The sequence below is a fragment of the Mauremys mutica genome, chromosome 11 (genome assembly GCF_020497125.1).
Source record: "Mauremys mutica isolate MM-2020 ecotype Southern chromosome 11, ASM2049712v1, whole genome shotgun sequence".
Lineage (NCBI taxonomy): Eukaryota > Metazoa > Chordata > Testudines > Geoemydidae > Mauremys > Mauremys mutica.
The window spans coordinates 32,915,946-33,492,661 of NC_059082.1; the positions used below are offsets into that span (position 1 = coordinate 32,915,946).

The window sequence follows — 576,716 nt, forward strand, 5'->3', positions numbered from 1 at the left end:
AGTGCCCAAAAGGAAATCTTCTACTTTGAACAGGTAGAGAATACACCCATCACTGCTACTCAGATAAAGAAGGCAACCTGCGTTGACCCAGTATTATCCCAAGTTATGGACCTGGTGATGCATGGAAAATCTCGACAAACCTCTCCGGTCTCACCCGACCTTGTTCCCTACATGTCCAGGAGGACGGAGTTATCGGTCCAATCTGGTTGTTTGTTGTGGGGGAGGCGTGTCATTATTCCACCACCCCTGAGATCACAGATGTTAGAACAGCTACATTCCGGTCACTGTGGAATAGTGCGCATGAAGGAAATTGCACGAAGCTATTTTTGGTGGCCTAGATTGGATGGTGCTATTGAAGAGAAGGCAAAAGCTTGTATGTCATGTCAGGGTGTAAGAAATGCACCCCAGTGGGCACCCCTACACCCATGGGACTGGCCTGAAAACCCGTGGCAATGTATTCACGTTGACTTTGCTGGCCCCCTTGAAGGAAGCATGTTCTTGGTGGCAGTAGATGCCCATTCTAAATGGCCAGAAGTCTCTATAATGCAGTCCACTACTGCAGAGAGTACTATCCAAAAACTACGAGGACTCTTTAGTCGTTTTGGTCTGCCAGAACAACTTGTGAGCGACAACGGACCGCAGTTCGTCTCTCAGGAGTTTCAAAATTTTATGAAGGCAAATGGGATACACCACATCACGTCAGCACCATATCATCCGTCCACCAACGGATTAGCTGAAAGATTTGTGCAGACAATGAAAAACGCTTTGAAATCAGCAAAGGGACAACACTCCATTCAAAAGCGTCTGGATACCTTCTTACTTTCCTATAGAAACACACCTCATGCTACGACCCAGGCTTCCCCAGCCTTTCTAATGATGGGACGACAGCTGCGCACTTGCTTTGATCTGCTGAAACCTTCTGAACCCAGACAAACTGTGCAACATCAGCAGCAATATCAAGTCATCAGACGGGCACCCAGAGCAAAAGACCGAACCTTTAGCCCAGGACAGCCAGTTTTGGCTCGGAATTATACTTCCAGAGCTAAATGGGTCCCGGCCACAGTCATCACTCAAACAGGACCTGTTTCCTATACAGTCCGGACTGCAGAGAATCTTACCTGGCGGCGACATGTAGATCAGCTGTTGCCAGGTCATGCCAGTCTTCAGGACCCATCTGCAGTTGAGGGGTCTGACTTCACCCCTCCTGGTGAGACACCGAATCATGAGTCACCTGTTCCTGACTGTTCTCCTCCACTACTGCCGGCAGCTGAGATACCCCTTTGCCCAGCACGAGCTGATACCACCTCCTCACCTATTCGTGCTGCGGACCCTGAGCCCCTAGTACTTTCGGGTGCAACAACACCAGAAGTTCGCCGTAATCCACCTAGAGACAGAAGGCCTCCTTATCGGCTGGATCTTTAGTTAGGGCGAACCCATGGTTATGGGGCAAAATAATCCCCAGGGTTTAGCCGGGAATGGAGGCAGTCTACCCTCCTTCTCTAGTTTAGTGTGTGTTTTATTTAGGGGATGTTCTTATTAGGGGGGGAGGAATATGTTGTGTATTTGGTTGTCATGGGTTTTGTTACTATGGCAACTGAGTTAGACTATTAAGGGATAGCTCAGCCGGTTTCAACCGGCTGAGTGAGCTCTCTGTATCTGTAAATAAAATGGAGGTTTTGGTTAGCTGTCTGCTCTCTGGCCTCAAGTGATTGCTTCCTACACCGGCTGCCCCTAGGACATAACACAAACTGCCCAAGATGAATGGACACGTTTGAAAATTAAGGCTCAACTCTGTGGCAGGGACAGAAGCAAAATCCAGTTGTTGTGGTTTAAGAGGGATTATCTTGTAAGAAGGGAAGCAAATGCTGTGTGAGTCTGTGGGATGAAAAGCTTCATGAAAGTGATGCCTTGTGAGTACTCCTGTCAGCCCCCATGTAAAAAGAGATCCAGGGAATAGAGCTGTAATGAGTTTTATCGGCCAGATCACCTCCTTGCTGGTCCCCAGATGTGATTTCTGTAATATTCTACAGCTCTGAATTTTTTTAAATTTCAATTATGTTGCTTATTTGGAAAGTGAGAAATATTGATGCAATCAAGGTTCACTGAAAAGGATCAGGGACAAGTTAAAGGAGTATGTGGCCTCAGGCCTAGAGAACATTTGCAGCTCTGAAATGCAAACAGTGTCTGATATTTGACTGGCCACTACTCCACTAAATACTGAGAAGCCTGAGACCCTTTCTGTGAGGGAGTCCCTTGCTCCTGAAGAACAGCCAAAGGTTCAGAGACGTTTTCTATCAAAACATCAGCAAAAGTCTGCTGCAATTGCCTCCTTCCCTCCTCTCTGAATTGGCAACGACCAAAACCCACAGCTGTTCCAGAGCGAACAAGAAATAAAGAACATGCAGCAGGTGGTACCTCTAATTCCAGCCCCACAATTTGCTATCCAGTTACAGAAGGGTGGAGAATGTGATTGTGAATCAGTCAGGGGAGTGGGAATGTGAAAGCAGCAGAGCTGGCTCAAGAAATTAGCCACCTTAGAGAGGTGGATTATTTTTATTCTTACTTGTGATTTTAGGACAAACAGTTCTTTCCCTCTCTATTCTCCCCTTCTCCTGAGCGATTTCATCATCTCCAAAATCTGGCTGTGAGCTGGCTAGCTGCCACGCACGACATTCAAATAGCTGTGTCAGATAGGGTGAGTTATATTGTGCCCTTACTCATCTAACTGATGAACGTGCTGCATTCATGGCAAGGTGGCTTTTTTGGGGACTGAGCCTCCTCTCTTTCACTCAGTTGTTTTACACTACCAGTGTAAGACCATTCACTTAATGGAGTCTCTCCTGATTTATACTAGTCTATATGAGGGGAAAATCAGTTTACTGGAGTACTTAGTGTACTAACTAACATTGCCATTCACTGAGCTCAACACCTTTATGAGAACCACCACAAAGCAGCATCACCAATGCTGACTCAGTTGTAGCTTTCTCTGTCTCTGGTCAAAGCAAGACCCAGTCAGTTGCATCCAAACTGTAGAGTCCCTATCTACAGTACGATGCAGCTCACTGGGTCTTGCTTTGACCAGAGACAGAGAAAGCTACAACTTAGTCACCATTGGTGATGCTGCTTTGTGGTGGTTCTCATAATGGTGTTGAGCTCCGTGAACAGCAGTGTTAGTTAGTCATACTGACTCAGCATCATAGGGTCTTGTCAGGACATTGGACGGCCATGATTATACTGTTGCTATCTCAGACTCCATTCAGAAACTGTGTGGGTGAACGTCACGGCACCTCATACCACACCTGCTGTCTTTGGGTAGGATGGAAGTACTCCAGGGGAGTGGGGTAGAAGTCCACAGCACAGTTAAGAAGCCTTTGTTTACTCAGTTCTTCTTTTAATCTCTCCACCCTTTCATCATCTTCCCCCTCGCCCTGCCTTTCTTCCAATTTTTAAAGGGGGCACAGAGCTGACAGGCTATTGCTCTCAGCACAGGCTGTCATTTTGGGATAATAAATGTGGGTCCATCCCTGAAACTGAACACACAATAATTGCCACAACTTTTGTGTTAATCACCAATAGCCAAGTGTGAATTTAATATCCACTCATCTCTAGTTCAGAGGGAATATCACTGTGGTACAACCTTATTTGTAGACACTTCACTTGCTGGCTTTGACTTGAGGGGACCACCAATGCTTAACAGACCTAGCTAGGTTACATTATTTGCATATGCAAATAATATGCAAATTTACAGTGTTTTAAAAATACTGTGCATGTGTGAGTGGTAGGCACATCACTCCTAAGAATGAAAGAAAATGGAATCATAGACTCACTAGAATATAATCTACAGAATGAAATGAAGTAAAGGACAAGAAAAACTCAATTAAATTTGTCGTGAGGCAATGATGTGTGCTAAATTGTTTAGTAGCATTTTATGAAATGAAAGAGTCTAACTCTACCAGATTAAATTTTCTTTGCTCAACATTTAATATTGTTTCAGTTGCCTTGGAATAGGAACTTCAAGAACTCTGATACATGTTGTGGTAGATTTTTTTTTTTTACTTGACAAGTTAAAATGCTGTGTCTGAGTTGCCCCGCCCCATGCTAAGGGTCAGCATTTCCGTTCTCTTCCTGCCCTCATTTTTCTGTGTCCCATATCTTTGCCATTTCTAAACTGTATCCACTTTATACCTAGCACTTCTGTGTCTGTGCATGCCCATGGGTGGGCAAGTAGAGAGGTCATGACAGCACTGTTTCCATTGTGCTTCTTTTAAAAGTGTGATCTAAATGAGCTGGATCAAATTCTGCTCTAAGTAGTACATATGGAACTACCCTGACTCTAGTGGGGTTGCATGGCTGTAACTGAGGGCACAGTTTCTGAGGCCCAGACAAACTAAAGTCTGAGTGGAATATTTGTTATTATGGTGAATTGTTTAAGTAACTTGCTTGGATTTATGCTAATTACCTTGTTTAAAACTGCTTACTAATCGTGTTTTTTATTTCTGCTGAGTCATCAGACCATCTTACCCAAATGTATTGATGAGTAAACTGAATGCAAAGAAGTGAAGCTTCTTAGGCCAAGTTTACATAGGTATTTAGGTGCCTAAAGATGCAGATGGGTGCCTAGAAAGATCCACAGATGCATCTAAGCAACTTGGGCACCTAACTCCCCTGACTTAAGTGTGGTAGTAAATCTACTAAGTGCCCATATGCATCTTTAAGCACCTAAATACCTTTATAAACCTGGCCCCTTACTCCTATACCACCTGATCTGGCTCCCACTAAAATCAATAACAAAATATCCATTGAATTGATTGATACGTCAGGTTCACTGAGTCACTTGCACAGTTCCCCCAGAACCTTGACTCCCTGTCCCTTCCTCCAAGCCCTAGGCCAAAAAAATGTACCTGTAATATTCTCTGTGCAATTATTAATACTGTAATTAACATTTTCTTTTTCAGTTACAAAAAGTTACTTTCAGTTATTTGGATATTTAAACAATAACAGGTGCATTCTTTTTTGGAAGATATAAGTATATATTTCCACACTTATTTTATCTAACTCTAGATATAGCTATGTATTTAATAACATGAATAGTAGCAGCACAGTTGACAACCTAGGAGAGAATCTTTTTTTCAAAAAAGGCTTGCTTAGTTAAGTGTCATTAAAAGTTAAAAATCAAGCCATGTTGGAAGGCTGTACATACTATGCCTTACTGTGCACACATTTTCTATCATACCATCAATTTTATTTGCTGATGAATAGTTTGATAAAAAGAGAGTCCATATTTCAAGGTTTGAGCACAAAGGGCAGCTTTTCCTGATTTTTTTTTCTTTTTTTGTGTGTGGTTGGTTTCTAAATATTGAGGTGTATTTGCAGTACTTTTAAAATAAAATATATATGGTCACCAAACTAGAATTTTACGTAAATCAAACAGTATACAAAACACAGGGTTTTTTAATTTTGTCCCTTTAATGTAAATTGCACCCTATAATGCTTTACAGAGTTAAATAATGCCATCACAGAATTAAATAATAAAGATTAGCAAAGCAATTGAGAAGTTACACAGTGCCACCAAAGGAGAAAAGCTACATATTGGTCAGACATTTGAGAACAGATGGAAAACTGATGAGCTGGAAGAATGCAGGAAGGCTGTTGCAGATGTCAGCAGCTGCAGAGGAGAAGGCACTCACATCAGCTGTGGGGGAGACTGTGTGAAGGGACCTAGAAAAGACCAACTCAGGATGGGTGGAGGAAGGGAAGTATAAAGAAAAGCTATGAATAATCCCATTAATGAAGTATTGCTTTTATTTTTCCACAGTATAGTCCAGAAAGTGTTGCTACAATGCATCCAATTGTTGCTGAATCTGATGAATACGTTTTTCTTGTGGCACGCATCCAGCCAAATCTTACTGCTGGGCTTTAAGTGATAGAATGCTCTTCCCTTGGCCATAGAAGCGTGATCTTTCTTTTCGACCACCGAATTAGCAATAGATCTGAATTTCTGCATAGGAATCCAGACTGCAGATTCTTCCAAATGTCTAAGTCGCAATAGACCATCACATATCAATTTTATTTGCACAGTTTTAGATGCAATCGCCTCTGAGACAAATATTGATGGATACGTCTGGAATATTGCTATGGGGGGGAAATGAAGCCTTTTTCACTATTGCATTTTAATTCATGACACTGAAATCCCTTAATATGATAGCATTTTTTCTGGCTACTGGTAACTAAGCTATGCAATTAAATTTACAATGAATTGATCTACATGTTTCATTGGTAAAACATCTATTTTACAAACAGTAAAAAGTTAACTGTATTCCTCCCCAAGGTTCATTTTCTATCAGCATCTTCAGCTCCTTGTCCTATTTGACACATACTCTGCATAGCTTCCTTCAAACACTCAGCCTAAGCACTGTACACATCAGCAAATCTTTTCTTACATCAAGATCTACCCTCGAAGATCAATTCCAAAGTTGGCAATTTAGGTTAGGCATAATCAGGATTGAAGTCCTTATGAATGGCTCTTGCATCATAATGAAAAGAATTAGACTTAGGCAGGCTTAGGTTTTGAAGTTGTTTCTTGCCCAAGGTCCCAGTTCAGCAAAGCACTTAAGACTAGATTTGTAAAGGTATTTAAGTGCCTAAAGAGGCAAATAGTGGCACCCAATATTATCATACAAATTACACATTGATCTTGGTCTTGTTGGTTTTTTCCTAAATATGAATTCAAATTATATGGATTTACCCAGCCTGCCTAATTATACTTGCGCCATTAAAACTGCTGAATGTTTTTGTATCTATCTGGAAGAAGCCAGTAAAGGCCATTCTTCCCCTTTAGCCTGAGGATTCACTTATGGCTTTGTCACAGCTCTTAGATGATCCACCCAGGGTCCAGGAGCTTTATCTAACACATGCTTTCCAGCTGCAGCAGCAGCTCTTGCCTTCACAAGCTGAAGCTGAGTGAAAGCTGTGAGAACATGTGAATTTTTTCTTAATATATGCAACTTTATTTTGTCATGTATGGATGTGGACTATTGTTGGTGGGGAGCAGCTGGGCATTTTCACGTAGGAATTTAGGGTTCCTTGCGGAGGCTGCTAGTTTATTGCATGTGTTTTACTGAGGTTTTGAATCCTGTATAGCCTTACTGGAGTTGTGATTTCATTATTATTTACTCTTCCTCAGGAGTATCAGTGTTGGGGGGAGAGCACTTCCTATTGGCCTCCATTATAGATTTAGGATCTTCAGAAGTAGTTGCTTTGATGTCATACAGTATGGATGGATACAGTTATGCTATATGGTATGGTTTGATACAACACACACACTATAGATTTAACAACACATGCTTGACTTGTAAGGAAGAGGGATGACTATGATTTTGCATTTAAGCTCTTTTTTTCTGGGGTTAATGGGGCTATTATTGACTAGAGAGGATTTGCTAAGTAAGGCCAGTAGAGTTCCATATTAACTCTGATATTTGATTTACCAACCAGTCACAGAAACAGGAGGAACAAGGCGATTTGACAATTTCCCTTTTTCGTCTACAATTCAGCAAGGTAGTTAAGGATATGTTTATTTTTAAGCACATGAATAGACCCTCAGAACTCAATATTTACAACATGAAATCATTTCATATGTCATGTTTACAGCTGTCGTCCTTTCTTCATATGCACTGCACTTCTGCAATGCTGATTTTTTGTTCGCTCAGTTGAACTCTGTCTGAAGCTGACATTCCAAACAGTTGTGAAATGACCTCTTAAGTATCACAAACATGATAACTTTTCCCTTATTAGTTAAGATACACTGCTAATCTGTGGCTACAAAAGACAGAGCATGCTGCATTGTCACGGTGCCATTGTGCCTAGGCACTGCTGCCTGTATGGGGCATGACTCCATACCACTGAAAGCAATTTTGTTGTTGGCTTCCTTGGGAGCAGGATTGGGCACATGGTCCTGAGCAACCCCTGGAATATCACCACTTCAAAGTGACAGACAGTACCTATTCTGTGGGGCTACATCTGACATACTACACTTCTTGGGAGCAAGCAAGAATCATTCCATCTGCCTGCTGTTTTAATGGTGGGTGGTTGGCCTCACCATGGCCACCTTAAAGGCCATCTGGCCTTTCTTTCAATGTTATGAAGTTGGGCTGACCATCTACCATCTTATGAAGACTTATTTTCCAATCATCAGATAGAAGTAGATGAAGCCTGACCTTTGTGATTGAAGAACAAGACTGACTGTCTTTTTAAAGTACCTGGCCATTGTTTGTCCAAAGAGAAGAAAATGCCTGTCAGTAATAAATGAAAAGAGTGAAGACAATTACAAAGGGGAAAATAAGGAAGGAGAGTTCTGAAATGAGCTGCAGATACCTGAAGAGAATCAGGATTCCTCTGAATCTCAGTAGAGAGAAATCATGTGCTATTATCTGGACTAATATTAATGGGGAAATTGGATGCCAGGATGCAGTTTTGTTGCACACCATTATAATAATGCAAAATGAAATGATAAACATAAATCTTTTAGATTTGATCAATAGGATAATTTGTTGTTTCACCCAAAAGTTCAATTTTAGCTCTCAGCTGGGTGATGATCCATGTCAATAATTGTTTTTCCCTTCTGGATCTCGAAAGCATAACTCATAATTTCAGTGGCAGAGCTGACGGTTTCACAAAGCTGCTCACTCTTAAATCTCCTCTGACCTCACTATGCTGTACGCATCCAAACACACAGCTTTTCCATGAACACTTGAAAATGAATAAAAGGCCGGGGGCTGGGGGGGGGCAGAAAAGGGCGGACAAGGAAGAAAAGTAGTATTTGTTGTGGGGTGTGGTGGTAATGAGATACACCCTTAGCTCACTGGCTGGAATGTCTCAGGTCAGCAGTGACTAAAAGCTGTTCAGTGGTATCTCCTGGTGGACTCCCTGTATTTCCTCAACGATTGACAGCAACATCACAAAGATCAGAGAGCTGGATGATGCCCTCATGGAGTTTCCTGTAATGTACCTGGGTATTACTATACAGGCAAGTGCTATGGTCCACAGATTCAACAGACACCAAGCAGTGACTGCAAAAGAAAACTGAAGCATTCTGTTAGTCCCTAACTAGTACCTCCTCAGCAACTTACTGATAGGATAATGCGGGAAAGATTATCCTACCGCTGCTCATGTGAAGGGATGCTGTCTCTATGATTGTTAGTGTGAAGAGAGTGTCAGACTAGAGCTATGGAGGAACACTGTCTCTAGGGCTGTCAGATCATGGAAATAATTGCCAGGCGCCACAGGTTTCAAACCCAGGCCTGTGGGGTTACTGAGGGAACACCTCATCAGCTATGCCACCACACCCCAAAGTCAGATGAGGGAACTGCACTGATAGCTGCAAACAGGGACCGTACTCATTGATGCAGTGGGAGCAGCTGTCTGCTAGCAGCACTGCTGATTGGGCCCCTCTTAGCATAAAGTTTCCTGTTCCTGCCACACACCCCAGTTCTGAGCAAACTCTCAGGGCCCATAACATGAGCAGTCTGACCTAGTGGTTGAAGCCCAGATTAGCATCAGAGTCAAGAGCCATCCCAATGGTCAGAGGCAGAAGCCACGCCAAGGGCTAAACCAGAGTCACAAGCCACACCAAGGGTTAAAACGGAGGCCAAGACAGAAGCCATGCCAAGGTTTGAACCGGAGCTGGAAGTCACACCAAGGCTCAAAGCCAGAGTCAGGAACTGGAGTTAGGGCAAGGAAGCAGCGGCCAGGAACAAGGAACAGAGTGGTAACAGGAAAAAGGAGCAGAAACCAGGCAGAGAGCCCTCAGGGGTCTGGTAAGCAGCAGGTCTAGTGACTGACCCCGGTTCCCGCTCCTTGTTCGTGTTACCATGCCCTGGCCCTGGTCCCTGCTTCCTCTCCCTACCTCCAGTTACTGACTCCAACTTGACCCTGGGCGTGATTTCTGACTCTGGCTGTGACCCTTGGCATGGCTCCTGACCCCAACATTACTCCAGACTCCGACCGCCCACATTACAGGCCCTGACAAGGTACATGTAAAACAAGAAATGGTAAAGACTGATTTGGATACCACAGGACACATAATGGTGCCTAAGGGTCTGATCCTGACCTCCCCTCACAGGCATAGCTCCCACTGAAATCCATGTCCCAGTGAGGCTCAGGATCTTGCTCCATGGGTCAGATTCACTCCATTGTAAAGGCTCTGCACTGCACTCCACTTTAGTCCCACAGTTGGAGCTTAAGTGGTGCTTGAGTGAAGTCTAATACTTTGTGCTTATCCCCATGTGAATAAACATCAAATGAATGATTCATATGCATAAGGAACAGATTTCTGGAAGGATATGAACCCGCGCTTTCTCCATACTAAGGTAGCAGGGTTACCCCTGGTGCTATGCTTGTATTCCCCCTTCTGCAAGAAGCATTAAGTTCCATTATGAGGAGGAGTATATAATAAATGGAGACCTACCAGCTGTGCTAAAATGTAAATCTGAGGTAAAACTTCTAATTTTACTCTTGGGGTGAAGACTGGGATTGAAGAAGAAAGTGTTTCCTTTGCTGAAATGCACTGCAATTGTGGAAAAACTAGGAATCACAGGTCTCTTCTCAACAACGGAAACAAATCAGGTCCAGGTTTATGAAGTGCCTGTTCAGCTCTGGCAGAGGAGGGGTAGCTTGGCAGAAACAGTAAAGCTGATTAAGGAACAAAGAAAGTGCCAAATCCACAAAGTCCTGATTACAATTAATAGGTGTAGTAGACCCTGCTGATATGAGAGCTTTGAAAATGTAGGCGAGGGGCCCCTGCAAAAGGGAGCCTAGTCTTAGCTCACCAGTTCCCAGATACATCAGGCTTGGTTCCCTGTGGAACACTGATTCCTTCACTTTGTGCTGCTGGCATAAAGGGAGCAGAAGCAGCCCCTCCAGGGAATAGCCCTACATAAAGGGGTCCCCTAGATGACAGAGTGGCTCTGTGCTGTTTCCCATTTGCCCTCCCCCTGGACTTGGGGCCATATTGGAAGAAGGGAGATGGAGCAAGGCCAGAGTACAGTGTGTTCCATCTATTTGTCCCATGGGCCCTCAGGAACCACAGGCAACCAGAGCCAAAGTTAGAGGAGCCCTAAGATCTAACTTACACGATGGTTCTGGCTGCCCTGAAAATATGAGCAGCACAATAATATATCGATATTGCAAAAAAACCCTGCAGCAGCAAGTCTCAGAGCCCGGGTGTGATGTTACCTGATTATGATATAACCATACAGATCATTGTTGAAACCACTGTTATATATTTGCAGCAAATATTGTACGAAGGTTGTCGAGTGAGGTGTCTATGAAAAGTATCAAGGAATTGACACCTCTGCATCAATTATTGGGAGTGAACTACATCCACTCTGACTGAATCGGCCTTGTTGAGGATGGACTACAAGCTGTCAAGTCCACAGCACACCTGGTGGCTGAGCTTTGTGACTTTGTCCTCACCGACAACCATTTCAGATTTGGGGACAACTTATACCTTCAAGTCAGCGGCACTGCTATGGGTACCCGCATGGCCCCACAGTATACCAACATTTTTATGACTAGAATGCTTCCTCGGCTCTAGTCTCCTAGCGCCCCTCCTCTACTTGTGCTACATTGATGACATCTTCATCATATGGACCTACGGGAAGGAGGCTCTTGTTGAAATCCAGGTGAAATTCTTCAATTTCCACCCCACTATCTATCTGAGCCTGGACCAGTCCACACAAGAGATATGCTTCCTGGACACTACAGTGCAAAGAAGTGATGGTCACATAAATATCACCCTATACCGGAAATCTACTGACCGCAATACTTACCTACATGCCTCCAGCTTCCATCCAGGATGCACCACACGATCCATTGTCTACAGACAAGCCCTAAGATACAACCGAATTTGCTCCAATCCCTCAGACAGAGACAAACACCTACAAGATCTTTATCAAACATTCTTAAAACTACAATACCCACCTGGGGAAGTGAGGAAACAGACTGACAGAGTGAGACAGGTACCCAGAAGTCACCTACTACAGGACAGGCCCAACAAGGAAAATAACAGACCAACACTCACCATCACATACAGTCCCCAGCCCAAAACCTCTCCAGCACATCATCAATGATCTACAAGCTATCGTGGAATACAATTCCTGACTCTCAAAGACCTTGGGAGGCAGGCCAGTCCTCGCTTACAGACAGCCCCCCAACCTGAAGCAAATGCTCACCAGCAACTACACACTACACCATAGAAACACTAACCCACGAACTAATCCCTGTAACAAACCTTGTTGCCTACTCTGTCCCCATATCTACTCTAGTGACACCATCATAGGACCCAACCACACCAGCCACACAATCAGAGGCTTATTCACCTGCACATCTACTAATGTTATATATGCCATCATGTGCCAGCAATGCCCCTCTACCATGTGCATTGGCCAAACTGGACAGTCTCTATGTAAAAGGATAAATGGACACAAATCAGACATCAGGAATGGTAACATACAAAAGCCAGTAGGAGAACACTTCAATCTCCCTGGACATCTATAACAGATTTAAAAGTAGCCATACTTGTGTAAGCAGAGTCAGGATGAGCTCTACCCTGACATCTGGTGGTAGATTATGGGGAGTGCAGAGTGGCAGGTTCCAGTATTCGCATTAGCATTTCAGTTATTTGCATGGGCACTCCCACCCCACTTAGCATACCGCAAAGCAGTATGGGATGGTTGTTTTCACAGCTGTGGGAGCCCCAATTTCGTTGTTATTGGGGCAGGAGGAATGAAATGTTGTCACCCCGATTGGGTAAATGGGGAACTACAAAATTGTCTTGTGATGGGGGGTTTCCTTGTCAGCTGGATAGCACTTGCTAGATGGGGCACATGAGTTCCAAAACCCATTGAAAGGAGAGAGGCTGGGGACAGAGATCTGTACTGGGTGGTGCAGGCTTCTTGTGTGAGCCAGAAGCACCAGTTCCACCTGTGCCTCTCTCCACTGTGGAATGTTAGAGTTAATTTTTGATTCCCTTAAGAATCTAGATACAGGTTACTGAGCTGAACTCACTGGGGCTCCCCTACTATGAGCTGGACTCACTAAGAGCTGAAATCACTGAAGAGCTGGACTTGCTGAGCTGAGAGCACTGAGTACTGTGCTTATGAGTGGGGGAGCCTGAAGCTATACCGTGGAGCAGAGCAGCTGGCAGAGCGGAGTGGAGCAGTTTGTGCAGCCACTGGGTGAGTGGAGCCAAGCAGCTCGTGAGGATGGCTGGAGTGGCTCACAGGACAGCTGGTGGACCAGAGCAGCTGGCAGAGCGGAGCAGCCCACAGAACAAGCGGAGCTGAGCTGTTTGCGGGGACGACTAGTGGAAGCAGAACCCCATGACGAGGCAGGGCAGTTGGCCCCGAACCCACGTAAGGTGCCCCTTTCTACCCATTCCTTGATTCCCTCTGCAGAGAGACTCTTGAACTCTGGGGCTGCACTGATCCGGGACCAAGACTTTTGGATGGTGGGACTTTTGGGACTGTGGGTGATTTGGGGGTTGCTGGACTCAAGGGCCCTGAGAGAAGGACACGGCACAATTTGCTGGGGTGGGTCTTTGCTCACGGTTTGACCCATGAACTCTAGCTGAGGTATTTTCCCAATTTAATGCTTGTTGTTTATCATGTATTAAACCTTTTCTGCTACACAAGACTCTGTGCTTGCGAGAGGGGAAGTATTGCCTCCTCGAGGCGCCCAGGGGTGTGTGTAAGATTTTCCCAGGTCACTGGGTGGGGGCTCGAGCTGGTTTTGCATTATGTTGTGGGGAAGGGACTCCTATGTATTGAACCCGGCCCTTGCTGCTATTGTTTCGGCCCAGCAGAAGGGTTACATTTTTGGGGGCTCGTCCGGGATCCCTGGGTCAGTACCCCTCGCAAGCACATGTTGAGTGTTCCACTGTATTGGGAAATAATTGCGTTTATATTTTGAGGAAATTACTGTTGGTATAATGGCTAATATGTCGGGTCTGATGGGCCCCAGTCCTGCAGCCTGTAGCTCAAGGGCGACAGCTGCAGCCTATGATTGGGCAAAAGCACTGGGGCATATATTGGAAAAGATTGTGCTGGCCTATGCTACGTCAAACTCTTGTCGTAAGTTAAGGCTATTTGATGGAAAAGAGGAGTTTGAGCCCTGGTTGGAGCATACCACTGAAAAGCTGCGGGAGTGGGCCGTACCCGATGTAGAAAAGAGAAGATGTCTAATAGAGAGCCTTAGTGGCCCAGCACTAGATGTAATTCGCACCCTGAAGCTAATTGACCCTGGGGTTAGTGTGCAGGACTGCCTAAAGGCCCTTGATAATACCTTTGGGAGCGTAGAGAGCCCTGAAGACAGTTACTGTAAATTCCTTGATTCCCGACAGCAAAGGGGTGAGAAAATTTCAGCCTATATACAGAGGCTGGAAAGACTGCTTCAGAGAGCTGTTATGAGGGGAGCAGTGACTGCTGAGCAGATGGATCAGACCAGACTGGCTCAAGTTGTAAGAGGGACTCAGTATCAGAACCCGATCCTACTTCATCTCCGACTAAGAGAACGGCAGGATCATCCCCTGAGTTACTCCCAGCTGATAAAGGAGGTCAGGGAAGAGGAAGAAAGGCAGACTGCCAGCGAGTGTTGGGAAGCCCAAACATTGGAACCAGGCAGCACCACGCCACTGCAAATGGCCAGTGTACTGATGGTGAGCACCACAGAGGAACTTGCCCAACAAATGCAGGCCCTGACGAAACGGATAGCTGAGCTGCAGAGCATCATTGACCGAGCTAAGGTTGCCAGGAATAAGGAGCCTCAGACGGTGACAATGGAGAAGTCAGTATCTAGAGCCACTGTCCCACCCCGGCGAAGGGGGAAAGGGCAATTCTTTTGCTACCGGTGTGGTCAGGATGGGCACAGTGCTGCTAACTGCCATAAGGAAGAGAACCCCTCCTTAGTGTATGAAAAGCTGAGGAGCAGTTGGGAGAGACCCAGTAGCTGCCAGAAGGTCTGGGGACGGAGACCACCTAGACCTACAGGATTTGAAGATTCCCCCCAAAGAGACCGTCCAGCTGGGATCCCTGCAGGACTGATAGGGCCGCGAGCAGAGGTCATGGTGAGGATTGAAGGGGTGGAGTGTAAAGCCGTGCTTGACACTGGATCTCAAGTGAGTATTATATTTCAGTCATTCTACCAACAGATGCTTAGGCACCTGCCTATACAGCCACTGACTGGCATTGGTCTGTGTGGCCTCAGCATGGATGAATACCCCTACCAAGGGTATGTCATAGTGCACCTTGAATTCCCAGAGGAGGTTGCTGGGGTAAGGGAAGAGGTAGACACAGCTGCCTTAATATGCCCTGACCCTAAAGGGACCTCTGATGTGTCTGTGCTGATAGGGACCAACTCCAGTCTCTTCAAGGTGCTCGCGGATTACTGCAGACAACGGGCTGGGGACCAGTACCTGAGTACCCTGATGATCCATACGCTTTGTGCTGAAGCCTATAGGAAGATTGAGAGCGCTAAAAAGGAGACATCTGAGCTACCAATTGGGGCACTGAAGTACATGGGCACAACCCCCTTAGTAGTGCCCGCAAGGACAGAGCAAGAGGTGCTTGTCATGAGTACCAGGCTGAAAGGCAGTAAAGGGGCACTAGCAATGATAGAGCAGCCAGTTGAAGGAGAGCTCCCGGAAGGAGTGCTGGTCCCCAGTGGAGTCATAACCCTACCTGCTGACGCCCAGGAAAAGGTGACTATACTGATTGCTAATGAAACAAGTCAAGATGTTGTTGTGAAGCAAGGACAAAAGATAGCAGACCTCTTCGAGCCTGAATCAATTGTAAAACCCCAGTGTGAGACTCAAGTTCCGACAATAGACCCAGCAAAGTTTGACTTTGGAGATTCACCGTTGTCCGAGGAGTGGAAAGATCGCCTGAGGAGGAAACTTTGTGAAAGACCCAAGGTGTTCTCATTGCATGAGTGGGATGTGGGATGCACAAAAGGAGTAGAGCACAACATCAGACTACATGACTCCCGACCTTTCAGAGAGAGATCTAGGAGGCTTGCTCTCTCCGAGATGGAAGATGTGCGACAACATCTTCAAGAGCTGGTTGCAAACGGCATCATTACAGAGTCCCGCAGTTCATACGCCTCACCCATTGTGGTGGTCCGTAAAAAGAATGGGAAAATCAGGATGTGTATCGACTACCGCACCCTGAACCGCCGTACTGTGGTTGATCAGTACACAATGCCTCGAGTCCAAGATGCCTTAGACTGTTTGCTGGGAAGCCAGTGGTTCTCTGTGTTGGATCTGCGGAGTGGATACTACCAGATCCCTCTGGGTGAAGAAGATAAGGAGAAGACAGCCTTCATTTGCCCATTAGGATTTTATCAGTTCGAACGCATGCCCCAAGGGATTTCTGGAGCACCTGCCACATTTCAACGTCTTATGGAGAAAGTTGTGGGAGACATGAATTTACTGCAAGTGTTAGTTTATTTAGATGACTTGATTGTGTTTGGAAGAACTTTGGAAGAGCATGAAGAAAGACTTCTTAAAGTGCTCGATAGGATGGAGGCATATGGTTTGAAGCTTTTAATTGACAAGTGCCAGTTCTGCCAAACCTCAGTAAAATATGTCGGTCACATCGTGTCCCAAGAGGGTGTGAGTACTGATCCCGATAAAATAGAAGCACTCACTACCTGGCCACGTCCCACTAACTACAGGGAACTCAAGACCTTTCTTGGATTTAGTGGCTACTACCGCAGATTTGTGAAGAACTATACCACAATTGTAAAACCTCTGAATGATCTTACCAGGGGATACCAGTGCAACAAGTACACATCTAAGACCCGGCATAAGAGGAGGCCTCCAAAGCCTCCTGTGCAGAGACATTATGGCCCCTTCGAACCATTTGGGCCACGGTGGGATGAGAGATGTGAGAGGGCTTTTCGGGAAATCATTACTTGCCTAACTCATGCCCCTGTCCTAGTCTTTGCTGATCCAAGCAAACCATTTATCCTGCATACTGATGCCAGTTTGGAGGGTCTGGGAGCAGTACTGTACCAGGAGGTGGAAGGCAAGCGTAAGCCTGTAGCCTTTGCCAGCCGAGGACTGTCTGATAGTGAAACCCGCTATCCCACCCATAAGCTGGAGTTCTTGGCCTTGAAATGGGCCATCACTGAGAAATTTCGAGACTACTTGTATGGTGCCCAGTTCCAGGTGTGGACAGACAACAACCCACTGACTTATGTGTTAACAAGTGCTAAACTGGATGCTACAGGGCAAAGATGGGTGGCCGCTTTGGCTAGCTATGACTTCAGCATTCAATACCGATCAGGGAGAAGCAATGTAGATGCAGATGCATTGTCCAGGCGTCCACAAGCACCAGGAGTTGCTGTGATACCCACGGATGGAGTGAGAGCTATTTGCAGTGTGAGTCGCCGAGAGCCAGAGGCCCATGAGAGCCTTCATGGATGCGTTGCTGAAGCTTTGGGCCTGCCCCCTGAATGCGTGCCTTCTGCTTCAGTGAACTATATTGCTTTGGACCAATCTCCTTTGCCCGTGCTCAATGCGGCTGACTGGCAGGAAGCCCAGCTGCAAGATATTGCCATTCGTGATACGCTACTTGCCAAAAGGGAGGGGCGAGGCCCAGCTGCGGTTGTTCCACCTACCCCAGAGGGCAAACTACTGTTGAGAGAATGGACCAAGCTAAAACTGATTCAGGGAGTGCTACACCGCGTGATCACAGATCCCCTACAAAGACAACGGAACCAACTAGTGCTGCCGAAAGAGTACAGAGGCCTGGCCATGAGGGCCCTGCATGATGACTTTGGACATTTAGGGATGGAGAGGACCCTGGAACTTATCCGCAGTAGGTTCTATTGGCCCCGGATGGCTGAAGATGTTCGCAGGAAATGTGAGACCTGCGCTCGATGTGTCCAAAGGAAAACTCTGCCCACCAGGGCAGCATATCTGAAGAACATCACCAGCAACAAACCTCTGGAGCTGGTTTGCATTGACTTCTTGTCTTTAGAAGTGGACAAGAGGAATATTGGGAACATTCTAGTAGTGACCGACCATTATAAGCGATATGCGCAGGCATATCCCACACGTGATCAGAGGGCCACCACTGTCGCTCGAGTACTGTGGGAAAAATATTTCTCGGTTTATGGATTCCCAGCCCGGATACACTCGGATCAGGGACGAGACTTTGAGAGTCACCTTCTAAAGGAGGTGCTGAGGATAGCCGGAATTAAAAAGTCGAGGACAACGCCGTATCACCCGCAGGGTGACCCTCAGCCAGAGAGGTTCAACCGGACCCTATTAGATATGTTAGGGACTTTGCGGCCAGAGCAGAAGGCAACCTGGAGCCAACATGTTGCATTTCTGGTGCACGCCTACAATGCCACCAAGAACGACGCTACGGGAGTCACCCCATATTTCTTGATGTTTGGGCGAGAACCAAGATTACCCATAGACCTGTGCTTTGGTGTATCCGAGGATGGAGATAGCTATGAAACTCATCAGCAGTATGTATCCCGACTATGAGAAAAGCTGCGGGATGCTTATCACTTAGCTGCATCTGCAGCTCGGAAGAATGCAGACCGCAACAAACATCGATATGATGCTAGGGTACGTCTGCAAGAGCTCCAGCCAGGGGACAGAGTCCTGCTGCGAAATATGGGTATTGCTGGCAAACACAAGATAGCTGACAGATGGAAGGCAATACCTTACTTGGTAATGGAAAAGCTAGGAGATCTGCCGGTCTACAAGATCAAACCTGAAGAGGGCCCAGGGCACACAAAGACGGTGCATAGAAACCTTTTGCTCCCGGTGGGGGAATTGGTGGGCAGCCCTTATGAGATGGGCCACAACAGGGCAACTGGGCAGAACGAAGGTGCTGTACCAAAGCCACCTTCCAACGTGGACAGCCGGCCTCCTGCAGCTAACTTACCCCTACTCAGCACATCTGAGAGTGAGTCTGAGGAGGAAGACACAACCATGGTGTATCCTAGGATGAAGACAAGATTGCAGTCTCAATCAGCTGAATCCAAAGAGAGCACCTCCTCTTCTGCCCTAAACCCTATGGCAGAAGTATTTAGGCCCATTCCTGACACCCCTGAGCCACTGGTGGAACCCCCATGTGATGACTTACACAGATTATTGGACAGTGGCGACATACAGATGGAAGATGCCCCAATCACCTTCGACCCTCCACTGCTAGAAATGCAGGGGCCTATGCCAGTATCCGAGGGGAACTCACAGGAAACTTCCCCATCTGTCACTCCAGAGGATGTCCCCCCTACAACAGCAACAGAGATTCTCAATAGGCGAGACAGGGTAATAAGACCAGTGAAACGGTTAACTTATGATGCACCTGGGGTGACTAGTGAGGAGCCAATACATTTAGCACACAGGCTTGTGGAAGCTAAAGTGGGCTATCTGAGGCCGTTTGATGGGGGCCAGTAAGTTGGTACAGTAGGGAATGTGATTTGTCGGGACGACAAATTCTCGGCTGGGGGGAGGATGTAAGCAGAGTCAGGATGAGCTCTACCCTGACATCTGGTGGTAGATTATGGGGAGTGCAGAGTGGCAGGTTCCAGTATTCGCATTAGCATTTCAGTTATTTGCATGGGCACTCCCACCCCACTTAGCATACCGCAAAGCAGTATGGGATGGTTGTTTTCACAGCTGTGGGAGCCCCAATTTCGTTGTTATTGGGGCAGGAGGAATGAAATGTTGTCACCCCGATTGGGTAAATGGGGAACTACAAAATTGTAGTTCCCCATTTACCCAATCGGGGTGACAACATTTCATTCCTCCTCTTGTGATGGGGGGTTTCCTTGTCAGCTGGATAGCACTTGCTAGATGGGGCACATGAGTTCCAAAACCCATTGAAAGGAGAGAGGCTGGGGACAGAGATCTGTACTGGGTGGTGCAGGCTTCTTGTGTGAGCCAGAAGCACCAGTTCCACCTGTGCCTCTCTCCACTGTGGAATGTTAGAGTTAATTTTTGATTCCCTTAAGAATCTAGATACAGGTTACTGAGCTGAACTCACTGGGGCTCCCCTACTATGAGCTGGACTCACTAAGAGCTGAAATCACTGAAGAGCTGGACTTGCTGAGCTGAGAGCACTGAGTACTGTGCTTATGAGTGGGGGAGCCTGAAGCTATACCGTGGAGCAGAGCAGCTGGCAGAGCGGAGTGGAGCAGTTTGTGCAGCCACTGGGTGAGTGGAGCCAAGCAGCTCGTGAGGACGGCTGGAGTGGCTCACAGGACAGCTGGTGGACCAGAGCAGCTGGCAGAGCGGAGCAGCCCACAGAACAAGCGGAGCTGAGCTGTTTGCGGGGATGACTAGTGGAAGCAGAACCCCATGACGAGGCAGGGCAGTTGGCCCCGAACCCACGTAAGGTGCCCCTTTCTACCCAGGCTGGGGAGGGGGACCTCTGCAGAGAGACTCTTGAACTCTGGGGCTGCACTGATCCGGGACCAAGACTTTTGGATGGTGGGACTTTTGGGACTGTGGGTGATTTGGGGGTTGCTGGACTCAAGGGCCCTGAGAGAAGGACACGGCACAATTTGCTGGGGTGGGTCTTTGCTCACGGTTTGACCCATGAACTCTAGCTGAGGTATTTTCCCAATTTAATGCTTGTTGTTTATCATGTATTAAACCTTTTCTGCTACACAAGACTCTGTGCTTGCGAGAGGGGAAGTATTGCCTCCTCGAGGCGCCCAGGGGTGTGTGTAAGATTTTCCCAGGTCACTGGGTGGGGGCTCGAGCTGGTTTTGCATTATGTTGTGGGGAAGGGACCCCTATGTATTGAACCCGGCCCTTGCTGCTATTGTTTCGGCCCGGCAGAAGGGTTACACTTGAACAAAAAAAATATCAGAAACAGATTTCAAAGAAAAACTGCAGAACTAAACTTCATTTGCAAATTTAACACCATTAATTTGTGCTTGAATAGGGACTGGAAGTGGCTGGCTCATTACAAAAGCAACTTTCCCTCTCCTGGAATTGACACCTCCTCATCAGTTATTGGGAGTGGACTACATCCACCTTGCTTGAATTGGCCCTGTCAACACTGGTTCTCCACACGTGAGGTCAGTGGCATAGCCAGGTTCTAAGTGCAGGGGGAGCAAACATAAAGAAGGCGCCTCCCTTGGCTCCTCCTCTGGCCATGCCCCCCCTTGGCTCCTCCTCCGGCTGCTCCCCCCCCCCCGCTGTCTCCTCCAGCCACGCTGCGGCCATGCTGCACCCCCCCTCAGAGGGCTCGGTCCAGGGGGAGAGGGGCCAGGTGTGGCCCAGCCCGGCCCGGCCAAGGAAGTTTTTAGGGTGCAGTTGCGGGGGGGAGAAGAGGCGAGAAAGTTTCACGCGCCCCCGGACGGGACTCACCAGCTGCCAAGCGACCTCGGAGGAAGCCATGACACCGTGCTGGGCGGCCACTGTGGAAGGGGAAGGGGAGAGGTGCGCGGGAAGCTCCAGGCGGGCTGGAGTCTCGGACATGATGTGAGCGGGGAGCGGATGGTCGGTCCCTGACCCCCCCCCCCCCGACACCCTGCTCATTGGCTCATTGGGTCTGCGCTTACCTGGCTGCCCAGCTGCCTCTGATGAGCGACCTCCTCCTCCCCCACAGCGCGGAACGGGGAACGGACACCAAGTAGCCGGTACATCCCCCTGCGGGCGGTGCTGCTCAGGGGGCACTTTGCACCCCACCGCCCAGAGAGCTGGAGCAGCAGCAGCACCTGTGCCTGGGCAGCGGCAGCGCCTCCTCCCATCCCTCACTTTCTTCTCCCACGCTCCAAGCCGGGCGCCCTGCTGCAGCCCCTCCACGCCGCGAAGCTGCCGGCGCCCTGCCTAGTGCCGGAATGTCTTGAGCTGCCGCCACAGCAGCTTCCCCCCTCCCACCGCCGAGCCGAGCCGCGCAGGGACCCAGAGCTCCAGCAGCTCCCAGACACCCCGCTCATTGGCTTGCCCACCGCTGACCTCACTGGAACTGCTCACACCCACCGCCGGCCTCACCTGATTCTTTATTATAGGGGTGCCTGCTGGCACCATGGTAACCCCTAACTAAGGCACCGCTTTTGAAAAATGTGCTGAGGGGAAGCGGCTCCTTCCCCTGCACCCCCCCAGCTATGCTACTGTGTGAGGTAACTCCCTTCTCTTCATGTGTCAATATAATAATGCCTGCATCTTTAATTTTCACTCCATGCATCTGAAGAAGTGGGTTTTTTACCCACAAAAGCTTATGCCCAAATAAATCTGTTAGTCTTTAAGGTGCTACCGGACTCGTTGTTTTTGTCTATGAAAAGATTATGATTTGCTGGTTATGATTATGCTAGCTGTATGCATGTATCATTTTTGTATGTAAAGTAAAAAGTATTGGCTCTATACTTGGATTTCAAATGTTTGCTCCTGGGGTATTGCCCACAAGGTAACACCTAGCACATCTTGGAGGGACTATTCAAATTAAGTGGCTCATCAAGAAATACTTGGTTGACAATGGACCATGGGAGACACCCATCTACACTGAGTGGACTGTCATGTAAAAGTGCTGTCTGCAATGACTGAGGGAAATTGGGCAGGAACATGTGACTTGCCCATGTGACTTCAAACTCCATCTTGTTGTAATTTTCCTCAGTAAGCACAGTGGGATGCCTTCCACATGACAAAAGCTATAAAACGTCCTGGAAACACTTCAATTTTGTCTTCAATTCTGCTTCTTAGTGTGACATTGCACTCCATATGATTTTATGAAAATATGCTAATGAGTGTGAATATAATGTAACTGGAATATGCTTCATGCAAAAGGTCTCTTGTAAGGTATCATTACAAAACTTATAATCTACTGAGTGTGATCATCCTAGTTGTATAAATGTACCACTCTTGTATCTGAAACTAGAAATATGAAATATAACTCTGAGGTCCTATTGTAATTATGCAAAGTGTGGGCCATTAATGGTGATTTGGAATCTTGATGGCTCCCATCAACTAGGACACTTGGTTGTAAATGGCTCTGTTTACTTGCAAGCCTTCCTGTGAGTCAGGCTAGGAAGAATGAAGGCTTGGGGTCTCACAGGACATGTGACCATGTCACCTGGTACTGGAATCCATCTTAAACCTGGTGCTTTTTCATTTAGAAGGAGAGGTGGGGACCCAGAGAGACAAAAGTGTTGCATTGCATGCGGGCCGGATAAAGCACCACAACCAATATGATTGCAAGCTGAATCTTTTATTGTGTACAATGCATCATATTATATAGGCTTCTCCATATTAGCAAACGTCAGACACACCAACATTACATTGCTGCTGATTGGTTCTTTGTCCGATACACACACTTTTCACATGTATGGCCCTTTGCTTACTGGTTTCCCATTTCCCATGCAATTCATCTGATTTATGGTCTTGTTTATCACCTTGAAACCGATCCCAGCCAGGCCACCTGGCGTTGGCCTCCCCCGGGCTAGCTCCCAACTTTCTCATAACAACTTTATCTAACCCCTCTATTCTCGATGTGCTGCTGCTGTAACTTTCCACCAAGGCAGCATAGGGATGATATAACCCCACACAAAAGATTCCTGCATTGTGCCAAAGGTACATAAGGGGGTGGAACGGAACAAAGGAGGCTGCAGTCATAAGAAATCTCCTAGCTATCACCTGAGTTGGAACAAGGACTGTACCAGGGGAAAGGATTGGGTCCAGACTAGAAAGGCATCAAGTGTGTTAAAGAAGCTTATTGGAACATCTCTGAGGGTGAGATTTACCTGCATTTAGTTTCCTACTGTATTAGGTTTAGACTTGCGTGTTTTTGTTTTATTTTGCATGGTAATTTACTTTGTTCTGTCTGATATTACTTGGAACCACTTAAATCCTACTTTTTATATTTAATAAAATCACTTTTTGCTTATTAATTAACCCAGAGTATGTATTAATACCTGGGGGAACAAACAGCTGTACATATCTCTCTATCAGTGTTATAGAGGGCAAACAATTTATGAATTTACCCTGTATAAGCTTTATACAGAGTAAAACAGATTTATTTGGGGTTTGGACCCCATTGGGAACTGGGTATCTGGGTGCTGGAGACAGGAGCACTTTCTAAGCCATTTTCTGTTAAGTCTGCAGCTTTTGTAGGACATGATTCAGACCTGGGTCTTGTTTGCAGCAGGCTAGCGTGTCTGGCTCAACAAGACAGGGTACTGAAGTCCCAAGCTGGCAGGGAAAACGGGCTCAGAGGTAGTCTCAGCACATCAGGTGGTAGTCCGAAGGAGGTCTCTGTGACCCAACCCTTCACACTTACCTCTGGAGTACTTTGCTACAAACTGAAGCTCTGAACAATTGACTGAATGACCCAACCAAGCTGTGGATATACTCCAGAGACTTGACTTAAGCCAGCAGTTTATTCCATCACTGCTACAAGCCTGAACCAAGAACTTTGCCATTACTGTATGTGATTGATTCCTTTAACTAATTTTAACTCTCATGTTTCTTTCTTTCTTTCTTTTTCTTTCTTTCTTTTTATGAATAAATCTTTAGATTTTAGATATAAAGGATTGGCACCAGTGTGATTTTTGGGTAAGATCTAAATTATATATTGACCTGGGTATGTGGCTGATCCTTCAGGATCAGAAGAACCTATTATTTGATTAGACTGGTTGTAAAGAACCACTCATCTCTGAATCCAGTGTTTTTGGTGGTGATATAAGAACTGGAATGCCTGAGGAAACTGCCTTTATGTTTTCTTGTTAGCCAGTGTGGTAAAACAGGAGTTTACTTTTTTCGCTGGTTTGGTATATCTTATAAAAGAATAACCACCAGTTTTGGGGTTGTGTTTGCCCTATTTCTCAGCAGTTTGTCCTGAATTTGGCATCCTCAGTTGTGACCCACTAAGGCACAGTTACACCAGGTCAAGTGAATTTGGCCCAACAGGGCTCGCACTATGGGGCTAAACATAGCAATGTAGACGTGCAGGATTCGGCTGGACGGAGCCTGGGGTCTGATACCTAGCAAGTGGGGTGGCTCTCAGAACATGAGACCGAGCCCAAAAGGCTATGCTGCTATTTTTAGCCCTGTAGCATGAGCCCGAACAAGCCCAAGTCAGTTGCCCTGGGCTCTAAGACTTGCTGCAGCACCTGCGGGTCTTTTTTTGCGGCACAGACATATCCAGAGCCAAGGGCACATACTGTCTTTTTCTCTACTAATCCAGACTTCAGGCATCCTACCCTAATTACAGATCTGTTACTTAAAAAAAACCCTATTAACATATTTCCTTATCTGTGATGATTTCACAAGAGAACACAGCAGATCAGTGAGATTACAGAAAACACAGCTTAAATCTGAAGATGCAGCATAAGGAAAAGAGCCATGAGAAGGTTTTAAAAATCCTTTTTTACAAAATTATTCAAATTTGATTTATATGTCTATAAAAATCATGTGCTGTAAATCACATCTTAAGATTGTGAATTTTTCATTTTGCTGTGGGTAGATTTAGTTAGTTATTCCCATTGGTGATAAACGGATGAATACAAATCTGATATTCAGCAAAAAATATTAGGCTTGAGAATGTGGCTGGGGATATACAAGCAAGAAAGAGGAGTTGCTCAGCTGGGGGCTGGAAGAGAGGCAGAGTCAGCAGACAGGGCTGCACCACCACAAATATGCACAATGAACAACTCAGACGATTTGAACGTCTTCTAAAAAGTTACGTACGGTACCTATATTGGCCTGGGCCATTCTGGTTTCCATGCCCAGCATGTGTTCAGAGGAGCACCTAAACTGCTCCCTTGGCAATGTTAGAGAAGGAATCATGTTGCACAATTACCCTTCTCTTACACAGTTTTTGAGAAATCATCCATAAATATGCTGTGGCTGTTTTATTTTCCCTCCTGTACTATTCTTATGAAAATTGGCTATAATAGACCTGTTTTCATAATAGTGTGTTCTTCATCAATTGGAGGAGGGTGGGACTAGCTGACTTCAGACATCGGTGCAGGAATTAGACTAGATGGATCACTGATCTATCCTAGTATAATGACTCCTTTGTTCCTTTAAGTAACTGATAGTCTTCTTCTATGCAATTGCTTTGTTTATGGAGTGAAACTGAGCATCCACAGCTTGCATCTCTCAGATAGTTCCTAAGTGTATTCAGAGTCCTGGCACCACTAATGGGGACTAACTTTCTTAACTTCTAGCCCACTTGTTTTACCAATACTGGATAAATGCTGTTTGTCAACAAGAGAAGAATCAGTAGAAGATGATCCTGATGAGAGAGTTCTCTGGTAAAAACAACAACAAAATACCTATTTTTTTTCTGGAGCACTGTGCAGTGATTAAAGATACCCCTCCATGCAAAGAACTTAATACCTTTTATAGAGTGCCTTTTATCTTCAAAGTGATTTATTAACTGATTTCTAAATATTATTATGTATTTGTTGCAGTAGCTTACAATCTAAGGGTATGTCTACACTACCCGCCGGATTGGCAGGCAGCGATCGATCAAGGGGGGACTGATTTATTGCATCTAGTCTAAACATGATAAATCAACCGCTCTCCCGTTGACTCCTGTACTCCACCACCGCGAGAGGCATAGGCAGAGTTGACGGGGGAGTAGCAGCAGTCGACTCACCGTGGTGAAGACACCACAGTAAGTCGATCTAAGTACGTTGATTCCAGCTACATTATTCACGTAGCTGAAGTTGCATAACTTAGATCAATCCTCCCCCTTCCCCACCAAGTGTAGACCAGGGCTAATTCTCACAACACTCCTCTGAGGTAATAAAATATTATTGTAGAGCTGGAGAAACAGATGCAAATCAGTTAAGGTCACAGTCATGAGGAGCTATGGGTGCTCAGCATTTGTGGAGGCAGTGGGTATCTGTTTGGAGGCTCCCAGAAATGGAGGCTCTCAAGCCCACCCATCCCCCTAACATTGAGAACCTGAGCCGCAATGTCCACACTGCTATTTTTAGCATGCTAGCTTGAGCCCCACTCCTGTGAGACTCTCTGCCTGGGCTGGGAGGCTTGCTCCCAGCTGCGGTGTAGATATACCTTGTATCTCCCTGCGTGTGGAAACAAAATGCCAATTGCGCTTCCTCAATCTGTGGCTTCTCCTCCCTCTGAGGGGGCAGGCTTTTTTTTATGAGCTCTAGGATTCCAAATTGGGGCTGTCTTTTTTTTTTTTTTTTTGGTCATTCAAAGGAGACATTAAAGACACTGAGCTGCACGTTGGCTCAAGGTCTGTTCTGGCAAACTCTGGCTGGATGTTGGGAACTCAGTATGGGATTGCTTCCTCCTGAAGAGTGTACAGAAAATGAACGTACCCAAAAGAAAAATGGTGACAGCCAAACTCCTAAGATGTATTTATTGATTGATTTATGTAAAATGGAACATGGTAGCCGATTTGAAATCCTAGAGCTTGGGGTGGGGGGGAGAAAGGAGGGAGGAAAGGCCTGCCCCGTCAAAGGGAGGAGAGGCCACAGAGTCAGGAAGCAACTGATCAAGTAGAACAACAAATGATAACGAATAAAGGAGGAGTGCAGGTCATCATTTGAGAATGAAGGGAACGGATGGAGACACAGAGCAGAGAACCCTGGACTGCAATCATTGCTCTGCGATGAGTTGGTGGGTGCTGCCCAGAGGAACTCGGTCTAAGTATGTGAAACAAGCAGCAGGGCCGGCTCCAGACCCCAGCACGGCAAGCACGCGCGTGGGGCGGCCCTTTCCCGGGGGGGCGGCAGGCTGGACCGGTGGACCTGCCGCAGTCATGCCTGCGGGAGGTCCACCAGAGCCCCGGGACGACCGGACCTGCCGCAGGCATGACTGCGGAGGGGGCGCTCGTCCCGCGGCTCCAGTGGACCTCCCGCAGGCATGACTGCGGACGGTTCGCTGGTCCCGCGGCTCGGCTGGACCTCCCGCAGGCACGCCTGCGGCAGCTCAACCGCAGCCGCCGGACCAGCGAACCACCCGCAGCTGCGGGAGGTCCAGCTGAGCCGCGCGACTAGCAGACCCTCACCAGTCAAGCCCGCGGGAGGTCCGCTGCTCCCGGGGCTCCCGGGCGCCTCCCGCGCCTGACTGTTTGGGGCGGCCAAAAAGGTAGAGCCGCCCCTGACAAGCAGGGACCTAAAGTAGGCCCCACAGTTGCAGAGAACCCCCCATTGAGCTTTCTGCTCCTGGACTAATCTATAGTCATCTTGCCCAGTGCCTCAAGGAGATTGAAAGGATGATGCCATGGCTTTGCTGGGTAGTGGACAAGGAGTGCATAAAGGAAAAGATGTAGGGAAAAGTGCAGCCAGAACCCAAGCAGGAGGATGAGCTAGAAGAGGGGTTGCAGCCTAGTGCTCTGGAGGGAGACGTGTGCTAGGGTCTCCCTCTTGCCACAGAAGGAGCTGGCATGAGGGACATCCGTGAACCACACCAGCCATATGCCCATGCTCTCAGCTCCATGCAGGAGCCACCCACTAATAACCCCAGCAGGCCAAGGGATCAGAGTTTTGAAGGTGGCAGCCTGAGAGCCCAGAAGACTCAAGCCTCCTGTTGTGTAGCACAGGCAGGAGCTATATGTGCCTCCCCCGTACCAACCTGCCACTCACACTTACCCTGCAGGGACTGATCAGTGATTATTTGGCCCTCTCATTTACAGCCCTGATTATTGACATGCACAGACCCAATCACTAGGATGCTGAACTGAAACCACCAGCTAATTTCACAGAGGCCAGAGACCAGCCATGAGATGGCAGTTATGGCGAGGAGGGAATCTCTGTGAGGATCCCTTCTGGGAGTTCCTTCCCAATCTTTCCACTGAGAGGAGGGGTTCACCCTCCATGGAAGAAGGCATGGGGATGACCCCATATCTGGTATATCCCAGTGGATCCCTGGAGACCAGGACCATACCAGCTCTGAGCCTCAGCATGGTACAGCATGAAACCCTAGCCCCCTTCCACAAGGGAAATCTGGGAGCAGAGAGTCCTCTCCATGCACAGATCTTGGGTTGCAGGGGGTGATAATCTTTCGTAACTGCCAGCCTGGATAGGATTCAAGGTATGACCTAGAGGTGAAAGGCTTCATATCCCATTACTAACTCCCTGAGCCATCCGGATCCCCAGAGGCATAACATTGTCCTTCAAAGAAGTTCTAAGCACATATAGGAGGCTTAATCTGATCTCAGATATTTGCAGTTAATGAACATACTCTTAAAATGGCTTGTACTACTGATTTTAAAGCTACTCTACATTCTCAGTGTACAGCACCATCATACTGAGGGTGAAATTTACCTCTGTGCAGAGGGCTAGCATGTGTAACTTAGGGTTTAAGTGGGACTGAAGTGTTGCACATGCTTTGTACTGCATAAAAGGAGGGTTGTTTTCTCCTCTGAGTGAAAAAATGTGCAAATAAATATTGATTTTGAAACAAATTATATAGTTTATGCACAAACAGCTTACAGCTTGGACTCAGCCCTGTTAATATCATAAGCAGATGTTGGTGCTTTATTAAACTTACAAATAAGATGAGAATCACAATAATGAGCATTACTAGTGCAGCCAATTTTTCTTTGGCAGACCTCCAGCAGGAAATATTCTTGTGTCAACTTCAATTCTTTCCTTTGGTATTGCACAGACTCAGACAATGTATTTGTTTGATTCATTTACATATGCCCAAATCTGTATTTCACTGTTTCAGAGCATAAAATAATTGTTCTGTTATAAATCAGAACAAACAATCTGTATATCTGAACAGTAAAACGGATGTAGCCAAGTACTGAAGGAGACTGTAACACAGAAAGGAAACAGAGTTATGTATAAAATAGAGCTTGTTATTTGAATGATTTGTATGAAGACAAGGTGCTAACAATGCCTCATATTTTAAAAGTGAAGATTTTTCCATAACACTGAATTGCTGTAATTTAAAAAAAAAAGCAAATGTTTTACTTTATAACAGCAACAAAGCTAATGTGTGGTAACATGGTGGGAACTTGGGGGGAACGTAGCCAGGAAAACACCAATTTTATTTCCTAAAAACCAAGGCATTGTTCCAATACTCTATCAGCGTCCTTAAAAGGAGTGGCAACTGAAAAACACTGCTGCTATATAATGATGGATTTCATCATTCAGGTGTTTGGCTTGATATTGTTTCCTGGAAAAAAATTTCCAAATTGCTTAAGTGACTTCGGAGCCTACATCCCATTTTCAAAAGTGCAATATTTTATGTGTATTTAATGCAATAGCTTTTTTGTATATACTGTCTTTTTGTACATACTGGCAAGATATTAGATTAAAAGACTATATAACTTACTGTTCATGTTGTGAGTCACCATTTAGTTACATACAAGTGATGTCGAAAGCATCCCTCATGTGTATTCTGTGAGTCCTGTCACATGTTTCAAAAGCCTGGACATGTTTTATGGCTCAGCTCCAAACACTAATTTTAAGATAAGTTTGGAAGCCACAAGTGGACACACCAACCCATATTGTAGAAGCAGCAAAGAATCCTTTGGCACCTTATAGACTAACAGACGTTTTGCAGCATGAGCTTTCGTGGGTGAATACCCACTTCTTCAGATGCAAGTGGTGGAAATTTCCTGGGGCAGGTATATATAAGCAAGCAAGAAGCAAGCTAGAGATAACGAGGTTAGATCAATCAGGGTGGATGAGGCCCTGTTCTAGCAGTTGAGGTGTGAAAACCAAGGGAGGAGAAACTGGTTCTGTAATTGGCAAGCCATTCACAGTCTTTGTTTAGTCCTGAGCTGATGGTGTCAAATTTGCAGATGAACTGGAGCTCAGCAGTTTCTCTTTGAAGTTTCTCACTGGCCATCACATACAGTCCCCAGCTCAAACCCCTACAACGCATCATCAGGGATCTACAACCCGTCCTGGACAATGATCCCACACTTTCACAGGTCTTGGGTGGCAGACCAGTTCTCGCCCACAGACAACCTGCCAACCTGAAGCATATTCTCACCAGCAACTGCACACCGCACCATAGTAACTCTAGCTCAGGAACCAATCCATGCAACAAACCTCGATGCCAACTCTGCCCACATATCTACACCAGCAACACCATCACAGGACCAAACCAGATCAGCCACAACATCACCGGTTCATTCACCTGCACTTCCACCAATGTAATATATGCCATCATATGCCAGCAATGCCCCTCTGCTATGTACATCGGCCAAACTGGACAGTCTCTAAGGAAAAGGATAAATGGACACAAATCAGACATTAGGAATGGCAATATACAAAAACCTGTAGGAGAACACTTCAACCTCCCTGGCCACACAATAGCAGATCTTAAGGTGGCCATCCTACAGCAAAAAAACTTTAGGACCAGACTTCAAAGAGAAACTGCTGAGCTCCAGTTCATCTGCAAATTTGACACCATCAGCTCAGGACTAAACAAAGACTGTGAATGGCTTGCCAATTACAGAACCAGTTTCTCCTCCCTTGGTTTTCACACCTCAACTGCTAGAACAGGGCCTCATCCACCCTGATTGATCTAACCTCGTTATCTCTAGCTTGCTTCTTGCTTGCTTATATATACCTGCCCCAGGAAATTTCCACCACTTGCATCTGAAGAAGTGGGTATTCACCCACGAAAGCTCATGCTGCAAAACGTCTGTTAGTCTATAAGGTGCCACAGGATTCTTTGCTGCTTCTACAGAACCAGACTAACACGGCTACCCCTCTGATACTCAACCCATATTGGATATTGTGATGGTCTGAACCCAAGGTTTTAACTCAGACATTTTCATTAACTTTGTTTTTCATAATCAAAGGCTTAAGCAAAATAAGTTGCCTTCAGAGTGGCAGGGTAATGCCATGGGAAACTCTGCTTTTTAGATATTAAAATGTTTTGGATGTTGCTAATACTGTGTATGAGGGGAGCTGGAATAAGCAATTGTGAAATCAACCTATGGCCCTAACTACTATTATTACTATTAAGTGTAGTGCCTCTAAAAGTGATCTTTGGATCTTAGTCTCCTGGCCTTACACATTACTGAATCTGGGTCCCAAATCTGACCCACAATCCTATTCTTCCACCCTTTGAAATCACCATTTCCCTTAAAATGAGACATTGGTTCACACACGCCTGATTTTCTGCCCTCCAGAAATACTTGTGTTTCTTCATTTGTGTTTTTTTACTTAGCATATTAATTCTGTAAAGTCATTCAGTAGTTAATTTAAAATTGGTTGAGTGACTTTCTGCAGATGCAGCAACTATCATAGAAGGGAAAATATAATTTCTCTACAAGGCTATATTTAGACTGTAATGTAACTATGGAGCTAAGAGAAGTTGATAAGATCAGCTTCTCCTGCATAGACACAAATCATTCAATACTCTGGAACTCTGTTTTTTGTCACTCGTGACTACAGACTTCAGAGTTGGGGAAGGAGAAGTGGTGAGGTCATAGGATGATTACCACAGTTACAAGCTTGATTTTAAACAGTAAAATGCTGATAAATAATAGGGAGGGAGGGAAGGGAAGGGAAGGGAAGGGAAGGTGACCCCGTAGGCAATTTCATTTTACTATTAAAGGACTTAGATCCTTAAAAAAATGTTTTTCTAATGAATGAATCTCTTCCAGAAACTCCCATGCAAAGCTAAGTAGGAAGAGTCAATGGTGCCACAACCCTTTTTGGAAGAACTTCTGTTGTCTCCCGCAAGATGTAATCACATTAAGTGTGACTGAAAATAATTTTACAACAAGAATTGGAGGCTTCCATTATTACCAGAATGAACCATCTGAGTCACAATGAAGAAACTGATGTAACAGAGTAACACAAACAGGTCAGATTTTCATTGTGTATTGTTCTTTGTAGTGCTGGGGTGTGGAAGAGACAAAGTAAGGCAACTGTAGTAAGTCGTAAGAGACAAAGTAAGGAGACTGAGCAGAAACACAGCAGCGGTGCTTCGATAAGACTACACAAAAAGGAAACAGTAGTAAGACTTAGGCCCAAATTTGACCTTCCATTATACAAACGTGATCCTTGCATTCAGAAAGAGAAAAGTATGGCTTTTAATGTCTGAGAGACAGTTTGTGACTGAAATGGGTGTGAGTAATGAGGAAGCGTGCCCAAAGATCTTTCCCCTTACACACTTAATGCCAGGACTACTCACAATTAGTAGGAGCATTGCCAGCAGATCGAGGGAAGTGATTATTCCCCCCTATTCGGCACTGGTGAGGCCACACCTAGAGTATTGTGTCCAGTTTTGATCCCCCTACTACAGAAGGGATGTGGACAAATTGGAGAGAGTCTAGCGGAGGGCAACAAAAATGATTAGGGGGCAGGGGCACATGACTTATGAGGAGAGGCTGAGGGAACTGGGGTTATTTAGTCTGCAGAAGAGAAGAGTGAGAGGGGATTTGATAGCAGCCTTCAACTACCTGAAGGGAGCTTCCAAAGAGGATGGAGCTAGGCTGTTCTCAGTGGTGGCAGATGACAGAACAAGAAGCAATGGTCTCAAGTTGCAGGTCTAGGTTGGATATTAGGAAACACTATTTCACTAGGAGGGTGGTGAAGCACTGGAATGGGATACCTAGGGAGGTGGTGGAATCTCCATCCTTAGAGGTTTTTAAGGCCCAGCTTGACAAAGCCCTGGCTGGGATGATTTAGTTGGTGTTGGTCCTGCTTTGAGCAGGGGATTGGACTAGATGACCTCCTGAGGTCTCTTACAACCCTAATAGTCTATGATTCTACAGTTGGAGCCCCAGTGCTCAACCAAGTGTTGGGACATCACCCAGAAGGGCAGAGAGGGGTCGGAGTGATATGGCTGATAAAGCCTAACAGCTCTGTATCCACAGGCTACTTTCAGAGATTGGACTGTCAGGAACAGCAGGCTGTACTAAACTATATTAATGTTCCAAGGTACTTAGGAGCCCTAATTAAATACAAAATTAAGAACTAGAATAGCATTTTTGCAATTATTCTGTGTGGTGACTTTTTAATGAAATGTTACTTCACCACCTGTTCTTTTGTTAGATAATCGCTAATTCAGAATCTAACACCACCTCTGGTTGTTTTAAGCTATTTAGCAAACCATTTGCTTAACTATACTTTCCAAAGACAGGGTACATATGCCAGAGGAAGATGGTCTAGTGGTCAGAGCACAAGACGATGAGCTAGATACTCTGGGCTTATTCCTAGCTTTGTGACTGTCACGGATTTGCTGTGTACTCTGTGCAAGTCACATAACCTCTCTAGTTTTGACCCACTAGGACTCCTGCGTTTGACTTTTCCAAACCTTCTTACATAGATATAAAAATAATCTGTCACATTTTAGCCAAAACATGTTCCTCTACTAGCTTTTAATCAGTCCATTTACCTTGCTGGAGTCTTGTTTCCTGAGCTTTGTAAGTGTTCTCCTTCCCGTCCAAAGCCTTTGCAGGACCTTAGTAACAGGCATTGCATTCCTGTTGTAATGTATAAGATGGTGGAAGATTATTATTTTCTCAGTTGTCAGTTTTCTAAAGATGCCCAATCCTAATGGAATATCTATATGCACATATTTTTACGATCTCATTTGCACACCTAGATTTGATTTATGCTGCATTTAAATGGACCCATTCTGAGCCATTGATTTTTTTCTTGTTTTAAAGTGCGTTTTGCACTGACAGATTAGAAAACTGTTTATAGCATGTACCTGACCTGACATCCAACACTGTAAGCAAAAATGCCAGGAAGGTTTAGCTAGAAATGCTGTCACCTGAAGGTGTGCACCCATTATCATGTTTAGGTATCAAAGTTCTGACATTTTCAATATAAAGATTAACCCAGAGCCATGAACAAGTGGGACAGCATTTATGGACAGTTCATGTAGAAGTTTCATTATTCTGTGAGCATCTCCTGACATCTGCCTCTCAAGCTTAAAAAAGGGGGTCCCCATCTCTACTAACATACCTGGCCGAGCAACTGAAAACTGCTCTCCCATTCCTGATGGTCATATGTCAGTGCCACTTTGTTTCATGGAAATGTATGATTGTTGTACTTCTTGATATGCCAAAGTGCATTTATTTTTGAGCCTCTGAAGGTCTGGTAATGAGGAAGATGCGGAGAGATGAGGTAAAACTCCTGGGATGGAGGAAAAGTAAAGTCAGATGCCTGAAATAGAATGTCTCAAATTTTAAGCTTTGTCTGGATGGAAACAAAGCCTAGAAATGTTATCTTCTTCCAAGCAGTCATAATTTTCCCCCTCGTTCATTACGAACCATAAACATGTCAGCTCAGCAGTCACAGCTAGTAATTGCGGCTAGAGTCTGATTTGATTGTGAGAGATTATTATGTCATGCAGGTCGTCAGACAAATCTCAAACTCAGCAGTTACTACTACTAGCTAAACCAGTTTAATGATGCTCCAAGAGACAAGTGACAGACTAAATAGGAAAGAGGTGAAGGGCCAAAGTTGTCTTCACAACGAAATAGAAGGGAATGTTGGATAATTTCAGAACTATGATGTAAGCACTTTTCAGTTCATCTCAATTATTCTGAGCTTCATTCATCAGAAATATTTCCATCTGCAAATGTTAATAAAGTGAACTAATGTAAACTCATCACTAGAAAAAATGCTCCAGCTGTTGTAGAGGACCAGCAGAGTACTCACAAAGCTAGTCTCTAAGATGGAAAAGATTTCTGATTATCCTTGTCTCTGTGGGATCAGGAGATTTATCTGAGTACAGATTGGAATCAGAATTGGGAAAAAGTAGAGTATGACTTGCTGATTCCTGCAGGCTGTGAAGCTTATGTGAAACCCAAAAGTGTCTCACTTTTACACACTGACATCATCTAGGAAATATCATCTCAGTTTGGAAGAAACCTTAGGATTTTGTCACCTCATTATTTATGTATCCTTGCTGAGTTGTGTATAAAACTTGAACTGTAAGCTCTTTGAGGCAGGCACCCTGTCTTTTATTTACCTGTAAAGCACCTAGCATGCATAAGTAAACATGATGAAAAATAAATAATTCCTATTTTCTGAAAGCTCAGACTCACCATTATGCTATCAACATCTAATATTTTGGACTTAAATTATAAGCTCTGCTGTTTGGGGATGCGGTGGTCTTGCAACATGGCCTGCTCAGCGTGTCTGGGCTTTCATAAGCAGAGTGTAAACTGACGGCAGGCCTGCTCTGGAAAGGACTTCTGTGTCAGGCACCTTATCCTGCCACCGAATCCTCAGAAGTCTGTGGAGGCAAGTCATGTGGAAGTGGTTCAATTGCCTAGCGTGCCTCCTGTATACAGTCCAGGTCTCACTGGCATACATCAAGGTAGTTAGCACTACTGCTCGGTAGACTTTAAGCTTTGTAGCAAGGCATATTCCACGGCGGTCCCACACGTTGGTCAGCAGTCCGCCAAATGCAGAGCTTGCCTTGGCGATTCTGCAGTTGACCTCGATGTCAATTGTCACTGCGCGGGAGAGGGTGCTGCCAAGGTATGTAAATTGGTCCACTGCTTGCAGCTTTTGCCCCTTCACTGTGATGGTGGGCTCTTGGTGTTGGGCTTTCGGAGCTGGCTGGTGCATCACTTCGGTTTTCTTTATGTTGATAAGAAGGCCGAAGTACTGGGAGCTATGAAGGGGTGTGCTCAATGCCTCAGAACTCCATACTTTTATTTAGGTATGTATATTCTTAAACTTATAAAAAAGCAAATACACCGCCAAACAAAGTATTCTAATGCAATAAAGCAAATTAAGCACACTTTCTAGTGTGATTTGCAAGATGCTTTTTCACCCTAGTGCAAGTGGTCTAAGTAGCTCAGAATGACTGTTACGGTCGTTAATACTGAGATGCCTTAATTATGCAGCTTAGGTGTACAAAGTAACTGCTGTTGGGTATAGTAACTACGAGACCATCTTCAACAGGCTCACCAGGGAATGAATTGCTGTAGAAATCCTGAAAGGGTTTCAGGACTTGCTAGTTCTACAGTCCAATTGCCTGTTGGCCCAGTGGTTTAATGCTCACTTGACTGCTCAAAATTACTGCTGACTGGGAGAATGGCTGAATGATGATGCAACTGAGAAACGCTTTCTCCTGTTTACAATGCTGATGAACAGTTGATCATTTAGGCTTCTACAATTTTTGTACTGGCAAAATGATTTTGATTATGGCTATGATTTTTTTTACTAAAAGTTATAGTGATATAAACTGTACAATGAATGCAGTTATATCACTGTAAGGTGTTCGAACCAGTATAGCTTATTCTCCTCCCTGTATGGTATAACTATACTGATATAAAGTACCTTTATATTGGTACAACTCTGCCTGCACTAACGGGGCTATACCAGTAGAGTTAATACAGAACAAACCCTTGTTCCAACAGCAGTTTCCAGCTAGTACTACGTTTAAAAGCTTAACATGACCAAATATAAGTGGCTGTTTTGCCTTGAACGAGTTGATATTTTTATTCACGTTGAAATAATCCATTGTGCAGAATTTTGTTTGGCCCAGAAGCTCCTGTCTAAGATGGTGATGAATAAACAGGAGGTGTGACCTACCTACGGTGTAGGTGCAGAGGTGCCTAAGTTGGCATTTTATAGATGTTTGATGAATAAAATGTAAATTGCACCAATGTAGGGTGCAGGTCAACAAGGCTCTGTATGGGAGAGGATCTGCCCTTGTGGGTCTCTTTGCAAAATTCAAGTTTAGGTTAACTTGCTCTTTAGCCCACTGGGTTGGTTTTAGAATAAAATATAGTTACCTAAGTGATGAAAAATAAATAATTCCTATTTTCTGAAAGCTCAGACTCACCATTATGCTATCAACATCTAATATTTTGGACTTAAATTATCAGCTCTGCTGCACAGGCCTTGGAGGTGGGTGGAGAAAGTTGATTTTGTTACCTTTTCACAGTTCTATTTTGGCACTAGTCAACCTTCTTGGGCCTGGCAAAATTTAAAGCATCCCCTGGGCGCCTCTAAATTACAATTGGCTGCTTATGGTCCCAAAAGGCCTTTCCGATAGTTGAGAATAGGTGAAATGCAGTCACTCTGTGACCATGCCCTTACTTATCCCTGGCTATCCCCCAAGGTGTGTCCTGTACTGGGAGCTGTGAAGATTAATTTAATCCAGCTCTGTAGAAACATTGCCTCAATTTTTGAGAATTCCTGCAATCTCCATCTTGGGTCTCCTACATGCCTATTGCTGTAGTATCTAAGTATGTAACACAATCTCAGCCCTTTAATCCCACTTCCTAAGAGTTTGCAGTGTTAGAAAAGTAATGTAACAGATTAAAAGACTGGTACTCACTACTTGGGTTTACATACAGTATTGTGGTATAGGTATGAGCAAAGATGAGGGCAAGCGTCTAACCAATGTGGAGAACACTGCATTTTCTCTAACAGTAAATGAATTACTCCACAAATCGATTACCTAAAGAATACTTTATTCTCCCCTGCTTTCCACATCCCTGAAACGAAGCCATGTCCTGGCCTACTTCCCTCCTGAAAACTATCCCAGGGCCAGTAGCAGCTGTGACTGAAGAGGGGGACATCTTCAATGGGGGCAGAGCTCCTTGCGGTAGTGCCGGCTGCCCTGCCAGAGGAAGGACAGAGGGCAGCCTGTTATTGGGGGGAGAGAGGTCCATACTGCAGCTGGGAACAGAGATTCCCCCCTTCCCACCACCCAGCTGGATCAATGGATTTTTTTCAGCAGGGTCCCCTTTCCTCCCCTCTCAGCTGGGAGTGTGAACGCTGGGTGGAGTGGGATGGGGGGGTGTCTCTGCAGCAGCTGCCCCCATATCCTCTCTCGCAGGTAAGAGAGGGCAATAGGGTGACCTTGCTGCCTAAATCCAGTGAACCAGGGGCATGACTCTGTGGAGGGGAAGCTGCTGCTGCGCTAGCGAGGTGCCAGGGTGGGGTGCGGGTGGGGGGTGCCTGCTCCAGCTGGGGGGCGGGGGGGAGAGGAGGAGGCGGCTGCATGGTCCGGAGGAGGAAGGCAGACCAGTCCCAGAGTGATGACGCGTTTCCTGCTCTCCCTGGGTAGGGGGCTCCGAGCTTGGAGTGAGCAGCTGCTGCAAGAGGCTGAGGAGGAGCAGAGCGCAGGAGCAGGCGGCACTGGCAGGCAAGGAAGGGGGGAAGGAAGCGAACTGCAGGGGTTAGGCGCTTTGCAATGCAACAGTAACGCCTGTCCCGGTAGGAGCCTCTGAGGAGCCCTTTCCCTTTCCTGCTATTGCACGTTGCATGGAATTTCTCGTGTTTCTTTTTTTACCAAGGGAATAATCCCTGTGTGCACGGGCTGAGTGGTGGGAATGCAGAAAGCCAGTGCGAAGCCTGGCCGTGCAAAGGGAGCGCTAGATCTGCAGGGGAATGAACCTCCACCTGTCTTTTGCATGTAGCTATTGCATTGCACTCAGCCTCGCAAGGAGACGGGTGAATTTTCTTGATCCTGGTAGAGGAATCTTGTCTGGAAGCTCAAGGCTGGCTCGGCTCAGCTTTCGCCCCTGATCCCTTTTCCGGTGATTGGGCTTTTGCAAAAGGCAGACCAGATGCATGGAGTGACCCTTCCAGATCCGGCTGCTGGAACTGGAGCGTTAACGCTTGTTGATAGCTAGCTTCATTCCAGCACAGTCTAATCCACGCCGAAACGCTGCCCTGGTCTCTGGAGGCTGGCAGCAGAATGGAGGAGACCCAGGGAGCTGTAATAAAAGCAGTTTTAAACGTGGAGTAAGGCTCTTCCCCTGCCCCGTTTACATCCCCTCACCACACCCCCTACACCGGGGCAGGCTGCAGCACGCGACAGCGGAGCGGACCAGCACCAGAGGAGACCGGGGAACAGATGCAAGAGGGGCTGCTTTGCTTTATTCCCCTCCTGCATCAGCCGGAGTGAGCTCGGTGTGGAGCAATCCGCTGTGGCTTGTAATTTAACTCGGGGGCCCCAGGTCTGGTTTGGGGCGGCGAGGGGGCTGGGAGCCGGCGGAACAGGCTGAGGGGAGGCATCGGGGAGGGAGCCATATTTTTGTGACTCTGAGATTTTATTAGACCAGCCCACGTTGCATGCATTGAGCGGCAGTAAAGCGGGTGGTGGTGGGCAGCTCGGGGGTGGAGGGCACACCACCGTCATTCCTCGCCTCCCGTACGGGTGTCCAGAAGAGCCAACTTCGGATGGGGGGCTGGGAGGCGGGCGGTGGCTGATGCAGGATCTGGCTGGCTTGGCTGATGTGCAGAGAGGGTGAGCGATTGCACTGAAGATAAGAGCTTCCCATGCGCGTTACAAGGCAGCGAGCGCCGACCTCTCAAGGACGATCATGTCTCTCTCTCTCCTTTTATTGCTGAGAGGGGCGCGGGGCCGGGTTCGGCAGCGGGGCTAGTTTGCAGGTCGTGGAAGGGACGCAGGCTCGCCCAGCAGGCGAGGGATGGACCCTGCGCTCGGGTGGGGAGGGCTGCGGGCTCTCCCAACTCTCTGCCTCTGGCAGGAAGGCTGGGCAGATTCAAGGGAAGGGGGCGTGGGAGGCTGGCGGAGCCTGGGGGATGGGCTGGCAGCGTGTGAAAAGACGAGCGGCTTTTTCCAGCTGGCCCCCAGAAACGCTGCTGGTAGTTCCGGGCACTGTTCTGCCCCAGGGGGCGAGCATCTGTCTGCACAAGGTGTGAAGAACTTGGTCTCCCATCGTGGGTCGAGTGCATCGATTGTACTTGTGTTGCTGCTGAGGTGGGATTATTTACACCTTCCGTGGGGCTAGGGTTTCCCGTACCTGCCTTTCCTTTGAAATGATCCTAAAAGGTGCATCTCTTTGCTACTGCATATTCATGCCTTTATGTTGTGATTGCAAGATGCCCCCTAGTACAACGTAGGGTAGTTTCATAGCAGCAAATTGACCTCTACAAGCAGTTGGCGTAACAGGATATTTGCAATTTTACAATAAACACTGGTGATTGTTTTTTTAACATTATCTTAGGTTATTTACATCCTTTGCAGGGTTTTTTTTTTTTTTTGCTCATTGTTAACTCTAGAAGGGTCACATTCACTTGTTTATTGTCTCTTTCACTTAGTCTTTCACACTAAACCAATTCTGCAGTGTGTGGCTTTAAATAACAAGATAACGTTCACTGATTTAAAAAAAATCCCCAAAATTAAACAATTGCTGACTTCCTTTCCAAGTCTTGTAAAAATGTACTTTGTCAAACTTACTCTGGGAGCCAAGTTTCATCCATGTTCCTTTCATGCCAGAGACCGTGCTCTAAGTTTGAAAGTATGCTTCTAACAAACATCAGTTCATGCTGTGTAAGAGGTTCTGCATGAGCAGGGAAAGAAAACCAAAGTGTGCATGGTGGGACTCTTCCAAACACTTTCTCATACTGGGAAAAAAACCCTCAGATTGTTTGCAGGTATGATGTGAAACACCACATCTCCTGCATGCTAATTTATTCTCATTTGTAGGGCCGTGTACTGCATGCCAATATTGATGAAAGCTGCCAGTATTAGTCATAATATCATATACAAATCTAGCACATGGAAAATTTCCATATGTTGATTCTGTTTGAGATAACAAATAACTGCTGTGTAGTTAGCATAAATGAGTCTAACTTTTAACTCCATCAAATGAAAGTTAAGTATAGACAAGTTGGTTTGTTTAAAAAACAAATTAGACCAACTATGTGAAAATAGCTGGATAAATATTATTACTCCTGTGATCTACATCCTATATGAACTCAGTGCTGTGATATTTTTGACTTTTTACTCACTAGTTGCTGCAAAGTTACAGGATTATGTTGGGTTCTCTTGTTGCCTGTGCATCATCATCAGAACTGTGGAATTTAAGTCAGATTATAAAATCCAGATTGAATGCTGTTTGACTTCTACTCCCTGGGCTGAGTTTGCAGGGTTGGCAGAGACAAACTAGCGCAGTTTACAAGTTTTGTATCTCAAACTTTACAGCAAATATGGAACCTCAGAATAGCACTTCTAGTGACTTTACAGTATTAACTGTAAAAAGAATGAGGAGTACTTGTGGCACCTTAGAGACTAACAAATTTATTTGGGCATAAGCTTTTGTTAGTCTCTAAGGTGCCACAAGGACTCCTCGTTCTTTTTGTTGATACAGACTAACAGGACTACCACTCTGAAACCTGTCAGTATTAACTGTAGTGCTTAAGTTTGTGTATTGCTGAATAGCTGACCTGCATACTGTTAAAATAACATCATCTGTTACATGATATGTAACGGAATGTGGTTAAACTCTAATTTGAATCTATTTGAAATGTTGCCAGAACAGCGTAGTAGTGACTAAAGATTCTTTGCAGTGGTGGTTATGCTAGCGGGGATCATAAGATAATAGAGGTGGGGGTGGAAATAAATGTACCTTCTGGAGTGATCACTGTAAACTGCCAAGGATTAAGTAGTTAAACTCTGAGCTCATTTGTTATGCAGTTTGATTTCTTTTATCAGTTGCCAGCTAATCAACCTGGTGAATTGTATTTAAATTGGAAAAATCACCTGCAGTTAAAGTACAGCTGTGATAGCACAAAGCTGCATTTTATTCTATACAAGTCTCAAGGTTTTTATGGCTTGAAAGATCTCTAGCTGTTGAACTCACGTGATGTAGCTTGAACAGGATAAGCTTTATGGTGACTTAAAAACCTCTGCTTGTTAAAGCTTTTTCCTCCCCTGGTAGGTACCAAATCTGGAAAGGTCCTGACCCATTGAAGCAAGGGTGTTCGTGGCTTTCAGAACTGGATTTATATAATGTATGTTTGGTTTTTTACTGTACAAATGTGAGGGCTGGGCATGGGCAGGTTCCAAAGCTGCAAGTGGTGAATTAGTCATTAGAGCTAGACAGCAGTGCAGGCATCCAACTCCATTCATTTCCATGGCATTCTGCTACTGGTGCATTATTCCAACCTGTATTGTCAGCATTATATGACTTAATGCGGTATCTAAAGTAATGCCTACATATTAGTGATAGGCTGGTCTCAGAAATTTCAATTAAACATCCAGTATTTTTGGCATCTTGAGTTTGTAAAACTGGCCTAGGTATCTGGCTAGAAAAGGCTTTGGCTTTCAGATGCTGCTGCTCCACGAAGTCCTAACTAGGAAAGGTAGAGACAAGAAAGTGTGTTTAAAACACTATACCCTACTTTAGAACATCAAAGGCTTGCTTCAGGTTCACTGTCAGAGGTTTGGTTTGCATATTTACTAGTGAGTCCTTCTTTACTATTTGCAGACAATTGTATGCTGATAAAGTAGAAAATAGCAAACAGAATGGAGGAGTGGTTATGAAGGACGTGGGAGTTGTCTGTAATACTTCATGCATATTACATGTTCAGACTGTTTGGTTTTTGTTGTGGTGTTTGCTGTAGTATTACAAAGGGTTAAATCGAGTAGGTGTTACCTGCACATAGCAGGAAAGGGAACAATAGCATCAGATAGCCCCATTCACCCATAATTAAAGGACCATGCAGGTGTCACTGGGCATTTGAAGATTCACCTCTGACTGTGCTGATTTCAACAGTTTGGCTTGTAAACATGGGAGTGGGAATCCATTTGAGGAAAGGAACCAAGAATTTAGGAGTGTATAAAAAGTCCCTGGAGATGAGGGGGAAGAGAGGCAGACACTATGAGGGAGTCCCCAGAAGTTGGAGTGTCTGGGATGAACTAAGCCTATGTAAACCTTTACGTAAGATTGATATGCATAGATTTTTTTATTGTATTTAAATCCCCTTTCTCTCATGCTTTGTTCCCACTGTTGATATTAAATAAAACGATATATTTATTTGTGAAAAGGGCATCTGGTCACTGAATAAATCACTAATCACAGCTCCTGAAGGGAAGACTTGCAGGTAGCTGAACCCAGTCAGATCTGCTGGGTCAGCATGGTTGATACAGATGTTAAAGTGACCCTGGGCCCAGACTAAATGTAGGGAATTGTGAGACTCCACCCCAGGACAGGTGAAGGAAACAAGCCTATCATCTGAGGGGGTGCATTCAGAGACCAGAAGAGTGCAGCTAGCTCTGAAACTATGACTGGTAACCCACAATACTTGGTGCTGAAGTGTGAATATTGAATTTTTAGTTTTCAGAGTATTCAGTAAAGCTGTGCCAGCACTGGGAATCTTGCTTCATGGTGGTGTCAGGAAACCATTTCCCCGGGCTTGGTGTGTACATGCTTGTCTTAGAATTGAACTTGAATTAATCTGGGAAGCTGGTAAATTCTCATTGTTTTCCTGCCAAACCCATAAATTGGGATTCCATCTCCAGAGAGCCACCCCCTCAGTTCTCAAAGTTTTACCAAAGCATCCTGATAAAACCAAAAAATTGAGTGCCTGAATTTTTCTTTGCGATGGTTAATGTATAATATAGTCATCTTAAAATACCTTTGCAATACTGTGGTGCTAATTTCTCAGTTAAGTCTGTCCTTTTACTTGGCAACAGCCCTGTTTCTGCCAAGCCGAGGTCAGGTTGGTACTTGAAATTAAACAGCCTACACACTCTTTTGTATTCAAAGTCATTATCTTTCTGTATGTGTGCACTGGGAAAAAAGTGTCAGAACTTGGGACACAAAGACAGAATCTTGTGCTTTAATATCTGACAGCTTTTGTATGGTGGAGACTTGCTCTTTCTTTTAAAAAGATGACTTCTCACCTTTGGGAAGAGGGGGAAGAAAAATGTTCAAGGTACTAAATCATCTTGAATAACAATTAAATAAATGATGACTGGTACTATCTGGGTCACTTCACTTCTTGGCCAATGAAAGGATAAATTATATTTTGGTCAGTTGTGGAGTAGGCACTAGTTCCAACTATATATCATTAGCATTTAGAGATTTGTTAACAGGACTGGAGTAATGGGATTAGCACCTTACATGGTAGAACTGTCTCCCACTGCAAAAAGGCCTCATTGATACTTCTACTTGAAAATTGTCTACATCGCACCTTTCAAAAATAAATAAATGAATATATAAAAATCCTGTTTTTCCATCTCCCTTGGCTCCTAGTTTGGTCTGGCTATATTTATTGTGCATATCTTACATAAAGATTGTTAGAAAAGCCTGCTGTTTCTCAAAACACTGGGTCTTTCTGGACTCAAAGGCATTTCGCTATTCTGGAATTTAACTGTTTCACATAACATTTGAGTGTTGTGTGAGCATAAAATAAATTTGAAAACTCTGACAGTTTGACACTAAGGCCTTTTTAGCATCAATCTGTATGGATGAGAACTTTAACTAGTCTTAAGGTTATTGATGGCAGGACCGGCTACTTGAAATTCTGTTCTAACTGACCCAATAAATAGTTGTTTTAGTTATAGGAATAGTTGGCTTAGCATGGTAGCAGTGGAGGTGAGAAATGAGTCCCCGTCAGAGATGATCCTGGGGTGAGGAAAAGGGGAAAAAATAATGTGATAGTCTAATTTGTGAAGGAAAGGACAAGACAAATAAGACTTTTTGTAGGAATAATACATGAAATGCTGGAAACCTATTCAACGTGTTGCACTGTTGTGACCCCAGACAGAATCAACCTGCAGCCAGGCAGGTGTTTTTATATGAAACCAAGAAGCAGAAGGAAGAATAGCAATTTAAGTTACTACCCTGAAGTGTGGCACACATGTAATTTTTGCAATAGGACTTCCCAGTCAGCCAGGATTGTTCGTGAGATACATTCCAACCTAAGAAAATAATTGCCTTGATTTTTTTCCTGGGCAGAGAAATGTCTCCAGTTTGTAAAGGAGAATTGAACTGTCAAAGGAAAGGATCAAGAGAAGCAGCCACTAGTGCCGAACAAGAATATGGGGTCAGGCTAATGGAATCTAGGAGGAAGAACAGATCAGTGGAGAATGCTGACATCCTGACCCAGTGTGTGTTGTGGAAAGCCGGCACCAAAGGCAGGAGGAAAATGCCCAGTCTATGCATAAAGGTGTGGGAAATGACCATTTTGTATCCATGCTGAAGCTACCCCAAGAGAGAGAATGCATGCAATGGCAAAGGATGTGGTAACCTCAGAAGACAAGCTAAGAACTCTCAACACACATATAGCTGATTTAACTGCTGTATTTGCAACTTCATATATAAGGCCAAAAAACCCAACTTGATTCCAGCTGGTTTGCACAGCCAGCTGCAAAGTAATCCAGCAAGTTTTAAAACCAGCAATACTGGACTGGAGAAATGGGACCAAGTGTTGGCGAAGTACAATCAATTCACTCAGGCTAGTGGGCCAATGCATGTGGACTAAAACCCATGCAAAGAGGTAACTGTTTGGACTTTGGTGCCCAGTTGGTGAGACAGGGCAATGTTTTTCTTTGTTGGTCAGGACACATTATGGCTTTCATTACCCTACGGTACCAGGAGAGCAAACAAGTTGAAGTGGGCAACACGGGCTGTGTCCAGTATTGCCACAGAGTAGTAAGATGTACTTAAAAACGGATACCTATAGGGCAAGCTCAGGTTAGAGATGATCCCCAGGTACTGCCCAGGAAATGTCCAAATGTTGAGTTTTGTCAGTCCTGGTGGAGCCATTGAAGCAAGTAAAAATAACAGGCGTACTTGTGGCACCTTAGAGACTAACATTCTATGCATCTGATGAAGTGGGCTGTAGCTCATGAAAGCTTATGCTCAAATAAATTTGTTGGTCTCTAAGGTGCCACAAGTACGCCTGTTCTTTTTGTGGATACAGACTAACATGGCTGCTATTCTGAAACCTGAAGCAAGTAACAAGCTTGATGAGTTTCTTACAGCTGTCAGAATGGGTCAGCCATCAAAGTAGCCATCCGTTAATATGAATTGATGCAAAAATGCTGAATGGAACTCTGAAAAGTATCATAGAATCATAGAATCTCAGGGTTGGAAGGGACCTCAGGAGGTCGTCTAGTCCAACCCCCTGCTCAAAGCAGGACCAAACCCAACTAAATCATCCCAGCCAGGGCTTTGTCAAGCCTGACCTTAAAAACCTCTAAGGAAGGAGATTCCACTACCTCCCTAGGTAACCCATTCCAGTTCTTCACCACCCTACTAGTGAAAAAGTTTTTCCTAATATCCAGCCTAAACCTCCCCCTCTGCAACTTGAGACCATTACTCCTTGTTCTGTCATCTTCTACCACTGAGAACAGTCTAGATCCAGCCTCTTTGGAACCCCCTTTCAGGTAGTTGAAAGCAGCTATCAAATCCCCCCTCATTCTTCTCTTCTGCAGACTAAACAATCCCAGTTCCCTCAGCCTCTCCTCATAAGTCATGTGCTCCAGCCCCCTAATCATTTTTGTTGCCCTCCGCTGGACTCTCTCCAATTTATCCACATCCTTCTTGTAGTGTGGGGCCCAAAACTGGACACAGTACTCCAAATGAGGCCTCACCAGTGCTGAGTAGAGGGGGATGATCACATCCCTCGATCTGCTGGAAATGCCCCTACTTATACAACCCAAAATGCCATTAGCCTTCTTGGCAACAAGGGCACACTGTTGACTCGTATTCAGCTTTTCGTCCACTGTAACCCCTAGGTCCTTTTCTGCAGAACTGCTGCCCAGCCATTCGGTCCCTAGTCTGTAGCAGTGCATGGGATTCTTCTGTCCTAAGTGCAGGACTCTGCACTTGTCCTTGTTGAACCTCATCATATTTCTTTTGGCCCAATCCTCTAATTTGTCTAGGTCCCTCTATATCCTAGCCCTACCCTCCAGCGTATCAACCACTCCTCCCAGTTTAGTGTCATCTGCAAACTTGCTAAGGGTGCAGTCCACACCATCCTCCAGATCGTTAATGAAGATATTGAATAAAACCGGCCCCAGCACCGACCCTTGGGGCACTCCACTTGATACCGGCTGCCAACTAGACATGGAACCATTGATCACTACCCGTTGATCCCGACCATCTAGCCAGTTTTCTATCCACCTTACCGTCCATTCATCCAGCCCAGACTTCTTTAACTTGCTGGCAAGAATACTGTGGGAGACTGTATCAAAAGCTTTGCTAAAGTCCAGAAATAGTACATCCACTGCTTTCCCCTCATCCACAGAGCCGGTTATCTCGTCATAGAAGGCAATTAGGTTAGTCAGGCATGACTAACAAGTAGTTGAGGATATGCTACCTGAGGTACCAGCGCACAAGCATTCACTTTTAAAAGTTAATGGGTTCTGGAATAACAAGGTAGGGGAATTTTGTCATCCCTTCTGACAAATGATGTTGGGTACGTGGGCCTGTGGAAATTGACTTACGCTGAAGTGTTTAAAGATAAACTGAATCAGATGCAACAGGCATCAAGATTGTGGCCAGTGAGGATATGATTTCAAAAGAAGGGGGGTGTTTTGTGATCAGGACCATGATTGCAAGCTGCATCTCCTGCACAGGTACTGGGACTGGAAAAGGCTGGATGTAAAAGAGGTGAAGGCATCGTACTAGCAACTGCTGGCACTAACAAGAAATCAAACATACTCATTTTTTGGATAAAATGTACCAACCTGTGTGGAACCTGGAGGGATGAGAACTGGTTGCAGCATCTGGAAGAGGCCCCGGGTAGTCTCTCACCAGGGGGCATGGAGGGCAAAGACTGGCTAGTCAAAGCAGGGTCAAGCCAAGGATTCATTAATTCAGGATTGAGCTAGATCTGGGAACATCACTACACGATGCCTGGTGTGACGCCAATAACAGTGGACACTGACTGGCGCAACCAGTCCTCAGTAGACTATGCATGTTTGATTATGATGACTTGTAGTTGTTTCAGCATAGGTATGTTTACTTCCTTAGTTTATCCTGTCTTCAACTGCAGAAGATAGTAGTGGACCTGCCTATTTAAGTCGGGCTAAAGGAGTACATGCAGGAGTCAGTGACACAAAGGAAGACAGGTCACTTTGTACTGCACTGAATTATATATTAACATAAAAGTCTGTAACTTTAACTTGCTCAAGACTTTCTCTCATGAAATAGTCACATTTGGCTTTACAATTTTTGGGGTAGCAAAGGCAAGCAGGTGACTCCTGAATTTTTATGTTTAAAAAGCGCAAAATGTTTGTAACAAGGAAAAAAGTGACTGTTGCAGCTACTTTTGGACATGGTCGTCTTCCATTTCAATATAAACAACTTTTTTTCACTGGTATATTTTACCATGAAGAATCTACCTGATTTCCCCACACTTTGGAATAAGCAAAAATCATGTATTTTACTGCTTGTTTTTTTGTGATGTTTACACGCTCTTTAGGTTTTCATTTCTAGCCACTTAATAGCTTGTTTCCTACCACTTCTTTCAATTTCAGCTACATTCAGTCAGATAAGTTCACATGTATGTTGGGTTAAACTCAACAAGCACCAAGCCTTGTTGCTACACCAAGATCTTCCCAAACCACATCCTTCCTGTTTTTCCTAGTCCCTGCTGATGGACTATGTGCCACTTCTTCAGCCTGAAGACTCTCGTCACACACTGGCTTGAGTCTGCACCCAATTAATGCAGCACTCCTCCCCACACACTATGCCAATAAATTAATGTTATTCCCACACAGAGCCATCTGGCGCGACAGGAAGGCAGAGGTTCCCCATCTTTCTGTAGTGATCCCTAGAACACCATACAGGAGCAGAGAAGTCACAGCCAGCCTGAAGATAAGCAACAGCTGCTTCCTATACCTCAGTGCTGGATTAGTTTAAAGATTAATTACACTGGCTCTTTAAAACAAGAATAAGGACACTATTTACAGACAGGCTTTGACTAGCCAGTCTTTGCCCTCCATGCCCCCTGGTGAGAGACTACCCGGGGCCTCTTCCAGATGCTGCAACCAGTTCTCATCCCCCCAGGATGTATTTGGCACTAGTGCGACTGCTGCTGAAATGTCTGGTGTCCACAATTCAAGAAGGATAATGGAAAAATGGGAGAGGGTTCACAGAAGAGCCACGAGAATGATTAATGGATTGGAAAACATGCATTACGGTGATAGACTCAAGGATCTCAGTCTATTCATCTTAACAATGAGAAGGCTAAGCAGTGGCTTGATTACAGTTTGTAAGTACCTGCCTAGGGAACAAGTACAGGCGAGTCTTATCTTACGCGAGGGTTCTGTTCCGCAGTTAGCACGTAAAGCGAAAACTGCATATAGTCAAAATTACATTGAGTTGAATGGCAGGCGGAATCGCCCGCACTAGAGGTACAGTATTAAAATCGTTTTTTCTCTTTTTTTGCCGAGTGTGCAGAGGTGACAGTAAGCTGGTATGGTACGGCGTACTGGCAAGAGCCAGTACGCCGTGCTGGACGACATCGGCTTCTGCGGCAGGGATTTTAAGGGCTCGGGGCTCCCCATGCCCTTTAAATCCCAGCCCGCAGCTCCGGCGGCCGGGCTGGGGCCGGCATTTAAAGGGCTCCGTGGCGGAGAGCCTGGAGGAGCACTTTAAATCTTGCCTGCAGCTTTGGCAGCCGGGCTGGGGCCGGCATTTAAAGGGCCTGGAGTGCCACGGTGGCTGGAGCCTCGGGCCCTTTAGTTTGCCCCAGGGGCTACCAGCCAGCTCTGCATCTGGGAGCCCCTTGGGTGATTTAAAGGTCCTGGGACTCCCAGCCACAGCTGGTGCCCCAGGGCCTTTAAATCTTGAGGCCACGCCTCTTCCGGTTGAGGCCACGCCGCCCCAGGACTCCGGCCATACAGCGTAAAGCTGAAATCGCGCATGTTAAATGCGCGTAAGTTGTGACAGACCTGTATTGGATAATGGTCTCTTTGGTCTAGTAGAGGAAGGTATAACGTGATCCAATGGCTGGAAGTTGAAACTAGGTAAATTCAGGTGTGAAACTAGGTGTGAACAAGGTGTAAATGTTTCAGAGTGAGGGTAATTAACCACTGGAGCAATTTACCAAGGCTGGTGGTAGGTTCTCCATAAGTGACAATTTATAAATCAAGATGGGATTTTTTTTCCCTAAACGTTATGCTCTAAGGATTCTCTGTGTGTGATATCTTCCTTCTGTATTTTCCACTACATGCATCTGATGAAGTGGGCTGTAGCCCATGAAAGCTTATGCTCAAATACATTTGTTAGTCTCTAAGGTGCCACAAGTACTCTTGTTCTTTCTGTGGCCTGTGTTATACCGGAATTTAGACTAGATCATCACAATGGTTCCTTCCGGCCTTGGAATCTATGAATGTGGGCTGGCCATATCCCTGTCCCTACACCAAGTTCTCAGCACAGAGAATCACCCATACTTAAAATACAACTTTGTTTATGCTTTTATGAAGATACTTTTAAAAGTTACACGGGAGTCACCTGAGTAACAGAAAATTCAGAACTGCTGCATGCCGGTGCACACAGGTTAATGTGCTTATTTGCTCAAGTCCATTCATTGCCAAAATAGCATTTCCTTCTCGCACTTGGGTATGTTTCACTGTACCCCATAGTATTGGATGAGGGAAGGGGGCACAGGAATTTTGTCTTGCTTTTAGGCCTGGGCCCCCAGATCACTCTGATCTTACACCTAGAGAGAGGCTGCCAATATGGTGAAGTTAGGGATGGCTTTAACTTGATGTCTTTTTGTCTTTGCATCTGTCATGAACTTACTTTGCTCCTCCTCACTGTAGTCCCATCTTCAGAAACAAAATATTGTTTGTAGTTTACGATAATTGAAGGCAGCTTTCAAATACACAATATAAAGTGGATGATGGGTTCTTTCAGCACAAGACATAGCTTACGTGAGCATTTAGGGTAAAGTAGCATGGTTCTGTGGCACTGGACTCAGACTGGTGAAACCTAGCTTCTATTTCTGGCTCTGCCACTGTCAGCAGATTTAAAAAAAAAAATCACTTGACTTGTTCCCCTCCCATCCTTAGTCTGTTTTTGTCTATTCAGACAGCTTGCGGAATTCTTTCTAACCTCAGCAAGAGGAACTCTTTCTGTGTTTGTACAGCCCCTGGCACAATAGGATCCTAATCTTGGTTAGTTCTTGTGTTATCTTGGTGACTGCTGAGTCCTGAAAAGGAAAGTTAAGCTTGTTTCCATTTCTTGTTCCAGGTAAATGAATTGGTGACTAAAAATTAAACTCTTGGGACAGAGAGTGAAATAGAAACAGTAGCTGAGAATTTGATGGGCAAATCTCAGGTCATCTGTATAATGGTACAATAATTTATTTGGAAGTAAACATGAAGGTTGGCTCTCAAGTCTAAAGCACACAGTGGCAGCATGTTGAATGGAGGAGTGCAATACTAAAATACTGGAATTTAAAGGTGAACTAAAAGGCCTGTGTTTGATCCTAGCTGTTGACGTAACACCACTGCAACCTAGACAGATGCTAAGTGAGCTGTGGTCTTGTCAGGTAACTAACGCTTAACTTAAGTGTAAGCTCATATTCAAGTAAAGGTCAAAATCTGTTATCGAGTCTGTACGTATGGCTGATTTCTTAAGACTTGCCTAGAAGTTCTTAACGATTACCTCTTTAGGCAAAATCACCAATACAGAGGATTATAAGTGATTTGTTTCCTATTCCCTCGGTTTGCACCTTGCCTGCCACTCCTGTGCTTCAGGACATGGTATATAGTTACATAACACCTGTACATTCTGACAGCATGCTGATTTTAATGAGCGTGTCTGACAAAGCGTGGCCCTAGGTCTTGGATGTTGAAGCTCTAAAGATAAGCTTTCTTAAAGGATTTAAGATTGTTATCTGTGACTCCTAAGGGAAAGCAACCATTGTCATTCAGTTTGCAGCCAGCACAACGCAGCCCTGGTTTTGATTGAAGCCTCAAGCTGCCATCTTAAAACAGATACAGTTCTTGGACAGGTACATAAAACACATACCTGCTACACAGGTGCTCTTGGGCACTTATTCTGTCTTGCTACCTGCCTGCTGAGGGACCAGCCATCCTTTCTTGTGCTGCTCAGCCTTCTGTAGCTCCCGTTCATGAGCCATGAGTAGTAAAGTAAACCTCCAGCCTGCTAGGGGGAGGGAGGAACATGGAGGACTGCAGACAGCACAGTGTGAAAGTTACTCAGAGCTGTTAGGGAGAGTTTCCCCAAATCAAAGAGGAGGAAGATGTGGATAAAAGGGAAAATGACAAAATCTCAAGCAGTCGTGACACCTTCTCTCCCCCCCCCCCCCAAACTCTAGCAAAGACCTTACAGCTTTGTAAAACTGAAGATCTGCAGTATTGCTGCTTAGATGGACTTTCAGTTTTTAAAACGTACACACTACTCTAAAATTACCTTGAATTCAGAAATTACAAGAAGGGTGGACGAGTGGTTGAGGTACTAACTCAGGCCTTGAAACACCCAGGTTCAAATCCCTGATCAGACACACTTACTCTGTGACCGTGGATACTTCACTTATGTACTTTGTTTCTCCGTTCCCCATCATTAAAATGGGGATAATAGTAGTTCCCTACCTCACAGTGAGGTTGTAAGGATAAATACATCAAAGATTTAGGTGCTCAAATACTCAGTAATGGCCAGAGAAGTAACATAGAAGTTGAATGCGATTGCAAACTCAGATAAAAATAAAACTAATTGGAAAGTAGAATCAAGGCAAGCTTGTCAATTGAGTTGGCCTTCGCTTTTTTGTTTTATAAATAATAATAATAAATAATAATAAAGTGGATTCCAAACTTAAGGCTCTTTTCAGCCACTATCTTGCCACTGTTCAAGAACCTGACAATGTTCAGAAAGCTTAGTGAGATACCACTTAGAGACTTACCTAAAATGTAATTGATTCAGTTGATTTAATATGTGGTAATGCTCAGGTACCAGTGTCCTGTTGCATTAGTGGAGCCCACCTGCTGGTTTTGGCTGTACATCTAGGTTGTTTTTGAAGGCCATTGGGAGTTTACTACTGTTTTTTTGAAATGAAAGCAAGTGTATTGAAAGTCTAGCTTGACCCAACAGAAGAGCGATTTCTAGAGTTGTCATATCTGGTAAGTAGAATTTGTCCTCTAGACTTCATACGGTATTTGTTTGCTTCTAGAGTTAAAGCTTCAAAAAAGCAAAATAAGGGAATTTTGGGGGCACTGGTGTTTAGATAGTTGTGCATTTGTTCTGTGGGAACTAAGGCTATGTCTACACTATAGCTTATGTCAGCATGATTTAAGTTGCTCAGGGGTGGGAATAAATTACCCCCTGCAGTGACATAAGTTACATTGATATAAGCGCTGTTGTGGACAGCACTATGTTTGCAGGAGAGCTCCTGCCGCTCACGGGGGCTGGAGTAGTTAAACCAACGGGAGTGCTCTCTGCTTAGACTGGCTACATTAGAGAGCATACAATTATAGCCATGCCCTAAGTGATTTTTAGAAGGGATATGAATAGCAGGAAGTTGACAGTGGATGTTACTTTACATGACAGAAGAAAATAAGGATATTTGAGATCGCTGTGCAAGTGAGAGTTTTGGGTTTTTTGGAGAGGACAGTAAATTAGTTGGATCTTCCTTGTGAATTAGCAGATGTTAACGTCTTTTGAGCTTGTGATAATTGGTTAGGCTCAAGTACACTTATATGCAACTGCATTTCAAAATTATATGATTCCTATTTCAGACTTACCAAAATAACTTCTAAACAGTAAAAATAGTAGCTTCATTTGGAAAACAGTATGAATTAAATTTCTTTACAAGTACTGGAGAGACAAGGTGAGTGAGACATACAGCTCTTCCGGTGACTTGAGTAAGCTGAAAACCTGTCTTTCACCAACAGAAGTTGGTCCAATAAAAGATATTACCTCACCTACCTTGTCTTTCTAGAATCCTGGGTCCAACATGGCTATAATACTACAAATTATAAATACCGGTCTATGGAGAATGAGATTATTTACTTAGTGTGTTACTATACTGCAGGCAGCTAATGGAATTCTGTATCAGATGGCTTTTGGCGAAAGAGCTGATATTTTGGTCTAGGTTGAAGTGAACATATCAATTGCCACTAGATAGTGAAATAGTTGGTACGCTTGATGATGACGGCCTAGGAGTGAATAGCATGGAGGCTAGTCTTTGCTTTCATTGTTAAATGAAGTTCAGGGTTATGGAGAGCCAACAGGGTGTGTAGGCAAGTTTGTACTGGACACTCTCAGTAAAGGAGGTAATTCTTGAGAGTGATGCTTAAATGGTGCCAGATTAAAGTAGTCTCTCAAGTGTTTAATTAGGTTAATGCTTTAAAAATGTTGACATTCAAAACTGATTTGGATTAAAAAAAACAGGTGAATGTGGGTTACTGACGAACAGTAAATAAATTAAGCAGGTCATTTGGAGCAGAACTTTGAAGGGAAAACAATGTGCATTTCCAGGAGTGTTTTTATGTCTTTTGTTAAATAGCCTTGCAGTGAAATCTGTTTATTGCTCAAGATACCAGCCACAATTGCTGAATTTAAGAGCCTACTTTTACTATCATGAGCAGTGTTTCCTAAACTTGGGACGCTGCTTGTGTAGGGAAAGCCACGGGGATGTACTGGCCACTGCTTCCAGCAGCCCCCATTGGCCTAGAGCAGTGAACCACGGCCAGTGGGAGCCGCGATCAGCCGGACCTGCGGATGCGGCAGGTAAACAAACGGGTCCAGCCCGCCAGGGGCTTTCCCTACGCAAGCGGCGTCCCAAGTTTGGGAAACACTGATCATGACCATACTGACTAGATTAATGAGTAATTGATTCCTATCCAGATTAGTTATGTTAAGGGAGAACATCAGACTGGCCGAAGGTTGTAAATAGGTTATATTTCATGAAAATAACTAGAACTAGCTTTTTGTACTATGTAAAGCCTTAACTACTTATTCAGTGTTTGAACTGGCAGACTGTGACTGTAGCTGCTTGCTTCACTGAATGGTAATTTATGGTGCATAAACCTGATTATCAGATTAATTTAAGTATTACATGTTGGGGAAACTTTAGTGTTAAATTCCTTACCATTGTCAGCTCTCTTCCTGGATGCTATATTAAAATGTACATTGAGGCGATGCTATCTCTCCTTTGCAGAGTGGTGGTAGAAATTAAAAAAATAATTAAACCAATTAAAACAAATGTCTGTTTCAAAGGTCAAGTTTGAACTTTTGAACTGGAAAAACAAGTACCCAATGAGTGTCAGATCCTGTTTCTGCTGTAGTCTTCAAAATGAGGATTCATGGTACATAAAGTGCAGTACTAGAACCTATCATATTGTGCACTAAACAACACTGAGAGTCTGGGTCAGACTGTCAGCTAGTGTTTTTTCCAGGCCTCTGTTCCTGACTTGTTTTGTGGCAACTCTTGTTACAATCAGAGTGAGTCTCAGGTTATAAGTGAGTGAAGTAACAAAAGCGAAGAGTTTCGATGTCAGGGAGAAATGAAAATAACTGCATCACAATGCCCACCAGCTGCTGTAGAGCAGAAGTTTCTCTGCTATGTGGCTTTGAATTGCCTGGATTAGGGGAAATTGCTTCGGCTTACTTTGGTCCCACTTTGTGTTTGTAATTTGAAGTACCCCAGGTGAAAATAACATTACCTTAGTCCTGCCTAAAATAAACTGCAGCCAGGAGCAGGCTTGACCCTTTCTGTAAGTCTGTTTCAGCAGTGTGTAAATGCTGACATTTTGAAGTATCGTCATTGACTTCTCAGTTCACCACCACAGAAGTGAATGGGGCGGTTAGCTATCTTCTGAGCTATTAGTTCCGGTTCTTGGCCTAGTCATGTTGACATAGCTGCTTTAGTGACAATTACTTAATATTTTTTGAATGCTTTCTTCACAAACAGATCAGCTAGAGATTCATTTAAATGAAGGTCGAGACTCTATATAGCTGCTTAGAGATCTGTTAGTGCCTCCCAACTGAAAGATGTCAATGAGAGCCATTTGCATGCTCACAATTGAGGAAAAATATGGCTGGCTTCTTAGGGATCTCAATGTGTTTTGAGAGGGGAGGGATAGCTCAGTGGTTTGAGCACTGGCTGGCTAAACCCAAGGTTGTGAGTTCACTCCTTGAGGGGGCCATTTAGGGATCTGGGGCACAAAAACCAAAACAAAAAAACCCCAAACCCCCAAACTATCAGGGAGAGTACTTGGTCCTGCTAGTGAAGGCAGGGGACTGGACTTGATGACCTTTCTAGGTCCCTTCGAGTTCTATGAGAGGTATATCTCCATGTTTATTATTTTATTTTAATCTAGCTTTAGGCACACCGCTTTCAAAAATTGCATCCTCGTTTTATCTGGTGTATGAAATACGCAGTACCTGGCTTAAAATGCATTACCATAATTACAATGGAAGTGAAGAGACAAACTTTGAAGTGAAGAAGGGGTGTATAGAGGGGATGAGGGAGACTGGTCTTGCCTTACAAGTGGATTTAAAATCATTTTGCCCACAAAAAGCTTAAGTGCTACAACTGGTACCCTTTAAGGCCAATTAACAAGTGAGCATCTAAAAGTGTAGCTTGAAAGGTTTGTCTTCCAAGGTTTTACCATTTTCATGATGTATGCTAGATAGCTCCCAGTTAAATGAACACAAATAATCTCTAATAAGAAGGGGCAAGACCGAGAGACCTTAAAGTAGAAGAGGAATTGATTTTTTAAAAAACAAATACCAAAAAAAAAGTGCCACTTGGTTCTGACTGGTAGCTGAGGGACAGATATGTCGGGTGGGCAGAAGGAACTGACTGCTTATGTTACCATTTTCTGGAAGGTATTCAGAATCTTGCTACACCATTTAATAATTAAATTAACATCAGTACTCAGAGGAACTAAACTTTGCACATTTTTAAGACTACACATAAGTCTAATTTTAAGATTCACTTGACTCCTTGAGAGTTGAGGATAAATAGAAGTGCTCATGAATAAAATGAGTAGTGGAGTGTATGTACGGATGACGTTTACCGTGAGTTAGAGAAAAGAGTTATTGTTTCCATTAAAGCTGCCCAAGTATCTCCCATTACTCATATGCTAAAATCATTCTTTTGCATGAAATTCTCATGTAAGCTGTTAATTTTGTCACTTGCCTTTTTTTTTTTTTTTTTAAACATACGTGGGGCCTGGTAGTTGAATGCTATGTTCTCTTGTCATTTGATACTGCTTTCTCTTCACACAGCATGCAGCCAGGCTATGGAATTCACCACTTCAGGAGGTCAGTCATGCTAAAGCTGGGTATCTTTGAGCAGGATTGAGGTATTTCTGCATGCTATAATAAGGTCTCTAACCATATGCATCAATCTTTGAGAGCCTTGGGAGATAGTTTTTCCTGCCATAGCATATGGTACAATTGGCTGGGTGCAGGATCAGGATTTTATCTTCCTCTGAAGCTATGGACACAGATTGGCACTGTAAAAGGCAGGACAGGAGGCTGAAATAAAAAAGTAACAATTGTCATAACAAATGGATTACCTGAGCCCAAGCATCAAGTTTGGATTTGAGCAACTCACTTCTCAGGCATGTTTGGATCTATGGTTTGAGCTTGAAGCTTTATTCAGCTCATACCCCCCAAAAACTAACATACCGTATAAGTGGAAGTAGGACTTAACATGAAGAAAACAACACATCGAAACTGCTGGCTGATCTGTCTACGTAACTGAGACATACAAGGCGGTTTCTACACATCAACGTAAGTAGCGGAAAAGAATTTGCTCTGAATTTGCAAATGCTTGATCTGAATCAGGAAACCAATATATTTAAATAAAACTTTCCCAAGAGGAATGGCCACATGGAACATGGTTGTGGCAATCCCCAGATACTCTGCCTGCAGAGCATACTGTAATAAATTATAAGGCAAGCGTACTTAACAAATGGCATTCTAATTTGAATATGGATTTTGATTCTTGTACTACGCTAATAAACCCAGCCATTGTAATATGTATATGACTTCAGTGAACTGCCTTAAAAATACTAATTACCCAGAATACTGCTGTAGCACTATTTGATCTTCTAAGATATTATCAGCTGCATACAGGAAAACTTAATAAACAGTGCTTTTGTACAAGACAATTGCATTGACTCCTGGTGTTTTAGTGACAGAACATATTGTGCAATGTGTCCATGTGCTGTAGAAGTGGCTGCCGAAACGTTGGATCAGAGTAATAGGCTGGAGAGAACTTACGATTCAACTTTTGTTTTTATATGTTTTACTGAAACATGAGTATTACGATAAGCGCAGGCTGTGGAGTGAATTGCTAGTGGTGCTAAGTACTCTGATCCTTGATGAATGAGCTGACACAACTGTTCGGCCATGAAATGTTGTGAATCACTACAATTGGGACAGTTAAACAGTAGTCCCAGTTTTGGGACTTCGGGCATATTATCCCAACACAGCTGTGAATTTAGGAAAGATCAAAATTGCCTTAGGTCCCTTTCCCTAGCCCCAGTGAGACAAATTGTGACTTCTACTTTAGTAGATGATATAACTGACCCTGCTTGGTATTGCTGTGTGGTTTCCTATAGTTATTGGCCTAAACAGTAATTACTACCCCACCCCAAAGACTTGGTTTGTAAAAATAAATGTCTTTTTGAAGTACCTGTACTCCAGTTTACTGAGGGCAGAGAGTCTTCAGGGAAGATTTTGCATCTGGCTTGCTTTCCATTGGTACTCCATTTATGATTTTCTGTGTGCCAAACTTAATTACCACATAAAGTAAGATAGAGTCTTCAGGATGTGCTTCTGAGTTTGTTCTAATTGCAACATAAAGCCGGGGGTAATAGCTTTATAATTTGTCTTGCAGTTAAAAACAGTGGAGCCCATCAGTCTATTTAACAGTTTAATGGTAAGTTTGTAGACTAAGTAGATGAACAACTCTTCAGTTAACTACTTCAGTAGATATGTAGGATGATGGCTTTCATGTTTTCCAGAATGCTTGTAAAATGTCTATGGTGCCTTCCTATACGAAGGAAATTCCCACCAGTGAAATAGCAGAGATTGGTAAACAATGAAGTGAAGTGTGCTGGTGTTCAGGGGGTTGCACAGGTGAAAGTACACGCGTAAAATTACACTGAATTTCCTTACTGCAGAAGGGCCTGTGGTTATGGTCAGCAGAAGTGTGTGTAAAATATTGGATTCTGAAAAGTCTTGACTGTAATTTAGAGTTAGCTTCAAGAGAAACCTCCGAAAGCTAGAGTAATAAACTATATAACAATTCAGAAGTTAAAGAACACAAGAGCATAAAAAAATAAGGTGGAGAAAATCGTGTAAGATCTGTGCTGTGACGGGTGCCACCTGGGGTGCCACCTGGACCTGGGGTACCACTGAGACCTTTGACTCACCAGTCTGGGCTCCCTCTCAGACTGTGCTGCTATGACAAGCTGCAGACCCATTCAATGTGGAGAGGAAATGCAACAGCCTTTGTCTCTTGAGCTAAGATTTCCAAGCACTTCATTCAAACTAGGTAAAGCAACAACAAGTTTATTAACTACAAAAAATAGATTTTAAGTGATAGCAAACAGATCAAAGCAGATTACCTAGTAAATAAACAAAAACGCAAACTGAATTTAACATACTAGAAGGATAGGATTTGAATTAACAATCTCTCACCCTGATTGATGATACAAGCAGGCTTGCAGAGTTTCAAGGCACAAGCTGCATTTGCTTTGTAGCTTGGGTTTCTCCGGTTTCCATACATCGGCTAGAAATCCCTTTAGTCTGGGTCCAGCACTTTCCCCAGTTCAGTCTTTGTTCCTCAGGTGTTTCCAGGAATCCTCCTGTGCGGGGAGTGAAGAACAGCCAATGATGGCATTCCCTGCCTTATATAGCTTTAGCATACCCTTTGTTTCAAACTTGGTTCCCAGACCAGTTCGTGGAAAAATACAGACACCCCAAATTGGAGTCCAGAGTCATGTGGTGTGGTCACGTGCCCAAGCAGAGTTATGGGAGCCATTACTTATAGGCTGACCAAAATGTCCACAGGAAGGTTAAGCTATTTCACAGCCCGTTGTCTTTGTTGATGAGCCGTTAGCACTGTCTGGCTTCTTTATTGTTGTAACCTGAAAGGCTGGCTGTGGGGGTTTTCCAGAGTAAGCCCACTTGAAATACAGATCCATAGTCAATATTTATAACTTCAGATACAAAAATGATAAATATATACAAATAGGATCAGTCGTATTCAGCAAATCGTAACTTTTTCCATACCACCTCTCATAATTATGTCATAATCATATAATCATAATACGATGAAGAATATGAGGTGAAGTGTCACGTGCATTCCACATAACATAAACCTGAGGATGTGTGTATGCTACAGGGACTGTACAAGCATAGCTACTGCACTGTAGCCAGGCTGGCATAACCCTGTAGCATAGATGCAGACTATAGTGACGGATAGGTTCCATTGATAGGTTCTCCACTTCCCTGAGTGACAGTAGCTAGTTCTCCAGAAGCATTCTTTGTCATCCTAGCTGTCGGGGCGGGGTTAGGCCAACATAGTTATGGCACTTGCAGGTGTGGATTTTTCATGCCCCTGACTGCCGTAGCTGTGTTGATGAAAGTTATAGGTACAGACCAGGTCTTAGTCTGTTAAGTTTGGTTTTTGTTGCACAACAGCTACTCTCTCTTTATTATTAACTAGTGCACCATGCTAGTGAACAGTTCTGTTCAAGCATTTAACTGGCATTTTATTTCATTGTACATCTAAATGAAGTTGTCGGCTCACCTAGGACTTTTGATAGATTTTTTTTTCTGTTTTAAATAATTGTATATCTCAGTGCAACCTTAGAAGGAATGTGTATCCAGAAATTGATGATCTAGACCTAAATAATACAGTTGCCAAATATCAGACTTACTTAAACATATAGCCAAAAAGGGGTTTAGAATATAAATGCAGTCTGCATGGCTATAGGCAGTGTAGAAAACTTCAAAATGAAACACCGTCCAGAAAACTTGATACTGGGAAAGAGTGTGGTTGTTCAACAGACCTTGGTTACAAAGAGAGAAAAATAGAATCATAGAAATGTAGGACTTGAAGAGACGTTAGGAGGTCATCTAATCCAGCCCCCCTGTGCTGGGGCAGGACCAAGTAAACCTCGGCCATCCCTGACAAGTGTTTGTCCAACCTGGTCTTAAAAGCCTCCAATGATGGGAGTTCCACTGCCTCCCTTGGAGGCATGTTCCAGAGCTTAACTACCCTTTCATGTTTAGAATGTTATTCCGAATATCTCAGCTAAATCTCCCTTTCTCTAGAGGTAGCCAGTTAGTTTTTGTCCTTTCTTCAGTGGACAGGGAGAACAATTGATCGGCATCCTCTTCGTAATAGTTCTTAACATATCTGAAGACCTGTTATCAGGTCCTGCGCCCTCAGTCGTCTTTTCTCAAGACTAAGCATGCCAATTATTTTAATCTTTCCTCATCAGTCACATTTTTTAACCTTTTTATCATTTTTGTTGCTCTCCTCTGGATACTGTCCACTTTATCCACATCTTTCCTAAAGCCTGGTGTCCTGAATTTGACATGGCATGCCAGCTGAGGCCTCACTAGTGCCAAGTGGAGCAGGACAGGTACCCCCTGTGTCTTACATACAACACTTCTGTTTATATATCCAGAATATTAGCCTTTTTTTGCAACTGAATCACATGGTTGACTCGTATTCAATTTGTGATCCTCTACAACCTGAGATACTTTTCAACAGTACTACCACCTAGCTAGTTATTTCCCATTTTGTAGTTGTGCATTTGATTTTCCTTCCTAAGTGTAGTACTTTGCACTTGTCTTTACTGAATTTCATCTTGTTGATTTCAAAGTAATTCTCCATTTTTTTTTCAAAGTCACTTTGAATTCTAATCCTGTTCTCCAAAGTGCTTGCAACCTTCCCAACGTGGTGTCATCTGCATATTTTATATGCATACTCTCCACTCCATTATGCAAGTCACTGATGAAAATATTGAATAGTGGTGGACTCAGTACTGATCCCTGAAGGACCATGCTAGACATGCTTTCTCAGTTTGACAGAGAACCAGTGATAACTACTCTTTGAGTATGATCTTGTAACCAGTTGTGCACCCACCATATAATTCCATTTAGACCACATTTCCCTAGTTTGCTTATGAGACTCATGTAGGACTGTATTCAGAGCCTTGCTAAAATCAAGATCTATCCCATTTACTGCTTCTGTACTATCCACTAGGCCAGTAACCCTGTCAAAGAAGGAAATTAGGTTGGTTTGGCATGATTTGTTCTTGAAAAATCCATGCTGGGTATTCTTTTTAATCCTATTTTCCACCAGGTGCTTCCAAATTGATTGTTTAGTAATTTGTTCCAATATCTTTCCAGATATTGAAGTTGCGCTTAAAATATGCCGATCCTGAAATACCAACGCCTGTGTTAGCATCAGTGCTTAAAGGGGTGTATATCATTATGATCCCATGGTATGACTAGATTCCCCTCCCCCCCAACACAAAACTAATTCCAGTTGTTCTGCAAAAGGTAATCAACCCATCCATATTCAGAGAAAGAGCCACCTAAATCCTTGCCCACCCGTGGAATTCCCAGGTCTGTTTAAGCATTGACCCTTGAAGAAAATTGTTTATTATTTCACTTATGTTAATAGTTTAGACATACAAACATCCTGTCTTACTATATTCAAGTTGCAGAGTAACAAGTGAGGAATGGAATGGAAATTAACATTGCTGTGGAATCTTAAGTTTGTATACATTAACTTAATACATATGGTGAAAACACACCAGCTACCCAGGATACAGAATTATAAATGACTGTCTTAGTTCTCATATATATCACCTTGCAACTTTTTGAAAACTGATGACTCAGCAAGCTAAGGATATTGATAATGAGATATCCTATCTCCTAGAACTGGAAGGGACCTTGAAAGGTCATTGAGTCCAGCCCCCTGCCTTCACTAGCAGGGCCAAGTACTGATTTTTGCCCCAGATCCCTAAGTGGCCCCCTCAAGGATTGAACTCACAACCCTGGGTTTAGCAGGCCAATGCTCAAACCACTGAGCTATTCCTCCCCTCCACAATTAATGTAACTCTTCACAGCCATGTGAACCTAAAACATATATTCTACTTTTAGAAATACTATGTTTCATAACTAATCCTGCAGATATGTTGCACAGCCACAAAGGCACTTTTCTCTAAAGGGCCACTTTTTTCATGTCTTCTCCCCAACTCCGGGTAAAACACCTTTAATTTTCTGTTGAGGGGTGATAGTACCATTTGTGGATGGTGCTGGAAAGAAAACATGAAACTTTCCATATGGAAACTCTGAATAGCAGAATTTTATATTGTGTTTTGTGCCACACATATTGGTAAACATGATGCTAGAGTACATCTCCATTTTATTCTTCAAATGAACAAGGATAATGCATTGTGTCTAAGACACTCTGCTGATTATTATGGACATGAATAATTCATGGCCTATCCAACAGTGCAACAAATTGATTTACAGTCTCTTGAGCGCAGGAGGATCTGCAACCAGCTCCCTAATATGATTAGCTACAGTACTGGCTGCCATTCAACATTTTTTCTAAAAAAGTAGTAGCATAACTGGAATATAGTATGAGAAACATTTCCCAATGCAGATAAGGTAGCAAAATATTTGAACAATGAGTCACCAGTAAGTTTAGTTTCCTTCCAGTATGCATAACCAGTGGTATTGTGGCTTTTTTTCCAAGACAGAAGCTTCTGCTTTAAACATTCGATCATTGGTCAGAAAGACCATTGTTAGGTCAAATACTGCCTGACAGCATGGGAGGTAGTGTGTGTGTGTGGAGTCCTGCTCATCAAGGGTATTTTTGAGCTAGCATGGAAAACAGCTAAGCAAGTTTTTTTCAGCCTACATGCACAGTTGTTTTGCACTGGTTACTCTGCATGCTGGGGAGCACCTGTGTGATGGGAATTCTTGTCCCTTTCATTGTGAGCATTTTAAGGTAGGGGACAGTCTGTTTTGTCTGTACAGTGCTTGTCAAGCTGGCTGGAGTGCCTCATGACTGTGAGTGCTAACCTCAGAGCAAGCTGTTATAGACCAGGGCCCAGACTAGTTGTGAGTTCTATAATTAGATTTCACCCACTATGTATCAATTATGAACTCCTCAAACACTATATCAGTGTTAACATGGAGTCCCAGACAGTCCCTCAGGGCACTCTGGTCTATCTTGCCATCCAGGTAAGTGTGCTTTTGTGATAGATGGTCCCATACACCAAAAATCACAATAATATTCAGGTTACTCACAGTCCCAAAGGACCAGTCACTTACTTCAGGTTATCCTAGATCTCTCACCAAACACGATGCTTGTAGCCAGTCTGTAATAAACTGACAAAATGTCTATTAACTAGGAAGAAGAAATAAGAGTTATTTACGAGGTTACACACAAATGAGTTTTACAGTCTTAGTTTTCAAAAGGTAAAAGATGTTGCTGTAATATGCAAGCTCCCCATGCCCTTTAGGGGTAACCCAAACTAATCAACTTGGGGATCCCTTGCTTATGCTTAGAAATATTGCCCTTTCCCACCACCTAGCTCACCTCTGCTTCGCCTACTCCCCTGAACGCGCCACTGCTCCGCTTCTCCCCCCTCCCTCCCAGGCTTGCAGCGTGTGAAACAGCTGTTTCGTGCAGCAAGGCTAGGAGGGAGGGAGGAGAAGCCGAGTGGCGGGCGCTCAGGGGAGGCGGCAGTGGTGGAGTGGAGGTGAGCTGGAGCGGGGAGTGGTTCCTCTATCCCCCGTTACTTCCTGCGTGCCCCCCCCACCTCACCTCTGCTCCGCCTGCTCCCCTGAATGCTCCGCTTCTCCGCCCTCCCTTGCCTGAGAGGGAGTGGGGAGAAGCGGAGTGGCGGCACACCGGGGGGGGGGGGGGGTTTGAGCGAGGGTGGGAGGTCGTGGGGGCCCCCAGGAAGCAATGGGGAGGGAAATGCTGCATGCCCGGGGGAGGAGGCGGGGCTCGGGATTTGGGAAAGGGGTTCAGAAGGGATAGAGTTGGGGAGGGGCCGAGGGGCATGAAAAAAAAGGAGGGGGCGGCCTAAATTTTTTTTGCTTGGGGCGGCAAAAATCCTAGAGCCGGCCCTGCCTGTGTCCAGTAGTGTCCATTGACTTCTAGTCTTGCATGGATTTTGTTGCTGCTCAATGTGCTGACACAGTTAAATTGTTGCTCATTGGTTAAGTTGGGACAGTTAAACGGTCAGCTTATGCATAGGTTAGGTAACGCTGGTGCAAGACAGTTACTTAGTCTAGAGATGCTAGAGGTGACATGAGACCGTGTTAAAACCATTTCCATTTGGTGTTCAGGGCAGCACGCTGCCACTGGTGCTGGAAGCATCAGTTTTGGCAGTTGAACTGTTCTGTAAATGGAGATAGTTATGTGAGCTATAAAACTGTCATGCAACATAGTTCTAAAATACACTTGTATACAAAACTGAGTCTCTTCCGTAGTGGGGAAGAACAGTAAGTCTTCCCCTCACGTGTTGTGGATGGCCTGCTTCTACATTATACTCAAACACTGCTTGTACTCTAGTTATTTTGGGACTGCTACTTCCAAAGTGGGCTAAACTAAACAAGAACAAGGCACTCCTTATTCTAGAATAAGAGTGTCCATTCATGGAGTGTATCAGCAAGAACCCTGTGTAGACAAGCCCTAAAGAATAAAATTTTCAGTGGTGCCAAAGACACTTATATGTTTTGGAAAATATTAGCCAGTGATAGCTCAGCTTCAGCTGTGGGAGGTTGGATGGCGGCGTGGTTAGTGTAGAAGTTGAGTTTGGCCTCAAGACTTCTTGACTTCACCTTCAAAGCCCTCCACAATTTAGTCCTATCCTACTATCATGAGGTCAACTCTTGCATTGCCAGTGATGCTAGCCTGTACCCCAACTGGTTTGCTTCTCCCCTATGTACATTGGTAGTCACTTTGCACACTGTCCTCTACTTCAGTGGTCTCCAAACTTTTTTGATCACGCACCCCTATCAGTAAAAATTTTTTTGAGCATGCACCCCCTGCCGCACCGCAGGGCCAGCTCTACCATTTTTGCCGCCCCAAGCCCAAACTGCCGAAGCAAAACACCAAACAAACAAACAAAAAATCCTGAACTGCCAAAGAGGCGCTGCTCTGGTGGCAGCACTCCTGCTGCACACCCCGAAGGATCCTCATGTGCATGCGCATCCCACTTTGGAGACCACTGCTCTACTTGTGTCCATCCAGTCAAAACTCATGCAGTCATTGCCTTCATCCTCTGTCTCTGCACAAAACTCCTACTATTACTGCCATAATACCTATAGAAAACTGCTGCATAGGGATTGAGATTACTTCTATTGGTTAACACAGAATCGCATGCACAAAGCTGGTCTGTACTAAATCATCTGTTTATTTTTTTTTATATCCCTTCTCCCTCACTAGTGTGTCATCCACCTGTTTCTCTGCCTTTTTAGACGGTAAGTTCTTTAAGGCAGGGCCTGTCATGCACATTTGGACAGTGTCTAATGCAGTGCAGCCCTAAACGCTTTGAAGTTTCTGAAGGCTGCTACAATATGTATGCTCATAACTTAACAGCATAAGAGTCTTAACGTTTTATCTTTCTGTGCTAATTAATGAACAGACAGTTATCTGAATGATTAGGTGACTTCCTATTAACGTGGCTATTGGTTGAGTTCTGCCTTCTGAGTGGAAACACTATTAATGTGCATTGAAAAGTTAACTGTCCTGCTGTGTTATTTCCTGCTAACTTTTCCAACCAAGAGTCTTTCGGGGAGTTAGGTGGAGAGCTTCACTGCAGGCTCTGCTGTGCGGGTAAACGTTTAGTTAGCGAAACTAGATATGTGGGGAGCGGCGTCTTAATGGAGCAGTCGTGAATAACAGGAGACTGAATTTTCCATAGCCCAGGTTCTTAGACTTTACCCGAAACATATGCTGCGCCTGTTAATCACTCATGCCTCACATAAGCAGCTCTTTGACCAATAGTGATGCACCTTAAAGACTGAAGGGTGAACCAGAGCTTGCAACATGTTGCTTTAAAGAGGAGGAAGCTGCAGCCTTTGGCCACTAATGGAAGCATTGTGCACTACACTTGTTAAGTGTGAACCTGAGTAAGATGGTGTCTCCATTTAGGACCTGAACAGATTTGTCCATAGCCCGTGCAAAGCTTTAAGTTTAGGAAATTCCTCTGTAGACCTTAGCTGATATGAGTGACTTGCTATCATGTTTACTTTGGGAGGGATCTGTTGTTAAGAAGTGTTTCTGCCACCTGTGGTTGCCTTTTGGATAAATACTGAGGTTTGGCCTATATTTGAATGAGTATCTGTAGACCCAGTTTCCATGGTTGCAGTCTGAGATCTATGAATTTACCCCCATCATTCACCAGTTGAACAGCAGAGAGCTGAATCTATGCTGGCGGAAAGCTGGTGGGTATCACTCTAGAAGGGGGCAGATAGGGACAATATTGTTAGAAACACAAACCCTGGGTCTACTGCTGGGGCAATTGAACTGGTGCTGCCACTGAACACGGGGCTTGTGGTAGAAGCCCAATCCACAGTTTGAACCTTTGACCTCTCAGTAGTTTTGACTTCAGGTATCAAATGCCATCTCCCAAGAAATAGATTCTGCCCTTCAGTTATTACATACTCTACCATCCAACTGGTCCTACCTCTCTGTGACAGCTGGCTGTAAACTGCCTGCTCATTTCTTAGACTTTCGCCATCTCCCACAGTACTTTTCTTTCTGTCTCTGCTGTATGTTGACCTAAACCTCTCATCTCATGACTCCTCTTGGTTTCCCCCTCCCCACATTTGTGACTGCTTTCTCCCACCTGGCTCTCTAAACCTCTTCCCCTCCCACTTGGGCTGTCCCTTTGAATCTTGATCCTCAGTTGGCTGTCACCACTGACACCTACTTTGACTCTTAAGGCAGAATCTTTGTCTAAGTTAGCACCATAAATGTAAATAGTGCTTGAGTCACAGTATGTTAACTTAGTCTAAAGAGCCAGTTTCATTTAAATCTTGGATTCCACAGCTGTTGAGAATATGCAGAGCATTAGTTGCAGAACATTATATCAACCATCCTGACATCATCTTGGGAGTCTGAGAATCCAGAGAGATAAAAACCAGGGGAAAGAACAGGTGGATTAAGTTTGTGAAACTAATTTAATTCTTCTTTCACAGGGGTTGACTAGATCATTTACTTGGCCAAGGTCTTAGTATTAATTTACAGCCTTCAAGTTTAGTGTAGCAGCAATCACTAGTCATTCCCTCTAGAGATCAGCTCTTAGGGAGGTGTAGGGGCCTGGGAGCACATCATTGTTGGACTTTCGGGAGTGCAGAGATTGGGAGCCTGAACTTTTAAATAAGCAACTTGAAGTTGTTGCAGGGGCCCATGTCCTGATAACTGAAGGAAAAGATGATCCTCAAACCAGTGGTATCCCAGCCAGAGGGGCTAGCCACACCAACCTCAGTGTTGCCACCAGCCTCAGTTTTAAGTGAATTTAGAAAGTGTTTTTCCCTTTTTATGCCTCACCACCCATACTGAACCAAATGCACTATTCTCCTATGGTTATCGTGGCCACCATACAGACAAGCTTGTCAGTACTTGCTACTCACCCAGGTGCACAGGAGGGGGAGTTGGGCCTTGCAGAGACTGCTGTCCCACTAGGCTGAAACATGTGACACAGGTTATCTGAGCTGGGGAAACCACATGGAACTAAGGAACAAAGGCTGGCGCTTGTCAAGTTAGACAGCATACAGCATCTGTTCCTGCTCCGATGAGCTGGCGTTGCATTTGTCACTTTAGGTTCCCTTCTCTGAGGATTTTTGCCACCATGGGGGTAAACATAAAATGAAACTGCTTTAAAAGGTAGGTGGAGAAGTGGTGGAGTCATGTTACCCTAACCTGGGATGCAAATGCTAATGAACAAGTAGATTGTTGCCTTAGTCATCAGCTTACTCTATACCATTTCTGATCTCTTTGGCTTTCACCCTACTTATGCTAGCTTTTGCCTGGCCCTTGGAAGGAAGGAGTAGTCTCTCATAAACAGAATATGGATGCAGTAGGTCTTGAGTCAAAACTTTGATGTCATAAACTGTGTGGGTGAAAAAAAATGGGTAACCGGCATTGACCTGCCTGTAGTTAAAAACATTATTTGGTTGTATCAAAGAGATTTAAGCCTACTCCTTTCAGAAAGCAGTCGGCATTCCTGATTACTGTCTATAACGGTGTTGTACTTAAGTATTGTACTTAAGTATTGTATAACTCAGTATTGTACTTAAGAGTGCACCCTTGATATCTAATGGATGGAGCTGGTGTCACCTGGAGAAGACACCACCTAGCACTTTGGCACTGAAGTTTACCCTTCAGGAAGACCTGCTTGGCTCTGAGTTTGATACCTGATGATATTTCAGAGTGCTTAAATCTATGCTCCTCCGAGAGGAACAAGTTTTATATTAGTTGTATATGCAATTTTCAAACAGTCAGAGGAAACTAAGCTACACAAACCTGTAAATCTCAAGGTGCATTTGGAGTTATAATGAGGAACAGGTGAATATACAACTTTCAAGTACACCTCTACCCCAATATAATGCTGTCCTTGGGAGCCAAAAAATCTTACCGTGTTATAGGTGAAACAGCGTTATATCGAACTTGCTTTGATCTGCTGGAGTGTGCAGCCCCGCCCCCCTGGAGCGCTGCTTTACCGCATTATATCCGAATTCATGTTATATCGGGCCGTGTTATATCGGGGTAACGGTGTACTTGAGAACTTGCACTAAGATATAAATACATTGAGACCAGCTCATGAACAATTACTGACCACTGGGACTAAGTAAACCCAACTGAGATGTGCCACTGGTACCAAAGTTTGATGGTATTCATGCACTTTGCTAAGGCAGATGTTTGCTGAGGTGCTAGCCATGGTCTGATGGTAGCTCACTTTGAAAAGCACTTTGTAAAACCTCAGTTCATACTGAAAGAGGGTGTAAGCTACTAATACACAATGATCTTCAATCTTTTGCGTTCCAGTTGGCTTGCACAAGTGTGTGTGGGATTGGCTTTCCCTGCTCAAAATTTGTAATGTTAAATTAGTCAACAAAGCCTCTATTTGTTTCGAATGAATGCCAACTAAATAAAGTAGGCTGTAATCATTGGGTGCGTGGCATTTATTAGGAGCAAAGGCTTATGAGAAAAATGGAGTGAGGACAAAGCTCCCTGTCATTCCAGTGCAATGTAACTTTCAAAACCCCTTCCTAGTTAAGTAGTGGGTTAGGCTCTCCCTGCTCTTGCATAAACCCATGTTGCATAACATTAATGGGTGTGCTGCAAATGTGACTGTTGACAAAGAATTTCAAAGTGACTAACAAACTGCATTAGTGAAAATCCTGTGTGTGTTTTGTGGAAGAACTTGCAGAAGCACTTTCAAAGCTTCTTAAGCTTTGGAAAAGCATCTTTTTCCGTTTTTCTAAACGGAAACACTAAATTTAGTTTATAACAAAACCTGATTCCTTAAAATTGCTAATATCAGACCACCTTCTGTAAATTGTAAACCCCTGCTTACGTTAAACCTTCAATGATTGCAGAGTAAAGGCAGTTTCCATCCGTCTTTTCTAACAGCAGCTTTACAAACTACCAAGAAGGAAAATGTTTTCTCTAGTCCTGCTCTTCATAGCTAAGGAATAAGCACAGTTTCCCGGAGCTGTTAACATTACTGTTGTATTAAGATGCAAGCAGGAACGTACAGCTGATTGAGTTCACCTTATTATTAATAAAGCACCCACCTTTGATACCACACACATCTGCTTGCACACAGTATGATTTCTGACAGTGTTGGGTAAACCAAGAGCTTTGTGTTAAAATTTCAGACAGGTACACAAGGGAACAGCTTATTCAGTGGAAAGGGTGAAACCAAGGAAACTGATTTTTGAAAGTTAAGGGGATATTGGAGGGAACCAAGCATTAGAATTTCTATTTTGGAAATGGTGCCATCTCCCATCATTAAACTACCTGTCTGTGCTATCCTTAACCTGAAATGTGCATATAAGATTTGTCTGGGATGTTTTAGCAGTTAATTTTTTTTAAACCATGAATATCCTGCTCGTAAACTCCCTGCTGATGAATCTCCAAAAAAACAAAACAGAAGCTACAGAACTTTGAGGGGGTGAAATGATAGGTGCAATTGCTTGGTGCAGATAGGATGAAATGCAAAACATTCCTCTAGTTTTTGTGATAAACATAAGCTACTATTTTGATGAGTGTATCCTCATGCTGCATTGGTCAATGTTGACCCCTAAACTAATCCTTAGAATAGAATTAGTTGCTGATGCACAGCAACTTCTTTGATCAAGCTGACATTGTGGTTCACAACTACTTGCTTTTCTTTGATCACACTCCATTGTACAGGAAATGGTTGAGGAGTGTGCAGTATGATTACATTATCCTAATGCTACTGCTTATTTCAGTCTTTCAGGTTTCCTCAAATGAGGTTTTATTTGAAAGTTCTTCAAAACTAATATCTGTTTATGCATGTGCATTTTGGAGCACTTAGAAATATCTGCTCTTAAACCAGAAGCATTGCTCCCTGAGCAGAACTTCTCGAAGGGGTCCTCGCAGCATGCTGCTAGAGAGCAACAAATGTGCACAAAACACATTCTCAGAATGCTGCCAAAAACTTCCAGTACATGGGTGCTGCTCTGGTTCAGTGGCCACCACATGTCACATTAAGCCACCCATTTACTGTGACTAAAGACTAAGGCCACCTGCAAAAAGTCTGGTTTGCAGTAGAGCCCCCGTCCTGCTGCAGATGCACAAATGATTCTCTCTGCCTCATCAGCTTGGCTCAAGTCATGTTGTAGATTAACTTCGTATGTTGAGTAACTTCAGAAGTGTTGCTTCCTCAGAGGGTTAGTAGATGCTGGACATTAGCAGAGATCCACCCTGAGTGGGTGGTAACTATTTGGGGAGAGTTAGAGCTGTAGTCTGAGGCCCTGAATTAAAAAAAAAAAATCATAAAATTGTTGATCGAGGCTGTATCTCAACCCCCCCTTGCTCAGACAATGTTAAATGTGGCCTACTAACCCTATCCTGGGTCCCCATGAGTCTCAGCTATTTTTGGCATAATGCGAGTAAGTGATGTAGAGCACTTAAAAACGTTAAAACACTTGGAAAGTAGAAAAACCAACTGTTAAATGGTAAGCAGGTCTCAACTACAGTGGAACGACCTCCTCCCACTACAAGACATGAGTCTAAGCCCTGTCAGAGAGACCCCAGGAAGAGCTCTCTGTGTTTAGAAAGACTGTCTCTCTCACCAAAAGAAGTTGGTCCAATAAAAGATAGTACTTCCCCCACTTTGTCTCTCTAATATCCTGGGATGGACATGGCTCCAAAACACTGCATAAGCCCTATCAGTCAATTTTAGGTAATGGACTTGCTAGTTAGCACACTGTTTCTTTATCATAGTAATCCTCTTGATTAAACTGTCTTCTACCCAGGCAGAAATAATTTAGGGGTTGAACTATTATTGTAAGTAATTTGTGCAGAAGACATGCCTGCACAAGGACTCCAGTTTGTTTGGAGAACTGGAGCTGGTGTAGGTATTGACCGCCACAGTGCCTTTTTTGTTGCCACCCCTAGCGAATGGCAGTTCCCTTGTGCTTTAATGATGTGTGCCCAACATTGTGTGCCTTTTAGGGAGTGCTAACTGCTCTTTGAATCAGATTGCTGCTTGAGCTGAATTTAACACCTGCCAAACAACGCAGGCTTCTGGGGCCAATACTGAGACCCAAGGAAGGCCTTGGCCTTGCTACTCTTTTCATGTGGGGGGGGGGAGGGGGAAGGAGTTGTGGAGAAATCCATGCAGATGGGTTTTGTGAAATTTGTCTACATGCTAAGAGTTCCCCTCTCTGTGACTAATGTGCAGTGTAGATGAAGCTCTGCTCTCTTCCAGAAAATGAACCGGTGGCTCATCTACATTTTAAATGCTACAGTGGCCCTGGTGCAACTGCTCCGTTATAGCGCTTAAGTGTAGACACTCCGTATGCCAACAGGAGAGGTTCTCGTGTTGGTGTTGGTAATCCACCTCCCTGAGAGGCGGTAGCTAGGTTGATAGAAGAATTCTTTTCACACCCCTGAGCAATGTAGTTAATCCGACCTAATGTTCTAGTGTAGACCAGGCCCAGGTCTCGGTTTGGTAACATGGGGCTTGAAGAAGTAATGACACTTTCTGGCGTATGTATGAACATAATTGTGCTATTAACCTGGTTGTGTCAGTAGAAACTCGGCAGTTGACTCAAAAACAGCAGCAGTAACCTTTCTTGTGCATCATCTTACATCTGTCAGGTCCATCAACAAGATGTGCCAGATCTGCCAGAAAGGCTGAAAGAACAAAGGAAGTAATGAGAACTGGTCTAAAAGTTGTGATTAACCCTCCTCTCTTCCTGTTAGTTTTCTCTTCTAGTCTGTTTTCTTTTTCACCCGTATGCAAGGTACTTGTTCTCTGCCTGCTTTGCATCCTCCCTTGGAAGGAAAAAGCTTCCAGATCTTACACCTACAAGCCAGATCAGCCTTCTGTGCTCTGCCACTTCTCCCTTTCTTTGGTTGCTTCCCCCCACTACTTCCAGCAATTATTCCCTATGCCTCCTGAGCTACTTTTATGCTCTGATGACTCTGTAGTCATCAAAGAACAGAAACAAGGGTGTGGGGCAGAACGGGACAGATGGCAAGAGTTGCAGGAGAACAAGAGGCAGAAAGTTAGGGATAATTTAGTTGTCATCTAATACGGACGAGGCCTATAGGAGCCGGAAATGTATAAACCTGTATGTTAACAGTTAATAACAGAATAACTAACAATGTTCTATTGAAGTCTATAGAACTAGCCCCTAAAGGCAGCAAGGAACAATGTATCAGTAGCAACAGTATCTTTAAATTTGGGAACAGTGCCTGAAGCTGAGTGTTCAGTGAAGTTACACTTTGGACAAAGGCTTCCTGCTCTAAAAATACTTTGTTTTCGGACACTTTATTGATGGAGATTATGAGCCCTGAAACATAGCGTGGCTTTGCCGTGCTGAGTAGCTTCCCTGTTCTCTGACCTTAGTTTTGTAGTTTATAACTTGAAGTACTGTCACTGGTAGCTGGCAAAGATGCCAATTGATTGTTTAAATTTACTCTTGGGTGACTAATGTAGTGGCTGTGTTGAGTTGTAAAGCTTATCAGAACTTAGGCCTCTGCTTTAGGCAGAGGTGAAAGCGATGGTTTCAGTACCAGTTAAATAGTCTGGTATCTTTGCATTTAGGCAAGTCAACAGTTGATACACTCAGTATCACTAACTGATATTGCTGCATATTTTTGCAATTGGCAGCATGCATCCCAATTTCAGAATGGCTGATAATTTGTCAATACAATTAAAGTTCCAGACAATTAGCACTTATTACTGAGGCTAGAAATTGTTTGAGGTTTGTTACTGGAAATGGAGTTCATTCGTGGGAATGGTTTTCTACCTAATTTAACCTTCATGTAGCATGTTTTCCTAAGAGCTAGTTAGGTGTTTAATAACTTGATTAGCTGTAATTAGTGTGCAGCATACTTCAATACACCAGGGTATGCAAATAGAGATTAATTTTTGTTCTGTTCAAATTACTTGGAAAAAGGCAGTGTACTAATTAACTTTTCTCAATTTGGTTTATCTAAGCATTGTTTTCTGCATTTCAGCTTCCTGACCCTGGGTATGAGTTCATGGAATGGTTTGCTTTAACATTATCCTTTTTTTATATGACGATGCAGCCTTTTCGGGCATCATCAAAAAACAGATCATTAGATATCAATCATTGTAAGGATCCCTCACTAACTACTTCAGCACACCTGGTCCATCTACAGTAGAGGAGGAAAAAAGCCTGTACTCAGATCCTCTTAAGGTAGCTCAAGTAATGCCAGAACTGTCTGAGTGCCCCTTCTTGGAGTTATTTGTTAATGGCCCTCCATTTATTGACTTACTGCTTGTCAAGGGCTGCCCACTGGTGTGCAAACAAGTCATTTAGGGCTGTAAAATGTGACACATCTTTTATCTGAGATGTTGTGCATCCAGCTAGGATGTGTAAGCATTTTGGGGCAGTTGTACCTTCTGGCTTTTAGAGTTGGCTGTGGATGCCTGCCTAGCCAGCATGTCCTTCCCATGCTGCATCAGGGAGAAAAATAAGCCGGGGTGCAGGGGCTGCAGCAGAAGATGAGGGTCCCTGTACTAGTCTGTCTTGCTGTCTGCCCCAGGTCTACCCCTGCCACTAATTGCATATAAAATATCATGCTGAGCAAAACGAAAATGAGTGATTAGGACATTTGCAGCAGCAGTTCAGCTACACTTCACCGTTTAGAGGTGCCAGCCCTTCCCTCTCCATTCCTGCACCTTAGTACTGAAGGCTCAGATATGGAGGAAAGCACAGCTCTGGTGCCTTACGCTCCTGTCCTCCACTCTGAGAAGGAGAGGAAGAGACTAGGGATATTTAGGGTACGTCTGCACTGCAGCTGTGAGGGAGCCTTCCAACCTGAGTAGATAGACTTGCGCTGGCAGTACTCAAGTTAGCAAGCTAAAAAATAGCTATGTGGGCATTGCAGCACCGGTGGAAGCTTGGGCTAGCAGCCTGAGCCCAGCCCTGGGGGCTGGAGGGGGCTGAGCTCAGGTGCCTAGGCTGAGTCTCTTCTGGGGCAGCAGTGTCTTCACTGCTGCTTTTAATGCATTAACTCATAAGAACGGCCATACTGGGTCCGACCAAAGGTCTGTCTAGCCCATTATCCTGTCTTCCAACAGTGGCCAACACAAGATGTCCAGAGGGAATGAACAGAACAGGTAATCATCAAGTGATCCATTCCCTGTCGTCCATTCTCAGCCTCTGGCAAACAGAGGCTAATAGCCATTGATGGACCTATCCTCCATAAGTTTATCTAGTTCTTTTTTGAACTCTGTTATAGTCTTGGCCTTCACAACATCCTCTGGCAAGGAGGAGTTCCACAGGTTAACTCAAGTCTCCCTAGTGCAAATCTGTCTACCTGGGCTGGGAGGCTCACTCCTAGCTGCAGTGTAGACATGCCTGGGCCTGTGGCTTCAGAGTGGAAACTTCCAGCAACCATCCTGCCCCCAGAGTTCCAAGGAAAAGGTCTTTCACCTCTCATCTCAACCACATCAAACAGACTGTAGGCTGAGATCTGTAAGGGCCATGCCAGGCATGGAGTTAAAAAGAGGTAAGGAAGAGTAGCCTTAAGCCATTTCAGCCCAACAGACGTGCCCAGGACATGTGAAGCATTTAGTACTTTGTTAGGGGAGAAATTGGAGCATCTCACCTACCTGAGTTGCAAGCATGTCATCTTCCCGCTCCCTAAGGACTAGGTTTAGGACCAGAAGGTTCAGCCCTTCAGATGCTGAATTGGCAGGATGGTACTGCAAGTCTCATCCACCTATGAAAACTTGAATCCATCTGCCAGTATTGTGTGCCCTTTGGGGTAGGGCCCATCGTTATGTTTGTACAGGGTCTTGAACAGTGGGATCTTGGTGCACGGCAAAGGCTTCTAGGGGCTGTGTTAACACAAATTATTAATAGCAGTCTGTTCCCTGTCACATCCCCCAGAGGCTTGTTTGACATAACTGTCACAACTCCCAGGGAAAGGCATGATTCTGCTGTGTCAGATTGATCACCAGAGGCCTCCAGATGAATGACAATTCAAAAGGAAAAAAGTAGGTGAAAGATGAATAGCACATTTGGAAAGACAGTACTTGGTTCAAAGGAGTGAATAATTAGTGCTGCCAATTTACTGGCCTAGGATTATGACTTCAGTGGGTGTATATACTAGTAAACACTTTTAGGATTCCATTACCTCACTGAGAGGCTTACAGCCCTGAAAATGAGCCACTGAAATACTAGTAAAACTGTCATTCTATGCCCAGGCTGCTGGCTGAGCTTTAGATTCTGGGTTGGGTGGAACAGGGATGATCTAGTGCTTCACAAGCAGTACATCCATTGTTAACAACTGAAACGTAAAGATCTTGATGGTTTCCATGGTAGCCGGAAGAGATAAATTTGTAACATTGAGGTGAAGTAAGGGGAATAAAAGAAAACCAGGAATAACTGTCCTCATTTGTCATAAGCCTCCCTCTTAAATATTCCAAACCAGAGCCTCCTAGTGTGACCCAGGGCCATGTCCAGCCCAGTATATTCCATGGTCGTCAGCCATTCCAAGTCCATGGGTCTGTGCAGCCTATTACGTGGCACAGCCATTGATGCTCTCGTGAGAATCCAGTTGTCTTCTGTAAAGAGCTCTGGAACCCAGCAGGGACCTCCAGCCTGAGCCCAAATGACTAAACAGCCATTTTTAACCCCTCAGCCCGAGCCCTGTGGTCCCAAGTCAGCTGACTCAGGCCAGCCGCGGGTTTTTTATCCCAGTGTGGACATATCCATTGTGTTTTTCAACTGTCATGAGTCACCAGCCAACCTCCGAGACACATTCAGCAAACCTGTGCAACAGGAATCCTAGGCTATTGCTCCAATGCGTATTGTTCCCAAGTACTTGTCTGCGTTGTGCTCAAGGGCAAGTTGAAATGCTGAGCTGGGTGGGTTACACTGAACAAGGCACCCAAGTGAAACTCTTCAGGGAATGGCTTGCACGAGATTGCTAAATGATAGAACCCTCACTAAGTTATCTCCAGAACTCAGACTGAATTATGATTAATCTGAGTTCATTGAGTTTTAGAGGCAACAATAGCCAGTGGCTGCTATAACTCATGTGTAATGGTTTTATTATCTGACAAAGTGCTTGTTAATTTGAAATGTAGCAGGAGACCAAAATATTCTCTACTCTTATTAATCTTAACAAATTGTGAAATGTGACTAAAGTCCTATTGCTCCTTTTGGACAGGCTCTTTTAAGGATATAACTATTTGTATATAACCATCAGCAATTTGACTCGATGTTTTCAAACAATAACTCATTCATGTTCTGTTCACAGGCAGTTTTTCCTCACCCTAACAATAAAACTTTACTTTTCAAAAGCAGCATGGGGGATTGATTGCCAGTTTTTGTTTAAAACTACTGGCAATTGGTCATCCACACCCCAAAGCATGGTTGAAAATCTCAGTCCAACTGTCCTACAGGGGAAAGCTTAAACTGAGCTTGAGATTTGACCATTTACAAAAGTGCTAATTCTTTGATGCAAAAGATCAATTGTCCACTTCCAAACCTTCCTCTACCCTCAGATGTGCATTATGGATCCAGTGGTAAACCTCCCAGATCTATGTACACTTAAATACTCAATGCCCATAGTGTAATCTTACAGGGGGTACAACTTCTGTTTTAGAGAACAGTGAGGAAAGCAGCCCAAGAAAGCTGGTGATTATATGAATGCTGCTATAGGCACCCATCTAGCATTAGAACAGTAAATAGTACTAACTTATGCATAGGAAGGTTTGTAGATCCTAAACAGTGGATCACTGGTGATTCCCTGCTGCTTGTGAGGTGAATCAGATCTCAGTCATGTACAGCAGTGGGATTCCATCTTCTAACCACTCCACCAGTGGTGAGCAGGGCTTTGGAGTGGAGCCCGGAGCTGGAGCGCGGAGCATCTCTGGAGCAGTGGAGCTGCAGGTTTTTGCCTGGAGCTGGAGCGGAGCCAGCGCACAGCTCCAAAGCCCTGGTGGTGAGGGTAGGTCAATTACATTTGACAGGGTGACTCAAAGTATTGACAAAACAATGTGGTGGTTTTTCTATTAATGCAACTTCTAAGTCAACTATCTCACTTGGGTTGAAATTTAAGTTTAGTTTGGCTAATCAGCTCTTCAGAAGTGCTATAGTGATCTCCTTGTAATGCTAGCTCATGGAAATGACACCCCGTTTCCAAAGGCTCCCAGGCAGAAAACGATGGTCGACCAATAAGCTTCAGCGTTGGTCTGACTAGGTCTTTGCAGCTTTGGAAGTTCTTGCTGGTGAGCTCATCAGGAAGTGGAAGGCGCCTGTCTGTTTTGGATTTGCATGTCTGAGCTGCAAAGGGGGAGGCAGAAGAACCCCTATTTGTCTCTCTACACTAAGTAGATTCTTTTCTAGTAGAAGTGCCAGTAGACTGAGCTTCTCAACGTGCATTATAAAACATGAATTTGTCTGTACTGTAGGTGAGATAAACATGAAGTCATGTGATTTATGCTAGTCCTGGTATATAAAAGAAGCTTATTTTCCAGGCTTGAAATAACCCTGTCCTTCATGACATAGAAGATGACAAGTTTTCGTTGGGTTAATGAGTATCTGGTCTCTCTAAAAGTGCAGCAAAGGGTTGTGTGTAATAAGCTTACTTCGCTGCCCTGCTCAATGCATAGCCCCTCTTTAAATCACACTTGAATTAAAATGTTCACCTGCCTTGATACTCAAATGTTAGCTAGAAAGACCATCTAAATATAGAACAGATGCAGAAATGCATTTGAGCATGAATTAATTATGTGCATGAATGAATGTGTGGGCAGCTGTGACAAAGTGATGACAAAACTCAGAATGTGAGAGTGGGTGTTTTTTCTTTGTTGGCGTGGGGGAGGAACACAAATAGATGTGTGGAACTGGCATACCGGTATATAACTTCATGTCCACACTGACAAAGCATCAGGGCAGGAAAATGTGGTGTGTAGAAGGTGGAAATATTAAACCTCACATTTGTATTTTTCTCTGCTCTTGTCAGTGGGTTAGCCTAGTGATTGAGGTACTTTGTAAAACATCTAACTTCACAGAAAACTAGATGACAGTATGAAAACAATTATATAATGAGTCCATCACTCTGGGCATCTTTTATAAGCCTAAATTCACAGCTCAAGCTCGTGTTCACACTTAGCAATAACATAACAACCCATGAGGTTTTTCTGAGGTCAATTGAGACAATAGCAGTAGAAGGGCAATTTTTCCATCATTGCAGATTATGGCCATGTCCTCAGACTCTGTGCTGTAAACTCAATTGAATAGGCATGATCCCATAAATCAGTTACCCATGGCATTAAACAATATGCCTGGTAGTGGCTACAGTAAGGGTCCTTACTCCCCAAATGTGCTGCTTTATTTAGTGTTTCCAAAAGGAAACTGGCTGAGGCTTCAGTAGTGTTTGCCCCAGGTGTTGTGGGATTGACAGTATCAGGTAAAGGGTCCAAGACTTCTATTATTATAAAAAGCACTGTCATCTGTTTGCCAAGGAAATAGGATAAAAATGGATGGTGCTGAAAGTGGAGGAGCTGGGGTTTCTTAAATTGTAAAGAAAAGGTAAATCTAAGGTTCTGATGGTACTCAGATCAGATGTGCTCCTGCTGCATCAGACTAAGGAAAAATTGACTTTAGTACAGTTAATCCCGGTGTCTGCCTAAAAGTATGTATTATATAGAAATGAATTTTCAGATTGGAATGGAAGGCAGTTCCTTAAGTTGAGTCCCTTCTATATTGGGATTTCCAATTCATACTGGAGATGTCAGTGTTGCTTTATCTGTCTGGCACACAAGCTAAAAGAGGATAATTGTAAATAAAACCAGTCTTAAATCAACCTCTGTCTGACATTGGACAGTGTTAATTGTAACGTTACTTAATGGATGGAGGTTTCTGATGTGCCATAACAGAAGTAATATGTCTTGTGGAAGCCGGTCTGTCTCTTTCCAGTTGTCCAGGAAATACTTTCGGTATTTGTTTGAAGCAAGCTTTTTAAAAGTTTTGAGTAGGATCAGCTGCTGTTGTAGTGGACTATAAGCATTTTAGCAGGAGAGTAGCACGTTCTGTACTGATCAAAGGGTGATGCTGGCTCTTAAGAACAGTCCCATGACAAAAGAAGCCTATTAACTTTCTAATGGCATCTGAATATAATATTCAAGAACAAAGTCTGACTTAGCTTAATATTTTGTAAATTTGCTATGTGTAAGCTGATTTCTGTCACTGATTAGTTTTAGCAAAAGGGTGCCTTATCTAATTGACAGCGTGCAGCGAGGAACATTTCTTCACCCTGGTACCCAGTTTTCCCAGTGCTACTCGAAGGTTCTAGGCATTGGTCAACTTGTAGTGAACTATGACAAACTCAACCTTGGCCAAAGCAGTGTCCCATTTAACTTGGTGGGAGTTGCCCTCACTTAAATTAGAACTGAATTTTACCTTTAGCCATGGACACTTGAATGGATCACAGGGTGTTATTCAAGGACTGTACATTTGAGCTGCCAAAGGGAACCAAAATAATGTTGCAGATAATTATTAGTGTTCTTGGCATTTAACCTGTTACATGTTCTAAAAATGTAGTTTTGCTTTCCCCTACACTCCTAATCTTTTATGTCACTGTCTTGCAGTGAAGCCCTGAGCAGAGGCAATTCAAAGCCACAGCATAGCACAAATCCAGAACAGCTGGCTGTGCATCAAATATGTTTCTGTTTAGACAGGGGTATCTGACTAGTCAGATTCTATGGCAGTGGTCCTTCATGTCAAACTAGTAATGATACTGGTAACTGAATCCTACTGAGAATCCATCTGTGATTATGACAATCTGCACTACTCAGTAGGCTTTGCTCAAAGATTCATTACATGCCTAATTACATGCCCGGGGGGGGAGGGATAGCTCAGTGGTTTGAGTATTGGCCTACTAAACTCAGGGTTGTGAGTTCAATCCTTGTGGGGGCCATTTAGGGGCTGGGGTAAAAGTCTGTCTGGGAATTGGTCCTGCTTTGAGCACAGGCTTGGACTAGATGACCTCCTGAGGTCCCTTCCAACCTTGATATTCTATGATTCTATGATACACTTGTACATTTAGAATTCAGTGAATGGGAGGAGCAGACCCCACACTGGTACAGTTCCAGTGAAGGCTTCAATTATCCATAAGCTATAAATGAACCTAATTTTGAGTAACATTTTAGAACACTTTAAAAATTGTGATTACATATTGGTCTCATCTCAAATATAAACCAGCATTATAACAGGAAACCCTATGGTGTTTTTTTATCATTTAAAAAACTTGGTTTCTGGCCTTAACTAATCTACAGAATTTACTAGGTCCAGCCACTGAGCATGAGATTTAACCTTTAAAAATCTACCAAGGCCAGGGCTATAGTGTATTTTCCTAACAAGGTTCTGACACAGCTTGATCCCATTCACTCAGGCAAGAGTGAATCTTTTTTTAATAAACATCAATATTCTTGGGTAGATGGGGCCCTTGCTGTTTGACTTTTAGCATAAAGTATTGTAGTGTTATGTGGGAGCAGTGTAGTCTATTGAAATGAGTTACTAGTGTTGGAAGACTTAAAACCGTACATACTTCTGGTTAGCACTTGACACTAATAGGATTGATAATAATCTATTAAAAAGTTTTACTGTTCTAACCATTTTTCAGACAAGTGCTGTAAGTAGCCTCACTTCTAGTTTGCATTGGCAACGGATTCTAAAATAAGTTCTTGTTCACCTTGATTTAACAAGTAAGTTTTCTCCTAGGAACAGACTTCTGTACTTTCAAGTGATCATGACTATAATTTTAGAAACAGTTACATCTGCACCAAGTATGACTGCTGAAAACCTGTTTCGTCTACCAGTCCATCCTGACTCAGATGTTGGACTGCAGAACCACACCACTTGAAATTATAGAAACTGTAGATAGAAAAGGCCAATTGGGTTGGCTCTTGCCTTCTACTGGTAGAGCATAACAGTGGATTTAATTACACTTCCTAGTGCATTGATGAGCCTCATCTCAAATGTTCTGACCAACGCTACTTCCATTACTTGAATTAGGAGGCGTAGGTTGCGCAGTATAACTCACCACAAGTTTTCCCTAATAGTTGGCCTGACACTTCCTCTTTTAATGCTTACTGCACCATTCTAACCACTTTCTTCTCATGTATGTGGGGGTGAGGGGGTCTGTTGCTTCTCAGGTATGTGATGTGTTTTGGGATAATGTAGCTTGACATCGCATTGTCCTCCTATGCTGCTAAATTGCTAAATTACGTATCCATTAGCACAGCTGAATAATAATGCCGGGCTCTTACATAGCACTTTTCATCCATAGATTCCAAAACACTTGACAAAGAGGTCAGTATCATCCCCCTTTAACGTAAGGGGAAACTGAGGCAAAGGGAGGGAAGCCACTTTCCCAAGGTCAGCTAGTAAAGTGTTGGTAGAGCCAGGAATAGAGCTCAGTTCTCCTTTTTTTTTTTTTTAGTCACTTATTTCCATACCAACTTTTGGGTGATCGGTTTGTGTTTTGGCAGTAATAGTCTACTTTGGGCTATTATGGGGCTTTTAAGGAACCTGATTTTTTTTTTAATTGTAATAGTGCCCAATTGTGATTGATGCCTGCTGTGAGAAGCACTGCTTACAAATACCAAAGTCACTGGTGGTAATGCTGCATGCTGACTAGATGACTTCTCCAAATTTACTTTCCAACTAGTTTCTGAAAACCTAGGCATTGCTGTGGTCTGTGAACCCTTTGCTGGAAGCTGGGTAACACAAAAAGGTAACAGTTACAAGTTTCCCTGTTCTAGCAGTTGCTTATTGTTGGAAAGAAGTGTATTCAGGATGGCTTCTCTCCTTGTTTGGGCTCTGTGGCATAAAGCTATTTTCTGCATAATCTGGGTGCCTTTTGATTGAATTTGTTACCCAGCAGTTGACTCAACACTTAAGTTCCCTGGCTAAGGTTTTCCAAGTGATGGAGGGCCTCAATGTTTCTAGTGATGGAGGGCCTCAATTTTTCGATGCCCAGCATGAGATGCTTTAAAGAGATCTGACTCATCAACATGGTGATCGCCTGCACTCAGAAAATCAGGACCCCTATGAAGTGTTAAGTATCCAAAGACTGAATGGTCACTCGTCATATTAGGGAAAACTTGGTTTCCTATGTGAAAGGTCTCCATTGTGGAAGGCGTCATGTAGTTTCAAGAGTTTAGTCCTGGAAATCTTCATTGCTGCTCTGCAGTCCAGTTGCTCAGTGAGAGATGCTCGCAATAACTTTTGACAGTGTGAAAGCACTTGGGCTGGCTGAAAAAATAAATAGCAAGTCAACTGCATAAGTGCTAGCAACAACTTATACTAGACATAATTTCAATGTTTGGCTTGTACAGATCCTATTAAATCCTGAAATTATCATACACCATCTGTCAGGGGTGGTGAAACAATTTTATAGTGGGGGTGCTGAGAGCCGCTGAATCAAACTATAAACCCTGTATATAATGGAACCCACTTCAAGCCCAGGGGTGCGGCAGCACCCTCCCCCTCGCCCCCCCCCGCACCTCTTTTTCCAGCACCTTTGCCATCTGTTAGTCACTTGGGTGACCTTTCACCAGTGAAACACCTTTTTTTAGGGCAACACCCTCATTTAGTTCAGTGTTACACTTCTTACTACAAAATGTATTTTCTTTCTCCTGGTTTATGCTGGTTATTTCTGTAATGTCAGCACTTGCCTCAAAGCATTTCGTAGTTATCTTGTTTCTTCCTTGAGTAGTGTCCCTATGGGTGTTCCACTGTAGGTGTGCTTGTGTTTCTGCACTGCTGATTGGAGAACTTCGGTAGCAGTGTCTGTTGGCCCGCACATGCGTTCTCTCCTAGTGCTGTGCCACAAGGCCAGTGAGTGCACATGGGTTAACACAACCCCCCCCCCCCGTTTTTTCTCAACTGCCCCGGCTAGAAACAGAGCTATTAGCAGTCTGTTAATGACTATTATCTCAACCTTACTTTTGTAATGTAGAGCTTAGTTTTTAGTACTAGTTATTTTAGTGTCTCTTATTTTCCTCAAATAAATAAATAAATAGTTTAAAAAACATTTTTTTTTCTTCCACCCTTTCTTGTTGGGGGCCCTTCTTCCCACCAGGGCATACCCGATTCCCTGGGCGTCAAGAAGTGTCTTTTGTGCAGCCCATGATATCCCCATTGCAGACATGCATTCACAGTGAATTGGTTGCCTCAGGGAAGGACACATCCCTCAAAAGTGTGCTCTCTGCCAGCAGCTTAGACCTCAGTCATAACATAAGAACATAAGAAAGGCCGTACCGGGTCAGACCAAAGGTCCATCTAGCCCAGTATCTGTCTACTGACAGTGGCCAATGCCAGGTGCCCCTGAGGGAGTGAACCTAACAGGCAATGATCAAGTGATCTCTCTCCTGCCATCCATCTCCATCCTCTGACGAACAGAGGCTAGGGACACCATTCTTACCCATCCTGGCTAATAGCCATTTATGGACTTAGCCACCATGAATTTATCCAGTCCCCTTTTAAACATTGTTATAGTCCTAGCCTTCACAACCTCCTCAGGTAAGGAGTTCCACAAGTTGACTGTGCGCTGCTTGAAGAAGAACTTCCTTTTATTTGTTTTAAACCTGCTGCCTATTCATTTCATTTGGTGACCCCTAGTTCTTGTATTATGGGAATAAGTAAATAACTTTTCCTTATCCACTTTCTCAACATCACTCATGATTTTATATACCTCTATCATGTCCCCCCCTTAGTCTTCTCTTTTCCAAACTGAAGAGTCCTAGCCTCTTTAATCTTTCCTCATATGGGACCCTCTCTAAACCCCTAATCATTTTAGTTGCTCTTTTCTGAACCTTTTCTAGTGCTAGAATATCTTTTTTGAGGTGAGGAGACCACATCTGTACACAGTATTCGAGATGTGGGCGTACCATGGATTTATATAAGGGCAATAATATATTCTCAGTCTTATTCTCTATCCCCTTTTTAATGATTCCTAACATCCTGTTTGCTTTTTTGACCGCCTCTGCACACTGCGTGGACATCTTCAGAGAACTATCCACGATAACTCCAAGATCTTTTTCCTGACTCGTTGTAGCTAAATTAGCCCCCATCATGTTGTATGTATAGTTGGGGTTATTTTTTCCAATGTGCATTACTTTACATTTATCCACATTAAATTTCATTTGCCATTTTGTTGTCCAATCACTTAGTTTTGTGAGATCTTTTTGAAGTTCTTCACAATCTGCTTTGGTCTTAACTATCTTGAGTAGTTTAGTATCATCTGCAAACTTTGCCACCTCACTGTTTACCCCTTTCTCCAGATCATTTATGAATAAATTGAATAGGATTGGTCCTAGGACTGACCCTTGGGGAACACCACTAGTTACCCCTCTCCATTCTGAGAATTTACCATTAATTCCTACCCTTTGTTCCCTGTCCATTAACCAGTTCTCAATCCATGAAAGGACCTTTCCTTTTATCCCATGACAGCTTAATTTACGTAAGAGCCTTTGGTGAGGGACCTTGTCAAAGGCTTTCTGGAAATCTAAGTACACTATGTCCACCGGATCCCCCTTGTCCACATGTTTGTTGACCCCTTCAAAGAACTCTAATAGATTAGTAAGACACGATTTCCCTTTACAGAAACCATGTTGACTATTGCTCAAGAGTTTATGTTTTTCGATGTGTCTGACAATTTTATTCTTTACTATTGTTTCAACTAATTTGCCCGGTACCGACGTTAGACTTACCGGTCTGTAATTGCCGGGATCACCCCTAGAGCCCTTTTTAAATATTGGCGTTACATTAGCTAACTTCCAGTCATTGGGTACCGAAGCCGATTTAAAGGACAGGTTACAAACCTTAGTTAATAGTTCCGCAACTTCACATTTGAGTTCTTTCAGAACTCTTGGGTGAATGCCATCTGGTCCCGGTGACTTGTTAATGTTGAGTTTATCAATTAATTCCAAAACCTCCTCTAGTGACACTTCAATCTGTGACAGTTCCTCAGATTTGTCACCTACAAAAGCCAGCTCAGGTTTGGGAATCTCCCTAACATCCTCAGCCGTGAAGACTGAAGCAAAGAATCCATTTAGTTTCTCCGCAATGACTTTATCATCTTTAAGCGCTCCTTTTGAATTTTGATCATCAAGGGGCCCCACTGGTTGTTTAGCAGGCTTCCTGCTTCTGATGTACTTAAAAAACATTTTGTTATTACCTTTGGAGTTTTTGGCTAGCCGTTCTTCAAACTCCTCTTTGGCTTTTCTTATTACACTCTTGCACTTAAGTTGGCAGTGTTTGTGCTCCTTTCTATTTGCCTCACTAGGATTTGACTTCCACTTCTTAAAGGAAGTCTTTTTATCTCTCACTGCTTCTTTTACATGGTTGTTAAGCCACGGTGACTCTTTTTTAGTTCTTTTACTGTTTTTCTTAATTTGGGGTATACATTGAAGTTGGGCCTCTATTATGGTGTCTTTAAAAAGGGCCCATGCAACTTGCAGGGATTTCACTTTAGTCACTGTACCTTTTAACTTTTGTCTAACTAACCCCCTCATTTTTGTATAGTTCCCCCTTTTGAAATTAAAGGCCACAGTGTTGGGCAGTTGAGATGTTCTTCCCATCACAGGGATGTTGAATGCTATTGTATTATGGTCACTATTTCCAAGCGGTTCTGCTATAGTTACCTCTTGGACCAGCTCCTGCGCTCCACTCAGGATTAAATCTAGAGTCGCCTCTCCCCTTGTGGGTTCCCGTACCAGCTGCTCCATGAAGCAGTCATTTAAAGTATCGAGAAATTTTATCTCTGCATTTCGTCCTGAAGTGAAATGTTCCCAGTCAATATGGGGATAATTGAAATCCCCCACTATTATTGGGTTCTTAATTTTGATAGCCTCTCTAATTTCCCTTAGCATTTCATCATCACTATTACTGTCCTGGTCAGGTGGTCGATAATAGATCCCTACTGTTATATTTTTACTAGAGCATGAAATTTCTATCCATAGAAACTCTATGGAAACTGTGGATTCGCTTAAGATTTTTACTTCATTTGAATCTACACTTTCTTTAACATATAGTGCCACTCCTCCCCCTGCACGGCCTGTTCTGTCCTTCCGATATATTTTATACCCCGGAATGATTGTGTCCCATTGATTGCTCTCAGTCCACCAGGTTTCTGTGATGCCTACTATATCTATATCCTCCTTTATCACAAGACACTCTAGTTCACCCATCTTATTATTTAGACTTCTGGCATTTGTGTACAAGCACTTTAAAAACTTGTCCCTGTTTATTAGCCTACCTTTTTCTGATGTGCCAGATTCTTTTTTATGTGACTATTTATCATCTGATCCGGCCCTTACATTATACTTCTCATTCCTCTGCTCCTGACTATAACCTGGAGATTCTCTATCATCAGACTCTCCCCTAAGAGAAGTCTGTGTCTGATCATAAGAACATAAGAACATAAGAACATAAGAAAGGCCATACCGGGTCAGACCAAAGGTCCATCTAGCCCAGTATCTGTCTACCGACAGTGGCCAATGCCAGGTGCCCCAGAGAGAGTGAACCTAACAGGCAATGATCAAGTGATCTCTCTCCTGCCATCCATCTCCATCCTCTGACGAACAGAGGCTAGGGACACCATTCCTTACCCATCCTGGCTAATAGCCATTTATGGACTTAGCCACCATGAATTTATCCAGTCCCCTTTTAAACATTGTTATAGTCCTAGCCTTCACAACCTCCTCAGGTAAGGAGTTCCACAAGTTGACTGTGCGCTGCGTGAAGAAGAACTTCCTTTTATTTGTTTTAAACCTGCTGCCTATTAATTTCATTTGGTGACCCCTAGTTCTTATATTATGTGAATAAGTAAATAACTTTTCCTTATCCACTTTCTCAACATCACTCATGATTTTATATACCTCTATCATGTCCCCCCTTAGTCTTCTCTTTTCCAAACTGAAGAGTCCTAGCCTCTTTAATCTTTCCTCATATGGGACCTTCTCTAAACCCCTAATCATTTTAGTTGCTCTTTTCTGAACCTTTTCTAGTGCTAGAATATCTTTTTTGAGGTGAGGAGACCACATCTGTACACAGTATTCGAGATGTGGGCGTACCATGGATTTATATAAGGGCAATAATATATTCTCAGTCTTATTCTCTATCCCCTTTTTAATGATTCCTAACATCCTGTTTGCTTTTTTGACCGCCTCTGCACACTGCGTGGACATCTTCAGAGAACTATCCACGATAACTCCAAGATCTTTTTCCTGACTCGTTGTAGCTAAATTAGCCCCCATCATGTTGTATGTATAGTTGGGGTTATTTTTTCCAATGTGCATTACTTTACATTTATCCACATTAAATTTCATTTGCCATTTTGTTGCCCAATCACTTAGTTTTGTGAGATCTTTTTGAAGTTCTTCACAATCTGCTTTGGTCTTAACTATCTTGAGCAGTTTAGTATCATCTGCAAACTTTGCCACCTCACTGTTTACCCCTTTCTCCAGATCATTTATGAATAAATTGAATAGGATTGGTCCTAGGACTGACCCTTGGGGAACACCACTAGTTACCCCTCTCCATTCTGAGAATTTACCATTAATTCCTACCCTTTGTTCCCTGTCCTTTAACCAGTTCTCAATCCATGAAAGGACCTTTCCTTTTATCCCATGACAGCTTAATTTACGTAAGAGCCTTTGGTGAGGGACCTTGTCAAAGGCTTTCTGGAAATCTAAGTACACTATGTCCACCGGATCCCCCTTGTCCACATGTTTGTTGACCCCTTCAAAGAACTCTAATAGATTAGTAAGACACGATTTCCCTTTACAGAAACCATGTTGACTATTGCTCAAGAGTTTATGTTTTTCTATGTGTCTGACAATTTTATTCTTTACTATTGTTTCAACTAATTTGCCCGGTACCGACGTTAGACTTACCGGTCTGTAATTGCCGGGATCACCCCTAGAGCCCTTTTTAAATATTGGCGTTACATTAGCTAACTTCCAGTCATTGGGTACCGAAGCTGATTTAAAGGACAGGTTACAAACCTTAGTTAATAGTTCCGCAACTTCACATTTGAGTTCTTTCAGAACTCTTGGGTGAATGCCATCTGGTCCCGGTGACTTGTTAATGTTGAGTTTATCAATTAATTCCAAAACCTCCTCTACTGATACTTCAATCTGTGACAGTTCCTCAGATTTGTCACCTACAAACGCCAGCTCAGGTTTGGGAATCTCCCTAACATCCTCAGCCGTGAAGACTGAGGCAAAGAATCCATTTAGTTTCTCCGCAATGACTTTATCATCTTTAAGCGCTCCTTTTGTATTTTCATCATCAAGGGGCCCCACTGGTTGTTTAGCAGGCTTCCTGCTTCTGATGTACTTAAAAAACATTTTGTTATTACCTTTGGAGTTTTTGGCTAGCCGTTCTTCAAACTCCTCTTTGGCTTTTCTTATTACACTCTTGCACTTAAGTTGGCAGCGTTTGTGCTCCTTTCTATTTGCCTCACTAGGATTTGACTTCCACTTTTTAAAGGAAGTCTTTTTATCTTTCACTGCTTCTTTTACATGGTGGTTAAGCCACGGTGGCTCTTTTTTAGTTCTTTTACAGTTTTTCTTAATTTGGGGTATACATTGAAGTTGGGCCTCTATTATGGTGTCTTTAAAAAGGGCCCACGCAACTTGCAGGGATTTCACTTTAGTCAATGTACCTTTTAACTTTTGTCTAACTAACCCCCTCATTTTTGTATAGTTCCCCCTTTTGAAATTAAAGGCCACAGTGGTAGGCAGTTGGGATGTTCTTCCCACCACAGGGATGTTGAATGCTATTGTATTATGGTCACTATTTCCAAGCGGTCCTGCTATAGTTACCTCTTGGACCAGCTCCTGCGCTCCACTCAGGATTAAATCTAGAGTCGCCTCGCCCCTTGTGGGTTCCCGTACCAGCTGCTCCATGAAGCAGTCATTTAAAGTATCGAGAAATTTTATCTCTGCATTTCGTCCTGAAGTGAAATGTTCCCAGTCAATATGGGGATAATTGAAATCCCCCACTATTATTGGGTTCTTAATTTTGATAGCCTCTCTAATTTCCCTTAGCATTTCATCATCACTATTACTGTCCTGGTCAGGTGGTCGATAATAGATCCCTAATGTTATATTTTTACTAGAGCATGAAATTTCTATCCATAGAGACTCTATGGAACCTGTGGATTCGCTTAAGATTTTTACTTCATTTGAATCTACACTTTCTTTAACATATAGTGCCACTCCTCCCCCTGCACGGCCTGTTCTGTCCTTCCGATATATTTTGTACCCCGGAATGATTGTGTCCCATTGATTGCTCTCAGTCCACCAGGTTTCTGTGATGCCTATTATATCAATATCCTCCTTTATCACAAGGCACTCTAGTTCACCCATCTTATTATTTAGACTTCTGGCATTTGTGTACAAGCACTTTAAAAACTTGTCCCTGTTTATTAGCCTGCCTTTTTCTGATGTGCCAGATTCTTTTTTATGTGACTGTTCATCATCTGATCCGGCCCTTACATTATATTTCTCATTCCTCTGCTCCTGACTATAACCTGGAGATTCTCTATCATCAGACTCTCCCCTAAGAGAAGTCTGTGTCCGATCCACACGCTTCTCTGCAGCAGTCGGCTTTCCCCCATCACCTAGTTTAAAAACTGCTCTACAACCTTTTTAATGTTTAGCGCCAGCAGTCTGGTTCCACTTTGGTTTAGGTGGAGCCCATCTCTCCTGTATAGGCTCCTCCCATCCCAGAAGTTTCCCCAGTTCCTAATGAACGTGAACCCCTCCTCTCTACACCATCGTCTCATCCACGCATTGAGACTCTGAAGCTCTGCCTGCCTACCTGGCCCTGCGCGTGGAACTGGGAGCATTTCTGAAAATGCCACCATAGAGGTCCTGGATTTCAGTCTCTTCCCTAGCAGCCTAAATTTGGCTTCCAGGACATCTCTCCTACCCTTCCCTATGTCATTGGTACCTACATGTACCACGACCACCGGCTCCTCCCCAGCACTACACATAAGTCTATCTAGATGCCTCGAGAGATCCGCAACCTTCGCACCACTTCGATCCACACGCTCCTCTGCAGCAGTCGGCTTTCCCCCATCTCCTAGTTTAAAAACTGCTCTACAACCTTTTTAATGTTTAGCGCCAGCAGTCTGGTTCCACTTTGGTTTAGGTGGAGCCCATCTCTCCTGTATAGGCTCCTCCCATTCTTCTTCGAGTGATTGCTCCAATGCATTCCAGTTAGGTGTGCGCGCCGCGCGTGCACGGCTTCTCCGGAACTTTTTCCCTAGCAACCCCGGCGGGCCGGCTGGCGCCCCCTGGAGTGGCGCCGCCATGGCGCTAAATATATACCCCAGCCGGCCCGTCCGCTCCTCAGTTCCTTCTTACCGCCCGTGACGGCAGTTGGAACTGTGGAGTGCTTGATAGCTCTTCACGTCCCTAGCTTCTCTAGTTCATTGTTGTACATAGTTAGCATAGTTAGTCATAGTTGTTCAGTTAGCATAGTTAGTGTTAGTTAGTTAGGCTAAAAAAGGGGGGGTTCCCCCTTTTTTTGCCTTAGCCGGTGCGGGCTCATGCCCAAAGCACCGGGCTTTAAGCCCTGCACGGGGTGCCAGAAACCGATGCCCGTAGGAGACCCGCACGACGCGTGTCTCCGCTGCTTAGGCGAAGGGCACCGAACTGACAAGTGCCAGATCTGTTTAAAATTCAAGCCGCGGACCCGCAAGGATCGAGATAGCCGCTTAAAACAGATCCTCATGGAGGAGTCCCTCCAACCACCGGCACCGCCCGCGCCGCCTCCGCGGCCTCCTCCCGTGCAGGACACACCGCCGGCACCGACTGCGGCACCGCCGGCGAAGAAAGCGGCTGCGAAGACTCGGCACCGCTCCCTCTCGCCCGCCAGGAAGCAAAGACTGGCAAAGGCTTTGGCTCAGGCGCGCGTGCAGGACTCCGCCAAGGCGACTCCGCAGCCTGCAGCCCCTGTGGTGCCTCTGCACAAACAGTGCATTGCACCGGTGACTCCGGCGCCGCAAGGGCCGTCGAGTCCGGCGCCGCCTCGCTCCCCGGTGCCGTCCGTGGTCGAGCTTCGGCGGCCGTCGACGCCGGAGACGTTCGCCTCTGCGCGAGAGCTGATACAGCTCATAGAGGCTCCAGGCCTCCGGCCCCCGGCACCGCCGGCGCGGGCTGTCGTCTCCAGGGGAAAACCGGCAGCAATGGTCCGGCCACCCTCCATGGAATCGAGGCGTGGACGTCGGTCACGGTCCCGGTCTCGCTCCCGCACCGTCGACAGCTTGCCGTCCCGCCGATCGCGCTCCCGGCACCGCACCCCATCGCGGCACCGATCGCAGTCTCCTCGTCGGTCGAAGTCCCGGTACCGCTCCGTTTCGCGGTACCGGTCTCACTCCCGACGTCGCACCAGATCGAGGTCGCCACCGGCTAGGCACCGCCGGTCTCAGTCCCGGCACCGTTCCCGGCACCGAGACTCCCGCGGACGCTCCAGGCGTCGCAGTTCGCACTCTCGGTCGAGCTCCCGACACCGGTCGAGCTCCCGGCACCGGTCGAGCTCCCGGCACCGCGGGGATCATGGTCGGTCTCGGCATCGGAGATCTTACTCTCGGTCGAGCTCCCGGCACCGGACCAGCCCCCGGCACCGGCGGAGCTCCCGGCACCGGTCGAGCTCCCGGCACCGGTCGAGCTCCCGGCACCGTGAAGACCGTCGAGCGAGGTCGCCTTCCCAGAGCCGAGGGGAAGAGCATCCCCCGGCGGTGTGCCCTGGACCCTCTTTGGCACCTCCCTGGCCTTCCCGCCCTGAGTCGGTCGCCTCCGGCGCAGAAGCCTATGGGCTCCCGCCTCCAACGCCGCCGGCCCAGCCTCGCGGGGCCCAGCAGTGGGGTTTTTGGGTCCCATGGGCACAATATGAGTCGGACGCTATGCCGGCTCCGCCGAGGCCTCCAGCGGCCCACCGCAGAGTCCCAGAGGCATCGATATCCCGACCACCGCCATCCCCACCGCCAGCCGTTCCGGTGGTGCCAGAGTGCCCCTCCGAACCCCCAGCCCACCACGCGGTGGACCCCTCTTCGGCTGAGGTCGTTCAGGAGTTATCCTCCTCATCCTCTCCCGATGAGGCAGTGGCCGGCGCGGCATCAAGGGAGCCGCCCCCCGTTGATGCGAAGGCGCACCAAGACTTACTCCGCCGTGTGGCGACGGCTATGGACCTCCCTATAGAGGAAGTAAAAGAGGACGAGGACCCCATCACAAACGTGGTGGGGTCAGACGTGCCACTCCGGGTTGCGTTACCTTTTGTGCGCACGGTCCAACGAAACGCCACCACCATTTGGCAAACGCCTGCTTCCGCGCCTCCCACAGCCAGGGGAGTGGAAAGGAAGTACTCAGTCCCTCCATCGGGCTATGAGTACCTGTACGTGCATCCAACTCCGGACTCCCTGGTGGTACAGTCCGTTAACGATAGGGAGCGTAACGGCCAGCCGGCCGCTGCCCCAAAGGCGAAAGAGGCAAGGCGGATGGACCTTCTCGGCCGAAAGGTCTATTCTGCAGGGGGCCTGCAGATGAGGATCGGTAACCAACAGGTCCTCCTGGCCAGATACGTGTTCGACATACTCACGTCTCTGGCCAAGTTCACTGACCTCCTGCCGTCAACATCCCGCCAGGACTTCACCACAATGTTGGAGGAAGGGAGGCGGTCCTCTCGCTCCTCCATTACAGCCGGCCTCGACGCGGCGGACTCAGGGGCACGGACCTTAGCAACAGGGGTCACGATGCGGCGCATCGCCTGGCTCCAATCTTCCACCCTGCCTCCAGAAGTCCAGTTTACTCTCCAGGATTTGCCCTTTGACACCAAGGGATTGTTTTCGGAGAAGACGGATTCGCGGATCCAGTCGCTCAAGGACGGCCGGGTGGCGATCCGGACACTCGGGATGCATACGCCGGTTACGCAACGTAGACCTTTCCGCCCGCAGCCCTCCCGCTATCAGTCGCGGTACCGACCCTACCCGGCTCGGCGACCGGCCCAAAATCGCCGTCGCCCGTCGGGCAACCGCCGAAACCGGGGCCAGGCCGCTTCCAAAGCCCCACAGGCAGCGAAGCAACCCTTTTGATGGGACGCACGAGGGCTGCACATCACTCTCCCCTACGGATCCTCCTCGTTTATTTCACAACCGCCTCGCCCGTTTTTTCTTGGAGTGGTCCCGAGTAACGTCGGACGGCTGGGTGCTCAGCACGGTCCACTCGGGATACCGTCTTCAGTTTGTTTCTCCACCTCCTTCCCACCCACCTTCCCTGTCCCTCTTCAGGGACCCCTCTCACGAGCAAGTCCTCCTACAAGAGGTCCAGACTCTGTTGAGCGTGGGTGCCATAGAGGAGGTGCCTCCCTCCAGGCGGGGCAGGGGATTTTACTCCAGATATTTCCTCATCCCCAAGGCAAAAGGCGGGCTACGTCCTATCCTGGACCTTCGCGGGCTGAACAGATACCTACTCAAGCCCAAGTTCCGCATGGTCACCTTGGGGACCATCATTCCCTCCCTGGATCCGGGAGACTGGTTTGCGGCCCTCGACATGAAGGATGCCTACTTCCATGTCGCTATTTACCCCCCTCATCGGCGCTACCTTCGGTTTGTGGCCAACGACGCCCACTACCAATTCGCCGTGTTGCCATTCGGCCTTTCGACCGCCCCCAGAGTATTCACCAAATGCATGGCGGTCGTCGCCGCAGCACTGCGACGGAACCAGATACACGTATACCCGTACCTGGACGACTGGCTGATTCGCGGTCTGTCCAGACAGCTCGTGGAGAGTCAGATAATAGAGGTCCTGGCCCTCTTTCGGCGCCTCGGTCTTCTTGTCAACACCGAGAAGTCAACTTTGATTCCGACGCAGCGAGTCGAATTCATTGGGGCGGTCCTCGACTCCACGATGGCCAGAGCCTGTCTCCCTCGCGCTCGACACCAGGCGATGGTCTCCATCATCCGAGACCTCGTCAGTTTCCCGACCACGACGGTGCGGTCATGCCTCCGCCTCCTGGGCCACATGGCATCGTGTACGTACGTCACCGCGTACGCACGACTTCACCTTCGTCCGTTTCAGTCCTGGCTCGCGACGGTGTACCGCCCGCATCGCGACGCCATCGACATGGTGGTCACAGTCAACAGGACGGCTCTCGACTCCCTCCGCTGGTGGCTCGACCCGGAGGTCGTGTGCGCCGGAGTTCCGTTCCACCCTCCCGGCCATCGGCAACGTTGACCACGGACGCCTCTGCGCTCGGATGGGGGGCTCACCTGGGAGACCTCCACACTCAAGGCCTCTGGTCAGCAAGCGAGCTCACACTCCACATCAATGTCCGCGAGCTCCGAGCAATCCGTTTTGCGTGTCACACCTTTCGGACCAACCTGCAAGGCCGCTGTGTGACAGTATTCACGGACAACACAACAGCAATGTTCTACGTGAACAAGCAGGGCGGAGCCCGCTCGTCCCCCCTCTGCAGGGAAGCGATCCTCCTGTGGGAATTCTGTGTGGCCCACTCCATTCACCTGGAAGCGTCCTTTCTTCCGGGAGTGCAGAACACGCTGGCCGACCATCTCAGCAGGTCGTTTCTCTCCCACGAGTGGTCCCTCCGTCCCGACGTTGCTCACACGATCTTCCAGAGGTGGGGGTTTCCCCGGGTCGACCTCTTCGCCTCCAAGGCGAACAGGAAGTGTCTCCAGTTCTGCTCGTTCCGGGGGCACTCGCCGGGCTCTCTGTCGGACGCTTTCCTGTATCCGTGGCAGACTCACCTCCTCTATGCCTTCCCTCCGTTTCCACTCGTGCACAGAGTGCTCCAGAAGCTTCGGAGGGATCGAGCCACCATGATACTCGTGGCTCCAGCCTGGCCGAGGCAGCATTGGTACACCCTGCTGCTCGAGCTCTCCGTTCGGGAGCCCATCACCCTCCCGTTGTGGCCGGACCTCATCACGCAGGACTTCGGCAAACTCCACCATCCGAACCTGCAGTCCCTCCATCTTACAGCCTGGTACCTGCATGGTTGACCCACGCAGAGAGGGGCTGTTCGGCGGCGGTGCAGCAAGTCCTGCTTGAGAGCAGAAAGCCGTCCACTCGTACCACCTACATGGCAAAATGGAAGAGGTTCGCGCTCTAGTGTGACCAGCAAGGGCTCAACCCATTCGTGGTACCTGTCCCTACCATCCTAGATTACCTATGGTACCTTAAGGAACAGGGTCTGGCGGTTTCCTCCTTGCGGGTCCACCTCGCATCGCTGTCCGCCTTTCGTCCGTCGGTGGAGGGTCGAACCATCTTTTCCAATCCGATGGTCTCCCGCTTCCTGAAGGGCCTCGACCGCTTGTACCCGCCAGTACGTCGCCCTGCCCCGACCTGGGACTTGAACCTCGTCCTGGCCAGGCTCATGTGTCCGCCATTCGAGCCTATGGCCACGTGTTCTCTCCTCTACCTCTCCTATAAAACGGCATTCCTGGTTGCCATAACGTCTGCAAGGAGAGTCTCGGAGCTCCGAGCGTTGACGGTGGGCCCCCCCTACACTGTCTTTCACGCTGATAAGGTGCAGCTTCGTCCTCACCCGGCCTTCCTACCAAAGGTGGTCTCGGCCTTCCACCTTAATCAGGACGTCTTTCTCCCGGTTTTCTTTCCGAAGCCCCATGCTTCGTCCCGGGAGCAACAGCTCCACACTCTCGACGTCCGTCGGGCGCTGGCGTTTTACATCGACCGGACAAGGTCCTTTCGGCGTTCCACCCAACTCTTCATCGCAGTCGCTGATCGCATGAAGGGCGAACCGGTCTCTACCCAGCGCATTTCCTCCTGGGTGACTCAATGCATCAGGTCATGCTACGAGCTTGCTCACGTGACACCATGCCGACTCACCGCTCACTCTACAAGGGCACACGCCTCGTCAGCCGCCTTCCTGAACCATGTCCCCATCCAGGACATCTGCAGAGCGGCCACCTGGTCTTCGGTCCACACCTTCGCCTCCCACTACGCGTTGGTGCAGCAGTCTAGAGACGATGCAGCCTTCGGCTCTGCGGTATTGCATTCCGCCACGTCTCACTCCGACCCCACCGCCTAGGTAAGGCTTGGGAATCACCTAACTGGAATGCATTGGAGCAATCACTCGAAGAAGAAAGAACGGTTACTCACCTGTAGTAACTGTTGTTCTTCGAGATGTGTTGCTCCAATCCATTCCAGACCCGCCCTCCTTCCCCACTGTCGGAGTAGCCGGCAAGAAGGAACTGAGGAGCGGACGGGCCGGCTGGGGTATATATTTAGCGCCATGGCGGCGCCACTCCAGGGGGCGCCAGCCGGCCCGCCGGGGTTGCTAGGGAAAAAGTTCCGGAGAAGCCGTGCACGCGCGGCGCGCACACCTAACTGGAATGGATTGGAGCAACACATCTCGAAGAACAACAGTTACTACAGGTGAGTAACCGTTCTTTCCAGAAGTTTCCCCAGTTCCTAATGAACGTGAACCCCTCCTCTCTACACCATCGTCTCATCCACGCATTGAGACTCTGAAGCTCTGCCTGCCTACCTGGTCCTGCGCGTGGAAGTGGGAGCATTTCTGAAAATGCCACCATACAGGTCAAGTATCAGAGGGGTAGCCGTGTTAGTCTGGATCTGTAAAAGCAACAAAGAATCCTGTGGCACCTTATAGACTAACAGACGTTTTGCAGCATGAGCTTTCGTGGGTGAATACCCACTTCTTCAGATGAAGAACCCACTTCTTCAGATGCAAGTTACCATAGAGGTCCTGGATTTCAGTCTCTTCCCTAGCAGCCTAAATTTGGCTTCCAGGACATCTCTCCTACCCTTCCCTATGTCATTGGTACCTACATGTACCACGACCACCGGCTCCTCCCCAGCACTACACATAAGTCTATCTAGATGCCTCGAGAGATCCGCAACCTTCGCACCAGGCAGGCAAGTCACCATACGGTTCTCCCGGTCATCACAGACCCAGCTATCTACATTTCTAATAATTGAATCTCCCATTACTAACACCTGCCTTTTCCTAGAAACTCGAGTTCCCTCCCCCGGAGAGGCAACCTCAGTGCGAGAGGTAACCCCAGCACCATTTGGAAGGAGGGTCCCAACTACGGGAAGGTTTCCCTCTGCTCCCATCGACTGCTCTACTTCCCTGGGCCCTTCTTCCTCCTCAACAGCACAGGAGCTGTCTAAGCGGAGGTGGGACAATTCTACAGTGTCCCGGAAAGCCTCATCAACATACCTCTCTGCCTCTCTCAGCTCCTCCAGTTCCGCCACCCTGGCCTCCAAAGTCCGTACATGGTCTCTGAGGGCCAGGAGCTCCTTGCACTGACTGCACACATACGCCACCCGCCCACAGGGCAGGTAATCATACATGCGACAGTCAGTGCAATAAACTGGATAGCCCCCACTCTGCTGCTGGGCTTCTGCCTGCATTGTCTCCTAGTTAGTGAAAGGGTGGTTTATGGAAAGTAGTTTTAGAATGTAGTTTGGTATATAGGTTTTAGGATTTTAGGGGGGGGCACGGGGAAGGGGTTAGGGCTGGCGAGGGGCTCCCACTCCCTTCCCACTCCCCTTCTAAACTCCCTTGCGAAACTCCCTGTTAGCAGCCCCTGTTCGCAAAGCTCCCTGGTCGCTTGTGCGTGGCTTTATAAAGCCCTGGCCTGAGTGAATGCCTCGCCCACTGATTAAGGCTCAGCCAATTACCAGAGGCTTCGAGCTTTCAAACCTGCCTCCAACTGCCAGCCAGAGCACACGGTCCCTCAAACAACCAAACAAACAAACAGTCTCGCAAGGACAGAAAGCTGAGGCAAAACAATACATTAATGGAAATTGCCCTCAGACCCTCTATGGACCCGTGCCAAGAGTTACCAGGCAGACATCGGTCTTCCCCACAGTCCTAAACATCAAGGGCTATGGGGTGAAGAAATCAGCCGCTGACCTCATAAATCGAAAAAGAGAGGGGAATGCCTCACAGTGAGCCACGAGCTAGCTGTAGACGATTTCTGGCACACTTGATATCCTCAGTACCCTCGGTAATGAGACAGACCAAGCCCGGTACCTACAGCTCAAGAAAGTCTACTATGGCGCCTGAACGTCCAGTGTGGGCAAGATTTCTGTCCTCCCCAGCACTGCCAGTGGCATCAAGCTGGTTGACACCACCGAAATTCCAGCAAGCGAGGGACCTCCATATAACAGGTCAGAGTCTTCTCTTCCTGGTACCAGACCTCTGCACCAAATCTTTGTCTGGCATAAGAGTCTTCCCCACTACCCTGCCATGCTCCCTCACTCTCTAGTATGGACTCGGATAGCAAACCAGAGGAGGGGGTATCTTAGTACTCCTCCCAGGCTCCCTACAGTGCTGAATACCAACAGGGCCCCCAGGCATATTCTCATATGGCCCCACTGCCGTCATTCTGGTACAGTCAACCATGGGTACCCCTACTGGGTTCTATGCCACCTCCACCCCAGTGCTCATACTGGAACTCCATGGCTGCTTACTGGCCCCATACCTCTTGGGCTTCCTACGATAGGGACTGGAAGCGTCTGGACCTCTTTGGGAGGAAGGTATACTCCTTGGCCACGCTTCAGTTTCGAATTGCCAGTTACCAAGTCCTCACGGTGAAATATGACTATGTAAAACTGTTCAAAACTGAACGATTTTATTGAACAGCTGCCCGAGTCTCATCAGGACCAATTTAAGGCCATCATTCAGGAGGGTCAGCTAGTAGTAAAGACAGTGCTACAATCTGCCCTCAATGCAGCTGACATTACAGCCAGCTCCAGCTCCACAGTGGCGGTGATGCGGTGTGCTTCTTGGCTCTGTTGGGCTTCTCAAAGGAGGTACAGTCAACTGTTGAAACTCTTCTCTTTGAGGACACTAAGCTCGATGCTTCTCTTCACACCTTGAAGGATTCTTGAGCCTCTCCCTTCACTGGGCATGCACATGTCAAGCCAGAACAGAATATTTAGTCCGCAGCTCCAGCATGAGCCATGCACCTCCCAATACCCGGCTCAACACTCCTACATGCCACAGAGGAAGAAGACTAAATTTTCAAGATGTAAACCTCCTGTCCTGCAATCTTCTTTGTCCCAGCCATCCAGGTCCAAACACCAATTTTAACATGTTGGTTGAGGTGGCGATAGACCACTCCCCACAACTGCAACAACCAACCACCACTGTCCACCCAATTGGTTACCATCTGGCAGCATTCTGCAGCACCTGAGAATGCATAACTTCGGACCGATGGGTCTTAAAGATAATTCGCAAAGGGTACTCTATCCATTTTACCTCTGTGCCGCCTCCACAACATCCTTCCCTGTCCCTCTTCAGGGACCCTTCTCATGAGACTTTACTATGACAAGAGGTAGATCATCTCCAGTTGGGAGCCATAGAACCAGTACTTCAACATCTACAAGGCCAAGGGCTCTACTCTTGTTATTTCCTAATACCTAAGATGAAGGGAAGTTGGAGACCCATACTAGATCTCAGAGCTCTCAACAAGTTTGTCAAGGCTCAAAAATTCAAGATGGTCACTCTAGCAACGATCATTCCAGTATTGGAACAAGGAGTCTGGTTTTCAGCCCTCAACTTTCAGGATGCCTACTTTCATATCTCAGTCCTACTGACTCTGAGGTGATTTCTCAGATTGACCGCTGCCAGTATAGGGTGCTCTCCTTCAGGCTATCATCAGCCCTGAGAGAATTTTCCAAGGTTCTCTCAGTGGTGGGTTCCCACTTCACTCCCAAGGGGTCATGATTTACCCTTATGTGGATGATTGCTTCCTCAGAGCCTGGTCTTTTCAAGAGGCTCACTGAGTCACCAAAGCTGCAGTGCCCATGTTTACAGAACTGAGCCTACAGATCAATGACCAGAAATCAATCCTCACTCTAGTGCAGCACCTGGAGTTGATAGGCTTGACCTTGAAACTCTATGGACCAAAACCCTTCTACCTCAGCACAGATCTCTCTCTTGGACTATGCTCACAAAGACAGTTCAAAACAAGCCACAAATATCAGCCAGACATTGCCTATAACTCTTGGGGCATATGGTAACGGGCACACTGGTAATACCGCACACCAGCCTTCACATGCGGTGTCTTCAGATATGGTTCAGCTCGGGACAGATATGAAACCACACAAAGAAAGAAATGAAAAATTAACAGTCTAAGAGCCTGTCTACACTAGAAGGTTTTGCCAATTCTATACCAGTCTATTTAAATAATCAAACCTTTCCCTGCCCCAGTGGACAGGGACAGATTAGACAAATCCCTGTCACTACCCACCAGGGTAAAAATCTACCAAGACTGGTGGAGAGACCCAAGCAACATTTGCAAAGGGATCTCCTCGCAAAACCCACTGTCATTGCTTCTCACTACCGATGCATCACGCATAGGCTGCGGTGCACATCTAAATGGACTTATGACACAAGGCAAATGGTCACCCACGGAGATATCCCTTCACATCAACCTCCTTGAGCTAAGGGCAGTCATGAATACTTGCACCCACTTCGCCCTGCTGATCAAAGGGTCACACATGAGAGTCCTAACAGACAACATATCTTGTATGTTTTAAATAAATTGACACGGGGGAGCTCGGTCACCCTCCCTTTGAGTGATCAGATTATGGAATTGTCTCCCACAACATCACACTGTTGGCAGCCTACCTTCCAGGTACACTGAACTTGATAGCAGACCGTTTCAGTCACAAATTCTCACATGACGAGTAGGAACTTGACCCAGCAGTACTTCGCAATCTATTCAGTCTGACCACAGACTTGTTCACCACTTACCTGAACAAGAAATGTTCATGCTATTGTTCCACAGTGGGGATAGGACAACATTCCCTAGATGACGCTCTCCTCCTCCCCTGGGACACGGACTTTTTTCATGCCTTTTTCTTCTTTCCCCACACTATTGAAGGTCCTTCTGAAAATAAAGAGAGATGGAGCCCACGTCCCTCTGATGGCTCCTACTTAGCCAAGACAGACCTGGTACCCTTACCTGTAACAGTTTGCGACGTGCCTGCTGATCTCTCTTCCAGTCACTACGTACCTCCTTTCACAGAACAGAGGATGTACCCTACATCCCAACCTGGTGATTCTCCACCTCAAGGCCTGGCTTCTTCTTGGCTCAGACACCTAGAAAGCTCCTGTTTGATGGAAGTTCAAGAGGTATTATTACACAGTAGAAAGTCTTTGACACAAAATACTTACCTACAAAAATGGTCCACGTTTCAGATTTGGTGTATTTCCCAACAAATCTCCCTGACATCCATGACTCTTCCACACAGCTTAAGCTATGTACTGGTCCTAAAAAGATCAGGCCTGTCTCTAAGCTCTTTGAGTTCATCTAGCCTTCCATCATCCAGTAGAGGGATACTCAGTGCTGTCGCACCCGACTACCAAAAGATTCCTCAAGGGTAGAGTTAACCTATTCCCACAACTTTGGCTTGCTACACCCATTAGGAACTTAAATCTGGTACTGAAAGGACTGAGTAGGTCTCCCTTCGAACCCATGGTCACCGATTTGCTTACGTACCTCTCAATGAAAATGGCCTTCCTGATAGCGATTACTTTGGCCAAAGAATAGGAGAAATAGCGGTTCTGCGGGCACATCCCTTCCTACACGGTATTCTTTTGGGACAAGGTTATACTTAGACCATATTCAAAATTGATTCCTAAGATAGTCTCCCCATTTCACAAGAACCAATTGATTCATTGTTCAACCTTCTCTCCCAAGCTACAGGGAGGCTGTATTACACCCTCTAGATGTCAGGAGAGCTGGAGTTTTCTACCTGGACAGGATGAATGCCTTCAGGAAGACCCCCAGGCTTTTCCTTTCCATTGCAGAAAGATCCAAGGGCTCAGCAATGTCAGCCCAAAGATTTTTCTAAGTGGGTCTTGAACTATATCAGACGTTACCAAGTTCACAATATGACCCCTCCAGATACTATTTGTACACACTCCACAAGGTCGATCTCCTCATCTGTCGCCTTCTTCAAGAAGGCTCCTATCTCAGAGATCTGTAGAGTGGTGACGTGGGCGTCAGTCCACACCTTCGCAGAACATTATGCAAGCACTGGGGATTCCGCCTCCGATGCCATCTTCGCCTGCACAGTGCTGTCATCTGTAACTGATCTGACTCCAAAACCCCAGCCCTTCAGCAGGGGTACTACTCGGGAGTTGCCTACATTGGAGCACCTCTAGGGACACTACTCAAAGAAGAAGTTAGTCACCTTGTGCAGTAACAGTGGTTCTTAGAGATGTGTCCCCCTATGGGTGCTCCACAACCCATCCGCCTCCCCTCTACTTTGGAGTTCTTGCCAATGACTCTGTGGTAGGGAAGGAACCGAGGGGGATTGGCCTGTGCGTGCTGACTGGCCTAGTGGTGCATCATGAGGAGGAACAGCGCGTGTGCAGGCCTAACAGGTTTTTGAAGCAGGATAATGTTTCCTTTTTATGCGTGGCACAGAATTTCAGTGACTTGCCCAAGTTCATGAACTAAGTGGCAGATGGCTTGTACCTTGATCTTAGTGGGGACAACTCTTGGCAGCACAGCAGCAGATGTGACAACTGTTTAGCCCAAATCCATAGGGCAACCAACATCTGGCTGTTGCTCTGCAGCTACTATAGCTCTGATGTGTTACAGCTTGTGACTACTGAGCAACTTAGCTAGAGTAATCTGCTCGTTGGATTTCCAGACAGTTACCTTTGTGAGACCATTTTAAAACAGTGATTTTAGTGTCCTGGAATGGAAAAGAGAACGGGCCATTGTAAGTGTTTTCATAAAATACGTGCTACACAAGTTGGGTCTCTTCTGTTGGCATATCATAGATTCAGTGATAAAATGAATGGCATTGCTTGTAAGGAAAGGCTACTTCTGCTGGCATGAGAAATTGAGGTGGTACGGCAGGAAGGAAGGATATAGAGCACAAACTGAATGTTTGCATTACGCTGAATCCAGTTGCATCCAAGGATCAAGACTGCCTTAATCATGAATGCTGGAAAGGGTACAGAACATCTCTTTGATAACGAGCAAGCTAGCATCTGATATTGTAGGAATTGATGGAAACTTGAGCTCATGCTGATCCTTTTATGGCAAGTCACTGTGTATTGCCTTGGTTTATAATTGCAAACATTTGTTCAGTGTCTTGATACATCATGTTTCAGGATTGATGATTATTTTTTTTTACTTGGTTGTTTGGCTCAAGGTTTTAGTCTCTTTCATGGTCTTAAATGTAAAAGGGTAGTACAAGGGAACAACTTAGTGGGGAGGAAGGAGAAGGATCCGCCCTTAGCTGTGGGGCTCTGTGGCCCTTTCCCTCCTTGAGAATGGTGTCTGCTAGGGCAGAGAACTTGACCTGCTTCCTGCAGAAACCATGATTGGCTGCTCTTTCCCAGGAGAGGGCAATCAAAGAGTTCCCCCAGGCAGGGCTGAAATTTACAAGAGGGCTAGTGCTTCTTGTGTCATCATGAGATGACGCTAGCTCTGGCCAAACTTTCAAGACTCCCAATAAAACTGCAAGTTGACAACACTGTAATTCCCTCCACCTGGTCTGAATGTGATACCTAAACTTATACAGGCTTAAAACTGAAGGTTAAACTATTGACACTGTTCATTGTTCTAAAAGCAATGGAAAACAAATGAACATAACAAACATAAATCACTATCTTAGTTTTGTGAACTGCTCTGATGTTGGATTAGCTTTGCAATACTAGGCCAAGTTATTTTACTGTGTCAGAGGGCAAGCATTCATGATGAGAATGGTTGCACATCTAATCAGACAGCAACGTTACTACACAGATGAGCTACAGTGCTAAAAAATGAACAATAATAGTGGCTGCTATAGTTTCACAACAAATAAATGACTTCACTTCCTAGATACATTTTGTGTGTGTGTGTGTCTGTGTGTGTGTGAAATTTTGTAAAACAAACTCAAAACAGAATATTGTACAAGTGCATTCATTGTAGCTATGGGGAGGAAAAGAAATCAACTAGCAGTGAACAGAAGAAGAAACACTATATATACCTGTGCAGACCTCATCACAAATTGGAATACTAGGCTGGTTTTGTTGCTTCAGTCAGGCATTCCAAATTAGTTTGTTTACTTTTGGGAATCTTGTCTTGAAATCAAGCTGCTGTGTATGTCAATTCTTTGTGTGGTTTTACTACTCTGTACCCTTGCTACGCTGTGCTTCGCAAAGGCTTCCTGTTAATCAGCATAATTCTTTATGGTTTCCTCTCTCCTCCCCCTGCCTGCCCTGCAGCTTAAGCTCATATTTGTCCCAGCACCAAGGCCCTCGTTTAACAGCATGAGGTGTCCCCTCGGTGCTTCCTTCAGTAACTATTCCTTCTACACAGCAGGAGGAAGTAAAATGTGCTAGAGCTGGACTTTAAAGTTTGAGACCATGAAGTTTAATATTATAGGGCTAACAGAAATGTGATGGAATTGTAGTTATGACTGGAATTCAGGTATTGAGGGTATGTGCTGTATAGGAAAGCCAGAAGTAAAGATAAAGGTGGTGGAATAGCATTGTATATTACTGATGAGGCAGAATGTAAAGAAATTTAGAAGCGATGGAATGGATAAAACAGAAACTGGGTCAAAATCACTTTGGGGAAGAAAGCTAACCGGTTCCACTGGAATAGTGCTTGCGTTCTGCTACAGACTCTGGGATCTGGATAGACACCTCGTTCACATTTTTAATGAATAAATACTACTGGGAATTTTGTGATTATGGGAGACTTCAATTTCTCAGATATAGATTGGAGGACAAGTGGTAGGGCCCAGGTATTCCTGGATGTGATAGCTGTCAGATTTCTGCACCAAATAGTCACCAAACAAGAGGTGATGCTATTTCAGTTTGAGTGTTGATAAGTAGCGAGGACTTCTATAGAAGAACTGGTTGTAGAGGGCAACCTTGGTTTGAATGATTATGAGCTAATTAAGTTTAAACTAAATGGAAAGATAAACAAAATTAGGTAGATAAATAAAAGATAAATAAAAATCAACTAGGATCCTTGATTTCAAAAGGTCAAACTTAAAAAAAAATAGGAAATGAGTTATGGAAGTGGACTGGACTGAAGAACAAGGATCTGAACATGGAAGAGGCTTGGAATTAGTTTCTGCAACTTTGACTTAAAATATCTGATGCCTGCATTTCAAGCAAGGAGAAATAATTTGTAGGAATGGGTTGCAGACCAAGCTGGATTAGCAAGCATCTCAAACAAGTTATTAAGAGAAAGCAGAAAGTCTACAAGGAATGGGAGATGCGAGGGATCAGCAAGAAAAGCTACCTCTTGGAGGTCAGAAAGTGCAGGGATAAAGTGAGAACCGCCAAAAGCCAAGCAGAGTTGGATCATGCAAGGAAATTAAAATCAACAGTAAAAGGTTCTGTAGCCACATAAATAAAAGGAAAACAAATAAAGAAGAACTGGGACCTCTAAGCACTGAGAAAGGGATGGAGATTAAAGATAATCTAGGCATGGACGAATACCTAAACAAATGTTTTGCCTTAATTTTTAATAAGAGTAATGAGATACTTAGGAGCAGTAGCTGGTTGGAAAATGAAAATGAGGATATGAAAATAGAAATGACTACATCCAAGGTGCAAGTCAAACCCAAACAGTGTGCTAATAAAATTAGCAGATGACAGAAAATTGGGAGGTATTGCCAATATGGAGGAGGACCGGAATATCATATACGAAAATGTGGATTATCTTGAAAACTGGAGAAATAGAAGTGGGATGAAATTTGATAGTGCAAAGCGCAAGGTCATGCACTTAGGGACTAACAACAATAATTTTTGCTGTAAACTGGGGATTTATCAGTTGGAAGCAACAGAGGAGAAGAAAAACCTGGGTGCTTTGGTCAATCACAGGATGACTATGAGCTGCCAATGAGATGTGGCTATGAATGAGCTTGGCTTGTTTAGCCTAACAAAATGAAGGTTGGGGTGGGAGGCTATGATTGCTCTCTATAAATAAATAAGTGAGATAAACACTGAGGAGGGAGAGGAGTTAAGCGCCAATGTTGACAAGAACAAATGGCTATAAACTGGCCATCAAAAAGTTTGGGCTTGAAATTAGACGAAGGTTTCTGACCATCCGATGATTAAACTTCTGGAACAGCCTTCCAAGGGCAGAAGTGAAGGGGAAAAAAACAAACTGGCTTCAAGGATGAGCATGATAGAGATATTGGAGAGGTTGGTATGAAGAGGTTGCCTACAAGGCATGTGGCCATCCACAACTGCTAGTAGCCAATATCCGCAGCAGCCTGAGATGAGAGACTAGATGGGTAGGGCTCTGAGTTACTACAGAGAATTCTCTCTCAGGTGTCTGGCAGGTGGGTTGGGAAGGAATTTTCCTTAAGGTCAGATTGGCAGACACCCTAAGGGTTTTTTGCCTTCCTCTGCAGCACTGAGCATGGGTAACTTGTAGGTTTAAACTAGAATAAATGGTGGTTTCTGTGTAACGTGAAGTCTTTAAATCATGATTTGAGGACTTCGGTAACTTAGCTAGAGGTTATGGGTATACTACTGGAGTGGGTGAGTGCAGGCCATAGAACCTCAATGTGCAGGACATCTGACTTGATCACAATGGTCCCTTCTGGCCTTAAAGTCTGTGAGTCTGTGAGATAAGGACCTAAACTGTAGACAATGACTTTTCTGATCAGTGAGCAAAAATTCCAATATTCTAGCACGATCATGAATTGGAGGTATGATTTCACTTAGCTGAGATATTTATTCTTTCATTCGCTCCACTATAACCATGTGCTCTCAATTGCTTATACTCAGTTGTAGCTCAGTGACCTCAATTTTCAACTGAGTTAAATAGGAATAAAACATGACACTTAAAAATAAGTTCTTTGTTACGCTCTTGTTCAAATACTGCAATTTTTGAATTTCTCACAGACTTTGAAGTTAATGAGAACAAATGCCTTTTGCATTTTGAAAGAAACTAGCAAGCAAGCAAGTTCTAAATGACTAAAAATGACTGACCATACCCAAAACTTCACTTAGATTACCACATAAGGATTGGTAGAAAATTGTAACATCTTGGTAAATTGAAATAGTGATACCATAATTACTGGTAATTGGTGATCAGTAATAATCTTTCCCTGTTTACTTACCTGCATTGTGCATGTGATTATCCCCAGGAGTAATGAATAAACAGTTGTAGCTTTGCAATACTTGGAGGTTCTTAGATTGAAGTGTTTTGCACTGCAGTAACAGAGTAGTAACTAAATACTACAAAGTAGACCATGTTGGCTTGCTGCCAACTTGACTCTGCCACTCACCCATGTATGGGGCACTTGAGTGTCAAATTTCATGCTGCCTTTCTTTGTTAACTTAGTATTGCTTTCGTTCTGAACAATGGTGTCGTGATGTAAGGTTATTTCTCTTACAGTTACTAAACTGTGTGTCTTTAGATGGAATCCTTACAGTGTTTTTATTTCACCAGTGCTCTGCTGTGGGATAACATCCAGATCTTGTTTGCCTCTGGATTGGATTGCTGGTCTGTTCCGCTCCGTTAAATGCCCAGATCAGTTTGAAGGAATCCGTAAGTACAATAGTATATCTCTTGAAGTGGATGCATAATTATCTTCAAAGGCGAGTGTGTAGGTCTTAAAAGCTAAAGAAGGAGCTAGTTAGATGTGATGACGTGCTTCTAGTGAGTGGGCATGAGAGCAAATGATATCTTATAACACAAGCTACAGGTGACAGACTGAGTTACTTACACTACTTAGTGCTTACACAACAGTGGGTACTTGAGCTTTAAGAATGCTGATAGCATAAATTGTATTAACTCTTTAACTTGCATTTTATATCTTCATTGCTTAAAGAAATAAATTAACAGATTAAAGTAACTCACTAAGGTAACAGAAAACTCTACCACTTAACATGTAAAATCTGGATTTCTCATATTGTAATCTCCTTTTGCTAAATGATCTTGACTTGAAAAAGAACTTGACTTCCTAACCCATTAAAATTTGTAGTAGAAGGGGAATATAGCATGATAATAGATAAGTTAATTTTAGGATTACTAATATGATACAACTGAGTCTGATAATCCAGAGTTCGTTACTGAGTATCTCCATCACTGACTGGAAGGGTTCCTTAATAAATATCTATGTTATGGTATTGGTGCTTTTAAAACAAAAAATGTACAGGCTTTAGAGCTACATACATGTAGTTAGGTGGCTTTGCTGTCAACAAATACAAAACAAAATGTGATCTGAAAATGCCAAATGGTTTGAGAGTCTTTAAGTGCTTTAAATTTCTGACAGCTAATTGACTCTGCAATGTTGCAAATTGTTTGAATGACTGTGTCTTTTCTAGGTTAATGTAGTATGTTTGTCGCTAATTTAATTCCTGGAAACTCCGTGTGTGAACTGTAGTACAGCGCAGACTCACACCTGCAGCGCCTCCCGCTGGTTGTCCTCGGGAATTAGCTCTTCGACACAGGAGTGATCTCTGCAGGCCAGTGATCTGCTTGCCGTTGGCCCCCGTGTCCCTCCCAGGACCCCAGTGCCCTTATCTCAGGGTTCTGCCTCCTGCAGTACCCCACAGTCTTACTGGGTTTCCCCACCCCCTATCCCCACATTGCCTCAGTCGTGGCTACTGCCAGTCTCTGTTTAGCCCCCATGCCCTGGGGCGGACTGCAATCTATCAGCCAATCATCACAGGCAACAAGGGGTTTGGACTGGCTGCCTTTACCCACCCTCCGGCTGCCCCTCTGCAAGCCCAATACCTAGGAGATCTAGAACTAGGCCCTGCAGCCTGGGGAGTTGCTGGCCTAGGGCTTCCCAGCTCCTACGGCCTTTCCCCAGCCCTGCCTCCCTCTAGGTCCCCTGGGTGAGTTCCCCAGCAGCCAGGCCTGTCTCTCTCTCCAGTCAGAGAGAGACTGCTCCCTCTGGCTTCCCTGGCCTTCTTATAAGGTCCAGTTGCTTAGTTTGGGGCATGGCCCCAGCTGCAGCCACTTCCCCCAATCAGCCAGGGTTTTACTCCCTTGCCCAGCCCCAGCCCTCTGCAGGGCTTTTCCAATCCCTTCCGGGCTCGAGCGGGTGTTCACCCTGCTACAGAACCAATTGTAACATTCATTAGTACACCAGCATATTACAACTTTCTAATGTTGTTATGATTTTAAGTAGAATCTATTACTGCATCTGAAAACCACTGCTACACAGATTGTGCAAACATGCCTAGACTGTGGTTGGCTTACTCCCAAGTCTGTGGGTTTTATAAACTGAGTGAGTCATGGCTGTATAGTCACCACAAGCCATGGTTGGGGCAGATAAACTGTTGGTTTTGGTTATACTAAATATGACACTTGCATAATAGCGTCCTGGACTATCTTAGCTCTGCTCATTCCACTACTAACTGTTCATCAGCTATAGCTTCCCCATGCTCTGTCAATAACTCCTCACTATTTCCTCTTCGTGGGTATCTTTAAATTGCTTCCATTACCCGTCTCCAGTCCACTTTCTTTCATGGAGATTGTTGAATTGTAGGACCTCAATTTTAAAGCATGGCAGATGAAATAGTTCTATTGCTGTAAAAGCATGTCTACTCTGCAGTAAGCTGAATGAAAAACAGGATGAATTTTTCTCTTTTGTCCATTGTGTTGGGAAATTGGTGTGGTACCAGGAGCTTGTAAAAAGATCCCATATCACAGTTCTTTTAACTGAATCCCTTTCCAACGAGTCTATCTCCAACTTGGGTGTTTTTTGTTTTGTTTTTTTGCTTTGATAGCAGTTTTATGTAACAGGCTGAACTGCACCTTTGTTATCTGAAATAACTTCAAATACAGGCATTTTCTGAACAATTTCTCAGGGATGCACTTGGGATTCACCCTGCAGTCTGTGTTGTGTTACTGTAGAATAATTGGAAAGAGTAGGCAAGCTACATAGGAATGAATACTCTTGGAGAAATGGCAGCAGGTACAGAAAAATGGTGTGGTGGTAAAACCGATATTTCAAACAAATACTTAAATTAAAAAAAAAAAAAGACTGTAGGACTATCTCCAAAGAACAGTCAATCAAATGGCAGTTGTGGTGTAGGTGATACCGAGGACTTATCTGCTTGGGGTATTCACAGGGAAATTAGTGCAGAATAGCTAGGGTGTGAATTTAAAGGGGAATAGATATTTTGCACAAGCTCTCTGTTTGGACACTCTTACTCTGCAGTTTAAGACAATATTATGTCAAAGACATTATGTCCAAACTGTGGCTCTAGTGATTGGATGCTGAGATACCGGGTTTTATTACTGGCACTTCCACAAGTGCCATGTCACCTTGGGAAAGTTACTCAGTGTTTCTGTGCCACTTTGCTCTACTTGAAAATGGGATTACTTTCCTACTTCATTGGATTTGGATTTTTTTAATTCTTTAATGTGAGCTGCACAGATAATGCATTTAGTGCCAGGAATGTCTGTAAGTGATTTTTTTTGATTGGTTTGTTTGAGACTCTCTGTCTGTAGAGATAAGAATTATCAGGTAGCCATAAAATCAACATTGTTTCACTTATTAACTCTTCTGCAGCACCTATTGCCATGGCTTTCCTGCATCATTTCAGAAGTTGGTGCTTGAAGACTATGGTGATTTGAAGCATGAACACCCAAAAACTCACCTGAGAATTTTTTTTCCATAAGACTATTTTTCTTGAGCTAGGATTAAGTATTCCTTACCTCGCTGGTATTTTATGTTCTCAACTATGGCTATTTATATTGACATTATCTGCGAGTGCCAAGGAAAAAAATTAACAAATTTCAGGTTGCCTTTTTTCCAAGTATTTTCCAGTTTTGTGGTCTGAGGAAGGAGGGTTCCAGTGTCCTTCTGCTAACATCACATGAAAAGCAAGTATTTGGTTAAAAGGCTGATTAAATTTTATAGTAAAATAGATCACATTAATACCCTAAGTCTTGGCTGTGGATTTCACTTGTCGATAGAATCCATAGTTGCCATGCTATCCTCTATTTGTGGCGAGTACAGGAAGACACCTCTTGTAACTGATCTAGGAGTGTTTCATGTGGGATCTGTAGAACTTGCAATTGTATGCCTGGAATCTCCATAGCAACATGAGAGTACAGATTTCATGAATCATTGATTTGACTCAGACTACCCCTGAATTCAGTTGGGAACTGGACATTATATTGTCTACAGTTCTTTGCTTGCTGTATGGATAGGAAGCAACTTACACATCCTGAACCTTAAAATAAGTTTAAACCATAAGCTAAAGCTCTTACTCTTAAAACCCCTGAGACTTAAGGAAACTCTGGAAATTTCTCAGTCTGAAAAGACAACCGAGTGCTTCAGGAAAGTGAAAAATCAGATCAGTTTTGAATTTGCCGGCATGGAAATTAACGTTTTTTCCTCTTCCCAGAGCATACATAGATTAAACTAAAACCAGGTGTCTAAAAGAGTTACTTAAATAGTATCTATTTGGCTTCAAGAATTGTTTAACCTTTCTCTTGAGTTGAGTTTGCTATTAATATAATGAACAAGAATTGAAGAGGGATGAGGGTAGTATAAAATGGTTAGCCTCCAAAAAAACCAAAAACCAAACCAAACCCCATACATATCTATACTGGATTGGTGAAGGAAACTTACCTTGAATACTGCACCCAAATTGGCTACAGACTAACATTTAATGTCCCATTCCAACAGTGCCCTCATGTTACTTGGCTTTTTGGCTTGCAGGGGCACACGCTGGACTAACTTTGAGATTGCATGTAAAGTTTTCATTGTCCTGTTGAAGCTTTTGCTATATCACTAATTCCCCAAGGGTGATTAAGTGACCTTGGTTTCTGTTTAAATGGAGTTCTAGGAAGCTTGCCAGTAGAATGGAGTCTTGCTTCTTGAAAGATGCACAGCAGTCTGGGGTTGTGCATTTGCGTACTGCTAGCAAGTATTGTTCTTTGCTGTAAGTTAAGTATGGCAATTGACTGCATGTTTAAAACTGACTAAAAATACTTAACCATGGGGTTAGTAATAATACTTGGTGTCAAATACCCTAAGAATTAAAATACCCTCTTTTTTTTTTTATTTAAACAAAAGGCTCATTGGGTGTTTATATCCCCAAAACATTTAAGAAGCTTTGCCAGGCCTTCTGATGTAGTCAAGTCCCTGGCCTCCCCTAGCACGCTCAGTAATCCAGTGGGGCTCATGGTGACATCAGGATAGTGCATGCTGGGACAGCCCTTAGGGTAGGTCTACACTTACCTGCCGGGTCGACGCGTAGAGTTCGACTTCTCGGAGTTCGAACTATCGCGTCTAATCTAGACACGATAGTTCGAACTCCGAAGGCGCTCCCGTCGACTCCGGAACTCCACCACCGCGAACGGCGGTGGCGGAGTCGACGGGGGAGCCGTGGACTTCGATCCCGCGGCGTCTGGACGGGTGAGTAGTTCGAACTAAGGTAGTTCGAGTTCAGCTACGCTATTCGCGTAGCTGAACTTGCGTACCTTAGTTCGACACCCCCCCCCCGCCAGTGTAGATCAGGCCTTAGAGTTGGGACTAGTGTACCTGGCCTCGGAATTCAAGCTAAAAAAGTGCTTTTACTGAAATATACTGTAAAAAACTTGTTTATCAAAATAAAAACTTAAGAAGTATTACAGTAATATGCAGTGTTACTAAATTACATACAAACAAGTTTCCATTCCCCCAAACTGTTCACCTCTTTCTACAGTTCCAAGGAAGAGGACCTAAATCTTCTCTCATAGTTGTCCAGTTCAAAATAGCAGCAAAGAGTCCTGTGGCACCTTATAGACTAACATAAGGTGCCACAGGACTCTTTGTTGCTTTTACAGATCCAGACTAACACGGCTACCCCTCTGATACTTGACAGTTCAAAATAGAGTGCTCATTGTTACCTGTCACTACTTCCTTTCTTCTTTTTATTTTTTAAACTGGCTTTTTCTAGCCAGTTGATGATCAGTTTCTTTTCACTTGACCATGTAGGGAACATAGGCCAGAATTGAGTTTGGGCCTGCGTAATTTTATTTGGTCAAATGCTAAATGAAGTGTAGTATTAACCAGGAATGCTAAAATAACTTGGATTTTAAGTGAAAGGACACTGAAGTAGGCCTACAGACCGTGCTGCTTCCCGCAGCTTCCATTGGTTGGAAACGGCAAACTGTGGCCATTGGGAGCTTGGGGGGGCTTGCCTACGGACGGTCAATGTAAACAAAATATCTTGTGGCCCATCAGCAGATTACCCTGATGGACCGTGTGCTGGAGGTTGCTGAGCCCTGGTCAGGTCTTGCCTCAGTGCTGGGCGCATGGACTGGCTGACCTCTTAAGGTCCCTTCCAGCCATACATTTCTCTGGTTTTTTTTAATTTTCTTTTGTTACGCTGCCAACACATAAGCTTCTTGAGCTGCTCAAAGACTACTTGGAGTTGGAAGCGCTACTGGCCATGTTTGGCAATCACTTTTAAATTAGGTTACAGTGGAAGTCAAAGCCCAGTCTGTAGTTGGACTCCCTGTTGTTGTTTGTCTGAAGTACTCTTCATATCTTTGTCAAGACAATAGACCACAAGCAATGAAGAAAAATGTGTATCGAATGAGAGCAGTGCTCTGCCAAAATATCATCCCTCCAGCTACGTTAATGAAAAGCTTGCAAAATTTGTTGGCACTTTAGCTGGTGTTCATTCTCATGGAAAAACTTGGTGACAAGCAATAGTGCAGGTAAGGGTTGTGGAAGCCTTTTGAAATTGGTCAGCCAAGCAATTAAATCCTGACCTGCATCAATGCCTTCTTACCTGGCTCTCTGGTGCCAGATTATTAATCTTAGATATAAATGAAATTAGATAGATAGCTACTAAACTCTGGACTGCAAAGAGGAGCATTACTGAGCACTGATTGTTGTTGCCACTCTAAGCATTTCATCTTATTAGGCAGTTTTACTTTGATGGCAAGCAAGTGCAGTGTCTCTCTCTCTCTCTCTCTCTCCTGCGCTTGAGAGAGCGAGCGAGAACAAGAGAGCGCTAGCTAGCTAGCTTTTATCTTCTACCCTTCGGCTCATGTGTCCTTCCATTGCATTGCCAGGCTGTGTCCACTTGAACAGAAAAGCCAATAACATTTCTGTTGTAGCTATCAACACCATAGAGCAGTAGCGGGCAAACTTTTTGGCCTGAAGGCTGCATCGGGTTTTGGAAACTGTATGGAGTGCCAGTTAGGGGAGAGGGGCATGGACTGCCCCCCCATCCACACACCCCCGGCTACTCGCCCCCTGATGGCTGCCCCTCCTGGGACTCCTGTCCTATCCAACCCACCCTGTTCCTTTATGGGCCCCTGGGATCCCTATTCCATCTACCCAACCCCCCGCTACCTCCATCCAACTCTTCCCCATTCCTGACAGCCCCCCCGGGACCCCTGCCCCATCCAACCACCCCTTTTCCCTGTCCCCTGACTGCCCCCAGAATCCCTGCCCCTGACTGCCCCCCGCCACCCTATCCAACCCCCCCTCATTCCTGACTGCCCACGACTCCTGCCCCCCCGTTTCCTCCCTGACCACCCCCCCGAACTCGCTGCACAGCACCGATCATCGGTCAGGCTGGGCTCTGCAGCTGTGCTGCCCCAGGAACTCGCAGCCCGCTGCCCAGAGCGTTGCGCTGGCGACGGGGCGTGCTGAGGCTGCGGGGGAGGGTCTGGGGGCGAGCCTCCCGTGGCAGAAGCTGAGGGGCCGGGCAGGAGGGTCCCACGGGCCAAATGTGGCCTGCGGGCCATAGTTTGCCCACTTCTGCCTTAGAGGTCTTTCAGGGCTAAGTACTGAAGACCTTGTTCAGATCTTACTTGAACAAAACTTCCGTTGATGTGGATGGAGTCTGCTTGAACAAGGGGAGTGAAGACACATGTCAGGAGTTGGCCTAATGCATTATTCCAACAGATTGATGCTCAATTAAGAGATACTTTGTCATTTGAATGACGTGGGGAGAGGCTGAAGCAGACACAATCTACTTTCTTTCTGAGCTACTTAAGCCATTTTGGTAGTACTCTGTGAACTTGGCTGTTATGTTTTAACCATCTGTATTTTTTCCATCTCAGTACGCTCAACTCATCCATCTCCTGAATTCTGTCAAGTTTCACTTCTTTGGCAGTCTGATTTGACTTCCTGACATTCTACCCATAGATATAAGGATCTCTGAGGAACAATTTCTTAGAAGTTTAGTTTACCTCTTGCTGTTACTGCTCTCTGCTCCCTGTTAACCCAAACTGCTTGTTTTCTTCTATTTCCCGTTCTATAGTCTTGTAAGCTTTCTTTTCTGAGGCTCAATATATGTTTGCTGATTGAGATGTAGGGCCTGATAATGTTCCTTGTAGATGGTATTGGTTGAACATGTTCATGTTCTTACTGTGCATTCTGGTATCCACTTGGGTACACCTGCATCTAGAATTTGCTAATACTGTTAACTTGGTATTAGTTTGTGTACTTAAAGTAGGGAATGCTTCTCCCCCCGCACACCAAAATAAACTTAGTTCAACCCAGAATTTGATTTTCAAAACTCTGGGCCAGAACTCTGCTCAGTGTAGTGGGTTGGCTTCATGCAAGGCAGCTATTTCAGTAGCCATGGACAGTGCTTTCTTAAGTAGTATAGTGGCTTGTTTAAACTGTTGGGTTACTGTCCACAGGCAGCCAGGATGGTGCTACCATGCTCTTGAATGGCTTGAATGCTGGAGACTGTGTGCCTTAAAGAGGTACAGTACAGGCCCGTTTACACATGACCCATTTATGTGCGGTAGCGTCATGCCTCCCAGTGCTACCTATTTAACACGTGAGACTCGTTAACACTCAGTACAGGAACCTGCTATGTAGCGCTACAGATTTGCTCATTAACTCACTGACATAGAAATCGACAGGTAGTGCGGAGTGGAAGCGTGTTGTACGTCTTTATTGCCGACGGGGGGCGGTGGTGGTGGTGGAGGGCAGCAACGGCAGAGTCGCTGATGGGGGAGGCAAAAAGGGCAAGGACATTAAAGCGCTTTAAGGCTGGTCCTTTGCCGCGGCAGCGCTGGGCCGCCGACGGGGGGAGGGGCGCAGCAATGTTAAAGCGCTGCCCTGGCTGCCCGGGGGGGCAAAGGGAGCAGCTACCCCGGGGCCGGCGATTTAGAAGGGCCCAGGGCTCCAAACACTGCTATTGCAGCAGCGGCATCCGGAGCCCCGGGCCCTTTAAATCGCCACAGGAATCCCGGGCAGCGCGGACCAGGCTGCCTGGAAGGGCTGGCTGGGGATGCTGACCCCTAGCCCCGCCCCTTCTGCCCGATGCCGCACCCCTTCCAGGGGCCAGAGCTGCCCCGTACCAGTAAGTGTCCTGAGTTACTTTCACCCCTGTGTAGTAATAATAATGTTTTTATTAGATTACACAATTGAATTTATATTCTTGCAAAGCGCTGTTAACAGATAGGCGTAAAGTATTTGGGATGCTGTGAATACATATGTAATCCTAGATAATTATACATGTGTATATATAGATATCTTAAGATATTTCAGCATGGCCCTCTTAACCCGCAGTCCGTTAACACTCAGTCTTGACGTCTTGACTCCCGACATCCGCGCGTAAACGAGTCTGTACTGTATTGTGAAAAAAGTGCTGCTGGCTTCTCACACATCAAGCTGCTATTTACTAGCTCCACTGTGTGGCCCTCAGGCTAAATGTTTATGGCCGTCTGAAGGGCTGACTATTTGGTAAGGCTTTTAATTAATGGGCAGACTATCACTTATGACATCCCCTGTCCACAAGACAGGTACAACAAACATTTTCTAGAGTTACCAGTAATTATTTTGGTGCCCCACTGAAGGGTGTGCTAGAGGGGCTAATTCTCAGAGTGAGTGCTCAGCATTCTTATACATCAGGCCATGTGAGATTTTTCAGGGTAGGCATCCAGAACCATTACTCAGTTCTGATATTGTTGCTTGTATGCATTGACTTTCTGTCCCTTAATGGTCAAGGGCCTTAAATGAAAACTGAGTTGAGTCACTTGTTGAGATTCTGGCATAACTTAATCTACTTCAGTGGTCCCCAACTGTGGGGCACGCCCCCCAAGGGGGATGCAGAGCAACATTTGGGGGCATGCAGTGGCCCGGACAAGCCCCCATGGGGGGTGGGGAGGGAGCACCACCCAGCCCCAGTCTGCCCCTAGCTCTGCTCCTGTCCTGCTCCCAGACGCAGCCCCGGCCTTGTCTCCTGGCCCCACTCCCAGTCCTGGCCTTGGCCCTTGGCTCCCAGCCCCAGCTGTGGCTCCGCTCCTGGACCCAGCTCCTGACCACAGTCTAGCCCCATTCCTGGCCGTCACTCTGAGAGGGATGCGGGGCATGGACAGGTTCCATTACAGGAAAAAGTTGGAGGACCACTGATCTACCTGGTCCAGTTCCAAAAAGGCTGTGTCCCCACTGATGAGAGAATGGGATCTAGATTCTCAAGTGGGCATAACCTTCTGATAGTAATGAACATTTATGTAACATAGACATACGTATAGACCTTTTGCCATTAAAGGAGACCCTATAAGAAATTGGAGTGCTCTCACACCAGTGTCTAAATTATATAGTGAACATGGATTAATTTAGTCCATGTGACCTTTAACTAAGTACAGGTCTGTCGCATCTTACACACATTTAACATGCGCAATTTCAGCTTTACGTGGTCGGCAAAAACAAAAAACAAAAAAGAGAAAAATCACAATTTTAATACTGTACCTGTAGTGCGGGCGATTCCGCCCGCCATTCAACTCAATGTAATTTTGACTATACGCGGTTTTTCGCTTTATGCGCTAGCCGCGGACCAGAACCCCCACGTAAGATGAGACTTGCCTGTACTTGCATGTTTAATATAACAGCTTTCATTAACACATGTATTGCTTTTTGGACATAAATAGTAGTGCAACCCGAGAAGAGGTCTGTAGTACAGCAGCTAAATTGATCCCTGTAGCACAGCAGACAAGCCAGCATTGAGAATCAAACTTTGCGAAGCGAGTGGAAAGTCATTGAGACAGGATATTAATCTTTCTACAAATATACCAAGAAAGCAGGAAGTTTCTTTTTTGGCAGTGGGTTTGTTTTATTAGCATGATTGGCTGAGTCACTATTAGATTTACTGGTGTCAAACTATAAGTGAATGGTCTCTAGTAGACAAAAGGACTAGCATCAGGCTGAGTGTGAATTAAGTCAACACAGGCAAAATGATGTTACTCCACTTGAGGAAGGGATTAAACTACTTATTCAATAATGTGCCAAAGTGAGTTGAGTTACCTGGTAGATGGTTGAAATATTTTTAAAGTGATGCATACAACAGATTTTCCCATAGTAGAAATGCCTGGGAAGCTGTCTTAGAGTTGCAGTAGTGGAATGTGTTAATTTAATGTTAATGTGGAAATAACATGGTCAATGTGAACTACTGGATAATTGCTGCTTTAAGTGTTAGATGCTAATTAAGCAGTTGAGTTCCTTCTAGCTGCTGTGTGCCCAAGAATGTGGCACAATAAACTAATCAAACTTTTAAGAAAGCTCCCCTTGTTCTGATTGCATTTCATGGGGTTTTAAGGGAGAATGCTGTAAAGAGGATTTTCAGTCCTAGGGTCCACTGAAATCTAAACTTGCTCTTCTATGTGAGTGGTGAGCTGGTGTCACATGCCAGAGTAAAGGTGAAATCCATTCTACTTTCCAATGTCCAGAATTATGTTTTTTAGAAGAGTCTAATATGTGGTGGGTTTGTATCGAATAACTTGTTGCTATATATTATATTGAGATGCAGAGCAGTATAACTACTGTTAGGTGCAGTAAGCAACCTTTTAAATGGCTGGGCTAGCAATTTGTACAGTTTATTGTATTTGTGTGCTCAGTTGCATATATGAATTTGTGTGTTGATCACAAGCCTCCTTGTTCACAATGCAGGCCTGAATATCAGCCCTTATTTTTACACAACTGTAGCAAAGTTGATGTTGACTATATTAATTAGTGGTTCAGCGTGAGGCTGTCTATGGAGGATTACGTTATCTCTTTGAAGAACTGCACAGATGGAGAATACATAACCAGCTTCCTGAAACTCTGCTTATGTAATCTGTCTTCTGGTTCACTCTCCCGTCTGCCTTAGGAAAGGATATATAAAACCATTTTCAGTTGGAGTTAAACGAGGCATGTGGTTATCTGATGGCTGTCAATTACTCACACTGACACAGAGTAATAATAGTTGATCATTATTTTAATGCGTCTTTATGCAATTTGATTAGCAAATCCTCTCCTTCCTTGAAGTTAGTTTATAAGGGAGCTCTTGGCACCTACCAGGGAAATGATCCATGATAGAGGAAAAAGAGAGCCTTCCTGCTGTCTTATAACAACACCGTCTCGCTTCTCCAGGGTTCCATTAGCAAGTTAATGTAGGTGGTAGTCCCAGCGAGGCTCTGGAAACACGACACTTTTTGCCTCATTATCTCCTTCTAGTGTTGAGCCAAAGGTGAGGGTGAGAGTTATGACCGTTACAGTGTGATCTTGTGAACTGTCAATTTCTTGTGCATCCAGTAGATGAAGCTTTTCCAGGAACCACAGTGGGTGGCACCATTTTCCAGGAGTAGGGTGCTAATGTTTGTTCTCAGTCTGGTCCAAATATAAGAATTTCTCATCAGTCTCCTCCTACTTGTACATCTGCTGTGCAACTAACTTTATTTAGCCACACATCAGAAGTTTTTCCTCCCGTTGCTTGGAAGCCACTGTACGTCTCTCTGGTATTAATGCTACCCATTAATAAAGCACAGGAGTGTGTGGGAGAATGGGGGGAGGAGTTGGGAAACCAGCCCCAATATGGCTAGACTGAGCAATATTTGTGTTTGTATGCCAAGTAGTTTACCAAAAAAACCCAAACAAATCCCAGTCTCCTTTTGCGGCACCAAAAGCCTTGTATAAATACAAAGCGGCATCATGCTAACTAAACCTAGGAGGGAAGCCTGGTCTCTAATTCAGCCACGTTATCACATATTAAATAACAAGTGCTTTGTCTTTGCTAGAGTTTTGAGTTTTAGATGAGTTAGTTAAACTGAGCTAGCAACTGGATCACACTTGTTAAATCCTAGTCTAGACAAAGCTGTAGTTAGACTAGTACAGCTTTGTGCATGGATATTCTTCAACTGATTTGAATGTCCACGCTTGAGGGGGCTGTTAAATCAATGCACAGACTGTACAGATAAAGCCAAAGTAAAGACTAGGTGATAAAGTTGCACTGGTAATGCCAGTATATTTTGATCCGACTCTTAAATTGTCCCTGCTGTACTTCCATTGGATCTGCTTACCTGTTAAAATCTGCCTTCCGTGCTGGACTCCGTGGTCTCCCCTTATCACTTTTCTCGATAGGTTTTTGGTTCCTTCCTGTGTAAGTTAGAAGGAGAGAAACTAAAGATGAAGGCATTCTAACCACAACAAAGTTCCCAGTCTAGCACCTGGTACCTGGACTAATTGTTCATTTGGGCTTGATCTGCTTGGTGTCACAGCAACATGCTTCACAGCCACCATGGTAAACTAGGAAATGGAGGTAGTGACTGGGTGTGGTCTAACTTCCAATTTGTGTCTCAGTGAATGCAAAACAACTCTTGGGCTTGCTTCAAGGATGGCTTCTCTGTTGAAAGTGTGTGGTTAGGTGGAAGTGATTTAACTTGTCTGTGGCCAAGCCTGGATCAGATCTTAGCTATCCTGAATCAGACTCTTCTGCTTTTCCCGATAGACAGGTTTCCTGTCTAGCCATTACTCTGCTCCATCCAAGCCGTCTTGTAGGTTAAAGCCAGAAGAGACCATTGTAATGATCTAATCTGACTTCCTGCTTGAATCAAGCCATAGGATTTGTCTTGCAATTTGTGCATTACATAGTTTGAATCTTAAAATATGTAAAACAGTGATACCTGACTTTGATTAAATACAAAAACTTGCTAGAGTATAGAGGATTTATTTAAATCCTTTTATTTGAAGGTCAAGTTAAAAGCTAACAGAATAATGATGCAGCATAGCAATATTAAAAATACTCAACCATCAGTGACATGAAATGTAATAAAGTTTGCTTAAGAATATGACCTCAGATATGTTAAACATAACCTGAAACTCACCAAAAAAAGATCTGACTTGACATTTTTGAGCAATCACATAAAGTGGTTAAACTCTGGCTTCATGCTCTATGGTTGTAAAATTACTGTGTTCACTAGAACTGGAGATGCACCCAGAAAATGGAGAAATGATATATATCCTTTGCAGAGCTAAAAAAGACTTTTTTTCCCACAGAAAACTTTTGACTTTTCACCCCCAAACTTCCCATTGAAAGCAGTAACTTTCATTTAGAAAATGCTGCTGTGGTACCTCATGGGAGTTGTAGTTTGGGTGCATCATGCGCCTAGTGTTCTCTATGGGCCCGGCTTCCTAGCTGGATTATAAATGCCTGTGAGACACTGCAGTAGGCATTTCTGAAACTAAGGGTTATGTCTACACTGCACAATAAACCTGCGTCCATGTGGCCCATGCCTGCAGACCTGATCTTTCCAAGCTCAGGCTCGAGCATCCGTGCTGAGTTGCTCTGCAAGCCTCATACCCCTGCCAGTGCATCCATACTGTGCTCTGCAGACAAAAGTCAGACATTATGGCTTCTGAGGGTGTATTCCAGGGTTCTTAATATCCTCACTAGCTGTAGGTACTCTGGGGATTAGTTCATGTATATTGTGGGCAAAATTGTCTGTCCATCCTGTGGCACTTAACCAGAAATGCCGTTAGTCCACCAACACATCCTTCTGAGCCATTTTGCACATTGCCTGGAATGGAGCCAGCACCGGTGGAAGAACTTCTCTTGCTCATACTTTCACTCCTATTTTGGCTGAGCATCTCTGAGCTGCTGCTGGACATTTCGGCACTCGTATATGCCTTATTGAAGGCAACTCTCATAGGGGTACAGACATGGTAGCTGCAACCCGGCTGAGGCTGCTCATGCCTATTGCAGTGACTGCAGATTCCCCATATGTCGACTGCTGTTTCTGGAGCCAAGCAATGAGCACAGATCAATGGCATTATGTGGACCTGGAATGACCTGCAGTGACTCTGGAACTTTTGTGTGAAAAAACCAGACATATTGTAGTTCTCATGCTTAAATTGCGCCACACTTCTCCTACAATTTCTGGGACTGGGGTAGCTCAGGAATGTTATTTTTTAATGAAATGTTTGGCATTTTTTAGGAACTGGTCATGTACTTCAACCCATAGCTTATGGAATACTGTGATGAAGTTCCATTGTAATAAATTTCATAAATTCCACTTATGTAATTGTGTCTGCAGATTGAACACTTTATTTTAAGCATGCATGTAAAGAATGTAAAAACCTGGTAGGCAGACCAGCTGCCATCAAGATGTAAAGAACAGTACCCAATATCAGTACAAATTAGGAAATCAGGAGAACAAAAGTGCAAAACAGTCAAACTACGTACACTGTTGCCATACCAGTTTCAGTGTTTCCGGAGCAGTCTCTCTCCCCTGTTATGTTTGGCCCTTCTGGTGCATTTAGTATACATGGGCCACAATTGAACCAGGTGTGGAAGAATGTGTGATGCTGCACCTCTTACTCTTCATAGTGGTATAATTATGATATGATTAAGATGACTACGCTGCATCTGGTACAAGATATCAGAGGGGTAGCCGTGTTAGTCTGGTTCTGTAGAAACAGCAAAGAATCCTGTGGCACCTTATAGACTAACAGACATTTTGCAGCATGAGCTTTCGTGGGTGAATACCCACTTCTTCGGATGCAAGTAGTGGAAATTTCCAGGGGCAGGTTTATATAAGCAAGCAAGAAGCAAGCTAGAGATAACGAGGTTAGTTCAATCAGGGAGGATGAGGCCCTGTTCTAGCAGTTGAGTGAAAACCAAGGGAGGAGAAACTGGTTCTGTAGTTGGCAAGCCATTCACAGTCTTTGTTTAATCCTGAGCTGATGGTGTCAAATTTGCAGATGAACTGGAGCTCAGCAGTTTCTCTTTGAAGTCTGGTCCTGAAGTTTTTTTGCTGCAGGATGGCCACCTTAAGATCTGCTATTGTGTGGCCAGGGAGGTTGAAGTGTTCTCCTACAGGTTTGGCCAGTGGAGTCCTGTTGGTTTCTTTCTTGGGTTTGTCTTGCAGGACTCCACTGGCCATCACATACAGTCCCCAGCTAAAACCCCTCCAGCGCATCATCAGGGATCTACAGCCCATCCTGGACAATGGTCCCACACTTTCACAGGCCTTGGGTGGCAGGCCAGTCCTCGCCCACAGACAACCTGCCAACCTGAAGCATATTCTCACCAACAACTGCACACCGCACCATAGTAACTCTAACTCAGGAACCAATCCATGCAACAAACCTCGATGCCAACTCTGCCCACATATCTACACCAGCGACACCATCACAGGACCTAACCAGATCAGCCACACCATCACCGGTTCATTCACCTGCACGTCCACCAATGTAATATATGCCATCATATGCCAGCAATGCCCCTCTGCTATGTACATCGGCCAAACTGGACAGTCTCTAAGGAAAAGGATAAATGGACACAAATCAGATATTAGGAATGGCAATATACAAAAACCTGTAGGAGAACACTTCAACCTCCCTGGCCACACAATAGCAGATCTTAAGGTGGCCATCCTGCAGCAAAAAAACTTCAGGACCAGACTTCAAAGAGAAACTGCTGAGCTCCAGTTCATCTGCAAATTTGACACCATCAGCTCAGGATTAAACAAAGACTGTGAATGGCTTGCCAACTACAGAACCAGTTTCTCCTCCCTTGGTTTTCACTCAACTGCTAGAACAGGGCCTCATCCTCCCTGATTGAACTAACCTCGTTATCTCTAGCTTGCTTCTTGCTTGCTTATATAAACCTGCCCCTGGAAATTTCCACTACTTGCATCCGAAGAAGTGGGTATTCACCCATGAAAGCTCATGCTGCAAAACGTCTGTTAGTCTATAAGGTGCCACAGGATTCTTTGCTGCTTCTACTGGTACAAGATGTGTCTCGTGAGGTGTCTATGGAAAAGTTATGATTTGCTGAATATGGTTATCCTATTTTGTGTGCATGAATCATTTTTGTATCTGAAGTTATGAATATTGACTATCTGTATTTCAATTTTGCTTACTCTGGGCGACACCCACAAGTAGCCTTTCAGATACAACAATGAAGAAGCTAGACAGTGCTGACAGCCCATCGGCAAAGACAATGGAACATGGAAGAGCTTAGCCTTCTAGTGAGCCTTTCAGCCAGCCCATGAGTAATGGCTGCTGTGACCAGACCACATGACACTGAACTCCATTTTGGTACCTGTATTTTTCCACAAACTGAACTGGGAACTTAGCTTGGAACAAAGGGTTCCTGCCATATGGAAAAAGCTATAAAAGGTGGGGTGTGACATCACTTCTTCGCCTCACTCCCCACACAAGATATACCTATCTCATAGAACTGGAAGGGACCCTGAAAGGTCATCAAGTCCAGCCCCCTGCCTTCACTAGCAGGACCAAGTACTGATTTTGCCCCAAATCCCTAAGTGGCCCCCTCAAGGATTGAACTCATAACCCTGAGTTTAGCAGGCCAATGCTCCTGGAAACACTTGAAGAACAAAGACTGAACTGGGAGAAAGTGCCAGTCCCAGGCTAAAGAGATTTCTAGCCTGTGTATGGAAACTTGGTGGATTGCTTGTAACATCAGTCAGGGTGAGAAATTGTTAATTCAAATCCTATCTATCTGGTATGTTAGGCTTAGTTTGCATTTTTTTTGTCTATTTGCTAGGTAATCTGCTTTGATCTGTTTGCTGTCACTTCTAATCACCTAAAATCTATCTTTCTGTAGTTAATAAACTTGTTTTATGTTTTATCTGAACCCTAGTGTGCCTTTAAGTGAAGTGTCTGGGGAAAATCTTAGCTCTGTGAACAAAGGCTGTTGCATATCTTTCCCACATTGAGTGGAAGGTGAACTTTATTAATGAGCTTACATTGTACAAATCCTTGTGCAGTGCAAGACGGTATAATTTTGGGTTTATACTCCAGCATGGGTGTAAGGCGGGGGAGCTGGGAAATTGGCTGTTTGTCCTTGAGTGGCTTAGGTAAAGCAGTCAGGTAATTCAGTGATAACAGGGTCTGGAGATACAGCCAGCCTCACCAACAAAGGAGTGTGGGAGAGGCCTGCCCTGCTGGGGGGTTAGTGCCCACAGTGGTTTCCATCGCTCCCAGACTGCACCCCCAGGGTGGCAGCCTGTCACAGAATGTAGAAAGGGTACATTTGACGGTTCCATTTACTGTTTGTTACTTGAGCCATTGAGCAGTCAAACCCAGGATTGTCCAAAGGCTGCGCAGGCTACGGGACATGCTTATGTGGAGGGGACTCAGTGTGTGGAGTTAGATCCTGAAGCCTGGAGGTGAGGAGAGTGAGCAACCTCTCAAAAAGTTCCTTCTGCTGTGCTCTGTCTTCCTCCCTCAGCCACTGGTCATGGTCCAGGGACTGTGCCGCCAATCTCTTCCTTCCCTCTCTGATTACCAAGCTGTTCATTGGCTTCAGTCAAAATTTCTAGCATTTCATCCCTCACTCTTCCTTTTTGTCTGCTGGTTGAGAGTCCGCTTCCTGAGGCTACTGGTTCCTTGACACTGCCCAGCAGAGATGGAAGGGTCTACCATTTTATTTTATTCATGCAAAAATACCCTGTTGAGAAGCTCCTGCAAGCTGTGCTTCAAGCCATGGTAAGATGCACATACCAAAAGCAACGAAAATCATTTATAAATCCCCCACAATATTTTCTGAGGAGTGGAGGGATTCCTAAGAAAAGAATCCCTTTTACTAGCGATGGTTTTATAATCCTTTCAGGCAGGGAAAGCTCTGGAGGACCTTGTGCTGCTGGAGGTGTCTGAGTGGAAGTGTGCTCATCTCTTCCAGGCCAACAGAGGAGAGACCTCCATCTGTATTAAGGAGATTTTTCCACATCTGGTGACTGGCCATCACGTCTGCGAATGGAGGAGGCTTGTGAGCTACAGAGGCTGCCCTAATAAGTATGCCTTCCCCTGGAATTGAACTAACCTGGAGTTCCTGTTCCATGAGAAGTTTGCATGTGTCACCATCAAGCAATGGATGAAATTTATGGCACAATCAATAAGGTGCTGATTTTTAGGATGGAAACGCATTATGGTCTCCTTTAAAGCATCCTACATTCTTGCACAAACCTCACCGGCAGCCCAAGACTAAATACTTCCTTTGCTACCGTGTGGGCTCATGATATAAATACATCCTCTGCTACCATTTGGACTGATAGTACAGGCAACCCAAGATGCTTCAGCTGTGGGCAGTCTGAGTGGCTCATTTCTAAGCTGTGCTGTACTTGCAGGAAAGAGAATGTAAGGTTCATAAGTCTAATACCCCAATTCATCTTTCTAACAATAAGTTATAACAAAAATTTAATGCTTTTGAGCTGTTTTTTCCCCCATTTCTCAATATCCATTTTGTATCCCATGTGGTGGCAGTGGGAAGAGGGGCTAGGGAAGTGGTGCGGCTTCCGCCCTCAACAGATGTGCACTACGACCTTCTGCTTGGAATAATAATTTAATTGGACATAACCCAGAAATCCTTCCCATTCTTATTAACAGCAAAAAATTATAGGGGCCAAAACGTACAAGGCTCTGGCTGTGGTGCTGCTTCTGCTGCCTCTTCAGCTGTGGGCTGCTCCCCTGCATCATTCCCAAAGAGGTCCTCTGAGTATGGACCCTAGAGTCAGCACCAGGGTTATTTTGAGTGCTAGATCTAGCAGCTGCAAGGTCTTCTCAGATGATGCCTTTGATTGTGGGGTTATAAGTATACCACCCTTGGATACAGCATTGTGGGCTCTGTTTTTGGTGCAGTTCCCAGCACCTGATTGAATTCCTCATAGAATAGACAGGGAGTTCACTGAGGTGTAGTTCTCATTCCTGGTTTTGTGGTAGTGGGTCTTGAGATGGTTGATGAGCTCCTGGCTATTGGTCAATGGTCTGGCAATGCCACCAGCCTATCCTTGGTACTTTTGTACACATGCTCAAAAGATTTCTTGTGCTTTTGCTGAAGTCGTGGGTCTTGTTCTTGTTCTCCTTATATGACAGTTTTACTAGAATCCAGCTGTGTTCCTCTGGCCAGCTAGCCACACTTGCTGTAGGGCTTCTTCTTAGTGCTGGCCATAGCTAACACGTGATAAATTAACTAGTTTACAGGTGAGAAGCTATGTGGAAAGGAATGGTTAAATGCTGAGCAGCTGTATTTGAAGCAGAAGATTGCTTCTGGTTCCTGGGAATATAGTGGGAAGTTTGGGATAGAAGGATTAGGACACACAGGCCTACAGGACTGTGGAATGGCGTTGGCTGATTCTCCAAACATGAGCACAAGCCCGGGTTTCTATGTCCACACTGCAAAATGAATGGGCTTGGACCCATGCTATGGTGGGAATTGGGCTTAGACCCATACCTCTAGGGCAAGGCTGCAGGACCAAGTCTTTAAGAGTTTCTGGCGCACATCAGAAGGTTTTGTGTGTGGATGGCAGAAGGGGTTGGGCTTAAACCTGCATCTGAGCCCAGGTTTACTATACAGTGCAGAATGCTCTAAGTGTTTTGGTTGTTAGTCAAAAGTTACTCAATGAAAAGTAAATGTTGTTGGGGTTTTTTGGGGGGGGGAGTTTCAAATCAAAATGAAACCTGTAGAAAGTTTTGGTGGAAAACTTTTGATCAGCCCCAAGTCTTTGCTCTACGTAGCAGAAGCCTGGATTCCCAGAGTTTTGAGAGTCTGCTAATCATATCCCACAGTCCCCTAGGCCTGTCTGTTCCTTAATAAAGTGAAATCAAGGACCACCGACTAATAATTAATATCAGATATTCTTGGGGAAGTTAGCAGAAATGCCAAGGAACCAAGGTTAGTAAAAGGAAACAGACATACTGTTATCTTAATAGATATCAAATAACGTACTTAAATAGTTAACCAAATAGAATCACTAAATTTTATATCATTTTTATATTATTAAAAGTTTAATTTCATTTGCTTGCTTAAGTCCATACTGACCCTGAGCACTTACTGTAACTACAGAAATTCTGGAATAGCAGACAAACTATGTAGAGACTCAATAAGATTTAACTTGTGTGGGAGGATTTCCATTTGGAACTGGTCATGTAGTCTGTTAAAATGCTTCATTAAGGTTCATTATAAAAGGATTTATCTCTTCCTCCTACGCAGTATTGTGTTTGGCACAAGAAATTCTGAAAACAGTTTGATTCTAGAGTTAGTGTCCACTGAAGTCTGGGTTCCTTCTGTACATGTGGGCCAAATTCAACCTTTGTGTAAGCACATGCAACTCACACTAAAACTGGAGTTAGCTCAGTTTATCTAGTTGAAATGTGTTCCATGTTAATCTGTTCTCAACTAGTCTGTCTTGAGGGCTTTGGAGTCTCTTGATTTCCAAAAGCGTAAGATCAGTTAAATTAGCAATGCTTTAATTTCACCATGGTTGCAGGGAAGAGTTTAACTGTAATAGACCTTTCTGGTAAATTTTTTACTGGTGTCACTTCATCACTCTCTAGAATCCATGCTTTGCCTGAAGTTCATAGATTTCAGTGCCAGAAGGGACCATGGTCGTCATCTGGTCTGACCTCCTGTATAACAGGCTATAGAACTTCTCCAAAATGATTCCTAGAGCATATATTTTTTTAAAAATAGCCATCTTGATTTAAAAATGGCCAGTGATGGAGAATCTACCAGAAAACATGGCAAATTTTTCCATTGGTTAATTACCCTCACTGTTAAAAGTTTATGCTTTATCTCTGGCCTGAATTGGCCTATCTTCAACTTCCAGCCATTGGGTCATGTTATACTTTTGTCTGCTAAGCTGAGGAGCCCATTATCAAATATTTGTTCCTCATGTAGTTTCTTATGGTGGTGGTCAGTGATCCCTCAGTGTTCGAGGATGATTATCTTCCATAAAATGAATAACCATTTAGCACTGGTGGATCTGCAGATGGTTAATGAGACAGATCTGGGACCCACAGATCTTGTCACAGTTGGGGCAGACATTTCCCAGTGGAAGGGGCAGATCTGGATTGTTGAGTCAGGCGGCAGTGCTTTTTTTCCTGTTGTCTCCATTGGATCTCCAAATATTGGGATCCTTGCCACAAGGTATTTTTCCATTTTGATTGGTTGTGGGTTTTGGTTTTCCATGAATTTGGGTTTCCCATGTATAGGTGTCCTTGAAGCACTTTTTTTTTTTTGCCTGCCCAGGGCTCAGTTGGCCATGGCTCAGTTGTGAGAACATGACTTGCTTTGGGAGTCAATTGAATATAGAAGATGTTTGTGTGTAAATTCTTTTAATGTGGAGACAATGTTGCATACCAATGTCCACATGGTGCTTGATAGCATGAGGATCATAATTCAATAGCAAGGAGACCAAAATGATTGGAGATCTTCATCCTGCTGCAGCCTTCACCCACCTGATATGCCATTGAGGACCTGGGGTGGGGGGCAGGGGGGATTGGATTGCTGTTCGTCTGGAACCTCACCTTCGACCTTGCTGCTTGGGTGACCCTGCCAGGAGTGCAAGACTCCTGATGGCATCCCTCTCAGGATCATGGGGGCACTCAAGCCATTCCACCACGTCAAGGTCTCAGTCCACTGGGGCGGAGTTACTTATAGACTGTGATAAAGTCATGCCATAACCTTCTCTTTGTTAAGCTAAGTAGATTGAGCTCCTTAAATCTATTGCTATATGGAGTTTTTTATAATCATTTAATCACTTTTGTGGCTCCTCTCTGAACCCGTACCAACATCCTTTTTGATCTTTTTCTCGCAGAATATGGTGCCCTTTTTAAGGGCTGACCTGTGCCAACAGATCCCTTGTGCACGGGCTGACTATCTAGTAACTGTAGTTCCTGAGGGGTGATGTGACTGCTGGCTGGAAGCAGAACCTGCTAGGGAAAAGGGACCAGGCTACCAAAACAGTGCTCTGTGATTCAGAACAGTGAGAAAGCTGAGTGTGCCTGCAAGTCTCTGTGGAGAGCCAAGGGGCGGCCTGAGATGGGCTGTCTGAAAGGAGGTTGGGAGAAGAAAAGCAGAGGTTTAGAACGGAGTGGAGGCCACTTGTATGGTATAGGCCTATGGGCTGGATTTGAGAGATAAGAGAGAGTCTGTGCTTTATCGTGCTCAATTAGAGGTGTGAAATGCATACACCCAAGGGGCCGGACATAGAGATGTAGTCAGACCAGGATGAAGGGACAGTTGAAGCTGTTGAGAAGCAGCCTGTGCACCAGGTGGGAAAGATTTAGCAGTCTCATTACCTCAAGGACAGTAACTGAAGCAGTGGAAGGGTGTTAACTTGTTTTACTTACAGTGGGAATGTCTGAACTACAAAATATATTTGACCTAATGTCAGCATACAGCTGCCATAGCAGTTACGTTGCTCGCGTGTGTCCACACTTTGCTTCTCGTGTCGGCGATGCCTGACCTGACCAGCAGTGCTTGCACCACTTGAACTGTCACTGTGGGGCATTATGGGATTGCTTCTGAAAGCCAGCAACAGTCATTGTAAGCAACTGAATTGACATGCATTGACACTGCATTGACCTAACTACATTGACATTGACTACATCTCTTGTGGAGGTGGAGTTATTAAGTCGGTGTAGCGGGCGAGTTATGTTGGCGGGAATGAAATTTTAGTGTAGACGCTTACAGAGTTAGGATGACATAAGTTGCTTTGTTCTTTGTAGTATAGACCTGGGCAATGAAAGAGCCTTACATCTCTAGAGTCATTCTTTTCTCTCTCCTGATCCTTTTGCAGGCAAGCCTGTCACAGGCCAGACTTGTCTACATCCAGGAGACGGTTGAAATAGATCCCTGCTGTTGTGAACGCTGAGGCTGACAACTTTGGGAGCTGTAGAGTAGCAGCTGGCTGGCATGGTGTCACCTAACTTCACTGGCAGCTGAATCTGTGGTGAAAGACATTGGCAGCTGGTGGCCCATCAACAACTAAGGCTGTCACTGTTCCTGACACTACTTGAACTGAACTGATGTTGCCAGTGGTGTAAAACACTTCAAAACCATACCCAGCACAGATTCAGCCCTTAATTTTAGGTGTAGTAAATCATTCTACCTTGCCTCACCTGGCTTAAAGCCCTGGTCATAATTGTGGAACAGAAGCAACACTGTAGTGTAGGATGTACAGAGCTGTTCCCTATAACTTTCTGGTTTATTTAATGTGTCTGTGTTATATTGACACAAATGATCACAGGCATCTTCAGTCACTGTATTGTCTGTGTCCCAAATACATCAGCATTGTGTCTATTGCGCTGCATAGCTTCATTAGTTTCTCCTGACCCATTCTTATAAGTTTTCATCACATGTAATTCCTTTCTGGATTGTTTGGTCCATGTGTGCTGCACTAGTGACTGTGGTAGGCACGATAATTGGCTTGGCTGGAGGTGTGAAGCTGAAGCTAGCTGCTTTTAAAGGTGCCTGCTTGATATTATTCATTAATATTTATTCTGCTCTGTGCTAATCATGGATAGAAACTGATTTGTCAAATTAATGGAGATTAAGTCCTTTCATAAAAGCTTTTGTTAATTTCAGCAAACAGTACAATTCAAAAGTAGTCATTGAAAGCAACTGAAATACTCTTGTTCACTCTAATGCTAAACAAGTCAGTGCTGTTTTATTTGTTTCTGCTCCATCTCCCTGCCTTCATTTTGTGTGACTTCTCTGATGCCTCTTATGTTTCCTTTGTTACCCTTTTGTTTTCACCCTTCAAAAATCCCTCCCCTGAGTTTACAGCTTAGTTGAGTTTTTATAGTGGCCCAAACTAACACTAGGCATTTCCCCTCTGTACAGAGCAAGAGCAAAGTAGTATAGACTCAATTCATATTAGTTTTGCTTTGGTGCTGCTATGTAGACAAGAAAAAGTTAGACATCAGCACCCCTGTGTAAAACATAAAGCCCTATCATAACAAAGAAAATTTTGCCATACAGTATTAGCAACAGTCTGTTATTCATAGAACTATAGACTCAGGATCCAGAGGGGAGCAACAAAGATGATTAAAGGGATGGAATGCAAGCCATATGAGCAAAGGCCGAAGGAACTGGGTATGTTTAGTTTGGGGAAAAAAGGAGATTAAGGAGGAACATGATAGCGGTCTTCAAATCCTTGAAAGGCTGCCATAAAAAAGATGGAGAAAAATTATTCTCTCTTGCTACAGAGGGCAGGACGAGAGGCAATGAGTTCAAACTACAGCACAGCAGATTTTGATTAAATCTCAGGAAAAACCTCCTAACGGTAAAAACAGTAGGACAATGAAACAAACTGCCTAGGGAAGTCATGGAATCTCCTTCACTAGAAGTTTTCAAAGAGAGTCTGGATAGCCATCTAGTTTGGGTGGTTTAGATACAACAAATCCACCTTGGCAGGGGGTTAGACTAAATGACCTTTGTGGTCCCTTCTGACCCTATGGTTCTATAATTCTCTGATCGTAGGGATGTATGGCTGGAAGGGATTTCAAGAGGTTATCTAGTCCATTCCCCTGTGCTGAGAGAGGAGCCAATATACCTAGATAATCCTATATCTGTAGGATTTAGTTGGAGCAGGGGATTAAGGTGAGAAAATACATAATAAAAAACCATAGTGGCACTGTGATATATGTGTAATAGCAATTGGACAACAAAATTCCCCTGGTAGATCACTTCAGACCACTTCAGAGATCTAACTTGGTAATCAAAAGGATAAATATTTTTGATATGGTATAATCACTCTGGAAATAATGTTTCTGTTTTTTGAAAATTTGTATTCACATCCAAGACATTGTTGTAGATGTTATGTGGACTTGAGTTATACCTGGAGAGTGTAAAATTTGACATTTTTTCCAAACTTTGTTAGCTTCAGAGGAGGGGCGTAATTATCCTTGCTGCTTGTGTGCCTGTGTAAACATCAGTCATAATTAACTAGCTTAAATTTTTTCAGGTCAGATGTAATTTCTCATTTAACAATATGCTTAAAAAGAGTTTGTTTTAAAGACGTTACCCCCAATTATTACAGAATGATAGTCCAGAATAATGAGTTAGCATCACAGAGTTAAGCTGGATTAAACCCTTTGGATGATGGGGCTGTTTTTTTGTGTGGGTCAAATGGAGGCCTTTCACAAAGCCCCTAACGTCTCTTCAGTTGTTGCTTTGGGTGAGTTGTGAGCACTCTGTGATCCAGTCCTATGCTTTTAAGGTTGAAAAACTAAAGAAGGGGCTATTTTTTCTCCAGCAGACTGTTGGGAGCAATGGTTTGCTCCTGTAGAGTGAAGTGCAGTTAAGTATTTGGTATTAGGGAAACTCAAAACAAAAAGTACATGGCATCAGCATTTGCTAGACCAGAAATAACTGTTTAATTATTTTTATGTGATTGATATCCCAACATAGCGTCCAGTTTGTTTTCTTTGACTAGACTGATACAGTATGCTCCTGAGGGGAGATGGACAATATTTTGCGTGTCTTAGGAATCAAGTGCACAGGAGGGTTCTGACTGATAACATATCCCCCTCTTCAGTGAGTGTCGCAGTTATGGGGCTAGCTGCACGTCTATCTGCTCTCTGTGAGTGGGTCCTCCCTTCCCCTTCTCCCCCACGTTAGGCCTCTCGCCCATACTTGTCTCTGGGTGGAATTCCTCATGCTTCCACTGTTAGACCATACACTCCAACTCATGTGCCAGGACTACGTCTGCTCCTGGTTTTTTTGGCCAGCTTAGGACTTTAGCACCCTGTTTTGCTGAGCCAAATACTTTTTGTCTGCTCCAACAAAGACCCAGGGTTTGACTTACTTGCCCCAAAACTGCAGATTTACCTGAAAGCAGCTAACAGAAGTGTGCTTGTTTTTAGCACTCAGATGCCCAACTCCCAGTGGGGTCTAAGCCCAAATAAATTTGTTTTACCCTGTTTAAAGCTTATGCAGGGTAAACTTATAAATTTTTCACCCTCTATAACACTGACAGAGAGAGATGCACAGTTGTTTGCTCTACCAGGTATTAATACATATTCTGAGTTAATTAATAAGTAAAAAGTGATTTTATTAAATACAGAAAGTAGGATTTAAGTGGTTCCAAGTAGTAACAGACAGAACAAACTAAGTCACCAAGCAAAATAAAATAAAATGCGCAAATCGATGTTTAATTAAACTGAATACAGATAATCTCACCCTCAGAGATGCTTCAGTAATTTTTTTCCTCAGACTGGACACCTTCCAGGCCTGGGCACAATTTTTTCCCCTGGTACAGCTCTTGTTCCAACTCAGGTGGTAGCTAGGGGATTCTTAATGATGGCTTCTCTCCTCCCTTTGTTCTGTTCCACCCCTTTATGTATCTTTTGCATAAGGTGGGAATCCTTTGTCCCTCTCTGGGTTCCCACCCCCTCCTTCTCAATGGAAAGACACCAGGTTAAAGATGGATTCCAGTTCAGGTGACATGATCACATGTAACTGCAAGACTTCATTGCCTACTTGCCAGCACACGGTATACAGGAAGACTTACAGGTAAAACAGAGCCATCTGCAGACAATGGTCCTAGTTAATGGGGGTTATCAAGATTTCAAACCACCATTAATGGCCCACACTTTGCATAATTACAATAGGCCCTCAGAGTTATATTTCATATTTCTAGTTTCAGATACAAGAGCGGTACATTTATACAAATAAGATGATTACACTCAATAGATTATAAGCTTTGTAATGATACCTTACAAGAGACCTTTTCCATGAAGCATATTCCAGTTACATTATATTCACTTATTAATTTTTATAAAACCATATAGACTGCACAATGTCACAACCACTTATTACCGTGCAGGCCTGTCTGTGTTTGGGCATCTGCTTGATCCTCCCTTGGGAACCTCTGACCAGTGATGTTGACCAACAGCTTTCTTAAAACCAAGAGTTTTTAGTTAGCATTTGAAACAAAGCATTAAAGAAAACGGAAAACAGCTTGTCAATATTTAGTCTCCACAACAATCTACTCATATTTAGGGTGAGCAGACATCCCGTTTTTAAAGGGACAGAACCATCTTTAAGCCCTCCCACAGGTATCCCAACTTTTTTCTTAAAAACAGGCAAATTGTCCCTTATTTTCCGTCTGCCTCCCATCAGTACTGGTGGGTCCTGCTGCTGGCCGGATCCCTGCTCGCCAGCCATCCACCCACCAGTGGTAAGTGGTTGGGGAAGGAGGGGTCCAGTGACCAATGATAGGGGTGTGTGTGCAAGGCTGGTGGCAGGGTGAAGCTGCAGTGTGTGGGGCCAGCTGTTTCCCCCTTCTGGTCCATCAGTGCAGTCCCTGCTGCATGCTGGCTCTAAGCCAGCAGGGCCCTGCTCCCTGTCCCATTTCTGGACAGCACTGGCTGTGCGCTGCAAGGTGCAGTGGCTGATGGATGTGGGCAGGCACCAGGCAGCGGCCAGTTACATGTCGCCTCTGCTGCCCACCCATTCGCCCTTTACGTGCTTCCCCTCTCACTGTCCCCTCCCTGCTTTGCTCCTTCACCCCCCTTCGCTTCGCTGCTCCTCTATTTCCCCCCGCCCCCGGGCGGGGCGCATCCTGCTCCCAGTGCTGTGTGGAGAACCAGCCTCTGGTCAGAGTGCCAAGCTCACCAACAGCTTGGCTGGCAGGCTCCTTCCTTCCCCTCACTGCCTCTGGCTGGGTTGGCGTCCCAGGAAAGCCCAAGACCCTCCGGCCCGAGGCGCTGGCTAGGAGGAGCCAAGCCCTGTATGTGCCAAAGCCCTGCACAGCACTGGCACGGGGAAGCCGCTAAGCTCTGGACTGGGGTGGGAAGCAATTTCCAGCCTGTTTCCACCCCCAAACTTGCAAGCTCCACAGTAGCGCCCCTCCTCTTCCCCCCCCCGGGGGGCATAGCACTCTCTTTGCCCTCCCCAGGGAGCGTGGGGCTGCTCCGTCCCCTGGGAATCTTGCTGTGCTGAGCCACCTCTCTGTCCAGGTTCACTGAAGCCCCTGCAGTTAGGTTTCCTGGGTCCTGGTGCACAATGCGTCCTTAAGGCTTAACCCCTTCCTGCCTGCACTGTAGTCCTGCCTGTGCTGTAGCTGGGAGGGGCACAGGAGGTGGCTGGGTTATGTCGGTGGCCAGCAGCAGCCTGGAGGTGTTAGCTGCGTTTCGACACTGTGCGGGCAGGAAGGGACAAGCTGCTTCCAGCCATGGGGGCGGGGGGGGAAACGACAAGAATAGATGAGCTCTGCAAAGACAAGGGCCAGGTCATCTTCCCCGGCCCCCTCCGGCTGGAAGCAACTCCCATCCCTTCCCTCCCGCACAGTGCCGAAAGGCTGCTGCTGGCCACCTTCTGGTGTAAACCCTGGCAGAAATCGGAGGGGGGGCATGTGACTCTGCGTGCCCCCCACCCATGTGTTGCCTCGGGAAGACGTGGCGCCAGGTACTAGGAGAGACGGGCAGGGAGCGGGTTGGATTGGTCGGTCACCGCCCCATGTGAGACAGGTATACGGGAATGTGTGTCACTTCTCCCTGTGTGTGTGGGGGGGTGGGGGTAGGGGTAGGGATGTATGTGTCACCCCTCCCTTTGTGAACCTTAAAAATAAGAAGGTAAATAAAAAGAATCCAACTACACAGTATTTCTTTTTAACGGCGGCTCAGTCAACTTGATGTTAATTTGAACATTTGTACTGCATAGTTCTGATTGCCGTTGAACTCACTTGAATACAAGTAATTTTACCATGTGTCCTGTATTCAGCATAAGGAAATATGGTCATCCTACCCATATTTCATCTCCACTAATCTAACGCTACAGTAAAATATAAGTTAGATATAAAGGCTTTCATGTTAGATTACAAGAAAGCAACTGAGACAGCTCACATTTTCTTGAAAACCAAAGGTGGTCCTGTGATCCATCCTGATCTTAGTTGGCAGCTCACCTGTTCTTTTAGCTCACTTGCGATGGCTATATTGTATATGAGTCTCCCTTGTGGAAGAGACCCTGATCTTGCAGAGGGAATCGATTTTTCTCTCTCTCTCTCTCTCTCTCTCTGAGAGAGAGATTGTTTGTTTGAGGGCCCATGTGTGATGTTTCCTAGTGCTACAGGTAGGTTTCTCCTGGCAGACCCTGCTGGCTGCATGGGTCATCAGAGGATAATACCTTGATGGGTGCTCCATTGCTTGAGTGGCTGGAATGTGGTCTTAATGGACTGAAATTACTGGCTGGCTGGCACTGTCTCCTCATGGGTGAGGGGTTATCTGTCAAGGAAGGGTGGGATATGTCAGTCTAGCACAGTCTTAAGAATTAAGCGCATAAATAGCATTTTGGATTCAGATGAAAATATGCTATGAATAGAGATACACGTTATGTATTGTCACAATGAATATTCTCATTTGTCATTTTCTCTTCTATTCTTCTGTCTTCTTCCCTGAAACAGGCACTCTGTATCACAACCGTGTAGCATGTCTGGTCCTTCTCAGGTGCAAGAGGAGATAAGCAAAGCAGACACCAGTCCAGGATAGTAGCTGTCATAAAGTAATAGTGTAGCTAAGCTGCCTGGAGGCTCAGCACTGCAGACATTCATTGTTTGACTGCTTGTTAAATCAAATGTTGTGTGAGGAGGAAAGCTGGCCTGAGGACTTGAGACAGAATGCAGATCACCAGAAATTGTTGTAGGACGTGGGAGGATGGTGTCCACATGTGATAGGCCTAATGGAGGTTGGTCCTTCAGATGCAGACATGCTTAGGCAATGCACTGTCAATTTCACTGGCTTAGTTGGCTATCACCTGCTTCAGGTGACCGAAGTCTGTGGAGCTTAAAAAAAAAAAAAGATATACTCAGTTTTGTACAATGGACAGGAACAGACCTTGATAAAGGGGACGTGTTTTTCAAGGAGACATGGTTCATATGTTCATCTTGACTTTATCAGTGACCTTCAGCTTAAAGGAGAGGTTTTATGATTAACATCCGAGTTCACATTATTGCTGCTGATCAAGAACTCCCCAGTTAGTGTCCAGTTTTCCTTCCCTTTACACTGAACAGTATCTTACTTGGTGAGTAGTTGCACTGAAATCCGTGGAGCTAATTAAGAAAGCTGATGTTAAACGTCATTCGGGTGGCAGAAACAAACCCTTGAAGATGGAGCATGGGAGCAACTACCTCCTTGTTTTCCTGGCTCAAAGACTTTACATAGTCTGTCATGTTGATGTAGTTTTAGTGCTTTGGGATCCACTAAAGGAGCTGCACAAATGGGAAGTTAGTTATTACTACTGCAGTTTTTTCCTTTCACCTTTTGAGGTGTACTCAGAGGAACAAACTTTGTGCACAGCAGCATAACATTTCAAGGAAAAATGTTAGTAAGTAAGTAATCCATTTATCTCCTTCTACCATTTTGTATAAGTCTTGATTTTTGACCTGTGAAGCACCAGCATATTTATATCTGTACAGCAGTATCACATTGAAGAGAATAAGGTTTATAGAGCTTAATTATTTAAGATTTTACTTTTGAATCATTCAAGTGGGTTAAGGTCCAATGTACTGCAGCTATTTTTAATTAATGCTATCACCGTCTAATGCTATTCTTTTAACTAACTTTGTAGAAGCTATTAGCTTTGAGGATCTAAACCGGCAGTGACTTACAATAATTCTTCAGATATGGGCCACTGAATCTTTTAACAAAGACGTAAATATTTTAACTGCCGAAATGCCATGTTGTGGAATGAAATATAATTGTCTGTTTTGTATTGTATTGTTAGCTCTTTATTTGAATCACAAAATGTTTAGATTTGTTCAGTGTTCTTTTTGTATTAGGCTTTAGCTACACTACAGAGATTACAGCAGTGTGGCTGTACCAATGCATCCTGTGCCGCTATAGCACTGCTACTGCAGAACGCTCTAAGCCAGTGGGGGAGAGAGCTCTTCCATTGACTTAATTACTCCAGCCCCTGCAAGCAGCCGTAGCAGCTCTCCTGACAACATAGCACTGTCCACACTGGCAATATGGGTGTAACTTACTCCGCTCAGGGGGATGGCTTATTTCGTCCCCCCCACACACCTCCCCCGAGCAACATTACTTATATTGAGGTAAGCTGTAGTGTGTACATAGCCTTAGAAGCAGGAGAAATAGACAAAAAGTGTAGTGATGGAAACTTGAATTGCTTTACTTTCACTTTGCACTGGTGGCTCTAATTTGAAATACACTAGCCTACAGTAAGCTGCTTACAGGACAGTGTGTGGGAAAAGCTCACTGGAATTGTAGTTGCTGGCTTCCTGTTATGGATATTAGGTATAAGCAAATGCAGCACCATGGCATTTTTTACAGTATTGGCTTTTGAAAATGAGAGTTCAACTAGAAGGCCAGAACCTATGATGATGGTGATAAAAATAATTGTAGGTAGTTTCTGGATTTTGGTATCTTAAAGTAGTTGCACCTCTGCACTTTCCGCAAGAGGCATCAAAAGAGCAGATTACTTGTGATGTATCACACCGATAAAAAGAAGTGGATATTGGTATGGAGACTGCTTGTGTTCAGCCTGTAGTTCAATCACTTTCCTGTTTTAGAAGTCAAAAGTGCCCTTCCTTGGGGACTAGGTCTATTAAGATAAAATAAACTTCAAAATGCCACAACAAAATCCATTCCTAATTCCATACAACACCAGGTTTCTCTTCCTCCTCCCTACCCTCCCTTCCTGGAGAGCTTTGCAGTCTCTCCCCTTTTTGGTCATGGTCTCTCCCTGGCTGACACAGCTTGTCTGGTCTCATGGTCTTCCCTGCAGGAGCCTTTCCTCACACTCTGCCAAAGCTTTCTGAACTTCCTCCCTTCACTGCAGTCACCTGCCCTTACAGGAAACCACCTGATAAAACTCAGGTATACCTCATTCTGTATGCAGGGTTGGGTAGGCCCAGCCCTGAAGGGGAAAGCCACCCTGTTACATTGTGCTGTGTGTGTCTTGTGGGGCTGCATTAGACTAAGGCAAGAAACTAGTGATGTAGAGTAGAATCTTTGGTGGACTAACCTGGCTTTATAATAAATTGTCTTCACTTTCTAGTCATATGTTACAGCTATGGGACTATCGAGTGAATATGGAAAAGAGTATCTCAAAAGGGAGATCATTTTTTGGCTCTAAAATGCAGGGCTTTGGAGCAGAGCCTGGAGCTGGAGCGAGGAGCAGCTCCGGAGCAGTGGAGCAGCAGGTTTTTGCCTGGAGCTCGAGCGGAGCCGGAGCACAGCTCCAAAGCCCTGCTGAAATGTAGTAAAGCGCCCAGTGTAAGCTTAGCTCCAAGAATCCCTAGAAGTACCACTGTATGTTTGTAGCACCGTGTTTCTAAAGATGCCTCTGAGATGTGAAGCTAACCAGTTTGGTGTTACTGCCAACAGTGTGTTTTATCATGCCTGTTTCTGAATGTACCCTATGTTAGTTCCCCAAGCATTCCTCTGGTTCTTGAAATTTGCTGCATCCAATTTACACAACATCAGTTTCAAGCCCATCCTCAGTTCATTGGTGCTCTGTAATCCCCCTGCATGCTTAACTGCTTTGATGCATTAGCTAAAACAAGTGCAGTTTCATGGTTTGAATTTATGGTGAGAATCAAGACTGCTGCTTAAGTGAGACCTTTGTATTGACAAATTTTAAATGGCCCTTCATTCCTTTTGATCAATTTTTAGTACTAAAAGCAGTGCACTGTTAACTTACTTACTGGAAACCCTGAGTGTCTACACAGTTGTTAAAATAATCTTAAAGTCTTGCTGTAATGCCTGTAGTTCAGTTGACTCTGCTTCACTCATGGTAAGGGTAAAATATAATGGACAATGTACATTTATCAATTGAAATGAGAAGTAAAGGAGCTGATGCATGAGTCTTCAGTTCCTTCTCTTTCTACTACAAAAGACAGAGAACGTTTTAATCCAGTTTGACTTGGAGGTGGTGAATTGTTCCCCATGAGAAAGTTCAGGTGTAGTTTCAGGAATATGAAACCCGGTTTTATAGGCGCAAACGATGAGTTTTCTTCTGTCCACTGTAATAAATCTTGGAATTTGTTATGCAATATTGGTGGGATGAGGAGAGAATTGGCTTAATTTGTTGACTGCTGAGTACAGAGTTGCTATACTTAAAACCATTGTGAATAATCTTCTTTTTATCCTTGCAATATTTTTCCAGCTATGAGAAATCCTCCGTCTGCAATGACAGTGCACCCTGTTTCTTCGAATAAAGTGCTGCTGCAACAAGTTCAAGTGAATCAAGGTTCTCTCCTATAACTGAGTGCTGGGACCTCAGCAACATTTGAAGGAAAAGGCAAAAGGACTTTGGGCCGGGCACACAAATAGGGGAGTAATAAATTGAATTAGTTGGGAACAGCCAAGGAAGTGGTGGGTATAACACTAAAACAAACCTTTAGGGACAGTGTCTGAAGGGACTGGTTGACTCTTTCTAGCAACTCATAGGCATGTCTGTATTTTATAGGATCGTAGGACTGGAAGGGATCTCGAGAGGTCATCTAGTCTAGTACCTTGCACTCCATGTTTGTGTAACCTGCTCTTAAAAATTTCCAATGACAGAGATTCCACAACCTCTCTGGGCAATTTATTCCAGTGCTTAACCACCTTGACAGTTAGGAAGTTTTTCCTAATGCCTAAACTTCCCTTGCTGCAATGCTTCTTGTCCTATCCTCAGAGGTTAAGAACAATTTTTCTCCCTCCTCCTTGTAACAACCTTTTATGTACTGGTTTAACATGAATCCTTTCCATCTGCACGTACACAGAAACCCTGGATTGGCAGTGGTTACCAGTGAAGGGGAAAGCTTTGCTCACGTAACCGCTTACATATATGTTGTGTCCAGTGAAATTCAGGGTGGAATATGGGTGCAGGAACCAAGTAATCTTGGCACTGGGGTTCCTGAAGTGGCCTTACTATATATGTGTTTCTACCATTAGTCACTCAGTAGTGAAATGTGTAACTTGGCATTCTTGATGGAGATTTTTGACCTTGTTAAAACTGCTTGTCTAACTTGGTTCTGTGTCTGCTCTACCTTCATTTTAAATGCACTCAGCAGCAAAGTGTCATCATTCCTTTTCAGATAAATAGGTATGTTTTGTCCTACCATATTTAATACCCTGTGAACATAGTTAAAAACTTGATTTTTGTAGTAAATTGTGGCCAATTTCATTCACCACCTAAAAAGGTGTAAGTCAGCTACTGTAGAATTATCTTTCTGTTCAGTCATTTCTTTCTTAGCTGGCTTCGTTGGCTGTATCTGGTCTACCATTAGTTGGGCCTTAATTTAATTGTTCGAGTGTAGGGTGAAAATGTGAAACACATGCCTGGTACACGACCGTCTATTCTGTCTGTCTTGCAATCTCAGCAGTTGTCTGCTGTAAGCAAGCAACTGTGGCCCAAGGTAACAATTCAGATATGTTCATGCTCTTTTCTGGCAGATAGAATTGAAGCAAAATACCCATGAAAAACTGGTTGCTAAAGATCTCCTGAACTACCGTGTCCATATGCTCTGTGCTGATAAGCTTTCAGGATGTGTCTGTAAATCTCCCATGTGAAACAATTTACTGGCAGCCTGACTACTTGGAATATCCGTATTCTAGAATCCCGACTCTCTCCCGGCCCCAGGTTGTTCTGAGCCATGGAAGGAGATTCAGAGGCTTGAGTAACTGCATACATTAATATGCATCAACTTTGAGGGGAATATAGCTTGCGAAACAGTTTTTGGACCATGTCCTCTTCAGAAGGTCGTCTTTTAACCATGAGTGGTATATGGTATCGGGATACTCTTTAAAGCCTCTCTCTTATAGGAATAAGATCTGCTTTCTAAAATACCCATTGAATGGTTTTATTTACCATGGTCATAGCTCTTCCTGCACCTGTAAATGCCACATCTTAAAAAAATCTTGCAAAATCAGATACCTTCAGTAAAAAGTCTTGGTGGTGGTGCTGCAATCTGATTATAAGAAGCAGATTCTATTTTATTTTAGTTTGTTTAACTAGAATAAAAATGGAATGGAGACAAAAAGCAAATTCTATTAACTGGGGAGGGAAAAAGACCTCAGTGGTGCATAATTTCTGCGGTCTGTATGGAAAAAACAGTAGTCACTAACTGCCACAGCACAGTTCCATCTAATCAAGGCTTCTGTGTTCATCCACTGTACCTTATTTAAATAACTGTATAAGCAAAATTTGATGCCTAACTGAATAACTGCAGCACTAACTGCATTTTATTCTAGTATGTCAGTGTTGCTGACCCTGAAAAATGTATTTCTAAACAATAGAGATACCAGAGGAAGTGGATCGAAGTAGTTACTAAAAATATGCAGTATTTCTATTCACCAGGAAATGGATGACATATTAAATGGGTTTAAAAATACTTCAGCTGAAGGAACAAATCTCATAAACTTTTGATGTATTGCACTTCCTCGTCCAGCTTCCCTGAGAAACAGAACAGTGAGACACTTCAAATTTGCAGTTGAGTTAAAGCATAGAAGCTTTCCTACTTTCTCTTCAATGCAAATTCAAGTTACTTGTGGTATTAAATGTATTCCAACTGAAGTTCTGCACAGCTATACATCACTGACCATGCTTCAAGTGCGATCTTTAGCCTTAACTAACAGTGATGCCGAGGAGGGGAGAGGAAGGATAATACTGAACATTTCTTCCCTTTTGCAAACTCTGCCACCCTAGAGATAGTGGTAAATATCATGCTAACTTGGTGGTTTAGGTCCAGACTAAAAATTACTGTCTAATGTACTCTAACTTAAACTACCATAATCCATTTTGCCTTCATTTGAAGTCATATAGCAACATCTAATGAGTCATTAACCTATGCTTCTGTACAAGGGATTGATGTATTTTTCCAGTTCATCACAGTTACCTTTTGCAGCACTCAAAAGCCAATGTGTCAGGCCAGACAAGGAAATAGTATTATCCCAAAGAAGGGCATACAGATGTTTCCATAGAAATCACCACAGTCAGTTCTGCTGTTCTTATGATAGTGCTTCCTTTGCTTGTATGTTCTATTGCTTTCTTCACCCTTCACCTCCTTTCCTCGTTCTTTCTAGAACATAAGCTCTTTGAAGCAAAGATGGCCTTGCTTATATCTGCATGGTGACATCCAATATCGAGTGGGATGGGGAAAAATAAAGGGCAAGCTGTCATAGTGTATAAAACAGTAACTTTATACTCCCCTACATCCCAGTGTTTGGCATGTGATGTAGCAGGAATTTGATGCAGTCAAATGGGATTTTGTAAACTGAACTCATTTCTGCTGAGTTGTTCTCATCCCATAATCCATGGAACCTTTCCGTAAATCATAATAGGTAGTGGCAAGCCAATTTGCATGCTTGTAAGAAATTATAGCCAGCCCCATTGAAAAAGGGACCACGTGACCTGTATCTCTTCATGTGAATTAGATTTAAATGGTCTATTTAGAAGAATGGACTCTCTTCTAACTGGCTGTTTGCAATATTTCACAACGGTTTTGAATCTCCATTGATGTTTCCTTGGAAACCTCTTGCAAAGACTTAGTTCACTTGGAGGAAGGCAGGAGAGGGAAGGATATGCCTGTTAAGTACGTTCTTGTTAAAAGACTAATGAAATGGATCCTGAGAGGTGCATGAACAGGTTCAGTTTAGTTTTTACAGTAGAGTAGCTCTCCTGAAAAATCACTGTAGTGTTACCCGAGGCCTTTTGTTAGAAGAAGTGAAGCCTTTTAAAAGTATTTTATGGCTCCTTTGAAGTATCCACCCTTACTTTTCCCTGTCTGCACCAGCTCAAGCTTATTTGGCACCTGCTAGCCTGAGGATTAATCTTACTAGCCAGGGCAAATAAAACGGGTGCTATTGGTCATGTCCTGGCAATTTAAAGGAACAAAACAGTTGTGCACTGGTTTTATGTTGAATTACTGTAACTGAAAGCTGACTGAATGGAAATTTCTGCTCTGTGTATTTGACAAATGCCTTTGGTATTGACAATTGCTGAAGACTGATTAGCTGTAGAATTGGTAGAACACCACAAATATTAATACAGTGTTAGGTGAATGCAGGCAAAATTTGTTGAATAAACTATTTGCCGGATACTCTTCCACTAACACTACCTACTATAATCCTTGCTTTTGTTACTTTCTTTTCCTTCCTGTCTTCCTCCTCCTCTTACTACTTCCTCCTCAGACTGCAACTTCTCGATTATACATCACTGCTCTAATCAATCCCATCAAGAGCTTCCAGTCAACCATGCACACCTGCAAAACTTAAAAGTTTTAGCAGACATATAAAAGCCAAAAGTTTTGACCTGCTAGTCTCAGATCTTTTCCACCCTCTCCTCAGCCTTCTGTCTGCTCTAAAGAATGAGTTTTTGGCTTTTCTGATTACTCTAACCTTTTAAAAAAAATAAATCATTTACCCAGTGCCTGGGCTCAGCAACAGAATGAAACCATTCTGTCGCCTCCTAGTTTTGCTGTTATCCTCTGAAACAGTGTATGCTGACGAGTGGTCAGCTTTCACTCTGCTTCAGTTTATGGATGTTCTGAGCAGCAGTAATATTGGAGCTTTCTACATATTTAAAACTTTGACGTCAATTTACAGTGCATCTGGATTCAACAAAAAAAGCTAAAAACTCCTACATATTTCAAAGGAAGTTGAAATTCTAAAGATGTATCTACTCACCTGAAAAAGCTTTGGTTTCGCTCATGAGCCCCTTGTATTTTGTTAAGCTACACTGAAGTCATATTCCGTTTAGTCTTCAGTTTAATCACCCAGATGCGTCTCAGAAATCTGAGATTTGATTTGGGCTGGGCTCTCAAGTCAACTGTGATCTTCCTCCTGTCTTTTTTCGCTGAGAAAAGTTCAGTTGCTTCCCTTAAATATTTGCAATTTTATTTAGGTACAACCTCAGGGAAATTTGCCAAGATAAGTGTGCTTGCCAGAAGTGTGATTTTCCCCAGTCATGCCAGTGCAGGAATGTTTGGTCTGATGTTCTTGGCCTGAATGCTTTTAAATGGTTCTGGTCTGTCTGCAAAGCCAGTTGTCATCCGTATAGCAAATAACACACACTTGCAAGAGGGCTTGCATGTCATTCATATCCCAACTACTTTCATGAATAAGTCCAAAAGGTAGGTCTGAATTAACTCTAACCATTTGGTCATAAGACCATTTTGAACTTCCCATATCTGGGGTCTGGGCTGACCAACAGCTGATTTTTGGGAACATTTCCACTTCCTGCAGTGTTTCAGCTAAGGTTAGTTAATTGTGGATAATGTACAAGTTGTTTTTAGTGGTGGTCTTGTTCTTTGTGGGGTAGTGCACAAGTATTGGCTACCTAATACTGGCACAATAAGAGGTGATGGGAAGATGGGTTAAACTGTAAAAAAAAATCTATTAAATTTCCCTACTTATGCTGACCATGAAAAGATAACTGGGAAATAGGATGAATTGTTGGATTGGATATGCCATGTTTTTGATAAATAAAATTGAGTGAGGTGACGACTTAAGAGTGTAAGTCTGCTGGGAACACATCTCTAGGCAAATAAAATGCCATTTAAATAGATTGGTAAAACTTGCAGTCCAGCTGTGTCCTGGTGTACACTACAAATGCTAGCGTAGTAACACCACCTCCCCGAAGGACATTAGCTGTGCTGACAGAGGCACTCATCTGTCGGCATAGCTGCATTTATGCTGGGGGAGGGGTATGGAGGGGTTGCTACCATAGCATGTCGGCAAGGGTGTTTTTTTTTTTCTTCATACTCTTGATTGACATAGCTATGCCAACAAAACTTCGTAGTGTAGACCAAGCCTAACTGAATACCTAGAATAAACTCTCCAGTGTGCATGTAATGCTCACAACTGTTAGATGACACATTTCTCACTTGCACGCGCACAGCCTAAGGTTCCGCTGCTTTGAGAGCTCTTCAAGTGCACAAGACATCAGTTCACCAGTGCAAACTTGGGCAGTGTTACTTGGCCAGTTAACCATGGCCATCTCCTGTTGGATAAATCCTGTCTAGCCAAGTACTACTACTTAACAAGTGGCCAAATTTCATAGGTAGATCCACCCTCTGTCTTCCTCTGTCAGTATACAACAGGCTTCACACAGCCTTATGACGGTGTAATCAGTCAGTTAATTTTGGTTTTTCAGTTTTTATGGTCTCTGATCCAAGTTAATGTCAATAAACAGATTTGTAGACCCAGTATACAAAACAGATTCATTTGATTTTCTTTATCGACTTTTACATTTGAAAAGTGAGTTGTAAGATCAGTAATATTAAGAAGCTTCTGTGGGCACTAACTGGTGGGACAAGAGTTTGTCTCAGACCTGGTCTACACTAGGCGTTTAAACCGGTTTTAGGAGCGTAAAACCGATTTAACGCCACACCCGTCCACACTAGGAGGCACCTTATATCGATTTTAATGGCTCTTTAAATCGGTTTCTGTACTCCTCCCCGACGAGAGGAGTAGCGCTAATATCGGGATTAACATATCGGAATAGGGTTAGTGTGGCCGCAAATCGACAGTATTGGCCTCCGGGCGGTATCCCACAGTGCACCACTGTGACCGCTCTGGACAGCATTCTGAACTCTGATGCACTGGCCAGGTAGACAGGAAAAGCCCCGCGAACTTTTGAAATTCATTTCCTGCTTCCCCAGCGTGGAGAGCTCATCAGCACAGGTGACCACGCACAGCTCATCTGCACAGGTAACAATGCAGTCTCCTGAGAATCGAAAAAGAGCCCCAGCATGGACTGCACGGGAGGTACCGGATCTGATCGCTATATGGGGAGAGGATTCAGTGCTAACAGAACTGCGTTCCAAAAGATGAAATGAAAAAGTATTTGAAAGAATTTCTAAGGCTATGACAGATAAAGGCCACAGCAGGGACTCACTGCAGTGCAGAGTGAAAGTTAAGGAGCTCAGCCAAGCCTACCAGAAAACCAAAGAAGCAAACGGAAGGTCCGGGGCAGGTCGAAAAACATGCCGCTTCTATGCTGAGCTGCATGCAATTTTAGGGGGCTGTGCCACAAGTACCCCACCCCTGACCGTGGATTCTGAGGTGGGGGTTGTAATCTCTGCCTTGTCTGAGGACTTTGCGGACGGGGAAGATGAAGAAGAGGAGGACGACCTAGCAGAGAGCACACAGCACTCCGTGACCCCCAGCAGCCAGGAGCTTTTTCTCACCCTGACGGAATTACCCTCCTCCCAGCCCTCCCAAGCAACTATCCCAGACAATGACGCCATGGAAGGGACCTCTGGTGAGTGTACCTTTGCAAATAGCAAACATTGTTTTTTAAGCAAGCGTTTTTTAATGATTGATTTGCCCTGAGGACTTGGGATGCATTCGCAGACAGTATAGTTACTTAGAAAAGTTTGTTAACATGTCCGGGGATTGAGAGGAAATCCTCCAGGGACATCTCGATGAAGCGCTCCTGGAGGTACTCCAGAAGCCTTTGCAGAAGGTTTCTGGGCAAGGCAGCCTTGTTCCGCCCACCATGGTAGGACACTTTACCACGCCATGCATGTAGCAAGTAATCAGGTATCATTGCATGGCAAAGCATAGCAGCGTATGGTCCCGGTGATTGCTGGCATTCAAGAAGCATCCGTTCTTTATCTCGCTGTGTTATCCTCAGCAAAGTGATATCGTTCAGGGTAACCTGGTTAAAAATCAGGAATTTAAGTAAGGGGGGTGGCCATTTTCCTACTGGGTTCGTGGACTGCAGCAGCTTAAAAAAAAAACCTTTCCTGCACGTAGCCAAGCGGGGAGGAGGGAGGAGTGAAATGCCGATGATCTTTTTTGTGTTTGGTCAGCGGGGATCTTCCCCAAGCTACCAGCCACGCAGTGGGTGTGGGGGTGGGAAGGGTGTTGATTAGCAGGGAGCTAGCGTGGTATTAGCCATGCGTTGGGGGGAGGGGTAAATCACCACAGAAGCCGAAAGACAGTGGCTTACCATGGCCACATGCAAGCTGAATTCTGATGCCCGGACCTGTGTCTGTAAGATCTGTAACTCCAGAGCTGCAGGCACTCAGTATTAAGATGAAAAATGCGACCTTGTAGAGAAATCACATGTGCTATGTAAGGTGAATAGTGCTGTTCACTGTGAAAGAGTATAACCATTATTCTGTAAAATGTATCTTTTTAAATATTTCTCTCCCTCATGCAGCTGCAAATTTTTCAAGCGTCCCTCCTCCATCCCAAAGGCTAGCACAGATAAGGCGGAGGAAAAAGAAGACGCGAGATGAAATGTTCTCGGATATTATGGAAGTTACACGCAAGGAAAGAGCTCATCTGAATGAGTGGAAGGACGTGGTATCAAATTACAGGAAAGATGTGAGGACAGGAGGGACACCCGAGATGAGAGGTTGCGGCAGGAAGACCGGCAGGAAAATCAGCGGTGGCGGCAGGAAGATCAGCGGTGGCGGGATGCAACTCTGGGGCTGCTGCGTGATCAAACTGACATGCTCCGGCGTCTGGTGGAGCTTCAGGAATGGCAGCAGGATCACAGAGTGCCGCTGCAGCCCCTGTATAACCACCCTCAACATGTTCCACATCTTCCTCACCCAGACGTGTAAGAACGCGTGGGGGGAGGCTCCGTGCACCCGCGCACTCCACCCCTGTGGACAGCCCAACCAGAAGGCTGTAATTACTGTGAAATTTTTTTAATGGCCTTCTCCATCCCTCCTATCCTCCTCCCAAACCACACCCTTACTTCTCTCCCTCTTTTTATAATGAATTAATAAAGAATTCATGATTTTTAAACAAGAGTGACTTTATTTGCATAAGTAAGCTGTACTCGAAGGGGGAGGGTGAGTTGCTAACAGGGACTGAGTCAATCAAGGGGGTTGGGTGTTCATCAACAAACACAGCAGTCACACTGTACCCTGGCCATTGATGAAGCTCGTTTTCAAAGCTTCTCTGATGCGCACCGCTTCCTGGTGTGCTCTTCTAATCTCCCTGGTGTCTGGCTGCGCGTAATCAGCGGCCAGGTGATTTGCCTCAGCCTCCCACCCCGCCATAAAGGTCTCCCCCTTACTCTCACAGAGATTGTGGAGAATACAGCAAGCAGCAATAACATAGGGGACATTGGTTTGGCTGAGGTCTGAGCGAGTCAGTAATGTGCGCCAGCGCGCCTTTAAACGGCCAAATGCACATTCCACCACCATTCTGCACTTGCTCAGCCTGTAATTGAACAGATCCTGACCACTGTCCAGGCTGCCTGTGTATGGCTTCATGAGCCATGGCATCAAGGGGTAGGCTGGGTCCCCCAGGATAACGACTGGCATTTCAAAATCCCCAACTGTTATTTTCTGGTCTGGGAAGTAATTCCCTTGCTGCAGCTGTTTAAACAGAGTAGTGCTTCTGAATACGCGAGCGTCATGAACCCTCCCTGGCCATCCCACGTGGATGTTGGTGAAACGTCCCTTGTGATCCACCAGTGCTTGCAGCACCATTGAAAAGTACCCCTTCCGGTTTACGTACTGGGTGCCCTGGCGCTCCGGTGCCAAGATAGGGATATGGGTTCCATCTATCGCCCCCTCATAGTTAGGGAATCCCAGTGCACCAAAGCCATCCACTATGGCCTGCACGTTTCCCAGAGTCACAACCTTTCGTAGCAGCAGCTTAGTGATTGCTTTGGCTACTTGCATCACAGCAGCCCCCACAGTAGATTTTCCAACTCCAAATTGATTCCCGACTGACCGGTAGCTGTCTGGCGTTGCAAGCTTCCACAGGGCTATCGCCACTCGCTTCTCAACTGTGAGGGCTGCTCTCATCTTGGTATTATGGCGTTTCAGGGCAGGGGCAAGCAAGTCACAAAGTTCCATGAAAGTGCCCTTACGCATGCGAAAGTTTCGCAGCCACTGGGAATCGTCCCACACCTGCAACACAATGCGGTCCCACCAGTCAGTGCTTGTTTCCCGGGCCCAAAATCGGCGTTCAATGGATAGAATCTGCCCCATTACCATCAGGATCTCCAAAGCGCAGGGGCCCGCGGTTTGAGAGAATTCTGTGTCTATGTCCTCATCACTGTCATCACCGCGCTGCCGTATCCGCCTCCTCCTTGCCTCGGTTTGAAGGTCCTGGTTAAACATATACTGCACGAGATTGCGCGAGGTGTTTAAAACATCCACGATTGTGGTATTGAGCTGAGCAAGGTCCATGCTTGCTGTGCTATGGCGTCTGCACAGTTCACCAAGCAAAAAAGGCGCGAAACGGTTGTCTGCTGCTTTCAGGGAGGGAGGGGTGAGGCTGTACCCAGAACCACCCGCGACAATGATTTTTGCCCCATCAGGCACTGGGATCTCAACCCGGAAATGCCAAGGGGCGGGGGAGGCTGCGGGAACTATGGGATAGCTACGGGATAGCTACCCACAGTGCAACGCTCCAGAAATCGACGCTAGCCTCGGACCGTGGACGCACACCACCGATTTAATGTGTTTAGTGTGGCCGCGCGCAATCGATTTTATACAATCTGTTTTGCTAAACCGGTTTATGTAAATTCGGAATAATCCCGTAGTGTAGACGTACCTTGAGACTCTGGGCTTAAACCAGCGAGGCGTTACCAGAAGTATTAAAACAACCCAGCTGAGTCTTAACAGCAGTTTCTCCTTTGGAAGATTGGAAGGTGGCAGACGTTTCAAATATGGTCTGTAATGTAGGGGGAATTGCAGGCCAATCATTCTGGCATCAGGTTTGTGTGAAATCTTAGGAGTTAATTCCCGGGATCAACTGAACAATTCCTGGAAATAACAGCTTTCCTAGGCCATCTGATTTTGGTAAAGGAAGTGATGATTCACTTCAGTGACGCTCTCAAGAGCTTATGCCATCACCAGTGGCATCATACTGGTCTTTCTTTAGCTCAAGTGCTAGCTCAGAGGATGGAAAGTCAATAAGAATATATTATTTGTTGTGGAGTCTTTGATTCCTAAAGTTTCTAGAAGTTTCACAAGTCAAACAAATTACAGTATACAACCACTGCATCACTTACTGTAAAATGTTGCACTCTCTGTTGTGGAATACATTAGCTATACCAGATGGTATAGCCATACTATGGTTTTCTACAGGAAGCGAAGAATAAAACACCTAGTTGCAGGGCTTCATCTTTCCTACTGTATAGTGTCACCATACTGCTGCAGCCAGTCTTTCAAAGTGATTGAGATCCCAGAGTAGATCTGCACATCTTTAAAGGGAAAGACACAGAGCCTTTTCTTCAGCCTCCTGGAGGGTGTCTTGATATGGGAGGAAAAGTAGAGTTGTCAACGTCCTTTCTCAGAATGGGGCTGGCATGGAGGAGGAACCTGCAACCGGGGCTGACTTGAAATACTGGCCATTATAAGGCAGGAGCTGTGAGGAAGTGAGGCTGAAACAGCCACTTGTACAGGGAGCACAAGAGTGCCTGAAAGAGTGGGAGCTGGTGTTGAAGCATTCTTTATGGGCGTGTGTGGCTGGAGAACAGATTCAGCCTAGGTTGTGAGAGACGGGCCAGTAGGGCCTAAAGGTGGTTAGGTGACAAGAAAGAGTTCTAACAGCCTGTGCAGGTGAAGGAATTACTTGAATCCCACGTGCTCCCTTATCTTCCTGAACAGAGAGAGGTGGCATGTAAAAACAAAGTCTGAGGCTTCCTATTTAGGGGAAGGAGAGATTGAGGAGGTCATGACAGGGGCTGTCAAAACTATACGGGGACAGGCTCTGAGTCAGCCCAGAAACCACAGCCACATCAGAAAGCTCAGACAGGTATCAGAGGGCACTTCTTCTCGAGTCCTTCCACTGAAGAAAATGCTTCTGTTTGGTTTATCTAGAACTACATTGAAGAGTTTAAGCAGAATTTTAGTTTCCTTTGTTTTTGTATTTTTTTTTTTTGCTATTAAATAAAGCTATTCCAGACACTGTTCTCTCCTGGGATGGAGAGAGTGCTTTTCAACATACAGATGAATGCTGAACAACATCATCTTTGTTCTTCGGGGGCATGAAGTAAAGCAATTACAATGACAGCGAAGTGTCTGGGCCTGAAAGATTAATGTCCATAGGAAGACATAATGGAAGTAAAAAACACATTCTAATTAGAAAGGTTTGATATGGAAATCATGTGGTTACAGTAACAGATTTGTAAATGCAGCAATTTCTTCTCTGACAAGTTCTTTTAAAATCTCATTTGAGTTGAGAAACTCAGAGGTGGCAAATTCCCCCCCCCCCCCACTCTCCGAAGGAAAAAGGAACTTTTGGAGATAACTACTTTTTGAAGATAAAACTAACTATGCCCAGGAAATTGAGAAGCAATGATAACCATTACATTAATCTATACTTTTGTATATCCCTTTGGAAGTGAAGATCTCAGAGTACAAGAAACCACCACATCCTAGAAGCTTGCACAATGTAAAATCTTCTATACATCTGTCTTATTATTTCTTTTCTATACGTCTGTTCCCAGAGAGAATTTCACCATTACTAATTTTCTAATTTTCACCATTTACTAATTTTCACCATTGGGACAGCAGGTCCAGAAATACACCTTGGCAAGACTAGGAAGATACATTGACACAATTTTCAGTTGAGAAGCAATTCATAATTTAGGCTACTGACAACTTAGTAACCAGTATTTCAATTTAGTAACCTGTTGCTTATTAGAGCTTCTTAGTAATTTAGCATCCAGTAGTTCTACAAAATGAACTTGCTAATTTTTCCTTGTGCATTATGTTGCATACACATAATGTTAATTTTCTCTGTCAAGAATGTTTAAGCTTGACAATAAGTTAAAACATCAGTAAAACCTACCTATCTTCATGTCCCAGCAAACCTTTATTTGTAAAAGTCTTGGCAGCCTTCATAGTGCAAATGGCTGGGATTGTATAAGATGTAGTAACTTCACAGGCTACGCTGCAACTCACTTTCTATTAAAAACTCTGTTTTGGCACCCTGTATCTTCAGACTGCCTCCCGCTCCATGTGTGGTCTGCCAGGAGATAGTTTCTGTTTGTACTGCCGAAGGGCCAATTGCATAAACATTTTGTATATAGCTTGACAAATTAGAATAAATATCAAACTTTTTTTTGAATACTTTGTAAAGCCATTTAATCAGGAGACTAAACCAGTTTGTGTTCATTTATTTTCTCCAAGAAATAGTTTCTTTGAATAACTTTATGGAGATTGAGAATTGGGTGGAGGATATATCAATTATGGAGTTCCTGATTGAATACTTGAACATTTGTGGAGCTTTATAAACAACTTATCAAAACTTGAAGTGATGCATTCCAACAATGCACTCCCAAAATCCAGAGCTGATGAACCCTTTAACTCCACATACTTTCCTTATTCGCCGCTGTGTTCTGTAGCTTTGATACCATTTTTCTGCATTTACAGATGCTTTTTCTGAAATTTAAGCAGAAGCTGTAGCATAAGGTACCAAATTGTACATATCCATACACAGTATTAATGTGTGAATATTAGGTAGGCACATGATGATTAGAGATGTATTTATGTGGAACCTTAACATTGAATTTTCTGGATTTAAACATTTCAAGTACTGTATTCTAATGGGGAAGAGCTAAAGCTGTAAATTATGTACATGTGTTCCCCATCACCTAGATACCCCAACAGAGATCGCAGTCCCATTGTGCCAGACGCTGTACAAAAGCATAGATTTAAGGGCATTGACCATTTTACTATCTTGTCTGTTTATATTGTCAGCTGGGAGGTAAATTAGAAGTGTAGAAAGGTGAAGGAATTTGAACATGGTCACTTGGCAGCTCATTGGCCAAGATTATTTTTCAGCTTTAGATTAATGTAAATACCAAAAGGACACTGTAGACAGGCCGGACTCACCCCTGCGGCGCCTCCTGCTGGTGACTTCTGGGAATTAGCTCAATTCAGCTCTGGAGCACCCTCTGCAGGCCGGTGATCCGCCTGTCCTCCTGGCCTCCGTGTCCCTTCCTGGACCCAGTGCCCTTTTACATGGGGGTGCTGCCCCCTGGCAGTAACCCCTTTCTCTCAGGGTCTCCCCTCCCCAGGGAACGCCCACCCACTATCCCCACCTTGCCTCAGTATATGGCTACTTCCAGTCATTGTCTAGCCCCACGCTCTGGGGCAGACTGCAGTATTAGCCACTCATCACTGGCAAGGAGAGTTTGGACCTACTGCCTTTGCCTACCCCTGGGCTGCGCTCTGCAACCCCCAGTACCTATTAGCCCAATGCTAGGCCACAGCCTGGGGCTTTCCAGGTTAGAGCTCCCCAGCTCCTCTGCCTTTCCCCAGCCCTGCTTCACTTAGGTACCTTCTGTCCAGCTCCCTGCAGCCAGGCCCATATCCCTCTTTAGCTAGAGAGAGAGTGTCTGGCTTCTGGCGTCCCTGGTCTTCTTATAAGGCCCTGGTGCTCAGTTTGGGGCATGGCCCCAGCTGCAGCCACTTCCCCGAATCAGCCCAGCCTAAAGGCTGCTTTCTCCAGCCACAGCCCCTTCCCAGGGCTGTTTTTAACCCCTTCAGGGCAGGAGCAGTGGTCCACCCTGCTACAGGAACAATTAATATATTGCAGTACTTAAACAGAAGAACCAAATTGTTTTGTACCAGTGGATCAAAATTTTAATGCAGCTCTGTGGCTCGATTTTGAAAAGTTAAAATTTTTGATGAACATAGGATGCACTGGGAAAGCCAAAACACTGCATGAAAACCAATCAGTTAAACTTCCTAGCATTCCAAAAATACAAAAAGATAAAAAGGCATATCAGAAGCAGCAAGCAGAGTTGCACAGTTAGTTGCTGGATGAAAAGAGCTGTTAAAAATTGCAGGTTAAGTGTACCTATATAAACTTGGTAGTTATCCGAAACAGATTTAATCATAATGCTTTTGAAACTGAGACTTGTAAATATAAGCTTAGCTTGTTACAAAGGCTCCTGCTTTCCAGACTACCAAAAAATCCTCGACCTTAAAACAATTCAGCTGTGCAGTTGCTGGCCTATGTTACAGCATGTCCTTCCCACCATTTCCCTGGCTCACCCACCCCTTCTTCTGGACAGATAAACCCCATTGAGTATCTTGACATGAGTCAGACTGTTAGTGCTTCAGGATATGAACCATGTATCTCAAGCAGCACCTAACACCGTGGCACCCAGATTCTTACTGAGGTCTGTAGCTGCCACTGTAATATAGAAATAAAAATGAAATATTCCATTGTATATCTATTTTAGAATGTTTCAAAGTTTGTACCTTCATTTATCCAAAATTATATGGCATTTTTTATAATTCTAGGGCAAGAGTCAGAAATACTCTTCCTTTTCAAGTATATGTCAGAAATACATAGTTCAAATTTTCCAATAGTGCCTAAGTGATTTAGGAGGTCAAGCATCATTTTCAGAAGGACATAGACTTTTAGCATCTGGAGTCACTTGACATTCACTGCGACTTAGGATCCTATGTCACTTACACCCTGTTGAAGATTTTATTCTAGTGCTTGGCAAAGTGCAGTGTTGAGAACTGAGCTGAGTGGAAAATACACAAAACTGTAGGTTCTCGTATTCAGCTTCCAAATAATAGAGGGTTTGGCTTGAATGTAAGCAGAGAACTAAAAGGAAACACAAGCTGCTTGCTACGTTTTGGATAGTTTAGCCTCTTGATACTCTTGAGAGATGGAGATAAGAACGAGTAAGTGGTTTTACTAGTAGCATGATCGTTTGTTGAATGAGTCTAACCCTTCATATGACATAACTGACCCCCCACAAGCCACATCTGGCTTTAGATACTCCACTGTGAGCAAGAAGTATACTTTCTGCTAGCATTACACACTCTTCTCCCATTAGTATAGTACACCTCTACCCTGATATAACATGACCCGATATAAGGCGGGTTCGCATACAAAGCGGTAAGGATCTGACACACTGCTCTGAGCAGCATGTTAAGGGTGCTGGGCCAGGCCGGGGCCAAGGGGTTTGATAAGGGGCAGAGGGTCTCGGGGGTGGTCAGGGGCTCCCCCTTCCAGGGTCTGGGGGGCAGGAACTGTGGGAAGGCACTTTTGGGGGCCCCACAGTCCCAGAGTGGCCCGGGGGATTAGCGGGGGGCCGGGAGCAGCCCACTCTGCTTCCCTCACCCCGGCCCCAGCCGTGTCGCTTGGGAGCGGGGGTTTGAGGGGAGGGAGTTTGGGGGGAGGGATCCCCCCCGCACTCACCAGCAGCAGCGGAAACGGAGCAGCTCGGTCCCAGCCAGCTCCACTCCGCCAGCTCCCAGCCGCAGTGCTCCGCTTCCTGCCGCAGGTGAGTATGGGGGGCATCCTTTCCCCAATCTCCCCACACTCACCGGCAGCAGGAAGTAGAGCGCCGCGGCTGGGATCTGGCAGAGTGGAGTGGGCTGGGGCCGCCTCACTCTGCTTCCCGCTGCCGGTGAGTGCCTGTCGGGGAGGGGGGGATGGATAGGGGTTGGAGCAGTCAGGGCACAGGGGGGTGGGGTAGGGAGTTGAGTCCTGGAGTGGAGCTGGCTGGGGCTGGGGCTGGGCTGCTCCACTTCCCACCGCCAGTGAGTGCGGAGAGGTTGGGGAAAGGACGCCCTCCTCACTCACCTACCCAGTGGGAAGCGGAGCGCCGCGGCTGGGAGGTGGCAGAGTGGAGCGGGCTGGGGCCGCATCGCCGCTTCTCACCAGGCAGGTGAGTACGGGGGGGTATCCTTTCCCCAACCTCCCCGCACTCAGTGGCGGCGGGAAGCTGAGTGCCGTGGCTGGGAGGTGGCAGAGTGGACAGGGCTGGGGCCGCGTCACTCCGCTTCCCGCCGCCGGTGAGTGCGGAGGGTGTCCTTTCCCCAACCTCCCCGCACTCACGGGCGGCGGGAAGTGGAGCAGCTCAGCCCCAGCCAGCTCCACTCCGCCAGCTCCCAGCTGTGGTGCTCCACTTCTTGCTGGGCAGGTGAGTGCAGGACCTTTCCCCAGCCTCCCCCCAGCGACATGGCTGTGGCGGGGGCAAGGAAAGCGGAGCGGGCTGGGGTCGCGTCGCTCCGCTTCCCGCCGCAGGTGAGTACGGGGTGGGAGGGGGCATCCTTTCTCCAACCTCCCTGCACTCACCGGCAGCAGGAAGCGGAGCGCCGTGGCTGGGAGGTGGCGGAGTGGAGCGGGCTGGGGTTGAGCTGCTCCACTTCCTGCCGCTGCCGGTGAGTGCCTGTCAGGGGGAGAGGGGTGGATTGGGGTCGGAGCAGTCAGGGGACGGGAGGTTGGGTAGGGGGTGGGGACCTGGGGTTGATTAGGGACGGGGGGTCTCTGGAGGGGGCAGTCAGGGAACAAGGAACGGGGGGAGGGGGGACAAAGCAAGTTTGATATAGGCGGTCTCACCTATAATGCAGTGAGATTTTTTTGTCTCCCGACGACCGCGTTATATCTGGGTAGAGGTGTACTTGCATATCAAGGTGGGATTGTATACTCTATGGGAAACATACTTAGAGCCTGTATTTTTATCTTGTTTTTGTTATTGTTGTTCTTTACATTTTCCTTGCACTTCATGGAAGACTATTTCAGCAGTCTTTAATTCCTTCTAATTGCTGACTGGTCTGAACAGAGGCTTACTTCAGTCACAGTGAAATTGGAGCTGTTGAAAATCTGCAGGCTTTCCCGCGTTGAAAATATCCTTACATTGTTATAGCTGAAAGTAATTGCATAAGGGGTAGAGTTCTACTTTCTTAGGTAAGTTCCAGTTAAAATATTTGCCAAATTGATTTATTAATGAAAAAAAAAGGCTTTCTAATAACACAATTTGAGCTTACTTTGGGGAGAGGGATAGTAACAGTCTTGGGGAAACATGTAATGTATATTCTCACTTGATTGCTGGTACAAGCACTTCTCAGTCATGAAGGATATTTATTGTATCTGGTATGGTGAGTTTCCATTACATCGAACAGCTGTTTAGAATCTGACTAAATTTTTGATACTTCAGCATCTGAAGCAGCTACCCTAATAGTGTTTACTGCTAGGTAATAGGGAATCAAAAATTTGAGTAAGGCTTATGGTCCAGAAGTCAACCTCTTCCCTTACCTCCAAAGTTTGTGACCTTTATAAAGATCCTATGATTGAAGACAAAACTCATGTGGGTTCCATAGGACCTCTCCCATAAAGAGCTTGATGTTCCAGTTCAGGTCCATCTCTACTGAACAACGTTGGCAGTATATCAATATTGTGGGTTGAAGAGGTTAAAACTTCCAAATTAGGCTGACCAGCTCCGAACATGTTGCTTAGATTTCCTTAAACATTAGACTTATCATTTGAAAAGTCTAGCACCTGTGCCAAATGTTTAAAATTCTCTTTTCTACATGTAGAACTGCGCAAAGATTCTTTAATGAAACCAGATGGATTTGAATCAGGTTTGCCAATATGTTAGTGAAGACTATGGCATAAGCTTGGGCATAGTTTTTAGGTGAATCTATGCCAATATGGTTTGGGTGGAAACCAAGCTATTTTTTAACCCAAACAGGGTAAAGTTAATAGTTTGATGATGATTTGTGCTGATCTTATTGGTCAGTATATTTAATACATTAAATACTCAACTGTTAGATCTGAAAATTATTAAACTATATAAATCACTATCCCCAATGGAGGACCCCCTGAATCAAATATTTATATTGAAAGCTTCCACCAAAAGTCAACCTTTCTCTAAGGTGGACAGCTGGCATCGTATAGGATTTGTTTACTCAAAGCACTGCTATACTACCCCCCTAGATACCTATATAATAGCAGCCGAACTTTCGAAGAACATGTTTGGAAGGCTGGCAGACCTCCACTTTGTCATGCCAAAAAGAAAATTGTGTGTTTCCTCCCTAATAGCATAAATGGACTGTGGCTCTGTAAGGGGGCAAACTTAGAAGGCATATTTTATGTTAAATAAAGGCAGTTTGAGAGCGGTTAAACTCACCAGGTAGTTAAAATTGTAAGTAATCATCTTCAATAATGTACTGGGAAGAAAAATATAGAGGGAAAACGGTCTCTGCTTTATCTGTTTTCTTGTTTAGCTATCTGTTGCAAGTGTAGACCTCATTATTTTCTCGCCACCTATTCTGTTCATGCTTCAACCCCACTAATTAAGTCCCTACACCTCAAACAGGTTAATATATTGCAAGTAAGCATCTTACTTTGTTTTAGGCCAGGTTTTCATATGAAGGATTCCAGCTGCAATTGCTGTTGGGCATAAGTGTTCCGACTTCATCTTAGTTGTACAGTGTACATTGTAAAGTGATTGCTCTATGGACAACCTCACTGCTTAATTCTAATCTCATAACATCTCTTTGCAAAGCAGAATAATTGCTTATATGACTGTACAGTAACTCCTCACTTAAAGTCGTCCCAGTTAACATTGTTTCATTGTTATGTTGCTGATCAATTAGGGAAAATGCTCGTTTAAAGTTGTGCAATGTTCCCTTATAACGTTGTTTGGCAGCCTTCTGCTTTGTTCACTGCTTGCAGGAAGAGTAGCCTGTTGCAGCTAGCTGGTGGAGGCTTGTAACCAGGGTGGACTGGCAGCCCCCCTATCAGCTCCCCACTCCCCTAAGTTCCCTGTGAAGCAGCTGCTCAGCAGGCTACCAATTGCCGGCAGTTCAGCTGTCTCTCCCTGCACCTGAACTGCCGTGTGCTGCTCCTGCCCTCTGCCTTGGAGCTGCTCCCGGGAGCCGCCTCCTTGCTGTGCAGGGGAGGGAGGAAGTGGGGGACTAATGTCAGGGTGCCCCCCTCACCCCTGCTCCTGTCCCCCGCTTACCCCTTCTCCATACAGAGCATGGGGGGAGACACAACAGGGCTGAGGACGGAGAGAGCTGGCCGCAACTGCTGTCTCAACTGCCTGATCTTTTTTAAGGCAATGTATTTAGAGTGTGGTATCATCGTACTTAAAGGGGCAATGCGCATGTGTCTCTCTCCCCCCCCCACCCACACACACAGAGTGTTTGTCTGTCTCTGTCTGTCAGGCTGTCGCCCCTCCCTCCATTTGTGCTGCCTTCTAGAGTGTGAGGCTACATTAACAACAATGTGTTAACTCTTGAGGGCCCAGACAAATGCTAGTTCATCATTTAGCAGCAAGGCATTCCCTGGGAAATATCCCACCCTCTTCCACCCTCTAACTTCACCACCTCAACCAAGCTTCACAATCATCATTGCTGTGAACAGTATTGAATTGTTTTTTTAAAACCTTGTGTGTGTGTGTGTGTATATACACACACACCTCTACCCCGATATAACGCGAATTTGGATATAACGTGGTAAAGCAGTCGTCCAGGGGGGCAGGACTGCGCGTTCCGGTGGATCAAAGCAAGTTCAATATAACACGGTTTCACCTATAACGCAGTAAGATTTTTGGCTCCCGAGCACAGCGTTATATCGGGGTAGAGGTGTATATAGTTTTTTGTCTGGTGAAAAAAATTTCCCTGGAACCCTCCCCCCCCATTTACATTAATTCTTATGGGGAAATTGGATTCGCTTAATATCGTTTTGCTTAAAGTCGCTTTACAACTTTACATTACAATGTTAAGTGAGGAATTACTATAATATTAGGAAAATGGGAATATATGTGATAGGCCATACTTGTCACTGGCTTCCTATTTGTGCAGCTGGTATCACTGCATGTTGCATTAATGCAAAATTTAGGCCCATAATATTAAAGTAAATTAGATCTTATAACACTTAGGCAACATTGAGAAACTTTTCTCAAATAGAAACTTGTTTCACGTGCTCAATATAATGTAGGTTCCTGTACAATGGTGAAAATAACTAAATAGGTAGTCAGAGGACATGAGTAAATGACACTCATTGTGGCTGCAGTTAAGTTGTTGTACGTTCTCCGCTGTTACACAGCACTGCTTATTTAACGGGCACCTGCTTCTGAGGGATGTAATCTTCCTATAGTGGAAATTTGAGATTCATTGGAAGACTGAAAATACTCTTAATCTACCTTGTTGAAAGTGTTTATGTTAAGGTTTCAGTGCAAGAGTTTAACTGTATTAATTTCAGTTTGTTACAAAGTAATGAAGGTAGGAAATGAGATCCAAAGTTGAAAACAAATTGTGTTAATTTACTGTAGTATAAATCTGTAATCCATGATATTCAGTGGAGCATATACTACTGTACTGAATAAATAGTGTTATTTCTCCTTAATATTACTGTTTTTTCAAATTAATCAAATCAAAATACCATTTAAAGTCTATTTCTGTAGAGGTCTGTGAATACATTTGATATAGGTGACAAGTAAAAATGAATTCAAGCCAAATTTTCCGAACTTAACCCCTAAGAAGACTTTTTTATATGCTTAATTTTAAGGCACCTAAATTTGAACGTTTGCCTAAGTGAGACCAGCATGGTCAGTAGCTGTCATTAGACTGTCCCAGTATTTACCTTACTTTTTGCCACAAATTAACTTAGTTCAGGAGGTGATCAGCAGTGGCCTATCCAGGGGCACTGATGTTAATTGCTAAGACCAGTCCATTAACTAGTTCTTCTGATGGCACTGAAGAGTACTGTGAAAAACCTAACATTCTGTTCTTGTATTTTTACCAGGGAATACTTTAACATGTCAAAGCATTTGACACAGTAAAAAACAAAACAAGACATTCCCTTCAGTCATTTTTATTGGGGGTTGCTACATGTTTTCCCTTAATACATTATGGAGGCTGGCCTGTTGCAGTTAAATGTGTCTTGGGGATTTTTAGTGTTGCCTTATTCATCCAGGTAGAAATAAGGCTGACTTGAGAAATGAATGTGTTAGCAGTAGGGTCACACCGGAGACCTTATAAAATGGGTCAATAACTGTTGCTGGCTGCAAACTTGGTTCCTGAGTCTTCACAGAGTTTCTGTAGTTTGACATGGCTGCTCTGCATGGGATGTTTAACTCATGCAATATATATATATAAGCCTTGTTAAGTAGTCAATGGGGATCTTATTAGCAGAGGAAATGTATGTGTTAAGCTGTGGAAGAAACAAAATAGTAGCACTGAGTGTTTCTGATGCTTTTGCTTCTCTTAAGTATGTTGCAGAGCAGTCTGAGACTGTTCAAGTGTACGGAGACTCATTTTCAATTAATGTAAGCAAACAAAAAGCAAGGACAATGCATTGCAAAATATGGTGTTCATTTGACTAGTGTACAGTAGTTGACTTTAAATTATGTATACTTCATAGAACTGTGTAAATGCTTCATATTCAAATGAGCTCAGTTGGTCTTGTTAGGGCTTTAGCGTAGCTTCAGTTGACACTGGGATTGCAAGGGTGAAGCCACATCAACTTCTGGGTTTGGTTTGCAGGTTCCCTGACTAAAATCCTGGGGCATTTTATGCCTGAACACTTGCTTCTTTTATATGTGATAGTCTAAAACAGTGGTCCCCAACCTTTTCGTCTGGCAGGCGCCAAATGAAGGACCGTGGCGGCGGTCGAGCATTCGTCGAAATTCGGCGGCGACGCCTCTGGATGACATCGCTTGTCGGCGGCAAGCGGCGTCATCCAGAGGTGTCGCTGCCGAAATGCTGCCGAATTTCGGCAGCATTTCGGCAGATGCTCGACCACCAGCCAGGACACGGGCGCATTTAGATGCAGCGCGTGTGGGCACCGCGTTGGGGACCCCGGTCTAAAATAATTAATCATGATTCAGTGTCAGCAGTGCTTTCTTAACCGTTCGTCCATGTCTGAGTGTAATCCTAAAGCTAAACTGATATTACTGTGGTCTGTTTTTTGTTTCTGGGGCCTCTAATTTAATTTTAAGAAGTATCATTAAAACTCTAATTGTGTTCATATTGATTGTGGAATCTTATCAACTTTGGATAGGTGAAAATGTCTTTAAATATGACCCACAATGTTTCCTGCAGTTTTAAAAGATCACTTGAGTCCCACTCTGTTCTGTTATGTATCCTAGGCTTATTTAAAGTGCATGCACACTCATAGAAATTATAACCTGTGCTGAGTAAGCTGAGGACCAAGGAAGGAAGTTTGTGGCACTACCTTAATCATTTTTACTGCTTGGAATTTGCGGAGGCTGACAAAATACAAAAAAGGAAAAACAGCTCTAGTTTGTATTAACTTGAATTAAAAAACCAAAACTCCCACACAGGAAAACACACCCAGGATGTTACAAACTTTTGTTCAGATGAAAATCCCAATAGTGTTGTTCAGTACTTCTTCCTTTTTATTTTTTTCTGCTGTACAATAAATCAAGTGAACTTATGCAACTAACATTTTGCCTTGGTGTGGTGTAATACCAGTGGGTCTCAAACTTTTTTACTGGTGACTCCTTTCACATTGCAATCCCCCTAATAAATTAAATCCCCTTTTAAAATATATTTAACACCATTATAAACGCTGGAGGTAAGCGGGGTTTGGGGTGGAGGTTGACAGCTCGCGACCCCCCATGTAATGATCTTGTGACCCCCTGAGGGGTCCCAACCCCCAGTTTGAGAACCCCGGTGTAATACCAACTTAATACTTGTTTTGATTTTGACTAACTTTGTTCAGTGGAAAAGGTGAATGTGAACCGTTGGAAGTTATCATGGAAAAGAATGGAATGTGACAAACTGCCAAGAAGTGTTTGAATCAAGTGATGATGGCTAGAGATTTATAGATAACTTTCACACCTTGAGATATCATGTTAGTTTACTAACAACTAAACTGCTCCTTTCTCAACATGCAGCTCATTGAGACACATTTCACAATGGTTGGGAATAAAGCAAATGTGCTATGAAGGGATATTGCCATTCACTTTTATGCCCAGTACAGCTATGTAGCCAGTACAAATCATGTTCATTACACAGTCCAGAGATAGTTACAAGTAACTGGTATCCTGTAACACAGCATGTCCAGATACATTCACTCTAGAGATTACTAGAGATAGAAGTATGTGTACCTGTGTCCATGGCTACTAACATTGCTACATATTGTTTGTAGTTGGGAGGAGATGGTTAGTGGTACGGTGATCGCTTTTCTTTGTTGGAAAACGTAGCTCACTCAGTGGGAGCATGGCATGTAATAAACTGGAACTGAAGAAACTCCTCAAAACTCTGTCTTGCCTTTCAGTGCTGAACCTCAACGTTAGAAGGGCCCTAGGACTCTAAGTCTGTCCTCTAAGTTTGTCTTACTGGCCTGTGAGTTGACCCGTCCAGTAACAGGTGCTCCCCAGAAATCTACAGCCCCAGAAACAGAGTGCTAGTGTGCAGAACAAGTAGGTAAATCTTTTCAGAATCCAGGTGTTAGAATTAAGATGAATCCAATTTGACAATGCAGTGCTTGACAGCAAGCAGTGCAACAGTGTCTGAAACTAGACTACCCCAGTAGCCCTGATTCCTGTGCCACTTAATTGTGAAAGAGAAGCTCTGTTCTGACAGCTGTTCTGCTTTGAGTTTTATAACCACGGAGTTTGTGTGTACCATATTATGCTTGTGCAGCATCAGACCCTTAACAGGGCTTCACCTTTTGATTTAGCCAAAAACTTAAGGGAAAGTATTTCAGTGCTGCTTGTCCCACCATTAATCCTTGTTCTCTTAACTGGTTACCACTGGTGATGATCTTAGCATCTTGGACACTTGGTTAGTCTTCCGTGTTATTATGAAATAAGCCTGCAATAACTGTAAAGCTCTATAGAGTAAGGATATTAATGCATTCAATTTTTCTGCCAACTTGAGTCCAGTAAATGCTCTTTCTAGTTCCTAAACTCAAGCATCTTGGAAGATATATCTCAAATTACCTTTCAAATGACTACATAATCTGAACTGGCTAAACTCAGTATACAAGAATAGTGCATGGATTGACATGAGTTTTGAAGTGTTCAGTGCTTTTTTCAGCCGTTTTTATCCAGCCACAGAAAGGTGGCAATAGCTTAAAGCATTTACTCTTAAGAACATAAAAATTGCTAGTCTTTTGCTTGGAAACATGACAACTAACACTTGAATGCTAAACTCAGTTGCAGAAGTAATTTGCTCTCCTTTTGTACGTTTCAACGCCTTCCTGCCACTAGAATCGTGGAAAGAAACAATCTTGCCATGCAAACTCTCTCAGCACTGTGTAAAGCCGTAAATTCTCACACAATAGTACTGTATCCAAACCTATTCAAACATAGTGGTCTAGTTTGGGTATTAGGAAACACTATTTCATTAGGAGGGTGGTGAAGCACTGGAATGGGTTACCTAGGGAGGTGGAGGAATCTCCTTCCTTAGAGGTTTTTAAGGTCAGGCTTGAAAAAGCCCTGGCTGGGATGATTTAGTTGGGAATTGGTCCTGCTTTGAGCAGGGGGTTGGACTAGATGACCTCCTGAGGTCCCTTCCAACCCTGAGATTCTATGATTCTATGATAGTTCCATGTAGACCTAAGTGAACTGCTAGTCTGAAACCACTTCTGTATTTAATCATTTGTTTTCTAGAAATCTGACAGTAATTCATGAAGACATATTTCATCCTGTGGGTTGCTTATAAATATGTGACTGACATTACTTTGTATATTTGTACTGTTATTGCTCGCTGACTTGCATATTTGTCTGCCCCGGATTGGATATTTACCAATCCTGGAAACAATTTTCAAGATAGCTGATGAACACTTCAGGCAGGAATACTCCTGAAAATACATATTTATAAGTGTGTTTGTGATACTGTCCTCCTGGCGAACAGTCCCACAAACAACTTTCCTAACCTAACTTCATACTCTGCCTTTTGAATTCTGACCAAAAATCCAGGTGTGTTTTAGTATACCAGATGTTGGTCTGGTGAGAGTTTTATTTCTATCTGGAGCTTAGTCAACCATGCTGTTAGTCAAACAGTGTGGTTTGTTTTGATCATGGTAAATTTTGTTCCATGCAGATTAAGGAAAGGTATGGGATATGACAATCACTAATTGTGTGGTATTGCAGTAGTTGTAATTGTCTAAGGTGCCCGAGGGAGCAGCCCAATCAAGTTAAAGAAGTCTTCCTTGACTATAGAAATTTGATTTTCCTTTGGTCAAACCAAGATCAGGTACTGACCTTTAGGGCACACAAAGGTGAATTTGGTCTCTAGCTTTACCTGAGGGAATTGATTGAACTGGGTATGGGAACAAGGGCCAGTTTTATCTGTGGTAGATTGGAATACATTGCTGGGGGCTCAATAAACCTCTAGGTTTATGTAGCTTCCTTATTACAACTAGACACCACTTGGGTAGGATGTTCAGGGCACAGGGGAGAAGCTCATAGCTGTTAATAGTACAGATGCGACCCGGGTTATGGAAGACCCAATTTATGCAAATTCACACTTACAGAAAAAGTTCCATAAGCCAGAAATAGGATTTTTGAGTTGTGGAAATTTTTGCGTAACGTATGGGTATACGTTTCCGACTTACACAAAATCCGAGTTAAGCAAAGCTTTCCGGAACGGAACGATTGCGTAAGTCGGGGGGCGTATGTAATGAGACGATAGAAGCTCCTGTATTTAACTTATTGACTGCACTGGCACAAGATATCTGCATTAAACAGAACCTTGTAGAGAAAGAGGGAGTTCTATGTAGTATTTCATATAAATATCTTTCCCTCAGGTAGCTGTTTGATATTAACCTGCCCCAAGCCAGGAGTTTAAATCAAAGGAAATGGAAAATAGCAAAGATAAGGCTCCTTGAAGTAACAGAGTGAGGGGAGCTATCAGCTGGGGAGTACCCCCTGTCTGGGTCCAGCTAGGTTAGAATGGCTTACTCTTCCCAAGGCTGAGCCTGAGATCAGAGTGGATACTAAACCTCAAAGATGCTAGAAAGAGGAAGGAGGGTTTGAGTGTGTGGCCAGAGGCTACCAAGCGTGTCAGTGAAAGCTGATTGACTGAGACAGGGACAGCAGGACAGGCAGCTTCTCCCTGCCAGAGATAGAGTTCGCTGGGCTGAGGAGAATTTATAAAAGCTGTCAAGGAGAATTTGAGGTGTAAGACAGACCCTTGGACCCATGTACTTTCTATTGATTATCCTCTACTCTACGTGCTTTGTATTTTGGAGGAATGAATAAATAAGGCTTTGTTTAGAAGATGCTTATACTTTTACTGTCACAAGCTTCTGAGGGGAGCCTGTTACAATTGCCAAAATCAAGATGGTCCTGTGTTAGTAACATGGTTGGGAATCTAGGCGGGGTTTGTGTCTGGAACACACAGTTCTATCCAGAGTGAGGTGCAGGAAGCCGGGTCTGTCACCTAACAGATGCACTCAAAAGGGACTAAAGAGGTCTATATTGCCCTTTGTCCGGTGGCCGTTACAATATTCAAAGTATGACTTACAGGCCTGTGACTGCAAGTGCAGGGACCCACCTTTTGGGTCATGTTGGAAATCAGACTTCACTCAGTTTTAGAGATTGTAGAAGTCAAGAGAGCAATAGTCAATGCAGTGCTTAGTGAAAAATCTAAGGTATGTTTAGAGCTGTTAAGATCTTGCTATGCCTCCGTGTGTTTGTTTCCTTTAATACTGCTTTGGAAATGCTCCAAGCTCACGCAAGCAGGCATTGTAAACTTAAAAATTGAACAAATTTACTCTCCAAAGACCTTGCTGCGACTGAGTGTTCTGCATAGAATCCAGGGCTGGTTCACGCATCCCTTAAGCATATTTGGGGAAAGTTACCAGCTAGCTGATTGACTCCATATCATATGTCATCATAAAGGGTTGATAAACCTGATTAATCTTAACACAAGTCTGACTTCTTGCTTGAGAGTATTCAAAGTCTGTGATGCTGTTGAGTTGCAAGGGATTTGACTTGAGAGTGGGAAATCAGTTCATTGCAGCATGAGTGTCCTGCTTAGTGTTTAGGGGTTATGCTTTCAGTAGAGAAGTACTGAAACTATTCAAATAAAAGTTCCTCTGCCCTTCCACTCCCAGGAAAACTATGTTCAATATCTTGTGTTTTTTTTAAACTGCTTCCAGATTGTCCAGCTAGAAATGAAGGATAGTTTCCAAATCAGGAGCAAACAGAGTATAGCTTATGCATATGGCACTCTGATGTGGAAACTGTATTATTTCATTGCAATGTTACCTGGCTTTGTTGTACTACCATGCATTCTATCATGTTAGTGAAAATTAGGCTTTTAAAACCAGAAGTATAAATATATCTGTCCTGTGCTTAAATCTAGAGCCACCACACCTGCATTAAATGAAGAACAATTGATGAAGATTAGACTGAAGTTAACTCCTTGTATTAGAGATGGCAAGTCCAACACAGTTAACGATGGCTAATACTTGGCCCTCTCTGGATTCTTTCTATCTGTAGCAGTTTTCAGAGGGTCCATACTATTCGCATAGTGACAGAGCAGTAGATGGATTTGACACTTGGCACTTCCTAGTGCCTGCCTGGCTTATCAGAAGGGCAGTAAAGCATGACTACATTCTACTTCAGATCACTCCTTTGAATCAGTCAGACTTACTTTGTGTCATCAAAGGAAAGGCATTCATTTTGATGCCAGGATGACATACCGTTCAGGACAAATGTGTTTCAGAGAACTTGCCAAGAGAGACTGTACAGGAATATTTGCAGCAACCACAGCGTTAATAAATTTTTTAAAATAAGGCTGACTGAAATTTTAGTAAATCTTTCTTTTATTTATTTATTTATTTATTTTAATTGACTGAACTCTGCATGAAACATGACTCCGCATTTCTTCTGGACAAAACCAGAGCCAATTTTCAATATGTCTAGGTACTGTACTGTTTGAAGTTAATATGGGAGTCCTGATGGGAGTTAAAGAAAGCCAACCTCTGCTTTATTCAGAAACTTAATTCCAGTACTTGAGTAGTCCAAGAGCAGGAGAATATTTGTGTTCTAGGATTCCCCCATAAAAGTTTCTCTAGGATAAACTATGAAAAAATGGAAAGACAAGACAGACATTTAATATCAGAGCAAATTCAGTACTTAACTAGTGATCGTAAAGGTCAAGATATCTCTTGTACTGACTAGGGAGAACTGATTAAGACTAACGTAGGTATCAAATCACACACGTTCCTTTGAAAATATAGTGGAATGAGCAATTCTAGTATCCTAGTTGATTCTATACTGTGAAATACATACCACTTTCTCCCGTCTTTGGAGTGCAGATGTGGAAATTTCAGACTCAACCTATTGACATATACCCTCTTGGAGAATATTTTACTCTTTTCTTGTGGGATTCATGTCATATTGTTTTAAAAATACATTAATTTATTTCAGTTATTGCATTATTTCCTTCCCTGGGGACTGCATCTTGACATGGTGGGAAGGCTTATGTGTTCCAATGACCCTCAGACTTGTGCCCATGGGAGTTTTAACTCCTGATAGGGTCGCCCAGGCCAAAGGGTAGGTACTAGACGAAAAGCAGTCCGCTGGTCCGCCCCCAGGGATTGGAGCTTGAGTGATAGGCCAACAACTTATTGATTCAAAAAATGTAAGTTACAGAAACACAACAAGGTAGCCATTCTGCCAAAAGGATAGCAGGGCCTTGTTTGGGCCTGAGTGGCGTCTGAAGTCATGAGAAGGATTCAGATTTGGAGAGTTGCATTTTTTGGAGTAAGGGACTGAATAAAAGCTACAAAACTTTGTCTAATTGCTGTTGATATGAAGAAACCAGGCCAATTAAACACACTGTCACATGGTCCAGATGCTGCTGTTGGTTTTTTGATTTGTTTGGCCATATTTTGTGGCTGGGCATCCCGCTCTGAAGCAGAGGTGTAGCCACTCTTGTTCCTGATAGGAGACTAGACAGACAGGCTTGATTTTAGGCTCCTGTCTCATCACAAGATGCACTTTGGAATGGGTGGGGTTGTCCCAGAGCAAAGGCAGAAAATCTGGAGTAACTAAAATGGAAAGTGGCTCTCGGGTGATTGGTGTGTGCTGTGGGAGGGCACCACTGTGCATACATCGAGAGTGAAAAACTAAAATAGGGCTGATGGGAGTGGGGTTCCCTGGTTACTGGAAGCCCAGGGAATTCTTAAGAGGACAGACCACATGGCCTGCATGTCAGACCTTTTAATGTATTTTGGCAAACAGTTGACTTGGGAAGGGTTCGTCTTGCAACGAGGTCCTGATTTAAAATATGTCCAGCATCTTCTGGTTGGAAAAAAACAGAAACCACAAACCTGGAAAGTAAGGTTGCTTTACTGCTCGGAAGGAAGATCCAAACAGACATGCAGAGCGTTCATTCCATCGGTTTGGTCCTCCTTTAACAAGCAAAAAACAGTAGAGATAGTTGTGGAAATTCATAAAGCAGCCACCTAGGTATCCATGTTCCAAGTTCTGTTTATACAAATGAAAGGTTGTTGTCAACTCAAAGGATTATACCACTGAACTCATACTTGGTATTTTCCTTAAAGCGTCAGCTCCTACAGTCATGTGAATATATGAAAATATTATTTTTCATTTTAAAAAAGTTTATAGTCTTCATGGTTGTGGAGAAAAGCTTGAAATTGTGACATGAATATATCTGTAAGACTCCAAGAACCAGAAGGCAAATAAAAAACCCAAAATATGATTTATTTATTTTTTTAGGGGTGGGGAGGGTAATGGCTCATGCTCTTTAAACACTTTGGGATTGGTAATACTACAGGTATCACTGGGTGCATTGACTCTCTGATGCTGCAGCTAGCGATTGGACACTTAGTTCCCAAATGTTGGATTTCTAGGGCATTGGGAGTTCACAAGCATTTGAACTGAGAAGAAACTGAAGAGCGAAGTTGTTGTTTTCTCTTGAGATCTTCTATACCTGTCCAGACCACTTCCCTGGAATGCTTGGTGCAGTGTCCTTGATCAGTCGCTCTTTTGGTTTCAGAGATATTCAAGCTTGCTTTAGCTAGTACTGATCTTGAAATTCCAGATTTCTTTGAGCAGGTGAACTCTTCGTTCCTTACATGTCCTATTGAGACGAAAAGGTTGTCTTCATCTGCTGATAGAGAAAGGAATATAAAGAAGAAAAGAAAATAATTAAGAAAATACCCCTCCCCCCTTCTGTAATGAAAGTGACTGAAAATTTTACATTGCAATATGAATAACTAGTCTGAGATCCGGCTAAATATGCAAATCTTATAATCTTGTTCACAGATGGAACCACACTGTTCATTCCAACAAATGCTTCTTTCAGTAACAGTTTAATGCCCAGGTCATAGTCTAATATTGTTCAGGTTCAAGTGTGCAACAGAACTGGGTACCAGGTTGTCCAAGGTCTTTGGGGGAATCTAAATTGAAATGACAAAAGCAGCTTCCTCATAGCACAAGTAAAGATAGTAGATGGGACATGGGGGAACAGGTGGTAGGCCCATATACAGTCAGTCACTGATGCACAGTGTTGCTGATTCATTCTGTTTTCTGAACTGGATTTTGTTCAATGAAATGAACTTTCTGCTCATGCGTAGCAGACAAGCCCTACAATGCCTTGCAGAGTGGCACTTCAAATAAATAAAAGGTGATTAAGGAAGCACTACGTTTTGGTTTTCAAAGGAACATACTCATGCATCATTTCAACTTGGTTGCAAGAAGATGAATTGCATTTAGCATCTATGGATTGTCCGGTATTTGGGAGAAGATCTTCTTTCTCTCTTCCTCACCATTCATCCCACTGACACCCTTCCCGGATGATATAGTAAGAAAAAAAGCTATTTTGGTCCCTAACAATGAAAATGCCAAAACATTTGAGTCTTTGGGGTGCTTAGTTAGTCAGATATGACAGAGTTCAATTAGAATTTGCCATTTTTGTTTTTTTACAATATTATTTTGTTCAACTTCTGTAACTAGAACATCTTACTGGTTTCAGAGCACAGTGCAACACCTAGTACTGCTCCCCCTCCCCCTCCCGCTAATCACTGTAATTGAAATGTAGTTTCAGGCGTAAATGAGGTTGGACTCATATTTTAATCAGTGTTTTGCCTATTAAGCAAGAGTAGTACAGTAAGTGTTTTGGTGTGATTGCTTGATGTTTCATGCTAAGTGTTGTTATAGCACCTTAGAGGAACATTTATATAAAATATTTAAAGCTTTATCTTAATGGCTTTTGGCAGTGAACCGTTATCCAAATGAAAACCATTTGGAAACTCTTAGGATTTAAGTCTCTCCAAGATAGCAGCATGCTGAGGTTTGTGACAGCTATTTGTGGGATGTGAATAATTCTGGTCTCTGCATAAGTCCATAGAAGTGTCTTTTCTAATCCAGATGTGGGTGCTGAAGTTCTGGAGTGTTCATTCTGGTAAGGAGTTGATGTCGGTGTCAGGAGAGCTGCATCATTACATACCACTGACTCCCAGCAATGCCAGTGTAATGTACATTGGTTTAGCAGATTTGCTCTGAAGGAAGGGAGAAGCAATTAGATGTCTTTGCAGTGCTCCTCCACTTACGCACCAGGGTAAATTAGTAGTTAACTCAGAACTAAACAGTGTGGATTTACACTGGTGTGAGTAAAATCAGAATCTGGCCCAAGTTTCAAAACTGATAGCTTTAGTTTATTCTTTTATACAAGGAGGCATATCTGCTGGTTTGGGAAGCCATTTTTATCCATCTCTGTTATAGAGACAAGTCATTATTTTAATCAGAGTATTGGTTTTAAATGTGTTCCATATGATAAATACCAGTGAATCTTGCTATATGAAGATCCCACATTTTGATCCCCTTAGAAAAAAAGCCTACTCAATTCATTTTATTTATTTCTGTGTTTAATAAGGAAGTTTGCATGACTTTCAGCAGGATCTTACTGAGAGATGTGTGGCTGCTTCCAGTAACCATTCAGATTTTGTTGTTTCCTTTTTGTTTTAAAAAGCACCCAACTAAGGGATAGTTGCACCTTGCACACATTCTCTTTCAGCATTTTCTGACACAGTATTTCTTCATTTGATTTACTTGCTGCCTCATGTTGTTGTGACCTCCTGACAATTACCATCTGCATTTCTGGATAACCACTAAAAATCTCAACTAACGTAAGTTTCTAATAAAATAGTATTTCTTTATATGGATTGTGTTATCAAAGGGTCTCAAATTGCATAACAAACCTTAAATTACATCCCTCCCTTCTATAAAAATGGGAGAACTGAGGTATAGGTGAAATAATTTGCTCAGTTTTTAAATATTTTTCTGAGATTCATTTGTACATCTTCATTTGCTGAGGTGGAATTTCCATCTTGTCTGACACAGATATAAGGCACTGAACCGAACAGGAAATTTCTTATGAGATAGTTAGATTTTACCAGTACCGTTGTCTGTACATGCGCTACTCTTAATTGCTTTCAGTACTGGCTTGCTCCATGGCTATTGCTTCTATGGAATTGCTGTTTAGAAAGGTCAGTAGCTCTTTTCCATGGTTATATGTAGATGCTTATTGCCACCACTTTGCCTTCCGTGCGACCTGTTGCATGCCTGGCCAGACTGGCAGGTACAGTTCTTAATTATGGGTGATGATATTCTTCTTGCCTTGCAAAGATGGTAATACGATGAACAGCCCATTGTACATCAGACCTAAATATATAATAAGCCTCCCCACATTAGTTGATGCGGAAGAATGTAATGGAATCACAGTACACCCTCGCTGTAGTGAACCCCTGGGGATCCAAGCCATTTGTTCATTATAGCCAGGGGTTCATTATAGTGAACAAGCCCTGAAGGGGAGAGGGGAGGTGACTGACACCTCAAGTCCTGCAGTGCGAGCTGACAGCTCCCCCAGCTACTCCGCACCCAGGGCAGACAGCTCTTCTGGCCCTGGGGCATGAGGAGATGGCCCTGGGGCTGGAGGATCTCTAGGGCCTGTCTGCACCAGCAAGGCTCAAGGTGGGATCCAGGGACCAGGTTTTCTATAGCCCAAGGTTCATAATTGTGAAGGGCGTTGTAACAAGGGTGTTGTGTACGCAGTGTTCTGAGAATGTTGTATGATCAAAAGCATCAAATGTAAATAATCAAATGAAATGAGGGGGCGGGGGCGTTGTGGAAAGAGATGAACTGTTTTATAGGCAGCAGAAGGAGCCTGGTGCATTATGTAGCTACCACAAGGGGACATGGTTCCTTTCTTGCAGGGCTAAGGAGCTGAGCTGCTGGGAAAGATCCTAAATGCGATGAAAGTGGAGTTCTGCTCTTGCATTTTGTACACCCTTGGGCTTGGCAGCTGCTTTCTCCAGCATCTCGAGATTGGTGTGCAAGCCACTTGTGACCCTCATGCTGCTCCATGCCCTGAATTCCCCCACTCGTAGTCAGTTACGTAGCCTCCTCTCCTGCAGTGCTCTTCAAGAGGCAGGCTGAGGAGCAAACAGTCATCTCGGTTTGTATGACATCTTGTCGACCGTTAATATAGCTATTTGAGTGGCTGCAGAGCCTTATGTACGTAGCCCTGTTGCTAAGGAAAAGAAACAATTCTGAAGTGCTGATAGTTAATTAAACTTCATATTACTCTGTGTAAGTGGGGAAGTATTATTCCCATTTCATAGCGGGGAAAGCAAGACACAGATTTAGTGACATAAGTAAGACCATAGAGCAAACTGGTGGCACAGCCAGGACTAAAATTTAGGAATCTCTGAATTGCAGTCCATGTTTGGTTAGCTAGACCATCTTGCTTTTCCACAGCATCATATAAATAGGAAAAAGATCCATGAACTCAAGGGAAGTTTTTTGGCAGAAATATATTCCAAAATCCGAAAACATAGTATAAGTGAAAGATAGAATCTGTCCATGTAATCTCAGTAAACCTGCAATCATAATTTCCTTAAATCTATTGCAGTTAGCCACCTTGCTTTTGAGACTCATGATGTGAAATCGCTAGGAAATGGTTTTATAACCACAGATGAGTCATCCACCTCAAGTGTACAATATGTCTTGTGTAGACTCCTGCAAAGGTATTGATTTAGGAATATCAGACAATCTGCAGTGTGCTTAACTTTTTACTTTTTCTCTTTTCATTGAACTAACATCACCAGTACTCAGATGAATAATTTAGTATGATTGGATATTGCAGTGATCAAACTACAGCTAAGCTAAAAATAAGAGTTGGTGTAAAAGCCAGTCAGAAGGTCCTGTTACATGTTGTAGGTGAATCTGGGTTTATGTAGTATATACTCATGTTTTTTCCAATAAAAAAGGTTAGACTTCAAGTAGGGTCACATTGTAGACCTATGAAGGATTCAGGGCAGATAGTGTGCTGAGCAAGGCAAGCTTTAGGCAGTTCAGTTTCCTCTTCTGGCTTCGTTTCAGGAAATGAGGACAATAGGATGAACAAACAATGATTATACATTTTTAGACTCTGGTTAGCTCTAATTATCACTTTGAGAAGAAGTGAAAAGTAAATGCTGTCACAGTGGCAACAAATCTTGTTGAAAAATAAACATACAAAGTTCTTTCCACAGCTGCCTAATATTCAGATGAAAACTAAAATAAAACATTGGTGAAAGCCAAAAAACAAAACAAAACAAACAAAACCCAACCATAAAACGTGTACAGTGTGTACTAATTCTCCGTTTCCTAGAATGTAAATGTTCTGGGTTTCCTAATACAAGTTCAGGTAATTCCTAGTTTCAGCAGCATGCACAAGGTGGTAGCCCCCCACTCGGTGTTGCTTCTTGCTAAAATAAAACCCAAAATTATTTTCTTCAATGCTCTTTACTAATATCTTCATATTTAGCACGTGCAACAAATACCTTCTCACACATGTGAAAGGGCAACGAACTTTCCCATATGTCTGGATAAAGCTTCTTTGAGTAGATACACCTCTCAAAGTGATCTGAAGGCCAACACACTGGCTTTGTCAGAGCAAGTTTAAGTCAGGAACTTCTCACTGAACATTACGCCACCATGGTCTCCCCGGTTACATCAGGATTTTTAGAGTGCCAGAGTTGATTGCCTTTGCTTGAGCATCACAGAAATTGAGGGGTAATGTCCAAGGTGACCAGTTTCCAAACCGCCTGGGTCAAAACCAGCATCTTACACTGAACTAGGAAAATGTTTGGTGGATATGGATATCAGGTGTCATATACTACTAGCAAGAAGCAACAACGAGTGGGGGGCTGCCACCTTGTGCGGTAGCTGAGGTTTCAGTGGTCTCCAAATATAGTACACTCTTCATACAATTAGTTTTCTATGTAGATGTGGAAAAGACCAGGCTTAATTTGGCTAAGTCACCAAATTAAGGTGAAAACACTCTTGATTATTGCTAAGAAGTTGGAGATCCAAGAGGGCCCCAAGACTGTGCCTCTTACCAGCATTTTAAATTCTTTGTTAGTATCAGTGAATGTGAAATACAGTGTTGGGGTAGTGAGATGCAGGTGACCGTAATACTGTAACTGGACACTAATATTTAAAGTTAAGTAACTGACACGTTATAGAAATTTTCAAATTTGTACAAATTGTAATGCTTAATGCTACCTCAGGTAGTTGATCAGTTGAATCTAAAATCGAACGCTTGTGACATTTGGATGCCGTTTGATGCAGTTGTGGGCTAACACCTTTACTCTTGAGTAGCATCAGATAACTTCTACAAATATAATTGTAAAAAGTAGATGGGGATCTCTTGAAAGTAAGGACCTAGCACAATCAAGGCCCTGTACTGACTGGGGCTTTTGGGTGCTATTGTAATATGAATACATGTTTATAATAACACCTATGCAATTTCTGCATTCCAACTAAATTCTTTGTACACAAACCTCCTAAGGGAATGTATTATGTATACAAAATTCTGTGGGTTAAAGATGACTTTGAGCAGAAAGATCCTGAATTTAAGCGAGCAGTCCTTAGGGCACAGGATGGCTGCTTTTATTTGACTCTGTTTAGTTGAATATTCTAGTTGCTTTACCATAGGTCTGATCTACACTTGAAAGTTGCACTGGTCTAATTATGTTGATTAGGAATGGGATTTTTTTTTTAAATGATACAGTTATAATTTATACTGGTACAATCCTTAATGCGGATGCAGTTAGGCCAGCATAAAGCCGCCTTATACTATTATAGTATATTTCCTTTCCCATACAGGAAGAGCTATACTGGTACAGAAAACTTTCTTAACCAACATAAAGTAGTTCAATCCCTGTAAAGTAGATGCAGTTAATTTTACTAGTATGGCAAAAAGGGTACAACTTTCTAGTGCAGACAAGGCCATAAATGTCATTCTCTTTATAAAAAGAAATGTAGACCAAACCAAAACGTAGATGGTCAAAATGTGGAACAGAGTGCAGTAATGTGACTTTGTATATATTTCAGTCACTGTACAGTGCCAAGAACTTGGGATGGATACTAAAGAAAAGGATCAAGAAATATACATATTTTAAAAAATACACTCCGTTCTCATTGAATATCTGAGGGCTTGCTTCTTCTTGTCCCTTCATATTGCTACACTTGGAGAGGTTGCCACAGCAAAGAACACCAAACTGTAATTTTTGCTGGTGTTCAAAGAAAAAGTACTGCTCTTCTCATGGTTCTTCAGAGAAAAGATGTTTAAGTTTAAACTTATAACTCACTTGTGTTTAGGCTCAGTGACTTGTTTTTTGTCCTTTGCAGATGAGAATGAAACCTGTATGCTAAGGTTTTGTTTTTTAAAATTAGAAACAGAGGTTATTCAATTCATATTTTCAATCTTTTTAAAAGGCTTTGTCTTATTTGTTTCAAATCATTATATTAATATTGTATTAATATTAAAAACCAATATTGTTTCAAACCAATATTAATAAGTTGTGTCAAGGTACTGAGCTGCACTTGGGTCATGTCTCTTTGAACACCAGCTTTTAAATGTCAGTCTGCATATGCGATGTGGAGACCTACATTTAATTTCATTCTCTTAAAATTGCATCTGAACAGCTCTATTCTTATTGGCACTGAAAATTCCTGACTCATGGAGAAAAAGGAAACTCATACTTTCCTGAGTTACTTCCTTCCCAGTGTGCTGCAATGAGGCACTTGAAGACTAGAAGTGAATGGATTGTGAATAAGAAAGTAATTTATTTATTTCCTGATGTTACAGATCTGGTGACTGGAAATATTCCCTATGGTCAAGCAACACTTTCAACCAACCTTGTTTTTTTTTAATTAAATGAACTTAAATTTTGAGGTAAGATTTCTCTTTACTTTTACTTGTAAATTTGAATGGCTAACGATTGTTCAACTTCAGTGGGAGCTCTAGTGATCTAAAACTTACTTTAATACTTCTAAAGAATCTCTTCAATTTATCTTCTGCCTGGAGTCTTTAATCACCATAGTACTTTCTTTAGAAAAATGTATGAACTGCTCAAAGTTCTGGATATGTTATAAAAGAGAAATCAAGCTGAAGAGTAAGTGTAGTGCAAGTGCATTGTCGGCTTCAAATAAACATTAAGTGAATAGAAGCCAGAGGAGTCTAATTAGTGAAGACTACACTGGCCATGCAAGTTACTCACTATTTTTAACTGTCTCCAAGAGGAGCAGGGGGTATAAACATCCAGTAAATGGTTTCTTCAAGCAGTGGGATGAAGGACTAGATCTTTACTTGGCATGGGAACAAATACAGTAACTCCTCGCTTAACATTGTAGTTACGTTCCTCAGGTTCCAGGGAATTTTTTTTTGCCAGGCAAAAGACTACACACACACACACACACACACTTTTAAACAAACAATTTAATATTGTACACAGCAATGATGATTGTGAAGCTTGGTTGAGGTGGTGGAGTCAGAGGGTGGCATATTTCCCAGGGAATGCCTTGCTGCCAAATGATGAACTAGCACTCGGCGGAGCCCTCACGGGTTAACACATAGTTGTTAATGTAGCCTCACACTCTACAAGGCAGCATGAATGGAGGGAGAAGACACAGCATGGTAGTCGCTGCAAACATTTCCTGTGGAAACTGAACATGATGATGAATCCATGCTATCTCACTGGAGCACACCACTCCCTCCACTTTCCAAAGTGCCGGTGGTGAGAGAGGGGGTGCATGTGTGGTGTGTGTGTGTGTGTGTGTGTGTGACAGACAGAGACACACCATGTGTGTGTGACAGACAGAGACGCGCATTGCCCCTTTAAGTACGCTGACCCCACTGTAAGTACACTGCCTTTTTAAGTAGATCAGCAAGTTGAGACAGCAGCTGCTGCCAGCAAGCTCCCTCTGTCCTGAACTCTGTCCTGTCCTGTCCCTCCCCGCTCTGTGGAGATGGGGTACAGGAGTGGGGGGAGGGGGACACCCTGACATCAGCACCCCTCTTCCCCCCCACCCCTCTGCACAGCAAGCATGAGGCTCCCGGGAGCAGCTCCAAAGCAGAAGGGCAGGCACAGCACATGGCAGTGGGGGGAGGGACAGCTGAACTGCCCGGGGATACCCTGCTGGGCGGCTGCAGCACAGGGAACTTAGGGTGGCTGCCGGTGCACCCTGGTTCCAAGCCCCCACCAGCTAGTTCCAACAGGCTGCTCTTTCTGCAAGCAGTAGATAAAGCAGGTTGCTGCTAAACAATGTTATAAAGGAGCTTTGCGCAACTTTAAATGAGCATGTTCTCTAATTGATCAGCAATGTAACAACGAAACAACGTTAACCGCGATGATGTAAAGTGAGGAGTTACTGTAAGTCAGAAGATGACTAGGTGGGGTCCATATTAGTAGACTTTGTGTAAAAAAAAAAAAAAAAAGGTGGGGAAAGGAACAGGGAAAATCATGAGCAGACAAATTTCATATGGTGGAAAAGTCTGTTTGAATGCAGAGACTTTTGAGGCCTTAAGAGTAGCAGCCATGTTAGTCTGTATCCACAAAAAGAAGAGGAGTACTTGTGGCACCTTAGAGACTAACAAATATATGGGCCATCTTGATTATCACTACAAAAGTTTTTTTCTCCTGCTGATAATAGCTCATCTTAATTAATTAGCCTCTTAGACTTGGTATGGCAACTTCCAGCTTTTATGTTCTCTGTATGTATATATATCTTCTTACTATATGTTCCATTCTATGCATCTGATGAAGTGGGCTGTAGCCCACGAAAGCTTATGCTCAAATAAATTTGTTAGTCTCTGAGGTGCCACGAGTACTCCTGTTCTTTTTAAGGCCTTGTGTACTTTGTTCTGAGCAGGCCGAAGTGAATCTTTTTGTTTTTTTAATGGCAGCTATGTGTGTAAAATGACATGTTACTATGTGGAAAGGACACAAATGGCTACAGCTGTACTTGTCACTTCAGTTCACTTTGTCATTCTCTGAAGTGGTCAGGCAACTTGGGAGTTGAAACAACTTTAAGATTTTTGCTGGGAGGTGACAGGACTGTGTGGACATCCTGCTTTGAATCCACAGTTTACATGCTAATCATGTGTGCTTTGGATTCTTGTGTATTCAGGAATAAGATGAGAATTTGGATCACTTAAGTGAAGACAAAGCCACCACATGATCTTACTCTGTCCTTCCTTGGCACCTTTTAATTGTTTGCTTCTTCCCACATATATGATACCTACGGTAAATTCTAAATTGTAAGCTTCTCGGGGAAGGACCTTGGGCTGCTTGTTTCATGAAGTTCCTGATAGACATTTGGTATAAAACACTCCTTTTATGAATTAAAAGGAGTGCTATTTTTTGACAGCCTTCTAAAAACAAGTGTTGGTCCTCAATTAAAAATGCGTGCATGGTAGAGGAATGTCTGTGTGGGTATGGAGCCCATGAGTCTAAAGGTCTATCACAAAGTTATCTGGCCAACTGAAGTCTTCAATTGACAAAAATACTTGTATATGCTCATATTGCACACTGCCTAGAATGGTGACAATATACTGATTAGGAAATGTAAATGCTTCCAAACTCTCAAAATTCTCTCTAGTTTAACTGAACAAGTTTCTTCAATATTTCCCAGTCAGGCTAGAAAGTTTCTCAATTCTGGATAGACTGTACAGTTGGGGTGCTTGGGATGCCGCCCCACTCCAGAAAAGGAAGGGGACAAATCCGCACAATCAGTGGAAAGGCTCCAAAGCAGCAGCGGCACTACAATTTACTTTACTAACTCAGCAGCCACAGTAACACAGTCATAGGGCACTTCCAAAAGGTCCCTTAATTGAGCATACGCTGCCATGCTTGGAGCCATTGCTCCTCATAGTCTAGTACAGACTCCGGGGTCGTGAGGTTATTACATGCAGGGTCGCTAGCTGTCAGCTTCCACCCTCAAGCCCCGCTTCACCTCCAGCATTTATAATGGTGTTAAATATATATATTCAAAACGTGTTTTTAATATACAAGGGGGGTCACACTCAGAGGCTTGCTGTGTGAAAGGGGTCACCAATACAAAAGTTTGAGAGCCAGTGGTCTAGTATGTTAACAATCTTTGTTTTTTTTCCTGCCACCCATCACTGTAGTATCTGAGCACCTTTTCTGTAAAATTGATAGTAGTAGCCAAGTCTCTGGTAGATGTCATGAAGTCTCAGGGACTTCTCCCATGGTGGGATAAAAGCAGGTGTTTTTTAAAATTGTAGTAACTTTATTTAATATTGATTTTGTTTTGAGGATTGTTTGGTTAATTGGTGCTTTTGGCAGTGGAAAGGGAGCATAGTCTAGTGAAAGTCTTTGTGAAAAGGCCTGCTGGAAATGGAAGATTTTGCAGTACAGTAACTCCTCACTTAATGTCCTCCTGCTTAACGTTGTTTCAAAGTTACGTTGCTGCTCCGTTAGGGAACATACTCATTTAAAGTTGTGCAATGTTCCTTATAATGTCGTTTGGTTGACTTTACAAGGGAGCATTGCACAAGTTCCTCTTCTCCACCGCCTCCTCTTCCCTTCCTCCCAGTGCTTTCCCTGCCACCAAACAGCTGTTTGGCGGTGCTTAGGACTTTCTGGGAGGGAGGGAGGAAGTGGGGAAGGTGCCTCCCCCCGGAATGCAGGGGCTTTGGGGACTGCAGGGCCCTGGGCTAAAGGGGCCCTGCGAGCATGGGCTGGAGGACTCAGGAAGAGCAGGGGCAGCTGCGCAGCCAGCAACCGGAGAGAAGCTGCGCTTTCCCCTTCAAAGCTAGCTGGAGAGAAGCGGTGCTTTGAAGGGGAAAGTGCCGCTTCTCTCCGGCTGCTGGCTGCGCGGCTGCCCCTGCTCCTCTGGCCCGTGCTCGCAGGGCCACATTCTGAAAGGGGCTTTAGAGCTGCAGGCCAGGGCCCCGAGGCCCCCTTAGCCCAGGGCCCTGCAGCCACTAAAGCCCCTGCATTCCAGGTGGCCCTGCCTGCCGGGGTGGGGTGGGATGGGCTGCTCCCAGAATCACGGCCATGAGGGCAGTGCCGCGCTGCACAGAGCCACCTGCACACCCCCTGCACCAAACAGGAGCTGCCCCAGGTAAGTGCTCTGCACCTCCTGCCTGCCTCAGCCCTGAGCCTCCTTCCGCACCCCCACCCTGATCGCCCTCCCACACCCTAACTCTCTCCCAGACCCTGCACCCCACCCTGAGCACCCTCCCACACCCTAACTCCCTCCTAGACCCTGCACCCCCAGCCCTGAGCTCCAGGGGTAAGACAGGGGCACCTCCCCACGACAGTACAGTACAGTACTGTACAGTATATAATGCCTTTTGTCTACCCCAAAAAATTTCCTTGGAACCTAACCCCCAGCTTTTACATTAAATCTTATGGGAAAATTGGATTCGTTTAACATCATTTCACTTAAAGTTGCATTTTTCAGGAACATAACTATAACATTAAGTGAGGAGTTATTGTATTTCCAGCAGCCTTTCAGTCTCTGCATTCACCTAATCACAGTTGTTTGTATTGCCTTATTTTCAGTGCTACATATTTCTGTCCCTTTCCTTTATTTACAGCACTTGCTCTTTTTCTAATGCACAATGCCAAACAGAACAGATCAGCCTGACAAGAGTTTGCAGAATAAGAATACAAGTTACTTGTTAAATCAAGCAGAATAGGGCTACTAAAGTTGCTATTGCTGCTTATCCACAGCAGAAAAGGTACCTAAAGTGGAATTACAGATGAGGTAGTCAAATGTTTAGTTGAGACTCAGATCTCTCATGAATGTAGGAGCAGCTGTGTCAATATCTGTACACCTCCAGCCGTTGTTTAATTTATTGTTGGTAACTGATATTTCCACTGGCTTCTGAAAAAAGGTAGAAATGTGAGTATGTAACTCAGATGAATGTAAAGCTAACACTAACTGTTCTAGAGCATCCTTATTATCTGTGCTAAGCCTGCTGGAAAATAGCCGTATAACAATTCTTAAATAGTTGAGGACCATTTTGTGGTTCCATTATTCTAAGGATCCTTTAACTTAACGATATCAAATAACGTGGATACAAATCTAATCTGTTTTCATTTTAGAAGTTGATTAAATCATCTCTTAATATAGATGTATTAAGTCTGGCTATACAACTGGCTGAGCTGGATTGGTATCTACTGTAGCAATCAGGCAGAACAGGTGCCGTTGCAGGAGTATTCTTGGCTTAACCATAAGAAAATCCCCAGGCAATATTTGCAGTTTGTTCTTGTTTGTCTGCTTTATAAGTGAATCACTCAAAGTACACACAGATTTCTCTCCTCTCTGACAGTAACAGCTAGTGCTGCTGCCTGTATGTATAAGTGTACTGTAGAGTAAGTGATACTCAGAATAAAATCACTGGAGCATTTTGATTTCCTGTTTTGCTCTTGATTTTTAGGAAAAAATGCATCCAAGAGGACAGGGAAAACGGTTGCATTTTAAGCTTAGGCTCCCCAGCTTGAGCTTGTTTTTCACTGTTCAGGCGTATTCTATGATGCAGAGTAGGGGTTCTCAATCTTTTTCTTTTTGAGGCTCCCCCAGCATGCTATAAAAACTGTAGGGCCCCGTGGGGGCCTAGGTGCTCACCTTCCTATTCCCCCCTCCACCCCCCCCCGGCCAAAAAAAAAAATGGATGTATGCAGTATTGAAGCATCTGGATAAATAATGTTACATTAGATAAATATTGCTCTACAGCCATTGTCATTTGTTCAAGTCATCCATCTTAACTGTCAGAAGAGAGATGGAATAAATCATAGAATCTCAGGGTTAAAAGGGACCTCAGGAGGTCATCTAGTCCAACCCCCTGCTCAAAGCAGGACCAATCCCCAGACAGATTTTTGCATCAGATCCCTAAGTGGCCCCCTCAAGGACTGAACTCACAACCCTGGGTTTAGCAGGCCAATGCTCAAACCACTGAGCTATCTCCCCCCGGTTAATATTTTTTCCTCTCGCCCTCCCGTGGGTGGAAGCAGGAAGTATAGATGCTGTGTTAGGAAGGATGGTAATTTATATCACTTTACTTGAGTGATGCTGCATATGATATGAATAAAATGATGACTTCAGGTAGAAACTTGGTTCACTGACAATTCCCAGCATTAAGTTTAAGAGTGTAACGATTGATCTGGTGTGTGAAATGAAATAAGTTTTTTATCAGCCCTCCAGTTGGAGGGCTGATGATTATTAGTCTGAATAGGGAACTTTTTAAAAATTATTTTTGCTTCCAGATACATGGATGCTGCTAAACTGAAAGAATAAACTTAATCAAAAAATGAGCTTGAATGGTTCTATAGGCGCAATGGGATAACAGTATGTGCTAGAAATAGCAGAGAAATCACCATTATGTCCCATTTGAAGTAATAGATGGAGATTAGAGATTTCTTCCTGAGTTCCATCACTGAAAACTATTCATGCATTGTAGAAAGGTAAATCTCAAGGCCCTTGGGTTGCAAGGAAAGCGGAATCAGAAACTGCGAAGAATTGAGCTGGTTTGGTTGAAAGTAAATAGGAATTCTACAAATGGATCATACAACATAGAGTCATTCTGAGTATTAGTTTCACCAGGGTTAGCGTCGGAAGTGCTGTTATAAATATGGCCAAGCAAACTGCTCCATGCCTTCCCACCACTACCCAGTCACCTTTCTCTGTCATCCCTGGATTGGTAACTACTGTAGCAATCAGACAGAACAGGTGCTGTTGCAGGAGTATTCTTGGCTTAACCATAAGAGACATGCCCATCTCCATTCAAGGGATGAAGACAGGAAGAGCATGGGTCATTATAATAGCGTACGTATACCATCATAGGTCCTTTGGGGTTTCAGAAATAATTTAGCTGTCAGACTGAAAGACTGTCTTTGGCAGTAACAAGCCTGGCTGAACTGAAAAGCTGATTTGTCATCTTGTCCTTCAGGTTGGACTGTCTGACAGTGGAATGACTATCTTTAAAATAAAGTTCCTGAAAACTCTTGAACTTAGCTACCAGTCAAGAGAGTATCACTTTGAGAATCATAACAGAACAGGAAACACACTTAGTACTGATACGAGCAAGGCAATACCTGAAAAAGAAGGGGGATTAGGTTGTTAAATTTAAAATTTTACCATTCTTGGGTTGTAATCAACATACCTAAATGTCTTAAATCTGGAGATGTCCCTTCATTTATCCATTCCACAGCACAAAGCATCGGTTTGATGGACAAACCAGTTCTTTAAAGAGATTAACACATTAAAATATGACCTATTTTTTAAAATGAAGCGTTTAAATGCAATCAAATTTTACTAATTTGGGTCCCCATCTGAGCCATTTCATCTGTCATTCCTAAGGTTTGTTTAATCAATTAATGTCCTCCTTCTAGTGGAAATGATGTTCTGTGTGGTGATAGTTTTGTTACAGAACCAGTACCTGTGCTATCATGCATGAAATTATTATGCATAGTTTCCCTGAATTTACAGCTGCACAGCAGATCCATGGCATAACACATGTCTCTCAAGTCTCATTCGGTATCCTATCCTAGATGTCTGCGTGGGCCTAATTTTTAGGTCCGTGGGGTCAGCGTGATAGCTATGTGCACTTGCACGCCTGGACTGCTCCTGCCAGCTGCTGCCCCCTGCTGTGTGGTGTATGCACTGCGGCATGAGGGGTTGAATTTCTCCGCATATTTGCTATGCAGCATGCACCACACAGCAAGGTGGCGGCATCTGGCAGGAGCGGGACATGCAGCCACACTGACCCCACGGACAGGGAGAAAGGATAACTGACCCAAGCCTGAGACGGTCCAGTTGTTTTCCCCTCCTGGATCCGATACTTGTCATCAGGTCATGAGCATACTTCCCTCTCGGGCCTCCTAGTCTCTACTGACCTAGAGAGTAAGAAATTTGACCTGAGAATAAAACCTCTCGCATGACATCAGTGAGCACTAACTAGAAGGGCCCCCGAGTGGCCTGCTACATTTTTTGTAGACCTCAAATAATCCAGAACTGGTGCAAATAGCAAAGATTCTTTTAAAACAGCGGTTCTCAAACTGTGGGTCTGAGTTTCTTTTAATAGGGTCACTTGGGCTGGTGTGACTCCCTGCCGCCGGGGGCAGAAGCTGAAGCCCGAGCCCCATTGCTCAGGGCTGAAGCCAACACATGAGCAACTTAACTTCACTCAGCCCCCTGTGGAATTGGCAAGCGATTGCCTTGCTTACTGCCCAGTAACACCAGCTTTGATTCTAGACTCTAGAATAGGGGCGGGAAAACTTTGTGGCCTGAGGGCCGTATCGGGTTTCAGAAACTTTATGGAGGGCCGGTTAGGCCAGGCACATGTGGCTCGACCCCCTTCCCCCCCCACCTGCTTCGTGCCCCTGACTGCCCCCCGGGACGACTGCCCCCCGGGACTCCTGTCCCACCCAACCCACCCTTCCTGATGGCCCCTCTGGACCCCTGCCCTATCCACCCCCCAGATCCCTGTCCCCTGACTGCCCCTGGACTCCCCTCCCTAACTGCCCCCTTCTGCCCTTTCCAACTCCCCCTCTCATTCCTGACTCCCTCCCCCGACCCCTGCACCATCCATCCCCCCTGCTCCCTGACGGCCTCCGGAACCTCCGCCCCGATTCAATGCCCCTATTTCCCGCCCTCTGACTGCCCCGACCCCTATCCACACCCCTGGTCCCTGACCACTGCCCGAACTCCCCTGCCCTCTATCCAACCCCCCTCTCCCGTTCCCTGCCCCCTTACCACACTGCCTGGAGCACCAGTGGCTGGCAGTGTAGCTGCACTATGACAGGCAGCCACGCCGCCTGACTGGAGCCAGCCATGCACCGCGCAGCACATAGCACCTGGTCAGGTCGGGCTCTGCAGCTGTGCTACCCCAGGAGGTTGCAGCCCCGCCGCCCAGAGCATTGCGCCGGTGGCACAGTGAGCTGAGGCTGCGGGGGAGGGGGAACAGCAGGGGAAGGGAGGGGCCGGGGAGAATGGTCCCACGGGCCGGATGTAGCCCGCACGCTGTAGTTGGCCCACCTCTGCTCTAGAATAATACAGGACACAGGGGTTGTGTAGTAATTTTTGTTGTCGGAAGTGGGTTGCAGTGCAATGAAGTTTGAGAACCTCTGTTTCAAAAAATACTTCAAAATTTGTCTGAATTGATACAGAAGCCACTAATTTGGAGGCTAAAGCCCTTGTGGTTACATCTGTGTAGTAGTCAGGTTGAGTTGCGTTGGGTTGCAGGGCTCTAGCCTCTCTGTTGTACCCACTGTATTAAGTCCAGAGATACAACCCCCAACCTTGGTTAACATCTCACTACTGATAGTTGCAGCAGCTGCTATGAGTTGGGGGACTTGAAATAAGACCCTGAAAGTGACCATCTCATAACAAGTGAGGAACCAGAATGAATCGAGATTTCTGCCAGCAGCGGACATTATCATTTATAACAGCTTGTTTGTTTGTTCTTTCTGTGCAGCCTGATTTTAATTTTTCATCTCATTTTCTCTTTTTTGAATCAAGTTCATATCCTACATCAGAAAGGTATGATGTGAATTCATTTTGAAACCCTGAGGACATCTACTTGGCATTTTAAAGTAAAATATGAATGAGTAGGATATAGTGGTTAGTAGCTAGACTTAAGAGGGATAAAAAGTTATAAGAAAACATAATTTGACTTTCTTTTGGCCTTGAGCAGTGGCTGTAAGGTAAACCTTTGGGAAATGATGAGAGTTTGTATAAGCAAATAAAGTAAAATGGCATAAGAGACAATGCATTTTTCATACGATGGAATGTTTTTGTAGGAACTTCTAAATGTCATTGCAGATTAGTGTGGACAACAGGGACGCAAAAGCCTTTAAAAAGTGGGTCAAGTGATCTCATATTTATGTATAAGAATTCTAGTGTCAGCTTAGGTTGTGTAATGTCAAATGAATACAGTTCTTCAATATTCATATGCCTAGGGTTGCATTTAGCGCAGTATTTAATAATAAATTATAAATAAAATATACTCTGAAAATCAAAACAGTTCATGACACTCCTTTTATTAATTGCATTAGTAAAAGGCAGAGGGAAATTTTTATTAATATCACCAATTGTAATTAATTTTTGTTCATGAGTAAGGTTAAGATTTTTGTCCCTGTTATTTTTAGTAAAGCTCAGGGACAGGTCGTGGGCAATGAACAAAAATTCACGGAAACCTGTGACCTGTCTGTGACTTTTACTAAAAATAACCAGAGGGAGGGAGACTAACCTCTGGGGGTGGTGAAGCCTGAGCAAGGGGGACTGACAGCCTGATCCCTGCTGCCGGAAGGGCTGACAGCTCCAGCCCCCGCTACCTCCGAGTAGAGACCCAGAAAGTGTTGCAGCTGCTTTGGTGGCAAAGCTGCCTTGGGAACCGCTGTGAGCACAGGTCACTTTGTCTGCCTGATCCGGCACTTGCTGGCCCCCCTCCACTCCTATCCTGGGTTCAGAGGTGGAAGGTCACTATATATATATCTATATATATATCTATATACCCACATACAGAGACCATGAAAAGGTGGGAGTTCCCCTACCAACTCTAAGAGGCTAATTAGTTAAGATGAGCTATTGTCAGTAGGAGAAAAAAAAACTTTTGTAGTGATAATCAAGATAGCCCATTTAAGACAGTTTGACAAGAAAGTGTGAGGATACTTAACATGGGGAAATACAGGAGAAAGTTCATTCTTCTTGCAGTCTAGTGATCAGGACAGAATGGAAGGGTTAAATGCTGAGCAGCTCTACTTGATCTAGGGGGTTTCTTCTATTTCCTGGAAGTTGATTGGCCAGTCTTGGGCTAGAAAGAACAAAGGATGATGTCCCATGGGACCAAGAAATCGTGTTGGCAGATTCTCAGGGCCCAAGTCTGGTGGTGGGGCTGGGGCCCAAGCTCTGTCCACACTGCAAAACAATGGAGTTTGGGTCCAAGGCTCGAACCCTCCACTCCTGAGGGATCCCTGGAGACAGGGCCCAGGCCTACGTTAGACAGAACTTTTCTATAGACATATAGGGGTTTGAGCTTGAGTCTGGGCCTGCCCCTGTGTAGGTTCCTTGGGCCCAGCACACTACAGGGGTCACTCTCAAGGGACTGGAGCATAGACTAGACCCTGTGGATCTATGATACATGGAAATAAGCTTTGCTGAGAAAAAGAAATGCAAGTATGTAATGGACCTAGGCATCATCGGAAGGGTGGGTTAATGTTTGCTGAAGCTTTCCAGGAATGTTGCTGCTGGAATCTCCCTGTGAGCGCATTCAATGAAGTGATAGATTTGACCTCCTGTTAGCAGGCAGGAAGTGTCAACGCACTAGACTAATTATCTAATTGAACTATAGCACAACTAAACAAGTGTGTGTAATTAACACTTCTCTCTTTACCATAATGGTAGCAGTCTCTGTTTAACATCCATTGTGGTTTCTACAGTGCTGTTGAATCCGGTTTTCAATCTGTTTAGTGAAACCCCCCTCCCAAACAGACTTCATGGGGACCACAGCCATCTGACTTGTGATATCTCTGGGTTTTCTCCTGTTCTTTCTAGCTGCGAGTCCTCTTGTCCTTTGTCTCTTGCAATCTTCTGCAAGTCATCCTGTATCCTCCTGAGCTCTGAACTCTGGGTATCTTCATGGGCTCTTCCCCTCTTCTTATAGGATTAGCTGCTCTTCTCTTCTTCCTTGCCCCCCCCCCTTCAATTACAGCCTGCTGTGCCCCTTCATTTTCGGCACACCTGTTCCTGAGCTCTTTCTTCACTAGCTGGTCTTTTCCTCTGCCTGGATTTTGTAGTCACATGCTTCCCTCTGGGCACTTTCCTCACCCAGCTGTCTCCCCTCTGAGTTCTTTAGTCCAGTTTGCATCTGCAAGTCTTGACTTTTCCCTTCATCTTCAAGAGCTCCTCTTGCAAGCCAAAGTGTGTTGGCTTGCTCATGGCCAAATTCTGAATCGAGTGAGCTGGGAAGAGGCAGTGGTTTTTCTTGTGATGCTGCCTTTGCAGAGTGCCTCCCCCACCAGCACTGTTTTGCTCTGCATGCTTCTCTCCAGAGGCGGAATACGTTCTGGGTCAGAATATGACACGAGGGGTCGATTTGGGGACTGCAAACTCATGTTGGTTGTAACCACCCTGCTCTTCTCATAATGCTAAATGGGAGGAAGACATGGGTGAGGTGGAGGAGATTTTGGGGGCAGTCCCAGTATTGAAGAGGTTGAGAACCACAGCTCTAAATATCGCACTTCTGTATCGTATTGATTGAGTCTCCATTTCATGGTTACTGTCACTTGCAAAGATGCTCAGCCTTTGTGAAACAGACTCTGGATTTAGTCATTTTAACTTTTGTGTACCATGTGTCGTTCTTGCATTTGACAATGAAAAGTTGTATGTTATACGCGATGGAAGTTGTTTAGTATAATACCCTTAATTAAGGTCTTATATAAAGTTATTAACCCCAAGTGCTTGTGGTATATTGATTTTTTTTTTGTAGGAGGCCTTTTATTGCTGCTGTGTATTAAGGGGGCGAGCTGTTGACACATCCTGTGAAGCTATTTAAATCTGCACACGGGGAAGTGTTCTCTTCTCTGCATTTGCCACTACAAAGGAAGTACTTGTATCTTGCATGATGTGGTGGGGGGTTGTATTTATTTAAAATTCAGAAGAACTGTAACATACAACACAAATAGTTCATCCTCCATAAACTGCACTGAAAAGTTGACTCAACTGTACACCCAGTGACTGATCTACCCAGTTAACCAGCTGCTGAAGTTTCCTACTTCCCTCGGTACCCTAACCTCGGCCAATTACTGAACACTCCAGCATCCACAAGTGCCCCTTCGCCCCGTGAAGTTCCCCTGTCTGAATTTTTACCCAGTTAATGAGCCCCGAGCCCCACCTTCCTCATCCCATCCACATATCTTCATCCTAGCTAACAATTTCCTACTATCCCCTTTCCAGAAAAGGATTCCTTTAGAGAAGCTAAATATTCCTAGTAATTAGAATACACATTCTGTTTCATGGCTGAGAATGGAGAATCCTGAGAATTAAAATCATTACAATACCTTGCATTTAGTCTCTAAATTCCTGTTTCAGTGTGTATTAAATGGTTAAAGAATATAATCCCCCATGCAGCTGCTAACGTGGTTATGTGAAAGGAGCATACATTGAACTTGATTAAGCTTGCTGCAGCACCATGTGAAAATCTATTGGCATTCTAGGTATTGCATGCAGTGATCAGCAGCTGCATTCATAGTACATCTTAAACAGCTGGCACTGCTTTCAAACAGGAAAACATTTTTTTGGCAACTATTGAAATTTGCATTGTGTTTTTGTGTGGTCTTTTCCCATTAGAGACTAATGAAGACACTTGTGAATGCATATTTTAGTCAGCTGCTGTTTGTTACCTACTGGGAGCCATTGTTGAATACATTGTTGTGTATATTACTATTTTGCCTGCCACAATGGAAGAAGAGCTCTGTGTAGCTTGTAAGCTTGTCTCTTTCACCAACAGAGGTTACTCCAATAAAATATTACTTCCACCACCTTGTATCTCTCTAATATCCTGGAACTAACATGGCTACAACACAATACAAACATTTTAGAGCTCTCTGTGCACCTTGTGGACAAGGGGGGCATGTTGTAGGGCAGGATTATGACTTGAGTTTGAATCATCAAAGATATTTGGGGTAGGCTTATTATTGTGGTCTCCATGAACATGCAAGTACTTTCTTAGGTGTGTTACTTTGTTCCTAAAGTTAATACAGTGACATGGGAACTACTACAGAAGGTGGTGTGTGTGTGTGTGAGAGAGTGAGTGAGTGAGTGAGTGATGGGTTTCACTACTTACCGCTAGGGTTGTTGCCTGCTGGTTGCTCTGGGATTAGACCTTTCAGCCTGACATCCTCTTCTTGCAGTTCCTCAGCCCATTGTCTCACTGTGTGACCCCTCTCTTGCTCCTCTGGCGCTGCAGTGCCTCGTCTTGCTGGCTTAGCCCTCTGGCCAAATCACAATAGTTCTCCTCCTCTGGGGTTCTATCAAAATCCTCCGCAGCAACAGGGCAGGCTTTAAGTCCACCGCCCTGGGTTAGTCACCCCCTCAGTGACTGGGATGAATGGTTCCAGACAGTCTTCAAGGTCACTCCACAATTTGTGCAACTCATTCAGTGGCTGGTAGGGGAACCCAGGTCTGTCATCTACTCCGGGTTCCAGTCCAGGAGCTAGCCAAAGTCAAAGTCTGGCAGCCAAAGTCTGTACTACCCCAAACCTTCCTACCTTTCCCCGGGACTGTTTCCAACCTTACTTATCCCAGGTTAGCATCCTCCACCATATCTAAACCCCTGTCTCCGGGGTCTGCTAGACAAGCCCCTTTCTCTCTCTTATTCCAGAGGGAGTGACTGCAGCTCTCCTCCCAGCACCTTGGTTTTATAGAAGCCCCTCCTGTTTCTCCACTGGTGAGCGTCCATTAATTAGGGCTCTCCTCTCAGTGTAAATATCCCCAGCCTGCAGCCTAACAGGTTAATTGGCCCATCTGACCTATGTTAACTCCATTATGGTGAGTGTGGGGAAGCACACCTGGCACAGTGTGTTATATATTATAGTGGTAATTTGGGTCAAGACTAGAGTGTTCCAGAGCTAGAGCAGAAGGGAGATGGAAGTATGATTGAGATCATTATAAGTTTGGCTAAAGTGGGAGCTGGCTGCATTTGAAGCATTCCAGTAAATCGTACAGGGCAGGAATAAAAGCATCCTGGAGAACTCTCTGTTACGAGTTACAGGATGCTAATAGTAAAGTTCAACCGTTTGCCATTTTACTTAATATTTGTATAAACAAATTGTTTTTATATCCATGGACTTTGGTCCTCCATTTCTTGTGAGTATTGAAAAAACTAATTTAATTTTGGTACTATGCTAGTCACTTTAGGCACAGTGATTCATCTGAAAAATGTGCACACATGTAGCTTAAACTCACCAGTTACCACTGCTGTGGTTTATTGTGCTCCTGTGTTGATAGTATTAAGAAATTACATTAGTGTGAAATGCAAACCCTGAATATAGATTTGCTTTTCATAAGCCATTAAATAAAAACTCTGTCATACTTTTTAATTAGAACAATCACCAGAGAGGGGAGTTGAGCTACTATAGGATATAGTAGTCCTAATCTTCAGTGTGCCTTTGCTTAAATCAGAGATTATGATAAATATAGCTGATTAACACTTCTAAGAAAGTTTGTACTATTTGCAAATTAATTCGGAGCCCAGTCGGGTTTGTCTTGATGCTGAAACTGAATGCAGCACTTCAGAAATTAGACCCACTTATTTTGACATTTCAGGGGTCTAATCAAAATATGCAGTTGGATAATCTTGATTAGTAGAGCCACTGCATACAATGAACTGAGTTTCAAAATCCATAGATAAAAAATAATGCTGGAAAGTGAGCTTATGAGCAGATGGATTTATTTTAATTGGATATGACCCATTCGTATTTTTAAATGATAAAGTGGATGGGCGTGTGCTTAGTAAAAATAAAGCTTTATTCCAAATTCTATTCTTACACTGGTGCAGCCTCAGTGGGGTTGCATTAACATAACTGAGCCAATGTGCTCCCTGTGCTTTTAGTATGCAGTGTCTCACTGGCTTCAGTTCCAAAAATATGTGTGCTGTAAATTTGTAGTGAGAGGTCATAATTCCTATATTACAGCTCTCTCTAGATTCAAATTGTTTGGTGATGGAAAAGCGCACGCTGAGATGCTAGACCAGAATCTTTTGGCATGGGGGAGGGATAGCACAGTGGTTTGAGCATTGGCCTGCTAAACCAAGGGTTGTGAGTTCAGTCCTTGAGGGGGCTACTTAGGGATCTGGCCCAAAACCAGTACCTGGTCCTGCTAGTGAAGGCAGGGGGCTGGACTCTATAACCCTTCAGGGTCCCTTCCAGCTCTATGAGATAGGTATATCTCCATATTGGGCTTCTGTAGGTTCAGATATTACCTTTATTGTCATACATTTCATTTTGTGTTCACTGGACTGAAACACCTACTGCCATTTTTGGGTAAGTCTGTAGTTTTATTGGTTATAAAAAAATTCAGTATCCTCGTGACATAAAGTGAGTCATTTAATCACTTAGTTTAAATTATACATTTATACAATCTTGATACTCCCCCACCAGCATAAGAATTAAGCCTGTTTTTATCAAATTGTGATTAAAAATAGCTCCACTTTGATGCTATTCAGTTGCTTTAGCAGGGAAGATGTGAATTGTTTTAGAAATTGACTTAAATGGTGTAGAAGAGTATAGACTTCATTGGAAGTGTGTAGGTTGGTGCCTCCACTTTGGAAATGCGCCATGAACTGAACTATAGTGGTAATGGCTGAGCTCTTTCAAGCTAGTATAGAGGATTTAGCTACCTACTGTGCATTTAAAAACCAATGGGAGATGTTTGGCTAAATGGCATACATTGCTTAGAAAATTTCAGCTATTAGACTGGAAGTAATGTGTTCTGGAATTTAGTTCCCAAAACTATTTGATTTTTATTATTTTTTACTTGAACTGCATACAACAGTCACCATTAAAATGTTTATAATTTCCCTTTTGGGAGTATTTGGTACAGGGAATCACTCTCATATCTCTGAAATATTAAGAATTTGGAAAGACTTTTGTAAGGCTTTAAGTGACTTTCTTTTAACTGAGGTATGTGTATAACATTTAGCAAAATTTGATGGATTTCTTCCCCAATCCCAAAGCAAATTTACCCAGTGGATGTTGCATGACTGGAGCCTATTGGAGCCACTCTCCAATAATCTGAAACAAGTAGTTTTAGTCCAGTAAGATGCTCTTCTCGAAAAAGATTGAGTCTTTTCTCTCTGAGCACCTACTGGGCAAGATAGCCAAGGTGTGAAGCTGAATCTGGCTCTTATGCACAGCTTGTCCTTGAGATGCATTTTATTTTTCTTAACCAATTGCTTCACTGACTGACAGATTTCATAGGGATGTATACTGGAAAACCCCCAAACCCTTCTTACCCAATTTTCAACATCAACACTGCAGCAAATATTGGTTATACTGGTGTGGCTGGCCGTTGGGTACAGTTGGGGTTAAGCCCTGTCAGTAGTGTCATAGGGTATGTCTACACTACGGGATTATTATTTACATAAACCGGTTTTGTAAAACAGATTGTATAAAGTCGAGTGCACGCGGCCATGCTAAGCACATTAATTCGGCGGTGTGCGTCCGTATATCAAGGCTAGCGTCAATTTCCAGAGCGTTGCACTGTGGGTAGCTATCCCGTAGCTATCCCATAGTTCCCGCAGTCTCCCCCGCCCATTGGAATTCTGGGTTGAGATCCCAATGCAAAAACAGTGTCACGGGTGATTCTGGGTAAATGTCGTCACTCAGTCCTTCCTCCGTGAAAGCAACGGCAGACAATCTTTTCGCACCCTTTTTCCCTGGATTGCCCTGGCAGACGCCATAGCATGGCAACCATGGAGCCTGTTTTGCCTTGTCACTGTCACTGTATGTGTACTGGATGCTGCTGACAGACACGGTACTGCAGTGTTACACAGCAGCATTCATTTGCCTTTGCAAGGTAGCAGAGACGGTTACCATCCCTATTGCACCGTCTGCCATTGTAAATTGGCGATGAGATGACGGTTATCAGTCGTTTGGTACCGTCTGCTGCTGTCATGGGTGCTCCTGGCTGGCCTCGCTGAGGTCGGCCGGGGGCGCATGGACAAAAATGGGAATGACTCCCCGGGTCATTCCCTTCTTTATGTTTTGTGTAAAAATAGAGTCAGTCCTGCCTAGAATATGGGGCAAGTGTACTAGAGAACCAGAGAGCACAGCCGCTCCGTGTCAGAACCCCAGAGATCCCGCAGAAATGATGAGCTACATGCCATTCTAGGGGGTGCCCCTGCAACAACCCCACCCGTTGCTTCCCTCCTCCCCCAACCCTCCTGGGCTACCGTGGCAGTGTCCCCCCATTTGTGTGATGAAGTAATAAAGAATGCAGGAATAAGAAACACTGACTTTTTAGTGAGATAAAATGAGGGGGAGGAAGCCTCCGGCTGCTATGATAGTCCAGGCAGTACAGAATCTTTTCTTTAGACATGAAAGGGGGGGCTGATAGAGCTCAGCCTCCAGTTGCTATGATGAAGACGGTTACCAGCCGTTCTGTACCATCTGCCGGGAATGACCAGGAGTCATTCCCATTTTTACCCAGGCGCCCCCGGCCGACCTCACCGAGGCCAGCCAGGAGCACTCACGGGCTGATGATGACGATGGATAGCAGTCATATTGTACCGTCCACCACCGGGAAGGGGATGCTGGTGTTCCGCACTGCAGCACCCCGTCTACCAGCAGCATGCAGTAGACATGGGGTGACACTGAAAAAAAGGCAAGAAACGTTTTTTTCCCCATTTCTTTCGGGGAGGGGGAAGGGTGTAAATTGACGACATATACCCTGAAATACCTGGGAAAATGTTTTTGACCCTTCAGGCATTGGGAGCTCAGCCAAGAATGCAAATGCTTTTCGGAGACTGTGGGGACTGTGGGATAGCTGGAGTCCTCAGTACCCCCTCCCTCCCTCTGTGAGCGTCCATTTGATTCTTTGGCTTTCCGTTATGCTTGTCACACAGCACTGTGCTGTGGACTCTGTATCATATCCTGGAGATTTTTTCAAATGCTTTGTCATTTTGTCTTCTGTAACGGAGCTCTGATAGAACAGATTCGTCTCCCCATACAGCGATCAGATCCAGTATCTCCCGTACGGTCCATGCTGGAGCTCTTTTTGGATTTAGGACTGCATTGCCACTCGTGCTGATCAGAGCTCCACGCTGGGCAAACAAGAAATAAAATTCAAAAGTTCGCGGGGCTTTTTGTCTACCTGGCCAGTGCATCCGAGTTCAGATTGCTTTCCATAGCGGTCACAATGGTGCACTGTGGGATACCGCCCGGAGGCCAATACCGTCGATTTGCGGCCACACTAACCCTAATATGACATGGCAATACCGATTTCAGCGCTACTCCCCTCGTCGGGGAGGAGTACAGAAATCGGTTTAAAGAGCCCTTTATATCAATATAAAGGGCTTCGTTGTGTGGACGGATGCAGGGTTAAATTGGTTTAACGCTGCTAAATTTGGTTTAAATGCGTAGTGTAGACCAGGCCATAGCTGCATAATGTGGCTGATGTACTGCACCTCCAATACCACCTGTAGCTACAGGGGGACTCCTGGGTGGCCAAGAACTACATAGAGACTTCATTACACTGGGTTGTCACACAGCGGGTTGCATACCAGGTTGCAGCACAGAAGACAGCAGGGAATACAGGCTTCTGTTGGGCTATTGCGACCCTCAGCCCCACTCTTCGCTCTAAGCTTCAGCTCTTGGTTGTGGAGGAAAGAAACAGGAATTCTGTTATGAACTCCCAAGGAATCATTTTACAAATTTGGGGTGTTAAAAATATAATGGGAAGTGTAATCGATCGTGCCGGGGCTCGACCCTCCTGAGGGCAGGAGGGGAGCCACACCGACTCACTCCACGTCTTCTGTGTAACCGGCTGAACAATAGTCAACAGTGTTAGGAAGCTCAGACCCTCTGGTGCAGGGCTGAGCGGCAATGCAGTACACTAAGCTCAGGCCCTTTGGTGCAGGGGCTGAGCAGCAAACTGTACAATAAGCTCAGGCCCCTTGGTGCAGGGGCTGAGCAGCAAACAGTAGATAAGGAGCTCAGGCCCTTTGGTGCAGGGGCTGAGCAGCAAACAGTAGATAAGGAGCTCAGGCCCTTTGGTGCAGGGGATGAGCAGCAAACAGTAGATAAGGAGCTCAGGCCCTTTGGTGCAGGGCTGAGCAGCAACAGTATATAAGGAGCTCAGGCCCTTTGGTGCAGGGGCTGAGCAGCAAACAGTAGATAAGAAGCTCAGGCCCTTTGGTGCAGGGCTGAGCAGCAACAGTATATAAGGAGCTCAGGCCCTTGGGTGCAGGGGCTGAGCGGCAAACAGTATATAAGGAGCTCAGGCCCTTTGGTGCAGGGCTGAGCAGCAACAGTATATAAGGAGCTCAGGCCCTTGGGTGCAGGGGCTGAGCAGCAGACAAACAGTTTAGAGAGCTCAGGCCCTTTGTTGCAGGGGCTGAGCAGCAATCAGCACAATAAGCTCAGGCCCTTTGGAGCAGGGGCTGAGCGAGGGGGGAAAACTGCCACCTGTGAGTGGGGTGGCAGGGGGTACACAGGCCCGCCCACTCCACTGTGTCCCAGCCCGGGGCCCTAGCAGCGGCTATCACCGCTGCTGGTCAGTGGGGTCCTGACCGCAACACACTGACATCGGGACCTCTGCGTCTGTAGCCTGACGGGGGTCGGCTACCCCCGGGCTACTTCCATTTTCCCCCTCAGGGCTTACCTCGTCCGGGGCACCAGCTCCAGGCCAGTCAACCTGCATAGGCCCAGGGCTTGGTGGCAGGTCTGGCAGCTCCTCGGGGAAGTCCGGCCAGGCCTGCTCAGGCGGCTCCTCCGGGTAACAGCAGGGGCGGGGAAGCTCCGACGGCTCCTCTTCGCAGGAGGTGCGGGGGAGTTCCAGCGGCTGCCCCCAGTACCGGTCACAGGGAAGCTCCGGCGGCTCCTCGTCGTAGTGGGCGCGGGGAAGCTCCGGCCAGTCAGGACAGCTGCCTCGGGTCCTGGAGGGTTCCCAGTCAGGAGCTCCCGCCAGCACGTCTGCTCCCGGCGGTGGCTGGGCTCTGACTGAGCTCTGGCGGCCGGCTTTTCTACTTCCTGTCCCGCCCCTTGACTTCCGGGGGGCGGGGACAGGTGGTGGCTCTGCCCACTTGGGAGTCTGCAAGGTGGCTCCCTCTGCTGGGCAGGAGGGGAGCCACACCGACTCACTACAGGAAGTATCTAAAAATCTTTCCTTTCCCCCTGAAGACTCTAGTTTTGCAGTGCAAGTTCTCTGGCTTCTTGATACTTGCAGAAGTCATTCTGTTTGGTTTATTATTCATGGTGGAAAAAGTGCTCTTAAAACCTCATTTTGAATACATTTTACAAGGAACAGAGTGTATCTGGGTTGTTTGTGTACTTTAGCCCTCCCTGACAGGGAGAAGTCTCCTGAGGACTCTGGGGGGGAAATTACTTTTTAGGCTTGGTGAGCTTTTAGCTGTATCTTGGCATGTCAACATAGCATGTAGCAAATAACACTGGCAAGCAACATAAAGCCAGCTGCAGTAACTGTAACTTAAAAATAGGTGAAAATGTAAATACACATATTTAAAATGGTTGGTTAGACACGCAGGATGCATTAACTTGAACTGCCTCACAAGTTGCAAATACTTACATTGTAACATCTGTATGGTTGCCTTGGGTTTGTCTCTGTTCCCCAAATGTTGTCTGACACTTTCGATTAGTCATGCACTACACTGTCCCTTTCTGAATCTTGTGGCAGCTGAATCTCCACCTAATGAGAGAATTTGGTACTTAAGGCTTAATTTCACAATAACAAATTTAGTGCTAGAGATATTGGCCAGAGTTGTTCCTCTTTGGGTCTGTGTGAAGGCTCTGTCAGCTCCCTTCATCAGTCTTGAAACCCAAGAAAGTTATAAAGATGTAACTAGAATGGTTAAGGAATGGGTTTTTAGTTGCATGGGTGCAATGCTGATTTTGGTTTGAGTGCCTTTTTCTTGTTTTGTCATAAGTCAGTAAGCAATCTACCTTCTCCTTAAAGGAGCATCCCCTGCTTTTGAGACCATTGTGACCTTGGTTCCATTAATCAAAAGAGTAGGGTATGGTTATTTCTGGCTTCAACTTCAAAAAATGAAATAATATACTGGATAGTTTCTTGTATCCAGAACTTCAATACCAGCAGCATTATCACTGCCTGCTGTGTAAAAATGATTCAAAGACAAGTTCAGGGTTTTTTTTCTTTTTTTTTTTTTTTAAAGAGACAAAGAAAGGGACATACAGTACTGGTAACACGTTCTGAAGAGTTCTGCTTTAAGTTCAAGGGCCGCATAGTGTATCCCCAGGACGTATCCAAGCCCTTAACTCAGAGTAGGAATTTTTATTATGGGGAAGTGGAGAGACCGGGACTTGGGAGACCTGGATTAAAGTCCTTGCTCCACCACAGGTTTCCTGTATAACTCTGGACAAATCATTTAGTGTGTCTGTGCTTCATTTCGTCATCAAATAGTCTACTTCTGATCGATGGAGGATGGGGGAACAGAACAGATATGGGGCAGAATTGATTGGGGCGGGGATGAAGGAGACATGCATATCTGATGTTGCTTTCATTTCTATAGGAAGTGATAGACTCCACCATCATTTTTTCAGAGTACTGTAAGCACTGCATTTATTCTATACTAGTTTGTGAACTGGACAGGAGATTAGTCAGTTACTGAAAAGTCTGACCCAGTGGGGTCAAAGATGGCCGTGCTTGTCTATCTTGCTATCCTAAAAATTTACAAATATAATTATAGCAGCAGACCATCCATTAGTGAATCATGACAGTCCAATAAATCTACATTTTTTTAGTCTAGGAATGCTGGATTTTTGTTTAGGTCATTCAAAATATAATACGTTTTCAAGACTTCTGTTGCAAGTGCCTCCTTGGGTAAACTATTTCCAGTGCAGTGAGGTGTGGTGCTTTTCTAAATACTCCTTGTCATGACTCATATCTGAGGCCTCGTCAGTATGGTCTGCATAAGCGGAATAACTAAATGGCATCGCGGTGAGTCAGCGTGATCACAGTTTTCCTCTGAAACTGTTTTTCAAGTGGTCAGTGCACACTAGATTCTAACAATGCAGAAACAATATATGTCTGCTACTTTACCAAAATTATGCCCCAGATATTCTCAAAAAATAAGTTGAGGCCTGGGGAGCATTTAAGATGACCATAGTTTCCACCCCATTCAAATAACCGCATTTGGGGTTCATAATAAGAATCCAGTAGTAAAGTCTTTGACTTGCAATAAATTTCCATTAAAAAAGCCTTGCTAAATTGGCCATTAGTTTAATGATGACTAATCTGGTAGTTCTTCTTCGAGTGCTTGCTCATGTCCATTCCATATTAGGTGTGTGTGCTCACCACATGCACCAGTGCCAGAAGTTTTTCCCTTAGCAGTATCCATAGCAGACTGGCTCTGGCGTTCTCTGGAGTGGTGCCCGCATGGCACGGTATAAGGGGCGCTGCCGGCTCCCTCTACTCTCAGTTCCCTCCTGCCACCAGTGACAGTGCTGGAACTTCTGCTGCTTCGGCTGGCTTTCGCTTATTTCAGTGTCTCTCTCAAACGTTTCTTTGTAAAATAGTTTTATATAGTTTAGTATTTACCCTTAGTAGTCGTTCTAGTTAGTTGGCCCCGGATGGGACTCAGCCTAGGGATGGAGCATACCCCGATCCCCAGGCTTTAAACCATGTGATCGTTGTAAGCAGCCCATGCCCATCAGCGACCTGCACATTAGCTGTTTAAGGTGTCTAGGAGGAGGACACATAAGCGACAAGTGTCGCATCTGTAAGACGTTCAAACCCAGAACGAAAAAGGAGAGACACCATCTGTCTCAGGGCACTCCTGATGGAGTTGTCGCTGATCCTGGCACCAGAGCAGAGGTCCGACTCAGCCCCGAGCACCTCAGTGTTGGTACAGAGCACCACACCGGTGCTGTCTACGAGCCAGCACCGATCCCACTCCCCCAGCCCCAGCCAAGAAGCCTGAGAGGTCCAAGAGGGGAAGATCTCCCACTTCCCATAAGGGAAAGGAGAGGGCTGGAGGAGAGCCAAGACCTGTATTGGGCGGCTCAACACCTCCATCAGGGAGTTGGGCCCCAGCTCATGTCGAACGGTCAAGCCCCTCCCATACTATGTCTGCCACACTGGACAGTGACGAGGGTCTCCATCAACTCAAAATCCTGTCGATGCACAAAGCCCTGCAGGCAGCGCAGGAGATCCTGACGCTACTGGTGCCACCCACATGGGCTCTGGCAGTACCCAAGCCCAGGGGTAAACCTGCCTTGGGACTGTTCCGAGTGTCCCAGCCTCAGCAGCACCACTCCCCATTGCGGGAACGCTTGGCTGCACGGAGCCATCATGCCTCGGACTTTGGGAGGCAGGCTCAGAGAAGGCTTCATCGGTCTCTGGACCCTGGGCACAGACAGTGGGATTCGAGGTGTGGCTCACCAGAAACCTGACGCAGACCTGTGGAGGCACGTGCCCCCCCGACATGAGCATTGAGACAGACCCATTGGGTCTCCAACATTTCAGCACCGGTCCTGTGACCGATCGGCAGAACGGTCATAGGTCATCCACCTGACCACACCCATAGCCAAGATGTGAATCCCTTCAGTTGGGGAGATTCTGTTGACGACAAGCCTGCTCTGACTTCCAGTTACAGGTCAAACAGCATGAGGTGTAGATCGCTGGTCTACCGACACAGACCTGCCAAATGCCGAAGGTCCCCGGGGTCCCTCAGGAGGAACTTGTCCTGATTGGACAGGTCGGAGTTGAGGCACAACGGCTGGCACCATGGTGAGGAGGGCCGCCAGGCCAGCTGGTCATAGTCACTCCGCAGTGTCCCTGGTATCAGGACAGGCCCCAGCACCGGTCAATTTCATCGGCACCGCAACCGACCCCATTGTCTCCGGGCCAATGGCCGGCACCGTGGTACTCCTGGAATCCATGGGGGTTCACCCAAGCTGCCTGATCGGTGGCGGGGGACTCAGGCCATCAGCCGCAACATCCCACCCTCCTCTGGAGCTGGAGGCCCCACAGGGGAAGAGCCCTCAGGCCCATGAGGACCTAGGGGAGCAGCCAGCTGGACCGCCAAGTGATGTGGATCCCTCAGTGCTCGCTTTGTCCTCCTCATCGCTGGACGAAGTGATTACGGAGCGATTACGGGTCCCCCTCACCCAGTTCCACAAGATGACGCCAAGGCTCATCAGGAGTTTTTGAAGAGGGTCGCCTCTAACCTGGGGCACCAAGCAGAGAAACTTGAGGAGCCATCTGACTCCCTGTTCGACGTCCTTTGCTCCACGGCACCTGCACCCAAGGGAATATAAAAAATAATTAATGCCCTGTGGCAAACCCCCTCCTCCCTGCCACCCATCTCAAAAAGGGCTGAGCACAAATACTTTGTGCCAGCTAAAGGCCATGAGTATCTCTATACTCACCCGGCCCCAAAGTCCCTCATAGTTGAGGCCATTAAGCAGAGGAAGAGGCAGGGTCAACCCGGGGCTACGCTCAAGAATAAAAACTTGAAGAGACTGGATCTGTTTGGGTGAAAAATGTGTGTGTCTTCCAGCCTTCAGTTGACAGTGGCCAACTACCAAGGCCTCCTTGGCCGCTATCACTACAGTATGTGGCAGTCAATGGCCAAATTCGAGGTCTCGCTGCCCGAAGAGTCCAAGAAGGAATTCCAGCTGCTCCTTGAAGAGGGCACAGCTACAGTGAGAGTGGCCCTCCAAGCAGCCTCGGACGCAGCAGACTCCATAGCTTGCACCATGGCCTCAGCCATCTCCATGCGAAGGGCATCCTGGCTGCTCCTCTCGGGTCTGTTAGCTTAGGCTCAGCAATCAATGCAGGACCTCCCCTTTGATGGCCAGGCCCCTTTTGCAGAAGATACGGACAGTAAACTGCCTGGCCTTAAGGACTCCAGCACTACCCTGAAAACTCTGGGGCTGTACGGTCCAGGTCCAGTCCGTAAGTGGTTCAAACCTCAGCATCAGCATGAAGCTCAAGCTGAAGGAATCCCTGATCTAAGAGCATGCAACAAAGAAACCCCAGTGTACATCAGAGATGCCATGGCTGTCGTACAAATGATGGCTGGAGAAAAATTCTGGACAGGCCGTGAATTGGCTGCTGAGTACCTGAGGGAGGTCCTAAAAGGATCTGACAAAGCTAACTCTGTAATGGCAACCTTTGACAGGTATGACAACAGTAACTCTGTGAAAACTGTAGAAAAATAGTGCCAAACAGGTCTTAGGTTGGACGTAGGAAATATGAGGTGATTGGTAGACACCCTGTGTCTCTGTGGAAAAAGTTTCTAAGCTTGATATCCAACAAGCAGCCACTTTAAAATTCTCTGTGAATATATGATTAAAAAGCCACATGACAGTGTAGGATTACACCCAACGCAAAACCACCTTCTTGCTGGAAGCTTTTCTGATGGTGAAGTACCAAAGGCCACCACCAGTAGAGATGGGATCAGAGGAATAAGTGGTCAGTTTTCAAAATGGTGAGAGGTAAACAGCAGTGTCCCCAGAAGATCTGTACTGGGACCAGTGCAGTTCAACATATTCATAAATGATCTGGGAAAAAGGGTAAACAAAGAGGTGGCAAAATTTGCAGACAATATAAAATTGCTCAAGATAGTTAAGTCCAAAGCAGACCGTGAAGAGTTACAAAGTGATCTCACAAAACTGGGTGACTGGGCAATAAAATGGCAGATGAAATTCAATATGGATAAATGCACGTTGGAAAACACAATCCCAACTATAATACAAAATTATGGGATCTAAATTAGCTGTTGCCACTCAAGAAAGACCTTGGAATCATTGCGGATAGTTCTCTGAAAACATCCACTCAATGTGCAGCAGCAGTTGAAAAAGTTAACAATGTTAGGAACCACCAGGAAAGGAATAGATGATGAAACAAAAAATATAATGCCACTATGTAAATCCACACTACGCCCACATCTTGAATTCTGTGTGCAGTTCTGGTTGCCTCATCTCAAAAAAGTTATATTAGAATTGGGAAAAGTACAGAGAAGAGGTTCAAAAATGAATAAGGGTATGGAACAGCTTCTGTAGGAGGAAAGATTTAAAAAGGCTGGAAAAGATCTATAAAATCATGAATGAAGTGGAGAAAGTGAATAAGGAAGTGTTATTCACCCCTTCTTGAAACAGGGGTCACTCAATGAAATGAATAGGCTCCAGGTTTAGAACAAAGGGAAATATTTCTTCACACAACGCACAGTCACCTGTGGAACTCATTGCCAGAGGATGTTGTGAAGGCCAAAATTATAACGAGATCTAAAAAGAATTAGATAAGTTCATGGAGGGTAGGTCCATCTTTAGCCAAGATGGTCAGGGATGCAACCCCATGCTCTGGGTGTCTGTAGCCTCTGATTGCCAGAAGCTGGGAGTGGACAAAAGGGGATGGATCACTCAACAACAGCTTATTCTGTTCATTCCTTCTGAAGTGTCTGGCATTGGCCATTGTTGAAAGACAGGAGACTGGGCTAGATGGACCTTTGGTCTGACCCAATATGGCCGTTCTTATGTTCTTAATATCATCATGCTTCAAAGCAGCTAGAATACGACCTAATGGGGTCATTCAATGCATTTCAAGTGTTCTTAAAAGTTTTCCTTCCCATTTAAAATGATTATATATGTCCCCAGTGTATTCTGAAGTACTACTTTTTGCTATTATGCCCTCTGCCTCTTCAGCACCATATCAAGGTATCTTAGTCTTCAGATGCAGTGACAGCACAGTTATGTTTATAGTACAGATGTTTAGACAGATTAATTTAAGTATGAATTTCTTGCATATGACTGTCAAATATCAGAAGGGTAGCCATGTTAGTCTTGATCTGTAAAAGCAGCAACGAGTTCATGCATCCGACGAAGTGGGTATTCACCCACGAAAGCTCATGCTCCAATACGTCTGTTAGTCTATAAGGTGCCACAGGACTCTTTAGTGCTTTTGCATATGACTAAGATTTGCCTTTAACATTCTTTGAAAATATTAATCTTAATATGCAATGTTGAGTGATATCACCAACAGGTTTTCTTCATCTCTTTTCTAGAGCATGTGTAATTGCATTACAGTAACTTGTACACACACTATTCATATCCACCAACTCTGATATTGAACCAACTAATGCCTTCTCTGGGTTTCCTATAGGTAAAGTTTTATCAACAGCTGCCTTATTCACAATGGAAGTTCAACTATTAGCCCATATGGATATTAAGTAAAACAAAATCCACTAGATACTGAAATCACAGAATAGAGGCCGTGTTGATCATTATGATCAGCACTGTCATCCAGAATTAGGTAGGCTCGCCAGGCATTCAGAGCCAGCCAGTGTTCCATAGTGCAAGACAACTCATGAGGTCTCAAGCAATACTCTGTTCAGCCAGCACCATGATATGTTGCATTTGGCATATGTATCAGTTTTCATTGATCTGAAAATGAATACATAACCACCCCTAGGGGAATACATAACCACCCCTAGGGTAACACAAAAAGGTCCAAACATTCAGCAACAGCCTATCCCAGCAGTTATTATACAGGTAACTGAAGTAATCCTTTAAGTAGTGGTAGTAGGGAAAATAGAAGTCATTAGTAACGTAGTATTTGAACTAATACCGATTTGATCTAATAAACTACCATTACCCCAATTCAGTTAATCCCTTACAGCCAGTAGAAAGAGTATTCCAGAGTGGAAGCTACAATGTACTTATCTGATGGACTAGTGTCTTTGTGTGCATCTCGACCACTTATCCAGAAATTTCACACACTGCAGATTAAAGCAAAGGGATTCCTGACTTGGGAAATCATTTCATCCAGGTCCATCTGTATTGGAGGACACTTGGTAAAATGTGCCTGATTACTTTATGTAAATTAAACAGCACAGGTTTAGCCATTACAGCTTAAAATACTGATTCTACCATTTATATTAAGAGAGCAATTCTCTGATGACTAAACAGATCTTAATAGGAGAATTAATTCTTTACTAGCTATACCTTATTATGTTTAAATACTTAATGATAGCGCATTAACATTTTTCCTGAATTAAAATAGCCACATAGAGTAATACTGAAGGTGCCTCATTATGGTATAATTAAGTTACAAATCTGGATGCTTGAACTACCTTTTATGGATTTATGCTTCCCATATCTATTGAGCGTAACAATTGAAAGCAAAATCAGTGTCAGGAACAATATTAATGCCCATTAGTGTAACAGGTCATTTTGTCTTAAAATATAGCTTCCATATTTGCTTCAACAATGGGCAGTAACAGAGCTGTCTTTCATCCTTTCAGTCCGAGCTAGGACCTGGCTCTCCAGATATTGATCAAGAAATCCCTGAGGGTCATTGGGCATCTGCAACTCCCAGTGCCCTCGGGATTTAGCTCACTGTACTTACACTCCTCACTTCACAAGAAGCCGCGCTATACAATGCGGACTTCCATACTTTCCAGTGTTAGTACAAAATAGTGCACAGTGCATTAGCAGCAATACTTCCAGCAGAGAAAGCGTAGCACAGCATTTATCCCTGCAACAATGTTATACATAATTATTAGAGCTATAGGGATCAAAGAAGTGATTGACCCACAGTAACATCACCATGATGAATAGCAAAGAAGCACAATATATTTTTGACTTCCCCCTGTGACACTGCAGAGAGATAAAAGAAGTTAAAGGATAGTTAAGGTGTGTGCAGCTGTGACAAAAAAAACCCAGAAGGCCTTGGATTAATTGCAGAGGTAAATATAATAGGGCCATTCAAGAAGCCATTGAACAATAATTCAAGATTAAAGAGAACCATGACTGAGCAGCAGATGATATTAGAAAGTATACGAGAAGCCAGACAATGGTCTTTGTGGTGTTGGGCAACTATATAAGGATTTTAATATTAATAGCATACTAATAATAAGCATTTGATGCTTTAAACTTTATACAAGATATTTTATGGGTCCAGTTTCCAGGTTGACATATAGGTATTGAAGTTAACATTTATAGAGGCTCAAGTCAGTAACTGTATAGGTAAGCGGCCAATACCATCAATTTGGTAAACGTAATGTACCTTTTCTATACACTCATACATCATTTTCAAAGCTTAGTATGTCGACTTTAAGATGAGGTATGTACAGCTGTCAAGTAGTGCCGTTACCACATTTTTTCTTCTCTGTTGCAATGGTTTTCCAATATGTGGCTTACCTTTGTGCAAAGACGTCCAAATCTTTGTTTGCCAAGATGCTGTTTTGACATGCTCTTTAAAAGTCTCCTCACATGGTGGGAGTTTGGCCAGTGAGTTGTCCTTTTTGATGGCTAGATTGAGGCACGAATAATTCAGGGCTCCGGGGACTCCTTTCCTTTCTTGATCTGGTATTACAACATTGCTACCAACTTCCTTGCTACAGAAATTAAGGAACTCATCCCCCAGTTTGTCAAGATCACCGAAGTGGTAAGCTCCCTTTGTTTTAACAATATTAAACATAGATTTTCCCCCCCCAATACCAAATAGGGATGACATAGTGTCACATCCTGCTAAAGTATATACAGCAGGAAGTATGTTGCCGAAAACAAGAGTGAGTGTCTCACAATCTGTATGCACAAGTATGACGTGATGCTCGTCAGTTGTGCTGGTAATGGTGCCTGTTTCAATTTGCACGTTATCTGTGTTTCATTTTTGAAATTAGTCAACAGCAAGGATCAAAATGTCTGTATCAGGTAATGTAATTATGATGATTTCTTTGCCACTATGGGAACCAAAAGCCATATTGGCACACGCTGAAGCATCCTTGTGTCTGCTTCCTTTTGACTACTGTACAAATCTTGGGCTTCACAGAATAGAACTTGAATAGATTATATATGGATAAAATATATAAATCTAATTTTTCCAAAGGAACAGTTTCATAGCAGTTTGATTGCTACATGAAAAGGAGGGTGTTTGTTATTTATTTAACCTATTTAATTTACCTGTCCACTCTTAAGTGAACTAAAATCCAAAATAGATTTCTGAAAGACTATAGCAGTCTGTCTTAAGTGAGTTGCAGAACTTGCACTAGTGATACCTTATCCTTTCAAGCAGACTTCTGTTTCCAATCCCTCCCCGCCCCTCAAACGCTCCGCCTTTGTTCTCAGGTACTGCTTAATGAAATCATTCACATTGTCAGTATCTTCATTAAGTTCCTGTTTAAAAAGGTTTTTCTGCATCTTGAAACTATTGAGTTGAAATAACTTGGCAAGAAGATGTTCAGTGGTCTCTCATGAATCCAGTGACTCTTGATTTCCAGACTCTGCTTTCAGTTGTTTCATTGTAATTGCCCCCGTCATGACAAGTGAAGTCTGCTCAAGTAGGAGTTCTTTAAGAGAACTGTGGTAAGACTCGTTCCTCTGGAATTTGTATGATATTCAGCTGTCCAAGTTATCTTTAAGTCACATTGTACATTTGCAATATAACTATTGCTGAGTTACTAGTAAACTGCATGTCCTACCAACTACTCTAGGTCTTAAGTAATAGTTCCTCCACTAGACTTGCTCATTGTGTCCTTTTGCACAGTTGAGTTTGAGGATATTTTCTCCCTGAATATCATAGCTAATAAAATGGAAGTTGTTTTACAAAGACTAGACCAGGAGTTGGCAACCTTTCAGAAGTGATGTGCCGAGTCTTCATTTATTCACTCTCATTTAAGGTTTCACGTGCCAGTAATACATTTTAATTTTTTTAGAAGGTCTCTCTGCCTATATTATACAACTAAACTATTGTTGTATGTAAAGTAAACAAGGTTTTCAAAATGTTTAAGAAGCTTCATTTAAAATTAAATTAAAATACTGATCTTACGCCGCCGGCCCGCTCAGTCTGCTGCCGACCTGGGGTTCCGTTCACCTAGGCCGGCAGCAGGCTGAGTGGGACTGGCGGCCGGGACCCTGGCTGGCAAGGGGCCAGCAGCCAGAACCTGGGGCCAGCAGCGGGCTGAGGGGGCCGGCAGCCGAGACCCCATTCCGGCAGTGGGCTGAGCGGCTCAGCCCGCTGCCGGTCTAGGGTCCCGGCCCTGCCCACATAGAGTGGGTACCTACCTTCTCCCTGGTTCGAGCCCATTCTCTTCCTCTCTCTCTCTGCACTGAGCACAGGGCTGGGGGTGAAGGAGCAGGCTGGGGGTTGGGGTGTAGGGTCTGGCCATGAGCTAGAAGGAAGGAGGGGGCTCAGGGTTGGGGCAGAAGGTTTGGGTGTGGAGCGCTTACCTGGGCAGCTCCCATTTGGTGCGAGGGGTGCAGGTGGGAATGGTGGGGGGGGGTGCAGGAGCTCCCATTTGGTGCGAGGGGTGGGGGTGGAGATGTGGGGGGGTGCAAGAGTCAGGGCATGGGGGGTGTGGGGGCTGGGCATGTGAGGGGGTGCAGGAGTCAGGGCATGGGGTGTGGGGGGCTGGGTATGTGGGGGGGCTGGAGTCAGGGTGAGGGTCATGGGGGGTGCACTTCTAAATGAAGGTTGACTTGGCATTTCCAATCCAAATTTTGTTTTTCAGAATTTTTTACTGTTTGTTTCAAATTGGTTTGGGCTAAGACTCAGTGTACTTTACCATATAAATACAGGGAATTATTTGTTCAATTTCCTGAAGATTTGAAATCTAATTTTGTTTAGCAAGTCTTGGAATATACATGCACACGCATGAGATTGCTTGGCAAGTGCCACTCGTTGATTTTCCATAAAACTCAAACTTTCATGAAAATAATCCAGCCTTTAAGATGGCTGCAGGGAAACTTCCAGACAGAGAAGTGATATGAACTGGTGCTGTGTTGTCTTTCTAAGACTGCAGGCAAACAGTTGATGTCACTGCTTCTTCATTACTTGAGTGAATTGTACCAGAGTGAAGACTCAAAGGGCCTGGCAGCTCTTGACGCTGCTGTTTAGATCACAGTGGGCAGCACCAGTACAGAAAAGAAATAGCTCAGAAGGCATAAACCTGTCTTCTGTGCTTGTAAGTTAAACTTTCTAAGGATGATTAAGTAGTTTAATGTATAGTTAAATGCAATCTGCAGCTTACAAACTGTTGTATTCTAAATTTCAGAGGACTGGGGCATAGGGTATGTATTATTTATTATTAGTTTTTCTTGTGCCTTGTGAGACAAGAAGCAACCCTGTCTTTTCACCTCTGTCGAATGCCACATTTCTTGCTTCATTGTAGTCTGTTTCTGACAGTGACATCTTTCTCAATGGTTTTCTTTTACATCACTTGTCCCCCTTTTCTCTGCCTTCTGTCAACTGGTATCCAGTCAAAGGCTTGTTCTAGGAATACAGGTGTGTGTTGTTTTTTGGCATCCCTACAACATGTCCAAAACACTTCAGCCTTCTCAAATCATTGTCTCTACAGTCTGTAAGGTGTGTTGGTTCCTTTATCCTCCCAGCAGACACCAAGTATTTTTCTCAAGCATCTCTGTTGAAATGCATTTTTCCCGTTGGGGGTTTCTAGCATTTACCAAGTTTCAGAAACATATAGCAGTGTGGGTATCAAAATGACAATGTATAACTTTTTGTCTTGGTTCTTCTGTGAATCTCCTTATTTTTTCCAGTCATTTGTTAGTCTCAAAAAGGCTCCACTTGCCTTCCCACTTCTTGTTTCTCTCTCCTTACGAAGTTGACCATTGGCAGTAATTGTGCTTCCAAGATGTACAAATTTGTTAACTATGCCTTATTCTTCCCTCTCAATCACATATGCACCATCATTGCTGGCTCCTCTTTCAATTATCATAACTTTCATTTCCTTTTGGCTGATTAAACTTACTTGGGAAGCCTCACATTTGACATTGGTAGTGGTCTTTTTCATAGCAGCATCATGTGCCAGCAGAACAATGTAATTAGCAAAATCAAGACCACAAAGTGTTTCTCTACTCCACGTAATTCATGTATTTTCCTTTGTTTTGCTTTTTTGCATCACATAATCACAATGCAGAAGAGGAGATGCAATGAGACGCATCTCTGTTGCACTCCAGTGATGATATCAAACTAGTCTTTCCACTTTTTGTGCTTACATAACATTTTGAACCTTCATTCAGCATCTTAGTCAGTGAAAACTATCTTTTTAGGAAGCTCATATTTTTGTAAGATTTTCCATAGTGACTTGCCGTCAATGCAGTCAAAAGCTATGGTGAACTCTGTACAATTCAGGACTAATATCTGGTGAGCAAGCCTTTTCTCAACCATCTCTGGGTAAAGATGTGTTTTACACTTTTATTTGTTTGTTTGTTTATTTATTTTTGTTCTAAAGCCTCCTTTCTCAGTACGCAGATTTTCATCTATAATCAGTTTGATTCTGTTCAAAATGTAGATTGTGCTACTGACAGGTTCTTTTGTTCATTTGCTTAAGGGATGTTCTGAGGCACTAGTCTGGGATCAGATCTTTAAGATGTTGCAACAGAATTAAGTTTTCGTCTCCCACGAACAGTAATGAATGTCGTGTGCCCTGTTTTGCTGGTGCCCTGTACTAACAATTAGAGGAATGTCGAACTCTTGACCAATTGGCTCTTGTTACAAAGTTAATCTAGTATAAAAGTATTTTGCTTTTGACCATACTGGCATGTATGCAGATTTCTAGACTGTGGCAGTCTTGTGATGTAGGAAATAACTCCTAGGAGCAGACCCCTGCTAAATCATAAAAGAACTTTACATTAAAACAAGATAGTTTTAGTCGCTACTGTACTTCCACTGGATATGTTTAATCCTGATTTGATAGAGCACTGACTATTATACATGTGCCCAAATTAGAAATTCAGTTACATCAGATTACATATTCACTTCAAAATATTAAATTGATAGGGATGTAAAATGGAAGGCCAGGCTATGTTCCTACCCTAATGATATCAAGAAAAGACGGCATCTAAAATGCTGTTGAAATTCTGATAAAAACAATTGCCCTGCAACATAAAGCATCTGGGTCAAACCCAATACAACAGCTCTCCAGAGCACAGGGGAAACATGATAGGCTGAGTGCAGCCTTGGAGTAATTTAATGGAGTTACCATAAGAGATGGTTTTGGCCCAGTCCTAATTCTGATTTATTTTGTCAGTTAGCACTATTTCAGAAACATGTTTTCTGGGGAGAGAAGCCCTTTAGAATTTGCTTCTCTAGTGAACTTGTCTCAATATGGCTAGTCAGGCTTGTAAGCTGCCATTTTTGGTAAGCATCCATTGGCTGTACCAGTAACTACTATGTGGGGTCTCCATGCAGACAGTTGGGAGGGGGCTGTCTAAGGAAGTATGCATTGTGTGTGTGCTTACGGAAGGCTTAGTGGAAACAAGGAAAGGGCAGTACACATCTGTTCCATATTCTATTAATAACACAGAGTTATTGGAAACAGAATTACATTCTAGCAAGTAATGATTGAACAGAGGAGAAAGATCATTTACTCTCATGCTAAGATGGCTGCAGTACATGTCCATTCCAATGCAAAAAAGTGACCCGAAAGATGATAGGAAAAAAATCTATGATTTACTATATTGGATAGATAAATGGTTTGACTGCAGCACTGTTAAAAGCTAATTTTCTGAAGTAGTTTAGTGGCACTTGAGGCTGCAGTTGACTTGGTTGGTGTTTCCATTAACTCAGTTTTCACATTGGCAAACTAATTGGCAACCCGGCCATCTTAAAAATTGTGTTGTCAGTTGCCCTTTTGCTGTGTTTTAATCAAATTGGAACAGCTAATAGCTAAAATTGCAGAGGTTAGTTAAATAACGCAAGAGTCAGAAACACATTTGAAGATGGAGAATTTAACTCTGATAAAAATCTGTCATGCCAGCCTGCCTGTTTTAAAAGGAGTTTACAAACAGTCTCTGAAGATGCTGTATTGGGCTGATTGCTCCAATATATTGACTGCCAGGGCACCTGAACAACTATGCAGTTATCCACAATTACAATGTGAATTTGAAATAGTAGCTTGATGTACATAGTATCTTCTGTGAATACTGTAGAGAGTGTATGAGGCTTGTAAATATTAAGTACTGCTATATGCTTTTTCTAAAGACACATGGAAAGAAGTGAGGAGAGAATATAGGCTCCCCCGTCTGTACATTCTTTGTACGGGTTCATTTATTGGGAGTGGGAATGACCCAATAGGAACCTAAAAATTGCATTTTGCCCTGGTTATATTATTTGTAGGCACTTGTTCTGTCCCAGTAGAAAGCTTTTCAGCTATGCAGGATTTTTATAAACTTGAATTGTTATAAAAGCGATGGTCATAGGCACTCTATCAGATGACATATTCAACATTTAAGCTATAGTGTGCTGTAATGCATGAATACCAGTTCTGACACACTTCTGTGAGTAGGTACATTGTGTTTCTCTGTACTCTAAACTTGTTTTAGTCAAGGATAGTCATTAAGTTGTGCAGTGCCCAGCAAAACGAAGCTGTGGCCTGTAGATGCCACCACAATACAAATGCTAAATACACCTCTACCCCGATATAACGCAACCCGATATAACACGAATTTGGGTATAACGTGGTAAAGCAGCGCTCCGGGGGGGGAGGGGGAGGGAAGTCTGCACACTCCGGTGGATTAAAGCAACTTTGATAAAACGCGGTTTCACCTATAATACAGTAAGATTTTTTTGGCTCCCGAGGACAGCGTTATATCGAGGTAGAGGAGTAGCGTAATTCATGGCATGTTCCATGTGCCATTACGCACCAGCTGTAATGCTTTAGTGTACTGGGGATGGGGAATCACTTTTGGGGGTTTATCCCAAAGTTAGAGTTCCTCCCAAATGTTTCACCATAATTATTTCCAAATCTCTTTAGCAGGAGGGTTCTAGTTGTTGTGGAAGAAGAAAGGCATTGAAAGCCCTACAAGGTATTACTCGCTTATCACTGCTGCAGCCCAGAGAATTTGGGACAGCTATCGCTGGGAGACATGGTAGAAGAAGTGTAGGAGCATATGAAGTCATTACTCAGCACTGGGACTATGTAGGATTTTAGCTGGTTCTGGAGTTGCTTCACATTCATAAGTGTTTTGGATTGATACCAGGAGGGAAAGCAATTTTAACTGAGACTTCCACAGAAATAGACTGGCTTGCACTGACATTGGATTTCTTCCTTTTACTCTGGGGATGCTTCTCAAGGCGATTTCATGAATGTTTGGTTCTGTATTTATTTGATTTATGATCCTGTGGCTTGCCTTCTGGTTACCTTTATGCTTTTTCCTGGCTTGTTATGTATCACAAAAGTAAATCAATAAAAAAGTGTTTCTTACATTTCAGGGAAATGAAATAATGCTATCTATAATTATATTTGTCTATGACAAAAACTTTTTGCATTTGACATTCGGAATAGTTCACTAAAAAACTCACTTTAAAGAGGTGAAAATAAATTGTTCTGTGTAAAAGTTTTTCTCAAGGAATTTCAGTACAACTTTTTGATGAAGAAAAAGTGTTAAAGAAAAGGTTTATAGTCTTTCCTTGAATATACGTATTATTCTAAACACTGGCCCATCATAACTTAGCAGTAACAGAGTTATGGCTGTTGGTGATGCAGAAAGAAGACTATTGTGGTAATGATTTTAAGAATTGTTTCATAATGTAAACAAATGCTTCCTCTTCTCATCCTTTCTGGGGTGCAAGAATCATATGGGTGGAGCTAATTAGTGTTCTGATTTTGCTGTTGCTTTTTATGGTCCATTGTTGTTGTCTGTTCCTAGTTGGGGAAAAAAATCTGTATATAGAACCAAAAAAAAAAATCTACATTTGCTACTGACTTAGTAGTTCTCTTCTGTTCACCTAACCTCAGATTGAACACACTTTTACCATGGATGAGATGAGATTATGTACAAATTGTACGTTTTTTTTAATTCACTGGGCCTTACCTTAGGTGTTGAAGGGTATTTTGGGAAGAGAACAACATGACTCCTAAGAAATTGAAATGAACCCTTCACTATAATATATGCAGAGCACTGTGAAACTGCAACAATAAAAACAATTCCAGAGTTTACACAGGAGAGAAGTAGAGAGGTTAATTTATTCATGAAGGTGTTGAAACAAATTTTTAAAACGGCAAAAAATAGCTGAGAGTTCTCCTGTGTAATTGGCGTAAATTTCAGTTAAATGGTGTTATGAAGTAAGTCTTTCACAAATGTGAAGATAATAAATGAGGATAGTACTGCATTCTTGTCCAGCTATTGCAATGAAAAGCTAGCCACATAATCTATTACTAATATAAATATATCCATATCTTTGTCATTACTGAGGTTAATAAAAGATGGTGAGAAAAAAACATCTGTAGAGTACTGGTATTTAATTGTGTTAGGTCTTGAAAAGTTCCCTCATTTTTCTTTTGATTGTTTACTAAAATAAGACCATGAAACTTCTTGTATTGTCTCAAGCCTCACTTTTTAGGAACTGTGACAAGATGGTCGATGTAGTATGGTGGGTCCTGCGCTTTTCTTGGTGGGGGGGGCTAAGATGCCACCCCTTGCCCCTGCTCTTGGGGTACCGAGGGCCCCACTAGTGGCCCGGGAAGGTGGTAAAGGGGGGAAGCAGGGGAGGGGTCTGGGTTTGCTCCTCACTCTGAGTCCCAGCCCCTCTCAACCCCTGCGGGTCCTTACCCTCTTCCCCCTTGGGTGGGGTACCTTCAGTCCTTAGACGCTGGGGGGGGGAGTCTCCCTCCCCTGCTGGGGCAGGGTCTCCCTTACTCCTGTTTTCTGATCTTCCAAGTCTCACAGTACACCTCCAAGCTCCAGTCCTCTCTCCTTCCTCTTTCTCCCCTGACTGCCTGAAACAGGGGTTTTATTAGGTTGCTAACAGGGCCTTAATTGACTACAGGTGCTCCAATTAACCTGTAGCAACCCTCCCTAGTCTTCAGGGAACCATGCCTTCATTAGCCTAGGGCTTATATACTCTCCCTCTACCACTCTCCCACTGCTCCCTGACCCTCCTGTATCACTGAACCATAAGCAGATGTTAGTTGTCCTGTCACTTTATGACTTGAGGCTGTTTTTCTTAGTGTTACAAACCTGAAGAGCTGCTATACTAGGCTCAAACCGTGGGCTCTTGACTTGCTGGGATTGAGCAGAGTTTATCCCTGGGCATCTTGGCACACACTCCAGGTGCAGACCCTGTGTCTTACACCCTTCTTGGCATTGGAGATCCCATGGTCCAATTGCCAGGGCCCTGAAACTTGCACAGGCTCTTCCATGTCTCCCCAGAAGCTGTTGTATGCTCTTGAGTCCCACTAAAGCTGTGGACTCTCTAGTTTACTGTTTCCTTTGGTGATCCCATGAGAATGTAAGCAAGTATCACTCAGACATTGCAAGGGATGTCTAAATACACACATTTCTCCTAGAGAAAGTATGAGACTTAAAGATCCCTGCAAAAAAATAAATTAATTAAACTGCACACACACCCTCCTTCCAGTGTTTTCACCATGCTGAAAGCACTTTGGGTTTTGGTGAGTCCTCAAGATCCTCGTTTCTTCCTATTCAAGTTTTTCCTCCTTGTTCTGGTTGGCGAGAAAGAGCTACTAAGAGCAGACCATATCCTTTTATAACTTTCCATTCCCCTCTGTCATGTGACCTTCCTAGTCAGCCTCAAAGCCCTCCTCAGGTGATCCCCCACCCATCGGTCAAGTGATCCATTACTTGGGTACTGCCCATCTGAAGTTCAGCCTGGAAAAACTGGTTTCTTGGAGCTTGGCTACCCTCTTTAGCATATCCATTGTAATGCCAGGGCAAAGTCATTCAGTATTAAGTATTGTTCCCCTTCAGTTGACACTTCTTGGAACTCCAGTACAAGATGGAGGTAAAAAGGCAACAGGGAAGATATGGCAACCAAAATAGTTCTCACAAAACAAAAAGCAGTTGGTAGTTGGATGTAGGCATGTGCAGTAGGGTAACCAGATGTCCGGTTTTTGACCGGAACATCCGGGTGAAAAGGGATCCTGGTGGCTCCGGTCAGCAGTGGCTGGCTCGCAGAGCCATGCAGTGTGACTGGCAGGCTCCCTGCTAGCCTCCACACCGCACAGCTCCCGGGAATCAGCTGGCCTGTCCCCTCTCTGGCTCCTACTCATAGGGGCAGCCAGAGGACACTGCATGCTGCCCCCTGCAGCTCCCACTGGCCGCAGTTCCCGGCCAATGGGAGCTGCGCCTGTGGATGGGGCAGTGCACAGAGCCACCTGGCTGCGCCTCCGCGTAGGAGCTGGAGCGGGGACATGCCGCTGTTTCTGGGGGCTGCTTGAGGTAAGTGCCGCCCAGAACCTGAGCCCGTGCCCCAACCCCCTGCCCCAGCCCTCATCCCCCTCCGAACCCCTTGGTCCCAGCCCGGAGCACCCTCCCAGACCCCTCATCCCCAGCCCCACCCCAGAGTCTGCACCCCCAGCCAGAGCCCTCACACACCCCCAACTCCCAGCCCAGAGCTCCCTCCCGCCCCTGAATGCCTCATTTCTGGCCCCACCCCAGAACCCGCACCCCCAGCCCAGAACCCGTACCTCCTCCCACACCCCAACCTTAGCCCGGGCCCCCTCCCATACTCCGAACCCCTCGGTTCCGCCCCCTAGCCCAGAGCCCTCTCCTGCACCCCAAAGTCCTCATCCCGAGCCTGCACCCCAGCTGGAGCCCTCACCTCTCCCACTCTCGCATCCCAACCCACTGCCACAGCCTGGAACTTCCTCCTGCACTTTGAACACCTCATTTCTGGCCCCACCCCGGAGCCCTCCCGCACCCCAGCCCCTGGAGCCACCCCGGTGAAAATGAGTGAGTGAGTGACGGTGGGGAGAGCGAGCAACAGAGGGAGGGGAGATGGCGTGAGTGGGGGCAGGGCCTTGGAGAAGGGCCTTGGAGAAGGGCCGAGCATGTGCGAGGCCTCAGAGGATGGGGCAGGACAGGGGCTGGGGCAAGGGTATTCGGTTTTGTGCGAGTAGAAAGTTGGCAACCCTAATGTGCAGACATACTAAACCATCACAAGTGGTTTTTAAGAGCCCAAGAAGGGATCTTATAAATACATGGTGCATCTCAGAAGAACTTTGCAGAGGATTTTCTTTGCTGCACTCTTGTATCTCTAACAGATAAAAATACTTGACTTCACTGAGAGCAGGTTCAGGACCTTCAGAAATGAAAAGTGAGAGAAACCTAAATTTCAGAAGTCTATGTTACTGTACACTTAATCTGTTCTCCGTTTCTTCTCATGTCGTCCTGCTATTGTTTTAATTAATTTAGAAAACAGAAAAAAATTAAGAATGCTTCCCGCCCACAAAACCTAATTGCTCCTTATTTTTCTCTTTCCTGACTTGATTCTCACACTTCTAAAAACTAAAATAGATTATCTGTGTAATGTCACTTCACTGGGTAAAATACAGCTATTTCAACACCTTAGAGGGCAAATATAACTCCCAGTGAAGTAATCGGAGTGGGACTGAATAGCACTAGCTGCACCTTGGATTCAATTGATTTGTATATATTTCCTAATACAAAAATAAACTTTCATGTTATCCTGGTCACCTAAAGTGAAAAGCTATAACATTTTGAGACTGTTGAAGCAAATAATATATGGGTGTCTCCAGTGTTTTATGGTTTTATCTATGTTGAAAATCATTTCTATTATTTAATTTTAATATAAAATGGCATTTTAAAAAGAGACCCAAACTAAGGAAATAAAATTACACTAAACCTGGCTGGGAACAGATGTTTGTAGAGTCCCTTACACAGAATCTGAGACAAGTTTCAACTGGACAGACCCGGTGAAAGATACACCTCTACCCAGATATAATGTGACCTGATATAACATGAATTTGGATACACGGTAAAGCAGCACTCGGGGGCGGGGGGGTGCGCACTCTGGCAGATCAAAGCAAGTTCGATATAATGCGGTTTCACCTATAATGCAGTAAGATTTTTTGGCTCCCGAGGACTGCGTTATATCGGGGTAGAGGTGTACTCTCATGTATAGTGGCTAAGCATTTTCAGTAGTAGCACCCCAGCTGTATGATGTAATGACTCAACAGAGGAGGTCAATACTGAATCAGTCCCTGTTCCCGTTGGTGACTAAGAATATGTCTACCGTGTGGCTGGAAGGTGTGAATTCCAGCTCAAGGAGACATCCTGCACTAGCTCTGATTGAACTAGTATGCTAAAATACAAGTGTAGCAGCAGCGGCGTAAGCAGAAGGTGGGGCTGTCCCTCTCCCCCTCTCCAAGTACGATCCTGTCTGAGGCCCCTCTCACCGCTCATGTTGTCATGGCTAAACTTCTCTTTGTGGCACGCTAGGGAATTACACCGTTCTTGAGTGGCAAATTACACCATCCAGTTCCAACATAGATACACCCTAAATACGAGACCCATATCCTTAATGAGACTTTCTCCTGTAGTGGCATCTTCCCAGAAACAATAGCTAACAGGTGAGAAAGTAAGAGTGAAAGAAAAGCAAAAGTTAGGATCTCTTCTCACCAGAAAATTGCTCACTGGGAACCAGGGAAGCTGAAAGATTTTGCTATCTAGAATTCTTAGTGCTGCATTTTATTGATGCACAGTGCTTAGACACCACTGTGATGGATTTAGGTTTCTAATTAAAAGATGGACCTTGTTTTTTTGGTTTTTTTAATGCTGACAGAAATGCTGTTTTAGATGATAATATTCTGCCTTGGGTTAATATTTGGTTAAATTAAAATCTGCTGTTTTTATTTCCCCTTTGCCATGGCAGGAACTCTGCTGGTAACACTTGATTGTTGGGGGACTGCATTTTGATTTACTGGTGGTGGGCTACTGTCCGCAATGAACATGCTTTCAGTGAAGTGGAACGTGGGGAAAGGAAATGGAGAAAAAAGTGGGAGACTGCAGAATAAGTCAGATTTGGTAATAGTTAGGAGCATTCTACAAGGAGGGCAATTATATTTCCATCTGCTTATCAATCTTTGTACAGATCATCTGCTCTGAACTGTAGATCTACCCTGGGTCTCAAAGAATTTACTTTGTATATTTTGTTAATGAGGCATTTCTTCATTACGTAAATGTTTTTGCTTTGCCTTAGTAACTTTATGAAGCTAGGGGATGATAGTTCTTCATACACACACCTTGGTGTTTAAGCTCCGTATTCCAAGTCACTACTGGCTGAATTGCGAGTTACAGACATAAGAACATAAGAATGGCCGCACAAGGTCAGACTGATGGTCCAGCTAGCCCTCTATCCTCTCTTCTGACACTGGCCAATGCCAGATGCTTCAGAGGGAATGAAAAGAACAGGGGCAATTATCAACTGATCCTTCCCCTGTTGTCCAGTGCCAGCATCTGGCAGTCAGAGGCTGTGGGACACCGAGAGCATGGGGTTGCATCTCTGACCATCTTGTCTTAACAGCCATTGATGGACCAATCCTCCATTAATTTTCCTAATTCTTTTTTGAATCCAGTTGTACTTTTGGCCTTCACAACATCGTCTAGTAATGAGTTCCACGGGTTGACTGTGTGTTGTGTGAAAAAGTACTTCCTTGTGTTTGTTTTAAACTTGCTGCCTACTAACGTAGTTCTCGTGTTGTATGAAGGGGTAAACACTTCCTTATTCACTGTCTCCACGCCATTTGTGATTTTATAGACCTCTATCATATCTCTTCTTAGTTCTCTCTATTCCAAGCTGAACAGTCCATCTTTTTAATCTCACATCATAAGGAAGCTGTTCCATACCCCAGTCATTTTTGTTGCCCTTCTGTGTACCTTTTCCAATTCTAATATATCTTTTTTGTGGGCTACAACCCACAATGAACGTGTGTTCAGTGAAGTTGAATGTGGGGAAAGGAAATGGAGAAATAATGAGAGACTGCATAATAGCTCAGCAGGATAAATCAGAATAAACTAGAACTGGGCACAGTATTCAAGGTAGGGGTGTACTATTGCTTTATATAGTGGCATTACAATATTTTCTGATTTATTATTCATTTCTTTCCTAATGGTTGCTAACATTATTAACTTTTTTGACTGGCACTGCTCTACCCATGACGACTCCAAGATCTCTTTCTTGAGTGGTAACAGCTAATTTAGACCCTATCATTTTGTACGTGTAGTTGGGATTATGTTTTCCAATGTGCATTATTTTACATTTATCAGCATTGAATTTCATCTGCCATTTTGTTGCCCAGGCATAACTATGGTTATTTGTAGAATTGTAACCCTCAAAAGGGTCAAATATAGATTGGGGCCCCATTGTGCTAAGTCCTGTACAGACAGAAGCCCTGTCCTGAAGAGCTTGCAGTTGGAAAAGAAATATTTAAACATTGTTGAAGTATGTTTTGTATCTTGCTCAGACCTTCAACACTAACTTTACTATAGTAGCATAAATCTTGCATTCTGATGTTAATTTTGATATGGTTAAAGCAACATTTCTTTCTTGAGCAGGAACTTTCCCCTATGTAACGAAGTGAACAATTCATGACATTGAGTTGGATTTCTATGTGCTCTTATTGAGGAATTTATACAGTATTCTCCATTGCAGAAAGAGGTGTCACCAGAGACTCAGCTTCATGCAAAACTGTTGTGTCTGGATAAAGATTATACAGAAGCTGTAATGAGTTGTCTTCCTCATAGACGGTCTGTTTGAAAATTGTCATATGGCCCAAACATGGAGCGTGAGGTAGTGAAAAGCAACGACTATTAATCTTGAACTAAATCCCTGAGCTGGAACTTCTGTTGCCCTGTTTAATCCAGCTGGTGGTTAACATCTGTGTTACAGACCAAGTATTTCTAGTATTTCCTCTTACACATTGACTGTACTGAGCAATATTTCTGGTGGAATTTAGTGAAGCGGAATGGTGGTTTTACTCTGCCACACCAATATTAAAGCAGGTTAAATAACACTTTGATATTAATTTTCTCTGTCAAGTCCACTGGATCCTAGTGATTAACTTGAAATCAGAACTCAGAATGTTCATTGCTACAGGCTTTCCATTTTAAAGTACAGATGGAAATTTCCTCTTGGACTCATAAAATAAAGGTGCTGCGTATCACAGCATCTGTAAAAGGAATTGTGTAGAGGCTCGTTCCTGCACTAAACTTTGGCAAACAGTTCAAACTTTCTGTTTCTCTTGCATCTCATGATGGTCCCTTCTGACCTTAATGTCTATGAGAATCTTTGTGGAGAAACTGTTCAGAATAGTAAAAACCAAATGGTGTCCCTCATTCCTAATTTCTAGGAATTTGCTTTCAGCCTTGATTTGTAGTCCCTTCTCAATATAAAATGTATAGAATTAGGGCTGTCCAACAATTTTAAAAAATTGTGATTAATCGCACTCTTAATACACCTCTACCCCGATATAACACGGTCCTTGGGAGCCAAAAAATCTTACTGTGTCATAGCTGAAATCATGTTATATCGGGGTAGCGGCGGCAGGGCTCCAGCGGTGATTGAAAGGGCCCAGGGTTCCCCGCAGTGGCCAGAGCTCCGAGCTCTTTAAAGTGCCACCTGAGCCCCGCTGCCGGATATAACGCGGTAAAGCAGCTCCGCACCCCCAGAGCGCTGTTTTACCGCATTATATTCGAATTCGTGTTATATTGGGTCGCGTTATATCGGGGTAGAGGTGTAATAGAATGCCATTTATTTAAATATTTTTGGAAGTTTTCTACATTTTCAAATATATTGATTTCAGTTACAACATAGAACACAGTGTACAGAGCTCACTTTATATTATTTTTATTATAAATATTTGCACTGTAAAAAAGAAAAGATGAAAAGAAAAAAGAAAATTCACCTCATGCAAGTACTATAGTGCAATCTCTTTATTGTGCAAGTGCAACTTACAAATTTAGAATTTTTTTTTACATAACTGCACTCAAATCCAAAACCAAGTAAAACTTTAGAACCCACAAGTCCACTCAGTCCTACTTCTTGTTCAGCCAATTGCTAAGACAAACAAGTTTGTTTACATTTACGGGAGATAATGCTGCCCTCTTCTTATTTACGATGTCACCTGAAAGTGAGAACAGGCATTCACATGGTACTGTTGTAGCTGCAACGTATTTATGCTCCAGATATGCTAAACATTTATATGCCCCTTCATGCTCTGACCACCAATCCGCAGGACATGCTTTCATGCTTAGATCTATTTTTTCAGATTTTATTAGTCTGATCTAGTATTGGGCTGAAGTTTGTACTTTTGTAAATTTCAGAGAAACTTAGAAAGGCAGTTGTTGTGTATTAAAACCAGTACTAACTTTTTGCAACTTCAGTAGCTTATGTTTACCAGAAAGCACTCTTAGTTGAGTATTTTTGACTCTTAATATTGAAGAGTGATGGTTAAACTTCCCCCATCATATTCCCCCCTCCATTACAAACAACTGTTCTCCAAATCACGGACTGCATTTGAAGTTCCTTAAATGTAAGCTGATTCACCAATCCTATTCAGTTTACTGAGAGTGTCCAGTCTGGAAAGGTTATTTTTAAAAAAATCAGGCAGTTCAGTTCTTGTGTTTACATGGATCCTAATTTTAGGCCTAAGCCTTCATTTTCTGAAACTAGATCAAAGGTTGCAGATCTGAGAAGTAAGTGATTTACAGCAATGAGCCTTAAAGTGGGGCCCACTTGTAGTGACATTCATGATGTGGTAACTCCAGAGTGTCAAACTTTCTGAAGATGCACGCTCATTTGAATTTTGTCTTTGTTTAGTATTCCTTACTAGCAAGCCATTGTTTCACTGGGCATCATGCTTTTTCAAATGGATATTACAGTTGCCTTAATGAAAAACGGATGAGTAGATTTGTTTGAATACAGTATAATGTGCTTGTGCAAATTATACTTCCTGTTTTTAACTACAGATGTAGGAGAAACGTTAAGATTATCTTTTCTACTGCATCTTTAAATGTAGAACAAGGGACATGAAGGGCTTTTCTGCACATGAATTCAAGATGGCTGTTAGATGAAACTGTTACATATACTCATACATGTGTTTTTTGAGTGACAACTTCCTTTGTCTAAAGTCATTCCAACAGAGTATCTGCCTGCTCTTCATTAATGAAAAACATAAGATGCCAGGAGAAGATCAGTATCGATTTAACCTTTTTAATAGGCAAGTCAATAATCAATTCAGGTCATAAAATGTCAGACATTAGAAGCCAGATAGTCTCATATTTAGGCAAGATATAAAGGGAAGAAAGAAGCATTTCCTAATGTCATTTTAGGTCACTTAAACTTTTTAATGGGGAGAGACTAGAAGAGAAAGTGAGAGTTCAGAGGGTTCCATTATACAGCACACTGTGCCCAAGTACAGTAGAAATATTAGTGACAGTAATTCATCCTGCCACACCTGTGACTGACAGCTGTGTTTCAAGCAGTGTTGTAGTCACATCAGTCTCAGGATATTAGAGCTGGTGTGTGAGGGAATATCTTTTATTGCACCAACTTCTGTAGGAGAGAGAGAGAGACGCTTCTCAGCTACACAAAGCTCTTCCTCAGGTCTGGGAAAGGTACTCCAGTGTGTCTCAGCTAAATATAAGATTGAACAGATAGTTTAGCATAAGTAGTTACCACATATTTTATGGGACCATTCAAGGTGAAGCGGCCTATTAACACCCCTTTATTCATAGGACAAAAAAGGGGGTTAGTGGGTTACAGATTGTTGTAATAAGCCATAAATTCTGTCTCTTTATTAAGACCATGATTTTTAGTGTCTAGCAAAATTATAAATTTAAGTTGCCAGGCTTGTCTTTTGAAAGTGTTGTGCAGGTATCCTTTCAGGATGAGAATACAGGTGATATGGTGTTTTTATCTTTTATCATTTTCCTATGTGGGTTCATTTGAGAGCATAGTGATTTTCCTGGTTTCCCACCATTGCTATTGGGCATTTAGTGCACTGGATAAGGTAATCACATGTTGTGATAGGCATGTGTAGGTCCCCTGGAATTTAAAAGGTGTGCTGTGGGGGCGGTGTTGATCATTGTGGCAGTGGAGATATGTTTGAAGGCCAGAGAAAGGTTCATGAAAGATTTCTTTCAGGATGGGGTCCCCACTGAGTATGGGTTGTCATTTGATGATACCCTGTATGTGTTTCCAGTGTGGGGTGCTGGGTGACAACTAGAGATGTGCAGTCAGAGTGGCTGTAGATGAGGAAATTGTCTGTCTTGTGTGTCCCCCAAACATCTAAGTTGAAGTAAATTTTACCTGCTTACCTACCTAGTGGCTCTTTAAAGTGGCTTGAAGTTTTCTTCCAGAGGAGTTGACTAATTCAGATAAAAAGCTAGTCTTGTAAGTCCTCCTGGAGTTTGGAAGGGCCCCATTAGCTGGAATTGTGACTATGCATCCTGGAGGATGAGTAAGTTCTCAGTTCCATATGAATCAGACCTATATTGTACTTGAACAAATGTATATGTATGATTGAGGTCTATAAAATGATGACTGGTATGAAGTAAATAAGGAAGTGTTATTTACTTCTTCTCGTAACACAAGAACTAGGGGTCACCAAATTAAATTAATAGGCAGCAGGTTTAAAACAAAAGGAAGTATTTCTTCACACAATGCAGTCGACCTGTGGAACTCTTTGCAAGAGGAGGTTGTGAAGTCCAAGACTATAACAGGGTTAAAAAAAGAACTAGGTAAATTCATGGAGAATAGGTCCATCAAGGGCTATTAGCCAGGATGAGCAGGGATGGTGTCCCTAGCCTCTGTTTGCCAGAAGCTGGGAATGGGCAACAGGGCATGGATCATTTGATGATTACCTGTTCTGTTCATTCCCTCTGGGGCACCTGGCATTGGTCACTGTTGGAAGACAGGATACTGGGCAAGATGGACCTTTGGTATGACCCAGTATGGCCATTCTTTGTTCTTAAGATTGTTCAACCCTTTAAGGTAGTAGGAACCAGGCCAGACAGCCCTGTTGAGAGGTCTGGCTCATCTAAATCCAGGCATACTGGGGGACGTAATTACTTGACAGAACTAGTGATCTGTGGTGTTAGGTGGCAGTCACATGACCAGCCACAGTAGGAAATCCTGTAGCTAACTTAGTCCGTGGCTGAAAGAGTACAGGGTAGAATTCTCCAGAGATCCCGGGCAGCCTTCTGGGAGAGGAGACCTGCAGAGACAGTCTCAGTTTAGAGATTGTCTAGCCCTGAGGGGGAAGGGGGGGACTATACAGATGCTGGAGCCTATTACAAACTGCTACTAATTGAGCCCAGGGAAGAGGGCTATAAGGTTTTGAGTGTTCATTTTTATAAACCAGACGCAATAGGGGAACACTACTGTGAAAACAGCACACGTGGAAGCTGAAACTAGAGTAATTCAGAATACAAATAAGGTGAAAAATTTTAATAGTGAGCATAGTCAACCACTAGAAGAACTAAACAAGGGGTTCTGATGGGATTCTCCATTGCTGGAAATATTAAATCAAGATTGGATGCTTTTCTGGAAGATACTTGCCTTAGTTCAACCACAGCTATTGGACTTGAAGCAGGAATTAATTACAGGAAGACAAATGGCCAGTGTTATAGAAAAAGTCAAACTAGATGATCACAATGGTCTCTTCTAGCCTTAAAATCTGAGTGTGTGAAAATAATTAAGAACTTTACTTTGGATCCATATGTGGCTTTAACAAGAGAACATGTTTATATTTGTTTTGATTTAAGCATGCATTGTTCCTTAAAGTACGGCTTTTAATATGAATGTATACTATTGACGAGTTCAAAACTAATCAAGTAATTCAGTTAACATCATGAAACCACTATTCTGTCAGTACTAAAGTTGGATGCATGCCCAAGGAAGAGGTATTGTCAGCTGGTGCAGGATTTGACATACCTTAGACAATATGTTAGATCTGTAAAATTATGTACATACTTGTCTTAAAGTGACTTTAAAACATGCCAACAAAAATATCTCCTTTGAATATCTCCTAGCTGTGATATGTTAGTGAGAGTTTCTACAGAATTGATATTTCAATGTGTTTAATTTGTATGCACTTCATTTCAATATTCCTTTTAAATGAATTGAAAGATGGAAGTCTGAAAACATTAATTACAAAACGCAGAGGGCTCATTCTATTACTACTTTTCCAGGTATTTTTAGTGGGCTCCTACAAGTGATCTGGCACCATGGTGGCCCTGTCCTTGAAGATCTGCATCCGCCAGTGCAATGTGGTGAAGACGATGCAATTTGAACCATCCACTGCAGTGTATGATGCATGTAGAGTTATTCGTGAGCGAGTGCCTGAGGCTCAAACAGGGCAAGGTTAGTCTGTAAATCTGTATCTTCCCCCGCCCCCCGCAACCGCCTCTCCCAAAGTTTGTTTAAAGGAAAAAAAATGCACTTCCACAATTTGTTCTACTTGAAAGGTGTTCCATTCTCTCTGCACTTAATGTTCTTGGTTGAATAGCAATTGTTTTAAAAATCCCATTCTTTCAAGGTCTGATATGCACTAAAACCACAAGCGTAAATCTGTAACTGGTTACAACTAGAGTGGGTCATGTGTCTCATTTACTTTTTTAATGAAAAATGGGTTTGAACAAACAACTCTTTTTTGTGAAACTTTCAGATTTTCATAAAAGGAACTTTTTTTGGCTGCCAAAAACCAGAAGACTCAGTTTTTAGGTTTTCAATGAAAATTTTAATCATCAAAACTTTCACTTCCCGACCAGCTCTCTCACATGCAGGTTGTGTCCACAAAGCATCTTTCTCTGTTTGCACAGCTACATCTACCACGTTGTCAAGCTATGTTGGTAACAGGGCAGTCTGGGGAAATATGGGCAGCTGCTCCCCAGGACTGCAGCGAGTGGGGACTGCCTGGAGCATGCACAGTCAGTGACTTTAGCAGGAAACAGGACCCAATGCACTCAGAGCTAAGAAGGATACTGGGCCAAACAGACTCCACAAGCTTGGTTAGAGGGCCTTGTGCACTGCAAAGAAAAGTGCTGAAATGGCTACAAAAAGACAACTATGTGCCAGCCTGGGCCTACAACGGGCAAAACAATGTTGGCTCCCATAGTTACTAACCTAGGTTAAATGTGCCACGTGCAGATACAAACTGTGTTGAGTGAAACCATGCTGCTACCTGGTTACAAACTCAGTTGAGAAGTGTGGTATGGACATGGAAAGGACTCTAGCCAGCCATGTTGTAAGAGCTATTTAGAAGTAATGCACAGGTATTGTAGCTGTAACACAAGGATCTACAGGTCTGAGGCCTGTATGACATTTATCTTAGCATAACCAAGCCCTACATAATTTGATATAAAATGGCAGTAATGATGTAGGTGGTTATTAGGTAAGTTATAATTAACCGATAGTTTGACTTTAAATCACAAGGTAAGTATTAAAATAAACAAGAGTGGTACGTGTTGGCAACAGGTGAAGAAAGATGCCTCAGAAGTATACTTTTGTAATTTTAGGGAAAGTTTAAAAGGACGCTGAATTTGACCAAAACGTACATGAATTAACCGCAGGTGTACCATGGCAACAAATTGACGTAAATGCTAATGAATATAATATAAGTGACTAATTGACCTGTTGAAGGTAGGGACCCTAAGTATAGAGGTGTGAAGATACGTATAAGGAAAGAAGGTTGAAACCATCGTTAATATGTATGAGACGTGTTGGCACTAGCATAACCCACTATAAAAGCTAAGACCCAGTCTGAGGACAGTAGGAAACGTTGGAATGTGCTGGCCTGATGACCATATGTTGATCGCTTCACCAGTTCCAAGATTCCTCACTATGGATAATGTGAGTATACAATTGCTGGCCATTTTGTATTGGCACTATCTCCTTCGCTATATCAAAGTGTTTGTGATCTTGTTTGTTTTGCTAATAAAGTTTATAACATTATTAGTCAGAGAATATGTAATGTATAGTTTCTCATTTGCTCCTCAAGGTCCTCATTCTGTTGACAACTTTTCTGCTGTGCCTGATTCAGAAGTAGAACCCTTTCAAGCTACTGCGTAGTACATAAATTCACTCTTATCAGGCAACACAATGTTTTTGCTGAACAATTCAGGTTTATCACAACCCTCTAGCTTTGTGCTGTTTATATTGTCCCTCTAGAATGTAAGCCCTTACAACGAAGAATGTGATCCTGGCCTGTCACTAAAGCCCCTAAGTATGACAGTAATACAAATAATAGAAAATAATGAACCTGTTGATTACATATCCCTCCCCTGCTTTGGAGCTATTATTTCTGTTATAAATTTTGAAGCAGTTGTTGCCCACAAAAGCTTATGCCTGAATAAAGTTGTTAGTCTCTAAGGTGCCACAAGTACTCCTCGTTCTTTTTGCTGATACAGACTAACACAGCTACCACTGTAAAATACTGTTGTTTCTCTAGGTAGTCTAATTATCACAAGAATAGTGGTATGTTTTCGGTACAGAAATATTTTCTCCCTTGTAGAGGAGTGTTTTAGCATGACAGGGCCTTAGTACACCTCTACCCTGATATAACACGACCCGATATAACACGAATTCGGATATAATGCGGTAAAGCAGTGCTCCGGGGGGGCGGGGCTGCGCACACCAGTGGATCAAAGGAAGTTCAATATAACTCAGTTTCACCTATAACGTGGTAAGATTTTTTGGATCCCAAGGACAGTGTTATATCGAAGTAGAGGTGTATATGGATATAAGAAAAGGCATTTTATTAGTCCAGTCTTGCATGGTGCTGAATGTACTCAACTTCTGTTGAAATCAGTAGAAATTTAGGGCTGCATATCTTTTTAAGGTCAGGTGCAAGAGGAAGGGAACTCATCTAACTACAGATTTTCTCTTGTGTAGAAGGTTTTTTAAAACATACGGTTGCATTGCAATAAGTGTGTGAATGACACTGCTAAGTAGAAATATAATTACTGAGCTAATTGGCAAGTTTGACTTTCCTGAGGGTACAATCTGGATTTTAGGACAGCTGTGCCCCATTAATTCTCCAGTGTGATGTATGCTATGCACTCCTTTGCTGTCTGAGCTTCAACTCTGCCCACTCACACCAGCCTCTAGCGTGCAAGTCACCGCTAGACAAATACCAGAGCGCTATGCCCAGCCACTCTTGAATTACATATTGGGCGACACCTGCATATCCCTAGTTCCAGCCTTGCACCCCAGAAATGTACCATCTTGTACTTCTCAGTAACTTACTGAGCAATACAAGTGCATAAAGTCCATCATTTTAACAAAGAAAATGATCATGCCACCAGCCTTTGTTACCTGAGTAGAGTTCCCCAAGCCCTTCTGCCAAAAGCACACTGGATTAGATAAAACATTAAAATAAGTGTATTAACTACAGATAGATTTTAAGTGTTTATAAGTGATGTAGACATAGAACATCAGAATTGGTTACAAAAAGAAATAAAAGATAAAAACTGCAAGCTGTTTCCTAAACTTTACCAAGACTAAATTTGAAACAAACAGCTTTTCTCACCCCTCTCAATGTTGCAGGCAGTTCACAGTTCTTAGTACACAGGCTGGGGTCCCTTCCCAGCCTGGATCTAATTTTTCCCAGTTCCAAATCCTTCAAGCAATCTTGTTTCAGTAGAGAGGCAGGAGGAGAGAGTTGGCCAGGCCCTTTTTATATCCTGACCCTTTTTTTTAAGTGATAAAGTCCTTGCTGTTTCATGGGGTCTGGATGCCCCGTTGCTAGAGCCTTGCAAATCTGTGGATATCCACGGCTTATTTTTGCAAATTGCACATTAGATGAGGATACAAATTTTATATCTAAAGCCCTGCAGGTATCCGCAGATCATTTTTGTGGACTGCAGATTTGATGCAGATACAAATTTTGTATCTGAATAGAGCTCTACCCATTACGTATATGCTCTGCACTCAGTCCTTCATATGAATTGCAAATTCTTGCTTGCACCTTCTGTATACCTACCTGCAGCTTGAGGTGTTTCTGGGGATGATATGCCAGTCCTTTGTTATTTCTAAAGAGCTAGTCTTGGTGTTCCCCAGACTCACAGCATGTTTCAGAAACAAACATATGGCAAATATCATAACTCAATGTACAGTAATGATGCACACATTTTAAACAGGGCAGTAATATTCAGTAGATTGACTTTTCCAATGATACTTCGCAAGACATACTTTTTACGAAATTCTGATAAATCTTGTACAAGTGGTGAGCATTATAGTGTAGACTGTCATGACAGGTTAGTTTGAGATACTACATAATTACACCAAGTGACACAGACTGGTTGGCTTGTCACTGTCACACCAGCACCAGAATGCAATAAACACAATATGCTAATTTTTCTGTAAGAATAATATGTACTGTGCAAAGGTCATTGCTTGTCCATGATTGAACTGAGAGGAATGAACAATTGGAGCTATATTAGATGCACAATTTGTGGAATGATTTGATGTAATTGACTGTATGCTGAACTTATGTTTCCTAATCATCGCTGAGTATATGGGTTTGCTTTCCAGTGATTAGCTCCCTAAATTAATGTACATAAGGAACTTTCTGGTGTGTTTTTACATTCACGGGCTTTGGGAAAGGTTTCTCCATTAAAACTCCATATTTTTAGGCTAAATTCCTCTGAGAAGCTCATTTCTTCATAAATTGTATGTTTGAGACAGTTAGGTTACACAGCATCTATTAAAAACGCAAGCAGATTTTTTCTTTGAAAGCTGGCTCAAAGCAGTTTGTATAAAAATTCACTATCTTTAGGTGTTTAACCATTTTATTCAACAAAAAGATAAACCTCTTTAGACTTTATTGGCAGAAACTATGGTCTTTATTTTGTTGCACTTCTAATGGCTGGTAGTCTGTACGAACCTGACGCTACAATCTTGCTTTTAACATGTCAATAAAGAGATTGTGACGTGTTTAGTCCAAAATGTGTGCCGCGTACTCACAGACACTGTTATGACGGATACAAAAGAGAGGAATAACTTTACATAGTTGAAATTGCCAGGAAAGTAGTATCAATTGAATTAGATGTTTTCCTGGATTCTTAGTTTATTCAGTGAAACACTTTCATCAAGTAAACTCTGCATGTTTTAAAGCTGAACTGTCCGTTAGTAGTATGAAGTGATTGAGTGAAAAGTCTGTTAGCCTTAAATCTGAACTTTTCTGCATTTTTGATTATTGTAAAAGTGTCTTATTCAAGTATAGTTAATTATAACTATATATTACACATGCAGGATGAGGTTTGCTTGATGAACCATCCACTTCAGTGTAGAATAAAGCCTATCTTTAAAATCCTGCCCTCTGCAGTCTAAGGGTACGTCTACACTACAAGACTATTTCGAATCTACTTAACTCGAATTTGTGGAATCGACCTTATGAAGTCGAATTTGTGTATCCACACTAAATACACTAATTCGACTGTCTGAGTCCACAATAACGGGGACAGCGTCGACTTGGAAGCGGTGAACTGTGGGAAGCTATCCCACAGTTCCCGCAGTCCCCGCTGCCCATTGGAATGCTGGGTAGAGCCCCCAATGCCTGCTGGGGGAAAAATGTGTCGAGGGTGGTTTTGGGTAACTGTTGTCATTCAACCGTCACTCCCGCCCTCTCTCCCTGAAAGCGCCGGCGGGAAATCTGTTCGCGCCCTTCTCTGGTCGGTTACAGTGCGGACGCCACAGCACTGCGAGCATGGAGCCCGCTGCGATCATCGCTGCACTTATGGCCGTTATCAACTCCTCGCACCTTATCGTCCACCTCTTCCACAGTCAGCTGCTGAGAAATCGGGCGAGGAGGCTCCGTCAGCGCGGTGAGGACAGGAAGTCACAGAGTGGCGCAGACCTCTCACAAAGCAGGGTACGCCGCGCAGTGGAGATCATGGTGGCAATGGGTCAAGTTCATGGTGTGGAACGGCGATGCTGGGCCCGGGAAGCAAGCACGGACTGGTGGGACCGCATAGTGCTGCAGGTCTGGGATGAATCACAGTGGCTGCGAAACTTCAGGATGCGTAAGGGCACTTTCCTTGAACTGTGTGACTTGCTGTCCCCTGCCCTGAAGCGCCAGGACACCCGGATGCGAGCAGCCCTGACTGTGCAGAAGCGAGTGGCCATAGCCCTCTGGAAACTTGCAACGCCAGACAGCTACCGGTCAGTAGCGAACCACTCTGGCGTGGGCAAATCTACCATAGGGCTTGCTGTGATTCAAGTAGCCCATGCAATCGTTGAGCAACTGCTCTCAAAGGTAGTGACTCTAGGAAACGTCCAGGTCGTCATAGATGGCTTCGGCGCGATGGGATTCCCAAACTGCGGTGGGGCTATAGATGGGACTCACATCCCTATCCTGGGACCAGCCCACCAGGCCAGCGAGTACATTAACCGAAAGGGCTATTTTTCTATGGTGCTGCAAGCACTGGTGGACCATAGGGGACGTTTTACCAACATCTACGTGGGGTGGGCGGGCAAGGTTCATGACGCGCGTGTGTTCAGGAACTCTGGTCTGTTTAAACGCCTCCAGGCAGGTAGTTTCTTCCCGGACCACAAAATAACGGTTGGGGATGTGCAGATGCCTACAGTGATCCTCGGGGACCCAGCCTACCCGCTAATGCCCTGGCTCATGAAGCCCTATACAGGCGCCTTGGACAGTGAGAAGGAACTCTTCAACTACCGGCTGAGCAAGTGCAGAATGGTGGTGGAGTGTGCTTTCGGACGTCTCAAGCTTACTGACTCGCTCGGACCTCAGCGAAAAAAATATCCCCGTTGTTATTGCTGCTTGCTGTGTGCTCCACAATCTCTGTGAGAGCAAGGGGGAGACCTTTATGGCGGGATGGGAGGTTGAGGCAAATCGCCTGGCTGCTGATTACGCTCAGCCAGACAGCCGTGCCGATAGAAGATCCCAGCGGGAAGCGCTGTGCATCCGGGAGGCTTTGAAAGATAGGTTCCTCGGAGAGCAGGGTAACCTATGACTGTCCACTTGATTTACAGAGAAGCTGAACCTGAGCCTGTTTCAGTGACTGTTGACTTCGATCTGCGGTTACATACCCCGTTCTCCAGGTTTCCCCCCTTCCAACACACGTTTTAAAATAAATTTAATGGAACACTGATTATTAACAAAGTTTTCTTTAATTATGAATTCCTGTTCAAGGGTTGAAACATGGACGCAGACTGTGGTGGGTACGGTGTGCACTGATGTACAGACCGCTTCTACACTAGAGGAATGACAGGCTCCTGCTCCTACAGCGGTCTCTGTGGGGAGGACGGTTGCAGGTGGGTGTGCAGGAAGGGGTGGGTTTGCAGGAAGGGGTGAGGGGTGCCGTCTTTGGGACAGAGTTTGGATGCAGGCTCTGGGCTGGGGGTTGGGGCGTAGGAAGGGGTGAGGGGTGTGTGGGAAGGGTGAGTATGTGTCCGTGGATGAGGGCTCTTGCTGGGGCTCAGGGCATCGGAGAGGCTCGTGGCTAGGGTGGAAGGGCATGGTAAGGGCAGCCTGCCTTGCCATTTGTGGATGGCAGGCGCTAGGACCCGGGGCAGCATACACCTCCCAGACTGACCCTGGTGCCTAGTGACTGCAGTCTGTGTGTCCTGCTGTTGATCCTGCCCCCAAGTCTGTACCCTGGTAATGGAGGCTGTCCTATGCAATTAAACCCCCCCCCCCCTTCACACAAAGTCTTCTGACAAGAAAAACGTGACGGAAACAGTGAATAACAACAAACTACTTTTAATACTCAACTACACAGTGGGGGGATGAAACTTGGATTTGGGACTGGGTGATCCAGGAAGGGAAGCACTTCTCAAAATTTATGGCATGAGAGCTCTGTGGTACATGAGCGCTCTGCTGGGGTGCAGTGACAGTTTTCACGGCCCCTAGCGCCCCTCCTTCTTGTGATTTTGGGTGAGGGGGGGACAGGACTTTGTGGCGGGGGATGGCGGTTGCAGATACAGTGCAGGGGGGCTCTCTCCTCCTGCCTGTGGTCCTGCAGAACATCTACAAGGTGCCGGAGCGTGTCCGTTTGCTCCCTCATTAGCCCAAGCAACGTTTGAGTCGCCTGCTGGTCTTCCTGCCGCCACCTGTCCTCCCGTTCGCTGTGTGAGCGCTGGTGCTGACATAGGGTCTCCCTCCACTGTCTCTGCTCGGCCGCCTCGGCTCTGGAGCAGGCCATCAGTTCCGAGAACATGTCGTCCCTAGTCTTTTTCTTTCGCCGCCTAATCTGCGCCAGCCTCTGTAAGGGGGAAGCCAGGGCAGTTCGTGAAAGAGCCGCAGCTGTGTGATGGGAAAAAGGAAGTGATTTCCTTGAAAAGATACATGTTTGCGAACACTGAACACAGTCTACTCAGTTTCTGTGAACAAGACCATACAGGGCACCTAGTCTCACGAGCTCTCAGGACAAGTTCGAGATTTCGGAATACGCTTTCATTGGCTGCGGTCTTGCACAGGAGATCGGACAAGCGGTGCGGTACAGCTGAATCCGTGTAGCAGCCAGGCCTGGAAGCCCTACACTATAGGCTGCTTAACAGTTAATGGATAGCTGTGCCCTCCCGCTGAAGGCAATCTGGAAAGCATAAAGTCTGACCCTGTTCCAGCCCCTCGCTGCTGTGCCCGGGAAAGATCACTGTATGCTTTTCCTCTGCAGCCTCCAACACGTGGCTGTTAAACGAAGGTCATTGCTCTGCAAAGTAAAAGTCAAGCATTCACAATAGTAACAGTACACTAATTGCCCTAATTAGATGCAGCAGTCGCCGAACGAGATTACCCTGAGGCGGGTCACTCGGAGAGAGAGAGAGAGAGAGAGAGAGGATGCTGCGAGAATCCCTGCACAGACCAGGACCGTATGCTGCCATGCTGGTCGAGGCAATGATTCCGCTGTACGTTAGGATGGCCTGGCGCGGAAGAGTGTGCTTCCACGGAGCACCAAATAAGGCACCTCTCCCCAGGAACCTCCTGCGGAGGCTTTTCGAGCACCTCTACGAGAGCTTCGTGGAAGTGTCCCAAGAGGATTTCTGTTCCATCCCTATATGTGTGGACCTTCTTTTTATATAGTTTTATATGGAAAACTTTTTATATAGTTTTTATTCCTGTTTTTTAAAAAATAAATGTTTCCATGTTTATAGCACTTACCGACTGATCCTTCCCCTGATTCTGAGTCCGGGTTAACGGCCGGGGAGGGTTGGTAGGGGATCTCTGTGAGGGTGATGAAGAGATCCTGGCTGTCGGGGAAAGCGGTATTGTAAGCGCTGTCGCCTGCGTCGTCCTCCACAAACCCTTCCTCATCTTCCTCATCGGCGAACATCGCCGAGGAACTGCCCGTCGACACTATGCCATCCTCAGAGTCCACGGTCACTGGTGGGGCAGTGGTGGCAGACCCACCTAGAATGGCATGCAGTGCCTCGTAGAAGCGGCATGTCTGGGGCTGGGCTCCGGAGCGTCCGTTTGCCGCTCTGACTTTTTGGTAGCCTTGTCTCAGGTCCTTGATTTTCACGCGGCACTGCATTGTATCCCGGCTGTATCCTCTGAGTGCCATGGCTTTGGAGACCTTCTCGTAGGTCTTTGCATTCCGTTTGTTGGAGCGCAGCTCCGAAAGCACAGACTCATCGCCCCACACAGCGATCAGATCCAGGACTTCCCGGTCTGTCCATGCTGGGGACCTTTTTCTATTCTGGGATTGCATGGACTCCTCTGCTGGAGAGCTCTGCATCGTTGCAGGTGCTGCTGAGCTCGCCCCGATGTCCAACCAGGACATCAGATTCAAAGTGCCTAGACAGGAAAAGGAATTCAAATTTTCCCGAGTCATTTCCTGTGTGGCTGGTCAGAGAATCCAAGCTTGGACTGCTGTCCAGAGCGTCAACAGAGTGGTGCACTGTGGGATAGCTCCCGGAGCTACTAAGTTCGATTTGCATCCACACCTAGCCTAATTCGAGATAGCCATGTCGAATTTAGCGCTACTCCCCTCGTTGGGGTGGAGTACCGAATTCGAACTAAAGAGCCCTCTAGGTCGAATTAAACGGCTTCCTGGTGTGGACGGTTGAGCGGTTAATTTGAATTAACGCTGCTAAATTCGATTTAAAGTCCTAGTGTAGACCAGGCCTAAGCCACATTTTCTTTAACTGGAGTAACTATACTTCTGCCAAACACTCAGAGTGGAACGTAAATCGACAGAAGCTTGAACTTGAATTCTGGTCTCCATGTTGTTTTTCTTTGTTTGTTTTGCCACAGTAATAGTGCCTTTTCTGTTTTGTTCCTCAGCCTCTGACTATGGACTGTTCTTATCAGATGAAGATCCTCGGAAAGGTATTTGGTTGGAAGCTGGAAGGACACTGGATTATTATATGCTGCGAAGTGGGGTACAGCAAAATTCTGTCATCTTTTTTTCACCAACAGATTTTGAGACAGTCATATAGTACAAAGAACTTAAGTCCTTGAAAAACATTTGGATGCAAGGACAAACCATTTGTTATCCTACAAGTGTCAGAGTTGGCAACCACCATAGAACAGAATACCCAGCTTAAAGAATGAAAAATACTCACTAATTTTCTGAGTAAGACACAAATATTGGTCATTTTGCATCCAAACGTATACATTGGTACGGTACCAGGGGGTGGTTTAGCCTTTTCATTCCAAAGAAGGGATTATCATTTCTTTCTTACATATGAGTGGAAGCAGAAGTGAACTGATATTTTTAATAGGGTTTGAACTCCTGGGTGAGATTCTGTGCTGAGCCTTTGAGTGGTGCAGTACAGAACTAGCACCTTTCTGCCTACCCAATCGTGGGCTGCTCTAGGGGCCATAGAGACCACTGGAGTAACTTGGACAACCCTTGGGGCCTAAGTAACAGCTGGCCAGAACTTCTGCAGTGCTGCAGCCTTGCCCCTGACACACCCTTCCTCACTCTAGCTCCACCTCAGCATGCCCTGTATGCTAGGGCTTGGGAGGTGTCCTCAGCACCATTATGGCTGGTCTCTCGCAGTACCTGTACTGGGGAAATTCTCTGAGACCATCCAGGGCTTTTAGATCCCCTTCATGCCGCTCTGGCACAAAGACTCTGCAGCAGGGTATTGAAGGTCTGAATAATAGGGTTTAGTAGAGTCACTAACACAGTGTTTAAACTAAAGCAAGGTTGACTGTTAATACTAGAACTATCCCCTGAAGCAGGCAACAAGCTTTTAAAGTTTGTCTAAATAGTTCTTAAAAAATAATGTTGTATTTGTCAAATTAAAACTCCAGATTTCAGCTACATCAGTGGTTTACAGGCTTGGAATGGTTCTGAAGCTGTGTAATTCTTTGTGTGGTTTATTCCCTAGGATATTTTGGAGTACAAAAAGAAACAGAGACCTCAGAAAATACGAATGCTTGATGGATCAGTGAAAACTGTTATGGTGGATGATTCTAAAACTGTTGGTGAATTGCTGGTTACCATTTGCAGCAGGATAGGTGAGATTTCTTGGTCTAAATCTAAGAGAATATGATTTTTTTCCCCTATGGTTTTTACTTTGGGTTTCAGGATTCTGTGCATGTTACATACAGCAATGTATCAACATCAGCCTTGTTATGCCTGTTTGAAAATAGGTAGTGTTCAGCATTGGTTACGCTGCATTAAAATACTCAAAATGGCTTTATTCCCATTCCATAAAGCAGTTGCATCAGCCTTCCTGTGTGAATCAGTGGGGATTTACACCTTAAACGTTTTGCTATCAGATAGCACTCACCAGTTAGAGGCGTGTACGTTATTTGACACCTAATGTTTTAAATATTTAAATATTTATTTCTTCCACATACAGTTTCCTTCTGTGAGGTGGTGAAGTAAAACTAGCTTCGTGCCTAACTAATGTTTAAGCAGGGATAGAATTTACTCTTCTATCTTATTGAGTGGCAAAGGCTTCTATTTATATTAATATGATCACTAAAGATATACAGTTCTGGTTTATGCTAGTGTCTTAATGCTGGTTTGAGTTGGGTACTACATTTAAATATGAATTGCACATTGAAAAACTGCTACCATTTAGTAATCACTGAAAAAGTAGGTCATTTCTCCAGGTGATGTAAAGAAATGGCTTGGTGACCAGAAACGCCTTCTTGCATTTTCACCTGCTCATTTCACAAACATGCCTAGCCACGGGGACCCATATTGTTGTCACTTCTAGACTTCACTGTGATATTGTGTTCGGTCTGGAGTTGACCATGGCAGCCACTCAGAGCAGCTGGTGTACAGCATTGCTCCTTAGTCGTCTTAGACTCTTTTTGTCTTGAATAGCAGAACTTACATTGTCAAACTTACATGCTTATCAAATCCTGGAAAACACAAGCAAGACAAAGAAATGAGAGCAACTTAAACATGGACTAAGTGCTCTTCCCAGGCACTCGATACAGTTTCATGTGAAATTTATAGTGAGGATTAACATCTGTAAAGCGCTAAAGTGGCCTAGAATCCCAATGTTTGGGAGGCTTTCTTTCCCAGTGCTCTGCCACATTTTGTCTGTCCACACTTAAGGAAGAAATTGCAGGAGTCCATGACCTGGAATTCTCCATCACATGGTCTCAGTTCTGGAACTTTATTCTGCTCAAAATCCACTAGAGCTTGACCTGGTTACCTTTCTCAGGAGATTTAAAAATGTTAAGAAAGCAACTTTTTTGAGACTGATGAAAGGTAAATACTGAATCAACTCCACATACAGAGTGTATAATTTTTTGAAGGTTAATTTTCTGAGCCTGATAGAGAGATGTTGTGCTTTTGGTGCCAATTTTTATTGGAAAGATTGACTAGGTACCATACTCGATAAATTCATATAATAATAAATTTTAGCATTTGGTCTGGAATGTGCTTAGATTTTAACTTCAAATATACTACACTTTAAACAATATTTAGAATTAAACCCTTTCCTGCTGTCCTAGTATAGGTTACATTTTCATGTTTTGACTGCTGGAGTTGCATGCTTATCCTGTGTTCACACTTGTAGGCATAACCAATTATGAAGAGTACTCCGTAATCCAGGAGAGCGTTGAGGAGAAAAAGGAGGAGGGCACAGGTACACTTAAGAAAGACAGGACGTTGTTACGAGATGAAAGAAAAATGGAGAAGTTGAAGGCGAAGCTTCATACAGATGATGATTGTGAGTACTGTAACCCAAGAGGCTGTTTGATCCTGAGCCCCGCCACCTGGGGCTGAAGCAGAAGCCTGAGCAACTTAGCTTTGAGGAGCCCCCTGCAGCATAGGGCTCTGGGCAATTGCCTTACTTACTACGCCTTAATGCTGGCCCTGGCTTTCATATGCAGAAATATGGGTTTTGAGGCACAGGTGGGCCATGGAGTTTTGGTAGCACATTGGGGGGACCGCAGAAAGAAAAAGGTTGAGAACCTCGGGTTTAGGGTAATTTTTGCAAGGTAAAATATAAATTTGTGATATTATAAGGTGTTTGTGTTTCTGTTCCAGTAAACTGGCTAGATCACAGTCGAACATTCAGAGAACAAGGAGTTGATGAAAATGAAACACTGCTGCTGAGGCGAAAATTCTTTTATTCGGACCAGAATGTAGATTCAAGAGATCCTGTTCAGCTGAACTTGCTTTATGTTCAGGTATAGTACGTATAGCAGAGAAACCTCTTCCATCCTATTGAGGAATTCTGCATGGCATTGTTATAGCCAGTACTGTAATTGCTTTTGTGTTTAGCTACCACATGCTCTTATTTCTTTACCATCCCAGCCCTGTATTTGAATTGGAACTTGGGGAAATTCTGTATCTCTTTCATTAGCTTCGTTTCTGGAGTTGGGAGCAGGTCTTGATGTCTGGTTTGCAGGGCCAAATTTTGTTCTCACTTACCTGTTGCAACCCCACACACAATTGTGTGAACAGGGGAGTTGCAGCATTTGAAGACTATTGGTTTGTCTGTTAACTGAAGGCAGACTGCCTCAGGAAAAATTTTCAGGATTATCCATCATTAATAACGCTGCTTGACTTTTCCAGACTAGTTGAGGTGTTGGCAGCTGGAAAAACGATTTACTGTTAAAACGAGCAAATTGGATCTGTTGGCCATTGTAAAAATGGCATTTGAAGTTATTTTGTGTCTTGGTGTGCATTTTCATGATAGAACCATGCTTCCCATTTTCTATGGCTTTGTTTATAATGACTCAACTGACCATATTGAGATGGGAGATGCAGTTACATATTATTTGGAAAAGAGGCCAGAGCACCTGTCCTCATTATAAAAAGCGAGTTTCAGGTTTTTTTCCCCTTAATTTTCATAATCATTAAAGTTCTCATAATTGCCATATCTTAAAGCTGAACTCTTTTTGGCTTTCACAGGGGCATTGGGACTATCAGAAAAAGGCAAAAAATATCTGAGCCAGATGGGTAAACTTTGCGGAGGGAATAAGTTAGCTAAATTCTTAAAGCATCCCTGCTTTTAAAGTCTACTTGTTTTACTGCTGACTTATAACAATTGTGTCTAAAATAGACAAACTGGTTCTAACAAAACATGTTGTAATGCATCAGTAGCATGAACACAATCACAAAATCACTTCCTAGGAATTAATTATGTGGTATGGAGATTAACTAATAGGTCAGTCCTCCTGAACCTGGTCCATGATTACTGAAAGTTTGCCATCAGATGACTGTTCAGGCTGAGAGAGAAGAGTTCTTCAAGGGTTGGTCCCTGTCTGTATTCCACTTTGGGAATACACATGCTGTCCATGCCCCTGGAGTTGGAGAATTTTGGTCTGTGCATGTGCCTTTGCTCTTCTTGTGCCTCCAACCAAGGAGAGAAGGGGTGAGGCAGGCCAACTGTCTCTCTAGTTCCTTCTTACCACCTCCAGTGTTCAGAGCTCTCCTTCGGGTTCTTCGTTCTTTAAATATTAAACATTGCCTTCGTGCTTTTTATATATAGTTATTTCCACAGTTAGTAGTTTTAATAGTTGTTATAGCTTTTAGTAACGTTTTTATAGTTAGATAGTATCAGAGGGGTAGCCGTGTTAGTCTGGATCTGTAAAAGCAGCAAAGAGTTCTGTGGCACCTTATAGACTAACAAATGTATTGGAGCATGAGCTTTCGTGGGTGAATAACCACTGCGTCGGAAACTCTTTGCCACTTTTATAGTTAGATAGAATCTCTACCTGGTGGACGCCTCCCCCGCCCAGATACTCCATTAGAGTTTTCAAATTACACCAGGAACTCTAGGCTTCAAGATTTGTGTGTCCTGCCTCTGTTTCTTCTTGGTCAGCGACAACCATATGCAGTGCTTGTACTGTTCTGGTAAGGTGCATATTACAGCTAGTTGTAATATCTGCTGCTCTTTCCCTAGCTGTACTTGTGAAGCACAGGAACTTTGGCTTAGAAAACACCTCGTAGAGAAGGCCATGAGGCCGCAGTTGGACCCAGGACAGGGGGCACCTGTTGTACATCAGCCTAAATATACACTGAGTACACCTCCCACCACAAGGTCCTACTCTGCTAGAGTGGAGTCTGTACTCACAGATTCCTTATTGAGGTCTCATTGGGAAGGCAGAGAACACTCACAGAAACATAAGAATAGGTCTCCTCCTAAGTCATCTCTGAAATCGTCAATCCTTAGAGGTTGAGCTGACTCTGTCAACCTCTAAGGACTTGGGACATGCAAAGTCCCAGGGCCAGGACTCTAACACCCATAAAGGAAGGGCTTCTTTGATACCAGACCCCGTTCCAGTGACGCCCATTCCATCAGTACCATCTGGGTCCGTCAGTTCCAGTGCAGTCGGAGCTGCCGCCACCGGTTGTAGCAACACGAAGTCTCCCTCTTCTGACCAGTTCAGTACAAGTGGCTCGGACCCCTCACACTTACACTGTGACTTACACTGCACCAAAGAATGTCTTTGCTCTTTCCCCATCATCAGGACCTTCCCTAATGAGGTAGATGGTGACTGCACCCGTTGATGTTACCTTAGACCAGTGGCTTTCAACCTATGGTCCATGTAGACAGACTATATCTAAAGGGTCCGTGAAACAGTCTTGGTGTTCCAGTACCTTTTGCGACCACTAAATTTACACACATGACTATAAAGGAAAATGCAGGTGGCTGTCATCCATCACTGTTCATACATTTGCAATTAGTATTTTCCATGTTAATTAGGTAGATAACTTTCCTTTCTGTTACAGCAAGGTATATTGCATATAAATCACATGAAATATTTAGGCAAGAGGTTCAGTTTTGAAAACTGGGGCAGGTCTCTTGGCCTCAGTGGGACTGTGCAGATTTACACCAGAGGAGGACCTGGTCCTTTGTTTATTTTATTAGTTATATCCACAATGGAATAACAGATACTTTCTGATAGGAAAGCTTGCTGCTTGATTCTTGGCTTGTCTTCTGGCTGTTCAGGAATTTCAAAGACACTGTGACGGCTTCTGATGCGCTTGACATGTCTCTACTTACCTTTGCAGGCTCGAGATGACATTCTGAATGGCTCCCATCCGGTCTCCTTTGAGAAGGCTTGCGAGTTCGGAGGCTTTCAAGCACAAATCCAGTTTGGACCTCATGTAGAGCACAAACACAAACCTGGATTTTTAGAGTAAACCATTTTTGCTAATTTCTAAATTTGTGTGTCATTCTGTCCATGCAGCAATGCATAAAACAGTGGGTGTGTTCTGTGTTTCTGTTGTCTTACACTGATCTTTGATCAGTCAGTGCCATTTCTTAAATCGTTACTTTAGTGAGCTTTATACTTGATTTAAGATATTCAAGAGACTCTCTTAAAAATGGTGGTGTGCTTTGGAACATACTATGCTTCAACCTTGATTGTCAAGAACTCTTAGTTGTTTTAGGGAACTGTTACAATAATTGTTACATGATGCTCAGTTATGCAGACAAATCACAGAAGCAAATATCCTTCGGTTCCAATTAATTTGAGTAATCAAACTTCATGTGTACCATCTGTATTTAGTCTCATTACTGATTGGTCAATGACTCTTTACTTAAAGAGCTACTGATGTCTCAGAAAACACTATATGTAATAGACTTGATTTATTCCTGGTCCTCATTACTTGTTACTGAGACTGGTTGCGTAACAATTACATAACAGCATCTTGATTTCTTCAGGGTTTGACCATTGTCTTTGTATTCCCCGCCTGATGTGATGTGATATAGTGTGATGCTGTAGAAGTGCTAAGACGGGGGTTCTCAAACTTTTGTACTGGTGATCGCTTTCACATACCAAGCCACTGACTGCAACCCCCCCCCCTTATAAATTAAAAACATACTTAACACTATTATAAAGCTCAGTGGTTTGAGCATTGGCCTGCTAAATCCAGGGTTGTGAGTTTAGTCCTAGAGGGGGCCGTTTAGAGATCTGGGGCAAAAATCTGTGTGGGGATTGGTCTTGCTTTGAGCAGGGGGTTGGACTAGATGACCTCCTGAGGTCCCTTCCAACTGTGATATTCTATAATCTATGATCTATGTAACCTCACGACCCCTTCAGGGGTCCCGACCCCTGTTTGAGAACCCCTGCGCTAAGATAATAGTAAGTGAAGGTTATGACACCTGGATCTAGTGTTCACTGTAGTTGTTCCTTTTTAAAGGCATTCTTTTTTTTTTAAGAAATTAGTTTTCCCATCACAGCAGGGTTTCCCATATTAGAGCGCATTTAACTTCTTTCAAACTGCTGTGCTATGTCAACCGAGTTCAGTTGCTGATAACCTTTTCGGGTTTGGTCTTTCCTGGTTATTTCCAAAGCATCTCTCTGGGTATTGGACACAACCTGCAGAATGTAGATTTTCACTTTGCGGCCTATGGCAGATGTACTGTAACTCATTAAACTACGAAATCCATTGCAGTATAATGACTAGGTTTACTTGGTCCTGCCTCAGCACAGTGGGCTGGACTTGATGACCTCTCAAGGTCCCTTCACCAGCCCTGTGTTTCTAGGATTGCATGATTTTATCTTTGACAAACAATATATAAATAATTGAAATTCATATCTTAGGGGAGAGAGGAGAGTTTTCCTCTAGTGGAATACACATACAGCTCAACTTAAAAAGAGCCTGTTGTCTCTAGGGTTTTTTCTTAAAAATGATTTTATTTTAATTAGCCATAATTCAGTCAGAATAGTGAGGCATTTTATGTGACACTGATACAAACAGTATATATCCATTGTGCAGGCGCATGCCAATTCTTGCATATATATTTCATTAGCCTTTTTGTAACATACGGTTAATGTTCCTTGATCAGCTTTTCCAGGTATTCTTATTTTTTCTGTTGAAATATACTAATATGTTTAATCTAAATCTGAAAGAGTTTAAGTTGCATGTAACTTGCACATTACAACTCAGTTGAAATAGGGTTGAGGAGTGTTCATTGACTAAACAATGTGACCTCAACACATAACAGGCTTCTATAAGAGATTCCATCTGCTTATACAAAAACAAATAAAGCAAATAGAGTTGATTACTTTTCAGCATTTTTCCAAAACAGATTGGTTTAGTTTACCATATCTACAGTATGTTTATAGGGAGAGCTCCTTAATAGTATCCGTTTTTGTCATTGATAAATGACTCTTGGCAAATAAAGATAATTGCCTGCATTTTGTTAACACTTAGATACTGGTTGTTGGAATTTCCTTACAGAACATGCCAAAATAAATTTTCTTTAGTATTAACTGTGAAAGTTCCTGGTTGATCAAATCTTAAATATCTGGATGAAGAAATATTTAAGCTTTGCATGGGACCTATGCGGGCAGACTGTGCTTTTAAATTTGAGAAAATAGCTATTAGAGAGGTCTTAAAGAAGCCCTTTTTTGTTGGTATGTAGATAAGAGGGGAGTATTAAGTAGCTAAACTACCCACCCAGATTTTTGGTCTCTAAGCAAAATCAGTAACCAATCACATAGCTCCTTTAATCCAAGCTATTTTGTAACAAGCAATAGCTTCCCCCTTTGTGATGTTTTCTTTCTTAATGAACATTAGAAAAATGTTCTTGATGCTCACGACAAATATCAAACTTTGGCAGCATGTATTTAATATCTTAAGCAAGTGAAGGAGCAAACTTGTACAGGATTAAATTACTTAAACGCTGCTTGCTATTTCATGTTGGACTGAATGAATAGTTCAACAGACAAGCAATTAAAGAGATTTCAGTGTATTGGGGTGTGATATTTAGGTGGTTTTGTTAGGACAATTAAATGAACTGCCAAGTAAAATTCAATTATAGTGTCACAGCGTAGATGAACACTATGTATTTTCTTCAGAAGTAGGATTAAAATAATTTTAAACAGTGGGTATGTCTACACTGCAGTTTAAGCCTAGGGTTGGTTAGAACTCAAGTCGGCAGACTCTGGGTTTGTTAATTTAGGGCTTGAGCAGCTACACTAATTTGTAACCCCAGGTTAAGAATTGTTGAACCCTGAGTCCCAGCTTGTGGCTCCAGCATCTACACGGCATTATGTGGGCTTGAGTCCTACCACCAATGTGCCAGACTTAGAATCATAGAAGATTAGTGTTGCAAGAGACCTCAGGAAGTCATCTAGTCCAATCCCCTGCTCAAAGCAAGACCAACTAAATCATCCCAGCCAGGGCTTTGTCAAGCTGGCTCTTAAAAACCTCTAAGGATGGAAATTCCACCACCTCCTTAGGTAACCCATTCCAGGGCTTCACCACCCTTCTAGTGAAATAGTGTTTCCTAATATTCAACACAGACCTCCCCCACTGCAACTCAAGACAATTGCTCCTGAGAGCAGGAGACCATCTGCCATCACTGAGAACAGCCTAGCTCCATCTTTGGAACCCCCTTTCAGGTAGTTGAAGGCTGCTATCGAATTCCCCCCTCACTCTTCTCTTCTGCAGACTAAATAAGCCCAGTTCCCTCATCCTCTCCCCGTAAGTCATGTGCCCCAGCCCCCTATTCATTTTCGTTGCCCTCTGCTGGACTCTCTCCAATTTGTCCACATCCTTTCTGTAGTGGGGGGGCCCAAAACTGGACGCAATAATCCAGATGTGGCCTCACCAATGCCGAATAGAGAGAAATAATCACTTCCCTTGGTCTTCTGGCAATGCTCCTATTAATGCAGCCTAAAATGCCATTAGCCTTCTTGGCAACAAGGGCACACTGTTGACTCATATCCAGCTTCTTGTCCACTGTAATCCCCAGGTCCTTTTCTGCAGAACTGCCACTTAGCCAGTCAGTCCCCAGCTTGTAGCAGTGCATGGGATTCTTCCATCCTAAGTGCAGGACTCTGTATTTGTCCTTGTTGAACCTCATCAGATTTCTTTTGGCCCAATTCTCCAATTTGTCTATGTCACTCTGGACCCTATCCCTACCCTCCAGCATACCTACCTCTCCTCCCAGCTTAGAGTCGTCTGTGAACTTGCTGAGGGTGCAGTCCATGCGATCCTCCAGATCATTAATGACTTCCTAAAATAAGTCAGCTCTAGCCTTTGTGGTGCAGTATAGGAAAATTTAATTCTCCACCAAAGTTGACTGTCCAGATGACAAAGAAAGTCAGCCCATGGCATTGTGGGATACATTTGGCAGACTCCCAGAGCATGAGTAGAATGGGGCTGTGGCTACACTGCAAAGCAATATGGCTTTAATGCGGGGTCCCATCTTTACTCAGGTTCAGACCCTCCATCCCCTTGGGGTCTTGGTATTCTGGGTCCGTGCCCTAGTTAGTGCAATGTGTGTGTAGATGGAAGGTGGGGTTAGGCTGGAGCCTGAGTTTGAACCCTGGGCTTATGTTGCAGTGTAGACATAGCTAATATTACAATAATACACTGTAAATACAAAGCCCTACAAGATGATAATCGCAAAGACTAATTTAAATGACTCGTAGCAAATAATAATAGTTGCCTGGCGCTTAATGGGTGACTTGCCGCTTCACTTTCTTGTGTGTAACTGAGGTCCTGGAGTGAGAATGGGAAGAGGAGTGCATAAGAGGAAGGAGATACCTCTGGAGAATCATGTTCAGTGGCTGCCCTTAGATTGACATCTGCCCCAAGTGGGCTGAGATTTTTGTGATCTGGGAGCTTTTTAAAGCTATTTATTGTGCCAAATTCCACCTTGGGGACTGAACACATTTAATTCACTTTATGTTCTGAGACCTTAAGTGCCACAGAAATTAAAACTGGTTATTTGTTACTTTGTTTTCAGGATACTACTGATATTAAGCATCCACTTAACTGCTTTTGTGGATAAAATGTTATTCTTCCAACATTTCTGGAAAGATGGGGAATGTCGCGGTGCAGGACTCACCGCTGTGGCGCCTCCTGCTGGTCGTCTCAGGGAATTAGCATTTCTAGCCTCCGGAGCGGCCTCTGCAGGCTGGAGTCCCGCTGCCGTTGGCCCGTGTCCCTCCCAGGACCCGGTTCCCCTTGTCTTTGGGGTGCTGCCCCCTAGCAATACCCCCACAGTCTCAGGGTCTCCCCACCCAGGGGAACCCCCAACCCTCTATCCCCACCTTGCCTCAGTCGTTGGCTACTGCTAGTTATCAACTAGCCCACACTCACTGGAGCAGACTGCATTGTAAAATCCACTCATCATAAACAAGGGGAGGTTGGACCTGCTGCCTCTGCCTACACGTGGGCTGCCCCCTGCAACCCCAGTACCTAACTGGCCTTCCACTAGGCCACAGCCTGGGGGGTTTCCAGGCTAGAGCTCCCCAGCTCCCTTGGCCTTCCCCCAGCCCTGCTCCACTCCAGGTACCTTCTCTCAGCTCCCTGCAGCCAGGTCCCTCCCTCTCAAAGGTAGAGAGAGTCTGTCTCTGGCTTCTGGCCCCAGTCCTCTTATAAAGATCAACTGGGCCCTCATTAAGCCAGCCTTGGCCAGTCAGCCCTTCTTTTCCTTCCCTGCCACAGCCCTCTCCCCAGGCTATTTTAAGCCTTTTAAGGCAGGAGCAGGTGACCACCCCACTACAGGGAGCAATAGGTACTAGTGCACACATTACTAAACTAGTGCTGCTAGAAAGCAGAGGTAGTGAGTGAACTGCAGATGTATAGTTGGCTCATGCTTTGATATCTGTCCTTAAAGTAAAATAAAATCAGTGTTTAACATCTGTATATGAACTCTTTTGAGCACTATTTCAAACTGTTGAAATATATCAGAAGGTTTAGTGAAGGAAAGAATCCCAGTTATTTACTTTGTCAGCCAGAAAAATATGAATTCTCATCACATAAGGATGTAGCTGAAATGGCTATTTTTAATGCCAGTTCATCTCCTTAACCTCATCTCTGATATTTAGTCAGTCAAGGTCTTCTTTCATCATATGGTATTTTATGCCTGTTTTAGGAGCCAAAAGGGCTTATTGTTGGCAAAGAGATAACGGGAAGCAAAGCCATTGTTTAACTATTGTACTTTTTTTCCAGTCTGAAAGAATTCCTGCCTAAAGAATACATCAAACAAAGAGGAGCTGAAAAGAAAATATTTCAGGTAATTATGAGACTGAAAAACCTAATAGTCTCTTATCTTTTGTAAGAGTAATAAGAGTTTGCTTTCCACAGCTCTGTAATCTGTGCATGTCCTCCGCTTACATAATAAATTCTCACTAACTCAAGTGTAAAGACGCTGACAGCCTCTCTTTTCTTCCATTGGCAGATTTATTATCCGTTGTTGTTGTTGAAGGTTATTCTCTTTTCAGTGCATGTTCAAAGTTCCTTAGACCTTTTTCTCAATTATGTTGAACCATGAAGATAAGCATTGGCACTGAAATAGAAGCACGCTTAGGGAGGTCAGTTTAATTTTATCCATAGAACTTTTTATGCCTTCATAGCTCAAGCGTGAGCTTCAAGCATTGTATACAACAGAGTTCTGTTGGCAAATGCTTGAATTCAGAAAGGTGGCTGGGAAGGATCAAATTGTAAATGACTGAAATGATCAAATACACAACATGCTGATACTGCGGGAAACGTTTTATAGGATCTTGCACACATGTGTCAGTGTTGATTAATATATAAACCTGGCAACACGTAAGTATATGAGCAATTTTATCTAGTTTGGAAAATTCTGAAGTTAGCAGCTGATATATGGTTATTCACATCATGAAAGAAAATGGCAGTGACATACGATCTCAGCATGGAACATAATTTTAATTACGCACTGCTAGAGTTTGTCAAGTGCTATCTTCTTTATCCCTCGCACTCCCAGTCACGGAATTCTTTAACTCATGAATGTGTTATCGGTGGAATTACTACTGCCACTATAGTTGTGGTTGCCCAACCCTTTTCCAGGCTGGATGTCAGCCACAGAGGAGAAGGAGATAACAGAAGGTATGGGCAAGGCACGAAGGCAATATATTAAGTTAAGGGAAGACAGTGGCTGGGAGCAGGGGATGAATTGTGAGACTGGCTGGGATGAGGAGCTGAGAGGGAGAGGGCCAAGAGAAGAGAGGTGGGGGAGATTAGGATTGGTTGAGCAAAGGGACTGGGCCAAGAAGCTCTAGGGGAGTAACAGTGAAGGTAATAGGGTAGTAATCAGTATCAGGTAACTTGGTTTAAATGATAGTTTTAAAAAGAATTCAAAACCTAGGTGAAGGTAATATCATTGGGATGAACCAGTTTGGCTTCTGTATGGAACTCTATACTGGAACTCCTTGAGCATGTCAACAAAATACTGGATAAAGAGGAACCAGCTAACATTATTTTTGACTTTCAAAATGCCTTTGGGAAAGTCTCTTACAAGAGGCTATTAAGGAAACTAAGTAGTCTTGAGGTAGGTGGTAAAGGACTCTTATGAGTAAGAAACTGGCCAAGAGACAAAACAGAGAAATAAATGCTTCATTTTCAACAAGCTGAAGGCTGAAGTGCCGCTAGGTGAATGGATATCACAGTGACTAAAACGTAGTTGTGTTGAATGCAATGCAATGTATTTTGGAACCAATATTGAACTATTAGTATTTGAGTACTTCTAACTAAATTGTAACCACTAGGAAACAGATGCTGTCTTGTTGTGGACAGGTTAAAAATCCCTTTTCAATGTACAGTGGCTGTCAAAAAAAATTTTTTTTAAATGTGCAAAAATAGGATGGATAATGGCATAACTTTAGTGTATAAATCAGGGTATGGCCTCACATGGAAAGTTTTCTTAATCTCCAATGGCAATATCTAAAAAAAGGATACAACAGAGAGACGGGGGTTCAGAAGCAAGTATCAAAATGATTAAGGACATGGAAAAACCCTTCAGAGAAAGAAATGATTGGGCCTGTTTACCTTGGGCGGGAGTGGGGGAAAAAAAAGGTGATGATATACAAAAAATGGATAGTATAGCTAAGGTAGATCAATGAAAATGACAGGTGTCAAGTTTATAACTCATAGAAGGAAGTGCTGTGTTGCACAACTGTCATATGACATTGAATTTCACAGCCTATCATGGGCTAAGTGTAGCAAGATTTTTAAAAGATTGGTCATGTGTGTGGATGCTGTGAATCTCCAGAGTGGCTTTATGTAAGATCTGAAAAATTTTTGAAGGGATATTAAACTTCCATGATTTGAGGGATAAACATAACTGATGATGGTTAGGCAGAAACTCCCCTTTGGGCAGCTTGTTCCATAATTCTTTGTGTCAGAAAATTTGAATATATAACCTTGCTAACATTTCAGCCCAGTGATATTTTGATTTAATTAGTTTCACAATTAAAAAGCAGTCCCGATCAGTTAAAAGCTCCTTTCATAGTTTCCAGTGGGCATTATTTCTATTCAGTCTAAGTTATATAAAGTAAAACTGAGCTCTTGTTCTAGGAACACAAGAACTGTGGAGAGATGACTGAAATTGAAGCCAAAGTGAAGTATGTGAAGCTAGCACGTTCCCTCAGGACATATGGAGTGTCCTTTTTTCTTGTTAAGGTAAGTTCGGATTATGCTGGCAACAGATGTGCTTGATTATGTATTACCCCAGACCACTTTCTGAAAGCAAAGTTTGCATAGCCAAGGTTGGAGCCTGTAAGACCGTCTTTTCCACTAAAAAGAGAGCTCACTGAATTGTACTGTGGTAGCACACCAATCAGATCAAGGCCCTATTGTGCTAGATTCAATTGGCAGGGTCAAAGGCAGCCTTTCTCAGGCTTTGACTTTTTTTAATTGACCTACCAAAATATTTTCCCCTCAAAACATTTAGAAAAACACCACAAGTCTGCTTGAGAGTTAGAGGTTTACCTCAATGTGCCTATTGAAATCTCTGCATCTTACAAGAACCATATTCTCAATTGTGCAGTTATTTTCTCTTACACTTCATACAGCCATAACCTTAAGGCCTTGAATTTTCTGCATTTAAAATCACAGTAATTTTATAATTGGGAGAAGATGTCTAAATCATGACTTGGCAGATATAGAATTGTTTTGCTGCTGCTAAACAAGACTTGAATCATTGCTTGATCAGTGTTCTCTCAATGAGATGGTCCAGATAAGAAGAGAACTGCAGTCTAGATTTTCCATCCTTGGCTCCCAAAATTAGGATCCTAAATCCATCAAGTGGCCTGATTTTCTGAAGTGCTGAGCACCTACAAATTCCACTTAAGCTGATGGAACATTCAGGTGCTCTGCAGAAAGTGCAATGGATGATAACTTTCTAAAAGCTTTACATCATTAATTAGCTTTTGCTCCTTATGTAGAAGTGACTGTCGTATTAGGCACCTTTTTATGGAGACCTATTGAAGTAGAATCTCATCTCTGAAGTGGTTGTTTTCAGACATTGTAGGCCAGAATTAATTTTATCCACTGGAGAGAATATACGGTGTGCATTTGGCATCTTCCCGGGGATGCCTATTACATGCTTATTTGATTTTGCTCTCTGTATGTATTTATTCCATTTTCCTAAATTCGTCTTCTTTTCTTGCAAAACCTAAATACTTCATTACTGTTCAGTGCATTAAATTATTTTGCGAGTTAAGTGGCTTCCAATATAGTGATTTATGAATGAAGAACTAAATGGTTCTTTGGGATCATAAGTAATGAAATTTAATTTGGGCATAAATTTTAAAAGAAAAAAATGCTGTAATTATTTAGAAAGCACAATAAGCTAATGATGGTTTCACGCTGGTTTCATCAGCTAATCATGAAGTTGTATATTAGAAGCTATTCTGAAAATATCTCTGCAATTTTCAGTAACTAAAATATTAAAACTGTACAAGCATGCACATTTACAGCAAACAATCAAGTTGAGAATTCAGTCCAATTTTTCAGCGATGACTAACTGGATCATTGGGCTGAAGATAGAAACACTTACCCTTGCATTTTCATGGATGCGTCAATTTGACTCCATGATTTTCCTTGTAGCTTGAAGCAAACAATAACTGCATCATTCTGGAACTATGACATAGAACTTCAGTCTGAAAGAAGTGTGTGAGAGGAAGGTAGAATAATTTGAAGTTCAGGTCTGATGTCTAACAAAGGCCATAGGACGTAAATAGGAGTTGATTATCTGTAGCCCACGACATAAAATAAATTCAAGGGGAGCAGAACATATGGACTCATTTGCATCTCATGATAGATTTTTTTGTTGCACAGTAAATTGGTATCTGGTCTTTGCTCTATGGACTTTAAGTGCTAGAGAGGCAGTATACTCAGCCCTTGAGAGACAGCACCTGTCAGTCTAGAGAGACCCTCTCATAGTGATGCTTACGTGGGTGAAGTTGTTTAAATGGTTAGTAAAACAAACATTTTAGAGCTATGATGTATAATAAATGGGGCTGACTTTGCCTCCTGTAAACCTCTGAATCCTTAATCTGTGTTGCTCCCTGCTAAATCTTCATTCTCTTCATAAAACACTACCAGAAATTCTACAGAGAGAAGGCTTTGGAAGCTAATTTACAGTATATTGCCTAACATGCTTCTTAGTTTTTCTGGCTGGGAGTTGGTCATTGAACAAAGTATCAGGGGGTAGCCATGTTAGTCTGTATCCACAAAAACAATGAGGAGTCCAGTGACACCTTAAAGACTTACAGATTTATTTAGGCATAAGATTTCATGGGTAAAAAACCCACTTCTTCAGATTAAACTGAAGAAGTGGGTTTTTACCCACAAAAGCTTATGCCCAAATAAATCTGTTAGTCTTTAATCTGCCACCGGTCATCGAAGTGTCATGTGAACTGTATACAATGTAGCTTTTAAATTGGAAAGCTAGTTTACAAAAATATCACTACCAGGGTAGTTGAAAATAACTTTCAAAGACTTGGATTGTAAAATACCTTTTTTATTTGAAGGGAGGTTTCTTCTCCCCACCACAAGCGGTTACTTGTGCTGAATTGCACAGTGGAGGTCAGTTGCAGTTTAATGTCTTCAAGCTGTACCAGATTAAGGGTGAGGACAGATTCTCGAGACCCAAGTAAAGCTTTGAACATGAGTAGAATTTTGGTATGAAATCTGTTGGCTCACATCTCTTTCCAAGTTATGCTAAGTGCGATATCTGCATCTAAGAAGCAAAGTAGGATAGATGTGGACCACGTAGAAGGAAATTGTAATGAAAATCAAGCAATAGCTATAGAGCGTGATGCTCCATTGTTCTTTAGCTTGGATAGTCACTTCAATCAGTAAAAGTGACTGTACGTTGCTACCAAAACGCAATGGCAGTGATAGTCACATCACACCGGTATAAATTACTGCACAAGGTGTGGGCCATTGGAGAATGAAGCAATAGTCTAAAAGTCACTGGAGATGTGTAGCCTATCACTTAATTCTGGTGTGTGTTCAGAGTTGTCTTTTTAAGAGGATAACTCTGGACTGAGTCCCTCTGGGCATTTAATTAACCAGGTTGTAGGTAAGATGGAAAAAAGGACAGTGAATGCTTGCGGCTCTGAATACAACATAGTGTTTTGAAAATGAATGAAAAAACACTTCTAGCAATGTGTGAACATTAAATTAATCTATGCACTTGCCATGTCCAGAGAAACTGAGTTTGGGCCTGTGAATTGTCCTCTGCACTGCGTCTCGTTCTTCCTTTATGTAAGTGTCTCCAGTCACGGTCATTCCCACTCTACTTCCTCCTTTCCCCTCTGACATATGCCAGTTGGTAAATGAAAACTAATCCTTGATACGTCCGTTACAGGAAAAAATGAAAGGCAAAAACAAGCTTGTTCCTCGTTTGCTGGGCATCACCAAAGACTCAGTGATGCGTGTGGATGAGAAGACCAAGGAGGTGTTGCAGGAATGGCCACTGACAACTGTGAAGCGCTGGGCTGCCTCTCCAAAAAGCTTCACTCTGGTACTCTTTCTGTATGTTGTTACAGAGAAGGAGGGTTCTGTCTGTTATGGGGAAAGGAGCGTGGACTGATGCACTAAATTGATTGGCCCTATAGGGTTTAGTTTAGTTTAGTCCTCAAGAAACAACTGGGCCAATTTTCTTATGGCCAACAAACTGTCTCATGTACGTAACCCGACCCTGATTATACAAAGCACTGTTTTAAAGAGCCATCTGCCTGACATCTGCTAATTTTGGTTGTGAATAATCAAGGTTTTCAGAGTGCAGTATTAAAGTGACAGACAGGCTGTGAAACTAAATAGGGCTAAAGAAAATGCCTCACAGTTTGAGACTTAGAGCTCAATATGTTTAGCTTATCAAAAAGGTGATTGAGAAGTGACTTGATGATGGTGTGTAAATACCTTCATGGAGAGAAGGTGCTGGAGGCTCTTCCGTTAGTGCAGGGGTTCTCAACATTTTTCTTTCTGAGCTCCAACCCCACTCCCCATGCTATAAAAACTCTATGGCCCACCTGTGCCACAACAACTGGTTCTCTGCATATAAAAGCCAGGGCCAGCACTAGGGGGTAGCAAGCAGGGCAATTGCCCGGGGCTCTGTGAAGCTACATTGCTCAGGCTTCAGCTTCCACCCCAGATGGCGGGGCTCAGAGCCCTGAGCTTCAGCCCCATGCAGTGGGGCTTTGGCTTTCTGCCCTGTGCCCCAGGCAGAAAGCTGAAGCCTCACTACATGGCCCTGCTTGGTGGACCCCCTGAAACCTGCTTGCGGCCCCCCCAGGGGACCTCAGACCCTGGTTGAGAACCAATGACTGGAAGTTGATTCAGACAAGATTAAATTAGAAATAAGGCACACATTTTTAAGTGAGGGTAAGTAACCATTGGACCAAACTGCCAAGGAATGTGGTAGATTTTCTGTGTCTTGAAGTCTTCAGATCAAGACTGGATGCCTTTCTGGAAGAAAAGGTTTAGTCAAACACAAGTTAATAGGCATAATGCAGGGGTATTGGGTAAAATTCTGTGGCCTGTGTTACACGTAGGAGGTCAGAGTATATGATGTAATGGTCCGTTCTGGCCTTAAAATCCATAAATGTATGAAATGGATCCAATCGAAAGGGCTTTTTTTCCCCCTCACATAGTTTATTGTGGAGCCTTGGAATGGTTTTATCTGCCATAAGAGCCGTTAGCTATAATAAGACGTCAAAGGTAAAAGGAAATTTCAGCTACTTTTATTCGGTTTTGGCTTTGGTGTAGACCCTGATCCTTATATGGTAGATATGAGCTTGTTGGATTAAAAGCAAAGAAAGTTAAAAATGTATTTCCCTATATCTCTAATTTTGGGTCATCTTAATACAGCTGATGTTCATTTATTTAAATTCATTCCCAAGGGTGAACTGCTTGTTATACCGTTTTTTCCTCAGGATTTTGGTGAATATCAAGAAAGTTACTACTCAGTACAAACCACTGAAGGAGAACAGATCTCTCAGCTAATTGCAGGTTACATTGATATCATATTGAAGAAGGTAAAACTTTAGGATGTCAGTAAAAGTGCAATAAAATTAGTAAACGTAATGTCTCTCTCACAAAAGATAGGTTACCTGATAGCAGTAGCTCGCTTTCTTTTGTGAAGCTAACTAGGTATAATTTTTCTTTGCTGTGACTCGCTTGTAGCAAGAACTCCTAGAAAATAGTTCCGATTAATTACTATAAAGAAGTGTTTGTGGAAGTAATATTGAAACTATTAGCTGTATTGAGGGAATAGGTTAGAAGACTTAACTCAGCATGCTTGGGCATTTAAGTGGATAATCTTCTGGAAAGCAGCTACATGTCAGTGAGCTTATATCAAGAGAATAATGGCATAAAGCTTTCTCCTTAACTGTAGAGAATAAACCATATAACTATAGTGGTTACAACAAAAGTTAGCATTTGCCAACAAATGCCACATGATTACTAGTTGTGTTCTAAGCACTTTTTGTGGGAAACCTGTGGCATCTTAAATACTGCTGCGTGCTTGCTGTTAACATATTTTATTAGGATTAGACCAAACTACAACATAATCCATTATAAATATATGTTCATGCCAGAGAAGTGACAGACAACTGGAAATTTCAGTAGGATTGAGGATTTTTGTTTAGGGGAACTCCAGGCCTAGAATATCAGGGGTGTTTCAATTTGGGGCTGGGGTGGATTGCCAGTATTCATCACAACTCTCTTTCTAAGACTGGCTCAAGCCAGCATTGTCAGTTCCAAATTTAATGAGCACTTAATGTTCAAATTTTAGTTTAAGTAGAAACTTGCGTTCTTCTTCGAGTGATTGCTCATGTCCATTCAACTTAGGTATGTGTGCTTGCCACATGCACCAGTGCCAGAGGTCTTTCCCTCAGCAGGAGACTGGCTCTGGCACCCCTGGAGTGGGGCGCGTATGCCAGAGCATATAGGTGCCTCTGGCCCCCTCCACCTTCAGATTCTTCTTGCCGCCAGTGACGGTGCATGGAAGTGTTGCTGCCTCAGCTAGCACCGTTGCTTCTCATTCGTTCGAACTCATGTAACTCTTGTATATTATTGTATATAGTTTCCCTCTAGTTTTAGTTTCCCTGTTTGTTAGTTAGAGACTTAGTAGGTCCCAAACGGGACTTTGCTTCAGGATGGGGCATGCCCCGGACCCCAGGCTTTAAGCCCTGTGATCGTTGTAAAAGCGATCCACATAACAGTTGTTTACGGTGCTTAGGCGAAGGGCACATTAGGGATAAGTGCAGAATCTGCAAGTCCTTCAAGCCCAGGATGAAGAACGAGTGTGACATTCACTTGAGAGTGCTCCTTATGGAGTCTGCCCTTACCTCGATGCCGGAACAGCGCTCTGATTCGGTGCCGAGCACTGTGAGCTCGGTGCACAGTGCTCTGCCGGTACCGTCTGCGAGCCGGCACCGGTTCTCTTCCATGGCTCCAGCCAAGAAGCCCAACAAGACGGGGCGAGGAAGGTCTCCAGCTTCCTGCAAGGGAAAGGACAAGGCCCTCTCTTGGGCACCTCTTCACCACCTTCGGGATCTCGTGCCCCAGGTCAGCAGTGTAGCCCTGCCCACTCCCCACCAGCCACCCCAGGTAGCGGCGGAGGTCCTCGTCAGTTCCAGGTGCTGTCCACGCCAGAGGCCCTGCAAGTGGCGCAAGACGTTATGTCCCTTCCAGTGCTGCCCACTCCAGCCCCTGCAGGGTCCTGGTCACGGGGTAAACCTGTGTTTGGACCACCACAGTCTCCACCTCTATGGCAACGGTCCCCGTCATGAGGGACGTCCTGCCAACAGTCGCCCTTGCGCATCCAAAACACTTCTGACCGTGATAGGCAAAAGCTTCGCAGCCCCATCCAGTGTCCGGACCTCAGACAAGGGCAGAGAGGCTCAAGGTGTGTCTCGCCAGTAACTGGGCGCAAATCTCTGGAGGCATGTGACCCCCCTCCCCCAGCAGGAGTTTCGAAGTCGGCACCTGGAATTTCCACGGTACCGATATCGCTGTAAGGACAGGTTGCGGGACCGATGGTACCATTCTCCAAACCATCGCCAATCCCCCAGCGCGGCATCATCGCGTGCAGCTACATCTTCACAACGCCAAGTCTGCTCTGGTTCCTAGTCCCGCTGTTCAAGCATGAGGTGCAGATCACTTGCCTGGGGCCATCATGGATCCACTGAGCACCACCGTTCACCGAGGCCCCAATCCAGGCGCTCGTCGAGGTCAGCCAGATCCAACTCCAGAAGAATCAACCAGTACTGATCAGGACAGAGCCACCACTCGGCCCTGTCTTGGTCACAGGGGAGCGACTGCTTGGGCTCTAGCTCGGGTTTAGAGCGCGGTTCCCTAGCTGCAGGATAAGCTCCGATACCTACAGTGCAGATTACATTGATCGCACCACAGCCAGCCCCATGGCCTCAGACTCCATGGCCAGCCAGTGGTACCCATGGAACCCATGGGGATTCACTCAGCCCTCCCAGGCAGCCTGCTCGGTATCTGGACCTTTGGAGAGACCGGTTCACGCCCTCTCACACCTCCCTCCAGTTCAAGAGGCCTCAGCTGCAGGCACTCCGCTGGCACAGGAGGAAGTGGGTGAGCAAGCTGCTGGACCACCTCTGGTTTTGGAGGACCCCTTGGTACCAGCTTCCTCCTTGTCATCGCCAGATGAGGCTATAGTGGGGGCCCCCTCCACCAGTTTCCAGGATGATGCGAAGGCGCATCAGGAGCTGTTAAAGAAGGTCGCCACCAACCTGGGCCTCCAGGTGGAGGAGTTAGAGAAGCCCACAGACTCCCTCTTTGATGTTCTCTGTCCCGTAGCTGTGGCCAGGGTAGCCTTGCCCATACATGAGGGGGTCATGAAAATTACAAGTGCCCTCTGGCAAACCCCCTCCTCCTTCCTCTGATCTCCAAGTGGGCCATCCAGTGGTCATGAGTACCTTTATACCCACTCTGCTCCCAATTCCCTAGTGGTAGAGGCAGTCAACCACAGAGAGAGACAGGGTCAACATGGAATGGACATGAGCAGCACATCTCGAAGAACACCAGTTACGGAAAAAGGTCACTGACTTTTCAAACTGCTCTAAGTTTTACAAGTAGAATTCCAGGCTAAGACAGCTTCTCTGTATATCCTGAGAGTGTACAGATGTGCAGATTTCCACTTTGATTTCTTCTTTAAAATCTGCTCACACAACCAGCTTCTAAATGAGTGAAATAGGAATAGGTTAACAAACTAACTCCCATTCTGTGTCATGACTCAAATGAGAAACATGCTGTTTCCAGTTGTCAAGCTTGAGTTCTCTCTCTCTGCCACATCTGTTTATCACCTACAGTCATATAGAAATCTTGTAATGTCAATTCTCAGGGAATCTTTAATGACCTATTCTGGTGTAGATTTTCTACCACAATGTCCCCTTATAATACCATATGCCTAGGTCTGATGTCACAGTGAGGGCCCGAAAAGAAATTTTGTCCCTGCAGCTTGTCAGTGGTAGATGATTGGAAACCCAGGAACTTGAGGTGCTCTTTTTTTGTTTTTTTAAACTGTCCCTTACACTAATAGCAAAATAATAACGTTGAAGCTTCAAAGAATCTTGGCTCTAAAAATGAATGGCCTGTTTCAGCTCACACCTAAAATCAAATTGAAATGAAACAGGGTTTGTTCATGGGTAAAGAAGAGGGTTCCCATTAAACTACCTCCAGAGACATAGCTATCTCTTTTGTCTTTGCCTCAGTATAATGACTGTTACAAGGCTAAGGATGTTGTAGCAATCCATTTCAGACACAGCATTTCTTCCACAACATACCACGCCTCTCTACAGTCACTTGCTTATGAGGAATATCTCAATTCACACCCTAATTTAACTCCCCTGTGCACATTTACCTCCCTTACATTGTAAATAATTCACATCAGAAATGAACATTTCTGAAACTACGTTTCTAGAAAATAATGATAAAGAAATGAATCTGGCACTGTGTAACACTTGGCATGTTACTTTTCTTGTGGTGGTCATTTGTGTCCATTAATCATATATTGGTTCACATATGGGTGCTTTTGAATACAAGATACCTTGTGGCAGAGTTGTATGCACCAGTTCCTGTGAGCTTTATGTACAGTTGAGGCTTCCCATTTGCTGCTGCATGGAAGGTACCTGCGCTGCTGAGTCACATTGAGGGAGTTGGTAGGAGGCACCACTGTCCATCTGAGCTTGGTGGTATTAAGCCAATATGAAACATACTATGTAGTAGGTGGTGCTGATTTTTGGGAGGGGTGAGTGCTTCGTGTTATTCAGAAACAAGGCCTGCTAGCACTACTATCCATGTTAGTCTTCTCCCTTTATGCACCTTAAATCCACCAGTGCTGGGACCCAGATTGCTTTTCCCTATCCAGGTGCTCTGGATACTGAAGTTCTCTGTGACCTTTCTCCTGTCTACTGCACCCACGACCTGGAGGTGTATCCTATCACAAAGTGCCTGCTCACATATGAGAGTACCAAAAAATCCTGGTGTAGCACTAGAGCGAGAAAGAGAGCATGCAGATGACTTGACACAATTTGTGTAAAATAGTGACAAAATAAAGGTAGATGAGTTTAAAAAATGAAATGAAATAGAAATGCCACAGAAGTGTTTACGTTTGCTTTTTTTCAGAAACAAAGTAAGGATAGATTTGGGCTTGAAGGTGATGAGGAATCAACAATGTTGGAAGAATCTGTGTCACCTAAGAAGTGAGTTTGTGCAATGGGAAAAATGGCTCTTTCTGTAAGAGTGAAACGTTTAATAAGCAGTGGGTAGTTTTCTTTGATCCCAAATATGGTTTAATATATTTCTGTCCTTAGAAGAATTACTTAACTGCAGGGTAATTTAACAGAAAACAACTCTGTCTCCATGCCGTTCTGCAGAGTTAAGCTTTGTTGTGAAGTCTGTTGTTTTGTTCTAAGACTATTATTTGGTGTAATGCAGGGGAAGGCAACCTATGGCACGTGTGCCAAAGGCAGCACGCGAGCTGATTTTCAGTGGCACTCACACTGCCCAGGTCCTGGCCACCAGTCCATGGGGCTCTGCATTTTAATTTAATTTTAAATGAAGCTTCTTAAACATTTTAAAAACCTTATTTACTTTATATACAACAATAGTTTAATTATATATTATAGACTTATAGAAAGAGACCTTCTAAAAACGTTAAAATGTATTACTGGCACGCAAAACCTTAAATTAGAGTGAATAAATGAAGACTCGGCACACCACTACTGAAAGGTTGCCGAACCCTGGTGTAATGTATGTACAGTTGTGGTGATTTGAACCACAGACTACAGAACTGAGACTAACTCAGTAGCAATCTGTATGGAGAGTTGTAAAAATTGAATTAGTGGAAGGTTGTGTGTTTGGTTTGTGAATATTTCCTTGCTTTTGATAGCTTACATTTGCTAAATTGATGGCTTTAATTGGGGTTTGCATGCAGTGTTTTTTGTAACTGTCATTAGCAAAGTTTTGTTTAATATGGGAAAAATGATTAATCTTTCAGATGCTGCTAAAGACAAGGTGGGAGGCTTTGACTCACAGTGCAGCACAAATTAAGTGGGGTCTGGGATTTCATTGCGGGGGGAGAGTGGATTATACAGGGTTACTGAAAAGAGTCAAGTGTGGGATCCCGGAGCTGGTGGTTCACTGGAAAAGGAATATTCAATTGGCTCTTTACTGTTAAGTAACAGAAACAGTTTCAGCACAATGTGAGCTATAATGAGGCCTAACTTAAGCCTCTTCTTTGAACTCAAAGGGAAAGGAGGGTAGTGTCTCTACAATGTGTGACGAGCTGACTGTGATTTATGTTACACATATTGCTTACAGGAAATGAATTGGTTAGATCTTTTATGTGGCCTTACATGAATGTTTAGCTTTAGTGTAGTGTACATGTTTTCACATGCTTCCTGTTCACACTTCCCGTTCCAAATGGCTTCCAGAATGTAGCCTATCTGTGTAAATGTTCGATTTAGAAGCTCAAAATTTGTAACAAATGAATATGCATGGACAATGTTAATCTGTAACTGAAATTACACCAATTTTTTTCCGAGCACATTGTTGCTCTTTAAATCAAAAATTATGCCAACACCTCCAACTGTTGGAGCTTAGACGATAGTTAATATGAGCAGTACATCTGGCAAAGTTATGATGCCCATAATTAATGGTCTTATTCCATTATTTGATAGACTGCTAAATTACTATCAGGGGCCAAACGTAAATACATACAATTTGGAAGAAGGGGTACAAATTTTATTCCAACTCTAAGGTGTGCTTGGAAAATTTATCTCCAGAACATTCGGCTTCGTATAGTTGATAGTCCTACTTTGGCATAGTTGAAGCAAAACTGTGAGATCCTTCTTTCAGTAACCCAGTCTCCGCTGTTTATCTTTGTGAGATGAAGTGAGGTCATAACAATAAATACAGCCAGGTCACACATTCCATTCTTCCTTCACCACCTCTTCAGGTAGCAGCATTACTGATAATTGGTTTGTCAGACACGGAAGATGTAGCAAACTTACACTGGAAGCACCTGGCACAATGGGGTCCTGCTATACGACTATGTCTTTGGTAATACAAATAATTTGTAAAATGGTTGGATGAAAGAACACAGTGACTAGAATTTAAGCAGTTCACCCAATTTAAGCACCCTTGCTTAGAAACTGAAAGGGAAGGATGGCAGCCAGGAATTAGTTTACAGGAGCTCATAGAGTCACAGAGTTTAAGGCCAGAAGGGACCTCTGGATCATCTAGTCTGGTCTTGTGTATATCACTGGCCATCAACCCCACCCAGCACCCACACGCTAAACCCAACAATGGAAATGAGACCAAAGTAAATGAGACCCACAGGATATTAGACTATCATGTGCCCACAAGCAGAGAATAGGCAGGACCAAGGGGCATCAGTCCTCAAGGCCTCTGCAATAGCAGGGAAATTATTACATGAGATATACCCAGATAATCCTGCTAAGTGACTCCACTCACCCACTGCAGAGAGAGGCGAACCCCCCCTGCCTCCCCCAAGGTCACTTCTAATCTGAGCTAGGGAAAATTCCTTCCTGGCCTCACATATTGCTATCAGTTAAATCCTGAGCATGTGAACAAGAACCAGCCAGATTAACACCTGAGAGAGAGAATGCTCGGTTTTCACCTAAGAGCCCTGGCCACTGTCCCATCTCCAGCTGTGGCCATCTCTGATGCTTCAGAGGTAGGAAATGGGGGTGGGGGCAGAACTCATCCAAAATACATTGAGGGAGATATTCCTTCCTGACCCCCTGCAGGTGGCTAGCTGAAACCCTGAAGCATGAATTTTAGGAACATAAGACTTATCAGAAGTCACAAGCAACCCCATCATACAACTGCACTCATAAGTTTGTCCAGCTAATTCAGTTGTTTGACCCACAACTCCTATTGAGAGGCTGTTCCAGAACCTCACACTTCTGATGGTTAGAAATATTCTTCTAATTTCCAGGTTGAATTTGTTTATGGCCAGTTTATATCCATTTGTTCTTGTGCCAACTTTCTCCTTTTGCTTATATAGCTCTTCACCCTCTCTGGTATTTATCCCCAATATGTTTATAGAGAGCAATCATATCCATTCTCAGTCTTCTTTTTGCGAGACTAAGCAGGCCCAGCTCTTCCAGTTTCCGAGAAGCCCTCAATTCCCTGATCATCCTAGTAGCTCTTCTCTGCACCTGTTCCAGTTTAAATTAATCTTTCTTGAACATGGGTGACCAGAATTGTACACAGTATTCCAGATGAGGTCTTACCAGTGCCTTGTATAACAGCATTAATACTTTTCTGTCTGTACTGGAAATGTCTTGTACATCGTAAGATCACATATGTCTCTTTCGTAGCCACATCACTTGGGTGGCTAGCGTCATCCTGTGATTGATCCACACACACAGGCATGATAGCTATTCTCCAGTCATATGGTATTACCCCCAAATGGATAGATTTATTAAAAATCCTTGCTACACTACTAGCAATCTCATGTGTCAGTTCTTTCAGTATTCTGGGATGGAAACTATTCGGTCTCCCCGATTTGAGCGCATTAAGCTCTTTAAATTTATTCTTCCACCTCAGATGTGATCATTTCCCTTTCTAGATACCAATTTCCATCAGATGTACTGCCTTTATGCACATGTTTCATATTAGCATTGTTATTGAAAACTGAGACAAAGTATTCATTTAATTTTTGAGCCATACCAAGATTAAAGATAATCTCCACTACATAGCAGCCCAGCCTCATTGTTCCTTGTTCTCTTGTTGTTTATCACCTTGATCACCTTGGCTGATCGGTCCTTTAGCCCTTGTATAGATTGCGCCGATCACAACACGACTTCCATTTGTTATTTATATAACTAAAAAATCTCATCTTCTTTATTTTTATTTCCTTGGCAAGGGCTATTTCAGCTTGACTTTTAGCAGTTCTCCCTTTACTCCTACATCGTCTAACTTCCATGATGTAGCTTTCTTTGCTAATCAACCCTTTTTTCCATTCCCTGTAGCAGTAGTGGATAACCTGCGGCCCACGAGCTGCACATGGCTCTTCAGGATAATCTGCTGGTGGGCTGCGAAACAGTTTGTTTACATTGATCGTCCACAGGCGCAGCTGCCCCCAGCTCTGAGTGGCCACGGTTCACTGATCCCAGCCAGTGGGAGCTGCGGGCGACCGTGCCTGCAGGCAGTCAATGTAAACAAACTGTTTCCAGCCCACCAGCGGATTATCCTGACTGGCCGCCTGTTGCCCACCACTGCCCTATAAGCTCTCTGCTTACTCCTAATAACCTTTGTGAGGTGGTTATTCTTCCAGCTGGGTCTGGAGCCTTTCCCGACAAGTTTTTTCCCTTTCTTGGAATGTGAATTTCAGATAGTTTTTGTATAGTTGATTTGAAGAATTTGCAAGTCATCTCTCCATGTAAGTCCTTGAGCTCTTCAGTCCAGCTGACTTATTTAACTAATTCCCTAATATCCAAAGTCTTCCCTTTAAAAATCAAAAGCCATGCTTGGTGACCTCATTTATACTATCCTTTGATTTAATGTAAACAGAATCAACTTGTGATCATTCAGTCCAAGGTTATTTCTTATGACCAGCTGTTTTGTGATGTCCTAACTACTTACTAAAACAAAGTCTATAAAATTGCATCACCTCTTGTTGGTTCAGTGATGATTTGATGAAGAAAACTGTTATCTATCACATCCAGGAATAACTGGGCCCTAGCAGTTTAAGTAGCATTTATTCTCCCATCTATATCTGGGAAGTTAGCCTCCCATTATGACCCTATTCCCAAAAGTGTTTATCTCTGTAATAATATTAGAGATCACTATCCGTATCCTAGTCTGACCGTGGGGGTCTATAGCAGACCTTAACACTACTTCAGCAGAACCTCTTTTACAATCCTTCCCCAAAGTGATTTTGACTCAAAGAGATGCTGTGTTGTCCATGCCATCACTTCATATTTCTTTACAATTTACTGTTTCAATTATATATATTACCCCAACTTTACCTTTATTTTGCTCTCTCTTAAATAACACATACCCTACAATACCTGTATTCCAGGCATGAGTACTATTCCACCAGTATAGTATTCCCTATAATATCTGGTTTGAACTCTTGCACCAGTAGTTCTGGTTTCTCCATTTATTGTCCAGACTCCTTGCATTCATGTAAAAGCCTTTCAGTTGTTTCCCTCGGACCTCACCCAGTTTTCTCGTTTTGTGGTGTTCCATTATCCCTTACTTTGTCTTTATTTAACTGATATTCCTCCTCCTGTGTGTTGAGGACAAGGGTGGAAATTTCATGAGTCTCTCCCAATCTTTTCCCCTCACCTCCTAGTTTAAAACTCGTCTTATCAGTGTTGCCTGTCTTGATCCCATAAGATTAATAGATTCCATTTGAATATCTGATGTATCAATCGAGAAGATTCTTCTTTCTGTGAATGCCTCCCAATGTTCAATCATCCTAAAATCTTCCTCATAGCACCAGTCCTTGAGCCATCTGTTGATCTTCATTATCTTATCATGCCTTTGCCACCTTCTCGAGGGACTGGAAGTACATTCTGCTGAAAATCACCTGAGCTTCCACTTCTTTAAGCATCTTTCCCAGCCACATCTAGTCATCCTTGATCCATTCCAATGGGAATCCAGCAGTGTCATTCGTCCTGACGTGCAGCACAATCAGTGGATTTTCCTCCCCACTTCGATCAGTATCTTCTTTAGCCTCACGTCCACATTTTGTGCCCTTGCTCCTGTTAGACAGCACTCTCTTTGGTTCTCTAGATCTGGTCTGTCACTTCTTCTGAGTATGGAGTCCCCAGTCACATAAACCTGTCTCTTCCTGGTGTTGGGATGAATTTGTTTTACGTTCTCTCTCGCAGTCCCCTGTACATCATCCTCATATTTCCTTAGGCTCTGGTCCCTGGCTATCTCTGTCATCTCTTCCTCTCTGCTGTAGGGACTGGCTTACCTTCTTTTCTTCCTTGCCACCCCATCTTCTGCCTGTTTCTCCTCCTCATTCCCCAGTGCAGCAAATTCAATTTCATCACCGCTAGCTGGTCTCTCCCTCTGCTTTGTCCTTCATGGTCATATTCTTCCATGGGTCACCCTCCAGGTCCTTTTATTCAGCAGGTTTCTTCGAATCTTGAGTTGCCTGTACCAGCGCCTGTCTCCTCTCCTTCAAATCCCTGTCTGAATGTCCTCATTGTCTCCAGCTGTATATCTAATCATTGAACTTCTCTACCATGAGTTCTGTCAGGCATAAGTAGTTTCCATCGGATACCCCCTCAAAGATGATGTGCATCAGCAGTTTCTGCATCCGACCATCTTCTTTCTCTCCTCTCCTCGGGTCACTTCTAGTGCTGCCTCAGTAGCCATCATTTTGTTATTTTCCTAGACCCTATTCCTAGGGGGGGCAAAAGAAATTGGGGGACCCTCCCCCAACTCCCTCCCACAGAAGCTGCCGCTAGCTGTTCACTGCTCCAGTGTTCGCTAGTGACTAGCTTTTTAACCTAGCCAAACTAGGTCAGCACTGGCCCCTTGTTAAGGGATATCAGCAAGCACTGAATCAAGCCACATACTTGGAACAAATCACTCTGGTAGTGATTTTGTGCTCTGCTCTGAACAGAACACAAAATCACCACTCTTCTCTCAGGCCAAACTCCCACAGAAACTCTGCAGTTAACTGCTCGCTGTTTGCTGCCATGTTCTAATGTGCATTCCCTTTTCAGATCTACCATCTTGCAGCAGCAGTTCAACCGAACTGGGAAGGTAGAACATGGCTCGGTGGCATTGCCTGCTGTGATGCGTTCAGGCTCCAGTGGCCCAGAGACTTTCAATTTTGGCAGCATGCCTTCTCCCCAGCAACAAGTCATGATTGGGCAAATGCACAGAGGCCACATGCCTCCCCTGGTGAGCAACGTGTTTGTTTCATAATGTCCTTGGAAACCAGCACGTGTAGCGTGTGCTGTGAGTGGTCTGAAATAAGTATGTGCACACACCCTGTTATTAGATAAGGGCTGGGGGCTGTCTGTGTTGTTTTACTGCACTGTTTGGCTGACTCGCTGTTAAACTGCACACTTTCAATTTCCTTGAAACACACAGAGTAACATAGTTATAGTCCACCTCTTTACTCCCCCCTCTTCGCCTTAAAACTTTTCTTAAAGTAGTTATAAAACTGTCAGACATGGGCTGGGAAAGAGAGTAGGAAGGCTAAATATTGTTGATGAGGGCAAGTGGTATTGTATGAAAAATACAATATGTATCTATTTACATTGTTCTAAAAAAATCACTTATCTAGGCATCACTTTCTGCTTTGGATATTCCTATGAAGTCTGTTGCTAGCTCTGAGGATATACCATATATAATGCCACTAGACTTGAATATTAAGCTCACTTTATTAAACAGTCATTTTAATATAATTTTAATTTCTCTGTACAACTGTAACTGTAAAAGTTACCCTTTGTGTCTACCAGTTTTTAAACGTGTATTGACTAAGACCATTCATTTAATTTTAAAGGATCTATTAATGAAGGCCTATACATATGCTCTAAATTCCCTAACAATAGGGCAAATTTTCACAATATCATAGCAGCATAATTCAGAAGAATATTAATTTACTCGTCAGTAGGTAATGCATATAGCAATACATACTCATCCCACACCACTTCAAAGCCTTCAGCTCTGCAGCACCCGTATCACATAGCTGTCAGTTTGATTTTAGAATTACTCCTGATGAAGCTAATGGGGTATCAAATTCCAGGAAGCTGATGATGCTATCCTGGAAGTAAATTCAAAACTCGTGTTCACATTCACAGAACTCATGTCAAAAAGACACTGGTACTTTTTTACATGAATAGTGAGCATGTTGATTGTGGAAAATCCAGTTTTTTGCAATACATATAACTGAGAATAGCAAAATATTTTAAATAGCCTTGAGACTGAATCAGAGAAATGTCTGAGTGATCATGTTGCATTGTTAGATAATAAATATTTTAAAACATGATATTCAGCTGTTTCTGCCAGTCCGGGGGGAACTAGGAAGATAAATTCAGACTCAAACTAAAACCGTAGCAATGGAAATCAGTGAGGATGCACCCATGGTTAAACCTATATTACCCCCTGTTGGCTCAAATGTTACTGGTCAGCATGCTCCAGTTTTTATATTTGCTTGTAAGTTTCTTCTCCGCCCTTGGTGTTCTAATATTAGCTTACCCTTAGCTCTGTTTATGAAAGATTTATGCAAATTAACACAGTATTAGCAAAAACAATCCCCTCTGTCTAGAAGTAGAGAAGTCCTTGAGTTGCTCTGTCAAAGGCCTGGTCTACACTGGGGCGGATCGATCTAAGATACGCAACTTCAGCTACGAGAATAGCGTAGCTGAAGTCGACGTATCTTAGATCGACTTAGATTGACTTATTTTGCGTCCTCGCGGCACGGGATCGACGTCCGCCGCTCGCCTGTCAACTCTGCTTCCACCTCTCGCCCTGGTGGAGTTTTGGAGTTGATGGGGAGCATGTTCGGGGATCAATGTATCGTGTCTAGACGAGTCACAATACATCGATCCCCGATAGATCCATCACCACTCACCGATCCGGTGGGTAGTGTAGACATACCCAAAATGTGGCATGGAGCATGAATGCCTTTTCTAATAATAGTTTTATGTGCAATGTGGAAAGCGCATAAATTGTTCCAGAAATAAGGTGCACAGTAGACAGGTCAGTCCTATCAGCAAAAACTTTGTCTTCCTACATGAAGTTTCTAGGATTTCGCAGTTCCTGTGACACTGCTGCAGTTTGGGGGGGAGTTTGTGTTCTCAATTAATAGCAAAGAGTTACTGTACTGAAAAGCTTTCCCCTGCTTAAAGAAGCTCATCCAGTTTTCATCTCCTGCATGGGAGCTGATCAAGTTTCCCAAAGTTGTACAAGTTTGAAATAGGGCAGACAAGTACCTTGGGAAGTTGCTTGGATTTGGCTGTCGCTTCCTTTCCAATCTTTTGTCAAGATTCCTCTTCCAGGTTTGGGCCCAAAGACGTGCATCTGGGAGCCAGGTGCTCCTAGCATGGTCCATTAATGCTGGAAGTTTCTGAGCTGCCGTAGGTTAGCCACTACTTAATACACACAGTTTCATGGTTCCTTAAAGAAGGGAATCAAAGACAGTGAGGAGCTAGGGAGCTAGTTAATAAGTACTGTCTTGGATCTGGCAATTGGACCTGTTAACATTGACAGTGATGTGTATCGGCTGCTTTTTTTTTTTACTGTCCTATCTAGAGCACTAGTGTAATGCTTAGAAACCAACCTGCCCATTCAGGGTCTCTGGCAAACCCATACCATTCATACCCGCACAAGCATTCTTTCTGTATGACCCAGGAGGAGACTAGAAACAGAGCAATCGAAGTAAAATTCACCATTTACACAAGTTTAAGGATTTAATCTCATTTATTTAGTGTATACCAGAAAACATTTCAGATCCACCTAAATCATCACTTGCAGCTTGTCAGACACTAATTTTCCTTGTCTATTTCACAGACCTCAGCACAGCAGGCCTTGATGGGGACTATTAATACTAGTATGCATGCTGTTCAGCAGGCACAGTCCGACCTCAATGAAGTTGATAACCTACCACCTCTAGGACAAGATATGGTGAGTTAATTCATGTGATCCCTATAGGGATTCGTCTAAACGGCTTGAGTTATTTATTTCAGAGCTTATTCATTGTCCCTGGATGTAGATTTATATCTCAACAGCTTTATAAATAAGATGAAAATCCTTGTTTATTTTAAGGACTCTGTGTAAGAATATCTTGTTCTGTTTGATTCATATTAACCTTCTGAGGCTATACACTGTGGACCCAGTTGTCCCTTCCTGCACACCTTTGCAATCACATTTACTTTAATGGCTCTACATGTGTGTGACTGGGAAAAACTTGAGCCAGTAAATCAGGGGGAAACTGCCGCTTGGACTGTTGTAGTAAGTAACCCCTAAGGGGAGAAGTTGAAGGAGTGGCTGTAAAGCAAAACCAAATTGCTGAAGAGGGCACAGCTTGTGTAGCGATAGCTCATGACCCTAAAGAAGGGTGGGTGTAATCCTGTCATAATCTCAAAGTTTCTCACCTATTTTTGGCTCTAGAAATTTTTGGCTCAAGCCTGTCTGTTTAAATATTCTTACATGGCTTCTTGGCTGTAATTGTTAATGGAATATGGAGCCTGTCAGCTTTGGAACACCAGTTTGGATCCAATTTTGGGGTAGAGTAGAGCCAATAAGATTGGTGAGTCCCCATGATGAACCCGATGATGTTGTGTGGTCCTCCATTGTGCACCATTTTGACACCGTATTTATGGTGTTCACCCAGAAATCAGAGCTGTCAACCTATGATCTAGCAGTTACTGTAAGGAAAAACTCTTATTTCAGCCTAAAAGCTTAGCTGATGCCATCTGCTTCATTTAAAAGGCTTCTGAAAGAATCAAGGGCCTGTAAAAAACTTTACCTATTACCTTAGCTTGAGTTTGTTTCACTTGTAGCATGGCATTGCAGTCCTTAATACTCTGATGTTGTTTCTTTCTAGGCATCGAGGGTATGGGTTCAGAACAAAGTTGATGAATCAAAACATGAAATTCACTCTCAGGTTGATGCTATCACTGCAGGAACTGCCTCTGTTGTTAACCTCACAGCAGGTAAATTATACGGATTGGACTTTGTCAGGCTGCCAACAAGATGGAGGCTGCCCAGGAGATGTTCAGGAATATGTTTTCCTCCAAATACACAAATGGCCTTTATGACGGAAACAGACCTTATTGTCTGTTTTTTACCAGGGTTCGTGCAGAATCTATTCACATCCCCCTGATAAAGATAAAACCTAATATTTTACTTGCCTCAGGTAATTGAGAGTAAAATGGGTGTTCTGAAGTATCATTTATTAGCCACTCCTAGAGCCAGGATATTTAGCTTTGTGGACAAATGGCTTAGAATCATAGAATATCAGGGTTGGAAGAGACCTCAGGAGGTTATCTAGTCCAACCCCCTGCTCAAAGCAGGACTAATCCCCAGACATTTTTTTTACCCCAGTTCCCTAAATGGCCCCTTCAAGGATTGAACTCTCAACCCTGGGTTTAGCAGGCCAATACTCAAACCACTGAGTTATCCCTCCACTCTTGTTCTGGTCGGTCTGATGCTGTGTCTTACAGAGTTTTTCAGTTTTTCTCTGGTTAGGTATAAGATGTTCAAAGGCAACTAGTGTTCAATACTGCATTTCCTTGGGTCCCTCCATATAGTGAATATGGGAGAGGTAACTGAAATTGTGGGTTTTTTGCTTACCTGGACAGTTGTGAAGAGAAAATATTCCATTAGAACATACATATATCATATCTATGGGCAGGAAGAGTGGATAGTAGATGCTATATTTTCAAAATGATGCCTGAATTATGTTGCCAAGTCTTCTTTACCCCTTTCAGTTTTACTCCTAATTGTCTGACCAGAAACCAACTTGTGCTGTACTACTTGCTTCTGCACTTATTGTTCACTTCACTTATACAGGTGACCCAGTTGACACTGATTACACGGCTGTGGGATGTGCAATTACAACCATCTCTTCTAACCTGACTGAGATGTCCAAGGGTGTGAAACTGCTTGCTGCCCTAATGGATGATGAAGTTGGAAGTGGGGAGGACCTCCTGAAAGCTGCTCGGACTTTGGCAGGTGCTGTCTCGGACTTGCTGAAAGCAGTGCAGCCGACCTCAGGAGAGGTGAGAATATGGACACAAGTAGTGAGCTTTCACAGGCTCTCCTTGGCTTAAATGCATTACCCTCAATTAAAGTGTTTGGGTATAAAGCATTTATTCAATTAACTAGAATGGTTCTTTCCAGGCTATGTGTCTTCCCAACCCTCTCCTGCCACTGTTTCCCCTATAATCCCCAAGAGACTATCCAAGCACTTCTCCTGACTGCTTTCTTTGTGTCCTCCACATACTTCTGACTTCATGTCTTTAAGTGCGGCACCTCAATCCTAGAACAGTCTCCCAGTTAATGTTCACCCAATCTGTTTCCTCTTTCATATCTCAGCCAGCTGTTTCCCTATATTGTATCCACACTGTTGTATCCAGTCATGCCCTTATACTGTAAATGGCCCAGGTTCAGTGTTTGATGTTGTATGCATTATCTGTTGTCAAGCGACACATGTATTTATAATGCTATTTATAAGAAGTAGATTTTCACAAGTTGTTTGCAAAGCCTTCGTTCGGGTGGCCACTGACAAGACTCTGCTATCTGACTAGTATTGAAAAATCAAGTCACTGGCTTTGATTCTGCTCTGTGGCACAGTACCAACTGCAAACAGCCCCATTAAGATGCTAACCAGTCATGAGGGGTATATTTGAGTGGTTGGGGGGCTAAGTTGGTAATGTGAACTCTAGAAGCAGAGATGGGGAAATTGATTCAACCCTAAAAATCTTGATCTGTATATTCTTTATCTGCCACCTCCTCTATTAATTTCTTATTTGTGGGAGGATTTTTTTGTTGTTGTGGGGAGGCAGTTTTGATTTTTTACTTTTTAAGTTGAGGCAATCTGAATACACAGTAATATTCCCTTCTGTATTTTTATTGGAAGTGTTTGAAAAAAGTGTTACCACTTTTTTCTCTTCTCTCAAATACTATAAAAACTCAATTACAAGTTACTACGGAGTAAGTGGGGTTGGTACCTGATTTTTTTTTTGTCTGTAATATCAGGGTTGCATGTAGCAACAGATAAAAGGAGAATGAAGCTACGGTCTCCATCAAAATTTTATGGAAATAGGAAATTGTACTGACCAAGACAGAATTTAATATTTCAGACTATCTGGTCTGTTTGTGTCTGCTGTCCGTTTGCCCTGGATCTTCGCAGTTTTAAGGCAAAACCAGAAATCTGTGACCGCTTCCAAGCAGATTGCAATAAAAGCTGTCCAACACATACCTTTCCTTCAGCTGCTATGATGATGTGTATTAAAGCTGATCAGATTTCTTCTCACAGTCAGCAACATATTGATACATGTGTCATTAAGCTGCTGCAGGATAAATTAAGTAGGAATACGGAAAAGTAAGAGTACTCCAAGAGGTATCTTGAGTAGAGATTTCAGTGGCATTACCCTGTATACAGTAATGTGGTTAACAAAGGTGTCTTGAGAGAATTACAAAGTTAAAGAAAAATGTATTTGCTTTTCATTAACCTGTTTTGTAGCCTCGCCAAACAGTTTTAACTGCAGCTGGAAGCATTGGGCAAGCCAGTGGGGAGCTCCTGAGACAGATAGGAGAGAATGAAACTGATGAAAGATTTCAGGTAAGGTCATGTGAATTGCTCACTGCCAGAACCATGCAGTTCCACAGTGGAGCTTGCTACTGTATGTAAGGTTCACAGTAATGTTATCCTATGTCTATATGCAAGTCTTCTGTATTTCACTTTGATTAGGTGAAAAGATGTCTGTAATTTTGTCCAAAATTTGAACTGGTCCAAATCTTTAATAGGTTTAAAAGTTTAGTTTGGTTTTATTTCTCTCAAGACTTTCCTCTTTCATCCAGTTTAAGAAGACGAATATTATCAATTAACACAGCAAGTTTCCTATGTGGATTAATACCCCAGTTATCCATTAATAATTTAGAACCATTGTTGTTAAATGCTCTATAAGAAATATGCTCTGATTGTTTTTCTTGGTGTCAAGAACAGGTTTGCCTTAGAACCAAAGGGAAGTAATTTACAACAGCAGATAGAGTATACTGTATGTGAGACATATCCCAAGAGAACTTAATAGCCAGTTTAAACACTTATTCAAACAATAAAGCTGTCTGTGTGTTTCAGTCATGTTGTATTCATAGTCCAATGTCTATCACAGCCCCATGCATCCTTACTTGTTTTATGGACAAGCCTAGACTCTTCAATCAATATGAGGGAGCCCTTTACCTGGCCTTTTAGTCCTTTCAGAAATTTTTTTTTAACCATAACTTGTCTGATTTCATGAGACTTAAATAATTGTATCCTGGACCATAGTAAAAATCCAGTGTGCAAAATACATACTGTCTTCTCTCATGTGCAGTTCAGACCATTTTAGTACTATTTGCTTATACAATATGCTTTCAGTGAGTGGTAGAGCCATTATGATTGTATAAATCCAATATTTTTGGACCTTTAGACAGCAGTGTTGTGTTGTTATTTGCCAGTGCATTGATACAGCAGGTTGTAGTACTCTTCTTGAGTACCTTTTGCATTTAGTAAACATGGTAATTTAAATTACATTGAAAAACTACTGATGTAATGTCCAAGAAGGCATGGCTGCTTAACAAAAGAATATGGTTATTTTGGAGGGTCTCAATCCAGCTCTGTTGTATCAAAAATAATTGAAGCACATCGATAGCAGAATTTTAAATGAGGTTGTGTATTTGAATTATAGCAATACAAGTATTAAACCACTTTTACAGCTTCAAACAACCAAATGCATTTTTCTTCAAGAAGAAAACATCTTCTGGAGCTGGGGCCTCTGAGGCATTACAGCTTGGAGCCAATATTTTATAGCAAAAAAGAAAACTGTACTAGCAAATGGATAGCCCCCAGCCACACTGTTTGCACCCCTTTATAAATTAAGGTTGCCGTGCCATTTTCTTTTGCTTTTCTATACAGTGCATACTTTGTATTGAATACGCAGTGTCAGATACCTGCCCATAATTAATTATCATTTTGAGATCTGAAATCTTCAACTTTACCTTAGGTAAAACATATGGCTGTCGAGCACCACTTACCCAGTGAGATCAACTCAGGTTTTGAGTGTGCATATCTAGTAACTAACGTCACATGTTCTTACAGTGATGCATTCCCACATGTCTACACTGAGATTACAGCTCTAAATTGCATTTCAATATACTTTGTGGTATGGAGTCAATATCTTGCATTTGGCTATCACAAATCCGAAGTGTTCAGTTCTACCCATTCCCAAAAGGTGATCTATTCACACAGATTATGAAACCTGTTTGTAGAAAGCATTTCGGGCCTGTTTACAGGCCATGTGTAACAAAGAACATTTCTGAATAATACATAGAAATGTTTCACTGGGAATCTACCATAACTTCCCCTTTGCAGATGCTTTGAGTCTTCTTAAAATCAGAATATTCTAGTTTAATTTTAAGGAATCCAAAATATTGACGCTAATGAGTATTTCTGACTGCTTAGGTCAAGTTTTGTCCTTTGTTTTGCCAGGATGTACTGATGAGTCTTGCCAAAGCTGTTGCAAATGCTGCTGCCATGTTGGTGTTGAAGGCTAAGAATGTGGCTCAAGTTGCTGAGGATACAGTCCTGCAGAACAGGGTTATTGCTGCTGCTACGCAATGTGCACTATCCACCTCTCAGCTTGTGGCATGTGCCAAGGTAAGGCTAATGGGGTTCATGAAAGGGGCAATGCATTGTTTCAGTATGTTACACACTCATTGTTTACAATCGTCCCTGGGTGTATTGTTGATATGGTTTAATCAGTTATCCTTGAATATCCCGGAGTTAGAGCTTCTACAAAAAGGTAAAACTATGCAAAGATATTTAGGGCTCTGTCCCCAAGACACCTTGGATAGCGCCTTGTTTCTCAGTTGCCCTCTCTTGCAGGTGTTGATTGCTGCTGCTGAGAGCATTTCACAACTTGGCTGTCAGTGGCAGTGATTATTTAATGAAGCATGTCCTTCCTTCTTTTGTTTCCCCTTTGGGCCAGCCCAAACTAGACGTTTCTCTAGTGTATCATTATTAAATAATTGCTAATTAGTGGGTTTGTGGTTTGGCTTCTTGTTAGATTACACTGAACATCAAAGGGCAGCCTTTAGAATATGAAGTGCTGCCATGCTATTCCAGAGGAAGGTCCGTAGATAACTGATATGGCCTACTGTATTGCTAATATTGATAAAAATGCTGAAAATATTACTCTGAGAAACACAGCTTGCTGTACAGTTACGTGAAATGTTTAACGAAACCTATAACCAGTACACGTTCACCTGCATTATTTTCATCATAACTGAAATTCAAGCCAAGTTTGCTGAAAGGTTTGTGTTCAGATTTATGTGCTTTTGCATCATTTAACAGTTTCTGATGTGAACAAAGAGATACCCATCAGTTTTGCCTGTGAATTGAGAGTTGGCCTAAGGAAAATACAAAGGCGCTCCGATCCACAGAGCAAAATCTCAAATAGAACCACTGTGTTCAATGTGGCTCTGTTTGGAGAAACGTTACTGTTTTCATCTTAAAACTTAAAAGCTTTAGCATATGAAAATACAAAATATTTGTGATCTGCGGGGTTGGCTTTCTTAGGGTTAATTGCTGTTGGAAAATGAGCGTTCAAATATTGTTGAACACCCAAGAGGATTATAATAAAATTAATAGCCAATTTGTGGTATTCAATTTCCAGTATTTTCTACTTCATTGCTGTGGCTGCTGGGCTTTGTATAATGAATATGTAAGATCATTAACTGGATGTGATGTTCTGACTGCTTTTAAATTTCCACAGGATGGCACAAGGCAGTCAATGTCATTTTTTTTTCTTTTGTGGAAAAACACCCATCCAACTTCTTTCCTCTGCCTGTAACTTACTTGACATACCTGAATGATATGGACTGAATCTGTTGCATTATTAGAGCACATCCATGGTGGGTCGCTCAGCTTGGTAGTTTGTACTTTCAGACACGCAATTTTCTTATCTGTTTTTCCAGGAGTTATTTTTGGCTTTAGCAAAATATTGGCTGACAGTGGAAGGCTTTGCAGTACCAACTTTAATTAAACTTCAGTAAAGGATCACAAAGCTTTTTTCAAGTGAAGTTCTAGGATACAGAGCTGTGTGAAATGACTGCAGCTATCTTGCCAGAATCTGCCTCATACCTGCCATTCAGAACCAACTTCATGTATTTCTCCATTTGTTCAGTAATCCAAAAAAGTCTTAACTTAAAAGGGCAAGGGCATTTTTAACCCTTTGATAGCCTCCATTGGTAATCATTTACCAGACGTTCCCATGCTGTGGTATGATATACGTTACTAATCTCTTTTCTTACAGTAGAAAATAACTGCAGTACTTCATGCTGTGGTATGGCAACTGTTAGTAGGTGAATAAGCTGTTTTCTCAATGCTAAGGAGACGGATGTGTCACCTTTTAGCAGTGGGCTGGTAACTTCTGGCCTGTTAAATCTTTTCTAAACATCGTGTTCTCTCTCAATGTAGGTTGTGAGCCCCACTATCAGCTCTCCCGTATGCCAGGAACAGCTGATCGAGGCTGGAAAACTGGTGGATCGTTCGGTGGAGAATTGTGTCAGAGCCTGTCAGGCTGCCACAGATGACTCTGAGCTGCTGAAGCAGGTCAGTGCAGCAGCCAGTGTAGTCAGCCAGGCCCTGAATGACCTCTTGCAGCACGTCCGTCAGTTTGGAAGCAGGGGAGAGCCCATTGGACGCTATGACCAGGCAACGGATACCATTATGTGTGTCACTGAAAGTATCTTCAGTTCGATGGGGGATGCTGGTGAGCTGCTTTATCTTCATACTCTCTCTAATGGGGATATTACTTTCATCTGACTCAAATTCCCTCCGACACATACCCGTTTCAAGTAACCAAATCAGAAATCCTTAATGCTTGTGATGCCTATAGGCTTGGGCTCCCATGAGCAATCATTCTAACCACAATATTAAATCATTAAAGCACCCGTAAATGTGTGTTGGGGGAAGGGGGTTCCTAAATTATATAATTGATGCATATGGAGCTCTGCTAACACAACCAGTATCGTGCCTGGAAAATCAGGGGATGATGTCTAATGTCTTGCTGGTTGTGTTGCACTGCTTCACATCATGCAAATGTTATAGCAGTTTTGTATCTCTAAATGTGAATACAGCCTGTTAAAGTGCTGAATCAGCTATTTTATTCTTTGCCAGTAATTAGCTCCCTAAAGATTTATTTACCTGACCAGACTTAGCAGGGAAGAATTTTGTTTCCATTATGTGCTTGGCTTTTATAGTGTAGCTTTTGAACCTTTAAGCTCTTTGTTTAAAGAACATGGCCATTGGAGCCAAACCAAGCAGGGGCCTAATGTTTGATGAGCTTGATATACAACTCTGTTGTAGAAACGTGAAATGTTGAGACCAAACTATTCTAACTAGCGAGCATTATGAATTGTTATGATGTAATTACAGGGACACCATCTACTTGAAATCTAGTCAATTAAAGATTTCAAGGAGTTTTTATTAAAAACTTCTCTAGAATCCCCTTCTGATGTTTGTGGGTTCATAGTCACATTATCCTGTTTTTAAATGTTTTACTCCTTGTGCTATATATCCACCCAAACACAGGAAACTCACTCTTAATCAGTTAACACGGAAATGTTAACCTATTAGAGCTTTTACCTGTGCAATGTGGAACAACTCCCCATTATAGTCATCTTTGGTATGAATAAATATAGGAGATGAAATTTTTCAGATGTTTGAGCTTTAAATTGACACTCTCTTCAATTGTGCTATGTTTGGGTTAGGACATAAGGGTGAGATGAGATAGGTATGGCAAATTCTTGAGGTATTTTTAGCACTAAGATGATGTTTTTGGTGAGAAATTGCTGCAGAGTAAGGTAAGGCCAAGCAGATACAGAGCAAATCAAAAATATCATTAATTAATCCATCCCTTGCCCTCAAAATGGAAACTTTTACTCAATGACATTAAGAGAATAAGACACATAAAATTATGGCTTAACTAGTGTGCTTTCCTGCATGTGTATATGTTGTGTGAACTATCTGTGTGCCACACATAAACCATATTTTATCTGATGTCGACTCCTAGCAGAGAGGATTACAGAAACCTTGGATAGTGTTTATATACAGTTCACAGCCATACATGCATGTGATGCTTGTCACATTCAAGGGCACAATCCAGAGCAGTGAGAGGCTGTGTCACCACCTGCCCTGGAACCTGGGGTGCCTCATGATGCTTTGCTGTTGTCATTCCCAGTCTGTGTATAGCTGCAGCCCTGGTCCAACAGCTCTGACCGCAGCAGCCTGTCAGCAACACTCCAGTCACACCCTGGCTTCCACCAGCCTTGGTTACTAGTTGTAGGGTGACCCCAACACACTCCTGGTTCTGAATTTTCCCCAATACGTGTGTTCTGCACTGTCTGGCCCTACGTACTTCAGATATTATATGTCTGTTGCCCCTGTAAAGGGTCATAGAATATCAGGATTGGAACGGACCTCAGGAGGTCATCTAGTCCAACCCCCTGCTCAAAGCAGGACCAATCCCCAGACAGATTTTTGCCCCAGATCAGGATGGTCCCCTCAAGGATTGAACTCACAACCCTGGATTTAGCAGGCCAATACTCAAACCACTGAGCTATCCCTCCCCTGGACCTTTCTGAAAGTCAAAGGGCTGGTTTCTTTGTTATCTTAGGTAAAACGAGAGAGGTAGAGAGATACGGAGAGAAAGAAAGATGACACCTGGGGTGTTTTTGCCCCTCACTTTCATAATCCAATCACCCTTTGAAATGTGTTTTCCTGAGTGTCATCCCAAGGTAAAGTTCCCTCCAGCTGCTGAGGAAACAGACATTCTCATAGTGAAAGAGGTTCCCTAAAATGCAGATCGATCTGTTCCTGCCCCCCTTCATTGCCAAAGAATGGCCACTTGATAGATAGCCTTGATGACACCTGGCTAGAGGCATTGACTTGTCCTTTCTCTCTGAGGAACTGATTTACTCTCTCTTGCTGTCCCAAGGACCCTGTTTACTACATATATATATATAATATATATATATATAAACTGAGGTAAACACACATTTCTTTGTTTAGGATGGACCTGTTTAACAACTTCTGCATAGTCAGGGCTATGTGGGTTTGAACATGTGCTAACAACTTTACATATAATTCATAATTTCATATATAATAATATACACACATTTCACCATGATATTATTAACCAGTGAGTTATTAGTTTCCAAACAATACCTCACAAGGCATATTTTGTTCAAAGATTATTACAGTAGTGTGCAGGGTGTGAATACAGGGATGCATTTGGTCACGGTGCTATGCTATGTTTTTAGTATAGGCTATTCACATTCAAACAATTTGTGGTTGTATTTCCATTCTGAATTTGTCTGTCTTCAACGTTCAGCCTTTAGATTGTGTTATAGGTTTCTCTGTTAGATTTAAGAACCCGTTACTAAATATTTGTTCCTCATTTAGATACTGTAATGAAGTTACCCTCTAACCTTCTCTGTGTTAAGATAAATAGATTGAGCTCTTTGAGTCTATCATTTTAAGCATGTTTTCTAATCCTTTAATCATTCTTGTGGATCTTCTCTGAACCCTCTCCAGTTTAACAACATTCTTCTTGAATTGTGGGCACTAGAACTGGACACAGTATTCCAGTAGCAGTTGCGCTGGTGCCAAATATAGAGGTAAAATAAACACTCTGGTCCTACCTGAGATTCCCCTATTTATTCATCTTAGGATCACACTAGCTATTTTGGCCACAAGGTCACACTGCGAACTCATGTTAGCTGATTATCCATCACATCCCAAAATCTTTTTCAGAGTCACTGGTTCCTAGGATAGAGTCCCCCATCCTGTAAGAATGGCCTATGTTCTTTGTTCCTAGATGTATATGTTTACATTTAGCAATATTAAAATGCATATTGTTTGCTTGCACCTTGTTTAGCAAGAAATCCAGATTGTTCTAAATGTGTGAGTTGTCCTCTTCATTATTTACCACTTACTGGGTTACCCTTTATTCCTGGTAACTATGGGGCTTTTTTAAGTGCAAAAATTACATGTCAGAAGATAGCTGTAAAGGTGCAGTGAAATCTGTTACTTTTATTCGTCTTCTGTTCCAGACTGGAGGAGTGTGCTAAGAAGGCACTTCCTCATAAACACCATTGTTAACTTCCTACAGTATCTGAGAAATCCCCATGGCAGTATGGGAAGCTTTGAAATTTTTTTTGCCTGTCAAAACTACTTTGGAACATATACTGCTGAGACTTCTTAAACACAACAGTAGGCTTTTGAGCTAAGCACCTGCTGCCTTTGGTTAACCTTCGGGGTAAAAAGGGAGCCAAACAGTTAATCGGAAGCTTCAATGGATTCACTTTGCTTTTGAGTTTGGTGTAGTACCAGTTATATTAATAAAATAAGCGTGTTCGAAAAATGATCTGCATCCACTTCAGAAACAAACATCCCCATTCAACCTCTGTGCTTGACCACGAGTGATGCATAAACTCATTGTGTTATCCCTTTAATTTATACCTATTTTCAAGTTTAAAACCCTAACACTGTCACTTCTGCCAGAAGTGTTACATTATTCTGTACAGTTCAGTAAAATAGGCTTCTTGAAATGCATTTGAGGAAGAAGCAAGAAAAGGGAACTTCTGGTTTCTCACCTATGAGAAAACAAATCAGTAGTATTGAAGGGGTGAAATACTCGCCCTATTGAAATCAGTGGCAAAACATCCGTTGACTTCTATGGGGCTGTAGGTAGAATTAAGTGTATAATTAGTGATAAGCATAGTGCTATGCATGTTCATCCTACAGCATTTCTTGTTAGTCAAATGTTACCAGTTTCCCATGATTAGCTGTATTGATCCAAAACTGTGTGTTTAAAGCTTTTGAGCAATGAAGTATCTACTTGTAATTTTAATTCAAATGAGGATTTCAGAAAATCTAATTTTATTTTAGTCTTAGGTAGGGGATTTTTTAAACTGAAATTTAGATAAAGGTGAAGAAATTCAAAACTTAACTTGTTAATATTGTAGGTGAAATGGTGCGGCAGGCCAGGGTACTTGCCCAAGCTACTTCGGATCTTGTCAATGCTATGAGGTCAGATGCGGAGGCTGAAATTGACATGGACAACTCTAAAAAGCTCCTAGCTGCGGCTAAACTTTTGGCAGATTCTACAGCTCGCATGGTTGAAGCAGCAAAGGTACCTACCAGGAAACAGTGAACTGAAGAACCTGAAAGGCACTGAATATTAACTTTATTCTTCATACCTGTGCACAAACATGAGTCATTATGTGTAGTTAGTAGGTTGTAAATAGGAATTGTTATAAAGCAGAAACCATTGGTTAGCCTATGAACGTTTGGGTTGCATTTGACAACTTCCATTTTAACATTAACTATAAGTCCAGTTGAAGTATGCATATTAGTTGATCCATTCTTTCTGGATTCCAAAACTCTTTCCATATTCTTTTGGTGACTTTACTGACCTGATAGATATATATGTCCTTGACTTACTAATACGTTTTCAGGCCCTAAAAAGGGGAAAACTAACATGTCAAATTTGAGTCCTAATTCAGCATTCTGATAATCAGATTATAACTACCAAAGTCTTGTTAAATTGGGAATTAAAAGGTGAACTTTAAATACTGTGATTATATAAATACTGTAATTGTTAGAGCACAAATAATACACAATTTACAGAATAGTAGTTTCCTAGTTGCCCAGCAGAAGTAAATATTGCACTGAAGAACAATATTTTACATTGACATTGTGTGGGGAGTAATGGAGCTATGTGGTTTAATATGCTGGACTATGTACTGAAAGTCTGACTGCTTTCTTCACCATATTTAACATGGTAAGCAGTAACCTGCACCTACAATGAATTTCTACCTGAAATTATGATGATTGTTGAAACTTGCTTCTTTAATTCATCTTAACAGTGACATTAATCTGTAGAAAACAGTTTGATCAGATAGAGGATAATGGGAATTAAATTCCTCATATATTTTAATATATAGACATGGACATTTTTTGAAGTTTTGTATTTTACTCGCAACTCCTGTGCAGGGGGCTGCAGCAAATCCTGAAAATGAAGACCAACAGCAGAGACTGAGAGAAGCGGCAGAGGGACTACGGGTTGCCACAAATGCAGCTGCTCAGAATGCCATCAAGAAGAAAATTGTCAACAGATTAGAGGTTTGAAACCAAACTCTCTTGATTCTATTATTTTACACTTCTTTAATTATGCAAACCCATATCTGCGTAGGCACATTCCAACAATTATATATGCAGACTTCAGACAAAAAAATCTCAAGTTCCCCATAAGAAATGGACCTAAACACAGCTAATGTGGGGCACTTTCATTTGAAAGTTGCATTCCAGACTGAGCATAGTGTGAATTAACTAGTTTGCATATTAAATGTTTTATTAACTTGCAATAGTTTAGTTGTCAGTAACAAACAGGCTAGAGGCATTGTTGTTATTATGAGACTGCTGTATTCATTCAGCCATTTTATTGGTGGTGTGAGCTTCAGGGTAAATACAGTAGAGTGCTCACTGTTTCATTTCCATTTAAATAATCATCCGTAGTCCGGTATTTGTGTTTTTTACCAAATATTATTGGAGATTTTTAACAAGAATATGCAACAGAACTTCACTTAAACTGCCCCCAAAACACCGGTGATTGCATCACAACTAAACTCGAAAGCCACCCAAAGCAGCAAAGGATCAGAAACAAAGTTGGAAGCAATACATAATAGCCAGAGGTGCAGCAAAAGAAAAAAGGCAATTTGTTGTACTGATGAAATTCAGCCTACTTTAATCTTCTAGAGGCGTCTGACCTTCACAATTGCAAATTAAATGTACAAAAGACTGGGAAGGAAAAAACCTCTTAATTACTGGTTTTCAACTGTGATTTTACAATAGTCTGAAAATGATTCTAGTCGATTAAGACGAGACCAACAAAAAGATCTGAGTAGATAATCTTCATCTGGATGTGTATTGTATTAAAACTACTGTGTCAGTGTAAAATGAGTGACCCTTGAGTAATTTAAGCAGTGATGCATTAGAAGGAACTTTTTAGCTACATTATAAGAAACCCTTGTAGAAAATAAGGTGTTATTTTTCTGTAAAAATATCTTACTGTTTTACCATATATAAGTAATCTGTGTCAGTAATAGTTTATGAACTAACAAGCTCATGTTCAAGGATGAATGTATTTATTAGGTGGGTTAATTAAGGAATGGTGTTAAGAATAATGTTAAGAATATTCATATTGGAATGTATTTGGCAAGAGGTGGAATTTTATTTTTTTTTGGTAGAGAGAGGTGTGTAGAGAGAGACCAGTAATAAGATTTCTTAGTATTTGAGTTCAGGTTCTCCCTCTATATTTTTAGACCCAAGCAAACTCATCCCTTCATGTCTTCTATGTATGATCACCTTAGTGTCTTACCTTTTTGGCCTTGAGCAGTCCCAAGTAGAACTGGTCCTTTGCTCCCATGAGGAATGCTTTTCAAGGTACATCCATGATTCTGCTCTTTGGACTGCTTAATGTAGCAATGTGGACTGCTCTATTTACCCTCCTCTCCTTTTATCAACCCCTTGTATCCCTAGAGCTAAACCCCTGCAAGTTGTTCCACTACATAGGCATGGTCTCTTTCATGGTGGTGCAATTTATTATTGCCAAGTGACTATAGCATTTAGCAGAGTATTGAGCAATCAAGATGTCAATGACACATCACTTTAGGTAAGCTCGAGAGAGAGTTTGCAAACGTGTCTACATTGTTTTTAAACATGGTGCCAAGTTCTTCTTTGGAATCTAAATCCAGTTTGTATTATTAATTTCCTTGATGTGTTTTGCATATTGCAGTTCCATGATAGTTGAATTCAAAACCCTTGCAGTTGACTTTCTGCACATAACAGACAGAACTCTTTCTCCTTCAACCTGCGTCTTAATTAAAATGCTATGGATGAGGGGAGAGGCTCCTTTGAAAGAATTCCTGAATCCACACAAACAGCTGTACTTTATTGCTAATGCTTTAGATCAGTGGTTCTCAACCAGAGGTCTGGGGTCCCCTTGGGGGCCACCAGCAGGTTTCAGGGGCTCTGCCAAGCAAAGCCAGCATTAGATTTGCTAAGGCCCAGGGCAGAAAGCCAAAGCCCCGCAGTATGGGGCTGAAAGCCTGGGTCCCCAGACCCCGCCACCCGGGGCTGTAACCAAAGCCTGAGCAACTTAGCTTTGCGGGGTCCCCCATGGAATGGGGCCCTGGGCAATTGCCCTGCTTGCTACCCCCTAACACTGGCCCTGGCTTTTATATGAAGAAAACCAGCTATGGCACAGGTGGGCTGTGGAGGTTTTTTTAGCATGTTGTGAGGGCCTCAGAAAGAAAAAGGTTGAGAACCCCTGCTTTAGATTACTGTGGGTCTTCACATCTCATTCAGCAGCTAATAGCTCTTCAGTATTCCTAATAAGTTTTTGCAATGAAAGACTAACAATGTGAAGAAGGAAGTTCTTAGAATGTTTATGGTGCCAGATGTTTTTTTCCTTTGTTGTTAGAAATTTAAGGACTAATGATCATTTCACTTTTCATCTGGAGTGGAAAGTGACAGAGTTCTTTATGGTAAATTAAGTCAAGGGGAGGTAATGACTTCATAGGTTCCAGTTGCTAAATGCAGTAATGCCTATTTTATCTGTTGTGTTCTCTACATTACTCAATCTTATACCAGTTCAGCCTTTTAACTGTTTTTTTCCCCCCTTTTAAAGTTTGCAGCTAAACAGGCAGCAGCTGCTGCCACTCAGACAATTGCAGCCTCTCAGAATGCGGCCGTTTCCAACAAGAACACAGTAGCCCACCAGCAACTTGTCCAGAGCTGCAAGGTAATATTTCCTAACAGAGGAAGCAGTCACTTGGCAGATAATCTGTAGTCTGTGTCCCTTTTAATGCAGTTAACTTCTTAGGAAACTGAAATTCAGCTCCCTTGATTTAATCACTTTGTGCCTGTGGATAGGAATTCTTAAATTGCCTGTGTCAGTCTGACTCCAAAGCATTTGATTCTTGTTCCGTTGCCGTACCAAATATAACACTGCATTTACTTCTAAGAATGCTTTTTTCCTGTTTTGGTGTCCGCAGTTAGTTATCATCTGTTAAAATCAGGGAAATGTTGTTTTAGAATGTGTGCAAGGCAACAGTGTCCCTTGTCTAATGTAGATCCCTTTTACAAATGTTTAGGCAGTACCTATTACAGAGGATGGGCGGATGTGAATATTTTTTGCAAGTATCTCCAAAATGCAAACCTGCTGCAAATGTGGCATATTTCTTGGGGTGTATGCTGCAGATAAATCAGCAGTATCCTACATGCAGAGCACATCAGGCAGAGAGGTATTAGATTTGGTTATAAACTGGATTACTTGGGGGTTGCCTTGCAATGAGTGCACTGAAAGAGTAGTGAACTGACAGGAAGCCTTCACAGCCAGTTCACTGTGTAGGAACCACCCCATGGCGAATCGCCTTCAGAGTCCGTGTGCTTTTCCAGAGCTGTCTAAGGAGCATTGCTTTGAAGTAGTGTACTCAGTAGTAGTACTCAGGGGACAGATACAAAGCCTACTGGAACTTAATAAGACCTTTACCTCTTTTTTGTTTAAGGTCTTAATTGATCCTGACTAGAGAAATAGGAGACATTGTCCCTTTGGTAGTGACCAGTGGAATTAGGTGTAAATACTCATGGGCAGTGGCTGGTGTTTATTAACTGTGCCCCCAGCATCACTTGGCACAGCAGAAGTACAGATCTTCTACCCTATTAGTAATTGGTATCCGTGTCATGCTTCTTGAACTGAGTACACAGTATATGTACATCGCCTCCCTGAAGTCTGTTCAGGGAGAGGTTTGTGTGGTGGAAATTCTTGTACAGATCTCATGAATATGAGGAATTATCACTTGTGGCTGTCAACTTGTGCTTTTCTGTTGTGCATTACAAGAGATTTAACTTCATGCCAGATAAGTGGCTGCGTGGTGTCATGTAGGCCAACTGGCAGACTGCTCTTTATGATCAGAGTTGGTATCCAGTGACTATTGTACAGGTGGGAAAGGGAAGGTATGCCTCTGTTCTCTGAGGGTGCATCAGTACTGGTAAGGAGGTTGTATCGCAGTGCAGAGTGCAGCTGCCCAAGAGCAGTACTTTCCTTCCTATTTATTTTTACTGTTTCCTTCCCTTTCCTTGGTCCATGGACCTGACTTGTCTAATTTAGATTGTGGACTGACCTACATATGTGTAAAGCACCATGTTCACGAGAGATGATATGGAAATGGTGAATAGTAATGAAACTGGACTGGGGTGACTACTACTAGTGAAATTTCTGAATGCTCTACTTTAACACACCATAAAGCAAGGGTAGGGGCTTGTGGTGTAATGAGAAGAAATCCTTCCCTAGTGTACCAAGACAACGTGGACAGCAGCTTGATACTGTGACCCAGGTTCACCTTGTCACCCTACATGCAGTCTATGCCCTTAAATTCCCTTTCCAAACCAAATTGTAATGAGACCATAGTGTTGGGTTATGGGATTCCAGATTCACTGACGAGTAGGTTGCTGAGAGCACAGAGCTGTGATATGCCAGAGGTAAGGACATGGAGATGCCCTCACATTTTCCTGATTGTAAGCCAGGCCCCGCCGTGTCTGGACGGGTAAGTCAGTCGAACTAGGGTACTTCGAGTTCCCTTGCGTACCCTAGTTCGACACACACACCCCCCCTTTAGTGTAGACCAGGCCTTATAGAATTCTACAGGAAGAGTCAACTTCTTCAAATACTGTAGGAACTCTCCTAAACTGTCAATCTGAGATTTATTAAGTTCTGAGAAATCCTAACTATTGTCTACAAAATCATATTGGTATCATCCCTATTAAATTCTATAGGATGTGATGCTTTGTTTAGTACTGAATGAGTTTTTAAATTTAACAATTAAAACTTGCTCCTTTGTTGCTGACAGAATGTTGCTGACCACATTCCTCAGCTGGTGCAGGGTGTGAGGGGAAGCCAGGCTCAGGCAGAAGACCTCAGTGCTCAGCTTGCTCTGATAAATTCCAGCCAGAACTTCCTTCAGGTAAACTGAATCAAAGAAATGCAGTAGATTTTTTTTCCCTCAAGAGCACCTTGTGGGTCTTGAATTGTCTGCGCTTTGTGGAGTGAGAAATTTGCATGTCACATTGGAGGGACAAATTGAGAGCTCTATGTTTAGTCATTGATTGTGGTGAGGAGAACTTACTTTGTCACTGGGGCAATAGGTGTTGCCACAACTGCCCTGAGTTTGAGCCGCAGCTAACACAGGCTACTGTCTGTTCAGCTTTCCTTGAAAGTGTGAAAATGTGATACACTTTGCGCTGAGACTGGCTACTGAAAAGGAGGGTTCAGTTGGCAAGGCAGTGAAAATGCCGTGAGTGTCTGGAACCTTGCCTAACTAGAGCTCTTACACATTCCGCTGGAGCTGGCTGTACCATCGTTGTACAGATCCTTAGTTTAGATACAGCCACAGTGTTTCATCTGGAGTTCTCAAGCTCTTTATAAGGAGGGGGAAGTGTCACCCCTGCTTTTCAGATGGCTTTCTGAGACACAGAAGTGATCTGACTTATTCAAGGTTTTGAGGAGAACCCAGGTGATAAGCAATAGTGTATGCTTCCTTCCAAACACTGAACAAAAGATAAAGGGTGGTGTTAATAACAAAGGGCCAGCTGTTGCTTCAAGATAAATGTTGGAACTATTATTGGCAGTTAAAATAAAATCAGGAAGCTCTGTATACTGAAATGTTATACGTTTTTCAGATTTGCCAGGCACTCCCTCCTGTCTTATGGGGAAGAAGTGAATCTTTTCAGTGGTCACTGGCACCACATGGTGGGGTATTAAAAGTGAAATAAGGCATTGAGTCTAATTTTACTCATGTTGCTGTCACAGGACTGTCTCAAGCTGTGGTCTGGCTTGCATAAAAGCAAAAATCACAGGTGCTTTTCTCTTTTGAGAGGTGGACGTTTTATTTTCCTTCCCTGAACACATTCCAAAGCACAAAGGAAAAGAACAAAGCCCAAAATAACAAATCAAGTCCATCAGCTTCCTGTGTTTAAACCTGCCTTCACTCAAGCTCAGGAGCTGTTTTTCTCTGTGCTTGGCCTGATTGGCACCAGACCTAATCAGCCTCACCTGACCTGCCATGATTTAACTAGGACAGTTGTCCCCTTTCTGTTCTGACTAATTTGTCAGTAAGGTACTCCATGCAGCACTGGCGCACCCTGTCACAGTTGTTCACCCATATGGTCCCATTGAAGTCACTAGGACTACTCACCTTGTCTGTTTAAGTACTCCGGAACCATGGAGATGACATAGTATTGGAAAGGGTAAGCAAGATGTGTTATCCGCAGATCCTGTGCTCGTTTGACTTGACTGCTTTTTTTTCTGTTTCCTAATATTGAGAAGAAAAACATTAAATATTCAGAAATGTTGCAAGAAATTACAAATTTACCATGTATATTGTCCATGCATATCTCTGTAAACATATGCACAACTGGTAAACTGTTCTGTTTAAATATTTAAACTCCCTATTATTTATATTACAGGAGCCACTTAGAGGCTCGAGTCAGACATTGGTACCCATTGAGCTAGGCACTGTGCAAATAAATAAAGCAAAGACAGTGTCTGCTGCAGAGATCCCACTGCTTAGGATTATGACAAGGCACAACATGTGAATACACGAATCGGGATTGGATAGGGACAAAGCATAAGTAAAACTGGATGCATTTGCAGTGGTCCTAGTAGCCACCCTAAACAGTGGTAATGGCAAAACTTAGTAACATAAGTGTTCTGTCAGTTCTAGACCTAGTTTCATATTGGAAGCATGTATACAAGGTTATAGGCGTGAGCTGATGAATCACAACACATTCTTCTCTAATCTTTAAATAGCCTGGAAGTAAGATGGTGGCATCCGCCAAAGCTGCAGTACCTACTGTAAGTGACCAGGCCGCAGCAATGCAGCTAAGTCAGTGTGCCAAGAACCTTGCAACGAGCTTAGCTGAGCTAAGAACTGCCTCCCAAAAGGTGGGTCAATATCCCTTTTGAGCAGTTAGAGGTTAACTGTGGCTTACAACACCTGATTTTGTAAAAGCTTGTGTGCAGTAGGAAATGTCATTTGGAAGTCTGTATTCATTGCTGTTCTTTTAGCTCTATTGATTGTCAGTTAATCACCTAAAATGAAATTGAACGGTGCTAAATATGTCTCAGTTCCCTTTGTGGCTCTGGACAATGAATTCCTCTGCTGGCAAGCTAAGTATGTTATGCAGTAGTTTAGTATCCAAGATATGCAACATGCCAAGATGACCTTTGGTGTCTGCATAGTCTCTTCAAAAACAGATAATCTTCCAAGACATGATCACTGATGAATCTTCCCATTTTTGGTGGTAGGACAGTTGCTTAATGATACTAATAGTTTCTATTTGCCTATTTTCTGGATAGGCTCATGAAGCATGTGGCCCTATGGAAATTGACTCTGCTTTGAACACAGTCCAAACACTCAGAAATGAACTGCAAGATGCTAAGATGGCCGCTGTAGATGGACAGTTAAAACCACTCCCAGGAGAAACGGTAACTGGTGGGGCAGAAAAGGCTTAGCAATTCAGTTTTAAGGTGTCATTGGTAAAAGGACTCAGTCACATGACTGGCTGATGCTCATTCCAATGGCATTTTACACAGATATTCTTCCAAAATCCATTCCCAACACCATGCGTAGGTGCTGGAAGTAGGGGTGCTGGGAGTGCTGTTGCAGCCCTGGGCTTGAAGTTGTTTCCATCGTATACAGAGTTTACAGTTTGGTTCAATGGCTCTGAGCACACCACTATACAAACGGTTCCGGCTCTGACACTATGAAACATCCTTATGCCAATAAGAAGCCTACCTTCTGGCTGAAATAACTTTTGGAGGCAGGGCCTTCTTCCCTAGAGTACTGAGGGGGAAAAAATCAGCTTTTAAGGATGCTGTCATAAAGATTTTTAAGGTCTCTCTTTCCTTTGTTTATTCAGCACATTGTAATGAAAAATACACAAGAGCTCGTTACTTGATTTTTATTTTTTTACCTTGGGCTTGGAGAGCAAAATATGTTCTTAAAAAACACGTGTCATTACTTATATTGCAAATTATCAGAACTAAATTTTAAAGCTCTAATTTCCTTCTCATTGTGCCTGCTATTTGCTACTTTCATTTCATTCAACTTCTACAATGAAAATATGCTAGTCAGGGTCTGAGACTCACTAATGCAGGGCAGCAAGGTGTAGGTTCAGTAGCTGAGGTGGATGCTAGTTTGGAGGGAGGGAGGGAGGGAGGGGGCGGGAAATCATTCCATTGCTCTTGGAAGGAAAATTTATTTGAATTCAGTTTAAACAAAGACTGTTATCTCTTGAATATTTTCACAGCTGGAAAAATGTGCGCAGGACCTCGGAAGTACCTCTAAAGCTGTTGGTTCATCAATGGCCCAGCTGTTGACTTGCGCTGCTCAAGGCAATGAGCACTACACAGGTACTGTTACTGGAAATTGCTAATGAAAATAAGACACTTTGTAAAAGGAGATACCAGGTTGCAGAGGCTGCTGTCTAGCTGTGTATATTCAATATAGGTTGGGGAGTCTGTTAATTAAAAAAAAAAAAATGCAATCCAAATCTTTTTTGTGGAGGAGATAGCTCTTCAATGTACAATTAAACGCCATGTGGTTTGGAGATTAGTGTTGTGAGAACCCAGTTAAGCTGAAAATGCTGTGATGTGCGTATTGAATAATTTTATATTCCACTGGTGGAAGAGTCACTGCAGTTCATATCTGTCCTTCAGTTCATTTGCAAGTTTCCCTTGTTTTGTTTGACTGAAACTCACTGCCCCCAGATAAAGACTGAGCAATCAGGCATTTTTTTTATTGCTGCTGCATGATGTGTGAAGATGACCCCCCCCCCCCCCTTATCAATCTCCGCGGCTGTTCTATTAGGCATTTCAGGTGCTGACTTGCCTCCTGGGGGACTTTGGCATGATCATTAAAAGACTGGGTTGGAGCCATAAATATTAAAACTCATCTTCCTCATTTTCCCTTTTATTGAGACCGACAGTTGCTGCATCTCAGGCTCAGCAGTGATCAGGACCCTATTGATCTGTGTGCTATGAGAGTCCCTGCCCTGAGGAGGTCAAAGGTTAAATAAATAAATCAGAATAATTAGGGAAGGGGAAGGTGCCATAGAAAGGTGAAGTGACTCGCACACAGTCATACAGCAAATTGGTGGATAATCTGGGATTAGAAGCCAGGGCTCCTGACTCCCATTCCAGTGGGAAGTAACTAGTGAAGGAAAAAAGAATTCAGAACGTGACGCTTCTAATGTAGAAAAGAGAGGATTTTTCTGGGGAGAGTTGAGGAGTTATTTGTGGCTTATAAGTGAGGAATAGGCCAGGGCAAAATTTGTACTGCAGGTCACTGAAGAGAGGGATGGAAACTAGAAACAGTGTCAAACCTACCAGTGCATAGAATTAACTCTGCTTTACTTCTGCAATTGTAGTACTGAGCACATTAACATTAATACACTTTTAATTGGCAGCCATGTAATTTGTATTCATTAGGTTGTGAAACTACATCCCAGCTGTTTAACTGACTAAATATTTATAGATTGGAAAGCAAGTGATGTAACAAAGCAGACTGGTGCAGTGAATGGGAACCTTTTTGTAGTATTTTTTGTTGTAGGAATGAGAGAGTTAAGTTCTGTGCTGCAACTGAAAAAGATCACCTACATAAATGGAGCGCGTTGTTATGAAGTTCATTGCTGTGTAGACAATGATTTTACCTCTATTACTCTGGGGGCTAATAAAGATCATTTTACAGTTCCAGAGTACTATATAGCATTTCAATAAGGGCTGAATTAAACACAAGATAGCTACATTCTTCAACTCCTTGCAGGGTCACAGGTCTTGGCAACATGGCTGTGAACATACTGAGAGTCTAGGTCAGACAGGCTACACAAGCCACTTTCAGAGGTCTGCTACATGACTGTCTGCATGATGAAACTAAGTTATGCTACTGTGCTGCTTTCTCCTTGAAATCCTCTTTGTAGCTTTTATACTTGAATTTCAGCTTGTCCCCTATCCAGCTTTGGTGAAAATTTCAAAAGCTTAAGTCCCATTTTCCAAAGAGATTTAGATTCTCGGGGCCCTAAGTCTCCTTGAAAGCCAATAGGATTTAGACTCCTAAGTCTAGGGGGAGGGATAGCTCAGTGGTTTGAGCATTGGCCTGCTAAACCAAGGCTTGTGAGTTCAATCCGTGAGAGGGGCCACTTAGGGATGGGACAAAATCAGTACTTGGTCCTGCTAGTGAAGGCAGGGGGCTGGACTCAATGACCTTTCAGGGTCCCTTCCAGTTCTATGAGATATAGGTGTATATCTCCATATATTTAGTCTTTTTTTAACTTGATACCGCTGGTAGCTAAGACTTGTACTTTTTCAGTAGCTAAACTGGAAGTAACTTGAAACTGTTAAATTTTTCTTCTTCTCCCTCCATAAAAAAATATCTGTTTGGTGATTTAGAACCACCCTGAAATGAGCTCTTGTGGGTATAATATTGATTTTATGGTTTTGCTGTGGGCATTTCTCAAATGTGTTCACATCTGAAACACTCTCATTTTAAAATGTTTGCAATGTTCTGTAGAAAGGGGGTCATTACCTTGCAATTCAGCTGCCATAAAAGAATACACATTGCGCCTTAGAGGATACTAACCGAGTATTTGATGAAATCTGAATTTAGGGGTTGCTGCCAGGGAGACAGCTCATGCTCTGAAGACTTTGGCTCAGGCAGCAAGAGGCGTTTCAGCATCCACCACTGACCCAATGGCAGCACATGCAATGTTAGATTCTGCAAGGGATGTCATGGAAGGCTCTGCTATGCTTATTCAGGAAGCAAAACAGGCTCTGGTTGCACCTGGGGATGCAGAAAGTCAGCAGAGGTTAGCTCAGGTAAGTTGCAACCTGGGCTAGTGCATCTGCTGTACAAAAAGTGCAGAGAGTGGCTTCAGCATGTTTAGCTCAGGGCACTAATAATGCAGCCAGTGCTGGAATGTAATATTCCAGGCACCTTTGGGAGACGTGCTGTTAATGTAATTCTCTTTACAAAGGCTTCTTTTTAAGAGATGCAGTGATTTGCCTGCTGTACCTTACTGCATGTGAATAAGGCCTTTAACCCATGCCTTATTTGGGCAGTATACTCTTGGTTGTGAAATAGAAAAAGTCATTACATTTGATGTTACCAAATGAAGGGTCCTGAGTTGACTTGCGGTGTTTGTAACACATCCATCTTTCTAAACAAGTGATGTTTCAGCATTACTGGATCTCATCATTGTGTTATCGGAACGAAAGGTCCTTTTTCTGTTGATTGAGGGAGTTTGGCTATTTTTAAATCAAAATTTGAGAGACACGTTTTTAGTAATAGTGCCCTGAGGCCAGAGCTGCACAGAAGTTTTTGGGAATCTGGGGAAATATCTGAAACTCAGGCCCTCCATCCTTCCGAAAATATTATCACTACAGGGCGCAGCTTGACTCCTGTCCCACGGGGCTGGCCCTGGCTCCACGCCTCAGGTGTTATGACCTGGCATGCAGGGTCGTAACTCCTCTCAGGTTTGTCCCAGCAGTCCCTCCATCGTGGGGGAAGGAGAGGGGTAGGAATTTCAGTCAGTGGTGTTGCAACTCGGCATGTGAGATCTCAGTGTCTCCAGGCCAAACCTAAGTGGCACTGCGACCCTGCACACCAGGTTGCTACGCCGTTTGGTTTGGGGCACTCTAAAACAGGGGGCCCAGGGCAAACTGCCCCATTTGCTCCTTTCCCCCCAGGCAGCCTTGCTGCAGGCTTGTGTGAGCAATAATACTTAAAGCTTTTCTGTAACTAACACCTGGTTAGTTGGCTAGTTTCCCCTGTAGATGGGAAAACTGAGAGAGAGCGGTTAAATGACCAGCCTCAGAGGAGGAGTCATTGTTAAACCAGGATTAGGACTTAGACATTCCAAAACACACTGCCTTTTAGCTAGATTTTATTGGGGTATAGGACCTTATTCCTCATTGGTATTTCTCGTTTGTTTTGCCTGTGCCTGTATGTATATTTCCAGGTGGCCAAAGCTGTGTCTCACTCATTAAATAACTGTGTAAATTGTCTGCCTGGACAAAAGGATGTTGATGTGGCCTTGAAGAGCATTGGAGAATCCAGCAAGAAACTGCTTGTTGATTCGGTGAGAAATCTTTGATGTTAAATGGTGTTTCAGAAGTAAAAATCTGGCCTGGGTTCCTCACAATTTAAATTCTTGAATAGCCAATATACTCTAGATTACAAGTCAGTTTTGTATAGTAGCCATTTTTTATTCTGAACCGCTTTTCTGTTGATTTTGGGGAAGTCTCCATGTTTGTGACTTGTAAAGATTGCTAACCCTACCTAGGTTAACATTCACTCCTTTGTTGTAGTCTCAGCAGAGGGACCAATGTTGGAATGGATGCGGACACTTGAAACATACAATCTGTTTTCTTCCTAGAAGTGATCCTTTTGAGTCAGCGTAAGGACCATGATCCCTGCCACCTGGGGATATTCCCTTCTGATGCTTTGTATCAAAATGTCACTATTTTTCTGTTGCATCCCTTCTAAAAATCTGTGGTGAATCTGTTTAAATAAAATTACAAGTCATGTCCCGATTTCCCACCCTGAATGTCACTAATAGCTGGCAAAAGTTGTAACTTGCCCGAGGCATATGGGTGTTCTGTAGTTTGGTCAAGTTTACTCTTCCATTACTAGTTCCACCTGCTCCACAGATGAATGGAGGATTGAACATTCAGGTACAATCAGTCAAGTAGTTCCATGAACGCAATAGTCAATTCAGGCCTCAAACACAATTAGGAGCCATTTAATACTAACACAGTTACTGTAATTTTCAGTGCTGTAGCCACGTTGGTCCCAGGATATTACAGAGACAAGGTGGGAGAGGTAATATCTTTTATTGGCCCAACTTCTGTTGGTGAAAAAAAGAAGCTTCTGAGCTTACACAGAGCTCATCTTCAGTTCAGTTACTGTAAATCTGTTCTGTGCAGGGGCGGCTCTACATATTCGGCCGCCCCAAGCAGTCAGGCGCGGGAGACGCCCCGGAGCCCCGGGAGCAGCGGACCTCCCGCGGGCATGACTGCGGAGGGTCCGCTGGTCGCGCGGCTCGGCTGGACCTCCCGCAGCTGCGGACGGTTCGCTGGTCCGGCGGCTCCGCTTGAGCTGCCGCAGTCATGCCTGCGGGAGGTCCAGCCGAGCCGCGGGACCAGCGAACCGTCCGCAGTCATGCCTGCGGGAGGTCCACTGGAGCTGCGGGACGAGCGCCCCCTCCGCAGTCATGCCTGCGGCAGGTCCGGTCGTCCCGGGGCTCCGGTGGACCTCCCGCAGGCATGACTGCGGCAGGTCCACCAGCCCAGCCTGCCGCCCCTGCCGGCAAATGCCGCCCCACGCGCGTGCTTGCCGCGCTGGGGTCTAGAGCCAGCCCTGGTTCTGTGAAGCTTATTTTGGGGAGTGGATAATGCCTTGGAATACCGGAGCCTTCGAAGTTTGTGCCTAGTTTACAGCTGCCAGTATTTTAGAATGAAAGGACAAATCAGAGTATTTCCATGTCGCCTCTGAGATGGGGATCAATTTCTTGACCCTAACCTGCCAATATATAAAGCAGAAATGGATTTGAGCCCCAAAAATCAGAACTGGTTTTATATATTGAACAATCCTGAAGTTTTAGGGGCTGCTGGAATCTGAGAGTAACACTGACTGAGGGGGTCTGTTCCCTTCTGTGACTGAGCCTGAAGATAGCTGCTGTTCCTCTGGACTGCCGACTTTGAGCTCAGCTGGCAGAGTCCTGCACTTCGGAGCAAGACGTTTAGAGTTTAGTACCTACAGTCTGCCCAGCCAGCAGAATGGTTCTTACACAGGATTATGGTTCAGGCCCATCTCTGAAATAAAAGAAATCCTAACAATGCAGGTACTGGATGTCAAACTAGACGATCACAGTGGTCCCTTTTGGCCATGGAATCTATGCAGAGCATTGTCAAGTTCAAAGATCACACTTCCATTACTTTAATGTTTTGAATTGTGTTGAACTGTGTAATTAAGGGCTAGTCTGTATGGTTGGTCTCTGTGGTCACTAAGACACATGTCATCTTCTTCTCTTGAAGCTGCCTCCAAGTTCTAAATCTTTCCAAGAAGCCCAAAGTGAACTGAACCAGGCTGCAGCTGACCTGAACCAGTCGGCAGGGGAAGTGGTTCATGCTACCCGGGGCCAAAGCGGAGAGTTGGCTGCAGCCTCTGGAAAGTTCAGTGATGACTTCGATGAGTTCCTTGATGCTGGTATTGAAATGGCTGGTCAAGCACAAGTGAGTTTTGGTGACTGTAGTCGGTAACTGTATTACACTGGGCATGTAGAGATGTTAAACTGTGCTAGTCTAAACCTATATGGAGGCAGTGGATGTTACGGAAGAGTCAGATCTACCATTCAGAAGTGACAAGAGCGTGGTGGGGTTTGCATATTGTGCAAGATAGATGGGTGTATCTGTCCTGGTGCTTGTTGAAACTATGATTTCATGCTCATCCATGTAGTGTGAGCCTTGTGGTAATCGATTTGTGATCTGTATAGCTGAAAATAGAGTAATCCATTGCCTTTTCCAGTGGACAGAAGCTTTGTAAAGGACCATTTTCTATTTTGGTGCAATTACCCAGGAGTGTAATTGGAGTTTAAGTTAGTTAAACTTAAGCAGCTCTAGAGCTTGAATGCCCAATGCCCCAGATCATCAGAGTATGAAGAGGACTCAGCACACAGTAAAACCCCTATAAACTGAACTTGGCATTTCCCATTCAATGTGACACCAGAGCATACACTTTATATCACATCCACGGATCTGTTGAAGACTGGAGCCAACCTGTAGAGAAGGTTGGTAAAGTGCAACGTGTGTGACAGCATTGTGTAGTTTTGCAAGGTGGAAACCCAGGGACTGAATGGACATGGAAACAAAGGAATTCTTTCACCCTTGTTCCTCCAGTCCAGAAATGTAGTTTAAGGGACACTAGGTCAGCGCAATACCCAAAGTGTGACTTTAATACATTTAGTGGGGTGTAGAATGAGTCAACTTGCCCTGCTACCACCTTGATTTTTACCTATTCTGCAGCTAACTGGTTGAATTGCAGGCTCCAAGCTACAAATTAGTGTTTTTCAACATCAATATATTTAGTGTCCCTTAAACCTAATGCTTTGTGGCTAGAGCTGGGCTATTATAGCAAAAGCAACCCTGAATATTCTTGCAAACACAATCCATCAATTTGTGCTGTGCTGGTGCTGGTCAGCTCTTAATCACTTACTGACAAACACTAGAGTGGGAGGCCTTTAGTCACAAGGCCGTTCACTGATGTTAAAAATGTAAATTTTAGTGCAAATGCCTATTTGCAAGAGATTTTCTACCAGCAATGATCTTGTGGCTCTTTTGAAAGATTTGTCTCAATCACACAATATCCATGAATAACTGATTGTTTTCATCTAATGTATGAACAAAAAAGGATGCTTTCTGTCTGTAAATAGTCATTCAATCAGAACAGAAACAGTGACCTGTCATGTGGGGCAAATATAGTAAATACAGAAAGCGGGTCACATATATAGACTCAAACCCAGATCACATCAGCTAAGTAAAATACAACCTGTTTTCAAATATTTCTAACACGGAAAGGCTAATTTTATTGCATAAATCATTGACAAAAAGGTCTAACTACTGCTGTTTGTCACATACTGTAATTCTACAATACTATTTTCTAACTTCACATGTATAAAATTATTTCTTAGTCATTCCCTGAAAGTAATGTCATGTGATGTCAAATTCAAATTATTTATCAAATAAAGCTACATGGTAGATTTAGTTTTCCAGAAACTATTACTACTTCATATAGAGCACCCCTACAATTAAATGTCTGTAAATGTCTCTTTGAAGAATTTCTTTTTGCTTAAACCATTAATCCAGTAAAGGTGTAAGTAAGAGTGCTTGTAAATGACACCGAAGGTGCTGGAATATAGTTGGTACCCATTGGCCAAACAATGTGGGTCAGTTGTGCCAGGCAGAGACATACAAGAGACTTGACAACAAAAGCATTGTTCAGCAAGTAGTTAAATTTCCTTCCACTTCTCTGTGAATGCTCTTACTGTTGGAAATCAAGTTCCTTGTATATGGGTTTCTTTTTCTGCTGTATGAAAGGAGTTAGAGGCACCTATCTGAGCAAGCAGAGGCGATGCTCAGTGGCCCTGTCTGGAATGTCGTCCCATGCATGTCATTGGTTTTAGATGGATAATTCAATTGAATTCCAAAATGCAGTGCTTAACGTTTTAGCTCTCTCTCTAGCTGATGCAAACTGTGTCCGAAATGTTATGCTGCTGTGGTTTTCCAGACTAAAGAGGACCAGATTCAAGTAATAGGGAACCTCAAGAACATCTCTATGGCCTCCAGCAAGCTCCTGTTGGCTGCCAAGTCTCTCTCGGTTGATCCTGGAGCTCCTAATGCCAAGAACCTCCTAGCTGCAGCTGCAAGGTACAGGCATATCACCTGATTTCATTTTCCTAAGAGAGTGTTTAACTGTTTTCCTTTGCAATCTGTATTATTTGTTAACTTATTCTTCTGGTACTCTTGGTTAACCATATAAGATGTTCCATGCTTTAGCTTATTAAGTGAAACTGAAATCAGAGGAAGCTTGCTTACACTGGATTGGTGTAAATCAGGATAACTCTGTTGAAGTCAGAGCCACGCTGACTTACAGCAGATGAAGATCCGGTCTGTTTTTTTTAAGAAGACTATTTCTAATACTTGTTCTTTGTCCATCCGTCTACCTCCTTCCCTGCTCTCACACATGCAGATGCTGAGGATGTTGCTATATGCCTGCTGCTGGCATGGCTTTCCAAGAAAACTCTTACTAAGCAGTGTCCTTGCATATGTGGGTGCGGGGAGAGATTTAACTTTAATTTTTTGTCTAGGGACCAGTTTTTTATTTTTGGAGTTTTCACCTCATTTGGGGGTTGCTGCTGATTCCACCTTTTAAATGTGCACTCCTACTCCCCAATAAAGGAGATGGAATGTGTAGACCTTTTGCAAGCCTGCTGTCAGAGCTGCCCAAAAATCTGGTTAGCGGTCTGCTGCAGTACCACTGCCCAGTGCTCTCACCATGTTATCTTCTTTTCCCCAGTCACTTTTATCAAATGAAGTGCACACAATACATTTAGATGACTTAACTTACTCTGGATGTCTCTACGTGGTCAGTGGGAGAGCACTCTTATGTAACCCTTGCCTGCAAGGAAATCGAGAGGAGCGGAAAACACCTGGCACTGTAATTTCATGTTGCAGAAGTTGGTGACTGTTGCAACTCACAGCATAATGAGAAGAACTCTGTTAAAACGTATCTGGAATGTAAATCCCTTTCACTGCCACTGGAATCTCTGCATTTATCTTCATGACATTACGTAGGAGTTTGGTTCCCTGAATTTAAGTTGCACAGGAACTCTGCATAATCCATTACAGAAATCGAGAGTGTAATAGACTCTGTATAGTCTATTCAGAGTGAAATCTCTGCCCTCTCCTTACCATCCATATTTTGATCAGAGAACACAAGAAGTCGTAGTTGTGCAGCTGGCTGTCTTTCACTTTCTTAAAGCATTTTCATGGTTTTGGGGTTTTTTTTAAGTCATTTGAAAAATTTCCAGACTTGGATAAGTTATTTACACTTTGGATTGCTGAAAATGGGGAGTGGGGAGATTAAACTACTCTTCAGAAGGGAAATATTATGGGATTGGGAAGAAACTGGCATTTTGAAATCTAGACATTAAATAAAAGTGATTTCCAAGGTGAATCTTGGCCTCCATTTGTGAGTATCATGTTCCATTCACACCAGTAAAGAATGTATTGGGAAACAAGTGAAAAAGAGTCCATAGACAAATGAATAGAGCTATTTTTGTAGGTTATGAGATAAAAATTGTTGAGCCTCAAGATGAATGTAATGCATTAGCGGATGCTTTCGTCACAGTGCCCAAGTTCCATAGACTGCTGCTTTTGACATGCAGCCCGTGTGTAATAAGAAGGGAGTGAGAATGATTAGCAACTCCAATTGTCTAATTGGACCTGTTCTGCGGTGCTAATACACAAACTTTGTGCTAAGCTTTGCTCACCAGACTGACACTACTCATGGTGCAATGCCACTCATTGGTTCTCAACTTGTGATCTGTGTACTGCGGGTGGCTCAGGGAGACCTGGCTCATAAGGTGGTGCAGGATCTCCTCTTCAGATCAAAATTGCTAAGCTGCTTTAAAACAATTAGTTTTCTTCTCATTATCCATTTAAGCAATTGCTGCAGTTTCCGCTGAGCTGTTGTACAATTTTGGCTAAGAGTGTAGCATTGTATGTGTCGCACTGTCTATGACAACTTGGTCCAGAGTATTAAATTGAGTTATTGCTACCCATCTCTGAGCACTGAATTTAAGAAATCCTCATTAAAGAAAACTTCGTACACGTATGTCACTTGTGTTGTAGCAGATGGTCAAATGGCAGCCATTGTATTTTTCCACATAGTGTTAAGCATCACCAATATTGTGGAAATCTTTGCTGTGTATAGCTACTGTACAAAACAAAGGGTTGCTCCTCTGAATGGTGTGGGCCATGTTCTGAAATCTGTTCAAGGGCTGATGACACATTCACTAGTTTCTATACTGAGTCTCAAACACAGGACAAAACAAAACTGGAAAAATGCAAAATACATGTGACTGTCAGACTCGGGATAGCTCTAAAACATAAAATTCCTTAGCTTACAATCGTACTAACCTCTCTCTCCCTCTGATATTCACAAAGCCATTCTTTAGTCCACCTATGCTAGTTTTCCTCTACACTTTCCAATGGTGGGTACAGTTTTGTTAGTTTTCCACATGTATCATGTCGTGTCTGAGTGCCAGAAGAAAGCAATGGAGACACACATACATATTTGTATGTCTCACACACAAAAACTGTGTTAAATGAATATTCAAATTGAAAAAAAACATAATGGAACAAACCAGGACATTTGCTGACATTGTATTTTTCATTCTGCTTGTGTCTTAGACCCTCCCACTCTCCCTACCCCTGTATCTGCAGCATCTTTTCAGTTGAATTTTCATACACCATAGAGAATTAACTTTGAAGGCACAAGGCAGTGCTTACCGGTGAGATGTGTAGGATAGGTTCATATGATTTAAAATGCTTTTAATTGCACCTGATGTCATCTGCGTAATCAAGTATTGTTAGCAGCATTCTTGATCTTTAATAAAAAAGATGGTTTTCAAAACACACATTTTTATTAGGGTCTATAATGCTGAGAGTCTGATCAACAAGCAACCAAACACAACATCCTCTGAAGTACACTCTGTGTAAACCAGTGCTTGTGCGGCATTTGAAATTGTTGAAAAATTTAGTTCCACCCACATTTGGTTATACAGAGTGGTAGTCAGGTTGAGGGCCCATGCCATAGACTTCCCCATGGGGTTTCTGGGCAACACAGTTGCTAAAGTTCTAGGTTTTTTTAAGGGGAGGAATGTTGGGTTGTTGTGGTGTTTTTGTTTTTTTAATAATTTTTGTTGTACCCTGAACACAAAAGTGCTACAGCCTGGCTTGCTAGGAAGTAGGTTTAAGGTGCTGCTGTTTTCTGATGTTTCCAAGCATAGTGGTTGTGTGGCCAGGATTAAAATTGCACCATGACATTAGATCCAGAACAAAATAAACTGTCAAATAATTTACATTTATTATGCATCAAATTCCCTTTATGAACCAAAACTGTGCAAATGTCCTAGAAACTTGCCATCATGACAGGAAGATCCCACCTTGTTGCTTATGTGCTAAGTGACAAATGATTTGGACAGAGGGCTTATGTTTGAGGTGAGGATTGCTGTCGATCAATTTCACTTGGCGCCTCTTTCACTCTGTTTTTCTCAGCAGGGGTTAATATTGTGTTCTCTCGACCAAATACGGTATAGCTCACTTACTCCACAAGCACCAGCGGTGAGAGAACTGGAAAAACATTTGGGCTTGAAACTGCTTTTCATGGTGTACAGATGAATAAGACAAAATTGGAAATAATGGAAGTTGGTCAGTTTTCAAAATGTCTTCTTTTTTCCTCCCCCCTCCTCAGAGCTGTGACGGAGAGTATTAACCAGCTCATCACTCTGTGTACCCAACAGGCGCCAGGGCAGAAGGAATGTGACAATGCTCTCAGAGAACTGGAGGTATTCTCAAGCTTGTGGTCGCATGGGGTGAACCTTCCTGGAGTGAAGTTGTCAGTTGGGCTTTACATTTTCTTTTCCCTGTCTGAATAGCTTCTGTGTCATTGTCTCTCCACTTGATATCTGCGGCAGAATTTTGTTCCCTCTATTTGTATACAAGATACACAAAGAGCTTTCTAATGGAGACAAACTTAGCACAACTTCTACTGAGTTGGCAAAAGGGAGTTTACATTTTACCCCACATGACAGAGCAGTTGTATATGGGACTATAAAGATACCAGTCTCCACTGCAGTAAGTTGGAGGGTGCACACACAAGAGTCACTTTCAGAGGACACGGGGAGAAGAGTTTACACTAAGAAATCTTTCACTAAGATGGCTGATGGTGCACTGAAGGAAGCTATGACATCTTAGCTTTTCTGCTGTGGCTCTGTGTAATTGGAAATCCATGATTCTGAAAGTCACATCTATCTAAGAAAAGTTGATCAAGAATTACTCCATGATTTTTATATTCCTCTAGACTTCTAATTCCTCATGCTTTCTTTATCTCAGTCTAGCTGAATGTCTTTCAACACTGTGTGATCTAGTACACGCTCTCTATTGTGTTCTGCTACATGAGTGTTGTGACAATAGCTCTGTAAATTAACTGTGTAGTGGATAGCTAGTTGGCTCTTGCTGAAAGGCCAAGTACCTATGTTAATATCAAACCAATCAGCACCTGCTCCAAAATGCTAGGCAATAGTGTCTTAACACTAGTTTAGCTTAGCTTAAGTTACTGAAGTGGCTTATGTCAACCTAACTATGTCAGTGTCCACACTACAGCCGTGCTCCCACCGATGTAAGTACCCTGCTACACCGACAAAATAACTCCACCTGCACAAGAGGTATAGGGCTTATGTCGGTGTAGTTAGGGTGACACTGTGTGTAGTTCTGAGGAAGGATGTTAATATTGCGGAGTTTATGGAGGAAGTCAGTTGTGTCTAGAAGGAAGCTGGCCCTTTGTGTGGTGAGTGATTTGAGGATAGTTTCTCTGAATCCCAATAGTCCTTCAGTAAGAGTGCCATGGGCAGATAGGATGGGATTGCCGGGTTTTCTTGTTTGTGTATCTTGGGACACATGTGGAAGGTCCCTGGGTGGGTTTGTGGGGGATGAGTTTGTAGAGTTTCTCTTGAAGTTGTTTGGGGAAGGATTTGATGATGTCTTTAAATTCCTAGGTAAGTTGTGGTTTGCAATGCGGGGGGGGGATCTTTAAGTTCTTTATAGTAGGTGGTCTAGGAGAGTTGTCAGTTGGCCTTGTTAACTTAGTCATCACAGTCCAATAAAAGATATTACTTCACTCACCTGGTCTCTCTAATATCCTGGTACCAACAGGCAGAAACTACACTGCATACCACATTGTCCCTACACATGCACACACTATTTTTGTAGTGATTCAAGACAAAAAATGAAAAGGCCATGGGAGGTGGAAAGTGTTTTCTCTTCGTACTTTAAGACTTCCCTCAGCATGACATTGGCTTTCCTCGTGCAGAGCTGATGTGATCAGCACTGTGATGTGGCTTTCTTGCTGTGTTTGTAATGCTGGTTACTGCCTAACTGTGTTGAGTCTTTTAGGGTACTTAATGCCTGCATTTTTCGATCATTCCTTCTTCAGGCCAAAAGGAACAAATAAATTAGTTAGGTACCTTAGATGCCACTAGTTCTGTTAGAAGCAAGGGCTTCTTAAATGATTATATTCCAGAGGTTGTGATCCCTAAAGCCAAATGGTTTAGATTCTTGTAAGGAAAGGAGGTATGAGTGGGATGATACTGATACTCAAAACCAAATTTGGCCCTAATGAAAGTGGGTACAACACAGTGTAGTCAGTTTGGCTCTCAGTTTGTTACCACGTACTTATTATAAAAATTGTTTCAAGCTACAGCGTGGGACTTTGCCACAGTTCAGAGCTATTGCCAGGAGAGAGACCCTCAGTTTTCATCTGTGGATGTGCCTTGTTCAGTGGGGCAAAGAGAATGAGTCTCTAAATCAGAACTGTTATGGTGCTGTGCTTTGTTTCTTCTCTTTATTATATTATTTAGCAAAGGCATATTAACAGAGTGAATGGGAAATCTCAAATCCAATGATTTTCTGTATTTTGGGTTGGCAACAAGCATCACAATGCTTTGCTTTTTGTTGGGAAGGGGGAGAGAAGAATATCACGATGATGAATTCAAGCTGAAATCCAGCCAATGCTAAGTGTGTTACAGTAGGTGTGGGAGTGGAGATATGGAGCTGTCACACTTTTAATAACAGTAACTGTTTCAGTGAACATTTGTAAGAACTCTCAGCAGTAATAGTCCAAAGACACTGCCCTGGCATTTTTACCACTAAACAAAACACTTTTTTCTTCTGCTTTTAAATTTCAAATCACCTGTGTACAGTACAGTTGTGCTTAAAGTCAACGTTTCTCCTTGATTTACTGCGTGACTAGTGTATGGAAATATCAGTGAAGAGTGATATTTTTAATAACACAGGCCAAGGAGAAAGTCAATGGAAAAACTTATAGGCTGATTACACAGCTCTTCCTTGATCCTTTGATCCCGACAGAGGAGTGGAGAGTGATGGGATTTAACTGGAGGAAAAAGCGATAGTAGAGCAGAAGGAGATTAAGCACTGAGGTCTCAGAGCTGCCACCACCCAGGTTGGTGTCACTGACAAGCTCTGATCAGAGTCCCAGGACACAAATAGCAAATATTAGCAGAGCTTTGGATGAAAGCTTGCACAGTGCTTGCTCTCTCGCTATCCCTGTCTTTGGCCATTACTGTTAATTGTCCATTTCTGTGAGACTTGACCATATCAATATAAAAGTCAAACTAGAAATGGGATTGACTGCCTGTAGCGTCTTCCATATAAAATGGAACCAAGTTGAGAAGAGCAGGTGACATCTGTCCAGAGACCTGTAAGGAGCAGAAGCCTGCTGGGAGGGAATCCTCAGCTAGGAGAGCTGCCAAGGACTGTGAGCCTGGTGGGAGAGCTATATGCAAAGGGAAGCTCTCATAAAGGGCTGGAAAGACTTGACCCTAGAGCAAAGGCTAGGTGGATGCTGAAGCCAGTTACCAACTGAAATGGCTAGTTTTGTCTGAGGAAGGCTGGGTGGAAGATTTGTGGTGTTTTGAACTTTGTTAATTAACCAGACTCTTGAAAAGGAGACCGTTAGTGGGAAAACCCCTGCAGTGTGAAGTCAGATGAACTTGGGTAGAAGAGGAAACAGAGGCAGCAGCGGGGTCTGAAACCAGACCTGGGTAAACCTATAAGAAGCTTATAGGAGTGCCCATTAACTTTGGGGAAAGTCAGCATCAATAGTGTTACCCATTTCACTTTTATTATGGTTAATCTATAAGGGTCTTTCCCCATCACCTGCCTTTTTCCCTACCTCATTCACCAATTTCTCCTACTAGCCTCCTCTGGGCTCCCTACACTAACTGGGAAGTCTAGCTTTACTAGAACTCTAGTGTTTCATCAGTGACTTGAGTATAGTGTCCACATACCCTGGGGCCTGCCCTGGGGATCAGATAAAGCAAAGCTGCACAGACTTTGTGCTTTCCCAGGAGTATGGAGACCTTGTTTAACTCTCCCAAGGCAGATGGATGTGGCAAGTCACTCCTAGCACTTCAGGATAAGGAACAGACAGGAGGGTTTTTAGCAGCAGCAGTTGCATTTTAACTGTCAATCTGCTGTTCTGTTTTTTCACTCCTTCCTGTCATCTGTCCAGGGAGGCTTACAGCTCCTGTCTCTGGAGCAGTGAAAATGTGGCTAGAATATGATTTGCTCCCTGCTACTCAGTAAATTGCTACGGAGGGGTGGAGCAGGGTACTGAAGTACTCTAGGGAATAGAGAAAGAGAGGGGCAGGAAGCAACAGCAGAACTGATCTCTTGTTAACGTTGCCTTTTTCATACGGTAAGATAACTGGCAGTAAAGCACTTGAAGGAAATGATCTTGACCATAACTTTTAGGCTGTTACAAGACAACAGACAAAGCATGGCTCAGCTTCAAAAAATTGCTTTAGAGTTAAAAGTTCAGCTCTGATAAAGATCTAACATTTAAATTCTTGCCCAGATTTCCTTTGCTGAAAAAAATCACGCAGCAAATCTTTCAGCTGTAGCCCCTTACTAACTTCCTATACTTCCTGATTTCACTCATGTTGGAAAGACCATAAGAATAGCTCATCGGGCTGTTATTCAGCTTCCATTCTTGACTGTAAGCATGAAAATCAGCTTTAAAAAAACAATTTAAGCAAGAGAGGAAACTCGCCTGTTGGATTTTTTTTTATGTTGTGAGAATTTTTTTATCCAAATATATCGATTCCTCTTTACAATATATGAAGTAGCTTCTCCCTTGGATAACTCTGTACAGTACTCTCAAGGTCTGGGTTCACCCCAGGAGAAGGGCAACTCTTACTTAATTCTACTTGTAACATAAGTATTTTCAGACATTTGTCAGAGGGAATGGTGCTGGGAGGATCTATTGGCGGGGGGTGGGCGGGGAATGCAAGCGGATGGTGCACTTACATTTAGCCAGGTGTCTGTCTGTGTCTCTGAGCAGCAGGTAACAAGAGGTGACAGCTTCTCGAATCAATTTTTTTATTCCCAGGAAGTCTCTGAGTTCAAAAGTGGGGGGGGGTTGCCAGTTTGTGATATGGTGACACAGAGGAAAGTTTACAAATAGTCAGCTACTAAAATATCTACATACTGAAGTGTCTAGGAATCATGTTCTTTGCCTGGAGATAAAGAAACTAGGATGTGCAGATGTGTCCACTGGTTTAATTACTGTGGTGGTGTATTTGTCTGGCTCAGATCCTTGTTATAGCTGCTGTAGTAACTGAAGCTGCTCTCCTTTCTTTCAGACAGTTAAAGGAATGCTGGATAACCCCAATGAACCTGTAAGCGATCTCTCGTATTTTGATTGTATTGAAGGTGTTATGGAAAACTCCAAGGTAAATCTGTTGTTCTACTCCCGTGTGTATGGGTTAAACAATTTCTAATCAATGGAAGGGTTTGCAGGCTAATAAAATACATTGGAAAAAGAATGTCTGCTTCTGGGGAAAATTCTTGTGCTCTAACCTTATTAAATTCCCTGGTAAAACTCCGTTTGGGACTCTTGTGAGCAATCTTTATGCTTCTGTTTGGATTTGTTGTTCATCTGAAGACCTATTGTGCTGACAGCATTTAGTGTCATGTGATGGCCTTGTGATATTGTTTGAGACCTAACTCACTAACAATCCAAATACTTCAGGATGCCAGCAAGTACTGTAAAATCTGGATTATTTTTAGCCATTTTGTGTCCTGTGTCTAAACTAGGAAAAATCATAATCTCTGGGAACCACCTTTTTTAGTTTTAAAGCTTCATTTTACCCCCACCCCACCTCGTCCCCAACCCCAAAAAAGCTTGTGTTAATTGACTAGCTTTGCCTATTGGAATAAACCTTTGTTCCAACTGCGATTCAAACTAAAATTAGTTTTTCACTGTGTCTATTCTATAGTGGTTCAGCAATTCTGTAAGTGTTATAAGTTACCACTACGTCGCCGCAAAAAAAATTTTTAGAATGAAAATCTTACCATATTCTTGAAATCCTCCCCTGAAAGTTCTAGTACATCTTCATTTTGACCTTTTCAGTATGTGATGCATTGGAATAATCCCAAAGTCTTCATAATTTAAAAAAAAAAAGGAGGCTGCCTAATGCGCTGGAGCATGGAATTAGTTTGCTTTACTGCTATACCAAAGACATTGCAAGCTAAAAAAACCAAGCAAGATAGGCTTCAATGAGACAAACCCTAAAATTTTACAGGCATTCCGATATTGGGACGTTGGGACTTGCCAAGCTGCAAGTACTTTTTCCACTAAGTTTCAGCAAGTGTTTGGGGGCAGACAAAGAGGCTGTGCTGAGTAGTTGCCTCTGCTCCTGTGTGCAGTCCAGGAAAGCTTGGAAAACACTGCCGTGTAGAGTGAAGTATATTGGGGGAATAATTTACCTTATTTTCAATTGTTAAGGTCCTTGGAGAGTCAATGGCAGGCATTTCCCAGAATGCCAAGACTGGGGATCTGCTGGTCTTTGGAGAATGTGTTGGAGTTGCTTCCAAGGCACTTTGTGGTCTCACAGAGGCTGCAGCCCAGGTAAGCACTTGTTTATGAAGCCTGTAAAACAAATATGAATCTGTTTCTGTATTGCTGTATCGTGGGTGTATGAGAGAGAGAGAATATTTGACCTTTCATTCCTGTTGGCCAAAGAATCAGAATATTTGCATTGTTCAGTGTTTTTCATCTTGGAAGAGTGGGACAGACATTAACTAATATGGCATCACAGTATACTTGTGAGGTGAGGGAAGCAATATTATGCCTGTTTTGTATGGAGGGAGAATGAGGCAGGGAGGTTAAATGAGTTTCCCAAGGTTATAGAAGAAGTAAGTGTCAGAGCCATGTCATGAATGTGTGTGTTTGTACCTCCCAGTTCGATGCATAGTCCCCAAGATCTTACCCCCTCAGAACTAATTTAGTAGAAGGAAGCACAGGCAAGCCTGAGTTATTTTGAAGCTGGGTAATTTTAGCTTTTTGCCTTAAGTTAATCACAAAAAAAGTGTTCTGGGGGTCATTTCTAATAAGCAGCCCATGTCTTCAGACTATACATAATCTCATTCCCTTTTAGCACAGGAAAAGAGAGTATGGTAAATGTATATTTTAGACTCATTACAACTCTCTGGATATTTTCTCAGTATCTAAGAAGCTTAAAATGTTGCAACATTCAGAGGTGGTATTAATGTTGTTGGATCAGTCTGCCAAAATTGCATACTTAAAACCAGCAAGTTATTGAGCTGCTCCCCCTGGTGACCAAAAGCTATATTGCCTTCTCAGTGGAGGAGCCAACTATGAGGGACCATCCCATGCAGCTGCAAATTGCTCTACCGTCCCTCCTTCCCCCCCTAAAATGCAATTAATCTATAACTGTGGGCTTCCTGGGCCCCACAGTTAGTCCTGGGTTGCTTTATTCAGGGAGGGGACATTTTACTATCTGTAAGGGAAATCCGAAAGAAACCTCCAAACATAGCTTTGACTATATAAATAAATCCTGATCTCTGTGGTGAGAAGGGTAGAATCATTGTTTAAATAAAAACTGAGATTAGCACTGACCATTATGTGTCCTTACCTGGGGTGTGGCCTGCAGCTGCAGGTTTCCTGGGCCCTACGGTCAGCTCTAGAAACAAAGCATCTCTTTTGTGTCGTGACTAAAACGTGTAACTTTACACTATGTTGTACACTGAAGAGGAGAATTTTTTTCTTCAAGGTGTGAAAAGGTGATGTGTGGGCAACTATAGTCTTTAGTTTTCTATTCATACTTGACCAAAATACTGGGCCCCTCAAAATCTGGCTGCTCTGGGTGGATGAAAGTTACCTTGAACAGACAGCGTCAGAGTTCTTACCTGGCTACCCTAGGGATAAATCAGTTCTCCTTCAATGCTTATTGGATAATGAATATCTTTACCCTTTGGATTTTGCTGAGCAGTTTTGTTTAGGCTAATGAGATTTCACAAATCATATTACAGAGACACCAGCTTTTATATCCTCCTACAGACTTGTTGCTAGACATTTATTAATAGCAGCTTTGCTATATGACTTCTAACTACAGCCTGACCACCCTGGTCAATAAACATTTGGCTGGCTCATTAAACAGCTAGAATGGGTTTAGTGTAATCTTTGCATTTGCTTTTTATTTCTTGCTCCCTTTCTAGGCCGCTTACCTGGTTGGCATCTCAGATCCCAACAGTCAGGCTGGTCACCAGGGGCTTGTCGATCCTATCCAGTTTGCCAGGGCCAATCAGGCAATCCAGATGGCGTGTCAGAATCTGGTGGATCCAGCGAGTAGACCATCACAGGTAACTCTTTCCAGAGGATTGTAATGAGACCTTTTCTGAGTTTTATTAGGAGCCATCTGTTTGCTTTATATTGATGGTTGGTGAGGGGAAATACTCAGTTTGTGAACACAGAAAGGGTTTGAATCACTGTTTGTTCAGAATTAGAATGTCATTACTACCTCGTTCCTTTGCCTGGTTCTTCACCTTTGTGCCATCTGTTTTTTCAGGTTTTATCAGCTGCCACAATAGTGGCCAAGCATACTTCTGCTTTGTGTAACGCTTGTCGTATCGCTTCATCGAAGACAGCCAACCCCGTTGCCAAGAGACATTTTGTGCAGTCTGCTAAGGAGGTCGCAAACAGCACCGCCAATCTGGTGAAAACTATCAAGGTACATGTTCTCTTTCGTTGTGCTTTCATTTCTCCTCTGCTCTGCTGAAACAGAAGATCTGGTTAGCAGTATCTTCTTTCTCTTTGCAGTACACTTTTTGAAATATTGTCATTCATTAGGAGCCCTCATCATGGACCAAAACCCCATTATACTAGGTACTGTACAGACACACCTTGTGTAAACTGGAAAGCTGTAACACTTTAACTGTACTGGTATAGTTCAAGTGGCACAAGCCTCCTTAGTGTGGATGCAGTTATAAAGAAGCTGTATAAATAGTTATGAATCGCTCTACTGGCATAAAGGGGCTTTATACCATAGAGCTATTCCCAAATGGGAAGGGATATAAGCTATACTGCTATTACACACACACACTTACACACACACATATACACACACTCTGTTAAAAAGATTATTACAGTTGCAAAGTCAAGCACTCAAATGCAATCTGTGCAACCTTAATTTGACTCCTTGTGCATATGCATTATGATACAGTCCTTAATTACATGATCACATACCATTTTTTCCACAGGACTCCTGCCTCATTGAGTACATAGAATGGATGGTGCTCACTTAATGAGCAGCTGTTAGATATTGTTTTATCCTCCCCATTCAATGTGTGGCCCGTGTTTTATTTACTGTACATTATTAAACCACTGCTTTGAAACTAGAATCGTTAATGTGTTCTGGGGCTTTTCTGCAGTGCTCATCACTATAATATCTGAGTGCTTCACACTCAGATGACATTAATTTATCTTCACAACACCCAGCAAATAAAGCAGGGGTCCTACAGACAACAGCTTCCTTTGTTTCACAGCCATGATAGATCCTCAGAGCAGTCCATCCTGTGCACAGGCAGAAGACTAGAAAAAATTGTACGTGATTGTGGAATTAAAGATTGTATCTTGACGTATAAGCACAAGGGAGACTAATTAAGATTGCACAGGCAACCTTAATTCTTGCAGCTCTTAACTTTTGAGTGCTTGCCTTCATAACCTTAACAAAATGTTCTTTTAACATAGTTTTTATATGTGTAATTCCCTAGGTTTTTGGGTTGTTTTTTTAAATGAGAGAACAGGATGGACTTGCTCCAAGGATGGAAAGTTTCATCCCAAACAGTTAAAGTTTGGCAAAATTATAAGCAACTAAAATCAGGGTTATCTAATGGGAAGTGTTGGGCAACCTTAATAAGAGGAGAGAACTAGATTCATAGATTTTTAAGGCCAAAAAGGACCATTGTGATCATTTGGTCTGACATCCTGTATAGCGCAGGCCATAGAACTTCCCCAAAATAATTCCTAGAGCATATCAGCTATGCTTATAGGCATGTGTACACTTGAGCTTGTACTTGTATATTGGTAGAACATCATACCCCAAGTGGCATAGTAACACGGGTACAACTTTCAAGTGTAGACCAGGCCTAAATGTTCTTGCTGCATATGAAACAGGTGACCTCTGCAACTCTCACTGTTAGTTGTCTGGAATCCAGGGTTTGAGGTTGGTGAGACTCTCAGTGGCTCTGCTTGTGTATCAGAAATAACACTCAGAATTGAGAGACACTAGCTTGTTTCAGAGTTGAAATATACAAGTTAAAATAATATTTAACTTTTGTTAAATGTCAACCATTTGTTTTCGAAATACCTCCCTGAGTTCCCATTGGAAGCGGTTTCTCTTCTTGTGAGAAGGAGTGAAGCTTGTGAGAAACCTGGGAATCATGAATCTGAATCTTTCAGTAAGCCATTAGGTGGCCTGCTGCTAAAATTCTTGTAAAACAACTGTATTCAGATTACTTGATTTTATTATGATTTTACACTGAAGCTGTTTTCATGTTGAGCTATTTCCTGCGAGATTATGAAGGAGATGAGTTCACTTATGTGAAAATGAGTCAATAACAGCTATGAAGACGAATGTCTGGTTTAGAGGTTTTAGTTTCCAAGAAAAGGATCAACTTGTTAGCAACTTCCACCTCTGTGGACTTGAGGTATTAAAACATGATTTATGGGAAATCATCAGAGTGCAATTATTTTAAGCTTTTTTCCTGTTCTTCATAGCAGCACAGATGCTTTGGGCTTAGGGTCAATAATCATATGAATAAGTGAAAAAACATACTGTGTTAAATTTTACTTCTTTTGTCTAAAGTGTTAAGATCAGTCTTGTGTCTGGAGGAACTTTCAAATCTATTTGCAAATCTCAAATGTTATAAATGTTTTGAAAGTTACAATAAATTAAACCATCTTCCTTTAGTATGTGACCCTGCTGAGCCTTTACAAATGGGCTCTTGCATTCCAGAGACTAATTGCCACGTTCTTTGCCAGGCCCTGGATGGTGATTTCTCTGACGATAACCGCAATAAGTGTAGAATTGCGACTGCACCTTTGATTGAAGCTGTGGAAAATCTGACAGCATTTGCTTCCAATCCAGAGTTTGTCAGTATACCAGCCCAGATCAGCATGGAGGTAGGTAGAAAGTTGTATTTGTATCCTGCCCTCGAGATAGCTTTATTATCAAAGTTAAAATGTAGAGTTAAACTTTTGTGATCAAGAAAACCTTTGAAGAACTTGATCCTACATTGAGTTCCATGTGGGCATGCAGAACTCATTGCAGGATCAGGGCCTATGATCCCAAATCAGGAACAAAATTTATGTGGATTTAAAGTAACAAGTGATGCACTGTCAACCAAAAGAGTAGATAATCCTTTATTTTTCTTACTTGGCCAGTCTTGTGTTCAAGATTCCTTCTTTTCCCTTGAGAATTGCTTGCAGCACAGATACATGAAACACAGTTTTTCCCCACATTCCCTGTATAACCGCTACCCTGCAACAGAAGCACATTCCTGGTTTAAACCTCTATCCCAGCTGAAGGGCTGATCTCATCTGCCATGCTGCATTCCTTGAGTTCCTTCATATAGACCTCTTGCAGGCAGTGCTCTCTTTCCGTTAACCGCTGACCTTGAATTTCGTACAAGCATGACAAGCCTTGTGATGCTGCGATAACTTTTATCTCTTGTTGCTAGCTTGTAACGTGGTACTAATGACTTACACGTTGTGTCAGATAGTTCTCGCCATCTGGTGAAGTCATAAATCTTCCAGGTTTCAAAGACAGCATTACAGTTTAAAATGAAATTATCACTAGAATGCACTGAATGAGGTTACATGACAGTGGGAATTTGTGCTGACAAGAAGTAGTATTTTGTGGGGAGTTATGTTTCACAAAACAAAACCATTTAACATGCAGGTAGGAAATTCATGGGGTGTTTCAGGAGACTAAAGCTTGTTCAAAACTATGTAAAATCCCATTGTAACAGAGCTTATATAACATTGCAGACATGTCCAGAGTTGATTTGCAAACTGTTTCCTGCTTTCAGTGGCCTCATCCCAAACTGGAGATAGCAGAAGCAGAGGATTCAGTAACTGTATCTGTCTGGATCCACATGTTGTGGGACTTAATGTAATCTGTAGGCTTGGGGCCTGCCCCCTCCAGGCCTGTTGTAGTTGGTGTTTCTAGCTTGCTGGCATCCAATCAGGATATTAGGTGCAAATATTGTAACCCAGTTACAATATTTTAGTCCATATTCAACTAGTCCTCTGAGAAGGCATGTTTGCCGACATCTCATGATGGTTGCAACTGGCTATCATGCTGCTAAATTATACCCACCAGTTCTCCATTTGGCAGGAGTCATGGGCTTCTCCTCTTTTCACTTGAATGTATCCCCTTTGCTAATCTGAAAGTGGTCTCCTTAAGTACAGCAAACAGAAAATTAGCCAGATTTTTTTGCTTTCTATGGTGAATTTACTGCAGTAACTTCTCCCCGTCCAATATTACATGATGGTGCAGTTCTTGATGATCTACTCATGCCCTAAATAGAACCAGTTCTTCAGGAGCAAAATGAATTGACAAGTTCAAAGGGTGACTTACAAATGTTCTGCATTCCTGCTAGTGCGGAAGAGATGAATAGTTTCAGTGTTATGTTCAGTCCTCCCTCAATACATGTCTTTGTTAGAATGCAGGCGAGTCCAAGCGTTTGCCACTCGATTTGAAGAAGATTCTAATTCTGTTCCTTGTGCATGTGTCTTGCTGCTCTTTTGATCACAGGGATCTCGAGCACAGGAGCCAATTCTGATTTCCGCCAAGACGATGTTGGAGAGCTCAGCTTTATTGATCAAAACTGCTCGTTCGCTGGCTATCAATCCAAAAGACCCACCTACTTGGTCTGTACTTGCTGGGCATTCGCACACGGTTTCAGATTCAATTAAGAGTCTGATCACTTCCATTAGGTGCGTTTTCTGTCATAACTTTTTTTTATCTTCCACTCTCATGCCGTAATGCCCCAGCACCTTATCCAGTAATGTGGAATGAAATGGTAGTACCTAATGGCCCATGCTGCCGTTGTCATTTTATCGATGAAAACCATATAAAGGGACTTGAATGCCATTTGCTTTCCATAGAGCAAATATTTCTTATCCTATATGCTGAATAGTAAGTCATGGATAGTTAAAGGGACGAGGGAGCTGTGGTAAGAGAGTTATTTTTTCTCTATTGCCCTCCATTATTTTATTCGTTCTTAGAAGCTTGAAAATGAAATTTAATTCCTTAGCACCTTGTGCCTTTGTCTGTTTGACAAATATTGATTGCATTCTATGGTGCACAAGGTCTCTCTGTTTGTACTTTGTGTGCAATCATCATTGATGATCACACAGCTCTGGAAAGTGGGGGTTTTGCCAAGTTCCTCCTTTTATTGAGTTTAAAGCAAATAGAGCAGAAAATATGGTAGGGCCTATGTAAATTGGAAAATATTTAAAACATACTTAGCAGTATTCAGAACATGGAAAACATTCCCTACAAATTCTAGGGTTCTGATTCAGCAAAGCACATTCTGAAGTGCTTAGCAATATCAGGACCAAAATAACTTGAATGCTTGTTCTCTACTACAGTTTTTTTTCTGTTTACTTTATAAGATTGTTCTTGCATGTGTGTGCGCACACATACCTTAATTTTAGAAGAATCACTAAATCTCTTGTATGCAGACTTAAACACACATGAAAAGAGGGATTACATTATGTATTCTAACTGTTAGTGGAACTGGTTACTGAATGAATAAACTGTATGTTGGTGGCTATGGATTTGCATCTAAGGTAATATTGTCCTTTCAGGATTTTATACTTCAACTACAAACTGCCAGTCTAGAGTAAATTCCCTCAGATTAATTTCCATTAAAATGTATTTGCATTGAGAGTAAAACTTACCTAATACCCAAGGAGATCTTCATGGAGCTATTGGCTGTTTTCTCCCCTGCATTCAACAGAGGGTGGGAGGCTTTGATCATCTGTCTCAGTTGCTCCTAAAGTCCTGCTTTTTCAAGTCCTCTGCCATGGCCACCTTAGGAGCTTTTCTGAGGTGGCTAGTGTAGCTACTTATTCACCTGGGAGAGTATCATGGTTCTGCTTCATTAAAGGCTCCCTTTTCTTGCCAGATCCCTAGGGCTTACGTGCCACAAAACATCCAGAATATCTCAGCTATTTATGTGTCTCAAACCCTTATTGGTACAACAAACCTAGTTCTCTTTCTTGCTGCCCCACTTGCCTCATGTATTGTCTATTAATGAAATACATTTGTGTGTGAGTTCATGAATGAGGACCTCCTTCAACCTTAAATTACCATATCTTCTTTTGTTTCAGGGACAAAGCCCCGGGCCAGAGAGAATGTGATTACTCCATTGATGGAATCAATAGATGTATTAGAGATATTGAGCAGGCTTCCCTTGCAGCGGTCAGTCAGAACTTGGCCACAAGGGATGACATCTCAGTTGAGGTAAGGCAGACTGCACTGCAACTGAGTAAAATTAAGCACTTCTACTTGTCTTTTGCTTTTCTTCATGTCAGAGGAAAACATTGGAACTAGGAACTGTTTGTCCCATTAGAAGGCTCTTAGGGCAAATCTGCAATTTGTTTATGGGGAGACTGATTTCTGGCCTAATCTGGGGTGTTTAATGGTGGTATTAATAGGGCTTTATGATAGGGAAGGTAGTGAGGCAAAATGAAATTTGGGATGACATTGACATTTGTCTATTGGGGAATGGAGCTTGCTTAACTTGTATATAAGATTGTATGATGGGGGAAAAAGCAAGGGAACCAGAAATGCAGATGAAATGAGTGTTTTGTTAAGGGTGGATGACTAGATGTGATTTAGCAGCTCATCAGAGCAGGCCTGAGGGACATCATTTTTGCATATTTGCTTTTGTGCCTGTCAAGGTTCCTTCCCCACTCTGAACTTTAGGGTACAGATGTGGGGACCTGCATGGACACTTCTAAGCTTAATTACCAGCTTAGATCTGGTATTGCTGCCACCATACAGAATTTCTTAGTATCTGGATCACTCCCTTTCCCCCCCCACCCCAAACCTTCCCCTCCCTGGGTAGCCTTGAGAGACTCCTCCACCAATTCCCTGGTGGACACTGATCCAAATCCCTTGAATCTTAAAACAAGGAGAATTTAACCATCCCCCCTCCTTTCCCCCCACCAATTCCTGGTGGATCCAGATCCAACCCCCTTGGATCTAAAAACAAGGAAAAATCAATCAAGTATTAAGAAAAAGTCTTTTAATTAAAGAAAAGAAAGGTAAAAGAAAACCGTCTGGGAGAGATTAGCATACCAGCTCCTCTCACAGACAACAGATTCCAAACACAGAGGATGTTCCCCTGGGCACAAATTTAGTTACACAAAAAATACCCCAAATGATAATTCCCTTTATGATACCAAGATAAGTTACAAAGAAAATAAACATAAACCTATTTATCCCTTTCTAAACTTACTACTCTGATAAGAGGCTGGTTCCTTGATCTTTTTCTCCGGCTGAAACTGAAACTCTAAACAAAGGAAAACTTCCCTCCTTCCTTTTGAAACATCTTGTTCTTCTTCGAGTGATTGCTCCTATGCATTCCAGTTAGGTGTGCACGCCGTGCGTGCACGGCTCTTCGGAAGATTTTTACCCTAGCAACACTCGGTGGGTCGGCTGGGCGCCCCCTGGAGTGGCGCCGCTATGGCGCAGGATATATACCCCTGCCGACCCATCCGCCCCTCAGTTCCTTCTTCCCGCCCGTGACGGCCGTTGGAACAGTGGAGCGCGGCTTAGCTGACCTCCACTTCCCTAGCTACTCGTAGTTTCTCTCGTTTAGTATATAGTTCAGATGTTTATAGTTGTAGTTAACTTTATTTGTTTGTAGTATAGTATTTATTTTCAGGGGTTCGGGGTTTATCCCCTTCCCCTCACCCAGTGCCGGGTCCAATGCCCGGTCCACAGGGTTCTACACTGCTCGGCCGTCCACAAGCCGATGCCGACAAGAGATCCTCTTTCTAGTGCCTCGAGGACTCTCAACTAGCAGATAAGTGCCGCATTTGTGAGGCCTTTAATCCGAGAACAAAGGGGAGCGGGACTTTCGTCTCAAGCAGCTCCTGAGGGGGGCAGCTCTTGCTCCTCCGCTCTCGGCGCCGAGCGCTGGTTAGTCTTCAAGGAGCGCTCCCTCGGCACCGGATCGCCGGTACCGCCAAGGCCTCCCGGCACTGGCCCTCGCTGGCTCCGACGTCCACTCGGCATGGTTCCCTCTCCTGGAGGATGAAGAGGCACGATATACTTGCTGCGTCCGAGCCGCCTGCTCCGCAGCCGAGCGCTATGCTCAGTCGGATCGCCCGGCACCGATGTCTGCCGCGGCACCGACAATATCCGCACCATTAACTCCGGCCAGGCAAGAGCCGTCGAGTCCGGTGCTGGAAGGCTCCCCGGTACAAACCGTGGTAGAGCTCGCTATGAAGCTGTGTCCAAGCCGCCTGCTCCGCAGCCGAGCGCTATGCTCAGTCGGATCGCCCGGCACCGATGTCTGACGCGGCACCGACAGTATCCACACCGTTAACTCCGGCCAGGCAAGAGCCGTCGAGTCCGGTGCTGGAAAGCTCCCCGGTACGAACCGTGGTCGAGCTCGCTTTTAAGCTGCGTCCGAGCCGCCCGCTCCGCAGCCTGAGCGCTCTACTACGTCGTACTGCCCGGCACTGGTACCTGCTGCGGCACCGATAGTATCAGCACCGTAGACTCCGGACAAGCAAGAGCCGTCGAGTCCAGCACCTGAACGCTCCCCGGTGTGAGTTGTGGTCGAGCTCACTATTCCCTCCACGCTGGAAACATTTCCACAGCGAGGGAGTTGATGGCAAGGGCAGAGCCTGCGCTGCTTTAACCCCCGACACCGCCGGTGCGGGTCATGTTGTCTATCGGCGAGCCTGTCTTGCTCACGCCACCCTGCGTCGGTACCGCAGAGCGGCACCGTTCCCGATCGCGGTCCCGCAGACATTCTCGGTCCCGTCACCGATCGAGGTCCCGACGCCGCTCGCAGTCTCGGCACCGTTCTCTATTTCGGTGCCTTTGGTACTCGCGGCACCGGTCGGCGTCCCGTTCGCTGGCCTGGTACACTCGGCACCGATCCCGCTCCCGGCACCGCCCCAGGCACCGAGACTCCTGTAGCCATTCCGGAACATCGAGCCTCGCGCTCTCGGTCGACCACCCGGCACAGATCCGGTGGCAGGTCCCGTTCTCGGTACCGGTATGTCTCCCGGTACCAATCCCCGGGGCCGCATCGAGCGACGTCAGTTAGAGAAGGAGACTCTACCACGCCAGAGGAGTACCGGTGCTCTCATCTCGCTCCGTTCCGGCGGAGCTCTGGGTGCCAGAGGCGACAATTAGCCGTCCCCCTCCGACCGGTACGGCGCAAGCCCCGGTTCAGTCACCGGGCTCCCAGATCCCACCGGGTCAGGAGGTCGTCCAGGAGCGCGAGCCCACACAGGACCCGCTTGTCCCTGGCCTTTCTTCTGCCTCCTCCCCAGATGAGTCGGGGGCAGAAACATACTGCTCGGGCCCTCCTCTGATCGGAACGCAAGTGCATGGTATCATCCAGGGGGTACGAGTACCTATAGGTACATCTACCCCCCCCCCACTCCCTTGTCGTCCAGTCCCGCAAGGGGATGGAACGCCATGGCCAGCAGGCACCAGCCCCTAAATCCAAGGAGGCTAGGCGAAGGGTCTTACTGGGCCGTAAGATGTACTCGGCGGGAGCCCTGCAACTTTGTGTAGCAAACTAGCAAGCCCTGCTTAGCCGCTACTATGGGTGGTGGTGGGCAAATTTACAGAGTCGGTTCTTCAGAACTCCCGTCAAGAGTTCGATGCCCTCCTGGAACAAAGGAAGTCGCTAGCGAGAGCTTCCCTCCAGGCTTCGTTGGATGCAGCTGACTCCGCTGCCACAACTCTGGCCTCGCGTGTTGCCACGAGGCACTTTTCATGGCTCCAGTTATCAAGCCTTCCCTCGCAGCTGCGGCACACTATACAGAACTTGCCCTTCAATGGCAAAGGCCTGTTCTCTGGAAAAACTGGCCCTAGGCTGCAAAGCCTAAAGGGCAACAGGGTCACTTTCCGCTCTCTCTCGGCATGCACACGCCGGTGCTTCAGCGCCGACCCTTCCGTCCCCAGCCTGACCGCTCTTACCCTGCGCCTAGACAAAGCCAGGACTTTGCCAGCAGGCGTCGCTTACGCGGTCGTAGGCGTCAATCAGGACCCCAAAGGAGCCAAAATTAGGGTCCGTCTAACCGCCAATGGGGCAAAAGCCTACCCATCCTCGTCCCTCTTAGGGACTCCTCTCATGAGCGATTCCTCTTGTAAGAGGTGCGGACGCTTCTCTTCATCGGAGCTATACAGGAGGTACCTAAGGACGAAACCTAATCCCCTAGGTGAAGGGAGGTCTCAGACCTATCCTAGATCTGCGGGTCTCAACAAGTTCACGATGCAGATAAGTCCCGCATGGTACCCATGGGGACCGTCATCCCATCCTTGGATCCCGGAGACTGGTATGCTGCCCTCGATATGAAGGGCGCGTATTTTCACGTCGCCATTTCTTCTCCACAGAGAAGGTACCCCCGGTTTCGGGCCTACCGTCATTTCCAGATGGACCACCGAGCCCAAGTTACCAGTCATGTGGGCATCGACACGGACCTATTCCTGTGTCTAGGCCTGATGATCAATAGAAAAATCCACTCTGATTCCCACACAGGGAATAGAATTCATTGGGGCCATCCTGGACTCCAGTCTCGCCAGAGCCTGCTTACCTCAGCCTCGGTTGCAGGCGATGGTAACATTTGTACAAGGTCTACGGACCTTCCCGACAACTTTGGCTCGCACTTACCTAGGTTTCCTGAGTCACATGGCTGTCTGCACGTTTGTTTCCAAACATGCCAGGCTTCGCTTCCATCCACTTCAATCGTGGCTCACCTTGGTGTACCACCCGGGCAGAGATAGCATTCTCATGGTCGTCTCGTTCCCCCTGAGCATCCTAGGCTCCCTCGACCAGGAGTCAGCGCCCTCCCTGGTGTATCCAGGGATGCTGTTCCATTCACTCCTTGGGGTCCCTCATGACAGACACCCCATCTCTCGGCTGGGTGCTCACCTGGGTCAGTTTCACACTCTCAGCCTTTGGTCGGCTCAAGAGCTGGCCTTCCACATCAATGTCCGAAAGCTGAGAGCAGTCTGCTTTGTATACCAGCCATTTCCGCTGGCGGATCGCCTCAGCAGATCCTTACTGTCTCACAAGTGGTCGTTTCCTCCGGACGTTTCCATTCCATTTTTCGGAAGTGGGACTTTCCCCGCATAGCCCTCTTCGCTCTCGCGAGAACGAAAAGAGAGAGAAGTTCTCCTCATTCCAAGGCCTCTCCCCGGGCTCGTTCTTGGAGGTGTTTTCTGATGCCGTGGATGAGCCACCGGCTGTACGCTTTCCACCGTTCCCGCTGGTTCACAAGGTCCTGCCAAAACTCCGCAGGGACAGAGCGCACCTGATCATGATCGCTCCAGCGTAACCCAGGCAGCACTGGTACACCAGGTTGCTACCCCTGTCGGTAGCCAACCCTATTTCCCTGCCTTTTTGCCCAGACCCCATAACACGGGATCACGGCAAGCTTCACCACCCAGACTTGTAATCCCTGCACCTCACAGCATAGCTGCTGCGTGGCTAAACTGATCCCAGTTGCATTGTTCTGCCTCGGTTCTACAGGATTCTCCTGGTTGGTAGGAAATCTTCCACTCGATTAACGTATCTGGCAGAGTGGAAGCGTTTCTCCTGCTGCTGCGAAACGCACAATGTTTCTCCCGCCAAGGTCCCGATCCAGTCCGTCTTGGACTACCTCTGGTCTCCCAAACAGCAGCACCTGGCATGGTCCTCATTAAGGGCACTCTTGGCACCCATCTCTCCCTTCCACCCAGCGGAGAGTGGCCGCTCCGTATTCTTGCACCTTGTGGTTTCTAGGTTCCTCAAGGGCTTGGAGCGTTATACCCCCCCAGTTGGCCCCCGCCAAAACCTGGGTCTTCGACCTGGTTCTAACCAGTTTTATGATTGCCATTCGAGCCACTGACGACATACTTGCTGACATACCTGTCCTGGAAGACAGTTTTTCCTTGTGGCCTTTCCATAGGCCAGACGAGTCTCCGAGCTTCAGGCGCTCACGATGGACCCACGGTATACTGTGTCTCTCAAGGACAAGGGCAGTTGTGACCACGTCCGGCCTTCCTCCCTAAAGGTGGTGTCAGCCTCTCATATCATCCAGGATATCTTCCTTCCGGTCTTCTTTCTGAAGCCTCGCTTATAGCAAGGAGAGCAACAATTGCCCTCCCTAGATGTCCGTAGGGCATCCGCAATCTATATCGAGCGGGCAAAGCCCTTTGGTAACGCCCCCAAATCTTCGTCGTGCTGGCGTGCCGGACGAGGGGCATGCCTGTCTCCTCCTAGAGGATTTCGTCTTCAATGACATCGTGCATCCGCACCTCCTGGGGTTTGGCCCATGTTCCATAGAGCCACCTTACTTCACATTCCACCAGGGCTCAGGATTCTCTGCTGCCTTCCTGGCTCACGTACCCTTTCAGGGGATGTGTAGTGCAACTACCTGGCCCTCGGTCCACACCTTTGCCTCATTGGCCCAAGAGTCCAGAGACGATGCAGCCTTTGGCTCAGCAGTTTTGCATTCTGCAACATCTAACTCCGACCCCACCGCCTACGTAAGGCTTGGGAATCACCTAACTGGAATGCATAGGAGCAATCACTCGAAGAAGAAAAGACGGTTACTCACCGTTGTAACTGTTGTTCTTCGAGATGTGTTGCTCCTATCCATTCCAGACCCGCCCTCCTTCCCCACTGTCGGAGTAGCCGGCAAGAAGGAACTGAGGGGCGGATGGGTCGGCAGGGGTATATATCCTGCGCCATAGCGGCGCCACTCCAAGGGGTGCCCAGCCGACCCACCGAGTGTTGCTAGGGTAAAAATCTTCCGAAGAGCCGTGCACGCGCGGCGCGCACACCTAACTGGAATGGATAGGAGCAACACATCTCGAAGAACAACAGTTACAATGGTGAGTAACCGTCTTTTCCCCCATTGGTTCCTCTGGTCAGGTGTCAGCTAGGCTAGTTGAACTCCTTAACCCTTTACAGGTAAAAGAGGCATTAACCCTTAACTATCTGTTTATGACAGTGCCTTAATACTAAGCTATCATACATTGATCAACTGCTAGAGTAAATTGGACAGCAGACAGCACAGTCCCACGCTAAGCATTCCACATTGCAAGTGTTCAATATATTCATGAGAGAAAAGCTACTAACAATTACTCATAGCATGTAGTGAGCACTCTGAGTGATAAACTTCATATTTTAAGTAAAATTCCTCATTAATAGTAAATGTTATCACTCTCCCTATCTCCTACACAAAACAGCTTTACACTTGCTTCCAATTTTAATGAAATTGGTATGAAGTTCTTCTCTCTCAAATTTGCCCTCTCGCATTTGCACATGTGAGTGCTTGTTTATTTTCAAGCTAAGCAGCAATGCTAGATACACCACTAAAACTTTCATCTTCCTGGAGTGGCTCATAAGAAATAAAAGTGCATAAACTTACCACAAAAGTGGGTTTGGGGGGTAGGGTTTTGGTGTTTTTTTTTAAATAACTTAATTCCTCTTTCCTCTTGTTAAAAATGTCCATCCTGTTTTGCACCTTACGAATAGTGTTTAGAAGTTTGAATAAGCACTACTCAAGCTACCAAGTCTTTTTTAAAGCAATATGTAAATAAAGCAAATCATAAAGATGCTGTTTTATTTCTTATTTTTTTTGCAGGGTTAGCTAAATCCTGGCTACCAAGGCATTAACTGCCTTTGAACTAGAGGGAAATAGTTCTAGTATTGGCATTTCTAACACCTGTCCTTCTTTATCTGTATGTCTCCGCTACCGTATTTTGGAGACCAGTCCATATCTCCTACTTGGAGATTACTTATTTTTCCATTCCCTTTCATATCAATGTATATGGAGTCCACAATTAAAACTTTTCCTCTTTGTGCTGCACCGTTGCCTTGAAAGTGCTGATTCATGTTTAGCTCAGCTGTCCTGGTGATTTTTCTGAGCAGTCTAATGTCATTAAATCAGAGGCAACAATAGCATCACTTGTCATGTTACTACTGGAGCTAGAAGTGAATGGAGGAACAGGCAGTGCAAGCTAGAGCTGGAAGGAGCTTTTTTTTCCACCTTACCTCATGATTATGTACAGCAAACAGCCTCTGTCAGGGCACTCTGCAAGAGGGGAAGATAAATGTAGAGAAATGGACAAGCATGTAAATAAAACTTACTAGTTTGCATCTGCTCTTTATACCGTTGAATGTGGTTTGACAGAGTTCTTTGCAGTTCAGCTGGCATGAGGGTATCTTGTGAAATAGTGTGGCTCAGTGAATGAATTGCTGTGGAAAGAACTGACAATGTCTCTTTTTGTTAGGCTTTACAGGAGCAGTTGACATCAGTTGTTCAGGAAATTGGGCACCTTATTGATCCCATAGCAACAGCAGCTCGGGGAGAGGCAGCTCAGCTGGGACACAAGGTACTTCGTCCTGTATTTATTGTAATTTCTAAAGTCCTGATTCCTTAGAGTGTATGGAATTGTCTGTGTGTCAGTAATGTGACAATGGTAGATGCTACAGTGTGTTGTAAGCTTATTCACATTACACTAAAAATGTACAGGGAAATATGGGTTGGGGGAAAGATCTTGGATTCCTGAAGGCAGAAAATTTAAATCAGAGGCAAAAATTGTTTGAACCTATTTGCCTAATTATTGCAAAGTACAGGACATGCAAGATTGCTCACTGTCCTCGGGCCACTTCGATACAAGACCATAATAGCTTCAATTCCTGGCTACATGAGGGTAAATTGAGGACTGATCTTTCGAGTTAATTCTGAATGTTTAGGGTTTTTATAAGTTTAAGTGCTTTTTTAAGTAATTATTTCATTAAAAAATGTCCTTTGCGTTCTTTTCATTTTGGATTTTAATGATGCTTTTTAAAATGTCGGCTTCTTTATATCCCTAACACTGTGGGTATTGAGGGCTTTTCCTGTTTAGCATATAACTAGGTGTTTTAGGACTTATTAAAAATGTCTAATTACGTGTTGAAGACCTCAGTCTATTGCATTAATACTTGCTTAATTGCAAAAATGCCTATTTTTAGATTAATGTATCAAATATGCAGATACTTGGCAGGTGGAATCATTAAAAGGTGGTATGTCAATCCACAGTGAGGGGAGGAGGAGTTAAATCGGTCTTTGACATTACTAGTAAAAGCTCAACAGTGCTAATCAGTGTTAAAATATCGGTACAGATGTACGGTATAAAAACCTAAGATGTAAAAAGGACATGTTGTGCAGCTGATTGTCAAGCTTCAGTAGCTTACCCCTTTTAAACTCCTGGTGCCCTGCCAAATTTTCCTTTAGAAGTCTAGTCATGGGTGAGTTACTGAAAGGCCAATACAACTTGTATCAATTTAAAAATTGCCAAATGTATTTAACTGTAAAAGGAGCATGGCTCAGGCCTGCAGTTGCAGTGAAGATTTGCTACTGAATGTTGTCTTCAAAACAGAAGGATTATGGAGAGGCTCGGACTCAGGTTGTGCTAAACTGCTACAGTAGATGTGCGTTGTAGTGTACAAAACACTTGTTCCTCTTGGGGCTTTAGTTTAGCATATTAAACATATAAAAAACAACTATTGCCACCTTATAAAGTTATATGTACTGGGTTTTAGAAATTATTTATTACCATATTCTGAAATATATTTAATTTTGAGAACAATAAATGTAATCTTTCTATGTCAACACATTTAACATGTGAAAGACAGAAGCAAAAATTATTTCTTTTATTTTTGTCTTCATGTGCTAGATTTTCTGAACACTTAATGTCTACTGGTGTCTATTTAGTTTTGAATAATGTCTTGGTTTATAGCAACTTTGTATACCACGATTAGATTAATGTTTTCTTTGGACCAGAGTAATTCAGACTCTAAATCAGTGATTCTCAGACATCAGTGGTTCAGGAGCTAAAGGAGCAATCGGCATTATCCAAAAGAGCCACACTAGAGTGAATTCATTGTTTCATTTACTAAAATATTATATATTCATACTTAAACAGTCTAACTGGGGAAATATTTAGGTTTTTAGATATATAAAATTCTCACCGCAAAATGACTGACAAAGTATTTTATCAACTACAGTTGGTTAATAAGATACTAATCCTGATTGGTTAATAACTTAAATCACAGCATTTTGATATCATGTGCTCCAAAGAGCCATAGGAGACACATTAGAGAGCCACAGTCTGAGCATCACTGCTCTAGATGGAAAAGATGTGTGATATTAAATGGTCGTCTCCATCCTCTTGCCCATGCATGGTGGTTCTTTATATACCAAATAAACCAGCTATTCTCTATGTGGGAATGTCCACTGTTTTAAATGAATAAAGTGATACGGTTTCCACCACTTCCTTTGAAAGACTTTGCCACTGTTAAATAGATCTCACATTTAAGAAGTCTCTCTTGATATTTGGCCTAACTTTCTTTAGTTTGATCCTGTTTCTTGTTTATGTTTTTGTAAGCAAAATAAGAAAGAGGAATTACTTGGATGTTTCCAGGCTTCCAATATTAATTGACCATTATCCATTTAGTCAATGTTTTAGTGAATTAGACATAAACATCTTTTTAGCTACATTATGTTTTTATGTACTACAGATTTTTCCTCCTAAGCCAGTCATTGCAGAAACTTAATCATTTTTATAGCTCTTCTGAGAAGTTCTTTCACTTTAATGTCTTTCCATTTCTGGAAAGGACTGCAGAACTGTGCTATATTCTACATGTTGTTTCAGCAGTGCACAATGGATTGCTATTTATGTGTGTTGTGATGTCTTACCTTGAAGTAAGCAGGTCCAAGGTGGTACTGACTTCCTTGCCAACAGCTGTGATAGATTCTACATCACAGGCAATTTTTAAATCAAGATAGGATATTTTTCTAAAAGATAGAATCTATCTCAACAGGAATTAATTTAGCGAAGTCCTATAGTCTCTGTTTCAGAGGAGGTCAGACTGGCCTCAGAATATTTTAATCTTTTAGGAGATTTAAAGCCTGCTCCTTCTGGATTACTTCTAGCGTGGAACCAAGACCATTCATGTTGTATTGGTTCTCAAACTTTTGTATTGGTCATCCCTTTCACACAGCAAGCCTCTGAGTTCGACCCCCTTATAAATTAAAAACACCTTTAAAAAAAATTAACGCTATTATAAATGCTGGAGGCAAAGCAGGGTTTGGGGGTGGAGGCTGACAGCTTGTGACCCCCACATAATAACCTCGCAACCCCCAGTTTGTCAAATTTTCATTTTATGTTGTTCTTATTTGCTTTGGGTGAGTTGTGTGGCAGCCAGTAGTGGAAGGTCTTCAGCAGCATAACAGTGAATTAATTGAGTAACTTGGGAAAAAGATGAGACTACATGAGGTTTTGAAGAACCTCTCAGTACAGGAAAAAAGTCAGAATAAGGGAGCTCAGAATAAATCACCAGTGGAATTGGTCTTGAGGTACTGCAATGAAATATATACAAAGTATTGATTCCATTTAACCTCTATTGGACAACTTCTGTCAAACTGTTTTTGTTAGTCAGTTGAGAAACTGTTTATTCTTCCATTTAAATGTTATTTATAAGAACCACCTCTGTTTCTACCTAATCCACTCTGCTATACTTGTTATGTGCTTGAATCTATTGATGCTTACTATCTTAAGAGTATACGCATGTGATGTGGCCACTTCACTCCCTTACAGACCTGCTTATTTGTGGTAGAACAGCAGACTATATCCTGAGGCAATATTAGCCCTTCAGCAAAATATAACATCTTCAAAAATGTTTCTGAATCATTCAGGTCTTTTTCTGGATAAGACTTAAATGAGGCTTTCAGAGAAATTTGTTTGTTCCTCCATAGAGACAGTAACTGTCTGAAAGGTTCAAAATTACAGACTGTCTATCTGAGATCAAATTAATCTCTTCTGAAGTTCCAGGTACAATACATTCTACTCTTTTCTGTTGTCTGCAACCAAAAATGAGAAATTCCAGCGTTTAATTACAGATCCTTCCATGTCAGTTTTGAAAACAATTGGATCTGACGTCAGAGTCTCACACGCAAAGTTGAGAACATCTGAGAGTTCTATATTGCTATATTGCAGCGTTCACAGCTGAAGAAGAGATGGAATAGCTTAGGAAGACATTAGAATGAACTATATTTCATGCTAATCTGAAGCATCATGAAGGTGTGCTATTCAAATTATGCTCAAAGAGCAGCTAGAGATCTCCTTGATGTTAATTTAGAGAGGGATGTTGTCTCCTCTCGGAAACTGGATCACAAGCTTTTCATCATCTCTGTTGTCTTAGGTTACGCAACTGGCGAGTTACTTTGAACCCTTGATTTTAGCTGCAGTTGGTGTGGCATCCAAGATGCTAGATCATCAGCAACAGATGACTGTCCTGGACCAGACAAAGACACTAGCAGAATCTGCCCTCCAGATGCTGTATGCAGCCAAAGAAGGAGGAGGAAATCCCAAGGTATAGTACATGTGTGTAATGAAATGGGAGCGGTCATTAGAAACAGTCATCTGAAATGAATCCTGCAGTGGTAGAGTGGAATCTAGAAAGTAGCAGTGGACAATAGGATTGTATGTTAATTATCAGATATTTTATTTTCTCATATGGTGACTCGCAGATAAGCCCTTCTGCAAGTTTGTTGTTTTCCTAAGAATTTAAGTCTTTGTTCTTTTCCTTTCAATTGTGAAAAATAGCAGCAAGCTAAGATTAGTAGGGGAAAACTATATTCTGACTGCTGTGTGAAGTATTATGAATAATATTCGAAGCATGCACACAGAGTTTTAGTTACATATGATATAGAAAAATGCTTGTATATACATTAAGCATTCATCTTTAATGTATACTAGCCTGGCTTTAACTGTCATTAATTTATTTAATTACCACCATAATTGTCATGGACAGGCAAATAGAATTTTGTGCAGGGTTTCCAGGTATTTGACAGTTTTGCAAAGCTGTTGTAATATATAACAGAATATTAAGACCTCCAGAAAAAAGTATAGCCAATAAGTCTTTCACACATTAGATGTTAGCTGAACTGATGAGTAACTCAAAGATTTTGCCTCATTTATGCTTTTGTTAGAAGAAAAGGAATAACTTGATTATAAAATGGCTCCCCAAGTATCTGGAAAAAACCCTAAGTACTTTTTTAAGGATCAGGAAATAAAGAATACATAGTAACAGAGCCAAATATAATGTCCATTTAATTTAAAGGTGATTAGAATATAACAATGCTTGCTCAATACATGAACTAAAAAATGCCTCCAGTTTTCCAGTGTTGGAGTAACTAATTCTACAGCATGTCACTACTGATTTACAGAAGCTGACACAAACAGGATGGACACGAATTATCACTGTGTACTTTCTCTCTCTCATTTGGTTGAAAATATAATTTAAAAAAAATCTTATTGCTTAACAAGATCCCTGAACAAAACAGTCCATGCATGTTGTGTGAAGGTGCTTCTGGGCTTAACAGGGCAGAGAGAAGGGATGGCTTGGAGATACAAGCACCAGGTTTGGAACACTTAATCACATTTTTGAATCCTGACAGGGTCAGTTCAGCCCATCCTTTTGAATAGTCAGTAAAATACTCTTTACTGTACAGGCAGTCCTCGGACTTCCAACACAATTGGTTCCTGAAAATTACATTGCAACACAGTTCAGAAGTGTCATAAGTGCCGTTGGTCATAAGTCGAACATCATAAAGTTGAGGACTGCCTGTAGTTTATGCATGGGGGAGGGGCCATGGGGCACAGTATGCTCAAGACCTTAAAAGCCAGTCTTGTTGGCTTTGAGATTCCTGGGTACTGATTGCGAGAGCATATCCTTGGCCAAAATAACCTGTATTTTTACCTTCTGCCTCTGATGTTCTTTGGGTTGTGTGCTGCCTTCTTTGGTCAGCTGCTTCTTTCCAGCCTCATGAAGGGTTTGCATTTCCATGGTGTGTTCTGCATATGGTTTGGGAAGTATTCCAGGTAGATATTGCCTAACTGGTGCGTGTAAATTGTTTTTGAACTCTGAGGCTTTCAAATGGTGATAGGGCTGATGGGTTTAGAACAATGTATCTCATTTAGAAAGCAGTTGGGTAACTAAAACTACTTTACACCTAGACTAACACACTAATACCCATGTAGAGATGGTCAGGTGCAAAAAGATTTCCTTTGTATCTGAGCCAAAACTCATTGAAGTCAACAGAAGGATTCTCTTTGATTTCAGTGAATTCTGGTTCAGGTTCCTTATATGGAGTCCTGGCTGGGCTGGGGAGGACCGGACTCTCTCTTCCCCTGCACAGCATCCAGGGCCGCATCAGACCTACCCCCAGGTTTCTTCCCTGGCTGTTGGAAGCTCTGCAAACTCCCTCCCCCCACCCTGTGCTTCCTGCACCCATAGGTTCTCAGCTGCAGGGGGAGGGATCACTGTACAGGGAGCTACTTCTCCATCTGCCCAACCCCTGTGCATCCAGACTCCCTCATACCCAGACCCTCCCGGCGAGCCTCACTTCCCCCCTGCACCCAGAGCCCCACTCCCCCTGTACCTGAATACCCTAACAAGCCACCTGGATCTCCACCCTACCAAGTCCCAACCAGCTGCACCTGGATCCCCATCCCAATGAGCCCCACTCCCCCAGCATCTGGACCCCCTCCACTAAACCCCCCACATGCAGACCCCCCCCTCCCTGAGCCCCAACCACCTTCACCTGGGTGGACCCCCCTGCAGAATCCCATTACCATTACACCCAGAACTTTCCAACAAGCCCCTGTGCATCCAGGTCTCCCCCCCCCCCCCACCTGGATCCCCCACTGAACCTCCCGCACCCAGATTGCCCCACACAGAACCCTCTCAACCCACACCTGGATTCCCCCCCACTAAGCCCCTCCACACTTGGATCCTGCCTTGCTGAGCCTGCCTGCCCACACCTGGTGCACCTGTCACAGAGAGGCAGGGCCCTGGGGTGTTTCTGGGGCAGGCCCGGTCCTTGTGCTGTGTCAGGGTTGAGTGCAGCCTCACTGCTGAGTCTGTGTCCTGGGGGGGAGCTGCAGAGTGATCTCTCACCTCTGCGCAGCCAGTGGCCTGTGCTCCCCAGTGCCAGGCTGGAGCCTCCACATTTATGTGACAAATAAAATTTTGCAGAATTTTAAAATATTGTGTGCATAATTTTTATTTTTTTGGCGCGGAATTCCCTCAGGAGTATCATACTTCAGAAAGACCTCTCAAATGACATGGGACCAGTGTTACTTCATGGTGGGCACTAGCCTCCACAGATACTTGCCTTTTGGGCTGAGCAATGGTGGTGGTGGTGTAGGGGGGTTCTTCCAGTGTAGTGCAGAATAGGATGGGCCTTGGGTTTGCTAATACCCATTGTCTGTTGGAAGCAATGGCACCTACCTTTGTCTGTCAGGTGACCCTTTCTGGATGAATCCACAAAAGGGCATTGAGACCTGCAGAATGAGTTAATGGAGGCATCTAAATATCTCTTGAATGTTAACTTCTGGCCATTTCCAATCTGAGCTGGACTCTGAACAAAGGCATTGAGGTGAGAGCTCCCTATGGCATTCCCATTCCATGGAGCCATTCTGTCCACATATAAGTCTTCTTTCCTTGCACTGTTGAGTTTTAGGCTCTTGAGCACGCCTCTCAGAATGTTTTCTCAGTGAGACTTCAGAAGTTGACTGAGTCCAGTTGGTGTCCTCAGGTTTGTCTGCTACCAGCTCTTCTTTCAGAGCAACTGCAGTTGCACAGTTTAATCCTAACACTTTTGTCCCATCTGCACTCACTCCACATTCATGCAATCTGAATTGCTCATAGTACTTCAAAAAAAAAAAAGTGCAACAACCGTATGGTATTTAAATAAATCGGATGGTGATTGTATGTTTCAGCTTATGTTATCTAAATCCCACAGTGTGTTCTAAAATTTGGTAGTGAGCGTAATTGCCTGTTGACTTGTTTCTTCTGCTGGGCTTGCTCTGATTGCCTGTTGCCTCACCTTGTTCAGTAAACACTGACTTCCTTCATTCCCGTCCTCCACTTCTCGATTAATAAATTGGGCATCATTATTGACATCAAATAATGCAGTATCACAGACCTAGGATATAGGGCAGAGATGATAGGCAAATACAAATGCTGTATCCTCGATTGTTGACAATACCAAGGAACATCAGCGCTGATATTTAAGGACTCCTGCAAGAGTTAATTTAGAACTTAATGCTTAAAAAAATACTGCATTAGCTTGAGCATATCCCATGCAATGCCTCCAGGTGAGCCAATACTTGCATACATAGGCTTTTATGCTTCACTTTGCCACACACACACAAGTCTACTGTGTATCCTGGAAAAGACTTCTGACCAGTGCAGCCATTGTTTATCCTTTCTGCTGCCTGCGCTTGGCTGCTCAGGTTACGTTTGTATAGTAGAGTGAACAAAGATGGTTCCATCTGTTCTGAAGATGCCTGACAAGGAAAACTTTTCTGAAGCTTGTTGCGTCACTGAAATGAAACACACAGGAGGAACAAATGTAATAAATAAGGAACTGCTGCCTGATGATTCATTCAAACCAAGCAGAGCTTCCAGCTTTACATTTTATATATTTTTAGTTGTTTTATATCCCTACAAGATGCAAAATCTCTTCAGTGTGCACAGTACCTAGATGTTGTATCTGTCACTGAAGGTTTGCCTAAATATAGCTGAAGCACAGGAAGGAAGATGATACCAGCAAAAATGCAAAGGGAAATGGTGGAGGTTGAAGGCTGAACTACATATGCATGAAGCTCCTCACTGGTCTTAACCAAATCATCTGAGCTATGCTGCTTGCGTTCAAAAATCAAACTTTGTCACCTTATTCCCTTTATGTAAAAGAAATTGCTTCATTATCTTTGGGCTGTTTGGGGGAAGTGGAGGGCTATATTTTCCCTTGAAACATTTTTACCAGTGCCATTAGCTTTCCCAGGAGTTAAGAGCGTGCATGAAGAGGAGATGAGAGCACAGTTCATTTATGCGTGCTTTGTAAGGAGATATTGGTATTTCTGCCAGCTTCAGCTCGTATGTTTGGGTTGGGAGAGTTGAAAATTCAAGGTGTACAGGTCTCTGGAAAATATCTCAAACTGAAGAGAAGAAAAAATAATGTGGATTCAGCTGAAAGAATTGCATGGCCAAGAAGGACTAGCTCATTCCCTTTGGTCCCTGTATTAGCAGTAGATCAACAGGCATGTTGCTATGCCTCATCACAAGCATATACATTAAGCTGTTTATAATAGCGATGGGTTGTGTGAATTACTCATCTGCTACACTATATTAAGTAGAGCTGGTCAAAGTAGCTGATCAGGGAGTTGTAGTCCCTTTTTTGTAGTTCACATTTTGAGTCTTTTTTGAGTTCTAACAATAATCTGGTCCAAAGCACATTCAACCTAGTTAATACTGTTTCTAGAACATGCTGAACTGTTATAACATACCTTTATTAAACCTAATAGTGAATTGCTCTCATTTTCTTCATTTGTCAGTCACATTTTTGAAAGCAGTAGATCAGGGATCTCAAACTCAAATCACCACGAGGGCCACATGAGGACTAGTACATTGGCCTGAGTGCCGCATCACTGAAACTTTTTCATACAACGATACAAAAATATAGTAAAAAATGAAAAAAATGAAGAGTAATATAGTATGCTATTAAAAGTCAATGTATTCACTTTTTTAAAACTGTAATGCGAAAAATCAGTGCTCATTTTGACAGTCATTTCATTTTTGGCCATTTAGCTGGCAGTGTTTTGCATCAACCAGAGCATCAATATTAGGTTTGATATCCTGAGATGAAACCATTCTCAGTGTTGCCTGCAAATTGTACCACATTCCGTACAAAAAACTACACTAAGAGACTGTTAAGGCTGCACAGTTAAGCACACGTGCCAAAATTAGGGTTGCACACACAACTTTTTCTCTGCCCCTTTGAGACTATGTGTTATCATGTAATCTTTTAATTACAGGGTCATGTACTGTTTTTCATATAATATGTACCTTTTTTTCTACACCCTTAAATTGTATAGCATCTTACAGTGATTTTTCTACTGACTTTTATTGCGTTGTCACAGTAGCCCAGTATACGCTTACTAGCAAAGGACTTGCCACTTAGCCACTCAGGTTTACGGTAAGCATGAGTGAGGGTGGGCAAATGTGTGGTGTGATGGGAAGCTGTGTTGATTTGTGCCTGGGTTGTGTTGTGCTGGGAGATTTTGGTTGATTTGTGTTGGTAGCAAATGAGGGGTGTATACTGGGGTGAGGGGCTATCTGTATTTGGACTTGCTGGTTGAGTTGTTGTGTAGGTGGTTGTGCTGATATGTGAGGTGGCAGCTAGGCACAAGAGTGTGGCAGTCGGGCCAAGTAATCCACCGTCTGTGACGTTTCCCTCATACAACCAATGAAATTGTAGCATGCAAATTAGCTATTGAGTAAGGGTGGTGATTGGTTGAGTTATCTCTGATATCACAATGGTCTAGTACGCTTGGCACAGCAAAGATACACGCCTTTCTGTAGTTGTACATGTCAAAATAGCTGAGAACTTCAAAATTGGTTGGTAACAGACTGCAAAACCCCCACTCCACCACTTCCATGATGCCCCGCCCCACCCACGCCTCTTCCTACCCCCATTCCAACTCCTTCCCCAAAGTCTCCGCCCCCTCCCTGCCCTTATTCCAACCCTTTCCCCAAATCCCTGCCCCAGCCCTGCCTCTTCTCCGCCTCTTCCCCTGAGCATGCTGCGTCCCCGCTCCTCCCCACTCCCTCATGGAAAGTCCTAAGCGCTGCCAAACAGCTGATTGGCAGCAGGAAGCTGGAAGCACTGGGAGGTAGGTGGAGGAGCATGGACGCGCACGCTGGGAGGAGGTGGGGGAGGGGAGCTTGGCTGCCAGTGTGTGCAGAGCACCCACTAATTTTCCCTGTGGGTGCTCCAGCCCCGGCACCTATGGCAGGCCGCAGGAAATAACTCCGCGTGCCGCGAGGTTGAGACCCCTGCAGTAGATGATCCAACAGTGTTGAAGAATGAGGTTAGTAAGGAGTTTTTCTGAAATGTTTCTTTTGCCTGTCCTGCCCTGACTATTACCTTAGGTGTTTTGAACCAACATAATTTAAAGTGTATTGGGTCCTCTTCATCAACTCTACTTGACTTCAATGTGGCCTATACTATAAACCTTGGGTACCTTGAGCAAGGAATCATTTTTGTCCCCTTCCCTCCCTCTCTTGGTTTGAAACCTCCCCTTTTAACCGCTCATCTTCCACCTTTGGTTGAAGCATTACAACTTCCAGGGTGTGGGGAGTGCTCCAGGCCTTATCCCCAGCTCTCTTCTATATTTCTTTTAGCCCTCTAGGTCACCTTGTTGCTAGCTTAAGGCTTGGCTTTATCTTGGCTGTCTTCACTCTATCAACTCCTGGCTATAACTTAAACTCTCACTGAATTTCTCCTTGGTAAAAGATTTTGTGTGTGTTTTTGTGTGTGTTGCACGCTCTCTCTCTCACTCACTTACCTCAAACATCTAAATTAGCTCCCAAGGCCAGAAACCTTGGAGTGATCTTTGGCTCTGGCCTTTATTCTTTCCCACATCACCCTTGACTGTACATCTCCCTGTAGGATTGTATTGGTACTAAATTCAAATTCCTCATTGATTTTTAGTGTCTCCCTAGCCATCTCTGAAAAGTAGGAGGGCAATGTTAAATTGTGTTTTAAGTTACCATGTATGTCTCCACTTTCTCTCTCAACTCAAACACAGCTATTTATTGCTCATCCTCTCACTCTACACTCACTAGTTCTAGGTTCTTCCATTTATCTCTGCACTGGTGGATGGCTCTTGTTGTGATCATTTTTAGCTAAAATGTTTGAGGTGTAGTCTTAGGAACCCCGGAAGCTAAGAACTCTTGATTGTTCTTGCTCTTACCACTGTGATGCAGGGCAAGTTACTTCATCTCTCTGCTTCACTTCTAAAACTGGGGTAATGCCTCCCTTGCAGGATATTGAGAGGATTAATGTAGTCAGTGCTTCAGCAATACTTAAAGGTGGAAAATATTACACACATGCTAAATATTTACCCATCTGAAACAAGTGAAACACTGTGGGCCAGTCTGATATCACAATGATAATAAATGTAACTGAGCAAAATCTGACCCAGAGTCACTTCCGTTGTTTAAGTCTTGCCTTAAAACTTCCTGTTCTCTTCAATTTATAAGTGACTGAAAAGCATGTAATCCTGCTCTGCGCTGGAGATTCTATAGAAAAATGAAATTTAGAAATGCCCACATTAAAGGAGAGCGTGTTCTCCTTCCCGTAGCATCTCTTATTTTCTTGTGTTCTTTGTGTAAAAACAAAAATGTGTTTCTACCTGGATTTTCTGTTTTCACTGATTATATGGTTCAATTGAATAGCAAACGAGCTTGTTGATGTAGACCCTAATCATATGAGCTGAGGGTTTTTTGATTACAGAACTCTGGATTAATTACCTGTGTCAAGAAAGATGGCTATGGAAGAATTTCTCAAGAGTCTTAATTCCTACCTAGTGCTTTGGTAATTGCACATGTGTGGGATGCTTTCCAAACCCAGTATGTGCAAAATGTTTTTTCTTTCTGCTTATGCTTTAATCTGATTTTCAAGTTGAGTGGTGTAAACAGGCTGTATTGAAAGACTAGGTGCCCTACTTCCTTTCTGGCAGAGACCTTAGCAATGCAGTTTTCAGTGTCCTAAATGTTTAAAATTATCCCTGCTGAGTGGTCTCCATTGCTTTTCTCAGGTACATAATCAGTAAAGATTAAGCATGTTTGACCCATACAGCTACCATTTATGACCAGGCCTTTTCTGAACCGGTTTAAAACTGGAATGATCTGTTGCCATTCTTTAGCTTTATTTCCACTGCATTTACATGGTGATTGTTTTCCTTAATCTGTTGTCATGGAAAAGGGCTGGTTCTGTTTTAAACTACTCTGAATTTTGGGTATATTGGGTGAGTGAGGCATGCTCTTGTTTAAAGAGGCATTCTCGTTCATATGAGATTGATATGTATCGTGAATCAGTCTCTTTCCTGTTTCGCTTGAAATGAGATTTTCAAAGAGGCATGGTTAAAACCACCACAAGGCGCTGCCATAATAGACTCATAGACTTTAAGGTCAGAAGGGACCATTATGATCATCTAGTCTGACCTCCTGCACAATGCAGGCCACAGAATCTCACCCACCCACTCCTGTAACAAACCCCTAACCTATGTCTGAGTTATTGAAGTCCTCAGATTGTGGTTTGAAGACCTCAAGCTGCAGAGAATCCTCCAGCAAGTGACCCATGCCCCCTGCTGCAGAGGAAGGCGAAAAACCTCCAGGGCCTTTGCCAATCTGCCCTGGAGGAAAATTCCTTCCTGTAGGCATTATTTTCAGACCAAATGACTACTCCTGCACAGATGAGTTCTTAATCTCCTCTCTTACTCTCCCCTGTACAGGCATCTCACACTCATGATGCAATCACAGAGGCTGCTCAGCTGATGAAGGAGGCAGTGGATGATATAATGGTTACACTGAATGAAGCTGCCAGTGAAGTGGGCATGGTTGGAGGTATGGTAGACTCAATAGCTGAGGCCATGAGCAAGGTGAGTATTTGGTACCTAGCAACCCCAAATTACAAGGAAGAAGATTAATGGTTATCCTAGATGATACTGGCAACAATTGCTTAACATTTAATGTATGTTCCATTATACCGCTGAAGTAGTTCAGAGAGCCAGATGCTAAATGTTCCTTAAATGGCCAGTGCTAAGTCAGTTCAGCTTTCTGTGCTGATGGAACATGTTGTTTGATATTGATCATAAAGGCCTGAAGAGTTAAAAGTGTTTCTAAATTCTTTCACTATCCTGCATTAAACAGTAAGAGGTGGGTTGGGCATGAATTTTAAACAAAACCCTTGCTTTTACTCAGTTACATGGCAAACACCCAAAAAGCATTCATTCAAATTGAAAGTTTATTGATTGAACAGAAGAAAGAAAAATAAGCATTTTGTATTGAAACTGTGTTTGCGTGATTATGCAAACAAACTTAATCAGACCTTATCAAAGCCTCTCTCTCCTTTTGGAGTCAAAATATCAGTGTCTCTTATTTTCAGAGATGAAAAGGAAAAGGTTCTTTGATGAAAAGGAAAAGGTTAATTTTATTCTCAGTCCTGATCTGAAGAGCATTCACTTATCTTGTTTTTAACAAACAGATACAAGGTGAATGAGTGACAGTATAGAAAAGAGGGGGGAAATAGGCTTTGATTGATGTTTCTTGAACACTGATTAGTTACGAGTGGATGCTTTGGCTGGCAAGTCAACCATGACACCTGCTGCTTGGACCCTGGTTAGTTACAATCTGATCAGGGCCATCATTTGGTGGCATCCTTTCTCTTTAGACAAGACAGGTTTGGTTGAATGCAGTATGATTGACTTCAGGATTTGATGCAAAGCCAGGAGAGTGCAAAATAGTGGGACAGCAAATAACACAACAAGGGGATGCAATACAGGATCCTATGTGGCTTTGCAGTGCTGGTAATTAGATATTCCCCTGAGTGGGCTGAGGACTGGATATCATGATATGATGATGATTTTCAGCACTCACGGGTGAAAACAAAGTTACTTAAACAAGAGCAAGGCCAGCCTGCCTTCCTTGTGGAAGAAAGTCCTTCAGTCTGGTTTACTCCTTCTGTCTGGGGATCAGGGAAGATGCGATGAGACAAGATGAGCTGGGATGCAAAATGGGCTGCGGATGAGAGAGAGAGAATGTTTTTTTCAAAGTCTCGTTTTAATAACTCAGAAAAGGGAAAAAGTGGGCGGCATAGTTCATCCACCTCATTATTTTATCCACCAATTAGACCTAATATCTGTCTCACTCATTTTGTTACATTAACTTCCAGCTCCACATCATCTGTTTTTAACAAGTATAATTGGATTATATTGACATGGCCTTTTTTGTTTAGATTAATCCAGTTTCTCTGTTTCATTCTCTTGCACCTGTTTAAAACATTCATTATTGTAAACAACATGACCAGTTTTCCATGGTTATTGTAATGTCTTACAAACTTTCACATGCTTTTTACAGTTGAGGTTAGGGTTGTTGGTCCAGCAATCACAACAAACCCTACCATATGAAATCATAAAACTAGGAGACAGTTAGCATTAATTGAAAAATAGTACTGATGCACATGATGGAACTTGTATTTTCAATAGACACAAAATCATTCCCTTTTGTTAGCACTGGTGGGATAGGATTATTTTGGAGATCTATTCCATTGAGTGGTGTGTCGGTATTTAAGAAAACAATCAAAAATTAGAAATTTCGGTTATTTGGTCTTGCAAATGAGTTAAACCGCCTTGTAAATGAGCATTGGAGTAGTAGTGGTTTAGCATTACAACATAGGTTTTTTTCCTCATTAAGTGACTCTCCCTTCTGACAACAGTCTTAGACTAGGACTTGTTTTGTCTTATTTGATAAAGATAACAATATACATAACAAGTTCCTGAAATGACAAGTGATAGAAACATTTCTGATATGCAAAGAAACAAGAAAGAGTGCTCTAAAGAGGAAATAATTGTTTTCAGGTGTCTCTGTGTACTGGTTGATGGCATGGTCCCAGTACCTCAGTTGGCTGGAGACATAGTGCTGGGCTGCTTGATTTAATTGCATAGAGGAGAGTCATTTTAGACTGCATCTACTTTAAATGAAGTTAGCAGCCTGTAATTTTCAGTTTTTGCTTTGATCATTTTTATCTCTGTGTGCTAAGAACTTCCTTTCTATCTGCCAGGGTTTGTATCAAGTCTTCTCTTATGAAAGTTGCCCCCCTCCCCCAATTTAATATGTTTTTCCCCTCTTGGAAGACTCTTCACAACTAGGAGTCGGTTCTGAGGTCAGGTTGAATGTGGTAAACATTGCTGGTACAAAACTCTGCCATTTCAGGATTTTGAGATTAGGAGTAACTTCCCTAGGAACTTTATCCATGATTAACGCTTCATTCAGATTCCTCATTCGCTTGTTCTTTTTGAACCAACCTCAAAGAATTGAAGCTTACACTTGAATGAAGTACATGAAGGTCAAAGAGAAAACAAAACCTAACTAATATGTCGGTGGTCATTTGCTATGGGGAAAAATGGGCAGTTATTTCCCTTCCCCTCAGCCAGGCTTTTCATCAGACTGTCTTCCATTATGTTTTTCACTTCTTGCGTGCTCACTCACACACGTTCAACTTTTCAGGATATAATATCCCATATAATGTTCTTTATTCTAAAACATCTCCCTCCCCCCCCCCCCCCAGTTTTTCTTGAATGACACTCTGGTTGCATATCCATATTTAGAGGAGTTTGCCAAAATAACAAGTTGAAAGCTGTTGCATAGCAACCAAGTATGTGGGGCTTTCTAGGAAGAGAAATCAGAAGGATGGGTTAGCAATTATCTTCCCTCGAAGGGGAGTGTCTCAAAACTGTAATCTTTATTTTCTTGTCTAGGGAACTACCTTTTGTGGCAAAAATGCATTTTTTAGTATATATAGTAGTCCTATAAATCCTGGGCAATATTTTCAGTCATGTTGTCTTCTAAAACAAGCTAGTCTGGTTTTAGTTCATGGCGGGGAAAATGAGATGAACTTGAGGAACACAGTGGAGGAAGCCATGTCTGAAGGGTCTTTACCTAAGATAATTAGCAAGTCTCTCTGAGAAAAACATAACTAGTAAACTGGGAGTATGCTAGTCTCAAAAGGAAGGTAGGGGAAGTTTAACTTATTAAGCAAATACATTTTCCATCATCTCTTGCTAACAAAAAAAAATTTAAACAGTCTTATTTATACTAGGCTTCATGTTTAATTTTACTCAGTCTCTGGCATTTTGGTGCCTGAGTGGTATGCAGAATGGAAAGTTTTAAGGCATGGCCTAAAGGAATGTTACAGAGACTAATAGGGTGAAAGATCTGTCTTGTGATCATTGTACATTCATTTTTAGATCTAATGGGCTGCAGGTCAGGGAAACTAAAAGAAAAAAGAAAAAGTGAACTTGGGAAGAAAGTCAGGACTTGCTGAATATGTGGGCACTCAACTGCATATTCTATACAAATGACATGAAATTAGTGATGTAAGCTACGAAGCTTTACTGTACATTTGAGCTCATTTTGTATTTAACTCTGTGTCGTGCAATTGCAGTACTAGACTGAAAAGTTTAGTAATATGTGTGTCCTTCGTGCCTGCCATTGCTTTCATGTTTTCCCCTCTCTCCACAGCTGGATGAGGGCACACCTCCAGATCCAAAGGGAACATTTGTTGATTATCAAACTACGGTAGTGAAATATTCTAAAGCCATTGCTGTAACAGCACAGGAAATGGTAAGAGAAACTAGCAAAAGTTCTATAAAATAGCTGGGTAACAGCTATCGAGTATGTGTAAGAAATTGAAACAGCTGTACAGTGTTAATCTTGAACCAATTCCGACTGGAGCCTTTTCTTTGTGACATCGACTTCCAGTTGATCTGTTTTGTGGGTAGGCAAAATAAGGGTGTTGCCACCATTTCCTGGACTTCTTCATTGGAACCTGATTGTATGATGGACAGAAGTGCACTACCAGCAGAGTCATTCTGCTGCATCTCTCTCTGGCTAACTCAAAGTACAGGGCTTTAAAGAGTATATGCTATTCTCTTTACTTTGCTGCCCAAAAGAACAAGCTGTGAAAACAGGAGAGAACACCTTAGGAGGCCTGTGCTAGAACTTGACAGTAACCAAAAGAGATGCCTCCATGAGGAAGAGGGTGGAGGGAATGGGGTAGAAATACAGCGTTCGGGAACAAGTGAAGTGAAGGAAAAAGGAAGTTATGCTGATTACTGGGGAGAGAATGACGTTAGGAATAGCAGTAGTACAAAACTCTGTCCACCATGTCATTATTGATCTGTTTTGGGCCCAGCTGATTTAGACTGTTGTAGACGTTGATATGATTTATACCCCCATCAAGAGAATAATACTTGAGCTGTTCTGTTACTTGAACCTGTCTTGAAACAATGGTTTGACTGTGCCAGAACATTTCATGGCGGAGGATTTCTTTCCACTAGAGGCTAAACTAAGACCAACCAATTCATTTCATTAATTTGATGGTGAAGCAGTCTGTTAACACACCACAGCTGGTTTTAAACAGACTTGTCTAGCCAGTTTTACAATTTAAAAGTTGAGTGGCTATATTCCTCCTACTGTAATGGGAAAAGGCATCAAATTTGGAAGTCTTTGTTAATGGTTTTTTGGCATGAGATGTATATATTAGTGGAATGTGATGTCAAGTACTTCTCATGAGGCTTACTTTTTATGAGAAACAAATAAAGGTATGTATTGAAACAGCTTTAATCAACCCCTTAAATCACTGGAATCTTGTCCTATCATAAGTTTCTTGCTGACCTACATTAGCCCTTTGGGGTGTGATATTTAATTATTCTTTAACTTTATCCCTTAATTGAGATCAAACCTTGCAAGACAATTGTTAAATTCATGAAATGAGCAATGGTCAAATTCTTGTTTTCTCTCACAGAATTCCCGGTGATGTGATTCACTTGGGCATAAAATGAAGTGGGGCGGGATCTTTGGCTAATTAGGTCCTTTCTTGATTCTGATGATTCATACTAATGGTTAATATAATGAACTGTATTAATCCGTTAGTAAAGAATACTCTACCTTTTTTAAATATAAGGATAATATTATTGCACGCTACCAAAAAAAACCCTACATAGCTGTGCAAAAAAAAAAAGAGAGAGAGAGGGAGAATCTTTGCAGGTACTGTAGTGAGTTGTCATTTCAACAGATAGCAGTTAACTCTTCTCCATGCACATTAGGAATTTGTCTAAGGCCAGTTTATGGTTTTATCCAAAGGCTGGAATGTCAGTCCTTTCTCCTGTTTTCACAAGCAGAAATGGAACAATGTCACCTTCACAGAATTGGCAGATACTCCAGGAAAAGTTTCACTTTTTGTGCTCCCAAATCAGAAACTCTTCATTTTGTACATTTCCAGCCATTTCCTGCTTGCCCCAGAGGTCTTGCATGTTCTGAGAGTCTTAGGAGCCACTTAAGATCCGTCCACTCCACATCATGGTGACCCTCAGTGGGGCTGAGGAGGGTCTAGAAGAGAGTGGGTTGCTTAGCCCATCAGTGCCAAACGGAGGGGGCGGCTGTTGTGCAGTGTGAAGCACTCTTCCCCCCCCCCTTCTACTCCTCCCCAAATTCACCTACTAAGCTGAGAGTATTGAGTGCTTTTGCAGTCGTCTACTGAGGAGTGAATTTCCATTTCTAACTGCCCCTCAGTTACTTTGTGTTCTGTGGGTGCCTAGTTACTGTGGTTCTAATAAAGCATGTTTGCTTGTCTTTTCGGCTCATAGAATTCTAGCTAGACACTGAATTGCTAAGACAGCAGCAGGTACCCTATCACCGGTGCTGCGAAAGCATACTTGTGTGCTTCTAGGCAATGTAGAGTATTAACAAGCTGGTTTTATGCCTGTCATTGTTTTATTGCTTGTTTTCTTTTTTCAGATGACTAAGTCGGTTACTAACCCGGAGGAGTTGGGAGGACTTGCATCACAAATGACCAATGACTATGGGCATTTGGCTCTCCAGGGCCGAATGGCAGCAGTTACAGCTGAACCAGAGGAGGTCTGCAGTTTTTAGACCTCTAAACTCTGAATGCACAGTGTTGTCAACATTAAGTATTCTCTTGCACTTTAAAATAGGGGAGGGAAATGGGGTACAGTAACCAAAGACAGTAGTCCACCCAGTTGCTATAATGCAGCTGCAGTTATCCCCAAGTCTGAGTCTTCTCTTGTGCAGTCAAATAGAAAATAGGGTTACAACCTTCTGGTAGTAGGGGTGTTTTCTCTGAAACATTTCTGAGATCATTTAAAAGGAATACAGTAAATATTTTCCTAGACAGGGAAATTCTGTTTACTGTACTTCAGTCTTGTCAACCATCTGTTTGTCCAACATGTAGGAAGACAGTCTCTGTCCCATTGTCACTGGAAATATTGGGTAGTAAGACACGTGGGGTGGGATTTTCAGAAGGATTCCACCTGGGCCTAACATTGCATTATAGGCCCCATTCCCTGGTTTCAGATCTGGAGATCTGTACTCAAACCTCTCTCTCTTCCACCAGATTTCATGTTTGGGCCTATTTGTCTTAGCACTCCATCAGTACCTTTTAAAAAGAGTCGATTCAAGCATACAGCACACACAACTAGATAAAAGCTTTAATGCTATTATTTTTTCTGAAGGGAAGGGGGAACTAGTAGAAAATGTTTACATTCCATCTTGTTGGAATAAAGTCCAAAATATTGCTATCTTCGTTTTCATCACAGTTGAATCATAAGTCAGCCACTGTTTGCCATTACAGTCCCTATATATCTTATGTAGGCTATCTAATCTACCCATTTTGCACCACTTTCACTACTGTGGTATATGACCACCTGTGAAAAACATCTGTAGATAGATCTTTATTTACAATACAGACACAGCCTGGCACAATACTGTGTATGTATATATACATGTAGGCTGTAACATGCATTCTGTTGCAGCATTGCTCATGCAAAGTGTATGTGAGTGAAGAGCTGCAGAATACAGCAAAACATTTTCTATTAATATTTAAGTTTTTAAACAAGTTTGTTTCTACTGTTCTTATCCCTTTTAATCTCACTTTTTGTGAAATGTCTCGGGCACTAGTTTTCTGTTAGGAATGTTACAAATTAGCAAATATTAGAGGCCAAAGAAAGTAAGCTTTTAATTTCTAAAAGTGTGTGTGTTCACATCACAAGCCAAATTATAGGAGTTACTCACCAAGTCAGAGGACAGAAACATCCAATCAATCGTGAACAACTCAATGTTGATCATCAAATATTTGAAACAAATTGCTTGCAACACTACACAGACAAGAACTGTTCTCCAGAATAACTGGAAAGTTTCCAACTTCTTGCAGGCAACCTGGAAACAGAAAATTTGAGACATTTCTCTAGTTATTCACTACTGATCATTTTCCCCCAGTCTCATGATTTGATGAATCACATAAACATACTTTTTTCTCCTCTCCTCAAACCATTTCACATGTACCAGGGGTTCTCAAACTTCATTGCACTGCGACCCTTTTTCTGACAACAAAAATTATTACAGGACTTCAGAAAGGAAGACCAAAGCCTGAGCCCCACCACCCCGGGGATCATCCAAGGCTGGGGGACCAAAGCCGAAGCCCCAGGGCTTCAGCCACAGGCAGGGTGCCTGTAACTTGAGCCCTGCCGCCCAGAGCTGAAGCTCTCTGGCTTTGTCTTCGGCCCCGGGTGGCGGGGCTCGGGCTTCAGCTTTGGACCCAGGCTCCAGCAAGTCTAAGCCAGCCCTGGCAACCCCATTAAAACGGGGTCCCAACCACTGTTTGAGAACCGCTGACATATACCATACTGCACTGAGAGGGAGATTCTGAGAGATAATAGGAGGAAGGGAATGGTCGTTGTCCTCTTTCTCCATCATGTGTATGGTACTCAGGGCATGATTAAAAATCTTGGAATCAGTGAAGATGACTGCTTTTCCCTATTGATTCTTACTGTTGGTGTTTAGCTCCATTGGCCAGTTACAGTGTCAGATTATCAAGACAAAAGACCTTCACACAGCTTTTGACTAATTTATTGCACCTCCCCACTGACAGTTCACTTGAGTTTTTTTAAATATTCTTGGTGCTGAATACCTAAGTCAAAATCAATGGCTTATATTCATCATGGGTGCTGTTAGATACACTGAACATTCATTTATGAAAATAGTGCACATTAACTTCAGCTTTAAGTAGAAATAATTTCATTATTGAAACTAATAGCTGCAATTCCTACTTACTTATTAACCAAAATACACACACAATTATATGTGAACGTATGTAGCAGTACTAAAACTAGCATTGGTTCGTATTTCTCAGACCACACTGCTAAACTCCATTTCAAGATTAATAGTAAATCTGAAATAGTGATGCTTTTAGAGGTATGTGTAGGTTTGGCTATTTTATAGGGATGTGCTAAGTATTGGAGAACAAATTAATAGCCAAGAACTTGTGCTAGATTCATCTGTGAATGAAATCGAGGTACTAGTTTGATCAGAGTGGAGGAGGAGCCTGTATGCCTTGAGGTCAGCTCGCCCTGAGAACAAGCAGTTTATTTTTGCTTTATACCTTGGGCAATGAAATATTACAGCATGGAGGCGTACACATTTTTGTGACGTTTCTACTATCTTTTAGAAATACCTAAATTAGACTTGGGTAAATTTCCTATGCTAATCACATAAGACATGTCCAGATTCTGATCCCCTAACTCAGGTGAAATAGTATTCCTCCTTCATGAGTGGTCCCATTGAAGTTGAGGGGATCACATGTGGATTAAGATGCTACTTAGCATGAATAAGGGATGTCAGAATCTGGTCCTCCTTTATGATCTTTGCAGGAACTGTACTGGTGGGCAAGTATTTGCAACAAAAATTGTGCAAGTTTTACGTTTCCATTTATACAAAGCCTCAACATTCTAAGTACCTTCTTTGTCTCCTATCTCCCCTTCCCCACAATTTGTTGCCTATCTAGATAGGGTTCCAGATCAGGACTCGGGTACAGGATCTTGGTCATGGATGTATCTTTCTAGTACAGAAAGCTGGAGCTCTACAGATTTGCCCTACGGACAGCTACACCAAGAGGGAGTTGATAGAGTGTGCTCGTGCTGTCACTGAAAAGGTAAGATGGCCCTTGTTGTTTCATAGATTCAGAAGGGATCGTTGTGATCATCTAGTCTGACCTCTTGTATAACACAAGTCACAGACCTTCCCCCAAATAATTCCTAGAGCTAGGGTGACCAGATGTCCCAATTTTATAGGGACAGTCCCAATTTTTGGGTCTTTTTCTTATATAGGCTCCTGTTACCCCCCCTCCCCCATCCAAGTTTTTCACACTTGCTGTCTGGTCACCCTACCTAGAGCAGATCTTGTAAAAAAAAACAAACAAAAAAAAAAAAACTTCCAGTCTTGATTTAACAGTTGTCAGTGACGGATCCCTTGGTTAAATTGTTACATTGGTTAATTACACTCACAGTTAAAAATCTACACCTAATGTCTAGTCTGAATTTGTCTAGCTTCAACTTCCAGCCATTGGATCATCTTATACTTTATACTTAAATTATGATGGGGTTTTCTCAGATTTCATCATTTTGAGGCAGATACACTGTGAAAACTGCATAGCTAGCAGTGGGTCGCTGTTAGCAGAGTGTTAAAATTCAAGATCCAGTGACACTTCCCATGAGATGGGGATTGCCCTATAGCCCTTGGCCAAGGTTCATCCCCTCCCCACCATCCCTCTGGTATTAGTGTGTCTCACTTGTTCACCTGGCTGTTTTTTTTCCTTCCCAGCAGTAGCTTCATTTCAGTGGTTCTGATATATACATATTCCAAACAAATGATTTGGGATTTGCAGCACTTACACATCCACTCTTGGGAGCCCAAATTCTCAGTGTCTGCCATGTTGCTAGGCCAGAGTAACTAACTGAAGATACAAACTACGCTTCTCTATTTGAAAGACACACTGTAGTTTGACATAAAATATCATTTTGATGTAGTGATCTGTTATGACACGGTGGCTGTAGTACTGCTAGTAAATGAATACCCCCCGAAGGGAAAATGGAGTAACTACTGCGCCTCTTCACCTCTTGGCATAGTCTCACAATATGGACTTGTGCACTGCGCCAGCATTTAGGGTTGGGTTCTTTATTCTGAATCAGGGATGAGGAGATCACTATAGCACTGAAGCAGAAGAGTGGGAAGAGCTGTGTAGTGTGGGACAACACCGATTTGTCTTTTAAACAAGCTGCATGACAGAGTTGAGTTGCCAAGAGCTTCAGTCATCCTTGTGATCACGTTACTGGGGAGCACCATAGATTGCTGAAAAGTAATTGTGACACTGAAATAAATGCACCGACCTCCTTTATTGACTGTGCAGACTACTGTAAGATAATTGGAATTCTTATTTATTGTAGCTGGGGGAAGCTTTTCCTTTCATTTAGATATTATGGAAGATGAGTGGTTACACTATTGATTGCAGAGTGTCATTTTTTATATGCAGAGCAGATGCAGTTAAGGCCTCCATGATCTGCTCATTTATTGTGTAGCCCGTTTGATCAGGAGACAGCCTTTTCCTATTGTGAAAGACAAATGCCAATAGCAGGCTTCCTTCTATGGAAAAACTAATCAAACCTGCTAATGTGCAGATAGAGCAGGCAGGGGAAGGGAAAGGGAGAGGTTTATCGTAGATTGTGAAATGAGATCACAAAATGAATTGCACCTGTTGATTCTCCTCACAGGAGTTAATTTAACTCAGAAATCAGTTCATTATGCTTTGTTTTAACGTGACCCTCTTTTTTATTTTCCTGTTTCCAGGTTTCCTTAGTTCTGTCTGCCCTTCAAGCAGGAAACAAAGGGACTCAGGCTTGTATCACTGCAGCTAGTGCTGTGTCGGGGATAATTGCAGATCTGGACACAACTATCATGTTTGCTACAGCTGGAACCCTTAATGCTGAGAACAATGAATCATTTGCGGATCACAGGTCAGTGATACCGAAAAAGCTGGTGGAGGGGGCTGGCTGCAGCAAAGGGGGCGGGGAGCAATAGATAAATGTCCTGCTAATGGCAAACAGAGGGAGTGGAGATGCAGTTTTCCTGCCTTTTCAAACCCCTAATAATGAAGCCAAATGAGCAGAGGAGCAAGAGAGAAATAGGAAAGCGTTGGGGGCAGCGCTTCAAAAGCTGGGTAAAGTAGCCTGTATAGTAAAAGGAAATTCCATTTTGCCCATTTATGCAGGAGAAGAAATTTTAAGTAATAGCTGGATAATTTCTCAACTGTTTCAAAAGAAAACCTCAAAGATCAGTTTTATCCAAATTTTTTAATAAATCCATTTCTATATTTCATTCTGAACTGATTGTTACACTGTGATCCTAGTATGAAAAATTAACTGTCCATGCATTCAAAGAGAAATAGTTTACCGATGTTTTTTGCAAGACTTATTTTTGACTTTATGGCTTTTTCTTCGTGGGTTACTAAATGCATTTTCCCACTGCTGATGTTGGAGATTATTAATGGAAGAGATGCTGGAGTGTCAGTGATTCTGTCATTTGGTGAGATGATGACACAGGTTTCCTTCTGATAGTGTCTGAAATAGAATGAGAGATTTGCAGCATCCAGGCCATTATTCTCCTCATATTAAAAACCTGATTCTAATGGTCAAGACTGAGCTGTTGCCTAACAGCACAATTGGCCTACACTGCCAGCATTTAACTCAGTACAGTGCCTGTGGCTTGGGAAGTATGAAAAGTGCAATGCAGCCCAAATTATTGCAGCTTTATATAGCAAAAGTTAGAGTTCATTTTTATCGTCAAATAATAAGTTTGTTAAATGTTGTGTGACAAGTGTGAAGACAAGGTCCTGCTTCAAAGAGCTGAACATTGAAATGCAAGATTGGAATGCAAAAAAAGACACAAAGGCTGAGCAGTGATGATTAGCAGTAATTTCGTTCATAGAATCATAGAATATCAGGGTTGGAAGGGACCTCAGGAGGTCATCTAGTCTAACCCCCTGCTCAAAGCAGGACCAATTCCACCAAGTTAATCATCCCAGCCAAGGCTTTGTCAAGCCTGATCTTAAAAACCTCTAAGAAGGAGATTCCACCACCTCCCGAGTGCTTCACCACCCTCCTAGTGAAAAAGTTTTTCCTAATATCCAACCTAAGCCTCCCACACTGCAACTTGAGACCATTACTCCTTGTTCTGTCAGCAGGTACCACTGAGAACAGTCTAGATCCATCCTCTTTGGAACCCCCTTTCAGGTAGTTGAAAGCAGCTATCAAATCCCCCCCTCATTCTTCTCTTCTGCAGACTAAACAATCCCAGTTCCCTCAGTTTCTCCTCATAAGTGATGTACTCCAGCCCCCTAATCATTTTTGTTGCCCTCCGCTGGACTCTTTCCAATTTTTCCACATCCTTCTTGTAGTGTGGGGCCCAAAACTGGACACAGTCCTCCAGATGAGGCCTCACCAATGTCGAATGGAGGGGAATGATCACGTCCCTCGATCTGCTGGCAATGCCCCTACTTATACAGCCCAAAATGCCGTTAGCCTTCTTGGCAACAAGGGCACACTGTCGACTCATATCCAGCTTCTCGTCCACTATAACCCCTATGTCCTTTTCTGCAGAACTGCTTCCTAGCTATTCGGTCCCTAGTCTGTAATAGTGAATGGGATTCTTCCGTCCTAAGTGCAGGACTCTGCACTTGTCCTTGTTGAACCTCATCAGATTTATTTTGGCCCAATCCTCTAATTTGTCTAGGTCCCTCTGTATCCTATCCCTACCCTCCAGTGTATCTACCACTCCTCCCAGTTTAGTGTCATCTGCAAACATGCTGAGAGTGCAGTCCATGCCATCCTCCAGATCATTAATGAAGATATTGAACAAAACTGGCCCCAGGACCGACCCCTGGGGTACTCCGCTTGATACCGGCTGCCAACATGGAGCCATTGATCACTACCCATTGAGCCCAACATTCTAGCTAGCTTTCTATCCACCTTATAGTCCATTCATCCAGCCCATACTTCTTGTGGGAGACAGTATCAAAAGCTTCGCTAAAGTCAAGGAATAACACATCCACCGCTTTCCCCTCATCCACAGAGCCAGTTATCTCCTCATAGAAGGCAATTAGGTTTAGTCAGGCATGACTTGCCCTTGGTGAATCCATGCTGACTGTTCCTGATCACTTTCCTCTCCTCTAAGTGCTTCAGAATTGATTCCTTGAGGACCTGCTCCATGATTTTTCCAGGGACTGAGGGACGACTTCTTCCCTTTTCTAAAATGGGAACTACATTAGCCTTTTTCCAGTCATCCGGGACCTCCCCGGATCACCATGAGTTTTCAAAGATAATGGCCAATGGCTCTGCAATCACATCCACCAACTCCTTTAGCACCCTCGGATGCAGCGCATCTGGCCCCATGGACTTGTGCTCGTCCAGTTTTTCTAAATAGTCCCGAACCACTTCTTTCTCCACAGAGGGCTGGTCACCTTCTCCACATACTGTGCTGCCCAGTGCAGCAGTCTGGGAGCTGACCTTGTTCGTGAAGACAGAGGCAAAAAAAGCATTGAGTACATTAGCTTTTTCCACATCCTCTGTCACTAGGTTGCCTCCCTCATTCAATAAGGCGCCCACACTTTCCTTGACTTTCTTCTTGTTGCTAACATACCTGAAGAAACCCTTCTTGTTACTCTTAACATCTCTTGATAGCTGCAACTCCAAGTGTGATTTGGCCTTCCTGATTTCACTTCTGCATGCTTGAGCAATATTTTTATACTCCTCTCTGGTCATTTATCCAGTCTTCCACTTCTTGTAAGCTTCTTCTTTGTGTTTAAGATCAGCAAGGATTTCACTGTTAAGCCAAGCTGGTCTCCTGCCGTATACTATTCTTTCTACACATCGGGATGTTTTTTTCCTGCAACCTCTATAAAGATTCTTTAAAATACAGCCAGCTCTCCTGGACTTCTTTCCCCCTCATGTTATTCTCCCAGGGGATGCTGCCCATCAGTTCCCTGAGGGAGTCAAAGTCTGCTTTTCTGAAGTCCAGGGTCCGTATTCTGCTGCTCTCCTTTCTTCCTTGTGTCAGGATCCTGAACTCGACCATCTCATGGTCACTGCCTCCCAGGTTCCCATCCACTTTTGCTTCCCCTACTAATTCTTCCTGGTTTGTGAGCAGCAGGTTCTAGAAGAGCTCTGCCCCTAGTTGGTTCCTCCAGCACTTGCACCAGGAAATTGTCCCCTACACTTTCCAAAAACTTCCTGGATTGTCTGTGCACTGCTGTATTGCTCTCCCAGCAGATATCAGGGTGATTAAAGTCTCCCATGAGAACCAGGGCCTGCGATCTAGTAACTTCTGCTAGTTGCCAGAAGAAAGCCTCATCCACCTCATCCCCCTGGTCTGGTGGTTGATAACAGACTCCCACCACGACATCACCCTTGTTGCTCACACTTCTAAACTTATTCCAGAGACTGTCAGGTTTTTCTGCAGTTTCATACCGGAGCTCTGAACAGTCATACTCCTCTCTTACATACAGTGCAACTCCCTCACCTTTTCTGCCCTGCCTGTCCTTCCTGAACAGTTTATATCTATCAATGACAGTACTCCAGTCATGTGAGTTATCCCACCAAGTCTCTGTTATTCCAATCACATCATAGTTCCTTGACTGTGCCAGGACTTCCAGTTCTCCCTGCTTGTTTCCCAGGCTTCTTGCATTTGTGTATAGGCACTTAAGATAACTCGCTGATTGTCCCGCTTTCTCGGTCTGAGACAGGAGTCCTCCCCTCTTGCACTCTCCTGCTCGTGCTTCCTCCCGGTATCCCATTTCCCCACTTACCTCAGGGCTTTGGTCTCCTTCCCCCAGTTAACCTAGTTTAAAGCCTCCTCACTAGGTTAGCCAGCCTGCTTGCGAAGATGCTCTTCCGTCTCTTTGTTAGGTGGAGCCCGTCTCTGCCTAGCACTCCTCCTTCTTGGAACACCATCCCATGGTCAAAGAATCCAAAGCCTTCTCTCCGATACTACCTGCGTAGCCATTCATTGACTTCCACAATTTGACGGTCTCTACCCAGGCCTTTTCCCTGCACAGGGAGGATGGATGAGAACACCACTTGCGCCTCAAACTCCTTTATCCTTCTTCCCAGAGCCACGTAGTTCCACATTCCTTATTTTGTTACCTAACCTATCACTTCTTTGAAGGGACGTCTAGCGGTTATGTATGTCCTTTCAGACCATTTGCTCAGGGAAGGGCTAAAGCTTTTATGCAGAGGCTTAACTGGAATATGCAAAGTGTGTATGTATAAACACAGGTTGGGGTGTGGGGGAACAAAGCAACAGTGTGGTGTCCATGTACAGTTTGTTGAACAGTTTCTCCTCCTTACAGTACATCTTAATATTGTACCTCAAAACTTACTTTTGCTGTTAAAAATAGCAATCTTGTTTGGGAAGGAGACAGATAAGCAAAGAGCTCAAACAGAGTCCAGGAGTTAAAAACTCAGTATGTTTTGTATATTGCATTATAAAACATAATTCAGTTCTAATTAAAACTTTCTTTAAAGCAAAAACCCAAACTGCTGTCTACTGTCTCTTTGCATTCAAAAGATGTTACCTGCTTTTTGCATTGTGTCTGTGTTTTATAATCTTTAATTGCTGTGGGAAGTGCAGCAATTGATCTTTTTTCAGTAAAGCTGGATAATCATTTTGATTTCCTTTTACCTAAATGAGTAATTGGAGTAAGAGAGTATGCATGAAACAGCTGCTATGTAAGAGCAGATTTTTCCAAATTCTGAATATATGGATTTAATACTGTGCACTTCCAACATAATTGAAGATTGCCCCATTTCTATAAAAAGACACATACTTTCCAACTAGTATGCTCTCATGAATTATCTTACCATAGGCCTTGTTTAAACAGGAGTTTAAAGGTGTGATGTTAGTATGTGGTTTGCCTTGAATTCTACGTTAAACTGGTCAAGATAAATCCTAGGAGAGAGCCTGTACTTAAACTCAACCAGTTGCACATTGCAATGTGCCTTGTCTAGACCAGATTTTTAATGTGTGTGACCATGCATTGGCTAATATGTTAACATCACACTTTTAAATCCTTGTTTAAAGAAGTTACAAGTTTTTCCCTCCACTATATCTAGAAATCCTGAAAATTCCAGTTGCTGGGTTTTGTGCGGGTTTTGTTTATTTCTAAGCTTACTCTTTTTATGTTCAGTAAAGCATAAGGGCTGTGGGTCTGGCAGCTCTCAACCCTTCACTTTTGTTTTCTAACCTATTTTCTGAAGTTCAGTACTCACGATAGTTGACTGGATGGTCTGTTCTTTCCTCTGAATATGGGGGCAGGGGTTGAAATGTTTTAGATTTGTCTGCCTGAAGAGTTTATGTGAAGGGAAAAAAAAGATATCAATCATGTTTTCTGCAGCTTCTCCCTTTCCCATCCTCCCCCACAAATCATTATTTTCTTTTCCATAGAACGTGCTGGTGGAGGTTTGACAACTGGTAGTTACAGCATGGCTTGGCTTAATCTCTCCACATTAGGACCCAGTGCTCCCTCCCTCTCCCTATTCCCATATCTCATTTCCTTTCAAGAGGAAGTCATTTCATTGAGTCATCCTGAGTCTGGTGTGTTGACAACCTGAAACGTAATGCATCTGTTCGAAGTGAGAATTGCAACCTGACTTTAGCGTTGTAGCTAGGATTATCACTAGTAGACACTGGTATGCTGACCTACATACAGCCCTTTGTCTACGTAGCACTTTCTCTGTTAGTCAGGACAATTTTGAATAGCTGCTTTTTTTTCTCTTCTCTCTTTCCCCTCTCCTGCTTCCCTTTTTTCCCCAGGGAAAATATCCTGAAAACAGCAAAAGCTTTAGTTGAAGATACAAAATTGCTTGTGTCTGGGGCTGCCTCAAGTCAGGATAAACTAGCCCAAGCTGCTCAGTCATCGGCTACCACCATCACACAACTAGCAGAGGTGGTAAAACTGGGAGCAGCCAGCCTGGGATCAGATGACCCTGAAACACAGGTATGAGGGGCTGCGGGAGCAGAAAATAGACCAATGTTTGTAGTGTTTAAAGACATGGAGAATATCACAGAATTGAGAACTCTGGAGGTACAGTGTAATTTTTTTTAAAGTTTCTTTCAGTGGAACTGAGGCTTCCAGGTCAGTTAGGCATTTAGGAAAATTTTACCCACAAATAGCACAAACCTTGCAGTGCCTCTCTTGAATGATTTGCGGTTGAATCAGGCACCTCCCCTCTTCGAAAAATAATGCTGCAAAAATGGACAAGACTTGGTATAGGGTGTCTGATCCCTCCCCCACCAGTTTTGGAATTTTTTTTGCAAGAATATTCTCCAATGCCTTGTTTTTAAATGGCTCATCGTGAAGTTTCCCTTGGGAGACTATCCCATAGTTTAATTGATTTCACTGCTAGAAAGTTTTTCATTGAGTTTAAGACCAAGCTAAACACCTGTTGTTATTTGTATGGTGTGAAAAGTATGCTAGAACTTCACAGATATTTCTGGATTATTTTACTCTCTTTTAAATCATTTAACTCTTCAAAGTAGATTCAATTAAACATTTAATTGTTGTTTGAATCCTGGTGAAATGTGGGCTGGTGTATGCACAGATGTGTCTGCGTTAGTAAATTAATCTGAAAATGTCTGATTGTTTGAGGTACTGGAAAAAATGTGTATCTCACTCTCTCCTCTTTGACCTCACATATGATCTTTGTTCCAGTGTCAACTTCCAGAGCATTCCTCTGGGGGGGAATATTTTTGAAACAGAAAATGTTTGCTTCAGGAGCAGTTTTTTGATAACTTCATATTTCAAACTAGCAACACTGGGGAATTTTAAGTATTTATTACACTTCCTGGCTTTGTCTTCCAGTAAAGGCTGACAATACCAGTTTGCCAGTAAAAACCACACAGCACTAGCAGTTACTGTTTTTTTTATACCACTTGTATATGTGGTGTGATAATCCATAGTGGGGGGTGGAGGAAGGAGTTCAAATTATAGTATTAAGTATAGTGTGTGTCTGAAGGTACAGACATTTTCAATACCTTCTGCACAAGGTACCAAGATACAAAATGTAACTTTTCCATATAAGTTAAAAGCTCATTTTACTCAGGCTGCTGAAGCCACAGAAGCATGAAGTTGAGAGAGAGAGAGTGTGTGTGTGTGGCCATTGTTGTGTAACACAGATAGATAGAGAAGTGGGAACTGTACCAATCTACATTAGGTCTTAGGGTCTTGTATTTTCCTCGTTGCTAATCAAAGAGGTTCTGAGTTACCAAAGCTTGAATAAGCTTTCACAAGAAAACGAAGATTCTAACTTGGCCATAGATTGTAATAAACTGCAAACAGGCTGAACTGAGGCAGTGCTAACCTTTTTATTTCCTATCCATTACTGAGAAGTAATAGATTCATGTTGTCAAGTATCAGAGGGGTAGCCTCTGATGAAGTGGGTATTCACCCACGAAAGCTCATGCTCCAAAACGTCTGTTAGTCTAATAAGGTGCCACAGGATTCTTTGCTGCTTTTACAGATCCATGTTGTTGTTTTTTTTCTGGAGCGGTCCCATTTTCCATGCATGTTATCACTTAGAAAAAGGCTAGAATTGTGCTGCTATCACTAAACCAAAGTAAAAGGTTGAAGGTATCTGACCACTTAGCAGATGAGCAGATGGGGAAAAGGATTTTGGGGGAGAGAGTTATTCTGATGTTTCTTGGAAATAATTAATGTGCTCTTGGGGAGGGGCATAATAGATTTTTTTTCCCCCTGTACTTGGTTTGGGAGACAATTTACTTGAATTTGACTGCTGCTGACTCTAACCTCAGGCAAGTTATTCATCATTTAGTTCCTTGGGGGCTCTTAGGAGACTAGGCTATATAAAACTTCCTTTTCCCTGAAATGGAGTGTTTCCCTTATGTCCAGGGTATACCAAGTACATTTGATCTGTTTACGTCTGTCAGAATAGTAGCTGACATCACAGTAAATGGGGTCATTCTCCAAGGGAGGATCAAGCTGTAAGTTCGTACCTAGTTTAACTGCTCCCGTTCTATTCCCATGCTGAACAGAACACTGAGGTGAATAAGCCCCTCTTTGGGACACGATGGGAAAGAGAGAAATCCTGCCTTAGAGAGCCATTTAATTACAGGAGACTGTAGCTGAATTGGGTACTGAACAGTGTATAAAATAGTGTACAGATAAATACAGCTTTAGCTTATGCAGGAAACTACATGTCGTTTTTTTTAGCATTTGTGCATACAGTGTCTTTTTCTCTCAACACTGTGTACCAACATTTGCTGTGTGCTTAGCAGACTCCTTCAGTGTACATCCTGCCCAAATCTTCTATCTGTGGGCTGAGGTGAGATGTGATTGCACTAACCTCACATCCAAATTTCTCATTCTTGTAGGTTGTACTGATCAATGCTATTAAGGATGTTGCTAAGGCCCTTTCTGATCTCATTGGTGCTACAAAAGGAGCTGCTAGCAAACCAGCAGATGATCCATCCATGTACCAGCTCAAAGGTGCAGCTAAGGTAGGTAGTGCGATATCTCTCCCTTTTAGAGAAGCTTAGAGCTTATCTCAGCTTCTGTTATGAAAGTTGAAAACATTGCTTTGCTTATTCCTTGCTGTTTGCTTTGATGTTTATTTAAAGAAATAGCTAGCATCACTTTGTTGATAAAATTCTAAAGACTGGTGGCAGTGAATTCTGGTTCACTTCAGTCTCTTATTTTCCTTCTGTTTCATCTGTATCCTACTAACTTAAACTAGACGGTTTATGACTGGTGGAAAGCTGGATAGTATCGTTCATGTCAGTGCCCATAAACATAATACCAGTTTTCTTAGTCATCTCACCACAGCTAGTTAAAGAGTTGTATTCCTTCTGACAGGCACCTCTGTCACTCTGCAAGCATATGTGTCTGGAGGGAGGAGGGGAGGTCCCTGGTATATTAAGGCTACGAGACTAAAAGTTTACCCTATAAAAATGTGTACTTGAATCCTATAGCAAGGGTAATGAACAAGTAATGAGACATCCAGAGTATAAGCATCCAGCTGTTAAGATCCTGACTTGGACCTTTCAGCTTTTAGAAAGTGGTCTGGAGATCTCAGACAGACTTTCTATAAAAATGTAGTGTACTTTGATCGCATTTCTCCCAGGCCGTGCTTCTAAGCGGAAGTGTCTATTGGTCAGAGCACAGGATTTGAACAGCTTCTGCCACCGTTTTATTGTGTCACCTCTCTGTGCTTCAGTTTTCCCACATCTGAGATCTTTGTGAAACTTGCTTCACAGGGCTCTTGGGGCTTAATGTTTGTAAAGTGCTTTGAGATGCTGAAATTTGGGCAGTATTGGACCTGCTTCCAGATGATCAGGTAGTCAAAGTGACTTTTACGCATTTGCTTGGCAAAGAGATTTTGTCCTTTCCCATCAAATGTGGACCTGCTATGATCGATGCCTCAGATTGGATTACTGCGATGCACTCTGTGAGGGGGAACTCATCAAAGACCATGCAAAGTTCAGCTACTACAGAACAGTGTCTGCTTGCTTAGCTGGTTCCAATTGTTTTACAGAGCTCAATGTGATTTGAGTCCTGGTTATCTGAAAGTTTACCTTCCTCCTTGTGTTCCAGCTGAAGATCTGAGGTGGGCTTAGGTGCTGTCCTAAGAGCATTTGTACATCTACAGGCTGGAGGGAAGATGTGCCCTTAACTTTGGAACTTGCTTACTCTGTATGTTGGAACCAGTGTTTGACCATCAGTGCATAAGGCAAGGCTAGCTACGGTATTGACTCAGCCTTTTGCCTGAGGGGGAAGTCCTTAAATCGAGGGTTGGGTTGATTTCCTGAGAGATGGTTGACTTCTTTTCAATTGATGATGGCAGTTGTGTGTTTAATTGTGGTTTTACAAACTGTGCCAAGAGAACGTAATAGTGGCATTTCACGAATTAGTAAATAATGTGCCTGGTCTCTGACAAGGTTTTTTGAGGTTATAGTTTTACGTGTTTGCGGTAATGGAGGCAAAGGAAAGGGCCCTAGTTTTTATATGTTAGAAACCTGTTGACTTTTCATCTTTCTGTAGGCAATTCATACCAGATGTGGAGAAGGGATTCTGTTAACTTGAAATTGTATGATAGGTGATGTTATAGCATAAGTACTGTTAAGCAAAATTGTATGATGAGGTATGTTATTGCGTAAAGACATGCCAAGGAGTGCCCAGAGACACAGACACTAGGACTTCTGGAGAGGCGTTCCACCCAGACTGCCTGTTTGGAACTTCGGGGGTTTGAATCTGACAAGTGATCACTTGGGTCCTGAGGAGAGAGGGAACAGGATCCTGGCGGGGGTTGGGAACTAGACTAGGGTCAGGAATGGAAGCACTGCCAGGCCCTTGTAAGATCATGCTTTCCCTGTGGGAGCACAAAGTAGAAGGGTACTGAGCGCTATTGGGACTGTTTACTTTGGTTAAGTGAAGATTTGTGGTCTTTCAAACCCAGAAATCAGAGGCATAGCCAATTGGTCAGTTTGCAAGAGATCTGCAGCGCCCTCAAAATAGTTAGGAAAAGCAGCCAGGTTCACCTGATACTCACAGGCAAGTGTCCTCAGAGAAAGCTTAGAGGGGTAAAAGGGCTGTACTAGAAACCAAGAGACACTGGTGTTGAGAGAGGTTTGTGCCCAGGCACGCGCAAGTTGTGACACCATGCACTCATGTTTAGGAAAGCACCACTATTCAGTGAATCTGGCTGTATCAATCCAACTTCAATAGGGATCACTCAAAAATAAAAGCCTGTCTATAGAGTTCACTCTCAGCTGTTTAACCCATACTGTATATAAAGCTTGTTGTTCCCTACAGGATTAATAATGGCTTCATAGCTTGATGTTCCTTGAATCATGTGGGGGTGTCTCCAAAATGTGGGAGAAGGGAATGATGTACTTTTATCTCTCCCTCTCTCCATTTCAGGTGATGGTAACCAATGTTACATCACTTCTGAAGACTGTTAAAGCAGTAGAAGATGAAGCTACTCGAGGCACAAGAGCTCTCGAGGCCACGATTGAGTGCATCAAACAGGAACTCACGGTAAAGAACGGAATAATTGCACATGGCAGCTTTCTAAAGTACACTCTTAAAATCAAATCAAGCTTCACTGGAGGTGCCTCTAGGGATGTTATGGCTGCTCTGTTGTGAGTTAGAGGCGATATGGTCCCTACCCACAGCTCTCAACACACGATTGCATGTCACTTCAACCTATCCACTTCCACATGTCACTAGTCTCCCCTGTTAGGCTGTATTTCTCAGGTGTGAGAGGCTACTGTCATGAAATATGCTTGGAGAAACTGGTTCTTCATTCCTCCAGACATGACACTTTCACTGTAAATGTTATTTTCTGAATCAAATGTTCACCTTTCATTGACCTTGGTTTGTAAACGTTTCTCCAGTGTCAAAGAGCAGCACTGTTGGCACTTGCAGTTTGAAACTCGTCTCCATTTTGCTGTTAGTTTTTGTGTCCTTTGTTCGTTGCTCTTCAAATTCTTTTTTGGCCTGCCTAATTATACTTTCACACTTGACTTGCCAGATTTTATGTTCCTTTCTATTTTCTTCAGTAAGATTTTTAAAGGATGCCTTTTTGCTTCTAACTGATTTTTCTACTCTGTTGTTTAACCCTCGTGGCACTTTTTTTGGCCCTCTTACAATTTTTTTTTTAAATTGGGATATACATTTAATTTGAGCCTCTATTATAGTATTTTTACAAAGTTTCTGCAGCTTGCAGGCATTTCAGTCTTGTGACTACACCTTTTAATTTCTGTTTAACTAGCTTCCTTATTTTTGTGTGAAAAATGCAGATACTGACAAAGGAAGAATAATTACAGAATATATATTTTTTTTAATTAAATCCCCACATAAGCAGTTGCATAATAAATGAACCGTCAAAATCCTTTGGATAAACTCTGCCATCTAAAACTTTCCAGATACTTAGTCAGTCAAGGAATTGTACTTTATCGTGTCAAGCAGAAATCAGGTGGTGATTTCTTTTCAATACTTCTAATGCATTATTATACCCATGAGTTAATTGTTTTGTTTCATTGCTTCGGGCAGTCTCAGGAGTGTCTATATATTTATTAAAAATAAGATTAAATCCTGACCCCAATGAAGTCAATGGAGAAACTTCAACCAGGATTTTACTCTGTATGGGAATATTGTATTTACATGTGCATTGCTTTAACTGGCTTGATACGGGTTGAATCTGAGTACTATTAAGAGATGTCTTTGTAACAGTTGGCATGGATTTGTTACTCAGTTTCTCCCCCACACTGAGATGGGGGGGAGGGGTGAAAGCCAAATAATGATAACCTGGATAAATGGGAGTGGACCCTCCTAATGTATGTTCAGGCATTTAGATACTACAGCAATGGGCACACTAGACAACCCTCATAAGGAATAGATAATGCTGTCAGAGCAGCATTGCATAATGGTTGTGACTGGTAACATTTAATCCAGTTACTCCTGGGGGAATTCTGCGCATGCGCAGATTTCTTTGCTTCTCCGCAGAAAAATGACTTTCTGACCTGGAAGCAAAAGGAAGCTGCAAGAGCGGTCATGCACCGCTCCCCAGCAGCTTGGCTGCATTGTTTCGGGCACCCGGAGCAGCCAGCAGAGTGGTAAATCCCTACACTAAAAGCTTCTCCATACTTGGATACTGCTTGGCTGAGCCTGCCTGCCTACATCTAGTGTGCTTGGCACAGAGGGCCAGGGCCCCAAGGTGTTTCTCAGACAGTCCTGGTCCCTACGCTATGTCGGGGTCACATGCAGCTTTACTGCTGAGTCCATCTCCAGGGGAGGGGAGGCACAGGGTGATCTCCTACCTCTGCAGTCAGTTGCATGTGCTTCCCACTGCCATGCTGGAGCTTCCACATTTATTTATTGACAAATAAAATTTGCATAATTTAAAAATATTGTGTGCAGAATTTTAAATTTTTTGGCATAGAATTTTACATTTTTTGGTGCAGAATACTCTCAGGAGTAACCCAGTGCAGTACCTGGAATATTCTATAAGGCTTAAGAATGGCAAGCTAATAAGGAATAAAGGTGGAAAAAGGAGGCAAGTAGGAGCCAGAATAAGCTCTAACTGACTTATGTTAGCTATAATGTTTTAATATAGTTAATTACTTCCAACATTCATAAGAATGAGGTGTGTGTGGTCAGATAATTCAATGTCTTCCTCTTGATGCGAGTTCCTCTACACAATTATATAGTTAGGTTTGTAACAGAGGACTAAGCATAGAAAAGAGACAGTGCTTCATTTTCTTTGTCCCTTCCCCTTTCAACCCTTTACAGAAAAGATTTTTGAGCATTTTATTAATATATCCAGTTCAGTCCTTCTATGCTGCTTCTGGCTCACAGGACATATTAGAGCAGGGGTGGCCAACCTGTGGCTCCAGAGCCACATGCGGCTCTTCAGAAGTGAATATGTGGCTCCTTGTATAAGCACCGACTCTGGGCCTGCAGCTGCAGGCGCCAACTTTCCAATGTGCCAGGGAGTGCTCACTGCTCAACCCCTGGCTCTGCCCCAGACCCTGCCCCCACTCCACCCCTTCCCGACCCATCCCTGAGCCTGCTGTGCCCTTGCTCCTCCCCCTCCCCCCAGAGCCTCCTGCACGCCATGGATCAGCTGATCAGGAGGTGCGGGGAGGCGATGATTGGCGGGGCTGCCAGTGGGTGGGAGGCGCTGGGAGCTGGGGGAGGGAGCTAATGGGGGGCTGCTGACGTATTACTGTGGCTCTTTGGCAATGTCCATTGGTAAATTCTGGCTCCTGGCTCCTTCTCCAGCTCAGGTTGGCCACCCCTGCATTAGAGCATGGCCTATATGGGAGGAGGATCTCTGCATGCCTGTCCAATAGTCAGGATGGAAGAATATATGCATAGGACTAGTAGCTATCTATATGCTGTAACTATTGGTTTCCGGCTATCCTATAACACAGATAGTTTAAATGACAAATGTTGAGTGTCATCCATTTCAAGTAAATGGGTTAACCTTTTGTGCATACTTCCCACAGGTTAGTGTTTCTTCCTGCTGTGTGTAGATGTGCAAGTCTTATCAGAGCCAGACTCCTGAGAAGCAGGAGTAATATTGCAGTAGAGTACTCCAATTAAATTTCTGATTTCCTGCCATTTGAAGGCTGCTTCCAATTGCCATGTCTGTTTCAAGCTCCGTGTTATTGTGGTCTGACTCTTAAACGGCAACTAGATCTCCCTTCTGCTTTAACTTCTAGGTATTTCAGTCGAAGGAGATTCCAGAAAAGACATCATCACCTGAAGAATCGATCCGGATGACGAAAGGAATCACCATGGCAACTGCCAAAGCTGTTGCAGCTGGGAACTCATGCAGACAGGAGGATGTGATTGCTACAGCGAATCTGAGCCGCAAAGCAGTAGCTGATATGCTAACAGCTTGTAAGGTAAAGATTAATTTCCTCTCCTAATTTTTTAGGTTTCTATATCTTTAAATTTAGTTTGTGTTTGTTTGTCTTTATCTGAGAAGTTAGTGATTGTGAGAATTATGAAGTCTGACTAACATCTTATACCAGAAAGAGGGGATTTCTATGCTATGTAAGAGAAATATGGATTAATACACACTGGTTTCTTTTTGGAGAGAGAGAGAATAGTTTTTTTTTTGATTGACATGAAACCTGCTTGAGTTCTTATTTCTTTTAAACTGCAAGACAGACTCAGTACAAACAGTAGAGCATAAAAATAATGTAATGGTGACCAGATTTTAATATAGTTAGGAGTTCTCTAATGGAAAAAATGTGCAGATGTATTGTCAATATTCCTTTGCTTTCTAAACAAACTAATTGGTCGTCTGAATTCTTACTGTGCTTTTAAAGAGTGTGCGCCTTTTGTCTTGTACTAAATGCAATGCTCCTGTGAGCTGAACTTTTGGAATATTGTATTTGAGACAGACAACTTTAAAGAAATAGGACTGTAAAATGTTTGCATGCATGGTTCAGATAGTAATGCAAAATATACTCATGACCCACTTCTCTTCATGCTGAGGTAGGGAGGGATTATTTGTAATTAACAGGGGCAGGACCAGAAAGGGATTTTACAAAGTTGATTCTTTGAAGTTTGAGCAGTGAAATTAAGACCACTCTTATTCCTAATCATCATTTAGGCATCTTTGCTCTTCAAGGTACAAATGACTATGAGAGAAGAATTAAAGTTTGGGCAGTTTGGCAGGTGTGGAGTTCAAAATTTAGTGAAATCTTTCCCTCCGTAGGTCCCCAGATCACGTTTTAGCTCCATTATGACTGGATGTAAGGATAGGACAGGGTTGAATTTTGTTTTTAAAATAATGATTCTACATTTAAGCGTGATGCAGTGTGATTTTGAACATGATTTATGTATATATCGTGAATTGAAATCCTTATGTCATTTTGACCTTGATGGTTCTTGTATGTATTTAGCAGAGTACATCTGTTCCTGAACACTCTGCTTGCTTCAAGCTTTGATCTCGTCTCTCTCCCCCCTCCCCCCCCGCTAAACACAGATACTTGAAAATATAGCTATAGTTTGCATTGGAACCCAGAAGTCACCACATCTTGTATCATCCAGTCTTGTATCATGCCTCTGTCAAAATCCAGTACATGATGCTTCAAGGGAAGGTGAAAGCACTCTCGTGTGCAGTTGTGCAATGGTATAGGATCAATTAACACTCTGAAGCATATTAGTTAAATATCCTTTGTAACTTTATGACCTGGCTAATGTAGGTGCATATTCATATGGAGATCTATCTGCATTTCACTCTACAGATCTCTGGATTACAGTTCTTCATATTTAAATTATATTTCAGCCTAATATTCTGCATTTTAGTCGTATGTCTTTGTATACTTTCAAATTAATTGTTTCCTCTTGTTTTTACTTTCACTCCTATCATTGCTATAATTTAATTTGGTGCCTCTCCTGCTCTGGTTCATAGATGGCCAGAGGCCTGCAGAATAAACCATTTAGAGACCAAGCAGAGGGGAACTGGGATGTTGATAAGGGGCTGAGTATCCATGACAGAATTGCCTTTACAAAGCAATCTAAAGAGTGAAAACAGTTGAGAACAATTTTACTTATCTAAAATGACAGATTGAAAAGCAGTCTACCTGAGAGCTTGTTGGGTATGGTAGTCATTCTTTGGGCTAGGGCCTACCAGGTTAACATGGTAATACTGGTAAATTGTTACCACTTGAAGCAAGTACTGATCCTTGAAGTCACCATTGTTATTGCTTGCAGATGACATTAATAATCTCTAGCTTGAAAGTCGGCTATGTGCCACAGAGCACCACCTTGAAAGCAGCAGAGTAGGAATAACAGCTGGAAGGCAGCCTGAAGCTAAAACCAGAAATAGTATGGTTCAGAACAGTGAGGATAAAAGCTTGCCCTCTACTTAGCCCAGTGGATTTGGTTTTGGCCTCCTTATGTCCTTGGAGCTGGAAAGGATTATTAGGCAAGGAGAAACAAGTCTCTGAAAACACTAGAGAGAGGTAGAAAGTCTAGAAGACTAATCATAGACATTATTTAAAACATTTGACCCAAATTTTTTCAAAACAGCTGTCAGTCTTAAGTGTGACATGGTTGGTGAGGTAATATCTTCTAATGGATAGTCAAGGGCCACTCTATCTTGAATGGTCCCTTTGAATATGCACTACTTATGCTAAACAATCTATTCCACCTTTCATTTAGCTGTGACTGTATCTTTCCCAGACCTAAAGAAGAACCCTGTGTGGCTTGAAAGCTTCTCTTGTTCATGGCTACAACTACCCTGCGTAGTCTTAAGTTTGTTAAATAATTTAATTATGTGTACCACATCCCCTTAGCCAGAGCTATATCAATTAATGTTAGACAGCAATTTAAAATGTCTGGTGGAGAAGCTAGTACTTCTATTTTTGGCGCGTATGCTACTGTGTTTTTATCCACTCATGTACTTACTTTGGTAATAGATGGAATCAAGCTGTATGAAGGAGTATCAGATCTCTTGTAGAAAGTCGTCTTATCTCTTTTTGAACATAAGAATGGCCATACTGGGTCAGATCAAAGGTCCATCTAGCCCAGTATCCTGTCTTCCAACAGTGGCCAATACCAAGTGCCCCAGAGGGAATGAACAAAATAGGTAATCATCAAGTGATCCATCCCGTGTCACCCATTCCCACCTTCTGGCAAACAGAGGCTAGGGACACCATTCCTGCCCATCATGACTAATAGCCAATCATGAACCTATCCTCCATGAATTTATCTAGTTCTTTTTTTGAACCTTGTTATAGTCTTGGCCTTCACAGCATCCTCTGGCAAGGAGTTCCACGGGTTGACTGTGTGTTGTGTGAAAAAAATACTTCCTTTTGTTTTTTTAAACCTGCTGCCTATTTAAATTAATTTGGTGACCCCTAGTTCTTGTGTTATGAGAAGGAGTAAATAACACTTTATTTACTTTCTCCACACCAGTCATGATTTTATAGACCTCTATCATATCCCTCCTTAGTCATCCCTTTTCCAAGCTGAACTGTCCCAGTCTTATTAATCACTCCTCATATGGAAGCCGTTCCATAACCCTAATCATTTTTGTTGACGTTTTCTGAACCTTTTCCAATTCCAATATATCTTTTTTGAGATGGGGCGAGCACATCTGCACGCAGTATTCAAGATGTGGGTGTACCATGGATTTATATAGAGGCAATAAGATATTTTCTGGGGTATTAAAAAAATTCCATGATAAATCTCAATAGGCACTTCTTTTGTATTTTAAGATGGTGAATATGGAGTACCTGACTTTCTTTGTTATACCATCAAGGCAGCATGACACCTGCAAAACTTAATATTTTTGTGATGTTTGGCAAAATAGGGGTTTCTCATCAAATACACAGCAATTCAATCGTCTGAATATTTTGATAGGACTAATATTGTCAAATAAGCAGCAAATAATGACACACATAATGGGTTAGATGTACCACTACATGGAATGAAACCCACCAAAATGCACGTGTGAACAAAATATAGCATGAATTGTTACGTACAGAGGGGTTCAGCTCTGGGATATTTAAACAAGTCTACAGTAATTGTGCAATATGTAAATAATACACTGACAACTGGGGTTCTATGGCCTGCAACGTGCAGAAGGTCAGACTAGATCATGATGGTCCATTGTGGCCTTAAAGTCTGTGAGTCTGTAAGTGAGCATTTGTCAGTAGTTACCATTTGGAAAAAAAAATATTGGTTACAGTGCAATCTCAGGAACTGATTCTGTGGGTCCCATTAAACTTGATGGAGACACTTAACCAAAAGTACTCGAGATTGGATCAGACCCGAAGATAAAAACAGATTTCGTCTTTATACCATGTGTGTGAAGTAATAACTATGCATTAACTAATGGGAAATATTGATTTTTTTATTTTATTACTGGTGACTCCTGTAGCAAAATTAGAAGGATATGAGAACTATCTAGGGCAGAGAGATGGTCTTAGTTATATAGTTGCAGTTGAAGATTGCACATCTTCTATCATATGAGGGTTATGTCAGTGCTTACAACATTAGCATTGTACACATACTGCTAACCCATAATGCTAGAAGCACTTGAAGAGAGAATGGGGCATGATAGCAAAGAGGAACTGAGTGTGAAGAGGACAGGTACAATAGAAGTATCAAAAACAGGAGAGAAAAGAGATGAAAGAGCAGAGATGGGCTCGTGGACTGGCAAGCAAGATGCTGGCCTGGATCTTGGGTTCAGTTTGCAGATGCAAAGCAGAATTCCTGTATCACCTTGGGAAAGTCCATATTTCTGTGCTACAGTTCCCCACCGGCAAAACAAGGATAATAATGATCCTTTCTCCCATCCATTGTCTTGTTTGTGGACTGTGGTCTCAGTCTCACTTGGGAAACGCTAAACACTTCTGTGATATAAAAAAAATTAATAATAATGAAACACAGTGTGTCTTGAGAGCATGTGTTGCCAATTGCAGCAGGGAAAACTGGCAGTAGAAATTCACAGGAGCAATAGAGGATAACTAAATCATCTGACCTGAGGAGAAAAACCAGTGTTGGGATACAATATTTTTGAAGCTTTGTCCCTTATTGTTTGTCATTACTTTAGCATTCCCCAAGTGTCTGAAACAAACTTGCTAATCAGAGTTGGGAATGCAAGAGAACATCAAACCATAGGCAGAAGGTTTGGGAAAATCCATTAAAAACTAACCTAAGCCACTTCCTCCACTTAAAGCGGAAAGAAATCCATCCTTCCAAACTATTCTACAAGGTGAACTGTGTGTCTTGGTATAATACAATATGTCACACAGGAAGTAACTAAAAAAAATTTCTGAGTTAACAATATTTCACAGACGAGGATATGAATTTATATAATGTACATACATTCTGTCCAAGAGACTTTCTGAGGAAATTCAATTTAATTTATATTGCAGGAAAACATTCTGATGTAAATGAATTAATAAGCTTTTTGTTAGTTTGCTGCTGGTTGAAGACTCTTTTGAATATGTATTCTTGATATAAAAACTAGGGCCTGATTCTATTCCCAGGGAATTAAATCGTTTTTTCATGGACTTCAGTGGGAGGCTTAAAGATGTTTTGATATGTTCAATGTTTCTTCCAAAAATATTGTATTGTCTCAGTCAATTTTGTACTTATCTCTGGTAGAATTTTGAAGCGATTCTTGGTATCTGAGTGTTTTTTGTAGCATCCGTCACCATAGTATTGAAGTTTGTACAAGGTAAATTAAATGTGTGTGGTGAAGTAGCTGTTGGACTTCAAGGAATTTCTGGACCTTTCTAAATTGGTTAATTCTCTCCAGTAGACTAGTCACCCAGCCTTAAATATGCCAAAAAAACCCACCCCAAAACAAACTCCAAAAAACTACTGTTCTGTTTAAGTGGGGAGCCAACAGTGTAGTTAATGTAGGTTGTAGTGGTGGATGCTCAGCTGTTCTTCAACTAGCCAGTAGAGGGAGCCCATTAACCAACTCAGTCCATTAACCAACTGAGTCTAACGTGACATCAACAATTATGATGTTAAGGAAAGAAAGAACTGATCAAACTGTACAAACAACCAAATTAATTTTAGTCCCAATTGTAAATGCCAGAAGACAAAAAGAAATTGGTAGGAACATATTAGCAAAAGCGGGCAGATGAGTTCAATAAAACTGCCCGAAAATAAGCATTTTAAGGTGTATTTTTAAAAATTAATACCAAGTTTAAACATGCTCCCAGTTGTACTTTCTAAATACCATTTTAGTAGTGGTGAATCTATGATGCAGGACTACTTTCGAATTTTTTATTTTGCCCTCTAAAAGATTCTACTGGTAGAAGATGCTCTTTTACTGCTTGTCGTACGTATTTAACCACATGAAATCTAATACTACACATGACATGCTTCTTTGCAATCTTCCGTTTTCCCACATACAGAATAATATTGGCCCTCAAAGCACTTTACAAAGAAGGTCACCATCATTATCTCCATTTTACAGAGCGGGAAAGTTATGCACTGATGTAACCTGCCCAAGGTCACCCAGCAGGCCAGTAGCAGAGCTGAGAATAGACCCTGGATCTCTTAAGCCAGGGGTTCTCAAACTGTGGGTCAGGACCCCAAAGTGAGTCATGACCCTGTTTTAATGGGGTTGCCAGACCTGGTGTTAGACTTGCTGGGGCCAATGTTAGGCTTGCCGGGGCTGAAGCCCGAACCCCACCATCCAGGGTTGAAGCTGAAGCCTGAGTGGGTGGCAGAGCTCAGGCTTCGGCTTTAGCCCTGGGCAGCAGAGCTCAGGTTACAGGCCCCTTGCCTGGGGGCTGAAGCCCTTGGGCTTGGGCTTTGGCCCCCTGCCTTGGGTGGCAGGGCTCAGGCTTCAGTCCCCCCCTCCTGAGGTCGGGTAGTAATTTTAGTTGTCAGAAGGGGGTCGCGGTGCAACGAAGTTTGAGAACCGCTGTCCTAAGTCCAAGTACAGAGCTCTGTCCATTAAGCTGCGCTGTCTCTGATGTGGAGCCTTACATTGTGTTCACTTTTGGGGGCTGCACAGAACACTCACATTTTAGATGGAATATTTGAGGGTTTGTGGGGGGGAGAGTTTTGAGAGAGGTTGTGGTTCTAAAATCTGTAACGCTGTAATGTATTTGTGGATGGAGAAACTATTGCTCAGACTTACTTCATTTTCTTTCCTCTTCCAATGTGTCAGTAGGAATATGGAGGTGCCAACTTCCTTCTTATTAGCATCACTGCTTGTACGAAACTGTAGTACACATCCCCCACAAGCTACCAGCTCAGTCCATTCCCAGAATCTGTTACGGTTATACCTAAAAAAACAACCAACTTGCTGCCTTCCTCCTTTGGACCTTTGCTGAGGCGGCTGTTTTGTCTGGGTTGATGGCAGGATGTGTATCTGATGCTGACCATGCCTAATGAAGAACGTTAAAAAAGAGTGAGCCGTTGCATCCCTAGAGTGAAGAATATGATAACAGAAGGAAACTTCTTCAGAAATCCATTTTCACAGTTAGGGTGACCAGATAACAACTGTGAAAAAAATGGGACAGGGGTGAGGGGTAATAGGCGCCTATATAAGAAAAAGTCCCAAAAACCGGAACTGTCCCTTTAAAAACGGTACATCTGGTCACCCTATTCACAGATGAGGCTCTGCAGCTTTGGCAGGCCAGTTAAGCTACACCTTTGCAACAGTGGTGACTTGCTGGCTTGGATGTTATTTACAAATGATGGGAAATTGCTTTTTTCTGGTCTTTTTATGCCATTTATATAGTTTCCATCCATATGTCTGCTCCTCCCCACTACCTCTGCTTTGTAATTTTTGAGTGTTAATATTGCTTTGTCTCCTTAGCAAGCTTCCTATCACCCAGACGTGAGTGAAGATGTTCGAGTGAGAGCACTGCGATTTGGAACAGAATGTACCCTGGGATACTTGGAACTCCTAGAACATGTCCTCCTGGTAAGAAGGAGCCTATAGGCATGTATTGAAGCTTTGCCAAGAACAAATAATCCCACTGAGCCCTTTTCATAAGCATTGCCAAGGTTAACTTTTTATTAGCTTGCTGCAAGTTCCTGACCAAATGGTTAAAATAGCTCACCACTTTCTAAAAAAAAGAGAGAAGGGAAGCTGGAAGTGTTTGCATAGAGTTCTCTTCTGGAGCTTACTTTATCATGAGTCAGTGAAGGCATCACAGCATCTAAAAATGAGCCCCTTTAAAATCGAACATTGGTATTCTCCAGTGGGTCACTCTCTTAACCTGATGTAGTAGAACACACACCAATCACCCAAACCACCAATGTTGTGAAAATCACTGGGGGAGCACTACATTCACATGCTTGCCTGACCCTATCCTGAGGTAAGCAAAGGAAATGCTATCTGAGGCCATCCCCAAAGCCCTACCTAAAAGCTTCCCAACTCTGTTTTTTCACTTAAAGTCTTGTGACTAACTCGGTGCATTCTGAAGCTGTGAATACTGAACTGTGTATGCTTTTCTGGAATCTGAACACTTATCTGGTAATATTGTAGCATTGTTTCAACATGGGCATTTCACACGTATAGAAGCATGGGTTGTATAAGAACAAAGGTTTAATAAAATATCCAACTTTCTCAAGTTGACTTGCAGCTGCAGTCGTCATGTGCGCAACCTCTGAGAAGCTACTTTTTAGTGGCTGGTGTGTGACATAGGCCTTCTGGGTAGAAATACATTGCCAGGCAGAGATTTTAGTGTGTCTAGTTAAATTAAATTAACGACTGTGTGTAGGAATACAGATAAAGTAAAAAATAGAGGCCCCATTATATTAACGCTTGTCACTAGCAAGGAAGATAGTGTAAGAAAAATTAAACTTGTTAGAGCTCATTACTGGAACTTGCCCAGCAGGGAATAATTTGCCTTTAGAAGTCTAATGTAGTTTTAGTACAGTTGTACTTGGGGAAATTTGTCATGTTTTATCCACTCTATTGAATATTGCAGTATCTAACTCAGGGGTAGGCAACCTATGGCACGCGTGCCGAAGGCGGCACACGAGCTGATTGTCAGTGGCACTCACACTGCCCTGGTGCTGGCCACCAGTCCGGGGGGCTCTGCATTTTAACTTAATTTTAAATGAAGCGTCTTAAACATTTTAAAAACCTTATTTACTTTACATACAACAATAGTTTAGTTATATATTACAGACTTATAGAAAGAGACCTTCTAAAAATGTTAAAATGTATTACTGGCACGCGAAACCTTGCGTTAGAGTGAATAAATGAAGACTCGGCACACCACTTCTGAAAGGTTGCTGACCCCTGATCTAACTCAACATTATGCATCTTAACAGAGCAAAAACTAATCAGATTTTGCTTGATCCTACTCCATCTTTTGCCTTTCACTTCTCCCATCTATTCCATTTTCTTAGCAGAGCAGCCTTTCTTACCTCTAGCAGCTTCACTTACAAGGCCTGAGTACACTGTGGAAATTTACCCAAAAATGCCAGCTGACTCGAGCCATATGTAGACTAGGTTTATGTTGCAAGCCCATGCACACAAAGCCAAAATTAGTGAGCATAAAGTTTGTGTAGAAATGAAGATGGATAAGATGATGTCACCATTTTAACTGCTTCCAGGAAGCTGGATAGAAACTCGAGTTCACAGTGTATTCTGTGCTGGGACTCTGAAGTGTAAAGTGCATGTTACTGACTTGAGTGCTCACATACAAGCAATACGGCTTTGACATTCTTGTGGATTATCAAATTATCTAGGGGAGTGTTTCCCAAACTTAGGTCGCCACTTGTGTAGGGCAAGCCCCTGGTGGGCCGGGCCGGTTTGTTTACCTGCCGCGTCCACAGGTCCGGCCGATTGCGGTTCCCACTGGCCATGGTTCACTGCTCCAGGCCAATGGGAGCTGCTGGAAGCAGCACGGGCCGAGGGACGTACTGGCCACTGCTTCCAGCAGCTCCCGTTGGCCTGGAGCAATGAACCGTGGCCAGTGGGAGCTGCGGTCGGCCGGACCTGCAGACACGGCAGGTAAACAAACCGGCCCGGCCCGCCAGGTGCTCTCCCTACACAAGTGGCGTCCCAAGTTTGGGAAACACTGATATAGGGGATAAACATCTCAATCTTGTAGTCAAAAGGTTGTTAGGTGACCTGTGTGAAGTGATTTGTGTGATCGTACCCCATTTCCCAATGTACTTGTGCACATTTGAGTATGAGTCAGTATCCAGAGAGGTGCACTCAGGAAGAGAGTAAAACATGGAACTATCCTCTCATACCTTCAAATGGCCCCTGCAGGTCAGGGTTGAGGCGCACTGGCAGATCAGTGTGAGAGAAGCTTTTGCTCTATGTCCATTCTGTATCTGTGCTTTGGGTAAATAAAGGACTTCAGTCTCCAGCACCTGTCATGAGTTCTAAATACACTTACAGAAAGGTAACTGGAAAACCTCAGAGTTCGTGCACTTACACCCACTTATTTAATTGCCACTTTGTTGCCATTGTCAAAGGTAGTACTGATGTTACAAATTGTTTCTGCATCAGGAAACGTGGTGCTTTGCTGCAGTCATGATCACACTGTGTGTATTTTTGGAAATTTCAGCTGTGTAGGAAGGTTAGCTCTGAAAGGCACAATAGTACTGTCTGCTGGGTTGAAGGAGTCTCAGACAGCGCCCTGATTCTAGCCCTCATTGTTGCAAAAGGTATTCATTTTGTTAATATGGCAGCAGATTGCTTGGCTGTTGAGGATTCAGGTACTTATATTTACTATGGAAACGGGGCTCTTCAACCTTAGGCTCTGTGAAAGTCAGGGATTCATGTGACAGTTAACCTACTGCCTGGGTTTCTCTAGCATCTTCTGGCACAGTAATGAATGAGGAAATGCGCCATCAATTTCTACATTTGCGTGTTGGTCCTTTTACTGCAGAGCTCACCAGGACTGGAGGAACGATGACCTTGGAAGGAAAGCAGAATTCTTCTAGAATTATTGAAAACTATATTTGAAATTTCTGCTGTCTTTTGGCATTGACGGGAAGAATTGTTCTGTCAAACTTCATTAGTGCTTGTGAATGACACTAAGTTTTAAAATGACTCCATCAACATGGGGATGCCCAAAATTAAAGCCACATAATTCTTACTGTCTGGGGACCACTCCTCATCGCCCTCAAAAATTAACTTGATTGCAACACCCAAAAGTGCACTAGACACTTTACAGATGATAAAGAAAACATGGTCTTTGCGGCCCCCCCCCCAAGAACTTACAATCTGTTGACAGATATATTTTTTGTTCAATATACTATCTAGGACAAGTGGTTTTCAACCTGTGGTTCTTGGACCCCTCGGGGTCCACATGCTATGTCTAAGGGGTCTATGAAAGGTTGTCGTTACCATAGAACAGTGTGTTTCAACCAGTGATCCATGAACCCTGGGGGTCCTCAGGCTATGTCTAAGATTTCCAAAGGGGTCCGCACCTCCATTCAAAACTTTTTAGAGGTCTGTAAATTAAAAAAAGGTTGAAAACCGCTGACTTAGGAGGGATCAGATCTGACCATTCAATTATAATTCTGTTTGCTAATAAGGAATTAAAATGTATACTGTGAATCTTGCATTATTTCAGGTACAGCAATATTCTTTATATGAATATACAAGCCTGGTGTGATTTGAAAAGCGCACACATATTCCATATTTGCACTATATCAGTGACATAATTTGAGCTATGAGGAGACCTCTAGTTTCCACTCTTATCCTTTTTAAATGTGAAAGAAAGATCACCCTTACCGGACAGATAGTTATTCAGAGCCCATATGCTATATCTGTGGCACTGAACCCTTATTTCCACAAGCAAATCTTTTGTTCAGGATTCTTCCATCCTGTTAAGTCAAGTTGAATTCCAGAGAGCCAGTACTAAGCAAAAGTGACTATCGAATTCTTCCTCTCAATCCCATCTAAAAATTTCATGTATCCTTTACTGCAAAATCATTCCCCAATTTCTCATGTTGCTAGTGCTGGAATAAATGAAATAATGAATTCTTTCCTCAGTAAGGTATTCTTTTTCGCCCACTTGTAACTTCTGCCAGCCATTAAAGCAAAGATTAGTGTTGGATTCCTAAACGACGACTGCTTTTCTGTTTCATTTCTATTCCCTTTTGTATCTGCCTGCTCTGCTACAGAGCTATTTTGAGGGTATCTAATTAAGAGATTATAAAGAATATTAGAAGGAGCAAAAGAGAGCAGAGGTGGGGAATGAATTTCAATTTATAACAAGGATAGTTGGAAGAAACAGTGGCAATGGTGGTAGTGTAAAACATGTAGTTTTGTACCCTGTTTACCCATGTAGTTTACATTTGTCCCCAAAATGAAAATGCAACATGAAGCACTTGGCTTGCATTTTAATTTGGTTAAATGTTCTTCATTAATAGATTGACACATGAGATCATCTGACAAATATTGAGTACTTCCAGAAACAGCCCTGTGGAATACTTTCACAATGATAGGCAGCCTTTTTTCCTAGCATGGGCTAGATGCCTTGCACAATCTCGCAACCAGTCTGCTTGGGGTCTTTATTTTAGTTTTGCTTCTGAGTTGTGGGCATTTTTGCATTTTTCTGTAGACTCAGATAGTTTTTGTTGTTTGTTTTTTTCCCCCTAGAGTAGCATTAGGATTTCATCTAATTCATTGGGAACTTGCAGTGAAAAATTAGCCTCTAACTGCTAATTAATTTTTATCTTTTTATAGATTCTTCAGAAGCCAACTCCAGAGCTGAAGCATCCGTTGGCTGCCTTCTCAAAGCGGGTTGCTGGTGCTGTGACAGAGCTTATCCAGACAGCAGAAGCAATGAAAGGTGAGTCTAACAACCCACTTAGTTAATATACAGAGTGGTTCCAGAAATGACAAGAGATGTTAAATATTTACCTAGATGTTAATTTTCATAGTTAGTTTTTGATATTTAAAAACTTTGTAATTCCCTGGCCCACCTCCACTTGCCCTGGTGCAACTTAATTGCACAAAAATGTTATAATTGGCTGCTCTCCCTCAGTAATGGATTTGATATGGGTCACCAGCCCCATTCTCTACAGCAAGAGAACCTGCACAATAGATTTTAAGTATAGTTTGCACTAGGGCTGTCGATTAATTGCAGGTAACTCACACGATTAACTCAGAAAAAAGAATCGATTAAAAAAATTAATCGCGATTAATCGCACTGTTAAACAATAGAATACCAGTTGAAATTTATGAAATATTTTGAATATTTTTCTACATTTTCAAATGTATTGATTTCTATTACAACACAGAATACAAAGTGTACAGTGCTCACTTTATATTATTATTTTTATTACTAATATTTGCACTGTAAAAATTATAAACAAAAGAAATAGTATTTTTCAATTCACTTCATACAAGTACTGTAGTGCAATCTCTTTATCATGAAAGTGTAACTTAAAATGTAGATTTTTTTTTTTTGGTTATATAACTGCATTCTAAAGGAAATCAGTGTAAAACTTTAGAGCCTACAAGTCCACTCAGTCCTACTTCTTGTTCAGCCAATCACTAAGACAAACAAGTCTGTTTACATTTACAGGAGATACTGCTGCCTGTTTCTTATTTACCATGTTATCTGAAAGTGAAAACAGGCACTTTTGTAGTCAGCGTTCCAAGGTATTTACATGCCAGATATGCTAAACATTCGTATGCCCCTTCATTCTTTGGCCACCATTCCATGCTGTTGATGCTTGTCAAAAAAAAAAATGCGTTAATTAAATTTGTGACTGCACTCCGTGGGGGAGAACTGTATGTCTCCTGTTGTGTTTTAATCACATTTCTTGTTATAGCAGTCTTGAATGATGACCCAGCACATGTTCATTTTAATAACACTTTCACAGCAGATTTGACAAAACACAAAGAAGGTACCAATGTGAGATTTCTAAAAATAGCTACAGCATTCGATCAAAGTTTAAGAATCTGAAGTGCCGTCCAAAATCTGAGAGGGACGAGGTGTGCAGCATGCTTTCAGAAGTCTTAAAAGAGCAGCACTCCAATGCAGAAACTACACAACCTGAACCACCAAAAAATAAAATCGACCTGCGGGTGGCATCTGACTCGCATGATGAAAATGCACATGCATTGGTATGCTCTGCTTGGATCATTATTGAGCAGAACTTGTCATCAGCATGGACACATGTCCTCTGAAATGGTGGTTGAAGCATGAAGGGGGATACGAATCTTTAGTGCATCTGGCACATAAATATCTTACAATGCCGGCTACAACAGTGCCATGCAAATGCCTGTTCTCACTTTCAGATGATTATTATAAACAAGAAGCGGGCAATATTATCTCCTGCAAATGTTAACAAACTTGTTTGTCTGAGTGATTGGCTGAACAAGAAGTAGGACTGAGTGAATTTGTAGGCTCTAAAGTTTTACATTGTTTTATTTTTGAATGCAGTTATTTTTATACATAATTCTACATTTGTAAATTCACTTTCATCATAAAGAGATTGCACTACAGTACTTGTATTAAGTGAATTGAAAAATACCATTTTGTGCTTTACAGTGCAAATATTTGTAATAAAAATAAATATAAAGTGAGCACTGTCCACTTTGTATTCTGTGTTGTAATTGAAATCAATATATTTGAAAATGTAAATAAATAAAATTAATGGAGATATACCTATCTCCTAGAACTGGAAGGGACCTCGAAGGGTCATCGAGTCCAGCCCCCTGCCTTCACTAGCAGGACCAAGTACTGATTTTGCCCCAGATCCCTAAGTGGCCCCCTCAAGGATTGAACTCACAACCCTGGGTTTAGCAGGCCAGTGCTCAAACCACTGAGCTATCCCTCCCAACATCCACAAATATTTATTTAAATAAATGGTATTCTATTATTGTTTAACAGTGTTATTATTCATGATTAATTTTTTTTAATCACACGATTAATCATGATTAATTTTTTTAATCACTTGACAGCCCTAGTTTGCACCCTGCCCCCACTCAGGGAATGGTTAACAATCTCCACCAAGCACTGAATCGATTATCTCCACACTGACCTTGAGCAGTTAGGAAGAATTTGGATCCAGCTTGCAGGAAATAGCCCAGAGCAGCCATCAGCCACTCTGCTACCATAAAAAAAACAGGAGTACTTGTGGCACCTTAAAGACTAACAAATTTATTTTAGCATGAGCAGCAACAGTGGCTGGAACTACAAGATTCAATATTGGTTGCCTCAGGACGCTATAGTTTTTCCAGAGCAAGGTGATACATTCACCGTGAGACTCTATTCCTGTAACCAAGCCTAGGCTGCTAGGATTAGCAAAGGTGAAGAATGACCAGAACAGTTCCAGTGTGCTTGACCCCACCAATACAGCTGTATAGGTGGAATCTTTGTGTCTCTGTGATGGGTAGTCTGCCCCTTAAGGGTAGCAGTGCATAATGGTCAGCCAGTCCCATCATGTGGCGTGTTCCTTTAAGATTTTTAAAGTCCAGTATATATAATAGATTTGTGCACACAAAGCCTAGTAGATATTGGTAGAAAGGATCCGCTCCCACCCAACCAGTTGGGGATGAGCTGAAAGACAAGGACCAGCATAAATGCTGCCTCCTCCCTCATAGTTGGGCACGCACTAGCAGGAGATGGCTGACCCTCTGAGCCTGAGGACTAATTGGGGGGAAAGGGCCAGTGGAGGGAGAAGCTGGCTAAGGTCCTATGGCTGGCTAAAGTACACCTTGCTCCAGGAATGCTGGGGACTCCTGACAGAAGGAGGGAGGTAATAACCGTCTGACTTGCCTGGCTCCAGGAAAGCAGTTCTGGGACCGGCGTTCCACAAGAGGAACCGGGAACGGCATTGGAGCCCAGGGAGGGGCGAAAGACCTCTTGTTTACCTTAACTTGGGACTGTTGTGTAAGGTGGTGTTTATTTTGAGACTTTGAGTACCCCAGAAGGGGATTGAATTTTCAAGTGACCTGGCCATGAGGCTAGGCCACAGAACATCCAGATGGAGGCGATTAACAGGAGGAGACAAACAATGAGGTGGCCCAGCAGCCACACCCAGGCTGGTGGAGTGATTCTGTGGATGTGGGTTCAACGTGGGGCCGGGCTCCATGACACTCCCATACAGCTACAGCATATGGTCTCCAAAAATCTGTCACAATTTGGTTCTGTCTGATACTTCTTCCATGGCACTGTAGCCTCCTCTTTCATATACTTTGTCACAGTCATCTGTGAACCATTGAGAGTGAAGCCGTCAGACAGATGCATTCAGGAGCCCTGATAGCAGAGGACAAATTGTAATTTGAAGTCCCACAAAATTATCAATAGAATGGCAACTGGATGAACAGGCGCTTTTTCTCCTGCCTGCCTGGAGGCCCAGTGGTTCTACTAATCTCCAAAGGCAGACCACCAAAATAGGTCCATTGCCCTTCTGGGATCGTTGTGTTCCAACTTCAGATCAAGTCAGCTCATTACAAAGTTACATCCAATCTCCAGTGCTGATGCAAACACCTCAGTCCAGACTCCAGAATGCATCCAACCTAGAGTGTGGAACTTCAACATCCCAGGCTGTCACTGCAGTGGTGAATCAAAGAAATAAAAGGAAATTAAAGGTTGGGTGATTCTTTGAGCATTCTCCCAGGTAGGAAGAAATTGGAGCGATTAAAAATGAAATTGTGTAGCAGGGTTGGGTTTTTTAAGGGCATAAGCATGTTTATATTCATGACTCAATTACTTAGAAAAAGTTTCTTGTATTGTATGCTAAAATCATGGGTGAGCAATGCATTATAGATGTTTATTGCTCTTTGATTTTATAACTGATTTTTGTCTAAATTTTCATCCCCTGGTTTGGGCAGAATTCTAAAACCGCAACTGTAAAACAAAGAGTACAATAAACAAGAGGAATTATATTATCAAGGAGTTGTAAATCTACCGAGATGCTTATTGAGGTAGTGAAAGAAATATTACTCTGCCATTATAAAGTGAATTGAGTACAGGGTGTTCTGGAAGTGTTAGTTGAATGAGCACATTTACATAACCAGCAAATAGACACATAAATATTTTAATATTATAGGCAATGTAACATGAAAATCATTTCAGTGCTACTTATTCTTACTTTGGAAAAAGGATATCTAGTAAAACTACACTTGTTTGCTTATCCTGTCATAAGTTTGGCATATAACTGTCCTGATTTTAGTTGTAATGTAATATCAGTCTCACCAGAGGGTTAAAAATAATTCTCTTCTATGTGAGTTTTCTACACCATTCCTGGTAAGTTGCAGAACTTTGGAGTGAACTGCATCTGAACATTTGTTTTGTGAGGTCTGCAAAAGTGTAAGATCTTTCCTTTCCAGAAAATGTTCAGCCTTGTATGTGTAGGAGAAACTTCCTTATTGGCACTGGGATTAAAAGAGCACTGATCACTCTTGTGGTTTCCATGGATGGGTGCTAGCCCTGTCTCCCTAGCCGCTGTAGATGGGGACTTACCGAGAACTATTAGTCAGACCATGATCTCCTGAATAGTCTAATACATCCTTTGTGTTCCTTTGTCACAGTTCTCAGACAATGCATCTGTCAGCCTCGGTCAAGGAAAGCACACTAGAATCTTTCTAAGTAACAGCCATGATTAAATATGGTTGGCTGATACAGTAGTTCAGTACCCAGTATAGACGTTGCTTTTGAAGGAGCAATTCAGAGTTGCTTTTCTTACACAAGTTCTTAATCAAGCCACTTTCATCATAGAACGTTACGGCTAAGTGCTCTTTCCATTCTGACTTGTGTTTTGCAGTCAGTGGTTTAAATTATAGTATTTTATACTATTAATGGTATTAAAATGTGGTCTCCATATTATACACACACTGTATTTAGCACATAGTTTTGAGATGTGATAGGGAATCAGCTTGGTCAAAAGGCACTAAGAATGCTACTGAAGTTATTGTCTTCCCCTCTGTTAATTTCAGGCACAGAGTGGGTGGATCCAGAGGACCCAACAGTCATTGCTGAGACAGAGCTATTGGGGGCTGCAGCTTCAATTGAGGCTGCAGCAAAGAAGTTAGAGCAGTTGAAACCACGAGCCAAGCCGAAGGTGAGTGTCCATCTTCCATGTTCTTTTTAAAGTTAATGCCGCAGAAATGCAAATAACTGGTATCGTGGTGATGGTTGGAACAATCAGTCCTTACATTGTCCTCAGCTGGTGCCAGTAGAAGCTACACTTTTCAGACAAGCTAGGCTTGACTTACCACAAAGGCAAAAGATACTTGGTGGCTCTTTCAAGTGGTGGGCGTGCCAGTGATAGATTTGGATATGGAAGGGAAGGAAAGGGAATTCTTAGCAAAGGCGTTTTCAAGTTACAGGATAGTTATTTTATAGTTCATTCACTTTTCTCTGTCTAAAAAATCTTTTCTGATGTGAAAGATAATTCTTGTTCCTCAGTTTCAGAAGCTTTTGAGCCCACTCACTCACTCTTCAGTGTGTGTGCAGTATATTATGGGAGGTTGTGGCCAAAAGATCTTATAAGATCAACACACAGTATTTAACTTGTAGCAAACAGGTGTCTCCTTTTAAACTCTTTGTTTAAAATATAAACTGATTCTTCTGTGCCTATTTTCTCTTAATTCTATAAAGGGAAATGTATAAATGAAGGTCCCATATGAATGCTTATGTAGTCTCCTATTTTTGTGTGTTTCAGATATGTCCATGAGAATATTTTAAAGTGAAATGGAATTAACTGCTTGCATGTGTGTCAGAGGAATTATATGGCAATTATTATAACCTGAAGTAGTTAGTGTACTTGCACAGTTCAGGGAGTGGGGGCATGACACAGAATCACTTCACTCCACAGTGTAGAGCCCCTGACAAGTTTTGGAATAAATCTCCATGAGACCCAGGACTGGGCCTCTTTTAATAAAAATAAGGCATGCCATTAACTTCAGAAAGCAATGCTGTGGTCATGTCCTTTTCTCAGTGGCTTCAGAGTTACCGGACGTTGTTCTAAGCAGATGACGAGTCTTTCCAAGAAAGCAGGTTCTAAAGGTCATTCAGTGGCAGACCATTGTTGTCAGGAAATTGTCATATTTTCTGTCATTCAGGAGCATAAGATCAAGACAGCTTTTTTATAGCCTCACAAGGTGGGCTGTGATGATGCCCGCTGCTTGGGAAATTTTTTTTTCAGTGGATTTTGTAATTGGTACATTCGTTTTTTGTGAAGAAAGAAAGTCGCTTGTAATGAGATTATACAGAGTGGAGAGTTGAGGCTGGAAACCTCTAACACCTTTTCTACAAAACCACTACACAGTAGCATATCTGAGTTGCCTAGTAACCTTGAAACCATTCTCCTGCTAACATCTAAACCACTCCAGTGGCCATTGTTATTTAAAAATGAATACAAATCCTACACCTGCTCCTCATTTAACATGTTAATTTGAGTATTCAGTCTGCCTGTGCTTTATTGGGCTCTTTCTTTGTTATTTTGTGGGAAACACATTCATATCTCTGGATCTATATTTCATTTTGCAATAAAACTTTCCTTCCATCACTCGTAATTCAGTATATCTTTCACAAACATTTACTGTAATGCAAGTGAAAGGTGCTGGAATGACCCTGCTGGATATTTCAAACTCTCTGTTTATCCACAGAGCAGAGAACAGCATCAAAGTGCACTTCCTATCACTGTCCCATCAATGTGTTTCAACACAGATCAGGAGATACTGTACTGCCTATAGGGGGAAGAATGTTTTAGGTAGCTCACGCTTAGATGTTTCAATCTTAAACTTCTGTATCAACAAGGCATCTCCGTCATTCAGATCTAAACTAGTAATTAGACAACATCTGTTCTCTTATACACAGTCCACCAAATACAGAAACATAAAAACTGCTATATTGGATCAGACCAATGGTCCATCTAGCCCAGTATCCTGCCTCTGGCGGTGGCCATTAGCTTCAGGAAAAAGTTGCCGGAGAGCCTGCAATAGACCCCAGCCTGCAGAAAAAGTTTCCTCCTCACCCCTCTTAATTAGAGGTGGATTTACAACCTGAAGTCTAAGGGTCTGGATCCCTTCCAAAATTCTTGGGGTTTTGTGGGGTTTTTTTGCTTGTTTGTTTTAATCCTCACTATTTTAGCTCTGTCTATGTTCCGGTTTATTAATATAATAGAAATGAAACCATAAAGCTAACACTTGTTCTAATTTTGTACTTGAGCTGCACTAGTTTTGTTCCCTCTCTATATAACCTTTATTTTTTATTCCATTTCCCTTTTCTTTTTGTTGTGCCCCCACCCCATTGCATCTCCGCACCACACACCTCCCATTGCTGTCTTAATAAGATTCAGAAGGATAGAGTGAGGCCAGCAACTTTCCTCTTCAGGAGAATCATTCCCGTCTCAGAGAACATTCTCTGTGAAGGAATAGGTCTGTGAACTCCTGGCCATGTTTTATTGTATAATGTACATTCCTTCTGAATGAAACACGACAGCCTGGCTACGGAGCAGATACAGTCTCTCACCTTGCAAAAGCTTAAATGCTCTGACTACTAGTACAATGTGCAGATGATGTTTTAGTACTTGTCTTGTTTCTGAGATTGTGTATCTAAAAGTATTTTGAGGAAGACCCTCCTTATCTGTTCCTCCTTCAGGTGTACTACAAACTGTCTTGGATTTTAATTGTGGTGTCCAAGGGGAAAAATGGTCTGCTGAGCTGTACAAACTTTTCTGTTCATTATATAAAACAGGTTATAGTGGGTGATATGTCCTTTACAACACAGTTATGGATTTACACTGATTGTGGTGTCTTTTTTGGTCGGTTGAATATCTTTTGCTTTGGGACCTTATATTGCCTGTTCTAATATAACATGGTCCTTGATTTGTAAAGATACCACCTGGTACAAAATACACCTCTACCCCGATATAACGCTGTCCTCGGGAGCCAAAATTTTTTACCATGTGTGATGGGGCAAGGCCAGATGGCTACAGTAAAGTAGTGAGGAACAGGCATGTTAGCCCCAGGCTACACAAATCCCTGGTACCATGGTAACCAAATGGCAGTTGCTCCAAGTTAATCAAGACACCTGGGGCCAATTAAGATCTTTCTAGAAGGCAGTGGAGATAGCTATATTGATTGGGACACCCGAAGCCAATCATGGGCTGGTTAGAACTAGTTAAAAGCCTCCCAGTTAGTCAGTGAGATTCGCGTGTGAGGAGCTGGGAGCAAGAGGCAAGGAGCTGAGAGTGAGAGGGTGTACTGCTGGAGGATTGAGGAGTACAAGCATTATCAGATACCAGGAGGAAGGTCCTGTGGTGAGGATAAAGAAGATGTATGGAGGAGGCCATGGGGAAGTAGCCCAGGGAGTTGTATCTGTCATGTAGCTGTTACAGGAGGCACTATAGACAGCTGCGATCCACAGGGCCCTGGGCTGGAACCCGGAGTAGAGGGCAGGCCCGGGTTCCCCCCAAACCTCCCAACTCCTGATCAGACACAGGAGGAGTTGACCCAGACTGTGGGTTCCACCAGAGGGGAAGATCACTGAGGTGAGCAAATCCGCCAATAAGTGCAGGACCCACCAAGGTAGAAGAGGAACTTTGTCACACGTGTTATAGGTGAAACCGTGTTATATCGAACTTGCTTTGATCCGTCGGAGCACTCAGCCCTGCCCCGCCCCGGAGCGCTGCTTTACTACGTTATATCCAAATCTGTGTTATATTGGGTCGTGTTATATTGGGGTAGAGGTGTAGCTACCCAAAAGAGCACGTTAAAAAAAAGAAAAGAAAAAGTGGTCTCTGTATTTATTTTATAGAATAAAAAATTACATGTTTCATTTACTCTTACGATGGAAAAAATAGTTATAGAAAAACAATATTGTGGCTTGGGTACATCACCAGAGACCATTGCTGTATGTGCATTATATTCCTGTTGGTGCACTCTTCATGCCTCCGTGCAGGCTTATGCCTTCAAACACAAGGCAAGGGGTTGCGTCTTTAGCAGTCGATAACAGTTCCCTGCTGTTAGCCTTCAGCAGTGTGTCTTTTTCCCCCCCAAGATGAATCAAACCTGGATGCCTTTTCTGCAGGGCTCTGTGTGATATGTTTGATATATTAGGTTGTTATTTAATCCAACTATATATCAAACATATTCCTATAGTGTCCTGCCCTGTCTCCGGGGGTTTATAAAGTAGTATAAGGCAATATGAAGGAATACTTTAAATCACAAGCAGATTTAGAAGACTTCCTGCAGACTCTCATTCTAATCTGATTTTTTTTAAACATATACAGTGAAGTGCTCTTTTTAATAGGGTTGTTCTTGGGGAGATGTGTAAGTTGCATAGGTTCATTTATAATGGGCAGCAGCCATGCAAGTACTGAATCTCATAGGAGTGGTCTCTTGTGTTTACCTGGCTGTGTGCAGTAACTTACCCTTGTTGTTGTATCTTTATTAAATTGAAGCTGAGAGGCACTTCAGAAGAAACATAGTTTGTCTTTCATGACTGTTGGCAACAAGTTAATGGTGGTTTACTCATTCTTCTACTGATCCTGAATCTATTCATGCTGTCCATTACATTTGAAGGATGTGTAGGAAACTGGTTAAAAGTAAGGAAGTACAAAAATATCTGTATCTAACTCTTGAAAAAATAACAGCATGGTATTTTTATCACTGTTTTGTGACATAATGTTTTATCCTACACCATTTTGTAGTTGGCCCAGTAATTTGTGTTTATTTTTTGTGATCTCATGTGGCAGACTCTCTCTCCCTCCACCTGCCTGCAGATCACAGAATCATCAAAGGATATGATGACTCTATTAGCATAAGTTTGTGGAAATAGATGTTGACTTTGATTATTTTTTTTAAACATTATTAAGTCTCATGATCTTGGTTTCTAAAGTGACCCAAATTGCCATCTCAAGGGACTAAAGATATAAACAGTGGAATTTTGTGTCACATATCATGTGAGGAAGTCTGGTTTCATGTTCATGCATTCTGAGAACTGCATAATTTGAGAGCAATATTGATGAAAATGAACAAAAACAATTTGTGACACAAAAAAGGTAGCCAAATGACATTGGACAATGATTCCTCCTGTAGCACTTCTTGTGCTGCTCAGTCTTGGATTGTATATGTAGTAACAAGTTTGGACCTCTCATTTTGAGGTATACCCTTCAAACCACACTGCTAGGGTGTAGATGAACATAAGTATGGACCTTTTGTTGTGCCCAGCAGGATGTGCAACAGTTGGTCAAGCTGGTTGTGCTCCAAGACCATCATGAGGGGTGGGTAAGCATGCCCACAAGCATGACTAAGCAGTAGTTGTCCTCTGCACTGAGCCCTCTGTCACCAGCCCTTTGTGTGCCCACTTTTTACTTGTGTGTCAAGGACAAAAATAATGGGAAGGAATGGACAGAGTGGACCTGTTGAAGAAAATAGCAGAGTAAGCTCAGTTCCCCCCTGGTTACATGGAGGTGCTGCATAGGACTGGTCAAAAGTTTCCATTGAGAGTGGTTTTCGACAAAACCCAATTTACCCAGGCAAGCATCTGCTTTCCACAGAAAATGTTTGACTTCTAGCTGGAAAACAGAAAACTGGGAAGTATTCAGCTAACTAAAAAAATTTGGGATTTCGTTTTTTGAAAAAGTCAAGATTTTTGCTGAAAACTTGAGTAAAAACAAGAAAATTCATTTTCATAGAAATTTTCTGCGGAGGGAAAAACCTGTTTTCCAGCCAGCTCTAGAGCTTAGCTATTCATTCCCATAATAGGTCTTATGCCTGCACCTATGTAGCAGTACCTTAGTAGCTGCACCATAGCTTTCTCATTGATGTGACATGTAATTCCCCTGCAATTCTTTTTCAACTTGTCATTTTTACATTGTGTTTATAAGTACAACAATGAGCACATCATGCTATGCTGAATGACTCCCATACACGTACTTTTCTTCTCCATCTGGGGTTGGTTCTCTGGAAACTTGTAGAATATTTTGAGAAGATGTTGCATGTTGTAGAGGTATTTCTAATTCAGTAGTTAAGGACTATAGATGTCCATATAGCAAAGCCATGGCAGTGAACATTTTTATTAGGCTGTTTGAATAAATAAAATCCATCATCAAAATAGTTGCTGAATTGTTAGCTGATTCAATAGCAAAATTAGAGTTAACTTCCTTACAGCATGGCCATTTAAGGAATAGTGCATATACTGCTGTTGATATAAAGAAGTAAAATAGCTCTCAGCTCATGGACGTTTCCACTATTTTGGAAACAGGCTTCATAATTCCATCTCAAGACAGTATTTTTCTTTAAAATCAGTGAATGAAAACTGTACTGTGACACATCAGAGAGGCAAAAGATAGATGGAGCTGTATACTAACCTTCCTCTGCTTGGTACTTGAATTCGGATTTCAGCTGTAATCAAGATGGAATTGCTGGTCTCTACTTTCTCTACAGTGGATGTTGGCCCTTGTCCCCAAACCACCAGATATTTGGGTGAAGTTGGCACTATATTCTCTATAGAGGCCCAGAACTGGAAATAGTAGAACTGGAAATGGCAGAAATATGTGCTCAAGCTTGTCCACTGTCTGCTCCCATGAAGCTGGGGGTTGGGGGGAGAAGGCTACTAGATTTTCACTTCAAGAGAGCCAAATTTATCTAAACGTGTTTTTAAAACATGATACTGACTGAGCTAAATATAGTCCCTCTAGTCTACAAATTGTGACCTTGTGTTAGTGGTCAAAGTAAGAGATTAACATTTGACGCCTGTTGCATAAATCATAGGCCACTTTAGTTATTGTTGTTGCATTACAAACATGGCCAAAAATCCATCTCCTAAGATGACTTGTTTCATTAACATGGTAATTCCTTATCATAAGCCTTTTGTACAGATGTACACATGTGCTGTTCCTAATTAGCAGAGGCACATATTCTGCATTTAGTAGGCAGCTCTTGTTCTTTTATCTCGTCCCTTAAGGTGCCATCCAACATTATCATTACATGGCAGAAGTTGATGCTAAATAGTTTTCATTTAGGATGCTGTATTTCTTCACCAGTGCTTTGACTTCCATGGATGCTGCGTTTTCATCTCCAGGATTTTGTGACTTTCTATTTTATTTGCATGGTAGAATTTATATGAAATGTTATAGAATCAAGCACCCTACAGCTTGTTCTTTAAGCTGTGTGACATGAATTAATGCCCATGAAAGTAACAGGAGAATACAATTGGCTTTTGATTGGATATAGAACGGGCAGGGGCTGTGCATGCTTCTGTATACCAGCTTCCCAAGATATTTCTTATTGGATGTGCAGTGCTCCAGTTACTTCACCTCTGAGCCCCTTGTGGCTGCTAACTCCCCTGGAATATGTCTGGTGATTTTGTAGTGTTCCACAGAGAACTAGAATGAGAGAACCTCACAAAAGTGACTTTTGTTTGTGATTTTCACCAACATATCAAGTTAGGTCTTTACAGATGAGCTAGAGCACAAAAATCACTGTACTTTGTAGCCCCTTGATTTAGAAAAGGGTAACGTGCATAGAAACAAGGTCTGATATTAAACATAACTTTTCCTTCTGTAAAGGCAGATTGAGAGAAACGCAGGAATGGCCATATTTTCAAAAAGACTCTGCTCTCATTTAGGCCCTTCCATGAAGTGCTCAATTTTTCAAATGGACGCAGGAGCTGGGCTCTGCTGTGCCCATTTGAAAATCTGCCCCCAATTCTGGATGCTGAACACTTCTGAAAATTTGAACAAACTCTCCTCATCATGGCGTTCAGCTCTATGCAGCTTTAGAGTGGGATTTGGCACATGGTAATTAAAATGGTCAAAAAAATTTAAATGTTGAGACGCTGCAATTTAGGAGTATTTTGGGTTTTTTATATTCACAGTTCTTGTCCTACTTTCTCTGAAGGAAAGATCTCCAGATTAATCCTGAAAGTGCTGTATATCTGATATCCTCCACCTGAAGGCCACCAAGTATTAGGCTGTTCTGAATGGTGGAGTAAAATGTGATAAGTGTGGTGTTCAGTCTATGGTATCATTGATGTATGTGGTGCTTTTCAAACACTTAAGACGACAGGGTCCCTACAACAAATATTTTTAAATCTCAATTCAGTACAACATAAGAAAGGTTCTGCAACAAGAGTGGAGTAGGTACCACCAGAAATAAGATTCACTATGGAAGACCTTGACCTTTTGATAGGAGATGTAATTTCTTGTCATTAAAACCAGTGCTAGCGACAAATGCTTTTCACTGTCATGGCCATTGATCTAATCATACATTACAGACCAAACTCATGTGGAAAGTTCTGTTTCATCAGATGTTAACTCACTTTCTTATATGAATCATCAAGTCGCATCAGTGTGTGTAAAGGACAAGTAATAAACATGTCCATTGTTTCGGTTACTTCCCCACACCCTACCAAGTTACCAAAAATATTAGAAGAATCTGAACATAATGCATTTTATCTCAAAACGCTGCTTAGCCTCAGTTGGAAGAGTTAGTGGTTGTGATATGAGAAAGCTGTACTCACGTGGATTGTGGAAAAACATGTGAAAAGACCCATCTCTCTTAAGGAGCCCTGTTAGGGGAGGCATTATGCCCTGATGCCCTCGCTGATCATTCTGCTTTTGGTGCCATTTAATATATCATTTGTTCATGGTCACAGTCAAACTAAAAATTAAAGAAAACAAATAACACATACACACTTATAACCTTGTAATGCTTGTAATTGTTCTGAAAGTAATAAACATACCTAAGCTAGTAGTAGATGGGGGAGGTTGATACATGTGCAAAGCAGTGCCTCCAAATTAACTGCCCAGGCTATTACAGCCACATTATATGGAACGGACACTCCATCCTTGCTGGTGGCATGGACACAACACAGGAGTAGATAGATATGACTTCCTATGCAGATTTAAATGGCTTAAAGTGTTTTGTTTGTTTTACGTTATTCATGTTAAGCCCAGGTTTAGGAAACTGACATTTGCAGAGTAATAGTTCATCTTTCATCTAGAGAAAAATATTATTAGGAGTGGTTAATCTTCCAGTTCAATTCATGCTTGTTACAACGGTGGTTTAGGTGTTTGAACGGTTCCAGACAAATCTTCAACATTTCGTAACTCCAAGAGGACTAAACTGGACTGCTTTGCAGTACTTGCTTTCAGTGAAGTGATGCAGCTTACAAAAAGCAATTAAATTAATGGGCTTACTTGATAACTATGTTCTGCTTTTCATTACAGATGAACAAAGAAGCATAATGATAACATGAGAGTTGTAGTTTTTTAAAGCTTTTATGCATTCCCTTTATTATATTTACTAAGTAACTATGTGCTTTGTTTAACAAACTCTAATAATCTCAGCAAACAAACCATTTTAGAACACTACCAAGATAATACTGTGTGGGAAAATGAGAATTCCATTTCAGGCTACTGCTTTACCTGTATTTTTGACAATCGTTTTCAATGCTTCTAGTGGAAAACAGAAACCCAGTGTCATGCACTGAAATATCTTGTGTGTGGTATTTAAATAAAATCTGTCAGTTTACATTTTGCACAAGGTTGGCCACGAGGGGAACATTACTTTCCAGTTAATATTTGTGTTTGAATCCAATAGTTAATACTGCTGTCTCTTAATTAAAGCCCCAGGAAAGTGCTTTGTAGAATGCAAATAAGGCATTGTTGATTCTTTGTCTCTGTGTAGCTGGATTACAGAATCCAAAGAAAATGTGTCCTGGAAAGTGAAGAGAAAGCACTCTGTTCTGAGTTGTGTGTGACAGTGTTCTGTTTTGATTATAGCAAGCCGATGAGACTCTGGATTTTGAAGAACAGATCCTGGAAGCAGCTAAGTCCATTGCAGCTGCTACCAGTGCCCTAGTCAAGTCAGCCTCGGCAGCCCAGAGGGAGCTGGTGGCACAGGGAAAGGTGGGTGAACAGGACATTCAACACAGCGGAAGTATTTTAAATTGTAAAGCATGTAGCTTCTTAGCTTTTCTATGTATGGAAGAAACTCTGGATTGACTAATAAAAATGTAAATCTATCTGCTTGCATGTCCTGGCCGGGGTTGGTTGAAAAGTCTGTTTAAACATAGCAAAAGTAATTAGCAAATGTAATTAGATTTTTGGCTTTCAAATGTCTCAGCTGTTTCTTGTTAAGAAAAGTGTTTCACTCCATGAAGGGCAGTGATCCAGGCTCATAATGTATGGTCCCATAGTACATTTTGGGATTTAAAAAGAAATGGAGTAGTAAACAATAACACTCTGGTCCAAGTTAGCAGAGGGCATCACTAATTGTGCCTTCAGTGTGTTGAATGATTCAGTTAGGGCCCCTATATGAACACAAATTAGACATGTGCAAATGGATACACTTACAGCTATTGCTAGGACCACTAAAGTGCTTACAAAATTGCTCTATGTCCATTTGCCTTGTTAACATCGAGTGCTTTTTATTCCATTTCACGTCCATTTCTTCTTTTTATCTAATTCACTTAATTTGAATAGGACTTAAATCTCAACAGCACCCGGCTTGATTGCTTCTGAGGACAGTTTGCCATAGGACTACCATTGTTTTATATTTGTGGTTTCTAATTATATTTAAGCACTGATTCTGAGCAGACTGTGCAGATGAGCCCTGGGACAAAAGAACTATTCTGTCTTATTCAGCTGGGCTTCCTAGGGAACTTGTGTTTGGTTCCACTGTGATCACAAAGCAGTTGTTCTGGAACCGTAGTGTTGTAACTGTTCAGAAAGATCTCCTATAGAACTTACTTAAAATGCATAAAACGCTTATTAAATAGATAGTTATTGAAAACTGGCACCAAAAATAGTCAAACAAATGAGAATTTAGACCCCCGCTTTATTGCTCCACTTAGATTATTGCATTGTTTGCCTTTGTGATAGAACTTGTTCACATTTAGCTACATTACGACGTACAGCATCCTTCGCTATTCTCACCACCACCACCACCACCACCACCCCAGAAGAGAGAGAGAATATATCCTGGTATAAGTCCTAACTATCTGTCAATTTAGACTTCTTGTCGGAGGGAACAGTTACATCTTTCTCCTCATGTCTTTTTGAGATGGAAGCAAGCAGCACTTGTGCCTTGTTCCAGCAGAGCTCAGAGAAATTGCTAAAAACACTTTCATTCCTCCACTCCAGGAAAACCATAGCTTGCCATTCTGATGTGAGCACATTAGTCAAATGTAGTACCATATTAGCAAACCTATTCTTCCAGCTTTGATGGAAGACTTCTTACCCCGGCTCTACCATGCTAACACACTCATTCTTTAAGACCAGGAATTTACACAGTCAGTGCCTTTTATCAACAGTGGGTTGCCTGCTGGCATTGAGTGCTGCCTTCTCCAGCTCAACTAATCCAGCAAATAGTGCAGTGCCACTTAAGGGCAGAGCCAAACCCAAACCCTCGCTCTGAACACCCACATACTTTGGAAAAGCTTCAGGAAGGATCCAAACTTTGCTGCTCAGGCTCAACTGGAGTTACTCGGAGTGGTTTAAAACAGATCCTTTTATTAGGCAGAGAACTGTTCACAAGTAAATGTACAATAATGAAGATTCCGCTGAGGTAATGAATTTAAGACACACACCTCATACCTGTTGCCTAATTATCAATCTTGAGTTAATTGGTACTGTGGGTGTCTTCCAATTCCTGTCTACAGCAGACACTTGCTAGCCAGATTTACAGCACAATGGCCTTTGAAATGAGCAGACAGATTGCTTCCCAAATCTCCCCTGGGATGGGATGGGGAGAGTGGGGAGTCCTGGGATGGGGAGGTTACGTGGGGGGGTCACAGGGGTTACTTCCCTGACTCCCAGCTTCTCCCTACCAAAACATTTCCCCACCAGTTGCTGTCCCGGCCCATCAGGGTAAGCAGCTGGTGCACCAGAACACTTTGTTTACTTAGGTTTACCTCCGTGCCTGCGGACGCTCGAGGTAAACAAACCATCTTGACCCACCAGTGGCTTATCTTGATGGCCCGGGAACCAAAGTTTGCTGACCCCAAATTATAGGGTCGGCTTATGAATGGATTATAAACATTTTCCATTTTTACGTATCCATCCTGGGCGGGTCGGCTTATAAACGAACCAGCTTATGATCGAGTATATACAGTACTTTACTTTTTCTTGTTCCCCACACACTAGTGTCCAGATGAGTAGATCTCTGCTGACTTCAGATGCTTTTGCTAGGGATGGTGATGCACGAAAACTTTGAAACCTAAAAGACCCACAGGTCTTTTTATTGTATTTTATTGTAAAACTGAATTTTTCTCTTACACTTTTCTATTACACTAAAAACCCCACTCAGGATGTTCCAACCGCATCAAGAGTCTTGCAAATGTTGGTGTTTTTCTTTAACCCCTACCCTTGAGGTCATGCAATTATATGAGAATTTTGGCTTTCATTTTTTAAAGAAATTCAACAATTCTTCAGCCTTCATGGTTGAGAAGGAAAGTTGGAAAATGTGAACCCTAAAAGCTCAAAAACCAGAAGACAATTGAAAGGACACTAAACTTTTTTTTCTTTAATCTCATGATTTTTGGGGGCCCTGACTCATGATTTCTGAATACATGGGTTGGGAATACTGGGATCGGAAGACAGTAGTACTAAGTGCTGTATGAACACACAGAAAAAGGCATTTGCTACCTTGAATTTGTAGTCAAACATCGGGCAGGAGTGTGGGAACTCGAAGGAACTTCGGTTTTCTACTCAGTAGCAGCTTGAACATATTGAAGAAATCTAGCATAACTCTACTGAAAAATCAGTAGCCTTGAACAATGGAGTGGATATCAGAAATGAGCATTATAGACAAGAATAAATCCTTTCAACTGACTTGTATTTTTTAGCCTCTTCTGGCAAGCCTTGACCAGGCAAATCCTCAGCTGTACCAGTCATTGCCCTTCATTGGTTTCTCTAAACTTACAGCAAGACTGGAGCAGCTCAAGGAACAATGCAGGTTAGAGTGTCCCTGAATGAACAAGAGACAGGTAGTGGCAGGGGAACAACAGCCACAAGAGGCACTTTGTTATGGTGGGAGGGGAGCGCCTAGAGTACTAGTCAGAAAACCTTGACTAGGACAGAGATACATGCCAGAGTCTGGGAACCACTGACTTATATTAACATAGGAATGTAAGTCAGAATTTTTCTTCTGTCATCATTAGCTAGAGTGTGCACGGAGATAAATTGGGGGAAAGGGGGATGTGTACATAAAGTTTCCTTTTCAGATGGTTATGGTCTTTGAATGCAAATCAAGGCAAAGCAATGGCATTTTATATTTCACTCTAAGTAAGTGTCTGAACGGTTCTTCCAGGTTGGAGCTATCCCTGCAAATGCAGCTGATGATGGACAGTGGTCTCAGGGACTTATTTCCGCTGTGAGTAATTTCCAGTTTTGGGGTTTTTTTTTCTCTTGAAAGTCTGAGAAACTAGAACGCTGAGTAACTTTAGTTATTGGCTCCTAGGCCCGAATGGTGGCAGCTGCAACCAGCAATCTGTGTGAGGCAGCTAATGCCTCGGTGCAAGGTCATGCTAGCGAGGAGAAACTCATCTCATCTGCCAAACAAGTTGCGGCTTCTACAGCACAGTTACTTGTGGCATGCAAAGTGAAGGCTGATCAAGACTCCGAGGCCATGAGAAGATTACAGGTAACAGCGGTCATAAACAATGTAAAAATCCATCTCTGAGCTATGTAACGGTCACCATCACCCTTTTCAACAAACCCAGAATTCAACCAGTAGCTTCAGAAATTGCCTGAACAACTCATGACTGGGTTCTATCTTCTCCAGTAGTGAAATATGTTGTGTTAAGTCCAAAGCTGCCGTGCTGCATGTTGCCATTGTTAATCAGCATCTGGAGCTCATTCTGTGATCATTGTCGCCATTACCTTCAAGATGGTTGAACTTTTTGAAAGATAAAAATGTGAAGTAGTCTGCACCTCGCACCAGCTGAGGGAGGATATAGTGATCAGAGGGAACTCTGCTAATGCTCAGTGTCTCAGAATCAAACATGGAGAGTGTGCCACCCTGCCTGTTGGTAATGCACCCAAAATGAAACTGCTGTTAGAAAACATTGTACTTGTTGATGCCAGAAGTAACACTTCAGGTTACTATATCTGGAAGATATTGGGGGAAATGATCTTTTCAGTCTGTTTACTAGGGTGTTTCTTGATAGCGCTTTGTGTCTCGTTGGCTTTACTGTTTTCATTGTATGTTCAGTTGCAAATACTCATGCACGTGCTTACCAGATTTCAGTGAGACCACTCAAGCGTTTAAACTAAGTACATCTCTAAGACCATATCTACACTACAAACTTTGGTTGACACACATTACGTCGGCATCAAGTCACCGCAGTTAGTATATCACTTGTCCATGTGTATACTTGGCTCCTTAAATCAGTGCTGGGCGTACTCACCAGGAGTGCTCGTGCCGATGCACAGCGCTGAGCACCCTGGGTAGGAATTCCACTGTACAACCCATCACTACTCAGTGCACTGTCTTTTGGGAGGTTTTGACAATACTTGGTGGGACAGAAATGCATCGTTCAGGGTGACTGGGAGGAAGGGGTCAAATTCCCAGCATGCAACTGGCTCCATCCCATAATGTCAGCTGTATCCTATAATTTTCACACCTCTTTTACACATCCCACAAACCTGCACCGCTCTCCCTGCTGTCTGCCATCTCTGATGGAAGCATGGAGCCTGCACAGCTCTGCACTGTTATGGTAAGTGTTGCGAGCTCAGGACATGTGATCCTCTGATATTTGAAAAGCCGTAAGAAGAACCAAATCAACATGGAACATGGCAGGTTCTTGGAGGACAGATTGCTGTGGGATGTAGCAAGACCCCATTTCAGGGTTGGTGGTGGTGTTCATGGAACAGCTGCAGAAGGGGGAGCGCTACTGCTGGGCCCTAAAAACAATTAGCAACTGGTGGGATCACATCATAATGCAGGCGTGAGATGATGAGCAATGGCTGCAAAACTTCCAGATGCAGAAGGCCATGTCGGTCTGTGTGCCAAGCACACCCCAGCCCTCAAGTGCAGGGACACCATAAAAAGAGCTTCACTGACAGTGGGGAAGCAAGTGGTGATCACAGTATGGAAACTTGAAACACCAGATTGCTATTGGTCAATGGGAAATCATTTTGGAGTTGGAAAATCCCCTGGGGGGCATAGTCATGCAAGTGTTCAGGGTCATTAATTGCCATTAATATGGCCATGCGGCTCTAACAGACAGCAACAGAGGAGAGAACATTTTAAAATAAGAAAATTGTTGTAAGACTACAAACACTGACAGAGAAACAACAGACTCTGGCTTAGGACCAGAACTGACTTAATTCATTTTTTGTAAAAACTGATTTGATTTCATGTGGAGTGTCCCCTTTGGAGCAGAGTTTATCTGAAAGGTGACGGCGTTAACACTGCACTCTGGGATATTAAGCTTGTTATCTCAAGGATTTACAATTGCGATGTGCTCATTTTAGAAATGACTGCTGCTTTTACTGCATGCAGTGGTGTGGTAGCTGTGTCAGTCCCAGGATATTAGAAAGACAAGGTGGGGCAGGTAATGTCTTTTATTGGACCAACTTCTGTTGGTGAGAGAGAGAAGCTTTTGAGCTTACACAGAGCTCTTCTTCCGGTCTGGGAAACGTTTTCAGAGTCGCAGCTAAATACAAGGTGGAACAGATTGTTTAGCATAAGTAGTTAACATCCATTTCAAGGGACCATTCAGTATGAGCTTGGATTTTACTGCAGCTTTTACTGACTTCTAGCCGTGCCGTCTCAGTCTGTGTTCTAACAGCTGGGTTCTGGTTCTACGTTTTGTGGGAATAAAAAACAGTAAACATATTTGTTACTCAAATCAGCAATTCTGACTGGATGCAGATATCTGAGCAAGAGGAGTATATTTTCAGTCATTTTTCAAAATAGAACCATGATTTTAAATCATGGTCAAAGCTTGAGGCAAATTTACGGTTCTGTGGTGTTTTAAATAGAAAACAATGGTTTTGTAATATTATCCCTGTGGGGGATGGGTAAAATAAGGGGTAGTTTTGGCAGTTGATGAGGGACTCCTATTGGATGGGTTTGTCACGGTAGTGGTCATGTACCAGTAACTGGAGGATCGTTGGCTTTCTAATGCATCCCCACATTAGTATCTGAGTGCCAAGATGGGTCTGGAAGAACTTCAAATGCAGAATAATGGCTAAAAAAGGGGACAGAATGCTAGTATTATCATATTCTGCCTACCCATCCAGGAAGATCAGGGTGTTGGGTTACAAATTTTATTAAATGGACATAGAATACAGTTAAGCGTAAGGCTCAAGGAGGCAGGCCCAAGAGCCCTGGAAGAGTGTTTCTTTTTAAGTATTCAGATGCAGGCTTTGAATAGTTTCTTCACCAAGCAGTGGAGGAGGTTTGAAGGTGGGAACAGCACTTTCCACTTAGAAGTACTGTAATGCCCTTTACTGTAGCAGAACTATTGGGTTAGTGTACGTCAAATGTTTTGTGTTGGTGCGTTTGGCAAACGCCTGGGTTCCTCTGCTGGCTCTGCCAATAGCATCCATGTTTCCATGGAGCCTTAATCAATAGGGTGGATATGGGAGTAGGAATGTGCTCTCTGCATGCTAGATTGGATTCTTTTTGGCTAGTGGTGTCCGTTGGGGCCACGCCTGCACCCAAGATGAGGGCATGCAGTGTGAAGCAGGTCCAACAGTCCCTTCATTTCTTCTTATCACCCTGGGCAGCAAGATGGAACCCCTGCAGTGACCGTGTGAGTCTCTGCATGCTGTGCTAGCATTAGTGCGCATTAGTTATTGGTATTATTAATTAATAGCTGGTGTCTTTATCCCAGTTGGCACAAACAAAAAAAACTGCTTTAGTCAGATACTTAGAGTATAGGCCAGACCCTCAACCATGTACAGGGGGCTCTACCAATATGGCAAAATCGAAATCCCCAGGGTTCAAAACCTGCCCCTCATGGGAGGCATCAATGCACTTAACGATAGGTACTCCAGGTGCAACTCTTGTTTCAGAGAGGGAAATATTCCTGAGCAGTGATCCATGTGTTGCTCTTTGCCTAAGCTGACTCAGAAAGCTAGAGAGGTCCTTGGCCAACCTAAAATTGTTCCCAGGGGGTGCTCAGTGCAAGCCTCTGTGGACGCTTAAAGGAAGGCTGTGGCTAGACCTCCATCTTCTGGTCTGTCCCTCTCCGTGAGCTCCCCATCAAGCTGAGATTCCACCCCAAGCTCCCGCGCTACCTTGACCAAGAGGCCCCAGTCATCTGCCTCCATCCTGCCATCAATGATCTCAGAGAGGGTTAGGAAGGAGTACCACTCCAGAGACAAGATGAGCCATAGGCAATTATCTCCAGGGCCTGCCATGCAGGTGTCTGACTTGTCAGGGGCTCAGTAGTGTGGTCTGGGAGGCACTTGACACCAGCCGTTGTAGCAAATGGTTGACTCTACATCCATGGTGGCATTCAGTGATGCAACATTTTCATAAAATCAACCACAATTCATAAGTTGTACATAGAGCCCCAAATCGGGTCAGAGACTGCCAGGATTATCCAAGTTCATGTTCACCTTATAGCACTGATGGTAAAAGTGCGTTTGGTGAGGAAAACAAGTGTCCTGCCTCTGGAGTTCAGTAGAGCTCTCCTGCCCAGAAGGAGCCCACATTACATATACGGTGTGCCTTCATGTTTTTTGCTACTAAATTCCTTTTATCTCCTCTCTAGGCTGCAGGGAATGCTGTTAAACGAGCATCTGACAATCTTGTCAGGGCAGCCCAGAAAGCAGCATTTAGGAAAGCGGATGACGATGATGTGGTGGTCAAAACCAAGTTTGTTGGTGGCATCGCTCAGGTTGGTGTGAACATCCAGAGCAACAGAAGGAAAAATTTGTGTCCCAAAAATATTGCCTTATGTAACACTGTAATAGATTCATGCAGTACAGTAAATAACTTGCCTTAGTATATTTGTGTTATGAGCAAATGGACAAATTGTGCATGCAGAGAATAGGCAATAGTCTGTGTTTGTCCTTCGCAGTGTGTTGGACAGTTGTCACGGTAGTTGTTGCCACTGTATAATACCTTTATGTATCCCTCCCTGTTGTTGTTAAAATGACGATTTCCTGCTACTTAAACTAATGGTTCTTTCCAGGTGCTCCTAGACCTGCTTTAAATCTTCTGGAATCTCAGTTACATGACAGTTTGTATGCAGATAATCTCGTAATAAGGCTGTGGTGAGGAGAATTACTTGTACTTCATTATTGTGGCTTTAACAAATACACAGGACTAAAATAACTTTAAAAACCTAGTTCAATCAATTTGTAGAAATGCCACTTATTAAAAAATAATGAAAAGCTGTTTCTACATTGGCTGCCATTAAAAATACAGGAACTTGCCATTCCTGAGTATTTTACAGCACAGTAATATCTCCTGTGTTACTCCTAAGTATAGGAAACTCTTGCAGGTACATGGGACAGTGAATGTTCAGTTATTACTGTTGCTCAGTGTGTTACATTATGAAGTGTTTGCAGGATAGGTTCAAGGTCAGTGTCCCCTTTGTTACTGTGGATCCAACAGACACCAAAAGAGGAGAGAAGATTTTAAAATAGGAAACGGTACAATAGTTAGTAAAATAGAAACAGCTCAGATTGATTTCTCCAAGTCTCCTTGTCCTGTTTCCACCTACCACTGTTTTACAACTAGTTTATTCTGATGTGTGTCTGATTGGTGGGCCTGTATAGTGGTCCAATAGCGCATCCTAGATGGATGGTGGAACATGCTGACAGCCCTCTTTTCCTGCACTGTGGGATCACTGAAGAGGAGGGATGGGCGCTAACAATGCATTTTAGTGGCTTGATCCTGCAAGGGACTGGGCATACTGGCCTGGCCTAGCAAAGCACTTAAGAACATAAGAACGACCATACTGGGTCAGACCAAAGTTCCATCTACCCAGTATCCTGTCTTCCAACAGTGGTCAATGCCAGATGCTTCAGAGGGAATGAACAGAACAGATAATCAACAAGTGATCCATCTCCTCTCACCCATACCCAGCTTCTGACAATCAGAGGCTAGGGACACCATCCCTGCCCATCCTATCTAATAGCCATTGATGGACCTATCCTCCATGAATTTATCTTGTTCTTTTTTGAACCCTGTAATACTTTTGGCCTTCAGAACATCCTCTGGCAAAGAGTTCCACAGGTTGACTGTGCATTATGTGAAGAAATACTTCCTTTTGTTCATTTTAAACCTGCTGCCTATTAATTTCATTTAGTTCCCCATAGTTCTTGTGTTTTGAGAAGAAGTAAATAACACTTACTTATTTACTTCTGCACACCCGTCATGATTTTATAGACCTCTATCAGATCCCCCATTAGTCGTCTCTTTTACAAGCTAGGAAGTCCCAGTCTTATTAGTCTCTCTCATATGGAAGCTGTTCCCTATCCTTAATCATTTTTGTTGCCCTTTTCTGTACCTTTTGCAATTCCAATATATATATTTTTTGAGATGGAGCAACCACATCTGCATGCAGTATTAAAGATGTGGCCATACCATGGATTTATATAGAGGCAATAGAATATTTTCTGTCTCATTATCTATCCCTTTCCTAATGATACGCAACATTCTGTTTGCTTTTTCGACTGCCACTGCACTCATGGGCGCCAACTTATATGGGCTCCTGGGGCTTTAGCCCCAGGAATATTCACAGTCAGGGGCTCTGCTCCAGCAATATTTGGAGCCAGGTTTCTCCCCTGCTCTGGGCTACCGGCAGCCGCCCGGAGCCCAGAGCCCTTTAAATCTCAGCCGCGGCCGGGAATCAGAGGGCTCTGCGCTGCCTGCTGCGGCGGGAGCCCAGAGCCCTTTAAATCCCAGCCGCGGCTGAGATTTAAAGGGCTCTGGGCTCCCCGCGGTTGCAGGCAGCCCAGAGCCCTCTGACTCCCGGCCGCGGCTGGGATTTAAAGGGCTCCCCGCCGCAGCGGGCAGCACAGAGCCCTCTGATTCCTGGCCGCGGCTGGGATTTAAAAGGCTCTGGGCTCCCCGCCGCAGCGGGCAGCCCAGAGCCCTCTGACTCCCGGCCGCGGCTGGGATTTAAAGGGCTCTGGGCTCCCCGCGGTTGCAGGCAGCCCAGAGCCCTCTGACTCCCAGCCGCGGCTGAGATTTAAAGGGCTCTGGGCTCCCCGCCGCAGCGGGCAGCCCAGAGCCCTCTGACTCCCGGCTGCGGCTGAGATTTAAAGGGCTCTGGGTTCCCCACGGCTGCCAGCAGCCCAGAGCCCTTTGAATCCTAGCCCCTGGCCGCTGATTGCCCCCTCCCCAGACCCCTGCCCCAACTGCCCCCCAGGACCCCCACCCCCTATCTAAGCGCCACTGGTCCTTGTTCCCTGATTACCCCCTCCCGAGACCCCTGCCCCTAACTGCCCCTTGGGACCTCAGCCCCTATCTAAGCCTCCCTTCTCCTTGTCCCCAACTGCCCCCTCCTGAGACCCCACCCAACTTCCCCCCAGGACCCTCCTACCTGTCCCCTGATAAACCTCCTGGACTCCCATGCCTATCCAATTGCTGCCTGTCCCCTGACTGCCCCTCCGAACCTCTGCCCCATCCAACCCCCCCTGCTCCTTGTCCCTTGACTGCCCCCCGGAACCCCATACCTCTTCTCCAACCCCCAAACCGCTTACTGTGCCACTCAGACCAGCATGTCTGGCTCCGTGCAGCTCCAGACAGTTGCTGCCATGCTCCCCCATGGAGCCCACAGCCCTCTCCCACCCCCACCTGCCTTCCAGATTTGAACACCTCAAAATTCAGGAGTGCTCAAGCTCGGTTTGGGCAGCTTTTACTTCATTTCTCCCAAATCAGTTTCCCCTGCAAGGTGCCAACTGAAGGTGTTGGAGAACAGAGAGATCGAGTGGCCTCCTAATGCCTGGAAAAGAGACAAAGGCCGGAGGAGGGAGTGTCAGTGCCTGTGCGGACTTCTGGGAAGTGCACGGTGTGGAAGGGGATGCTGTGATGCTTTGGAACAACTCCATACAAAGCCAGTCAGGACTCTGGGGGAGCCTCCTCTCTTGGAGCATACTGTCTCCAGGGCAAGAAGCTTACACCTTCCTGGGTCTGACCTCGGAGCATTCAGCATGCCCTTCCACATCATGCACTTTCCACAGCGAGTCTGCCCAGGCTGGTCCTGGGGCAACCAGAGGTCCCTGCACCCCAACTCCGCAGTCAGATGTGACTCTCAGCCAGACAGTAAAACAGAAGGTTTATTAGATGACGGGAACACAGTTTAAACAGAGCTTATTGGTACAGAAAACAGAACCCCTCTGTCAGGTCCATCTTGGGGGGTGGGGAGCCCAGAACCAAGTTCTGGGTCTCTCCCCATTTCCCCAGCCAGCTCCAAACTGACACTCCCTCCTCTGGCCTCTGTGTCTCTTCCGGACAGGGAGGCCACCTGATCTCTTTGTCCCCAACACCATCAGTTGGCATCTTGCAGGGAAAACTGAGGCACCCACACAGTATTCAGAGAAAATATTAAGAACATTCCCAATTCATCACAACAGGTGCAACAAAATATAATACTGTATATTGAAGTAGGCAAGTGCTGCTTCTGACTTTCCACTTTTAATTGACCCTTGTAATCTTGTGGCGCTGACGCGTTGTAGCTTCATTTTATATCGGCTTACAGGGCGGGAGCGGGGGGGGGGGGCACCATTTTGGGCCCCACCAAAAATTACACAAACCTGCCACCTATGACTGCACATTGAGTGTATGTTTTCAGAGAACTATCCACACTGCCTTCAAGATCTTTTTCTTGAGTGGTAACAGCTAATTTAGACCCCCATCATTTCATATGTGCATTACTTTGTGTTTATCAACATTGAATTTCATCTGCCATTTTGTTGCCCAGCCACCCAGTTTTGTGAGATCCCTTTGTAACTCTTTGCAGTCTGCTTTGGACTTAACTATCTTGAGTAGTTTTGTATCATCTGCAAACTTTGCCTCCTCACTGTTTACCCCTTTTTCCAGATCATTTATGAATATGTTGAACAGCACTGGTCCCAGTACAGACCTCTGGAGGACACCACTATTTACTTCACTCCATTCTGAAAACTGACTATTTATTCTTACCCTTTGTTTCCTATCTTTTAACCAGTTATTGATCCATGAGAGGACCTTCCCTCTTAGCCCATGACAACTTACTTTGCTTAAGCACTTGAGCCCACAAGTCCTGTTGAAATCAGTGGGATTCTTCACATGCTTAAATGCTTTCCTGGATTGGGGGCAGTGTGTTCAGCGCTTTGCAGGAAAACACCTTAGAACTGTTGTGCACGGATCATGAATCCCACTGTGAAAAGCACAAAGATCCTCACTTTTTCTTGTTTCCCCCCCCCCCATTAATCTTCTTCTCCACTATCACAGTCCTTTCTCTTTTTCTCTAGATCATTGCAGCCCAGGAGGAAATGCTGAAGAAGGAAAGAGAGCTGGAAGAGGCAAGGAAAAAACTGGCTCAGATCCGCCAGCAGCAGTATAAATTTCTCCCCACAGAACTGAGAGAAGATGAGGGCTAAACTGCTGAGATGTTTTAATGAAATGAGCTCAAGGGGGACAGTACAGAGAGAACTAACCTGACAGCATTCTGATATGCCAAGCACTTACCTAAACAAATTGCCTGTAATAGCTTTAGGTGAGCAGAGGGCAATAAACGTTTGTTCTTTCTTATCTGTTCACGTAAGGTGCGTGCTCATCAAACAGATGGTACAGTGTTAAGTCCACCATTCCTGTTCCTTCCTTCCCTGACTCACTGTATCTCAGGAGAGAATGCCTCACTTTTTACAGAAGGTTATAAAATCAGTATTATGTCATTACCTTAAGCTTGATCTATTTATTGTTCCTTGATCTGTTGTAAGACTTTGTTAATATTAATAGGAAAACCGTTTCTCATAGCTATCTACCACTATGGAGCCAGTGGATTTTTTTTCCTCCAACAAGAAGACCAAGATTAAGGTGAATATTTATTTGAGAGGAAAAAGGCACCTGAGCGTGGGTTCTAGAGATTGTGTCCTTTTTCAGTGTTATGAAGTTGGTTCACCCCAGGATCGGAGGGATCTTCTTTGTACCTGTTTGCACTAGTTTTATTAGTTCCTACACAGTATCCACCAGCTTCTGCTTGTACAGTATTTAGATTCACAGTTCCCTGGCCTGCAAAACATGGCAGTATCCATTTGTTTCATTGTTCAACTAAACCAAGAAATGGAAATCTAGTCACGGTCTTAGTACCGGGTTCATGAAGGAAAATGTTTTTCAATTATATACCTCTCAATGTGAGACTACTTTTACAATAGGAAACATCCACAAAAACTCAATTAACATTGGACTGAGTAGCTCCTTTTGAAGTATCTTACCTGGCTCAAACTGTGGGATTTCTGCTAGAATGTATGCTAACTGAAGTAGACACATTCTTAGTACTACAAAAGACTATCGGAATTCTTGCTATTCTCATAAGGATTTTATTTCTAAGTGTTTTGTTTTGAAATCTAGATGGGTTGATTTGGGGTATTTTTTGTGTGTTTGGGTTTTTTTTAAGAAACTAATAGCTGTTTTAGAAAGGGCCCTTTTCTGAAATATAAAAGAACATCTGCAAGTCTGAACTATGGATGCTTGGAAGTTGATATTTTCCTTATTTGCATTGATCAGAATGCCCTCTCTGCGGAACTTCATTGCAGAGAAGGGATAGCAGAAATTGTGCTTATGTCGTGGTTTCATAAGGTACTGTAACTTTCTCAATCTCTGACGTGGCATAAACCCACAGTGTGGACTACAGCTATAGCATGACACGTTCCCAAGATGGGTAGAGTCAATGGTGCATTTTATAATGTGTGATTAAAAACAATACAGAAACCGGAACTAGCAAAAGCCACCTGTTAGACCAGCTACAGAAACAAGGTCTTTGTTAACCATGAGTCTCCAGCACACGCCCATCCCTGCACAAGCCGTCTGAGCAAATAATGTAAAGTCCGTTTGGGTCAAAGAATGTTGCTGCTCCACTTCTTCTGAAAGCCATGCTGCCATTTTAGATATCTACCATTACTTTCAACTGAGCCAGTTGTGTTAGATGCCTACCCACTTAATTGTCCTTGGTGGAGAAGAACTTGTCACATAGACTCAGAAGTAACCCTCTTGTGTTAGGTTACCAATTTAGATATTGCTAACTTCTAATGTAAGTTTATTTGCATGTATGATACCTATCAGAAATTTTGTGTCACTAGTATAAAGATATCACAAAAATTAATAGAAAATAATTAAAATGTACAATTTTTTTAGTGTCTCTTCTCTGAGGCTGAAGTATTTCAGACTCAGTAGAATTGTGGATTCTCAGTAAATTATGAGAAAGCGATTGGCAAGCCCTGAGTAAAATCCTTTTGATATGAGCAAATATTGATTTGCATAAGTGTGTCCAAAATGAGCCTCTGCCCTACCTGTGTAGACAAGGTAAAATGAGACTGAAAGCAGTGTGTAGCCTCTCTGCACGCAACTGCCACCAGAGAGAGATTCCAGTCTATGCTTTACAACCCCAACAGTAGCTGTACTGGTTAGATTGTCACCATGAGATTGTGCAGTGAGTTCAGTGAGCAGTGGCACAAAGCATATATATAAAAAATTCTTTCGAAAAACAGAACAAATCCTTCATTTAAGATTTTAAAGTAACCTGGAAGGCTGAAACATGGCTTATTTTTGTAGGGTCTAAATACACATGGTCTTATCAGAGCTTTCTGCTGCTTTTGCTTATTCAGTATGTCAGGCTTCCAGTTTGTAGCTTTTTCTTTTGCTTATCTGGATAGTATCAACATTCCTGTCACTTTTTTTTTTTTTAAGATTTGGGGGCTGGAGGGTGTTGTGGTCTGTGTCTTGCAGATTTTTTCTTTTACTATGTATTGCTTTATTTCACTTACTGTAATTTAAAGTACTCCAAGTAAGATGACGTTTTCACTAATAATGAACCAGTGCTTCATTTGTGATCACTGTAGTACAATAACACAGCATTTTAATTGTGCAGACAGTGAGAATGGTATTTCCCTGTTTTAGGAAAAGAATAAGCCAAAACCCCAGTAAAATTAAACTGTAAACAGAAATTGTACTACTAGAATTTTTTCAAGCTAATGGGAATTTTTATGTTCAAATCATCCTCTTGTCAAAGTTTTGAGGGAAATTTATTTCAGTACTTATACTTGAGGGATGATTATTTCTTGATTTTAGTGCTCTAACTTGAGACACTGGATTGACCAGACTTTTTTCTCCTTAGTCTTATGATCAACAGACTTATCTACACCAGTGGTTCTCAACGAGGGGTCCGAGGCCCCCCCTGAGGGTCCGCAAGCAGGTTTCAGGGGGTCCACTGAGCAAAGTCAGGTTGAGACTCCCTGGGGCCCACGGCAGAAAGCCAGAGCCCCTGAGCAAAGTAGCTTCCCCAGGCAATGGCTCTGCTTGCTACCCCATAACACCGGCCCTGGCTTTTATATGCAGAAACCAGTTGTTGTGGCACAGGTGGGCTGTGGAGTTTTTATAGCATGGGGGGAAGGGCTCAGAAAGAAAAAGGTTGAGAACCCCTGATCTACACAGAAAGTTACTGGGCAGGAAGCCAAGGTGTGAATCTACAGCACAATAGCTTGCTGCACAGTAACGTCGCCTGTGGATACTGCTAGAGTGCACTCTGGAACTTTCAGACATTATTGCACAGCAAGCTAGTGCACTGTAGATGCACACCCTGGCTTGCCGTTCAGTAACTTTCCATATAGACAAACTTGGGATATCCAAGTATCAGAGGGGTAGCCGTGTTAGTCTGGATCTGTAAAAGCATCAAAGAGTCTTGTGGCACCTTATAGACTAACAGACGTTTTGGAGCATGAGCTTTCGTGGGTGAATACCCACTTCGTTGGATGCATGGGATATCCAGCACACTAGCTGAAGTGTTTTTCAGCTTGATTTCTGGATTTTGATCTGGGAGACAGCTAGATTCCACAAACTCATCTGAAGTCTATTTCACTTTCTTCTCATCTGTGGCACTTGTAGTAACACTGAAATCAAAGTTAGAACATCTGTGGTGTTGGTAATTAATGCAGTGCAGTTATTTGGCATGGAGAGTTGCAACAGAAAATCTCAGGCAGGGATGAGGATTGGGTAGTAATTAGACATATTTGCTTCCTTACCTATTCTTCTGGGTTTTAAGTTTTGAATTAGCAAACAAGTTATGTAGTATCTTGCACATCTTCATGGTGTGGAACTTGCTTTAAGAAATGTCTGGAAATTAAAAACAAAATGCTTCAAAGTTCTGTATGTACAAATATTCTAGGGAGGTTTTACACGAAGGTCCAGAAGATAAATTGGAATTGGAGGGAACACTTTTTGTAGTTTGTCTAAACTTTTCTTTTTTCTAGGCCAGCAACTGCAAAGTGAGGGATGGGGGAGAGTTTTTTAAACCAAAGGTTGAAGACTGAGCTCTTGCTTCCTTTTTTCCAGTTGCTTTTGCTCTCCTGCATCTTCAGACTATGACAGAATCGATCAGAATTTCAGCATAAATTGTCTTTTACATTTACCTAGGAAATAAACAGGTTTTTCTAGCCTCATGTTACTAAAAAAAACACTCAGACCAGGCTCCAGAACGTACTGATGAAAAGGCCATCAAGGAATACATCTTGTGTTTTGTGCCAGGGCTAATCCATGGAGCTTTTTGTGCCTTATTATGTATATTAAAAGCTCCTGCCCTATCTTACACTTAAAGTTGGGGAAAGTTAAACTTTGTGTACTGTTGGTTTCTGTGAGTTTGAATAGAAATTTGGAAGATTTCAGTGGAATCAGCTCATCATCGCTAGTCAATATTAATCCTGGAACTTTCTTTTCTGTATTTGCAGTAATATAAAGAGAAATACACTGCTCAAAGGGTGTGTGTTTGTTAGTGCCTGTTACCAGCAATATCATGACATTGCTGGTAACACTCCCATAGAACTTACATAGCATCTACAAAGTCAATAACTTTTTTTTTTTAGGTAATATATATTACCAGTCTGCTACTGATTACTGTAAGGAAACCATCTGTGCTGGACTTACCATATTAACTAATGCTGCAGTGAAATCTGACAAGTTAGGTGCTAATGTTGTTGATACAATATTCTACGTTAAGCAAAATCTCAAAAGAGATGAAGTTAGTGGACTGCTGAACTTCACTACACCTAGCAGAGATGTGGAATAGTAGCAAGGTAGCTAGAGTAGAGATTTTTCTCTACCGTCCATCCTTAACAATGCTAACCAGGGCAAAAATACAATTGATAATAAATGGGGAAAAGCAGTGTGGGAAAGCTTTGCTACAATTTATCTGAAACAGAGAAATTTAAGTGGATCTCTGTCTTTCAACAACAACAAAATAATTTTAAACTGGGCATGGGCCAATAGGATAACATGTCCTATCCACCTATCACAGAGAGCTGGCAAACTTTACCATGCACATCTTAAAAGCCTAACACCTCCATGGCATAGTTCTGTTCTAACTTGCCTTGTAAGGCAACCAAGTATCTTTTAGTGTAAAAATGCTAAGGATGTAAACATGATACTTTTTTCATGTCCTTTATTTCATTTGCATGTGGCAACATGGTATATGAAAGATAATTACTTTGCCTAGCGAGAATTCCTGTCCATCAATAGAGTAATATATTGAGTTGTAAGTAATTAGTGCTGCCTTTGTTGCTTTAAAAAAATCAAACCACTATGGATTTTTTTCTTACTGAAATTTACTAACTTTATTAATATGATTGCAGCTGAAGAACTTTCTGAGTGAGACAGTTTTATAGTGGTATGCTTGCAGGTCGTGCTGGAGTTTGGGGTGTGAGCTCGTGTTCTGTAGTTCAACTTTCTCCCAGAGCTTTAACCACACAGGAAAGCATGAAGGGGGTTAGCCATGCTGTTACACTGTATGTATGCTGTTTATCTGGCCACAAAAAGTATTTTTTTGTATTCACCAAAAATAAACTTTTGAAGGAATGACCACCTTTCTTTTGCATGTGTGTGTGTTTGTGTGGCTTAACCTGCTTCACATCCCTTCCCAGAGATTGGCATGGAAAGGTTCATATTGCCCTGAACCAAGCTACGTGACATCCTTATCCGTTTGTGAAAGATTGGAGCGGGGGAAGGGAAATAGCTTATTTAAAGTTATTTCAAGCTATGCTGGATCCACTCAGACACTAATGAGCCTTCAGCACCTTTTTGAAAGAAGCAAGTGTTATCTATGTACAGCTGTGGTATACATAGTTGGAGCATGTTTGAGTCTCTATTTTTTGGTTCTTATCTATAATGCTGCTTCCATTTCATGGAGACTTTTCTAGGTCAAATTTTATGTGGAAATGGTACTACCACATCCTGGATGCAAGTCTGCATGCAAAGTGTGTAGATATAAACAGTGGAACTGTTTATAGTAACGACTCTTCCTACACTAAATGCAAGCTTGCAGTTTCCCTTGGCTGTGACCATCTTTACACTGGTGTCCTTGACATCAGTACTGAGGTCGTCATGGCTGCAGATACTAGCAGTAAGCTCTGGTTATCATGATGGTCTGTCACCACATTTTGTATGCACTTGCTGCCCATAATACCAGTGCTAGTAGGTAAGCTCTCCTCCTTCCCAGTTTACTCCACTGAGGGAGAAGGGATTAGGAAATGCATCTTTTAGTGGTTGGTCAGATCAGTGTTACCTAGAGGGGTGGGAAGCACTGGCCATGCTGTAGGCAATTTACTTTTAACGTGTATTTAAAAAAAATGACTCAAAAGTATCTTGATGCTCACTATCTCTTCCTAATATCCCCATTAACATGGATTTAATTTACATGTAAAAAAAGCACATTTCCAAATGCCAACCCTGAATACTCAGCCTGGGTCTTAGAGTTAAGAAAGACTCATTCCTTAGGCTTCATCACCTGTAACTAAAGGTTCCGAAGGCTAAACTGTGTCCTTGGTCATGCTTCTACTACTCAGTTGACTTACATTTGTTTCATTACTTTTGTTTGCTTGCTTTTTCCTCCTCTTAGTTCTGCACAGCTATGGGAGAGGGACAGGAGCAGCACCATCCTCTTCTCAGCCCGGGTGCTGAGGTGGGTTAGACAGAAAACTGGAGGGAACAGGGGGCTGCACTATATGTCTTGTAGGCCCATATACTTACTGTATTTATTTTTTTAACAATACGCACTTAAACGCTTACCTCTCCACTGCTGCTGGCAGCAGCTCTGCCTTCAGAGCTGGAGAGAACTGCAGAAGGAAGGTGGCAGTGCCAGACCATGTCACACTTACTTTGTGCTACAGCTGGTGGCAGGGCTGTCTTTAAAGCTGGGTGCCTGGCCAGCAGCCACCACTCTCTGGCTGCCCAACTCTGAAAACAGCACCACCGCCAGCAGCAGTGGAGAAGTAAGGGTGGCAATAACATACCATGCCACCCTTACTTCTGCATAATGTTTGACCTTTGCTCTGGGAGGGGTAGCTACGAGCGGGCTAAGGCAAATTTAGGGATGGCTATAGCCCCTGCAAGCCCTCCCCACCCCCCAGCACCTTCCCTGGAGAGGGAGCTGGAATCTGTTCATCCCTAGGCATCCTCAGCTGAATTGTTCACTAAATCTTAAACTTGTGCAAGCCCTTTCAAAACACTGGGTTATTTTAAAATTTGGCACTGTTGGTTTAGTGACTGCTGAGCACGCTAGTCATCCACATGTGTTAAAACTGAAGTTCATCCCAATAAAAAAGTGATTGTTTTAGGACTTTACCCATCCCTCATGTTGCTTCTGAGTCAGAATCTCTTGATTTAAAATACTGTGTGCAACATGCAGCCAACACAAAACCCAGCACCTGGAAGAGATGAAGATTCTTTCTTGTTCACTCACCACAGCACAGTGTGTTATCTTAACTTTAGTAGTAATATGATTCAGCATTTCAGAGCACGAGAAAAACCATTAATATTGCTTTAGTACAGTGAGAAAGCTCTTCCATATTGTCAAGTATTTATTTAATTCTTGATCCCCAACCCAAGCGCTGGCTTTGATGTTGTTGGCTGAAAGTTACATTTCCAGCTCAGATGCAACATCCAGCATGGTCCTAAAGCATTAATATAATCCTTTTATTTTGAAATGATTAACAGGATTTACTTCACTTTTGAGAAATATGGATTAGCAGGGTCCTGAAGTCCTTATGCCACTGTTGGCATTCAGTAAGGTGTCACTGACTAATTAAAATATGAATCAGTTAAAGGTATATTCCATCATTAAATTTCATTACTAATGATCTTTCGCTTGTAATTGCCTTGGAGATGTATGTTGCAGTTTATTGGTCTAAATATTTATTAGTGTAAATTGAAATATTAATGACCCAATTTAAGCCATGAAGAGAGTGCCCAGGTTCCATGGTAGTGGATATATGAATGCATGCAGTAATACGTTCATATTTGATGATCTTGTATTTTTGTTTTCCAGTCTAACAGGAAATACATTAAACTTGCTAACAATCTAGTGTCAGTTAATACCGTTACTAGCACTACTTATGAAATATAAAATGTTTTTAGGCCCCAATTCAGCAAAGAACTTCAGTGCATGCTTAAGTCTATTAACTTCAGTAGGATTTAACCACATGCAGGTTAGCACATGCTTAAGTGATTTGCCAAGCGGGCTAATAGGAGAGGAACAGAGTGCTGGAATTTATTAATATTGTTCACCCCCAATTCCTGTTAATTGGGTGTGTCAGGTACTCAAGGAATGCAGAGTCAGGCCCAGAGCATTATTCTTTTTATCATGCTTGTCCAGGTTGCCTTTTCCATTGAACAAATATCCCCTAGATCACCTTCATGTGCTCAAGTATTAAAAATGATACCTCACTCTTATGTAGCATATTTCATCCATTGATCTAAAAGCGCTTTACAAAGGAGTTATAAGTACAGTATCCATATCCCCATTTTACAGATGGAGAAGGCAGAGAGAGAAAGTGACTTGTCTGAGGTCACCAAGCAGGTGTTCTTAGAAGTAAATGTTTACTGTTGCTCCTACACTGTGGGAATGGAATAGACTGGCAGTGGTAACAGAGTATCCAGTGGTTACATAATATCGATAATACTATTTAGTTCACTCCCTGGTCTGCTTTACTCAATGTTACATAACGTTTCCATCCTCATCAGATACACAGAAATCAAATGCATTCTTTCCCTGTAACTTATATAGCAAAGGACTTAAACAGTGATTGAGATCAATGCCAACAACAACTCCATCTTTCACTGCAAACTCTTTAAACAAACATCCTGTCTTCCAGAATTGATTTTAATCTGCAAGAATCTGTCTCTTGCTCGCTGTCTTAGTTTTGCCTTGTTTCATGTGAAGTCCTGCTAAATCACTGGATTCAGGCCTCACTTTCAGCTTTCACAATAGACACCAACTCTGCATTTTTCTTAGACTCCAAGTCTGCTGCAAGGAAGTGGCTGCTTTAATCCTTTTTGAGAAAGCTCTTGCAGCTTATTTTGATCAGCCTCCCACTTTACCAAGCCAGTATTCAAAACTTAATTGCAAGAATTCTGAGGCACTGAGCCCTTTGGCACAGCAGTTTTAACCACAATACCAGTTTTAAAGTTTATCCACAAATGCCTTTAATCTTTGGTAGCTATGTGAGATTTAGACATTTACTGCCAACCTAGTGACTCTTGCTGTCTGCCTGCTCTGATTCATTTTTTCCTTGCGGCTATATAAGAATGTGTATTTTGCCTGGTTTCAATGTCTCTCTTTGCAGTTTTTAGAAAGTAATGGAGTTGCCATGACACTATGTTTTGAAAAAGGTGCTGGGACAGTTTCTCTGTGGCTAATCAAGGGGTTGGTTTTGGCCTTTTTTGCATTCTCTGCATAGGTTGTGAGTTGTATGAAATAGGTGGCATTTAGTCATCTCATCCCAACTCTGACCTGTTGGTATAATGCTTGAGTGGATACTAAATGTCTAACCTTCAGCCAAACCCTTCAGCCCTTATTGCAGAAACGTATTGTCTAAATAACAACTAAGGACTGCAGGATTTGACACTCAGTGAGTCCAAGAAATCCAGTCTTCGTGGGAACATTCAAGGTATGACCTATGGCAGAGAAGCATTGGGAACAAAGTGAGCTTAAAAAAAAATCACTTCAAGCCCAAGGGTGAACATTTGCCTTGTGTGGGTTTTGGAAGTTCAGCTCAATGTTTAGTGTCATTTATTTATGTTTTTGGTGGAACCTGCATTTCTCTGGGTTTATCTGCCTTTGGTCAGCTTCCTTCCTTTGAAAGTGGGTATGTGTTTGGAAGGCTTTCCAGCTCCAGATAGATGTTCAGGTGCAGGGATCCAAAAATGAGTGTGGGTGTATGCACGTGTGTCTGGGGGAGAGGGGAGAAGCTGCAGATTTTATATTTACGTTTTATCCACAAATACAGGAACTGCATCTGTTACAAATTGCAGTCAAATCCTGATTACTGCCCTGGAAATCAATGAACTCAGTGGGAGCAAGATGAGCCCAATGTCCTGCTCACTTTACTCATGCTAGCTTCCCATTGGGAATATAATTCGGCCCTCCTGTGTGTATGGTAAGTAAACAGAGCTATTGCTATCACTGAATAGTCACATCTACGTATCTTAAACCTTTTCCACATTAACATGTTCAGTATATTGAGGTCTGCTTAAACTAGTCTCAGCAGCCTGTGAAATAGGTCTCAAACACATGGATTAGAAGAGCCTTTGCTTTTAAACACAGCACACATGTTTTCCCAAAACTTCTTTGAATCTGTTTTTCTTTTTGTCTTGGAGGAAATTTAGTTAAATTAAGAAAGTTTCTGTGACCATTTTGACCTGCTGGAGCAGTGACATATCTCATTGCCTCTTGTATTGCAGAGGACATATTTTTGTACAGAAAAAGCATGGACAAAAACTTTTGTAGTGCCAAGATAGGAAGATCTGACCCAAGAAACCATGTGTCCCAGGTCTGCTGGCTTTCTTACAGGACAGCTTGTAATTGGGCTTAGGAGCCAACTTTCGAAGTCTCCAGTGATCACACAATGATATCAAGACTCCTTAGGGCAGTAGTCTATTCTAACCAGTTGTCAGATGTATCTTCACTATCTCAAACTCTCACAACCCATCCATTTGAACCATGAAGAAAGCTTCTTGGTTTGTATTTCCTCGTTTTGAAATGGTCTCTGGTATCTTTCAGAAGGTGCAAATCTTACTTCTTGTTCCATGAGGGTATGTTGATGGTTCTTACTATTGAGTCACTTGTTACCAAGATTAATTTTTTATTCTCATATGTCACAGGAGATCACTCTTCATTTGGTTTGGCTAAATCCTCACCACCTGAAAAGAAGATGGTACAGGCTAGATGCAAAGAGGAGCTCTTAAGTTTTACCTTTGTAGAAATGTCCAGTGCAGGACACCATCTTTATTCTGCTCCTAGGTCTGAAAACATCTGTATCTGCCATAACAAGGTACAACAAGTGCTCCATCACTGGAAACACACTCATGCCAGTAGACTGATTCCATTCAACTTGCTACTTGTGTGTTATACCCTGTCCCCCAATCTGTCTCTCTCTTGTCTATTTAGATTGTAAATAGATTGAATCCAGTGCTGTGGCTTGGATTCCCATATAGCCAGCAAATTCTAGAACAAGCCACAATCCGAAGGAATTTCAGGCTACTTACTAACTGCCTAGAAATTTCTTAACATATAAAGATGATTAAATAGTGCCAGCTAGCTAAACATGAAAATTTACAGATGCATTTCAGGACTTTACTTCCAAGAAAGAACTGGGCAGTGGGTCTGTCAGACTCAAACAGTGAATATGTACAACATGAACATTTACAACTGAGCACAATGCTTGAGTAACATAGGAGCCTCATGATCTGGTCTTGTATCATAATTCCATGGGTGTTACAGTGGGAACTTGGGGCTAAAATGAAACAAAAGGGGTTGTGAAGGAGGAGTTAGGTTGCTGAATTGCAGAGAAAGGGGTTATGTTTCAAATGAGAGAAGCTTTCATTGCACAAAGCCTTTGATCTTACAGACAAGTGGGTAAAGGTTGTCGAGACTTTCTCATTTTTCACATACACAAGGCCACCTTTAGAGACTGAAGAGAAACACATGGTAAACAAAGTATGTTGAAAGCCATGACTTCATTTCTTAGAACTTTCACAGCTGAATAACTCAGGAGAAATAACTCATCCCTGGCTGGTCTCTGCAATAATAGACATCCAAAAAATGTCTGGTATTTGTTTGGTTCACTACATGGGAGCAAATTTCTTAAATGTTTCCTCTGGATTTAGAATCTGCTATTCTTAAAGTTTCAAGAATGACAAAGGGACAGGAATTTTCATCCAAATATAAGCACAGTTAATTCACTTGAGAGGATTGTAAATCAACATGACTGTAAATCAGCTGGATCACAGGTGGATGTGAACACATGGTGATTCTGTCCCTGAAGTAGTCTGCTTTAGACTACTGAGTTACAAAAAGCACATTTAATCACAAATCCAGTTTTTCAGCATCCTGAGCCAACCCTTATTCCTAAGACTTGTGCTGAAAAGCAATGAGATTCTAGTACTGCCGTACTACACGGCAGCAGGATTGTCAGGGAATATGTGCTGCTTTTGCCCCAATGTCTAATGTGAAGAGGAGGAGAGGAACTAGAGCTGTGTATGAAATGGAAACTAAGGGAATGTCTACCCTACGAAATTAGGTTGATTTTATAGAAGTTGATTTTTTAGAAATCGATTTTATACAGTTGATTGTGTGTGTCCCCACTAAGTGCATTAAGTCAGTGGAGTGCGTCCACAGTACTGAGGCTAGCATCAACTTTAGGAGCATTGCACTGTGGGTAGCTATCCCACAGTTCCCACAGTCTCTGCCGCCCATTGGAATTCTAGGTTGATCTCCCAATGCCTGATGGGGCAAAAACATTGTCGCGGGTGGTTCTGGGTACATGTCGTCGGGCTCCTCTCCCTCCCTCTGTGAAAGCAACGGCAAACAATCGTTTCTCGCCTTTTTTTTTCCTGTGTTACCCGTGCAGATGACATACCACGGCAAGCATGGAGTCCACTCAGCTCACTGTCACTGTACGTCTCCTGGGTGCTGCTGGCAGACATGGTACTGCAGTGCTACACAGCAGCATCTCCTTGCCTTGCCTTGCCTTGCTAGTGGCAGACGGTGCAATACAACTGTGAATCGTCGTCGTGGTCTCATGGGTGCTCCTGGCCGACCTCGGTGAGGTCGGTCAGGGCTCCTGGGCAGACATGGGTGCTCCTGGCCAACCTTGGTGAGGTCGGTCGGGGGGGGGCCTAGACAAAAATGGGAATGACTCCAGGTCATTCTCTTCTCGTCTCATGGAGATTCAGTCCTGCCTGGAATATCATGCCAGCTCGGATGCTCTGACTAGCCACACAGGAAAAGCCCCGGGAAAATTTGAATTCCTTTTCCTGTCTGGCCAGTTTGAATCTCATTTCCTGGTTGGACATCGGGGCGAGCTCAGCAGCACTGGCAGCGATGCAGAGCTCTCCAGCAGAGGCGTCCATGCAATCTCAGAATAGAAAGAGGGCCCCAGCATGGACTGACCGGGAAGTCTTGGATCTGATCGCTGTGTGCGGCGATGTGTCTGTGCTTTCGGAGCTGCGCTCCAAAAAACGGAATGCAAAGACCTACGAGAAGGTCTCCAAAGCCATGGCACTCAGAGGATAGAGCCGGGATACAACGCAGTGCCGCGTGAAAATCAAGGACCTGAGACAAGGCTACCAAAAAATCAAAGCGGCCAACGGACACTCTGGATCCCAGCCCCAGACATGCCGCTTCTACGAGGCACTGCATGCCATTCTCGGTGGGTCTGCCACCACTGCCCCACCAGTGACCGTGGACTCTGAGGATGGGATAGTGTCGAGGGGCAGTTCCTCGGCGATGTTCACGGATGGGGAAGATGAGGAGGGGTTTGTGGAGGACGAGGCAGGCAACAGCGCTTACAATGCTGATTTCCCCGACAGCCAGGATCTCTTCATCACCCTCACAGAGATCCCCTACCAACCCTCTCCGGCCGTTAACCCGGACTCTGAATCAGGGGAAGGATCAGTCGGTAAGTGCTATAAACATGTAAACATTTTTTTTTAAAGAACAGGAATATAAACTATGTGAAAAGAAGGTCAATACATATGGGGATAGAACAGAAATCCTCTTGGGAGATTTCCACGAAGCTCTCCTGGAGGTAATCGAAAAGCCTACGCATGAGGTTCCTGGGGAGAGCTGCCTTATTGGTTGCTCCGTGGTAGCACACTCTTCCGCGCCAGGCTATCATCAGGTACTCTGGGAGCATTGCCTCCACGAGCATGGCAGCATAGGCCCCTGGTTTGTGCTGGCTTTCACGCAGCATGTGCTCTCTATCTCTCTCAGTGACCTTCCTCAGGGTGATCTCGCTCGGCGACTCCTGCATCAAATTAGGGGAATTAGTGTAATGTTAGTATTGGGAATGCTTCACTTTTCCTTTGCATAACAATAAGCGTCGGTTTACAGCCACGTGGTGGAGGCTGCAGAGGGGCAGCATACATGGATCTTTCGCGGGGACCGCCGCGAGGGGGTGGAACAGGGGCAGAGTTTATGCTTTCCGGATTGCCTGCAGCAGGAGGGCACTGCTATACATTAAGTTTTAAGCAGCCTAAAGTCTACGGCTTACCATGCCTGGCCACTCCACGGATTCTGCTGTCCTGCTCCGCTTGTCTGATCTCCAGTGCAAGACCCCAGGCAATGAAAACGAAGGCCGAAAATTCGAACTTGTCCTGAGTGTGCATGAGATAGGTGCTGTGCATGGTCTTGTTCACAGAGACAGACTACACTGTGTTCATTGTTCGCAAAAATGTATCTTTGCAAGGAATTCACTCCCTTTTTCCCTTTTTCCCATCACACAGCTTCGACTGTCTCCAGACCTGCCCCAGCATCCCCCTCACAGAAGCTGGCGCAGATTAGGTGGCAAAAGAAAAAGACATGGAACGAGATGTTTGCTGAACTTATGGGCTGCTCCCGAGCCGAGGCAGCCCAGCAGAGTCAGTGGAGGGAGAACCTCTCTCAGTACCAGCGCTCACACAGCGAACGGGAGGAGAGGTGGCGTGAGGAAGACAAGCAGGCGACTCAAACGCTGCTTGGACTAATGAGGGAGCAAACGGACACGCTCCAGCACCTTGTGGATGTTCTGCAGGACCGCAGGCAGGAGGACAGAGCCCCCCTGCAGTGTATCTGCAACCGCCCTCCCCCGCCACAAAGTCCCATACCCCCCTCACCCAAAATAACAAGAAGGAGGGGCACCAGGGGCCGTGAAAACTGTCACCGCACCCCAGCAGAGTGCTCAATTACCCAAAAGCTCTCATTCCCTAAATTTTGAGAAGTCCTTCCCTTCCTGACTCACCCAAGCCCCAATCCCAGTTTCATCCCCTAACTGTCTAGTTGATTATTAAAAGTACTTTGCTGTTAATTACTGTTTCCGTCATGTTTTTGTACAGAAGACTGTTTGAAGGGGGGGTGGGGAAGGGGGTTGGTAATTGCATAGGACAGTCACCTTTACCAGAGTACAGAGACAGGGGCAGGATCAGCAGCAGGTCACACACACAGTGCAGTCAGTAGGCACCCTGGTCGGTATGGGAGGTGGTTTCCATGTTCTGTGTGGGTGGGGGGGTACGTGACTTTGTAGCGGGGGAGGGCGGTTACAGATCTTATGCAGCGGTCCTTGTCCTGGACCACAGAGCCATGCGGCAGGGGAATCTGTAACCGTCCTCCCCCGCAACAAGGTCACATAGCCCCCGCACACAGAGTCCCAAAAAGGAGGGATGGCAGGCTCCGTTGAAACGACCAGTCCGGCACTGCGGACCGCTCTAGGAGCAGAAGCCTGTCATTCTTCGAGTTTTGAGGCGGTCTTTACATCACTACACACCCTACCAGCACAGTCTGCGTCTCAGTTTCAAGCCTTTAACGCAAAGTCATTAATAAAGAAACATTTGTTAAGTAACAATGGAACATGTATTTTATTTTTACACGTGTGTTGGAAGGAGGGAAACGGGGTGAACAGGGTATGTAACTGCAGAGGATAGTCAACAGTAACTGGGTAAAGAAACAGGAGCAGGTTCAGCTTCTCTGTAAAGAAACTGAATAGTCACAGGTCATGCTGCTCGCTGAGAAACCTAGCTTTCAAAGCCTCCCGGATGCACAGCGCTTCCCGCTGGGCTCTTCTAATCGCACGGGTATCTGGCTGAGCGTAATCAGCAGCCAGGCGATTTGCCTCAACCTCCCATCCCGCCATAAAGGTCTCCCCCTTGCTCTCACAGAGATCGTGGAGCACACAGCAAGCTGCAATAACAATGGGGATATTGGTTTCGCTGAGATCCGAGCGAGTCAGTAAGCTCCTCCATCTCCCCTTGAAAGTCCGAAAGCACACTCCACCACCATTCTGCACTTGCTCAGCCGGTAGTTGAAGAGTTCTTTGTCACTGTCCAGGGCGCCTGTATAGGGCTTCATGAGCCAGGCATTAGCGGGTAGGCTGGGTCCCCGAGGATCACTGTAGGCATCTCCACATCCCCAACAGTTATTTTGTGGTCCGGGAAGAAACTACCTTCCTGCAGGCGTCTAAACAGACCAGAGTTCCTAAAAACACGCGCATCATGAACCTTGCCCGGCCACCCGACGTTGATGTTGGTAAAGCGTCCCCTATGGTCCACCAGTGCTTGCAGCACCATTGAAAAGTAGCCCTTTCTGTTAATATACTGGCTGGCCTGGTGGGCCGGTCCCAGGATAGGGATGTGAGTTCCATCTATAGCCCCACCGCAGTTTGGGAATCCCATCGCGGCGAAGCCATCTATGACGACCTGGACGTTTCCCAGGGTCACTACCTTTGAGAGCAGTAGCTCAACGATTGCGTGGGCTACTTGCATCACAGCAACCCCCACGGTAGATTTGCCTACGCCAAAGTGGTTTGCTACTGACCAGTAGCTGTCTGGCGTTGCAAGTTTCCAGAGGGCTATGGCCACTCGCTTCTGCACACTCAGGGCTGCTCGCATCCAGGTGTCCTTGCGCTTCAGGGCAGGGGACAGCAAGTCACACAGTTCAAGGAAAGTGCCCTTACACATCCTGAAGTTTCGCAGCCACTGTGATTCATCTCAGACCTGCAGCACTATGCGGTCCCACCAGTCCGTGCTTGTTTCCCGGGCCCAGAATCGCCATTCCACAGCATGAACATGACCCATCGCCACCATGATCGCCACGGCGCGGGATCCCGTGCTTTGTGAGAGGTCTGTGCCACTCTGACACTTCATGTCCTCACCGTGCTGCCGGAGCCTCCTCGCCCGATTTCTCAGCAGCTGCCTGTGGAAGAGGTGGACGATAAGGTGCGAGGAGTTGACAACGGCCATAAGTGCAGCGATGATCGCAGCAGGCTCCATGCTCGCAGTGCTGTGGCATCCGCGCTGTCACTGACCAGAAAAGTGTGCGAACAGATTTCCCGCCGGCACTTTCAGGGAGGGAGGGCAGGAGTGACGGTTGAATGATGACAGTTACCCAAAATCACCCTCGACACATTTTTCCCGCAGCAGGCATTGGGGGCTCTACCCAGAATTCCAATGGGCAGCGGGGAGTGCGGGAACTGTGGGATAGCTGCCCACAGTGCACCGCTTCCAATGTCGACGCTTGCCCCGTTAGTGTGGACTCACAAAGTCGAATTAGTGTCCTTAGTGTGGATACACAAGTTCAACTTTGTAAGGTCGATTCCACAAATTCGAGTTAAGTTGAATCGAACTACTCTTGTAGTGTAGACATACCACAAGTACTCCTATTCTTTTTGTGGATACAGACTAACACAGCTGCTACTCTGAAACCTGTTAAAATGGGTTGGCTATTTAAAAGGAGGGGCTGCAGTTTTTGGGTTAATGTGCAGCACAAACCCAACTAAACCTCACACACACACACACACACACACACACACACACACACACACACACACACACAATTTTCTGGGATGATCGCTTCACCCCTCCCGCCACTGTGTGGCTAACAGCGAGGATGATTTCTGTTAAGCCACAGGCAAACAGCCCAGTAGGAATGGCCACCTCTGAATGTCCCCTTAATAAAATTCCCCTATTTCAACCAGGTGACCCTGGGAGTACATCCAGAAGAGCTTCACTGAGATGTCCCTGGAGGATTTCCGCTCCATCCCCGTACACATTAACAGACTTTTCCAGTAGCTGTACTGGCCGCCAATGCATCCCAAGTATTCAGGGCAAATTAATCATTAAACATGCTTGCTTTTAAACCATGTATTATATTTACAAAGGTACACTCACCAGAGGTCCCTTCTCTGCCTTCAAGGTCCAGGAGCCCACTCTGGGTGAGTTGGGAGGGTACTAGATCCAGGGTGAAAAACAGTTCCTGGCTGTCGGGGAAAACAGTTTCTCCACTTGCTTGCTGTGTGCTATCTTCAACCTTCTCCTCATCATCATCCCCAAAATCTGCATCCCTGTTGCGTGAGAATCCATTGACAGAGTACACACAAAGCTGGGATAGTGGTAGAGGCACCTCCTAGAATTGCATGCAGCTCATCATAGAAGCGGCATGTCTGGGGCTCTGACCCGGAGCGACCATTTGCCTCTCTGGTTCTTTAGTAGGCTTGCCTGGGCTCCTTAAATTTCATGCAGCACTGCTGCGGGTCCCTGTTATAGCCTCTGTCCTTCATGCCCTTGGAGATTTTTTCAAATATTCTGGCATTTCATCTTTTGGAACGGAGTTCTGATAGCACAGATTCGTACCTCTCATTCGGTCCATGCTGGAGCTCTTTTGCGATTCTGGGACTCCATGATCACCTGTGCTGATGGGCTCTGCACGGTCACCTGAGCTGATCAGCTCACTGCGCTGGCCAAACAGGGAATGAAATTCAAAAGTTCACGGGGCTTTTCCTGTCTACCTGGCCAGTGCATCTGAGTTGAGAATGCTGTCCAGAGCGGTCACAATGAGCACTCTGGGATAGCTCCCAGAGGCCAATACCGTTGAATTGCATCTACACTACCCCAAATTCGACCCAGCAGGGTCGATTTCAGCGCTAATCCCCTCAGGGAGGAATACAGAAATCGACTTTAAGAGCCCTTTAAGATGACAAAAATGGCTTCGTCGTGTGGACAGGTGCAGGGTTAAATCGATCTAACGCTGCTAAATTTGACCTAAACTCATAGTGTAGACCAGGGCTAAGAGTATGTCTACATGGCAAGCAGGAACCCACAGCAGTGAGTCCCAGAACCCAGGTCCACAGACTCAGGTTTGCAGGGCTCATGATTGCACTAAAAATAGCTGCAGCAGAGGCTGTGCCACATACATAGCCACTCTTTTCCAGCACGTTTGTGCTCAGCACGACCAAACTGTGCATCCACTGCTCCTACCCATGGTACCACGGCCATGTTGCTATCTATGCTCACGCAAGCTCTCCTCGAGCTGTGTAGGCAGGGGGAAATCACATCCTTAGCTTGTAGGTTAGACATAGCCTAAGAGTATGTCTATGCTGCAAACAAAGATGTGATCATGGGTAGGCATGCTCCCATTAGCTTTAATCAACATGGTATGGATAACAGTAGTAATGCAGACACGGTAACATGGGCTTCAGCCTGAGTGATCTGCCGCATTACAACCTGCAAGCAGCATGTGATTGAAAGGGAATGGTGGTTCTCTAATGCTGAATCACCCCAAGGTTTCTAATTCCTTTTGGTTCTTCCAGCAGCAGCAGCCAGGGAATCTAGAGAAGTATGAGCTGCTACAGAGCACTCATTCAAACAGTGCCAAAGATCACTTGTTGTTATATGTAAGGAAAGTTTTATGGACTCAGTATTTATCCTAATTTTAAAAGAGAGAGAGAGAGCAACAATTTAAAGGCGTTATCCTGGTTTTGAAATCTTATTCTTCATAGACTTCAGAAACTAAATGCTGACTCAGGGTTTTATCAGTTCAGATGAAGCTCTGCTCAACTCCCTATACTTCCTGCTTGTGAATCAGCTGTTGCATCATCTTTACACACAAACATCTTTGATCCAATGACTCTTCAGTGGAGTGCTTCCCAAGGGCATAGTCCAACACCTAGAATTATATTCAACTTAGTCTGGAAAATGAAGCCACAGGCTGAGAGTTCTTAAATAAATAAATGGAGATATACCTATCTCAGAACTGGAAGGGACCCTGAAAGGTCATAAAGTCCAGCCCCCTGCCTTCACTAGCAGGACCAAGTACTGATTTTGCCCCAGATCCCTAGGTGGCCCCCTCAAGGATTGAGCTCACAACCCTGGGTTTAGCAGGCTAATGCTCAAACCACTGAGCTATCCCTCCCCTGCAACATCTTCAAGATGTTCAAAAGATCTATTGTTTGAATGAGTTAGCAGCAGACTCCTCCATAGATGTCTGTGGAAGAATTGTGTGTGGAGAGACTTGTTGAAAAGAAGAAGCTGAGATATAGTAGACCCTTGCTATTATGCCCTTCGCAATAGCAAACCTTGTGCTATAGTGAACGTGGGGGGTTGCGAACTCTTCCGGCACCAGGGCTGCGTGGGATGGGGGCGCTGAGAGCTCCTCCAGCCCCGGGATTACCACTGAGGCAGAGTGCTCCTCTGGCCCCGGGGCTGGAGGAATGCTCCTGCCGTGGGAGCTCTCTCTCCCTGCTGCTGCCCTGGAGCCAGAGGATCACTTTCTGCTGCCAGTGGCAGCCCTGAGGCTGGAGGAGCTGTCTCCTGCCTCTCTCCCTGTAACAAACGCCGGGCTATACCGAACAAATAGCTTGGATCCCCAGGGGTTCATTATAGCAAGGGTGTAAGGTAGTCACTAGATGAACACTTGTTGCTGAACATCTCTTAGCTGACAGTATCATGCTAAGATGCAAAGCAGCTGTTGGCAGGACTTCATCATGGATTCTCATTCCCATCTCGTCCCCCTGGAACATTTCAGGCAAACTGTGTAACCTGGTCACACAGAGAACCTCTTAAAGTGTAGGCTGTGCTTCTGTAATGCTTGTGTGAACTAGAGAGCCACATTCAGCTCCCCAGCTGATCCTTCTCTTGCTGTAGGGTGACTGCCATTAAATTCTTTGCAAGCAATCCATACTATGATTCTTGTGCAGTAACTTTCATTGGGCAAAATGTAAAACTGGAAATACTTTCCTGGTGACTACAATACTATATAGAGACCTAGTATCATAGAGACAGGCAGAATTCATTTACATGATTCTGAAAATGCTCATGAAATAATTTCTGGTTAAAATGTCCATTGTTCTGATGGGTTGCATATGAGAACAAAAGACATGAGGGTGCGCAGGTTTAAAAATGTAGCTTAATATCGAATAATATATTACATACCGAGGGGGAGGGGCTAAGTGTTGCTTAAAGATCTGTAACTCTTAAATAAATCATGGAAAGTGGGAAGAATTCATCAAATGTTGGGTAATAAAAGTACAAAGACCTGAGTAGAATTTATGGCCCTGACTTTGTATGCCAAAAAACCTTATATTCATTGTCACTTGTGCTAAGGAAAAAGTGTCCCTACGCTTGGATCCTACAAAATTTCAAGGAAGAATGGAAGCCTTTGCTTAGGACTTGTCTACAGGGGGAAGCAGGGGGGCGACTCTAGGCACCAGCAAAACAAGCTGGTGCCTAGGGCGGCAAAATATAGGGGGCGGCAAAAGGCTGGGGCCCCAGCTCATCCTGCCGCTGCGAGCCGAGGAGCGGCCCGTCCCCTGCAGCCGGGGCAGGGCCGCGCTACCGGCTCCGCTTGGGGGAGAGGGATGGCCCCTTACCGGTAGCGCGGCCCCGCCTGGCTGCAGAAGACGGGCCGCTCCTCCTCCGCTTGTTCGCGTCCGGGTCCTAAACAGCGCAGCAGCCGCCTGGCTCCGGTGGGGGGGCGGGGCTGAGCTCTGCCCCGCTCAGAGCCGCGTGATGAGGGGGCGGGGCTGCGAGCTCTGGGCCAAGCGGAGGCAGCTGATCTCAGCCCGGAGCTCGCAGCCCCGCCCCCTCACCACACGGCTCTGAGCGGGGAAGAGCTCAGCCTCCTCCGGAGCCATGCGGCTGCCTCACTGGGCAGGGCCGCTTCTCGAGGCGCGCAGTGAGCCGGGGGTAAGCAGCCGGGGCCGGGGGGTTGGCTAAGGGGCAGGGAGTCCCGGGGACACTCAGGGGGCACAGGTTCTGGGGGGGGCGGTCAGGGGCCAGGGAAGGGGGGGTTGGATTGGGGGGGGTCTCAGGGAGGTGATTGTCAGGCACCCCCCAACCCCATTACCCCCCAGGCCCAGCCCTGACCCCCCAGCTCCAAGCCCAGCCCCTCTGAGGTGGGCACCCCCGCCAAACCCATCCTCCCCACCCAGCCCTGACCCCCAGCTCCAAGCCCAGCCCCTCGGACCTGGGCACCCCCCCGGCCCCATCCCCCTCACAGCCCTGACCCCCAGCTCTGAGCCCAGCCCCTCTGAGCCGGACACCCCCCTGACCCCATTCCCCCCACAGCCCTGACCCCCAGCTCCGAGCCCAGCCCCTCTGAGCTGGACATCCCCCGGCCCCATCCCCCACAGCCCCGACCCCCAGCTCTGAGCCCAGCCCCTCTGAGCCGGACACCCCCCTGACCCCATTCCCCCAACAGCCCTGACCCCCAGCTCTGAGCCCAGCCCCTCTGAGCCGGACACCCCCCTGACCCCATTCCCCCCACAGCCCTGACCCCCAGCTCTGAGCCCAGCCCCTCTGAGCTGGACACCCCCCTGACCCCATTCCCCCCACAGCCCTGACCCCCAGCTCTGAGCCCAGCCCCTCTGAGGTGGGCACCCCCGACCCCATCCCCCACAGCCCCGACCCCCAGCTCTGAGACCAGCCCCTCTGAGCTGGACACCCCCCTGTACCCATTCCTCCCACAGCCCTGACCCCCAGCTCTGAGCCCAGCTGCTCTGAGGTGGGCACCCCCTGACACCATCTCCCTCACCCCAGACTCCCAGCTCCGAGCCCAGCCCCCGTTGAGCTGGGCACCCCCCGACCCCATCCCCCACAGCCCTGACCCTCATCTCCAAGCCCAGCCCATTTGAGCTGGGCACCCTCCGACCCCATCCCCCACCACCCCAGACCCCCAGCTCTGAGACAAGCCCCTCTGAGCCAGACAACCTCCGACCCCATCTCCCCACAGTCCTGAGCCCAGCCCCTGTGAGCCGGGCACCCCCCAGAGCCCAGCTCCCCACCCAGCCCTGGGCAACAGCAGCACCACCTCCAGGCAGTGACAGCCCATTGGCAGCAACCATCACCATCACCCAGCAACAGCCCATTATGTAATTGCAAATGTATACAGACCAGTAAAGCATTTAATGTTTTTAAATAATGTATTTGGTGTATTTTCAAATTATTACAAATTAATTTTCACTAGTTATTTTTTACATTTCCAAATACATGTTACTATAGTATTGCAACTTTTTTTTATGGAAGGGGCCCCCAAAATTGCTTTGCCCCAGGCCCCCTGAATCCTCTGGGCAGCCCTACCCAGTGTGTGTGAGGAGCCGGGGAGGGAGGGAAACGAGGTCTCCTGGAGCCGAGCCCGGGCTGCGATGGCGGCGAGGGGCTCCTGGAGTGTGTGAGGAGGTGAGCGGCCGTCTGGGTTCGTCGGTGCTGAGCAGGTAGCCCCACAGCCGGAGATCCTTGCCTTCCCTCCTGCCGGGGCTGGGCCAGGGCACCATGAGGCTGAAGAGCAGCAGGTCCAGGGGGCTCTCCAGGTCCTTGGCTGCCAGCATGTCGGGGGTGAGGGCGGTGAGCGCGAACTGATCCACCTTGGCCACCAGCAGTGCTGCGAAGCCCAGGGAGGGGGCCGTGTTCTTTGCGCCACCCCGTAGCCGCGCCACCACCTGGAAGTACTCCCGCTCCGCGCCGCCCAGCAGCTCCACCCGCATGGGGACAGAGTCGCAGCTGGGCCAGGGCTTGGCTGCAGTGTGCTGGTAGCGGATCCCACATTTGGGGGGGAGCCCAGTGCTGGGGCAACAGGGGGTGTGAGTGGGGGGCACTGGTGGGCGGGGGGGGGGCTCATGTCTGGGGGCGGGGGGGGCAGCCAAAAAATGTTTTGCTTGGGGCGGCAAAAAACCTAGAGCCGGCCCTGGGGGGAAGCTATTGCAAAATAAGCTAGGGTGTGAATTTAAAACACAATTATTGTGTACTAGCTCCCCAGTGAACACTCCTCCTTGGCACTAAAAGTGCCTTTATGTGGTTTAGCTTAATCCACTTTCGAAGAACCAGGCAGTGAAATTGACTATTTAAGTGTCACACTATGGGCACATCTACACTGGAAGAAAAGACCTGTGGCATGGCCGGCTCAGATCAGCCAACATCAGGCTCTGGAACTTTGCCCTCTCCAGGATACAAGAACCTAGGCTCCAGCTTGAGCCCAAACATCTACACTGCAGTTAAACAGCCCCATAGCTCAAGCCCCACAAGCTCAAGTCGGCTGATATAGGCAGCTGTGGGTATTTAATTGCAATGTAGCTATACCTTCTGAGTATCTTTCCCAGACCTGAGGAAGAGCTCGGAAGCCTGTCTCTCTCACCAACAGAAGTTGGTCCAATAAAAGACGTTACCTCACCCACCTTGTCTCTCTAAAAGCTGAGTACAAACAAAAGTAAAGCTGACCAATGTGCTTTTCTTAGCTGAAGCAAGGTGAAGCACAGAATTAAACAGCATTAATGGTAAAAAGTAAACAAAATTGTAATCATTCTGTCAGCTTTAATAATCCAAGGTGTTGGCTATAACACAGCCAAGGGAATTTCTCTTTTTAATATATTTTAATTTTAACATGTCCTTTAACTAGTTGCTCACAGAGTCATTTACCTGCACAGGTAATCAACAGTGAACAAGCAGTGTGTATGTGAGAAGAAGCATCATCTAGTGGTTAAAGCACAGGACTAGGAGTCAGGATTCCTGGAATCTGTTGCAGGCTCACACATAGTCTTGCTGTGTGACTGAAAGTTACTCCTCGCTCCATCATTTTTTCCAGGGAGGTGAGTGTCTTTGAGGATGTTAACTTATCTTTAGCACCTAGAAGACAGAATGCTGAGGGGACAAATCTGTTTGAGATCATGGTCATAGATATCCTACTGCCATTAGTTTACTTGAGCTCTACTTACAGGATTGTTGCAAGCAGTTAATTAACGGTGAGCCTTCACCAAAACCCTAGTGTCACCAATGAAGTTGAGGCTTGAGCCTATTTCTAGTGCTGTTTCTCTGTGAAAATGTTGCCATTTGCTTAGACCAGGTCTTGTGTGGTGTAATTACATTGGTTAGTGGTGTGATTTTACTTTTATTAACAACATTTCTACTCTGGCAGTAGCCCTAGAGTAGATTGTTATGCTGGCAACAACAAAAAAAAGTGCTTTTGCCAGCATAACAACGTAACATTTTGCCAGTGTATCCCACTTCATTCAGGGGAAACTGGTATAAGCTGTATCAGCAAAAGCACACTTAGCCAGTAAAAGCTGTCTCTTTCCAATGAGGATTTGCAGCTACTGCTATCCCAGCCTGCTTTTCTAGTGCAGACTAGCCCTTAGTCAAGGCATGCTGCTTCCTAATGCTGAACTGTGTTATCAAGTTGGAGACTCCATTCCTCACATCTGACACACTAAGCACATAGAGGATTAGAAGAACAGGACGTAACACACTTGGAATCTGTGCAGAGAAAGCAGTTAAACCTAAATTTTCACTTGAACCACACTGGGGAGCTTCAGAAATCAGTTTGCTCCCTCAATCCAGTTTTCTCTCTAGAAATGGGGAAAAAATAGAGGCTGTGTAATTTGTAGTAGAAAAACATACCACTTTCAGATCCAGAGAGAAATCTGCCAGTATTTTTTGTTGCTGAACATTAGACAGTGCTGTGTGGGATCAGACCAGTGGTCTATACAGTCCAATATCGTATCTCCAGCAGTAGCCATTAGCAGATGTTTGGAGAGGAAAGTGCAAGAAACTCTATAATGGACAAATGAGGAAGAATTTCCCCTATGCACAGGATTTTCCAAACCCTCATCAGTTAGCGGTTGGCTTCTGAGCTGAAGCGTGAGGGTTTATATCCCTTGTGATTTGTTCACCTCCCATGGAATGTCACTTTGAATGTTTTCTTTATCCACACACAACTAAACCTCTTCCTTTTGTGAAGCTATTGGCCTCTGTTGTTTACCAGTGACTTCCACAGGTAAATTATACATGCTGTAAAGCATTTCCTTTTATCAGTTAACATTTACTTGCCCTTCAGCTTTCTTGAATGTTTCCTTGTTCTTTGACCTGAGAGATGGTAACAAGGATTTGATTTATCTCCTCTACGCTGTTCCTATTTCTGTATTTTTTTTCATGTCTCCCCTTGGCTGCCTCCTCTCCCGGCAGTCTGTTGTTGGTCTCCCTTCATACAGAAGTTTCACCATGCTTGTAGTCATTCTTGTTGCCCTTCTCTGAACTCCCTTTCTGCTATACCTCATGGCTTGACCTAGGTAGATTGAGATTTTTCATTCCCCTTTTACTTTTTGCATGTGTGTGTAGGTATAGTATGTGTGCATACTGCTGCTTTTCAGAGACATCCAAGAGCATCTGTCTTGCCTGTTGCTACTTGGCGAGAGCTGTAGTACCGCAATTCTAAAGCAGCAACAACAGTCTTTCTTATGCTTGGTCTCCTGGGCAAACAGGAGCCTGCATATTCCATCTGGCTTCGCTTATCCTGCTTTCTCAGAGACTTCCCTCTTTCAGCACTTTCCAGATCCCTCTGTGGTTGACCAGCCAGGACACCCTTGCACTGGTTTAGAAGTGGCTGTTGCTGCAGTCATAGATACAGAATAGGTTGAGAGAAGGGTCACAGATCCGAACTTTTAAATACCGTGAACCATGCTTTATGAATTTCTATTTGGCCAAAGGATGTATTACCCGTTTTTCAGAAATAACCTTTCTGAGTTCTTTTCATCATGATGAAGGCAAGTAAATACAATTTAGTCCTGAGCTGGTAAATTTTTTGTGCCACTTTTGCAAGTTTGAGAAATGAAATTCATTTTTGATATTTTTTTCTTACCCTTGTATAGGTTAGTCATGCAGACCGAGTTCACAATCAATAATCTCCTCTATTCTCTTCTTCACTTTTTATTCCACAGTTTTCCTTAAGTAGAACACCTTCTCTAACACGTCCATAGACACAAATGGGTAACCTTTCATGGTGCTTTCTGACACATGACTTCCTACAGCCATCTGATCATCAGTCTGACACCTTTTAAGTCATTCTGAGCCACTTCAGTACAAATACAGACCACTTACTAATTTTGTACTGAAAATTCAGAGTGATCAGCTGGATGTAAAAAATTCTCTGCTGTAATCTGCATAGTGAGCACAATGATGAAAACTTGCATTAGTCTGGCAGCATATATCATCCAAGACACTTTGGTTCCCTAAGCAGTACCATATTAGGTTATTTCTCTTCATAGTCTCTGTCTGGTTGCAGAGGAGGTATTTGCATCATGGTAACATTCCAGAGCTGCTGCTAAATTTACATTAGGGAGCTCTGTTTTCAGTCTTCAAAGATGTCAGACAGCTTTAAAGAGATGGGGACTGTTTGAAAAGGAAACAGAAAAAGGCCTTCAGAAGAACATACATGAGTCTCTGTGAAATTCACACCCACCCATGTAATAAGTGTGTTCCCTTGATATTTAGCTTAAAACTTGTTTGTTTCACATTTGCTGGCAACTAATGTAACTCTTTTTAAAGCTTGCTGCAAACAATGGCACTTTTTCATCTCTGAATGATCAGAGGCCCCAGATTGCTTTGCAGTTTTTGTAGTGAAAGTTGTTGTAATTCGTCCTCTCATTAACCGTTGTGTCCAGAGTCCCTCCAGTAGTAAATCTCCACATTGTGAAATCTTGTGTGTTAAGAAAGGAGAGTTCCTCCAAGAGGAGCAATTTGCCTGATTGAACGGCTTACACTGTTGTATGCAGTGTTATATCTGTGTTGGTCCCAGGATATTAGAGAGACGCGGTGGGTGAGTTAATATCTTCTACTGCACCAATTTCTGTTGGTGAGAGAGACTAGCTTTCGAGCCACATGGAGTTCTTCTGGTAACTTTCTAAGCCCTGAAGAAGAGCTCCGTATAGCTTGAAAGCTTCTCTCTCACACCAGTAGAAATTGATCCGATAAAAGATATTCCCTCCTCTCCTTGTCTCTCAAAAGGCATACAGTAATATATCATTCCAAATGGCTACTAGAAGGTGCTTTTGGCTGTTCAAGAGTTCAATGGGTTTCTGAGGAAATTAAAGATGGTAACTGTTAGAAAACTGAACGTATGAGTACTAGATATAGCTTGTTGCTAGGGGAGGCAGTTCACAATGTTTTTTCAAAAACTTTCCCTTTTTGGAATATAGAACTATGATATTTGAAAACTTTTGGTCAGTTTTGACATCTAAAAAAATGTAAAGCCAGCTGATGGTAACATAGATGACAAAAATCCATATTTTGTCTGACTTCCTACTGATCTTTGAGATTTTGTTGAAATTTGAAAAAGTTTGACCAGCTCCACTGGGTAGGAATGGAAGGTAAAATGAAATCAGACTGGATTTGCTTTCTTACTATCCAGCTATTGCAATGACAAATTAGACATACACATGGTGATGTGTGTGTAGATCAAAAGCACAGCACACAACTTTTTGTTACTTTATAATCTAATGTGGTGAGCTCACTCATGCACATGTTTCTTTACATTATTTTTTCTGTGGTTCTTTAAGGCATGCTGGAGTGAGTGTTTTATACAAAGAAGGCATATAGATGACTGCTGGAGAGGGTGCAGGGAAAAGCAGATCCCAAATATATCTGCTGGGTCTGCTCCGTAACAAACTTTTTGGGGGAACAAATAAGGTGGGAGACACAGAAAAGCTCCCAGAGTCTTGGCTCCTAACTGATACCTTAATTATTTCATTGTGTTTCTGTAAAAGGGATGCTTAGTTTAAAAATAAATGGATGTTTGCTTTACTAATAGCAGCCAGATGCTCTCTAGCTGTTTATTGTTTACTACTTATATGATGGCAGTTCCCCGAGGATCCCTATTAGCATTACAGAGAATATCCCTTCCCTGTATTATTGCTATGAAAGAGTTCAGAAGATTTTTGGTCAGGGAGGTCCATGATTTGCTCTCCCACCAGAGAAGGGGGAAGGGCTATGAGGCCTACATGAGGTTCTTAGGGGAAACTCCTACTCAGTGCTCCTGCGAGGATGAGGTTCATGAGGAGCATGTCCTAACTTTACTGGAGCTGTGTTCCCAATCCTATACGTTCTGAGGCCCCCACCCTAGCAATGCATCTGGGAGACATACTGCCATTGGTTGCCTCGTAAGACATGAATGCCAGGCTGGATCAGATCCAAGGCCCATTCCTGCCTCTCACAATGGCCAATTCCAGGTTCTTCGGCGGAAGGAGGAAGAAACTCCTCACTGGGTTTCCTCCATGGACTGAGTGGCATTAGGTGAGCATTCTTTGGCTCCATTCCCTCCTTATGCTGCTCCTGGGACTATTCAACCACATTTCAGCACTTCAGGGTGAAGGGGTGTGGGAAACTAATGTAGTTTCCTTCCTTGGTATGCCACACTTTGGGGGCAGTACTGTCTCTGACTGAGCAGAGGGTTTCTGTAACCTCGGTGTCAGAGTGTGGTTCGTTGTCCCTCTCTAACAGCCAGTCAACGTAAGAAGTTAATGCGTTTTCTTGCCCTTTCTGTTCTTCAGGAAGCAGGTGTTTCCTGCCCCTAAGAACACGCTGACCAAACTGGGTAGACACTCACCACAGAGCCCTCTCCTGGCTAGCCAATGGTGGGGAGTGGCCAGCTGGGTTTTCATGGAGATTCTGGGCCCCAGAAGGCAGCTGGAGAGGAGGTGTCAGGATGAAGATGGTTTCTCCAGGCCCTGGGGAAGGCGTGGAAGTAGGAGTGGAAGGTGCCTGAGGAAAAGTCAAGTGTCCCAGATGAAGGTCTGGGTTGGCACATTGCAAACTCTTACAATTGAACCCAACAGTACCCAGTTTGTATCATCTCCAGGAATCAAATTCTCCTGGGTCTATTTAGCTCCACTAATGAATCACCAACAAGGTTCATCCATATTGCTTTATCTGAGTTCAGCATAGTGATGACCACTGGAATGTACAAATACCTCTTCCTATACTGAGTTATCTGACAGTCCCCCATCACCCAGAAGGGTTAGGTGGATGGCCTGCCTACAGTTTTTAACCTGTCAACTGGGAAATACACTTACATGCAGTGTGGAGTCTGATGGGCATTTGCTGTAATACTTTGTGCTGTGATTTTTAAGGCATCTGGCTGGGTCAGCCTTGATGTAACTCTGACTGGGAACAAAAAGAGTGATGGAAAATTCTCAGTGCCAGCCTTGCACCGGCACAGAAATCTCAGATCCGAGCCAGGCAGATCCCAAGCCAAGGGCAATGCACAACCACCTGGATAATAAATAGTCTGGGATAGCAGTCTACCCAGCACATGCTGCCTCACTCTGTGCAGCAGCTGTACAGCTCTGCGTGGTCACCTGTGGGGCTTTCAACATGCATGGAGGGCATCTGCAATGGTGAATGTGCTTGATGTGGGAGATCTGGATGTTACTCTTAGCTGAAGGGGCAGGAATGGCTCTTTACTATCTTTGGAGAGGAAAGGACGATGCCTCTGGCTGTGTCACTTCAGTCAGACCATGCAAATTACGATAGCAGGGCCCTGTCCAAAGGAAAACGCTCATTCCCACCAAGTCTCCTTTCCGGCTTGCAAATGCAATGCTTAACTGGCAGATACTGGCAAGAGAGGGAGAGGCAAAAGCAACAGGCAGTGAATAATAGTTACAGCATGAATCCAGAAGTGTATCACCCCAGTGATTCAGCAGGTGGCACTGCTCAAGGTACAGTGATTTCCAGCAGTGGCCATGCTGCATAGATGCTCTCCAAAGAGAAGACAAAAGGCCATGTCTGGAAAAGCTCGCTAAGGGGGAAAATGGTGCCACCACAGGATGTGGAAGCTCCTGTAGTGTTGGAGGTGCTCACTCTTTGGATGATGCATAAATTGAGATCCTGCCCACTTGTAGTAACTATAGCTGTCGTGGTACTCTCTTTTGCAAGGATGGGTGTTGGCCTCCGTCTTGTAACCAAACTCCACCCTGAGTAATTACATTATAAATTCCCACAGCCATTTCAACTGGAGGTGGCAGTCTTCACTTCCTTTCCTAAACTACTGGGTAGTGTTGTTCTTTCACCCATTTTTGACACACAGCCACTTGAAGTAGTTCTTCTGTCTCATAAACACTGGTTTGTGAAGCATGTTAGCATGAATGGAAGGCACTGGTGAAGCATAAATGATTGTTTTATTAATCGGGATTGTATAATGTGTTCTCTGTCAAGAATGTTCAGCCCAGGTGGTTTCAAGGCCCCCTGGTTGGAGGAGAACAATTGCATTCTTTAGGTTTTCCCAGCCTGGAGAGCCTGTTCTGAATAACATCCTATCGAAGTACTGTAAATGACCTCAATACAGCAATAAATCCTCCCATGCAATTCCTGTCATTCTTTGTGTGTGTGTGTGTGTGTGTGTGTGTGTGTGTGCGTGCGCGCGTGCATGCTTTGGCATGGTGCCGGACAATATTTAGAACCACCAAAAAAAAAATCCACTTTCTAGCACTGATTTCTGGGAACACTGAAGACTTTTTTTGCCTTCTCTGAGACTTGTGCTGTTGCAGTTGAAGTCAGTGTCAAAATTCTCACCATTTTGAATGGTGATAGACTTGGGGTCCTTATAGCAAGGATGGGTCAATGGTTAGGATGCATACTTGGGATTTGGGAGACCCCGTTTCCAATCTCTGCTCTGCCCCAGACTTCCTGTGTGACTTTGGGCAAATCGCTAAGTCTCATGCCTCAGTTCCCATCTGTAAAATGGAATAATAGCACTTCCCTACCTCACGGAGCAGTTTGGGATAAACACATGAAAGATTGTGAGGCACTCAGAACCCATCCACGCCCCTTAGACTGATAGCTTTGCAGAGGTGCTGTACAAATCAAATCTGTCATTACTCCATACGTAATGTCCCACAGTGGAGGATCCTGAGTGAAACATGGCTGCTGAAGGGCTGTAGCATGTCCTTCTGTTTAACAAGTTGACCCCTGCTTTCTGAAGGACCTCAGCTCAGCCTCCAGTTGGGTGCCTATGTTTTTACATGCAGAAATGATGGCAGGTACATATTAGGAGCATTTGAATAATACTTTGGTGTGTAACCACCTGATGTAAGGACACAATTAGAGGCATAGTACTTGAATGACTATTAAGTGGACCAAACGTCATTCAGGAGCGCCATTATTTATAAACACAAAAACAGACACAAAATTTGAAGTTCGGGTCCATTATTCCAGTTAGGTTATTGAGCTCTTCCTTACAAAGACCATCCTAGCTGTTGTAGTGGAAATATACACTAGCAGGATGATGATAAAAATAACAAGGTATTTAAACCTAATCTCTTGGTAAGCTCTCTAGAGCCTTATGCAACTTGGGCTGAAGGTTAAAAAGTTAATTGGACGGAGAATGCAGTGGGGTAAGTTGAGGCAGCTGTTGTTGTTGGAGGCATGATGACCATCCAGAGATCAGCGACACGCTTTGTCTGGCATTAGCTGGTGTCAAATACTTCTTGTTTGTTACTGTGGAGGCCAGCAACCTGATCTGCTTGGTGTAAATATAGCGGGCAATTGTTTATTTGCATGCATGCTTCCTCTTTGAATACAACACGCGCCCTACTCCCCAGCTTTGTGAATTTGGATAACACAGGACCAGCTTCCAGGTCCAAACCACTCCTGCTTATCTCCAGTTCTGGAAAATCTGTTCTGGATCATTATGCTGAAGAAAAAATATTGAGGACAATGGGTTAGTTAGGTTCTTCCATGTGCACGCGCTGGGGATGGTAAGTTCTGGGGCAGAGCCTGTATGGACACTTGGTCAGGCTTTTCATACTGAAGTGCCAGAGTAGGGCAAGGCCCAGACCCCGCTCCCCAGCTGGAGCTCGAGGGCTGAATTAAAATGGCTGGTAAGCTAGATCTGGCCCACAGGCCATAGTTTGCCCACCCCTGATCTAGGGGCTACCACAAGATCGGTGTTCAATAGGCATTTGGGATGTCAGCTTTTTGTTCAGGGTCTCAGACAGTGGAGCTTGGGAGTAAGTAACAGAGGAATGAACTTTCAAATAACCTGCTAAATGGAATTGTGTTTGGTTGAAGTCTGCACATGCCTGGGCACAGCCTGAGCTGCTGAATGTGGAGCTTGTTTCCAATCTGACTGTGCACTGCCCTGGGATATGGTTAGAGTTCAGACAACATGTGCTGGCTTGGACTGGTCGTTACTCACAGGCTTGAAAGGACATTCATTGAAGTCAATGACAGAAAGTCCATCCATCAGTAATGATAGGTTTGGGCCAATATTGGGTTACTAATTTGGGAGTGTAAATATACTTAACATTTCTCAGCTCACCTTTAACAGGAGAGTGTCTAAGTTTTTTAGGTTACAAAATTTGGCCTGCATATCTTATAATTATGTTTTTGATTACTAGATTCTTCAATGGTCTAGGATATGTTGGTGTTTTACAATTCACTCAACTTTTATTGACAAGTTAAAAAAGAAATACCCAGAGAGGAATTATTTTTAGAACTTCTGCACCCAGAACTTTGTGTGGTCTCTCCACTAGCTTTGCAGTAGAAGTTATCCAGTGATCATTTTCTATGTAATTTTGCAGGCACCCTCACTGCAGGGTAGGTAGTGTGTGTTGCGATGATAAGGCAGTGGTTCTCAGCCAGTGGTATGCATACCCCTGGGGGTACGCAGAGGTCTTCAAGGGGGTAAGTCAACTCATCTTGATATTTGTCTAGCTTTACAACAGGCTACATAAAAAGCATTAGCAAAGTCAGTACAAACTAAAATGTCATACAGACAATGACTTGTTTATACTGCTCTATATACGATACACTGAAATGTTAAGTACAATAGATTCCAATTGATTTATTTTATAATTATACGGTAAAATGAGAAAGTAAGCCATTTGTCAGTAATAGTGTGCTGTAACCCTTTTGTAGTTTTATGTCTGATTTTGTAAGTAAGTAGTTTTTAAGTGAGACAAATCAGACTCCTGAAAAAGGGTACAGTAGTCCTGGAAAGGTTGAGAGATACTGGCATAGGGTATAGGGCTGTTTCCAGGTGAGCTGCTGAGTCAAATCTGACGAACTTTACAATAACCCCAGACTAATGGCTTCTGTTTAATCACTAATTCCAAGGTGCACTGAGAAGTACTCAAAGAAATGTGCCAACTCACTGGCAGCCAGATCCTGTTTCCTGTTACCACTTGCCCTCCTGATTGGCCAAACCTCAATTCTCTTGGGCAGTAGGCTGTGGCAATCCCAAAGACTGCGTGAACAGCTGGAAAAATATTTGAAAGTAAAGTTACTTGAATCTCCTGAGAATCCTGTCACTGCGCTGAAAAATTCAGGCAGCTCAAGGCATTGGCAACATTTGTATTGTACGTGATAAAGTGGAAACTGTTAAACTAAAACCACAACTTCAACTTCATCTACATGTAAAACACAGTGGTGATAGGAGGCAGAAAAAGGGGGGGTTGCCAGTTGGCTCTATAGGCAGGACCACCTCGGGGGGGGCATCAACTGGGGCAATTTGTCCCGGGCCCCACAGGGCCCCTCACGAGAATATAGTATTCTATAGTATTGCAATTTTTTTTATGGAAGGGGCCCCCGAAATTGCTTTGCCCCAGGCCCCCTGAATCCTCTGGGTGGCCCTGTCTATAAGGGTAGGTCCATACTTACCGCGCAGGTCGACGCAGTGAGTTCGACTTCTCGGAGTTCGAACTATCGCGTCTAATCAAGATGCGATAGTTCGAACTCCCCACGCGCTCCGGTCGACTCCGGAACTCCACCACCGCGAACGGCAGTGGCGGAGTCGACCTTGGAGCCGCGGAGTTCGACCCCGCCGCGTCTGGACGGGTAAGTCAGTCGAACTAAGGTAGTTCGACTTCAGCTACGCTATTTGCGTAGCTGAAGTCGCGTACCTTAGTTCGACACCCCCCCCCCCGTAGTGTAGACCAGACCTAAGGTAAAGCTTTTAAGAGGCTATTACAACTAATGCAGAGGGGAAAAGTGCTTCTCAACCCAAAGGCAATTGAAAAGCCAGTTATCTTGGATATTTAGATAGGAGTGTTCCAGGGAATTATGATTTTTTACACTGAGGCTTCGTCTACACTACTCGCCGGATCGGCAGGTAGCAATCAATCTATCGGGGATCAATGTAGCACGTATAGTGTAGACACGATAAATTCATCCCCAATCACTCTCCTGTTGACTGCTGAACTCCAGCTCGGCAAGAGGCGGAAGCAAAGTCAATGAGGGAGCCGCGGCAATCGACCCCGCGCCATGAGGACGCAAGGTAAGTCGAACTAAGATACGTCGACTTCAGCTACGCTATTCTCATAGCTGAAGTTGCGTATCTTAGGTCCACACACACCACACCCTCCAATGTAGACCAGGCCTAAAGGTGGGTTTCTCTCTCTATCTGGAGTAGAGTCTTCTGTGTCCAACTTGTCTGAGTAAAGGCTCACTCCAGCAGCCAACACTCACCACTGCGAGGAATCCCACTGAGATTCACCACTCACAGTCTGCATGAGGCCTGGTAGTGAATGTTGGCAGGATTGAGCCCTTAGGAGTGTGGGGCAGGTACCCAGCCAGGTATGGGATTCTGCATGTTGTGTACACTCACACGTGGGGCGGTGTAACTAACCAGAAATGGTTCCCTGTCTCACAGTCCTGATCCAGATCCAAACATTCACAAAGCTCAGGCAGTTTTTGGATCTGAGATTTGTAGTTGCTGTATTATAGAGTTGGGCCACCCCCATAGACCAGGATTTCCCCACAGAAAAAACTTCTGGGGGAGTTCATGTCTGGTGCTCTGGTTCAGACACATGTCTGCAAATAATAAATATTCTCCTGTAGGCCGTCTTGGGTGGGTGGCAGAGCCTCTGCATTTAGTATCACTGTGTTCTCTCACGATGGGTCCCTCTAGTAATGGAAAATCTCTCCTAGTACAGTACTTAAAATGCTGTGACATTTTTTTGTTGTTGTTTCTTTATGAAATTTAACTGAGGTGGTGATTCCACAGGCTCATAAATGCTGAGTATGTCATGAAGCTTTGGCAGGGGCAGATTATGTGACTCTGGCACAGAGAGGCGTGTGTCTATAAAAGGCAAGCTCTAGCCTTTGTTTATTCCTTAGTAAATCTGTGCACTGTGTCATGGTATTTTAACCTCATCTTATCATATTTTATTTTCCCTGCTAATTTACAGGTCAATGAAAAACAGAGGCTGACTGAGGAGTATTACTGAGTCGGAGGCTGTTCATAAAAAAGGTCTGGTAAGGAAATAGTGTTGCTCAGCTATGAAAATGCTGGTCAGTACAGCACACTCAGGGTGTGTTTATTGCAAATCTCAGGTGGTGCCATCAAGCAAGAAGTCACGGCTCAAGTGACTTAAAACCACCCAAGCAGGCAATAAACTTGAAATGACGTTTGTGCACAAAGGAGAATTCAGACTGCATGCCCTGAAGGGACATTATTGATATGGCTGTGATAGCATTGCCATCATACGACTGTGAGTGTTTCTCTACAACTTCATAACAGAAGAATAGCACTGAAACGTCGTACTCATCAATATATTTTGCATCTACCACATGTTCAGTGTGCTGGGTCAGATCCCCAGCTGATGTAAATCAGGGTAGTAAATCAGTGTACTTCCACTGACAACAAATGAGCTGTGCCAGTTGACACCAATGGAGAATGTGGCCCAAAGTGGCGCTGTTAAATAGCTTTATTGATGTGAGTAACGGACAGTGAGGCCAACTAAATATACTGCAGCCATGTTCTTTTTCTTGAAGGTACATTGTCAGACTACACAGATAAACTAATTTTAGCAAAGATATCTAAGATTCTTTGACTGAAAGAAATTGTATCAAGTAGGACTTTTTTGGCATGTCAATCAGGTTGACTCTTGTCCACAACTGCTTTCACTTTTTGGTTCTTGTGCTAGCACAGTGATGCAGTGTTGTTTGGAGCAAGTAGGAAGATGGAGGAGGCTTGCAGTGCATTAGGGTGGGAGACACAGATCTGAGGATTGGAGGAAGAGTTCATAGTGCCTTTCATTCAGGACAAACATGGCTCAGTACCGCAAGGGTTAATAAAAATGTCAAATGTTGTGTGGAAATGTTCCTGTAAATAGTACCAAGAAGCATGGTGTTTGCTCCAGGAGGTGGCAATATCTGATGGCTCCACATCCAAGCGAACAAACAGTACCCGCCCTCTCGTCTTCTAGAGAAAATCCCACTGCTTGTGTGCTCCATCATCTATCCACTATCCCCATCTCCCATTGTCTGTGACAAAGAGTGGGGAGAGAGCTATCGGGACACGTAGAGAGAGGTGGTGATGGGATGCGTCAACCCCTGTGCAGCTATCTTCCCCCACGCACTTCTGCAAAATAAAAGCTGTGCAGCAAAAGTTGGCAGAGGCCAGGGTGAATGCGAGGAGCTATGCCAGGTAGCCTGCTTCCTAAACCCACAACTGCAGCCAATCCCACAGGAAATTCCTGCAGAAGTTAAAGATGCCGAGGCCAGCATTAACCCCAGTGCATTTTCTACAACTTCCCTCAGTAGCCCTAGAGTACAGTCAGGTGCTGGCACCCAATGGCACCCTGGATATTGGGCCTGCCATCAGGGCCGGCTTTAGGAAGTGTGGGGCCCAATTCGAACAGTTTCGACGGGGCCTGGCAGGGATGACTTTAAAAAAAACAAACAAAACCACGTTGGGCTTGTATTCACCAAGCGGTGCTCCGAGTCTTTGGCGGCGGGTCCTTCACTCACTCCAGGTCTTCGGCGGCACTGAAGGACCTGCCGCTGAAGTGCCACTGAAGACCCGGAGTGAGTGAAGTACCCACCATTGAAGTGCTGCCGAAGACCCGGAGCACTGCCAGGTGAGTAAAAATTAAAAAGGCGCCTCTAGCCAGGGAAGGGATTCTCACTGGGCGCGGGGCCCTCTTAGGTGCGGGGCCCGATTCGGGGGAATTGGTGGAATAGGCCTAAAGCCGGCCCTGCCTGCCATACTGGCAGAGAAAGTGGTGCAAACAGCCTGGAAGGGGAGTTTTCCATTCCACTGGCTAGGATCTCTGGGATGCCGCCTGTCCATTCTGCACCCCAGCTGAGCCCATGGTTTGCATGCTCTGAATGTATAGTGCCCTGAGAGCCTTCTGCACTGGAGGGAAGCATACGGGCTTTGCGTATGTACCATCATGGTTATTGGGTATATATCATCAAGTACTTTGGAGGATAGGATTAAAATTCAAAATGACCTAGACAAACTAGAGAAATGGTCTGAAGTAAATAGGATGAAATTCAATAAGGACAAATGCAAAGTACTCCACTTAGGAAGGAACAATCAGTTGTGCACATACAAAATGGGAAATGACTGCCTAGGGAGGAGTACTGTGGAAAGGGATCTGGGGATCATAGTGGATCACAAACTAAATATGAGTCAACAGTGTAATACATCATTCTGGGATGTATTAGCAGGAGTATTGTAAGCAAGACACGAGAAATAATTCTTCTGTTATACTCCACTCTGATTACTGGAGTGTAATCAGCTGGAGTGTTGTGTCCAGTTCTGGGCGCCACATTTCAGGAAGGATGTGGACAAATTGGAGAAAGTCCAGAGAAGAGCAAAAAATATGATGAAAGGTCTTGAAAACATGACCTATAAGGGGAGATTGACAAAATTGGATTTGTTTAGTCTGGAGAAGAGAAGACTGAGAGGAGACATAAGTTTTCAAGTACATAAAAAGTTGTTACAAGGAGGAGGGAGAAAAATTGTTCTTCTTAACCTCTGAGGATAGGACAAGAAGCAATGGGCTTAAATTGCAGCAAGGGTAGTTTAGGTTGGACATTAGGAAAAACTTCCTAACTCTCAGAGTGGTTCTTCTTCGAGTGATTGATCATGTGTATTCCACAGTAGGTGTGCGTGCTCACCACGTGCACCGGTGCCAGAAGTCTTTCCCCTAGCAGTACTGGTAGAGGAGCGCCCCAGCAACCCCTAGAGAGGCACCTCCATGGCGCGGTATAAGGGGAGCTACGTGCCCCCCCCACCCTCAGTTCCTTCTTGCCGCCAGTGAAGGTGCTTCGGAACTGCTCTGCTCCAGCTTTGCTGTAGCTCGTCCCCAAAACTGTTTGTTTGTTCAGTGTATGGTACTTGTAGTTAGTTAGTGGTTTAGTTAGTTAGAGCGCCTGGACCGGGGCATGCCTCATGCCCTGGGTTTTAAGTCGTGTGACACTTATCGGCGATCTATGCCACTGAGTGATCCGCACGCGGACTGTCTGCGCTGTTTGGGGGAAACCCATCTCAGCGATCGCTGCAAGATTTGCAAGTCGTTTAAGCCTCGGACCAAGAGAAAAAGGGACATTAGTCTCCGGGCTATTCTGATGGAGTCAGCGTTGACCCCGGCTCCAGTGTGCCGCTCCGACTCAGCACCAGGCACTGCGGTGTCGGTGTGCGGTGACCCTTCGGTGCCATTGACCAGTCGACACCGCTCCCCATCCATGGGGCACACCAAGAAGGCTAGAAAGAGGCCTTCTTCGCTGTGACACCGGAGTAAACGCGAGACAGAGGCTAGACCCCTGTCAGGCAGTCCTCGATCCCCACCGCCTCTAGGCCTCCGACTCAAGTCGAGCAGAGTAGCCTGGCCCATTTGGAGCAGGCCTCCCCAGATGTCCAGATGCCCTCTACGCCGGAGGCCCTGCAGGCGTCCTGGGATGTTATATCCATGTTGGTACCACCACCCTGTGACAAACACCGGCCTCATTGGCCCCCATCTCTAAGTGAGTGGAACGCAAGTATTTTGTAGCCGCCAAGGGACATGAGTACTTATACATCCACCCTGCTCCCAACTCCCTGGTGGTCGAGTCGGTTAACCACAGGGAGCGGCAGGGCCAGCCAGCCCCTACCCCAAAAAATAAAGATTCACGGAGGCTGGACTCTTTTGGAAGGAAACTTTATTCGTCCTCAAGCTTCCAGTTACGGGTGGTGAACCACCAGGCTCTCCTGGGTCAGTATGAGTTCAATCTATGGGGCTCCCTGCCCAAGTTCGAGGACTCCCTCTAGGAGCGCGACAGGAAGGAGTTCAAAGCGCTGGTGGAGGAGGGTACAGCAGCTGCCAGGCAACCCTGCAGGCAGCTTCAGATGCGGTGGACACAGCTGTGTGATCCATGGCAGACTCCTGCTCAGGCCACCCACCCAAAATACGGGGCTGCTTATAAGAAGTTGCAGGACTATAAGAGGCACCCACAAAAGCAGTCTTAGTCTGCCCCCCGCAACCTGGGTCCTCCAAGGGCAAGCAGGCAGGGAAAAGGCGGTTTTGATGGGAGGCCTGGGGGGGTGCCCTGCCAGTTCTTGTCAGGGATCCACCCTCAATAAAGCTTCTCTTCTCCAATTGGTTGTGTGCTTTCCTCCCAGAGTGGTCGCAGCTGACCTCGGACCGATGGGTCCTCAACACCATCTCCCGGGGCTACACCCTCCAGTTTACTTCCTCCCCGCCCAACCATGCCTCACCCCTGTCCCTCCTGGGGGACCCCTGGCATGAGGCTCTGCTCGAGCAGGAATGGGGTGGCTCCTGGGCCTAGGAGCAGTGGAAGGGGAGTTCAAAGGCCAAAGGGGGGCCAAGCCCATCTTGGACCTGTGAGGCCTGAACCAGTACATGGTGAAGCTCAAGTTCTGCATGGTCTCCCTGGCCTTCATCATCCCCCCTCTGGATCCCAGGAACTGGTACACCGTCCTCGAGCTGCAGGATGCATATTTCCACATTTGTATATTCAAGGGGCACAGTTGCTTTCTCTGTTTTGTGGTGGGGCAGGAACACTACCAATTTAAGGTCCTCCCATTTGGCCTGTCCACTGCCCCCAGGGTATTCACGAAATGTATGTCAGTGGTAGCAGCCTGGATCCAGGGGGATCCGGGGGGTCCAGATCTTCCCCTATCTGGATGACTGATTGGTCAAGGGCAGCTCCCAGTTGCAGGTGCGGGATCACGTGTCACTCCTTCTCTCCAAGTGCACCACTTTGGGCCTGTTGGTAAACAACACCAAGTCCACGTTAGTCTCGGTTCAACGCATAGAGTTTATCGGGGCAGTCCTGGACACCCCGTCGGCCAGAGCCTCCCTCCCACCGAACAGGTTCAAGACCTTGAAGGGGCTCATTGACACAGTCACAAGGTTTCTGGTGACAACACCCAGAGCATGCCTCCAGCTCTTGGCTCATATGTCGGCGTGCAAGTATGTGGTCCATCACGCCAGACTCAGGATGAGGCCCCTCCAGCTCTGGTTGGCCTCGGAGTTCTCCCAGGCCAGGGACAGGATGGACAAAGTCCTCACCAGTGATCACCTCCCTACGGTGATGGTCCTCCCTGAGAAACATGCTCCAAGGGGTCTGGTTCAGGGGCAGGGCCCGTCGCTGGAACTGGTGTCAGATGCACCAGACCTGGGATGGGGGGCCCATGTGGGGAATGTTCAGACCCAAGGTCTGTGGTCGGCTCGGGATCTGACCCTCCATATAAACGTCGAGGAGCTCAGGGCAGTACGGCTGGCGTGCATGGCCTTCTGCTTGCACCTGGAAGGCCGGGTGTTCAGGGTTCTCACGGACAACATGGCCTCAATGTTCTACATCAACAGGCAAGGCAGGGCCTGAGCCTTTGCCTCAAAGCCCTCAGGCTGTGGGATTTTTGTATAGCCCATTACATCTGCCTACAGGCCTTCCATCTGCTGGGTGCCCGGAACGTGTGGGCGGATCGCTTGAGCAGGGACTTCTCCTCTCAGCACGAGTGGTGTCTCCACCCAGAGGTGGTGCACAGACTTTTGCAAGTGTGGGGAACTCCCCAGGTGGACCTGTTGACAATTTGGCAGAACCGTCGCTGTCCCCTGTTCTGCTCCAGGCGGGGAGCTGGGACACGGGGCGCTATCTCCGATGCCTTCCTCCTGTCCTGGTCAGGCCAGTTTCTCCATGCCTTTCAACCATTCCTGCTGATCCCACTGTGGAAAAGATAAAGATAGACAAGGCCTGGGTCCTTCTGATTGCCCCGGCAGCATTGGTACAGGACCCTCACAGGCCTGGTGGTCGCCCCGCTGTGGCCATTGCCATTCCGCCTGGACCTGCTCTCCCAGGACCAGGGCTGCCTCCTCCACCCCAACATAGTGGCACTCCACCTCACGGCGTGGCTGCTCAATGGTTAGGTAGGGTGGAAAGGACATGCTCGGAAGGGGTTCAGCGTGTCCTAGAAATCAGGCGGCCCTCCACACTCCAGGCCTACTTGGCAAAGTGGTCTTGGTTTTCTAAATGAGCAGATGAGCAGGGCGTTTCCCTGGTGGCTGCCCCAATCCAGCTTATTCTGTACTACCTCCTCCACCTTAGAGACCAGGGCCTGGTGCCCTCTTCAGTTAAGGTGCACCTGGCAGCCATGTCAGTCTTCCATCCGCCGGTGCAGGGCCACACAGTATTCTCCCATGCTATGACTGGCCGATTCTTTAAGGGATTGGATCGTCTCTTCCCATATGTTAGGCCCCCAGTCCCGCAGTGGGACCTAAACCTGCTGTTGGCCCGTCTCACAGGGACCCCGTTTGTGCCGCCAGCCACGTGCTCCTGGTCCCACCTCTTGTGGAAGGTAGCCTTCCTGGTTATGATCACGTCAGCCAGGCAGGTCTCGGAGCTCAGGGCCCTGACCTCTGAGCCCTCGTACACGGTGTTCCGCCTATCACATGGGTCAGGACATTTTTCTACCGGTCCTCTGCCCCAAGCCCCACGCGGTATCTGGAAGTACCTGGCAAGAAGGAACTGAGGGTGGGGGGGAGCGCGCAGTGCCCCTTATACTGCGCCATGGAGGCGCCACTATAGGAGTCGCTGGGGGAAAAACGTCCAATACCAGTGCACATGGCGAGCACGCACACCTATTGTGAAATAGACATGAGCAACACATCTCAAAGAACACCAGTTACGGAAAAGGCAACTGTCTTTTAAGCACTCGAATAAATTGCCTAGGGAGGTTGTGGAATCTCCATCGTTGGGGATTTTTAAGAGCAGGTTGGACAAACATCTGTCAGGGTTGGTCTAGATCAGGGGTCTCCCGCCAGGGTGTCTAAGTGCGCCCGCGTACTGGCTGGTGGACGAGCATCCGCCGAAATGCTGCCGACAAGCTGCGTCATCCAGAGGCGTCACTGCCGAAATACCGCCAAAAATCGGTGGCATTTCGGCGGCGCCGCCTCTGGATGACGCAGTTTGTTGGCGGCATTTTGGCAGCAACACCTATTGATGTTGCTGCTTGTCGGCAGAATTTCAGCGGATGCTCGTCTGCTGCCACGGTCCTCCACGGCTCGTCGTCTGGCGCCTGCCAGACAAAAAAGGTTGGGGACTACTGGTCTAGATAATACTTAGTCCTTCCTTGAGTGCAGGGGACTGGACTAGTTCGACCTCTCTTCCCGTTCTATGATTCTATGGTTATACTAGCTATCAGAGATGTTAAATAGCCACAAGTGCTTAGTATCCCGCATGCCAAGGAAGATGAATGAGTTCTTTGACTCTGAGTCATTGACTCTCTTCATCCATGTTAATAAGATCAAGAATCTGCAGGCTTAGAAATGTGCTGGTGAAGTTCTGATCTGTTTCTTATTAGATTAATTGAAAATCATGTCTTTGTACAGCAGTTAGGGAAGATGTGGCTAGTTATTTTGTAGTTCTAGATCTCAAACTGTAGTCAAATTAGCTTTTTCCAATATAATCCCTGACAGAAATAATTTTCATCTTGAATGACACCAGTTTAAATAACAAATGAAGTTGAAAATGACACTCTGTGATCAGGGGCGGCTCTATATATTTTGCTGCCCGAAGCACAGCAGTCAGGCGGCCTTCAGTGGCATGCCTGCGGACGGTCTGCTGGTCACGTAGATTTGGTGGTGTTTCTGCGGGTGATCTGCCGGTCCCGCGCCTTCGGCGTGCCTGCCGCCAAATTGCCACTGAAGCCACGGGACCAGCAGACCTCCCGCAGAAACACTGCCGAAGGCTGCCTGACTGCCGCCCTCACAGTGACCGGCATGCCACCCCTTGCACCTTGCCGTCCCAGGCACATGCTTGCTGCGTTGGTGCCTGAAGCCGCCCCTGTCTGTGATAGTTGAAGGAGTCAGGGAAGAGTTTCCATGGTATTGCTGGATGCAAAGGGCTGGGTGGCTTTCTTGAGGGTGTGTGGGGGGGTAGTATTTAAAAACGAAATTACAGGAGAAAGACAAATTAGACAAAAGGCTTGTGGGCTCTACAAAATACAAGCCAAGCCAATGGCTGGGAGAATACCTGATGCTTCAGAGCTTTCCAGCAGAGTTTCATGGCAACCAGACACGAAGTTTTTTGGGGGGGAGGCTGTAGGGGTGAGAGTCTTTGCAAGGAGCAATTATTTCCAGGAGGCCTCAATGAAATCTGCGTAGCATCCACTCCAATGCTGAGTAGTCAGACATGCCCATTCAGCCCATGTTACAGTGCAGGGGCATGCTTCTGGGGTTGCAATCTGCAGCCAGACTGTCTTAGCTTCTGTTGTTGTGAAGCAGTGCCAATGAAATTCTACCCAGATCCTATCTAGTTAGAGGCCAACTTTGATCATCTCTAACGCTCCATATGGATTTGCTGTTTTTTAACTGCCAGGTCTTCTTAAGGCCAATCTCTGTTGGTGGCTTAGACTTTGCATCTTGTAGCTAAACGTTTTTTCTTTAAGCTTGAATTGAGACTCTCTACTTTCTCTAACCAATTTCATTCTGACCTGCAGTGTCTCTCATCTTGTCACTCATCTGCACATCATAATCTGCGTGGCATTCACCTTGTGGAACCTATCTGAAATAATACAATCCATCAGGGCTCAGAAACACTGCTATTCCATTGGTTTCTTGGACCTGTTCAAGTGTAATGTCCCGTTTGGCCATGACAGAAATACCAGGCCAGAAATGAGAAATTCAAAGGGGGTTTTCAGCCTACAAATGTGTGCTCAACCTCTCTTTTGTTTGCTCTCCACCTTTAAGTGAACATCACCTTTCACCATCTTTTGAAAGCCTGTACAATGTTGGAATAAACCCAGTGGCAGAATAGAAGTGAAGATAATGCTTCTCTGAGCATTGTGTGCCTATTAAATGGATTAATCACGTCAGTGGAAATTCATGCCAAGGTTAAACTCCGTTAAATGAATATCTGATAAAGGAAATGAATCTTCAACCAGAATAAACTAATTGTAAGTTAAGGACTATGTTTCAAAGATACTCAGGGACTGCGGTACCATAAATAGGCAACTTAACATTTTTCTGTAGTGTCTGGTTACATTGAGAATGTTTTGTATCCTTTAAAAGGGAAGTTAACATGAAAAGGAAATGTGGGCATATTTTAACTTGCAATATTCATATTCTTTTTAATATCAAGAGACTACTGAATGTGTGCTCAGAGGTTTCCCATAGCAGCGCCTGTAATGGTGACTGCTTAACTTCGGATGTAACCTGTTCAACAAACTTTTGTAACTAGCTGCAGCACTTAAAAAAAATTGTTAATTAGAAACAACTTGAGATATTTTATAGTCACCTCTTTTAGGCCTGGAAGAAAATATGACTTTTATTTACATTTCAAGTAGCTTTCAGTTCAAGATGCAAATATAGGATCTAGATCTTCATTGCCTTTGCAGCCCCTCACTCTTCCCAAGCATGCTCCACAGTTTTTCTCCACAGTTTTGGTTTGACCCATCTGGATCCAGGATGATATTTCAAATGCTCCCAAAGTGAAAAGGGCAGGATGAGACAACCATTTTCTTGTTCTCCATAAGGGGAATTGAGGACCTCAGTCAAATGAGAAATCCCAAGTATGGCAGTGAAATTTATAATGCTGTGGCTTCTCTTTAGAAGCTGCCTGCCAAGTCCTATCACTACTTCTAAAAGCTAGCCAGGGGGTTGTGTGAATCTTGGCTGTTTCATTAAGCGTGAATTCTGTCAAAAGATGCTGTTGTCTTATGGGCGTCTGTTTGATCCCTTTGATGACTGTATGACTTGTCTTTTGTGGTAGCCATTTCATTTCTGCTAAAATAAACCCTGTGTTATGTATACAGCTGACAGCAGCTTCAGTGTAGGCATGCAGCCTTTAACGTTCAAAGGGGAGAGAATGCACGGGTGGAATGAAGCACAGCTGCTTGCAGTCTCTTTTCCTCCACCATAACAATTATTTCTAAGTGGGCAAGGTCCCAAGGGATGCTCTGGCTTCTACGCATGCCAGTGCTGATTATAAGAAACATGTATCATTCAGAAGACTGGAGAAGCGTGAAGTTGTAGACAACCAGGACCTGATTCTAATGTCTTTCACCCCAGTGTAAATTACAAGAAATTCTGCTGAAGTTTGTATAGTGATCCTGGTATAAAATGGCTTGTGAGATCAGAATCGAGCCTCCCTAGTTGTCATTAAGCTATTAATAAGTGGCGTCGTATTTGATCAGGAGGGCAATGAAACAAAAATTAGGGCAAAACTCTGCTTGTAGCAAACTTCCTAATAGAGTTTGGTTTTCTCTGCCACAAGCATAGGCAAGTATATATCAGGTGCACTGTCATATGCATTTCTGGCGGCAAGATTTTTTTTTTATCCTTCATCAGATCTTTCCTTAACGTGCTGTTAGATCCGTCTAACCACTGTGTTAGTGATCATAAAGTGTGCAATAGCACGTCTGTCTTGGGACGAAGGAGAGGTATAATGCAAAATGTGGGGAAACAGATTGTGTTTCAGATTCCAAATGGCTAGCTAGACATCTAGTCTCTACTGCACATTCTAGTGATCCCATCAGTTCATTGCAGCCAGAGAGCCAAATTCTGGCAGGCATGGGATGTAAGATCCCACTAGAAAATGTGTGGCCTGAAGATCTTTACTCTGTTCTGCCTCTTGATAAGTGTATCTTCTATGAAGTGAACCCTGTAGTGGGTTGTGATGATGGTGCCCATTGGAGCCAGCTAAGGTCACTCACTTAGAGTGAACTGCAAATAGAATGGGGTAGACAAACCCCAAAAGCTGGTGGATATTGCAATACTTAGATTTACTAAGCCAGCACAAAACAACTTCTGTACTACCTCACTGATTACTCAGAAGTCCAAATAATGCAGTTCCCTTAAAGTGCCCAGCCTCAGGCCTCCATCCAGACACACCTGTCAGATATGATGATGATTACTGAAAATCTTATCTCATCATATAAAAGAAAAGGTTCCACCCCCAAAGGATCAGCCACTAAGGCCTGGTCTACACTAGGACTTTAATTTGAATTTAGCAGCGTTATTTCGAATTAACCGCGCACCCGTCCACACCAGGAAGCCATTTAATTCGACCTAGAGGGCTCTTTAGTTCGAATTCGGTACTCCACCCCGACGAGGGGAGTAGCGCTAAATTCGACATGGCTATGTCAAATTAGGCTAGGTGTGGATGCAAATCGAACTTACTAGCTCCGGGAGCTATCCCACACTGCACCACTCTGTTGACGCTCTGGACAGCAGTCCGAGCTTGGATGCTTTGACCTGCCACACAGGAAAAGTCCTGGGAAAATTTGAATTCCTTTTCCTGTCTGGACAGTTAGAATCTCATTTCGTGGTTGGACATCGGGGCGAGCTCAGCAGCACCGGCAGCGATGCAGAGCTCTCCAGCAGAGGAGTTCATGTAATCTCTGAATAGAAAGAGGGACCCAGCATAGACTGACCGGGAACTCTTGGATCTGATCGGTGTGTGGGGCAAGGAGTCTGTGCTTTCGGAGCTGCGCTCCAAAAAACGGAATGCAAAGACCTACGAGAAGGTCTCCAAAGCCATGAGAGACAGAGGATACAGCCGGGATGCAACGCAGCGCTGCGTGAAAATCAAGGACCCGAGACAAGGCTACCAAAAAATCAAAGCGGCAAACGGACGCTACGGAGCCTGCCACCACTGCCCCACCAGTGACCATGGACTCTGACGATGAGACAGTGTCGACGGCCAGTTTCTCGGCGATGTTCGCGGACGGGGAAGATGAGGAAGGGTTTGTGGAGGACGAGGCAGGCGACAGCGCTTACAACGCTGGTTTCCCCGACAGCCAGGATCTCTTCATCACCGTCACGGAGATCCCCTACCAACCCTCCCCGGCCATTAACCCGGATCCTGAATCAGGGGAAGGAGCAGTCGGTAATGCTTTAACCATGTAAACTTTTATTCTTAATATAACAGGAATCTGAAGTATGTGAAAAGGAAGTCTCTCTATATATGGGGATAGAACAGAAATCCTCCTGGGAGATCTCCACAAAGCTCTCCTGGAGGTAATCGAAAAGCCTCCGCAGGAGGTTCCTGGGGAGAGCTGCCTTATTGGGTGCTCCGTGGTAGCACACTTTTCCGCGCGAGGCTTTCATGAGGTACTCCGGGAGCATTGCCTCCCCGAGCACGGCTGCATAGGCCCCTGGTTTGTGCTGGCTTTCACGCAGCATGCGCTCTCTATCTCCTTCAGTGACCGTCCTCAGGGTGATCTCGCTCGGAGACTCCTGCATCTAATTAGGGGAATTACTGTAATGTTACGCCTGGTCCAAAGTATTTTTAAAAAATCTCCGGACAGAGGGCATAGCAGAGACTCAGCACGCTGCTGCGTGACGAGCGTAACGGAAAGCCAAAGAATCAAATGGATGCTCATGGAGGGAGGGGGGACTGAGGACGCAAGGTATCCCACAGTTCCTGCTGTCTCCGAAAAGCATTTGCATTCTTGGCTGAGCTCCAAATGCTTCTAGGGTCAAAAACAGTGTCTGTGGTGGGTCAGGGCATAGCTAGGCAATTTACGCAGCCCCCCACCCACCCCCAGAAGTGAAAGGGAAAACAATCCTCTCTTGACTCTTTTACATGTCACCCTATCTTTACTGAATGCTGCAGATAGAGGGCGATGGTGCAGCACTCAACACCAACATCCTTGCTCCCCCACCCGCCATGAGTGGCTGATGGTACAAAACGACTGGTACCCGTCCTCATCATCAGCCTATTGGCACATGGGGCAGTGCAAAAGGACTGGTAACCATGCCGACTACCATCTGTCAGGTCCCCCAGTGTCAGGTGAACCTAATTTTTCATGGTAGATGGTGCAGTATGGCTGGTAACCGTCTTCATCATAGCAACAGGGGGCTGAGCTTCATCAGCCCCCAACCCTTCATGTGTAAAGAAAAGATTCAATTGCCCCTGGACTAGCAGCAGGATGCTGGGCTCCTCTCCTCCACACTCCTTAATGTCCTATCTGGACTATCATAGCAACTGGAGGCTGCCTTCCACTCATTTCTCACTAACAAGTCACTGTGTCTTATTCCTGCATTCTTTATTACTTCATCACACAAGTGGGGGGACAATGCTATGGTAGCCCAGGAAGGCTGGGGAAGAATGGAATGAACAGGTGGGGTTGTTGCAGGAGCACCCCCTGTGAATAGCATTCAGCTCATAATCTATGCAGGATCTGACACAGAGCAGCTGTGCTCTCTGGTTCTCTGATACAGTGGTTCTCTAGTACACTTGCCCATATTCTAGGCAGGACTGATTCTATTTTTAGATACCAAAAAGGAGGGATTGACTCAGGGAGTCATTCCCAATTTTGGCTTTTGCGCCCCTGGCTAAGAGCAGCCAGGGGCACTTATGACAGCAGCAAATGGTGCAGTGCAAAAGGACTGGTAACCATGCCCATCTTATTACCAATTTATGGTATGGTAGATGGTACAATATGGCTGGTAACCATCTCTGCTGTCATGCAAAAGCAAAAGCATGCTGCTGTGTAGCGCTGCTGGACCGCCTCTGTCAGCGGCATCTAGTACACATACGGTGACAGGCACAAAAGGCAAAACAGGCTCCATGGTTTCCACGCTATGGCGTATGCCAAGGCAATCCAGGGAAAACGGGCTTGACATGATTGTCTGCTGTAGCTTTCCCGGAGGAAGGGATGACTGACGACATTTACCCAGAACCACCCGCGAAAATGGTTTTTGCCCCATCAGGCACTGGGATCTCAACCCAGAATTCACAGAGACAGACTAGACTGTGTTCATTGTTCGCAAAAATTTATCTTTGCAAGGAATTCACTCCCTTTTTCCCATCACACAGCTTCGACTGTCTCCAGACCTGCCACAGCATCCCCCTCACAGAGGCTGGCAAAGATTAGGGGGCGAAAGAAAAAGACACGGGACGAGATGTTCGCTGAACTTATGGGGTGCTCCCGAGACGAGGCGGACCAGCAGAGCCAGTGGAGGGAGACCCTCTCTCTGTACCAGCGCTCACACAGCGAACGGGAGGAGAGGTGGCGTGAGGAAGACAAGCAGGCGACTCAAACGCTGCTTGGACTAATGAGGGAGCAAACGGACATGCTCCTGCGCCTTGTGCATGTTCTGCAGGACCTCAGGCAGGAGGACAGAGCCCCCCTGCAGTGTATCTGCAACCGCCCTCCCCCGCCACAAAGTCCCATACCCCCCTCACCCAAAATAACCAGAAGGAGGGGCGCCAGAGGCCGTGTAAACTGTCACTGCACCCCAGCAGAGTGCTCAAGTACCCAAAAGCTCTCATACCCTAAATTTTGAGACGTCCTTTCCTTCCCGCCTCACCCAAGCCCCCATCCCAGTTTCATCCCCTAACTGTCTAGTTGATAATAAAAAAAACTTTTCTGTCAATTACTGTTTCCGTCATGTTCTTTTAGAGGAGACTGTGTTTGAAGGGGGGGAAGGGGGTTGGTAATTTGACAGGACAATCACCTTTACCAGGGTACAGACATGGGGGCAGGATCAGCAGCAGGTCACACACACACTGCAGTCAGTACGCACCCTGGTCGGTATGGGAGGTGGTTTGCATGTTCTGTGTGGGTGGGGGGGTACGTGACTTTGTAGCGGGGGAGGGGGGTTACAGATCTCATGCAACGGTCCCTGTCCTGGACCACAGAACCACGCAGCAGAGGAATCTGTATCCGTCCTCCCCCGCCAAAAGGCCACATAGCCCCCGCACACAGAGTCCCAAAAAGGAGGGATGGCAGGCTCCGTTGAAACATCCAGTCCGGCACTGCAGACCGCTCTGGGAGCAGGAGCCTGTCATTCCTCGAGTTTACAGGCGGTCTTTACATCACTGCACACCCTACCCAGCACAGTCCGTTTCCCAGTTTCAACCCTGTAACGCAAAGTCATCAATAAAGAAACCTTTGTAAAGTTACAGTGGAATATGTATTTTATTTTTAAACGTGTGTTGGAGGTTGGGGAAACGGGGTAGGCGGGGTATGTAACTGCAGATGCTAGTCAACAGTCACTTGGTAAAGAAACAGGGGCAGGTTCAGCTTCTCTGTAAAGAAACTGAACAGTCACAGGTCACGCTGCTCACTGCTCGCTGGTACTTGAAGAGTTCCTTGTCGCTGTGCAAGGCGCCTGCACAGAGCTTCACGAGCCAGGGCATTAGCGGGTAGGCTGGGTCCCCGACGATCACTATAGGCATCTGCACATCCCCAAGACTTATTTTGTGGTCCGGGAAGAAACTACCTTCCTGCAGGCGTCTAAACAGACCACAGTTCCTGAAAACACGCACGTCATGAACTTTGCCTGGCCACCTGACGTTGATGTTGGTAAAACGTCCCCCATGGTCCACCAGTGCTCGCAGCACCATTGAAAAGTAGCCCTATTTCTCAGCAGCTGACTGTGGAAGAGGTGGACGATAAGGTGCGAGGAGTTGACAACGGCCATAACTGCAGCGGGATCCGTGCTCAAAGTGCTGTGGCGCCCGCGCTGTCACTGAGCAGAAAAGTGCATGAACAGATTGCCCGCAGGCGCTTTCAGGGAGGGAGGGAGGGAGGGCGGTTCAATGATTGACGGTTCAATGATGACAGTTACCCAAAACCACCCTGGACACATTTTTCCCCCCAGCATGCATTGGGGGGAAATCCCAGAATTCCAATGGGCAGCGGGGAGTGCGGGAACTGTGGGATAGCTTCCCACAGTGCACCGCTTCCAAAGTCGACACTGGCCCCGTTACTGTGGACTCACACAGTCGAACTAGTGTATTTAGTGTGGATACACAACTTCGACTTCATAAGGTCGATTCCACAAGTTCGAATTAAGTTGATTCGAAATAGTCTTGTAGTGTAGACATACCCAAAATACATGCTTATAGTCAATTCTTGTTAGCAAAACTAAAATGTATTAAAAAAGAAAAGAGATAAGAGTGTTGGTTAAAAGATCAATATACATGCAGACTTGAATTCAATTCTTGAGGTTCAGATACATAGCAGAGATGAGTTTGTAGTTGCAAAAGTCCTTTTAGAAATAGTCCATAGGTTACACAGTCCAATGTCCATATTCAGGGTGACTCCAGTCAATGACTGGGGATCTCAATTCTTGCAGCTTACGGTTTCCCCCTCTTGAAACCCAAAGCAGATCTGAGATAAAACAGGATGGTGTCCCCAGGGTTTTTATACATTTCCACAGCCTCTTGGCTTGAGAAAACAATAGGCTCAACTTTCCGTCTCCCAAACATCATGGCAATTAGCATAGGGTAATTTATCCATTGAACAGTTCAGATACAGGTTACCACAACCTTCAAAGAGACACATAGACAATAATACTATTTTACTCAAGGGTCTTCCTAAATATTAATACTCCTTTTTTGATCTTTGAATCAAAGCCATAGCAATAGACAAGACTTGTTTGCTTACATCACAAGACCTGAGCAAACATCTACCCTTCTATCTCTAACAATATAGGCTTGTATTTCAAAGCTCTGTTCATTTACATATCTCCCTAGCCAGTCTTTAAATTCAGCCATAGGTCAGGTCAGTCTGTGAGTTAATTCACTCTTTCTGGCCCTATGTCACCCATCAATGAGATAAAGCCTGGTCTACACTAGGCATTTAAATCGGTTTTAGGAGCGTAAAACCGATTTAACGCCACAACCGTCCACACTAGGAGGCACCTTATATCGATTTTAATGGCTCTTTAAACCGGTTTCTGTACTCCTCCCTAACGAGAGGAGTAACGCTAGTATCGGTATTACCATATCGGATTAGGGTTAGTGTGGCCGCTGATCGACGGTATTGGCCTCCGGGCGGTATCCCACAGTGCACCAGTGACCACTCTAGACAGCATTCTGAACTCGGATGCACTGGCCAGGTAGACAGGAAAAGCCCCGCGAACTTTTGAAATTCATTTCCTGCTTCCCCAGCGTGGAGATCTCATCAGCACAGGTGACCACGCACAGCTCATCAGCACAGTTAACAATGCAGTCTCCTGAGAATTGTAAAAGAGCCCCAGCATGGACTACACGGGAGGTACTGGATCTGATCGCTATCTGGGGGGAGGATTCAGTGCTAACAGAACTGCGTTCCAAAAGACGAAATGAAAAAGTATTTGAAAGAATTTCTAAGGCTATGACGGATAAAGGCCACAGCAGGGACTCAGTGCAGTGCAGAGTGAAAGTTAAGGAGCTCAGACAAGCCTACCAGAAAACCAAAGAAGCAAACGGAAGGTCAGGGGCAGGTCGAAAAACATGCCGCTTCTATGCTGAGCTGCATGCAATTTTAGGGGGCTGCGCCACAAGTACCCCACCCCTGATCGTGGATTCCGAGGTGAGGGTTGTAATCTCTGCCATGGCTGAGGATTATGCAGATGGGGAAGATGAAGATGAAGAAGAGGAGGAAGACCTAGCAGAGAGCACACAGCACTCCGTGAGCCCCAGCAGCCAGGAGCTTTTTATCACCCTGACGGAATTACCCTCCTCCCAGCCCTCACAAGCCACTATCCCAGACAATGACGCCATGGAAGGGAGCTCTGGTGAGTGTACCTTTGCAAATAGCAAACATTGTTTTTTAAGCAAGCCTTTTTTAATGATTGATTTGCCCTGAGGACTTGGGATGCATTCGCAGACAGTATAGTTACTTAGAAAAGTTTGTTAACATGTCCGGGGATTGAGAGGAAATCCTCCAGGGACATCTCGATGAAGCGCTCCTGTAGGTACTCCAGAAGCCTTTGCAGAAGGTTTCTGGGCAAGGCAGCCTTGTTCCGCCCACCATGGTAGGACACTTTACCACGCCATGCATGTAGCAAGTAATCAGGTATCATTGCATGGCAAAGCATAGCAGCGTATGGTCCCAGTGACTGCTGGCATTCAAGAAGCATGCGCTCTTTATCTTGTTCTGTTATCCTCAGCAAAGTGATATCGTTCAGGATAACCTGGTTAAAAATCAGGAATTTAAGTAAGGGGGGTGGCCATTTTTCTACTGGGTTCGTGGAGTGCAGCAGCTTAAAAAAAAAACTTTCCTGCACATAGCGAAGCGGGGGGAGGGGAGGAGTGAAATGCCGATGATCTTTTCTGTGTTTGGTCACTGGCGATCTTCCCCAAGCTACCAGCCACGCAGTGGGTGGGGGGGTTGGGAAGGTTGTTGATTAGCAGGGAGCTAGCATGGTATTAGCCATGCGTTGCGGGGGAGGGGTAAATCACTACAGAAGCCGAAAGACAGTGGCTTACCATGGCCGCATGCAAGCTGAATTCTGATGCCTGGACCTGTGTCTGTGAGATCTGTAACTCCAGAGCTGCAAGCACTCACTATTAAGATGAAAAATGCGACCTTGTAGGGAAATCACATGTGCTAGGTGAATAGTGCTGTTCACTGTGAAAGAGTATAACCATTGTTCTGTAAAATGTATCTTTCTAAATATTTATCTCCCTCATGCAGCTGCAAATTTTTCAACCATCCCTCCTCCATCCCAAAGGCTAGCACAGATAAGGCGGAGGAAAAAGAAGACGCGAGATGAGATGTTCTCGGATATTATGGAAGTTACATGCAATGAAAGAGCTCATCTGAATGAGTGGAAGGACGTGGTATCAAATTACAGGAAAGAGGCCAGTGAACGTGAGGACAGGAGGGACAACCGAGATGAGAGGTGGCGGCAGGAAGACCGGCAGGAAAATCAGCGGTGGCGGCAGGAAGATCAGCGGTGGCGGGATGCAATTCTGGGGCTGCTGCGTGATCAAACTGACATGCTCCGGCGTCTGGTGGAGCTTCAGGAACGGCAGCAGGATCACAGAGTGCCGCTGCAGCCCCTGTATAACCACCCTCAACCCTCACCATGTTCCACATCCTCCTCACCCAGACGTGTAAGAACGCGTGGGGGGAGGCTTCGTGCACCCGTCCACTCCACCCCCGTGGACAGCCCAACCAGAAGGATGTCGTTACTGTGAATTTTTTTTAATGGCCTTCTCCATCCCTCCTATCCTCCTCCCAAACCACACCCTTACTTCTCTCCCTCTTTTTATAATGAATTCATGCTTTTTAAATGAGAGTGACTTTATTTGCATAAGTAAGCTGTACTCGAAGGGGGAGGGGGAGTTGCTTACAGGGACTGAGTCAATCAAGGGGGTTGGGTGTTCATCAACAAACACAGCAGTCACACTGTACCCTGGCCATTGATGAAGCTCGTTTTCAAAGCTTCTCTGATGCGCACCGCTTCCTGGTGTGCTCTTCTAATCTCCCTGGTGTCTGGCTGCGCGTAATCAGCGGCCAGGTGATTTGCCTCAGCCTCCCACCCCGCCATAAAGGTCTCCCCCTTACTCTCACAGAGATTGTGGAGAATACAGCAAGCAGTAATAACATAGGGGACATTGGTTTGGCTGAGGTCTGAGCGAGTCAGTAATGTCCGCCAGCGCTCCTTTAAACGGCCAAATGCACATTCCACCACCATTCTGCACTTGCTCAGCCTGTAATTGAACAGATCTTGACCACTGTCCAGGCTGCCTGTGTATGGCTTCATGAGCCATGGCATCAAGGGGTAGGCTGGGTCCCCCAGGATAATGACAGGCATTTCAACATCCCCAACTGTTATTTTCTGGTCTGGGAAGTAATTCCCTTGCTGCAGCCGTTTAAACAGAGTAGTGCTTCTGAAGACGCGAGCGTCATGAACCCTCCCTGGCCATCCCACGTGGATGTTTGTGAAACGTCCCTTGTGATCTACCAGTGCTTGCAGCACCATTGAAAAGTACCCCTTCCGGTTTACGTACTGGGTGCCCTGGCGCTGCGGTGCCAAGATAGGGATATGGGTTCCATCTATCGCCCCCCCACAGTTAGGGAATCCCAGTGCAGCAAAGCCATCCACTATGGCCTGCACGTTTCCCAGAGTCACAACCTTTCGTAGCAGCAGCTTAGTGATTGCTTTGGCTACTTGCATCACAGCAGCCCCCACAGTAGATTTTCCAACTCCAAATTGATTCCCGACTGACCGGTAGCTGTCTGGCGTTGCAAGCTTCCACAGGGCTATCGCCACTCGCTTCTCTACTGTGAGGGCTGCTCTCATCTTGGTATTATGGCGTTTCAGGGCAGGGGCAAGCAAGTCACAAAGTTCCATGAAAGTGCCCTTACGCATGCGAAAGTTTCGCAGCCACTGGGAATCGTCCCACACCTGCAACACAATGCGGTCCCACCAGTCAGTGCTTGTTTCCCGGGCCCAAAATCAGCGTTCAATGGATAGAATCTGCCCCATTACCATCAGGATCTCCAAAGCGCAGGGGCCCGCGGTTTGAGAGAATTCTGTGTCTACGTCCTCATCACTGTCATCGCCGCGCTGCCGTATCCGCCTCCTCCTCGCCTCGGATTAAAGGTCCTGGTTCACCATAGACTGCACGAGAGTGCGCGAGGTGTTTAAAACATTCACAATTGTGGTATTGAGCTGAGCAGGGTCCATGCTTGCTGTGCTATGGCGTCTGCACAGTTCACCAAGCAAAAAAAGGCGCGAAACGGTTGTCTGCTGCTCAGGGAGGGAGGGGTGAGGCTGTACCCAGAACCACCCGCGACAATGATTTTTGCCCCATCAGGCACTGGGATCTCAACCCGGAAATGCCAAGGGGCGGGGGAGGCTGCGGGAACTATGGGATAGCTACGGGATAGCTACCCACAGTGCAACGCTCCAGAAATCGACGCTAGCCTTGGACCGTGGACGCACACCACCGATTTAATGTGTTTAGTGTGGCCGCGCACACTTGATTTTATACAATCTGTTTTACAAAACCGGTTTATGCAAATTCGGAATAGTCCCGTAGTGTAGACGTACCCATGTTACACTCATAACTCACAGGGGTATTCTCAAATGGGTTCTAAAGATCCAGGGCCATTGTCTGCATGTTTGTGCTCCCTCTGACTAGATAATGGCCCCTACATACAGCTGGAGGAAACTGCATTTAGCTAGCATATGCATACGTACTGTCCCCATACTTGCAAATGTGTGTCTGCACACATTTTGTGTATCGTGCTCCCTACACGTGCTGGAATTTGAGCCTCAGAGTTTTTTTGCTGTATTGCAGCAACTCTCTCCTGTGACTTTAGATGCTACTTTCCTGGAACTGTAACATAGTTCTTTAGCAGTGACTAGCAAACTCATTATAAAGCAGTGCTGTATGGTAATGGTGCAGATGGCTGCACTGGTTGCTTTGGCATCCCAGCAGAAATATTTACTATAAAACTGAGACAATTAGAGTGTAATCCTTTTAATAATATAAAAGAGGGGGAGGGAGAGGGTAACTTGGTTTAATTCCCTTCCAAATGCCCTCTGATGGTAGATCACGCTGGCGTTATTATGTGAGAAATTACTAAGATTGGGGTAGGAAGTAGGGTGAACAGTCTGTCTTGTAAGCACTTCCCCACCTAGATCCTGTGAGGGAAAATTGACTAAGGGTGGCCTAAATCCTGTGCTAAGATATATACATCCTAAGATTATGTGGATCAGCTAATAATGTGGGGCCTGCCATCTATTTGTGTGGTCTGGGCTGCTCCTACCAGCCTGCAGCCCTCTTGGGAGCAGACTTTGCTGTTGGTGGTTGCCTGCCTGATTCACCCTGAGCCCACCTTGTCTCCTCTGCCCTACCCCATTTCCACTGCATTACAACACCTGGTTGCCAGTACCTCTTAGCTGTCCCACTCCTGGCTTGCCCTAGTGCTTCCATCTCAGCCTCTAGTTCCCTCTGCTTCCTATTGGCCTATCCACTTCCACCCTCCACTGGCGTCTGTCTGTACGCCCATCCCATTTGTCCATATCCCAAGCACACACTTCTGGCTTCACCTGGCCCTTCCCTGTGGTCCCATAGCATTCTGAGAAGGGCTCCATGCAACCCCTCCTCATATTCCACCTGTCTCCCCAAGACACGCATTCTCCACTTGACTCGCCTCGGCTCGTGCTTACTGCCCCAGGACTCCATCTTTGAGCCTCAGTGCTCCCCACCATTTCCAGGCTGTTTGTGCAGACCCCCGCCCCCTTTCCTGGCTTTTGCTCTACCTCCTGTTCAGCTAGCCTCTCCTCTGACACCAACTACCTCCCTCGCTCCAAAGCAAAACGAGATGGAAATTTAGTCAAGAGTGGAGAGCTCATGGGGATAGAACCAGCCACTGCCACACCAGGTGTTAAATCAGGTTGGGGGTCTCCATTCCAGTCTTCCAATACAGAAGTTGCCTAATAAAATTCCTATTAGAACTGCAATAGCTCCTAAGGGCTCCAGTAGGAATTGGGGCCTTATTTTCTAGGGGCTGTACAAACACATTGTCATAAATAAACAGATCAGGGTTAAGGTCTCTTTTACCTGAAAAGGGTTAACAAGCTCAGTAACCTGAGAAACACCTGACCAGAGGACCAATCAAGGGACAGGATAATTTCAAATCTCTGTGGAGGGAAGCCTTTGTCTGTGTTCCTTGTTTGCTCTGTGTTCTCTCTTTGGATCTAAGAGAGACCAGTCATGTCTCCAAGTTCTCCTGGAGTAGTTCCTACTATCCAATAGTGAGTATTAATTAGAAAGGCGGTTTAGTCTTATAATTTGATTTCTACATTTGCAATTGTGTGTTTGCTGGATAAATTCTTTATTCCTGATTGCTGTTACTTTGCTTTTACTGAGAAAGAAAGGAGTGGGGATTCTCTCCAGAGATTGATAAGTTTAGACCCTGTGTATTGTTCCATCTTGGTATTACAGAGATAGTGTACTTTCTTTTTATTCTTTAATAAATCTTTTCTGTTAAGGACTTGGTTGATCTTTCCTTGGGTGAATTCTCAGGGAAAGGGGAGGAGGGAGGAGGACGGCATCCCTCTGTAGTTGGATCCTGGTATCTCTCCTAGGAAAAGGGAGGGGGGAGGAAGCAGGGGGGAATGGTTTATTTCTCCTAGGTGTAAGAACTCCATGGATTTGGGGCTCTTGGGATCCCCAAGGATTTTGGGGAAGGACTGTGTCCCAATACACGTACATTGGGTGGTGGCAGCTTTTACCAGATCTAAACTAGGATTTTAGTTTAGGGGAGTCCATGCAGGTCCCCATTTTGGAACCCAACAGCTCTAAGTGGGGGTGAGACCTATGACACACATAGTGAGAGATTGCTCTACCCTGAAGACCTTAGTCGAAATTGACAAGACAGACAAAGGGTGGGAGGGGAAATGGAGGCTGAGATGTGACCTGCCCAGTCACACAACATGTCAGCGGTAGTGCCAGGAATCTAAGCTAAATCTGCTGACTCCCAGTCCAGTGCCTGATCTGCTAGACCAGATTTAATTTTAGACGTTATTCTCAGTGCAGTATTTTATTCATTTTAGTTGTCTTCAATGTCTCTTTCCTTAATCAGGACAGCTGCTTAATTAGGTTTTAAAAAATTCTCTGAAAGGGAGTAGCTGTGTTGTTTAACACAATTTCAGCCACTTCTCAGGCCAAAAAAACCCAATCAATCTGTCATGTTGCTTGTATGCTAAGTTTGCAACAGACACCATTGAAAATATTTGAGTTATTCAGCCTCTGCATAATTAGGTTTATAGTGGAAATTGCATCTGACCCTTCTAAATCACTTCAGGAACAAGCTACACTCAGTGCGAAGGCACTCACAGAGACAGTGCTACAGAAGTGCTGTTTAATTCCTCTCTGTAACTTACTCAACCTTTGTGGATTCAATACCCTGGACTTTTGCCCAGACCTGAGAATTAAATTTGAAGTCTTACAAGGAGAGCTCTGGAAAATATTTTCAGCATTCACAGACTCCTTTCTTACCTACCCATATTAGATCAAAGAAACCCAAGCAAGAAGCATGACTCAAGCATTCTAAAGACTCCAGAGTATAAGAAATATTGAATCTGTGCAACTCAGTCATGGTGCAAAAGGAAAACGGTAGTTCCCTAGAATCTTACTTTTAATCACTAGAAAGAAGTTTCTGTGAGCAAATTGAGAGGCTAACTCCAGTAATTTGGGAATCATAGGACTCATTCCATAGATAAAGTTGCAACTGAGTTTCCTTTGGAAACCTGAATTTAGGACTCCCTCTAAAATCCACTGAGTTATATCCTTCTCAAGGGTGGCATTTCAGATCTGGGGCTGAAGCAGAATTTTTCAGTAAACTTAAAGAGAATTGAATGAGCCACCCTTGATTTTCCCTCCCAAAGGGAGATTTGTTCACCTAAGTTAAATATCAGAGGGGTAGCCGTGTTAGTCTGGATCTGTAAAAGCAGGAAAAAGTCCTGTGGCACCTTATAGACTAACAGACGTATTGGAGCATGAGCTTTCGTGGGTGAATACCCACTTCGTCGGATGCATGTAGTGGAAATTTCCAGAGGCAGGTATAAATATTCAAGCAAGAATCAGGCTGGAGATAACGAGTTATCTAAGTTAAATAGTTTCCCAACTTTATTCACCTATTTGTAGCAAAAAGCAGAAAGTGGGGGGAGAGAGAGAACTTGATTTCCCGAACTCCTCTCCTTGGGCTCTAGAGTACAGCACCTTTTTTTGGTTGACTGGAGACCCCAATTTTCAAGTCTCCAGCCCTTTTCCTTATACTCTGAGTCCTGTCTCCACAACCTGACTGCTGGGGACAGGGCTTATCAAAGGCAATAAAATAATTTCTCCATCAAAAAGCTTGGTGGTGGGGGTCGTCTCTGGGCCTGCCCTGGTGACTCTGCTCTTCTGTAGACAAGAAGGGTGGATTTCCTTTCCCCCCACCTTCATCATCTCCACCAAGCCTATTGGTCATGCATTGCCCTCCTCCTCGTACTTTGGGGCCCTTGGCTTCCAACAGCAGGACTTCGCTTTAATGAACCAAGGGAGATGTGCCAGGTGGAGAAGGCAAGGAAGCATCAGCATTCACCTGGGCACCTGTATGTTTCCAGCTCGATGCCCACCCCTGTGTCCTCACCCTCCCTCCCCCAGCATCTTTCTGCTATTTCCCTTCACATATGCTCTGCCCATACCTTCCAAATAGGACATGATTGTTTGGGGGGCACTCACGAGCTGTTCAGGGGCAAAGGGGGACACGGTGGGGAGTGGAACCCTAGCACTTCTCTCACTGCTGCACCAGCAAGCCACCTGTCAGAGGGGAATTCCACTGCTGCGATGCAGCAGAAGGCAGGGATGGACTGGTTTTCCCCCCAGCCATCTCTTGTAGCTTTGCACTGCTTAAGCTGCTTGCCAGCCTTCTCAGCTCTTTGCAACCCCTTCCCCCAACCAGTGTCCCCTATAGCTGCAGTCCCCTATATAATCACCCAAGTTCCTAGGACTTGCAGAGGACCCACAAGCATGAGGCAGGGGAGAAGGATTGGGGGCACTAGTAAGCTTCCTAAATCTTGTAGGGATTGTGGGGTGCCTGATAAGCCTCATAAGTCTCACCAGCAGTCTGATGCATTTACCCACGTGGAGCCCTACTCCTGTACACCCCATAAGGTCCATAGGAAACTGGCTCCTGTCTAAGGATAGGAGTGGTACAATTTAACTGAGGAAACTACCTCACAAAAAAACTTCCTTGAGGTCATAGACCCAGATCGGGGTATGAGTGTCTTTTAAGAATGTCCATTTAAATAAAAAAGCAAACCTCAGGCATTGGACATGTAGGCAGTGCAGAGTTAAATTCAAACAAAGCCTCAGACCTCACCTCTGAAAAATCTTTCACTGACCTTCTTTATGGGCCTGATCTCATGACACACAGAGTGTGTTAATTGTGGCACAGAAGAAGCACTTGGCAAAGCATGACAAAAAATGGTACTGGTCCTACAAAGCCCAGGAACAATCCTGCATAGACTTGAGTGTCATCTGCTGAACCTTATCTATTAACTTTTTAGGTGTATGCAGATATTTTTATAGAGCACAGGGATATTCAACATCTCACAAAATTGGACCCCGTGGTTCTGTATGGCAGCCAGTTGTCCAAGTACCATTAGAAACAGAGCTAACATGCCTCCATATATACCTCATATATAGAGCCCTGCAAATCTGCAGATATCTGTTTTATATCTGCAGACTATGTTTGCAGATTGCGGATGGACACAGATACAAATTTTGTATCTGAACAGGGCTCCTATGCTATATCTTCATTCAGGCTGTTGGAGTTCTGACACTAAAAGGTCATGTGATGCCAAAGCCCTATGCTGTAGCACTGGAGTCATGTCTTTATGGGACAGATTATTAAACTGCTGTTCTTCAGTACTCTGCTGATAAAATAGAGAGGAGGGTAGGCTGGCATTTCTAGGGGGCGATTTAAGATAATTTGTATGCCTTTCTTGTGAAATACAACATTAACTCTTCATTACCTGGGTTTCTAGTGTTTGAATTTGTTACTCTAACATTTTTTAAAGGTTTTATATACACTCGCATTACTGAACTTCAACCTTAACTTCACCTTAACAAAGGGGGGTGTGGATGGGGAGAGGAGTTATAATAATATAGGTAATAATTGGAGATATACCAATCTCCTAGAACTGGAAGGGACCTTGAAAGGTCATCTAGTCCAGCCCCCTGCCTTCACTAGCAGGACCAATTTTTGCCCCAGATCCCTAAATGGCCTCCTCAAGGATTGAACTCACAACCCTGGGTTTAACAGGCCAGTGCTCAAACCACTGAGAGTTCACTCTGGTTTCATCAAATTGTTCATAAAACTTCATCATAGAAAAAGGAAAAATACTACACGCAGGTGCTGAAACTTTAGGTTTAACCTACGTTTGCAGGAGAATATGTAATATGTAATTATATAGCTGCAAGAGAGAGATTTTCTTCTGCACAGGTTTGGGTTGTTTGGTTTTTTTAAACTTTTTTCTTTGTTTGCCCAGACCCAAGGCAAAACTCTGCTCCAATCTGTGCTGTGGACAAAAGAGGCGAACTTTGCCCTCTGTTTCCATGGCAGTTCCATTATACAAACCTATACAGTGCAGGGCTTTTTGAGCTCGCACAGTAGCTTACTACCAGTCCACACTATAAGACTGATACCAAGCTTGATGCATCTTTTTAAACAAACTAATGTGGATAAGGGAGGGGTTCCTCCCTAAGAGCGCTTCTGGATGGATTAACATGGGCACCTAGAGCTATTATGGATAATCGTTGGGTTTTGTAGTTAAAAGCATAAAATTATTGCAATTGTGCTCTGAACTAGAGTATTCAACTACCCTCCCCAGGTAATCTATGGACTTGTCTATGGCCTGCAAAATATACTATGTCAGGGGGCCATTGCAGCAACCCAGCAAGGTACCTTTGGCCATGTTATAACATGCCTGGGTCTGACCTAATCACATTCTAACCAGGCTTACCCCTCTGGGCATCTCAGAATTGTTGCTCAAGTCTCATCCATAAAGGTTATAACAACTCACTTTTGTAATAATTTTACTGTATAGCCAAGCCCTGTAGTGTGGTTCTCGGAAGTCCACTCTGGTCAGGGAAACCATATGAAATCTATGATAGCAACAAACCTCTTCAGTATGAGCTTGCCTGGCCATGCCTAATATCCTATAATAGCTCCACGCAATGCTGTAATACATTCGCCATGCTCTCACAGGGAACAAAGAATTTAAATAAAGTGTTTTCTAAGTATGGGGCAAGTTTCACAATCTCTCTATGCCTCAGTTCTCCTATCTGTACACTGGGGTTAATTCTGCATCCTGTCTACTTAAATTGGAAACTTTTGTAGCCGAGACAGTCTTGCCCAATGGAGCCCTGAGCTGCACTGAAATGTTTAGGCACCTTTCTCTCCAGATATTTGATGACTCCCATCACCTTGGCATTTTAGCACCTCAAATATCTTAATTAATTGATCCTCTTAGTAGACTCATTATGTGCTAAGATTGTAAGGTTTTTGCAGCAGTGAGGGACAGGGAGAGTGTGTGTGTGTGTGTGTGTGTGTGTGTGCGCGCGCGCGCACGCATGAAGACGAGCTCTGTGTAAGCTTGAAAGCATATCTCTCTCATCAGCAGAAGTTGGTCCAATTAAAGATATTACTTCACCCACCTTGTCTCACTCGGTACGTCCAGACTACCCGCCCTATTGGCGGGTAGCAATAGATTTATCGGGGATCGATATATCGCGTCTCATCTAGACGCGATATATCGATCCCCGAACGCACTCCCATTGACTCCGGAACTCCACTGGAGCGAGCGGCAGTAGCGGAGTCGACAGGGGAGCCACGGACATCGATACCGCGCCATGACAACCCGAGGTAAATCAATCTAAGATACTTCGACTTCAGCTACGCTATTCATGTAGCTGAAGTTGCATATCTTAGATCTACACCCGCCCCTCGTGTAGACCAGCCCACTGTTGTTGCTGTTGATGCAGGAAGTGAGCTTTGGTGGCAGCATCTCATTTCTCATTTATCAGGTGTGTCTGACTCCTCTCTTTCCCCCTGCTTTTTGTGACCTATTCTGCCTACATTTTCCTATGATACCTCACACTCCCAGTCACTTTTTAATCAGGGCTTGGTTTAGTCAAGTGTGTTTTCCCTCATCAAAAAAAGGAAGTCGAGAGAGAGAGGTGATGCTAACTTGCTTTGTCCCACCAGAGGGTGCTGTTCTGTACAGTAATCCATATGTGTACTCTGTAGATGAGACAGAAATTTACATTAGAGGCAAAACCAGCAGGATACTGATAACCAGATGTGAGAATGCTAAGCCTGGCTCACCCCTGGATGTCTAGCTAAGGCTGGCACCTCACTTCCATTCCATTCTTTTTGTCTCTTTAAAGTAGTTAAGTATATGTATAGCCTTTCTGTGAGAAGCTGGGTTGACAGCCCTGGAAGATTTTATCTGTTTCCGGAACAAACAGATCATTAGCAAAAAGGGTGGCAGTGCAGCCTTCCCCCATGCTACCCCAACAATGCAGCTAACCCTTCTCTGGAGTCAGTTCCTCTGTGGTTGAGCAGATAGTTCATTCTTCCCAATCCTTCACTCCTGATGTTTTGTTATCTGCATTGCTGTTCACTAAGAACCAGTGAGAGAGATGCCAATTCATTTCACGTAGCCCCTGAATAGATATCAAATTGTCCTGGGGCAGATTGGAACCAGTGACCCAAAAGAAAAATATGGGATGATCTAGTACAAGGCCCTAACCCCTGAGCCACCCAGACCCCACATAAGTCAGTGATCAGTAAATTATTGCTCCAGGTTTTTCTATGTGGTGAAAGCAGCTTTCAAAATGTTTAAAGACTCCCCTCAAACTGGTCTGTATTGCTTTGAAATCTCCTACCAGAGCTCCACTATGCTTGTATTTCTCCTGAGGAAGTCCGGCCCTGCTCTGGGAAGCTTCCCTACAGGGCCTCCTGGTACAGAGTCAATTTGAGGTTACCATAAAATTGTCCTCTAAACAAACGTAATAATTTGATTCTGATGTAACTTGTCAGGAGAAAAGTGTGGAGAAACAATTAGTCCCACAGCGCGTGGCTCTGGGACGCTGCACAGAATGCTGCAGTTGTGATCCAGCCGAGCTGAAAGCTGATGCCCGCCCTGCACTCTGATGTTTAAATACAAGAGCGGGTGCCAAGCCTGTTATCGAGATGAAGTGTGTGGCCCTTATTAGTAAGCATGCTGGGAGCCAATTGGTGAGAGAATGCAGGGAGTTGGGAAAGGGAGCATAGTCTGAATGCAGCTCCTCCCTTCTCAGATTTCACAGCTGTTCTCCTCTGCTCTGTTAACAATGCAAGGATGATGACATGGGATGGGTTTTTATGAAACCATCTTACCCCACATGCCATTCCCAGTGCACAAAATAATTGGAGATTGGTCCTGCTTTATGCAGGGGGTTGGACTAGATGACCTCCTGAGGTCCCTTCCAACCCTAATAATCTATGAGCACAGAATAGGATCACCCCAGATCTTCCCAACTCCTTATGCAATAGAACCTCCCTTGGTTTCACTTCAAGCAAGACACTCTTCAACTGAGGAGGTAGGGTAGGATTTGTCTTGTATGCAGAGCTTCTCACATGCTGTTCCTTCATGGCATTCCCCCATGCAAATATATTATGTTGTAACAGGGCAACAGTGTCTACCTGAGATACTCCATCCTGTTAACAGGTGTTGATCTTGCTATGGAAGGGTTAAGTGTATTCTGCTGACTCACTGAGGCAAGATGGTTCATTAGTCATGTATAAGGGAGATGGGAGTGGCTCTCCAGAAGTAGATGATCTAGGTTGTGGGCTGAGTAGTCCTAAAGGAGGAGACCTAGGAGCAAAGAAGCCTGGGAGAACATCTGAACTAACCTTTGTTCTCTTCTTATTGTTTTCCTTTGTTACTAAAGCCAAATTCCTGGAAGAAGGGTAAATTTGGACTTTGCACAGTGTGCAGACTTATGTTTACGGAGCAGGTTGGGGAAAGTGGTTGCTCACACATACTACAAACTGTAGGTATCCATTGTGTGCTGCATGTGAAACACATGTTCTTCCCCTTCTGCAATAGAGAGAGCAAGAGCTAAATTTGAATCAGTGCTCATCTAATGCTTCTCTCCAATAAAGAAATCAGGTAATTAAAATATGAGACAACTTACTAAATGTCATATATCAGATAAAACAAAGCTAAGGCCTGGTCTACACTAGGACTTTAAATCGAATTTAGCAGTGTTAATTCGAACTAACCGCTCAACCGTCCACACCAGGAAGCCATTTAATTCGAACTAGAGGGCTCTTTAGTTCGAATTTGGTACTCCACCCCGACAGGTGGAGTAACGCTAAATTCGACATGGCTAGCTCGAATTAGGCTAGGTGTGGATGCAAATCGAACTTAGTAGCTCCGGGAGCTATCCCACAGTGCACCACTCTGTTGACGCTCTGGACAGCAGTCCGAGCTTCGATGCTCTGAGCAGCCACACAGGAAACGACCCGGGAAAATTTGAATTCCTTTTCCTTTCTGGACAGTTAGAATCTCATTTCGTGGTTGGACATCGGGGCGAGCTCAGCAGCACCGGCAGCAATGCAGAGCTCTCCAGCAGAGGAGTTCATGTAATCTCTGAATGGAAAGAGGGACCCGGCATAGACTGACCGGGAACTCTTGGATCTGATCGGTGTGTGGGGCGAGGAGTCTGTGCTTTCGGAGCTGCGCTCCAACAAACGGAATGCAAAGACCTACGAGAAGGTCTCCAAAGCCATGATCAAGACAGAGGATACAGCCGTCATGCAACGCATCGCCGCGTGAAAATCAAGGACCCCAGACAAGGCTACCAAAAAATCAAAGCGGCAAACGGACGCTACGGAGCCTGCCACCACTGCCCCACCAGTGACCATGGACTCTGATGATGGGACAGTGTCGACGGACAGTTCCTCGACGATGTTCACGGACGGGGAAGATGAGGAAGTGTTTGTGGAGGACGAGGCAGGCGAGAGCGCTTACAACGCTGGTTTCCCCGACAGCCAGGATCTATTCATCACCGTCATGGAGATCCCCTACCAACCCTCCCCGGCCATGAACCCGGATCCTGAATCAGGGGAAGGAGCAGTCGGTAAGTGCTTTAACCATGTTAACTTTTATTCTTAATATAACAGGAATCTGAAGTGTGTGAGAAGGAGGTCTCTCTATATATGGTGATAGAACAGAAATCCTCCTGGGAGATCTCCACGAAGCTCTCCTTCCGTTAATCGATAAGCATCAGCAGGAGGTTCCTGGGGAGAGCTACCTTATTGGGTGCTCCGTGATAGCATCCTTTCTGCGCGAGGCTTTCATGCGGTATTCAGGGAGCATTGCCTCCCCGAGCACGGCTGCATCGGTCCGTGGTTCGTGATAGATTTCACGCAGCATGCGCTCTCTATCTCCTTCAGTGCCCGTCCTCACGGTGATCTCGCTAGGAGACTCATGCATCTAAGTAGTGGAATTACTGTTATGGTGTGCCTGGTCCAAAGTATTTTTAATAAATCCACGGACAGACGGCATAGCACAGACTCAGCACGCAGCTGCGTGACGAGCGTAACGGAAAGCCAAAGAATATAATGGACGCTCATGGAGGGAGGGGGGAATGAGGATGCAAGGTATCCCACAGTTCCTGCTGTCTCCGAAAAGTATTTGCATTCTTGGATGAGCTCCAAATGCTTCTAGGGTCAAACACAGTGTCTGCGGTGGGTCAGGGCATAGTTCGGCCTGGACTATCATTGCAGCTGGAGGCTTCCTTCCACTCATTTCTCATTTCTCATTTCTCATTTCTCCTTCAGTGCCCGTCCTCACGGTGATCTCGCTAGGAGACTCATGCATCTAAGTAGTGGAATTACTGTTATGGTGCGCCTGGTCCAAAGTATTTTTAATAAATCCACGGACAGACGGCATAGCACAGACTCAGCACGCAGCTGCGTGACGAGCGTAACGGAAAGCCAAAGAATATAATGGACGCTCATGGAGGGAGGGGGGAATGAGGATGCAAGGTATCCCACAGTTCCTGCTGTCTCCGAAAAGTATTTGCATTCTTGGATGAGCTCCAAATGCTTCTAGGGTCAAACACAGTGTCTGCGGTGGGTCAGGGCATAGTTCGGCCTGGACTATCATTGCAGCTGGAGGCTTCCTTCCACTCATTTCTCATTTCTCATTTCTCATTTCTCACAAACAAGTCACTGTGTCTTATTCCTGCATTCTTTATTACTTCATCACACAAGTGGTGGGACAATGGTATGGTAGCCCAGGAAGGCTGTGGGAAGGCCGGAATGAACAGGTGGTGTTGTTGCAGGAGCACCCCCTGTGAATAGCATACAGCTCCAAATTTATGCAGGATCGGACACAGAGCAGCTGTGCTCTCTGGTTCTATGATACAGTGGTTCTCTAGTACACTTGCCCATAATCTAGGCAGGACTGATTCTATTTTTAGATACCAAAAAGGAGGGATTGACTCAGGGAGTCATTCCCAATTTTTGCTTTTGCGCCCCTGGCTGCTCGGCCAGGGGCACTTATGACAGCACCAAATGGGGCAGTGCAAAAGGACAGGTAACCATGCCCATCTTATTACCATCTTATTACCAATTTATGGTATGGTAGATGGTACAATATGGCTGGTAACCATCTCTGCTGTCATGCAAAGGCAAAAGCATGCTGCTGTGTAGCGCTGCTGGACCGCCTCTGTCAGCGGCATCTAGTACACATACGGTGACATACACAAAAGGCAAAACAGTGTCCATGGTTGCCACGCTATGGCGTATGCCAGGGCAATTCTGGGAAAACGGGCTTGAAATGATTGTCTGCCGTTGCTTTCCCGGAGGAAGGAATGACTGGCGACATTTACCCAGAATCCACCGCGAAAATTATTTGTGCCCCAGCAGGCACAAGGGTCTCAACCCAGAATTCACAGAGACAGCCTAGACTCAGTTAATTGTTCGCAAAAATGTATCTTTGCAAGGAATTCACTCCCTGTTTCCCATCTCACAGCTTCCACTGTCTCCAGACCTGCCACAGCATCCCCCTCGCAGAGGCTGGCAAAGATTAGGCGGAGAAAGAAAAAGACAAGGGACAAGATGTTCGATGAACGTATGGGCTGCTACCTAGCCGAGGCGGACCAGCAGAGCCAGTGGAGGGAGACCGTCTCTCTGTACCAGCGCTCACACAGCGAACGGGAGGAGAGGTGGCGTGAGGAAGACAAGCAGGCGACTCAAACAATGTTTGGACTAGTGAGGGAGCAAACGGACACGCTCAGGCGCCTTGTGGATGTTCTGCAGGACCGCAGGAGGACAGAGCCCCCCTGCAGTGTATCTGCAACCGCCCTCCCCCGCCACAAAGTCCCATACCCCCCTCACCCAAAATAACCAGAAGGAGGGGCGCCAGAGGCCGTGTAAACTGTCACTGCACCCCAGCAGAGTGCTCAAGTACCCAAAAGCTCTCATACCCTACATTTGCAGAAGTCGTTCCCTTCCGGACTCTCACAAGTCCCAATCCCAGTTCCATCCCCTAAGTGTCTACTTAAGTAATAAAAATACTTTGCTGTTAATTACTGTTTCCATCATGTTTTTTCAAAGAAGACTGTGTTTGAATGGGGGGCGTGGGGAAGGGGGTTGTTAATTGCATAGGACAGTCACCTTTCCCAGGGTACAGACACGGGGGCAGGATCAGCAGCGGGTCACACACACAGTGCAGTCAGTAGGCACCATGGTCGGTATGGGAGGTGGTTTCCAGGTTCTGTGTGGGCGGGGGGGATGTGACTTTGTAGCGGGGGAGGGCGGTTACAGATCTTATACAGCGGTCCTTGTCCTGGACCGCTGAGTCACACAGCAGAGGAATCTGTATCCGTACTCCTCCGCCACAAGGTCACATATCCCCCCGCACACAGAATTCGAAAAAGAGGGATGGCAGGCTCCGTTGAAAGAAGCATTCCGGCACTGCGGACCGCTCTAGGAGCAGAAGCCTGTCATTCGTTGAGTTTAGAGGCGGTCTTTACATCACCGCACACCCTACCCAGCACAGTCTGCCTCCCAGTTTCAACCCTTTAACGCAAAGTCATGAATAAAGAAACCTTTCTTCAGTAACAATGGGACATGTATTTTATTTTTACACGTGTGTTGGAAGTGGGGGAAACGGGGTGAACGGGATATGTAACCGAAGAGGAGAGTCAACAGTCAGTGGGTAAAGAAACAGGGGCAGGTTCAGCTTCTCTGTAAAGAAAATGAACAGTCACAGGTCACGCTGCTCGCTGGTATTTGAAGAGTTCCTTGTCGCTGTCCCAGGCGCCTGTATAGGGCTTCATGAGCAAGTGCATTAGCGGGCAGGCTGGGTCCCCGAGGATGACTTTAGGAATCTGCTTATCCACAACAGTTATTTCGTGGTCCGGGAAGAAACTACCTTCCTGCAGGCGTCTGAGCAGCCCACAGTTCCTGAAAACACACGCATCATGAACCTTGCCCGGCCACCCGACGTTGATGTTTGCAAAACGTCCCCTATGGTCCCCCAGTGCTTGCAGCACCATTGAAAAGTAGCCCAATTTCTCATCAGCTGACTGTGGAAGAGGTGGACGATAAAGTGCGAGGAGGAGAAAACGGCGATGATTGCAGCGGGCTCCATGCTTGCAGTGCTGTGGCGTCCGCGCTGTCACTGACCAGAAAAGTGCACGAACAGATTGCCCGCAGGCGCTTTCAAGGAGGGAGGGAGGAAGGTTGTGATTGACGGTTCAATGACGACACTTACCCAAAACCACCCTCGACACATTTCTCCCCCCAGCAGGCATTGGGGGCTCTACCCAGCATTCCAATGGGCAGCGGGGACTGCGGGAACTGTGGGATAGCTTCCCACAGTGCACCGCTTCCAAAGTCGACGCTGGCCCCGTGAATGTGGACTCAGAAATTCAAATTAGTGTATTTAGTATGGATACACAAATTCGACTTCATAAGGTCGAATCCACAAATTCGAACTAAGTTGATTCGAAATAGTCTTGTAGTGTAGACAAGGCCTAAGTGTGTGTGAGAGAGAAAGAAACCAACCTCAGCAGGGACATCATGCCAAGCCAATGAATGGGTCTGATTTGGATTCTGAGTGACTGCGTGCTCTTGGCAGATTAGTCAGTGGGAGTCCCCATTCTGACTATCTAAATATCACAGCTGAACTATATTTAGTCATCTTAATGTCTTACTTCACTGTAATTTTATCAAAAGTGTTACCCTCAGTTTGATTCTTCAAGGTACATTTCTTGCAACAGAACAGCACTGAAACGAGACTGCATCTAAATTAAGCCCGGGTCCAAACACCATCCCTTGTTCCCTCGGAATTCCAGTTGGCATTGGAGATGTTCTTCTGGAGCCATATTTTACAGCTGCCTTACCTCTCTTATGACCCAAACAAAAACTTGAAATCCAAACATCTTCCAAACGTTGAGGGTTCAAGGGCTGTATCTGAATTTTGCAGCTCAATCTCTTCTCCTGTTATTGTACAGGAATTTATAATACAAGGTGCATTGGGAAGTTTCAGAATATTGGGGAGAAATGTATCCCCATGGGTTACGTTCTCTATGGGTCTAATCCAAAGCCAATTTAAATCCTGGAAACACTGCTATTGACCTCATTTGGGCATTGGATCGGTCCCTATAAGAGTACAGTATAGAATTAATATAGAGAGGGATTAATTTAGCTTTGTGGCCAAATTTCAACTTGGGTAATTTATATTCTCCCTCCAAAAACTCCTCCACAATTTCAGCTAGATATACAGCATTATTCTTTACTTCCCTGTTTCCTCTGAATGTTATGCAATGTTATAGAACGCCTATCAGTATATCAGTTTGTTTCCACAGTGCTTTGGGATGATGGCCATGCTGCAGATAAATGAGTGTGTTGTACAGAGAGCATGTGGTGATCATTACGCACAGAGTATGTTGCTAGATCTATCTCTTAAATTTATTCTTTATCAACTGATATAACTTGAGCTATGCTCAGGCCCTTCCAGTTTTGCACTGTATGGTGCAGTACCTTCTTGCTTAGTGTGTCTCAGCTTATCTTTGAAATGTAACAGAGAGGAAGAACTATTTCTGAGTCAGCACTAAGTGCCTTTCTAAACTGGGTCTCAGCTCCTTACCCAGAATTTATTTTGGGAGGTCCTTGAAGCTCGATAGGATTTGATTTCTTCGGCTACAGGATTTTGCCAGTGTGAATGGCCAGAGGCGCCCAACTAAATATGAACCATAGTCCTAAAACCCTGTAATCAGAGATGGACCTGAGCAAAAACTCTGGATCTCAAATGTTGAGACACTGTCTACACTGGCTGGTTTCTGCACTGTAACTCCCAAGATGTACACACTGCCAAGCCACTTAGTGCACAGAAACTGTGCAGTTGCAGCACTCTAAAAAAAACCACCCCAACGAGGCGTACAGCTTTCTGTGTCGAGGCTACAGCGCCACGGTCCCAGTGTAGACACCATGGTGATGACAGTGCTACGATTGGCCTCCAGGAGCTGTCCCACAATGCCTGTTCTCACCCCTCTGGTCATCAGTTTGAATTCTATTGCTCTGCCCTCAGATGACCAACCGTCATCCCCACCCCGTAAATTCCTTTGCAAATTTGAAAGTCCCCATCCTGTTTGCTCGGTGATGCATGCAGTGGTCTCAGCGCATCTTTCCAAGTGGCCATGCCTGCTTCATGCACCAGGTGATCCCCCACTTAGAGCATGCTGAGCTGCTGGACCTCATCAGTATTTGGGGGTGAGGCGGCTGTCCTGTCCTAGCTGTGCTCCAGCTGTAGGAATTATGATACCTACGGACAGATTTCATGATGCATGACAGAAAAGGGCCATGGCTGGGACACATTGCAGTGCAGGTTCAAAGTGAAGGAGCTGCAGAATGCCTACCACAAGGCCCGGGAGGCAAACCACTGCTCCGGTGCTGCACCCACAAGCTGCCGGTGCTACAAACAGTTGGACGCGATACTTGGTGGCGACCTCACCTCCACTGTGAAGACCCCTGTGGATACTTCGTTGGCTCGCATGCCAGTCGAGAGTGGACCAAGCCAGGAGGAGGAGATCTTGGATGAGGATGTGCAGGGGGCAGACCCAGAGGCAGAGGATGACTCGGAAGCCAGAGATGCATGCAGCCAGGAGCTCTTTTCTACCCCAGAGGAGCCTAGCCAGTGTGACGTTCCTCTCTGGTGTTGTCTGGACCAGTGATCTGCTAGGCCACTCCAATCCTTGATTCTGGGAGCCAGCCATCCTGCTCTGCTGTGAGAACCCCCACTTCTGGGCTGTTCACACACAGCCTCTGACATGTAAGCTGCTCCCAGCTACTTGCAACTGAATGACATTAGCCAATATCTCAGGTCCCAGAAACAACCCTAGAAACCTCCATCTTGCAGTGTCCAGTTATGCCCATTGATGCTGCAAGTTTATATAAGTTTGTCAATTTAACAAAGAAATTGATATGTACCAGACTTGTTGTCCCAAGGGGAGTCTCTGACACGCTTCAAACCAAATGCACCACTTCAGGTAGAATAAACAAACAGATTTATTAACTATAAAGGTAAGTTTAAGTGATTATAAGTCAAAGCATAACAAGTCAGATTTGGTCAAATGAAATAAAAGCAAAACGCATTCTAAGCTGATCTTAACACTTTCAATGTCTTTACAAACTCAGATGCTTCTCACCAAAGGCTGACTGCTCTTCAGCCAGGCTCTCCCCTTTGATCTGCTCTTCAGTCACTTGGTGGTGGTGGTGGTGTCTGTAGATGTAGGAGGAAGAGCGAGAGCATGGCAAAATGTCTCTCCCTTTTATCATGTCCTGAGACAAAGCTCTGTCCTTGTCTCTGTGGGTCCCGTCCTTCCTGGCAGATTTCGCTAACCTCAGAGGCTCACTATGACCCTCCACATAGCCCTTCTCTCTCTAGAGGCAAGGGTCACAGCCTACTGAGCCATTTTCATCATAAGCCAGCAAGGAAGGTGAGGAGAAGCTACTCTCCCTTGCACAGTCTCTGTTGTCTCCCAGTCTCAGTGATTAATTTGAGGGGAGAAAAAGGGGGAGCTCGGGCTCACCCTCTACTCTGAGCTCCAGCCCAGGGACCCTAATAGTATCATCTATGGTAGCTGACCTTTTGGAAAGAGGATGTGTACAATTCCCTGGGCCACTTCCCTACAGTAGCCCCCGCTTCCTCAATATCTACTTCACCCTTACCTCAGGGCCTCCTTCCTTGTGCCTGATATGGTTTGTACTGCTCTGTTTCTCCCACAGCATGGCTTCCTCCTACAGCTCCTGACACGCACTCCCACCTGACTAACTGGGAGACTTTTAACTAGTTTCAGCCAGCTCCTGAATGGCTTCAAGTGTCCCAATCAATCTAGCTGTCTTCCCTGCCTTATGGAAAGATCTTAGTTGGCCCCAGGTGTCTTAATTGACCTGGAGCAGCTGCCATTTGCTTATCCTGGTCACAGGGATTTGTTTAGCCTGTGGCTAATATAGCTATCTCCCACTACTTTACTATGGTCATCTGGCCTTTCCCCATCACAGTCCTTTCTTTCCTCTTTGCTCCCTCCCCTCCCCCCACCTTCAGAGTCAGGTGAACATTACCTCATCAGAGTTTCAAACTGACCAAAGGAAGGGGGGCTGACTCCCTCGAGGGTCTAACTGATTCTTTTGTTGCTGCATGAGCCAGTGTCCATTGTTCCTGTGAGGCTGGGCTGGGTTTGTCCCATCCATGCCCTGATGAGGTGTGAACTGTCTCTCTGTTATTGGAGAGTTTTTGCATGGGCTTGCTTTAAGCCACGAGGATACATTTTCAGCCTCAGAACTATATAACCTATAACCTTATTATAACATTACTGTAACAATTACTATAATGTCACTATAACAACCATGCTCAGTGCATCATGAGCCTTCCGAAGACACCCAACATGACAAACTTTGCATTGGTTACCACACAATCATTTTATAAAGATGAACATGGGGGTGTAGAGTGTTCTCTTGAGGTACAGAGCATCACCACACAGCAGTTGGAGCTTGGTGAAGCACAAAGAGGAAAGGAGGCCCCTGGTAAGTGGATCTGATTTTGGGAATTGCTGAAACGAGTTGTTGGGGGCAGGAGGGTTGCAGAAAGCAGGCTTGTCTCCCACCGCATGCCTAGTCTGAGTGGCGGAACAGGCTGTTGATAGACTCCCTCACTTCACAGGAATCTCCGTCAGAGATCTCCAGGAAATTCTCATGGATATTCTGGGCAATCCGCTGCTGCAGGTTCCTCGCCAGAGCTGCTTTGTTTCTTGCCCCATTAACAGTAACTTTCCCATGCCACTGTGCCATCACGGGGTGGGGTGGGGTGAGGGGAACCATTGCTGCACACAGGCAAGCCGCATAGGGGCCAGGGCGGAAGATGCAGGCTTGGAGAAGACCTCCCTTGATTCCCTGCTCATCTTCAGCAGCGAGATATCTTCCATAATGATCACATCCTGTGAAAAGTGTGGGGACAGGAATGATTATGGTTTGAGCATTGGCCTGCTAACTCCAGGGTTGTAAGTTCAATCCTTAAGGTGGGTATTTAGGGAACTAGGGTAAAGATGTGTCTGGGGATTGGTCCTGCTTTGAGCAGGGGGTTGGACTACATGACCTCCTGAGGTCCCTTCTAACCCTGATATTCTATGATTATCTATTCTATGATTATCAGGGCTCACCTACAGTGTTGGCTGTCCCCAAGAGCCACGTGCCCAGTGTACAGCAGGGTCTGGGAAGTGTGATTTACCCTGTCCCCATGGCTACTCACCATTTTGGGGGTTTTGTGGCTCATGTGTGCTTGCCTGGGGTCAGCCAGTTAGTGACAGGTGTGTGTGTACTGGCTGTGTTTTAAAGCACTGATTCAGTGTTGTCTGTTTTGCAAACAATACTGCATTTAAACTTCACAGAGATGACTTTGGGAGCCCAGCCTCCCTCTTTGTTACTGGCAGCAGAACAGCTGCACAGAAATAGAAAGCGGCCAAGAAGAACTAAGGAGGACTTTCTCCGTGAGGTTATGATGCACTCTGCCGCCGAGAAACAGGAATTGAAGGAGTGACGAGACAGCGAGAAGAGGGACCGAAAGAAGAACGCAGCACACCAGAAAGAAGCCATGGAGCAGGTCTTAAATGTTATGGAGCGCCAAGTGGACACACTCCAGGCAATACTAGTTCTTCAAACCGAGCAGCTCCATGCCCACCCTCCCTTGCAACTACTGTCACAAAACTCTTTCCCATGCACCACACACACACCGCCAACACACTGTTATCAACCTCCTGGCTCCACTCTCTACCCGCAGCATTCCACTCCTCCCTCCTCACAGTCCAGCAGTGTGGACTCCCACTACCCACTGCACTCAACACCCATCCCTCTGCAGTTTGGCCCTGCTGAAGTACAGCACCCTCTGTATTGAACTCCAAACGAAAAGGTTGGGTATGATCCCTGGACATACACAAATCTGTAGCCATCCCAGGACCCCTCCTCCTCTTGAGACCCTCCCATCCCCCTCCCTGCTGATGAATTTTTTCGTTTGACTCTCTCCTCTGGTTGTTGTCTTTTAATAAAAGAATTGTGTTGGTTTGAAAGCAATCTTTATTAAGTGAAAGCAAAAAGAGCCCCGCAAAGCAACATACAATTATATTAAGCCGCCTTCTTGCATCATGTGCACCAATCACCTCCTAGCATTACAGACCTTGCAATCATGAGCATAACAACAAATATTAGTGGCTTTCAGCTTCAAATTGCTGACTCAAGGCATCCCTGATCCTTATGGGCCCGCTGACAGGATTCCCTCCCCACTCTGAACTGTGGGGTACAGATGTGGGAACCCACATGAGAGACCCCCCTAAGCTTATATTCTACCAGCTTAGGTTAAAAACTCCCCCAAGTTCCTTTCCTTGTCCTTAGACAGTATTGCTGCCACCACGAAAGTGATTTAAACAAAAATTTAGGGATGGGTCACTTGGAATCCCTGTTCCCCCAAAATATTCCCCCAAGCCCCTTCACCCCCTTTCCTGGGGAGGTTTGAGAATAATATACCAACCAATTGCCTTTAATGTAACTATAGACCAGACCCTTTGTCTTTAGGACACTAAAATCAATGAGGTTCTTAAAATAAGAACTTTATTATAAAGAAAGTAAAAGAATCACACCTGCAAAATCAGGATAGAAGGTAACTTTACAGGGTAATAAAAAGATTTAAAACACAAAGGACTCCCCTCTGGACTCAGCTTCATGGTTACAAAAGCAGGAATAAAAGTACCTCTTAGCATAGGGAAAATTCACACGCTAAACCAAAAGATAACCTAATGCATTTCCTTACATTACTTACAATTACTTACAATTTTTTTAATCTTAGATGGATCATTTCAGGTAGGTTTTCAGGAGATTTACCTGCCTGGTCTCTCTCTCTCTCCATCCGGAGGGGGAACAAACAAAGAGAGCACAAACAAAACCTCCCCCACCCAGATTTGAAAGTATCTTCTTTCCTTATTGGTCCTTCTGGTCAGGTGCCAACCAGGTTATTTGAGCTTCTTAACCCCTTACAGGTAAAGCGATTCAGTACAGCTGCCAAGGAGGGATTTTATGCTACTCTCTCCTTTATATTTATGACACCCGCACTGTGCCCCTCTAATAGTCCTGGTCTCTGGCTGTTCAAACTCAGCCTCCAGGCACTGAGCCTCTGCAGTCCAGCCCTGAGTGAAGCTTTCACCCTTCCTTTCACAAATATTATGGAACATATAGCATGCAGCTATAAGCATAGAAATATTGTCATCGGCCATGTCTAGCTTCCCTTACAAGCATTGCCAGTGGGCTTTTGAACAGCCAAATGCACACTCAATAGTCATTCTGCACTTGCTCAGCCTGTTGTTGAACTGCTCCTTGCTGCTGTCAAGTTGCTGTATGGCTTCAGAAGACACGGCATTAAGGGGTAGGTGGGGTCTCCCAGGATCACACTGGGCATTTTGACTTCCCCTACGGTGATCTTCTGATCCGGGAAGAAAGTCCCTGCTTACAGCTTGTTGAACAGGCCAGTGTTCCGAAAGATGCATGCGTCATGCACCTGTCCGGACCAACCTACGTTAATGTCTGTGAAACGCCCACGTGATCCACAAGCGCCTGCAGAACCAGTGAGAAATACCCCTTGCAATTAATGTACTCAGTGGCTAGATGGTCAGGTGCCAGAATTGGAATGTGTGTGCCATCTATTGCTTCTCCACAGTTAGAGAAGCCCATTTGTGCAAAGCCATCCACAATTTCATGCACGTTGCCCAGAGTCACGGTCTTTCGTGCAATTAATGGTCCTGCACACTTCCATCAACACGACTCCAGCAGTTAATTTTCCCATTCTGAACTGGCTAGCGACTGATCGGTAGCAGTCTGGAGAAGCCAGATTCCACAGTGCAATCGCCACGCACTTCTCCAGCGACAGAACAGCTCTCATTCTTGTGTCCTTGTGCCGCAGGGTGGGGGCAAGCTCAGCACATAGTCCCATGGAAGTGGCTTTCCTCATCTGAAAGTTCTGCAGCCACTGCTCCTCATCCCAGACGTGCATCACGATGTGATCCCACCACTCACTGCTTGTCTCCTGAGCCCAAAAGCAGCGTTCCATTGTGGTCAGCACCTCTGTGAATGCCACAAGCAATCTCATGTCATAGCTACTACACATGGCAAGATCAGTGTCGCACTCCTCTTGCCTTTTGTAGTTTAAGGAATAACTCCACTGCCACTCATGACGTGTTGGTCAGAGCGAGCAGCATACCAGTCTGCAGTTCAGGAGCCATTCCTGCAGCCTGAAAGAGGCAGAGCGCTCAGTACACAAACCATTGAATGCGGAATGAAGCATAGGGATTGCTGGGATGTGAAGCAGTGCCTCACAGGTCATTGGGACCTCCGCCTTCCCACAAGTCTTAGCGGCAAAAGAGAAAGAGGAGCTCTGTGGGATAACTGCCTAGAGTGCACTGCTCTGAATAGCGCTGCAAGTGGTACAAGTGTAAACACGCTATTGCACAGGCAGCTGTCAGTGTGAACACACAACAGCGGTTTCCTTTCAGCACTCTCTGAGCAGCGCTGTAACTGCTGGTGCAGTTACTTTGCCAGTGTAGACGAGCCCTTAGATCTGAATATGAACCATCTCACTTTGACCCACCTTGAACAGCCTTTCTAGATCAAATACCTGCATGGGGGTAAAATTTCCCAGGGTAAAAGCAATTGAATCACTTTCTCCTCCCCCAAAGCAACTAAAAGCTTTAAGAAATCCCACATCTTAAACAATGTGTCCAGCCTGCATAGACTTTTTGGTAAGGTGGCCTCAGCAGTGCTAGGTTTACAATGGCGCCATGGAACTGGGCCCATGCTCAGAAGGGGCCCCAGCCTGCTCTGCTTGCACTGTGCCCTGAGACCCTGCCAGTCCGCTGGCTCCTCCCCACCCACAACTTGCTCCTCTCGGCCTGCCTGTCCGCCAGACGAGGGCTCCTCTTCACCCCCTGGCCCCACCTGCTGGCTTCTCTCTGCCCCCCCCTTGCCAGACCCCAGTGCACCTCCGGCTCCGGGCAGTCTCTGCTTCCCACCACCTGTGGGGCCCCACCTGTCTCCCTGGAGCTGAGCTGCCTGGGACTGGTACAGAAGCCTGGCCAGTCTCAGAGAATTGGTGTGGGGGACAGTGTGGGGAGCTTGGCTTGGCCCCTCCAGGCATGTGGGTCCTGAGGGAGCTCAGCCGGGGCAGGCCCTGGCCTGGCTGATAGCGCCCCTCCTGAGGGGCTGAAGCGATTCCCGGCCCTGGGACCAGCCCTGGCTGTGTTGCTGGCTCAGCCCGGCAGACACAGTCACCTCCCAGCAGGGCCGGTGAGTGCGGCCAGGCAGGGCATGGGGGAGTGGGTCTCTGGAGGGCCGTGGTGGGGGTGGTGGTGCTGGGCTGTGAGGGGGTGGGGAAGACCTATGTGTGCTGAGGCACTAGGGAGTGGAGGTTCTGTGAGGGGTGCGGGGCTGTGGGCAGGGGGGCGCTGAGCAGGGTGCTGTGCATTTGTGGCAGGGTCTTGGGGGGGGTGCTGTGCATAGCGGGTCTGGGAGTGTGTTCCAGTATTGGGGGGTGGGGCTGTGTGGCACGGTATGGGCCCACCCCAAGGGGGAGGGGCACGCTGGCAGCACAGGGCCAGGGAGGCCATTGTGCAACTGGCAACTGCTGGTTTGTAAATAGTGCCCTTGCTCCGGGGACCAATCCTCCCCATGCCATGCTCCATTGCCCCATGGGGGCCCACAAATATGTTTGGCGCCGGGCCCACAAAAAGTTAAAGCAGGGAATAGCTTTTGTGAAGCTGAAAAGGAGATTTTTTCAATTTGCAGGAATGAGTGTGTGAGGAAGGGAAAAAGGGGGTGGGAGGTAGGTGAATGGTTTTGTAATGAGGTATAAACCTCCTTCCCCTGACTCACTTTGCTTTAATGAATTCTGACTGCGGATTGCACATACGCATCCTTTGGCAGAGATGTGCCGGGCAACACGTCCCTTGTTCTGTAAGTTAAACATTTTACATTGAGCTAACCGCCCTTCCCTCCTACTCCCTCCTTCCTTGCTCATAAAGGAGCTTTTCATTTGGTAATCAAAGGCGAAGTTTTCATAGCTGTAGTCTGTTTGAGGATGGACAACAGTATTATGGCTACAAAGCACTATCTTCAGTAGATCAGGTATTTAGTTTTAAGTAGTGTTTATCTCTGATGTACTCTGAAAGTAAAGCTGGAACTGTTCTAACTGTGCACACGGTTATTTGAACATTTCAGAGTCTGGAAACGCATTTTTTAACTATGAAAGCTACCTGTGAGCTACAAAGTTTTGGATTGGGGCCAAAATTATGCTTTCAGAGTCTCAGATGACTAAACATTACACTTTGTGCACAGATAGAACTTTCCCAACTTAATAGTCGTCATACGTCGGAGGTGAAACTTCTTAAAACTGAGTATCAATCTGCAGATGGTCAGGCATTTTAGCAGAAATGATTGTGCAGTGGGTTTCCTAGTGAAATTCCTCTAATGGGTAGCTCCATTTATCTCACTGTTGCTCTGAGTTTCAATGCGCAGGAAGTCCTCATGCTCCATAAACCCCTTGAGAAGAAACCTATTTCCTGGTGTCATGCTATGAATGCTTTTGAGACCCGGTTTGCCTCTCTTTTTGTACCTGAGGATCTTAGGCTATGAAATTTCATTCTGATTCTGCACAAACCCTTGAATAAACTCTCAGACCACCATGTCTTCATCTTTCAAATTACACTTTATTTTTCATTTTAAAAACCAAAATGCTGAGAAAAAAACTAGCTGATGGACTGAATTCTCCCTTCGGTGTTATGTATGGGGTAACAGAACAGACTGTAGCTACACCTTCAAAACCCAGCATTTCTTAAACAGCCTCTGGCTTCTTCCCACTATCACTTAAAGTACCACTGGCTAGAGCTGGGAAGGTGCACTGCTTCACTGCATTCTTCATGAACTGTAAAATACCATATCAGGCAGCATAACGGTTTGAGGGCAGCTTACTGAAGACAAGCTGGGGATTTGATACTGTTTGAGGGTGTGCAGAGAGTGTGTGTGTGTGGGAAATGTCTTACTTTACAAATTACCAAATTAAAAGAACAAGGATCCTGTGGCCTGAATGAAAAGCCGTCTCATATTTCACTCCTACCTCCCACTAACTGCCATCTATTGATACTTTCGCTGTGTCCAGAGAATCTAGACCTGTGCTTAACTCTTCTTTATTTTTTTCCTCTTTAAAAACTGCATACAATTGTTTTATGTAACTCGCCCTGACTGTGACTGTACACTTCATACTACTGCTTTGTGGTCATTTTCATTCACTTGTCCAGCAATTCTTTACGTACACACATGATGAAAGAGGAAAAATCAGATGACAACTAAGTCCCTATTCTCTCTAATGTGAGCATGCACCAAACACCACAATGTATGACAGTGCCACAGCACATGGTGCGATGCATTGGGAACACTGGACATATTCTGTCACTCAGGGTTGGCTCCAGGATTTTGCTGCTCCAAGCGGCGGGAAAAAAAAAAAAAAGGCCAATCAGTGGCAGCAGCACTTCGGTGGTAGCTCAATTGCGCCACTTCATTCTTCGGCAGCAATTCTGCGGAGGGTCCTTTCAATCCCTCTCTTCCTCTTCGGCAGCAGCTCAAAGGGGAAGAGAGGGACTGAGGGAACTGCCGCCGAAGACCCGAATGTCCTGCCCCTTTCTATTGGCCCCCCCAAGCACCTGCTTCCTTCGCTGGTGCCTGGAGCCAGCCCTGCTGTCACTAAACAGATGCAACAACTGCCTCGTGAAATATGTTGCATGCAATGTTGTATTCAATATCACTGTTAGGGTGGGAGTATTTTTCAGAGGAAGAGCATTATGGTGCCAGCACCATAGCCGATTTACTTCTAGGGATGTACCTATTTTCTTTAAATGAGGATCCTTGGTGCATACTACATTTATGTAAAGTGACCAAAGTCCCATTTTTTTTTTCAACGGGTGGTTGTGGGAATTTGGAGCTACAGGTGAGACCCTTGTTTTATGTTTGGCGGCTCCTTTCAATAACCCACAGCAGGTGATATTGCTGCAGGCCCTGAGAAGCAATTCTCCCAAACCCTTGGGTAGAGCAGCAACACTTTGACACAGAGGCTGGGGACAGTGCCAAGGGGCCACATCGCTGTAGCCCTGTGGGTGGCATCGTGGAGCCAGCCAGAGGAAGGCATTACTACCAGAGAGGAACCACCCAGGCTGGCGAGAGCGGGGCCCAGCCAGCAACGGCACTAACCCAGGTGGCAAGGGAAGAGGGGTAATAACAGGGAACAGGCTAACCACTGGATGAGGAATGACAGATGTCCTGTTTCCTTAGTGTGATCAGCTTTACCAGGCCATCTCTAGGGCTCTAAAATCAAGACTAGTCTCATTTAATGCCAAAGTGGGAAACTTAGAATTCCCCTGCAACTGCCTAATATGTCCAAAAAGTGAGACAAAGTTAGATGCATCTGGATTCAAACTTTCCAAAATTACCCTGCTTGTAACCGCTGGGCTTGGACTGGCTCCCGGTTGAGTCAAGGCCTGAGCCAATTTATAGGCCAAATACAAGTTATAAGTAACTAGCAAAAGGAGCATGAGTGAGGAAAAGAAGCATACATCCCTCATCACAATAGTGCCTTTAATTTCTAACAGGCACAGGCTTGTGTTTTCTCTGTCCATACCACAGTAGCTCAGACCAAGTGCAGCTCAAAATCCAGAGGAAATAGTTGGACAAATCAAAAGAGCAATTACGTTGCTTAAAATTACAAGATGCTGTTAAAATATAATAAGCAAAATATGCTCCACATCAAAGAGAACTTTAAAATACAATCTAAAAGGCTACAACCTAAACCCAAACCATGTGCATTGCAGAGCTCATCGAGGACTGTGCCAAACAACTCCAAATGCTGACATGGTTACAGATGATAAAGTCTGTGAGTTCAGGTCCAGTGGGAACGTGAAATGAATCCCAACTGTCAAGTGTTGGGGTGAAATCCCATAAAGCAGAATATGGCTACATTCCACAGGACCCAAATACCATGTTTGTTTAAACCACTTCCAAAGCGAACTAAACTAAAACAGAAAAAAATCTGATTCTGGAATTAGCATGTTCACATGGGGAGTAATTACAAACAAGGCCTAACCTAACCCCCATACTCCTGGAAAGCCTCCCATTGAGAGATCATCTGCTGTGAAGGACCCTTTCTTCCTGGACCCTGAGGATGTTACAAGAGTCATTTGTAGCCCTCTTGACTTGCAAAAGTAACAGAAACAAGTTGATATAGTACACTGGATTTTTTTTATTTTTTATTTTAATTTTATTTTATTTTGGTAGAATATATTAATGTTATGAATCCTCATGGGACCATAAAACTAGGACTAAAACAGCTAGAAATCCTAGTTGCATCATAGTTAATCAGAAAAGGAGTACTTGTGGCACCTTAAGACTAACAAATTTATTGTAGCATGAGCTTTCGTGAGCTACAGCTCACTTCTACAATAAATTTGTTAGTCTTTAAGGTGCCACAAGTACTCCTGTTCTTTTTGCGGATACAGACTAACACGGCTGCTACTCTGAAACCCATAGTTAATCAGTGATTCCTAGCAAGAGCAGGATTTTCTGGAGGTGTGCCACTATTAAATTACTTGTTTCTGCATGCAGGTAGCCCATAACATCTATCTATTAGCCTAACCTTCAACCCTCTATGACGTAGCCTCATTCTAAGCCTATCATCAAATGGATAACAGGTATATCTTCTTTTGGTGAGGACGTATGCAATTATTCATAGTATGACAAGAGTCTGGCAAATTAAACCTGAAGTTGCAGAGGCAAGTCTGTTCTTTTTGTTTAGTAGGGCCCTGAGTTGTTGCTAAAGCCATTAACTTTGTGGGGTTTTTTTTGTTTGTTTGAGAGTATTGACTATTTGTATTGGGGGCCATGGACTAGGACCTCATTACCTTAGATCAGTGGTCCCCAAACTGTGGGGCACGGGGTGTGGAGGAACATTCGAGGGGTGCAGCAGGGCCCACGCCAGCCCCCCCAGGGGGCAGGGAGGGAATACTACTCAGCTCCTCTCCACCCCCAGCTCCGCTCCAGCCCCAGCTTCACCCCCCAGCCAAGGCCCCTGGCTGTGGCTCTGGCCAGGGCCGCCCAGAGGATTGAGGGGGCCTGGGGCAAAGTGGGGGAGCTGCGGCGCTTGTACTCACCCGGCGGCGGTCCGGGTCTTCGGCGGCATTTCGGCGGGGGGCCCTTCAATCGCTCCACGTCTTCGGCAGCACTGAAGGGCCCCTCGCTGCTGAAATGCCGGCCAAAGACCCGGACTGCCACCAGGCCAGGGTTCGCGGGGCCCCTGTGGGGCCTGGGGCATATTGCCCCACTTACCCCTCCCTCTGGGCAGCCCTGGCTCTGGCCTCGGCTGCAGCCCCAGTCACAGTTTTGGCCCCGCCTTGGCTCCTGGCCCCCTGCTCCTGGCCCCAAGGCTGCAGTCCGATTACATGAGGAGGGGGACACAACATAAAAAGTATGGGGGCCACTGCCCTCGATGCTGTATAAAGAGAACAGAAAAGACAGCCCCTGCCCCAAAGAGTTTACAATCTAAGTATGAGACAAGAAGCAACAGCTGGAAACAGACAGACAGACGGGGAAGCACAAGGACACAATGAGGCAATATTACTTTAACATTTTTACTTTGTTCATCATGCCCAAGAGCATATACCATTAGCCGGTGGGATAGGGCTGGGAAGGGAAGCTGCAGTGTGATATTGTACGTGATAGAAGCTGTGCAACAGGAGATTGCGCAATTTACAGGGGAATTAAAAGTCCCTGGAAGGGTGTTGGTTCTGCTGCTTTTGAGGCTCATGTGCTAGTGTAATGCTGGATGGGGTAATAGGTACAGAAGTAGCCATTTTACAGCTGAAGCATTACATGTATCTTGTAGTACAATCACCTCTGAATCATGGAGTCTAACACACCAGTAACAAGATATCCTTTTGCATGACAACTCCTCCAAGATGGAGCCAACCAATCTTTCCCCTGAGTCTCTTTCCTGTCTTTTCAGTTTGCTATGCTGTCCATTTCCAGATTAGCAGCTTTGAAAGAATCTGCTCCCTGCTCTTGCAGCTGCTGAAATCACAGCTAGCTACTTCTCGTTTGGCGAAGGACCCCTGAAGGAAGGGCTGGGCTGGGCACACCACAGAGGTATTCCTGCCACCATGGGCAGCACATGAACCACTGGCTGGGGGAGGATAGCCCCCAGCCCTGTCGCTTCCATGCTGCCCCCCCACTGGAGCCCAGAGTCCCTCCACTGTGGCCACCAGCCTCTGCCCCAGACTAGCGCCCCCAGCCCTGGTGCGCTGGGAAGGCGGCAGCAAGGGCCCAGCCCCTGAGCACCGGGAGGGCAGGCAGCTCGGCTGCAGCCCCGGAGCGCCGGGTGGCCAGCGCAGTCCCAGCACTAGCCCCAGCCCCAGCGGGGGCCATGACACAGGGACAGGAAAACTGGTAGGAGGGAGGCTGTGGGTGAAGCATGAGCGGGCCATGCCTAGATGTTTGGGGAAACACAGCCTCCCTCAGCCTATGATACCTGCTGACCATTCCTGCCACCACACCATCTATCCATTTTGATTTGTTCTGCCTTGCCCAGTGTTGCTGAGTGTGGGTCTCGGGCGCTTGAGTCTGCTTCTAAATGAGGGACAAAGTGAGAGAGCACTTGCCCCGCTATGCCAAATCTTAGTTGATTTGCAGCGCTTCTCTCAAATAAAAGCACTAGTATCCGTAACCTTTATATCTCTCTCAGATTTTGCTCTCAGTAGAAAATGTTCTCTTATGAGACTATGATCTGCCCACTTGCCTTTCAGATAGCTCGGCCATTTACAGATTAAAAGTAATTACCCTGACATTTTATTTCCTGAGAGGATTCATTCATTTCCTTTCAGTACCTTTTTAGGCCTTGGTTCTTCAATTTTTTGGGGTTAAGCAGCCCAATGTGATCTGGGTTGAATAATCTGTAAATTGGGGAATGGTGTAGGGTGGTAGTCCTCTCAAAGATTGTGTGTTACTGTTTAAATTATTAGAGTAATTGGGATTTTTTTCAGTGCTCTGTCACAGGACAAACTAATTCTTTCATTCCAGGTGTAATTAAACATTGTTTTTTTCCCCTCTTCGCTTGTTCCCTCGGGTGACTTTGATTTCTTACAAATGCATTATTTAATGTAAGATGTTAATTTAGTAGAAGGAGTGCTGTCTAGTTGTTATAACAAAGGATTTAGAATCAGGTCTCTGAGTTTTCTTCCCAACTCTGGTAGCGACTTCCTGTGCAACTTTGGGCAATCCATTTAAATGTCCTAGAAGTACCAGTCTATAATATGCATAATTGCATTGATCATACCAGACTTGATTATTCAACATTTCTAAAGTGCTCTTTGATCTTCATGTGAGAAATGCAAAGTATTATTGTTATGATTCACACAGACTGAATCAATCCTTGCTGCTTTTTCATGGAACGTCACTGATCTTTCATAGACACTTCCTGCCCTGGAAAATCTCTTTGATCTATCCTTCACTATGGAAAAGGTTTGTAGATTAGTTTTCAGGTGTTTCCTAACTTTATGTGGATTATTTCTTTTCAAAGCTTGAAATTCTTTCTAAAACACATGAAATTCTTCCTAAAAACAAAAAAAGCCTGCATTAAGTGCAAGGCTGGTTCCAGAACACTCATTTTGCTTGAGTCTCTGTATAGGAAATGTTTCCAAATACATGTTCAATGAAGATACAGTGCCAAGTCTTTTGTCTGTCTTCACAACAATTTACATTTCCCTTGGGGATGCTCTCTCCAAGTAGCTGAGCTAAGGCATGCTAAATTTCTATAATGCCCTGTGTCCCATTTCCAGAACTAAGGAAAGATGTTGCCTTTGAGTTGCTGTTGATCATGTCAATTTGTTTCCTTGATTTTTTTTAAATCTTGGCTGTGTTTAAGAGATTCAAATTTATACAACTTCAGACCCATTCTTACAGGTCTCCCTCCTTCTCCGGTCAGTGCAATTTTTGCCATTGGCTTTCTCGGATCAGGAGAAGGCCCACAAAACTGCTTTCTCCTGTCTTGTTTAAATACCTTTAGGGGAGTAGTTATTTCATTCTCTGCTACATTTAAGGCTTGGTTTTAGAGTCCCTAATTTGATACTTGCACATTGATTTATAAAAAGTTGAGCCAGCCCCTTAGCATTTTCTCTTCTAGATTTTTTTTTAAACAGGTTAAAATTTTCTGCAAAAATCATGTATGTAGTCTACAGCCAATCAGAAATTCAGCCATGTTTGTCAATCACCAGTTGCTGGAATTGGGCCAGAACTAGATGTTTTTATCTGAGTCCCTCCCCCCACAACTTTGGTGCTCCAGGTAAAACAGAACCTAGATCTGAAACTAGGCTGATTTAGAATGTTGTATAACCATATATTCAATTCCTTCAGCCCATCTCAACTGGCTACGTCTCACAAAGGGATCTTCCAGCTTTTCCTTCCATGTGCTCTGTTACTAAGCTACTTGCTTTTGCTATTTTAAAGAACCAGGTAAGGTGTTGACTGCATGTTGTTTAAGATCCCCCCACAGTATTCCTGCCTGGTAAACACCTTTACTTTTCCTATTCTTGATCTCCAGCAAGCAGGGCTTGCTACTTGCATTTTGGGGTGGGAGTGGTGCTGTGATGTGATGAAGACTATTAGGGGCTAAACTGAGACCATCATGATCATTCCATTGCACCTGATCTAGATTTGAGCCTAGGCCTTTACAGATGACAGCCTCTATATGCCTTATATATGATCTCTATACCATACTGTGACAAGGTTTAAAAAAGGTGTTCTGGTATGTAAGGGGTTACCTAGGCCTGCCTATCACACCTAGGCAGGGTGAGAAAAGGGAGAGCTGGCACAAAGAGAGCTAGCAAAGGAAGGGTGTGTCCAGCCTCCTCCCACCTGGCTATCACTCAGTAGCTTGAGCTGATTTGGTCTGGTTTTGAATTTTGTGTTTGGAAATAAAGCAAGCCCTGAGGAAAGGAATAGGAAGTGACTTGTAGTTGGGACTTTCCTTTTTCCTTCCCAGGAGGGTGAGTCTGCACACTGGCTTACACACAGTTATAACTCCTCTGGATTGTTTCTTTTGTTAGTTAACAATATTGGATGTGGAAGAAAAGGATGTTTCCTTGGGGTTTCCTCCCTGAGTTTGCAGCTAAAAAACCATTCTTCTTGCAAACTAAGCTCAGGTAACTGTGAGTCCTTGAGAGACAGTAACCTTGGAGCCTCACAATTAGAGCTTATTTGGTTCATGGCCAGGCTCAAAAACATGAAACAAAACTTAATTTCAGGTTGACCCAAACAGAAAAGTTGAAAAAAAAAGAGCTTTGGGTCAAACTAAATATTCTGTTCAACTTGAAACATTTGGTTTTCAAGTTTTTAATCTTTTTTAAAAACAAAATAGAAGTAAAATTTGAAACAAGAAGGTGTTTCCAATTGAAAAAATCAAAATAGTACCTTTTGAAAATATCCAAGTGAAATGTTCTGGGGGTTTTTCAGAATTTTTTTTTTTGTGGGGAAGGGGTCCTTTTTTGACTGAAACATTTAATCAGATTCAACGAATTCGCAAAATGTTTCGGTCAACCTGAGTCTGCATTTTTCAGGGGCGGTTGGTTTGAAAATTTTTGCCCAGCTCTTCTCACAATCCCATTTTCACAGTTACTTTAGAGAGTAGAAATACTCTTCCAGGTTTTAGAACTAAATCTGCAGCCAGATGAACCTCACCTGCTATTGTTTTATGTTACTGAAGAGTCACATTGTTCTGCTCTGTCTCCCCCTTGTAAAGAGAGTTTGTAGGATAGCTCAAAGGTTTAGGATGTCAGGTAAGCAAAGAGATATTGTAAAGGGCTCTCTGGATAAATTTCAGTTTTGTCCATCCCTCTTTGCAATGACAGCTCTCTGCATTGCAACAAAGCATCACTCCTGACCCCTTGGCCCTTTACAGCATAGATCATCAGAAAGAACAATGTGTAGCTTACTTATCAGCGCAAAGAGCATCAAGACACTGCCCTCTACAAAACAATGATGGGAAAGGAAATGCAGGGAAGCAGCATGGGATATTTAAGTAAGAGATTATGTTCTATAAGGTTTGCTGGAGCTTGCTAGTGGCTCAAGTGAAATATGATGGAAAAGGTCCATTTTACAATTTGGGTGTACCTCTAAAACTCTGAATGGGTTTGGAAATATTTAAAGTAGCCCACAGATTTCTCAAAATGCCTCTGCCCATGCTCATGGCTTCTTCCTTCAGTAACTTGGTGCCCATGCTACCATCATTTTCCACACTCCCAAGTTCAGTTCTAATTGGTCTGCCCAGGGCTAGGAAAAGCATAAAGCTTTAGAAGCTCTTAGGAAACTCATTGTTTCAAGGTTTGCTGTGACAAACACAAATCAGGATCAGATCAATGGGGATGCATTTCCCTTGACAACCTTTCCACAGATATCCAGGATGTTGTAAAATCTAAATTACAAAGTCATGTAATTACTTGCCAGCCAGCTGGGGGGTTTTGCTGATAGTGACTTCATGAGATCCTGATTTCCTTACAATCCAAGTTCTGGGATAGAAATTTGACATGTTAAGACTGGCCCTAAGGCTATCTTTTGAACATGTAGGTAGCCATGCTGATTTCTCTGTAAGATTTATTGTCCTTCCGTCAGAACAGTGCACAGTGTAGGAGATAATTTGGTTTTATCCTGGTAGGAATCAGTAAATTTTTGTTATGTTTTTGCTCAAGATTTTACTTCTTAAAAGCTGGTAGTTATGTGCTTCCCAATGTACTGTGCATGCAATGCAATCTGACATATTAACTCTATTTTAATCTTTTCTTTTAATCAGTGATCTTTTGGGGGACAGATTTCTGAGCTGCAACTATGAAACATGCATGATTAGTTTATTTTTACTGATGCTAAGAGTTATAAAATCAGAAGAGAGAAATATACAAAAAACAAAACAAAACCATGAATGGTATAACAATCCTGAGATTTTTCTGAACAAATGTGAATGTACTGAGATCTTTGGTTTACATTTGCTGGAAGGACATAGGAAACATAATAAATATTAGCTATTTAACTTCTGTTCTTGGAAACTTTATCCTCTGGTAGGTCTGTCTGCACCCTGCCTGGAGAAATAGTTGTATCATGGGAAGTTCAGGAAGTTAAACAATAATATATAGTATGCATTTATTCAGCAGATGGTTAATTAGTTATTTTATTTTGATGATACTATGCACATCAAATTAAAACATCACTTTTTATTCTAAGCAATTTGTTGCTACATACAGCACATTAGCATTATCGTTGAATGTTTTGGATAAAATGTTCATTTGCATTTAGTACCAGGAAGTACGGTTTGTACAAGGTGATATAAAAATTTCTACAGACACACTAGGGTCTCTCAGAACCGTTTAGCAAGTTGGGCCATATTCATCCCTGGTCTAAGTACAATGGTTTTAGAACAGGGCTGATTTTGGCCCACTGAGGTTATTGTGAGAATGGTCACTGATGACGCTTAAGACTAGCGAACTTATTCTGTGGAATGAGGCCAATGCCAACTTCATATGGTCATTTGGTGAAGACTAATTTTTAAGGTAGGCTTATGTTCCCCCCCACCCCACTCTCCTTCTCCCTCCCCAAAAAAGGCAACCCCATAATGCAGCAGACCTACTCTTCCAGGAATTAGGATGTCTGGAGGATGCAGGGCGTGAGAGAAGAAAAGATTACTTTTGGCTGAAGTAAGTGACCTTAGGCAAAGAAGCAATGCATGCTGGAAGCCTAAGGTGGGAATCTACTTCCTGTAGGGGCCCTGAGGTTGGAGCTTCTTGTACATGGTGAGTGGAAGTGCCCCTTCAGCTCTCCCTCTCATCCTCAGGATGGGAGTTCATTACCCACTTCACCACAGAGGCTGGTCTCGGTATGACTGAAGACTGGGCCAGGGTTTGTTTATTTGGATGTTTTTGTTTTGGCACTTGTTAGCTGAGGTGAAACTTAATTTAGCAGAAGAGTTAAACCAACTAATAAACAGGGGAAACTGAAGCAGAGTTCCAAGACAGGAAGCAAACCAGTATCATCCCAAAACAGCTTCTCTGCCAGGGGAGTGACTAGGAGCCATGTTCAAATTGCTTTGGCAAGAAGTCGCTGTTTGTATCACTCACATTTTTTGCCTATTCAGGAGCTTCAGGTGAGAACCTGTGCTACTCTCATAACTAGATGTTATCAAACAACTGGTGGACAGACATGGGTAGGACCCACGGGAGTCTCAAAAAAGTTAAACTGAAGCAGCAACTTTATGCAATACCACCTGCAGTTTTGCGCTCTCTCACAATGCCTTGTAGGAGAACTCCGGCTGTTTTCTAGAGAAGATTGTGAACCCAGGAGAGGTGTCCAATAAGGAAATGTGAACAAGCACAGTCTGTGGTACTGGAGACCAGCAGTAGCATTCCCTGTCAGGGTTGGTGAGGAAATCTATACTGCACGATTTGTTGTTCACCAGGGCTGACTCTGGTGGAGTGGATAGGAGTCTACAGAAACCTATAGGAAGGAGATAGTTCTTCAGTGTTCAAGACTGGAGCACAGTAACGTCTGAAGACTGGAGGTAAAAATTAAGGCATCTTGAATGAATCTGGGAGCCTGATAAGCATGGATGGGTGAACTGGTTTGGATTCCTTCCAGAGGTGGAAACTTGCTGCTTCTGCAAAGAATAGCCAGTGGTCATAGGGCTGGAATAGCTGGCCCTGTGTCTTCCCCACCCCATTTTGTTGCCCTGGGGAGTGTAGGATGAAGAGGTAGGAAGGGAAGGGGATGTGACTAGAGCCCACTGCAGTCTGCTATTCCCACTTGACTGATGCTCTTTGGGAGCCACTGCCAGCTGAGGCAGTTTAAATTCTCCTGGGTCTGGTGTCAAACTGGCCCCAGGATTAGGGAAATGTCATTGGCTCCCTGATGCCATCACCATCCCCTTCCACCTCAATACACCAGGCTGAGACTGGGCACCTCAGAAGATGCAGGCCTGACAGATTAGCAACAGCCACACTAAACTGGATTTCCATTTCTTGGACTTCTGAAGTTGAAATGGTTAAACTGAATGTCCCTCACAACATGTGTGAGCAGTATGACTACCTCAGGCAGCACTGTCTTTCTTCTTCATTTACCTTCCTTCAGACTAATTTCTGCTGCAGCACTTGTTGACCGCTAGGTAGAAGGAGAGCCATTGTCTAGTGCATGCTAGTCTATTAAAAAACACACACCTATTACCATTACCTCATCCGTCCATCCCTTCACACACATCTGTTTTTGTTTCTTCCACTTGTTGCACCTTTTGGCTAACCAAGACAGTAAGCTCTTTGGGACAGGAACTGACTCTACTACACTCTGGTACAGTGCCTATCACAATGGGGCCTGGATCCCCGGCAGGAACATCTAAGCACTTCTATAATACTAAGAATGAGGAACACACTGAAATAAGAACCTTTGTCCAAAACCCCAAACCCTTTGTGAGAGTCGGAAACATTGTTAACTTCCTCTTTCAGTGTTTTTCACTTTCATGCACTTCCAGGTTCTGAGTGGAAGCACATGATTCTTGGGGTTTCTGGTCTGAAGGGAAATGGGAAATAGAGGAAATCTGAGGAAGGAGCTTGTTCTCCCAAGACTGCCATCTCAGTATTACAGTGCCTGAACCTGTACACCAAGCCTTTGGGGTTTGCATCTGAGTGGTTGTACAACCAGCACTTAAAGAAAAAAGCAAACATTAAACATGTGGAGTATGGACTTTTCTTTTTCTTCTGGGATAAGTGCATTGGGAAAATCAAAGCAAAGGGAGTATTTGTTTTGTGTTTGATATCACTGTTGAAATGGCATTCAAAGGAGGAGACTGTTTGAAGTAGTCATAAACCTCCATAGTTATCAAAGCATGACCAGGATTTTCCTTTCTGTCAGCTCACTGAGATTTAAAGAGCCAGTGATGTAAGAGCTCTGGGAATGCAGACAGAATAGTTGATCTTACCTCACTGTAAAAAGCAGCTTCTCCTTACAAGACATTGTCCTGCCTTTCTTACATGAAGGATTCCTGTGCAACTCAGTCAGAGGAGGGATTCACATTTCACTTGGGCTAATTATGCTGCCGCCCTCTCTTCCCATTGGCTGTCATAAATTAATATCACCATGCATGGGTCTATCCATTCTGGAAATAGCTGTTGCAACAACTACAGCTATTTATATCTGCTTAGTGTGTTTGTAAAACAGGCAGATTACCCACAGAGGAGAACTTTCCAATTTTTCATGGTTCCTGCAGCAGTTAAGTCAAAGAGGGGTGAACTGCAAAGTCTGTATAGTCATTGCTTGCTGCATTCTGAAATATTCTCCACTTCAACACTTTCGTCTGGGGAAAATGATGCCGAAACTGAAAATGTTGGTGGATTTCTGTGCACTATAATGACACCCAGATTTCTGCCAGAATGTGCTCTTGATATTTTGCATCTTTATGAATGTAAACTTAATTGTAAGAGGAATTTATCTAGCCACCCTCCATTTAACACACTGTCAGCATTCAGCAACTAATAGCTTCACATTTGAATATGCATTCAGTAAAGTATTTCATTCTGGTCTAATAACTTCCTCTATCCAAAAGTGATACTGGGGTAAATGTTCCTGAGTAATTGTTGCAATAGCATCTAGGAACCCTGATCAAGGATCAACTAAAAAGGCAAGCCATGCTCCAAGAGAGCTCACAATCTGGGTGGCAGGCAGGGCACAACACATGGAAAAAACAGACGGTGGAATGGTTAACAGACAAACATGCTGTTGGGGGATAAGGAAGGTAACAAAATTAACAGTATTGAAGAGAGAAGTAGCACCATGTTCCTGCTCCTGCCAGCATGAAGTTCAGCTGGTGATTTCAGTTTTTGTACGTATGTAGCCATATCTTTTTTTAGAGGCTCTTCCCAACACATATGCAGCTGTCAATGGGGCAGTCTATCCAGCTATGGTGTTCCCCACAGTGCTTTAGGATCTAGTAATGTGTTGTTTTTAAAATGTATTTATCTTGTAACTTAGTCTGCACATGCTGTATTTGTGGCCTAAGTTCTTTATTTTAAGTGTTTCGGTTGACCACCCCACATTTGTGCTAGATGTCTCCGTACCGGGGGTGATATTTTACGTACAGCACACAGGTACTATTTTTGGTGATGGCTGCTTTATATGTTATTTATCTAAGTTGTATTTCAGAGATTTTAGAGCTTGGCAAATCATTGTATCCTGCTCAAGTGTATAGAAACCCCCAAACTCAGTATACAGTCTTTCAAATGCCAATACAAAGGCAGAGAAATATAACATAAACCCAGGTCAGAGGTGTTGAGCACTCACGGTTCCCATGTGCTTCTGTATAGGTTTGGGGAGCTTTATAGAGATCTACAAAGGATGGAAGTTCTGTTTTGTGAAGGATTTTGAAATTTGACCTTGTTCTAAATGGGAATGAAAACCAAAAATTTCAAAATTCTCCACAAAGGAAAACTCCCTCCCCCCCAAATTCCTTTTGTGTTGATCAAAACATTTCATTTTGACAAAATCGAAACATTTCATTTCTATTGTGACTTTCTTAATTTTGTATCATATTAAGGGATGATAAACTTTTTTTTTCCCCAAAAAACAAAATGTCATTTCAAAACAAAATTGAAACGTTTTGGTCCAAAAATGTTGCCATGTGACTTTTCAGCATTATTGGAAATTTTGTTCCTGGTTTTCTGGGAAAACTGACCCAATTTTATAAAGCATTTCAATTTCAACGGAACAGCATTCTGATGGAATATGGTTCTGCCAAAGCTGCTCCATCCAGCTCTAGCACTCAGCACCTCCACAGACCAAGCCTTTGCTGAATCATACGAATGCAGCCAGTCTGTGTTTTGACCAATCTATGTAAACTGAGCCCAGGGCTAAAGGGGCAGGAAAGAGATGGAGGGCAGTGCCCCTGCTCACATCAGAGTTGGAGCAGAGATAGCAACAGCAGCTTTCATGGAGCCATCATACACTCTGCCCAGCTCCTCTGGGATAAGGGACAGAGTGGCAGGAGCAGAGGACCACAGAGGCATTCACCTTTGCAACCCTTACTGACCTAACATCCTGTGAATTTCTGTTTGCTTGGTTTTTGAACACATGTTAATGTATGGGTTGGGACAAAGAGGGATTGACATGGGTTGGAAGGCAAAGAAACAGTTGGCTCTTGGTTACTCTGTGGCTCTTGGGGAAATGGTGTAATTCTGGGCTGCTACAGCCCCAGTGATCCTGGGACAATGGGTCACTTCTCAGTGTGGTGGAGGATGATGATGGAGCTGTTGCTTATGAAAATGATTAGAATAGTTGCAGGTTGCAACCATTAAAGACTAACACAACTATGAAATAATTCAGGTTGGGTTTTGTGGTGGGTGCAAACAGCCTGCTGACCATCCAAAGATATTGGTGAGTAGCGTTATGAGCTGCCTAACTGTAATTAGAGGCAAACGCTAATAGCATGGAAGAGTCTCATGAGAGCGCAGGCAAAGGAATGTGGGCTCAGATGTGGGTTAGATTCCAGACAGAAGACAAGGTCAAGAATGGGGTAGGAGTAGGGTCAGATTTGATGATGGCAAAATCTCAGGAATTGTTTGAATGGCTTCCACCCAAAATATGAAATCAGCTGCTATTGTGAAATTTCTTTTATTTCCCTGTAGAGGCAGTTCTTGTGAAATTGTTGGCTTCAGAGAAAGTGAAACCAAATAAAAGTGCTTTCCAGTCTGGAACCAAACCACAGAGGATCCAGGGGTTGTTTGGATGTGAACCTCACCCCCAGTGGGGGAAAAGTGCTGGAGGGTTTTGAAGTCTAGGTTTTGATTTCACCCCAGTATGATAGGAGGAAATGTCTATGCTTCTTATGCAATATTTGGTATTTCCATATTGCATTCTATGTTTAAACAACAACAACAAAGCTAATCAAACCCACCCACCCCACCCCCAACCCCCTGAAACCATCAGCTCTATACAAGAAGTTAAGAATGTGAAAATATTCATTAGGACAGATGCTCCCCCATTTACAGTATGTGTGAAATGAAAATCTGTCTGCTCTCACTTCTGAAATAGTTTACGGAAACTGTCAGTATCTGTCATGCAGTGGGTGAAACTCTGCTGAGAATAATGAACCCCAATAAATCTCCACCTCCAAATGCTCCCTTAGCATTTAGAATGGAAACTGCTCATTTAGAATCAAGTTAGAGCTACTAGTATTGGCAAAGGCTCTGTGAAGCAGCAAAGTTGTGTGATGACTTGAACACACCTGAGTTATAAAAGCTAATGATGCCTTGTGAGAAACTTCAACTGAATCTGTTCTGAAATTATTCTGCTGCCTTTCTCAGTTCTCCATCCTGACAGGTACCCAGGGGGCTGGGAAGTGGGGGGAGCCTGGCTTTCTCAGGGGAATGGCGTGTAAAGGTTGTGCAGTCCCTGCTCTTCCCGTTGTGTCCTCCACTGCGATCTGGATTGTCTCAATACAACTGCACAAGGCAGTCCCTGTGTAATCTGCTGGTGAGAGTATGTAACACCTCATCCTCTATCCACAGCAGCGGTGGGATATGAGTTGTTCCAGCCCCCAGCGAGGGAGGGCTGGCTTTTTTTAGCTCAAGCTGTAGCAGCTCCTGCTTTTAGCTTTGGAGCTCCCTGTGTCAGTCCTTGGTGTATGTGCCCAGTTGGTTGCTGTCACCCTTCCACTGTCCTTCAGAGGAGAGGATAAGGGAGAACAAACTACACAGGACAGTTGTTAGTCTTGTCGCTCAATGCACTCCTGCTTGGAAGCCCTTCGGTAGTTTACGTGCACGTATCAGACCCTGTATAGAATAGATGAGCACTCCCTTGTGTGGCTGCTTTAGACAGACAGTTTGGCTCTATATTATGATTCCATTCTGATATTAAAATTCTTCCTTGATCAGGGGTATGCGTAGCCCAAATAATTAATTAATTAGATGGTGTGTGTTAATTGCTTTATACAGCAGGGCCAGTTCCTCCTGCTGCTATTATTTTTTATGATTTATTATAATTACCTTAGGGCCCTGTCCTGGAAGCTGCTGAGCATCCCCATCCCTTGTTGAGTGGGAGTTGAAGGGGCTCGGTACTTTGTAGGTATCACTCAGCCCCTCTTAAGATCAGCCCTGGAATACTTGAGGTGCTATTTAGTGTGAGCAAGGGTGGCAAAATCTCCCCCCTTAGGGCAGAATCTAGCCTATGGGATTGTAGTGGGGGGGACCCTGATTCGCCTACAGCTTGCCTATTCTGAGTCCCTCTAGTATCAGATCTGTGACACCCATTCAGGGAGCTCTTCCTCTAAATTCTATTGAGAAGGTTGTGTTGGTGGTGGTGACTGGTGTATTTATTTGTCTTCCAGCAGCACACCGAGCAGAGGCCCTGTCAGAGGGGGCAGCGCCACAGTGCTATTTATGCCGACCTGTAGTCAGTGAGTCTCTACCCTGCAGAGCTTACAGTCCAAAAGGGGGAAAACCACAGGAATTTACCGTAGCAGCCTCTGCAGCTGAATGACGGTGATGATGAGTGCGTCCCAACTTTTTATTAATAATGGCCAAATGGGACGTGTATTTCTGTGATGTGCTCCGAGGCCATAATTATTTCAAGTAGCAGAAATTAAAAGTGACTCAGCCACTCGAATGAAGGTTGAATGTTTCATGCTTCAAAGGCTGTAGTTATGAAAATAGCAGACAGTGGCTGACCCGAGCAATTAGTTAACCCTGACCAACTCCACAGCTAATAGTGCAAAGCATGTGGAAAGTGTACTTCCAATGCATACAGCGACTTGGGGGGGGGAGCGTTGTTTGGAAATGCAGGTAAACCCACATTGCACATGACATCAGGTTAATGTAAGGGTCTATGGATCTGTTGGGTAAAACTAGATCTTAATGTAACTTTGGGAGTGTTTATATTGCTGTGGGTGGGGGTTGGTGCTTATGAAAGTGAGAGACTAATGATAGAGTCAAACATAAAACAGAGGTGGGGAGTTGCAAGCTTCATGTAGTTCTTTCCACAGCTGCATCAAGGCCTGGCCTCTCCCAAACAGAAATTGTTAATCATGCCAAACTGTGTGCTGGCCTATGGATAAAATTGAAACCACCACATTTATTGTCACATGTGATCTGAGATAAGAGATTAGTGCACAAATGCACTGTCCCAACTACTGCAAAATACTGCCCTCCCCCCTTTTTTTAGAGCCCAGCTGTTTATCTCTTTTACAGGGATTTACACAGGGTCAGTATATGCTGCAGGAAGAATTATGGCTCTTATTATTTAAAAGAAACTTGAATAAGAACTGAAATTAATAATGGAACACACATAGGTCTATCTGAGATAGGTCTATCCTGGTATTTCACTTGGAATATTAATGAACAAATGGCTTTTCTTAGTAACTCATGTTTGAAGAGAGATAGAAGAACAGTAATTCATAGTCCTATTGCTGAAGCATCTTTCCATTACTCCTTAGAATCTGGCCTGGTTTAATATCCATCTTGCCTACAAAGCCAAAAAGAGGAGAATTTACAGTGATGAAAACTTCCCAGACAATGCAGGAAATGAGTGAGGCCCTGTGCAGAGAACTCCCATGGTGCAAACGTATCTGAGGACCCCTTTGTGGAAATATGTGATCTATTTGCCTTTGGGGACGCTGATTTATGCCTCTAGATTCCATTTCCTAATCGGTGGAAACAATAACATGGCCCACCTATTTTTGTACAGAAAGGGCTTCATTGCTATCAATCTCTTGGTAAGTGTATTCCTGCAATTGATCAGACACAAAAAGCACAGCTGAAAAACAGACTATTTTCCCAGATTGTACCTTTGCAGTGTTGGCAGCTCTCACAATTTCATCTTGGATACTTGTGATAATTGGTGGTTTTCATAAAGCCCCAGTTTCTGGAGTCATATACACATGTAAGACTCTCATATTTTGTTAAAAAACAAGTTTCTAAAACTCATGATTGTGGAACAAAGATTGAACATGTGACCTGAGTGTACCCCAAAGGTCCAAAAACCAGAAGACAAAACCTCACCCCCCAAAATTTATTGTTTTACAAAATCTCATGGATTTTTAGGCCACTCTCATTTTGGACGGCCTGACTCTTGATTTTTGGATGCCTGGGGTTGTCAATACTGCCTTTGCCAACCACCGTATGTGTTTTAAGTGTGCGAGTTATACACAGTGCCAGGTTTACAATGGCACCAGTGGCGCCATGGAGCCAGGCCTATGGTCATAAGGGGCCCCAGCCTGCTCCACTTGCACTGCTCCCTGAGACACCACTTGCTCATCCCGCCCACCATGCTCCTCTCAGCCTACCCACCGGCTGGCCGAGGGCTTCTCTCTGCGTCCTAGCCCCACTCCCCTGCTCCTCTCTTCCCCCTAGCCAGACCCCAGTGTGCACCTCCGGCTCCAGGCAGTCTCTGCTTCCCACCACCTCTGGGCTCCCGGAGTTGAGCCGCCTGAGACTGGTGCAGAAGCCCAGCCAGTCTCAGTCAGGTCGGGGGGGGAAACAGTGGGGAGGGGGCTTGGCTGGGCCCCTCCAGGCAAGTGCATCTTGAGGGAGCCCAGCCAAGGCAGGCCCTGGCTGATCACATCACTCCCGGGGGGCCAGAGCAATTCCCCACCCTGGGACCAGCCCTGGCTGCACTGCCATCTCAGCCCAGCAGACACAGTCCCCTCCCAGCAGAGTAGGTGAGTGCGGCCGGGAGGCAGGGCATGGTAGAGTGGGTCTGTGGGGTGTGGGGGGCTGTCAGGGGGTGGGGAAAATGTATGTTGGGGCACTAGGGAGTGGGGGTGCTGTGGGGTGTGCTGGACAGTTGTGGTGGGGCTGTGGGCAGGAGTAGTGTTGTGCAGGGCACTGTGCATTTGTGGGGTGGGGTGGCGGGGGTGCTGGGCATAGTGGGTCTGAGAGGCTCTGGCCATAGGGATTTGGGAGGGGCGTTGGGCAGGGGGGCTGTGTGGCACGGCATTGGCCCACCCCTGAGGGGAAGGGGCCTGCTGGCAGCACAGTGCTGGGTGGGTAACTGCTGGTTTGTAAATAGTGCCCTCACATTGGGCTGGGCGGAGCGGGGCCACCCCTGCCATGCCATGCCCCATTGCCTCTGGCTGGCCCCTTGCTCTGAGGATTGACCTCCCCATGCCAAGCACCACTGCCTCCATGGGGGCCCACAAATATGTTTGGCATCAGGCCCACAAAAGATTAATCCAGCCCTGGTTATATACACTCTCTTCACTTCTGTAGGAGACCATAGATGTAGAGCATATGTGCTTCACTTATCAGTTCAAATAGTTCAAAATGGGAGGAGAGGGAGAAATAGGCCAACATGCTTTTTTAAGAGTGAGCCAGTCTGCTGCTTTCTCTGCAATTATCAGCTCATGATAACAATCAGCCCTTGGGGTTTTCTCTCAGAAGCTTTCTCAGCAGTTGTGCAGGCGTCTCCGGGGTTGGGTTAGGGAAGTTGTTATTAACAGAGACTAGGGACCCATTGTGCTTGGGGCTGGACAAACACATAGACAGTACCTGAGCCAAAGCACTTGCCCTATAAATCAGGGAGCGGAAATGGGCACACACACAGAAAGCAACTTGCCCAAGGTCACAAGCTGGCCATGGGCCAAGCTGGGAATAGAGCCCAGGTCTTCAGTGTCCCAGTCCAATGTCCTGTACAACAGACCAGGCATTCTACATTATTGTTCTTTATTCTTTGTGGGTGTTTGGAAAACACTGGCAAATCCCAACTAACTTTATCACAAATACATATTTGTGCAAAAATATGTCCCAAGTACATTGATGTTCTTCGTTCGTTGGTTTCTGTGTGACACACTTTTTAAACCTATCTGGGAGCAAACAAATACCATGTCACTGAGGTGAAAATTACACACTGCAAACAATATATGAACAGCACGTGGGCATAAATGGCAAATGTTTTGTAAAGGGACCGCTCAGTGCACAAGAACCACACTCTACTTACAGTAGACTGGGAACATGCTGCTTTATTCAAGTACATAAACAAAGTAGTTAACTAAACAGAGTAAGGGAGGAATGGAGCATGGCTCCAACCCATAATACTCTGAGTAACCCAGTTAACCCCTTGACGATCATTTTACTACAGAACCATTAGGGAATAACAAATGTATTAGCAGAAAACAGGATCAAATTATCAAATCAAATTATGTGCACAGAAAAGGAGCTACATTTTCATTTATTTTTTTGCAATGAATAATTCTGCCGTGTGCAGCAAGTAACAAAATCACTAGGGATAAAATCTCTGCTGCAAACTGAGTGACTTAGGAGCCTAAATCCGACTGTCTTTCAATGGGGTTTAGAAGCCTATGTCCCTTAGGCTCTTTTGAAAATTTTACCTTACCTTAGACCATTCCACTGTAGAAATAACTTATTGCACCTTAAAACTGTGATTTCAGATGCTTAGCTAAACCAGGTAGTATGTTGTTATCATTCATGGCCTTTCTAAGGAACGCAGGATATTCCTGGTACGTTGCAAGCTAGATCTCAAGCATGGATTATCTGTGGGTGGAGAGAATGACAGCCCTAGCAGAAAGATGATTGACAGATGCTGAAGAACCTCTGTGCTTCCAATAAAAGTGTATTTTAAAAAAAAATTGGCAAGTGAAATGAATCCCTTACAATTTCTGTGAGCACAACTGCATGTAAGCTAGAGATGCATGTATTTTAATTGTGGCTTTTTTGTGTGTCAGTTCAGCCTTTACTTTAACTCTCTGCAGCCTGTATGCTCCGCATTGGATTACTGTGGGATCCTCCTTGATTTTAAGACCCACATTCTTTCCAGCTGGGTAATGTATGTAGTGATAATGAAAGCAAGTAGCTCACTGCATTGGTATGAGCCAGGTGTATATAAACAGGAATTAGGTGAACTTCCCCAAACTGCCAAGACAAATTACTTCTGACTAATCCCAGGTCTCCTTTAATCACAGACTGACAATCATGGGGAATGTATTACTCTAAAAGCTGCTCCTGCATCCATGGCCATGGCATCTGGAGACCTGCCAGTAAATATAAAACCAAATAGCAAAATGTATCACAGTTATCCCAATGGGTGACCCATTAAAATCACTGCCCCTCTACTTACACAGAAACCTTGATGGTAAACAGTTAATCAACACATGATTAAAAACTAAAAATCTTTGCCTTGTGCTGAGAAGCTCACTCAGTGTGAAGTCTGGCAAACTAGAGAGCAGCTTTCAAATGGCGGGTGCCCTTTGACTAGTCCTGGAATTGTCAAATGGTTTGTGAGGAGCACGAGTGGGAACTAAGATGGCGCCAGCCAATTACTGGTAATTTGTGACCACGGGAGGACTGGAACTCAGCTCTCCAGAGGTGAAAAGCTAACCTGTTAAGTCCATGTACCATCTAGCTGTGAGCATGTTCCCAACATGTTGGGGTAGATACAGGGAAGTGCTTGTGTGAATCAATGACACCCCCAAGCAGAGAGACATGCTTTAACTTTAGCTTCCACCTCCTTTCCTTCTGACCGCAACTAACCCATCCCCATTACTAGTGCCAGGATTTGCAGAATCCCTTGTTTGTAATAAAATAAGACATAGTGTGCTGTAAAGGGAGGGTTACTTATATTTGCAAAGGCACATACTTATATTTGCATTCTGTAGACTGAACACCCATTGTACTGATAAGTATATTTACTTAGGGTCCCTAATCTCAAACATTTAATTAGCACTGCCTCAACAACTCAAAGCTTTAAGGCACAGTCAGACATTCTCCAGCACTGAAACAGAATCATCATTCCTAAAACTCCTAACGGATCAAAATTTAGTTCTAAACATATATCTCAAGGTGCTTGTTAAAATGAGTACCTGTAGCAGGGGAACAGATGTAAAAGCAAATTCAATCTTTTAGTTAAATGGTAATATCAAATACCATTATTCTTTGTGCTAGGTCATTGTTAGGTGTTTCTCTATTTTTCACAGTGAATCTTCATTATGCAATTCTGTTTCCTTAAATTCTCCCTCTAGATATAGATAATTACATATACATGTGTATCTCTAGCATGCTTACTTTAAAAGCAATGCATTTCTAATGCCACCAGCCATGCAGGAGTCAGAAACATTTAGCTAAACCAGCCCCTGTTCTCATTTACTAAACTACAGTTCCTCTTAGCTGAATGCTGTTGGAATTTCCTGGAGGCAGAGCAATATTGTACCCTCGAGCAAACCTTCCACATGTGCTAGATTAGGTGACCCTGTTAAATACCAAATTTCCACCTGTTGCCTAGAAAAAAAAAACACTTCCACTTTTGCCATGGGAAAACAGAGACTGGGCCCCCAGTTAACGTTTCTTATAAAAATAGAATTTACATACTGTGTGCAATACGTTTTTCTGAATTCCCATGTTTGTTGATTTCTTATGAGTTTCACGTTGTACCTGCTGGCACTCACTGTTTGAGTGATGAAAGACAAAGGGCTTGGCTACACTTGCAAGTTGCAGCGCTGGTAGAGGCTTTCCAGCGCTGCAATTAGTAACCGTCCACACCTGCAAGGCACATCCAGCGCTGCAACTCCCTGGCTGCAGCGCTGGCTGTATACCTGGCCAGGTTGGGGTGTAGCGATTGCAGCGCTGGTGATCCAGTGCTTTTATTGGCCTCCAGGGAATAAGGAGATATCCCAGAAAGCTTTTAACTAAATTACTCTCTTTGTTTTGTTATGCAGCCTCTCTTTGTTTTGTTGTGAACTCCAATCGGAGCTCCGTTGAACTGCTTATCTAAAAAACAAACACTGATCACAGCAAACAGGAGCTATCTGTACCTGGCTGTGAACAATCAAATGAGAGGCAGGGAGTGAATGTTTGCTTGACAGAGAAACAGCGTTGGAGGCAGGCTGTTTGCAATTAAGACCAAGGGTTCGCGAACATTTTGTGATTTTTCATTCCAGGAAGCTAAACTGTTGGCTCCAAAAATCCACTCTCTCTCTCTTCCCCGCTCCCTGTCACAGTACACCACCCTCCACCCCCCTCTTTTGAAAAGCACGTTGTTGCCACTTGAATGCTGGGATAGCTGCCCATAATGCAGCACTCCCAACAGCGCTGCAAATGTTGCAAATGTGGCCACACACCAGCGCTGCTCCTACACAGCTGGATGACCAGCGCTGCAAACTACCAGCGCTGCAAACTGTAAGTGTAGCCAAGCCCTGAGAAGTTTATAAAGGTGTGATAGAGACAGGAGGTGAAAGCCTACCAAAGTCACTGGCAACCTGCAGCTCACGCTGTTAAAAAAACAATATCTTATTTTGCTACGTGCTACAGTATTTCTGTTACAACAGCCCCATGCACATAAGGCCAAACCTGCTCCCAGGGTCTCATCCTGCTCTTACTCATACCTGCGCTTACGCTGTAGAATCCTTATTCAGAACATAAGGGACAGTGACATATAACTGTAAAACTGGTAATCAGCACATATAGCAAGGTGTTCAGGCTGCCTACAGATTAGTATTAAATCTCCTATTTAGATAATACTATCAAATACTGCTGTTACACTTATTATCACCAATGTTTGTGGCAACAGGATTGAGCTCTTAAGAAGAGAAGGAATGTGGTTAGACACTGCTCAAAAACGTGTGGTGAGCCAGTTTTACAGCCCTGTGGAGACGTAGTCTCAGAAGAAAATATCATTCCAGGGCAGCCCAGAGCGGGGGGCAAGTGGGGCAATTTGCCCCAGGCCCTGCAGGGGCCCCCACAAGAGTTTTTTGGGGGCCCCGGAACGGGGTCCTTCACTTGCTCCGGGGGCCCCGGAAAACTCTTGCAGGGCCCGGGCCCCCAGAGCTTCTTCCGCTCCGGGTCTTCGGCGGCAATTTGGCGGCAGGGGGTCCTTCCGCCCTGGGACCCGCCGCCGAAGTGCTGGGTCTTCGGGGCACTTCGGCGACGGGTTCCGGAGCGGAAGGACCCCCCGCTGCCAAATTACCACCGAAGACCCCAGGCCCCCTGAATCCTCTGGGTGGCCCTGTATCATTCTACTGTTAGAAGTGGTGCTCATGAAAGTGCTCATCTGAAGAGAAACAACAAAGCAAGAAATCATTGTTTTCTTCCTCAAGCCTGTACACAAAAAAACAGCCGTGGACACACCATTGTAACTAGGTTGGGCCGTATAGCTCTGTTCTAACTATATTATCAGTTTAACAAGTGACTTGATTCCATCTCAGTATATATAGGGGTGGGGCTTGGATGGCGTTCTTTTCTTGTTTTTTGTTTTTGGATATTCAAAATCCCTCTAAGACTTTTGTGTAATAATTCTTTATTAGATTCTTTTTATTGCAAACCTGGAGAGCAAACACCGAATAGAATACTGTACGTATTGTTTCATACAAGTGTTCCAGCACAAACCCTCTAAGCATCATGTGTAAAGTGTGTGTGTGGGGTAGGGGGGGGTAATGAAATGGTACCAGATGTAAAAAGGTGCCACAGCTGTAACAAAAGAGGAGGAACAGTTCATTCTATCCTTTATGGGAAATATGCTATAGAAATTATCACTGATAGTTTGTTGATGACACAGATATCATCACTGATCAAATTTACGGATAACCCAAAAAGTGGGGAAGTGGTAAATAATGAAGAGATTGGGTTACTGATTCAGAGCTATCTGGGTTGCTTGGTAAATGCAAGCACACAATATGCCTTTTAATATGGCTAAGGGTAAATGTGTACGTCTAGGAACAAAGAATGTAGGCTGTACTTACAGGGTGGGGCACGCTATCCTGGGAAGCAGTGAAGCTGAAAAAGATTTGGGAGTTGTGGTGGCTGATCAGCTGAACATGAGTGCCTGCTGTGACAAAAATAGCTAATACAATCCTGGGAGTCAAACAGGGGAATCTTGAGTAGGAGCAGAGAAGTTATCTCTGTGTTTGGCACTAGTGTGACCACTGCTGGAATCGTATCCAGTTCTGAGACCTACAATTCAAGAAGGATGTTGATGGATTAGAGAGGGTTCAGAGAAGAGCCATGAGAATGACTGAAGGATTAGAAAACATTCCTTATAGTGATAGACTGAAGGAGCTCAACCTTTTTAGCTTAACAAGGAGAAGGTTCGGGGTGAATAGATTACAGGTCTGTAAGTATCTACATGGGAAACAAATATTTAACAATGGGCTCTTCAGGCTAGTAGAGGAAGGTGTAACATATTCCAATAGCTGTAAGTTGAAACTAGACAAATTCAGACTGGAAGTAAGGTGTAAATTTTTTACAGTGACGGCAATTATCCATTGGAATAATGCACTGAGGGTCGTGGTGGATTTTCCATCATTGACCATTTTAAAATAAAGATTAGACTTTTTTTTCTAAAAGATATCCTCTAGGAATTATTTTGGAAAAGTTCTATGGCCTGTGTTATGCAGGAGGTCAGATTAGATGATCACAATGGTTCCTTCTGGCCTTGGAATCTATGAATCTGTTAATCTTAATAAGGAAGCTATCAAAGATCTTTTCCTAAATTTGTGTGGGCCCTCATGGGTAGATCTGATTGCAGGATCAGGACTCAGTAAGCATGCTGTAGAAATTACTCTAAAATCCATAGAATATAGTAGTGTGATAAACTTTCTATCGTTTTTTTTAACTATTCTATAGAATTTCATAGCATTAAATTCTATAAAAAGCTATGATGTTCTGCTATATTCTATAAGACTTTCCCTAAGGATAAGACATTATGCAAAGAATAATATTCTGACACTGGAGACCTCCACAAAGTCAGGAAACCAAGAAAACTGGGTCTCATTTTGTTCTATTTCCTAGCAATAAGATTGGTGCTATTGTTTGTTACTGGTGCATTTCTTTGGGGAATATGACTGATGTAGTAAATGGTTCTGTTATTACTGGCATGTCCCATGTCCCCTGCCTCCACAGGGAAAGCACAGTTGTAGATATTGATTTAGTTTAAGATTTATCACCAACTCGGAATACAGTAGAATTGCACTCACCGGGTGATACTCTCAAATCCCAGTTCTCAAGAGTCATCAATTGTAATGACTTTCTCAGGAAACTTCAAGTATAATGAAAATGCAACTTCTATTGAAGGGAAGGGTGGGGTCGGGGGGAAGCTGGTCAGCCTTGAATGGTTGCTTCAGATGCAGTAGCACTGAGCCTAGGAATCTTTGCCTTTTGCCTCATTAGCAGAGAACTATTTCCTCTTGATTCTCTTCAAGTAGCTCAGAGAATTCTGAAACTGCAGTAACATGGATGAGTGTTCAGATTTGTTTTTAAACCAGCTTCTGGGTGCAGTCAATCCCCTTTGTTCTGTTTAGGTTCTCACACCATGTTCATCATGCAGCATCTAGGGGTGAAAGAAATAGGACCTGACTCAGAAAAGCACTTGAATACATTGTTTAACTCTGAGCACCCACTGAGCAAACAAAAAGGGGTGTGAACATGATTGAATTATGGAGCAAGAGAATTTGTGAAGATGTCTCCAAATTTCTCATGCTCTTTGCCTACCGCTGCTTAGCTACCACCTACCCATCCACCCTGCTTCTTCCATAATATCAGATATGCAGTGATTTTTTCTGTTGTTTAGGGTTTCAAGACGAGATACATGCACTAACTGTGAAATATCAGTATCACCAGGGCTTTTAACATAAAGTGTGTTGTCATGTAATGAAACAGCATAACCCTGAAGGCTTTTACACCATAATGAGTTCTTATGTATCACTTCCAACATATTCAAGGGTTTTTCCCAAAAAAACCCTGCATATTGTACATTTTTACAGTTCTTGGTATTAGCACCACAGTCACAAAAGTTAACATTAGCATTAACATGAACATCAAATTTATTACAAGTGTACAGTCACAATAATTTTTGTTATGCCACGCCTTTGGCTCAATACCACTGTGATTCTGGCATTTTAGGGTGTGACTTATTAGCTTATTAGCATGATAAACTTTTCCCCTTTCTTCCTGTTCTGGAGGGTCAAAATCTGAGCTCTTTTGCTTAACAGAATCCATTGGCTGGCTTTTTGCTAACAGCTACAGACAAGTCTTTCTCCCCTCCCAGTCAGTCGGGTAATTTGCATCAACACAGATACTAGCTTGTTTACTAGTTTTCAAATCCTCAACCTTTACCAATTCCAAGGCTGGACTCTTTCTTAAAGATACCATCCATTTTCACTAGCATGTTAGACTTTTTTTGTTCTTCCCTCACCAACCTCTGCTTCCACATGAAATCAGATGTCAAGTACACTAAAAGACTACAAGACATATCCAAAATATCTAGAGATGAGAGTTTACCTGCCATCCTCTGTAGGCTCGAGAGATTAACTGCACAACTGTCCTCCTGCTCTGCAGAGTCAGCTGTCCAGTCATCCCTCTGAACCTGAGATACAGACTGTTTACTCAAAGAATCAACATGGAGACAGTCCTGTCCCAACACTGTTGTCTCCCCGACAAGCTGGTTAAGCTTATAGGGCTGTTTAAACTCCCTAATAATTTTTATTCCATCTGAAATCTCCTCAAAGCTATTCACAATGGATTTTTTTCAAAGCAAATTCAGTGGGTTCATTTCTCATCTGAAAGACTTTGGCCACTAGGCACCAACACACTTTCCTCAGAGACTGTTTACTATCAACAATGGCCCATTAAGAGTCAATGGAAACAATTCCTTCTAACGGACTTTCAAGACTTCATCAAGAAATGCCTTTCCTTCTGCAATATCTTGCACTGCAACAGATTCTTTCTGAACTTTATTTATGTCCAGAATTGACTTTGGCACAACAAACAAATCACCTCTGGCCCATCAGGAGGGTTTTCACACAACCCCTTTTCAGGTAAACCACTAGATTTCATAGTCAAAAGATTAGAAGCAATTTCTTCCATGTTACAAGTTCCCACACTGACAGTGGGTAACATAGTCAAATCACCTTCATGCTTTCCTTGTACCCTGGCTATGATATCACCCCAATCACACAGTGTTGTCATATCTTTACCCAGCAACACACTAGCAACAGGCGAAATAGAAGCACCAGAATTGCTTGGTCTCTGGGAGCTATTTATGACATCAGCTGGATGCAACCTAGCTACAATATCATCATCCCTAGCAGACACAAATTCAGGACCACTTTCTTCCTGGACTTTAGTTGTATCCAGAATCAGCTCTGGGTTAACTGATAAATCTTCAACCGTCATAGGCTGACAGGCTTCTTCTGTCTGCTTTACAGAAAGAAAAAAGCTGGAGAAACATTCCCCTTTAACAGACAAACAGCTTGGAATAGCCTTTCCTTTGTCCCAGCACACATGGCTGTTCACAGACAATTGCTTGGAGACTGGGGTAGCTCCCTTCATAGGCAAGTCATTACCCCTAACAGACACAGGAACATTTCCTTCACTGTTACAATTCTCCACACTGGTAACAGATAAGGTTAGTCTCTAAGGTGCCGCAAGTATTCCTGTTCTTTTTGCAGATAAGGTATAGGGATACTCATGTTCCATTAGCCTTGCCTTCCCAAACTGCTGATTAGACAAAGCTATCAGCTCAGGCTGCCTCTGCTCATCTAAACTTTCTTTGCTTTTCCTCCCTTAACAGATAAACTGCTGTTTTCCACAAATAGTGTCTTACTACACTGAGCTACTTTAAGCACATCACTTTTACCTGGGTCAGGCTTACTTTCCCAAGCTTTGATACCAGACAGACAATTGGGAATTTTTTCCACATATGCACTGCTTCTTTGCACAGATAAACAGCTATCTTCCTCAGACAAACATTTGGAGAAACCCTCCATAGGCAAATCATTGCCCCTAGTAGACACAGGCTCAGGATTATTTCTTTCCAGTGACTGGTTTATGTCATCAATTTGACTGAACAAAGTTTTAATATCATCCCCAATCAAAAGATCCTTAGACAATAACTTCCTTACACCAACTATAACTTCATGTTTAACACCATTCCATTCAAGATGGATTCTGGCTAAAGACTCACTTGCAGTAAACTCATAGAGGATTACAATATTCACACTCTGATGTGGTAAATAATCTTCCTGTCTGACAAAATCTGTTTTAATAAGAGTGATGTTAGAAGCTGTAATTTGCCCTAAACAGCTTTTACCATTGACTTTTACATCTTCTGCACAAGTTATGGAGTTCCCTTCACCTGAGCTCGCAGTAAAAGCATTTACATAAAAGGTGGCAGTGTTGGGGTAAATTTGGTTACACACAGACAACTGCTTAGAGTCAAACAACGTACCAACATTGTTACAAACTGGATAGATTCTATCCCCATCTTTGCTTTTGAGAGGAGCTGGTTTTTCAGGATGATACAGTTCCTCTTGTTCCTTTATTCTCTTGAGGTGGAACTTAAGTCTGTCCACTTTTGCCTTAGCTTCTAGCTCCTGCAATCGAATATATGCCATTTTTTGTTCATGTTCAAAACACAGACGTTTTCTTTCAGCAGCTTCTCCTTCCATATCAGCTATTTTTTGCTTTTGTTCATGTTCTAGCTGCTGGTTTCTCACTGCAAGCATTTTCGCTGGGTCTGCTTCCCTATTACTGGCAATTAACAGATTTTTCAGTTCCTGCTCTGGAGCCTTTTGCTTAAAATACAACCCTCTCTGTAAGCACAATTCTTCCAGGCTTTTTCTGTCAGGATCTTGATCATGGGTCACTCACTATAACTGATTTTTAACACTTAAACTCTTCAGTATAAAAATCAAATTTTGACAAGTGTCTGGTTCTGATCCAAAAACCCAATTAACCTATGGTAATGTGTATCCAAGCACGACTACGCCACTGTGATCGGGGTCCTAGCGGGGAGCCCGCTGTGGTCACTCAATTAGGGTGAACTGCAAAGAATGGGGCAGACAATCCCCATAAAGCTGGCGGATATTCTAATACTTAGACTTACCAAGTCAGCATAAAGCAGCTTCTTTATTACCTTACTGGTTACTCAGATGTCCAAACAACACAGTTCCCTTAAAATGATCCAGCCTCAGGCCTCCATCCAGGTACCCACGTCAAATATGAGGACAATTTCTGTAAATCTATTTCATCATATAAAAGAAAAGGGTCTACCAATCCCAAAGGATTGGACACATTACCTCCCAGGTTAATGAATGTTTCAGATCTTACCCAAATACACGCTATGGCCAATTCTTATTAACTAAATTAAAATTTATTAAAAAACAAAAGAGAGAGTATGTTTAAAAGATCAATATACATACAGACATGAGTTCAATTAATTGAAGTGCAGATTCCTAGCAGAGATGGTGAGCTTTGTAGTTGCAAAAAGTTCCTTTAGAATTCAGTTCATAGGTCATAGTCCAATGTCCAAATCTCATATTCAAGACATATCAGCAGAACTGGGACTTCAGTCTTGCAACTCAAACCTCCCCTGATGAAGTGTAAGCAGATCTGAGATGACAGAATCAGGACCCAAGGATTTTTTATACAATTTCATGTCCTCTTTGACAGGTTGGGATTTCCTCAGGGAACAAAAGGTAATTAGGATGATTTTGAAGGAGGTCCATCACGGTACTTAGCTATATGAATTAATATAAGACCATTTGCTTGTTCCTCCACCATTTACAGTACATTTCAAAGAGAGATGAATACCAACCTATCCTGTGTTTACAATTCATTTAAATGCTAGGATCTTCTTTTGACCTCTGAATTATCAGAATACAGCATAGACAGGGACTGCTGATTACATTGTGGACTCTACTCATACATATGTAAATACACAAAAACACAAACATTATCTCCCCATCTGTCTTTTGAGGGTTACTTATTTTGCAGGATGTTTAACCCTTTCTAGCCATGTATCACACAGGTGCACATAATATTCATAAAAATAATGCATGTATCTCCCATGCACTTCAAATTGTCTTTATCACATGCATGTCAAGTGCCTAGCATAATGGGGCTCTGATCCATAATTGGGGGCTAACAAAATATAGATAATTAAAGATCATTTTAAAACTATTCTGAGACCATTTTAGAACCCTGTCTCTGCTGTGGTTTTTAGCACATATTCTGCTAGCCCATTTTTAAAAAGATCCCTATCCACACTGGACAGTAAAACCATCTTAAACTGGCTGGCCACACCCATGTTCTAAAATGATTATCAAGCAGAGCCATATTACAGAATAATGTCAGCCTTGTTCTTGCAGAGTTTCTGCTTTGACAATAGGCTATCTTAAAATACAATTCTAGCTAGCATGGTGGTTATCCTAATATGGACAGGATCCTAGTTTTTTAGGTCTTTCAGTGATGATGATGATATGCTTGCATGCTTTTTCCAGGCCAGAGACACTTATAGAACTGGATTCAAAAGAAGTCAGGCTAAATATTCTACCCAATCTTTAGTTAAATGATGTGTTTGTGGAATGTTTCAAGCCTGTTCTTTTTCTTTCTTTCTTCCTTTCTTCTTCTTCTTCTTTTTTTTTTTAAGCAACAACTGTACAAAGCAAAGAAGATGCTGCCCCTGTAGTCCAGGAGTGCGCAAACTATGGCCTGCGGGCCACATCCGGCCTGCCAGCTGATTTAATCCGGCCCTCCTGTGCTCCATCCCGCTGGGGAGTGGGGTCGGGGGCCACTCCACATACCGCAGCTCCCGGAAGCAGCAGCATGTCCCCCCTCTGGCTCCTACATTTAGGGGCAGCCAGGGGGCACCACGCGCTGACCCATCTGCAGGCACCGCCCCTGCAGCTCCCATTGGCCGGGGAAGCACGCAGAGCCGACTGGCTGCGCCGGAGCCGGAGTGGGGATGTGCCGCTGCTTCCAGGAGCTGACTGAGGTAAGCGACGCCCAGAGTCTGCACCTCTGCCCCTCCTCCTGTGCCCCAACCCCTTGCCCCAGTCCTGATCCCCCTCCCACCCTTCAAACCCCTCAGTCCCAGCCTGGAGCACCCTCCTGTACCCCAAGCCCCTCATCCCCAGACCCACCCCAGAACCCGCATCCCCAGCCAAATCCCTCACCACCACCACCCTGAGTTAAGCCTCAGCTGATATCACATACGTGATGCAGTTTTGAAAATAAACAAGTTTGTCATCCTGGGTCTTTTTACAGCAGGTCACAGAAGGGATCAGAACACCCCCATACACACACCCTGCAGTTCAATCATATGCCAAAGTGGGGCTTCAGAAATCAGAAAACCAATTATTTGCAGTACTGAGCAGTGCAGTGCCTCAGCGAGCCCTACATTTCTAGGAGTCTAAGGTTTTTTGAGCCAAAAATAATGCAAATTTGCATAAACAAATACCACATGGTTTACAGTTGTTCTCATCATCCCTTATAGTCTATTGCTCTCAGATTTACAGCTTCGTGAAGAGTATTGCAGGTGTCACTTCATAGGTCATATCCACAAATGTGCTTTCTGGAGCAGAGGCTGCAATATGTTAAATCAGGGGTAGGCAACCTTTCCGAAGTGATGTGCCGAGTCTTCATTTATTCACTCTGATTTAAGGTTTCGCGTGCCAGTAATTCATTTTAATGTTTTTAGAAGGTGTCTTTCTATAAGTCTATAATATATGACTAAACTATTGTTGTATGTAAAGTAAATAAGGTTTTTAAAATGTTTAAGAAGCTTCATTTAAAATTAAATTAAAATGCAGAGCCCCCCCGGACTGGTGGCCAGGACCCGGGCAGTGTGAGTGTCACTGAAAATCAGCTCGCGTGCCGCCTTCGGCATGCATGCCATAGGGTTGCCTACCCCTGTGTTAAATACTGTGTGAAGCAATCCATTGCATGTCCCTATGACAAGAGACCACTGAAATCTGCCAACCATTTCTTCCACTGCACCATCAGCTAAGTTTTTAATGAAAGACTAAGGGCTTTCTATGCTTAGAACCCTATTGCAGCTCAACTGGGCTGCTGCAGCTACATCACCGTGACGCTTCAGTGTAGACACGATTTATATCAACGGGAGGGATTCTCCCACCAGTGTAATTAATCCACCTCCCCAAGAGGCAGCAGTTAGGTCAATGGAAGAATTCTTCTGCTGACCTTGCGCTGTCTGTGCAGGCACTTTGGTCGGCTTAACTACAGCACTCGAGTATAGATTTTTCCCACCCCGTAGCAATATAGTTATGCCGAACACTGGCCCTCTCATTCCAGCACCCCAGGGTGGGAGTGAAATAAACTATACTGGTAATAGCACTGGTATAAGCTGTGTCCATGTTAGTAGTGTTTTCCTAGTCTAGTGTCCCACTATTCATAGACCAACGAAGTGTTTTTACTGTAGACATAGCCTAACACTGTCAGCACTACCAAGTGTTAAAAACTAGGAAACAGGACCATTGAGAAGGCAGTTTAATGAGCTCTCTCCCTTCCCACCACAAGGGAGTTTCACTTCTTGGAATTCAAAGCACAAAACACCCAGACCAGCCAGTATGGAAAGTGCAGGTGGGTTTAATCGGATGTACCGGTATTTCAAGCAGGTTTTGTGAAAAGTTTAATTTTTAATGACAAATCTTAGAGCAAGGCAGGTTAAGCCAAGATCTTGGGATCTATTCTGGGCCAGATATAGCCCTGGGAACCAAAGGCCCAAGTCTCTCCTCATTTGCACAAGTGCCATCAGTGGGGGTGGCACCCGTGTAACAGAGGCAAGAACTGGGTTCCCTGAGGCAGAAGATTTGAGGGAGAAAAATGCAAAGAAACCAAGTATGTTCTGGACAGGTCTGTGTTCTGGTGACCATAACCCACCACTCTTTACAATATAGAAATCAGTTCTATTCTTTTTCCTACTATGGACAAGCCCTTCCTCTCTGGCAGAGAAAAGGGGTGTGTGTGTGGGGGGGGGATATAAAAAAAACAGATGTCCTGTACATATGATTCCAAGTTGTGGTGTCAGGCCGCTGTGGTGTCCATCTGATATCCTAAGGCAAGCAATCAAGCAGTGAGGTTAAGCATGTACTTCATCACTGATTACAGGATTCAGAATACTGCAGACAGCCCCACCAAAGGCCAAAACCCAGCACATTTTTCAAAAGGGAGTAGACTTTTGAAAGCTGCAGTCCAATTCTTAGGAACAGAAGAATTTCCACACCAGTATAGACCTAAGGTCCAGCTAGTCAGCATTTTTTTTTGTCTCCAACAGTAGCCATTACTGCATGTTATAGAGGAAGGCAAAAAATACAAACAATTAAAAAAAAAACCCACAAATGCATCCAATTATCCATTTTCCTGAGCTGGGATGGGATTTCATCTCTGTAAATGTGACACAGCCCCTGAAAATGCAGCAAGAGAGCAGCAGCACTGTGCAGATGTCTCTTTAACCAGCTGGGTATGCTTTCAATGAAAGAAATCACAGAACCCATGACTCCCCATAGCAAACCACTGGTCCTACTTATCAGGAGTTATGATTTGTTCTTTAACCTCCCAGGGAGCCCCAGTTCAGTTTGGCAGCTCCCACTGAAATTAGCTCAGCTGTATTACCCTCACAGACACCTACTCACATTCAAAACTTTCTGTATGGCTATGGATTTTATTTAAACAAAATGCATGAAAATCCCAGAATCCATGACTCCTGCAACAGCCAGAACAAAATGCAGCCAGAATACTTTGTATTTGCTGTATGTGGCTCTTTCTTGGTGCTTTACAAAGTCCTTTAGTTAAGAATGTTTAAGTAGGAATTCATGTATCAGAGGGGTAGCCGTGTTAGTCTGGTTCTGTAGAAGCAGCAAAGAATCCTGTGGCACCTTATAGACTAACAGACGTTTTGCAGCATGAGCTTTCATGGGTGAATACCCACTTCTTCGGATGCAACTAGTGGAAATTTCCAGGGGCAGGTTTATATATGCAAGCAAGAAGCAAGCTAGAGATAACGAGGTTAGTTCAATCAGGGAGGATGAGGCCCTGTTCTAGCAGCTGAGTGAAAACCAAGGGAGGAGAAACTGGTTCTGTAGTTGGCAAGCCATTCACAGTCTTTGTTTAATCCTGAGCTGATGGTGTCAAATTTGCAGATGAACTGGAGCTCAGCAGTTTCTCTTTGAAGTCTGGTCCTGAAGTTTTTTTGCTGCAGGATGGCCACCTTAAGATCTGCTATTGTGTGGCCAGGGAGGTTGAAGTGTTCTCCTACAGGTTTTTGTATATTGCCATTCCTAATATCTGATTTGTGTCCATTTATCCTTTTCCTTAGAGACTGTCCAGTTTGGCCGATGTACATAGCAGAGGGGCATTGCTGGCATATGAAGGCATATATTACATTGGTGGACGTGCAGGTGAATGAACCGGTGATGGTGTGGCTGATCTGGTTAGGTCCTGTGATGGTGTCGCTGGTGTAGATATGTGGGCAGAGTTGGCATCGAGGTTTGTTGCATGGATTGGTTCCTGAGTTAGAGTTACTATGGTGCGGTGTGCAGTTACTGGTGAGAATATGCTTCAGGTTGGCAGGTTGTGGGCGAGGACTGGCCTGCCACCCAAGGCCTGTGAAAGTGTAGGATCATTGTCCAGGATGGGTTGTAGATCCCTGATGATGCGCTGGAGGGGTTTTAGCTGGGGACTGTATGTGATGGCCAGTGGAGTCCTGTTGGTCTCTTTCTTGGGTTTGTCTTGCAGTAGGAGGCTTCTGGGTACACGTCTGGCTCTGTTGATCTGTTTCCTTATTTCCTCGTGCGGGTACTGTAGTTTTGAGAATGCTTGGTGGAGATTTTGTAGGTGTTGGTCTCTGTCTGTGGGGTTAGAGCAGATGCGGTTGTACCTCAGTGCTTGGCTGTAGACAATGGATCTTGTGGTGTGCCCAGGATGGAAGCTGGAGGCATGAAGGTAGGCATAGCGGTCGGTAGGTTTTCGGTATAGGGTGGTGTTAATTCATGTGGCACTAGTGACAATAAAATTTGTCTCTGGTGTAGCTCCCTTACCTTCAGTAGAGTTGCACCAGGGGTTAATTTGATCCATTGTTTCCCCAGTATTTGGGGACAGATGTTTGAATTGCTGCCCAGAATAAAAAGAGAAGGGTGTCACTTTGTGGGCCCCCCCACACACACACACATTGCCAGGGCTTTCTTTGAGTTAAATGTACCCTGTCCCATTATCTGAAGTACTTTCCAATAAGGTGCAAGATTGTGGTTGAAAATTACCAAAAAGTCATAACATTTGAAATGTACTTTTTTGTCTTCAGAGGCATTAAATATAACTCTGCAGATAACTGATGGGAAGGGAGCAATTGTGCGATAAAGGGTTGTGTGTTATATAATAAACTGACACCAGCATTTGTGCAGCGCAAAATGGATTTGTTTGAAGGAAACAAATTTTACTTTTCAGTCTTTCCTTTTCCCTTTATCATAGTAGAGAGATTTATGTATCTATCTGCTGCTATAGCTGCAAAGGGAAAAGCAGATTAGCGTGAGCTATCACATTGCAGAAAATTAGTGTTCTGGATACAATTACTCCAGCAAGCAGGCAAAACCTTGGGAAGTAGTCAAGCCAAGCTTTGCTTCTCACCCAAATGGGATATGTGCCTGCTGAAGCAACACATGTCCATGCCAGTCTTCAACACACTTGACTATTAATCCTCAGGATTTGACCTCCACACGTTAAACAAATGCCATCCATGACTACGAATATATTTAGGAATGTTTTGCTGTCAGGAACATTTTGGGGATATCATGCAATCTGCTGGCTTTTATGATAATCAAGTCTGATAATAATGGGTGCTATCTATTACTGGACTTCAGTATCAGGTCAGGTGAATCCTGGAAGCCTGTCCTGTAATGATTGGTAGAAGGAATTGCTTTGTTCTCACGTGGGTTTGCTCTCATCTCCTGAAATGTTGTTAATTTCTTTTTGGAAAAGGCTACAAATGCAGCCTGATATTCTCGCTAGCCATTTGGTTTAAATAAATATCTGTATTGATTTACAGGGCTGCTGGGCCTCACGCCAATTGTTCCTTCATGCTGCCATTAAGAGTACAAAAGGATTCCTGATACAATGTGCCCTTGACTAAGCCTGTATCTTGTCTGCTGCATTCTAACACGCTCTGTTACGTTCTGCGTGTGAAAGCCACCAATGAGGGTAAGTCTGTATGGTGTGAAAGCTGAAAGTGGGTAGTCAGCCTGCTCGTGGCTTGGTTCTTTTCACCCTGAACCCACATGTTTCCCAATCCCCCTGTGATTTCCAACATATTCTCCTACGGTAGTCTAAGTATGATTCCATCCCTGCTGTTTATTTTTTAAAAGAAAGCCCATAAAAAATGCCCTACTGTGAAATGCATCTCACAGGAGACTAGAATAAAGCAGAAAATCTCATAAGGCTAAATTAAGGCCCAGATGTGAGAGCTTCCCTCAGCTAGCATCTCTAACAAGAGCTGAAACCTCCCACCAAGAAGTCTGAGCCTTCCTCATGCCATGACCCCCAAACTTAGCCTCCAACAGCTACGAGGCACCACACAATTTTTCGTATTGGCTTGGAGTGTGCTGCCAGGGAGGTGTCAGGTCCTGCAGTGCTTCAAACATGACATCACAGGAGTTGGCTAAGTGATTTATGGGGCATCCCAGCATGTAAGAAGGACCTGGGTGAAAGTGAACATGTAAGGTGGCATCAGTCAGAAGACAGGGCTAATAGGAGTCAGACACACAGGAGTTGCTGTAAAGGAGCTAGACTTTATTTTCAGTCCTCAGTCTGAGTCAGGGTAACTAAGGTTAGGAGTCAGCAGCTGCTGACTCCAGTGGCCACTGCTACTTCAGAAGAAAAGGTAACTTGACTCCAGATAACTGCTGTGGGGCAGAAGTGTCGCTCCAACTGCGGCTCTGAAATGCACCAGATCAGTTTCATGCCTGGCATGTTTGTGTATGAATAAACAGACAATACTATTCAGTCTCACAGAACTATAGTAAAGAGGGATTCATCCCACTGTTCTTTCTGTCTGTTCTGCTGCACTGTTCTTTCTGTCTGTTCTCAGCTCGATTGTGATCTCTGGTAGACAGGCCTGGAGTGTTGGCTATCTTGTAAAATCACAGGAAGTGACCTAACACGCTGAGTCACATCCCTAGCTGCAGCTCCCTTTGTAGTTCATCTATGAGTTGTTTCAGAACTCGATTTTTGCCAAGGAGGGGGTGGAAAATGCTCTAATCCTGCTTTTTCTTCATTTACTGTGGAAAAACAGTGGTGTGGGATAGCTCAGTGGTTTGAGCATTGGCCTGCTAAACCCAGGGTTGTGAGTTCAATCCTTGAGGGGGCCATTTAGGGATCTGGGGCAAAAATCTGTCTGGGGATTGATCCTGCTTTGAGCAGGGGGTTGGACTAGATGACCTCCTGAGGTCCCTTCCAACCCTGATATTCTATTCTATGAAAGCTCAAAGTCCCTTAGACCCACCAAAAGGTGAATGGAAAGAGACCTGTTTGTAAACATCCAGTTGGGTCAGGGGTAGGGATACCCTACTGTGATGTTTGGTGTCACAGTTATTCGCTCAGATTATGGGATTGTTTCAGTTGGATCTGTCTTTGGCGAGAGAGCAGAATGTACAGGGAGGGACTTATTTGCCCCATTGATCCATGCAGTGCAGTGATACAAACCTCCTGCAGTCCCTGCTTCAGTGGGGCTCACCACTGCCTGGTGCATCCCAGAAAGTGGGTGAGGGATGGTTCGGGAAAGAGCAGCATCTGAGAGATTCAGGGATGTCACATCTTCAAGATAGCCTCAGCTGGCAGGACTCACATAGAATCTTGCAGCTGTGTCCTCCCTTACAGAACTCACAAGGGAAGAGCAGTAAGGGTCCTTCCACCTGTCCTCCTTGGGGCTTGCTGACCCCAAAAACATAAATTGCACCTCCTGCATCTGATTGGGGTTTAAGCTCACAGTTCTAAGATTCTAATACAGTGTGTTCCTTCTCTCTCATTCTTGAATCTCCTGTCCCTTGAATGGATGCCCAGTGACCCTTAAAAAAAAATGCAGTCATGCAACTTGTACCCAGAAAGTTCTGCTTAACTGCTAACAACAGAATAGAGCTACAGTAAGCATGAGAAGAAAGTTTCCATTTTTTAATTTGTGCATGTACACTATAGCGTAAGTAACCACATGACATACTGACAAATATAGAATCATAGAAGTATAAAACTGGAAGGGACCTCAATTAGTCATCTAGTCCAGTCTCCTGCACTCAAGGCAGGACTAAGTAATAACTAGAAGACCATTTTTGACAGGCATTTGTCTAACCTGTTCTTAAAAACCTCCAATGACAGAGATTCTACAACCTCCCTAGGCAATTTGTGCCAGTGCTTAACTATCCTGACAGGAAGTTTTTCCTAATGTTCAACCTAAACTTTCCTTGTTACAATTTAATTCCATTGCTTCTTGTCCTATTCTCCGAGGTTAAGGAGAACAATTTTTCACCCTCCTCCTTGTAACAACCTTTGATGTACTTTTGAAAATTGTTATCATGGCCCCCTCAGTCTTCTCTTCTCCAGACTAAACAAACTCAATATTTTCAATCTTTCTTCATAGGTTATGTTTTCTAACCCTTTAATAATTTTTTTTGCTTTTCTCTGGACTTTCTCCAATTTGTCCACATCTTTCCTGAAGTGTGGCACCCAGAACTGGACAAAATACTTCAGTTTGAGTCTTAATCAGCGCGGAGTAGAGTGGAAAAATTACTTCTCATGATATATATATATATAGAGAGAGAGAGAGGTGTATTGTGCTGACAAATGTATATGTAAACTACTGCCCCTCACTGAGTGCAATTGGCATTGCTCATCTCATCGCCTAATATGGCTTCAGCTGAAGACGATTCTTATTCAGTTCACCTGGCAGGGCTTGTACTTTTGGAGCAGAATCATAAGAGCTCAGTTCCTGTAGTTAACATGAAAATCTGAGTATCCACTTTACACAATAATGCTGTGCATGAAGTCCTAACTGTTCGTAGAACTGTCCTGATATCACGACATGGAGTCGATACACAGACTCGTGTCCAGATGTTCCACTGCATCATCACACATTGGTGATGCAGCATTGTACAGCAGCATTACAACAGAGTGAGGTCTGGCCTCTAATTATCGCCCAAACTTGTCCATCATTATTAAGAACGATGTTTATTATGGTGGTGCCTAGGGACCCACCAAGAACAGGATCCCTCCCTCTGTGGTTGTCTATGTGCAATGTCTTATTTTACATTGTATTGAACCCATTTATGCCTTTCTGGCCAGGCTGAAACCATCTACTGTAAGGAGAGGGAGCCCAGGAACTTTCCTTTCCTTAGGATGTACAAGGACTGGCGTCACCAGTTAGCCCAAAGGGGATGAGGAGGAGGAAGCAAGGAAGGTGAACAGAGCAGGAGGACCCACACACTCTGTGCACCAGCCAAGGGTGTGCATGCTGCACCATTTAATGGGATGTAACAGGAGCTGTGCTTCCCCATGTTGGGATCTTCCAGGAGACTCTACCGCCCGCAACAGGTGCCAGTGCTTTAAAAGCATAAGAGACTCTGTCATTGGCGCATTGACCAGTGATGTGAGTATCTTGGGAAGCTAAATAATGATACGTTGTTTCTGTTGTTTTTCATAACAAACTTCTGCTGCATCCAACCAAGTCCATGTTTTGCCTTCTCAATCATTCCATAATTGAGCAACCTCCAAAGACAACCCCTCTATTTTGGCTCGCAGTTTGAACAGTGGTGTCTTTGCTGAAACTCATTATGTAGGTGGGGGGTATCTTTAAAGGGATGTTTGTTCATTTACCTGAACTTTGTATGAGATGGGAGCAAGATGTGGTATTTTAAAAAATCCCAAACCAACAACTTCAGAGGCAGAGCAGATCTGAATTGTGATATCCCCAAAGTTTTGGGACTACTTAGATCCAGGATTTTTGTTCAGCTCTTCAAGGAAAAATCCGTGCAGGGATAATAGAGATGATTTTCTAATTGTATGCGCAAAATAAAAAGGCCTATTATCCTCAAATCAAGAGGTGAAAACATACTTGGTTAGCTAAAGAATCCCACCGGTGTCCCAAAGGAATGGGGTGATCATTGCCAAAAACTAAAGGATCCTTTTAAAAGATCCTGACAGTGGTAAACTTGTACATTAACATAAATATCTCAGAGACCAAATAAGGTGGTTTTTGCTGCTACGCTTGTTACTATCATCTTTTTGTGGTTGAGATTGAGAGAAATTTAATCAATGGGTAATTAATCAAGCAGTTTACTTTGCAGTCCTCCTAAGAGAAGGGTTGAACTTTTTAGCTTCAAGCAATCAGAATTCAGCCAGGACTTAAACTAGAGCAATTTTAATTAGATGCATAGAACTGTCCAAATCCCTCCTTCCCACTTGGAATATTATGTTTAATTTAGGCAGGAAGAGGAAAGCATGGACGTACTGAGTGTGAAACAATCTTCTGCACTTTGTGTTCTAGATAATCTGTCACATTTCAAAGATTTAAAAATAAAAACAAGCCCAAAGAGGTAGCTGGCAATATCTCTTATTGGGCTACCTGGAAAGGGATGGACATGTAAGTGCTAGCGCTTATAACTTATTAGACATGTTTTATTTTTTTATTAACTGAATTAATGTTATTTCTGCTTCCACACCCTCTGTTACAGTTTGGGAATTTTACAATGTTAAAAAGAGTTGGGAGTTTTGGGGGGTTTCTTGGTCAATGGAAATTATTTGTCAGATGGCGAAGGAAGTGTTGTCTGCTGATAAGAGCCACTTACTGGGATTGCAAACCCCTTGGGTTCTCTTCATTACTCTGCCACTGAACCACTGTGTCCACGTTTCATCAGCCAGGCCAAGCAGTTCTGAGACATGGGAGGGCCAGGTGCCCAACTCAGGATCTCAATTTGCAGATGCACCTCTGGTGCAGGGCCATCCTTACCCATACGCAAAGTACGCAGCTGCGTAGGGCACCAGGAAACTTGGGGTACCACATTTCCTGGTGCCCTGTGCAGCTGCATGCTGCTCCAGCCTACGCCCCACCTCTTCCCCAGGCCCCCCACCCCTGCCCTGCCCCAGCCCCGCCTTTTCCCGCCACTGCTCTGCTCTAGCCCCACCCCCACTCCACCCCTTCCCCAAAGCCCTCGCCCTGCTCCGCCTCAGCCCCACCTCTTCCCATCCCTGAGGACTGCAGCAGGGCCGGGCCTGCACTCACAGGTTCCCCCTGCCTCCCAAGCCACACCACCCCCCGTGGAGGCCTGGGGCCAGCCTCCCTCACCCCCAATGGGGGGGGGCTGCGTAGGGCCCCAGAATAGCTAGGGACGGCCCTGCTCTGGTGGTTGGGAGTCCTCTCTCTTCCCCATAGGCCTTATCTTGATGTGTGACTAGAAAAGTTTAAGGTACACAGGACATGGACCATAACAGCACAAAGTGTATGCAACACACAGTGCTGGGGAGATGCTGTGGGGTACATAGCACTTCCCTTGTTTAGTGCTTTTTTGATCACATCTTTTCAATGTGCTCTGTTGGCCGGGGGTGGAGCCATAGGAAAATAATGGCTGGGGTGCTCTGTTAAACAGGAGGTTGCTGCCTCTGCCAGAGCCTAGATAAAGGGGAGATTCCTTTGAGGCCTCAAGCTCAAGGGATAATATCACCCAGATAATATCACATGAGCCCACTCCTCTGTGTGGAGTTGATATGGGGGGTCAGCCTGCCTGTACTGCACTGTGGAGACTCCAGAAAGGTGCGGGGAGGAAGCCAGCCAAGCAAAGGAGAAAGGGAGAAGATTTACATCATGGATGTGACGCATTAATCTTCCTGCCTGACTTCATGTCCTGTATGCTTATGGAAATATCTGCATATGGATAATATTGTATCTCACTGAAAATAAAAATGCGATCTGGAAACGTTCCAGGAATTGGCCAAGCTGCAAGAAGTTCAGCAGCTCCCCTCTCTCTCTTTTCAAAAGTTACAGTTATTTGAGATTTGCCCTAGGAACTAGGGATTGGATCAAGCCACACAATTTTGGTCCATGTCCATATTCTAAATACCACAAATTCTGGTGGTGATTCAGGCTGCTGTTAAGACAGGAGACATTGACAAGCATCAGATCTTGATTCAGAGTATGAACACCTGGGGGCATTGGATCTGTGTGTTCCTTTTCTCAGGCCCATTGTGTTCAGAGCCACTATTTTTTATCTAAATTGCTTGGGCTTAATTCCCTCAAATTAGAGTTCAAAAATGGCCTGGTTTTCAAAGGTTCTGAGCTCTCCCCATTCCCTTTGTCTTAAATGGGATTGCTCAGCCCTTCTAGAAATCAGGCCACTTTGATTTATTATTATTACTAATTTGTGTTTTTGTTGTAGGGTGCAGGAGCCCCAGGTATGGACCAAGACCCTATGGTGCTAGGGGCTGTACAAGGGCAGAATATAGGTGCCTAAATATGGATTTAGAAGCCTAATGTTTTAGATTCCTTGGTTTGAAAAAATTGGCTTTTATCCATTGATTGTGTAAATTAAGCCCTCTTCTTTTTTGCATGCCTGTCTAACGTCAAATAGCAGATCTCATGAGAAAAATTATCACTGGCTTCTGTGTACCTGTGGTAAACATATCTGAAGTGGCTTTGTTGTTTATCAGGTCTATCTAAGATGTATCCCTTAGGAGAGTAAGGGCACATAGGAAGCTGATTGACACTTCTGACTCTTGACTGGGCATTACTGGAACAAGCTGAGGTCACTCTAGAGTGTGTGTTTTGATCCTGTCTTCCCTTAGGTTGGCGCTGAGTGAAGGGGATTAAGGGATTGTCTTTAGCACTGTGTGTGAGAGGTTCATTGCCGGGTATAGCCATGAAAAGAATCTCTGTCATTCCTGTTGCCTGGTGTGGAAAATTCATAGGCTCTCTGCATCAACTGCTTTGATTTCCAGATAGTCAGAAGGAGCCTCAGATGAAATGTATCTTTCCCATCTGGCTGCAACATCTCTCTGAGAGCCGCTGTTTTACAGCATTAATTGCAGATATGTAATTCACAGAGATGTACATGCAAGTTTAATATTTATTTACTTATTTTTTTTCCTACCACTTACTTTTTAGATAATATGAATTTTATTTGTTAAGTGTTTTGCCCCAGAGGTCCTTTCTCTGCATTCTTCCTGCATATGTGAAAACTCACACAAGGCCTTCTAGACAGCAATATTTGGAAAAAGGGGAAGGTTGCCTGCAAAGCTGCAAAAACTGGAATAATCATTCGGAGCGAATACTAACCTGGCACAGGGCCTCCAGCACGTGTTGTATTTTACCTCAGGGAAGAAATTGCTCAAGTCTAGAAAGCCACTCCTTTGGCGAGGGAGGTTAGGGCCTGGTCTAAGACATAGCAGACCTAGATTCAAATCCCTGCCCTGCTACACACTTCCTGGGTAACCTTTAGCATCTCTTAGTGGATGACAGTTTCTCTTAGTTCCTCATCTGTAAAATGGGTATAATAGCAAGTCCCTACCTTGCAGGAGTGTTGTGAGGAAAAATACATTAAAGATTGCTCAGATACTATGGTAATAGGGGGCATATAAGTACCTAAAATAGATAGATTTCCCTTTGTGTAGTCTTTTTTGAGAGAGGTTAGGAAATACAGCCTTCTCTGTATGCTTTATCTTCAGATACAAATGTTCAGTACCTGTTTCCAGCAAGTTCTGAGAGACCCTTCGATTTGGGGGGCTATATCGCTATTCAGACTTGATTACAGTGCCTGGCAGTCCTCTTGTATTAATTTAGGTGGAATAAATGGGCCATAATTGTTACCATAACTCAGTCACTGTCTAACATTAAGCAGTGTTAGCCAAGGTCCAGGGTTTGATATATGGAGACCATAACTTGCTTAGTACCATGGAAAACACACTATTAAAATACTTTTAACCTTTTGCTGAAAATAAAGAAAAAGGTGGCAAAACAGTTAAAGCATTTGAAATGTACAGTATTAAGTGTGGCTTTCATTTTAACAACATCCCTTTAGCTGGAGAGAGTTTTTAGAAGGAACCCCCCTCTCCCCACCCTTGGTTGACAGTCTCTTTGGTGGCATAGAAGATGGTAATAACTGTCCTTCTGAGGAAAAGAGAAAGAAGTTAGTTGAGATGGGCTGGAACTGTTGCTGCCGCTGCTGTTAAAGTCCAATCCTGTTTCATCCCAGGTGGTGTTTGGGATCCAGCTGGAGCCGGTAGAGGTGGCAGTATCATCTGGATCCCAGTCTCTGGCCCAGTCTGGTTAGGACAGCTCTCAGGATCAGGATAATGAAGGCCTGGAGTCCCAGGAGATGGTGGGGGTGGCAGCCATGGTGGTGAAGCTCTATTCCAGGGGTAGGCAACCTGTGGCATGCATGCCGAAGGCGGCACTCAGGCTAATTTTCAGTGGCACTCACACTGTCTGGTTCCTGGCCACCGGTCCGGGCGGGCTCTGCTTTTTAATTTAATTTTAAATTAAGCTTCTTAAACATTTTTTAAACCTTATTTACTTTACATACAATAATAGTTTAGTTATATATTATAGACTTATAGAAAGAGCCCTTCTAAAACCGTATTACTGGCACACGAAACCTTAAGTTAGAGTGACTAAATGAAGACTCGGCACACCACTTCTGAAAGGTTGCCGACCCCTGCTCTATCCAATAGTCAAATTTTCTCCCCAAAGCTTCTTTCTTTAAGGACCCACCAAGGGAGTGGTGGGCAAAATAGCCCATCCCCTCATAATTTTGTTCACCAATTAGGCCTAGTTTCTGATTAGTTTTTTCCTAGTTTTTGGTTTACTGATTTTTGGTTCCACTTTTCTTGTTTATCAGGCATGATCTTAAAACAGGCCTTGGATTACATTAATAGGCCTTTTTGTTTGGACTAATGTAGTCTTTCTATCTCCATTTCATACCTTTTCTTATTAACATTTGTTGTTATAGGTTATTGTGACATTTTAAAAACTTTCATTTACTTTTTACAGTTGAGTTCACAGGGTAAATTTGTAGGCCCAATTATGACAACAGATACAAATGTTCATTGCCTGTTTCCTGCATATTCTGAGCTCCCCTCCATTTGCGGGGGGGTGGGGCTATATTGATACTCAGACTTGATTACAGTGCCTGTCAGGTCTAATAACTTCTTGTATTGAGTTTTGATTAGTATTATTTTAATAAAATAAAAGACCCATCTGTTGCCAAGTCCTTCAAGAAGGACTATTTAAACCTTTCCCAGTGAGAATATTATGTAAACGTTAACCATAACTACCTGAACAGGAGCCATTTTACTTAATCTGCTCATAACCAGCTTTTAAAAAATAAGATCAATCTTTTGTTTATTTTCTCAGCAGTGTGGAAGAAGGGAATTCTCAGTGTGACTGCCTCTGAGTACAGGCTCTTGTTGTGGTTCCTTTGATATTGCCTTGTGGGTACACTTCTAGCAACTCACTTCTCTTTCTCTTAGATTATCAACTGTTTGACTCCAAGGCTATGTCTACACTGCACTTGTGTCATTAAAACTTTTGTCGGTCAAGTGTGGAAAAAACCCCTGACCAATAAACGTTTTAACGACAAAAAGCGCTGGTGTGGACAGTGTAGCATCTCCTGCCGACAAAGCTACTGCCTCTCCTTGGGGGTGTTTTTGGGGGCTGGCAAAGTGTGGCTACGGCTGTAGCTGCATAGCTGTGCCGCTGTAAGGTATGCATAGCCTAAGTGTCGCTCTAAGTCCCTATGGCTCAAACCATATGTATTTTGATAGCTGGGTTCTAACTTTTATTGCAGTTCCCATGGCTATTTTAAACAACAGTATCTTATATTTTATGCAGGGACTTTTATCCCTGAGGATCTCAAAGTGCTTTCAGACGCCAGGCAAAATCTTTCTGATCCAAAGTGCACTCTCTTGCAGATATCAACTGTGTTTTCCTTCTATCTATCTTGACTATTACCTGCCCCAGCAGCCTGTCACGTCATGGACAGTGTAGACTTTGAGAGTGGGGACTGTCTTTACTTACCATGTGGTATATCTATGGGCAGTGGTGAGCTGGAGCAGGTTCCCACAGGTTCTCAAGAACCGGTTGCTAAAATTAGACCTCTGTGGAGAACCAGTTGTTAAAGGGCCAGGAGGTTGGCAAAGAACTCCAGTCCTTGGGCCGGACCATCCTGTTGCTCCCAGGATTCCCAGCTGGGGAGGCTGAGGCTCCCCCGGCCCTTCCCCCGCTTCCCCCCAGCTGCAGCGTGGCCAGCCGCCGGCACCAGCTGGGCAGCTCAGCTGAGCTCCAGAGTTGCTTTGAGCTGCCAGCAAGGTAAGATGGGAGGGGGCTGCAAGCTCTAGGGCTGCTGGGGGGGGGCAAGTGGGGCAATTTGCCCCACTCCGCCTGCCCCGGCCCCTCCCCCGCTCCTTCCCTTAAATCAGAACTTTTTATAGGGAACCGGTTGTTAAAATTTTGGCAGCTCATCACTGTCTATGGGTCTCTGTATAACAATATTGAATATTCCAAACTCATTTTTCATGCTGAAACTTTTCTACATTCAGTGGTTATGGTCAGGGCTGGTGCAAGGAAGTTTCGCGCCCTAGGTGAAACTTCCACCTTGCGCGCCCCCCCCCAGCTAACCCCGCCCATGGCAGCTAACCACACCCACCCACCCCTCCCACCAGAGGAGCCCCCCACCACGGCAGCTAACCCCACCCGCCAAAGCAGCTAACCCAGCCCGCCACCCCCCCACACCTGGGGAGCTCCCTCCCGCAGCAGCTACCCCCCCTGCAGCTAACCCTGCCCGGGGAGCCCCCCCCATTCTGTGGCAGCTAACCCTGCCCGGTGAGCACCCCCTGAGGAAGCTAACCCCACCCCCTCCACGGCAGCTAACCCCGCCTGCCGTGGCAGCTAATCCAGCCCGCCACCCCCCCACACCTGGGGAGCCCCCCCCCGCAACAGCTACCCCCCCTGCAGCTAACCCCACCTGGGGAGCCCCCCCCCACAGCAGCTAACCCTGCCCCCTGCGTGGCAGCTAACACCGCCTGGGGAGCCCGCCCCAGTTCACCTCCGCTCTACCTCCTCCGCTGAGCACGCCAACGCTGCTCTAATTCTCCTCCCCTCCCAGGCTTGCGGTGCCGATTGGAGGAGAATTAGAGGGGGGCTGTGTGCTCAGCGGAGGAAGCAGAGTGGAGGTGATCTGGGGCGGGGAGTGGTTCCCCTGTGCGCCCCCCCCCCGTTACTGCAGGCGGCCCTCCCCATGCCCCTCTGCCTCAGCTCACCTCCACTCCACCCCCTCGCCTGAGCGGACTTTTAGGCGCCCTCAACCACTAGGCACCCTAGCCGGCCGCCTAGTTCGCCTAGTGGTTGCACCAGCCCTGGTTATGGTAGCTCTTGGATACAACAGTGATCACCCTAGAAATACCTAAGAGAGAAATGGGCAGCCAAGAGAAGAATCTTGCCCTACAAAAGCCTTCAAAATGATGATAAAATGAATGTTCTTGTTAGCCCTTTGGCACATTGTGGCATCACAATTCCACTTCTCATATTGCCCATGGTGTTGATTACTAGAGATTATTTGTCTGGCAACAAATCCCACTGATGCTTGAAGAATCTAATTGTATCACTTGGTACCATCCCTACTGTAGGTCAAAGGAAACATTTGTAAATTATTTTTTTTCTACTCTTTAAATAGTGTAAAAGTTTTAATTTTCACTGGCTGTAAAAACAGGCGAGCAAACACTTGGATGAGAATAGGAAAAGTGGACATGGTCAAAAGTCACAAATTGCATAACTGCCAACTCAGGATTATGTGGTACATTGGAACTAAGAGTTTATAAATTGTCTTGTCATCCTTTCCTGCTCCTAACTGGATGTTCTTGAAAGACAAATTCAACTGCACCATCCCAGCTCTCAGATGCTGGTAATCACTCTCCTCCTTCCATTGTAGTAATTTTACAGAACTGGTTTGTCCCAGTAGGAACTCATCATGAGATAATCTAATTGTGGATAATCTCATTTGCAAGACAGTCTTTCTCTGAGGATAATCTTATTAAAGTCTAGAGGATTTATCACCTTGAATCTCTTCTGTAACTGGATTCTAGTTCTGTTACTATCTTTCCTATAATTGCTGATTGTATCAGTTTGTTGTTTGGACATCTCAAGTTATCATCCATCTATGCAACCTTCCCAGGAGAGAAAACTGTGTGAAGATCTATTTATTTAAAGACTTAATTATATTATTTATTCTGATTCTTTCTAGAATACCCTGAATATGTGTGTGACAGGAACAGTGGCTCTAAGAAGTTATATAAAAGGAATAGAAGTTGCTATTTTAAAATAAACCTATGGATCTATGTTAGAGTTTTATGCTGCTGCCTGTCATCATAGTATCTGAACAATCTGCAGGTAACATAAATTAGCCACAGCAAAGCTTCCAGCAGACTTCATGGAGTCTCTCTGACTCCTCCCCCTTTTCACAATACAGTTCTGAATTGTTCTATTTAGGTAATCAGAAACAGACAAATATTTACTACTGAAAGTCATTGTTCAATGAAGAAAGTAAATCACTGGCACTTGAAGGGACTATTATCCAGAGGTGGTGAGTCTGTATTGATTTTTTTGTGGGTTTGTTTGTTTTACCTTTTCATGGAAAATGTTCTGGATACAGATTGATCATTTTCTGCTCTCTCTTCACCCTTTCTCCCCACCTAGCTTGAAATGGGAAGTGTGATCCAGTCAATACATGATGTAATGATAGGCTCAGCTTAGCTTCTGTAGGTGAACAATTAATGTATGGAACCCTTGTTTAAAAGCCAGTGTACAGCATCTCAGAAAGATGGATATCAAGCAGGAATACACCTCTTTAATACAAGAATGTGTCTTCCACTAAGCTGCTGCTTTGTAATTTCTAATGCACAAGTGGCAGAGTACTGCAATCCTTACTACTGTGAGTTGTCCCATGGACTCTCACTTTGCAGGAGGTAAGGGCTACTTGCATGTGGTATTCTGCTACGATCAGGCCCTAGAACAATGTGGAGCAATGGAGCTCCTTGCATCTCATGGGGACTGAGGGCAACATTCCACAGAGTGATCTTCTCTCCCCCCTCCCCCTTCTTTTATTATTGTAACAGTGGCAACAGTGTAATCTAGTGCTAAGTAGCTATTGATTGACAGGACCTAGCAAGGGGGAGGGATAGCTCAGTGGTTTGAGCATTGGCCTGCTAAACCCAGGGTTGTGAGTTCAATTCTTAGAGGGGCCATTTGGGGGATTTGAGTTGGGAATTGGTCCTGCTTTGAGCAGGGAGTTGGATTAGATGATCTGAAGTGCCTTCTAACCCTAATAATCTATGATTCTATGAAATGCTGGTGGCAGAGAAATGAGCCAGGCATGATGACTGGGTTAATTAGATAGGGCAGGGGACTTCTGGAAATATCTCACAATCTGATCTTGCTGGGGGGAGATAGGGAACTACATAACATATGTACATACATACATGTGTGGATTTTTAAAGGAAACCACCAGCTCACAAATATGCTGTAGGAGCAGACGGCACCACAATGGGACTCCAAAGGAAAAAATGTAAAGACACCAGTAAAAATACCCTTTAAAAAAGTAAAAACTTGGAAACCAAGGGGGTTGATTTTTCCCCTTTATTAATAAAGTTGCTTTCACACCTACCTAAGAGAAGAGAGCGAGAGTCTTTGGCCTCCTACACCTGCCTTTACAACATTATTAAAAGGTTTTAGCAGGAGTGTCCTGACCAAACAGGCCGCATCCCCTTTTGTAGATCAGTGCAATATAACCCTCTTCCGCATACCAGCAATTGCATTTCTAGTTCACTTACAGCTCCAGTGTGATTTAGTTTGTTTCTTAGGCCTTGCACACACTAAGCTTTACAGCTAAAAATAATTCTCACAATTCTACTCTCAGTGGTGCCAATGGTGGGAGTGCTAGCATAGCTCGGACTGACTTGGCTGCCAGCATTTTTACCATTGTGTTGTCTAAACTACTCAGATCAGGGGCTTTGTACACTCTAGCACTCCGTCCTTTACCACTAGTAGCTATGGTAGATCAGTAATAGCAGTGGGTGGGAAATGGAAGGGAGATGAGGAGGAGCTGAAATGGTGGAGTTGATATTGGGGGAGGGAAGTAGAAATTCTTGGCCAAAAATAAAACAAAATACACTAATGTGACAATGACGTAGCTTACCTATTGATCAACACCTAGTTGGGATGGTTCAGGTTCCAAGTACTTGGGACTTGGCTACAAAGGGAACTGTACTTATATAACTTGATGTGATTTTTAGGCCAGGCCTACACTAAAAAGGTTGGTCAGCTATGTCAGTCAGGGGTGCGAAAAATCCACACCCCTAAGTGACGTAGTTAAGCCAACCTAACTCCCTGTGTAGACAGCACTGGATCAATGGAAGAATTCTTCCATCAATCTAGCTACTACCTGTGTAGACAAGGCCATAAACTGTCTGGAATCGAGATGCTGCAGGAAGTGGTGATGGTGATTCAATGAGTGACATTCTTCCCTCTGTTAATAGAGAACAAAATGCCTTATCTTGTTGTATGGGGGCACTGGGAAGTTACTGGGGCTCTTGGATATGGCATAAAACTGAAGACCCAGCCACTTGTCTTTAAAGGTTCCATGACACTATGGGCAAGAGCAGGTACATTAACCCCAGTTTTCTGGCTAAGTTCCAGTCTGAGCATGTGTATTCTGCCTACCTAAATTTCCCCTGCAGTTTTGATTGGACAATGTGTTCTTTACCTGCTGAATTCAACTGTATAGTGTTGTTGCGCCCTATTAAATAGTTGCTGTGTGTTGTACACCAATGCAAGTGAAGGGAATTCTTAAGGACTGGCTTGAGTTCATAAGGAGAATGTTGGTGACAATCTCAAGAGAGAATTTTTATTAGAGAATTTGTGTGGCATTTTCCATACAAATTGCATCCCAAAGCCCATCAGAAACATCTTAAGAACAGGTTAGTCAAGTAAGAACAGGTTAGACAAACATCACTCAGGGATGATATAGGTAAACTTAATTGTGCCTCAGCAGCAGGGAGGCTGGGGGTTGACTAGATGACCTCTCGAGGTTCCTACATTTCTATTATTCTATTATCTTGATGTAGAAAAGGGAGAGAAGCTGTTATCAGTTGAGATTTTATACATGAGGGATGGTTAATAGAGGAGAGAGCTACAGGGAGGCTGTTCCCAATGGCTGGCACTGCCAAAGGGGCTCTAATACTTAAGTTCCAACCATCCCAAAGGCGCTGAGAGTCTTTGGCCACCTCTGCTTCCCCAGCAGTGCTCATCAGGAGTTTCTCCTAAGAAAGCTTTCCATCTTGTATGAGCTTTTCCTCCCTTGCCCAACAGAGCTCTTCCTGCTAACACTTCTGCCAGGGATCATGCTTTTTGACACACAATGTTGCTTTTAAATCTCTCTTTGCAAGTTCCAACCTTCAATGGTTATAGCTGAATTACAGAGATCAGGGCTGCATTGTACTAGGTGCTATATAAAAACATAGAGACAGTTCCTGCCTCTAAGAGCCTATTACCTAGATGGACAAGACAGCAGTGGTGCTGGAACAGTTTATAGTGGGGGTGCTGAATGCGGAAACCATGTATTTGGGTTGTTGTTATTGCTTCAAGCCAGGGATGCAGCAGCACCCCCAGCATCCCTAGTTCCAGCACCTACACAAGGCAGACAAAAGGTGAGAGGAGAAACAGACGTCAGGGAGGTGAAATGACTTACCTAAGGTCACCAGCACGCCCCTGGCACAGCCAGGAGAATCCTGGTCTCCTGTTCCCAGTCCAGTGCCATATCCATTGGAACATGAGAGTCTATCGAGCATGAGAGCTGGGTGGGAAATGCTTTCTCTGTCCCACAAATAGTTTTGAGAATTACACATTTTTTCCCATCTCAAATGAAAAAGTTGAAATCTTGAAAACATTCACAACTTAGAAAATGAAAATGTTTGTCCTTCGGACCAATTGAAACATTTTGTTTCAATTTCAACTTTTTTTTTTCTTTTGTTTAACCTTTTTTTAGTCTGATTAAATTTTAAAACAGAGGCCATTTTGAACAAGAACACTGGACTCTTTTGTTTTGACAACATTAAAATGAAACATGTCAACAACTTTGAAACTTTTTTCTTACCATTTTTTTGAATTGGTGAAATTCCTTGAATCCAATCCCATTTCAGGAACAGTTTTGGTTTTGATGAATTGACAATTTTTGATGAAAAAATTATTCCCAAACAGTTCTATAAAGTGCATCATTTCAGTGCACAACACAGGCTTGTTTCCTACCCTCTGTTAAGACTGAGATTTTAAAAGCTGTTTAAGGGGTATTTTTTTAAGCCAATTCCATTGGTTTGTGACCACACTTCCGAAAAGATCCTAGGGTCCTTCATTACCATACCAGGGCCGACCAGAGGGGGGTCAAGTGGGGCAATTTTCCCCAGGCCCTGGGCCCCGCAGGGGCCCCGCAAGCCCTGGCCTGGTGGAGGTCTGGATCTTCAGTGGCATTTCGGCGGCGGGGGGCCCTTCAGTCATTCCGGGTCTCGGCGGCATTTTGGCAGCAGGGGGCCCTTCAGTGCTGCCGAAGATGCGGAGCGACTGAAGGGTCCCCCGCCACCGAAATGCTGGACCGTCACTGGGTGAGTACAAGTGCCGCAGCTCCCCCGCTTTGCCCCAGGCCCCCTGAATCCTCTGGGCGGCCCTGTACCATACTGCACTAAATAATGGCCAGCGTAAGGGACACTCCTGACTCTGGGTCAAGTCCTGCTTACCTCACCCATGCACGTGGTGCCAGCTCCCTGGCCCAGATTCTCAGAACAGGAGAGTGGGGTTGAGGTGTTCCGGGAGCAAGTTACGACTCTCTGATTCTCATGGGACATTTGCACTGGCCCAGCCAATTGACATCAGTTAAAGCAGCTTAGAAGCTACTCATGGTTACACCAACAGGCTATGGTCTGCATGGGACCACTTTCTAGTTGAGAATTGGTGTACTACAGGTGCCTTCCCCTGATTCCTATCCCCTATGACTGTGTGTACAGAGATATTTGGTGTAGGACCAGGCTATGGCACTTTACTCCTTCTCTAAGAACTCCTAGGTGGTGAATTCTCAGTTGGCCAGTTAGGGCAAGAACAGGAGGAGAGAATCTGGGACAGTAGGGTTACCTGGGATAATAAGGCAAGCGTGATTCATCCCTAGTCCCTATTGATCCGGGGGTGGGGGTTATTCCCTTTCATAGGACTGCAGGAGGAGTCAGTTGAATTATTTTGGTGGTGGTTTTTTAATGTGCTTCCCCCACAAAAAAAAGTTGAGCATTTTCATGTGTTCGTGCAGCAGGGGAGGGATGCCAGCCTGAGATTCAAACAGGAAGGGAACAGTTCACAAAGTTCAAGGCTGACACAACCAAGTATCTTGCTACTGGAAGCAGTTTCTTTCCTTTCTCTTTCTCTTAGAAAAAGAATTGCTATAAAACCCCCAAACACTTAAGTCAATAAGCTTTGGGGTGGAGTGGAGAAGGAAGAGGGGAACTCCAGTTCCTAATGCCTGCTTTTCAGTATCAGATGAATTTTGAGACAATATATGAACATTCAGCACTTGTGGTCAGTTTCCCCTGCCCAGAAAGCCAGTGGTTTCTGCAGACATTCCATAAACACAGGAAGCTTTGACTGCGTCTGTAACAGATAGGGAACTTGCAAAGCAAAATACCCACATGTGAAGGCAAATGCTAAACACAGGAAATGCCATACCAGCTGAGAGTACTGATTTGTCTAGTTCAGGATTCCGGCTCTGATGGTGAGTTCCAGAAGTTTTATTGGAAGGTATATGAAAATCTGTAGAGTGCAATTCTGGAATAACTTGCCCATAGGTTTCTTCCTGGTGCCTGACTTATACCTTGAGGCATGAGAGTTTATATCCTGCTTTTTTTAAAAAAGTATCCTATCTAATGTTGCAATGGATATTCTCATTATTTGCATAAAGATTCAATCCAAATTAGAATCCTACTGATGCCTTGGTCTGAATGATACCTGGTGGCAATCAGGTCTGCAGGTTAATTGTGTTGTGTAAAAGCATTTCTTTTGATCAGTTTTAAATTTGCTATTTTGCACTTTCACTGTGATGTCTCATTTTCCTTGTCATATGAGAGAGGGTAATTAGAAATGCCTGATTTGCCTTCTCTATGCTGTTCATTATATACCTTAACTATATCCCCTCTTACTAGTCTCCTTTCTAATATGAACAGTTCCAATCTTCTCTCTCGCTCTCCACTCATATGGCCGTCTTTCCATTCCTCTGATAGTTTCCATCCCCCATCTTTGAACCTCCTCTAATTCTGCACTTCGATATGGGCTGACTTGAACTGAACACACTGGTCCAGGTGAGGACGTACCTTTTGGTTTTATAATGGCACTATAATATTTTCAGTATTTTCTCTCCTATCCAAAGATTTTCTCTTTTGCCTACTTTTTCACATTGAGCAGACGTTTTAATTGAGCTGCCCCCAATGAACCCAGATCATTTTGCTGAATGGTTACAGTTAATTTTTTAGAACTTTTTAAACGTTTCATTAAAATAATGTTGCACCATTTTGTTTTGTTTCAATAATGTCAAAACATTTCATTTCAATGGCTATATTATATTAAACATACATAAGTGTATTAAAATTAATATTTCAATATAACAGCCAAAATGAAATGACACACAACATTTTCTTTTATCAGAACAAAACGTTTCAACTTGTTTCCATCAAAATTTTCATAAAAATTGACACGTTCTCACAAAACATTTAGATTTTGAATAAAGTGCATTTTCCTACAGAAAATTCTACTGTCAAAATTTTTTGTACCAGCTCTAAACGTTACCTGTATTATGTTACTTAGACAAGTCAGAAGTAGGCTATATTATTGTGCGCTTTAAAATTAACTGCAATAAGATATTTATGGTGTCAAGAAATTGAGTCTCTAAACCAGGGGTTCTCAAACTTCATTGCACTGCGACCCCCTTCTGACAACAAAAATTACTTCACGACCCCACAAGGGGGGACCAAAACCTGAGCCCACCCAGGTTGGGGGGAGAGAGGCCAAAGCCCAAGGGCTTCAGCCCCAGGTGGGGGGGCCTGTAACCTGAGCCCTGCCACCCAAGGCTCAAACTTCGGCCCTGGGCAGTGGGGCTCAGGCTTCAGCTTCGGCCCTGGGCCCCAGCAAGTCTAACGCCAGCCCTGGTGACCCCATCAAATGGAGTCATGACCCACTTTGGGGTCCTGACCCACAGTTTGAGGACTGCTGCTCTAAACTTTGCTTCATTGTGACATTTGACTAGAATATGCAGATAGAATAAATCATCCATTATTACTGTTTTTATTAGACTAACTTGCATCTTTGATCTCATCTACACCATGCACTCAATGGTAGTGTAAAACAAATAAAGGAATATCTTGTTTTACCATACAGTAGATTTACACTGGAACACAGTGGTTAAATTACTTATCAGTGCTGCAGATTATGGATTTCCAAAATAGCCCCTAGCAATGTGTACCAAATCCTAATGCAAAACCACTTGGAAATGGCAACACTTTTTTTTAAGAAAGTCTGTAAAACTTTCCACAGCTGCCCTAATGTCATCTGTTCCTAACAACTAACATTTGGTTTTAAACTGTAAAATTTCAACATTCCCCAAATCTTTTAATGTGTAATTGTTGTTGCTAGCAATATATTTCACTCATGTGCAATGTTTGTCTTGATGAGAATTGTAGCCAACATTTCCAAATATGAAAGCCTAAAGTTAAGTCCTAAATGGGAGCTTTTCACTTTTTACTACCTCCCACAGGTTGTGTCAACATTGGAGTCAGGGATGTCATTTCCAGCTCAGGTAGCTATACCCGCACTAGCTCTAATTGAGCTAGTGTGCTAAAAATAGAAGTGTAGCCGCAGCGGACAACACAAGTGGCTATGCTGCCCCGAGTATGATCCTGTTGAAATGCTAGATATATTGTCAATGGAAGTGAGGATCTTAGCTGACTTTTGTGCCCTTGAAATCTCCCCCTAGATCAGTGATACACAGACTGAGGTTTGCAAGCTGCAAGTGACTCTTCAATGTACCTCCTGCAGCTCTGCACAGCACATGGTATTAAAGCACTGTGTGATTTAATTATTAACCAGTCTAAGTCCTGGTCTACACTACGATTTAAGGTCGAATTTAGCAGCATTACCTCGATTTAACCCTGTACCCGTCCACACGACGAAGCTCTTTTTTTCAACTTAAAGGGCTCTTTAAATTGATTTATTTACTCCACCTTCGACGAGGGGATTAGTGCTGTAATCAGCCTTGCTGGGTCGAATTTGGGGTAGTGTGGACGCAATTTGACGGTATTGGCCTCCAGGAGCTATCCCAGAGTGCTCCATTGTGACCCCTCTGGACAGCGCTCTCAACTCAGATGCACTGGCCAGGTAGACAGGAAAAGTCCCGCAAACTTTTGAATTTCATTTCCTGTTTGACCAGCGTTGTGCGCTGATCAGCACAGGTGACCATGCAGAGCTCATCAGCAGAGGGGACCATGGAGTCCCAGAATCGCAAAAGAGCTCCAGCATGGTCCGAACAGGAGGTATTAGATCTGATCACTGTGTGGGGAGATGAATCCGTGCTAGCTGAACTCCGTTCCAGTAAACAAAATGCCAAAACATTTGAAAAAGTCTCCAAGGGCATGAAGGACAGAGGCTATAACAGGGACTCGCGGCAGTGCCACGTGAAAATTAAAGAGCTCAGGCAAGTCTACCAAAAAACCAGAGAGGCAAACGGCCGCTCCGGGTCACAGCCCCAAACATCCCGCTTCTATGATGAGCTGCATGCCATTCTAGGGGGTGCAGCCACCAGTACCCCAACCCTGTGCTTTGACTCCATCAATAGAGTAGGACGCAACACGGAAGTGGGTTTTGGGGACGAGGAAGATGATAGCTCACAGCAAGGAAGTGGAGAAACCGGTTTCCCCAACAGCCAGGATCTGTTTCTCACCCTGGACCTGGAGCCAGTAACTCCCGAACCCACCCAAGGTGGGTTCTCAGACCCTGTAGGCAGAGAAGGGACCTCTGGTGAGTGTACCTTTGTAAATATTAGACATGGTTTAAAAGCAAGCATGTTTAATGATTAATTTGCCCTGGCATTTGCAGCTTCTTCCACTCCGGGTCTTCGGCAGCAATTCGGTGGTGCGAGGTCCTTCCAAGGAACCCCCCACCACCGAATTGCCACCGAAGACCCGGCACTTCGGCAACGGGTCCCGCTTTGGTGGTAATTCGGCGGTGGGGGGGCCCCGCCGCGGGTCTTCGGGGCACTTTGGCGGCGGGTCCTGGAGCAGAAGGACCCCCCGCCGCCGAATTACCGCCGAAGCGGGGGCCCCCGCCGCCAAAGACCCCAGGCCCTCTGAATCCTCTGGGCAGCCCTGGTGGGTATCACTGCCCTAGATACATACTTAGGCACTAAAGTGGCCTAATTTTAGAGGTTCTGAGCATCTGCAAGTTAGTAAGAGCTGTGGACGCTCAGTACCTCAAAGTAGCTCACTTATTTAGATTCTTAAGTATGGATTTAGCGCCTAGGCACCCACCAGAGAAAGTTTTGGCCTGTGTTGTCCTACATTACAGTGACTGCCTTTGGTGCTACAGCCCAGAAGTGACATTTGAAGCCTCATGCAAGACTAAATGAATGTGTTGGGTTGTTTGTTTTTTAATTTCAGCATGGTAGTTAGGTTAATGTGATTAAGTCATGGACTTCAGAAAACTTGTGTGTCAGTATATGTGGGTGTAAGGATTACAGCTGTCCACGTTTCTATTCTGGTTTTAGGGGGGCAGTTAATAACTCAGCCACAAAAAATTTTGCTTCGGGCTGAAACGGAGCATAAAAAAGACACAGCTCAGGAATGAATTTTGTTTACAAATTTGAATTTAATCTATTTGGCCATTTAAAGTGGGAGAAAACAGTGTGTCTCCAAAGGGTCTGATGTGTGGGGAGCTATTCAGGATAGGATTATCAAAAGCACCCAACTGACTGAAAAGCACATGTCCCTTTGACTTTCAGTTGCATTTGCACTCTTAAGTCACTTGGGCTGCTTTTGAAAATCCCTCCTTTACTGAATATTCCATTTCAGCAATGAGTCTTCTCTCTGCCTAGGTCCAATCCAAATGAAATCATCCTGATAGGGGCCTGAAAGTTCCCTACCTCTCTTAGTCATCCTTGATGTCCTGTAGCTGGCATATTGTTGTGCTCTTTCCCTCACTTTCTGAGTGGGTGAGTGGCCTCTATAAAGCCAGTGCCATCAACCAGGAGGAGATGATTCTTGTCACTCTCCTCTTGCTGTCTGGACCCTAACCCTAGCTATGTCAATGTGCCAACACCCTCCTAGCCTGGGGAGGAAAAACTTAACTCCCAAGCATCTGATTCAAGACAGTCAGAGAACTTTAATAGAGAGAATGAGTTTTGCTCCTGTTTCTCAGTAAAGAAAATACTGAATTGCAGGAAAAGGATCCTCAGGAAATGCATCACCCTGAGTCTGAATTGAAGATTCATGGATTCCAAGGCCAGAAGGGATCATTGTGATCTTCTAGTCTAACAGACCTTAGACCTTCCCCAAAGTAATTCCTAGAGATGATCTTTTAGAAAAGTATCCAACCTTGATCTAAAAACTGTCAACGATGGAAAATCCATCATGAGCATTGGTAAATTGTTCCAATGGTTAAGTACCCTCACTGTCAAAAATGTATGCATTATTTCCAGTCTGAATTAGTCTAGCTTCAGCTTCTGTAACACAGACAGATGCTGGTTTCCGGCAGGTAGGATCAAACCTGAGACCTCTGGATCTTACTGCCTGAGCCTCTACTGCATGAGCTAAAAGCCAAGGCGCTGTTAGCAAAGGCTGTAGAGCAGACTCATTTTATATCTCTCTCCCTAAGTGGTCTCAGTGCCACTAGATGGGACAGAACACCACACCCAGGAGGTGTGTGGGTTACACTTGCAGCCACTGAACCGTGTTATATAGTGCACTGGGGAGTTTACCAGCTGGGCCAGTCCTGTAGTGGGAAGAGGGTGGATTTGATGACCTGCTGAGTTCTTTTTCCATCTTTGTCTCCAGTGTTTAGCTTATGTTCAGAAATAGGCAGTGAAGGTTCCACATGGCATTTTAGGATTGAATAGCTCCGTAAACACAGAGATTTGTGTTAGGTCAAATGAAAAATGTGCCTCAAGGTAACAAAGAAAGCAGCATTCTGAATCTTGTGCTTTGTTTTAAAAATTGCCTATGAACTTTGCCTTAAAGGGCCTTACACTCTATTGGACAAGAGAGACAAAGGGTGGGACAGCAGAAGTATCATCCCTATTTCACATATGGGGAACTGAGGCCAAAAGAGAGGTTACTTTGTCTAAAATCTACAGGAAGTCCATGGCAGAGCTGAGAATTGAAACTAGACCATCCGAGTCTTGTGTCTTAACCATAGGACCATCTTTCCAGTCTAGTACCTTCATTAACTTTGTCCATGCAGCACTCCCTATGGCCGGAATCCACATGTGGGACTGATCAAGAGCCTTGAGGTCATTCGCAGACCTGGATTCCCTTGTTGGTGGCACAGAGCACTGCTACTGAGGCCTGCCTCAAGCTGGTTTATATTCATTTTCTAAAGCAAGCTCTGCTGGTTATCAGTCCATGACCAGGCTGAGTTGCTTTGTCCTCTGCCAACTGCTGGATTTCACCCTTTCTGAATATCAGAAGGATAAGTATGATGCTAACAACCAGTCACTCTGAAGCCATTTCATAATTTTTACCCTGTCGGGTTGGCTTTGCCATCACAGATTCAGGTATGTCTACATTACAATATCAGGGTGCAATTGCAGCTCCTGTAGCTTAATTTGGCTAGCTCAGGTACCAGTAACAGTGAAGCCACTTCAGCACGGGATCTAGGTTGACCAGATGTCCCAATTTTATAGGAACAGTCCTGATATTTGAGGCTTTTTCTTATATAGTCGCCAATTATCCCCCACCCCCTGTCCTGATTTTTCACACTTGCTATCTGGTCACCCTAACGGGAACACTTTCCTGCACCCCTCCTTACACCTGTCTGCATTCCCCCTGCCCACAAGAGCTGGGCCCAGGAGCAGGGATGTGGCTCCAGGAGGGGGCATGCAGACAGGGGTAAGCGGCCTGAGGCTGGGGCCACAGCTGGGAGAGGGCACGAAGCTCCAGGCACAGGCCAGCAGCCAGAAGCGGAGCTTGGGCACGTGGCTGGCAGCTGGGAGCCCAGGCGTGGGTCCAGGAGCGGAGCCCTCGGTAAAATCTGTGGATGCTGCAGCATCCCTATGCCCCTTGCTCCCGTGCCTATGGTTATACAAGCGAATCTGGGACCCTGGGTAATTATGTGGGTGGCTAGCCCATGCTGCTGTGGCTTTACTGGTACCCAAGCTGGCTACATTAAAGTTTGCACAGGTATTTCTACAAGAGCTGCAATCACAGCCTCTGACTGCAGTATAGACACACCCTCTGCCTCTGCAGGTCACATAGCTGGGCATTTTCTCCTCCTGAAACTCTTCACGACATGATTGGGGAAATGCCAATAGTAACAACGTGATGCAATCTTCAAATCAATATGCTGGATCCTTGTTCTATAGAATATCAGAACCCAATAAAACTATATTTTATTTCTAGTTTTAAAAGGTTGCTTTAAAGCCCCAAAGAGCTTGATCAGGAAACAGAACTGTTTCTTTGATTGATTGATTGATAGCACAATGCCCTTGTGCCCCAGGACACATGCAGTGTTGACAAATTATATTTACGGATGGGTTACAAAGTCCCATGTGTTACAAATACAGGAAGAAACACTAATAGAAAAAACCTAGGTTAAAATGGCATTTGTTCAGCCTTGCCTGTGAGTAGACAAATAGGGCTAACTTTTTTAAACGGGTAAATCCTAATGTGTAGTCATGGTTGTGTAACCTCAGACCAGTGATTCTGTTTTGCTCAGGACTTCTAGAAGCATGGTGAGTGCCAGAGCTACTTAGGGCACTGATGTCACAGCAGTAAAATTGACATACTGGATAGGTCAAAGGAGAAATGAGAAATGGGTCCTATCCAGGCAGGTTTCAAAGAAGACAATTCTTGATTGAGATACTAGAGTTTAATGTTGCTCTAAGAGTGATAGAACTTGAGCATTGCTCTTGTCTAAATTCCTTTCAAGGAGGGGAAGGGATATTATTTAAGAGGATATATTTGCTGTCAATTTTTTTGCCAAAAGGTATAGAGAACTGAAGGGGAAATGTAAGGCTTTTTCATTTCCTCTTGTGGGCAGGTACGTGCACAGTACAAAGCATGTGTGGAACCCAATGATTTAAACTCTTTTCAGTGCTCCTTGTACAGAATATGTGCCGTCCAAGCTGGATCTACGAGAATAACCACCGACTGACTTAAGTATATTTTTACTAACTGAATTATTAGCTTCATAAGAAATGAGCCGTCATTAGGGATTTTTTTGCATCCTTAAAGCGGTGCAACATTCTTTTGCCTCTGTTTAAAAACAGCTTTAGGGAAGTGGGCATATTTAACTCATTCCACTGCTCATGGTCAGAGGGCATTGGCTATACAGTTCTCCAGGGGATTATAGAGACAATTACTTAGGTTACTTAATAACCCTTCAGTTTCTAAAGACTTTTTAAAAACCTGACTTCCTTTCATCATGTCAATAGTTTGCTGACCTTTAATATTTTTCTCCTCTGGGATAATAATGCTACTGGAGTTTGGCCAGTTTTGCTCTGTGGGTGCATATGGATTTCTCCTTCTGATTTTCATGGACCAGCACATTATTGTTCTTGTTTGTTTTTAATAGTGCACACTACATGCTAGGAACTTTCCACACACTCAGGAAGGATAGTGCCTGCTCTGAGTTGTTTGCAACTGAGGGTCAGAGCAGTAAACAGAGATCAGGGAAGGAAAACAACAGGTAAGTTATATGCACATCCAAATGGTTCACTAAAAGCAGCATGGCGGTCTTTAGAGGGACTTAATGTTACACAGGTTCAAGATTCTGAAGAGGGCTGCTTAATTTCCTTCAGAATGTTTTCTCACTAGATTATTTTCATTTACGCACAAACTCATTGTCTTAAAAACAAAGAGGCTACTAAATTGTGAGTCTAAACTAAATTGACAGTGTCCTTTAAATCAACGATATCACTCTCCACATAATGATCAACAATAATATTTATGAAAAATCTCATTTTTAGTAGATTCAGTATAGGACATTTTTTGAAACAAGTTATAGGTTTCTAATGCACCGGCTACACTGTAGCTATAACTGGGGGATGAGCTTAGAATGTTCTTAAGATTTCTTTTCACTTTGTTCAGTTGTTTTTTTTTACCCAAATAGACTTGTAGCATCAGTTTGCATCAGCATTTTCTGTTGCTGTTCTTGACACTTCACCCAAAGGGATGCTCTTAATGTCAAGAGGGGGAAAAACTGCTGTCTTCCTGGAAACACAGAATGAAACAGCTGAAAAACAACGTTCCATATCTTGCCAACAGCTGGACTATCTAACAACAAACTTTGACAATGTAAGCAAAGGAGAGCATAACACATGAAGAACTGTGCCTAGATGTTAGTGACAGATAATAGAATGGACTTCATTTAAGATAAACTTGAGTTAATTCCCCATGCAATTGCCTCCCCGCTCCCACCCCCGGCAATTAGAGTAGCCTCAAAATAATGTGCATTCCTATAAACCAATTCTTGTTGGTTTGATTATTGATTTAATCTCTTATGAAAAGTCACATTTTCCAGATCAAGTTCTATTCCCCTGCTTAGCTCTCTAATGATTTTCAGTACTTTTCCTCCTTCTCACAACTTCCCAGACTAATAGATTTCACTTGGCAAAACATTATACTAACTTAACATGGCCATAGGGTAAAAAAAGATGTGTTAGGCATTGTCCTGGTGAGTCCATCTGAAGCAGATTTGCACTTAAACTCTGCTTTCTCTTGTGTCTTCCTCTAGCCCTTATGCCTAGAATTAGTTTTAACATATGATTCCGGGGACATTTTGTTGCAATTAAAAGGACAATATTTAGAATTCCTATAAAGCAGTGATTCCCAAACTGGGGTTCACGAAATGTTACAGGGGGTTCTCGGGAAAAAATTCCCTAATGGCAGACAGAGCTGTCCCAGGCAGCATGGGGCCAGCAGCCCGGAGCCCCTAGACTTCCAAGAGCTAAGCAGATCAAAGCAAGCATGTCTATCACACTGAGGAGATTTAAACTTCAAGACTCCTTATAAGAAACGGAAAGGGAGGTGAATATTTTTGCTGTTTTTAAAATTAAATAGGCAGCTAGTATTGTTTTTAAAATTATCATGAAGAACAAGTTTCAGCTTTTTTGTAACGTGCGCTGTTTGCCTGGACTGCTCAAGACCTGAATGCTTGTGTAGGGGGAACTCTTTTGAGTGAGATCTTGGAAGAGTGTTGCTGTTTTCATAATGTAATAAAAATACTGTAATGATAAATAATAATAAATAGTGTGTAATAAGCATGTCATAAAAACAAATTTTATATTTCCAAGATCACTGCTTTTATAATTTATACTCAGTTACAGGAGAAAATCCCTGGAATTATTCATTTTTAAGAGGGGGTTCGCAAGACTTGATGTGCTAGTGAAAGGGGTTGACAGGCTGTTAAAGTTTGGGAAGCACTGCTATAAAGCCTTAAGTTAAATCATGTGCTTACAGTTAGCTGAGGTGCTGTGCTGAATCACAGGCCTAGAATTTTAGGTACCATCATACTCTAACATCTTGAGTAAATATAACCCCAATAAAGTAACTGATCAAGTTATTTCATGTTGACTCCTATTTCCAATGCTTTTTTAGTAATGTTTTATGTTGACATTTGTAAATTAAATTTCCCCCAGTAATTAATCTTAAGACATTGCACAGACTGCTAGAAATTATTTTCATGTATTCAAGTTGACACTTGTAATAGATTACTTTAATAATATTTGTCACGTGTATAGTTCATTGCATCTGCGAATGTCAAATTTTACTATACCTCTGTAATTGCCCCAATATATAGATATAGAAACTGACGCAGAGAGGTGAAGTGACTTGTCAAACATACCACAGTCAGTGGCCAAGCCTGAGTTAGAACATAGGTGTTCCTTGTTCCCAGTCCTAGGTCAGAGCCATAGACTGTGCTGCCTCTCTAATGGTTATAACATTATCCATCAAAGCAGCAAAGAGTCCTGTGGCACCTTATAGACTAACAGATGTATTGGAGCATGAGCTTTCGTGGGTGAATACCCACTTCGTCGGATGCATGTATTCACCCACGAAAGCTCATGCTCCAATACGTCTGTTAGTCTATAAGGTGCCACAGGACTCTTTGCTGCTTTTACAGATCCAGACTACCACGGTTACCCCTCTAATACTTAAAATTTATTTAAAATTCATTTCTACTTGTCTCCGCAATATGTTTGATGACATTTTATTTTTAATACAGGAAGTGGTATTAATTATTTAATCCCAAATCAACAAAACACTTAAACTTGTCCTTAATTTAAAGCCAACATTTAACATTAAGCACAGGATTAAGTGCTTTGATGGATTGAGACTTCATTATATAGGAATAAATTACTTTACATTTTTTTAATTGCTGATTTTTTCCAAGCATTTTCTCAGACTCCCTGAGAATCTAAAATGGTTTTAGTTCTTGCATTCACTTTTTCCAACATCACAGTTGTTAGGCAAAGAAATTGTACAAGGAAATCAAATTTAAAATAAGTCACACAGAGTTCAGAAGGGAAGTGAAACTGCTATAAACAGCTGATTCTCACCTTGGGAGACCTACATTAACATGCACTATGAATTATGCAGGCTCAGACAAAGGGTGAACAGACACTGTGGCTTCGAATTCTAAATATAGTCCTTTTAATTACAACAAAAATGTGCCCAACATCATGTCTGAGACCAGATTTTCCTCTTATGATTTATTAAAATATGTTTTGAGGCAGGAATTGTCATCTTGAAAGTCTACTTAGTGTCTAGCACACTGAGTGCTGTCAGAAACATACAATGATTAAACAGAAATGGTTTACCTATTACAGGTTGGATTTGGGAATGCCAGACTGATTTCTGCTTAACAGTGTAAGTTAGATTTTTTGCCAATACATGAATGCTGAGGCAAAATTTTACTGTATAGGACCTGAAGGCATCAGTGTTATGGGGTATTGATGAAAAAGGTTTGATATGCCTGCACTTTTCCTCTATACTTTAAATGGAAAAATAAAGAGTCCATTGTGTGAATTCGGTAATGAGTGAACTGAACAGAGCTAAAATTTACAAAAGCAACTGAGGCACTTAGGAACTTAAATCTCATTGACTTTCAATGGAATAATTCTGATCAATTAGGGATTTTTGAAAAATTTGGCCCAGAGCTCCAGCTTCAAGATGAAGCCAGATGTGGAGAACACTGTAGAACTTGGAGATTCACTGGGCAGTTGAATAGGGTGACCACACATCCCGTTTTGGCTGAGAGAGTCCCTTTTTTAAGCCCTGTCCCAGCTGTCCTGACTTTTTTTTTTTTTTCAAAAGTGGGCATTTGTCAAAAAAGTGGGGTGCAGAAGAATGTGGGGGGGGTGAACGGTGATGCCAGCCCCATGTGTGCGGGGGGTGAGGGGAGGAGGCAGGGCTCCGGTGAGCAGCGACGCCAGTCCCAGCCTTTGGGAAATATGGTCACCCTATGGAGTATGCACATCACTGCTCACCCAAGCCCTGCCTGCCCCCGTGCAAGGAGGAGGGCTTGGGCGAGGGCTCAGGCCAGCCCCACGTAGGGGACTCACGTGAGCCCCGCCTGGGGTCATGTTTTCCCTTTGGGGAATATGGTCATCTTACAGTTGAACCACACATTGTTGTGTCATTGTAAGTGGAATTAGAAGCTGTGCGACCTAGATTAGAAATAATCCTTCTTTCTCAGAAATGGTTTAAGAGCAATTGTGTTCAACAGAAAAAAACTTCCCCAGAGACCATTGGGGCACTTAGTCCCTTGTTAACCTCACTGCTGGTTCCACCGGAGAAATGTACAGTTGTTTCCTTGTAAAATGTTAATTTCATCTAAAATGTTAATTTCAGTGATGAACTTTCAAGAGTCACTCTGTGACAGGGCTATAGTAAAAGTCCAATTGTTTACTAAGCTTACTGTCCCTATGGACCAATGAATGTTAAAATAGCCTCTAACGAAACCTTAGCTTCTGGCTGGCTCCTGGCCTGTTATCCAGCTGTAACAGCTATGCCACTTCAGCGCCAGTTTTCAATTCTACTTGATTAACAATTCACGCAGACCATGGGATGGTTGGGATGGATAGTCAACATGCTGACACATACGGAGGATTAGCTCTTCAACTGCTTTCATTGTTGGCACCTGGAAGCTGCTATTTTGATACCCATTGTTACTACATCAGTGATCAGATGAGAGACGCGTGACATGCGACACTAGAAGTGTTTAAAACAACAATCCACTACTCAGAGTATGTCTCTGCTGCAGTGGCAGTGTGAGATTGAAGCTCATAAACATAGCCAAGCTGGCTTTAATCTGGCTAGCTCAGATCCCAGGAACAGTGAAGCTGTGGCAGCCCATGCTTCAGCATACTTGGACAAGCTCACCCAGAACCCTGGGAAATTACGGGTCTAGGCAGTGCCGAAGCCTGTGCTGCTGCAGCTTCACAGCTCTAGGACTCTCTAGTTAGTTAGATTAAAGATAGCTCAGGTGTGTTATACCAGCTGCACCCCTAGCCTGGGATTTCAGTGTAGCCATACCCTCAGAAATATTGATATGGAAACTTGAAGTATACAGACCACTTCCCGTTTAGAATGAAAAACAGAAATATCTTAAGAACTCTGTTTTGCTGTAAACTATAAATACCATGGAGCTATTTTAGAAAGGACTGTTTGAAACTGCAAAATGCACATTAAAATGCATCAAACTTAATATAAGAATGTCTTCATGAAAAGCCTGCAAGGATCACAGCCTCTGGTCTAACCCAGGAGCTGGAGTAGCAGGTGCAGAATGGCTGTCCTGCCCCATACCCACAGGTTGGGGTAGATTCCATTTCTCTAACCCGCCTATATAGTTTCTCCAAACAAAGCCTTTCATTCTGGCATCAGGCACAGATGGCTGGGATGAATTTAACCCACAGAGAAGTATTTTTTTAATCCAAAGAACAAATTTCACACTAAAGAGCATTTTCCAATAATTGGTGTTAAAATCCACATGTTGGATATGATGATTTAGATCTGTCTTATGCTGGTGTAAATCAGAAGTAACTTCATTGAAGTCTATGAAACTAGGCCTTGTGTAAAACAAGTTTAAGTTAGAGGAGAATCAGGCCAGGGAGACAACTTAGGTCTTTCTATTAATTCATTCTAAGCAGGTCCCACTCTAGTGCAGGGACAAAATTAGGTGTTGTAGATTTAAACTTTCACAGAGCTATTCAGAGCCTGTGTATCCTTATGGCTCTTCTATGGCAAACAGTGACTTTAGTCCAATGAGAACAAGAAGTAAGCTCTGTAACTAGAAAACAATTAACAGCTAAGAAATTAGTAAAAGAAAGTAAAAAGTAAAAAGTATCAAAGAAGAAATGCATGGACAATTTAAAATGGTTGTTTTTCCAGTGGTCTGAAGTTATAACATTGGCTAATGCTGAATCTCATTTGTCATTCTTAAATAATAAGTCAAGTAACCAACTCAAAGATCTCGATAATGTAGGTTGTATGTCTGAAATCAAGGAGAGAAGGAAAAAGCAAGTTAAGCTTATTGAATATGGAGAGAGAGAGAGAGAGAGAGATGCTGGAATGGTAGAGTTACGATTATTGCGCTGTACCTAGTCTACGTGCTATTTCCTGACCCGAGACTAAACACTTTCACAGTTTCTTTGCTTCAGTAGCAGTTTTCATGCTGTGCAAATATAAGGCTTCTATTGCAGTGGATAAAATAGTATCAGTTCAGCTACATGGACAGAGGACGAACTGACATTTGTAAAAGAGGATTGTTTATATTGAAGCTGAATGTCTTTCTTTACTTTATTTCCTTGCTAGCCAAAAATTCAGAACAGAGCATGACACATCCTGCTGTTGGTTATAACACAGACCTTTCCATTGTTTTCATTGGAAAAAACTATGTACAGAGGCTCCTGTAAGACATGGCCTATAAAGTAAGAACACAAATATACAGGGAAACTGGATATGAAGCTTTTTCCCCCACTAGTTTGCTGCATCAAATTTTGTCCCAAGCTTGTATTGACAGAAATTTGTTCTTGAAATAAGGTGACAGTTGCAGCCAAGCATGGGCGCCAACTTATATGGGCTCGTGGAGCTAAAGCCCCAGGAATATTCAAAATCAGGGGCTCTGCTCCACCAATATTTGGAGCTAGGTTTCGCCCCTTTAGATCCCAGACGCGGCCGGGAATCAGAGGGCTCTGGGCTGCCCGCTGCAGCGGAGAGCCCAGAGCCTTTTAAATCCCAGCCGCGGCCAGGAATCAGAGGGCTCTGGGCTGCCTGCAACCGCGGGGAGCCCAGAGCCCTTTAAATCTCAGCCGCGGCTGGGAATCAGAGGGCTCTGGGCTGCCCGCTGCTGCGGGGAGCCCAGAGCCTTTTAAATCCCAGCCGCAGCTGGGAATCAGAGGGCTCTGGGCTGCCTGCAACCGCGGGGAGCCCAGAGCCCTTTAAATCTCAGCCGCGGCTGGGAATCAGAGGGCTCTGGGCTGCCTGCAACCGCGGGGAGCCCAGAGCCCTTTGAATCTCAGCCGCGGCGGCTGGGATTTAAAGGGCTCAGGGCTCCCCGCGGCTGCCAGCAGCTCAGAGCCCTTTGAATCCCAGCCCCTGGCTGCTGATTGCCCCCTCCCCAGACCCCTGCCCCAACTGCCCCCCAGAACCCCCACCCCCTATCTAAGCACCACTGGTCCTTGTCCCCCGTTACCCACTCCCGAGACAACTGCCCCTAACTGCCCCTTGGGACCCCAGCCCCTATCTAAGCCTCCCTTCTCCTTGTCCCCAACTGCCCCCTCCTGAGACCCCACCCAACTTCCCCCCAGGACCCCACCCCCTACCTGTCCCCTGATAAACCCCCTGGACTCCCATGCCTATCCTACTGCTGCCTGTCCCCTGACTGCCCCTCCGAACCTCTGCCCCATCCAACCCCCCCTGCTCCTTGTCCCTTGACTGGCCCCTGGAACCCCCTACCCCTTCTCCAACCTTGTAATCTTGTGGCACTGACGTGTTGTAGCTTCATTTTATATCGGCTTACAGGGCGGGAGTGGGGGGGGCACCACCATTTTGGGCCCCACCAAAAATTATACAAACCTGCCGCCTATGCCCAAGTTCTAAATGGACAGGTGTCTGCATCACACCTTTGGCACTCATCGGCACTGCATAGTCTCAACAGAAAGACCAAACTGAATAAGCACTGAAACTGAACACACTCCACCTTGAAGTCTATCCCTTTGGCTCAGAACTGCGGTGAGCTGGAGAAGCTGCCAGTGCTATTTATACAGTTCCCAAAGCACATTAGGAAATGTACAGAACAAAGAGATGTGATCCATGTCCAGCGTATCTTTACAATCTAATTTAGATATGATGAAATGAGTAAGAGCAACAAACAACAGAATGGGGGCGAGGCAAGGGGGCATGAATAGCAGTAGGCTGTGCTCACGCACATCTTGGTTAGTGCATAAATAAGAGTTGGGTCTGAAGGCTTGACAACCCAGCACATTTTGGTCACCTCTATCCCCAACCACAAAAATATTGTATTATTTAAAATGTCTGTTTAGAGTAAGTTGAATGCTCAGTAAAGGTGCTGGACTGACAGCCCTGCAAATCAAAGTCCTCGGCTTATTAATAGACTAGGTACAAAAACCTAGACGAGTGGCAGCTTCCCCTCACGGCCCTGCCAATGTACCTCAATAGACAGCAATGACCTCAAGGAACCTTCTCCATAGTTGAGACGGTAGCTCATGTATTCAAAGCCCATTTGATTGATGACTCCTCTGCCCAGGCTGCCAAGAGAGGGGTCAAATGTAATGGTTTTTGCAATGCCTGTGTTTGGTCATTCACGTGAAATTCATGTTACATAGACAACAGAACAGCTGTTAGATGGCATCCACATTAAGGCAACTTTATGATTCTGGCAGACTGCTGCCCCTGCATAGAGCCTACTGAAGTCGATGGGGCTCCATGCCTGGGTAGCAGAATGTCTGTATGTAAGAAGTTTCAGATCAAGGCCTAAGTCACTAATAGTGTTAACCAGATTCAATTGCTTAGAACTGTCTGGCTGTGTACCTGTAACCAATACCATAGGTCATCCAGCTACCCATTAAAAATGTCTCACCAATGTTTGGGTGGGAATAAGCATGTGAGTGAGTTTGGTGGTGCCCGGGTACTGTTTGCTTTTATATTGCTGATTGGAACTCTTAATTTCCATATGCATCTTTGAGATCTTTATATTAAGCATATGCTTAAGTGCTTTACTGAAGCAGAGCCTAAATACGTAACTCTGTTTCGAGAAATGAAGTAATGAGTCACATCCTTAAAATAAGACACAATTTCTACCTACATTCAGAATCAGATCAACAATTCCATCCTGTTGTGTTTCTCAGCAATAAACATTCTGAGATGGAAAGCCACTGGTCAGTCTCAGAAAAAGAATGTTACGCCATTGTGTATGCTCTGGAGAAGCTATGCCCATACATTTGGGGACGGCGATTCCACCTGCAGACTGACCATGCTGCACTGAAGTGGCTTCACACAGTCAAAGAAACTAACAAAAAACTTACTCGATGGAGTTTAGCTCTGCAAGACTTTGATTTTGAAATACAACACATTTCAGGAGCCTCTAACAAAGTGGCTGATGCCCTCTCCCGGGAAGGTTTCCCAGAATCAGTCTGTGCATTCGAAGTCATTGTAATCCCTGAAATGTAAAAAATACTGTTTACCTCTTCATGTAATTATTAGTAAAATTAGAGGTGCATGTATCTTATTAACTGTTTCCTAAACCTCCAGGAAGAAATTCCAGCCGGTGTGGACCCGACCTGAACCAGGCTGGCCAGCACCGTCTGTGATTTGGGGGGCATGTGATAAATAAAGTGTGTGGGGAGGCCCCCTTTGCTGGACACCCAGCCAGCCAGTTAGCTGTAAAATTCCTCTTGGTAGCTGCTGTTTACTTGCTTTACCTATAAAGGGTTAAAAAGTCCCCCCAGGTTAAAAAAAAAAAAAAGTGGGCACCTGACCAAAAGAACGAATGGGAAGGCTAGAACTTTTTAAAATGGGAAAAGAAACTTTCCCTTTGTCTGTTATTCTCTGGGCTGGAGCAGGGCTGGCTTTAGGCCGATTCGCCTGATTCCCCGGAATCAGGCCCTGCGCCTTAGGCACCTTTTAAATTTTTTTACTCACCCCGGCGGCGGTCCGTACCGCTGAGGTCTTCAGCAGCCCCGCTCCCCTGGCCAGAGCACCGGCCGGAGCGCGGCAAGCACTGCGGCCCCGCTCTCCCAGCTGGAGCTCCGGCCAGAGCGCAGCAGCCCCGCGACCCCGCGACCCCAGCTGGAGCTTCGGCCGGAGCGAGGCAGCCCCACGACCCCAGTTGAAGCTTCGGCCGGAGCACGGCAGCCCCATGGCCCCACGACCCCGACTGGAGCTTCGGCCGGAGCACGGCAGCCCCACGGCCCCGCGGCCCCGGCTGGAGCTTCGGCCGGAGCGCGGCAGCCCCGCGACGCCGCTCTACTGGCCAGAGCGCGGCAGCCCCGCGACCCCGGATGGAGCTTCGGCCGGAGCGTGGCAGCCCCATGACCCCAGCTGGAGCTTCGGCTGGAGCGAGGCAGCCCCATGGCCCCACGACCCTGACTGGAGCTTCAGCCGGAGCGCGGCAGCCCCATGGCCCTGCTCTCTCAGCTGAAGCGCAGCAGCCCTGCGACCCCGGCCGGCAATCTGAAGTGCTGCCAAAGACTGGGAGCGCTGCCCGGTGAGTACAAGCCCCCCTCCCCCCCCAGGAATCGGGCCCCGCACTTGCTAAAGCTGGCCCTGGGCTGGAGGGACATGGAGCAGCAATGCTATAAGCAGAAATGCTGTGTAAGGTTTGAACCAGCTTCATGGCAATTAAATAGTTACGCTAGAGTAGGGCAGCCTGTGCATGAAGTTGAGGTCAGGAACCGAAACCTTAGAAAAACTAGTCTTCCCAAAGCGGCACACCACGGAGAAGACAGACCCAGATCAAGCCTAGACATCCAGGTCCATGACACAAATGCAGAGAAAGAATGGGGGACCAGGAACTTCCCATGAGGGAAGGGTCAGCCCTCCCCAACCCGAGATCCAGGTGCCAGGATGGAGGGATGCCTTTAACTCAGGCCAAGTTCTAACTGAGGCAGAAAGGAATTTCTTCCTAGAGATAAGCGCTTGGAAGCGGAGGACAAGCGTTTGGAGGTGGAAATGGAGGCAAAGCGCTTGGAAGTGGAGGAGATGAGAGGGGAGAAGTGCTTGGAAATAAAGTGCTTGTAGGTGGAAATGGAGCTGAAGCGCTTAGAGCTGGAAAAGGCTAAGCTGGATCAACCAAGTAACCCTAACAATCCTTCTCCAGGTACTGCTCCTCATTCCAAGAAATTCCCCACATACAAGGTAGGCAATGATCCAGAGGCCTTCTTAGAAAATTTTGAAAGGGCCTGCCTTGTGTACAACACCCCTATAGACCAGTATATTGTGGAACTGAGGCCACAGCTCAGTGGACCCTTAGCAGAGGTGGCAGCTGAAATGCCTAAAGAATACATGAACAAGTACAAACTTTTTAAATAAAAGGCCCAAATTAGAATGGGGCTAACACCCGAGCATGCCCATCAGCGGTTCAGAGCCCTACGGTGGAAACCAGACATGGCATTTTCACGACACGCCTACCACATTGTAAAAAAAATGGGATGCTTGGATATCAGGAGCAAATGTTAAATCTCTGGAAGATCTGTCTCTCCTAATGCAAATGGAGCAGTTCTTAGAGGGCGTTCCTGAGGAAATAGAAAGGTACATCTCTCAGGGTTTCCTTCCCACTCTGAACTCTGGGGTACAGATGTGGGGACCCGCATGAAAGACCCCCTAAGTTTATATTCCACCAGCTTAGGTTAATAACTTCCCCAAGGCACAAATTCCTCTCCTTGTCCTTGGACGGTATTGCTGCCACCATCAAGTGATTTAAACAAACATTCAGGGAGGGGCCACTTGGAACCCTATCCTCCCAAAAAAAATATCCCCCCAAGCCTTTTCACCCCCTTTCCTGGGGGGGCTTGAGAATAATATACCAACCGATAGGTTAACAAAGTGAGCACAGACCAAATCCCTGGTTTTTAGGACACTGAAAATCAATCAAGTTCTTAAAAAAATAATTTTATTTAAAAAAAAAAGTAAAAGAATCACATCTGCAAAATCAGGATAGAAGATAACTTTATAGGGTAAATAAAAAGATTTAAAACACAGAGGATTCCCCTCTAGGCTCAACTTCAAAGTTACAAAATCAGGAATAAACCTCCCTCTTAGCATAGGGAAAATTCACAAGCTAAAACAAAAGATAATCTAACGCATTTCATTGCTATTACTTAGTTTCTGTAATTTTTCGATGTATCAGTTCAGGGTCTTTTTAGGAGCTGGGTTACCTGCTTGGTCTCTCTCTTTGTCCCAAGAGGGAACCAACAAAGAGAGCACAAACAAAACCTTCTCCTGCCCCAGATTTGAAAGTATCTTCTTTCCCCATTGGTCCTTCTGGTCAGGTGCCATCTAGGTTAATTGAACTGATTAACCCCTTACAGGTGAGTGATTCTGTACCTCTGGCCAGGAGGGATTTATGTTACTGCATACTTAAAGGTTGTTACCCTTCCTTTTATATTTATGACAACATCCTAGATGGGAAGACCAAAACTGTAACCGAGGCGGGGGAGATGGTGGAGAAGAAGAAAGCTAGTAGCAGTTGGAGCAGGGATACCAGAAGGGGCAACCTGAGACAACACCCCACCATCTAGGGTCAGCCCAAAGCCCCACCTCACAAGGAGGAACCCTCCACACAGCCAGAGAGACCCCAGATGCCCTCCATCTGAAGAAGTGTTTTTTTACCCACGAAAGCTTAAGCTTAACTCCCTGACTCTTCCAAGAGAAAAAAAATCAATTCATATTCAAAGGGTGGGCTCCAGAGCGAAGTTGGCTGTCTTCCAGAAGCATTTGCTTAACCCCATGTAATGCAATCTGACAATATAATTTTAAAATAGCAGTGTAATTACTGGCCCATTTTCGAGATGTCTACCATCAGTGGTTTTTGAAGCTTAAATATATCTGAAGATCAAAAGTTCTGGTAGCCTGCCTCAGATATGAATGGCAAAGCAGAACATCTACTTCTTGTATTCAAAATTTCTTCCTAAGACTTTGTACGGTGCCTGTCACAATGAGGCCCAATCCGGACTGTGACATCTGAGCACTACCTCAATACAAAAAGTAATTCCTGCAAGGAAATTACCATTCCCATGCAGTTATTGATGCTGTTCTTTTATTCCACTTTCTGCACTGCCTCTGCAGCTCTAGAAATTGATATTATTATATAGTCACAGTCACAGGTTCTGCCACAGGACCTCAGGACATTCCTAATCAGGTTTCCCCTCAGCCACCACCAAGAAGAGGTAAACAGCTTTCTGCCACAATCCATTTCTACATCCTCCTCCACTGAACTGGAGTGCTAAAGGGTGAGTGTCAGAAATGCCATCAGATTTCTTGGCTGCTGTTTTTATCATCATTGTATCTCAATTATTTATTATTATATGTCATCGTATCAATAAGGACAGCAATATAAAACAGTTCAGTGGTTTCATAAATGGGTGTTTGTTGTTCTGCCAAAAAATTGCAAACCTATACTTTAGCAGAGCTTGTAATTATCTAGATGTGCTGGTGGACATTATAATCATAGTGTGTGTGTGTATGTATATCTCAGTGCATTGGCAAAAGAACTGCTTAATAGAAATGGACTATTGTCTTCTGAATGTAGGGTCTTTGTTATTGTCCAATTTGTCCCACTCCAATCTGCTGACCAGGCCTAGCTGGTGAGCATTTTTACCTCTCTTTTCCTGTCCTCACACACAAAAGGGCTGAGTCTGATTAGCAATTGCACTGATGTAGATCAGGAGCAACTTCAGCGAAGTTAATAAATGCCAGTTTCACACCAATGTGAGATGACAATCAGCCCCCAGTCCAAAAGTTCTTCTTTTTTGATCTCTGCTGTAGTTAATGCACAACCCATTTCAGCTTGGTTTTTGTGTGGACAGGCTTTACATCATACCTCGATAACCCATTATGAAAACTTTACCTTGAGTTTCACTTATCATCTTTGGCATTCTTCCCTTCTATGTCACAGTACCATGCTCAGTACTTTCAAGAGCAAACAGGCTGTAATCAAAATGAATGGAAGCAACGGAACATTTTCACTGCCTGTTCCTCCAGGCCTTTCAGTAGACTTCCTGCAAAAACAATTCCAAGTGTATTTTTTAAATGAAAGCAGGCAGACACGCGCTTCATGGTTACATACTATTTATTGTGTGGGGTATCCCCACACAAACCTGATGCTGTGGTTCCACCCTAAAAGTGACATTGTAAAGATGGCATTTGGGGGTCCCATATTCACTGGCCTCACTGACTTCCATATTAAATAGACTCTGCTAGCAAGTAACAAGTGTTTTTTTTCCTACCTGGCATTTCCATATTTATTGGGTTTAGGTGCAAGAAGCAGAGAAGGGGAATGAACTTGTGTCAGGGGTAGACGTAGCCTCCCAGTTCAATGGTTGCACTATACTAAACTGCTGAGGGGGCTCTGACCACTCACAGCAACACCCTTCACCCCATCACCACAACTCTAATCCCAGCCTGCAAAGGGGAGGCTCTGGGAGAGGGGGCCAGCCCTGCACTCCCCCAACAGCAGTGCCTCCTGTCCTGCGGGGACATGCCCAGCTATCTGCTCCTTATGTTGCAACCTGGCACATGGGATCACAGTGCCATTCTGGATTGGCTCAGCCACCCTTCCATCATGACAGAGGGGTAGCCAGACCTAGCCTGGACAGCGCTGTGACCCTGTGCACCAGGCCGCAACGCCTGGAGCAGACAGCCAGCCCAGCCCTTTGGAACAAGAGCCACCACTGCAGGGTGGGCTGGCTCTTCAACTCCCACTACCCAGGGGCCTCCCCTTTGCAAGGGACTGGAAGAAGTGTATGTCTGCCTGTTTTTGCACCCTTGCTTTCATGATTTCTTTGGTTGCAACTGAATCCATGAACCCCCGTAAAAGACTCCTTCCCCCGCCTTGTGTAATATTACAGGCTGTGATGTTGAAGAGTAAGAGGGGATGACCAGAACACACAGAATCAGGCTTTTCCATACCTATCCCTTTCAAGAAAATAAGACAGAAGTAGCTACTAAGTCCCCTGGAAAGCAGTAACTCTGAGAAGGATTTAGGGGTCATAATGGACCAACAGCTCACCAAGAGTTCCCAGTGCAATGCTGTTGTAAATGGGAGTAACGAGGTGGTTTTACCTTTGTATACAGCATTGGTGAGACTAATTCTATTGCTACATCCAGTTTGGATGTCTACATTTTAAAAAGGATATTGAAAAAATTGAGAGGGTACTGGAATAAACACCTTACGGCAAGAGACATAAAGAGCTCGATCTGTTTTAGCTTATCAAATAGAAAATTACAGGGTGATTTGGTTACAATGTATAACTACCTTCACAGGGAGAAAATACCGGGTACTAAAGGACTTAATCATAACAAGAACCAATGGCTGGAAACTGAAGCCAGACAAATTCTTATGAGAAATAAGGTGCACATTTTTAACAGCAAAGATGATTAACCATTGAAACAAACTGCTAAGGCGAGTGGTGGATTTTCCATCTCTTGATTATTATTATTTATTATTTGTATTACTGTGGAGCCTTGGAGTCCAAGTAATGGGCAAGGATCCCCTTGTGCTGTACCTGCCCCAAGTATCATCAATCAAGACTAGTGGATGCTTTAGCCAAATACAAGTAACTGAGCTCAATACAGGAGGTAACTGGGTGAAGTTTAATGGTCTGTGATATGCAGGAGGTCAGACACGATGATCTAATAGTCCCTTCTGGCATTAAACTCTCTGAATCTATGAAAGGCAGGATGTGGGAAAATGTTCCAGTGTTGGTCTTTTTCTGCCTCTTCGCTGCTCAGCTCTTGTTGTTTTTTTCAGAGAATGAAAATAGCATTTCATAATTACTTGCTCCCTGAACCCAAGGGCCTCTTGATTTAAAAAAGGAAAAAATGGGGACATGTAAGATTGCATAGTTTAGTAGTATTAATAATAGTAGAGTGACTAGGATTAAGTGAGTCTTACAAGAAAAGACCTCCTTGGAGATATTTTAAGACATTAGCTCATGGTTTCTAACCAACAGCATTTGGTGTGGCATCTGAGCAGACCCTTGCATTATATATCAGGGCAGGTGCAGAAGACTGTACTATAAATACTTCCACCTTTAAGGAAATTAGCAGACTGCAGGGAACTGCCTTCTTGGATGACAGAAGTTCAGACGGGAACAGATCATTTTCTAAAGCAAAAATTGTAAAATCATTTTAGAAAATGCCAGTGGTTTATTACCCACTTTACTATTTCCCAATCTTAAATTAACACCTGCACTGCACATCTTAGAAACATGACTGAAAACGTTCACAGTGGTGACACTGAGAGCTTTTAGTACATGCAGCTGTAATATTCACAGACATTTTTGCATGTGCATGTCATCCACTGGATTGAGCAGGGAACTGGGAGTCAAGATTCCCATCTTACATTTCAAGTTCTACCACTAACTTAAGTCTTGCTCTGCTGAAGTCAATGCGAGGTTTTTCCACTGATTTCAATGAGCCCAAGATCAAGACTGAATTGTGGAACTGTGGGTAGGTAATTTATCCTCTCAGTTGCTTCAGTTTAATTTTCTCACTTTATGCTCTGTATAATATCTCACCATAATATTATGTGGTTTAGGTAATTTATTGTAAAGCTCTTTGAGATCCTTAGCTGAAAAGATCAATACAAACTGTTGTCATAGCCTGCCTAATTGATCAGTAATTATGGTTTTTAGTGTTGTATTTGTTATACAGCTAAATAGTGATTTTTTTTCTGACCCCCCAAAATTCATGTTGTTCTCTCCATCCCAAATTCATTTTTATGGACCCTAATTCTAAAAATGTTTCAGATCTCTGGGAGACCTTTGTTCAAATCAGGTTTTGCCTGTACTGAAATGAATTAGTGTTGCTAACTCTCTCCCTGCATGAAACAGACCTATGAGCTCATACAATGACCTATTTGAGTGGCTTAATCACCTTTATCTGTTTGCCAAGAACTGGCAGAACCAGTCCTCATCAGTAGCTAGGTGTCATGTCTTAACAGCTCAGACACAGCCATCCAGGGAAAGAAGAACAATTTTTTAAAAAAGTGTGTGTGTGTGCGTATGCGTGAGAGAAACCCGACAAATTCAGAAACCCTGTTTGAAATGCATCTGTGAAAACAGCTTTATCAGTAAGGCATGTGTTTCAAGGCAATATGCATATGAATACTACATCTATTTACTCCTTTGCATCTGATGCCATGCATCTGAAGAAGTGGGTTTTTTACCCATGAAAGCTTAAACCCAAATAAATCTGTTAGCCTTTAAGGTGCCACCAGACTCCTCGTTGTTTTTGTGGATACAGACTAACAGGGCTACCCCTCTGACACTCGCTCCTTTGTGTGTTTTCAGAATCTTCAGTGAAACCTAACCTGAGCTCTGAACAAAGAGAGACATCCCTCCCAAGTTACATTCCATGGCTGCATGTGGTCTAAGAAAAGGCAGCTTCCAGTCATGTTCCTTACTAGATAACAGACTCCTTTGTTGCAGGGAAAACTAAAAGTATTGTTTAAACATACTCTTTCTGTATCTTTCTTCTCTGTGTTGTCCAACTTTTAAAAAGCCTAATTTATTTAACAAAACACAACATAACTGCAATAGGTATTTCCCTCTAGCAACATCAATTATCTTTGTGATCTTGCCAGAGACAGGTAAAACAGTTGTTAAGAAGCCAGTGTGCTTGTTGTGAAGTAAGAGGGATTACGACCTCAACTCAGCCAAAGTGCTGTGGCAGAAATTTCTGGCTAAAAGTGGTGAAAAAGTAACTGAAGCTAATGTATGAGTATTATCGTTATCTTGGAAAATTAGTGTTTGTGCTGCATCATTTTTCAATATTCATAATTAACTTCAGAACATACTTTCCTCAAGTATCACTTTTTAAAGCAGAGAGAGAGAAAAGTTGTATATCTCTCTTAAATGCAAGGCCTACCTTTTCTAGCCAGATGGAGCAAAAATACCCAAGCAACTTGAAATGTTCAGTAAAAGGTAAGATGAACATGTTTGTACATGTTTGTGCTTCTCTTCTCCTCTATCAGAAAAACCATTTAAATCACCTCTAAAATTCAGATCCATGGGAGACCGTGGAGTCTTGATATAAACAAACTTCACTAACCAGAGATTATAGTGTGAGAAGAACCTCAAGATTTCCTTTTTCCTGGGGAGGTGGCAACTTTCTCTGGGTATCTTCCTGAGATCCAGGGATTGCCCCCTCTGTCACCCTCCCCACCGCACCAATATACAGGTTACTTTCCAACTTCCCCATCCCACCTTGAGGCTCCCAGGTCAGGGCCAACATCCTTTCAGCTAAAGGGAACTGAATGCAAGTCTTGTCAGAGCCTACGAGCCCCACTCGTTAATTGGCTCTTCAGGATGTTTTTTTAATTTTGCAAGACATTCATTCTACCCAGAGAGTGACAGAGCTACCTCATAGTATTCCCAGCCCCACAGCATTTTACACTTTTAAAGTCATTTTTAGTTTTGGAACCCTAGCATCTGCATGAAACATATTGCTCCATTTCAAAATACAATTGGTTTGCCATGCAAAATGTATTTAGTTTTGTTTTTTTTAAATCCATACTAACCCAGGTAAGAGCCCAATCCTGCTCCCACTGGAGCTAATGGAAGTTAAAGAGATGGTCACAAATAAATGACTAAGCACACAAATTAATTTACAAAGGATTTTTAAAACCAGACTCTTTGTTCCTATCTAGCTATACTTAAAATACATTCCCCACAATTTTGTCTTATGACACCTCAGCCAGATGGAATTAACCATTGACACCTAGTCTCAGTTGAAATCCATTTTAAAGGAAGATAGAGGGAAGAATTTCATCTTCTAGCGATATCCCTATGACTATCGTTTACTCTTGTAGGACAATCAGATACCATCGCAATGAGCACTACAATTATCCTTTACTGTAGGGATAACAATACAGAAAGCATATCCTTAGCTGGTGAAATTGTACATTCTGTAGTAGAGATTGGTCCAAACACCTTTGACTTTATACCATTTGATATGTGAACTCAGATCCTGCAAATGGCCACTGCCTTTATAATTTGCTGAAACCAACCCACAGACCCAAACTCTGGTGGGTTGAAATTGAGGGTTGTTTGTTTTTTGGTTTGTTCCACCTCCTCCCTGCCCCTCCCCCATTGATTCTCTGAATATTGAAATTCAAAGGGAGATGGGTACTTACCTCCCTTTTCTCCTTTGATTCACAGCTCTAATTGCCCCCAGCAGCTAGGGTGACCAGAATACAAGTGTGAAAATTTGGGACACTTTTTTTTTCTGGGGAGGCAGGTATAGTTGTCTATATAAGGCAAAGCTCCTAATATCAGTACAGTCCCAATAATATCGGGATGTCTGATCACCCTAGCAGCAGGTAGGCATGCTAGAAGCTATTGGAGCTAGGCCTATGCTATGGCTAACATTGATTCAATTGAACCAGTCATAGCCTCATTGAGGAATTTTCTGCTAAAATTCCTTAATCCAGACAAAAGCCACATGAGGTTGGTTCATTGCTACCTTTGTGCAATCAAATCCTGCAGATCATGCACTTCCCCATACAGCCCAGTTTACTTTCTTAATTTGTGAGACGGCACACCTGTGCTGTGTTTGTCAGGGTCTGAGAGATCCTGTTGTATCTTGCTCCTTGTGCTAATGAGACATAACATCTTATTTCACTATGGAAAAACCACAATAGGGAAAATGTCTCAATTTAATTATACATCATATTCTTAATTGTTTTCAGGGTTGCTTGAGTCTCTCACTTTTAACTTAAACTATCTAAACATTTCCTTCATACATTTCAGGTTTTGTGTAAATCTTTTAATTTCATATGAGCAGAGCCCAAGAGTAGCAACCATCTATCATTTCACTGGCATCTACTTGCCTTCGTTCTTTACAGCACAAACTATGCAAAGCTTTACATAGTTGTGTTAAACAAGAGCTGCCAAACTCACCATACCCGACCAGTTGCCTCAACATTTTCTGTAGTTTAACTGCCCAATAAGCCCAAAATAAATTGCTAGGAAGTTAACACTTGCACTGCTTTTATGTGTAGCAGTTTCCCACCCACCCCCTCCCTCCCAGTTAAGAATGTGATGAAATACTGTAGCGGAATATGATAGACCAGTTCAAATCCTTGAGGGGGCCATTTAGGGAACTGGAGTAAAAACAAACAAACTGGGGATTTGTCCTGCTTTGAGCAGGGGGTTGGATAGATGATCTCCTGAGGTCCCTTCCAACCCTGATATTCTATGATTCTATGAAGTGCTTACAAGTTGTTTGGTCAGCCTTATCAACTCAGCTATTTTCAGTGAGGCAAGTCCATCTCCTTTATGACAGGTTGTTAACTACTCTGGAGGCACTGTGAACAAACTCCTCCTCCTTGTCACAGCTAGTTTACAGACACTCAGAGAAATGCTTCTGAGTGTGACATCCTTTTGTGTGGGGTTTGGTTGCAGTGATGCTTGCTCAGAAAACAAATAGGAAAACTGTAATAAAAAAAATCGGTCTATTAGAAGGGGATGTGGGAAGTAGATATGCCTGTTTATAAACCAATCCCTTTTGACAATATGGCGTGTTTTACTTGATTGATCTTACAGTAGTGTGTAGAGGTCCCAGTTAGGATTGTGCTAGGCACTGTACAATCACAGAACAAGAGACAGCCCTTATCTTTAAGAGCTCACAATCTGCCTACATTCCATTAGGAACATAATTTCTCTGTCCAATCAGGTAAATTGATGATTTTTACAAATCTATCCCAGTGTGTGTCAGGAGAAATGAATCCATTTTTTAAATGCAGAAAGTTAACCCCTAGCAGGCCTTCTTTCCCCATGCTGTATTCCCAAATCTGGCCGTCCTAGTAGAAATGTGGTAACAAGTCAGAAGATGATCGGCTCCAGTTGTGGTTACAAAAATATGACTTCCTGCCTGCGCAAAGGGCAAAAGCGAAGAAAGTTTCACCAGCCCTGTACATCCTTGAGCCTCAAGGCTCTTAGGGTTTCCTTAAAGCTGTGTGTGAAAATTGTGAATGGATTTGTGAGACAATCTCTCTCTCACACACACACACCCCTCCAGACTTCACCACAGCCCAGGGAATGACCGGTCACAGTTAATGCCTGTACCCTGTGGGCTGTTAGAAACCTGTTGTTCCAGGAAGGGAGGAAAGCTAGGGGGGCTCCCAGTGCTGTTTAGGCTGGGATTTATGGGAGGCTCTGGAATGGGACGAGGCAGCCCCGCTACGGAGCAGAACAATCACCCAAGCGCTCGGCTCACGCCAGTACTTTGCAGAATGGGCATTTCAGGCATAACTTCGCTCCCTGCAGACAATCAGCTCCGGCTCACAGCATCACCCGTGCAACCCGCTCTGGCCTGCTCCCGGTAGCAGCAGCAGCAGCAAACCTCCCGTCCCGCATACTCAGAGTAGACACAGGCACAAATCTCTCTGCCCCTGCCTGCCTTCCCTCCCTAGCCCGTCGGATCCCATATATAGTCATATCCACGGTCAAATGGCAGGCGGCAGCGAATGGGAGAGCAGAGGCTGGAGGTGGAAAAAAGCAGGGAGTGAGCGAGAGCCAGGGGGTAGGGACGAGGCCAGGGGGCGGGGGGGAGAAAAGCCCTCTCCAAAAAAGTATTGGATGGCTGGCTTGAGGAATGCAGGCAGCCCCCGTGGAACGTACATATCTGCGCGGTGCTGCCCGCCCGGCGCTCGCACTGCAGCCCGGCGCTCGGCCCAGCACAGACCCGCCTCCCGCAGCCCGCCCCGTCCCTTCCTCCGCCTGGGTCCCGTCCGTGTGTGTGGAGTCCTAGCCCGCCGCCACCATGGATGCCATCAAGAAGAAGATGCAGATGCTGAAGCTCGACAAGGAGAACGCCCTGGACCGAGCCGAGCAAGCCGAAGCGGACAAGAAGGCGGCGGAGGACAGGAGCAAGCAGGTCTGCATTTCGCCGCGTGTCAGCGCGCGAGTCCATAGCCACCGGCAGCGCCCCTCGGGGTCCTCGTGCAGCTCGCAGGCTGGAGCAGCAGTTTGGCCGTGCGGGCTCTTAACGTGCTCCTACCGACTGGCGGGACGTTGCTAGTGGGATTCCCCTCCCCGCCCAAAGAGACCGAGTAACTCGAAAGAGCGGAATTTTCACACCAGTGGAGTAGATCTGAATAACTACCCGAGCCCTCCGAGGGATTTGGGGAGGGGGAAAGGGGAAAACGGGTCAGACTTAAAATGCTCTTTAAAGCCGGAATAAAGTGTAGAAATTAGCAGCTTTGCTTTGCTTTACCTAAGTGCAAGTAAGCCCGTGTGTTCCCCAGCCTCCTCTCCCCCATTTTATGCTAAGTATCTGAAAGCAGAAGTGTTCCCTTGCAAAGCCGCATTCCAGATGTGTGCCACTCCTTTCATGGGATGGAGCTACATTTTTTTTAATTGCATTTACTGGGAGGTTGGGGAAGGGAAGAGGGGGAAATACCCAGAAAAAAATGTATCTGTGCATTGTATTTCCTCTGTGTGCGCCTAGTTTGAGGAGGACATTGTGCAATTGGAAAAGCAATTGCATGTGACGGAGGATACGAGGGACCAAGTGTTGGAGGAGCTACACAAGGCTGAGGAAAGCCTCTTCTCAGCAGAAGAGAAAGCCACCAAGGTAGCGTGCTTCTGCCGAGAGCAAAAGGGAATCTAACTCTTTCTCTCCTTTTCTCTCTCTCTCTGTCCGTCTGTCCTTTTCTGTCCCTCTGCACCCACACTTCTCCTTTGCGCGATCACATTGCCTGCTGCACCCTTTCTTCCCCCGCCTCCCTTCCCTTTCCTACCCCACCACTTTCCACCCGTCTCGCAGCTGGAGGACGAGTTGGTGGCTCTGCAAAAGAAGCTGAAGGGCACTGAGGATGAGCTGGACAAATACTCCGAGTCCCTGAAAGATGCTCAGGAAAAGCTGGAAGTGGCTGAGAAAAAGGCTGCGGACGTAAGTTAGCGCCCCCTCCCCCGCCCGCGCCAATAGACACACACAACACCCTCTCTACCCTTCCAAACCCTACTGCCTTCTGCACAGGAGACATACATGCCTGTGCTTCAGTCCAGCTGCATCCCAGGGACATGCTTGCTATAGGGGCCAGGTGTTTCCTGGTCAGAGGTGAAACCACGCTGCCTTCTTGCATGAGGTGCACACACCATGAAAGGCACTGACATGGATTTCTGCTCACTCATCACATGTGCATTTCATGTGTACCCACCTCTCTAGACAGCGCTTGTAAGTAAAGCGTGGGGTGTTTATTTAGATGATTAAAAAGGGGCAGGGGAGAGAGGAAAAAATTACCATTTCTCCTATCTGAGAAAAGTGTTTGCAGTCATTTTAAAGATGTTATTATTAGTGAGTTAGTTGTGTCTATTGTTCCATAGGCCAAGAACTGTAAGGATTGCTGTTTTACTCTTAGTACAGGGTCTTTTAACATATACACAGCTACCTACTGGGGTACAAAAGAGGCCTAACATCAGCTAGGCCTTCACTGAAGCACTACAGCTTAGGTTACCATAACTCAGTGGTTCTTAAGTTGAAGGCCATCTCCTAGATTTTAATGTCTGGAGATACTTGAGGTTAATAATTCACCTGTTAAAGGATAAGACAGACCTCTGTGTGAAAATCATTCGGGAAGATGATACTTGCTAGGTCTGCAGTCAGTGGGATACAGATCCAGAGAGCAAGCTGGGGGTTATATATAGCTCAGTGCTTTATATGGTATAGTGTGAGAGCTTGCACCCC

At 44.1% G+C, this 576,716-nt stretch overlaps 2 protein-coding genes and 1 long non-coding RNA gene across 9 annotated transcripts in view; all 3 read left to right on the top strand.

Moving 5' to 3' along the window:
• The first annotated feature begins 51,031 nt into the window (after positions 1-51,031).
• On the top strand, positions 51,032-414,316 carry TLN2 (talin 2). Of its 2 annotated transcripts, none has more exons than XM_044979585.1 (59): positions 51,032-51,236; positions 109,867-109,965; positions 181,192-181,278; positions 231,026-231,197; positions 241,084-241,181; positions 242,139-242,268; positions 243,792-243,944; positions 244,265-244,407; positions 247,241-247,368; positions 253,148-253,211; positions 255,515-255,619; positions 258,816-258,971; positions 260,383-260,484; positions 265,106-265,182; positions 271,702-271,882; positions 274,499-274,612; positions 275,535-275,643; positions 276,503-276,711; positions 278,178-278,276; positions 280,182-280,349; positions 282,171-282,465; positions 286,724-286,890; positions 287,754-287,882; positions 290,449-290,562; positions 292,670-292,783; positions 294,628-294,762; positions 295,177-295,305; positions 296,130-296,232; positions 298,484-298,692; positions 299,835-299,954; positions 301,912-302,109; positions 304,160-304,299; positions 307,910-308,003; positions 312,879-312,968; positions 314,024-314,146; positions 315,757-315,900; positions 316,107-316,268; positions 318,581-318,721; positions 320,358-320,539; positions 321,941-322,073; positions 330,090-330,191; positions 334,045-334,215; positions 343,209-343,355; positions 346,996-347,097; positions 349,273-349,392; positions 352,334-352,480; positions 354,172-354,338; positions 360,190-360,373; positions 362,767-362,892; positions 365,312-365,428; positions 368,620-368,805; positions 376,215-376,322; positions 381,066-381,171; positions 386,274-386,398; positions 396,074-396,199; positions 399,603-399,665; positions 399,753-399,935; positions 404,023-404,148; positions 408,719-414,316. In XM_044979585.1, the coding sequence occupies exons 4-59, from the start codon at positions 231,062-231,064 to the stop codon at positions 408,845-408,847; spliced, it is 7,629 nt and encodes a 2,542-aa protein (XP_044835520.1). In that variant the 5' UTR covers positions 51,032-51,236; positions 109,867-109,965; positions 181,192-181,278; positions 231,026-231,061; the 3' UTR covers positions 408,848-414,316. The 2 variants fall into 2 exon arrangements, with proteins under 2 accessions (XP_044835520.1, XP_044835519.1); XM_044979584.1 differs by having other exon boundaries at positions 51,032-51,173.
• Positions 414,317-497,585: 83,269 nt separating this feature from the next.
• LOC123344680 lies at positions 497,586-531,388 on the top strand. Its single transcript, XR_006572618.1, has 3 exons — positions 497,586-497,708; positions 527,518-527,669; positions 530,799-531,388. It is a non-coding gene; the product is annotated as an uncharacterized LOC123344680 (long non-coding RNA).
• Positions 531,389-574,622: 43,234 nt separating this feature from the next.
• The window catches only part of TPM1 (tropomyosin 1), a 22,980-nt gene continuing 20,886 nt past the window's right edge, over positions 574,623-576,716 (top strand). Inside the window, exons 1-3 of one of the 6 annotated variants that reach the window (XM_044978939.1) lie at positions 574,642-574,904; positions 575,478-575,603; positions 575,796-575,921. In XM_044978939.1, coding sequence (XP_044834874.1) covers positions 574,791-574,904; positions 575,478-575,603; positions 575,796-575,921 — 366 coding nt within the window. In that variant the 5' untranslated portion in view covers positions 574,642-574,790. Of the gene's footprint in view, positions 574,905-575,477; positions 575,604-575,795; positions 575,922-576,716 lie in introns of all 6 variants that reach the window. The other 5 variants (XM_044978936.1, XM_044978935.1, XM_044978934.1 and 2 more) reach the window with 5 other exon arrangements.

Excerpts from the sequence above, each read along its gene's own strand:
- TLN2 (XM_044979585.1), top strand. The coding sequence starts at position 231,062 with ATGGTGGCCCTGTCCTTGAAGATCTGCATCCGCCAGTGCAATGTGGTG. Across the intron at positions 253,212-255,514 it reads CTGAAAAGAAAATATTTCAG|GAACACAAGAACTGTGGAGA; the intron begins GTAATTATGAGA and ends CTCTTGTTCTAG. Across the intron at positions 386,399-396,073 it reads AACCACGAGCCAAGCCGAAG|CAAGCCGATGAGACTCTGGA; the intron begins GTGAGTGTCCAT and ends TTTTGATTATAG.